Genomic DNA, 487,587 nt, shown 5'->3' on the forward strand with positions numbered 1-487,587 from the left:
ATTATCGATATAAATATTAACAGTTTATTTACATAAGAGGAAGTTTGAAAGTGGCACCGGTAACCGAGAAGCTATATGGAAACTGGTTGTCATGGTATGGGCATATTATGCGGAGGAATGAGAACCATGTTGTGAAGAAGGTCTTGAGCATGGATGTGGATAGATATAGAGGTAGGCGACGACTAAAAAAACGATGGATGGATTTTGTGAAAGACGATATGGCTAGAAAGAATGTTACTTGTGAAATGACGTCAGACAGAGAAGTATTGAAGAAGACATGCTGCACCGACCCCAAATAAAATTGGGATACGGGCAGGAGGATAATGATAAATATTTACAGTTTATATTAATTTTGAAGTTATTACCGATTTAAAAAAGAAGGAAATTATCAATTCATCTAGATTATTTTTGTGTGTGTGTTACATTTACCGGTTAATGAACAATTTTATTGGTTAATGGTTAGGTTCAAGGTATTAATTCCAGCCTTAGGTCCTCCTAAGGTGCAATATGTTTGGCAATCTAAGTGACTCGTCACTGGTTTCTCTAAGCAACGCAGTCTTATTTGCGTAGGGTTTACATAAGCAAATACATAAATGTAATTCTTAACATGTAATTGTTTATTTAGTAAATTGTTAGTAAATGAATCGAGTATATTTTTGTAAATATTTAGTCTATTACAATAGAAGCGTTTTGTTAGAGGTTTCAAACATTTAATAAATTGAACAAAAAAACTTAATAAAATACCAAATGTTCGATTCACCAAAATAGATGTTTTAGAAGAATATTAATGTGTGTTTATTTATCTGGACACATCGAAAACAATCGTACTGTATTTTATAAAAGTAATTTATGTCTATAAAAATCTTTAGGAGGCAATGTCGTTTCTTATACCAGACAGGTTTTTTGTTTAATTGAATCATATAAACGATATGGAATACCTAATCGTGTTAAGTTTTAACAGTATTTTTTTTGTTGTTTTTTTTTTCGAATATTTATGATAACAGCAATTTGATATAGTATGCCGTCTCTATACGATCGGTGTTGTTCGTAAATACGATATTACCCGATGCAAAATACTTACTCCGAAGTACTTTATGTACATATGAATTAGTTAAGAATATATGTGAATGTTTCTTTTACCAACATGCCTTGAATATAAATGATGTAATTGACTCCAAGCTAATTACATTCGAAGCGCAATTGAATAATAAACAACTCGTTATGTTATAATTAAATTCAGATTGCTTAGTGGATGACGAACTTTACAGTAAACTTTTTTTTTTTAAATTAAAATCTAGACATGGAAAAAAATGATGACTATCGCCTCTAATTGCAAATTCTCGAGTATGGTACCGGACCTTCAGACCAGAAATTCTTACATGCAATTTTTTTTTTAATATTTATTAAAGATGAAAATTTTTCAATCGTATATTATGCCTTTGATTGTATTTTTTTATAGTTTTAATTGAAGCACTCTAACTATACTGGCATTATTAAAAAATATATGAAGTTCCTTTAGACGTTTAGTCTCAGCTCTTTAAATTCGCTATTTGAAATTTTCGCACACACGTAAACAATGTTTAGTGTACGTGTATGTCTATATGTAGATTAGAATGTCACTTGTTAAAAAAATGGTGATGTTCCGGAGCAAGCATTTAACGGAACGCGTGTTGCAGTTCGAATTCAATTTGCGAGCTATGTTGCATGTTGACTCGTGTGAATTTCCATTATGGAAATTTTGAGAAACTAGACATAGGACCGACGTTTTTGGTGTTGATATTTACTTTGCTGAACAATAAAGCAACAGCCGTATATCATTAAGATACAGGAAATGATTTTCTTTCAAATAATATGACTTAAATTGCTTTACTATTAATATTAGTAATAATGATTTCATTCTCGGTTGTATCTACATCCTGAAAATATGGTAGCTTTACGTTTAACACAGTTCTTTAAAATTGCTGGTTTGTCATAGTTTGTAGTGGCCTACTTGAATAAAGTATATTTTGATTGATTAATGACTTAAATATTAAAATAAATATACTTTAAATATTGATATACATTATTACATTTTTTTACATTACATTTTTACTAAGACCTCTCCCTTCGAGGAGAAGGTTTGAAGCATATTCCACCACGCTGCTCCAATGCGGGTGGATACACATGTGGCAGAATTTCGTTGAAATTAGACACATGCAGGTTTCCTCACGATGTTTTCCTTCACCGCCGAGCACGAGATGAATTATAAACACAAATATTGATATAATGCTCTCGCAATATAAATTTATGTGTTATGTTTATTTTGTACTACACTTTATTTTGTACTGTTCGTTCAGTGTAGAAGTTCGACCATAATTATTATAAACATTTTTAAGAAAATCTCTAGAAAACCAGAGTAACAGATTGGAATGGTCTTCACTTTGAACATTTTTTTAAAAACATAAATAATACAATTTTATTAATCAAAAACAAATGAAGCGAATATAAAAAATGTTTACAATATACAGTAATAAATGACTCAACGAATTCATTACAGTAATTACAATACATAATACCATTATTATAAATAAATAGTGCAACTGAACACGATGCTTTAATTGGTAATCCTGTCAGCTTATTTGGGAAATGCAGTTAAATGAGTTTCAACTTTGTTTTATAATTTAATAGTTATGTGATTTACTTATCAGTCTTATGACACGCTTATAAGGCTATTGATACCAAGGTTAATCCCCTAGTCAGACCAATGACAAGTCATTCGGTATTTCGTTCAGTAGCAACTCAGTGTTCCGAGGGTACACACTTAAGTCTCAAGATGCACGTAAAGTTTTTGGCAATACGTTGAAACTCTTTTAAACTTTGCATACATTTTGTTAAAAGAAGGTGCAGAAAAGAACGTAATCCCCCCCCCCCCCCCCTTTCAGATGCGGATGAATACGATTATATACGAGTGATTATAAAATAGCATATCCTTAAATACTTTTTTTAAAGAAACTGACATTATATTCCTTCATAACATTATTAATGTTTAGGCGAGATACTTAAATTATAAATATAACATTCGTTTATAAATTATATAAGTTATTATTATACTTGCCTGACCGCATTTGACTCGTTCTTAGTCATTATTAGGCTGTAGATCGTCTGAAGTGAGGTGAAACTAAACGACCTGGACGTAGTCCAAAAGCTGACAAATATTTTGACATAATATCTGTTTATCGGCAAAGACGCGACAAAACCAACTGACCTCATAAAATTAATTTAACGAATAATATAGGCATCCTAACATTAATTATTATTATTTTAATATGATTATTCGTTAAAATAAATAATATGTTAATATGACTCTTATATCTTTAAAGTAACGCATAAAACATCGTACCAACCGAATTAAAATCGACACTTATGTAGATACTAGTTCTCATCTGCGGCTTTGGCAAAGGCCAGGTGTTAAGTATTTACCTAATATTTCTAGGTCCTTTCCTGAATTTGTCGACCTCCGTGGTCGAGTAGTGTGTACACCACTTACTTAGTGTGTTCATGCGTACGCCACTCCGAGGTCCCGGGTTCGATTCCCGGCCCAGTCGATGTAGAAAAAAGTTTATTAGTTTTCTATGTTGTCTCGGGTCTGGGTGTTTGTGGTACCGTCGTTACTTCTGATTCTCCATAACACAAGTGCTTTAGCTACTTACATTGGGATCAGAGTAATGTATGTGATGTTGTCCAATATTTCATTTCTTTCTTTGAATCACCGATAACGTTTATGAAAAATTTATTGAAGATCGATTCAATAGAAAGTGTAGCAAACAAATGAACAAACTCAATTTCGCAAAATTATATTTCAAAATCAATATCAGACTATCAAGTAGAACCGGCAAGAAACTCAGTAGTTTTACTCTATTCCACCATTTTAATTTCAGAATAATTTATATGCTCGTATATCGTGCCTAAAAATCAACAAATCCAAATCCATGCATATTATCTTCAATATAATCTTGTTTAATTGAATATGCCTATTTTTTGGTTGCATCCAAATGGCCCAGCACGCCCGAGAAGCACCACTCTCTCACAAAAAATCGGTTTAAAGTGGAAGCTAAACTGCCGCGTTTCGTCCGTCATGTGAGATTCCCGGAAACCCGACCATTCCTAAAACATGATGGTTGTGCCTAGTTTATTAATGTTTTTTTTTCCGATATACACTTTATATTTTTAGTTATATTAGTTACGATAAAGTCTCCTTGTTATTGAAACGACCTTTAAAACGTGTAACTTAATTACGAACACATATACCTAAAATATTACAATAATTAATGAAATTATGTGTTCTAAAAATATGAGGCTAATTAATTAACGTTAAACCTGATATGGTTTCGTAATTAAACCCAACCGTCATTGTGTATTTAGGACTCAAAGGTACTGATGATATGACTACTAGACAAATAAAGAATAAATTATATAACGATCTGATGGTAACTGTTTTAACAGTTTAAGGATGGCAGGAAATTACATCTAAATAGTTCTAAAGAAGACATCGTGGTCATCGAGAAACTGATTGAAGTCCAGTATTATGATTAATTTATATTGATTTATACTAAGATAAGTAGACAGATCACTTGGTGGTAGGACTTTGCGCAAGCCCGTCTGGGTAGGTACCACCCACTCATCATATATTCTACCGCCAAATAACAGTATTGTTGTGTTCCGGTTAGAAGGGTGAGTGAGCCAGTGTAATCACAGGCATAAGGGACATAACATCTTAGTTCCCAAGATTGGTGGCGCATAGATGATGTAAGGAATGGTTAATATTTCTTACAGCGCCTTTATCTATGGGCGGTGGTGACCACTTACCATCCGGTGGCCCATATGCTCGTCTGCCAATCAATCCCATAAAAAAAATGATTCTAAATGCGAAAGTAACTCTCTCTGTCTATTGCTCATTCACGTCTAAACCACTGAACCGAATTTGATGAAATTTGGTTAGGAGCTTGATTTCTATAAAAGGCTATTTTTATGTCTAACACTTAACAACGAACTCCTTAAATGCGAGTAAAGCCGCAAGCGACCACTAGTTTTCTATATTTTAAAGTTGCTCCGTGGAGTGAGATCCTCTGATGCCAATACAGAGAAACAAATAATAAAATAGAACAAAAAAATATGAGCAGAGAGAATCGAAACAATAACAAAATAACACCTAAAATAGTTTGAACACAAAAGTCTGTGGAAATATAATTATTATTATTAAAAAGATGGCAGAGCTTGGAGCCCGTTTGTATACCTGACCTCATACAACCCACTCATTAATATTTCCGTATTATATTCATATTTTACCTAATAGTTTTGCATAATGTACCTGGGCCGATGTTTTCTGGTTAGAAGGGTGATTTAGCTAATGCAATTATAGGCAAATAGGCCTGGCCTAGTGGGCGATGCATATTTATTACTATTCCATAATCTATGCATAATTTAACTCCTCTGTCTGCCTTTCTATCGGAAATAAAAGAAAAATATCACATTTTTTTTTTAGGGGAGAAGATGGCCGCCCCGCTTGTGAATCCCAAATGCCGCTATAGAAGAGTAAGCTATCCCATTCAGGTACGAGCGCCATCCGCGTCTTGGGTACAGTGATACAGGATACTATTGAACAGCGCGCTCTTTTTATATATTAGTCTAGTGTGCCCCACGCGTACACCTTAAGCGGGTAGAAGTGATCTTGACCACACCAGATCGTTTACGCATCCTAGACGCTAAAGATCCAGCTTGCAATTTTTCTGTCTCGTTCCGGACCATGAGAGTCAAATCATTGAAAGTTCAATCTCTCACAACTATTCCCCGAAGAATGGTTACAAAATACAAAGGGGTCATAAAAATAAAATAAATATTCCTACACATGAGAAAGACGAAGTAATATATTTTAATCCTGTCAAATAAATTTATAGATTTTGAACAACATAATCATCACCATTAGCGTTGTTTGGTGGAACAAATCGGTGATAACAGCACCATAAAGTCCATTAAACTTCGCCACGTGCCACGCATCGATTATTCACCCGCATACAATATCTCATTCGGATATACTTGATTACGTCATTATCATACAATGGGTCACAATATAGTACACAAATTTATTGCCATTGTGTTTTGTTCCTTATGTCATGAAAGATAAAGATTAAATTGGTATGTTTAAAAACTAAACAATATCCTCAGATGATTGCTATCGATATACTATGATCTTGAGAGCACAACCTTATCATAATGCAGCTTGTTATATAATTATCCAATCGTCTATGAATTCAGAAAATTGATTTATAAATTTAAAACAAATGAATACTTTCATGTAATAAAACGAATTATACTAGACTATATTATTTTTTGGGAAGATATCCTAAGAACAAGAAAAAAGATAAACTCTCTTCGTGCACAGTGTCTTGACGTGATATATGACAGTTTCTTTTTTCGTTAAATATAGCCGAATATTTTCCATATAATATATATTTTTTAATTATAAGCATTATGTCGTCCTGTATTTAGATCGAATGTTTGGATGGAATTGGTTTAAATTCAGTCACAAGATCACCCACACACACAAGTGAACTTAACACAAGCTAAAACCACAATACTCATCACACAAGCTGTCCGAATACGTTGAATTAATTGCGATTGTGTAAAATTTATGTTAAAATGATAAAAATACGTGCGTGTTCGTAATGGCATCCCTATCCAACGTGGTACAAATTCACGCTCTGAATTTTAATGAGAACTTTGCAAACAATCACTTACCAACCTGAAATGACATTATTCATTCATACAAATTATACACTCTGGTATACGATTGAAACTAGATTGTTTCATTGAATTATTTGACGTCTCTACCATTACAACCTTCGCGGCAGAACTAGATGTCATCTGTACCACCTGGGGGCATGGCATTCGTTTAAATACGTGCATCGGGAAAGTTCTACCACTGCTATCTATTTACACGCGTACAAATAGTGGAATAATCTTACTCCCAGTTACTTTTTATTACACTGTTATAATAATATAGAGTCTGTATATTTTTATTTTTTTTAGGAAGGATGGCGAAGGTTATTGTTGACTAATAAAAACAAGTTTAATTTCGTCGATATGCACTGCAGAAACCAATAAACATTTTTTAATAAGCGCATATATTTGTGTTACTCAACTTTTCGATCGTATCCAAGATGGTATATCGACAGTGCATGTACTAACTTACAGTCCTAACTGGCACAGCTATATTGAAAAATAATGTTTTGCTGTAGATTAATTATTATATTATTATGTGGACTCACCCCGTCGGGCCTGAACAAAGGCCTACGATCGGGTGAATAGTGTGAAAAGTAAAACAACAAATATTTATGATCGTAATGTAGCTTCATACGTCTAATACAATTTTGTTATTGTTGCAAGACCCTCTTGTAACAATAACGAATTAGAATTCTTAAAAAATATATGACAAACCACAATTGAAAAATCTATAATTTCTAATAAATGTTTTACTCCAAATAATATACCTCTAACTTTGGACTTAGTATTTTATATTCTGTTAATACTGTTGTATCTGTTAATCCAAGTGCACTTCACGACGAACCAGAAAAGAAAACAGTCAGCTTGAGTTCTTACAAACTTTGTTTTAGTCAAATCAAAAACCATAACGTTACGTCCACTTTCACAGAAAAAATTAAGCAATCAAATCAATACTTTTTTTATTTTTTAATTAATAAATTATATATAAGATATTGAGCTTTTAATTATATACAATAGATTTATTAAAACAGTCTTAAAATAAATACTTATGCTAACACTTATATATTTTACGTCCTACTATATAACTATACACATATATATACATAAATATTAGCTAAATTATATACATATGTGTAATAAATCGTACCTAATTTATACGCAATAAGTGTGTCACGACCCTTTTAAAAGACGCCGTATCAATTACGTTCGGAAATACATTTGTGTTGTGTACGAACACAGACTGAAACCAGGAACTCGTGACCGATACTTATAAATTCCAGCTTTGTCTAGAAAGTCTATCTAGAAAGAAGAAATTAAAGTTTATTTTCTACACTATTTTTGTTTTCCTCTATACTTAATATTATAAATGCGAAAGTAACTGTCTGTCTGTATGTCTGTCTGTTACTGTACCGTCAAACCAATGAACCGAATTTGATTAAATTTAGTATGAAGCAAGCTTGAACTCCCTCGTAGGACATAGGCTAATTTTATAACGAAAAACCTCTAAAACGCAAGCGCAGTCGCGGCCTTGTCGGCCAGTGTACTTATAAATCCATCAATCCCACAACAAAACCATACCTCAATTTGATTCTGCCCAAATAATTGAAATTCTTTGATTGATATATTTTTAAATTCAGCACAATTTTTTTCAGAATCCGTTGCAACATTTAATACATTCTAACTTTGAAATCTCTTTAATGTCGAGTATCACGAATTTAAACTGCCAAAATAATGCCTTACTCTGAAACAAAACCCACGCAGCTTAGTTCAAGTAGAAAATGAATAAACATTTGTACGCTTAACTACTTTTGATAACATTACGCGAAATACTCAAAGAGAAAAGAATTAAAATGAATAGCCATCATGTTCATTGTTCCTATTTTACAATTTGAAGACTTTTTGAAGCATGTTCTCTTTAATGACATATATATTTTTTATTATCATTGTTATTTATAAATTATTAAGGTTACAACGAGAACCTATTGATGATGATGTTGTCCTGACCTATTTCGGCCTCGGCGACCCACCTTAAGGGAGACCAGCCAACTACGCAGGCCATATAGTGCAGAAGTTTGTGCGCAAACATGTGAACTCAACTTTTAATCACTCTTACAATCTGATGGGACGGCAAATCCGAAGCGTCTGTGAAAAGTTCAGGCCCAGGACCAACCGAGGCTCGGATACACACACCCAAATAACCAACTCCGGGCTTACGGTGTTCCTGAGGATTTCTGATAGATAAACCCAATATCTTATCGGCCCAACTTGGTGCACAAAGAACCATTTATTATAAAACGTTGTCTTAGGAATTTTAAAAATACATACATCATACCAAAAAACTATTTTAAATCCTACCAAGATTCTAACGACGCAGAACTAAACGACTAACGTATTGGCAGACATCTTGCATAATTATGCTTTTGCGGTTTTATTAAATCGTAAGTTACTTAAATGGTATTACTGATATGTAAAGTGACAAGATTGGTGAATCATCTGATGTCCTTCGAGAGAACAATAAAAATATATGTTTTAAATATACTTGAGCTTTTCGGACCCGATGGAGTTGCTACCACAATACCTATAACCAATTACTTAATGGAAACCTATTTCAAAAAACAAGCGAGTTTGTTTATTTGTTTGTCGTAACTACTTAACTGAATATCATGAAATTTTTACAATAGTGTTGTCAGGGATACAGAAACGAATATAGGGTATCTAGGGTGTCCTGGCCCAAACAATAACTTCGTATATTTTTGTCATTCCATATGTAGCCCTATTTATTGATTTTTTGGAGTCCTATTCTATCCTCGCGAAATCAGAACGAATAGTCAGCATTAAATTATATTAAGAACATTTATTCTATCAATTTGAAATTTAAAAACTTAGAATTATTTATTGTCCTTAAACTGAAACTAATTTGTAAAACTATACTAAATTAATATAATTACTTTCTCTGCTAATAGGAAACGATCGAATCTAAGTCCAAGTCAGACTAATGGTGTGTCCATTCATATTAACACGGAAACTGTGAACTGTTTCCGGAGCAGCGTGGTGGAATATGCTACAAAACTTCTCCTCAAAGGGAGAGGAGGCCTTAGCCCAGGAATGGGAAATTTACGGGCGGTTAATGTAATGTACTAAAAACAAAGGCCTACTTGACTAAGAAAAAAAAATTAAAATACCTCAATATAAAGCATAAAAGAACTTCGTTCCAAAAAAACGACTACAATTGCAATTGCAATATCCGTAGCAATAAAATAGCAGCAATCGCAATTTCATTGTACTTCTCCAAAACTTGTCTTCATTCGTTCGTTTAGTTAAGTTCGTATTATCGTAAAGATTTCAATAGATATCGGTACTTGCTTCACGTTAAAGTGACCTGTTTAAATAACATAATTGCCAAAGCGCACTTAAATAATGTAATATTATTAGTATCGTTACACTACAATGATAATATTCCAGTCGAAACCCTCAGTTATTAAGACATTTACCTAAAAAACTTTGAAGTAATATCGGCGAGTTGATCAACGATAAAATTACTTCCGGTATGTTTTATGCCGCGAAATTACAACATAAAGTTTGCTTATAATTTCATACCTATTGTCTGAACAGAACATTTTTTACACTTAGGTAATTAGCTATTGCGGAGGGGATTGCTTAATAATACCCTCGCTGTTCATACATGAGAACCATCGCATGCCTCATATAAATTATTTCATGGTAATTATTAATAGTAGATCCAGTTAACCGATGAATATGTATTAAGCAGTGAAAAGTAAGATTTTTTCCTATGTAAACTAGATGTAGTTAAGCTATATATATATATATATATATATATATATATATATATATATATATATATATATATATATATATATATATATACATACAAATATAGCTTAACTACGTCGCAAATATTAAAAAGGCACTGGTTTGACTTTTTATTTACAAGGTAAGAGCGTGTTTGACCGGTAGATGGCGGGGGAGTTCGCACTAACGGAGCGTTGTTAGGACCGGTACAATGTCGACAGGAACATTTTTCGACTGACAAGCGTTGTGTGCACATGTATTCCTCCGACGAAACGTTTGCCTCTCATGTTCTAAATAACAAGGTAGCTATCTAATTGATGATATGTAAATAATTATAACGTCGATTATTGTGAACCAAATTTAATTGTAGACAATCATTCTGTCTATCCTCACAAGTCGAAAGTATTAAAATACTAATGATTTTTTTTTATTAACAACAAAATTTATTACATTAATAAATAGGCCACCTGATGGTAAGTGGTCACCACCGTCATTAGTAATACCATTACCAATGCGCCACCAACCTTGGAAACTAAAATATTATGTCCCTTGTGCCTGTAGTTACACTAGCTCACTCACCCTTCAATCCGAAATGGATAAGGTAACGGGCCTGCACAACGTCCTACCACCAAGTAAACATGAATTAAAAACCTATATTTTTGGCCTGTACTGCCTTGCCTCTTTTTAAAGCCTCTTGTCGTCGCTGCTTCGCTGTTTTTGGTGCCATAGATAGAAACTTGAGAGAAACGTATTTTTAATATCACAAGCTTCATTTGAAAGGAAAATCCACTGGTAAGTGAACAACACACCCCCGGCATTATAAACGTTTATAAACACTCTTATATAAACATTTTTTACGATACTTCAAAAGTACTGGCCTGATATTTTGAGTGAAATTTTGTCCGCATGAAATATTTTTTGAAATAAAACGAAACAAGGGTTTTCGTTAAAATACGCACAATACATTAAATGTGTCACCATTTAAGGCTTTAACGCGTTGAATATGCAAATAATGACTATACATATACATAGCACTGGTCCGGGGAAATTAAGATAAACAAATTTAATACTTTCGTTGAATGTTGGATATTAAATATTTTATAATTTCGACGATTTATAAACTAACCTTGGTAATTTTATTTTTCTGTTTGAGTGTTTGCCTTCAATTAAATTTTAACGGCTCGGTTCTACAAGATCACAGAAAACTGTATTTGTTGCTAAAAAAAAATAAGTAAAGGATTATTTGATGGCAAAAGTTTTAATTTTAATAAAGGTTTTATGTATTCGAATATTGGCAATGTTCAATGTTTTGTTTATAAGCATAAACGTCGTGTAAGGCTGTAACTCTTTACTATTAGAGCTCCTCTCTCCTCTTGGGGTGGAAGACTGAGGATTTGGAGCCTATTCTACCAAGATCTAGCAGAATTTTATCTGCACATGCTGTTCTTACGATTATACTTATACTATATAAAAATAATCCAAAAATGTAAAATCCAATTTGAACTTATGAACTACATGATTTGATCTTAAGTGCAATATAATATACACATTTTTGATCTGTATATTCATAAAAATAGAGGCCATAATTATTTAAAATGGATATGGATTAACACCATATGAGCTACATAGCGTAGATCGTAAAATATAAATAGCTTATCAAGCTATTATGGAGAATTATTTATGGATAGTCGTGCAATATGCCTTACACTGTAATAACTGATAAATTACACGAGCATCAGGACCGAGGTTTATTCACCTCAAAAGCAATTGCAAATGTTATACAAGTCGATATAAATCACGAGTGTACGCGCAGTTTAGTCAACGAATCTATAATATTTTTAAATTACTTTAGTGACATAAATATAGGACTTTGTGCAAGCCCGTCTGGGTACCACCCACGCATCAGATATTCTAACGCCAAACAGCAATACTTGGTATTGTTGTGTACAGGAGACATAACATCTTATCTCCCAAGGTTAGTGGCGCATTGGTGTATTGTAAGAAATGGTTATTTATTATTACCGGCGGTAGTGACCACTGACTACCAGGTGGCTCGTTTGCTTTTCCGCCTTACCTACTATCTGTGCCATTCCATTTATAAACAGATACAGGTCAAATTACAGACATCCTCCTGACTGATTTCAGATGCAGCGGCTATTAACGAGAATAGCGAGCTGCGCAAAAGACAATGTAGTGCGTGCGCTTTAACAAATTCATTTTTTTATAGTTGTAATGGAATAGGCTTTTATCTTCCATCTAACACACCCATCCAAAAAAAAACCTCTTCATTCTACTCTTAAAGGCTCCAGAGTTCAACTTATCAGGAAAAATAGATCCAGGCAGGTCGTTCCAAATCTTGGCGACTCTCACCAAAAACGAGCTGTCAAACCGTGTAGTTCTAGCATAATCGCTTACCTCAATCTCAAAATCTAATAGGGCTAAACGAGGGACGAGATTTCATCACCATCCGCATGACATGGTGTTTAAGGCACGGAAGTTTTAACAGGCGACTTGAAAATCTAGGTCACTGCTGAGAAATCTTGGAAAACTCAATAACTGTTTATTAAGCCCAGAATTTAACCCAAGAGCTGCAGCTATATATGCTAATGATATATTATATATTGTAACAAGCGAGTGTAGTAATTAAACCAGCGTAAGACAGACCACATTAGCCGTTAACATAATATTCTTACATTGCCAACGCTCTTAAAACGGAAACCATTTTCCGTTACTCACTTAAGACTTTTAACCTAGAGAACGTTTAAACAGCACACGCAGGCGTTAACAAACGTTATGTTACTGCAAAATATTTAACTTTATATCTAACTTTTTCTATTCCAAGCATCATCTTTTTAAAACATTGACGACCATGATAACTGTAACGCACAAAAAAGAGTTTATTTACGACATCACTTCAGAAACCTTTAAAATTATCAGTATTTCTCTACTTAAAACCTTCCTCTTTAATCAATCTATATCATTTTTTTCAATCTAAATCCATTGTGTAATTTTAAAGATCTAAGCATACATATGGACAGACAGCGGTAAGCGACTTTGTTTTATAATATGTAATGAAGTATTATTCTATTATTTATTTTGAAATGCGACTGTCTTATTTTTTCTTGATTTATATTGATTACAAGATATTCAATTTATGACAGTTTCACTCCTAAAATATGTTCGCCTTTGACCTTGAGGCTGAAATTTTATCATCTGATATGATGTCAAAATCTTTAAATGTGTCCGGCTGCTCAAACATCTTCTAATTTACTAAACTCCAGTTTGGTAGAGGGTTTCCAGTATGCAAAACGTACTATTATTTCATAAGTATATCACGCGTTAATCTATGTTGTTTTTGTACAGAAACTGCCGCTTCACTATCTATCAACGCCACTCACCATATACAAACGTTCGTACATATATACGATTACGTAAATCTAGCATTTACCGACTCTTCGATCATCTTCTTTATTATCATATTTGAACACGACTGTATAATCTCAATATTCGTGTGTTAGCGTTCTGTTCAACGTATATGTTTGCCAATTGATAAGAAGTTCGCTAAGTCAGATTTATACCTTCTTGTATTCTTGGCAAATAAACGCGATTGAATAAAGTCGTGCAGACCTGGATGGGCAAGTTAGACATCATTGGTACAAACGTACGGTATCAATATCATATGTGGTTCTGTAATACCAGTTTAAAGAAAATTCTTTAAAGTCTTACTACAAGAGCACTCTCTTGTTTTTTGTTTCCAAATATAAACTTTGTTAGGTTTTGTTATTTATATAGGAGGAAAAAATTAAGGAAGAAGCAAAGAGAAGCCTGTAAATGAAGGTTCGATTTTTACTCCTTTATTAATCCTAACCTACATACATGTGTATATTTTTAATAATATTGTTAGGCGGACGAGCCAATGGGACACCTGATGGTAGTGGCGCTATAAGAAATATTAACACAAGGGACATAATATTTTAGCTCCCAAAATTTGTGACGCATTGGTGTGATACAAGGAATACTTAATATTTCGTACAGTAACAATGTTTATGGGCAGTGGTGACCACTTAAAATCAGGTGGTCTACTAGCCTAACCTACCAATAGGTATTTATATATAATAGCATATAAAAATAAAAATATAAAACTGGGTTATACTAACTGGCGGTTAAACGTGTGAAATCGTACAAATAATGTTTCCTTGTGTAATTTACGAAAAACAATTCTAACTAATGAAACAAAGAAAGCCTTACATAGACAAATGTTCTGACGTAGGCACACGTTGATATAAACGATGGAGAGAACTTCCTGGCAACTGTGACCTTTACCGATCTATTCCGGAATCGTCTGTAAAGAGGTCAACTCTGCATTCTTTATTGACCTAATGATCTATTTCTGTTCACACTATCGTGTAAGAGACGTTGAATAGGTGAATTAAACGTTCATTAAATGTTGTTTGAAAATCTCTCGTTAAACTTTTTTATCTTGAAGTATAAATACTTTTTGGTTTAGATATAAAATTATAATATGTCTGACACAGCAAATTTTTTTTAATTCGAATCATAAAAAAAAATATTTCTTTTTAATGATTATATTTATAAAATATACATAAAGTAATTTTTAATGTTTTTTTTTTTTGAATAAAGTCAGTGTCCAGTCTTCCTTCTATTTTTAAAATAACCTTAAATTTAAATTTTTAGTTGATACTAGGAGCACTGATACCATAGATCTTCTTCTGAATAACTTGAATTAAAAAATAAAACGAAGCTCAATATATATTATTTTCATATTAAGAATTTGTATATTAAGGTTTTCTGAAAGTACGATTAGAATCTTTGTTTGGGTCAATGAGTTCATGCTGTTCAACGTGCAATTAGTGCACAAAAATATCAAAACACAAGATTAAATTATTAATCCGAAGATTTCACATCGAAGCTATTACATAGAAGACAGAATTCAAATTGCAACCCCATTTCGTTTCCGAGCTTAATGGTCAATGCATAATTAAGCCTCCATTCGCCGCACACCTTCGGTCTTGGATACCTTGAAGAATGAATTTACATCACAGGTAATGGGTATGTTATTATACCGATACCTGTAATCGAAACCGACTTTTGAGTTAATTTCATATTTACATAATGTAATAATTAAATAAAACTTGGTGGTAGCATTTTGTGCAACCTCGTCTGTGGTAAAATGACAGCAATATTTAGTATCGTTTGTCACAGATTTAAAAAAAAGTCAGATGGAGCGCGGAAATTTAAGTCAAGCAACAAAGGCGAATACGAATTCCAGGTATATAAAACGACAGTTCTTTTGACGTAACGATTTTGATTTTCAGTGTGTTCCGATTCGAAGGTTGAGTGAACTAGTGTAACTATATACACAGGGGAAATGGCGCATTGGTGATGTAAGGAATGCTTAATATTCCTCAAAACAACGTCTATGGTCGGTGACCGCTTATTTATATTTTATTTTATGGTATATATTGACGGACGAGCAAATGGGCCAACTGATGGTAAGTAGTCACTACCGCCCAAAAATGATGGCACCATTCCTTACATCACCAATCTTGGGAACTCAGATATTATATACTATGTGCCTGTAGTTACACTGGCTCGCTCACCCTTCAAACCGGAAAACAACAATATTGAGTACTGCTTAGCAATAGAATAACTAATGAGTGGGTGGTACCTACCCAGATGGACTTGCACAAAGCCCTATCACCAAGAAAATTAATAGAAGAAAACAATGCCTTAGTACCACATAAACGTTAATAATGGTAGTCTTTTTGTTGACTATCGAACAGACTCTTAACTCCTATGTATAGAATCCAATACAAGATAACAATACATATCCAATACATGTTCTCAAGCAATAAATCAATTAAGTGTGGAAATGTAAATCACTGCAGCTAATCCCCGCGGATATATTGTCACAGTTGAGTCGTGAATCAAATTAACGGTTCAACTTATCTCATTATCTTACAATAAACGTTTTACTACTAAACATTAATTCAAGCTCGGGTAGGGTTACTACCGAACGGTTTTTCCCATGACACATCCTAACTTATTTTCAAGGGTGTCTGGACAATTTTAAACAGGTATTTTAGATGTTTGCATATGTGGATTTAATTTTTTATTTAAAAAAAAATATCATTTTTATTTCTTTAACGACTTAGTGATTAATAGACGTTTAAAGTAAGTTTTGGTATGAAGAAAATCTTTTGATGACGTCCTCGAAAGATAAATCATTGTGCAGTAGTGTTACAAAAACAACCAGATACACAAGTTTCGGTGATGACAAGCAACTGAACAGGAAATATTATAATATTTCCTTACCCTCTGAAAGTCTTGATTTCACGTATATAGATCAAGCTTGTGAACTATATAATGTCTATCGTACGTAAAGTCCACGATACGATAACGGAGTATGACCTTAGTACGCAAGAAGCGACTAGCGAGAACTCGATGCTCGAGACGTAAACATACGACGTTACGTAACCACGCATGGAGATGATCAAACATCATAATCGGTTAGTAATACGAATAATTTTTCGCAAGAGTTTCTTGCTAGAACTTTCAATCATTTCGCACTATAGTGATACATTTATCTAAAGTTTCTTAATGCTGTATTGCAGTGCCCATTCGTGAAATGTTGAACGAGTTATGTTGATACGCCATTTAGATACGTGTATCCATTAAATTTTAATATTACATCTCACATTTTGACATTTCGCACTCGTATTCTGCGGTTGGTTTCGTTCGTTTCGTGGTTTCGTTCTATTATCAAAATGACCTAAGATTACCCGTTTAATAGAACACGTAAATCTAAGCCAAAGATTCAAATCAATTCCGGGGAAGCACCTCAGTTTTCATGTAATTAATTTGTATTTATAATTCATCTCATGAAGCGGCGAGGATAACATCTTGAGGACATTACACACATGTGTCGATTGATTCACGTAGTGAAGCAATTGTGCTTGAATAAGCTTGAAGCCGTGCGACAAAAGATCAGCCCTAGTGTACAAATTTATGCTAATACTTTTTTTCCAAAAAAATAAAAATATTTTAACTTTATATTATTTCAGTTCTTTATAAACTTTATACATCATGTTTTTCCTTAATATAATATAATCTTATTATTATTTTGATTGTGTATGGCAACCCTTACAGAGGCAAAGGCAATTTCGCCGTAAAGACAATTATGTTTCATTTGAATACTAAACTATTAGGACTGTATATGTAACATTACTATGATAGTATGTGTTATTGTCAAACTTACAAGTGTCGAGTTTAATTTATTAGTTAAATTTCGTTACTAAAAGGATTTAGAACGTTATTAAAAAGTATATCATAATTATAAGGATATATGAATCAAAAACTCCGATGCTCATAACTACTAACCTATACCTAATATGTCTCCATAATTATTCATATTATGCTTAGTGTAACATTGCTCGAAGAACAGCGTGGGTAGACCCCCCACAAGGTGGTCAGACGACCTGGTAAAGGTCACGGAAAGCCGCTGGTTGTGGGCTGGGGGGGGGTCTATGTTCAGTAGTGGACGTTAGTGAGAGATGAGAGAGAGATAAGATTGGTGATAAAAAAACATATCGTAATAAAATCAGATTGTGCTACCACCAAGCTGCATTAGATCAGCGTGGTGGAATAAGCTCCACACTTTCTCAAAACTATAGATCAAGCCCATCAAAGAAAAATACCTTTATAGTATTCACAACTAAACTTATTTAAACTAATGTCGGAAATTAAATATCAGTAAGACCAACTAAACATAACCAGAGACACATTGACAAATCTACAGAACTCACTAAGGCGTTAACCAAGCAATTTTAGTTTTGGCAAGAGACTAAGGAAACGAAATCAGCATACGTAATTTTTTATATTTTATTTTTAGTAGTCGCTATCCGTGTTTTTGACCAGTGTAATGTTGATTTCTGAATAACCAGTTAAAAGCATTCGATCACGGTGAACCATATAATATCAACGCATTATATATATTGTATAATTGTCAAACCAAGGATTACATTAGAAAAAAAGTATTGAAAAAACTAACTGTATTCGTAATTGGAATGAAATCTAAATACTTTCCTGTTTTTTTATGTTCTAATGACTTCCTAATTTTACACTATTAAATAAAAAAGGTATAACTCAATAAGTTCCCAAGTCCTGTTCTATCAAAATTTAAAGCCTGTCTGGGGTAGGTACCACCCTCTCACCACATATTCTGCCGCTAAACAACAGTAGTTAGTATTATTGTTTAAGTTTCCAAGGTGAGTAAGCCAGTGTACTAGGCACAAGTTACATAACATCTCATTCTCAAGGTCGGCGGCGTGTCTGTGATGTAAGGATTTGTGAATATTTCTTCCAGTACCAATATCTATGGACGATAATGTGAACATGTATCAGATGGCCCATCTGCGATACCTATTCTATAATGGACTAATATATTTAAATTATACATAATGTTAGCAATTTCATTTTAAAAAAGCCCTGAGCTGAAATAGTACCAACATTTATTATTATATATCAAATTGTTATTCAGAGAACATTTCTATTCTGTATGGACGTTTTTGTATGAGCTGGCGGTTTACTAGCACTTACTGTATTGTTATTAAGTGGAATTTGCTGTTGGTTTCTCTTTTCAGTTTATTCATAACACTTCTCAGGATTAAAGAAAAAACAAATTATGTTTAAAGATTAAATATTGTTTAGTTCAGGGCTCCATATTTCTGATTAGTAAAGGCTGACTGGTAGCGAACGCCTTCTTGCAATGTATCCAACAATTTGGACATTTTTTTTTATTCCTATAACTTTGTGTAAATAAGGCACAAATTATGCAGCCATTATCATGTGCGACAGTGATCCGAACACAATGGCGATTGAATGGTACGGTCGAGTATAGAAGCTTAATTCGATTAAAGAAAAAAATTAATACATCCTTCTTTGGGCACGGTATTTGATTCTATAGGATTCTACGGCTACTTTTAACTTGGCCTATTAAAAAACATGAAGTCTATCAAGAAACTCGATTAAAGGCACATTACTCAAGACAAGATTACATTAATGGTAAAAATCTTGGACATAGTATTAGTTGATTTCTAGACATGATATATATTCTGTCATTAAAATAGTGGGTAGCTTTACATTAAATTTAATTCAGAACTGTAACATGACCATACAAAAGTGCTAATATGAGCCTACTTGAATATAGAATATTTTTATTTTGGTTTTTCGAAGACATAATAGTAGTAGATTCCTTGAAAAGCCAGATACTCACACGACACAAACATAAATAATTAAAACGTAATAAATTGTTATTATATGTATGTTATATGAACATACACAAAACTATTTATAGCTTAATTTTATTACGCTCAATGTATTTACATAAAAATTTACAAAGCGGACTAAGCACAAACATCAACAGACATTCAACATTAATAGGATGAGGAACTTTAGAAGGGAGAACGTCGTAAATGGGAGGGAGGGGTTTGGGACAGGATACAATGAAGTTAATTAAAATATAGTTATGAAAATTCTTTCAAAATTTTAAGAATTCGCTATGTTATTATGTTGCCATTGTTAATATAACGATTAAACAAAATATTTAATGACAGGTGGAACTTTTTTTTTAAATTAAAATGTGTAATGGTAAATGTCCACTTTTATACATGTATCTAGTAATACCTGACATATTTGAGTATTTTATTACAATTTTATAACCATTAAAGATGAATTACTTATAAAAACAATTTAGTCCCAATGCGTAGGTATTTGGTATATTGTTTAGTATACTAGCAAAAGGTGTTTACATTATATCTTTCGTCTGATCTTTGGCTCCAATCGTAACTCAAGGGAAAACAGCTTTTTATTGTTTCATATTTATAGTGAGATGCGAGGACGAATATTTAAGATAAAATACCCGTCGAGCAAATACAAGAATCAAAAAAGGTTATTCGATTTTGCAAATTTAGACAAATATTTATATTATTTAAATTTTATTTTATTTGTCGTTTGAAGTCGTCTTTAAAAAGTTTTTCTGTGAAGTATTTTTGTGACAGATTTTAATTTTAAAGCTGCTCTTCAAGTTTCCATATACTCACATTATCTTATAATTAATAAGTTAACTACACTATATATATACTTGGTGGTAGGGCTTCGTGCAAGCCCGTCTGGTACCACCCACTCATCAGATATTCTACCGCCAAACAGCAGTACTCAGAAATGTTGTGTTCCGGTTTAAAGGGTGAGTAAACCAGTGCAACAACAGGTACAAGGGACATAACATATCAGTTCTCAAGGGTGGTGGCGCTTCGGCGCATCGGCAAGAAAACCAGTCACTACCGGTTCTTCTCGATAGAACCTACATACCGAACCGGCTTAAAGATTAACAATCAATTTAAGCCAGCGACATGACGGTTCAAAAGTTTTTATAAGACTTCACTTGAATGGGGTGTATTTCATTTGATATTAAAATATTATTCAGATAAATATTGCCCCAGACATTCAACTCGATATTATATACGTGAACAGAAAACTGTACCCGCTTTGATGCATATTAAGCGCACGATGCAGAGGTTTAAAACTGTTAAAGTTTATATAGAAAAGAATTGCAGAAAACAAAATGATATGGCTGACAATAACACTATATATGTTACAAAGACATTGTATAAAACAAAGTCGCTTTCCGCTGGTACGCTTAGATATTTTAAACAACGCAAATGATTTTAATGCGGTTCATAAATAACCAGAGTGATTCAAGAGGAAGGTTTATATGTATAATACGTGTATATTATATTAGAGAAAATCCGACAATTTCAACTTTCGTAACCGGAAAAAAAACAAAAAGTTTTCTATTAATGTTTGTTCTTCAATCTAAAAGTTGTATATAGAGCCTTATTGGACCCGTGAGAAGCCGGGCCGGGTAGCCTCATTTACATAACGTTCCGATTAATGTATCTTATATGTATATTGACGAATGAATGAAATACTGTCGAATTTCAACCAATGGGCGACTAGTTTCAATAAATGCGTGTTGATTACATAGGGTATGTACAGTAGCATAGAATGATAGAACAGACGAAATGATCGATTGATAGACATTAAAATTTCATTAATTACAATAAATACAAAACTAAAGAAACAAAATATAAATAAAAGTACAATAATAGAAGAATTGTTTCATGTGAAACAAAATTTCTGCAAACGGATTTTCGATTCGAACTAGATTTGACTTTACGTAACCATCTAAGGAACAATAGTCAATAACTCATGGGGTCACGGAGTTATGGTCCCCATCGATTTACCGTTATCCCAGCTAAGCTACGTTTACTGTTCCCTAACTCCTATTTATCTTAAATAACTTTCCTGGTTTTAATATCATCCATCAATCTGCGTCCTGCAAACTGTCATTGAAAACTTCGGAATATGAAATTAATTTCTCCAATAGTTACCAGCCCTTAGTATGTTTAACACTCTTAATTTATCAATACTGTCGCAACCGGTAACGAAAGGGAAGCCAGACAGACTGGCGCCGTAACGCGTTACGTAACGAAGCGGTTAGGAAGTGATAACTTCTCATGAAAAGTTATCACTTCAAAAGTTTATATAAGTTTAAATATTTACATAAATACTTCAGATCAATAAGTGTTAGAAGAGACTATATGAATTAAATAGGAATGTGTTACGCGACGACGTGCGATAATTAAGCGTAATTTAGCAATGTTTACAGAAATAGCTTACAACAAATTTTTATGTGTAAAACGGCGTACAGATCATCCTGGATTGTAAAATTTCAGAAAACATGCATTTTTAACAAAGAATTTGTCAAATATTAGTAATATTTTTTAGGATTTATTTAATAGATTTTAATAATAAGAGATTAAACTTTTGTACAGTATTTTTTGTTACGCAACTGACAAACTTTGGCTCACAATCTCTTTAAAAAAATAGTGATAGCTGCTTATACGGAAAAATCTTTTAAAATCAATGGAACATAGTTTTAGTGATAAGCCGTTATCCCTATCAAAATTTAAAAATAATGATTTTAACTCGAATAAAATTGTATTAAAAAGAGCAGATTTTTAAAATTGTTGTGATTTAATAACTTCCTGTTTAGATTTAATAATTGTATTCATTTCATTGGCTTATCCCTTTAACGTAGAACTTGACCACCCTATAAAACAAAGAAGTATTTACAAAAGCGAATCCTAAAATCCAAGCCTTTCAAAGGTGGTCTTCCATTGAAATTTAAATGTATGCAATCATTAATTCGTTGGGTTGTTTCAATCAACGTGATAGTAGATCAGAGAAAGAAATGTGCATTGCAAATACCCGTGCGATAGAAAGAGCAAAATAATAAAACCATTTAGTATACTTGACTTATACTCTATTAAACATTTCAAATACACGGTTTTTGCAGTCACTCGCTCCAATGGGTAAGAAAATAGAGGGCCTCGCTGTGATCAGCTGTGACTACAGCTTGTGGTGAACATTTTGTTTTTATTTTATCTGTATATTGTAAAGATTTGATACAAAGCGAATACATTTGACAAATATGAAATTAAATCAAATTATTTTTAACAAACTATTATTGTATTAAAATTCAAAAGACTATTGAAATTAAATAAGAAAAATGTTACCAGTGTAAAAAAGGATACTACGTCTAATATTGATAAATTATTATTAAGTAATTATTTTCTAGTCCTACAATAGCAAGTCGTCAAATATTGACCTTGGAAAAACTTAAATCGTTCCTCACACCGGCAATGCGCAGCAAACCGTGAAATATAAGACGTAATGTATTTAGCCACTATAATTACACCAATTCACTCCATTTTTCAAATCTAATATTTACAGAATTCATATTTGAGTGAATACACTCAAATACAAACACCGCTCACCGATCACCGATCACTCACTAAATCTGAACATAATTAAATTATCGTGAGCGTGGTACCAGAGCGTGGTGCCGAGATGGCCCAGTGGCTAGAACGCGTGCATCTTAACCGATGATTTCGGGTTCAAACCCAAGCAGGCACCACTGAAATTTCATGTGCTTAATTTGTGTTTATAATTCATCTCGTGCTCGGCGGTGAAGGAAAACATCGTGAGGAAACCTGCATGTGTCTAATTTCAACGAAATTTTGCCACATGTGTATTCCGCCAACCCGCATTGGAGCAGCGACGTGGAATATGCTCCAAACCTTTTCCTCAAAGGGAGAGGAGGCCTTTATCCCAGCAGTGTGACATTTACGGGCTGCTAATGAGAGTGGTACTTATAATAACTAGATAAATGTACACTGGCACTCAAAAGTATTAAATATCTCACAGCTAGGCTAAAATATTTCATCTTAAAAAGAAGGTTAGGAGATTATTCATCATCCTTCGCCGCCAAGCACAAGGTTAAATCATAAGTACGAATTAAGCCCAAAATTTTGTGATGCTTATCAAGGTTTAAGCCTGTAATCTTCGGTTAAAAACGTGTCCTAACTAATAGGCCATATCCTTATTTCGTAAATACATAAAATCCTAATGCAACCGACATACAAAGGTTGCGTTAAACATAAGGCGCTTGTTTAAATATTGAATGAAATAGTTCAGGCATCTAAAGCTAAGCAAAACGGCCCTCGAGGGGCTCCGTTGGGTCTTCACCATACATAATTAAAGTAAAGGAAATGTTTTACCATAATTCAAATTTAAAAGTTAGCTGAGAGTGCGGCTTGATAGCAGTTTTTGTATTATTCATAGCCTGACAAATTAAAAAAAAACTTTTGGCGAATCTCTTTTGACAGCTGACAGACTTCTAAATGCTTCCCTTAGACTTAGGAACGAAGTATTCATTTATTTAAATATCTTCATTATTATAATAAATTCTACATGTAACTTTATGCAAACCTACTAATAATTTTATTGTGTTCCTTATATTATTATTAGTTGAATTAAATTGTTTTAAAACCAAAAATGGAGACCAAAACACTTACTAACATATTTAAATAAACGTACAACGCACTCATACATACAAAGAGAATACGTGACCAAACCATATGAAAACTTTGACTTCAAACAACATATATGGAAAGATAATTAATTAACAACAGGAATATAAAAAGAGGTTTAGAAATAGATGAATAGACGACGAAATAAAGATGGTAGGTAATTATGATCTTACTAATAATAATTCAGCTTTTAAAAGTATAATTTTCGGTATGATGTTAAATTTGACATTTATTTTATTCGACTCAGAAAATTCTTCATAACGTGGCGTACAATATTTGTGTACTGTTCTGTTCATTCCGCTCAAGACTCTTAATCTACTTATGCACTGAGGTGGACTGCTTAAGAGATTTACTATAAACCTGGAAACTTAAGATGAAAACATAAATTTAGACAAATGCAAAAACGCTCATTAAATCGGTAACGCTCATTAAAACAAATAAATTCTACTTATTGCCAAATCTCAATGTTAAACTAAAAAAATAAATGTACGTACGTACGTAATTATAATTAAATTACATTCAGTAACATAGCGAATAGCGATCCGCAATAGGGGGGTAATAGGGAAAAGGCCAAATTATTATTATTATTAAAGATGCCGTAACTACTGAGTTTCTATTCGGTTCTTCTCAAGAGAATCTTCCTTTCGAAATAGAGGTAGCTTTACATTTAATTCAACACTGTAATATAATTCAAAAGTCAAATCAAATATATTTATTGTTACAAATTAAATACATCAAAGAGGCCCTGTACCCTAAACTAGGAGACCCTGTATCTTAGAAGCCAGTGACGTACAAATTAGATTTTACATTTATTAGACTTATTATCAAGTTTAAATTTTATGTTCATGCTTAGAGAGTACAAAGAAAAGAGAAAAAAGTACAATGTCGATGTAGTAAGGATTTTTCTTCATTATATGTACTATAATATAACATAAGTATATTTAGATAAAGTCTATTTTTATTTTTATTTTAACGTAATAAAAATAGTTGCCGAAATGAGACGAAAAATGTTTACGAACGTAACGCACTCTCCGATAGCAGTGCATGCTTCGCATATGAGTCATGTAAAAGGAAATAATAATAGCCACTATATACTATGCTGAGTTTAATTAAAATAGATCTAACGGTTTCGTCTGATTGCACAGACAGCAAATATTAATATATTGGCAATGGGAATTGTCTCCGCCCTCAATACATTTCGCCGTCATATGTAATAACCACCTACTGGTTTATGAAAGTCTTAATATGACATTGAGACGTCTCAATACTAATTAATTGTGCCATACTGATATTATATATTATGTTTACAAAGCTGGTGTCTGGTTGACAACAGTATTAAGACTTATCCGGTGTTCGGAGAAAATTTAAATTACTATAGAACAACCTTAGGATTTTCAGCCAATCACGATTGTTTTTCAATCAACTAATTTTACTTAGGTACTAATTGTTTAAAAATGATGAAAAAGAGTACTGAGTTTCCTGCCAGTTCTTTTCGATAGAATCAACGTTCCAAAATAAAATGGCGTTTCAAAAGTGCATGTAAAATCCTCCTTGAATAAATTTATAATATATAGTATATTTTGATTTTGTCTTGATTTAGTAAAAAGTATTATAATTTAAAAAGTTCGATTAAATTAAATCATGGTCTGAATTTCCTTTTTTGCGCAATGTCTTTTGCCTTCTTATATCTCATCTGAAATATGTAATGTCATGTATGTATCTCATATGTAATTAAGTGTATAAAAATTAAATATAACTCAATAACAAATCTATTCAATTACTGCACGTTAAATTATGAGCGTTTTAATAAAATAAACTTAACAAATTAACAAAACTGTCTGTCGTTTAGATGACCTCTGTACCAAAACGCCTTATTAAAAAGATCCGACGACGACGACGTCTCAAACCCACGTATTGCTACACGTACAATAGTAAAGGACAATTGTTCTGTCATCCCTGCAACAGAACGTTTAAAACCAAATGTGGCTTTTTAAGCCATCTTCGTTCACAACAAATTAGCCAAATTCGCCATTGACGGAGGAGGATATAACATGGTAATTACCATTAATTGTATCTGAAAAACATTCTTACCTAGCACTAAACAAGTTCACAATTTATAATGCCCAGATAAAAACCCATAAACAATACAACTTATTAAGTATCGGATCGGATTCCGTCTGACGATACCCGAAGCCGTTAATATGAAGCTATAATATTTTCAACATCGCTTTTATTTTCGTCTGTGCCGTTGATTTTAATTGCTATCGAAAACAAGAAATCCAACCATTTTCACCAGACATCTTCTAAAGGCAGAAAGAAGGCGTAATTCAACATACGATGAAGTTTAAACTTTATTAAGTAGTAATTATAGATATAATCACTTAATGCGTGCGTGTGTGTGTGAGCTTATTATGTTTATCGTGCATACTTTGCTTTAAGGATGATTATGTTATACTGTTATCTTTTTTACACAACAAATCGATTCCTACAAATATTATGAATGCGACAATAACTGTGTCTGTTACCTCTTCACGCTTAAACCGCGTGAACTGATTTAAATTACATAAGATATGGATAAAGTTTGAGCTACTTTTTTTTTAAATTAATCCTTTTTTTTATCAAAGGAGGTAAAAGGGGAAGTAGGTTTATGTGTTATAGTTTTTATAAATTCCACGCGGTTAACGCTGCGGATTCAGCTAGTTAGTTATATTTTTTTTCTTTTCACCAGAACATAGTCCACATATATTTAATTCGAGAAAGGCAAAGACCGCGATTCATAATCCTAATAGTTAAGTTTTGTCTTACATCTCAAGTACAAAAAAAAATTATATAAAATATATTATATATATATTTTTTATTTCAATATACCAATGCTTAGAGCATTATTGAGTTTTTATTGACATATTTTTATTAACAAATCAATTACTTCTAATTTTTCAGAATACACGAGTGTCACAAAAATGTAAACTACATAATTAGACATTTCAGCATGTTTAAAACCTCTTCGCCCAGTAACCTACTTATTTTCCTTACACATACACTTAATTTGTCTCTTAATGATTATCAACCTTAATTAAAAAATGCTTATTTACAAAACAATAATTAGCACGGTTCGAAAAAGTAGTCGTCGCTAAATAACTTCGTAAGGCAATTCGTGATAAAGCGATTGTCTACAAATTTGACCTAGAAATAGATGACAATCGCCTAACGATAGTAAGACTAACCTTGATCCAAAACATAAGTATTCTATATGAACTAAAGAGCGAGAACTAACTAAGATTGATGTATATATAGTTCATTAATTTTAATGATAATTAATAATTTTAAAAAAAGAATACTTTGTGCACCAGAATATATTCCATTTATTTTATTCAAATTACGCTTAACGAAGGCAAAGGACCACGATTAATAATCCTAATACAATGATTTTGTCTTACATGTCATATACAAAAAAAAAAAACAATTCATTATTTTTTCTGTTTCAATAAGTCTTACAAAGTCATCATACACGTGTATGCACTCGAACCTTATTAGATTTTCTGCCATTCAAGCGTTACGTAAGCATTTAGAGTGATCACAACATTGTATAGTACTATAACCCGACTTTGATAATTAGTTTAATAGTTTCCATTGTAATCTGCACAAATCGTTCTTGCAACAAAGAAATACATCTACAGTTAGTTTTATAATCTCATATGAATAGTCTTGGTACTTTGTATAAGATGACGGATGATCGGAAAAAATCTAAATACACAATATATGTTCCTAGTACTAGAGTAATATACTTTGACTTTATGAATTGTAAAAATCTTATGATTCTACTTAGTTTCTTGTCGGTTCTTCTGTTTTTTTAATGATGATGGTAAGTGGTCACCATACAAAGGCACTGTAAGAAATATTAACCATTCCTTACATCACCTATGCGCCTTGGGAACTAAGATGTTATGTCCATTGTGCCTGTGATTACACTGTTCTGTTCTGTTTCTGTAGCGGTTAAAAAAATAAAAAAAATAAACACCATCAGTACAAATTGGATCCCGAATACTTGAGAATAATCTTAATGATTTATGTTAAATTCTTGCCGCTTAGTAGATTCATTTTACTGGTTTGTTGTGAAATAACTCTGGACATAGTATAAAGTACAAAAGTCAATTGAAATAGATCAATTATTATATTTAGTGGTATTTTCGGTGGTATGTCTTGTTGGTAGGTCGTCTGGGTACCACTCACTCAATATATATATATATATTCATCATATACCTTCAAACAGAAATTCTTAGTAGTTTTTACTATTTTTGAAGGATGAGTGATATGGGCCGAGATGGCCCAGTGGTTAGAACGCATGCATCTTATCCGATGATTTCGGTTTCAAACCCAGGCAGGCACCACTGAAATTTCATGTGCTTAATTTGTGTTTATAATTCATCTCGTGCTCGGCGGTGAAGGAAAACATCGTGAGGAAACCTGCATGTGTCTAATTTCAACGAAATTTTGCCACATGTGTATTCCGCCAACCCGCATTGGAGCAGCGAGGTGGAATATGCTCCAAATCTTCTCCTCAAACGGAGAGGAGGCCTTAGCCCAGCAGTGGGAAATTTACAGGCTGCTAATGTAATGTAAAATGTAAAAAGTGAACCAGTGTAATTTTACACAATGTTATGTAAATTTCTTGCTGAACTACTAACACAGCCAGTATATGCCAATATATGGGCAGTGGTGTCATATACTTTCAGGTATCCCATTTGCCAGTCTATCTATCCACGTGAAATAAAAAAGAAATAGCTTCAACTTAGGGTCAATTATGACACAAGTTACCAACCAACCTCACTGCAGCGAAAAATTTATGACTGTATTAAATGTTACTTGAAAAGACAAAAACTTTAGTAAAAATAAAGTGGATGAAGTGTAAACATCGAGCGGAGCGTGCGCTGACTTAAAATAAAAAGTAATGAGTTTATGCTTTATGTTTTTACGACAGAATTTCCAAGAAGACATTTTATAGAACAGTTCTCAATTATCAGAGATCCCGTGATGACCACGAACGGAGCAGGTACCGCTGTTTTAGTGGGTATTCTGGTGCACTCGACGCTGGTATGTTCAATATACTACCACGTTTTAAAGGGCAATGCGTTTTTCAAGCGAAAAAAAAAAGATTTAGCGACCGTTAGTCATGTAACCAGTGAATGAACATCTTAGCTCAGCCATTTTATATCAACTATATATACAAACCAGCGTCATTTTATTTGTGATGGATTTTATTAGTGAAAACCGCATCAAAATCCGTTGAGTAGCTTAGAAGAGACCTAGATAGAGACAGAAAGCGACCTTATACTATTATTATAGTATTATTAACAAAACAAATTTACTTAATAAATTTATTACATGAATATAAAATAATAATTAGTTAATAACAAAATACTTTAATCAATTTCTGGTTTGCTAATATTATTACAAAAACAGTTTACAATGATACGCCTGACTGTATAACGCGCTGCTTCCCGCCAAAAAGTGAATGCATTTAAAAGACGTCTGACAGCTTGACGCATGACGTTCGGAAAGTCACACTAATTCTCCTTATAGTATATATATTTATATAAGATAAGAATAAGAAGATATATACTTGAGGCAAGTAATTAAATTAAATTTTAACATACATTTATTTGGAAATCATTACTAGCTTGCTTATGTTTTGTGGCTATAGTATTCAGAAGAGAAAGCTGTAATTGTCACATACGATTTACGTCTATGTTCAGAATACAAAATGCATAAACAAAACATAATAAACTAAGAATATAAGTCATTTATCAACCAATTACTTCCATTTATCTGGCTTCGCAATTGACTGCAATCTATAATAAAATCCTTTGACTTAATACAACGGCTATAAAGACCAAAGATTTTACCCAGTACTTGATATTGAATAGCATTGATCTTATCTGCCGGCATTTAAGTCTCACAAGACATGTTTGATAGGCGAAGTAATATTGTATTATTCATTTTTTTAGTCTTTCATATTGTGATATCTGCGCTACCTTTTTCTGTAAGTACAATATCGATGCTTTAAAGATTGTCTATGCGAGATTACCTTTTTCTTTTGTTTTTAGATTACAAGGCCGTTATAGTCCATTGCAACGGCAGGACAAGTAAAGATAAATAAACTACTTTGACTTTGAATTAACATGGCGTCATTGCTCGAGATCTAAAATAGCCCGAGGTTTCATTGCGTATTCGTACAAAAATGCAATTTGAATACCGGCAAAGTTGTAATCGGAATGAAAATAATATTTATTAACTATTTCTATTTATATTAGCGGAAATTATTACAATATTTGTATTTAAAAGAAAGATGTATGAAATAGGGAATTTAATTCATAATATAGAAGAGTTAAAAGCAATTTTATAAAATCTTTATTTTTACTCCTCTTACCATTGAAATATACTATAAGTTTGAAGGTTTGTTTTCTTTTTTTTTATCTAGCTAGCTTCATACCAAATTCCATCAAATTTAGTTTAGTATTTTGACTGTGAAAGAGGAACAGACAGCTTGAAAGATTAATATAATTACTTTTGCATTTATGTTATAAGTATAAATGTTCCTGGTAAATGTGTTATTTTATTTTTGACTCCAATGTCGTTTTTATGTTTCTCATTTTATTTTCAAATAATTCTAGAATATATTCGAAATTATTAGTGACTTTAGAAAGTAAGTCTTAAGCCGACCTATTGAAGTACACATGGTACATATGGATGCTCGAATTGAACTTCAATAGAAAGTAATTGAATGGATACCAAGGGAAACCAGATTTAAAGGTTGTTCACGGAAAATAAACTCGTATTCCCAGAGATAGTAGAACCAAATTGGATTAAAGACTACTTAAAACCGGAATCTTTGAAAGTGATGATGAGACATAAGCCGAGAGGACGAAAATTACTATTTAGAATGAACAATACAAATATATATATATATATATAAAGACGTTATTAAAAATTTATTTACTAAAACCACTTTTATTATTTAACAAATAACTTCATAATTACAAATTATTATCTATTTTCTTAATATCTATTTTCTTTTTCTTTTTTTGTTTATTAATGTCAAAGGAATTTCACCAAACGTGTGCAACGACATTTAACGTTTTAGTCGGTATGATTTTATTATTATTTTGAATAAATAAACCCGAAACCATATTATTAATATTATTTATTTAACATAGACATTGTATTTAATGGCATATATAAATAGAGTTTCCCTTTGAAGTACAAAAAGAAGAAAAAAAAACGTTTTATTTGAATACCTCACAAGAATATGGCTATGACAAACTAATTAATCATAAACTTCTACGATCAAAGTGTAATAGCTCGTGGCTAGGTATCTTTCAAGTCAAAATTAAATCAAAAGGCGTCCAGTTTGCGCGACTATGTATGTCCCACACTATTAATAATTACCACACATGTTGAATACAGAGATTAAATGAATTGCACAGGAAACGTCCTCGAATAGCTTATCCACATTTAGCTGATAGTTCATGAGCGAAATCTCTGATTATATTAAAAATTGATATATATTTATTATAAAAGTTCAATAATTCTGGTGATAGAGAAAAATTGTTTTATTTATTTCGGTCACGGAAAAAATTGGTACCAGTAGAGTACAAAGATTAAAGAAAGGCGTGTTTTATAACCAGAAGGAGGTGGCCGGTCCCGACTGTCATAAGCCAAAAGGATAAGTCGCATAACTGGCATCTTTGCAAGGATAGACCCTTGTCCAGCAGTAGATGATGTTTGGCCGAAGATGATGATGACCTTGATATGTAATCATTTCATTGTTATAATTGTAATTGTACGCGTACTGTTACTAGATCGGTTCTTTCGGAGTCAAATTTAGTAAAAATAGATTTTCTTATGAATTGAATATCTGGCTTCCTTCTTTTTGCCAAATTTCTTTGGAAACCGTCCAGACGCTTGAGCGTGATGGCGTAACAAACAACCAAACATAAAGTTGTACATTTCATGCATTTTATTTACAGAATAACTCTTCTTAAACACGTGTAACAAATGCACGTATAATTTCGCCGTAAAAGATGAATAACAAATACTAATCAAGCACACACAAATTTATGGGCACTAGTCCGAGTTTATACCCCGCAATATTCTTCATCCCGTTCTTTATGTAGGCTTTCTCACGATTAGACAACCATCTATAATACGCGCCAGCTAGACAGCGGTTATCATTCATACCCATCTTAAATCCCTATAATTAGCAACATATGACGACCTCCGTGGTCGAGTAGTATGTACACCGGTCTTCACCGGGCACGCCACTCCGAGGACCCGGGCTTCGATTCCCCGCCAAGTCGATGTAGAAAAAGTTCATTAGTTTTCTATGTTGTCTTGGATCTGGGTGTTTGTGGTACCGTCGTTACTTCTGATTTTCCATAACACAAGTGCTTAATCTTTATTGGGATCAGAGTAATGTATGTGATGTTGTCCAATATTTATTTATTAAACAACAAAATGAAAAGAAAAACAACAGTACAATAACAGTAGCTTAAAATCAAATCACGGAAATACAAAAAGTTATATTATGGCCATCAAACAATGTAAATAAGTAATTTAAGCGTAAAGCGCTAAAAGTTAATTTATTATATGTCTGCAGCATCATTGACTTACCGTTGCAAATTAAAACAATTCGTGTTATAACAAGTTTTTTATGGAAGCGTATTTTATGTTTCTTTTTATCGCACAAAAACTCAAGTATTTTAAATAAACATGTGGCGCTACTTTTTATGATCGACACGTGCTAAAGACTTATGTTTTTTATAATTTCGATCTTTAATTGTTTAAACGTTACTATTTAAGTCACATTTTACGAGCATGACGTCAACAGAAAAACGAGATTTAAGATTAAACTTTAAACTTCATTTCACTAAAACATCATTTTGGCGCTACAGCTCTGCTTCCTCTCCATAGACGACATATCAAATTATATCAAATCAAAATATACTTTATTCAAGGGTCTCGCACTTTTCAATCGTCGTTTTGATTAAATCAAACGTAAATTTACCACCGGGTTGTAAATGTAAATTATATCTACTGAGAACCGGCAAGAAAATCAGTAGATACTCTTTTTGACAATCAGTAACATAGACAGAGAAATACAATAATGAAACCCTTATTTATCCCGCAAGGAAATCAACGAAGACTAACTCCACACTTTTTGTAGTCTTTTTAATCTTTATAAGAGTACGCCTTATTAATCAAAGTTTTTTTAACATGTGATTGACATTGATTAATTGGCAAAGCTGAAAGTACCTGAGGAATTTAATTACAGAAGCGAACACCTGGTCAAAGAAAGGAAGTGTTGACTCGTGGAGACTGAAACCAGGTGTAATATTATTTAATTTTAAGAATTATTATGTTATATTATGAACGTAGGTATCGTATGCATCAGGTCTATACATTTTTTGTGCAGGTTGGTGGACGAGCATATGGGCCACCTGATGGTAAGTGGTCATCACCGTCCGGACAAAGACGTTGTAAGAAATATCAATCATTCCTTACATCGCCAATCGCCATTAACCTTGGGAACTTAGATGTTATTTGCCTTGTGCCTGTAGTTACACTGAGTGCTGTTGTTTGGCGGTAGAATATTTTATAAGTGGGTTGTATCTACCCAGACGGACTTGCACATAGCTCTACCTAAAGGTACAAATTTATACTATGTACGGAAACACTGATAATTTTAGAAGTTTCCAAAGTCATGTCGTAAATAAACACATTTTTTGCGCTTACATTGCAAATGCTGGCTCAACCCTAAAAAATAGATCAAAATAATTTATTACAGGATGTTATTCTTCAATACTATATTATAATTATTATTTCCATCTTGTGCTCGGCGGTGAAGGAAAACATCGAGAGGAAACCTGCATTTGTCTAATTTCAACGACATTCTGCCACATGTGTATTCCACCAACCCGCATTGGAGTAGCGTGGTGGAATATGCTCCAAACCTGCTCAAATAGAGAGGAGGCCTTACCCTAGCAGAGGGAAATTTACAGGCTGTTAATGTAAAATGTAATATTATAATTATTTTACGTTGTATTTACAGCTGTTTCTCGCCTCTCGGAGTAACATTAATAAGTACAGCATCCCTCGGTTCCAGTCAGTGGATAACATATGTGTGACAGTACGCGGTCACATCTGCATAAAGTATTTATTATTGTATTGAGACATCGTTCATTGCAAATGTGCTATAAATAATGTGAATCTAAGTTTATTATTACTGGTGAGTATTATCCCAGTATCTGTTTTTATATTTGCTTTTTCACTCTTTATACCGAATTCAGATGTAAAAAGATTTACCTTTCAGTTCTAGAATTAATTGCATGGTAGAAGTTTGAATTTTTTTGCAAACAAAATTATCTCTAATTGCTAATATCCAAATTTTCCTCTTAAGCCAATATTATAAATGGAAGCCGCTCAAGCGATCTGGATTGAATACGACTTTCCCAACAGTAGTCTAGTATTTTTATACTATTCATTATACCTAGTAGTATCACTGATATTATTTATTTGTACTATTTTATAAATAAACAACAAAGTACATACAAAACTCCGACAAAAAGAGAAGCTGGTTTTTCTAAATTGAAAGGTAACATACATAATAACACCGGTACTTATAAGAGTACACAAAATTTCGTTATAATTAACCGAATGAACAACCTCCTGAAGTTGACTACCATAAATAATTCGTCATAAGCGTTTACATTTGTAAATTCAATCGTACTTTGATGTGTTGAAGGTAACTATTAAGAGTTATTCAACCAATGCTCCGATTAAATGGACTTGTTACTGAATGCTCTCTGAATACCCTCAAAGGTAAAACAAGATTTCAATGTCTCGGATTGGTATCGCTTCACGCAAAATAAGAATATTATTATATAAGATTATTATTATAAGATTATTATTAAAGAATATTATTATATAAAAAACCTATATTTTTTTTTGGTTAAGACAATCAATTTTTTCCTGTTTTGTAGGAACATAGTGCAAGCTCCACAACCACTTTTCAAAAGAAGTACGTTTAAGGTCAACAGTCGGACCTTTACAGATAAAAAAAAAACAAATCATGATACATGAAATTAAAACGTAATTAACATGTATATGCGATTTATTATAAAACTCTTTCTTCGTTTAGTACGTTTTTGTTAATATGAAAGCTTCCTTAATAGCGCTAATTCGAATCTGTGCTGCGCTGTATGTTCAAATTGAAAAAAAAAACAAGTGCACCTCTGATATCAATAATTGTCACTTAGTATATCTAGATAAATATGCTAAGTGAACATCGATAATATTCACACAAAACTATTATAAAGGCGACTTTCTGTATTCATGCTATAAAAGATATAGAGTTTCATGTAAAAAATATTTTGATTTATATATTATTTTTGTATCACAAACCATTTCGATTTGATAAATTAAAAAAAATACAAGTTCAATTAACAGTATCAAAAAGCTAATTTTAAAGAAAAAATCCTCAATGATTTTATCGTTGTATTGTATATAATATAATATTCCAAACGCATTTTTCAAGATGGCATAAAAAAAAATCAAATTTATTTTTAACACATGCCACCCTCATACCCTTAAAGAGTCTCAAAAGTATGACCTCATCCTTCTGGAATTCGCGAAAATTATAATATTCAAAAATAATTTACGTCATTAGATACATCATTCTATAATTAGTTTTTAATACAAATTATAAGTGCTTACTTAACATCTCATGTAGAATTATTTTATAATATATTGTTGATTATTGGTTTGTAATGAAATGGATCCTAATTATATAAGCTTAGGGTTTTAATTCGCATTTTAACAATTTGTTGATAATGCTTTTTAATTGTAAGCTGCTCTTTTCGCAAATATATTGTAATTTAATTAAATTTAAATACATAAAGTGTTTCCTTAATATTTTTATCGAAGAATAAACGTAAAAGTACTCAACGCAAAATACGAAAACGGTAACAAATATTTAAGGAGCAAGTATCTTGTTTCAAGTTTAAAGTACCCTCGTTTGAAACCTAATAAGACCCGCCTTGATTAATGGTAACGTTCAGTTACGGTACATGTAAACTATGTACGTGCCTTCGAAACTCGAAATAAGACGTTTAAAAATCGAACAATAAAGAAAACGAAAAAACATTTTACTGGCTTATAAATTGGAAAAGTTTTTTTTTTTCATTTTTTGCATATATTCAGCCAGTGTTATTGCTGTAAAATGTTGGACTTATAAAATGTGGCAGAGTTTATCCTTCCGTGCCTCCGAATATACCTAAAGCCAGTTGTTGTATTTATAGGTACTATTGGGCAATAGGAACGAAGGAATTCGGAGTCGACTTGCACTTACTTGTTGACGATTATAATTCTTGCTCAGCTAGATAGTTATTGAGAATAGCTGTCAAAAGGTCAAGGAAAAATATGTCGTTAAAAAAAAATCATATTGATAGATTTATATAACTTAGTAGTTCAAGTAAAAGTATACCAGTCCGATAGAATAGAAAAAAAATTCTTACAAGTATAACACATAGTGAATTATTGCCTAAAGGATCGGGATCGTAATTGCGATTCGAATATTAAATAACGTATAAATGCTACTAGCACTCTTGCCACAAATTTTTTTAAACAATATTAAGGCCTTCATGTAAATAACGCTTTTGTATATAAATTAAAAAAAAAAGTTAACAAAACTACATTTAAATTATAAATATAATACTAATTGTCTTCTATTTTATTTGATGTTAATACATGCAAAAACAAATACGACCACTTAAAGTAGCAAATTAACTAAGCAGTTAATTAAAATATAGCCCGTACCGCACTGAGCATAATATGAGGAGTGTTCAGGATATGCCGGTGCTACACGCGAGCGCCGGGAATTCCTGCTTCACACTTGTGACTGAATTAATTTTAATTAAACCAACAATATTTCCACGGCTATTTTCCTAATGTTTCATCGTAAAGCATACGTAATGTTTATTATCCCTGACGGCCTGAGCCCCTATTCACATTCATAATAATTGTATTATTCGATACAATGAAAATTCTCACAGTACTACAATACACGAGCAGAAAGCAACGACTTGGAGATTTGGAAATACTACATAAATATTCTCATTATTAGGTTAATAATATCAAATAGTCTGCTTCTTATTTCTCGTTTGTAGTTGCAAAATTAGACGTTAAATGATAAGAAACGAATTTTTATATATGTGTGTAACTGAACTCCCTCTAAACTGTTGGAACGATATTGAAGAAATTTTTGGATTTATTTGAGTTCCTGGTCTGGTTTAGATAGAACTCTGTAGGTGTTGACGGGATCAAGTAAATAAAATTTTTATTTTACCCGAACGAAGACGGGACATATAGCCAGTTATGTTTTTTACTATTATGAAAGAGCACCTAACGTCAACACTGCGTATATATAATTTTAACATATAACAGAACAAATGTTTTAATCACAAACATTTTTTTTTATTTAAACTTATAAGCAAAGTCAAGCAACAAGGGTCACTTTATAGGTAGTCCAATGACATTGTAAGAAAAATTAATAATTCCTTACATCGCAAAGGTGAACCGAGGTACACTGGCTCACTCTCCCTTCAAACCAGAACACAACAATACTAAATAGCTGCATACTGGTAAAATATGTGATGAATTAGTGGACACAGAAGGACTTCCGCAATGCCTTACTGCTATGAGTACTCGTAATGTACATGGAATTATATGGCACAAGAGAAGAGTAATCCAGCAACGAATTGCATGTATATAGAACCAATTCATAATCAAACATCTATAAATAAATTTAACAGCTGAATATTTCAAATACATGTAACATTTCGGTGACGTATGGGTCGCGATATCCTTCCTGTTTTCCTTGGAGGAAATCTAACATATCAAAAGCGATTTGCTAAGAATGGGTAAAGAAATAAATGCTACGATTATACTAAACTAGTGGGTTGCACGCGAAACTTCGCGTTTATTCCGCAGATTTTTACAAATTTCGAAACCTGTGACGAGTTTTGTTTTGATTTAATTTCATTGTTAACTGACGACGTATGTTCGCACGTATTATATTTGTTTTTTTTTTTTTTATATATATATTCGGAAACTAGGTGTTACTTTACCTTTCCTCCTCTTGTCTATACTAATACTATAAATGCAAAAATTACTCTGTCCGTTGGTGAGATTCGATTTTAACACAACTTCAAGGGACCGCAGTTCTCAGAATATGGTATTCAACACTCCAGTTCCTAAGGAAAATGGTCTTGACGGAGAGATACACGGACGGACAGACAAACAACGAAGTTATCCTATAAGGGTTCCCTTTTTCCTTTAGAGGTAACCCTAAAAATAAAAATAGTCACGGAAATAAAGTTGATTTCCTGGAACATTTTGCTTCATCCGACGACGTGTATGATTAATGAAATTTCCTGTAACGCTAAAAGGTAACTACCGCTCTTTGTTTATTTTTGTAACATTCATCGCTTTAATATCGTATAACTTTGGATGACTAAATAAATTGAAATTGGGAGCTTTGGACTTAAATTCAAACAGACGTGGTCGTGAAGAAATCTTTATGAATAAGAAAGAAACCAGATCTATGTTATAATACTAGTTACCGCCCGCGGCATCACCAGCCTATTATATATATATATAGAGGAGAGTGTGTTAGGTTAGGTATTTTTCGGAATGAAAAGTGTCCTATATACTATTACTATTACTTTGTAAATCGCTTCGTATTCAAAATCAGCAGTCATTTAATAAGACATTTAATAAAGTCATCTCGTGCTAGTGTAAAAATCGATATCTTTATGAGTGGTCATAAGCACATAGACATTGTCAGATGAAATTTTAAACATTTCATACGTAACCAATGCGTGACCTACCTTGGGGCTGAGACATTACCGTCTTTACCTCTGAGCATATGGGGCACGTGCCCAAGGCCTCCATCCTGAGAGGGCCCCGAAGAACCAACAAGTTCCTTCACACGTTTGTGCTCACGTTGACTGCTATGTATATTTTCGAAAGTGATATATTTGTCAGAAATAACTAACATATTTATCAAAAAAGGCTATTGACGATAGTATAATTAAAAGTAGAAAGACGTGCTCTTCATGAAAGAAATAAATATACCTTAAAATAGCCATAAGATTGTACAACCAATTAGATTCCTACGAATTTACCGCACCGTTTATTTGAAACTATACTTAAGGCTGGTTTTAAGCAAAGTACAAATTTATATTGTTGTAAATATCTGCCAAAAGGGCCCATGAATGGCATGGGTGCCCAAGGGCCCCAGCAAAGCCCGAGACGACTCTGGGCTGAGATGTTATGACCCTTCTGCCTGTAGTTACACTTACTCAGTCACCCTTTAAGCTGGAACACAACAATACTGAGTATTGTGGTGGTAGAATATATGACGAGTATGTGGTACCCAGACGGGCTTGCACAAAGGCCTGCCACCAGGTTGCCATTTGTTATCAGCCCTTCATTTATCATCAGTCTAATCGTTATTTTGTGCTAATTTTAATTTTCTGACTTATTTATTAAAAATATCAAAAATCCCACTTATATTATTATCATATAATAATATATATACTTGAGTTTCAAATTTATTCCCGATATTGTTTTCTCATATTTTAAGACTTTAGACAAAATTACGCGTCGTTGATTAAACTCCAACGAATTCTTCCCAAAAGTGAGCCTTTGAAGTACTAATTTATTATTTATATTCATAATCTAGATTAATTGAGTCGTTTTATTTATTTAATTATATTAAAATAACCCATTCCACATTTAACATACTTCGATTAACTTCCTCATACAACAATTATCGTGTTACGCTTTTTATTTTTAATACCAATACCTCAACTCATTAAAGTTCATTATTTTTCAATAAAAAAAAATCTCACTATAATGAACTAAAGAAAATATATATTTCTTACATACACATAACTCTAATTACGAAAAAAGCATACGATACTATATTTTGCACGCAACATAGTCTAATAATAACATACCTACCTCACGATAACAATAAATTCTAGCCGTACAATTATTGTTATAGTTACATATACTGTGCAATTATCTGCAATTACAGTTAAGACGGCTTGCTTGAAGAATTATAAATGATTACAAAGTGTGAGTCATCTTTAATAATTATGAGGGAATGAGGTCCTAACACTCATTTTCTGTGCTATTTATGTATAAAATGACACGCACGAAGTCGCAAGTAAATGTTATATCACTGGGAAATTGTATGATTTATTATTATAACAGCACAGCGTCTGCTTAAAAAATATAAAATGATAGTTATCACCTGTGGCTTCGCTCGCGTTTTAGAGGCTGGTCGTCAGACGTCAAAGGTGTAAAAAGTTTATATGACCTTTCTTAGAGTTTAAGCTTGCTTCGAAACAATTTTTATCCAATTTGATTTAGTGGTTTGGCTGTGAAAGAGCTAAAGACGTACCGATAGACAGAGTTACTTTTGGTTTTATAATATCGACTTAGACAGAAGTAAAAGTTGCTAAAGTTTTAAAAAAAACAGGGATTCAAGGGCTTATTAGCGGTGTATTGGTATTCAAGGAACGATATTATGAATATTGTTAAAATAGTTTTTTATTATATTCTAAAATAGGTCTACAAATAGGTGCTGAAAATAGGACTGCTTTTATAGCGATACAGTATGCATTATAGCAATGGAATATTCTGATTTAATTTTAGGTATCGACAAAATTTAGTATGGGATTATTGCAGGCGCGTATAGATACCGCCTGTTCACTAGCTACTACACCGTAAATTCAATTCATCCAATATATTTTATTCAAACTTCATTATAAAGCATTTTTTGATTGTTAATATCTAGTTGAAATATTGACGATTCCACACCACCGTTTCAGAAAGCAGCTTCCAGCAAGAAGAAACGGGAAGAAACTCGCATAGTTGCTCTTTTAAAACAAACGGATTATACTTGGTGGTAGGGCTTTGTGCAAGCCCGTCTGGGTAGGTACAAACCACTCATCAGATATTCTACCGAAAAATAACAGTACTCTATATTGTTGTGTTCCGGTTAGAAGGGTGAGTGAGCTAGTGTAATCACAGGCACAAGGGACATAACATCTTAGTTCCCAAGGTTGGTGGCGCATAGGTGATGTAAGGAAAGCTTAATATTTCTTACGGCGCTTTTATCTATGGGCGGGGGTGACCACTTACCATGAGGTGGCCCATATGCTCGTCCGCCAACAAAAGCCATAAAAAAAAAATTACAATTCTGTTAGTATATTTAGTGTCTAGTGTATTCACAAGCACAAGTAAAAGAAGATCAACCGTGGTTGCGGACGCAGCTTTTTTAATTACAGAACACAACTCGAGTTCGGTTGATAAAAAGTTCGCAGACTAAATTCTTTGCCCTGTCCGTTTCTCTTAAGTGCCGTTCACACGCTCTAGTGAGTCGACACTTAACAAAAGACGGCCTGCAGAATAGTGACAACCCGGTACAAAATTGCTCGCGCAAAACAAATTGAGATTAAACAACTATAGTGTTAAATACAGAAAATTCGGCTAGATTTGAGAAGTTATACTTCTTTCGACGTGCTGTGAAAAAATGATGAGTTATTTCTTATAATGAGCGCGCACTGGGTGAAACTACATGATGAAGTTGCTCGCTAAGCCGCCGATTAGGAGTCGATTACACTATCTACTTTGCAATTTTAAATTATGAATGTTCTGTGAGTGAGTATTATAGTAGTGGTGAAAAAGAAGGAAATTACATAATAATAATTATTATTAAAAAGTAGATTGTAATTAATTATTTTCAATCAATTAAAATATATTTACAATTAGGCCAAAGATTGAGAACTTCTTACGCGCGTACATAACCCACACCTTTTTTTATTATTAGAGTCAATAAGAACTCCATTTACTGTTAAAAACACACCAGACATAGCAACGCCGTAGAAGCCAGTTATAACAGAATTCGCAGGACCATAGGAGTCTTGATTGACAGTCTACACGCTCAATTAAAACCAAATAAACCATGAAATAAGCAAGACAACGATAGTAGATTTCGCGCATACCTACGCAAACTGGTTTAAATAATGCGCGCAGACAAGTCGGAGCTTTTAAATGGCGCATTAGAGATGGATATCTCTAGTCTTTGGCAAAATTGTGTGACATTAAGTATATTTTATTAGTGTAAACCTATACTCCCACGAAAGCGCGCTCTTGCGCGTTAAATTATTGTCGTATCATATAGTATGAGTAAGTGAGGGGCGTGCTTACAAGACGTCTTAGTGTGCGTGAGACTACTTAGAGTAGAGACAGCAAAAAAATACAAATTAAATTGTATTTTGTTAAGTTTATTTTATTAAAACGCCGATAATAAGAAATAGTCTTCAAAAATATACCTTTGGTATGGTATGGTATCGTAGTTTTGAGACCCGAGGTGATCCAGTGATTAAATCACCTGACTCTTAACCAAAGATTTCGGGGTCGAGCCCGAACAAGCACCATGAAATTCAGTTATATGAGTTGACTTTACAAAATTTCAATTAATATTCAAGTTTTGTAATTATCATAATTTTGAGAGTTAATATGGTTCAAGTGTTATAATATGTGAATCGTAACCGAAAATTGTGGGTTCAAATTCCGACAGGCAACACTAAACTCTCATGTACTTGTGTTTATAATTGATCTAGTGCTTGGCGCTGAAAAATAAATATCATGAGAAAAACTACACGTGTCGACATCCAACACCCAGCATTCGAACAGTGTGGGGGAATAAGTTCCAAGCCTTCTCCTCAAAATGCAAGGAGGCCGTTTACAGGCTGTTACACTACTACTTTTGTTGTATTTATTGTTTACTGCATTAATTGATGGTCTAATTATTCAATAATATAATTAGTATCAATAATTAGTACTCAATTAGTACTTCATTAGAATTATATCCGCTATCAATAAACAAATATGTATACTGTATTGTAGACTTCAGTTGCGTCGTACATCATTACAAAAGCTTTTAATAAATACCCGAGTGAACTAATATTTATAATTTTTTTGGAGTCGGTTATTTTTTTATGTTAAAGCAAATGTCCAATACGTTCATACAAAGCCTGACTGGAATGGGAATACAAAAAAAAATGTATATTATAAATGTATTAGTGTTCCTTTGTCCTGTTTATTTTTCGCGCTAATGGTTTGATTCAGAGAATATGAAACATTGATAGTTAATGTAATTCATTGAAGTGTAGCGTATAGAATAATGATTATGTTATGTTTATACAAACGAAATGAAAATAAATACAATCAACTTTTTATTTCTAAGAACGTAATGATTACATTATCTTCATTACATTACATTTTACATTAACAGCCTGTAAATTTCCCACTGTTGGGCTAAAGCCTCCTCTCCCTTTGAGGAGAAGGTTTCGAGCAAATTCCACCACGCTGCTCCAATGCGGGTTGGTGGAATACACATGTGGCAGAATTTCGTTGAAATTAGACACATGCAGGTTTCCTCATGTTTTCCTTCACCGCCGAGCACGAGATGAATTATAAATACAAATTAAGCACATGAAAATTCAGTGGTGCCTGCCTGGGTTTGAACCCGAAATCATCGGTTAAGATACACGCGTTCTAACCACTGGGCCATCTCGGCTCATATCTTCATTACTTATAATTAATGTATCGGGGTGCGGTGCGAAACTGTTGGCCCAAGATGTAAAAAGCAAAGGTGAAACGACCCTCAGTCCAAAATAAAATGAGATCACTTGGGTAAACAAACAACACACATTAGGAAACTGAGCCGATATTCGTAGTTTGTCCCTAAAACAAGAAGAATAAAGATAATTAAACAACATATGACATCGAATTGAAGTAACAGCTTGAAAAATGTGTGTGTGTGTGAAATAGTGTTGTATTATTAATAAAGATAGAATAATCAAGAACTTCTTAGTCCACAACATAGCATATTTATTCGCAAATCGCACGATAATCGTAAATCTAAGGTTTGTTTATCTTTTTTCTTTCTTCCATTGGAATAGGCTATACGTAAGATTACTCGGCGGTAGGGCTTAGTACAAGCCCGTCTGGGTAGGTAAGTCCTTTAATTGTTTCATTAAACTATAAACTATTCTATCGATGTATACAAATTAATAGTATGGATATAAAAATTGTTTAAATACTTTATGTTATAAATATTACACCAATCATATATCGCTTTTAATTACCAGATATACAAATTATTATGATCCTATTTATTTTATCGTTATATTTTCTCTTAAAATCGATTATAAATCAAATTAATAATCATCAATATTTAGTGGCTTATTAATAAAAAAAAAAAATTAATTATTATACGATTATTTCCCTTAATGGACATTACAGGCCGTAGTTTTCCTTTCTCTATTTTTTTTCTATTTAAATTTTGAAAGTTACTAATAATAATTACTACAAATAATTCAAACCGGGATAGTTACCATGTTTTTTATTTTTATTTGGTGGTGCTCGTGACTTCAGTCTCGTGAACAATACATTCGTAGATAATGTCGAAATATCGAGCTCCACCAAATAAAAAACTAAAAAAAGACATTTTAAATATCCCGTTTTAAATACTTGTAGTAATAAACATATCAGGATGTTTCTAATAATATTAAAAATTAATAATTTTATAATATTCATAATATTATGTAAGGTATAGGTAAATATTATTTTAGAATATAACCAAAACACTAATTGGGAAGTATGGCAACAAATTTAATACTGATGTTTGTTTTAATCTCTCCCTCGCGTAAATTTTGCTCTGTAGGGCGAGTTCACAATTAACTTCAGACCCTTAATAAATTATTTTCGTTAAGAAAACCTAATATTATGCTTTAATATCAATTTGGAATTTAATCATAATTATTATTAAAAAATTAAATTCATTGAAATAAAACTAGTTTTTAACGGATTTAATCGCGTATATTAATTATTTTATTTTAACATTCCGACGTTTCGAGCACTTTGCAGTGTTCGTGGTCACGGGCAGACTAAGGTGACATTTGTCTGTTCGAATTAAAAAGAAATATTATTTACAACTACCGCCAACGATTTCTTAATTGGTATCTTGAGTAGCGTTCCGGTTTCACGCAGAAGGCACTAACTGTATCTTTAGGTCTTGCAGTCTGTTGGATTTGGGATTTTAAATTTTTAATAAGTGGATCCCAAATGTTAGAAAGTCTCCAACCATCTTCTCTATTGAAGTTCGGATGTTTTTGAATTTCAATAGCCTCGCGTATCATTCTAGGAATGAATCTGTGTTCTCTAGCGAGGATCTGTGGTTTATCAAATCGAATAAAATGGTTAGGTTTATCCAGAGCATGTTCACAGACTGCAGACTTTGAAGAACGCCTATTTTTGACATCTCCTATATGTTCCTTGACCCTAGTACCGATGCTTCTCTTTGTTTGACCTATGTAAGATAAACCACACTCACATTCGAGTTTATATACTCCCGCAGTTTGTAAAGGGGAAGTTAAAATAAAATAATTAATATACGCGATTATATCCGTTAAAAACTAGTTTTATTTCAATGTGTAATAATCGCGAAAATCTAAGACAACATTAAATTAAATTCACTTTAATTTATATATCAAATGATTTTAATTTACTAGTATAACATAAACTACACTTTAATAAGATGTTTAAAATATTCAATCTTTTACGTTACTTAGACTCATCGATTAATGTAGAATGCCCATGAGGAGTGGATGAACCCGTGTAACTACAGGCACAAGGGACTTAACATGTTAGTTGCCAAGTTTGTTGGCGTATCGTCGATGTAAGAAATAGTCGATATTACCCATAGTTTTGGTTCTTCAGTTGCTGGTATTCTTATTTCAAATTTACTAAAAAAATATATAAACAAATTATCATACATAACTTAAATTCGCTAAATCCTCAAACGTAAATTGTAAACATGATTTACAGACAGAGAAAAGAGTAATATTATTTAATTATCCGTAAAAATAATTTTCGCAGTGTTATCTGCGTTATGAAAACACCCTAACGTTATATTTCGACCTCTTTATGACAATGTAAATATTTACACTAGTAGGGAAACAAGGTCAGTAGGAGGCTGCTAATTAGAGGCGTCTTTAGGCAAGTTAATGAATGGACCTCTCGCTTGTTTCATTACCAGACCCTGCCTCGGGGCTTTGTCGATATTTCGACTAGAAATTGTTATATATTTTTTCTCATTTCGCCATTCGAAGTTATTAAAAAGTTCTAATGTGCTGTTTCAACTTTTTAATGGAAGTACCTACGAATATTTCCGTTATATATTTTTCTTTGGGTAATGGTTATCTTTTACGGACTTAAAAAAGGAGGGTTATCAATTAGACCCCAGTTTTTCAGCATACCTACATTTTTTTTGGAAAAGCATTTATTTTTCTTTAAGTTATAAACTAATTACCCAAATACGACAATTATACCTACATACATGTATATAATTTTTCTATGAGGCGTAATTTTTCATCTATAATATCCATAAGAAAAATTAAAGACTTTTGTCATTTGACGTTTGTTCTTAGTAAATTACTCAATAAAATTTGCTAAAATTACCAATCATGAGTACAAATATAGTTTATCTGTATAGTAACATAATCATACTTAATAGTTATTTCTTGGTTAATGTTACAACATTCTCCTTAAAGCACAACTAGGTAAAACAGGAAGATGGTTAAGCAAATTGGTTACCTCATGGTAAGTGGTCAATTTCAACTTCGTAACAAAGCACTGTTATTATTGTCTGAGGGCGAGAGAGCTAAGAAAATGACACTATTCTACGGAATACGTACCGTTATAATGCAATTTATGTTAATAATTCAACTCGAGTCGTCTTGGGAACCTTCAAAAAAAGAGCGTACTCCTTCCTAAAAAGCCGGCAACGCAACTGAAACTTCCTGGTGTTGCAGATGTCCATGGGCGGTGGTAATCACTTTCCATCAGGTGAGCCTCCTGCTCGTTTGCTCCCTATAACATAAAAAAAAAATCATATCGTGCTCGGCGGTTGAGGACCATAGAAAAGTAAATAAGAGACGATTTGTTAAAAAACAAAAATGATCTAAAGGTTATATTCAACGATCGTAATTTAAAATGAATTTCAATAAAAACCTGAAAAATATTTTTCAATTTAAAAAACACATTCAAGTGAATTTTCCAAAGGTTTGAAAACGTAAAAAGCAGCCTCATATCACATTTTTATAAAATAAAAATCTGCAAAATTTACTTTAATATCACATCGACAATTAATTTTAATTATAGTTGAAATCGTCAATAAAAATTTAACCAAAATGTTTTCGACAGAAATCAACAAATGGAGTTCAATTTATATGAGAGTATTCAAAATATTAGCGATGTAATAAGGGGTTAAACACACCTACGTCGCGAAGGCAATCAACGGAAAATCTACAAAATCATGGTCACACCCTTGCGAACAGACGTCTGTCAGCGTTTTTAGACTTCTCTTTCGATACACTTGGTCAGTCAAGTGTCATAACCGAATGTAACCTCTTATTACCAAACTAGCTGTGCCCGCGACTTCGTGCGCTTTTGAATTTAACAAAAAATGTAACATTGTAGCTTAGTTACTCCTTTTTACATCAGCTATCTGCCAGTGAAATACCCGCCAAAATCGGTCCAGCCGTTCCAGAGATTAGCCGGCACAAACAGACAGACAGCCAAAATTGAAACAAACGTTATTTTGGTATATGTACCGTGTATATAATGCATTTAGTAAAAAACGGTCATTTTTATTCTAATAAAAAATACTCGGATTTTATTATACGAGTATTTATAGATAAGTAAATATTTATAAGAAACCTGACTGTTAAATGTACATAATTTACGTAATGGCATGTTTTATAACATAAGTATTCTAAGAAGTCTAGTACTAATGCAGCATTTTTTAAATCTTTTATAAAAAAATATTTTTTTAGCTCTTAATATGAATGTGTGATATATGCAATTAATTACTAAAAGGCTACAATATTTATTAACATAAGAATTGATAACATTAAGTGCTTAAATATATGTACAAATATGAATTAAAAATAGTTTCTGTATAAATCTTGACCGCGTGGAATTGTGGAAAGAAAAATGCAATGCTGGGAAATGCTGCTAGCATTCTTGCCACCATTCCACGCGGTCAAGATTTATAAAGGCTACATAAGAATTATTAACATTAAGTCCTTAAATAAAAATACATGAAAAAGGTTATATTTTTCGCACTATTCACTTATATACAGTTATTAATTTACAGTAGAAATTTTATGAAATATTTAATTCTATAAAAAATAAAATTCGATAACTTAAAATATATTTTAAATTTAGAATCATAAAGTAAAAAAAAGCTTGTGATGCATCTTTGTCTGTCTGTACTAGACTGCTATTATGCTGAGAGTATATTTACATAAATTTTGCATAATAATTGAGCTCGGCGGCTCTCAGCAATATCAGGACTCACACTTTAAAAATCTACTACAATATGACCTCATTCTATAAGTTCCAGATTTAGTATGATTGATACAAATTTTGGTTTTAGTATATTATATGTCTGTATATATATATTAATTATATTTATTTACTTTAAGAAATCTTAATTATTTTGACATAACAATGTACTTTTTTATTGTAAATTAAAAAATGTATATTTAACATAACTTTATAAAATAAAATTATCATCGTGTTAATATTACGTACATATCTCTGTTACTACAGTATTAAGGAAGGAATAATTTAAATTTGACGCAAAATTCTAGAGAACTAGAGCATTATAAATAATTTATATATATTTTAATGAATTTGATTCAAATACGATAACAAATAGTAAATTACATGCTTAAGTCACTTGTGTAAATAAAACGAAACAGAGATAGTGAAACACATGTGTCAGAAAAAGACAGTAAAACGCTTTATATGTTTAATGTGAAGTCGTTAGATTATTAATTTAATTTTTTTATAATATAAATAAACCGAATGGATTTGAAAAGTCATTTTCAAAAGTGTTATTTTTTATGTAAAATATAGGTCGACGAACAAATAGACAAATAGTAAGAACAGTAACTTATTTCTTGATCTCCAATGCGCCACCAACCTATGGAGCTAAGTTATTATGTCCCTTGTGCCTGTAATTACACAGACTCACCATTCAAACCGAAACACAACAATACCGACTATATGATAAGTGGTTGATACCTACCCAGACGGATTTGAGCAAAGCCATATCACCAAGTTAAGAAAATCGTAACTATTAATTCAAAATCACGTAAATAATGCTCCCTACTAAATTCTCTTTAAAATATTTAAAGTTTTTAACAACTTTAGTGTGCTATAAAAAGTGTGTAGAGGATTTAAAGTCGGTGAAATTGTCGAGAACCGTAAAGCGTCTGCAAGCGCTCTCAACCCGTTCAGGATTTAGATGTCCAATAATGTGGTATTTATTAAAAATTCCATTTGGAAGTCACGGTAATGGATTTATAAAGGTTTTAAGATATTCAAATTCTAACAAGAAAAATCCATATTTTTGAATTCTTTGAAAATCGATTCTTGGATTTTATTTTCACCTTCCTCGAAAACCGTTTTAGTAATTTGTATCAAAAGTTACTTAGGTATTTGATCTGTCGCTTGAACAAAGATTGAACGAAGAATGAATGAAATGGTTTGACTCGATCGAATGAATTTGCCTAAGCCTGCCAACCTATTTTCAGTCTTGAAGGATTGCCATCCAATCGGAATATGAGTGGTGGAGTATGTCGTTTTCTTTGAGTTTAGCGACTGTGGCCGAAAATTAACGCGAACATGTACGTTACTGTTTTCGTTCATCTTGCATTTTTTATTTCGATTTTGTTGATCCTGAGTGTAATGGATGTCGATTTATATTGCAACTACGCGCGAAAGTTTTGGAGTTGAGATGACTTGCAGTTGAATTGAACCATATTAAAGTTTAAAGTTCTTATGAAGGCAGATTAGCATATACAGTTATTTATAATATATGTTATTAATTTGTAAACAACCCTTTACACCACTCCCAAGCACACACCAATCCCAGACACGAGATTATAAAATGTCACGTCTCTGGTGCCTGTTATTATACTATCTTACTCATCCTTTAAACTGGAAGACAGATAAATTATTACTCATACGTAGGAGAGAAACTGATAAGCGGTCTAAGTTTTGCATAAAGCATTTACAAAAAAAAACGCATAAAAAAACACATTGCATGTAAGAATACTAAGAGAATGAATTTATAGGTTCATGTTTTACTTACATATGTGTGTAAAAATACTTCTTACTATAAAATACATCCTTTGTTGTCTTGGTTCTCAAAGCAAATTCCCATTAAGTCGTGACATTACACTGTCGTTCCAGTAAGTGTGGTGTTGCCATTGTATTTATATTATTGTATACAAACGTTCCCTTACAGACAGCAACAATAAAACGATAATCGAAGACTCTTTAAATGCGTGGTATTATCCTATTTTTCGGCTTTTATAGAGTTTTTTGGGATTACTAGAGCAGCAGCCGAATATCTAACCAAATAAAGTACAGTCATGATTACGCAGTTTAAGTGTATCGAATTATAATGTGACAATCTGCTCCGCGCGGTTTCATCCGCGTTGATTGTCCGCCCTCGAGGGTCATATCGTGACCGTATAGTCTTTTACTTAGTAGTTAGTATAAGAGTTAAATAATTGTATTTTGAAATCAATATTTTGATAGGCGGCCATATTGTTCAAATACCAAGTAACCAGTGCCAAGTGAAAGTGTATGCAAAAAGTCATACCAATATTTGATTGAACTGATACTGTTACGTTGACTGGAACTGGTTAGTCGGTTACAAGAATTGACCCACACACACACATACACAAACAGGTGAATCTAAATAAAAGCTTGTAAATATGTTGCCCTCGCAGAACAATGATACCAAGTCACAAAGTATTGTAAACAAAGCACGCGGGTCGCATTAAAACTCTTAGTTAATATTTTAAAAGGCTTATTATTATAATAAGCACGAATGTACAACCCTAATGAGAGTGCTGGCAGGAAACCGCGCTATATCATTGCATAGATGTTTATGTAAACAGGTCGATGTGCATATTCTCATCTAGTATGAACATTGGACTACTTTTTAGTAATAGTTCAAAGTCATATTAGAAGTGGGAATAAAGCATGTGTAAATGAGTTTGTGAATTACTGTCACAGACAAGAAAAATATAACAAAATATATCGTACCTCCTTTTTATCCTACTACAAAAGGAGGAGTATTCATTTAGACTATATTTTCTGTTATAAGCTGATTTTGTGGTGTCAACTGATTTATCTTTTTTATTTTTTAGTTTTTTATTCTGACTTTTGTTTGTGCACTGATTTCTCTTTATGTTGATTTGTTAGCTATAAGGTAGTCTTATTTGATATTAGCGCGAATTGTCAAAGAAGGATTTTTTTTTGATAATATTATATTTTTACATGAATAAATGGAACTAATTTTATTCTATTACATAGTTCCTATGCTATGACGACCATGAAAAACATATTGAATTTTAACATTAACAAACTTTGATTAATTTCCACACGCAACAATACTCGTAACTATTATCTATGTACGTTTTTAAGCCATTATAAATTGTCAGTGAAAATTTGGCCTGCAATTTCATTTAGTAAATGGGCGCGATGTACGGACTTGTGTAAAACTCGCTAAAAGTTCAAACCTTTGAAAGCGCAGTCTAACGCGTTTAAATAAATAAAAAAAAAACACAGCACGGTACAGAACTAGTTTAAACAAGGAAGATTAACGATGTGGAAAAAATATACCTTATTACAGAGACTATAATGACTACAGTTCTAAATCATCATTGCATTGTTATCATCTATACACTTTCGAAACAAGTTGCCGTAGAAAATTTCTAAGCAATACAACGCTTCGAGAAAGAGTTGTGTGTAAATAGAGCAATTGTCTATTTCTTGTAATACTTTCTAAGACATTTGTATTACATATAATAAGGTATTTATTAATAAATATTAATTAATTTAATAAATTTTATAATGGGATATTCAATAGTTAACCCAACTCAGACACGGATAGGTTTAATCTAGAAATGCTTCGAAATGCTTTCATTGTCGACTACAAAATAAGGTTATATGTTCGACGTGTGTTATTTATCTTAATGTTAGTTCATAGATTTTTTGAATACATATAATATAATATTACATACAACATATAATTTATAAAACAGGTTTTATTATTTATTAATGTATTATATATATTTTTGAAATTCAAACTCCATATAAGCTTGGTTTTTTGGGAGTCTATATTTGAGTAATGACTTACAAACTAAACATCCTTTATCGAAATCAATGAAATAATTTAGATTTTAAGCGCTAACATCACAGTCTATATACATATATCGTAGGTACTGATGATATAAATGCGAAAATAACTCTATCTATGCCTGTTACGCTGTTACGGATAAATCATTAAACCGAATTTGATGATATTTGTTATGAAACTTAGACTTTACTCTACCTACCACTGGCAAGTTTAGGTATAAACCCTGCCAGTGGTAGGTTGGCTCCTTGATATAATGGCGAAGACTAGTAAATGTATATATTTTTGGGAGTGGTTATTATTATTTTTTTCTATATAAAAAATTTCTAAACGCGTGTTAATGCGTATCACATTCATGTTTTATTTTTATATTTATTCTGCGATAACTCAATACCGTTATTGATAAATAAATATTTTTACATGCATCGTTCACACGTTTATAAAAACAGTGGAAACTCGTTTCGTAATATATTCAATTGAATGTAAAGCAAAGTTATACAGAAGGCAATCAATAATAAATAATCTCATATTGTATACATTTAGCAATATCGCAAATAAATTACAACATGTTAGATATATATATTTTTTTATCTTGAAACTCACAATTCAACACTAACACGACTGTACATAAACGTAAAACTATAAGCATTTTAATAATATAAAATTTTAACAAAAATATAAATTCGACTTCAGATTTAAATTGAACCATTAATTTTTTTTTCCAAATCCCTTCATAAATGATAGAGTTCGAAGCTGACAAATATAAAAAAAAATACAAAGGAATTGGAAAACTCCTTTTTTCTTGGAGTCTTCAAATATTTGTTCTAATTTACAAAATAATTTCCGGACTAAAAAAAAATATTAATAAATTGATATAGCTATACTAGATCCAATGAGAAGAAAGAACAGGAAAAGGAAAGAAAAAAGAATTACAAAAATCGGTTCATAAACAAAAGAGTTATACCAAATCGTACACACACTTTTTTTAATCTTCAGGTGGCAAGTGGTCCACCTTGTGGTAAGTGGTCACCATTGCCTATAGACTTTGGCGGGGTAAAAATTCTTAGCCATCCCTTACATTGCCAACGCGCCACCAATCTTGGAATCTAAAAATAAATTGTATGGCGAATAAACTTATCGGACAGTTCATGTCATTGAACTTTGCTTATTCCTTGTACTTAGTTCAAACATATAAGTATGGAAATATGAATAAGTAGCTTGCGGCAGACTTATTCATTACTAAACACACAATTATTGAGCGGAGCTTGACTTCAGAATTTGTTTTTACCAAGAACACTCGTATAACAAATTGAACATAACGATTTAAATAAGTGTAATTAAGAATCTAACTGCTACCAAAAAAAAAAACTTTTATGGTTTCTACCTTAAACACATTACGTTAAAAAAAAAGAAGTGTAAATCCACTGATGTTAACTTTATTTAACCACTATAGATAAATTGCAATACTGTAATATCATATTATCACTGCTCTTGTAACAAGAATGTCGATAAACAACAGAAAACAAGATAAAAGAGCAGTACAAACGCTTCTACGTTGTATTAAACGGATTTAAATGTTATTCTCAATGGGATAATCTATTCTAAATTTAAATCTAAACTGGACTTGATTTTATGGGTCATTTTGAAAATAGAACAAATAAATTCGGACGATTGGTCGATATTTTCAATTGTTTATCGAAAATATAACTAATGCATGAGTGTATTATGTATCTAGATTAAAAAAAAAAGTTAGTATTCCATTTTCAAATTGACACATACTATCACGAACTTTTTTACAGATTAATTTGATTTTTTAGTACACTGGATCTCCTGTACGAAAATATTTGCTATTTTATAAAAAAATATTTACAAATGATATATACATACTAACTTTCCCCGTTTATCGCTTTACTATTAGTAATTTAGAAGAAACAAGCGAAGATACAGACAGAAACAAAAGTGACTTTTTTATACTATTTATAGAATAGCAACGAAGAATTTAGCATCGGGATCACGAACTTATAAATACAAGTTAATGTAGAGCTACACCCTTGTATATGTTCCGCTGTTTGTAATAATACTCTTTCCAGTTTGCCGTCGATCTTATCAGTCACAAACTTTTTTTTTTAAAACTAGTAATTAATCATGTTTAGGGCTGTATTCTTACAAATTCCATTTGACACAAAATACTTTTTATCCATTAAAATGACGGACGAAGGTCGTATCCTACTCGGACCTTGGCAGTGAAGTATATAGTAGGTATAAGCGTCCGGACACCCAAGAGATCGGCGGCGGAGAGGGGGGACACGACGTCATAAGAGAACGTCGTGCCGCTTGCCGTCACGGCATACGAGATTGTGATTCCCATCATAAACAACACTAACCGCTATAAACAAATGCTATATTTACGTTTATATAAAGAAAAGTATAAAATATGCAGTTGTATATAACTGCAAAGTATGTATAAACTATATTAATATATTAAGCTTCGTTACACGTGGATCATTTACTATTATTAGTGCGTTCTCGTTTGAGATACGAAGGTCTGCCATTCTGAATTTAGTATATAGGTATAACAGAGCTAAAAAGTAAAGGCGAATTGAACTGCAAGGGTAAATTTATATTACCGAATTTGAATAAAGTTGCATATCATGACGTCACAGCTACAAAATCTACATTCAACAAAGAGTTTGACTTCGTCCAGAGTGTCCTACAATTATATTGATGCAATTGAATGAGGTACGCTGACAGTGTGCATTCGAGAAAGACAACGGCCCCTATCCATAGACAAGTAGATGTAATTCTCATTGAAATACACAAACCCATATCAATGGAAACTAGCTAAACACGTGCTCTGCATTTAAAATGCGATTTTAAAAAATAATAATATTATGGAATTTAAGATAACAACACATTGAAAATGAGATAATGGCTTCGAGCCGCGAGTTAATTCAATAGACAATATTATATATCCTAAGAAAACGTATAAGACCGTTGATCCTGCGCGGGATCACCGGTCGCGTCGAATTGCGTCCCATGCTCGAGTGTGGGTGTAGCGTCTGTATTTGCACACACTCGCACATTATAACATCCGGCGCAGTTGGCTAGTCCGTTGGAAATGACTGCAGTCGCCGAAATCGGTTACCAAGGTATTCTGTCATAGTTATTGCAATCAAATTAATACTGTAAATAAAGATTTTCTTGAACCAACTATGTGATTACGCAAAAAAAAAATATACTAAAATATATTGGTGCTTATGTTTTGCGATTTGAACCTACAAAACGTAGTCTCAATTAACTATACACTATAGTTGCCAATATATTACGAAGAAAAGACGTGTTTCTCCGCCGTTTGTTTATCCGCCGGCACAAGCCAAACTGAACCTTACGACCTCACCATATATATTAATTACATAAGAGGTCTTATATATTCACGGCCCAACAACCACTTCCGTATTTCCGGTTAACACTTGTTACCACTATGTGGTAATTGAACTGAAACAAAACGTTTCAAAACTGCCATATTTATATTTCTAAAGCCGAGACTATATATATAACACAGTGAACGTTAGCGTGATTTAGAAAAATTTAAACTTGTAATACTTTAACGAGCCAATTCAAAGGTTCTAGAGGATATCCAAACTGTTGAAATGATATCAGAGATGTATTTGGAAACGTAATCAACAAATGCACATTATGCGGCCGCATCAATACTGACGCGTGGTCGACCATTTATTATTCAAACGTTTCATACGTATCAGCAAAGCAATTACATACATTACCGAAACGAATTAATATTGCTGTTTTACAGTATTTATTGTACCATATAGTTTTAATTATAATAAATAATTTATCAAAAATATTATAGACTCCAATGTTAGTTCTGCACGTTTTATTGATAATTGCCTCGTTGGTCTGGTGTGCAGCTTGTAAAGCCGCAGATTCCAAGGTAAGGGGGGATCGGGGAGGATCGCCCGAACTGACCCGGTCGCTTCTAGTGCTTAATGTTATAATAACTAACGAAATAGAGCATAAGGTCATCTTCACATATACGGTTAAAATAATACTTGATATAAATATTGTTTATTGAATTGATATTAATAGCTATAAAACTTCTAACTTCTCAAGACTCATACCTTCATGCACCATTAAAAAGTAAATTAGACGTACTATGTAAGGAATAAAAACCATACCTTCTATTAACAAGGGCTTCTAACCGTACGATATATTTTAAAGCGTGTGCATATAATTACACACACAATGATATATGTCGCTAACGGATAATTAAGTGTTACCCACCCATCACTTCCACAAAGCTCTACGATAAACGAGTATGTCCTCTTCACTGATTGACAGGGTTGCCAGATCATATAATCGGATACAAAGTGTGAAATGTGTATAAAATGTTTTGTAAAATTGAATACAAAAAATTCAAATATAATTTGAAAGATCCAACCGTTTAAAATAAGTTGGTCTTACTGACAGCCCTACTGATTGTATATCTCAACAAAAGAATTCTTACTAACGGTACGTTAACTAATACTAGTTCATTAGTTAGTTTTTTCAAGTATTTTGAGTAGGTGTCATCAGCATAGACAAGCTTGCCAAAAATCCGTTTCTCTGTAATAAATCTGTCAGTATTTATTCTCAAACAACAACATAATTAACAATGTCAAAAAATGATTAAATTTAAATGGAACCTTTTTATAAGCTATACTTCAATTTGAATGGAATTCAAAACAAATAATATTATGAAAATGGAATTTTAAACAAAAAATACCCTTTGCATAAATAAATATATATACGATCGACGACGATGAAGAAGGTTAAAATAGATTGCTTTATGAGAGACAATTCAATTCAGGACAAAAATAAGTCTTCAAACTACTTTTAATTAGAATTGCTACTACACCTATGATGCGTTAATAATTAAAAGAAAAAAATATCTCACATCAACATCCGAGAAAGGATTTTCGGACATATTTTCGTACCTTTTACTAGTTTTTAAGAGATTTTCGTATTCAGAGTAAGCTTTAAATTTTTTTAAAGTCATTTCAATATACAAACCACAGTTTAAAATAACAATAGATCAAATTTGGATATTAAAATTTTCGCTTTTATTTTACATATTTTTTTAAACTATAACTTACATTGTTACGCACTGATTCAGCTCTTGTATTCCTTGTTAAAATATTTTTAATAAAAATGAATTTTAAAAAGTTTAACGTTATATTTGTGGTATAAAGCATTCCCTCTAGAATTTTGCAACAATAAATTGTGTTCTTGTTTAAAAGAAGAATATTTAAAATAAAAAATACGGCCAAAAAATTAAAAACTTCGCTATTCAAAAGTCAAAAATAAAACAAAATAGTTCGGGAAAGCTGTATAGGCTTTGATCTTTTGCTATATCAAATGGAATGAACGAAAAAACAAAAATAACACATGCGACCATTGACGATTTGAAGCAGTATAAAATATTTTGAAAACATTTCCTACTGACGATAGAGGCATAGATATAAATAAAAAGTTCATAAAAATAAAAAAAAACTACTTTAAGTATTTTGCCGGTATTAAAAGTTGAAATAATATTATATCCAAGAAAAACTTATATAAATACATGTATAATATTTAAATATAAACATTGGTATACATACAATGTACGCACAATCTCTTATTACTAACGGTAAATAAGTGTTTTAATTTCTAAATTTAATGTACTCATACCCTTCTAGGGTTAAAATAAAAAAAAAAAATACTCAGTTTTCCACCTTAACATACCCTTGCGTGGTTTAATTTTCCATTAAATATAAATAGTGACATCAAACCTTTATGTAATAAAAAAGGATCGTTGATAGATTAAAGATAACACCTCGCATAAAACACAAAAAGTCAACCGATTTTATACCGCTCTTGCCATTTTCTAAGTCAGCTAAAAAAAAAAATCTTAAAAATGGAACGTTATATCTCATATAGGCAAAAATCCTACGATCGAGAATCGTGACATCGCATTCACACTGCTTATTGAAACGTGATTGAAACTCATTGATGATGAAAAGGTGTTTTGCTATGTCAAGTTTGAATATCGTGACCCTATTACCTACCGTGGAGGCGACACGTAATACGTACGTTCCAGTTTCGTTTTAACAATCGTTACGAAAATATAACTTGAAAAGTCTGCGTTAATAAAAATGACTAATTTATCTTAAAAATAAAACCACGCCTCACAATTTTGTAACTAAACGAACGTTGTTATGATTAAACAAAAACTTTATAAAACAAAATTCTTACGTTTACACGTGTGTCTTAAACAAACGCATGTGTAATGTAATGTACACACGACAATACTAGTGTGAGGGCGCATGCGCGACGCAATAAATTAAAGCCGTCTTATTTATATGCTTAGAGATGTGATGCATAAAAACGAAACTCTATCAAGAGGACATAAAATCTCGTATCGCTGAACGTCCGCATCATAATGTTTAGCTTGCAATTCTATTTACGTTACGATCTCAACAAACAACTGACTCACTGTATGTATCTACATGCATCGAATGACTTGTGCGTCGTATTGTCGAATATTAATAGTAATTTCGCGTTCTAAAAACAAACAAATAATCCCATCTCGGGATTGGATCTGCAGTTTGTATACGATACAATATTGCTCTCGGAAGTTTATTTTGCTAACGGTACTTGAAGGTGCAACTTTTGAATAGGTCATTTTAAAAGGTCATTTTTTTATTTTTTATTTAAAGAGCTTGTCACACAAATGACTATGACGCTCTATAAGTCTTCCTTTACCAGAAAAACTTGGGGTTTGAGACATGATGATCTTGATCATCTTAAAAAGGTAATTTTTCGTTGTTATACTTCTTGATTACCTTTAGTAATCAAGTAAAAGATTTAGACAAATGTCACGATACGCCCTCAGTTCTATCGAAAAATAAAGAATTTTATTTGTGCTCATTTCTATTTTTATGATTTATTTTATTTATTTATATAATATATTATAAAAATGTATTATAATTCTCATCTCCAAATATTTGCGAAGATATATTTTTTTAATGTGATATTGTATCTACTGTTGGTTGTCCGACTAAAAATAAAATAAAATACAATAAAACTTAAGTCGAAGAAGTAAGAGAGATATGATCATAATTATTTGTTATAAATATAGTTCATATTTAAGCAAAACAAAGTTTCAAAGGCAACAGTTGTTTATAAAGCGGGAGGGTTTTTATAGTTAAAAGCGCTTAGGAATTACGAGCCAACGACCTGTTTATTGAGGATGTTACAACCCGCTACGACCCTAAGAACCAGATCACTAAGTATAACCATTAAAAAATCTGTAAATTGGAAGCTGGTCATAATCATAACAGATATGTTCAAGATTTTAAGTGATTGACGCACAAAAAAATAATACATATATATTTTAAATTCGGGTCAAACCGCGTTGTACAGTTAGTGTTGTTATTGTTTTGCTAAAATTAAAAATCAACGTTCGGATCCAGAATCACAAACATGACCTACCTGTATTAATAATTAATTTTCTTGCGTTAAGAGGCCGTTATCCTTGACTTTGTGACGTAATTGCGTTCCAATCTTGAACGTGTGCGCAGACTTAAGTCCTTTTTTTTTGCAACCAAAATATTAAAGCATTGTAGTATTTAAAAAACGAATTATTTACCATCTATTTTTTTTTACACTGGCAATCTGATTAAAAAGTTTTTTTTTTTTTAAATGCAAGTGTCCCTTATATTAAAAGTAATAAGCCGAGATAACATAATACAGACTTTTTTGATTGTACTTTTGTGATTGTACTTTTGTGTATTTGTGACAAAGTATTTTTTTTATTATACTGTGCATGTCAAAATAATAGTTTTATTAACCATTCTTATCGGTAATGGCAGCATTAGATTTATCTAATATTACGTTAACACGACACATACTTACAAATCAAACAATTCTTATTATGAATTACTCATAAAATAAGGTTTTATATATTCATATTCTTTAAAATAATAGATTAATGGAATTAACAACGTTTGAAACTAATTGAAGGAAAGGATCTGTAAATTAAATCAATAACAAAAAATAAGTTTAAAAATTTTTATATAAAAACGTATACAATAAAAAGGGGGCATAATATTTTTTTCCTTGCGTGACAATTTCTACAACTTACCTACTGTAAGCCGCGTTAAAGAACTTTTTTCGAAAAATACTTTGACAGGTGTTAAAGTATTTTTATATTACAGGTGTTAATAAGTCTCGGAGATTATTATCCACACGCCAATTTTTCTAACAATAATCTGGTGAGAAAAATGATTGATGATAAAAACAAAAGACTATTTCCAGATATGAATAAGGTGAGAATCTTCTCATTACTGTATGCGCTCAAGATATTTATAGAAATAATATATACATATAAGTATTGTATATATAGAGTAATCATAGAAATATCGTAGAGGATAATGTATGTTATATATTTACGTAAATAAGCTTCTACATTAATAATACCTTCAAAACATATTAATCAGTTGAATTAAAGCCTCTTATGTAAACACAAATTACAAAAATAAATCTCTTAAAGATTCTGAGTTTGAACCATCCAGTTTTCTATAATCAGACAGCTATAATTTATATTATTATGTGCTGGTTTGAAGGCTGAGTAAGCCAGTGTAACTACGGGCAGAAGGAACATAGCATCTTATTTCCCAGTTGGTGCATTATATATAAGATGGTTAATACTGTGTCAAATAACTAAAATATAATAAAACATTATAGTACTAATAACATGAAAAAAAAGAAAAAATATCCCGCTGTGTTTCGCCGGTTCTTCTCAGGTACGAGGTGTTAAATTCCGAACCGGTGGTAGTTTTTTGACTATCAATAAGCAAGTGTAAACACTTCTATATTGAATAAAGATTTTTGACTTTGACTTTGACTTTTGTGTCAAAGTCTATGGGAGTTTGTAACACATTTTTATTTATTTTTTATGATGGATGGAGCAGATGGACGAGCAAATGGGCCCCCTGATGTTAAGTGCTCTCCACCACCCATAGACAATAGCGCTATAAGAAATATTAACCATTCCTTACATCGCCAATGCGCCACCAACCTTGGGAACTAAGATGTTATATCCCTTGTGCCTGTAGTTACACTGGCTCACTCACCCTTCAAACCGGAACACAACAATATTGAATACTGTTACCTGCCCAGACAAAGCCCTACCACCAAGTAAACCTACCATCGTATCGCCCATTTGTCCGCGTTCCTAACTATTTTTAATTAAAATTAAATTTTACCTTTAAAATAAATATAGTCTGTTAATTAAACTATTTTAAAATAAACTTTAAAGGCGACAGTATCTCGACCGAGTCTTTGTTTCAGTACACGTACATTGTTTTACGTAGAAATCCGAAAGTTATATTTATGTGCGGTTTTTAATTCTGCACAAAACTCTTTTGGAGTTTCTATTTTAAAGTTTAGTGTGACCTAGCTGTGACATAGGTTGTGCTAGAAATATATGTCCCAACATATCCTGCGTTTGTTTGTTTGTGAATCGAGAGCCGTATATTGTAAGCCTTGAGGCTTAGTTACAGTAGGTTTTTTTTGTAAATTCTGATTCAGTCGCCTGTTAGTTCATACTTTACAATGCACGTTTTTCACAAGCTTTGAAATGGTCTCATGGTGAAAAACGTCACGTTTACATTTTTATAAAACCATATTTGAGTGGTTAACTGACTGACCAATGCACGTTTTAGCCACAGATAGAAATTTAAATTTCGAATTGTATTTAGGATTTGCAAAATACGACGTCATTTCATCGAAGGTTTTTTGTAAAAACAATCTTGGTAATAATTGATTATTTGGATTATCTATATTTTAGTAAATAAATGAGATTGTTCGTATTACATAACTGAAAAATGTAACAACCAACCTAGGCAATAAACATAAAATTTATAAAAAAAAAAATCGCTTGTCGAAAAAGGTTTTAGTATGTAATAGCATTATATAACTGCGTTTCGCAGTTTCACTTATGTCTAGACTATTGATGTGACAAACGTGAATTTCAAGTGGTTGTTCTTGATATAACAAATCGTATGTGAACTTTGTTTGATAAAATTCAACCCAGTACATCTGCTTATGTTACGGGTACGGTCAGTTACGGTCGCTCGAAAATTTAAATTCTAAATTGTTTGACTTTCGAATGTCTACGCAAATGCGTAAATAAAAAATAAATTCATGAAATTTAAAACAGATTTTTTTTAAAATTTTAGTTTTTATAATTTAAATAATAGTAACTATAAATATGATTTGACATTATTCAAATTATGTACTTAATGCAAAGTATTGACGTACAATAGGCTATTTGACTGGTTTTTAAAATGCATTTTATATTATTTAGTAGAGGTCCTTAACCTCTTAACCTTTAACCCAGTAAAAGTTGATTTTTTTTAATTCTAGTACATATTTGCTAAATAATATCCAAAGTAAAAATTCCATATTTAAATAGCCCACGAAAACGCTACTTTGACAATATGGCGCTGCAATGGGGTCGGTGACGTCACTTGCCCGTATTTTAATCTGTGGTACATATAGTAAGCAAACGAGGTTAATAAGCAAGTGACGACATCATAAGCCCGACCAATCGGGAGCGTTTTGTGTCACGTGTCAAACGTTTAAAAAAATGCAATTTTATTTATGGATTTTTGAATAAATTAATAATTATTTTTAACTTTCGTTGATAAATGACCATTTTTAAACTCATAATTTATAGTGATTACAATAATTGACACTTTTTTATCGCATTGTCAAATAGCCTATTATAATAATATCTAATACATAATTTAATATCGTGATACATTATTATTATATTAATTTGAAAAGGAGACGAGCGAGTAATACCTTTAACACATAAATGTTCCGAATTTTGTTTTTTTACTTTAACATGTTTTATTTTACTTTTTACTTTTCCTTGACTACTAAAAATATACTAAAAGAAATTCAAGAACAAAAACAACAAACCCCCACTCTCACGCCTCTCATTGCAAATTCAATAAAACCTTTTAAAATCAAAATCAAGTTCGCATTTCGATGAAACAATTTAAATAACAACTTCACTCGACCAATATCTAAAAGCAATTTCGAAACAATTTACTTTATAAAAAACACATTAGGGAACTTTCTTTACTTAGCGTTGAAAAAGTTTGACCAAATACGAACCTCAACAAAAGATTAAAGGGGCCTGCGGTGACGAGCAAACGAAATAAATGGAAACTCTCCTCGATGCGTAAAAACAAAACAGTGTGATTTATTTGCACTGAATATATTCAATAATGAACAAAAAAATATTACGAAATACGCACTGCTAAGTGACATACTGTACTTAAGCACATAACAAGAAAGAATGCCAACACGATTACAAACAATTGTAAAAACTACATATTTCATCCATTAAATTTACAACGCGAATACATTTTAGTGCACTCGTTTGTGGCTTAAAGCTCATTTTCCCCCACAGATATTAACAAATATTCACTTGGTGGTAGGGCTTTGTGCAAGCCCGTCTGGGTAGGTATTACTCATCAGATATTCTGCGAAACTGCGGTAATCCGTATTGTTGTGTTCGGGTTTGAAGGGTGAGTGAGCCAGTGTAACTACAGGCACAAGGGACATAAAATCTTAGTTCCCAAGGTTGGTTGCGCATTGGCGATGTAAGGAATGGTTAATATTTCTTGGCAATGGTGACCACTTATCATCAGGTGGCCCATATGCCTTGACGCCTGTGAACAGGCAACTTTAGATTACCTTCCGATTTGAAATATGATGTCGTCAGTCTATTTTTTAACTTCAAGCCTTATAAATAAATGATAACATAATAGGTCATTATGTCGAGTGAGTGTATATATGAAGATCCAGTTTTTATATATTTTTCATATACAGAGTGCCACTTCTGGGCAAACGATGGTATCGGCGCTGTCATTAGTAATGTAATAAATATATATCATTCCAAACACCATATATCTACCGCCAGCCATGGGAGCTAAGATGTTAACTAAGATGTATGGGAACTATCCGCTTCCTTTGTGTAATTGCATTTTTTATCCATTTAGAGTTAGCGCTGCTATAACGAATTGATTGCTAATATTAGTATTTATTTGATGTCCTTTTTCAGTTCAAGTAACAGAGAATGCTTTTAAAATAATGCTTCAATGTATAACCATAGAATTAACTTTATAAATAAATAGATGTCGTAATTTTTTTTTTTTTTAATTATGGAATTACAAATTAAATTAATATTCCTGTATACCCTTCCATTAAATCTTTAAACTTGTTTTAGGAGTGAGGACGACAATAGCCCAAGGGACAGGATCGATCCTATGACTTTTCACATCGCTAGACGGCTCTTATAATTGAACCTTGAGAAATATGTATGTTTATTTAATACAGTTTCTATGTACTACAAATGCACCTACAAAACCTAAGTATAATTTACCTCTTTAAATCTAAAGAGGTAAGTTATACTTAGTTTTTACATTACTCTCATCTATATATATTTATTATTTGTACTATTTGTTCCTCCTGACCGATTTCGTTCTCGGAGATAAGCAACTGCACAGGAGATCTTATTGTGTACAATTTTGTTCTCCAACACGAGTACTTTTGTTTAAATTTCAACAGGACCAACAGACTTCAGGAAGTTACAAGAATCAAAACAAAAAAAAAAAAAACAAAATATACTTTATTCAAGTAGGCGCTTTCCGAACGTAGATTCTACCGAGAAGAACCAGCAAGAAACTCAGTATTTCGGGCCAAAAATTTAATAATTTGAATAATATTTGGCACAAAGATAGATTACAGTCTGGAATAGAACATAGGTTACTATTTTTCTCGAAAAATATACCTAACACCTATACCACACCACACGCGGTCCAAGGCGCGTTCGGAAACTTTTTATGGCATATGTCCATATTTTTTATTTGATAATATTTAATACCAAAACGTAGTGACTTTTATAAAAAGCAAAATCGTTTAACACATTATTTATAAAGCTAATCAAACAAAGTCCGGGTACACGAACACGTACTACATAAAAGTATTTTTTACTTACAACTCCGTAAAAAAATATATTTAAAGAATATGTTCTTCGAATTCCATTATATATAAAGGGAGCGGAATGAGGGACCGATGATTGTACTGGAATAAAGTGCTCTCTCTAGGTGTTTCTCGTGTTTGATTTCGATCCAAACTTTTGTTACTTTTTTTTTTTTTTTGGTTCTCGTAAATGTGCTGTAAATCATATTATTATCCTGTAACTTCATCAAATCTCACTTATAAGAAATAATAACCATTCCCTACATTACACCAATGCGCCACCAACCTTGAGAGTAGAGGTAAAAAACCAAGTTACTTCTGAGTACTACAATTAATTTTCACGTTTAATAGAAATTCGAAAGATTATAAAATATTGCAACAATGTATGAGAATAAATATTTATAAGCTACATTTTTCTAGTGGACGAGCATTAACCTATATGAAAAAGCATGAACGCGTCTTTAATTAACGCTACGAAGTTGCAAAAGTAAGTCATTACGCTATTATAACCTGAATTAACACATCTTTGTAATTGATTGCTTAAAAAAAACATTGATTACTTCTATACTTCTATACTAATATCATAAATTCGTAAGTAATTCGGTCTGTCTATCTATTTAATTTGATGAAATTTGTTATGGAGTATGCTTGAACTCCAAGGAAGGATAGGCTTTTATGCCAAAAACACACCTGACGACCAAAACCTAAAACACTATCGCCGCCGCGAGCAACTAGTTCTACATAAATTAAATCGACTTTGTTCTTTAATAAATTCATCTAGAATTAATAGTGAGGTTCATTAACGTTTGAAATTGTAGTTCGATTATTCAAAAAAAAAAACAATACTTTGTTTTGTATCTGGCTGGAAACAACACGACCCTGAATTATGACTATATAACCTTTTTATATTGCATTAAAAATACTTGCAATGTCACTCAAAGCATTCCAATTGTACAATAGCTATTCTATTAAATTATTATTAATAGTAATTACATTTTATGAATTGTAAAAAAAATATGAACTACGTGCATATAATACGATAAATTACAATTGATCTGTAATAAAGATAAATATTTAACTACAGCAAACTTTTTCATAGGCCACTAAGGCCGAATTAACACAGATAAGAAAAAGCAAATCTAGAGCAAAGATTGCGGGTTCATACGGACAGGCACCTGATTTTGCATGTGCTTAACTTGTGTTTATAAATAATCTCGCGTGTAGTGTATCGTGAGAAAACCTGCCACATGTGTATCCACCATCTTGCACTGGAGCACCGATGAAATATTGATCCTAGTTTCTTCAATCACGTATAAAGAGGATGGATAGATATCAGGTATCGTATGTCCTCTGTGTCTTTGATAACATGTATGCATTTCAATTTGGTCGGTTGAGAGGTTAAAACGTGTAAGCATAACAAAGCAACACTGCTTTTGAGGTGCCTATACTAAACTAGTACATACCCGTAAATGTGGCATGCACTCTGATTTGGAAAAGATGTATGAAATGCCCTTCATATAATATGACAAATACACGTCAGCTTTAATTTATCAAACCTGACGTATTGAAAAAAAAGTTATAATTATATTTAGCAATTGATCTATTTATATATATATTAATATTTAGAATAACTCTCTAATAGTATTAAGTCGCATCTGTTTGCGTACGCTAAAAGCAATTAATTTGTTATTCAATTGCATTTTCATTACCTTCTAATTTATTTGAATTACTATATAAAATAAAATTTGTTTCTTTTATATACTAAAAAAAACTATATTTGTATTATAATTGACCTCTTATATCAATTAAAAAAATATTAATAGTCTTTAAATCATAAATAGCGAGTGTTAAAGAAAAACGCAAAAAATATTATCAGCTGTGGATTTCAATAAAATATTTTCTGAGTAATCTTTCAGTTTTACCAGCGACCTTTTAGTTGCCGACTTTTGGCTATCGTCTCCCTTCAAAGTTTGCCACCCTGTCCCTAGGTGCCATTCTCTGCCTATTTTCATGTTAATAATGATTGAATGATTAGTCATATCAATAACGTAACATCTAATTTAAGTTGTAGCGAAAGGATTCCTTAAATAAATTGTCGTAGTTTAAAAATCGTCGTAGGCGTTTTTTCTTATCTTGTCTCCTCTCAGAGTCTTCTTCAAAACAGCGTAACATCTCCAACTTAGTCCAGTAATTTTTACTCAACGAACTTCCTTGTCAACTACTACTCCAATTATTGGGTAAATAATACTGTCGGCAGGAACAATTTATTTTACAGTATTTTAAAGAAAGGGTTTTACTTAACGCTGCAAAATATTCCCTCAGCAAACTTCGAAGTGTCCTTAGAAAAACTTCAGCGGTGCATTTGTAAAACTTATTCAGGAATCCAGGCGAAAATGTTGCTGTTTTTTCAATGGAAATCTTCTAAAGTGGACGCTTCTTTTTTACAAAGTATGTTTAAAGAAATCTTAAAATTTTCTTTACAAAATCGAAATCATGTTATCTATAAAATCAATATTGCATATTTTTAATAATGCATCCACTGACGTTACTTCACATCAAAAATAATAGTGTAATATAATTATAAATTATTTTTTTAATAAAAATAAAAATAAAATATTATAGCATCCTTAACGAGTGCAAATACGAATGATTTTTTCTTTAAAAATAAGATATTTGGCACATCATTTTATAAAAGTATCTTCAACAAATATTTTTAACCGTCGTGTCATTGTAACCTACAGTGATGGGACTGTTTCCTTATTGAATGTCTCGGTTAGTTTTTTAGAGCACGACAAGTTATTTAAAAGTTTATGCACTTTTCGACCGCCGCTGTTAACGACATAGGCAACTATAACTGCTTAACGATCATTTTTTCTTCAACATAAATTTCTACGATAAAGATTATTTTAAATTTCGAAACCAGCTGACGAACATTTAGAATAAGTGAAGATAAAAGGCAGAAAATGTTATTTATATTCATTCAACGTCCCGCCATTGTGGGAGGTAAACCCTAGTCTTGAGATTCATGACCCAACAAATAACTTGGAAGTTTGAAAACTTCGGAGCAACACGAACGACCCGCATACTATGAAAAATTACCTAGGGAGAAGTTTTTGGACCCATTATTAGAAGGACCTAATAAAGAATTTTAGATATTATATAAACTCATATTCACCTATTGCTTGAAATTCGACCAAAATCATTGCTAAAAATTAGTGGAATATATAATGTAAGCATGATTCGATCATTTTTCACTTCACTTTTCACTCGTAAATAGTTAGGCATCTATTAGTTTAGACACCGATTTCCATATTTCAAACATAGAATAAGGGCGAACTTCCACACAAACATCCCCAATTACACCCTTACATTATTATACATTTAAAATAATCCTTAGAGCTCACCTCAGTTCCTTAATTTATCCACGTGCAAAATTTCATTCCGATAAATCCACAGGATTAAGCTTTAAGTTCCGCGTTAGTCAATAATTTCAAAAATTGTTTAAGTAAGTTTTTTATATTCAACTAAACACACAAAAACACAGTCTGCTGCTGTGTTAATATGTTTCCTAACGTTCTGATTAAGTGTTTTCGTCTGTACCGCCTTGGGATATTTAAATAATAATATACCTCATTGTTGGTGAGATCGTTTGTGTATTCAATCAGCTGGCTAGAATCTTATGAGCAGTAGAATATGAAGATGTTACAAATGAAGGAGCCGATGTCTTTTTTATCTATATATATACATATATATAAATAAAATTGAACGTTTGTATGTTCGTCCTCTATGTTTCTAAACAACTCATACGATACAAATGAAATTCTTTTACTAGATTACTCTTATACTAATATTTATACGACATTATTATTTCATAACCATTTAAATTTTTTTACTAAAAAAAAATATATATTATAAAACAAAAATGGCCTACCTAGGGTGTTTAATTTTTTGATTATTTAATCGAATTAAAACTATCAGGACTTCTAACATTCCCATTGCACTGCAAACCTAACCTATTTTTCTAACCAAATATTGCATCCATTTATATCCATTGTATAATAAGTCTGTCTCCCACACCGTGCAAACGAAACACAGCAATATATACAGCATCAGGAGTATGGATGTTTGGCATTCGAATAATTCACAAATGTGTACCACACATACACATAAAAGACTATACGGAGACTATGTTGGCCAGAATATACCAAAACAAAGATCAGATTGAAGATCTCAATAGGATTTAGTACACATATTTGTATTTCATTTTCTACTTGGTGCGTCTCTTCATCCGCGTTAAATTTAGATCGTACATGTCAGCTTCATACGCGTGATGATAATTGGCTACAATTTTGCCAAAACGATTTGTATTTGTGCTAACTGTTCTAAACTTTAAACGTTTTCTTATATTTAAGGGAATATTCACAAATTAATTGTCCAAGACCTATTATTTATTGCTAATGTTTAGTACAATAATGTATGTAAAATGCAAGCATTAAGTATAATTGTTTATGCACCGTTGCACGACGAGGAACTACAATGTTCTTAATCACTCCCGACTCCAGTTCTTGCTTCTATAACGGTCCAGTCTGCAACGTGATGCCATTTTGACGGTGGCAGTCCTTATTTGCTCTTTTGCCTTTAAGAGAGGGACTATGGATGGATAAAGAGTTCAAATTCCATAACTTTATAGTTAGCGCTTCCAGGGAATCAGCGTTTCTGACCATACAAAATCACCGACTTTATACAAAGAGAAAAAAAAACGAAGGCATTAAAGAGCATTTGAAAAAAAAAAAACGTATAAAGGAAAAACGACGTAAGGAATGCGGTATATACACTGGCTGGCTAGCTGGTGCTGGCAGAGAACGGGTGAAAATCGCTTGGCGCGAGACTGTGATTACCATAAGCAATAAGCGTGCAAATCGGGGCGGAACACTAGTAAACATTGATGATTGTATGTGACCTTGGTTACGATCCAAAACCATAAAGTCGTTTAGGTTACCGGCCTCCGACGTCACGATGGAAGTTGGAATGATTTATCATTGATTTAGGACATAATAGCCCTTATTATAAATGTAATAAGGATGATTAATGTTTAAATAAACCAGCGCCCACTTGAGCTATTGCATTATACGCTACAATGAATCTCTTCAGACCGGTTTCATCGTAGCTTGTAATAAGACAAGTAGAAGTTTATTCTAATAGCTGAGATCAACATTTCATTGATTGTCAATTAGAAATGATTAATATTTATAATTTAATGCTATATAATTAATACGTCACACTTAAATAGAATAATATAAGGTGTTATGTACGCATATTAAAGTTTTATGCGAATTCTTGATGTATATTTATTAATAACTATATTAAACCATATTTAGTTAAATATTAATTTTTTGCTTTAGCGAGATTAGCTCTTTAACCGTCCTTGCGGAAAGCTAAAATCTTTGTATAGCTTCCCACGCCCCGAACTATGAACTTTCAATATGGATTTTTATTTCCCGAATTCAGAACAAGATTATATATGTAATAATAATTTACTTGCATATAAATACCAACAGAATTTCAATAGATATTTAATTTGACAAAGCTTTATATTATTTTATTAAATTAACTACATCCGCAGAATTGCCGCGCAACTGATTCAGCTGTGTAAGGTGCTTCAAATATTTTATTAGTATTCAGCCGAGATCGCCCCGAGGTTAGAATGCGCGCATTTTAACCGATGATTGCGGGTTCAAACTTAGGCAAGACTGAATGTTTATGTGCTTAATTTGTATAGAATTCATCCAGTGCTTGGCGGTGAAAATTCCAATGAAATTCTGCCTTGTCTCCAACCCGCAATGGATCTGTGTGATAGAATTAGCTACAAACCTATTCCTCAAAGGGAAGGCTTATCACAGCAATGAGTCATTTACGGGCTACTAATACTATTTTAACATTACGTGTTAATTTTACATAATAGTAATATTAAATTACATTAATTTTCGTTCAATTGAACAAATAGAAATCACATTTTTTTGCAATAAAATTTTTGATGTCGACTCCATTTTTGTATAAAAACTTTATTTTATAAGTGCCAATAACCTATCGAGAAACAAACATACGTAGTTAAATATTATGTTAATAAAACATATACATATATTTCTTCTAAATAGATAGTTAACATAAATCACCTTTGAAATTTAGAAGTCTATTTATGTATTTATATTTTTTTTTTACAAAATTTATGCATTGTTATTTTAGTGATTTTTTTTTAATTGTAAGCGTTCAATACAATTTTCAACATCACAAGAAGGCTTAACAATATTCTATGGTTCAACATATTTATTAGACAATGGAGATCTATATTCATATATAAAAAGATCAATCGATTATAATATTGTAGATATAATATTAATTTTATTAAAAATTTCTTACCGTTTGGTCTGAAGCAACCCTTACAACAAAATGTTAGCTAGATTTGCTAGTGATAGCCAACATAGATGTATGAAGCATTAGATCTAGACAACATGATTAAAATCCTTTTGCCAAGAAGACTACGTGTCTTGCATTACGGTGTGGTGTGTTTTAATTATCCGCGTGTTGTCTGAGTGTACACTTCAATGCTGAGTACACACTCAACCTCGCAACGCGGTTTACGAAGCTTCAAGATTTTTTTTTCTGATTCTAAGGCCTTTCTTTAGAAATGTTTTTATTAAATGTGAATATTATATTCAAACTTTAATTGACGCTTTTCTACATATAAATTTTTTCCCAAAAAAAAATTATGAGTGAATACGAAAATAAAGGCAATATTTTTTCATTGCTGTTGCTGGCCAATAATAATATACAATGCTATTTTCAAATCGAAAAATACATAAGCATTTTACAATTCTGCTGGGAGACATTGTATCGAGGGTTCATATATTTGCATCACTAACAAACAAACAGACAGACACACACATATCGATATAACGACTGGTAACGACTACATCGACAACTGTGACGGCCACAGCGACAACAAGCCACGAAAGTAAATAATTTGTAAGGAAACAAAGTCTGCTTGTAATATCGACCGTCAAGGCGAACTAATAAAAATATATTTATATACTTAACTCCATATCTTTGAGTAAATATTTTGTAGTAAAGGTGTTCGTTGTCAAATGTCCGTGTTAGTGATTATTTTCGTACTGCGAAGTGTTCACTTTGAGTGTTGTGCATACAAAAGAATGCTATGCGGCCTCGCACAACTGAAGTTTTATTTGCGATCGATAGGTTCATATTTTGTTTCAATAATTGGTATCGAAAAAAAACGTAAGGATGAAATTTCATATAAAATGACAATATGGGACGTTTAGAGAAATTCTCATTGATTTAATTAACTGATTCTCTATTAAACAGATTTTCTTTGTGTATTTATTAAGAGAAATATAATAAATTTTCAAATTAAAATCTTCATTCCAAATCTTTAAATCCACAATGAGGCTCCAGACTCCATTAATATTAAATTATAAAAATAACAATGAAATAGAAAATAAACTAGCAAAATAACAGCAAAATTAAGTCCAGGAGAAGAAAATTGAAAACGTATACAAAACAGCAGACGGTAGAATTGAAATATTTTATTTTTCTCTGGAAAATAATAAAAAAAAAATTTATTTTTATTTTATACGATAGGTTTCCTAAGAATGCTTAACGAAACTTTTTATTATAACCAGTGTGAACGAAGTAAATTTGTTAAATAGGATCACCGTATATGTGTTACTAGTTGACGCCCGCGGCTTCGCCTACGTTTTAATGGGTGGTTATCAAGTGTGGTGTAAATATTAGCATATGCTACGTATATCCTTCGTTGCGGTTCAAGCTTGCTCCATACAAAATTGCACCAAATTCTATTCAGCGATTTGGCCCTAAAAGAGCAACAAACAGACAGAGTTACTTTTGCGTATATATAAGTAAAGATTAATCAAAACTCTAAAATACTTTTTTAAGTTACAATCACAAACTAACGACATAACATTATCATTTAAAAAAATGAATATGATGTTTATCAGTGTACACTAAGCACTATAAAAGAGAAGTAAATGTATAAGGGAAGTGTACATGCATTATGATTTAGTACTTTCTTTGTGAACGTTATTCAACGTTGTTCCGTTCATATCTGATTATTATAACTATAACTAATTATAACTTAACCCGTGCGAAGTCATGAAATTACGGTTCTATCACTTTTTTTTATGACGTAAGCGGACGAGCAAATGGGCCACCTGATGGTAAGTGGTCACCACCGCCCATAGACAATGGCATTGTAAGAAATATTAACCATTCCTTACATCACCAATGCGCCACCAACCCTGGGAACTAAGATGTTCCGTCCCTTATACCTACAGTTACACTGGCTCACTCACCCCTCAAACCGGAACACAACAATACTGAGTACTGGTGTTTGGCGGTAGTATATCTGATGAGTGGGTAGTACCTACCCAGACGGGCTAGCATAAAGCTCTACCACCAAGTGAAACATCATCACACGACATTTTATTTTAACCCTTTTACCTGTCCTTTTTATCAAATATGATTCATGCTTTTTCTTTTTGCTTTATAGTATAGGTGGACGGACAAATGGGCTACATGATGGTCACCACAGGCCAAAGACATTCGTACCGTAGGAAATAATAAACATTACTTAGGATCCAACCCTGGGAACTAAGATGTTACGTCCCTTGTGCCTACAGTTACACTGGCTCACTCACCCTTCAAATCGGAACACAGCTATACAAAGTATCGCTGTTTGCCGGTAGGATTTCTGAGTAGTTTAAATATTGTGTCCGATATTTAGGCGGGTAGTATGTTCCATATTTAAATATATTATTTTAAACTAGTATAATAAAAAGTTTAAGTCTTTTCACCGTAGAAAAAGTGTTCGCATTAAATTTTACTTTTAAAATATTTCTGTAAATACAAAGCAAGTCGTCGTACTTATAACACTAATAGATATCCATGATTTGCGATGAAAGCAAGTTTCCAATGTTTATTTATAATATATATACACATATAAGCAAAATACCACTGACTGACTCATCACGATCCCTACAAAACTATGGGTCAAATTAACTTGATATTTAGCATAGATACGCTTTTCGAAAAGAAGACGCTAATGAAAAAGATTTTTGGAAAATTTTAATCTGTTTGAAGAGAAATGGGAGGGGTAACTTTGTATGAATTTGATCCAAACGAACTCTGGCGGAGTCGAGATGGCCCAGTGAGTCGAGATGGCCCAGTGGTTAGAACGCGTGCATCTTAACCGATGATTTCGGGTTCAAACCCAGGCAGGCACCATTGAATTTTCATGTGCTTAATTTGTGTTAATAATCGATCTAGTGCTCGGCGATGAAGGAAAACATCGAGAGGAAACCTGCATGTGTCTAATTTCAACGCAATTCTGCCACATGTGTATTCCACCAACCCGCATTAGAGCAACGTGGTGGAATATGCTCCAAACCTTCTCCTCAAAGGGAGAGGAGGCCTTTAGCCCAGCCGTGGGAAATTTACAGGCTGCTAATGTGTGAACTCTGGTGGATAGCTAGTATACTATAAGACAGTATTTATGTTGCAGGAAAATCTTTGTCAAAATAAACTGCAGAAAATTTAGTCAATCGTCTTAATTTCATAATACGAATTTGAGATTTTAATTCAAATAAACAAACTTATTGAAATGTTAATGTCTTCTAATGCCACTTCGGATACTGACAAAGATTAGATCATACAAAGCGCGCGAACTATAACACCGTAGTCTCGCTAATTGCTGTCATTAAATGCGACATCAAAATAAATTACAATTGAACTAAAACTGACTCGCGATATTGAATAAAATTAAAACGATTGACAACATTCCATGCAATTATAATGTCACCGGTGAAATTATAATATCGCGGCTTTTACAATAACCCTGCGACACATATAAATTATTAATGAAAGAGCAATATCGGTTAAACAGTCATCGGCGTACAATGATGTTTAACGGTTTGTGTCGTACTTTTGGAATTTCTATTGTTTTACAAGTCGTGCGCCTGGTAGGATTTCATCCGTCAGAAACATCTGAGTTATTGAGAAACTTGATTTGTCTTCGCTCCCTTTAACCCTTTGGTCACGGCGCAAAGTTAGTTCCGCCTAAAATAAATACTAGACTGATAGACGACAGATATTTCACTTTTCTGAGGACGAAATTTAAAAACACCTTTATCTAAAAGCAAAGACTAAACACCACTACCTAAAATGAGATAAAACTCTGTATAATACCCACTTGTAACTCAAATCAAATCAAAATAAGAGTATTTTGATTTGAGTTATTTTACACTAATAAACATATACATAAATGACATTCAAGAAAGATTCATAAGAGGCGGCTTTATCTCTAAAACAGCGAGGTGTGCCGTGTGCACAGGCCCTAATAATGATGCAATGCAAACTCTTCTATATTTGGAACGAATATGATGTACGTCGATATGTTTTAATAAATGATATATTATAGTTATAATTAGTCGTTCGTCTACAGTGCTAATAAATAGATGCAATACAAAACTGATTTTTATTTAATACCTTAAATTACCTTCCTTCCTTAAGGTAGAGGAAAGAAACAGAGCTATAAGAGATATCTCCTGTCACAGTGCAACTATTATTAAGTAGATTTGAAAGACATTAATTATATCTATATATAGATAATATGTCTTGATATTAATATTCATATTACTGATATTTTAGTCACGATCATACCTTATTGAGTATTTTGAGTAAGATCGTGACCACGGCTGATACAAATGTCAAAACGTCATAAAAGGTGCGATGACGATAAAATCCGAGTAGCTTATATATTAATGTGAACAATATATGTACGTACATTGCAATTATATATATTGTACAATGAATGATTTTTATTGGGCTATATTGCTGATGCATGCGTGTAACTAGTTTGCTGATAAAAATAATGAAAACAAAAGAAAAACACATACAATTTTGGGGATTTTGGGTAAACGGAATGGTTCCTCCCAAAAAACGAGAATTTTCCGAGAGTAAGTTGATAAATGACGGAGTTCTGATGTAATAAATATAAAATACATACGAAATTAATAACACTTTCGTCCTCCTTCTTTTTTGAAATCGATTAATTAATAAAAATAGCAAGGGTATCGCCCTAAATTAGCGCGCAACATTTAAAAGTAAAGGCATATCGCATATTGCGTCAGGAAACCCTTTTGATTCAAACTGTTTAGTAATATTTTATTGCAGTTCTCCCCTTTTACCAATTTATCACTCAAGACCAAACTTGTCAAGTCATCGACTCGCTGAAGCGTGAACCGGATGGTAAAGCATAAAAATAGTCAATCTATTTACGATTTTACACAAAAGAATCATCCATTACAAAGACGTAATATTAAATAAACACACGCACTCCTATAAATTAAATAATCACGCTCATATATTTTATAGTCCATATCCAGTTTTTATGGTCTGTTGATGGAATATCAGATATATCAATCAAAACAAATTATGCTATAATTGACTGTGGATATTTATTTTTTTACAACTGTTCGTAAACTCGGTGGACTAACTTATCGGAAACATTGTACAGAAAGCCACCGAATTCTCTTGAGTGTTATATTTATTTTTTTAAGCTGCCTTACCTATAGACCAATATTTGGTATTGAAAAATGACTGACTTCCATATAAACGAATTAGTTAACCCTCGTAGGGAATGGTGGGCTTCAAAAGCGACTGTCTGTTTACACGTAAACAAATGCCTAAAAACCTATTTCCATAATTCAAACAATACAGAAAGAGCAAATTTCTATTACAAAGTGTTGGCACCAGACTTCACCTTTAGAAAGGGATTAATTTTCAGATACACTATACCTATTATGTTTTACTTAAAATAGAACGTAATCCATCGATTTTCATGTTTCGAACATTTAAAAAGGGCGAACTTCTATACAAATTTTCAACACCTGGGATGATGAATTTTTAAAGAAGCTTTAATGTTCGTATTTTTTCTCACTCACATCACATAACATCACAAATAACTAATTTTCATACAAAATTTCATTCCCTATTATTCTATTTAAGGATATGAATTTTGAAAAAGTCTTTATTGCTCATCTATTTTCATCATATGAATAATTTCATCCCATTACAACAGCTAAGCATTCTATGTCATGTCAAATAAGATTTTATAGACTAAGTTTGTTTTTATTAAGCATCGGTATAAGTACAGCCTATTAAATTAATAACAATATGTAATTGTTTGTCTGACGCTTCAAATACATACCACCCGTAACTTCTATATATGGTTATTGCCTTATGAATGAAGTCCTCGCTCGTTTTAGTACTTTGACCGAAGAAAACAGCGAGAAAAAAATAAAACAAGCGATAAAAATGTTGTTATCAACTGTTTTATAACAATCTCAATAAACTTGTTTTTGGTGTAAGTTTATTTGCGCCAACCATCAACTTCCTATTTAACGCTCTCAATACAATATTCGTATGCATATTGCAGAGACTTTTATGACTTTATTATTGTATGTACCAGGATTTTGTATATCATAGTTTCATTTTTTATTTATACTTTTACATGTAAAATTCGCGAAACATTTGAACGCGAAAAAAAAATCATTTACTACAAAAACACGCAGTACACACACCTCACGTAATCCTTTTAAAAACACCGAATCGAACTTGAATTGCAGGGAACTCCAGATGTGGAGATTTATCAACTCCGTGCCGATTAATTAATTTATTAATTACACAAAGTTAAATTCTATATAAGAAGTTAAAGATCTAATAAAATATTACACATTTTAACAAATGCGTTAATCGACAGATACGTGCATTTATTGTTTACGTTAAAGCATTTCAAGGTCAGTACTTGACAGACTGATTTCCTTTATGCGATCAAGTCGTGGATGTTACTGTGTTTATGCACAATTTTAATAGTTTTTTCAATGAAAAGCTTATTTATACGCATATAAAAATAACATCAAGCTTAAAGTGCAATAATTGTTTTCTTAATAATAATTGTATATATTTAAAATTATATCTGTAGTATAGGTTATATTACGGGTATATTTTTTTTTTCTTAATTAGTATGGTTGAATATTTATGAGTTCTGTCTATTTAGACTTTATATTATAAACGAAAATAACCTTATAAATATGATGTGATCACAATTCAATTGAAATGAAAATATATCGTCACACGAAATTGATTGACGTGATAATTGATCTGAATGAATTATAAAATAATTAATAAGATAATAATAAAAATATCCATGTGATAAAATTTCACAAAGAAAATATGAATGAAAATATTTTTAAAATAACCATGAATGAACACGACGTTTAACACCTCTTTGCACAAGAGATATATATACGATCTAAAAAAATAATATATATATAAATCTCAATATAACTTACATTTTGCTGACTTGCAAAGATGGCAAACCGGTTCTAAAACTATCCACAAAACACTCACAATTCACACTTGGGAATAAAAGAAGCACTCAACATCGTAATTATTTCACTCGCGTACACAATCGAGAGACACAGAACACACGTCCTACAACAACGGCGGATGCCGGGGCACTGAAGCTGAACTCTACAGAGCTATCTTAACGGCTAAAGGGTGAAGAGTATTTTCAACCCTTAAGAGAGTTTTCTGTGCTCGTATATAACACCTCAAATATCACACTCGGTATACAGAGTACATTTTCGTTAATTAAATAGACTTCGTAAGTAATAACGTTACAAATAACGCTGCAATAATCGTTACTAAAAATACTTAATTGTTAATATTGATAAATAATTGATATTAATCATAAATATTAAGTTATAATGTTTATATTAAAATTGTGACTAAAGTGTTATTCTGTTTAACATATATCGACATCGTGTAAAGTTTTTAAAATACGTTGAATAAACCTATATAATAATAAGTAGGTTATTAGTACTAATACGTAGACATGACAAACAAGAACGAAATCAAATATTAATAAAATTTATTTAACATATATTACAGATAATATTGTGAAATTAGAGAGAATTACTATTTCGTTAAAACGCATTACTTTTTAATGTTATTATTTTCCCTTCAAGTGTTACATGGTTCTAAGGATCTAATCAGGGTCGTACCTTGGACATTAAATAATGTATCACAATGTCCATCGAACTGAGCTATCTATCATTTGAAATTATAAGTAGGTACGTATTAATAAATTACTACGTACACCTGAAGGATTTTGTCAAATCATTTCTATGAAGTCAAAGTAAAGATTATTTAATCTATAAAGTGATTTTTCATAGAATACCCCAGACATTATTTAATTTCCGGATATATTTTGTTACAAAACTGTTTAAAGATAAGCTATTAACTCTAAAGCTATGGTTATGATTATCGATATGGTTCAGTAGCACACGTGACTCATAACCGAAGGTTGCTTGATTAGACACGGGCAAGCACAACTGATTTTTAATGTGCTTAATTTGGGTTTATAATTCGTGATCGGCTGTGAAATTGAAAATCGTGAAAGCATACATTAGCAGCCCGTAAATGTCCCACTGCTGGGATGAAGGCCTCCTCTCCCTTTGAGGAGAAGGTTTGGAGCATATTCCACCACGCTGCTCCAATGCGGGTTGGCGGAATACACATGTGGCTGAATTTCGTTGAAATTAGACACATGCAGGTTTCCTCACGATGTTTTCCTTCACCGCCGAGCACGAGATGAATTATAAACACAAATAAAGCACATGAAATTTCAGTGGTGCCTGCCTGGGTTTGAACCCGAAATCATCGGTTAAGATGCACGCGTTCTAACCACTGGGCCAATTCGATGAAATTCTATCACATATGTATCCACTACCCTTTGATTATTCACATGTCTTTAAAGATTATCAAAGCTGACAATGCCTCGAAAAAAATTGTTGGTCACAAAATACACTCACACTAGTAAAGTAGTATGATGTTTGACGAGTGTCAATTATGGGTGTTACGCACCCCAAGATAATGAATTTGGCTCGTTTATTTTAGTTCTTTTCTAGTGTTACACTGTATATAATTATATAGTTACTTTATATATATATATATATAAACTATGCCACTATAATTGGAGCAACGAAATATGTTCTAAACCTTCTTCTTAAGAAAACAGGATGCTCTTGCCCATTGTGGAAGATTTAATAGTTATTAATTTTTTCCCTTAAAACAATATACCTATCAATTGAGAGTACCAATATTATTATTTTATAATTAATAATTGTATAAAACATTAGTTGTGGCTTTAGGAAACAATACTTTCTTAACTTCAATTTAAAGAAAAGGACTAATGGATCAAGAATAGACTAATAGACCCCTGTGCGAACTCCCATGCTTACCGAAGTCCCGTGAGATCTCCGTCCAATTATATCAACAAGATTCAGTTGTTCAATTTTCAAAAATATGTTTGCATCCCATTGTGAAGTGATTTGGCTGTAAATAGGTGAATAAAACTCAAGGATATGATGTTTGATTTTGCTTCGTGAGAATTTCGTTAAAAATCAGCCTCATTGCAACAGTAGAAAGTGACTAAGATCAAATGAGAGCGTTAAATAGGAAAAGAGATAAATCATAACAAAAAATGTAACATTCCAATTACAAACAGTCGCCCAACGTCAGAACAAGAGCATTGATTGTCTCTTGAAATAAATAAGGTAACATTTTTTTCTATGTGTGAGTATGCTGAATGCATACTGGGTTACTCGTTACCTTTATATGGCAGTTAATGTAAAAATGGTTATAGCGTTAATTTAGGTCGTACAATATAGGCAACACCATTAAATAATTGTTTTAGGTGGTAAGGTTTTGTGTAATCCTGTCTAGAGTATAACCCACTCGTAATATTTTCTGCCCCCAAGCACCAATACTTTGTTTCGTTATGTTACGGTTGTACGTAACCATTGTAGGTATATTATACAGCACCAATGCTTATGGGCAGTGACCACTTACCATAAGGTGACCTATTTCCTCGCCCATCTACATGTCATACATCAACTTGGCAATCTTAAAATATAAGTTTCTAAAAAGTTAATCGAGATGATCGAATTTCTCTTTGTTGTCGAATTGAAAAACATTCGTATCAAAAAACTTTGTGTATTTCGTTTACTAAAGCGTCTGTTTCAAATTGGATGAATCGTACCGCTTCGAAATTCGAATTTTAAAGATTCCATTACTCAGGAAATCGTTTTTCTACATAAAAAAATAGACGTTGATTTAATTATTTATGCCTAAAAATATTTTTTTTTTGAAATCAAGTAAGTATGATTTTTCTTAAATATAACATCAAAATCAATTAGCGTTTTATTAAAATATACATTTTAATATATAAGATTTTTGATAAGAAACAAGTTAGCCAATCCGAGGCAAGACGATCTATACCTTAAAAGGTTTGTTAAAACGATTAATCTGTTGTCGAGTAATTGATGCTTCCTCGGTGATTATTCAAAGTCACTTAGGTTACGGGACGTCAATATTTCACAGACACGGCATTTTATAACTTTTAATAACAATTTTCTTTTATGTACCTACACCGCTTATGAATATACAGCGTGTTACAATAAATGAAAATTTTACATATAGCCTATTCCAATCGAAGGAGGAATAAAGATAAACAAACCTTTGCTAAAAGGTCAACGATACTGCACATAACTAACAGTTCTTGATTAATACGTCATTATTTATATTAGAAAGCTATTTATTTAAACGACTTATACCAACTTTAATTTTACTTCTAAAGTTTCGATAATAGCTTCGTCGACGTTATGACATCATTTTTTAATATTATAGAATATTCAACCTCTCGGCCAATGACATCGCATCATTTCAATGTCAAATGTTATTTATTTGGCTTTTATCTTCTTGTGGTTGGAGACTATAAATTAATGAAGTAAATAAAGTAACAGCTTGTAAAAGTCTCACTGCTATTCTAAGGCCTCCCTTCCTTTTTGAGGGAGAATCTTACTTCATCGCGCTACTCAAATACGGAGGATGCACTTGTCAGATTTTCAACCACCACGTGCTTTCCTTGCAATGTTTTCCTTCACCGCCGAGATGAAATACAAAGCTTACGAAAATTCATCGTCGCTTAACCGGCTTTAGTTTCAATTCTTCTAACCAAATCATCACTTCATTGATATATAACTTGTAATCGGGTCATCGGGACTCGGCATAAATGAATAAATTGTATAAATTATACAGCAACATTAACATTAGCAGTATAATGTATAATGTATATATATATAGTTGATTTCAATGGCAGGGGCAGCAAAGATAAATAAAAATCATTAACATGATATCATTTATTTACGTCAATATAATCTATTTAAATAATATTTAATTGATCATGATAAAAATCAACAAGATAATAATACTTGAAGCCTTTTGCCTTCATACCTTTATTTGGCTCTATAAGTCCAATTTTAACGCGTCTTTTCCGGAAATCATACGCATTAGACGTCGTCCCGAACACCTGGAAGACAGCTTTGATGCACTCGATCTCTAAAAAAAGGCAACCGCTGAGACCCGTCCAATGATAGGCTTATAGCCATGACCTCCTTGTTCTCCACGATAATGGAATCCATTTTAAACTGTCAGCTACCGCGGTAGCTTGAGGAGAACTAACTGATTACGGCTAAGCCGGTTACGGTTTCCGTCAAGGTCGCGCAGCCGGTGACCATCTGAAATAGGAAACGTAAGGCCCCCACTTAACTTAACACTTAACAGCTACTGCGCCAGGGTCACGTCCCTTATCTTTTAAGCCCCGGACGTCGAGGCTGTGGGAGGGCTAAGAATACGGCCCATTGCCATTCCCTGTGGAGCATCGCCAGATGAATCGTTTTGAGGCTTATTTAGTTATAAGAAAACAAACACAAATAAACTTTGTGATAAAATTGAACGTGGTATTAATTATTACGTATTTTTCAAGAAATAATAAAACACAAAAACTGAAATAAAATTTTGCAAAAACTTAATGAAGCACTACTGTAAATATAAAAAACAAATGCCCCGGGTGAGGATCGAACTCACGACCTTAAGATTATGAGACTTACGCGCTGCCTACTGCGCTACCGAGGCGATGAACTTAAAATGTGAAAAACAGTTTGGATTCGTATCTCCACAGATACTTAATATGAAACTGATCTTGCAAAGCTTTATACATAATAGTCATATAATTAAAATATTAGTATTTTAAATTAAAATTACAGCTTACAAAGGTATGCGAAATTATCAAAAATTAGCAAACATTTACTAAAAATCAACTATATAATAATGAAACTTGCTGTAATCGTGGCTATTAATTAAAATGTATTTAGGTAATACATACAGCTGTCAATGGATCATTCAGGTCATGAACTACTAGTCACTAAAAATTCAAGCGTGTCGCCTTTAGCCTTTCTCGGATACGATTGGATCCGTAAACCGCAAATATAGCTCCAAAGTAAGTCCACTTTTAATACTCGATGTTTTTGCTAGAAAAGTAATTCGCAATTAATTCGCAATTTGAATATCGTCCTAGCTGAATCCGACCAGAGCGGCCAATTTCAAGTAAAGCCAGCCAACTACGCAGGACATATTATGTCCTAATAGTTGGTCCTCGTAGTTGGCGTAGTTTCTAATATTATCTTGCACAACTGTGTGCGCAAACACAGGTGGTACAGGTGCACTCTCTTTTCCCTCACTCTCATAACGTCACTACAATTTTTTCGATAAAAAACCCAATAAAATGTTATCGGTCCGATCTGGGATTTTTTACCAAGGATCGAGGCAGAAGACTTTATGAGGCAGGACTCAAGGGATGCATAGCGGTCTCAAAATCACTTCTGGAACCTATTAATAAAAAGAAGAGACTTAATTGGGCGAGAAAACACAAGAATTGGACAACAGCAGATTGGGAAAAGGTCCTTTGGTCGGATGAGTCAAAGTATGAAATTTTTGGAACCAAACGAAGAGTTTTCTTAAGGCGGCAGTCAAACGAAAGGGTGAATGACGCTTGTACTGAGGCTTCAGTTAAGCACGGTGGGGGGTCTGTGATGGTTTAAGGCGGCTTTGGTGGCTCCGCCATTGGAGATCTTGTGCGAATACAAGGAATCTAAAAAAAGAAGGATACAAAAATATATTACAGGATAGTGCAGTGACTTGTGGAACCCATTTAATTGGTCCAGAATTTATATTTCAACATGATAATGATCCGAAGCACACGTCAAGACTATGCAAAGACTTTTTAAAACGAAAAGAACAAAAACAGATGTTAAAACTCATGATATGGCCCCCACAGTCCCCTGACTTAAGCCCTATTTAACTATTGTGGGATCAGTTGGATAGACAGGTGCGCCAAAAGTTGTTCCACATCTCAAAAAGACTTGTAGAATAAACTGCAAAAAGAATGGCAGAAGATAACGAAGACAACATTGGACAAATTAGTAGCCAAGTTGCCTAAGCTTTGTGAGGCTCTCATTAAAAATAAAGAGGGACACATAGATGAGTCCAAAATTTAAAAATAATATTCTTGTTATGTCTAAAAATGATCAATAAACATGTTGAAATAATAATTACGTCGTTTCACTTAATCAGACTTTTACAAAATGTATTTTATTAGGTGGTCAAATACTTTTGAGCGGTGGTGTATATATGTAATTTTTATCAGCTTTAACATTCCAACTTACGGTTAGAAACTTTACGGTATTGTCCTTGGTTTAGTGACCCCGTCACTTAAGACAACCATTACAAATATACTTTACTTCTTTGTTCAATAAGTGAGTCAAGTCGTCGCCAGACAGACATGTGAATATTGTGCAGATTTAATTATCTGAACTAAAGAATAATTATAGCAGGTTCGAGGTCAGTATGAAATCAAAAACAGCGATTAAATCTTTACTTTCTAAACCAAAAAGATCCCGTAGTATTTGGCATCAGCTTTTATAATTTAGTAATAATTATCAATTTCCGTTGATAATATTGAATGGCATTTAATTTTCTTTAAGAATCCATCAACTGCTAGATTATTTTTCAAATCCATCTGATAGTTGCACGGAGTTCAATCATAAACATAAAAAAACTGTTCTTCAATATAATAGTATAGATTTTGTGACAACGTTCGAAATTTAAAATGCCTTGTGATTCTAAACATTTACAAAATATATCAAGTTAAAAATCACATCATCCTAAGTGAATGAAGTTGTACAGTCATACACGTAAAGATTTATTATACTAGCTGTCACCTGCGGTTCTTTAGCGTTTTCAGGCTTGGTCGTCAGGTGTTCAACTTGCTCATACTTAATTACATCAAAATCGTTTCAATGTGAAAGCGTTAAAGACAGGCGGACAGTTACTTTCTTATTATTAATAATAGTATAGTTTAATACGTTATTAGGGTGCATTTGTAATAATTTGCGCCCATATACTTGGCATTACCTATCAATTACGTCACCGGTTTAGCAAATAGGTATGTCTGTTTCGACGTATAAACGACTTTTAAAATATTAAAATAAATTGTGTTCTACGTACGCCATAATATCAATGTAAAAGTCTTTTAAACTAAACAGTACTAAAATGTGCCTTTGGAACAGGGTAAGACTGTTTCTCAAAATACAATTTTTCGTTTTTTTTTTTCATTCGTGATTTCTGAATGGAGCGTGACGTAATATTCTTTCAACAATCAATCCACTTGAAATTATTCGTTCCTAAGAATATCTCAGCAGGTTTCTCTGACTATTGAACAAAGCAAAGAGACAATCGACTCCGATTGTCAATACTAATTTAATAAAGGCATTTTCTTCGGGCCTACTGGGCTATATACACAAATTAGTTATAATTCGTTTCAGAAAAAGAAGATCAAATATATTTATTAGTCTTTATGCTTTTAAATAGATTGGTATCCCATTTTTGGACACAATAATTGCTTCATATTAAATAAAATTTAAGGACATAAGACATTATTACATTTTACATACTCAAACGATGTACCTATCAATATAGGCGAATTGCTATATTTGAATATACTATGTAAATGTAAACGATTTATTAAGGCTATACTAAAGCTACACTACGTTCCTTATTGTCAACACGGCTAATCATAAACTTTTTATGCAGCTGTTAATACTACCCACCATATACCATACTAATGCATGGGTTCAGTGTAATGCATCGCTCCTTTTGCGTCGAGAAAGCGCCTCAGACGCCGCAGGGTTTCTATTTTTATTGCCCTTTTAATGTTGTACTTCCAATCTCGCTCGATGCAGCAGTCTCCGCCTTCCAGATCAAATAGGCAGTCGTATCATAAAATTCGTCTGAGTGGTAAATATGGCTTTGAAGCTGCAATTGGCTAGATTATCAGCTTCTAGTGAACTTCGTTCGGTACGGTTGCATAGCATACAAGCCATGTCCCTAGGCCGAAGCTGCCCTAACCGTAGCATAGAAAGATTTGTCGATCGATTAACGTCGATCCTGGTCTAAAAATCAAAACTGTGGAGCCATTACGATTATAGCAACTATTGCTACTAAAATATTTATTGTGGGTAGTTAAATAAGTTAGATAAATCAGTTAGAACTGGAACTTGGAAGATTCTTTTTACATCTCGTTTCCAAAGCGCAGACATAAAGCACTTAGTCATAAATAGCTGATGATCTTGATTAGCTTCAACTACTATTAGATCTTTACTGGATCATTTTAATTCAACCACAAGGTGACCAGTATACGTACATTTCTGAAAAGTACTTTAATGTTTTAATTAATAATTACCTAACATTCAGCCTTTATGTACCTGAGTGAACTCGAGGACCACATAGCCATTTAATCAAACCACCGCCTATTCGCTAATGGCCAATTCTAGCTCGCCTAACATTTTGACTCGCTAAGTGATTGGATAATGTCATATAGCGTAGTTGTCTATCAACGTCTTTACAATATAAAATATTACTAAAACCTAGACATAATTTTTTAACAAATCATTTGACAACACAAATAGGAACTATTGTTACGGATGTGAAGCCAATTTACATATGTTTCGTTGGCATGTCCGTCTTTCAAAACATTTCTCAAAATACCGGAAACAGATGGACGAACAGAATAACCAGTCCGAATGTAAATGTTCCCGAGAGAAAATCATAAGCATGTAATTCTAAATAACCATACAAATTAATTCGCGTACTTAAAAGCTCGTGATCATCTATACTAATCTATTCTAATATTATAAATTCAAAAGTCTGTCTGTTTAGTATGAAGCAAGCATGAACTCTAAGAAAGGATATACCCTACTTATGCCTATACTTATGCCAGCACACGACCAACCCCTTAAACGCAAGCAAAGCCGCGCGCGATATCTAATTAGCCCAAAAGCCCAAAAAGCCATATCTACGTCATAATAGTGTCAAATCTAACGATTGTTGGAATAAAACAAAAACTTTCCTCACAATCAATGGTTTATTTATCCTAGATTGTTTCACAATCAATACTGATACAAAATTAATTCTTTGCTCGATCCTTCCATCGTGACAATCAAAGTAAGAATGTCAATTTATAGGCTTACCCCTAGCATTAAACGTTTACACGCCCCTCCTTCCACTGTAGCAACATCCGGTTTTATCTATTTTAAAATACAAATTAGTTTAGTCAAAACCGGATGTTGATAATTAACGTAAGATGTAACAATTATTTAAATCGAATTATTTCTACTGATAATTTAATACATAAAAACAATAAAATATGATCACATTAAAATAAATATGCTAACAGCTCGGCCATCAGACTTCTGGTACGTCCCCGTACCAAACAACTTGAATAAAATTATATATGTATATATATATATATTTCCTCAGTATTAATATACAATATACGAATATATGTTACACACAATTATGGTAAGTAGATCTCACTCTTTGTATCTTAACTATCGTCACTATTACTGTCGTCTTCTTTGCTATCTGTGGAACTCTCAAAGTGAGTGCTAAGATTTAACCAAGGGGATATTTTATCGACCGCTACAACAGTTTCATATCGGTGATTCTTTTTCTTCGTAATTGGAGTGTCTTCTACCAGATATCTATCATTCGGCAAAATTTTAGCAATCCTATAAGGCCCTTGGTATTTAGCTACGAGTTTTTTCGATTTTCCATTATTACTATTTACGTCTCTTTCAACTCTCACTAAGTCCCCTTCTCTATAATGGGGCGCTGATTTCCTTTTTTTATCAAAACGATTCTTATCCTTTATTTGTTGCATTTTTATACGTTCTCCGCTTTCCTTTCTCATGTTTTGTATAGCTTCAGATGACGCAACTATATTTGTATCTTCCAAAACATCATTTAGAATTGATTCGGATGTATTCATAACCTTATAACCAAAAAGAAGGTCACAAGGACTTTTTTGTGTTGTTTTATTTATTGTTGTATTAAGTCCTATCTGGATCTCAGGTACGAATTCATCCCATGTTCTATCATCCCTTCCGTGACATTTTGTAGATAGCGCGTCTAAGATTGTCCTGTTGTATCTCTCGACTTGGCCATTTGATCTTGGTGTTGCGACGGCGTTTAAAACATGCTTGATCCCAGTACCTTGAATAAATTTCTTAAAAACCAGACTTGTGAAGCAAGAGCCACGATCTGTTATAAGCCTTGTCGGTGTGCCAAAATAGCTTATATGATCTTTCATTGTTCGCACTGTAGTTATTCCCTTCGTATTTCTTACTGCAGTAATATTCACAAACTTAGTGAAGCTGTCTATGATCACTAGCAAGTAACAGTTTCCACGTTTGCTACGAACAAAGGGTCCAAGATGATCGGCATGTACAGTGTGGAATGGTCTATCTACTCGAGGTATAGGGTGAAGGAATCCTTCCCGAGGTCCACCGTGTGTTTTATGATGGGCACATTCTAGACAAGCATTCACATACTTTTTAATAAATCTGCGCATCTTAGGAAACCAATATGTTGATTTCATTCGGGCTAAAGTCTTATCTAAGCTGAAATGTCCAATGTCATCATGGTTCTTTCTTAAAATTTGCCAACGCACTGCTTTTGGTACAAACCACCTTAGTCCATCATTTGTGTTACGATAGACTCTACCATTCTTCAATTTAAAATTCTTTGTCACGTCAAGATTTTCGTTTTTGTTTGAATTTTCAAGGATGTTTTTGATTGATGAAATTTCTTCATCAACCATCTGAGCAGTACTGAGCCAATTATCTGTTTCAATATTAAATACATCTAAAACATGTGTTTCGGTGTCTGCTGCTTCAAATGGGTTGCGGCTTAGAGCATCGACGTGAGCCATCCTTTTCCCTTCCCTGTATTCAATCTCACAGTCAAACTCCTGCAATTGAATCCACCAACGTGCTATGCGTGGTACCAGATCTCGCTTCGTAAGGGTTGTCCTTAGAGCGTTGCAATCTGTATAGATTTTGAAGGGTTTTCCGATGAGGTATACGCGAAACCGGCTTAGTGACGCAATAACAGCAAGGGTCTCTAGCTCAAATGAGTGCAATTTTTGCTCATCTATTGTTGTTTTCCGGCTGAAATAAGAAACTGGGCGTAATAAGCCTTCTTTGTCCTTTTGTAACAGGACCCCTGCTACGCCAATCTTGCATGCATCAGTATGTAGTTCGGTCTCAGCGTGTGGGTCATAAATGGCAATAACTGGCCTGTTGACGAGCGCCCTTTTAAGAGTTTCAAATGATGTTACTTGTTCCGATGTCCATGCCCACTTACAATTCTTGCGTAGAAGGTCGGTTAAGGGTCGTGCTATAATCGCGAAATTCTTAACAAACCGTCTGAAGAAACTGGCAAGGCCCATAAATTGACGTACCTCGTGTTGGTTTTTCGGTGGTGCGAATTTTGCTACTGCTTCTGTCTTTCTACTACCGGGTCGAATACCATCACTTCCTACCTCAAAACCTAAAAAGTCAATTTTTTTGTAAAAGAAATTACATTTGCTGAGATTTAATGTAAGTCCACCTTCCCGCAATAGTTCTAATACTTTTCGTAGGCGTGACATTCCTTCGTCGAAGGTATGAGCTGGAATAAGGATGTCATCCATATAGATCATAGCAAACTTGACTTTTGCATCCGCTAAAACTTTATTGATGGTGCGCTGAAACACCGACGGTGCATTAACTAGTCCAAACGGCATCCGTAAATACTCGAATTGTCCATCAGGTGTTACAAAAGCTGTTTTTGGTCGAGATTCCTCAGATATCGGTATTTGGTAGTATCCAGATGCGAGATCCAATGATGTAAAGAATATATGACCTGCAAGGAGATCCAGCTGATCTTCAACACGTGGTATTGGATAATGATCTTTCACTGTTTTACGGTTCAAGGCTCTGTAATCGACGCACAGTCTTTTTTCTCCACTTTTCTTTTTAACTAGAACTATTGGGCTAGCATATGGTGATGATGATTCCTGAATAATATTTGAATCTAGCATTTCTTGTATCATGCCCTGAACTTGAGCTCGTTCCGTATGTGACAGCCGATAAGGACGATATACGACAGGATCACAATCTTTTAATTTAATTTGCATTTCGGCTACCGTGGTAAATCCTAAGTCTTTAAGTCCTTTCGAAAAACGATCACTAAATTCTTCTAATAAAGTTTTCAATTGGGCTGCTTGTCTTGTAGTTATAGTCTCTCCACAATTGACCATTGCATTGCTATGATCGTTCATAACAATCGATAAATTACATACATCGTTGATGCCTTTCATGGGTAGTGCGCGAGTCATCAGAGTATCTTTCTTGAATTCTATATTTTCAGACGATAAGTTATGAATCAATAAACTGCCGCTACCGTTATGAATCTCATATTCACCTGGTAAGAGATAGTACTCTCTGCCTATTTCAAATCTAAGTGTACCATTCACGTATACTCTCCCGTTGTACATGCTATCACATATTATCGGTACAGCTTTTGTATTACCAGTACCAATATTAAAATCTGTCTGTGTTATAAGAAATAACCTGTAATTCGTATTTTTTTCAAATATTAAGCATGTGGGAGTCTTTGTGATGTATATATCCGGTCGTTCCGTGAAGGAGTGGCCTAGTAATACATGATATTTTAAAACTTCGTCATCTACTACAAATATTTCAAGCGTTTCTAATATATTTTGCACTTCAATTTCAGCAATGGTTTTAGCTCTTGGTTTCACTAAATTACCACCCAAACCTCGCATCATAGGAAGGTTGTCAACATTAAGTTGCAATCCTAACGCTAAAGCAACAGAATAACGTATAATTGTACATTCACTCCCTAGGTCAACGTAACAAGTTAGAGGGATTTTGTTTACTAAAATAGTTATAACGTATTTGTCTCTTGTGATCTCTGCATCAATCTGGTCTTCTAATTTATTACATGAAACATGTTTTTCGTTATTAGGTATATATGTTGCCTTCTCCAAAGGTTTCGCTGCTGCCATAATTGGGCAAGTTGTAGTACGATGACCAATTTTGAAACAATTATTACACTTCTCGAGTGGTTTTGGACACTTAAAACTAGGATGGCCTTCCACACCACAGTTAAAACATCTTATCGGAGGTTTGTTGCTTGAAATTTTGTTTGTACTTCCCAGTCCAGTTTTATTAAAGATTTTGAAATGCTCCTTCGTTTGCCCCACCTTAACCGATTTCAGGTATTTCAGTACGAGTTCTGGAGTTTTGAATTGTGCGGCTTGTGCTCCCAATTTTATTACCCTATCCTCAATACCGGATAGAATACAATCTACAGCTTTTCTGCCTGATATATCGCATCTGTTCAGCAGGTTTAATTTTGCATAATAATATTGTTCCAAAGGTTCCCCGTATTTTACTCTTAACGCAAGCATTTCAGTTAATAAGTCTGCATAGTTCTCTCTAGCTGGAAAAGACTCGACGAGTTTAGCTTTCCATTCTGACCAAGTATATTTAACAGTCGGTAAGCTCTGATACCATAATTTTGCCAAACCAGTTAGTTTTGGTAGAGCGTAATGAATTACTTCTCGTTCGTCCCACTCATATATCTCCGCACATTCTTCCACTTTTGTGAGCCAGCTTATTATCGTTTGCGATTTAGAAAGTGGATCAAATTCAGGAATTACGTTGGACACTGAGGAAATGCTGTGAGCATTCGATTTCCCTTTTAGAGCTTCAATAAATTGTCCAATAATACGTGAGGCAGAACTGCTATCATCTTCAATACTGTTAGATTGCATTCGATTGTTTTTATTTCTGCCTTGTTTGGTTGACTGTTTGTAAGAATTATTGTTGGAATCGCTATCAGAACTCTCCAAGTTCCGATGAATTCGACGCGAATCATGCCGTGATCTCGATCGTTTTTTGTACCTTATGTTTTCCGCAAGACTCGTATCATTGATTTCGTCAAGTCTAGAAAAAGAGTGATTTCGCTCATATTCATCGTCACGCTCACTTATCATAAATCTCCCAGAGTGAATGCGAGTACTACGCCCGCGTTCATTACTACGTCTGGGGGATTGTCTACATTGGTAATCTCTCAGACATTGCTCATGCTCCACGTCTGATGGACTACGTCCATCAAAGTGGCTCGGGCGTTGCTCATGCTCCACGCCTGAGGGACTATGTCTAACAAAGTTATTCGGGCGTTGCTCATGCTCCACGCCTGAGGGACTATGTCCAATAAAGTTATTCGGGCGTTGCTCATGCTCCACGCCCGAAGGACTACGTCCAACCAAGTAGCCTGGGCGTTGCTCATGCTCACCGCTCAAGCGACGAGACCTGTGGTATCGATATTTTGTTAACGTATAATACCCTTCGCCGTCTTGTCTGCTTCTTTTATTTCGTGGTCGTGAACTTTCGTAATTCTTTTGTCTTTCGTCCATAAGGAATACGTAACTTTTACTTCGTGAACGTCTCCTTTCACATATGCTCATCGAACGTCTTGGCATGTCGACACCATTCTGTTGCGATAAATCGGTCTCCATCTGAAGCTTAAAGTAAGTAAATTTAAGTAACGTTAAACAATTTTACCATTTAAATTTGTTTCATTTTATGTTGGCTTATAAATAAAATATATTTATTTATATTTTATAGTTATTAATAAAGAACATTTTAAAAGAAATAAAGAAAAAAAAAAAAAATACTCATTAATTCACATATATAAAGAAGAAGAAGAAAAGAAAAAACAAAAACTATGCCTAAAATGAGAATTTTCCAAGAGCGGTACTTACGTAAACTTCTCCCTACGCGCCTTATGAGAGATTTCAAAAATAAATCTTGTTCAATCCCACTTCTGAAATGTTGGAATAAAACAAAAACTTTCCTCACAATCAATGGTTTATTTATCCTAGATTGTTTCACAATCAATACTGATACAAAATTAATTCTTTGCTCGATCCTTCCATCGTGACAATCAAAGTAAGAATGTCAATTTATAGGCTTACCCCTAGCATTAAACGTTTACACGCCCCTCCTTCCACTGTAGCAACATCCGGTTTTATCTATTTTAAAATACAAATTAGTTTAGTCAAAACCGGATGTTGATAATTAACGTAAGATGTAACAATTATTTAAATCGAATTATTTCTACTGATAATTTAATACATAAAAACAATAAAATATGATCACATTAAAATAAATATGCTAACACGATATACTAAGAAGCTAAGTATTTTAAAATAGTTATTTTGTGGAGGGAATCTCGAGATACCTTTTGAGGTTTTCTATTTGCAAAAACAGATATGAAAGTAGTCAATGAAATAATATGCGGACCACGGCACTAGTGATGAAAAGAAAGAGGATATAGTGTTCACAGACATATTGTCCGAGCCTTTGTTGTATCTTGTTATATTGAGTTTGATAGATTAGTTTAGTTTTGATTTGCAAGCCGGCACGTCAAAACTTTTTTATCCGGCCAACACCAAAATAAAAATATTTAGATTGCATCTTTAGTTGGTATACTTCTTGTTATATGCCAATTTTCTTTCTTGGATTGTTGACAGTTGATCTTAGTGGGTTTCTTGATTCTTCTTGGTTTTCAGTGTCACATACGAAATTCTTCACGTGACGTGTTGCAACCACTTAACGAAAATATTGAAAATGTCGACAATCATAATGACGCTAAATTATACAAAGTATTACAGAATTATACGATCATAGTTTTATGAAATAATATAACTTTAAAACATATTGCTTCCTAAAATTGTTTGACTAAGAATTGACTCAAAACTAACCAACTTTTTTTTCTTAGATTATTATTTTGGCATTAAGCTCACTTTTGTATCTATATACATAATTATGTAATATACATTACTATCATGCAATATATATGCGTAACGGATAATGCATACATTGAAACGTTAATTATATCTCATGATATGATTTTGACATATATGGTACGTGTCTTTTCGTCTGGGCCGTGGTAACGAATATTTTGTTAGTGCGCCGCGCTTTAAAGTTAGTTAGAGTAATGAACGGTTTTATCCTTCTCCAAACCCACAAATAATATCACACATCCCGTGGCTCGTGTTCTTCGAGTGTGTACAGATCAAGGGAGCGCTTCTAATAAGAAAAAAGGCCGGTAACGCACCTGTAACCCCCCTGGTGTTGCAGATGTCCATGGGCGGTGGTAATCACTTTCCATCAGGTGAGCCTCCTGCTCGTTTGCCCCCTATATCATAAAAAAAAGAAAGTATCTTCGAAAGTAAGAGTCCGGATTTAAATGTAAAAACTCCCCTTTCTAATCATAATCCACTTATCTCTGCCGGGTACATATATTTGTATTGTGGAATAATACAATAAATAAATAAATAAATAAATAAATAAAGGATGAACGCCTTTAATTAAAGTCATTTGCTAATTGGCGTAGAAAGTAATAATTCACTTGTTAAATAAGTCTTAGCGATAAGGCTGGAATTGTGCATTTTTCTTTAATGGATTCAAAGTCAATGGCGATGATTTTATCGTTAGGCAAATAGAAGGATTTCATTCTTCGCTTTCAGCTTTCGAAAATCGTTTAGTCTATAATAAATTTGGTTGATTTATTGAAGTTAAACAGATCAACAAATGGAATCTTAATGGAATAAAAGTAATTTAGAATTCGTTAAACAAATGGTGTTCTTCCACTTTTATTCTTAAGCTATTTTTTATAGAATATAAATTATTTATAATTTGGGCTAATATTATGAAGATGGAGAGTTTATATCAAATGGAAAAGTATCAAGTCGATTTCAAAATTCTGGTAAAGTAAGTTAATCTATTTGTTACGAAAGTTTATTAATAATCGTGCATTGTGCATGTGTTATTGCACACGATGGTAAGTTGGCACCGAAACAAATCTTAACCATTCCTTACATCGCCAATGCTCCACCGACCCCCTACTGGGCACTAACATAAAACGTCCCCTCTACCTTTATTTACTTAGCTTTTTAAACCTTCAAATTGAAACTCAACAACAATAAATGTTGCTGCATGTAGGTAGAATATACGTATAAGGAAAAGGACACCTAGAAATGCTTTCACAAAACCCTACCACAAAATAAAAAATTAAAATCGAAGAAAACGAAGTTTAAATATAATTTATCGTGAAACATTTTATACTTAGTATTTATGAAATCGATATCACCGGATGCTTGGGAATGATATTTTAAAAATAATTGCTTGATAGCAATATATGGCAATTGAGTTTAAAAAATACTTAGGTACTCTTATTTTATTAACTTTTTAATTTTGTTTACATATACAATTGATTCAATGTGTATTTACGAAATGAACAATAACCGATATATGTACATAGTATTATAAACATTCTCTAAACGATCTATTCGCCCATACTGTCGTCACGCGTCGTACAACATGCCCGCATACAACGTTAAAAATTATCATTTTGTCTATAACACCTCGGAACTCGGTCATCAGATTTTTCATAAGTACTTTACGTACTACATAATAAACATTAGGAATATATTATATTATTAACGAAATAAAATTACTGCAAATAAATTTATAACAAGAATATATTAATTAATATCAAAATACTTTTATCAAGTTCGCGAATATTATTACAAAACAGTATACCAATGATACGCCTGACGATATTTCGCTCTGCCTCCTGCCAAAAAGGGCCGGACCGTAAGACAAGAGAGCCCTGTGTACGAAAACTTGAAACCATACGAGCTGTTTAGTTTAATAAAGTTATGAATACTTTCGCATTATCGTCTATTTTTGACTTTGAATTGACTTAGCTGGGGCCCTCTTGAATCCACGGGGTCTTGAGCTGAAGCCCAAAAAGTCATATGGTAGATCCGGCCCTGCCGCCAAAAGTGAATAATTTAAAAACAATCTGACAGCATGACGTAATGACGTTCGGAAAGTTACACTATTTCTCTTTATAATATTTATTTTTTATATAATTCAACACAATAGATTACAATATATCTTATACTGCACAATAAGATACTCGAAAAGTCATAGACATATATGTATCCAATAAACAACTATTAAGAAGTTAGGAAGTTGAATACACTGTTATATACTTATAATTACTTGAGATACATATTTGTATTGATTCCGATATATTTCGACTTCCATTTACATATTCAATGAGGCAATACCGAGTTCCTAACTAATATAAACCACTCAAGACAATGCCGCAGAGCGTATGTATGCAATTGTGTTCGAAATTACCTTTAGGCATTAGGTAGTAAACAATGTGACACGTGACACAATACAGTACTTGTTAAACTTAAGTTATTAACAAGATTTACTAGTACAAGCAATCTATGCATATTTCAAACAATATTGGGTAATAAGCGGACAAAATAGTATCAATGTCCCGTTTTAAGGAATTACTAATACTATCATTTACTTGGCTAATTAAACTTAAGGTTGTGCTGAGATTGAGGGCGACAATACAGCTACACCACCTATAGCAATTTGCACCAAAGTAAATAATATTAAAACTTCTTCATTAAAAAATATATGTTATATAGTGATCCCTTAACCAATTTTAAAGTCTGTTATACATCTACTCATTCACGAAGGCGCGCCCCTCTACGTTAAATGATTATAGGCGCGCATTAGTGTGAGTGATATTCGTTCTTACAAGACGTAGTGTGCGTGACGAAATTAAATTTTTTTTTGTGACGACTAAGAGTAAAACAAAAAATACACATATTACATTTGTTAAGTTCATTTTATTCAAAATTAATTAATTTTACATGGAGGAGCGCGAATTTGTGTCTGAATGGATCTATAATTTCAAATATATATATCGACACTACTTTTATATATAAGACTAGCTGTAATGTTCACATGTATTGTCGATTTACCAATTAGACAAAATTAATATTATATTTATTTATCAGCTCGCTGTGTGTGCACAGCGTCACAGCACACCGTCTTCACCGCGCGCTCATTTTATATATCCTCTTTTCCCGCGCTTTCGCGATGTGTGTCACTCGAGATGACAGATGCATAAATACACAGATAATATATATTTATATAAAATATAAATCTAATACTAATTAATATGTTATTGTATATCTGTGTACACTATACTAGTTAAATAATATTATGTTATAACTATACAGCTAATGTATTTTGTTATATAACTCTTATTATTATTTATGATTTTTAATAAATCGTTAAGAAATGTCTAGTTAACACTTGGATGAATCCAATCGATCTCATCAATCAATATAACGAAACAATTAACTGACGTACAAAATAGTACAGGATCAAATGGTGGGATTCCTGAGAGGGATTAATTAACCGTATGATGGGGACTCGATATTGAAATTGAGGAACAGAACGATTTGACCGGTCGGCAAGAGTGCCATTACGTACCCTCTGCTAATATAATCGCCTACTTTCATTTTCTTGAGTTAAATTGTTATCCCACGACCAAAACTATACAGCTGTGTATTATTTCGGTCCCTGGGAAGATGGATCCTTCTTCATGTATGTGTGAACACATAGTAAACAAACCGCATTTTTTATATATATTTTGTGTTTGGAATTGTATTAAAAAAAAATGTTTAAAAATCAACCAGTTTAAAAAAAATAATTTATAAATATTTAACTCTAGTTCAACTTTAGGTTCGATTACTCTAAATTTATAATAGTTTTCAAAAATATAATATGCGGGGTAACTTTCGCGAATTTTATTTTTAGAAATTTCAACTTACTTTAACTACTAACTTAGTTTATAATTTGAAATACTTTGAACTTTAACAGTTCATACTAAATGATATTTTTTAATAATTATAATTAATGTTTACAAGCCCAATGAAAATATGTATATATGAAATCAATTTTCCCGCCATGACGAGTATCTGTCAATGTTGATGTTGCCAGATTAAAAAGATAATATAATAATTATTAATATACAAAGGGACATATACATGTCTGTTTTATCTAGATAATTATAATTCGTATAATATTTAATATTCTGTATTACATTCTAATGATTAAATTAAAATAAATGCAACTAATCATCTCTAGCTATAAACATAAGTAAATAATATACATATTATACCATTGTCCACTTTAACATGATGTTTTAAAAAAACGGTCATGACTCACGAAACAAACATTCCAAATTCGTTTTTTTATTTTTTATTTTGCATTTGATATGAGAACTGTTTAGTAATATTTGCCATATACTTGTTGTATATCAGATATTATCTAAAAACTCCGAGAAAATTGTAGAAGCAACTCGTGTCCCTCATACTTTATAAGCTTTACGTTTCTTATAAAATCTTACAATGTATTTGTATACAATCTAGATATTCGTATGGAAATCGACATGGATTTTTTTTTTGTTTAAATGATATGACTTACGTGGAATTTTTTCGAAATGTTTACGCTAGAACTTTGTTTTTATTCTAGCAACCCGTCCTGACTTATTTTGATAAATGAAGGTTTCAGCGAATTCTCTTTTTATAATAATGTCCCCAAGTGGTCTCATACACTTTTTTAAAAATATATTTATACTATGTATAAAATACTGGCTTTTGTTTAATCTATACAAATAAATAATGTTGTAGTGTCTGTCTGTGATTTTAAAATAACTGCCTCTTTTAAGCAATTATATGGTTATTTGCAAGCTTACAAACAAAACAGACATGATTTTTGTTTTTTTTTTCACGCCTAAGATCTCCTTCAAGGCAACCTTAAAGCCCAAGGATGAAAATAGCCTTATTTAATTTACCCCTCAGAGGGATGAATAGAGGTTGAAGGATTACATGCTAGTAGTTTTTTGTGAGTATGTTAGATATACTGTTATATATACATACCACCTGATGGTAAGTGGTCAACAGCGCTACAGACGTTTAAACTGTACGACATACTATATCACCCTTCCAACAGGAACACAACAATACAAAATATTACGGGTTTGGAGGTAGAATATATTATATGTAGTTGGTACTTTTGACGTCATATTGGATGTCATTATTGTAAGAAAATAATTATAAAATTAGAATAGCAGATTTTGATGGATAACTCAACTCCATGCTACATCACTTTTTTGGTTATTTGAAAAGGTTTGGCGAAAATAACATTTTTAACGAAATTTGTTCAAGTTCCGTAGTTATATAAAAAAATATCTTACGATAAGGTTCACTTATTGACCGACTGTATTTTACCAATTTCCCTATAACTTTAGTTAAGATTTTTACGAACTGTGGGCGTATGAGGTGAGAATTTCATGCGTCCGAAATCGATAATTTTCCCCATCTGAGTCAAGGACCGCTGAATGTATACGGTACACCAATAACTTCGGGATTGAGACGAGAGACGCTTGCCTCCCCTGATAACAATTCTACTGAATGTGCCTGTAGCCCCTAAAGTGCAGCCAGAGAACGGCCATTATATTGGTTTAAGTGGGTAAAAATCTCATACACCTAGGCTCCCTCTAAATTACCTTAGCCTCCGAATTTACATCTCTAATGAAAAAGAAAAAGTTTCATAGGGCTTAGAACAACAGAAAATATATAAAAAAAGATTCTGTAATATACACTATAAAATAAATCCAAAATAGTCATGGAACGTTTCCTTTTAAGAGCACATTAATTGATTTGTTACATTGTATTTTTTGTCGCTGTATTTATCCCACCGTGACCGTAAGTTCGTTGACTTTTGATGAGATCTTCTACATAATTGGAAAAAGATATAAAAAAATATTGTAATGACTTACAACATTTACGCATAGGTTAGGTAGTTGCAATTATTTGAAATTAAAAGAATGAAACGAACTACGACTAAAAAATTACGTTAGCATGTAACGAACTACATACCTACGTGATAAATCGCCATTACATTTTGAAGCTTTAAATTAATATGACATTAATAGCTCACATTAAACATAGAACTACAGAAAATCATTAATCGCTCAACATTCTTAAATTAAAAAAAAATGCAAGTAACTCTGATTTTTTAAGTGTTTATTGCATTCATATATGTATTATTACGCTCAGCGGTGAAAAAAACTCAAGAGATAAGACTCAAGACTCTAAGTGTCATATAAAATTTGGCCCCATGTGATTGAACCGACTCGCACTGAAGCAGCGTGATGAATTAAGCTCCAACCCTTCTCTTTAACAAGAAGCAGCTGTACAATATTTACAGACTTGCTCGTATTTTTCTTCAGCTATTATTTTTTAAATCAATAATCGATTTTAGATCAATTAATAATAATCACAAATCTTTAAATTAGTTATACTAATTCGTCAAAGTTAAAGTTATAAAAACCCTCTGATTGCCTTTTAAACTTGAAATTATACTTGATTCAATTTTAAGCAATCTTTACAAGACGAAATACGATTTAAGGCTTCAAGTATTCGAACTAATTACGATATCTTATTTTTTATATTTTCTAGCTGTTTTTTTCGACTACACCGCGGTTTAATTAAATAACTTCATGCCTATTTAATATAATTTGCAACATTTATGAATGTTAATGATGACTGTTCTACTATGGTGTTAGTGGTAATTTTCATAAGAGAACAAAAGTACACTTTAACACAGTAACAGCCTGTAAATTTCCCACTGCTGAGCATATTCCACCACGCTGCTCCAATGCGGGTGGATACACATGTGGCAGAATTTTGTTGAAATAAGACAAATGCAGGTTTCCTCTCTATGTTATCCTTCACTGCCGAGCATGAGATGAATATAACGCAAATTAAGCACATGATAATTCAGATGTGCTTAATTTGCGTTATATTCATCTCATGATTGATTTTTTAAACCCAGGCAGGTTTAAAAAATCAATCATCGGTTTAGATGCACGCGTTCTAACCACTTGGCCATCTCAGCTCATCACACTTTAACGCAAAATCGAAAATCGTAATCGCAGATACATTCACATATGCCTATATAATTGATTCATAACCCTTTAAAATTATTATTATTATTATATATTTTTTGTCAGTGGCCTTTTTTAAACTTATTAAAAACTATAGCTTTATATAATAAGTATATTTGTCCTTGATAAGACATTGATTATTTTGAAACAATTTTCCCTCTAAATCCGCTTTTACGATCAAGTACACATAGATCATAAAAAAAGTGTTAACTTTAAGTGAAAACTTACGTCTGCGTGTGATATTACTAGCACAAGTTAAATACTTACTAAACGAATTCTAAGATTTCACACAAAATACGTACCGAATTTCACATTTGAAGCATTTTTGGAAGTGTAAAAGTTTTAATGGTACAAATTTGGATAAGTTTCGGCTAAGTAGTGTACAAATGCAGATCCATTGTAAGTTGAACCCTGATTCAACAACTACTGATTGTATCGGGACCAAATTAGGAAGATACTTAATCTCATTAAATTCAATTGTTTTATTATTCGTTCATTAAGCAACGAGACAACAAGCCGCTTGTACCAGTATCAGCGTTGTAGTCAGAAATTGGAAAATTATCTGATTTCCAGTCACGTGCTGTCGGGGTCTTGAGTCGAGATAATGTGATGTAATTACCGGCTCCCGATAAATATTCCCCAGGACTATAGAACCAACGCCCCCCTACTTCGAAATCTCGTTATCACCCCCGCCTCCAACTCAAAGATATCCACCTAACAATCGAACACTTATGAATATATATTTCCACTAACAATAGACAAGAAAAAGTAGCGCGTTCTATTAATTTACGCTACAGATAAAAGGGCTCCCCTTTCCGTTATTATAGGTAACATTATACAGATTTTACACGTGAAAATCGTTCTTCATTCTACACATGAAGTATTTTGGCTATATTATACAAATTATTTGGTTTTGCAATTATATGTAAAATAAAATATCGATGTTCACACTACCCATTATAAACCATCAAATTATATTCGGGCAGGCAAAAGGCCTGGATAATAAGCCATTTCCACTAACCATAGACATTAGTGCGCTGTGTGCGTGTGCGCACCAATCTTGGGAGCTAAGATGTTATGTCTCTTATGTCTGCAGTTACACTGGCACAATCATCTATTTCATCCAAATTTAATCCAGTCACTTTAAGCTGATTATGTCTTATAATGAAACCACAGTAATAGTTAATAATAATATATTTGTTGATATATTTTCATTTGACGCTATCGTGACTATATCTGCTTAACCCAAAAAGTGAATCACACAGCCTAGATAAAGTTAGATGGATTCCGTACAATACACTTTTATAGTGCAAAAAAGTTAAATAAATACTAGTATTAATTACAATATAAATTAAAATATAAAAAAAGTATATGATACACTATTAAGCGCTCATTAATTTATCGTCATGATATATGTATGAATTAATAATAGTTTTTACGAGTAAGTGTCACGTATGAACACACTTACTGTTTTTTATTAAGACTGGGAGGAGAATTTCAAAGTGTTAATAAATATGTAATGTATGATGGTAAATTAAATTTATTTTTTGAGGGCACAAGATCACATACGAGTACATATACTATTCAACCAAGTTAATAAGTTTGGCTGTTACCTCTCGAATTTGTACGGATAAAATAAGTATTAAAATGTTTCTTACTCCAAAGATCAAAAAGTTTCATATTTTTCTTTTCAAATTTCCAAAATAGAGCTATGTTCCAAATTTGAATTTTCTAGACTTAATAGATTTGGCTATGCGTTTATAGTCACTCAAACGATTCTATTGTAGATGATGACTCATAATATTCTCAAAAGTAATCTTTAAAAACTAAACGACTAATGATCGCATTAAAGTAGAGCTTAAAACTTTTCTTTCCTGGATTTAATCTCCTGGATTTCGAAAATCAAGATAGAGTTTTTAGCTTTCCTCTGGGAAATCCTGCAGGATTAAACATATCGTCCAGTTGATTCATATGTACGCTAGCATTATACTAAATTTCAATGCAACTAATGAACGAAAAAAATAATTAAGATAATATTTACTATAGGCATTCCTATGTCTTATTTTATCATGTTTCGGTTTTTTTAGAATTCCATTCTAGTTTGATAAAATGCATTGATTTTGAACAAAGAGCCATTAAATGTGCTTGGACTATAGAATTTGTTAAACATTCCGCATTTAGTATATAATGCGGTATGTTCAGCAATTTTATCGAAATTTCAAAGGTGACAATGAGCGTTGTTTCTGAAAACCGTTTTTGTAATCTCATCACGCGCCAAGGGACGTGCACCAATGTCCAACATTATTACCAACATACCTGACAACCTAAAAGGAACTCCTAAAATCCTGCTTACACAGCAATACTCCAATTCAAGGCAGATAATGTAGCTTTACAAAATAAAATTGAACCAATTTTAGTAACAAAACATTTTTTGTCATTGTTATATAAAGTCAAATAGATAGTACTTTAGACTTATTTCATAATATTGACATATGTATTAACTCACATCATATTACATTCATTTTATACGTATATCATTACATAAAATTTATATAAAACCAATTCTTCACTACGACCGCCCGACCGATACAGGCTATGTATGCCATTTTGACTAGCCAAACGTTGATTAGCCAAACGCGCAAAAGATAGTGCACATACATGTACACTCTCTATTTCCTTACTGGTACGACCGAAGAGAATTCAGGCACCACAACCAACAGCGTTACATATTCAGAGGCAAGATTATATAAACATTACCAATAAATACACTTCTAAACTCAAGATTATTACAGTTTCTTAGCAGCAACGAAATAACCCGGGATTTGAATCAAGACTCTCAAAATGACAGCCCTTTGAGCTAGAGTGAGGATCTCTAAGTAACGATGCTGCATCCAAAATTACAGGCTTTTAAACATTTCTGAAATAAATAACAATTAATTTAAAATTAGCACGGAAGCTTCATCTGAAATTCAATAAAAATGTATAAAAAGGTTTAAGTGGTTGGCTTATACGGCCTCGTTCGTGTAGTGACATTAACGAAATATTCACAAAGAATTCATATTATCATGTTAACTCGGAGTGCAGGACGGCAATGTTTTAGCGGTTTCCTGCAGCACTCACTGAAACAAAAGTAACTCATTGTCACCGACACAATGAATCGCCCGATGTTTCAACGGGTAGTGTCTGTAAGCGGGTCACGCACCAAGCGACGTGAACCAATGTCCAACATTAATACCAACCTGTAAAGCGACATACATTTTTATCCCTCATAATGAAATGTGACAATATCGTTTGACTGTAGAACGAAAACTAAAATTTTCTTACTCGACTCTTTTATATATCATTCATATCGATTATAAAAGTATTATTATTATTTAAAAATCAAGTGCGTCTCCCGCGAAACTTCGAGTTTATTCAAAAGATTTTTTAGGAATTTCGAAACCTATGACAGGTTTTTTTTGTGATTTCATTTCATTGGAAACAACATTTGGTGCCAAAATGATGAAACCTCTTTTAAATGTTTTTTTTAATATCAAATACTTTAATTTTGTTTACGTTTTTCATTTTTTTCTGATACATCCAAAGCGCCGCCCTCTAACCGGCCAGTAACTTTTTCAAAAGAAGGTCTTGTTAATTCGTAACACTTTAGTAAAATGTAATCAAGAATCCTGCACATTTAAGGATGGAGCTCTTCAAAATGAGACCATAACCGATTTTTTACATGCAGCTATCGCCGCTATTAATATACAAGATGATATATGCATTTTTTTATTCTATTTTACTTTAGGGCAACAACCAATGATACATACATCAGTTAATTTCCATTGCTACTAATTTAACAATTATTAAAATTTAATAAAGAAAATCAAATAGGTTATGTATTAGGTTCTAGAGACTATTAAATAAAAGGTAAGCACAAAGAAAATTATGCACAGTCCAAATCGTGTCGACGTGCGCGTAATAATTGTGTCAGTAACAAGATGCCTAGCCACTTTACTTTAAAATAAATTTAAAATTTCTATCCATATTTGAATTGAGACCGTGATTTTTAGGCGAAACCTTTTAAAAGTATATGATCTTATTACATACTATATAGGTATATATAGGTATATATATAAATGAAACAGTAGGAGAATAAAATATTTTCATTTTTATAGAGGTTATTAAACGTCAAAATGTGTATAACGATTGCAAGTACAGCAATACAGACAAAAGAGTCCCTTCTAATTGTTAATAGATGTCGCTATTTTGTTCCAAGAATGCGATCGTGATAATATGTTAGAAAGTGTTCTGCTTCATTGATTACAATTATTATGATCTTTAAAGTATACACGTGATCATATCTGACGCTTTTTTGTATAATATAGGTATTAGACGGACAAATGTGCTACTTGGTGGTAAATGTACATTGTACAGTATACTTGTAAACTAAGATGTCCCGTCTGCCACCCCTCTAATCATAACACATTAATACTAAGTATTGCTTGGCGGTTAAATATCTGATAAATGGGTCATACTTACCCATACAGGCCTGAACAAAGCTCTACAAACAAGTACAAATTGGATATTATATACAATTTCGATACATTCCAAACTCGGTAGCTTACATTTAATTCAATCCTGTAACATAACCATGTAATTGGACAGCAGAAACAGATGATGATGAAGAAAACAGACGTTGCAGTCATGCTTATGTATCTTTAAAATCCATTCACATAAACCTGGCATTCACAAGCCACGACGTTATCTGTGAGCCCGGAGTGTTTTTCCAAATTATACCAACTCTAAGTGCACCAACACTAACTAATTTTAATGTCAAATCTTAATTTACATACGCAGCTTTCTGTCTCTGTCTGTTCTCTCTCAGTGATTAAAAATAATTTATGCTTCTATCTCAGTCTTTCTCCGCATAAATCTGATGTGGAACCTGGACTCTAATTGAAATAACATATTAGGCCATCTATCTAGAAGGTGTTCGTTGTCGATTTGGTAAATTTAACGAGCATTTACAATAACGTCGTACGATACAGGAAACATTAAAGTAATTGTATATTTTATTTTTATGTTTATAATTATATCATAACAGAAACTAAATATTAAAAGTATTTAGAAATTCTTTAGTAAAGGAGACATCCATTAAAACAATTATTTTTGTGCGGAATATTATCACACCTATATAATACACGTGGAACAATAAATAATTTGAAAAGGTTATATAATTTACTGCTTTATTTATTCATTCATATATAATAGCTAATTCTCAGATTATAAAACGAAATGCAGATTTTGCGCACGGAACATTATAGTGAATATAATAAAAGCGAAATAAAAGCAAATACAAAGTCAAAAAGATACACTTCCCGGTAGTGCGAAACGAGGCTTCTACTAATATATATGGAGGAATTTTAACCATTTCTTAAATAACAAATGCACCACCTTATGACATGAGATGTTACGTCTATTGTCTCTGTACTTGTACAATAATGCAAGGTATTGTTAAGTATATGTATAAATTAAAGGGACAATATTAGATAAAAATTTAACCCTTTTGAATATTTACAATAACTTTCTTAAGTAACATAATCAGATCATATAAAAAGAAAGACCATAAACTACGATCTAGCCATATTATGAACATCACAAAAATGCAGTTGTTTTTTTTAGTATTGCATTTATTTACATAAAAAATATTTACTAGAAAGACTATTAAGTCTTTTGTATATTATTATATATACAAATTTAAATTCAGAATAGTTATCTGTACAAACCATGACCGTGTGGAAAATTGTCAAAAACCCTAGCAGCATGTCCCCGTTGAATCGCAATTTCGATCCTCTTGGCAAAAATTAAGGAGTCTGTTATGTATGCGACCACACTATGGAGGTACATTAGGACATCGCGTTCGCTGAGACCACCGACGACGGCCCGGTACCAGCAGCCCTTGCGCAACATCACGCCGCCCAACAACGGACCACATCGATCTTTCTTTATAATTTCTATGTTTCTTAGAATTAAGAAAAGTATTAATATAAATAACAATATAATAATTGGTTCTGAGGGCATTCTGTGTTACAACCTCAACACATGAAGTAGTCTAATTAAATTAGTATTAATATTTGTAAAATAAGTTTGTGAATTAAAATAAATTCACTTTTAAAGTAATTTCGTTTTTTTTTAAGTCCTTCGGCTGCGAATGTTGTAATTAGTCTCCTGTCTGTATTTACAAACAGAGCAAATAACAAAAAACTGTTTTCAAAACAGCAAAAACAACATTTTTTAATAATATTTGCTAACCATTATAATTAATTGATGAAGATGAAGAAGTTTCAGAACACTGTAATAATAATACTAAACTATTTATACACACAGCTTTATTGTAATATATTGTGCCAGGTCTATAGTATTTTATATTCTATCACCCTAACTAGACAAGTGAAGTATGATTACACCTCTAGCCAGCAATTATCTTTAATATTAGACGAAGGATCATACATATTTTATGCAAGTCATTTCGTATTCTTTTCCAAATGTATTTTAGGCGGTGGAAAAAATAAAAATCACGATTGAATAATCTCCTAAGTTTGTAAAAAATGCAATCATCCATCACCCTTCATGCTCTTATACTTTCCATGCGTAATAATTAAAAAATGCATTGTTGTCATGTAATCAGCCGTTGGATTATTAAAAAATATATAAACTATATGTGTTATTAAAATGTATATTAAAATTTATGGATTCATTTAGGAATTAATACGATGATGGTTTATTGTTGAGAGTTTTTTTTTAATGACTTCGAAACCACTGGAGTTATAAATTATTACGATAGAATTGTTTCAGTTAATTTACATTAAGTAGGTATATTAAGTGCTGCAACTTGACAGTCCCACTACTGGGCTAAGGCCTCCTTCCCTCTTCGAGAACTATGATTGGAGCTTAATAAGCCATGCTACTCCAACGCGTATTGGTTGGATATACGAGTATGTACAATGTACATCTGTCAGACTTTTATTCGTTAAAAGCCGGTTGTGTGTTTTTCTCCATCGCCAAGCACGTGGTGCCAAGGTGTCTTACAGACAAAAAAACATATTATATAATTATATAAAGTGGTGTGTGCCTAAGTTTAAGTTTACTCACAATCGTCGATTATGATTCACCATTGGGTCATCTCGACTTTTTATATTTATAAACATATTTAATTAAGTTATGAATCACAGTTAATTATTATATACATATAAATAACTTTAGTTTTATAAACAGTGCGTAATGATAATAATGCCCGGACTGATTTCGGCAAAGATGCAAGACGGGAGACGTCTCAAAGGGACTTACAAACTTACTACGCATGCCGTATCACAAGTGTGTGTGCAATGGTCCAAGCACAGGTCTCTCAGATTGGACGGCAAATCTGATAAGACGGGAAAGAGTTCCAGGGCAGAACTAATAGCTTTAAATGCTCTCCGAGGCATAGCATTGTACTTCCTTCTAGTCTCAGAGTTGACATACAGAATTTTTCAATAGAAAAATCACTTTTTATTTGGCCCGAACTGGGTTTTGAACCCAGATTCTCAGGATCTGCGGCCTTATTTCTAGCCACCAGACCAACGAGATCGTGCGTAATACTACTAATTATTAAGGTTCAGTTATGTATGTATAAATAGATGCTATACGAGACATCACGTCAGCGACCAACCTCACTAGGGTTGCCAAAATTATTTAACAATAAAAACGACATCCATTGTCACACACTACACTACACAAAATCTTTGATGAATTCACAAAACCTTGAATCAATTCGTGTTAATTACCCCTATATTTCCACAGATAGAATTTAGTTAGGGTTGTTTTAAAACATGTTTTATTCAAAAATAATGTAAAATTTAAAAAAAATCTGCATTTGATTATTCTCGTTAAATGACAACAAAACTTTAATGTTACACTTTCTTGTACTTACAGCTGCAACATACGTAATTTCTCAAATAACTTGTAAAATTAAGAAATATCTTTGTTATTGACAATTAGATTATTAATAAAAAAAACATTTATTGAAATAGTTTTTAGTGAAACGACAACCCTAGTTTGTCTTTCTGATGCCAATAAATAGACCGTCCGTGACATCATTTAACATCAGTTAAATTTAACGCGTATGGACACCGTATGACTAATGTCTTTATCTCCATATTATAAACTAGCTATATTAATATTAATATAAAAAATTGGATAACATCACAAACATTACTCTGATCCCAAGTAGCTAAAGCACTTGTGTTATGGAAAATCAGAAGTAACGACGGTACCACAAAACCCAGACCCTATCGGACTGTGACAATTAAACTCGGTTAGAGTCTCATCTGAGTGATTTGTCAAATCAGACCAGCTTGACGACTGGCCTCCCACGAGGAGGATGACCCCAAAATGATAACTTGTTTATTTTGTTACCCCTGGTGGGACTCGACCCACAATCCCCGGCTTAGAAGCCCGTGGCATTATCCATTACGCCACAGGGGCTTGTACAGGATAACATAGAAATTTAATGAACTTTATCTCCATCGAATCGGCCGAGAATCGAACCCGGGACCTCGGAGTGGCGTACCCATGAAAACCGGTGTACACACTACTCGACCACGGAGGTCGTCGATACATATAAGTATTGTGCAGAAAATTTCTAAATGATTAAACGTCAAGTGTTATTATCAATGCCGATGACAAGGGGACTGGTTAATTTTTCCTCCAGATAAACGGAAATGTGATTAAACAGAGAACGCTACTAACATTCTTGTCACAAGTCATTAATATCATTATTTATCTTTATTAAGGAAAACAAACAGCATCATTTATTACAATATCTCTTTAAACTTAGTCATACCTGTTAAATTTTACTCAGATAGTTATGTATGTGAAAGGCAATTTGAAATGTTTCTTAAATACAAATGTAAGTGAAAAAAAAACTCTCAAATGACACACCAAATTTATTAATATGTAGTTGTTGTATGCATTTTATATTGTATATAATATATATGTATATAAGAGCCGAAATGGCCCAGTGGCTAGAACGCGTGCATCTTAACCGATGATTTCGGGTTCAAACCCAGGCAGGCACCACTGAAATTTCATGTGCTTAATTTGTGTTTATAATTCATCTCGTGCTCGGCGGTGATGGAAAACATCGTGAGGAAACCTACATGTGTCTAATTTCAACGAAATTCTGCCACATGTGTATTCCGCCAACCCGCATTGGAGCAGCGTGGTGGAATATGCTCCAAACCTTCTCCTCAAAGGGAGAGGAGGCCTTTATCCCATCAGTGGGACATTTACGAGCTGCTAATGCTAAAAAAAAATATATATGTATAAATGTTATGTTGGTCGTTTGTCAAGTCTCACACGAGACTCTATCTACGGGTCGGCTTAATAAAACGTTAAAAGGGTTTTCTGTCCAATGGCTGCACGTTTTGCCAAAGTTGACGGTGTTCACTCCCTTACCCCGGAAAGCACGTATAGTCTATTCCAATGGAAGTGGGAATAAAGATAAACAAACCTTAGGTGTATATATTTTCATGCGATTTGCTAATAACTAAGCTATATTGTGCACTACTAAGCGTTTATTATTAATATATCTTTATTTATAATACAATAATTAACTACTTATTTCAACTTTAATTTTGCTTCCAACATTTCGATAACAGTTTCATCGACGTTCAAAACGCCATTTTTTCGCAAATCCATAGTGAATATCATAGATTAATCGAGCTCTCGACCAATGATACTGCGTCAATTTGCTGTCATATGTTATTTATTTGGCTTTTCTCCTCTTATGGTTGGAATAGAGTATAAATAAAGCCATTGGTCTTGCACTAGTACTGCGGTCGTGTTGGATTGCTGTCCCTTCGAATTATTAGTATGATGGAATAAAGAGTGCGTTTATGATATCTCTTAATAATATATCTTGACCAGTTAACTCTTTCCTCTTGAAAACGATTGCCCTGATAGAGAACGTACAAAACCTTTTAAAATTAGGTAAATATAAAAAAATATTACAATATAAAAATAAATAAATATTTGGAACTTTTGTTGTTATATATTTCACAAAGCAAATTCACTCATAAGACGTGAAAACACAACCTAATCTTACGAAAAATAAGAGAACGCCACAAAACATAAAATAAGTTAAACAAAGGAGCTAAATTATAATCTGTTCTGATAAACATTATAATGAGCAAAAACGTTCAGCAAAAACGAATACGTCCTAGTGTCAGACTTACTGATATTAGCATGTTCAACCTCCACTCGTACAAGGATATTGAAAATTCAACTCAGTAGTCAAACAAATAAGCATTATTTCAGTTCAGCTGCGTGAATACGTTCAGAGGATTTAGCTGTCCGCATGCGAATTGGCCTAATTGCCAAGTCCGAACTGTCCTAGGCTCGTTGCAGTTTTGCGAAGTTAGCACTTTGCTTTATCTCGGCTTACAAAAAGCTAATTAATTATCTGAGTCCGTATAAGTGGGATTAAGCGGTTGTTTCTATATTGGTTAAAAATATCGAGAGAACGAAATACTTCTTTATACGGAAGTTCTTAAAACAAAAATTAAATTGCTTTGGATTTTTTTAAATGTCAACCAACCAATCCTCTCCATCGCTTTTTATTGTTTACGTATATATTTAGCTCATCCCAAAAACATATATGAACTGTCTCGACCTCTAGTTTTGTATGTTTCGTTATTATTTTATTCAATTCTTTACATACAATACATACATATATTAGCAGCCTGTAAATATCCCACTACTAGGCTAAGGCCTCCTCTCCCTTTGAGGAGAAGGTTTGGAGCATATTCCCCACGCTGCTCCAATGTGGGTTGGTAGAATACAGATGTTTCAGAATTTCGTAGAAATTAGACACATGCAGGTTTCCTCACGATGTTTTCCTTCACCCCCGAGCACGAGATGAAATTAAGCTTATAAACACAAATTAAGCACATGCAAATTCAGTGGTGGCTGCCTGAGTTTGAACCCGAAATCATCGGTTAAGATTCACGCGTTTTAACCACTGGGCCATCTCGGCTTATTCTTTACATAAATGGTTTTAATTATGTTTTTTTCTTTTTATTTCATCTGTTGCTTCTTTTTCTCTTATCTGTGCCTTAATGTAGCTTGTAAGAGATGGGTTGGCGATAAGGCCGCCTCTTATAAAAATAGATTTAAGTCGTGATAACTTGAACATAGATTACAGACTAGGAAGATGTATATTTTAAGCTTTATTCAAAAGCAAACAATATCTCTATTTTATTATATTTGTAAATGATTATAGGAAGAATGACGCAAAGGCGGAAAATCGGCTAAATTAAAGACAATCTGGTCCAATAATCTGCTAAGAATCACAGATTTGCGAAAACTTTTCTTATATATATACAGATAAGTTATAAAATAAATTCCCAAAATGCAGTCTCCATTTTTTATAGTCTTAGCTGTTTAGTTTATCATCAGTCAGAACGTTACCTTTTATATATTATAGAAATAAAATTACATTATATACGATTATATTGTTTGTAGTTTATATAGATAACAATCACAAAAGTATGTATATGTGAGAGGAAAATATGTATATTTTGAGCATGTATTGTTCATCATGTGTGTCCGTTTCTTTACTAGTTAACCGACTTCAAAACAAAGTTGTTTTTACTTGGTAGAAATGTACTTTTTGAATAACTGATTCAGTTTATTTTTTTAATATATTAGCTAACGATATTCTTAAAAAATAATGTAATCTATACTAATATTATAAATTTAATAGTAACTTTCTGTCAATCTGTTACGTCCAAAAGAGTGAACCTAATTTGTTAAAATTAGGTATGAAGCAAACTTGAAACCCCAGGAAGAACTTAAAAACGCGAGCGAAGCCGCGGACGACAACGAGTTACTTATAATTACAAGTGCATTTAACATAAAGGCTTGAAACTTAAAGTTTGAATGTATTAATATAACTTTTAGTAATTCCAATAAATAAAGTGACTGTGAATTTATATTTTGAAACTATTTAAAATATTCAGGGTTATTGCGACAAGGTGGTAAAATAATCAAACAACGAACGGTAAGCAAGCAAGTGTTCAGTAAATAAAAATTTAATTATAAGTAGACATATGCTGCAAGACCTGATATTACAATTTCAATATTCAGGTTATAATTGCGTAGTGAGTTCCTAATTAACTCAACATTCTCAATTTCATTCAATATCAAGGACCAAAGACAGTTAAATAATTTCGCAAGAAACTGTTCAGTGACATTACGAATAAAATATTTTATAAATTCTATTTATTTATATCAGCTACATACATGTATACATTTGAACATCAAAAAATTTACAATCTGTTTTGACAATAAGTAAAACTTTTACTTGTTATGAAAAGACTGTAATGAAAATCACCAAGCACGTCCTTCACGTTAATTTAATGTGTTTTATAAAATAAATTTAAAAAATATAATCTAGTCTGTATTTTTTTGCTGTCCCTACTTTTAGTCTTCTCACGCACACTAAGACATCTTGTAGCCACGAACGTCACTCGTACTAATGCACGCCGATAATAATTTAACGTGAAGGTGCGCGCCTTCGTGGGTGAATAGACATTTATATATAAGTACGTATTATGTATATTGGTACGATGAAAATACTTGACACACAAAAATAAATTGCAAATAACGTCGATAGCAATTACAAGTTTTCATTAATAATATTTAATCTGTGTTTAAAATAGCGTAACCAATTTCAGAAAAACAATGTTGTAAGGCTAATTAAGTATATATAACATTTTAATGATAAATATTTTTTAATTAATTTCTCTTGACGGTATTTTTTGTTTTGATTCAATAAATATAATTTTATTACAATACATTTTATGCCGTTCGTACTACGAACAAAGAAATAGGTGACACTTATCAATTTGAAAAAGTATATAAGTAAAAGTAAAAGTAAAGTTTGAAATTTCTTCGCATTCTTGGAAACTATCGGTGTCAATACCCAAAAGTAAAATAACGGCCTTCTGATGTCTCGCTGCTGAGCATCCAATTCGTCGCCTCCATCGAGCTGCAAACCCTTCGCCATTTTCTTCGAACCGTGATGGTTTCACAGAAGGAGCTCCACGCCGAAACGTTTCCTTATAGGAAGTTTCCGTTGTGAACCAAGATTTTCTTCTCCGCGTACAGGATGTCGTCGTCACTTGGCTCCGTCTCTTCCACTTCTCTTACAGTAATATAATAAGTTTTATCTATCTATTTATCTTATGTATAGTTTATATTTAATTTATATATATGAGAAAATCCATAAGAAGCATAAACGATGATTGTCAGTCAAATAAACATGATAGGAATCGATGGATGAAGATTAAATCATCGAAATAAAGAAAGAAAAACTTAATCGTCGAGTATAGTATAACCTCCTCTTTCACCTTAAGTTCATAAAAATACATACATAGTATTTACGAAATGGTAATCGTTTTTCATATAGATAGAGAAAAAACCAAAAGGTAAGCCTTGAAAAATATTACAAACCCTAATACACAGCCACGTAAACAAATGTAAGTTAACAATTATTCTAAACAACATACGGATTAAACAGTACCATAACATACAAATTAAATAACGTAACGTACTAATTACCGAGCTAATACTCGACAAAAAACATTAAATGCTCTTTAGGTAAAAGATACTAAGTCCTATTATAACATTTACGCATTGTGCATTCGAATAAAAATTACTTTTAAGCAAAACACATTATTTCATTAAGAGAATTCCAAAGTATTCCTCGCTGTTCGCCGCAATTTCCTTATTGCTTCGAGAAAATTGAATTCACCCATATTCCAAAATGGAAAGCTTTAAATTAAAAATTTATTTACCGTTGCACAGTTTACAAATAAATTATGTTTTGTATTAAAACGTACTTTGGTATATTCCATTAAAAGTTATACCTACTTAATATAATGCACTACTTAACTATAAACTGGATTCTAAAAATAACAACAACAAACAAAATACTTAGAACAACTATAGCAGAAAATATTTGTATGTTAAAACTCTTTTAATTTCATAATTAGATAATTTCTATATTTATTTTATAACTGAATTCTAAGTTTTAATTACTTATTACACCGTAATATTAATAATAACATACAAATATAAATATAACGCTTTCAATGAATTTAAATTCCTTTGCAATCCCTTCAATTATAATTCAACTAGTGCACTTTAAAACATGTACATTTAGAGCCTTACTTATTTTCAGTGCCCGTGTTCCATTTATGACGGCTTCAAGACACGGTAGCCCAGATTTCATAAGACATCTGTCGCAAAGCTGGGCACATGACCCATCTCCATTGCCGTCAATAGACCACACTCGACCCACTAAGCCACGACAACATTACCCGTTTTGAGCAGCTGCCGCTTCAAAAGCTTATGCTATAAAAATTTCATGAAACGCCTGCTGGCGGAGTCATTGCTACATCTTTTTAAAATCGCCGCAATGTTGCGACTAGTCCTGCCAGTTCCAGCAAGCGATAAATCTAAACAAAACTCAAGGGAACTTAGACTTTAGGTGTTGATAGTGAAACGCAAAATCAAGTAAAGACGATTTTCAATAGTCATATAGTTTTGTGGGATAGGTGTATCGCTAGAATGAGAGCACGGACATTCGACACTCTTTTGAAGGAAATCATGATGCAATCATTCCCAGCGCGATAATTGCGGATGGGTAGGGTCTCCAGCATCCGCGAAACGTGAAAAGTTTTTAACATTCAAGTATAATTATAACGGTATTTCATTTACTGAAGCACTCTCCGCGGATATTCAGTCGCATCTTTGTAAAGAAATTCACGGTTTTATTAAACTCAATGCGTAGACATCGTTATTCGTTACGAGAGACGGTGACAGAACAACGACTTATTCAAACAAGACATAGTTAGATTTGCTATCGTTAGTCCTTGTCAATAAATAGAAAAAATAAAAATACTTGACAAACAACAAAACCGAGTACGTTTTGTAGAAAGTATTTGATGTTACTTTGTGTTTACTTATTGCTTGTACATATTTGTTTTGAGTAAAATTTTTAACCCAAATTTTCAGTGATAAAAATACCTTTTTACCACTGTTAAATGCTAACAGAAAATGCAATTTAGAGAGACATTTATTTAAACATAGAAACAAAATATTTGGAGGGAATTCTTATTGCGACCTATTTTCATAACGTTGCCATTATATTAAACTACATAAGTACTCACGGTTATTCAAACATAATTACGCTGGCAAATATTTCTTGGTAAATATAAACATAAGCACAACTATCAAACTGTGTATTTTAGGCGCCATTATTTTATTATTTTAGTTAGTAAGTAAACACTCCGATACTTACATATCATTAGGCAAAATAAAACAAAAAATATACCTTACGCATTTTTTTTTTGGTATACCATAATTATTATAATAATAACTATCCTAAAAATTATGATTATATTGGTATAACACTATATTTTAGTTCTAAGTAACTAAAATATAGTGTTATTAAAATATATATAGTTTACTTTATTTATTATTACGTCATCAAAATATATGGCATATCATTTTTCCTAGTCGATACCCTGCAACTCTACGAAATTCTCAATATTTATTTACTCAATAATTTAACTTTATTAAAGAACTGAACTATATGTGTAATTCAGTAGGAGTAATTCCAAAATCATATCTAAAATGTCTACGCAACAGGACTGTAAATACAACCTTCGGATTTTACGCTCGTTATTCTGCAAATTAAGCTTCAAGCTTCGAATGAATTCAGTCGAAATATTTGATACAACGCAAATTAAATTATTAGTGCCATTGTATTGTTCTCTTTTATAGTTTTTGATATATTTACGTTTAGATCACCAAGAATTATTGAAATATATTATATAAACGTTTTACAAAATAAAATCGAGAATCTATACAATTTTGCTTTCGTAAAAGTCAATAAAATGGATTTCCCGTTTCTGTTGTAGTTGTAGGCATTTCTGATGTTGTAGTTGTCAGTGAGGGTTGAGGGGTTACAGTTGTTAACTTTTCTGTTGTATTAACTGGCGCTTTTGTTTTATTTGTTGGATTTTCTGATGTACTCGTTATAATTTCTGTAGTACTATGTGTTGTAATTTCTGTTGTTGTTAAATTTAGATTTGTAAAATCAATGTTTTTTGTGTATGTCGTTTCAACGTTTTTTGACGATGACGATGGTATTTTTGTAGTGATAGTAGCTATTGAAGTAAGCTTTTTTGAATTTGTTGAAACCTCTTCTTCAATAGTCGAGGAAAACGCTTCAGCTTTAGTTGTGTTTGTGTGTCCCCGTGATAAAGTTGTTACTTCTACCTTGGCTTCTTTTATAGTACTACTTGCATCCCCTTTAAAATTAGTTGACTGTACATTTACATCTTTGAATCCCATTTTGGTAGAATATAGAGCCAATTTTAGTGAACTTGGCATTGTTGATATTTTTATAGTTGTCATAAGCGTTCTCTCCCTAATTGGTGTTTTAGTTTTTTTTAAATGAAGTGGTTGTCGGGATACTTCATTTTTTTTTAATAATATAGGTTTATTATTAAAGTTGGTTCCTTCAGTCGTTGATCGTACCCGCATCTCCATAATACGTTTGATTAAGCTAATGGGCAGCCAGTGTCCTGGAAAGTCAGATTCGACGGGATTATCCACATAAGCCAATTCATCTTTGCTTGAATCAAACCACTTCCTCGGAACCGCACACTTATAAATAGTCATGATACACACTAAGATCGATATTAGACGCACTATAAAAAAGAAACATTGTTTTAAATTTTATACCATATATTTTTTCGAAATATTATTAACATTGTAAAGAAAACTTACTTGCAATTTGATATAACTGTTGTACTTTTCATTACGCTTAATAATATTTATGTACATGTTTTAGTAAAATATTGTAATTGAACACGAGACTTCTTAACTTTTTATGTCGCATTTAGAAGAAAAAACATGGAAATGTTGTAGAAAATCAAAAAATCTTATTAGTTAGGAGTTTTATTATTACTTATAATAAATAGATCATGCGTTAAATTGTTTTTACCGTCGCTTGGCTTTATGACTAGGTGATAAGAGAAACTTCATTACTCGTACTTGTACAAGTATGAACGTCATCAACCATACCTACATCATATATACAGACCTATGTATATATAGATATGTACATTCTTATATAGTTTTCCCAAAATTTTCAACAATTATTACTTCAAATTTCGACCACTGAACCAACATTAAAAAAAAATGGTTTTGTTAAGACGTAAAGCTCTTTTAAGTAAAACTTAATTCTTAAATAATAACTGAAAATATATGAAACGTAAATGAATCCCAACAGATTTATAAATATATCCTCCATAATATTGTGTTTAATACTATTCGTGTCAATAAGCTTGTACATTATCTCTTTATATTGTTTATATTTTATACAAATGTGAGTTAAAACGTTTGAATTTAAATAAAACAGAAACTTTATCCATTTATTCCATGTTTTATGATCAACGATTTCTCCGAACCGATGCAAAAACAAGACATAGGCGCCTTCCTTCCTAGAATTTGAGCATAATGAATTTAAAAACTCCTGAAACAAATATTGTATTCATATGTTGGACAATTTTTAATTCATTTGCTTATAAATTTTCTAAGCCCTGACTTTTTACACGACGTTTGTAAATTCGTAGGCAGTATGTATTTACAATATATTTATCTACCAACAAAATTATAAAGTCTCTGTTTATAAAACTCCAAAACATAAGTGGTTATAATGATTTTACAATACCCATACAAATTTGAACTGATTAATATAACTGAGGTGATGAGATTATATTTGAAATTTACATTATTCATCAATATTGAATGGGTACTAACAGTTTTATAGTACGGCGATTAAAATGTATGGACTATTTTCAGCTAAGAGCTATCTTGAATATTTTAGTTTCCTACTAAGTATGTATGAGAGTGCTAAATGTCAAAGGTGAAACCGGCTGTACTTCCACACTTTGCATTCTATAGGCTTATGTTATCAGGACCAATCTTTCTGACACTTTATTTATTTTTAATAACAAAAGTCGCAAGCGTTTACAAAAGGTAAATTGAATTCGTGAAGACGAGTATGTGATTGGTAAAAGATAAATACTAATATTATAAATGCGGAAGTAACTCTGTCTGTCTGTTGCTCTTGCATGACCAAGCCACTGAACCGAATTTGAATTTAAAATTGAATTTGATATGAAGCAAGATTAAACTCAAAGGAAAAACTGACTTTTTATGTCTAACACCTAACGACCAACCCTTAAGCGAGCAAAGTCTTGGTTGACAGATTATTATTATAGAAACATCTTAAAACTTTCCTCGAAGAACCGACGGCCGATTGGGCCCACGAGTTCTCGAGTGGCGACCACGGACCAGAAGACGCACCGTGGGTAGGCCCCCCAAAAGTTGGTCCGACGACCTGCTGAAAGTCGCGGGAAGCTGCTGGTTGTGGGCTGCACAAGACCGGTCGTTGTAGCGATCTTTAGGGGAGGCTTATGTCCAGCAGTGGATGTCCAGCTGAGATGATGATGACGATGATGATCATAAAATATATTTGACTCTGATACTCGTCTCTCACTTTTTCAAACAAAATTCAATATAATTCCTCCCCAAAAACGAAGACATAACATTATATAGACGTATTAATTTTTTGTAGATACAAATTTCTACAAAGAGTTTCTTTTAATTTCATCGGAAAGCAAGGAACTCTAAAGGTTCAATTTTCCTCGATAAAATAAGTCATTTCCAATAAAGTTTTAGTTTACCATACCTAATATATCGGTATTATATAACAGCCGTACAAAGCCAGGGCGGGTGAAGGTACCTATTACACCTCTCGTAAATAGCATAAGCAATGGAAAGAAGTTTTATATCAAGAAAATACCCAATTTTCTATTCTGATATAGAAAAGTAAGAAAAGGCGGCACATTTATCTAATTGCTCGTGGAATGTATGTTACGTTTTTCCAATATAACTCGCAGCGGTTAATTGTATAATCGATATGGAAATCTGCTTTTCTGTGAAGCTTAGTCTCTCTGTAGACTGTACGTAAATACAATCAAAAACGATTGGAGCGATAATAATCTTAACCGAAGAACACAGAAACACACACACACACACACACACACAACGTGCTTGGTACTTTTCATGTGCTTGATTTGTGCTCATTTTCTACGGTGAAGGGATACTTCATTCATGAAGAAGAAGTTCTTCAGAACCGAATCATATAGAGTAAGCTATCAATCTTCTTCATAAGAGAAAAGGCATTTGCGCAGCAGTGAAACATTTAAAAGTAAGTACTGTTAATATACTTGAGCTGGCTTTTTCTTAAATTACCATGAAAACCTACCTATATAGATAAACTTTAAAGATTTTATCTAAATACAGAATTAGATCCAAATCGTTAGAGCCTTTTCCAAGATACAAAAATTGCTCATTTAATATCATAAGATGGTATGAAACCTACGAGTATATGGCAGTAAGCGTATTTATAACTCGATAAAGTAGATGCCAACTAAATATAGTCGAAAGATCGTATGTTGATAGTAGTTGGTTTAACATATTTTTTTCATTATTTAACCAAAAACGCGATGCATATACCACATCCTAAAAGCATGGAATCTAAAAAGTAGTGGGCAAACTAACCCTAGGAGTAAAATTAAGAAGGCGCTAAATATGAGGTAGATTAAAATTTGGTTTTACTACACCGCCACGCAACCAGCGTTAGTTGAATCATCCTACTGACAAATACTTTTCTAATCTGACATCTAAGATTTTACTAAATAGTAAAAGTAGGTACTTTTACTGCAAAATAAATTAGTCAAACATTTATATTATATATAGAAGGTGGGTTACCAGGGTGGCGGCGAAAATGACGATACGTTATATAAGAAAACACTTGTAATGCTCATTACAACGGTTACAATACGAATGCCCGATATATTTAAACTGGCGGTATTTATACAAAAATATCTTGACCTAATTTAATACTAAATTCGCAAACTTAAAAGATAATATTAAACATTGTTTATCTTAATTATTCTAATGATTATTTACGGACAAATATTATTTAATAATACAGGATTATGTAACATTAAATATTAAAGATTAATATATTACACCGGAAATTGATAAGCAGCAGATAACCTAGCCAGATCAGTAAAATGAGATTCTAGTAGCTTAATCCTTACATTATACATAATAAAACAAAATTATTATAGCATTGATTAATCGACATAATTTGAGAAAATATAAATAACAATAAGCACTATTTATTATTTGCGCCGGAAGCTGAAGGCGCCATTAATAAATAGAATAATATATAATAAAATGTTCCAAGTATAAACAAATATGAATCAACTATTTATTTGATTATGAAATTACCAATTAAATTGTTGAACAAAAGTTTTAATCTATACTTATAAATAATCATCAAGATGTACCCGAACTAGCCGTATATGTAGGACCGGAAGTATTAATTGATAACATTTATAACAAATATTCATCTTGAATATTTCATCCGTTTGTTATATCAACCGTGTTAATGTACTTTAATGCTGAGGAATAATTTATTTGTGTAATTTATTTATTGAATTCATTAGTATTTTTGGTAAACATTGTGATTGATCTGTATGATTGTTTTTTACTGCCGGATGTCACCCCTAAACGGATACTATCTGGGCGAGACTCATTGCCAATTTGCTAAATAACCTAACCTAACCTAACCGTGCCTATAGATTTTTTTTACATAGACAATAATAGTAAATAGTATTATTATATTTGGCAAAAGTAGGCCAAATACTTAAGAGTTTAGTATAGAGAATTACAGAATTCTGGTAACATTATATATAGATATACTATTCACTCACAAAGGCACGCCAATCCACGTTAAATTAATTAAATATAAATATATAATCTTATTTGTATTTTCTTAATGTCTTTACTCTCAAGCGTCTCACGCACATTAAGACATCTTGTAAGTACGAGCGTCACTCACTCATACTAATGCCTGCGATAATAATTTAACGAGGTGCACACCTTCGTGAATGTATTTATTCTATACTTGGAAACCGGTATACAGCCAAACATTTGAAATACATGTACTTAAACAAACTACTCGATATGAGTCGTGAACACAACCTTGACCTGCGCATTAGTACATTTTTAGGGCTCTTTGGGGTAATGCAGAAGCTTGGGGCGCCGAGGCTGAACGCGATTGGTCCGCCAATCGATGCTTGTCGTCTTTTAGACTCTCACTTTTAATTCGGCTACTGTGATTTGGCAGAAAGTGTACATGCGCGTACCCCCAGTACATCATCCTATCAGCCCATCTGCGCTCAAGATGCTTGATTTTTTTCCATTTTTAAGAGAAAGTGGCATTTTTTTAAAAACACTATCTAAGTCTTTCATCCTATATTACTAATGCATTTGAAATAAAATACTTTATTTGTAATTATATATTTATTAACACTAATAATAGATTTTAGTCTAATTTAATATAATATCCATTTATCATTTCTGTCCCCATTTCTTGGACACATCGAAGTATTCACCGTCCGGTGAATTGTAGTTCTTAATTGGTGGCGTAGCGTATGTCCCGCTGACCGTAAATGGGATAAGTTGTAAATCAGGCTGCAAAAACACAGGAAAAGTAAAATTAAGTTTTGAAAAATATACATAATTTTTGTAAGAAAATCTCAATAAAAAAAATATAACATTTAGTTTCCCTGTCATAATTTTTCATGACAACAAGTTAAATGAATTCCTTAGTTAAATATTATATTTATGTGTGTCTCTTTCTTGTAAAACACTTGTTGAAAATAGAATTGCCACCATAAGTCTTTCAATTTGTATTAAGCAGATTGGAGCAGTTGTACTTGGTGATAGGGCTTTAAGCCTGTCTAGGTAGATACCACCCACTCATCATATATTCTACGGCCAAACAGCAATATCTGGTATTGTTGTGCTCCAGTGTAAAGGCTGAGTGAACCAGTGTAACTACAAGTACAAGGTAGATAACATTCACTTCCTAAGGTTTGTGGCACTTTGGTGATGTACTTCTTACAGCTCCAATGTCTATAGATTACTTACCATCAGTTGCCTATATTACAATAAAAAAAGTTAGCATAATGATAGCCATTCTAAATCAAAATGTCAGACAAATTGTTCATAGTATATAAATTAGCTGATATTTACCATGATAGCTTCATTGTACAACTCTTCCGACTCTTCATATAGCATGTCTAGGGCACGTCGCTGTGCTGCCATGATTCTGTCTATCTGATTTACATTCGATATGTATTCTTGCTTCTTGTACCGACTCCAATCTTTAAGTAGTAATGCACGTGCCTCTTGTTCCTCTTCTGGTATGTTTACAACGGGCCTTTTTCGTTTTCTGAAATGAAATAAAAAAAACTATATGATATATACTTGACAGAATGGGTTGGTTGATCAGAGTGGATGTCCTAACCATCCGACATTATGTGTGGGCGTCAAATCAGCTTCCGTATTGTTGACATCTCCGACATACTTATTATGAACTATATTTTATTATAAATTCAAATACTTAAATTTTGTTCACAAGGTGTTTTTCCACTATAAGTTACATACATTTATTATTTTTTAATATGTTATATCACTTTAAAAGTTAATTCAGTTAATTATTTGCAAACAAATTGGTTTATTGCAAGAACTAGTTATCTTGTGACTTTAAATACTGAGTCAACAATTATTCTATTAAATGAAGATATGTATTACAAATTTTCTTGAACACGATAAAGACTTTAATTTTGAGAAATGTATTTCAAGGAATGTTAAAATATTAGTTATTTTTAATTTAAAACACTTTATAAGCAGATTTTTAAATATACAATCAAATTCTAACTTCATTTCATCTAAAAGATGCAAGGGAGGCTCTATCTCCTCGATAGGCTTCAGTTGCCTCGCATTTTTCTCTAATCTGCGAATCTGTTTTTCCAATCTTTTACGTCGTCTTTCCTCACGAGCTTTAACAATTGCTGGATCCAACTTTTTCTTTTTTTTCAAAGGTTCTGCCCTGAAAATCGAAATTGGAAATTGATTTTTTTTAATGATATAGATAGGGAGACAATCAAATGTGCCACCTGCTGGGAAGTGATAACCACTATAGCCCCCACCCACCTTGGAAACTAAGATGTAATGTCCCTTGTGCCTGTAGTTACACTGGCTTACTCATCCTTCATGCGGGAACACATTAGTGAGTACTGTGCTTTGGCGGTAGAATATCTGATGAGTGGGTGGTACCTACACAGACAGGCTAGCACAAAGTCCTACCACCAAGTAAATATTCGAACATTTATATATGAAAATGAATGAATATCAAACTTTAACATTTATAACATGGACTTTAGATATCCTTATTCCCATACTTTCAATAGAATAGAAATTGCTCGTTATATGTATATATAAGGTTTAATAAGCAATGATTTTGAGTGAAGTATGAATCTTCACTCAAAATGTTGTAAGGTAAAAATATATTCTTACCATAACTGATCGGTTATCTTAAATTGCACAACTGCTGAAGCAGAAATATTCCTCGTATTAATAGGGACTTTTGCTGCTGATGAAATTGTTAATCTAAAAATTTAATAACAATTAGAATAAAATTTAACTTATTTAAGGTTATTTTTCAATAAATTATTTATACCGGGAAAATTGTCTGAAAATATTTAAGTTAAACATCTTATTACTGTCTTGGTGGTATAGGGTTTTCTAATCCCTTTTGGAAATAACTCCAAAAGGGTAATAAAACTTAAATTATAATTTAGTGTTCCGTCAAGACAATTTTGGCACTTGACAAATGACAGTTGATATTTTAGACGTCAATGTCTTATTGACAAATAAACTCTGAGTCTCTATGTTCCGACTTACGCTGTATTTGTAGATTCAAGCTATTTTGTTATATATAATAACATTCTCAGTTTAGGGATTTGCTTAAGATTCAAATAAAATCTTGATTGAAATTTTAACAATTCATATTAAGTGAAACAGCCTGTATATTTGTTTCGTTTTCTTAATTAATCATATGTGTTATCATGAGCACATTATTAATGAACCGCAATTTTTTTTTGCAACATAGTTGGCAAACTAGTATGAGTTTCACCTGATAGAAAGCGACTACTACCACCCATGCAAAACTTGCGACATCTGCATCACTTGGAGGCTTACAGGTGCATTGCCAAACTTTAAGAAATTATAAATAATATTTGAATTAATAGTATAGAAAACGTGAATCAGTAAGCTATTACTTTGTGTCTCAAACCTTTATGGTTCTATGTGATACGACGGTATTTCTAATCTTGATCATATTGACAAATCGTTTATTCCCTAGATCCAAGTCATAGAATTACTATAATAATGCGTAACGTTATCGTTTTGCTAATACGATATTTGAAGTAAAATTAAAAGAGTGTTCAATTACACATAATCAATATTAGTATTTTTTATGAAAACATTAAAATTACAATAGTTAAAAAATATTGTTGTTGCAATTTATACTGTTTTTCTAATGAATTCATGTATATAATATCCACTACGTTAGTTTCGTAAAAATCCACTAGGGAAAATTATTCTCCAATGACGTAGATTTTTCAAACGTCTTATAGTCGTTTCATAAAAGCAAATATAATATCTTTTTTAAATATTTATTTAATTTTATATTAATAATTTTAATATTTATTTAATATTTAACTGCTAATTACTAAAAAAAGTTGAACAATATATTTCTTTCAATAGTTCATACTTATTTGAATAATCAATACTTTGTCATATCTATTACCTACAAAATGAGGCGAGCTATTTATATAAATGGGGAATAGAAGTGGACCAATGGTTTATCCCTGTTGGTCTGCCACATTTATTGAAGCTCCTGGAAATATATTTTTATATTCTTAAAAATAAGACCAGAAGTTATTTTTTTTAAATACAAATTTATTTACTACCCTCTAGAAAACAATTTACAAAACGAATCTACTTTGAAAGCAATTAAATTTAACAAACCAAAATTAAATTAAACGAAAACTAATAATGAAACACCTCTGAAACTATTACAAAAATTACGGAACAATCTAACAAAAAAACCCAACGGACAGAATGACGTTGCCGAGATGTTGACTCGATAACAGCCGAACAGCAAAGAGAGCGCGCCTTTTTTTTTTTTTTTTTCGAAATGATTGTTGCTGTTGGCCCTACTGGCCTCTACAGCGTCACCGGGTGGAGAGCGCGCCGGGTTCTGGCGCTGCTTTTATACGTTCTCCCCACTCTTCTTCCGTCTTCTACAATATATTAAATTAAAATGATCATATTTAAATACATCTGTTCTTCGTAATTCCAAATAGAGCTTTTAATAAAATTTATCATGGAGGCGCGCGTCTTCATAATACAAATTCTTTACCGTTGGACGATTTAATAACATAACAATTACCTTTATATTATTCGGGACTATTTTATCCTTTCAAACTAACGTAACGTTTCAATAGGCTATTTGACTGGTTTTTAAAGTCCATTTTATATTATTTAGTAGAGGTTAAGGAACCCAGTAAAAGTTGTTTTTTTTTTTTTTTAAATTCTAGTACATATTTGCTAAAAAATATCAAATTAAAAATTCCAGATTAAAATAGCGTGCGAAAACGCTAGTTTAAAAATATGGCGCTGCAATGGGGTCGATGACGTTACTTGCCTATATTGTAATCTGTGGCACACTTAATCCACATACAGTAGGTAAACATGGTTAACAAGCAAGTGACGTCATCATAAACCCGACCAATCAGGAGCGTTTTGTGTCAGGTGACAAACGTTTTAAAAAATGCATTTTTATTTATGGATATGCTTATTATTTTTGAATAAATTCATTATTATTTTCAACTTTCGTAAATGAATAACCATTTTTAAACTCATTATATATACTGATTACAATAATTGACACTTTATTTTTCGCATTGCCAAATAGCCTATTTATTTACTTGGAATCTTACAATTATTTCAATATTTTTGTGTATATTTATATTTTGGTACCTTTATACACATAAGTAAGTTTACCATGATATCACTAAATGCGGTAAGTACTGTATGTACAGACATACATAGGTACGTAAGTTTTAGAGAACGTAACTGCCGTAATTAGGGTGATGTTATTCTACTTAAAATAGTTTTGTTTCTTAAAATTTGTTAAATGACAAGTTATTGTTTCGAGTAGACGCTGTGACATTGTACAGTACGTACCGAAATTGTGATTTTCTTTGACACAGGTGCTGACATGATCACGTGAACCAATAATGCAGAAGTCTCATGCTAGCAAACTATTATATGCGATCTTTTCCATTGTCTTTTTTAAAATATCAACGGTTGCGGTATTTGGGCGCAGGAGGGGTGGTAGAAGGCTAGGGTGGAAGGTATGAGTATTCTCTCTATCTCCTGGTACCATTCCCATCTTGCGAATTTGTTCCGTTCCTGAGATATTGACAAAAACTAATATTATAATTATAACCCTAAACTCGAGCTATTTATCAACAATTTCGAAACTCAGTGGCCTTTAACGCTACAGGATGTGCAGCACCCCGTTCGCACCTACGGTTTCTTAAAAAACCCTAAGAGGTGAGACTGACAAGACTATATTGAGTTAGAGTTTCGTATCACTTTTATACAATCAATTGTGTAAATCTAAGCTTTCTAGTAAAATCAACAAAATAAACCACAACAAAACAAAATGGGCACTCATTCGAATTACGCGAGTCAAAAAGAAACAACAAACACTTTTACGTGAAATTTGACTGATTCATTTAGCGTTTTGACAAATGACAAGTTATGTATATTGAATCCTTGTCGAACTTCAACAAAATAGTTACTTATCCCGATCTTACAGTGATATTACGATCTATTTGACATATATTTCCCCGTCTATAGGTTATGATATTTTTTCTTAATTTTCTCGAAAACCGGGCACGACGCGAGTGCTATTGCTGAATTAGAGACCAAAGCTCTAACATATACAACACTTTGTTTCCCCAAAATCGTGGTAAATAATTCTGAACCCAACTCATATCATCTGCCGATATCAAATTAGATAGTTATAAATAAGTAATATAATAGTACTGTCAATTGACATTGTCAGTCGCGGTATGAAAATTCGAATCTTCTGAATGTTCATTTATCACAATTTATACGTCTACCACAAGCTAATCATACAAAAATGATGATAACCAACACTCCAACAAAAAATCATGAAGTCAAACTAGTTATACTCAAATAGTTTGACTCCATAGTTAAAATAAGCAATTAGACATACTTACGTATAAAAAATAGAACCGGTGTCTATGACAGCCGATTACAATATTTTTTAGGTCTAGACACGATTCATATTATTTTTATGTGGTTCCGTATATTTAATTAATCAGATCTTTAATATGTTATAAGAAACATATTATAATTAGCTTAGTTTAGTATAGATCTGTTCAGTCATGAAGACGTGCCTTTAACCATCTTATATAATCTAATACGTATATTTTTTGGAGTCATCTGACACACACTAAGACATCATGTAAGCACGGGCGTCACTCATACTATTTAGCATAGAAGGGCGCGCCTTCTTGAGTAACTAGATATATATTACATAGGTAATACTAAAAATAAATTAATAGATATAAAATATGTTATATACGTGCGTGGATTTCTAATTTAGTTATAAAGGGGAAACCCATTTAACAACACAAAATAACATGTAATGATCGTATTTTTTTTTTTATTATGACTCATTTACCGCTACAAAATATAATCTGTATTCACAATAGGACGTTGTGTTCTTATAATCAAGTTATTATGTTTGTTGCTTAAAGGTTAAGTGTGAGTTAAGATGAATATCAAAGGTTTCGTACACATGATTTAAAAAAAAAATATTAAACACTAACTTTAACGAACAGTAATGCGATTTTTTTTTAATTTTTTTTTTTATAAATAAAATAACAATCAATGTGTTTTTTTTTTTCTTACATCGTACCTGTTTTATTCACAATTGCAATAAAGCGTGCGTACGCTTACGAATGTGCTTGACAAAGAACTATCAACGAACACTAGGTGGCGCTCGAGTATCATATAATTTTATGCAAAACAAATGAAAGAAGCATTACAGTGCATGCTACACATTATATATTATTTAATACAATGTATGACATATACCTACCCTATATTTATAGTATACTGTACTGAATACTTTAATGCTGTCTCCGACTTCTTATATTTTTGCCAGCGTTACCCTAAAAACCATCAGGATTTTCTTTCAATGAGCTAGTACTTCACACAACATAATATATCGGAAATATATACCATACAACTAATAAATAAAAGCTTTCATAATGTTTATTTACCATATAAAATAGGTACAGAGTATTTACATGAATTCGTAGAAAAACCTAGCTTACTATTATAGTAGTATGATTTAAATATAAACCAGCTCTCCGTCCCGACTTCGTCCGGGTGAAATAAGAATTTTATTAACTTGCCTACCTCCCTAAGCCTCTTTCAAATTCCAACAAAAAAAATAACATCGAATCCGGTCCAATCGTTTGGGAGGAGTTCAGTTACATACACACTTACAGACGAGTTACATATATGTATAAATATCACTTTCCTAATTAAATTTACGTACAAATATTGTCATATTTACTTACAATTACAATATAAAATGTACTTAATCCGATAACAGAAAAAAACGCTATTATAACATTTAAAACTATGCAATTTAATCAACCCCATGATCACCTTATATAAATAAAACAAAATGCACAATTGCACATATCTATTCATAAATTTGACCCATGTGTTAAACTGCCTACAATATGTATTCTATGGAAACGCCTAAGGAACTATAAAATGCAAATCTTCTCATTATAATAAACAAAACTTAACCAGTTGACTTTATCCTCGTGGTGTGTAATATTTGTCTTCATAACATTCTTTGCTAAGAAACGTCAGCGTTGAAATGTGCCAACAGAAAGGTTTGGTTATTGCTGAACTTAGGAGTATATTCACAATATATCGCTCGAATAAACATTTTCGTGTGTATTTATTTATTAATTATGGCGTACATTAATTCAAAAGTGAATATGAGTGATTCAAATGTGTTAAATCAAAGTGATGTGGATTTGTTTGATTTGTACGAACATTTTAAAGAAAAAGAAATACAACAAATTGCCACTTATAAAATTGTTGCATATATATTTGGCATAATCATCTTTCTAAGCAATTTGACCGTTGTTGTATCCAGTGGCCTGATTTTAAAGAAAGGTAAATCGTTTGTTTCTTAGTTTAGAATATGTACATCATTGAGCGGATCTGTACCTGCTTAAGCAATCGTAAACTTAAGTACAAACGCTATACGTGAAAGTAAATATCTGTGTACCTGTGTTATTTTCAATAATTTATATGCTAGCTAAAGTTATCGCTATGAATTATGATAGTATCAAATTATAAGAAAGTATAGGATTTTATCCGGTTTGAAAAGATTGTTGACTTTTTACAATTCCTTATAAATCAATAGTGTCTAAAAAACAAATCAAATCATTATACTTTATTAATAAAATGAACCGTTATTGATTAGTAGTTCAGAGAAGAACCTAATCGACCTGCTTTGGGGGTACAAGTTCCATTACAGTGTCCGAGAAAATCACATGGCTAGCTTCCTGATAAATATCAATAAAAACATAAATTAAACCGGTGTGACCAATATAAATGCAAATACAATCATTTTGTTATTGTCAATTTGACATTAATAATATTCTTTCAACATAAATAAATGTAATATATTACTAATAACGCGTAGGATACAAATTATCGACGCTAATATCATGTTCAAATAAAAGTTCCCTTCAATATGCATTAAGATGATTACTTCATGGTGTAGTTTTCTTACAAAAGTTCCGCTTGTTTACTCATCGTAGAAATACAAGGTGCTTCGAGTTTTACTTCGACTTCTTTCTATATCAAGCTATTCTAAAATAGTTTATCAAGTGAAACGAGCCAAAGGGGTCTTATTTTAATGACCTTAAAGAATATAGTTATATTATTTTCCGATAAAAACAGTTTGAAAAAGAATTATATTTGAGAAAATATATTCGATTATGTTTTTTTTTTTTCATTAAAAGCTTTATGTTTCAATTTTTTGTACATTAATCTTGATTCCGCGTCCTTGTAACTTTAGCCTTATCATATCAATGATGTTTATACGAAGTAAGATCAATTTTGCCAGCACCTCGTATGCCGCAATTCCTCTATTCTCTAAGGCCATCTTGATGTTGCAATCTCTTAAAGCGTCGTTTGGAGCAATGTTGACATTTGGAATGAAAAGTATGGTTGCAGGTTTCCATTGTATCTTCACATATTTTTATAAAGTATTTTCTTTTGCAGGGTTACAACCAAAGAGCACGTACATGTTGCTCGGCAATGTCTCCCTTGCAGATGCTATCACCGGTTTATCGATTATATTTGGAGTCAGCATGGAAAACTTAATTAATTCCAGTCCTATGTGTATATTTCAAATCGGTAAAATATTTATTAATATATAACAACTGATTGTTAAGGCGTCTACTAATTAACTTTAAAAATAACATCGTTACCAATTGGTACTAGTAAACTGACGTTAAAAAATAAACAAAATAGATATTGGCGATATCTTCTTGACCGGCTTTGGTCACGTTTCTACGCAAACACAAGAACACTTCCTATTACCGCACACACATAATCCAATGAAACGGTATCCCAACAAAACCACAATGGACATGGAAATGGACCACCTGATGGCAAGTGGTCACCAACGCACATAGACATTAGCGCTGTAAGAAATATTAACCAATTCTTACATAGCCAATGCGCCCCCAACCTTCACAAATAAAATGTAATGTCCCTGTGCCTGCGGTTCGATTGGCCGATCACCTATCAAACCGAAACAGAATAATACAAAGTATTGCTGTAATATGTAAAGGGTGGATGGTACCTACTCAAACGGACATGCACAAAGCCCTTCCACCATACTTGGTGAATAGACATACTTTATTTTTAAATAAACAGCAAATACAATTTGGACAACTTTTTGGCACCTTGATTTGTCTAATTCCGACTACTTAATTTAAGAAAATATATTAAAATTATTCTTTATTTTAGGTATGCTTGTTTGTCCGGCAATGGTGTCGTTATTTAGCGTCGGCCTTATAGCTGTCGACCGATATATTTACATCCTCCATGGGCTTTACTATCAAAGGTGGTTCAGTACCACGAAAGTAAGAATCGGCATCCTTGGCTTTTGGTTGATTGGTGAGTAAATATAAACTGTTTTAATGCGGCTACAAATACTATAAAAAGTTCAATCTTTATAAGGCTCATAACTATCAATACCTATTTATCTTTGTATGAAGCCTTCAAGAGTAAGATGACCGTTTAATTTGTTTAATTAAACAAATATATGTGTTATTCATAATAATTATTCGTTTAATAAAATCAAAATCAAATATCAGATATATATAAACTATAAATACGTATTTATATTAAGAAAACTTGCCTTTACTCTATACTATTAGTAATAATTTGTCAATATAGTCCCTCGAAGTCTTTCTATATAAGCAACACTCTCTAGGATAGATTTCATCAAGTCACTGCTTATATTTAATTATGTCATTTTATAATTATTTTAACATTATCATCAATTAACCTAACAAACATTTAAGGAATATCTTTTCACAGGCATCACGCTGGGATTTTTACCCGCCATCGGCTTTGTCAACACTGAGCTAAAACATTCTCGATGCTACTACGTCGCTTTATTTCCGGGTGCGATAATCCTCCTCAATTCTCTTCTTAGTATAGTTCCCATCATACTTGTAGCCGTCCTCTACAGCATAATCTTGGTGAAAGCTTTAAAAAACGTTAAAGAAATTAATGCAACAGTTAAAAGTGTTAACTCAAGCAAAAGTAAAATACCTGAAATGAGAATTAATAGAGGGAACTTTAATCTGAAAAAATCTGCTCAATCGGTTAAACTACCTCATACGACCAAAAAAGTCGAAATTACAAGAAGCGCATCATTTAACGGAAGTATAAATCATAATCTTAATCATAGTCCAAATAAACTCAACTATAAATCCAAAAGCAATGACGAACTTAATGATAATAAAATAACGCAAAACAATCGTGTAGCATTTGTAATGGACAGTGATAGTCTAAAAAATTACGAATCTGATTTTAGTATACAGTCTATTAATTCTAGTTACACAGAACAAAGCAATGCTACGGACAGAAAAGAATCACGCGTAATAGATATGAGAAATCTCGAAAACGGACAGAAGAGAAAAAAAAATAAAGTGAGAGAGCCAAATAAATGGCGTGCCATAGTTATTGTGATGTTAACTTCAGGAAGTTTCATTGTTACTTGGATGCCATTTTTCATAACAGTAATATTTTTTGTTTTCTGTCAAGAGAAACAAAGGAATCCGAAGTGTCTGCATCTAAGAATGTTGCTCGGTGGACCCCTCGCCACATTAGCATTTCTCAACAGTATTTTAAATCCTTTGATATACGCTTGGTGGCATAAAGGCTTTCAAAGGTCCATAAGAACATATTTTCGAATACATCTCCGACATTTTTTTCGGAAAGACGTTTTAAGATAGTTTACTTGCTTATGTCAAGGTTAGTTAGCTCTCTATTTTAAAATATAGTATTATATTAAATGGCTATATTAATTTAAATCATAATATAAAAGAAATTAGTATTTTTAATATAAATTTGAGATATTTTAAAGCAACGTAATGCAATTTACTTTCTTGGCGTTTATAAATTGACGATGGTCAAAAGCAAAATTGGTTCCTTTATTGCTTAAGATATCATATCAATGAAAATCCTTATAATATTGATAACGTTTAATAGCCTATATAAAATTTTATTAATCTAAATGATAACTATAACCATATTGATACTACATTTTCTAGGTCTGAGATAATTGTATATATTTAGTAATTTAATTCAATATCTATAAATCCATAATTATATTAGTAATAAATTATAAAAGTAAGTAATAGTATTATATAACAGTAAATATAATTATTGTATTAGTCATTATAGTAACCTAGTCGAATACGATTAAATTATTATATATTAAACTAGATTTATTATATTATTTGAATATTCCCAAGTTAAAAGTTTATGAGAGGTAAGACTAATAAATTGGCTATCGTTAGGTTATTTGAAATTCATTTTAATGTTCTATAATTTTTATGGGTGCTGAAAAAAACCATAATTATAATTAAACTACAAGAAACTGAAATATCAGAAAGACATACGAGACATTTATTTTAATAATTATCTATCTATCTATGTATAGAGCGATATAAACAAATATAATTTTATATTATTTAGTATTTTGTTTTACTTAATACAATAAACGTGACAAATGAAAAGGGTTATTCTCAAAATTTTACTTAAAAAAAAATTCGAACCCATATACATATGTACAGTGTGGCCAAAAACAGAAGTTTATCCGCCGTTAACACATTGATATATCTTAAATAATAAAATTATTATTAATGTTTGCCATTTATGTCATACTTATATAGATTTATAAATAAATAAACGTTATAAAATAAAATACTTAATAAATATGTTTTTTGCTTCTCACACTTCTATTTTTTTTTTAATATTTATTTCAAGAGAGAGATACAAAATGAGCTCTTAAAATTTTAGGTTCCACTACTGATTTTATTAAATGAATCGTAATTAATGTAATAAATATATTTTTTAAATACGAATCAACCTTTATCATTATTACCTTGTACATATTTGTATTCCGTAATATTTTGACCATGATCTTAACAAACAAACATTAAAAGACCTATTCAATTAAACAATAAATAACCAATAACTCAAATAATTGATAAGATCACGTTAATAATATTGAATATATTCAAAGTAGAATCTATAGGGTATCTGCACAATTAAGATTAAGATAACTTCGATAACATCGGAAATGGATTATCATTAACGGTGGCTAAAAGCGAATCGCATGAAATAATAGCTTAGTTTGAAAGATGGCGCCTTTGATCGCTTATCTGCTCTTGCTAGCAGGCGTAGTTCACGCCCGCCATGAAAATTATGAAGGGTAAGAATAGTTATATTATTTAGTTTATTTTTCTAAATTGTAAATGAGAACTGAAAAAATATAATTAATAATAATATTCGATACCAAAATATTTTCTAATAAAATTTCTTTCTATGTATTATTATCTAAAGCCACCTGCTGTACCGTATATGGGGACCATCACACCAAATTAGCTCGTTGGAAGCTAGTATAGACATTTTATCTGCAAAACCTGCTGCCATATCGTCATCGAGACAACTGGAAGCCTTAATCAGACTTTCTCCACAAGAAAAAGAACAATGGCTGCCTTACTTCGAGAAGAACGATATGGGCTACAAGTTGGTCTCCGACAACTTAGCAAAGTGAGTGACAGACTTATAAATTATCATTTGTAAGTAAACCTACAGGTTTTTTATTCTATACAAAATACAACTTTTTTAGCATTCTCCGTGCTGAAGAATCGCAAATCAACAGAGCTAGAGAAACTGTTAATACAAACAGTACTATTACTTGGGATGCCTATTACAACTCAGAACAGGTATGATTTTAGAGTATTCTAGGCAAAAGTTTGCGTTCATATCTCTCTTACTTTACTTTGTAAAACATCATCCAATTCTATTCGTACATATATACCTTAAATAATTATAAATTGACTACTAATAAACAACTTGAATCCAAATTTCAGATATTTAAATACATTGACGAAGTCGGCGAAAAGTACCCTAATCTTGTAACAGTCATTAATGCTGGTCTCAGTTATGAAGGTCGTCAAATTAAGTACGTAAGGATTTCTACGACCCGCTTCGAAGATACTCGCAAACCCGTGATAGTAATCGACGCAGCGGTTCATGCCAGAGAATGGGTTACCTCACCAGTGGCCCTGTACCTAATTGAACAACTTGTAACTGGCGCAGATAAGGAACTCTTAGAAAAAATCGACTGGATCATTATTCCCATGGCCAACCCTGACGGTTACGAATACTCCATTAACGAGGTAAAATGGATAGATGATAGCCTTCAAAGATTATAGTTCATAGCTCATTAAATACGTGACTTACTACTTGCTTATTTAAACAAACAACATCTATATAAACAATGTTGAAATAAACAGAAAAATCATCAATATTATTTAGTTATTGCGATATGAGATGCCAGTCTTTTTCGTCTATTTTAAAACCATGACAGGTTTTAATTATTTTCAGTCTTATTCAAGCTCGGTTGCTATATAGTATATATTCAAAATAACTAACGGATATTATAATAATTTACGCCTTCCTTTTTTTTTCATTGAAACAGCAGTCTGACATTTTTTAGATTTACATTAACTATGATTTTAGCCTCTTAACCAAAGTTCAAGCCGATTCTGAATTACATATCCTAAACAACGCTACTATTCGTAAACCTTATTTTACATAGCTAGGCATACTGAAGAACTATGGATCTAATTAAGTTTGGATTAAAAAAGTAACAAATAAAATAAAACAGTACATATTTCATTTTACTTATACTTTAAATAGAAATCGTGATTTACATTATCGAGGGATAACAATTATGTTTTTTCTTATAGGACCGTCTTTGGCGTAAAACTCGGTCTAAGTCGCATAAGGGCGCCGATGAATGCCCTGGTGTTGATGGCAATCGTAACTTTGACTTCCACTTTGGCTCGAGACCTGCTTCTGCTGATCCTTGCTCTATTATCTATGAAGGACCATCAGCTTTTTCTGAGCCTGAAATCCGTGTGATTAGAGATGCTGTGCTGTCAAATTTACCTCGTACGGCCCTATACATCTCCCTACACAGTTACGGAAACATGTTCCTATACGCATGGGGACACAATGGTTCGTAATACATAAACATATTTGATTTATAAAAATAATTCAATATAAACTTCTAGAAAACCTTACGATAAAGAGATAATCTCTTTTTTGTTGTGAAATACTTCTTTAATACGATTTTGAATATTCTTAATTATACCTCATCATAAGATTGAACAGTAATTTAAGTATAGCATAAGCTACAATTCATGAGTCTCGTAAAATATTTTTATTTAATATTTAATGCACAGGCACCCTCCCATCTAATGGACTGGCCCTTCACCTCGCTGGCATCAGAATGGCGACTGCTATTGACAAAGTCAAACTAGACAAAGCAACTCCTTACATAGTAGGCAACGCTGCCCAGGTGCTATATTTCACTAGTGGCACCTCTCGAGACTGGACCCGCTCCGTTGGTATTCCCCTCACCTACACCATGGAGCTGCCTGGCTATGAATACGAATTCATTGTACCACCAACCTACATAAAACAGATTATCACCGAATCTTGGGCAGGTATCGCAGAAGGTGGCCACTATGTTCTTTATATGTATAATTAAATTGTTACATTGCTACAATAAATATTTTTTTAAGAATTTAATTAATTAATATATGTATTTTATTATAGATAGATAAAGTTAAAACAATAAAGTTTATGTATAATATTGACATGTATTGGCATGTTTGCCCTTATGTATCTTTTTCTCCCATTCATCAAGTAAAAGAACTATAAGTAATATAAAGTAACTTGAGTAATCACATGTTCATCGGTTACTTTTTTTATCTCGTATAAAAATTTGTTTGGGGGCCCTTAGGATAGGGTAGAGATATCTCGTCACGGTAGCATGCGCAAGCGATCCCGTGGCGCCCGCCAAAAGACGGAGAGGATACCGCTGGTTTTTTAGTGGGTAAACCCGGGTTGCCCTATAGACAATCGAAGTAACACCAAGACTTTAAATTAATAAGCTGCACTTGGAACGTATGAAGGTTTTGACTCCGCCGTACAAATAATTTTGAAATATACGAATAAAGCATATTAAAGTGTAATAAATACGAAAATTTTCTATCTTAGAACACATTCTAGCTTAGAACTTATAAAATGATGATTTTATATTATATTTGATGTAAAATTATAAATATCGCGGTTCTAAATAGCACATATTATCAAAGAGTACGTTCATAGTTGTTGTCAGTTTTTATTTGACAACATTAATAATATTATTGTTATTACTCTACAGCCCCACAACACAGTACTACAGTATTTACAATTATGTAGTTATTATTGTACTTAAATATTCACATACAAGAGAACTTTACATTGTTACATAAACTTAGATTGACAATAGGTGATTGTCACAACAATGAACTTCCTGTAGTTCAACGAAAACAAATTCATAGTTAATTGGCACAACTTCATCTATTCCATACTCTGTGTAGTCTTAAAAATATCTTTAAAACCAGTTTTTTTTTTTAAATAATGGAAGTCTATCGATTGATAATAAAGTATTTAATTGTATCCACTACTTTATTTCAATGTTCAGTAACAGTCAAATTTGTGCGAACAATCGAAGCTATAGGATTACCCTATTATAAAATTTCTTTAAAACTGGGAACCTGCCAAGGTAGGTTATTATTAGTGTTAAAACATAATTACATAGTATAAAACAAAGTCGCTTACCGCTGTCTGTCCTTATGTATGCTTAGATCTTTAAAATAACACAACGGATTTTGATGCGGTTTTTTTAATAGATAGATTGATTGGAGAGGAAGGTTTATATGTATAATAGGTACATGCACAACATAATAGAGAAATACTTAACAACTCAATAATTTTAGAGGTTTCAAAAATGATGTCGTAAATAAATACATTTTTTGCGCTTACATTACAAACGCTGGCGAAACCCCACAAGATGGATCAAAATAATGTACTACAGTATTGTACACCTTATAAAGGTCTTCAAAAAAGTCTACCATGGTATATGTCTATCTCTTAGGTATAACCCACAATAACCATTTTTTATCCTTTACTTTTTACGAGAAAAAATGGCTTATTCTCGAAGCGATTTTAATCAATACAACATTATTCATTATCCAATTAAGCGCCTTAAAGACATTGTGCATTTAATACAGATCAATATGACCCTTACACTATGTAGTTTAAATGAATATTTTCGAGGGTATTAAATATTTAAAAGGCAGGAACATAGCGGTTTGTATTGTCTAATGACTGAAAAACTGGGAACATTGTATATAAAGATATTCTATAGTATATTTAGCAGCAGCATTGCACCCGTGCGAAGCCGGGGCGGGTCGATAGTGAAAAATAAGATAAAATGACAGCCAGTAAATATTCCAGTACTGGGCTAAGGCCTTTTCTACTTTATAAATCGATATTTTTGATACCTCCATAAAAAAATATTGTTATGTGATTGCTTATCATTAGACTATAAACTACTTACTCAATAATCTACATATATTAAGTAATTTATATTGTATCTATTTAACAACTATTTGTAAACAGCGAATTGATAGATTATAATAATATTGATTCTGAAACGTGTCAGTTCGGGATTGTGAATTGTTAATTGTTTGTTAATATTTATTCATACATATTGCCGATCGTTAGTCTGTCTCGACTTGACTGATTAGACTTTTATTTTATTTTGTTTACGTTTATGCAGGATTGGTTTAAAATAAAAATAAAAAAATATGAAAATCGTCACTTCGGATTACATTTAATAAAAACAGGAAATAATGCATTTGTTGTGTGTCAACTATTTAATCGTCCATCGACGCCGATTATAATAATTGTAATCTATAAATTAAATTATAGTAGCACATTGTAAATTTAAAGAAAAAAATAAATACTAATGGTTTAAAACAATGTTGTCTATGGGATTTAATTTATAGAATAAAGCAAATGAGTTTTTTGTTGTTTTTTTTTTAGATAGAATATAAATACTGAAACGGTGGTAGAGCCTTACATTTAAATCCTTTAATAATCCTTACCAGCCTATTTGGATAAGGAATATTTTTCAATTAAATTAAAATATTTAGAAAGCTTACAAAATATAAAGCAGTTCGCGGCGATAAAATGGGCAAAATGTAATAAAAAAAAAAAAAAACAAAACTTATAAAACGAATCCAACTCTTGACTCATCAGTGTCCAGACTATTCATTTCCTTCATCATCATTTAAAAAGAGTACATATTGTTCTAGAAAGTATCCTCTTCTCCGAAAACAAGGCGTGGCCAACCGCTCGCATGAACAGAATTATGGATATATATTATAAAAGTGAAATTAGTGAGTTGATAAAAATTCGTTCATAATTACCTAAGCTATTCATTTTATTTATTTTTTTTATTAATATATCTATCTTGAGGGATCGATGAATAGATGCATTAAAATAAATCTAACACTTAAAAACGTAATTGCTGGTTTATTACTTGGCCGACAACGCACCTGCAAGCCATAAAAAAATACTTGTGAATAAAATGACTGACTTTTTAACTTGACTGCCAGTACAATTCCAATTATATATAAGAAGTCGAAAAGTTTTGTCCAATTCAGCGAAAAATTTCGAAATTCAAATTACAGTTTAAAGAACAGCTTGGAATTTTAAAATTAGCATTTTTTGTGTGAAACAACACTGAAAAATCATGTAAAAATAAAACTTATTAATAGATAGAATTTTAAAAAGTTACATTACTTTTCAGGTGAATTCACAGTATCCAGCGTGGAAATAAAATTAGTAATTAATGATACGGACTGTATAGGATCTTCTAACTCCGGTGTTGGTTATTCAGAATTTTCAGCTACAATATTTTTAGCAACCAATATGGCTGTTTTATTTTACAGTTTAACAATATACACATGTAATCATAATTACAAAATAATTTCTAATGGGGAAGGCTTCGTACCTAATTTACTTTTTTATACTAAGTTAAGAGAGTCAGAACCATTAAATATTTTATAGTCAACGTTACTAAATAACTATAAATAAATAAAAACATATGACTATGGTCTTCGTATAAATATAAATAGCACATTTTAATAAATTTTGTAATAAATAATTTTTATTAAAGATATAAATATTCTGCTATTAGAAAAATCATTTAATACCTACGATAATTTCATACCATAGACCATAGTTATACAGGTTGAATATTTTTTTAAATTAAGTTTCTGTCACAAAAGTTGCGCACTGCGCTGGAAGAGAGAGATAAGGATAAGGCCGCCTGTGCGCTCTGTAAATCTGCTGTTATCCCTGTGATTAAACGTTTGTGTTATTTGCTGCCAACAAAATGTATACATAAATACATCATATTCAATTTAAATTGTTCTGATTTTTTTTATTGTTTATGTTAATATATTTGATTAACAAAAATACAGATAAAATAAATTTAACATACATATTAAGTGACATTTCTTGAACATCTGTTTTACCAATTTTGATAGGAGGCAAGAGTAAAACGAAACGTTATGTTTATTTACGTGCTCAAGTCAATCACACGCAAATCACAATAGTCATTACGCACAAAAGCTAAAAAATTCATAGTGTAATGATAACAAAGTTTTAAAGATGTTGTGGTATCTGCCATGGTCAGAAAGTATTAAAAAAAGAGCCTGCAGATACTTACTTCAACGCTACTTAGGAAATTTTCTTGAAGAAAAACTAACTTTGGCTCAGCTGAGTGTCGATCTATACAATGGAACTGGTACCGTTTCAGACGTTAGCCTTGACTGTGAGGTAATTATTTTATTTTTCTTAAAAATCAGACATAATATCATCAACTCAAATATTTTAGTTGAGTATTTTATACACGAGGTTTATGTTTTTAAAGATATATGTCCTTGCCAGCAAAAAGTGCGTATAAATTTTATGCAAAACAGCACGTGTTCTTTATTAAGTATAACAAAGAAGTCTACAATTTTAGTTATTTAATTTCCTCATTTAGAAATTGATATCATGGTACATCTTATATACTACAATTTATTTTGAGTTAATCATTTGTTAAATTTGTTCTTTCATTAAGTTGAAGCAAGCTTATAAATATTTTATTTTTATGTAAAAATATATCCAGTATTCATAGTTAATTTATGAGTAATGATTATATTCTAATATGTGCAGAAATAAATTAACTATGAGTAATTTTAATTCACTTAGTGATTTAGTTACATCAAATTCTATATTATCATTACAATGAGACTATTAGACTTATTTGAAAGTTTCATTATGTACAGATATATTTTTTTATCTACAATTGATATTAGCTTCAGTAAGTCTATTGTATTATAAGATTAAAAACATTTGCTGTTGTGTGTAGTATGTAGTATCATGTATTCTATACCAGTGGTACAATTCAATTCAATTCTTAGTTTAAATGCTTTTAGATACTAGTGGTTATCCATGGCTTTTCTCATTTTAGGTGTTGTTTGTATATTGTATAAATTATAGTGTAGATATGGATAATACTTAAAAACCTTATAATACTGATGCCAATTATTTTACTAGATATTGATTTATGTTTTATGAAACCATTATTATAATTTCAGGCTCTTAATGAACTCGGAGACTCACAGAATTGGCCTATAGAGATAGTAGATGGGCACATGAAAGAGATCACTGTGACTGTTCCTTGGTCAACAATCCTCAAAGATGATTCTATTGTTGAAATCAATGGCCTCTCCCTCACTGTGCAACCAAAAGTACGAGCTGAACCAGGTTTGTTGATATTAAATTAATATGTAAGGAACTGTCACAAAACTGTGTTCCTCTACATTTTATATTACAATATCTTCATTGACCACTATGTTCTCAACAACTAAAAACAATTGTTTTTCAACAATCAAAACAATTAACTTTTTAAAAAAAATAAAATCATAATTTATTATCAGTAAATTAGATGCTCAACATAATCATGTTTATTCAAACACATATATTTCAAATATAGTGTCATCAATGCTGGAGTCCATGTGGTCTTCAATGTCATCATCCATGCAGCTGGCAGCTGAATGTTTACAAGAAGATGCTGGTCCCCAAGAGTCTAATCCCGTTGAAGGAATTGAAATGTTTGCCCATGCTATTGATTCAAGTTAGTATTTAAAAGAGATTTCAAATACAGTTGATTACAGAACAACAAACAAGAGGAGTGCTAATTAACAAACCAAACAAGATTTACATATCTCATATGATATACTGATAACTCAGCTACATTATGCACTTTAAATAGTCCTTGCTTAATGTAACAACACTACTAATATTAAGTACTAAACAACACAATACTATTCCACTTAATATAATATAATACAAAAGATAGATCTGAATCAATGACGTCATGTCACTACAAGGTCAAAGCTGTTTATTTATCTCAACTCCTGCCCTTGAAATTGACAAAAGGTTTGATAAAAAAAAATATAACCTCTGTATGCAATCAGACTTGTTAATTGACACATAGCTTAGATCACCAAATATTTTTATAAAAAGGTTTTAATATATTTAAACATTTCTCATTTAATATCTATATTTTTCAGTTTTAAGCAGAGTGAAAGTCAAATTTGTTAATACAAAAATAAGAATTGAGCATGTTCCTAAAAATGGTGATAGGGGTATTGCTTTGGAAATACATATTAAAAAGTAAGTAGATTATAATATAATATTTAAAGCAAATTAAATTTCGAAACATTAACAATAATAACTAAAAAATGTTTATTTACAGCATTGATTACTTTGATGAAGCCGGAGCTGAACCACTGCCCGAAGAAACAGACCCAGAAAAAACAAAAACCTATATAGTTGCAACATACACAAATAAAAAAATTAAATTCAATGGTGTAACATTTTATATTGATGAGTTCCCTTCAAAATTGCGCACCATGGCACCGAGTCTTATAATGGAAAAATCAGCTTCTACACAAGCTGATAAGTCTGAAGGTACTTCTGCTGAGTCACCAGATTCAAACTATCAAAGCACTATGTCAGATGTTTTCTATGAAACTAGAAGCGTCATATCAACAATAGATTCTGACCCTATAAAAGAAATTATTGAGGAAAGACAGACTGATAATACCCGAGAAGCAACTCCAGAAGAAAAAGTATCGCAACCTGATCCAATATTGTTTGCTAAGTTAACAGGACAACAAGAGTTAAGCTTGAAGTTGAAGCATTCCGAAGAGGTCGATGGACCGAAAGTAGATGTTAGAATATTACTCGGCTCATTTCTCTTATTTATAACTCCGAGACAGTTGCATACATTAATAGAACTTGTAGATGCATTAAATCAACCACATCTAGAAGACACAAGGTAACTAAATCAACATCTATACCTGGCCAATATATTTAAGACTTTATTAAGAAAAAGTAAAGTACACAAATGGTGTATTGATTTTTTGTTAGCCTGCATTTTTTGCTAACTTGAATGGAACATGAAAATAGTAAGTAAAATTTAAAAAAAAATTCGTCAATTAGATTTGAATGCTAAGCCAAGGCCTTCTTCCTTCTGAGGGTTGAGATTTATGTATATAATTGCCCCAATGTGGATTGGTGGATTTGTCACATTCATCGACGCGTCACGGTTGTATGTACAAGCGAACCCGTGGTACCCTTCGAAAGAACGGCGAGGGTACCGTTTTATTTTAAGTGGGTATTCCGGCTCTTGTATATAGGGACATCAATTCAATTTATTAAACATAAGCAAGCTTCCTCTTAAATAGAAGTAAAACTAAGAATTCATAAATAATGTTTATATCAGTTTTTCTACCTAATAAAAGGGATAATAGAATGAGTCTATCCAATATCCTTATGAAGAACTTACAATCATGCCAGATAATAAGTAACACATAGAAAGTAATAAGTTTTAACAGAGAGTATTTTTATATCTTTTACAGCAACATACCGATACGTCCGAGTGTAAACATGCAATGTAAGCAAATGAAGCAAACAGATTTTCAAGTTATAGAAGCACAGCTACTTGGTAATCTGGAAAAACAACATTCTAAACCTCAAGGCATGTATGGCTGGTCCGGACCAAGCTTCGGTATGTATTTTAACTTTAAATATTACACAATACATAAGAACGATAACTATAAGTGATAAAGATAATTATTAAAAGCTAGTAGTAACTAACAAGACTGGCTACTTAGCACGTTCAATTAAAAGCCCTTTATGAGAAACAATTTGAATGAGACTATTTTTTTTATGATTATGACGAAATGGAAATTTATCTCCGGTTCGAAAATAAATACCTCACATCTAAAAAGATCCAGTGAGAGTAACTCAGCATATTAATAATAATATTATTTATTAGGAAATGGGTCTCGACCTACCCGTTTTCTCTTTGATCACTAAGTCATTGCTGGCTGCTAGTATAATTCATTAATTAAATAATTATTCACAGAGGACAGTGACAGCGAAAGTGACAAGTTTCTCCCGATGACGTCTCAAGGCAACGACATGGCGAAGAGCTTCACTTCCTCAGTCAGCTCCATGAGCACCAGCATGACGTCAAGTGTCAATATACCAACATTCCAGCCCCGTATCAAAAGGAATAAAAAAGGTCCTAACACTTAATTATTTATTCTTTATTGCACGCAATACACAAAATTAGATAGACTTCTACTCATGCTTACTTCTTCATAACAGGTCTTAAAAAATGTCTGTCTGACTATAGCTCTTTCATAGCCAAACCTCTAACCCAATTTATATGAAATTTGGCATAAGCAGGCTTGAACTCCAAGGAAGGACATAGGCTACTTTTTATGCCTTACAGCTGACGACCAAGTACCAACCCTCTAAAACACGAACGAAACCTCTGCGACAACCAGTTATTTACAGATAAATAAGATATAAGATAAGTCTCCAAAAGCTTGGAAACTCAAGGTTTTTCATATAAATCGTGAATGATTTAAATATCCGTGATAATATTTGCTATATAAAAATTACATGGTGGTAGTTACTGTGCTTAGCATATTAATAGTTATGTTTGATTTTCATTTCAATAAATACTTACAGTTCCGCACATTGATGGTGACCCCACAGCTGAAGTTTCACATATAAGTCTAAGAATCGCATCATTCTCTTGTGTTCTTCTTCATAAGGTAAATTAAAAAAGTAAAGATATTTTGAAGTTTTCCTTAATTACATAAATATAAAAATTATATTGAAAATATATATGCTTTATATCAATAATTTAAACTTTCCAGGATATTTTGATTCCAACGCCAATGGGAACACACAACATTTCTTCAGCGTCTATGGTAAAACTGCATCAGATATCAACAGAGTTCTTTAATTGCGTTGAAACCTTTGGCAGACTCAATGAGAGGAGAGACTTGAATACAATAAATGAAGCATTAGACAGGGCGACAGACCGAGATCACTTAAGGTAAGCTGAAACTTAAATCAATTTATGGGTATGGACCAGCATTAAGTAAATATTGCTAATCTAAGAAAAATGTATACAGTATCTTTTAAAACGAGCTACTTATTAGATATAAACATTAAACACTCTAAAAATAGACTGAACATTATCGATGGTAATTTTTATTTATTACTAGTATATGAACCCTTTTGTGATGGTGGCAGGTGCAAGCTTCATGCCCTTCTCTGTATCGGTGGAATTTACCGATGATCGGTTATGGTTAAGAAGTAAAAGCTTAAAAAACACTTTCGAATTTATATATTAGCAGTTAGGATTTTAGTATAAATACTAAAAATAACTCTTCATAGACATGCTTCTTAGTATCAATATTATAAATTTTATATTTTGACGTTTAAATAAAAATACTCAAACCATCAATGTTTAAGAGCACTAATACTAATAATTCTTGAGAATATTAAATATTATGAGATAACCACTATGTCAAGGCAACTATTACTAATGTCAGAAAAGAGGTCTATCCTGAGATAAGCTTATTTGATTGTATCCTACTAAGTCAAAAAAATATATCCAAATGTGTTTATCAAATTTTTATACGTATTCGGACAGTTTAAATTAGCACTTCTGTCAGACGTCCCGAATTTGTTTTTATTTTATAGCGGGGCCTAAACAACCCCATTTGCAGATAATGCTAAAGTTTCCAAAACACATTAAATTTATTAAAGGTCTAACATGCAATTTTGAATTGTCTTTATCCTAGGTTAATTAAATATAGGTTTATTCAACAGAAATTTTTATTTAAAAAAAAAGTTACCGTTATTTACTAATTAAAATTCATGAATGAATTATTACGACTATAAGACTAAGTAGTATGAAATAATTTTACAGATTATTAACATCAGAAATAAGTCTAGATGGCAGCGAGAAGGTGACGTCACACGGAAGTCAAACAATGTGTGAGGCAGCCATAAAGAGTATGCTTGTTAGAGAGTGTCTTTACTATCAAGAGGAAGAGCCAGAAGACGTTAAACCACAGAAATTTGATTTAATATGGTTTGATCACAAAGGTAAACTCATAATGACATCAACTGACTCTACTATTCGTTATATTAGCTAAAATATTGATTTCGAGACGGCTCAGAGTTAAGAACATTTGAAATAAACGGTTTTTTTTGCTATAAATTAGAGGACTCCTTAGCCTAAAAGTGGGACTTTATGAAGTCGTTTAAAAAATACTGTCAGTGTTTTTATGTTATTTTTGTTATCCATTCATTTATGATTATTTCCCAAAAAGGTGTTATATTCAACTTTTTTAATTTGTTTTTTTTTAGATGAGGACGAAAATACAATTTTATCATCAAAATCAGACATAAGAATAAACTTCAAACAGACCTCGAAATATATGCGAATATCCGGTGAAAAAAAATTAGTTCACCCTACAACCGACATCTTGTAAGTCTTAAAAATTTTATAAAGTTATTTATTGTATGTATTGTATTTGTACCCAAACTACAATAATTACTTTTTGTTGTCAGGATAAAATGCACTCCGTTTTATATTGACGTAGATCTGACTTTAATCGAGCGTATGTCAGCTACGTTCTTCGGTGGAACTACTGCGACAACTACGCCTTCAGCACCGTCGCAGCCGAATCAAACGAACATATCTCTTCAGTGTCCCAATCTTAATGTTATACTCAGGTAAAGATCTCATGTATTTAAAACCGAGGTATAGCCTATAGTATAGGCCCTATACCAATCCTCAAAGGAGGATTATAAAAAAAAAAAAAAAAATTATACTATGTTCTACTAGCTCTTCTATGCATATATCTTTGTTTATTATACAATCCTATGGCACTTAACTACTAATATCCACTTAATTGTACTTTCTAATTTCCGATATTAACTTTGTTGACATTCAATACGCCATTTTTTTAAGGAATCCATAATAACCCAATGATATCACGCCAATTCAATGACAAAATTGATTATTCTTAGTTAGAATAATTTCCTATCATATTGGAAAAGACTGCATCAAAGATGAACCAACTGACAGAAAATATTATTATCGTGACTCCCGAACTCTATGCCCTCTACCAATTTAAAATAAATGTCTTTAAACATATCTTGACCCAAAAATTCTTATAGGCAATAAATCTCTATTCTTTTAACCAATACAAGGTTTCCTATCGATGTATTCTCAATAGCAGCCCATAGCATAGAAATCGGTATTGCGTACTTCTTCGTATCTCGGTCCCACTTAACTCTTTTTGATCGATGATAATATGATGATCATTATCTTGTCGATCTATCAGATAATAAGAATGAGAAAACGCACATGTGTTTGCACGTACCCTTGCGTCCTATAATATATCCCGCTCATGGTCAGTCCCCCTCGAGGGGTTCTCGAGAACGGAATCACAAAGTTCCGAAGCTGACTGCATCGTTGGTGTAATGGCTTGATATAAGCCCACAGAAAAGTTGAAAGTGGGTACACTCCCGTGCCTGGGTGCGTACGTAAAGCCAGTTCTGCGCCTAAACTCTTTTCGGTCGTGTCGAATTTGCCGTCCCATCGGAGTATAGAGTGCACACGTTCTCTAGAGTATGACCTGCGTAGCGGGCAGGTCTCCTATGAGATCGTCCGAACGACGACATGATCTCCAAAGCTGACGGCGAAGTGTAACCGTTCCCGTCGCAGGTTCCCGGTGGCGGACCTGCGCGCGGGCGTGAGTCGCGACGTGCGGCGCGTGCGCGCGGACTTCCTGGTGCTGCGGTGCTGCACGGCCGCGCTGGGCTCGCAGCTGCCCACCGCGCTCACGCTGCGCGCCACTACGCTCGACCTGTACTACCACGTGAGATAATAATATATTTAATCCACAAAAGAAAAAAATAATGATCAATTACATGCTTGATCGAGGGTAATATAGTTCTCAGTGTATAATAACATGGCCATTAAACGAAATTTAGATCATATACTGGCTATCCTAGCTAGGCTAATCCACTTGTGTTAAATACACATATATAAATATATACTTATATACAAATTATTAGTTAACTTAATAGTAAGCAGACAAAGATCTTGCATTCCATTGTATTCTTGTCATTATAATTACCAAAAAAGGCCTCATGACATATCTTACAGCAGGTGATTTACAATTAAGAGTTCTTCATACTTTAATTAATTTCTTCAATCTATATTTAAGGAATGAAGTGTCACGTGATGTTAAAATAATATATAAATCGTTATTATTTACACTTTATTTATTTATTAAGGAAAATGAACATTTGCCCGCTACGCACATAGCGCAGTCTGCTATGGACGACACATCGTTGGAAGGGAATATTCTCAGAGGCAACGCATCCAACCCCTTACCTATGTAAGCAGATGATGTTTTATTTTACTTGAAATTTATCTGGAGGAAAAGACTTTCAAAAGAAGAATTATAATTTTATTCCACCAATCCGCACCAATGCGGGTGGGTGGATACACATGTGACCAATATTTGTCTAACCCATGCAGGTTTAATCACGATGTGTTTAATTGTTCTCATTACGCTGAGTATTTAACTCGTGAAATATCAAAGGCAATAAAGCGATTTCGACTCATTTAAATTATTGACAGTAAAATTGGGAAACTTGATGCAAAAAATCATAAACAAATACATAATTAAACCTTTATATTTGAAATGTTTGACAGGATATCGGTTACATTTAAACCACGGGAACCTAATAAAAGTCCTTTCGACTACTTACACGATGAGATGGGTTTTGAGCCGAAAGCAGCCAACCCCATGACTACTTCCATGTACATAATGAACAACCTCCGAAGCACACTGCCGAGTCCCTTCAGTGGGAAGAAGATGGCTCATCAAAGTATTAGCAAACATGAAAATAATCAACCAGGTACATAGTCTAAACTATTATACTAATAATGCAAAAAAATATATATTATATAACGTAGGTACAACGTAGGTAGACAAATTAAATTATACTTAAAGTGTTCCACAAGGATCACTTTTGGACTTTTTCTATTATTCGTATATATAAATGATCGTTTCTTTCTATGATAAGGATGTCTGTGATGTTCATGTTTAGTTCATTATTTTTTTAATTGACAATAAAAGAGACACTACAATTTCTTACTATTAGGTAAGAAATCAGAATCAAGGGTCCATTAATTATTGAACTATTTTAATTCAGGGTTTTTTACTTACAAATACTTAACCTTATTTTTTATATTCATTTGTGTTACATGTTAATTCGTGTGTCATAGGTCAGGAAGAAGAAATTATCGTGCCTGGTACTGATGAAGAGATGACAGAGTTCACGAACAGTTCTGTGGAGCACTCCGCCATACACCTCGATTTTAATTTACCCATTCTAAGTCTTCAGCTTGAGTGAGTTAATTTCAAAACAACATAATGCATGTTTTTATTTAATTATATGTAATGACAACAGGAATATCATCATCATAATCGTGATTTACATTTATATTTTTGTTAAAGATCTTCAAACTTTGACTTAACGTAAATTCATACTGGCGTTTACAAAAATCTTGTCTTTGATGCAGTGGAAACTATATCAAAGAAACATAAACTTATATATACAAATATGTATATTTCTAGATCAAAACAATTGTACGAGATAATTTACAACCGTATAAACTCCGACCTGCTGCTGTGGGAGCCGCAGGCCGTGGATCAGTTCGACATCAGCCCGCACATGTGCGCACCCATCTACCCTGCCTTTGGTCTCTGCAAAGGGATGGGATATGGTAAATATTGTTGACTTTGTATTTTAAAATAAGTAATAATATATTTAATACAAAAAAAATCTCTAATATTCTATATGTATCCCAAACATCTATACTGAGTATTGCTGTTTGGCGGTAGAATATCTAATTAGTCGGTGGTAACCTACCCAGAAGGGTTTGCACAAAGCCCTACCACCAAGTAAGAAGAAATGGCTTATTAGCCATAAGTTATCCCAGTTAATGAGGTCTAAGCGTATTTTTAACTATCTGTATACATTATAATTAAAAAGTATAATCTAAGTATTAATGTTGGTATTTCTTTAGATTCAGACTCGGAAAGTTCGTCGTCCGAAGAAGAAAATCTCTATTACTCAACTTATGATAACAAGTTACGGAAAGGCATTGGAAATACGAAACCTTTACCCGAAAATAAAGAGAGTGAAACGCATAACTTTTGTCTCACTCTTAAAGTCGGTAAAGGATTGATGACGATTTATGCTCCTGTTAGGGTAAGTTCGTTTTATTTTAACAATCTTAATATTTTAGTAGTTTTTTTTACTGTAATTCCATTTACAAAATCCCGGTTTGCTCATAACTATGTTTCACAGCTGGAAATCAAAGTTATATAAAATAGTACATGAATGTAAATATTTCTTTCACGACCAAATCGACAACTTTTTGTTAAATTTATTTTGTGTAATTTTTGGATAATTTTATTCCAAATAAAGTATTTTTCTCAGTCAAAATATTTTTTCTAACAGCAGCTCAACTTAAGTAAGAGATCAATTATTGTCTTCATTTCATAATATATTTTATCCCAGGATAGCAACAAGCGTGTAGTGCCCGGACAAATGGGTGAGCTCGTGTTGGAAGCTTACAAGTTGTCAATGTGTCAGGTGAGCGGGCTCAATGGACGATCGAAAACAGCACAGATGTGCTTAAGAGCTGGGAAAACTACGCTTTATCATGAACGTTAGTATCTAATTATTAATATTATTATTATTTAGAAACTAGACGTTAATTTGATATTGTAAACATTTCTGAAATTATCGCAAGAGACTTTCGCATGTATTAAAAATGTCTGACGTGTTTAACATATACAATCTTTCCATTATTTTTCTAATAACATTTGTTAAATACTGATTGATTAAAACCTGTTTTTTATACCTTAGCCTAATTTTTTTTTTTTTGTAACGCAATTTAAATAAATGTTCTTTTTTTTACTTTCAGCTCTCCTAACAATACCATCAGAGAAACCCAATCTCCGATTGTACGGAACCACTTTACCCTCTCACTTGAAAAGCACGATATACCCCTCAAGCAAAGGAGTAGCGATTAAAGAACAATTGCAAAATAAGGATATGTTCACATTGGCGCTTAAGACTGACCCTAATTCCGAAACACCAAATCTAAAGGTACTATAAGGTTTTCCTTAGTTGTTTAACATTTAAGTTAAAAATCGAGAATTTACAATAACAAAGATATAAAACTTTCGTTACATTTTAAATAGCTTTAATTATATTAAATAACTCTAAAACACTAAACAATTTAATATAATTAGTTTTAAGCACTTTTCTGTATTGAATAGTGGTGGTGTACACAGTATGAAATAAATTATTATTTATATAGTAGTAGTACTGTTTACCTTAGTGATAATTTATTAAAACAAAAAAAAAATGTTTTTATTTTGTGTAGTATAATAGTTTCTAACTCAGAATTTTCAAGCTAACACTTACGATATGACGTCACTCGTCACAGACAATATGCATAGCTCTGGGCATCGAGCAGGCCACGCTGCGCCACCGCGGCGACAAGGGCATCGCGTGGCTGAGCCAGCTCATGGACGTGCTGGACGTGCTGGACTACCCCGTGCCCGGGTACACGCCCTCCACCGTGCTGTCCGAGCTGCACGTGCACGTGTGGGACTGCGCCGTGGACTACCGGTATACTGAGCATTATGTAGTATTCAAGAGCAACAGACAGATGGACAGAGTTACTTTAGCATTTATATTATTAGTATAGATTTCTTGGTTTTCAATGTGTGATGATTCAAATAAAAATGACACCTTAACCTTAACTTAAAAAAATCTTTGTCACCAGACCCCTATACCTACCGATACGAACCGTGCTGACCTTGGGAAACTTCAGCGTCTCCAGCAACTTGATCCCGGAGACGAACACGTCGTATCTTCGCTTTTTAGCGCAGGAGTGTACTCTTTTCCTATCAACATTGACTGGGGCGAAGACAAACGCACCAGTGCCGCAGGATGAGGATAAGGCCCCTGATATAAATAAGGATTACATCTGCGTTATCGACGTCGGTCTTTTCGAGCTGTCACTGCGGATGGAGGATAAAAATAACGGTGTAAGTATATTGACTATCAACTGATACAGCGTGTAAATCTTCTACTGCTGGGCTAAGGTCTCCTCTCCCTTTGAGGAGAAGGTTAGGAGCATATTCCACCACACCGCTTCAATGGATGTTTGTGGATTCACATGTGGCACAATTTTATTGAAATTTGACACATGCAGATTTCCTCACGATGTTTCCTAACTTCCTTCACCGCCGAGCACGAGATTAATTTTAAACACAAATTAAGCACATTAAATGCCTGGGTTTAAAGCCGCAATCATCGGTTAAGATACGTGTTCTAGACCATTTCGGCTCTTATTGAGTATCGGATAAATTTAAATATCGAAAAACTTTTCTTTTTTCAATAGTTTGAAGACATGTTTTGTTTTATCTTTTTTAGTTCATATTATTCATTATATATCAATAATAAATAATTAATATTAATCATCATATAGTATTATAACACTTTAATTAGTCATTATCTTTTTTACATAGACATATAGTAAAATACTGACAATGTCACTAAATGGATTATTTTTGTCCTCAGTCAAACGACCAACCTCAGGTGGACTTGACAGCGTCTAACAACATGGTCAACATGTATACCTGTTGGGACTCCGCCTCGGCTCTGTGTAGACTGGTCACCTACATCGCTTCCGATGGGGACTCGCAGCCACCCTTTGATAGATCGCGGCACACTAGCATTTGTTCGGACCAGCCTTTAGAACCATTAGTGGGTCAGTATGATGAAATAATTATACATATGAGTAAGGAGGTCTGTCATTAGGATTTCCGTGATTTGATCCCTTCAGGAATATGGTGGCAGAAACAGGTCTGACGAATGAGCTTGCTTGAGTCGGTGGAACAGTGAGTCTCCGGTAGTAACTGCTTCATCCACATAGACAATCTTCATCAAACGAAATATTGCTTGAACTTACACTTCTTAACGACTTTATTAAATACATCGTAAATGATTTAGAAATATTACTGTAATTTCGACATACTTTCTTTATATGTGGTTGGGTGGGTATCATCTGCTAATCTCGAGATAAACTTTTAAAAATCTATGACTGGAACACATAATTTTACTAACGAGCCTATTGAATGAGCTACGTTTTAATTTCGTCCAATCAGCATATTTAATATACCCTTATCATATGCAAAGGTTTGGAAGACCGACCAATAGAAGATATCAGAGAATTGTCGCCGAGCGAAATTCAACAAGTCAACGATCTGATGGCTGAAGCAATGAAAGAGAGTCCAAATAATACTAGTAAGTATATATTGTATGCTAGCTAGATATCATCACACGCTCCGCTACGCCTTAACTAAAATAGAAATATATACATATAAACTATATAACCGTCATATATACCCAATTTAAATAGAAACCGTTCAGTATTTTAAATGCAACATACAAGCACAAAATTTCGCATTTAAAGTATACACTTATTAAAAAAAAGTATCTTATATATACAAAATAATTGTTCGGTTTTGTTCAATTTTCATTATATTACAAATATATATTGTTTAAATTAAAATTAAATGGACACTTTAATTCTCATTTAGCAGCAAATGTCTATTTGCTTGTAGTCCCTTCAAAGTTTTTTTTTTAAATATGGCAACATCCAGTTCATCAGCTTCTTAACTTTTGAACAAGCTGATGACCTGGATGTTACCTACTTTCTTTGTCAACTACTCTAATACACTACTCTAGTCTAGTACTAGAGTGATTTACAAATCAATTTAACTTCATGAATTTATCATGATAATCATGTCCTAACGCGATTTACATTACAACACGCCTTAGAGTGTTTATAAATTACAACCAATTACATTACTTTATGTTACAGTGGAAGAAGATGACTTCAACAGTTCAATGGAAAAAGAAGGAGTTGAGGTATTCTTCTTCCCGGATGAATCAAACATGAAACAGAAGCCGCCGTCTGATAACTTAGACACAGAAATTGAAACGAAGTCGCTAGATTACGAAGATTATCCGCCAATAGAGGAAGCTCAAGAAGCGAAACCAACAAACACGCAAGTGGCGAGAGATCTCGGCGATCCGACTTCCACTCCGAAAACAACGCCACGAAAATCTAAACGGAAAAAAGTAAGTTGCTTAGTTAAGAAATTTCCTCTCTTATCCAAATTTCGGATAAATTTATATGTAAACCTTAACAATGGTTTAATTTGTTTAAAATATATTTGTTGATAGGTCAATACACTTAAAAATAATTAATAAAGTATGTTCTACTTCTAACTACATAAGCTAGAAAGGGTTTTATAATAATGCCAGTTTCTGAAATGTTAATGAAAGTCAAATTTTCTAATCTGGACAAATTCTAAACGCTCATTGGTTGTCTATTGCGTCATCTGCTGCCTTCGACCAATGAAAATTCATTTCGAAAAGTGTAGACTCCCTTGAGCATCGTCGTCGATTTGCCAGCTTATCGGTATTTTATAGGATACACTTAGGAGAGAGCTCGAACGCTCTTTTCGAATTGATTGAGCCATTTCCATTCCTTTATCGGATTACCAGGCGCAGGTAAAAGTTTCATCCATACGTTGTTGACATACCCAAAAGTCGAACTAAACGGTTTGACAGCTCGTTTTTGGTGAGAGTCGCCAAGATTTGGAACGACCTGTCTGGGTCTATTTTCCCTGATAAGTTGAACTCTGGAGCCTTTAAGAGTTGAGTGAACAGGTTTCGTTTGGATGGGCGTGTACCACCGTGTTTTCATCTACACTTTCCATCAGGTGAGGTGGAAGACAAACGCCTATTCCATTACAACTATAAATAAATAAAAAACACTTCTATTAATCCAGAGACCAGAGATGATTTAGTTAATAAGATAGCGTTATGAAACTCTTATCCTGTGTTTGAAACATGCTGGCAACAAAGCTATAAATATGACTAAGCGTCCTGAGAAAACATGCATTTAGTGGATTGTCAAACACTAAAGCTGCAATGTTCGTATAAGCTCCAAAACTTATGCTTAAATAAAAAGAAAAAGGCATTTACATCTCATGATGTATTTATATTCTTCATAATATTTACTTAAGATAGTCATAATTACTCATATCTATATGATGTTCTGTCAAGGTCAAGTCCACGGGAGAGGGTAGCAACACAGACGATGAATACTGTATAGTGGAGGAGCAGCCTTATGGTCAAGACAACGAAATGGACGAGCCAGTCGTGAACTGGATCAACGGACCAGTTTACATGGTCGATAATCATTTCACCGTGCCCGCGGCTAGGTCTGATGTCCTTAAAGCTCCGAAGAGTTTCCCATTACCAGTTCTCCGGTGAGTTATTCACACATACGCGTGAGACGCACAAACACCCAGTCACCTTTTGGTTGCCCATAAACACGAGATTTTTTATAAACTCACTATAAAGATCCAACCCCGTTACATTAAATTACGTTTTATAATAAATGATTTAAAAATATTTTACAATTTTAAACGTGTTACGGATAAACCCTCTCCTCAAAGCTCAGACTCTCCTGAGGCTCAAAGTCTCTTTTTTTTTTAAATTGTGGTCACACAATTCATATAAATGATATCACGTCAAATTATTGTTTACGACAAAAATATTCATTTTAGGTATACATTGTGCGAATTGAGTTTAACGTGGAACATGTTTGGTGGAAGCGACTTCAGATCAGCGAATGATACAACACCCACGAAAAAAACTGTCACTATCGACGATTCGAGGAAACAAGGTTCTCCGACTATATCAAAGTAAGTTTACTAATATTATTTTTATTATAAAATGTTGATATACTAGTTTACGGCTTCGCCGAGTGTTGGGGGTTGAGGTTTTAGGTATAAAAAAGTAGCCTATGTATATTCTTGAGGCTCAAGCTTGTTTGATACGAAATTTCATCAAATACGGTTCAGTGGCTTAGTCGTGAAAGCGTAACAGCGTTACGTTCGGATTTATTGCTATATTAAAAATTATGTTATATTGTGAATATGTTTCATATCAATTAAATTAGACCTTTCAATTATTTTCACAATGAAAACAACCAACCACTAAAATGGTCTATTATTCCCATGACTGTGACTTTGTACCTGCGTTCAAAAACCGGGTCAGGAAAATAAAAAAGTGTTAGTCTGTGGCAGAGACGAGTCACAAATTGGGACGACTCACACTTCTGAGCTTGAACTCCCTCGTCGGTCGTGCGTATCGTCGTATTAAGGGAGTAGAGAAAGCGGCTCATCATCATTTGGTCATCAAAGAGGTCGTAAATATTTTCCCGCTAAGCATCGCAAGGAATCCCCAGACGCAGCAAGGAGTACGAGCCGTACGAGACGAGCCGCGCCGTGGCGGCGGCGTACCGGCAGAGCGGCGTGAGCTGGGCGGCGGGCGCCGAGCGCGTGCGCGCGCCGCCCGCGCCGCGCCGCGACGTGCGCTCGCGCGGCGGCCCGCAGCGCGACCACGCCACCTGCGTCAAGCTCTGCCTCACCAAGGTGCGCCCGCCTCCCGCTCCCGCCCCCCTGCTGCCCCGCTGCCCCGCTGCCCAAACTGTAACCTATTCCAATCGAAGGCGGCATGGAGATAAACAAACCTTACATTTACGTATTTCATGCGACACTACGACCAGTTCTTGACTCATATATCTTTATTGATAATACAACACTTTTCCACTTAACTACTTTAATTTTACTTTCAAAGTTTCGAAAACAGTTTCGACGATGTTCACAATTCCATTTTTTTTTAAATCCATTAACAATATCACATTATTCAAGCTCAACCAATGATAACGCGTTAATGGCATGTCAAATGTTGTCTTTTTGGCTTTTGTTCTCTTGTGATTGTAATATAGGCGTCTGACATAATATTGCAAGGACTAAACTAATGTTTGAAGTCTTTTAAATCTTTGATTTAAAATAAATATATGATTTATTCACTTATGCATGTAATTTAAGTTCTTAAATAAAAATGAGATAGCATAATTAAATATATCAAATGAATGACAAGAAAATAAAATTATATTCTTCGTAAATTTAATAAAATCTTATACTTTATGGTATGAACTAAAACTAGCACATTTGAAGTCTCAAAGTACCGAATTATTTAGTAACCTACTTATATATTTAAACTTTGTGCTTACAGCTAAAGTTTCAGCATGAAGTGTATCCACCGGGAGGCACGCAAGCATCTAGACAGACACTCGCTATCACGAAGATTGAAGTTCTAGATAGATTGGTTTGCAGTGACATCAACAAACTACTCAGCCAGTACAAACTCAAGGATGAGCCGGAGAGGAAGAATGCCCACATGGTAAGTAAACCTGCGACTTACGACATTTTAATAATTCATTTTTGTTGGACGTAAGAAGGGATAGCTTATATGTTTAACTTAATATAACTAAATTATCTAAAAAAACTAAAAGCTGCAGCCATAACAAAAGGACAGAGAACATTGGTTATGTAAGAAGTGGATCAAATTTCATAAAGCGTCAATGTCAAACGGGCGGCTTCTTGCCATCAAATGTACCCTTTGCCCGTCCGCCACCTACAATATAAAGTAAAAATTAAAATTTTGTCGAATATATTATTATTGCGTTACTCAATTTGATAATATTGAATCTGTTTTTCGGAACTTTTGATTTATTCGATTTTTTTTTCACGTTTATAAATTAGGAATACTTTAAATTTCTGTTTTAATTTAAAGCTACGTGTTAACTTTATAACTAATACTTAGTATTTCTATATTTTTTTTGGTATTTAAACTCTTAAAAATAACAAACAATATATATTTTTGTTTTTAGTTTGAGTTTTTTTTCGTGTTAAGTTCTAAGATTTCTGTAATAAGGTATATTAACATAACATTAATATAAACTATTTCTATTTCATCAGTTAATAGTAAAATCTGTCCACCTCCGAGCTGACGCTGCAGTGCCAGCTCAAGAATGCTGTCTCAAAGTCTCTCTCCTTCCTCTACGGTTCAACCTCGATCAGGATACCCTAGCATTTCTCGTTGGGTTCTTCTCTAAACTTGGAACTGACGAGATAAACGGTAAGTGATTATGTCTGATTAGTTTATGGATATAATGGGAATTTACATGTAATAATAGATTTAAAAAATCTAAAACTTATTTATAAAAAAACAGGAAAGTATTTCTTAGACATGGGTTCCATTGTTATTCCATCTCGCTGAACAACGGGTATCATTAGAGGCTACAGAATTTATCCCATTCGAAGCATTTCCAAGTAATGTTTTTCTTTAAACAAGTGCCTTTTAGACAAAAATATAGTTTTAAAATCAAGAAGCCAACTTCACTCGTCGTTATTATTAATAATAATCTTTGCAAGTAACCTATAGATATAAGATTTTGTCAAAGAAAAAGCTAATAAATATATTAAAGTCGTCCTAGTCCTAGAGGCCTTAGGACCGGCAACTCGTTCAGTCGAGTATCACATTTAATACAGCAAAGTTTTATAAAGCCAAAAATATGATCATCGGGTCTACATGTCCTTACAATATTTCCCGCAGAGGAGGACACGAAGAGCGTGGGCGGGCTGTCGACCGAGTCGAGCGGGTCGCGGCAGACCACGCCCACGCACCGGCCGCCCGTCATGAGCATCGGCAGCCATCTGCGCGACCCGCCGCCCACGCCCACCTCGCTCGGCGACGCCGACTGCCTCTCGCTCAACGACACGGGTAATGCACTTACATTCTACTACACTCTGATATTTTCGAAAAATCTGGCGGACAATAAGACTTCCTCGTGCTCTTAAGTATAAAATCCGATTTGACATTTTATTTTCAAAAGAATAGTAGCTATGCTCTACATTAATTAAGGAATTACTAATGTTCCAATTTCCCACTCCTTTTAAGTTTATCACTTGGAGTGTGTACTACAATACCCAAAATGTCAGGATCGATCCTGCGGCTTTCTACGTAGCTAGACGGCCCGTACACCATTGCATTATTGATACTTTAAATTTTGCTGGATATTCAACCTAAAAGCCAAAAGAAGAAGATACGCTTTTTGACCTGAATATGAATTATATACGTAATATTATTCAGTATTTTCTCACTCTGAATTGCACACGACTGCGTTACAATTATTGTCATATTAAATACATTCGAATTACCGGGCAGAACAGAACACAATATTGATATTTTTGGACACATGGAATCCCTACCCGAGAGCCGAGATGGCCCAGTGGTTAGAACGCGTGCATCTTAACCGATGATTTCGGGTTCAAACCCAGGCAAGCACCATTGAATTATCATGTGCTTAATTTGTATTTATAATTCATCTCGTGCTCGGCGGTGAAGGAAAACATCGTGAGGAAACCTGCATTTGTCTAATTTCAACGAAATTCTGCCGCATTGGAGCAGCGTGGTGGAATATGCTCCAAACCTTCTCCTCAAAGGGAGAGGAGGCCTTTAGCCCAGCAGTGGGAAATTTACAGGCTGCTAATGTAATCCCTACCCATATAACATATTTTTCTCTTTTCAGCAACATGACAAAATTTATGCCATTTTTCTCACACACAGGCGATAGTAATTGTCGTAGTACTATGTATATCTTCTTTACAAAATGTATTTTAATAATGTTTCAGTTATACGTGATGATGAACCATTAATGGAAACATACGAAGCGGAACGCCTGGTGTCAGAAAACCTGATACAGCTTGAAGAAGACTTCCAACGATTGGGTATTAGTCAAGAAAAACCCACAACTAAAGTACCAGACTCAGAGCCGGTAGATGACTCGCCTATATACTTCCGGTAAGCATATTTCCCGTATTTTTTTTTGTTTTTAAGATATGAATTGCATGTTACAAAGGGTTGGGTAGAAATGTAGATGACTTTAAGATGGATGGGCTCGGGTGAGGTCTATATTTTAACAGTTACAATTACTTTGAAAACAATTATTATTAGGAATTCGCCAATTAAAAAAATTGTGTCTAAATTGGACTAATTTTAGATATTTATAAATTGTAATACTTTTTAAAAAAAAAATCCTGTCAGTAAACTATATAACTCATTTACTAAAAACACGTAGAAACCTTGACCTTAAGAAACAAGGTAAACACTTGTTGGTAGAGCTCAGTGCAAGTCCGTCTGGGTAACTTCCACTCATCAGATATTCTACCGCCCAACCGCAACACTGTCTGTGTTCCGATGTATAATGGTTGATTGGGCCAGTGTAACTACAGGCACAAGGGACGTAACACCTTGGTTCCCAATGTTTGTGGCGCATTGGTGATATGAGGTATGATTAGTACTCGTTACAGTACCTATGTCTATGGGCAGTAGTGACCATAAACTATCAGGTGGCCTATTTGTCATATCATCTACATATCTCCATAACATAAAAAATGATGCAAAAAAAGTCCAACAAACAAATTATGTGGGTAACTTAAATTTAATGTGCTTATTGTTTTCGCAGTCGAGTAGTTTTCTCGCCCGAGGTGCCAATCCGATTGGATTATGTCGGTAAACGAGTGGATCTCTCAGCCGGACCCGTTGCCGGTCTGCTCATGGGACTTGGACATCTTAACTGTTCAGAATTAACATTGAAAAGGCTCGACTACAAGTAAGTGATGCTAAAATTCTTTCAATTTCATTTTCACCAATAAGTCTTAATGACTTAAGTGTCTTAATAAGACTTAATGTCCATAATGTCCAAGACTTAATGTCATGTAAAGTAAAGTATAATGACTAAATGTACTGAGAAGTGGATTTAATGCCTTTGTGCCAGTGAGCTCATATTTAGTTATCGTTATTTATTAATCTTATTCAAATCTTGAAATAACTTATCCATCATGAACACTGTCATGACGATCATTCTGTTGTCATGATTTTTGATATATTTAATTTTTATTTATTTGATTATCATGCAGAACATATGAAATTAATTATAGTTACTGGTGGAGAAAGGAACATATCCGTATCCTGATTATATTGCCGGTTCTTCAAAAATAGATTGATGTATTTGATTCTAAGCTAAAATCAGATAATAAAATTAATTAATTTGCCATTTTAACGCACGTTCAAAATGATAGCCAGTTTTGGTCCTGTCAAATTCGTTTCCTAATTCTGTATAATAACAGAACAATTTTTAAATACTATGTTCTTGTGGCGTTTCTGTTGCCTGCCCGTGTCCAAATCTATTTGGGGTCGGCGCACCTTTCGCCTCTATTATTCGTCATCTGATCGTTCACATCCATCTCTCCCACATCCCTCTTCACACACTCCCTCCATGTTTTTTTAGTTCGTCTTCTTTCCTTCCTTCCCTCGACGCTCATGCTATAAATATTTTGTAATACTTGTATTATAAATTACTCGTAGTGATTTAAGATATCTTAAACGGTGTCATTACAGATTGGGGTTACTCGGCCTTGAAAAACTAGTTCAGTGGGCGTTACATGAATGGCTGTCTGACATCAAACGGCACCAACTGCCCGGTCTGCTCAGCGGTATCGGACCGATGCACTCGCTTTTACAAATCAGTAAGTTGACTTAAGTCCTACTTAAGCTTATTTGTTTTCAAATGAAAATATGAGGATGATGATGTCGTTTGAAGAATTTCGTTCACGGCGACCAATCTAACGGGAGACCATCCAATCACGCAGGACTGGTTTTAGTGCACAAGTCTGTACGCAAACACAGAAGTACTCAATATTCCGTCACTCTCATAATCCAATGGGACGACAAATCTGACACAATTAGTAGTAGTAGTTCAGGCACATCGACGGCGTGATCGTGAAGCGGCACAGACTTTACGAAGCATGAGAGTAAACACCTACAACTTACAGACTTCGGGCTATCATAGAGTATATTTTGACAAAGAAATTCAATAACTTCATCGGCCCGACCTGAAGTTTGAACCGTTTGGGGCTCTCTCTAGATCTATGTAGCTTTATATCAACCCACTGAGCCCACGAGGCAGTCTATTTTATATATTATGTATAAAATTAGCCGGAAAGTTTCAAGAAATAGTTTTAGTGCAACTCGATCGCACGAGTTGTTTATTGAAGTATGAGCAATGTACAACGAGCTCGTCCGCAGTAACGGGTATCCGCGACCTGGTGTGGCTGCCGGTGGAGCAGTGGCGGCGCGACGGGCGGCTCGTGCACGGGCTGCGGCGCGGCGCCGCGTCTTTCACCGCGCGCACCGCCGTCGCCGCGCTCGACATCACGGCGCGTCTGCTGCACCTCATACAGGCACGGACCGCTTGCACTCGCCATCTATACCATACGATTTTTGATGTTATGTGTTAATGTATTAAATATAAAGTCAACTCTTTGCCACACGGATACAAGAATCAACAAGTAATTGATCTAAATAAAATCGTTTAAAGGACTTTATCATTGACAGCAATCTCTTACAGCACCAACCAAATGACCAATTTAAAAAGGCGATGAAATAAACTTTTTTAATACAAGTAATAATTATTTTTACATTTTTTTTAATTATGTTTATGATCGACAGGCGACGGCGGAAACGGCGTGTGACATGTTAACGCCGAGCCCTGCTCTCGCTCTGGGCGACGCTCACGAGCGGCGCTCGCGACGACGACGACGCGATCCCGCTCGACAACCCGCCGACATACGGGAGGGCGTGGCGAGCGCCTATAACACCGTTAAGGAGGTACTTCCTATAATTATATAATGTTTTAAGTGTCTACAAATTTTTCTCGTTAGCAAACAAAATAATATAATATGTGCACACAAGAGTCCTGTATAGGTATGTCATAAACAGAAGAAAACTTTGACATGTATTTTTATGACTAATCTCCCTCGTAGGGCTTCGCCGACACAGCCGCTACGATGGCGGTAGCGGCGCGCAGAGGGCACGGCGCGGGCGTGCTGCGACACCTGCCGGGCGCCGCCATGACGCCGCTGGCGCTGGCCGCCGCCGGCGCCGCCGACGTGCTGGGCGGAGTGCGCGCGCACCTCGCCCCGCACCTGCGACGCGACCACGCCGACAAGTGGCGGCGACCAGGCGCTGGTACAAGAGATTTTGAAATTTAATTTTCACCTACACGAAAAAATTAAAAAAAAACCAGACAAAACTAACACAAAGCAAAAAAAAACTCACCTTTTCAATAAACTTAAAACGCCCTTGATTTACATTACTTGTAAAAAATCCTTATTGAATTTATTTATATGTATATCAACAACGCCTTTATAAAATTTAACATAATGACTTTAAACACTACTAGATTATAAAGGTAATAAAAATCTTTGATTATTCGTTCTTACATATTGAGATTATATATTACATGTTTATAAAGAGCTACAATCTAGAAACTAAAAGTTTCTATCTAGTTGTTCTCGCTAGAATCTACCTACCACTAACATTAGTTAAAATAGCCTATTAAATGACACTAAAAAAAATTTATTTGTTTCAGACTCAACAGATTAACGACCGCAAAAATTTCCAGCTTAAATCACAAGTATAAACAAATATTTTTTAGTAAATTTAAAGAAATAAAAGACTATGTTTATAATAAAAAAAATTAAAAAACCACTTTTAAAAAATTTTCAATTGAAGATAATATTTTACATAATATACTTTTGTATAGAAAATAAATAAAACTACGTCAAAAAGTTAAATTGAAACCATATCATTCTCAAATAAGCGGTTTGCTTCATTTTGCTAACATACTTTGTTTAGTAAAACATAAAAAATGGTGCTTAATTTTATAGATCGGACTAGCATTTTGAGGCATTTAGTTGCTTATATTTCCTATGTATTGAATAGGTGTAAATATTTTTTTTATAATTTTAATTATTATTGGGATGATCGTTGGGTGCCATGACAACACATAAAAGTAATATTAAAAATATTATTTTTGTTTCCATTACATTTAATGTAACAAAATGTGAGATAAGTTGACAGTTAATTTGAATACTTATGTATGATATTAATTTTTATTTATATGAAACTAGCAAAGTAATTTTGTGAGTGATATTTTATAGGCTAGTGAAGTAAAATGTTCGGAGACTATTATTAAAATAAAAATTGTATTCCTTTATATGATAAAAAATAAATACAATAAATCATTACTATCTGATAATAGGAGTTTTAATTGCTAACATCAACAATAACACAAAAAAAAATGTTTCATAATTTTATTTAAATATTGTACATTTATGACTACATCTAGACTAATATTTTAATTTAACCTATGTCTCCTTCTCTTCCTTCGGTTCAGGATACTTATCAGTCAGAAAACTTTTTATTTCTCCATATTCAACTTTAAGATTCAAACGAATTTTTTCATGATTTCTGAACTTTTCATATTTTTTAAGAAATATTTCATAGTGTGGCATTGTTTCGTAGAATCGTGGGAACTTCTTTCGCCTGAAGATCACTCGGTCATTCATGATATACTGATTGAAATCTAAAGTCTCATCTTTAGGTATTTCTTCTTTGGTTCTAACTACTGAGGGGCTGGCGACAACAATAGGATAATGTTCATTTTCAGCCCTAAACTCAACTAAATGAAGTTTCTTTTCTTCGGCAAGCTGTTGGTGAGTTCTCTGAAAAATAGTATGATTTTAAAAAATAATTTTATATATATGATACTCTACCGCCCTCACTTGTTTTAGGGGGTGTTCATCATGTTCTTGGTATAAAAAGTAAGTCATAGTCCTTTCCTGAGGTTCAAGTTTGCTTAATACCAAATTTCACCACATTCAGTGGACAGACAGACAAAGGATGAGTTACTCTCACATTTATAAAATGAGCATAGATAATAGAGTATCATATATTAGAATATTTCTCCTAAAAGCTTGTTTTAAATTTATAACACCTTCAACATAATTCCCAAAAATACAAGGATACACAACATTCATTCATTTTTTAACTATTACCTGTTGTAAAAGTCCAACAAAAAAAGCCTTAACAATATGTTGTAAATTATTGGAGCCCTCTAGCTTAGCCCTGAGATCCTTAATACCAATAGCTTGGCAAATCTCTCTTATGGCTCTGTGACACTTTAAGCCATGTCCTTCATTCTTCTTTTGCACATATATTTTAGTTTTACCAAATGCTGTGAAGAAATCATGGAAAACTGGAAATAGAATATTACTATTAATATACTTTTTTGATGATATTATATTTATTACAATGATAGGTATTTATTTCTAAGGAAACGGTAAGAATTACCAAAATAAAACCCACCAAATGGAAGGTTCCATTGCTTATGACTGGCTAGTAGTACATGTCCAAGTTTTAAATACTAAGATGAATGATAATGTCTTATATTAAAGAACAATTTAGTATTCTTCAAAAAAAAAATTACCTGTGTGACCATTATAAATATCAAAATTCATCAATTTCTTTCCAGCCCTGTTTTTGGCTTTTCTTAATGCAGCAGGTGCTTCTTTTGCCTTTCCTATACCAAATCCAGCTAGACCTTGACCATTTCCAGTTACAACCTATATAAATTTATTTAACATATTTAAATAATTGAACATCAAAAAGTGAGCATGAGTATTCCATTGATTAAAAATATCCTACCATAGCTTGGTAGTTTCTTGTGCGGCCTAAACTTCCTTTCATAATCAGGAGAGGTCTGAGTTGCAGAACTTTTGTATCAAATCCAGTGAACTCTTCTACATAAACATAAGTAATATTTTAACAAATGTTATGTTTGTGTGTATTAAACCATTTGTAATAAATACATTTTAAAAGATCTATAGATTATTTAAAAAAAAAACAAAAATTACCATCTCCAACTGGGTCTGGAGCTCCGATGCTCCGACCTGGCATACGTGAACCAGACCAACCACGCTCAATAGGGCTTAATCTCAATCGTCTGAATCTTGTCATTGAATCTCGCAGCTTAATAAGCTTCTCCATTCTGAATACAAATAAGATTTGTTACCTTAACACCTAAACTATAATAGAAACTTTGACAGATACAAAATAGTTGAAGATAACCTTTCTGGATCATCTGGTAAACGTTGTTGTTTAAGCAATTCTCTGCCCCTTATGACGGGAGCAGACAAGCCTGGCCACAGCATGTTAATTTTACCAGTACCAATTATCTGTCCACGATTTAAATCTCGAATACGAATCCGTCCAGCTCCTTTACCACGACCTTTTTTAGCTCCAGCATTACTTACAGATGTCACTGATTTCCATAATTTCTCGGCCGGTACTAGAATATAATAAAAATTATGAGTAAAAAAAATGATAGAAAAATTTTATAACTATATAGTAAATTTTTTTAACGAATCTCACATTTATTGAAGAAGTTAAGGCAAGCAATCGTCGTAGTACTGATGTTTTTAAGGTTATATCCAGTAGTTTGATATTGTGGTATTTTGTTTACAAAAAAACTCAAAGGCTTATTAACTACATTTCTAATCGCAAGTATTTTGCTAGCCATTTTTATTCAAGAAGCAGAGAATTATCTCTGCGAATAATAAGCATTAACAAAATATTCACTATACAATTTCCATTGATGACATTTTATTGACAGACATAAAAATCAGAGATAAGAGTGTCACAGTGGATGACAGTTTTGTGAGATGAAAAATATAGATGTAGTCTATTGCCCGTTTTGTACAATTACAGACTGTATACAATAAAGTTCTCAGAATTTGATGGCCCAGGGCTTGAACCAAGAATAGGCAGGCACCAACGAGTACGAGGCAGTCAACAGATTCAATTATTTATGCAACAGATATTAAGCTATAAAGCTAGTGATGTGATCTAATTTTATACAAAAAATGTATGATAATTTATAGCACAACTTCATGAAGTGTAATATAATTAGTTCAATACCTAAACAAATAAATAACAGTTATTTAGGGAGTTATCAAATGTTTATTTGATAAAGATTGAGAATTGAGATACATTTTTAATCGGTTAATTTACTAAAATTCTTATATGAATTTTAAGTGAATTCGTAATAATTAGAATATTGAAGATTTTGGCATCTTGGATTGTTGACATTTGATTTACGTGGCTGACAACTTGACAGATTGCAAGTTATCAATAATATATTAAATCTTAGTAATTCGTATAACTTAATCTATTTACATAAACTTAATATTGATATTACTTCATGTAATACTTAAAAAGTTATAATGGGACTTTGCAAATGTCCAAAAAGAAGAGTAACCAATCAATTTTGCTTCGAACATCGTGTAAATGTTTGTGAATATTGTATGGTGACGAACCACCCGAAGGTATATTAAAAGATTTAGTATTTTATTCAATTTTTTTTAAGTATAAATTATAATATTAAACTATGATTTCAGTGTATTATACAATCGTATCTTCAGTGGTTACAAGATAGTGATTATAATCCAATTTGTGAAATATGCACAAAAAGTTTATCTGAAGGAGAGTGTATACGCTTAACTTGTTATCGTAAGTTCACTTTGCTTAAATTTTATACAAACTATTAATCAAACTCAGACATTAATCAAATTACCCGTTACAAAATGTAATTTTTCTAGATGTATTCCATTGGGAGTGTGCAGAGTCTCGATACCGCGCATTACCGCGTACAACGGCGCCGGCTGGATACCTGTGTCCTTCTTGTGCAACACCTGTCTTTCCTCCACCCAATCTTGTATCGCCTGTAGCAGATGTCCTTAGAGAAAGTTTAGCTGGTGTCAACTGGGCTAGAGCTGGTCTGGGACTCCCCCTGGTGGGTTAATAGAATTATGCAAACTTTTGTTTTTGAAATTTGATTAAAGTGTTTTAATAAAAATAATAGTTTATTTTTATTAAAACAGTTTAGATTAAACCAATTTAGATTTATTGTTATGATGAAAAATATCTTCAGATTTCCAAAGAAATTATAAATTATCAAATCAAGTTAACATGGATTATTTGTATTAATTTTTTTTATCAGGAATTGTTATACTGTGTCTGGTACACAAAAATAATTGTTATATTTTTAGTTATTATTCAATACATGTGATTTGAGATAGATAAATATCCCAGCTTTCAGAAGATCAAGATTTGAAGGGGGCAGCTGGTAGACGTAGCCAGTCACCAAATCAAAATCAGTTCTTTCAAACAGTTGAGAATCAAAGAGGGACCCCAGTTGGGGCAAGTGACGATGAGTCAACTAACAGATCAGCTGCCAGCACACCACATTCCATTGTTCAAATACCTGATGACCTTATCAATATGTATGACAATACATCCGTCAAAAGAAATGATAGCTTGCAAGGTATCTTTGTCATAGTATTATTAACTAAATTAGAAAAAAAAAGAATATTATTTAAAAGAAAATTTTCATGTAAAGGTTGACTATGTAATAAGTCTTTTATCCCATGTGATATAATTTTTTTTTTATTTGAACTCAGAATCTTGTATCAAATAATATTTCAGTATTTCAAAAATTTAGATTAATTATATAATTTTAATTATTCATAAATTTAAGGAGGTCAAGCTTCAAGAAAAGGTTTTAAAACCCTAAATCAGTCTAAACCATTGCTTAATTTCGATCATGATGAAAATAAATATAAGCAAAAGTCAACATTTGCTTGGATAAGCAGGTGGTGGAAGTAAGTAAAACAAATTTTCCATATTTAAATGTTTGAATATTTAATCATAACAATGTAACAAACATCTACATAACATATATAAGAATATATAATATTTTTCACTTCACAGGAACTCTCTACCACCCTCTCGGGTCAGAAGAGCAGGAGGCATTTATAAGAGATATTGGATCATGTTATTTGTCCTTATCGCCTTGGTTACAATTTTATTGCTTCTTAGCCATAGAGATGTTGACATTGACAGTCCTTTTGGCTCCATTCAAGATAGTGACAAGAGAATACTACAGAAAAACTAATCATTGTATTTAATTAAAATATTGCAAGTAATTAATTTATATTTATGAAATCAAGCAATCTTTAGTGATATAATTATAATTGTTGTCTTCTGTGAAATCACTAATAAAATTGATTAAAATATTTACTGATGGTCTTTTCAATGAATAAATAGAGAGCATAAGCCATTTGTTAGTTTTACAAAATCTTAGTACAGGTATTCACTTCTTTATCTAGAAACATAACTGAAAAGATATCATTATAGAAATCTGGATAATATTCACAAGCTCTGCGACAGTCTGGCATCCAGTTTACTTCCAATAATTTAGGCTGTATGAATTTATCTTTGTCATTTTCATTCCAACTGAGCATAATGTCTGCAGCATATAGAGCTCTAGATTGTGGACTTTTTGCAATGCCACATGGAGCATCTTTTGCAGTGGCTGCAGTAAATAATTCTGAAAACATTTTAAATATTGACTTTTCTACTTCAGCCCAGTTATAATTGGCGTATTGTTCCGACCAAGCTGCTTTGAAATCTTCACATAATAATTTAAACAGTGGGACACCTTCGCTGTAATTCATGACAGTGAAATGTTTTTCGTAATCATCGAAATTGTCAAGTGTAAATTCTTTATTAGAAAGTCTAAGGAAGAAATTATTATAAACATAAAGTACAGTAGGATTTACTGATTTTAGTAAAATCACATAGCGTACATCAAATTTTACTAGTCCAACATCTTGCCTTTCAAATAATACTGGGTTTTCTATATACTTCTGTGCAACCTTAGGGCCAGACATTGGTAGACGGCATAAAAAATCTAAATTGTCAGAAATATAAGTATCTAAGCCTCGAGCTAAGTTATATGGCTTACATATCCAGTGATTGTCTAATCCTTGCTTCTGCCTCTGCATATAATATGCAATTAATTTAGGTAATTCCGTTTTCATGTTAAAAGTTGTGGGGAGCCAAGCTGGTAATGTTTCAAGGTTATTCTCATCAAGATTAAGTTTTTTCTGACCTCGCCTCGCTACTATAGCTAATAGGTCCTTAATTGTTATCACATACTCAAAGGGGAATTGATTTACAAATTTATGAGGAGTGGCACTCAATTCCTTAAAGGTTTTAAAATGATTAGTATACCAAAGAATATCAGCATCATTTTCATTGTCAACTATTTCAAATCCAGGAGCAGTCAAATGTTGGTTAATGAATTCATACTCAGAAAAAACCTTTAGTGTAGCAGTGTTTTGTTTATTTTCATTTAACAATTCTAACTCTGGTAGTGATTCCACTATATGCCCTTCCAAAAAATAATTTGCATCTGGCTCTTCTTGGTTAAAATCATCATCAAAATGTTCATAATAGTTCCAAGGTATAAGCATAGCTTCTCTCTGAAGTGAGTCAGCATAATGCCCTTCTACAAAGTTTCTTGTGATAATATCACCTTCTTCAACATTTTCAATTGGAAAAAGCAATGTGTATGTCAGTTGTTCTGGTATATACATAAATGGAACTATACGAAAATTTGGATTATCTGAATGTGTAATCCCTGAACCCAATTCATCCATTACATACCACACTGGTACCCTATCTTCAACTGATAACTCTTCACTTTCGATAGCATAAGTATTCGCATATTTCCATATCTTTTGACAAACTTCGTTAATTTTGCCTTCAGTGGTTTGGGAAGTTGCTTGTATTAAGTTACACATTCTTTCTAACAGCACCGGTACATTTCTTAGGTTATTTCGAATGCTATTTATCTTAAATGTCCACGCGTGATCAATAAGATAAATATGACTAGAATTTGTTCGATCTATATCTCGGACTGCCATGACACTCCATAGAGGATCATAGGGTGCCCTTTCATCTTCATCATAATCAATTTTTACCAATTGAAATGCTGAACCGGAGTCAAATATTTGATCTTTAATTTTTTTACATAAGATCGCCCAGAAATGTTCTGGAACACCAGATAAAACAAGTTGCGGTTTATGAGCTGCTAAAAATGCACTATAACTGGCTATTCCATCCATTTTCTTTAAAGTTTTAATTAAAATAACTTCGTAAATTTAAAGTTCAGAACTGAACACGATAAATAACTTCATTAAATGTCAAAGTGTACTGTGTACAAGTGTCTAGTGTAATATGTATAGTAGTGTGTTACTGTGTTTGACTGTTTGTACTTTGTAGACTGCAGAGTTAAAATGATACATCGATACCGTGCAAATATCGATATTATCGAATATTTTCATTAGAAATAATATAATATCGATATTATCAACTTAGGACTTATTTGAAGAACTCTAAACCAGAATCAACAAGTTCCTAACAATTCTATTTTACAGAAAGTTTATGATACATTTAATAAATGACCAATCGACAACGCACTTCCTAAACCTGTAGGTCTGACTAGATTAAATTTTACATAGAAATTCGGACGTAGATGTTCAAAATTCCTGAGTTAAGAGGAAAAACTTAGGATGTATGTCTGCTCAAGTTAAAAATTATTGGAAACTGTGTTGAGCTTTTTATTTTTGAGTAAAATACAGTAGATGTAGCGTTTCTGTAAATTCATCTCTAAGAGGATTAAATTGAGAGCGTTGTGCGTGTTTTTTTTTTTTGAGTTTACCATATCTGCTGTTTAAAATATGGAAATCTTTGTTTAGGGTACATGCGTACGAACTTATTGTCCTTAACAACTTATGTTTACATTATTTACAATGTTTTTGGGCAACGCATTACCTTAGGGGGTTAAATTAGGAACAAAGATTGTGTGATCTAGTCTGGTCGCAACCGTGGGTTCAGACCTATCGTTGCCAGCCATGGTGAACTATGTTCTCGCAGTGGGCAAGCACCCACGGTCTCGCAGAAGGAAGAAACAGAAACGAGAAAGGGAGAACGACTCTCTTGCAGTTCCGATGCATAGCAAAAGAGCAGGGCGAGGCGGCGAGATAACGCCAACTATCTGCCCCCTAAGTAGGACCTTCGGTTAACGGATGCGAGGAATCTTCGACTCCGTGACGAGTTGTTCCTGGCTCGCAGTCGAAGAAGAGTGAGCGCAATTTGAAAGAGTTGGAATACGAACGACCGCCGGGGGTCGCGAATGAAAAATCGTTATTTGCAGAGAGAAGGAACACCGTTGTTGTTTTAGTTTTTTTATGTTATAAATATGGTGATCAATAAAAATAAATATTTATTATTATTAAAAATAATTCATAATAATTAACTTGTACAAAAATATTATTGACATGCAAAGCAAAGTTTAGTTCAGTTTAGTAACCAAAGGTTATTTCATATTTCAATAATAATAATTTACGTAATGTATTTCTTATCAAATATAAATTTCTGTACGAATATCAGTTTATGCATATTATCAATATAGGTTTCTAATTTGTATCTTTAACGAATATTTATTTTGTGTCGTCGTTAGGACCAGCGCTAGAATTTAATCCCGAAAACCTGTCCTATCTATCCTGCTACCCCTACACTACACTGCCTACAGCCATGTACATTCACAGTAAATATTTTCTCATCTGCTTAAAATTGGGGACGGAAAGGATTTAAATACTGAATAAAAATAAACAAAATTTAAGTTGAAGTCAATGTATTGTATCAGCATGGATATATGCTAACAGCCATTTAAGGGAACATTGATATTATAATATCTTACGTCTAATTAATTGATATAATAATAATAGATCACATATTTTTAATATAAACTATACAAAAAAAGCAACCAAATATCTCTCATAGTGTTCCAAAATAATTGTACGGTATTGGTAAGGTCTCCCATTTTCTAGGTATTGGCCATACAATTTTTATCCCGCAGTTCTCATTAGACAAACGATTTTTATCAGGACCGACAGTATAAGTAGATTGCCAGTCAAATATACATTGTGTCGGATCTCACCATGAAACCTTACGAATGTAAATGGGGCGTAATAATTGCTATATATTTAGTGACTGCCTTTATATACATAGCTTATATGATTGCTCTTAAAACCTTTAAGAAACGCTAGCATTTGTACACAATTTTATCGTATTCAAATAGCGAAAATATTACAAAATTTTATAAATACATAACAAGGTTGTAATTGGGCATACAAAATCAATAAGTGTGATTACTTGTAAAATTATTGTTAGTTATTATACTTGTTCATAGCTAACTTTATTTACATTGTTTAAGCATTTTTGAAAATATATGCACGGTTGCGAATACCCTAATCTAACATCCATAGAATATTAACTTAAATTAAATCCTTAACAATCACAACATATAAATTTACAGTCGTTGATAGTCGCTACTTAAAGTAGAACAACTAAAATATCATGGAAATAAATTTAAAACTATTCTCCATTTAATTAAAAGCTGAACAATATGTAAATTAATGTCAAAGCTAAGGATATATTTTTATTTCTCTTATAAGCCCAATAAATGTAAAATACTGACAAAAAAGATCATTTAATAATTTAAAAAATATAATATTTCCGATATTTACTGCTTTTATATATATTCATTTACCATCTGTTCAATTTATAATAAAATGGAATATGTATATCTTTATAATTAGATCAATTTGAATCTGAATCCATGTGATTCCTATAATTACGACGAGCCTTTTTAACGCGTTGTCGGAACTTGTGCGCTTGATATTCTGGATCGTCGGACACATCATCCGCTGGGGGTTGGTTGTTCCTGGTGCTGCTGCCCGCAACGGTGCCTACACCGCTGTCAGGGGTTCCAATATTGTTCGGAGCCTGCCACAAACTGCTTTCGGTGCTACAATTGCTTTCAAATTCACTTTCGTTGGTCTCGTTCATTAGCCTCGCCACAGTCCTGTTGTATCCAACCTTTGGTGATAATCTATCCATTATTGTGAAATTATTCTCCGTATAATCTTTCGGTGGTGGCGACTCGCTTGAATCGGAACGTTGAATACTGAGTCTACCGTTTCTTCTAACTCTCCTCAAATTCATTCGCGTTCGACTTTCATGGACAGGAGATGAATTATTGCTCTCAGATTCTGGCGGTCCAACCCTTAATGAGTCGCTGAGAGAATCTCGGGAGCCATTAATCGGTGTTGGTACGATGCTAATTAAATTCGTAGGAATGTTTTGATTGCCATTTTGATTACTGGGCGAGATTGGTCGACTGCCAACTGACTGGTCGTCATCTGAATCTACCTCGGCAATACGAAATAGTGCTGAATTGCTTTGGCCTCTATAACCTGTAAAAAATATTTAGTTAGAATTGATACATGGGAAGTAAAAACATAATCAAGTAATGGATTTCATCTGTGTTTTACCTGTACTTGTGCTAGGTAAAGCTAAATTATCTTCATAGTTGTCAAAGTTGGAAAAATTATTGTTATCACTACTATCTTGAGCCATATTACCTGAAATAAATAATTGTTAAGTTTGATACGATAAATTATTGTCAAGTTGATCTTTAAATCAAATTTTAAGTAATTTAATAAACTTACTATTATTTCTTAAATTCATAACTTTCCTATAACTAGTGACTTTACTTTTCCTCTTTGTACTCCTTGTGGTGTTCATTCTTCTTCTGAGTGGCCGGATGATCTAAAAATGAATATCATATAAATCAATTTATATCGACCATCATTTATATTAAAACTGTTTTAAGCTGCGGTTTTATGCGCACGAAATTTTTGAACACAAAACATTACCCCCACTTTATTCTCTCAAGGGATGAATCTTAAAAAGTAGCCTATGTTTTTCCCAAGGACTATCTCTACACCAAATTTCACCTAAATCGATTTAAAAATAAAGTCCATTTTATATTATCTATAACATTTAGTTCAGGTACCATCAAACTTGTCAGGATAAGGTGGCTTAAAATTGTCTAAAATGTTTACATATTATTAAAAAGTATGGTATGGTTTTTTTTGTTGCTTATTCTTGTTGTCTGTCCAGTCCATTATATTGACGACGTTTAATAATAATTACATGAACTATTTTGTCTGAAAGGCCACACTATATATTTTTTTGTGTCATAATATGATGTATTTAGTAAAAATTATATATTTCGTATTGTATCGTGCCACCGTGACAGCTTAAAATAAGTATAGCCTAAAAATATTTCTAGTCGATTCAATGGAGACCGGCGGTACTGACCCGGCCCGTGTTCCGGTAGAGGCAGTGCGCGGGCTCGTCGGAGTCGGTGCGCTCGCTGGAGGGCGCGGAGCGGCGCGCGGCGGGGGGCGCGCGGGGCGGCGCGCGGGGCGGGGCGCGGCGCGGGCCGCGGGCGCGTCTCGGCGCCGCGCGCTTGCCCTTCGCGCTCGACTTGCTCACGCACGTGCGCGACTGCTTGTTTCGCCTGTAAGTATTACTTATTTATTATAAAGACAACATGATTTATGGCTCGCTGCTCCAGTGCGGTTATTCCAAATTTTTTACTTTGCTTATAGCAATCTTATCCTAGGTCCTCAATCATCAGTTGAGGAACTTTGGTGTTTCGTGTAACCAAACAAAAATTAAATTTCCCAGGCTTCAAATTATTGAGAAAGACTTTATAGGAGTGTGATGCACTAACCCGGCACCGATTTTAACATGGTTAAAATTGCGTTTTATCCCTAAACTATTTGGAGCATCGGTATTAAGAATTTACATGAATGTCTATCAGCCCCGTCTTAAGCACAACAAGCACCTGGTGAATGTAGTATTCTCTTCCATCCCCCGAAAGAATCGTTATACAGGGAAATATATTTTCAAACCTCTGACCTATATCACGGAGACAAAATTAAGAAATCTTGGAAGCGCCTTTGTACTATAAATTTACCAATACTTTTACTAAAGGTTTGACAACATTTAATTACCTAAGGGAACCCCGTTTTTGAGATCGGATGTTCTTTGGATATCTCGACGCGACAAGTCGCGCGAGTCTATTTGGGCACCGTTGGCTTCGACTCCCGTTTGGAGTTACTGAAAAAATATTTTTTACTCGTAAATATTTCATTGAAAAATCTGATCTTTGCAAGTTACTACTATTTAATTACCGTTTCTACCTTTGAGTAAAGTATAAACCGATTTTCTTCCGACTTTACCATGGTTTGTATGAAATATTCTTAAAGTATAATAGTCTTAAAGTAAACACTGAAGACGAGGCTGTATAGTGCAATACCTTCGCCCTTTCCAACAGAACAAAGGCAGTCACTGCCTGCACTAACCTCTTTTGGGTGGTAAGGGCAAGAAGTCTGCTACGATGTGATCGCTATCACTCGTATCGGAAACGTTCCCGTTTACTGAACCAGAACTGGATTCGTCGAGGGAATCCGTCTCCTCAGCGAGACACTCCAGTTCCCGCTGAACTAATGAATCGAAGAACGCCATCATGCGTGGATCCTCGCTTGTCGATTGTTCAGCATAGTTGTGGGATAGATACTGTCAACAAAAATTAAACATTAAGACTCAAAATCAAAACATATTTTATTCAAGAAGGCTCTTGTAAGCAATTGAATCGTCATTTGACATTGTTAATTATTATATAAATTAGTCACGGCGTGCATTAATATGAGTGAGTGACGTTCGTGCCTACAAGACTACAGTGTGCCTGAGGCATGTATTATGTGTGTGTGTATGAGTAACGTCAGCAAAAAAATGACAAACCTGTCCACTGTGATGGACGAGCGAAACGTAATCTTCGTGGCTATATATCTCGCGCGGGTTGTCAGAGCCCTGGGCCTCCTCCAGCAGAGCGCCGCGCATCTGCGGGTACTCCAGTGCAGACCAGATCTGTTACATCATTGTCATTATATTACACATTGAAAACTTTACGTAGATCATATCCACCAATAATACGAATGCAAATGGCAATACTTAATAATAAGTAAATTTTTCAGTATTGCCACTTGCCAAAATATTTAAATAAATAATAAAATTATTTAATTTAAAACGGCATAAGCATTAACATTTCTAATACCGACAATATTATGCAAAAAAGCATATGTAAGTTTTATAAAACAACCAACATTAGTTCTTCCTATCCATAGTCGATTACTAAAAGGGTTATTGACAAAGTCCCTTATAAAACCATTATAATAGCATGTTAAAAAATTGAATAAAATGGTTTTATATCAATATATATTGCGTTTGCTCTGAAAATAACTTAGTTTGACTTAAGCAGAAATGAATATATATTTTATTTAAACTTTATCATACATTAAGTTAGGTAATGAAGTTTTAATGCTTTCGACCTTTATAATTTTCTCTACTCCCGATGACGCGATGAGACAATAATTCGAGTTATATCGAACTTGATTCACAATTGACCGATGTCCGTACAAAACAATGTGTGGCGGCTCAACCACCAAATCTGGAAAAAAATGTTTAACCCTATAGCACACACATTTAAGCCTAAAATATAAAATATATACTTAAATTTGTCTTAGTCCTTAGCTTACAACTGTTTGTTCATTTTATATTGTTTTATAAAAGAATTACTCATAATTACAATCACTGTATTTAATAATAAATCGCATTGACAAACTAATTTATTCTTTATTAATCGATTTCAAATTATTGTAAAATAAAATTTCTATTGTTAAAAAACTGATTCCACACGACACCTCGTAAATAAGTTCAGACTGGTGAAAAAATATCGTTTCTATTAAACACATATTTTGAGAAATGTCAATGCCCACTCACCAACACCGCCTCCCGTATCTGGTATTTTCCACATGTACAGGTTGAAATCATCAGATCCTGATAACACGAACTGATCACCCCTCCCCGCGAAACAGCAACTCTTCATCGTACACGAGTTGTAGTAATCCTGGTGGTAGAACTCGGCCACCGGCTCCGGGGAGTGCACGGCGTACAGCACGGGGGGCAGGCGCCGCCGGAGGGCGAGCACATGCGTGCCGGTTTGATTGATGCGGACACTCATGCTGTTCTGGCAGGAGCCACTGTTGCCCACATAGCGGATCACGGGACTATACAGGCAAAAAATATACCGTTTTTACATTACACAAAATAATTAGTAACAAGTTTATTCAATAATTTAGGACTTGTTAATCATTCTACTAGGACCAATTCAAGCCATATAACATTTGGGTTTTATCATTTGTCTTGACGGGTAGAAGTGGTATGTACGAGCAGACATACATAAATAATAACATCTGGACTGGCTTGGTCCGGGGTGTAATAGATCCCAGGGTGTTAAGTTTGATTAAATCTGCAGTTAAGCTAACCACTTTTTTGTCGCAATGGAAACCACACTAGGCTCCTGGTGTGGAGGTAGCTGATTATACTTAACCAAAATTTTACGACTGAATAGTCTTCGTATATCATAGTAACACCAATACTCACTGTTTAGGAGATCTTAAGTCCCATAGTGCAACGCCGTCTCTTGCATTGGCGGATACAAGCATTCCGACTTGTTGCGGGTGAAACATTACACCATGAAATGCTCTCCGACTGCGTGATATCACTAGTGATTCTGCAAATATTTATAAATTAATATATATTGATATTACATGTGAAATAAATTTATGCAAATATTTTTTTTTTTATATAAAATATTATTTATTAAAATATAGAAATTCAGAATTAAATTTAAAACGATTGACCAAACAGTAACTAGTTGAACAAAGTCTTATTACCCAAACTGACAGAATATTGACCACTGATTGATTGCCTATTGCATCATCGGCTGCTATGAGTTAATGTCTTTGGTCCTTTATGTATATATATATATATACAAATAATTTATGTTTTTGGTTGAATTAAAAATATTTACTACAGTTTTTCTTATTGTACTTTTTTGGAAAAATGCTGGCCACATGTAATTTTATGAATATCACCATTACAAACACCATAGGCTTCTATCAAAATCTACTAAAAACAGATGATAATTATTAACAGTAAAAACATACCATGTACAGACTGCCTGGTGTCAAATAGTAGCAACCTTCCATCATTTCCAGCAGTAGTGACTACACGTTCATTAAAAGGGTCAATGCTCAGACTGCACACAGCTCGCTGGTGTTGTAAAACCTCTACTGGATGTTTGCTTTCTACATCGTGGACTATTACCTGTCAAAAGAAATGTCCTAACTAATATTATAAATGCTAAAGTGACTTTATGTTATATTTTCATATCAACTAATAAACAAATCATCACAAAACTTTGTTAGAATTACAGAAATTTACATAGGGTACCTAACACCCAGGACTTGTAAAATACATGCTTAGTTGTAAATAAAATACGAAACACAAAATATATCCATGTAAAGTGTATTTGAAATATGAATGTATAGAACATCAAAAACAGTATTTTTAACTATATTTTGCCAAATACATATTTATATTCAATATACAAGTGATTTCTTTCTCCTTTTGTCAGATTATGAGAGTGAAGAAATAATTATTGCACTTGAATTTGTGCACACTCAGTGCAGTTACTTTTTTTCTATTGAGAATGATGCCTTGGCCAAATTTGGCAGGAGGAAGATAAAAAAGGAATATAATCAAGACATAAACATATTTTTTTTATATGCCTTTTAAATAATATTGATAATTTATTTTTTTCTAAAACATATGAATTCATCATACAATAAATAAATTTGATAACTTACAATATCATCATTGCCTCCTGAATATATCTTTTGGTTATCTGATGTGACACCCAGGCAGAATATATTTGATTGATGTAATGCTTTCATTGGTTCAGGCTTTCCATGTTCTAGAATGGCCTGTCCAAATTGCCAGACCATCACCCGCCTGTCATCTCCACCTGGAAAAAGACAAACAGCATCATATCTGCCTTAAAATTGTGCACCTTACTTTTTTAAATCAAACCAAATAATACTTTATACAACAGCTTCTTACAAGCACTTATGAATCATTATTTTACAATATTAATTTGTTTTACTGTATAAAGCCACAACCTGATATTATATTCCTAAAAACTAAGTCATTTGTCTTTTATGTTTCATTTCATCAACTTAAGTAAAAGAAAGAAAAAAAAATTATCCGAAATATACTAGATGTTGATTTCAAATATTTTACTCAAAGATGGAATCAAAATGAGCCAATTATTATCAGAATATTTTTATTTATAAAAAGTCATATAGTTTACCACTTTTAAAAGTGTAATAACTTAACTACATTTCAAGAAATTAAGTCAAATATTAATAAAATACACAGAAATGATCACTCATTGAAAAAAAAATTACTCTAGGGTTATTGTTTAAGTTACTTTTACCTACAGGTCCTACATTTTTAAAAGGATAAATTTGTTAATATTTATTAAAATTTTAATAGAATCCTTTTATCACTATATACTAAATTGAATTTACTTGCAGTTTTCATTATTTAAAATCGGATTCGGTGGGTTTATAATTAAATATATACTCTATTGTATTTATATATAATACGTATGTTATTAAATATAGACAAATGTTTTCCTTCACACACCCACCAGTTGTTATCGATATTGATAAAAGAAAAACAAATAGTTAAAACAATTATAATAGTATTCACATTAAAAGTATAGCCATACGCTTATCAAAACACTTAATATTTAATTATTTATGGAAGCACGAAACATGTAAAAAATCTAAATTACCTGATACGAATAACTCGCCATTGCTAGAAAATTCAATTGCATTTACACATCCAAAATGACACACTAAATCACGCCGATACAAGTTTTTAGCCGCATTCAGCCGTTTATTAAATAATTGAGATTTCAGATTATTTACAAGACCATATTCTCTTTTAGTAATATAAGGTAAAGGACTTGCTATATTCGCCATGTTTAATACAAAACCACCATTTTCCAAAGGATAGAACACACTTCACTCTACTTGACGATCAGCTGTATTTTATTTTTAAAAACATCTTACGTTCCAATATATGGTAAAACCAAAACAGATAAAAGTATATAAAACATAAAACCGTGAACGCGTTCAAATTACACTCAAGTATGAAGTAACACTTGGGAAATGTTAATTAAAATAATTTTATTAGGTCACTGAACTGTAGTAATTGTTTAATCCTAGAATATTACTTCTAAATATACAATCACGATAAATAAAATTTACATTTGCCTCACGTGTCTGTCTGATTATAAAGTTTTGACGTTTATCACTTCAAACTTTTCACTTACTATCAAGTGTCACAACTTTGAATGATAACTTAGACCAACACACGTGCGGCAAAATATCATCTAATATCGACATTTAAGTTTAATTCACCTTCTACCTCATGTATCATTACTAGTTTCTTTATAAGCATATATATAGAATAATGGTAGTGGCTGAAAAAATGAGTAAACCAACACTTAAAGTATCAGGTAATTAAACGGTATTGTAGTGTCTTTTCGGCGTGTTTATTATCAAAAAAGACAAAATAAATATGTATTAAATAATCTTCTTATAGTTTCAAATTCTGAATCGTCCAGTGAAGAAGCTGAAGATTCTGAATATGAGGCTGAGGTATCAGACGACGCAAATGAAGAAATTTCTGAAAACAATAACAGCGATGATGACCTTATATTAAAAAACGAGGGCTGGGCAGATTCTATTTCAAAGATTCTCGGTTCGAATAAACCCAAAAATAAGAAGACATTGGTTTTGTCAAGAGCAAAAAAGCTTGCAGATGTTGTGAAAAAAGAAAAAGAAGAGAAACCTGCTTTTGAAATTGTAGGAGAACAGCCTATAGAAGTAAAACCAGAAGTAAAAGAAAAAAAAGTTGATTTAGAACCACCAGTCAAGAAAAAGGTAAATAATTACCACATGTTTAAATTATACATTACTATTCAGACTAGAATATTATTAATACTTTTAATAAAAAAAATGATATTTTAACCTAAAAAATTTGATAATATATATTCTCATTTTCAGAAATGTGAAAAATCATCAGTCCGAATGAAACCAAACATACTTGAAAAAGATAGAGAAAGATTATTAGCAAAAATCGCAACTAAAGGTGTTGTACAATTGTTCAATGCAGTAAGAAATCAACAAAAATCTTTTGAAACCGAACTAAATAAAGATTTACCAGAGGGTAAAAAAGAAAAGATTCTCAAGAAATTCGATAAGAGAGCCTTTTTAGATACACTTATGGGTCAATCTAAGTCTATAGTTATTGAAGATCAAACAAAACCTTTGAAAGATGAGTTAAAAGCAGAAGACAAACCACAATGGAATGCACTAAGGTAAACTATTGAATTTTATCATCTCTCAAAATACTTTTATGCTTATTGTATTTTTTCTTAATATGTATTTAGCTTCAGACGTTAAGGAAACAAAACAATAAGCTAATAATAGGTAAACACCGCATGCAATAAGGATTTAAATAAAATTAACAACTAAATATAAGAATAGTAGAAATTAAGTAGTAATTTTGTCTTTACTACCATGAGTATGGATGTGGATGGATATAGAGTTAGGGGAGGACCCAAGAAACGATGGATGGATTGTGTGAAAGACTATATGGTTAGAAAGAATGTTACTTGTGAGATGACGTCTGACAGAGAAGAATGGAAGAAGAAGACATGCTGCGCCGACCCCAAGTAAAATTGGGATAAGGGCAGGAGGATGGACTACCATTTAAATTTAATATAAAAATTTGAATAATTCACATTATAATAAGACCTTAAACTAACCATATACTAAAACCAAACTGTGTTGTTGTATATCATAGTCATATATTGAAGTAATAGTCAAGGAACCATGAAATATTACATCTAAGTAAGAAACTGATGATTGGGTCTAAGAAAATTTTGACCTATAATTTCTCGAAGAAATCCTAAGAGTTTTTTTTTAATTTTCAGAGATGACTTCATGATGGGTGCTAAAATGAAAGATTGGGATAAGGAAGTTGAGGAATAAACTATTTAATAATAAATTATGAATTTTTCTTATAAAACAATTATCTGTATATATATTTATTTTATATATAATGTATATGCATCACTTCCTACAGTCTGTTGTGTGATTTGCTTCGGTTGTGTAGAGTAAATCTTAACAGGCAGGTTCCAGACCATTGTTTCTATTGGAACATTAAGGGGTGCATTCCAGTCCTTATCTTCTGATGTTGGAAACAGCTTCTCATTGCTTGTCACAAATTCAAAGTGAAGTCGCCAACTTAGAGATACTGAAAAAGGTTTAAATTATTCTAATTGAGATCTTCACTAGACTATTGATTAAGTCCATATGAGGGTCTTGAAGAACAGAAATTAAACAATGATTTCTAGAAATATTGATGTGTTCTAACATATGTATAATATGTAATTTTTACCTTCATCTCCTTCAAAGGCAGGTGTTATGTGTAATGGTATTGGCAGGATGAGCTGGGAATGTGTAAGACCTAGAGTAACCTCATGACATCTAGCCACAGTCATTGATCTACTCGAGTTCTCTTTGTTGACATTTTTTGTTGGAGTATTAGTTTTCATAATTTCTTCGGGTTGCAATGACACTGATACCTATGGGACAATATTCATTAAAAGTTTAAAAAAAAAACGTTTTATAAATTAATAAAAAGTAAGTACAATTTTCAAAATGTTTAAAATTTAGATTACACTTTTTATTGCTTGTAGTAAAAATTAAATATACCTGCATACAAGTGACAGTACCAACTGAGAAGTCAAAAGTACCCACAATGTCCTCTCCCAATTTGTAAGCAGATTTGAATAAACAGAATCTTCCGACTCTGCCCCTAGCATTTGTAATCATGTACGAATTAGGACTTCTTCTTGCAGTGAGATTCTAAAATGACATAAATAAAATTTGATGAGATCAATTAATTATTTTAGTACATAAAATATATGCAAAAGTTCATTATAAATAAAAACAAAGTTTATATTTGAATACCTTAGTTTTGAATACTCAAAAAAAAAAGGGTTACATAATTATCAATGTATACCTGTAAAACCTGTAGAGCCATAGTGAGAGGTGTTTCTACTTTTCTTTCCTCAGAAAATGGATTAGTCGGTTGGAGTTCTTCTGTTGTCTCATTGCCACAAAGAGCTGACAAGTCTTGCATGTTCATAATAGGACTAATAGGTAATACTCTAAAAGGTATTCTAACCATTTTAATATGAGAACCAACTTTTTGTGTTGCTATTGTTATCTTGTAAGAATATTTTACAGCTGTCCCCCTGTATGAAGGTGGGGCTTCTATTGGTAGTGATTCCCTATACCAAACTTTAAAAAGAAAATATTTTATTTATTTATATTTCGTATTCATTATAAAAAACACTAAAATTATTTTTTTATCTTACTTACATGTTTTAGTTTCACCCAAAGGTATAGTCAAGTCACAGAATAATATTTTTGGCTTTGTGTGAAAAATGACATCACCAATATCACAGGATGTAACTTCTAAAGCAGTTGTTTTTTCGATCACAGGGGTTTTATCTCCGGAATTTTTAGACGTTGAGAAGAAACAGTGTATTTGTGCTGACGCCCATGCCAAGTTTTCTAAGATGTCACTAAAAATGTAATTATTAAAATTATTATTATTGTATACATAATTTGACTATTGTTAAATAATTTATATTACCTGTGACTTTGGGAATTCCTATGCTCTGGTTGTGCTGTGTGGGAAAATGTTATAGCACATTCTATTGCTTCGCCAGCTAAATAAACTGTTCCAGTAGTAAGTTTCGCCGAGAGTTCAATCATTTTGATAGTAAACAATAGTTTGACATCTATAAAATTACACTAAAATACGAAAACTTAATATGAGAACTCTTGAGTTAAGTTATTTTTTTATGAACAATGAAAACAAATACATTTTGTATTCATTACGAGTATTGAAAAGTAAACGTAAACGAAACTAATTATGACAATGACGGGACCATTGACATATTTTGACATTTACGATTTGACCCGCTTTCTTTTTTTTAAATCGATCTCTTGAAAAAAGACAAAAGGCAACATTTTTACATATACTTACGGCTGACGAATCAAACCGCTTAAACTAATATGAAAATGTCTTCATTTATTTCTTCACGTTATAAATTTTTATATTATACATAGGACTTTTTGCATAAATTGAGGCCAGCCGTATCTTCGTTAAATACTTTAAATTGGTCTTAAAAAAGTTTTTAAATTGGTAAAGTCGCAGTTTAAATGTACTAAATTAAAAATAGAGTTGTTTACAAAATGTAAATGAAATATTGTATTATAAGGAGAATTAGTGTGACTTTCCGAACGTCATGCGTCAAGCTGTCAGATGTCTTTTAAAGGCATTCACTTTTTGGCGGGAAGCAGCGCGTTATACGGTCAGGCGTATCATTGTAAACTGTTTATGTAATAATATTAGCAAACCAGAAATTGATTAAAGTATTTTGTTATTAACTAATTATTATTTTAAATTCATGTAATAAATTTATTAAAAGTAAATTTGTTTTGTTAATATCAGAAGTGGGATTTCCAACTCACTTTTTCTTTTGTTGATTTCTGGTTAATTTTCTATTTATTCTTAATAACTTAATTTTTTTTCTTGTTAAACGTAATTTGCGTTTTGTTTTGTGATTAATTGAAATTGTGACTATGGGAAAGCGCAAGTGTAGCCGTTCTAGGGATTATAACGTTTCGAAGCGTCGTCATCGTTCCCGTAGTCGTTCTACCCACAGTTCGCGATCTAGAAGTACTTCTAAAAACTCAGAATTACGTGAGTCATTGAATACAATTATCACTCGTCTTAATGCATTAGAAGATAGATCCTCGGTACCTGTATCATCTAATTTTAATAGTGAAAATAATAATAATATGACTAGTGATACTGCTACGAAGATTGTTGAGGCTATCCATCATTTAAAAAATAGTTCTCGCAACTATTACGTGTCTAATTTTGATCCTAATGTTCATAATATTGATTCTTGGTTTGATGAGGTAGATCGCGCACAAAGTATTAATAAATGGAGTGATATAGAATGTTTGTCACGCGTAGGACACTGTCTAAAGGGAGACGCAAAGTCTTGGTTAGACGATTGGGTCACCACGGATCGTTCATGGAGTAATTTTAAAAATGATTTTAAATCCTTATGTGTTAAAAATGTTGATGTGGCTAATATTTTGTATGACGTCATGAGTACAAATTCTGACGATTATCCTACATATGCCGAATATGCTCGTCGTTCGTTACTGCGTTTGCGTATGGTAAAAGGTTTAAGTGAGGAACTAATTAGCGCAATTGTTATACGGGGAATTAATGAACCACATGTAAAAGCCTCAGCTACTAATGGAAAACTTATGCCCAGTGATTTAGTTAATTACTTGTCTACCTTCGTTAAGCCAGTATTAGTTAGAAATGAAAATTCCTTGTCATATAATTCTGGAACACGCAAACACATAATAAAATCACATACGACTAAGCGTGCACCACTTTTTACGACATATAAGTGTTTTTCTTGTGGTCAAACGGGCCACAAACAAGCCGTTTGTCCGACGAATAAAAAGTTAACAATAAACAATAACGATGTAAAACCGAATACAAAAATAACTTGTGCGTATTGTAAAAAACTCGGTCATCATATTAGTGTTTGTTTTGCTAAGCAACGATCCGATCAGAGAAAAAGTCACGTTAATTTTTGTTCTTTGCCTAAATTAAATAATTCTAGAGATGTAATGGTTGGAGTGGTTCAAGGGATACCTATTGATATCCTCATAGACAGCGGTGCTTTAGACGTGTCCCTTATTTCGTCATCCGTGGTTAGTCATTTAGCATGCGCTATGAAACCGATTTATCGTGAATTAAAAGGTGTCGGACAAGGTATCACTCGAGTGTTTTCTTATGTTACTCTCTTTATTGAATTTGAAGAAATCACTCTTGAAGTTGATTTATTAGTTGTGCCTAGTGAGAGTATGAACGCACCTATTATAATTGGTACTGATGTCCTCAACCGTGAAGGCGTAACGTACGTGCGTACAAAATATTTTCAGCATTTATCTTACAGTCCTGCCTCTACAAATGTTTCAATTGTAAAAGCGAATGAACATTCTATTAAAACCCCTTTGGTTGGTAAAGATTATGAGAATCTTAATAACATTTTAAAAGAATATTCGAAATTTATGATTGTTGGAACTGCTACTTCTACAGTAACTACAGGTAGTATGCACATTCGCTTGAACAGTGATACGCCTGTATATTATAGACCTTATAAATTGTCAATTAATGAAAAACTCAAAGTCCGCGAAATAATACAAGACCTTTTATCAAAAGGTATAATTCGTGAATCCGAATCTGCGTATGCCAGCCCAATTCTATTAATAAAGAAAAAAGACGGAACGGATCGAATGTGTGTTGACTTCCGCGCATTAAATAGGGTGACGATTAAGGATAGGTATCCTCTGCCGTTAATCGAGGATCATATAGATCGTTTAGGTAAAGGACGTTATTTTACAACACTAGATATGGCGTCTGGCTTTCACCAGATTCGTTTAGACGATGCATCAATTCCGTTAACAGGTTTTGTCACGCCCGAGGGCCATTATGAATATTTAAAAATGCCTTTCGGACTTGCTAATGCACCAGTAGTGTTTCAGCGTATTATTAATAACACGCTGCGTTCATTTATTAATGATAACAAGGTGATGGTATATATCTACGATATTTTATTAGTAAGTGATACCATTGAGGAAGGGTTAAAGCTTTTGCACGATGTCCTGCGTACTTTAACTAATGCCGGTTTTTCTTTAAATCTATTAAAGTGTTCGTTTTTAAACACCGAAATTGAATATTTAGGTCGTGTTATTTCGAATGGAGAAGTACGGCCATCAAAGTCAAAAATAACTGCTTTAGTCAAATCTCCGGTGCCTGAGAATGTTCGACAGGTTCGACAGTTTTTAGGATTAGCTGGATATTTTCGAAAATACATAAAAAACTACGCCCTTAAAACCTCGTGTGTTGCTCGCTTAACAAAGAAAAATGTTGAATTTAAATGGGGTATAGAACAGGAACAAGTTCGACAAAATCTTATTAAATGTTTAACAAGTGAACCAGTACTCACTATCTTTGACCCAAACCGAGTAACTGAAGTTCACACAGACGCTAGCAGTCTTGGATATGGTGCCGTTTTACTTCAGATTCGTGAAAATGGTAGCAAGTCCGTCGTCGCTTATTATAGTCAGGTCACGCAAGGGGCTGAGGTACGTTATCATTCCTATGAATTAGAGACCTTGGCGGTGGTCAAAGCTCTGCGTCACTTTCGCCATTATCTTATAGGTATTGAATTTAAGGTTATCACTGACTGCAACGCTTTGAAAGCTACACAAAATAAAAAGGACCTCCTACCCCGTGTTGCAAGATGGTGGGTTTACTTACAGGATTTTTCTTTTACGATTGTTTACCGAAAAGGTGTTTTAATGCCTCATGCTGACTATTTGAGTCGCAATCCCATCAGAGTAATAAATAGCATCGATAGGCCACGCAACTGGGCACGGATAGCGCAATCAGGAGATGAAGAGACGCAAAAACTTATGGAACAGTTAGGTGAAGGACAGTTAGATGCTAGTCGATACCAAAAAAGGAACGACATCCTCTACTACAAATATACGCCTGTGGGTGAAGAACCACGTTTATTGTGCTACATACCCAAAGGTTATCGATTAAGTTTGCTCAGGATTTTTCATGATGAAAACTGCCATGTAGGCGTAGAGAAAACGATCGGGCTAATTTTAAACCACTTTTGGTTTCCTGGTCTTTTCACATTCGTGAAGAAATACATAAGTCATTGTTTAACCTGTATATCCTATAAGAGAATCCCGCGAGCATCATTACAACCTATTTCATCATGGCCTAAGCCGGATACTGTTTTCCACACGCTTCATGTAGATATTTTAGGGCCTTTTCCAGAATCATATGGCTATAAACATGTAATGATAGTCATCGACGCCTTTTCTAAGTATTGTCTCATGTATGCTCTCTACAAACAAGATCTTGATGAATTAAAGCGTGTGTTTAAAAATGTTATATCGCTGTTTGGTACTCCACGTCTTGTCGTTACTGATAGGGGTCGAATGTTTGAGTCATCGGGATTCATAAAGTGGATGAATGGTTTCGGGTGTAACATACATCATATAACACCTGAGATGCACCATGCTAACGGTCAGGTGGAGCGATACGTGCGTACTGTACTTAATATGTTACGCATAGAGGCCAGTCATAAAAAGAAGTGGTCTGAGGAATTATGGCGTCTGCAGTTGGTGCTCAATATTACTAAGCAAAAGACGACACAAATGTCTCCATTGAACCTTTTAATTGGTTCTGAGGGGACAACTCCTGTGATACAAGCTTTAGTCCGTGATGTGGCTACTGATTATTCGGGATCAAATCGCCAGTCTTTACGGGAGCTAGCTAGGCAAAGGACGGCCGAACGTCTCAAAGAAAATGAAAAGAAACAAAATGAATATGTGAATAAGGGACGTGAATCGCCTCGCGCATTTCAAGTCAATGATTTTGTATTCGTCATTAAGTACTCTCAATCTAAAGGAAAATTAGATCCTGGAATGCGTGGCCCTTATAAGGTGACAAGAATTCTTGAGAATGGACGATATGAGTTACGGCTTGTGGCTGGAGACTATGGCAAGCTGACTTATGCTGCCGCTCAGTATATGGTGCCTTGGAATGGAGAATGGACCCCTGATGAGTGTGCCGCTTTCTTTGATAGTAAGTTATTCCTTCTACTTTGATACTAGACCTTGCTGTTTTATGTCTAGTCTTATGTGAATATCTACTAGACCTTACTGTGTTATGTCTAGTCTTATGTGAATACCTACTAGACCTTGCTGTGTTATGTCTAGTCTTATGTGAATACCTACTAGACCTTGCTGTGTTATGTCTAGTCTTATGTGAATATCTACTAGACCTTGCTGTGTTATGTCTAGTCTTATGTGAATACCTACTAGACCTTGCTGTGTTTTGTCTAGTCTTATGTGAAAACCTACTAGACCTTGCTGTGTTATGTCTAGTCTTATGTGAATACCTACTAGACCTTGCTGTTCTATGTCTAGTCTTATGTGAATACCTACTAGACCTCGCTGTTGTATGTCTAGTCCTATGTGAATACATACTGGACCTTTTAGTTGTTATGTCTAGTCTGGCTTAAATGTCTACTGTTGACATTAACATGTTCTAACAATAAATTTGGAATTTCGCAGGTGTAGACCAAACCGATGAGTTGACCCCTACGAGTATAAATTACCCTATGGAAATTATCAGCGCCTTTGACCGAGGTGATAAAGAAGCTGGACCTCAGACTGACGAGGACGCCAGGACATCAGGAGAGGCCGTATAAGGAGAATTAGTGTGACTTTCCGAACGTCATGCGTCAAGCTGTCAGATGTCTTTTAAAGGCATTCACTTTTTGGCGGGAAGCAGCGCGTTATACGGTCAGGCGTATCATTGTAAACTGTTTATGTAATAATATTAGCAAACCAGAAATTGATTAAAGTATTTTGTTATTAACTAATTATTATTTTAAATTCATGTAATAAATTTATTAAAAGTAAATTTGTTTTGTTAATAGTATATTTACTTACAAGTGAAACGAAAAAGCGACATTCGACAGCTGACTTTGACTTTAGATACCTGCGATAGAAATCTGACATTTAATTTGATTACGAAGCTTGTCAAACTCGCGATGAAATATTTTGGAAAAATTAGAAAGTAATAAATAACAATTGATCTGTTTAATTAAGTTGTGTATCTTATAATCATTATACTCTCTTCAGTATAAATGTCTAACTATCAAGAGATCGTAAACTTAAATGTTGGTGGTACAAGGTAAGCCGCATATAAATGTCTTTATTCTGTGTAGTGTTTATCTTTTGCAAAAACAACATTATATGTTGATCTATGCGGGTGCACATTTAAGTTTAAAAGTATATGTAGTAAACTAATGAAATAATGTTATTTTAGATTCGCGACATCATGGCATACTTTGACCTGGGTACCAGATACATTTTTTACAGCCCTCCTCAGTGGTCGAATACCCACGGTGCGGGATGAGACTGGGGCTATATTTATAGATAGAGATCCTAACCTATTTGGTTTAATTTTAAATTTTTTAAGGACTAGAGACATAGATCTTATTAACATAAACATAAGAGCACTGAGGCATGAATGTGATTATTTTGGCATAACTCCACTTAGCAGAAGACTTGCACTATGTGATGAGATGAACCATTCATCCTGTGGTGATGTACTGTTTTATGGATATCTTCCACCTCCCTGTAAGTTATTTATATTATTTAAAAATGACAAGAATAAAGATTAAGGTATTATTTTCTGAAAAATAATTTATCAATTGTTTATGTTTTTATTAAAATTTTAGTAAATACAGCTCTTCCAAATGGTAATAATGGTAGAAATGCTAACAGTGTGTCTAGGAAGAACTCAACTGCATCAAACACTGAAGTGGCAGCTAATAGAACTCATTCAAGAAATTCCTCTTTGGATTTACGTACTGTTGGAAGGATACCTTCACAAGACCAATTAAGGTATATTAAAAAATTCAAGATGTACTGATAACAAATTAATAATAAGTGGGCATAATAATCAGTTTAAAATGCCCCTTATAATGTTGTTGTAAAACTTTATCAATTTCTTATGTTAAGACAATTGCACTTTTATTATCATAAGTAATATTTCTTATAGTCGATGTGGTAGAGGTCACTCAAGAGCAGCTTCACTTGGCAACACTGATAGTCATAAGGGATTACGTCCACCAGAGAGTATGTTAACATTTTATATTTGTACTTTATAAAATATGTTTTATTACATTTAAAAAAACGAAACAAATAATTTTGATTAATTGTTTTTATGCTTTTTTCAGTAAACACCTGGCAAGAAAATATGAAAGTACAAATAATAAAAGCTCATCACAATTGGATAGCCGTTGCATATACACACTTTGTTACTGGATATAGGTAAAATTGCTTGTAACTTTTATCATTATTTGACATTTTAACAGAACTCTACACTACTTAAGACTGACATAATAATTGGAGGTAGGGCTTTTAGAAAATAATTTCATTTATTTTACTGCTAAGTTGTATATATTTATATATTTTTAAAGTAGTTAGCTTCATTGTGACACATAGTTTTCAATAATTATTTAAATTATTACAATACAAAGGAAAGCTTATCTATACAAGAGATTGATTTCAATGACTCTACAACAATGAGTGTGAATATATGATGTAGCTATATATAGTTATAATTGAAGCCATATAACTATACTCTTACTGATAAACTACACTATATAAATATTTTAACTGTGTCTGTTTCGTACATAGAATAAATATATATACTTAAACTTTATGTTATTATAACTTTTTATTGAATTATTTGATTTTGATGAAATAAAGACTAAACAGTACCTTGGAATACTGTTTACATTTAAAGCTATTACCCATTTTATAGATTATTCTGTACAAATAGACTTTGCTGACTTGCCAATAACTAACATTTTGAAATCACAGATAGACATTTCCAATTCATCTATTTGTGTGTATAGATGTACAGTGTAATGAATACTTAACTTTGTATTCAACCATTAACCATCCAATAATTTTCTTTATAATTCAACTTTTTTACAGATTGACTGATTCATGTGGCTGGTATATAATTTTCCAATCACCAGTTCAAGATTCAGTGATAGAACGAATAGCACTCAATGCCAAAACTGGTGGTGGTGCAACTTCTAGTGGCAACAATTCATCTGGCACTGATGTGATGCTTGGTATAGCTAGTGGGCCACTTGTAAGATTATGGGCCTTTTCTACACACACTGAGCCAGTTCGACGGACATTAATAGGTAAGTATGTTAATAATTAAGGATAATTTTGCCATCCCAATCTCTCAAGTAGGTGTTCAAATTTGCCGAGCCAAAATAAATATAATATGTATAGTTGTAAGTATATTTGTGTTTGTAGACTTTTAATTTTATATGTAAGAAAAGATAAATCAAAATTTATTTTATTTAAGTGAGCTCATAGAAGCACTTTTATTGTATTGTTTATAAGTTTAATTGCTAATTGTAGATTCTATTGAAAATAACTGGTGATAAACTCATTAGTTATTAAGTTGCATTATTCAACATTGTCAAACTGTTACTGTGTAAGTGTCTGTTTGATTAAGCATTGCACAAAACTACTGAACCAATCTATATCAGTACGCCCTCACGCTGTAAGACAGATCACTTCATTTCACTGTGCATATTTATTATCGTATATTATTGTTACAGGTACATTTAATCTGGGCGTCCGTGTGGAGCATTTGCTCTTCGTGGGTCCGCAACTAGTGGCGCTCAGTGGTGCTGGCAGTAGAAGTAAAGCTGGTGTGTGGCATACTAGTACTCAGCATTGGCAGACCCAGGATGTTGCACACCTTACAACATATGACACAGCAGGCTCTTTCTTATTACTGGGAACAGCTACCGGGGCTATTAATTATATTGGTAAAGTATCTTTTCTTTTTTATTATATAAATTGATGTAATGCGTGGGAACACAATATAAAGTAAATCGTATTAGGAAAGATTATTAACGAAATACATAACAAAATGTCATAGCTGTATTAAAAATATCAAACATTTTTGGACATTGGGGCTAACATAGCCCCACAAGTTTTAATATGAGTGTATGTGTGTGTGCGGTATTTTACAGAACATTGTGTTCTATTCTCTACAGATATGCAAAAGTTTCCTTTGAGGATGAAAGACAACGATCTCTTAGTGACACAGCTTTACAAGGATCCTAACCAAGAGCCAATCACAGCTATATCAGTATATCTTACACCTAAAACAAGTAAGTGAAAAATATAGAACATTTCAATAAACGGATTAGTATTGAGATCTATTATGTGATATGAGCGAGCCCAAATCAGCCGAAATAAGGTTACATATTTTTTTAAATTACACATGCCAATGTAAACATTAAAGCTTAAACATATAAACATTAAACTCATAATTATTTACTCACAAATTCACCCTTCACGATCAATTATTATGTCAATATTAATTATATAATCTAATTTGTACTTTTTGCCAGTGTTTTTGTTTTACGTCACTCTACTAACTTAGTAAGTTACGCTGATAATTTAACGTAGAAGGGCGCTCTCGATAGTTAATAGATCTACAGTGTAGTTCAGTGATCCATTTATATACAAAGCCGTTGAGAAATAGCCGTAACCTACTTAAACAATTTTTTATTTTGAAGGGCTTTATTATGAGATAAAAATGTTACTAAAAATACAACCATGATTTTTTTTTGGTATCATGTGGTAACAAGTCAAATGAAACAAAACTTGAGAAATATAATTATTTTTTTTATAAATTTCAGATTTATGTGGCAACTGGATAGAGATAGCATATGGAACAAGGTACGGATCAGTGCGTGTGATTGTACAGCATCCGGAAACAGTTGGTCATGGACCACAATTATTCCAAACTTTTACCGTTCATCAAAGTCCTATCACTAAGGTGAGTTTTGGAGGGTATTAAATAATAATATAGATAATAAATAACTTTGCAATTGCTAAGACTCAAGTACCAAACCCCCTGCAAGGTCAATAAAAAGTTATGAGGCCTGTTGTAAATTCCTCAACAGCAGACCATAATATTTAGACTTCCTTGACTGAAGAGCTCATTTAGTTGGTTCTTCTCCTGAAGTTCTCTAAGTGCCAATTCTACTAACTTATTACGTTACTGATACGTTCTCGATTCTATTGTGATTCAATTTCAACTATACCTTACAAAAATTAACCTCAGCTAAATTGTAACTGAGGACTAATCCTACTTATATACGAACCCGATTATATTCCGATCCAAGTTTGACCTAAGTGCAACAGTATTGTAGAGTAGGAACACGGCCGAACGGCAACGATTACGTTTTAATTCGATTGCTAAACTTGACAATTTGTTAGTGAAATTGGGGCCCTAATCGTGTCGAGTTTGCTGTTCATATCAGAGTAAAGAAAATTGCACGTGTTTTTGGGCATAAACTTGAGCATTATAAGATGTTCTGCGTTATCACCCTTCAGAATACTCGCCCTGGTCAAGAAGACATATCTTTAATTGTATGGGCTAATATCAATGAAATGCTACTCTATTTAATCATGCACACAATATGAAGAACTTCAATATTTCTTCAAAATATTTGTGTAAAGTTTTTCTAATTAAATATCTAACGAATATCGCCTAATATTTAAGGTATCTCTGTCAGAGAACTACTTGATATCGGTATGCAGCGAGTACAACCATGTCAGATCTTGGCGGGTCACTCGGTTCAGAGGAATGATCTCGACGCAGCCCGGAACGACGCCTAAAGCGGCGTTTAAGGTCTTAGCCTTGGAAGCGCCGACCGCTCAACCTCATAATGACTGTGGTGAGTCTAACTTCTTTATGTAATTTATATATTTCTTATTGCAACAGAAATTCATGTTTGGCCCAGCACTTATTATTACAACACATAAATTAACCAAAATTTTGGTTTCAAACGGGGCAATCGCTACTTGGTTTTCATGTAAGGAATATTTGTGTCTAGAATTTGTCATCGGATACAAAGTTATTTATTAAAGGACATTATCGTTAGGTTACCTGCACATTTGAATCATTTTAATAGGCATCTCTTGCGCTAAGCATATACCCAGCACATATTCATTTAACAAAATTTAATTTAACAATCGATTGTCAGTAATATTTTTGCTTCTAGGACCTTACGGTGAACAGGACGAGGAACAAATATTTATACAGAAAGTAGTACCTGATACAGACACTTTGTACGTCCGATTAGCTTCAAATGGTAAAAGGTATGAACGAAATATTAATATTCAGTTTATGTTTTAAGCAAAAATTTTTTGAACGGAATTTCACTTGAAAATATAACTTTTAAGAGATATAGTTCAAGTAGTGCAGTTGGGAACACTTTTTTTGGTAACGCTATTACTAAATTGTAATTCTCATCGTTTCGAAGATGGATTATCGTTTATTTTAGGTGTTAGGTAAATCAATATAGTGGAAAATATATCAATGTTGGTGTGAGTTCTTTGTGCAAATACGACAGTGTAAGTACCAGGCACAAGGGACATATTTAATTGTCAAGGTTGGCGACGGCAGGCTGTCGGGCAAATAGGCTACCTGATAGTAAGTGGTCCATAAACATCGATGCTGTAAAAAATATTAACAATTCCTCACATCACACCAAGGCGCTACCAACCTTGGGAGCAAAGATGTTATGTTCCTTTTGCCTGCACTAACACTGGCCGAGTCACCCTTCAAACTGACACATACTAATTATTATGCATAATTTGGCAGTAGAATATCTGATGAGTGGGAGGTACCTACCCAGAAATAGAGGCCCTAACACCAAGTAATTTTCAGGTGTAGTTTTAAGTTGCAACTCCAATAAAGTATATTCTATATTGTTCACAACTCCCTCAATGCTAGCACATTAAAGTATCTCGGTTCATGTCGCTAACCTGGGCCGCAGAGTGTGCACCATCCGCTCGGTGGACGCGTCGGCGGTGTCGTGCTTCGTGGTGGCCGAGTGCGAGGGCGCGCTGCGGCCGCGCCGCCTGCTGCTGTGCGGGCACCGCTCGGGCGCCGCGCAGATGTGGGACCTCACCGCGCCCATCGACAAGGCCGCCAAGCCCGCGCAGGCCGTCTCCGCCAACGGGGGGGGTGAGCGTTTGCTAAGCGATATTACAAAACCGACGACTTCTTAGTTGATTGCACCTGTTGACTGAACCTTGTGAATCAGATGATCGCTTCCAGGCTGTTTAAAATAACGAAAATATATTTTTTTGTTATAGTATGAAAACAATAATAGTAAAATATAATTTTAAAATCTCAGGTCCGAGGTATATATTTCCGAATCGGTGGTAGATTTTCGACTATCAATAAGCAAGTGTACCGCGTCTATAGAGAATGAATAGTTTTACTTTGACTTTAACTATTCTATAAAATAGCTTTTCCAGCGTATTTGTAAAAATAAGCATGTTTCGTAGTTCTATATTATTAATCAAGTCCATTTAATAGTGAGCTCCGATGTTTAACTGATCAAGTTGAGATTCAGTCCCAGGTAAGATCAGATTAGCGGGACTTCACCGTGTGACCGCTTGAATAAGAAAAATGGCCTTCAAACGATTCTAATGGTATACGTGATATCCGCAGCGGAGGGCGAGGAGTCCCCGGCGGCGGACGGCGGTCCCACTCCGGACGAGCTGGTGCGGCTGCTGTCGGCCTGCGACCTGGACGCGGCCCCGGCCGGCCCCGCACAGACGAACTCGCCCAACCGGCCCGTGCAGCCCTGATCCCTCTGCCGAGTCTTGCTGGACACCATGCTCGGTGTCTGCATATGATAACCGAGTGGCCTCACTCGACCCGTAGGCAGCTGACCTCGTGAATGAAGTCAATCTGAAGGGTTTGAAATTTGCACGATGATCTTTTTATTATTTCGAATATTCTTTAATTATACAAATTGTGAATAATATTTTGGTTCACGGAAATTGTATAAGACAGAGGGTCGGGTCTGGATCGCTCGATCGTGCTGGCATTGAAATGATGCTATATATTGTTTGTGAAAATTTATGTTTAGCTCAGTAAGTCCATATTCATTTTATGTTTAACATTGTCATGGACGGTCAACGACAAAAACATAAATAACCTAGTACTAAAGTATGTGGCCCACTATTTTGTATTTAATATAAACTGAATACACTTTTTACATGTATGTACCAATCGATGTTCAATGAAATGTACATTTCACGTCAAATATATTGTTTGTTTTGTTATCACGAGTTATATTATGAATATTAAGATTAGTTCCTGTGAATGTATACAATAGTTTGAAATTTTAGCTGTAAAAAATTTCAACGCTGACCGTACCAGGTAAGGGTCCGAATTCAATGATGTTCGGTAATAATATGTTTTGAATCTCATCAAACAATAAGATAACGTGATTTAATGATTTACCTGCGGTTACTGAAACGCTAATCAGCGCTAAATTTACGAAAACTACTATGTGAATAGTGATTGGTCGGTGACAGCGAAGGACGACATAGGCGACCAATGAGCGGTCTTTATTTGTTTAATTAGTTAACCTGACTTTGACCAACGTTTCAGAAAGTGATGTCGATATTATCTTCTCCCTTCGCAATCTTCACTTTAATATAGAAATTAAAATATCAATTTGTTGTAGTTTTGAAACGTTTTAACGTTGTAACTTAGAGCTTACTGATAACTATGAATTTTTGCATTTTTTAAAAAATAATTAAATGTTGCAACTTCAGGTACCTTTACATACGTTGCTGTTGATTATTATCAATTTTCATTATTATGAATTTGACAATGATTGTTTATACAGTTTATAATTATTTAAGTAAATTTAATTAACACTCAGAATTTTTATATAATTACATATCGGGATCAAAATAAAAAAATTAAAAACTGCGTTTATGACACATTCGTCAAGTTGATAGTAAACATTATTATTAAATATATAAGACTGATTTGGTTTGAGAACTCAAGAGTTGAATAAATACTCATTTTAAAAATTATCTTTTTATTTATATAAAGTTGATTGAATACATTTGAATTTAAAAAAAAATAAATATCTATGTGTATTTTCAAATTTCAAGTTATAATAAAATTAAAATCATATTATATAGTTACATATCTGTATTTATAGCATAAAATATATGTTGCAATCATTATTATTAATATACCTTGAATTAAATAGTTGTTGCGGGTGTAGCGTTGTAAGCTATCTGTGTCTTATTTTATAAATATAAAATAAAAATATATATATATTTACGACAAAAAAAAAACTTTTATTTTTTTGTTTATTTGATTTGATAGTGATGGAATTTCGGATATCTCGATATACCTCTCATCCGTAATTACATTGAAATAAACAAGTAACCAAACATATACATACATACATCAATATAATTTCAACTTTGCCACATTGACTTATATGTATCTTTGCCACAATCGGACAATTATTGTTTTCATTTTTATGCCAACGCTACTTCGCTCGAGAACCTTCATTTTCGACTTTCTTTTACAAGGTTTCACTCTAATAGCACGCTGATTATATTAACTAGCAAGCGAGTACCATATTACATATATGTTTATGTATATCAATGGGTAAAGTGTAAGGGAGTTTGGAAGATATGCGGTAAGGTATTCTAATAAATAATAAACTTTATATTTATACAAATATTTAATGTCATTCAAATACTTAATAGTTATTACAAAGCTGAAGCTACGAATTATTAAAAAAGGAGGTATTTTCTTTGAGTTATTCGTTACTAATTTATTACACAATAAGTTATTGTACTAAATTAATGTACAAAAATGAAACATACACACAAAATTGTTAAATTTATCCGATGAAAGTCGATACAATCTACTTACAGTACAGCTATTTGGTACTCAAAATTCAATTTTACCGGGAGTTTTGAAAATTGGTGGAGTTATTGATATCAACGTGTTCTTTTTTGTCCAGTCATTATATACTTTTGGAAATGCAAATGAACCGAGAAAGCTGATTTTTGGATACGTTGTAGGGAGGGCTTAGAAAGGCTTAACTTGAAGTTATCGACCTCGATTTAGATAGAATACGAATTATAAAATATTTTTTGTTGCTTCATTTGCGCTCTACAATTTAGGCTCTATACATTTTTAACCTATCGTTGATGGTTCTATATATCTCGGCCTGTTTTTTGCTGTATATAATGACTGGACTATTTGCATTGTCCAGGTAAAACTACCAAATAATTGGTCTATAAGAAAAAACACACAGTCCATTTAAATAGGCTCACATTTTCATTTACAAATATTTGTATATAAGTATAAACAAAATAATATATTGTTTTGTCCAGTATGCATTCCTGTACCGTTCATCCAAATGAGTTGTACTTGGTACAATGGTTTTTGGCACTTTAAGTTTTGACATAGTGCCGTCAACGGACAATAGGTATAGCACGCGAGTTTTATTGGATAATTGATGGCAAAAATATATGTATAGAGAGTGATGTATAGCATGCTGAGCCATGCCATAGCCAGTAATTTATATATAGTTACATAAATAATCTGCTGCAGTACCTATAGTCTATTCCAACCATAAGAGGACAAAAGTCAAATAAACAACATTTAGCATCGAATTTAGGCAATATCATTGGTCGAACGCTTGAATAATCTATGGCACTCATTATGGTATTTAGAAATAAATACGTTTTGAACTTCTACAAAACTTATCTGAACTTGAAAGTAAAATTAAAGTGAACATAAGTAGTTTAGTGGAATAGCGTGGCCTTAAAAATAAAGATAAATTACTAAGGTTCGTTTATTTTTATTCCTAGTCGATTGGAATAGACTGTACATGCATATTTGGAGTTTGAGCTTGTCTGAAATGTCCGGCCGCGTTCATGATGTCTGCCTATGGGTCATGATGTGATAATAAGCCATAGAATGCTGTTAGTATTTAAGAATCATAACATTTATATTATGTTGACATAACTAAATTGATAATAATCTATGATGTCAATCCAAAGTAACATCGTCCCATTTGATAACGGACCCGACAGAACGGAATCTCTCAGCGAACAAAATTAAACGCATACATGAGATAATTGAAATATAAAAACAATGAATTTCAAGGCCAAACACAAATTGACCTTGAAATTTTACCCTCATCACATTCCAAGAAGTTACACTTCGTACATGACACACGAGTAAGTAATACAAATCGCTGTACCCTCACACACACGCTTTAAACACTCATAAATAATTATCATAATGACTTTAAATTCGTAGCTTCAAAATACCTTTACCTTATTGTATAAACCTTACTTCATAGTTTTTTTTTGTTATATAAAAATGACATTAATTGACTAGTGAGGCAACGAACCTTCAATACATCATATTAATATTATAAAAATGTAATGTAAAAAAGCCACGTTCTTAATTTTAGGGTATTTGACAATATAAGTGACATTTTAAAATATAAATGGTTAAATGGGTAAAATTTTGGTTATGGTAAATTAAAAAAAAGCGAGTTATATTTATTTACAATTAAAAATAAAAATGTGTCTTTTTTTTAAATTGTCGATTTTTATTAACGGTATTAGGCGTAGCTCCCCAAAAAATTCTGTATTTTATGGCTATTGTCAACTTTAAATATTACTTCTGGAATAATTATAATAAATAGAGCTAAGAACATTATCCTCAATTAAACGGAGACCTTCCTTTCCCAGCAGTGCGCCATTTAAAAGTTGTTATTGTTGTTCTTGTATCGTCAATTACCCCATAACAAAACTATATTTTCAAATAATTATTTACATACAAAACCAATTACAAAATACACATGTCATATATGCGTTTAGATTAAATACAAGAGAATATATACTCAATAAATATTCAATGTTTTTAGAAAATTATTTAAGTACAAAAATTTGAGTACTTATTATTTTACTTTGATAGGAATATCATGACTTAGGTAATTAACTATACATATAATTGATAAACCTTAAGCGCAAGTTTGAAACGCAAACTTTTACGTTTGGGTCGTTTTGTACACCAATTCATAAACAATTCACAGAAGTTGTTGCACTTTTTTTTTCTTTGACGCAAACGCTAAAGTTTATGTTTAAAACACATTAGAATCTATACGTATGTTTATGGCACAAAAAGTAAATAAAAAACTTTAAAATATAATTTAAACGTTAACAAAATATTTTTAAAAAAAGAATGAAAAACCATATTTGTTTTTTTTTAGATTTCTAATTTACTTTGGCTAGAGCTCCTTGGTAAAATATGTACATACTTATATTTCAAGGATTAAAATTACATATTTAGTTTTTATGAAATAGTTTTTTTATTATAATGTTTTAATTTGTATATCGTGGATGACTACGATAGCATGCATTTCAGAATTCTAAAAGAAATCAGCGAGTATGACATCATATTGAGACCAAATCACTGAATCTACAAGCTTACACTATATATAATCAAAATTTTTAAGAAATCCTTTAATAATGTCTTTTTTTATATTTATATTGAATTAAGAAAAAAAACAATTCGGGTACATCGATCAACAAATGAACATAAGCTAAAGATTTAGGAAATTGCAAATACTTCCCCAATTCTTATTTCAGATCGTTTTATCCCCTTTTTCAAAGGGGGTTTTTTTAATAATTGATATCATAATAAAATAACGTATATAGTCTATTCCTACTACAAGATGACAAAAACCAAATAAACAACATTTGACAGCGAATTGACGCAATATCATTGGTCGAGAGATTGATTAATCTATGATATGCACTATGGATTTGCAAAAAATGACGTTTAGAACTTCGATTAAACTAAACTTTAGTTAGGCGTAATGGTGTTGATTTTATACAGAGATATGAGTCAAAAACTATTAGTAATGCATAATATAGCTTAGCTATATTAGTCCATCTCTTGAAATACGTAAATCTAGGATTTATTTATCTTTACTCCTACTTCGAGTGGAATAGGCTATAGTATGGTTATTAGTGCATCTAACATAAATATCTTAATCAAGTATTCCATATGTGCGTACGAGTTTAAATTAGGTAAATTAAACTGATGACTTATTTATTAAATTAATGCTTAATACATTTAAATTAATTAAAATAGTCACAAGAACTTACCAACAATACAACAGTGTATTTTAATATATTTAATAAAGCGTGGAAAATTATGCTTTAGAGCATTTATTTAGTTGAGCAATGCAGCGCAGGGTTTGGTTGTACAGTGGATATATTCAGAAAAGATCTTTTTATTTCGCATTTTTAATCACAATTTGCTGTGACCTTTGCATTCATGAACTTCATGAACTAATATTTAAAAAATATATATATTTTACAGTCAAATAAAGTTTCAATGTAAAAAAATATATCCACAATTACAACTGCAAAATATAGTACATAAAAATATGAATAAAGACCAACTTCATAAACACTCAAGTTGGAATTGATTAATATATTCACTTGACTTAGATATAGTTACCATAAATATGCACCAGTCATAATACAAATTTTATATGTATATAATTTTTAACTCAAAACTCTAATACATATCAAAATATAAATTATGGTTTTTAAAAATAATTAATACAGTAAATTTAATGAGTAAAACATCATCAACACAATTCAAGAATTTGGCAGAATAAAAAGTCGACGGAACACGGGAAATAATCTTAAATTTAAGTTAGCAGTTGCAGCTTATTATCATAAATGTAGGGATCAGTTAGAGGAATAAGCAAATAACACCACAGGAAGAGACCGAGGAAAAAGTTACATATAATAAGAAGTCGCTGCAATAACGGAAAATGAAATACCTCAATGAAATTCGGGAATCCGAGATGATTGCAGAATATGTGTGCAACGAGTGGTGCGAAGAAATGACCTGGAACATGATTTTTTTTCTATAAATAAAAAATAAATCTAATCATCTTATCTGGTAAAAAAAATTCAATGTTTCTTCAATTTTGTTTTTATACCTTCAAAAAGTAACAACATTATAATCGCGCCTAGAGTTTCAAGAAATAATTTACAAGATACAAGGTAAAATGCATTTTTTACATCCGCAGCTTCAACCGTGAGTTAGAGAGGGTAGGTATTAGATACCCATGTAAATTTCTGTACACTTAACAATGTGTATGAAAAATTTCGTGACAAATTAAAAATAGTTAAGACATGAAAACATCTAAACAAACAAATAAACTCGCTCTCGCATTTATATATTATATTAGCTAGAATTATAATATGTGGAATTTAGTTATCTAAATAATTTAACTTACCAGTTCTTAAAAACAGATAAGCTGAATATGCACCAAACACAGTTGTAAATGAGAATTGAAACACTGAAAATAAAGATGTATTAATACATAACTAATTTTTAATATCAAAGACAATGTATATTATAGTCACTCTCGAAAGTGCGCCCCTATACGTTAAATGATTTGAGTGAGTGGCGCTCGAGTCAACAAGATGTCTTGAGTGTAGTGAGAAGACTTAAAGTAAAGATAGAAAAAGAATTACGTTATATATATACTGGGTGGTGGGATTTTGTGTAAGCACATCTAGGTATAAACCACCATCGCATATCATTCTATCGTCAAGCAGCAATACTTACTTAGTATTGCTGCTCAGTCATAGTCAGAAAATAGTCAGATATTGATCAGCGCTTATAGCTTGTGCAGTCACCTTCACTAATCTTTATCTGTTTATTCTGCCTGCTGGCCTTCCTGCTGGCAAAATGCGGATTGTATCGTATTCTCAGCAAATCGCATATTTTTACCATGTTGATTCGATTATCAGTGAGAATAGCAGAAATGTTTCTTGATATTTTTCATTCTATTATTAAATTACTCATAAATTCACTTGGATTTTTCACTGTGTGTTAAGTAGAAACATCTTAAGTCATAAATAAGTGGCTTTTTAAAGTGCATTTATTAAAAAAATATATTATAACAGTAAGGATCTTTCCTTATACATGTTTTGATCATGCTAGAAAAGCTGTGTTTATGCATTCTGGTAAAATTCTAGCATTAGGTTATACCTGATCTTCTGTCTACTTTGTAACTCATTTCCTGGATTGAAAACTTCTACAAACCTGCTTAAACCTTTACTTTCAATAATAGAAAAAGGCTGAAAGTCTTTGGATATCATTGCGGTCATTTTCAAAGCAGTCTAAAATATAGGATGTGGAGTTATAATAAGTTTTTTGAGTTTTGCCAGTAGAAGTTCTTTGTGAGGCACCTGACCGATTACGCTCTCCAACTCAACCCACTTCCACTGTAGCCTAAGCTTTCATTGTAATATGAGCCAACATAAGGTTCCTCCTCCAACTTTGATTCCTTCAGTAGATAGCAAACACTTTACACTAACATTATCCATCTTCTCAATAGAATTTCTCGTAATTGTTTTAGTTTACTTTACTTTCTTTTCAAACAAATTTGAAGATGCTACGAAATTAACAAGCTATTCTTGTATCATAAAGTTATTTGCATTTCAAAATGGGAAATTATGTGATTACCTACTGTAGACAAAACAAGTGAAAAATCATTTCAAACATATCCATGTTTAGTTACACATCATAATTATCAGTGTTTTGTAATTGTGATCGGTTTCAAATAGAAACCAGTGAGCCTTGATTACTTGTAATTAAACATACTACACTAGAGCAAAGCTAATTAACTATTTACCTATTTTTATTATATTACTTATAATTATTACTTACGTGCAATAAATAGTGCTGACTTCAATGATCGTCCATTTACCAGCATCTCATGCAGGTGATGAAAATGGGCTAAAAACAATTAGTCCTAATATTATTTACCTTTTCATAATTCTACATATGAAGTAATTAATCAAAAAAATTAAATATATGATATTATTAAATTTAAATGACTTACCAATACCAAAAAGAAATGGTCCAGTAAAGACAGCAGTAAGTGGCTCTAGACATTGTAGTAGAAGAGGCATCATACATGATCTAAATACCCACTCCTCACTAAGTGGTGCCATAACATGGTTACGCAACCAAACCAAATCTTGCCAGCTTGACAACCAATACATAGGCTCTAAAATATATAAAATTTAACTACATTATACTATAAACTTAATACATTTTAAAGATTTTAATTTATTCTACAACTTACCTGCATACAATTTCCAGGTACCAGCTATGAAATGCATTGTTAATGGTCCCAAAAATAATATGGCAGTCAGTATCAAAGGAACAAATAATGCAGATATCATTCCTGACATTCTAAAGCCCATATATTCATATATATCTCCCTTTTGCAGCATTTCCTCTTTCAATAGTGTATGAGTAAAAACAGGAGCTAGCAACATCATACAACACACACTAAGAAATCTTCTTTTAATAGTAGTTGGATGATCTCTACAAAATAATTAACTTTTTTATAAAATAATCTGTATTTATTGATACCATTTAGATTTATTGTAAAAAATATAATGTTATAATACCTGCTTAAATTAGATCTCCAAATATATAAGCTACCAACGTATGAAAAGGTCAAAAAAACACATGCTAGTCCAGAAATCAAACATATGTTTTCTTCTATAAAGTGTATAGAAGTCATTGTGCTAAATATTATTTACGTTTTTTGCTATTTTTTAGTTAATATTTCAAAATTAACAAGTAAGAAATAATGACTACAAAGAAACTCGATTTATGACAGTTATCTGTCATTTAATCGACTGCCAATTTTAGGGCTGCCAACTTTTTAAGCATTTTACCCTTGAATCAGTTATACGTTTTTTTGTGAAAGATTACTGTGTTAAAAAAAATGTTATGAAATAGTAATTCCTGATAACTGTCATTTTTAAAAGAACATCACAAAAAATTTAATTTTCTACTTATTCCTATTGTGTATAGAAAGGTTTTTATAAGTACCCTCAAAATTTAGTTTGCGTTAAATACTATGTTAAACCCTAAAATGCACTATGTACAATACTTTCAAGCTGGTAACACTCATATCTAAACACTGTCAAATTGTATAAAAACATTGATGAAAATAGCGTTCAATATTATGTTAGAAGTTTTTAGTTTAAATAAATCTAGTCTTTCTTGACTTACTTTTTTTTTAGTTTAAGGTTTTCATTAAACAACATAAACTTTAGAAATATTTTACTTTATAGGATTTGTTTTCGATATAAAAAAAACGATTACAACTCATAAGCTTTAAAATCGTCTGTAAATTAAGTTTTGACTCAATAATAAAATACAACCAATGTAATACCAATTATTTTTATATTTAATTCAGTTTGTACACGGATTTATTCCACACGGGGGTATTTCAAAAGTTTTTGTTGAATTCGTATTGTTAATTGCACAGCCACACAGTTACTTGTCGCATTCAGTGTGTAAATTGAACGCATTGAGCAAAAAAGAATAGTTGTTTTTTTTGTTAGGTGGCGTTAGTATCGCCCCCGCCATGTTAATCTGAAATCCGCCATATTTTTCTTACAGAGAGTCGCCCTTTTCTTTAGGGTAGTGTTAATTTTTAGTGTAATTTGTTAAATAATGTTTTTATAAGTTAACAGTTATTATATTTATTATCAGTGATTAGTGAAATATCTGTGAAATATTTAATTTATTGTCTAATAGTGACTGATGTGGTATAATCTCGATTTCCTGTTTCGGTACCCCAATCTATTCTAAACAGAAAATGGCCGACGGTGTTGGTGCGGGTGTCTCCTTTGTTTAGACTGGATTTTAGTGAAAATAAGAAGCAAAAGAAATAATGCCTAGTGCCTCGTTTTCCTCTTCGCGTTCTTACGTCCGTAGATCGCGAAGAAAAGGTGGACATCGAATACCGTTGCCTTCCAGAACACAGTCGAGTAAGTTATCCGGGTCGTTTGATGTCGCTCCAAGTATTACAAATGGCTCATTATCGACATTTCCATAGATGTGCAACGTTATTAATGCTTGCTATTATATTTGTGACAATTTTACCCACGGATAACATTGTAAAACTCATAAGCATTTGTGATTTCACTACTTATTTCGCTAAAGATCTTTTAAGTTTATGAACGAATTATGTCGTTTATCATTATTGCAGTTGACGTTGATCGGTATACTTATTCTTTACAAATTTTAAATTTTTGCCCATCGATAATATTGTATAGCGCATTTCTGTGACATTTTGCGCAATATGAGTATTGATTTGGTAGATGAAGACTAATTTTATACAGCATGACGAAACAGCTGTTCGGAAACGATGGGTTTTATTCGAATGCCTTTAAATGCGATAAAAATGTCTTAAATAAGTACTAATGTATCTGGTGAATACAGTAATTATATATATCTGGTTGATTTATTGTTTTTAAATTAGTCAATCTATATGTAAACAAAAGGTGTTTCAATGCAGATGTTGAAAATAATATGTAGAAAAATGTTTTATTGAATTATTTTTGTGTAGGAGATTATTTAATATATATGTAAATATAAGTAAAATAAAAGAAGGTATTTAATTTTTTGTTAAATATAAAAAAAATAAGTACTTATGTCCTCCTACTAGTTTAAAGGTCAGTAGGTCAATAACCAACACAACATATGTTTTTTTCATTTAATTTGAATACTATATGTCAATTTATATACAAATCGGTTTCTAATTAACATTATTATGAAATTCAATTTCTATAGTAATTACGATTTTGAGTAGTACAATTAAAATGGAAATTTTCTTGTGACTCAAGTTACAATGAAACAATTAAGTAATTTTTTTTTTGTTGAAATGACTAATAAAGATTAGTGTAGTCAAGTCGAAGTAGATGAGGTATGCCTTTACTATGTATCCTTTTTCTTTTGTAATACAAAAATTAATTTGATATTCCTTTATGAACTATCAATCCCCCAAACTAGAAGCTTGATAATCAAAACAACTTATGATGACAATTACACAAAAAATCTTTAAAAAACCTTTTGCTTTTAGTAATGGGGCTATATTTTTCTCTTAGTAATGGGTGCCTTGATGTTAGTATGTGGTTTAAAATTTTATAAACCACAACCACAAGCATATGCAAGAAAAGTCAACTGAAATCATTGCTAGCACTTTCATCGGAAGATTTAAATGTTGTTTTATCAATTTTTCTGTTTAAAAACTATGAAAATGTTTAATAATTACATAAATTGACAAATTATACTGTAACTTTCATAATATTTATTCATATTTTAATTCATAATATATAAAAATGTTGCAAATAATCTGATCTGATTTCAGTGGTTAACTTGTTTTTATTTAGATTGTTGAACATAATTCTTTTAGAGCTGAAGTATACAAAATAGGTCAGGCCTTTGGCAGCCAATCAAAATTTTGTCTAAGATAAGATTTAGCTTTGTGTTTATTATCAAAAAGTAAATGTATCGCTAAAATGAAGTATATAAATAATGATTTTTGATTTGAACCAAGAAAGATAACAGAGAACTATATGGCAGATTTATTGGACAAAGGAATTTATAGGTATTAGAACTATAATAAAGATTTAACACATTATGATACTAATTTACAGTTACTCTTGTCTGTTGATTTATAAAAGTCGGCTGTTGGTGCCATAATGATGCAAAACAATCAACCTATTGCTTAGTTCTAGAATGTTAAGAATCTTATCAAAGTTATGCTGGGACAGAAAAAAAATTATTTACAATACAAATTTATAAGTAGTAAATCTCGTTGGTATATCTACGAATATTTATTTATTCATAGTTACACAAACTGAATACAATCAGAAAATACATTAAAATTATGGAATTATACAATTTTGAGCTAGATTACATTCCTAAGCATGTGTACACGGCATGCTTATATCAATTAAATATCAATGCAGGCTGGTACTATTTTATATAATAATCAGAAATTAATAAATTACAGCAAATATATAAATTAAAATAAATTGAAATCATGTAACATTAATACATATATAGTATCATATCTATTGGCCAAATTTATGATTAATAACCATGTCCCTTATATTGTTTTGTTTGTCCAATTTAGCAGTAATATATTTAAATAAATTCTAATAACATTTATTTATACCTGACTGAGGCAACACTTACAAAATATAGTAGTAATTAATTAAATATTAATAAAATTGTTCCAGATATTGAAACTACCAATGTTGTTTTAATATTGTTTAATGTACTACCAATGTTGTTTGAACTCACAATATTCCAGTGAATATTTAAAAAGAAATCACAAATATATAGTAACATTAAAGTTTATTTATTTAAAAAAGCAAAATACTAATATTAATATTACAGTAACAATCTAATATATATTTTATTTTTCTGTAGCTTAAAAATCAGCATAATCATTAAAAGGTTTAGTTGCAATTGGTTTAGTAAACAAGGATAGCTTAGCATATACTTTAGAATTAGAATCTCATTTTGAATTAAAGAAGTACTACTTTGTATTTTCATGTAAATGTTATTATAAACAATTAACAGATTTTAGATTATCAAAAGATTTAATGTTTAATTACTTGCCTTTATGTTAGTCAATATCAAAGTATTTATCTAACACATCCAAATTATAAGACTGATTAAATGGTATATAAAAACTATATAACTTTACTGTTTTTTAAATAAGTGATTTATGTATGTTTAGATTAATATATATATATATTTAAAAATCAAAATACCTGTGGAAATTAATTATTCTTGTATTTCAATGCATTATATATTCTGTTCTAATCAGACAAAAGATCTTTGAGTATAAATAAACGTAGCTAAAATCATACACTTATAGGTATTGAGCATAAAAGTTGCCTTGAAAAGTGGAGCTACCTTGACCTTTTTAGTTTATACTTCAGACTAGTTGCAATAAAATAAAACAAACTTACATATTTGTATGAAAAAACTAATGTAAATGACTATTAGTCTGATTTTAAAAGCTTTGCTTGCATGATTTTATTCAAATTAAATTATTATTCTTAATTATAAAGTAACACCTACAATTTCCAGGTGAGCCATGTGAATCAGTGCCGTGTCCTAACAACGTGACAGGGAGCGCGATGGCGGCTACAGCATGTGCCGGTCCAAGTGGCAGTGGTGGAGGTGGGTCACCACCCGTTCCGGCTGCAGCGGCCGCTACCACTGCCGGTCACCACAGTCCTTACGACTTGCGCCGCAAGTCACCACCAGCCTATCACGAGCCGGGCCCATCGGGCAGCTGCTCCTTGCCAGCTAGGAAGAGGCCTAGGACGTATGTGTACCTTAAATAATTTTATATAATTTAAATAAATTTAAATTAAAAAATAAATAAAAGATAATTTGAAAATTAGAAAAAAAAAGAATTCTCATTTAATAGACGTTATACAGATTTTTAAACTATTCTTACTAATTTGTATATAATTAAATGTAGGTAGATAGTTAGAGAAACCCTTATAATCATCCATCATCATTCTGAAATGAAATAATGACAAATTAATTGTTATGTGCATGTGAGACAACACATATTATTTAATCATTGATTAGTAAATGAATTCCCAAAACATCCTTATTGTACTAAAATATTCTTAATGCAATTTGAATATGTTGTTTATCAAGGTTTAAGTTTATATATATATTATTTGTAAACAACACAAGATATTCTTGTTTGGGCTTACTTTCACTTGTGGCATGACTATTTACTCTGCTATTAGGATAACTTACTGTTAAGGTTCTATTATTGGTAATTTCCATATTTATGATTAGAAAGCTAACTGACAGACTTTCTTTCAGTATTTACTGTGTAAAAAAAAATATAGCAATATCTTTTTTATCATTTACACTATCAAATCTTCATAGATGTATAGCTCCTTGTGTAGTTTTCTTATATTTTGATTGAGTTAATAGATTGTCACAATTTCTTGTTTACAATTTTAATTGCATTTTTATGTGACTCCTTTATTGTTACATAACTATGCAACTTATAAGGGCATTGCTTTCTTAATATTATCAATTGTGATTAGTTTTTAAGTACCATTAAATTTATGTGAATATCATTCTGAGATATAAAACCTAATGTAATGATTTTAGTTAGGTTTTATGAAAAAAAAACCTTGATGAGTAATAGATGAGTCAGAAAAATTGCTAGACTTATAGGCAATGAAAGACTATGCAGGGTGTTCCCTGTTATATAGTAAGTAATAAGGATGTATCCCCATATTAACTTGGTCTAACTCTCCAGTAGACTTACACCCTTGCAGATTTCCAAAGATTGATGAAAATGTAGTATTGTGGATATCAGATTGGGTTAATATTTACTTTAAAACCTGAACTATCTATGTACTTCCAAAAACGGCTTCGCTTAAATAGAAATGGACTGAACGAAAATTGCAACCAAATGGTCCCAATCAATCCCGTGCAATAGTTAAACACTTATCCAAAAACATAGTTATTTTGCTTTTAATCGAAACAGAAGTTAGAGCACTTATAGCTTACAGTTTTCATCTGTTATCTCACTACGAATAAACTACTAAAACAATCGTAGTAGAATTTAAAATACATTAGAGAAAATTATTGACACAAACAAAAAACTACTCAAAAATAATTACAGCCAAGTGTTTTCCCGATGCACTTAGAACATTGAGAATGAAATGTTGTACTTATTAAAAAATAAATTTATTAGTGTTTATGATTTACTGGCTATGAAAATTGATTGTTATATAACGCATATTTTTTACAGATCACTGTCCCAGGGCGTGGATGTGTGCAATGTCTCGCAGTACCTGCAGTACGAGCTGCCGGACGAGGTGCTCCTCTGCATCCTGTCTCATCTCACCGAGCGTGATCTCTGCCGCGTCGCACAAGTCTGCAAGCGATTCAACACAATCGCCAACGATACAGAGTTGTGGTTAGTTCTTAAACTTAAATGTTTAATTGTAACTAATGCTAATATTTATTATTAACACAGCTGTGCAGGTTCAAGAAACAATTAATTTTGTGATAAGATCTATGTCTCATTGGTAATAGGTAATAATCTGAAAGGCGTGCTTCAAAAGTGTCTAAAAAAATGTTTGTTAGTATTGAGGTCGCATGTATTTGTCTTATAGGAATAACGGTTGTGGCTTGCTCATAATTTAAAAACAATCTGCTACCGATGTACAGTAAAGATTCGTTATCAATGAAATACTGGTATGAGAATACACTTTTAATACGTTTTTATTACACTTAGTCCAAAATAAAATTAAAATTTTAAGAATTAATAATCCATTATAGTACTGCCCTACTGTTTATCTACGTCAATACGAATCTTGAATGATTTTGACTTCATATACATTACCATAATATATGTCGACTTGCTACACATACATATACATATATAAATAATATTGTAAAAAGCTCACATAAAATCAAATTAAAATATACTTAATTCAAATAGGCTTTTTTTACAAGCACTTGAATCGTCATTTAACAAACTATATTAAGTAAAGCTACCACCGGTTCGGAATGTAGATTCTATCGAGAAGAACCTGCAAGAAAAGAAAGTTACTCTTTTTCAACATATAAAATGCAGTCATGTTAGTTAAATACAATTATATATGTAAGTTATATATCCTGTCTGGAAGTCAAAAAGCATTAACTCCAATCTTATATTACTCTGAATATACATAACATTGTGTAAATATATTGTGATGCTACAGTGAGTATTCCTACATTGTTAAAACATCCCGAAGAGAGTCTCTAGCTGCAATATTATAAATGGAACGGATTGCTCTCTTTTGTAAAATAAAAACAGATTAAATATCTGCAGCATTACCCCAAAGTAATATGCCATAATATGACATAATACTGTGAAAATAAACAAAATATACTAGACGAACGGTATCAATATTAGTCAGTTGCTTAACTTTTCTAACCGCGTATCCTGCTGAGCTGAGTCTTCCTGTCAGGGACGATACATTTATCGTCTCTCTCGTAAGACTCTACTGAAGTTTGGAATCCAATGCTTTTCCTAACAACACCGTAGTATTGGCTCCATCAAGACGGTCTTTCTAATATGGGGTAGGGTAAAAACCACACATTTTGTTTTTTGAGTACTCAAAAGTAAATTATTTACTGTAAACCAATCGTGTACCTGCGATAATGGCACATAACATCCTATAAGTTAATCATATGACCATCCAATCTATTATTGAACTTAATTTGAAACTGTTATACTAAAGACCGACAGATCACTTAAATGTTAAAACAGATTTTAGTTTTTTTGGTTTGAATTGAGGAAAAATTTATGATTGAGATAATATTTGTTCACAAAGATATGTGAGACGAAAAGAGTTCACGAAATTATTCGCATCTTTAGACACATCTCTAAAAACTGTCATTTACTGTAAACAATAATAGTATTGAAAACTTTTATGTGTCACTTACATCTGTTTAAAATGTTTGAACAGGAAAAGTTTATATCAATCGGTTTTCGAATACGACACTCCGTTGATGCATCCCGCGCCGTGCCAGTTCGAGTTCGTGGCTGCCGACGAGTGCGAAGCCGATAACCCTTGGAAGGAGAGCTTCCGGCAGCTCTACTATGGCATACACGTGCGCCCTAACTTTCGCCCCAAGAAGGACTCGCGTATCAAATACTTTAACACTATTAGGGTTAGTTCAATTATGTGACTCGTTTGATAAATATAAACCTGAAATAATAATTTTTTTGTGGTGGTATTTATATATATAATCGTTCACCAGGCGGCTCTCGAATACGTAGAGGAGCGAGGCGGCAGCACGTCGACGTCGAGCAGCTCTTCGAGTGCGTGCGCGTGCACGTGCTCGTGTGGTGCCGCGGCGTGCTCGTGCCGGCGCGCGCCCGCTCCCACGCCCGCGCCCACCTCAGCGCCCGCGCTGCTCTTCGTGCACGCCGGCCTCTACCAGGAGGAGTGTCTCGCCATCGACACGGACGTGCAACTCATTGGTGAGGATATTCGTGACGACTCACAACATACATTTACTCCCCTGAATTGAAGAGAAGAATGCTATTGTGGTTGTCTGTACAACAGAATTTTAAATAATGATTTAAAGTATTTACTACAAGACTAGTTTTGGTGGTTAATTGAAAATAAAATGGGTCTTCTTATAGATAAATACCGTCTACAAATTATGGTATTTTTTTACAGTTTCAATTTACCATGTTCATTTCATGCATTAAATAAATAACTTATTTAAAACAAATATTCACATAAACTATTATTAAAAGGCAAAAATAAATATAAGACAATGATATAAAAGATAAATTATATTATATTTTATATATGTATATAATTATTCAGTTCAAAGTCAGGCAAGAAAGTGAATATGTAAATATTAGTTACTCATTTTTAAAAAAGAAACACATAAAACAATGTTTGCTATAATAAAATTTTGATACAACTTGCAAACTTAAATAAGCTTTACAAGCATTTTTGAATCAATTACTTTCTATGCACATTTAGTTTAACATCATACTTCTGTGTTGCAGAAGTGACCAGGGAACATATATGGGTAAAGCTTCATACTACACAACTTCACTTCTTTTACAGCACCAAGTGGTAATATAAGCCAATTAATGAATATTGGCCGACACAACCAGCTTGATTTTTTTTATTTTATGTCCTGATGGAAAAGCTAAGTGTCAAATATTTTGTCCGATGAACATCTGGAAGCTGTTACAGTCTAAACTGGATATTATTCCTCTACATCGTGGACACTCCAATTATTCATGTAAAAACATTGTATTTTCCAGGTTGTGCTGCAGGTAACGTTGCAGAGTCAGTTGTCCTGGAACGTGAAGCAGAGTCGACGCTGACGTTCGCGGAAGGCGCGAACCGCGCGTATGCTGGTCATATGACTCTCAAATTCTCCCCAGACGCCACCAGCACAATGCAACACCACAAGCACTATTGTTTAGAAGTGTCCGACAATTGCTCTCCCACCGTTGATCATTGTATTATACGTAGTGCTAGTGTGGGTAAGTTTACTAAATGTACATCTTTAATGTATTTTTTGGTTATTATTGACTAGTTAAGACGATTTGTCCTTCCATGACTACAATAAAAAATTACAAATTTGTCCGCATTTTTATAATGTTTTCAACATTTTATATTATATATTTGTAATATTTAAAAAAATAAAAGAAAGCATTTATAGTTTTAATGTAATATAATCTACTCCAATCAAATGAGCAAAGAATGTAAATAAAAATCTTTGAACTTGAATAAAGTTAACATGAGAGTTGATTAAACTATATTCAAATCAAAGAAGCAATAAGGATAAACAAATCTTCTATACAACTTCGCCGACATTGAAAACGCAATTTTTTTTCTTTCTTGACCAATGATATAATAAAACTTGTTTATTTTGTCTTTTCTGCTTCTTTCATTGAAATAGACTATTGGCAGGGCCGCTTTGAGTTTTACCATCTAAATTATTGACTAATCGTCCCCTTGCAATAGTGGGAGCCGCCGTGTGCGTGAGCGGCGCGGGCGCGAACCCTGTGATAAAGCACTGTGACATCAGTGACTGCGAGAACGTGGGCTTGTATGTGACGGACTACGCGCAGGGCGCGTACCAGGACAACGAGATCTCACGCAACGCGCTCGCCGGCATCTGGGTCAAGAACTTCGCTAACCCCATCATGCGTCGCAACCACATACACCACGGCAGAGATGTCGGTATATTCACGTTTGAAAATGGATTGGTGAGTTAAAATTATCTTTTATTTTACTAAATTTTACTTTTCTTCGCAATTTATTTCAAAATTGAAATCCTAAGTGACTTCAAGTACCTTCAAATAAAGTGATTTGTAACTATATACTATTTTTTGCAGGGCTATTTTGAAGCCAACGACATCCACAATAACAGAATCGCTGGTTTTGAAGTCAAAGCCGGCGCTAATCCCACCGTAGTACATTGCGAAATCCACCATGGACAGACTGGTGGCATATACGTCCACGAGTCCGGTCTCGGCCAGTTTATAGATAATAAGATACACTCGAACAATTTTGCGGGCGTATGGATCACGTCCAACAGCAATCCCACCATCCGCCGCAATGAGATTTATAATGGCCATCAGGGAGGCGTGTATATATTTGGAGAGGGGCGCGGATTGATTGAACACAATAATATTTACGGAAACGCATTAGCTGGCATACAGGTTAGTTTCGATAACATTTACCACAAAGTAGTTTCAATATTTTAAATTCCACGTCATATACAAATTACAAGAAATATTGAAAAACAATTTCCTCTTAGAAGTGGCAGTACAAGTTTTATTGCTTAGTATTTTTTTTAGTCATTATTTGTATTGTATTAATTCCCTCAAAATTTTAATTAAGGAATGAAAACTAATGAAATATTTCACCATGTTTAAAATTTTTACACTTATAATTTTTAAGTAACTTAAAATGTGAAAATAAAATCTTAAAAGGTTTTACAAAGATCTTAGTAAGCATCATTAACTATCATAATACAGACAAGACAATAAGTCAAGGTCAAGGGATTCAACAATTTTGGTTCGACATCCTACCATTTTTTTTACTAACATTGATCCACTACCACCTGCTACGTCAACTACTGTACAAAAATTTTTTTTTAAGAAATTCATAGTTCACATGTTAATGAATAAATATTTGAATATAAAAAAAATAAAGAACAGTCAACAATAACCGGAGGTAAGATCATTCTTAATTACAATTATTGTAATATAGTCTGACTAATTGACCTCATTATGTAAGAAACTACAAAAAAACTAAGATATTTCAATAAAACTACCATACTCATAAAATAAATAAACGTAACAATTATATTAATGATTATTTTTACGTTGTAATCCATAGATTCGCACAAACAGTGATCCTATAGTTAGGCACAATAAGATTCACCATGGGCAGCATGGAGGCATCTATGTTCACGAAAAGGGTCAGGGTTTAATCGAAGAAAATGAAGTTTATGCCAACACGCTCGCCGGCGTCTGGATAACGACCGGCTCTACGCCCGTGCTGCGGCGCAACCGCATACACTCGGGAAAACAGGTTCGTAATAACTACACAATTTAATTGAATGAATATATTTCATAATTACGTATAGGAATTAATTTTACTTAAAAGATGGGTTTTACTCAAGATATTTTAGTACTGGAAGTTTATTATATTTTATATATATTGCTAAAATTGTTATTTAAATTTTTCGAATTAAATAGTAGTGCATGTAAATTTATCTGTGATACCAAATTATTAATTAGTTATATATGTTATATTTAAAAACTTGCGTAAATATAACCTTGCTTAACCAACTATAAAGAATGCTCTACGAGTGTCATATATTTATAGGTCGGCGTGTACTTCTACGACAATGGTCACGGCAAATTAGAAGATAATGATATATTCAATCACTTGTACTCGGGAGTTCAAATAAGGACCGGCAGCAATCCCGTAATCCGTGGCAACAAGATATGGGGTGGTCAAAACGGCGGCGTTCTCGTGTACAACGGCGGATTAGGAATACTCGAGCAGAATGAAATCTTCGATAATGCCATGGCCGGTGTGTGGATAAAGACTGATTCAAACCCCACACTCAAGAGAAACAAGATTTTTGATGGCAGAGATGGGGGCATATGCATTTTTAATGGTGGCAAGGTTTATATTCTACTTGCGTATTATAATAGAAATCGATATTCTTCTAATTTTATATACGTCACAAAGTGATAGACTGGTTTTATCGAGATCAATGTAGACTTTACTTATAAAGTGTTAATAATTATTATAATAGTAAAAAAAATTCAGTAGGACTATTGAATAGTGAATTTTAAAATTATTTTATTTTCATGAATTTTTTTTAACTATTTCCAGGGTGTGTTGGAAGAAAACGACATATTCCGCAATGCTCAGGCCGGGGTGTTGATCTCAACACAGAGTCATCCCGTACTGCGGCGTAACCGCATCTTTGATGGTCTGGCCGCCGGCGTCGAGATCACCAACAATGCCACAGCCACATTAGAGCACAATCAAATATTTAATAATAGGTTTGGAGGTAAGAAACATTCGTTATACATTGTTAGTTTATATACGTATAAAGAAAAGTACATATAATCAACGTCAAACGTAAAGTACATCTTGGTTTGTTGTTTTCACACGTATTTTATAAAAAGATAAAGTAGCAATTGTAACAAATTTTAAACAATTTCAGGGCTATGTTTAGCGTCAGGAGTGTCTCCGTTAGTGCGGGGCAACAAAATCTTTAGTAATCAAGATGCAGTCGAAAAAGCGGTCGGCGGCGGACAGTGTCTCTACAAAATTTCCTCATATACTTCTTTCCCCATGCATGATTTTTATAGGTAGAATACAATTTATTATTATTACACCGTCATGATAAAATTTGTTTGTTGAATAAAATAATTTGCTAACACTATTGGTAATATTTTAGGTGCCAGACTTGTAACACAACAGATCGTAATGCCATTTGTGTCAATTGCATTAAAACATGCCATTCAGGACATGATGTGGAATTTATTCGCCATGACAGGTAAGCTTAACTTTTATAGCTTTTTCGTTTCGTTAAGTCTTATTCTTATTATGTCTTCGATTCAGTAAGTCGTATCTGTTTTCTTAAACTTTTACAGATAAATTTATTGGTTGATAAAATATTATAGCGCATACTAATGGCATAATAATAGAAATAAATAAACATTAGCTTTACATATTTCAAATATATAATACAAAGTACCTAAATTATTTGAATTTTCAGATTTTTCTGCGACTGCGGAGCAGGCACTCTGTCGAACCAATGCCAGCTGCAGGGTGAGCCGACGCAGGACACGGACACGCTGTACGACTCGGCCGCGCCCATGGAGTCGCACACGCTCATGGTGAACTGAGCGCGCCCGCCGCCCGCGCCCGCAGCCCCGCGCGGACCGCCCGCCGCGACCTGCCTCCACTAGCCGACTATTTTTATTGACTTCGCATCGTACATTCACCTGAGTCGCTGTTTACCTCTTCGTCGTATGTGACTTTGTAATCAATCGGTTCAATTATGTATTCTATCGATGTACTTTATAGACGAAACGATTTCGGATACGCTATTTGTATAAGTAGAGGCGTTTTTTATCATCGGTACTTAATAATGTATTTTGTCGTGTAGAATCGTGCATTCCCAAATTGTAATCATCCCACGTTTCGTGTCACATTTATATATTTAGAGTAATATTATTTGTTTTATAAGATATACTAATAGCCTTATATTGTAATGTCTACGGTTATATAATCATGAGGAAGATTGACATTTTATTTATCGCAAGAAAGTCGATATTTTGTTTAGTTACGTAACTGATTCGATCCAGCGACTGTGGCAGTCAGGTTAGCTAATTGTATTATAAATAGCCTTTTAAGTATTTTTTAACTATTTGACGATACGATTTCATTTTTATAGGAGCAACTTATTCTTTAGCTCTCCTGATGTTTAGGGTTGATTGTTCGTGTTTTAGTTAGTAAAGATATTCGTACCAGTTAATTTCCTGTTAGTCGGGAGGAAGTCGAGACGTCCGCGTCAGTGGGATTGCGTCGAGCCCGGCCGAGTGTCCCGGCGTCGTTTATTATCTCTCGATTAGGAGTCCGCCTCGCCTAACTTTTTTTGGCGCTCCTGTCGCGCTTTGTAAATATTTATGTCTCACAATAATCGAAAATGTAGTAATTAATGTATTTGTATCATTATATTTTTATTATTGATCACAACATGTATGTTTAATTATTATGAATTACGTACGTTATGCTCAGAAGATCATCGCGCTGTCGCTTGTAGTGCAGTCGCCTATGAGTCATAATGTAGTTCCAGAGATATCATAAGCCGTGTTTTCGGCTCGTTAGTGTATAATAAAATGCAAATTAAGAACGAATGTGCGTATTTAATTGGAAAAGATCTTAGGTACAATTGATATTTTATTATATTGTTAATTTAAATGTGGTATTGATATCGATCGACAAGCAATGCTAGGAAACTGGATGCCGCACGTGAGCGGCCGGAGTGCTGATAGTGATAAGTTAGCCAATAAGCTATAATGAAAATCTAAATTACTCTGTAATCACTATTGCAAGTTTCGAATCGTTAAATCGTCTCCATAGCACGGTATGTTCTGAATCTGCTTTTTTATAATCCTCAATCTGTGATCATCGCTAAATGTGTAAGAGAAATATTTTAGTTCACAACATACAGAAATAATAAGACTTATTGTAACATCAAAATTATTGTGGCGCCGACGCTTTATATAATTGAATTGAATGTGAAATTGTTATTTATTGAATTGTCAGTATGTTCTTAATTTATTGAATTTAAAACTGGATAATATTTTGTTTATACCTGAAAATACCACTGTAAAAGCCGTGATATACATCATATAATATTATACACCGGAATTTTATTTACTTCCTTTAGTTTTTTTTAAATCACCCTTCCTAACTTCAGGTTTAATTAATATAACACAACGATCCTGATATGGAGTACAATTTTTTCTACTTACTGTCTGAGTGATAAACAATTAAATAAGACTCATAATACTTCCATAATACATTTAATTGACTATACTAAAAAATAACAGTCCAGTGTGATATAAAGAAACCTTAGCTGGCCATAAGTTGGACTCGCTACCCATATGGTTGATAGCATACATTATTCTTATATACAAATAGATATCTTTCTTACCGTTTACATAATACATAAACCAAATCAAAATAGACTGGAGTAAAGTTTTCTTTTAATTACATTCTTGTATGGAATATGAATTAATAGAATTTATATACTATTTTTTATACTAATCTAGCTTTCTCTGAACTCGAAAAATTGTCGCAGTCGTAAACAGCGCAGATATGGTAAGAAAGTAAAGTAAATATATATGAAAATATCTACAAGATGTCGGCGGTCGTCGAACTGCTAAAGAAAACACGAAAGTTTGTTGGAGTTTTTAGATCAATCTAGTCTGGATTCATAATAATATTTGTTAATTCCATTTCTTAACATCAGTCTGTTTCACACACTTTTATATAATTTATTCAATATAAGTCTTCTCAAGCTCAACACATATTAATGGAAATAATAATTAAACCGTATTTAGAATAATTATATATACAATCAAAAGTGAATCCATATACAAAGGAGTCTCTAGTCTAGCGCATAACGTCACGAGGATGTCGAGCGTATCGATAAAGTCTTAACAAAATTGTGAATAAAGTTTTCACTTCAATAATATTTATAGGAATAAGAATATTTCCTTCTATATAATTAAGACACTCTGAAAGATACTTTTGTTATTGCAACGCCACTCGCTTCAATTTTGTAAATATAATTTCTTCCCATTTGATAAATAAAAAGTTTTATTCTTTGATATAATGATTACATGTAGCGTGGATTTATAAACGTTTAAGGTATAATACTTTTACTTGTAGCAAGTCGTTTTACTAGTATGCAGATTTTAAGTAACGTTGTATTTGAGAAGATATATTAATAGTATACATGGCATAGCATTGTATACAGTTCAGCCTCATTCGCATAGAACTGTTATCTAAATCAAACCTTACACAAAAAGTATTCATACAAAAATAAAGGCATATATGTCGAATTAAACACTCAAGTATATACAAAAATACATTTATTTTAATTACAAATTGCTAATAATTAAATCATTTAGACTTTATGCTATTATAAGTACTAAGCCATAATATATGTAACAGGCTTATTCAAAATACTATAAACCGATTAATTGTATGCACGTTGTTTCTGACGGGGTGATCTTCTTGGAGAAATATGCACTGCCTTCATCGGTATATTGTTTCTTTTTAGTTCACTAGCTGACGCAGGTGTTCGTAAGTTTCGAGGGGTACATAATGATTTTTTGAAAGCAGGGGCCTGTGGTGTTTTTAATACGTTATATTGTGGGGACACCACTTTTTTAACGGGCGTTATTTTTCTATTCTGTCGCATATTATTGATGTCATCTTTGTTATGAGAAACTGAAGTTCGATATGTTGTAGACGAACCAAAATCATTTGAATTCCTTTTAGCTTTGCAAGCTGGACTAGTTTCCACTTCATCTCTAGCACAAGATTGAAGTTTCGATTTAGAATTAGAAGTAATTTTTTGTGCTTTTATTTGTTGTTGGCTTACTCTAGGTTTTCTTGCAAAACCTGTATGAATTGACTTCTCATTTCGATCAGATGATTTATCAGAGCTAGATTCGAACATCTTGGCTTTTGCGAGAACGGCTCCTGCATTTTGTCGCCTTAATTTGTTTACGGAAGGTCTTCCACTTTGGCCGCTTGTTTCTAATTCACCCGTTTTATTCATGAAGAAAGCTGCAGCGTTTCGCCATTTTTGTTTTGAATTCGATGAAATATCTTTACTTATTTGATTAGGGTTTTTAATATCTTGATAGCATTCGAACTGTGACGAGTACCTTGATTTCGATTTGTGATTGTTTAAATTATTTGACGAATTTTCAGGTCCTGTACCATCCCAGCTATTGTTTATTGTTATATTAAGTGATCGACGCGACTTATCTTTACCGATAGTTTTATTTAAATTAAAATCAGGAGCGAGACTTATTCTTTTTCTTTGATGATACTTTAGACTAGAATCAGACAGATTATTAATTGAATTCTCTGATAATGAGCCATCCCATTCAGAAGCTAAGTTTTGACTTTTTATGGGTTCTTGATTTGGATTGATTGTGCTTACTCGCTCTCTCCGAATTAATCCTACGTATGGATAAAACCTATCAGTATTATGGTGAGGTTGTGATTGTGAAGAGGCATTCCAGGATTTATGTCTCACTATTTTAGTCAGATTTTCTTTGGAACGACGTCGTATCGTACCTATTTTTCTCGCACTTGGTGAACGAATTATTTTGGCTTGTTCCTTGGGCCTGATTTTTAACTCTTTGCTAAGTCGACGTGCTAAATGCTCCGAAGTTGGACAATTCAACATGGCCACATCTTCTAATGTTTGCTCATAAACATTTTGCACTTGCTGCAACGGCTGGACCCTTGGTATGACATCAGTAAACTCTCTCGACAATCTATTTTCTATTGCTGAAACTCTATTTTTTATTTCTTCATATTCCTGCTTTGATATCCTTACATAGTCTTTGTCAATTTCTTTCGTGTCAGGAGATAAGTCTATTGTATCATGAGCACTAAACAAATTTTCTGAGGATGTCAATAAGTCTACACTGCTAACACTTGTTTCACAGTTTTTATGAGATTTAAAATCTGAATTTATAGCAGGTGTACTTCTAGAATCCATAAAACTTAGGCGTAATCTCTTCCGTCCAGTAACACCCCTGTCAAAAAAATAATACTTTAATGAATTAAGAACAATATTTATTGTATGTGCATGGTATTGAATAATAATAAGGGCATACATTTTCATTGGTGTAAATGATAGTTCTTTCTGAGGAAGTTCCTTTCTTATTTCTTTCCTGTAAACAATAATTTGAATTAGAAACAATAAGATATTATTCTTATTACAATATAACTTAGTCTTGGTTAATAATTAATAATTAAAAATAACAATAGAATTTAGTAATTATTTAAAATTATGATTAGATAAAAAGAATTACGGAGCTTAAACATATGCTGAGCTATTGAAATGAAAAGGATAAAGTCACATTATTTCTTTTTAAAGTTTAATTATCAAAGAACAATTTCTTGCTCAATACTGCTAAGTATTAGATAATACCACTTAGAATTTTACAAAATACATGTACATGTAATGCAACTTACTTTATTTTTACAGAAAGTCCTTCATAATTATCAAATTTCCTTTTGGCTGCAGATTTACTCAATACTGGTGTTTTACCATTTTCCATGACTAGTGCTGGGGTGGTTACATTACCAGATACCATTTTTCGTAATCCACTTAACATTCCTAAGGAAACAGATTTTATAGCATATTTGTTTATGTTTGTGGGATTAAATAATATAACTAAGTATTAAAAATCGTCATCTATAGTAATATAATAAATATGAAAGTAACTCTGCCTGTTTGTAACTTTTTGAGAGTAAAACCACTGAACCAATAATACATAAAATAATTAAAGTTTCCAAATTTCATCAAATTTATAGCCACATTAAATACTGAATAATTATTGTTGTTTGGAATTGATTGTTTAATTCCCAATGTGTGTTATCATCATATACTTTAGTTTTATGATAAGCATTAACAAAGTTATACACATACTTCCTCCAATGTTTATTTTTAAACATCAAAGCAACATAATTGATAAAACATATTTCAATATAAAGTATATAAGCTTACTATTAAGGGATCCACTTCGCCTTTTTTTTCTTCTTGATTGACTGACGTCGGAATCATCATCAAGTTTTGTCATTAAATCGTCTGTTAAAAGTCCTATGTGCTTAGAGTTTTCTATAAATATCTAAAATATAAAAAATACATTAAATGATGAAACTTTCAAAGAAAAAAGGCCGAAAAATATATCCCACAATATTTACTAAGCAGTATGGTGGATTATGTTAATTTGTATATCAATACAAATACTATATATGTCTGTCTGTTGCTCTTACATAGATAAACAACTGTACAAAATTTTTATGAAATTTGGTATGATACAAGCTTGAATCCCAAGAATAACAACCAACGCCTAAACAACAAGTGTAGCGGAGGGACATAACTAGTTTATTTATAGTTGAACTTTTTCTTTTAAAACAGTTGTCTATGGTAAAATTTAATAACTTATAAAAAAGTAAAATAAATGTTGTCACTCATTTTAAATTGTTGTTACAGTTTCGAATTTGCTACACTTTTATCAAAAAACCACTCAGTAAGTCTTTGCTTTAAAGATACCATAACAATTTTTATTTTTGTTAGACTATTGGGAACATACTGTTTATAGTTTTGTTAAAAAAAATTGTTAACTTACTGACTGACTTATTGAATATATAATTCAAAATATATATTATACAGCATTTTATTTAGTGGCTTACAATTCATAGTATACCTGATAATTTGAGATTTGTTTCAAACTATACATAATTTAACATCTTTACCTTGACTAGGGCTACATGATGTTCTAATCGATGTGCAGAGGATGCAGCAGGTAAAGGCATGATACTTGGAGCTAGTACTATGGCTAGATTTGAAGAGTCCATTAAGTTATCTTTGTGCCTTGATGCTATATAATTTAATAACTGAAATTTCAACATTTAGTTTGAATTATTAGTATGAATAATTAGTTAATATTGTTTCAAAAGTGAGCCGAGATGACCCAGTGGTTAGAACGCGTGAATCTTAACCGATGATTTCGGGTTCAAACCCAGGCAGGCACCACTGAAATTTCATGTGCTTAATTTGTGTTTATAATTCATCTCGTGCTCGGCGGTGAAGGAAAACATCGTGAGGAAACCTGCATGTGTCTAATTTCAACGAAATTCTGCGTGGTGGAACATGCTCCAAACCTTCTCCTCAAAGGGAGAGGAGGCCTTCATCCCAGCAGTGGGACATTTACGGGCTGCTAATGAGTAATGAGTAATGTTTCAAAAGTATTTGTAAAAGATTGTATACCTCCATCACATAATGCAAAAGGTGAACATGTAGTACTGGTAAAAGTAATAGTGTGTTTAAAATAGATTTTAAACTATCTTCGCCGGCTGATAATCTACATCGCAAAAGCAGATCTTGCACTTCAGCACTAATCAAAGGTTCTGGCAAGCACCGGAGGTAGAGTTTCAATACACTCGCCACATCGATTGGATGATGGCCCTCTGATACACAACCACCAGCGTCAAGCAACCGCTAAAACCAAATGCTTAATTGAAAAAAATTATCTTCTACAAATTCATATTTATAGAATATATATTTTGTTTATTTACCTTAATATCTTTTTGGCGGGTTTGAGATCCTGCTTTTCTAAAGAGGCCTTCGATTTGAGCATTCTTTCGCAATACTGACGACATTTCACTAACAACGGTGGGAATACACAAAGTGCTTCCACAACAAATCACACTACATGATGGAACTTTAACCAAAGGTGCTCCAAATACTGTTTTATGATCCTAAAAATCAATAAGAAATGTTATTTTCGACACTTGTATACACAATTTAATCAGTACATTTAAGAAGAAAACTTACTTTGACATTTTTTGATATTATCTTTTTAAGACGATGTTTTAATCCCGCTTTTTTTAATTCTCCGACTATTATTGATTGTAATTTCCCGTGATTTATACCGTCTGATATCAACATTTCGTTTGTTTTGTTATAATAACATTTATTTTATTCAAGATTAATCAAATTCTGAATTCTGATTTCTGATTTCCGCTTTTTAAATCACTTTATTTCGTTACCAATGACGTTCCGTTTTCCTTGTTTCTAATGTGTCAATTATCAATTTACTTTATCTCTTTTTAACGTTTAAACGTTATAACAATTATTTTGTTGATCACGATATTATTATCCAACATCATAAATTAATGAAATGAGCTAGTATTAGTATTAAGTAAAAATGTTAAGAAATCATTTTCTAAAAGTAATATCTAACAATAACCAAAGAAATACAGGGGCGCGCGCTCGCGCACTCTATACATTCTAAATATTATGTATGAATTTAAATCTGTTATGAATATTTTTAAGCTGATATAGTTCAGTATAAATAAACTAATAAATTAGTGGTAAGCTTACAATAATTCGCATATAGCTGAAAATTTATACAAATCTTCGGTATTTATAATAATATATTGAAGGTCTGTTTTTTGTTATTATCAATTTTATTGATATTTGAATGGCTGTGTGGCCATTTAAGTCTAGTAAAGAAAACTTTACAATCAATTTTTGTAATGTTCTTGACTACTAATAAATGTGAAAACTTTTTTTTGTGTTCCTTACTTGAAAAAATTACTAAAGCAATATACATAAAACTAATACTTGTATAGTATGTGTGTGTAGTATACGTTATTCGGAGAAATTTTAAGTATACAATAGTTACATGGCAGAAAATGTTTTGTTTGTAAATCATAACACACAGTATATTACTAATGATAAGATTAATTAATAATTATTATACTTAAAGTCTGAAATGTAGTTTAATTTAACATTAAACTACGTTGACCTAAATATTATGAATATTTTCAATGCAGATATGTTGAAAATCTTTGTATAGCGTGGAGAAGTAAACGAAAATTCATAAATTTATTTTACGTGTATAATACTTATTATAAAGACGAAATTATTAAAATTAAGATTGAATAATGTGTAACCAGTAAGTGTGGCCTAGGTATAAATTTATAAAAATCTATGGTTTTATAATACAAAAGGCATTTAAAAAAATAAGTAGGTACGTAATACCTGTCTTTCTACTTATAATACATATATAATATTATTGATGATAAGCTTTTTTAAATTAAACTACAAATTAATACATTTTTTTAATATAACTGGCAAGCTTTATTTAAAGGTGGACGTGTCAGTCAGCCAAAAGTCAATCAATTTCAATAGAAATCGTATTGTTGAAATTGATGTATGAGAAATCTTTTATTGAATATTTAGGATAGTCAATAATTTTATCTCATATTAAGATGCCGACAGCGGCTGAGACTAAACACAGCAATGGTCGCAATAAAGGAATATTTAACAACACGACCGGCTTTAGTACTCTCATCACGGTTACAGTTTTGTCACTGGCTTGGTTGGCCGGTTTTGCATCCCGGCTTTTTGCTGTAATACGTTTCGAAAGCATCATTCATGAATTTGATCCTTGGTAAGCAACATAACTATACTTTTAAAAAGACTACGTTTTTTTTTCACGTGCATTCCTCTTAGAAATATAATGAATATGTGTTACAGGTTTAACTATAGATCGACGGCGTATATGGTACAGCATGGTTTCTATAACTTTTTAAATTGGTTTGATGAGAGAGCATGGTACCCTCTAGGCCGCATTGTAGGGGGTACAGTTTACCCTGGTCTTATGATCACATCAGGGACCATCCATTGGATACTGCATACACTTAATATACCAATACACATACGAGATATATGTGTTTTTCTTGCACCAATATTCAGGTATATTTTTTAATAGTTATTGGCTTAATGTTATACAGCCAATCATGAATTTAGTTATTCTTAATACAATATATATTTTTTTAGTGGTTTAACAGCAATAGCTACTTATCTGTTAACATCTGAGCTATGGTCCCGTGGTGCAGGTCTCTTTGCGGCATGTTTTATAGCAATAGTGCCAGGCTACAGCAGCAGGTCTGTTGCAGGGAGCTATGATAATGAGGGCATAGCTATATTTGCACTACAGTTTACTTATTATTTATGGTTGAAAAGTATAAAAAGTGGATCAATTTTCTGGTCAATTTGTACAGCTCTTTCATACTTTTATATGGTAAGTTTATATATATATATTTTAAATTTATGTGTATTCATTTGACTTGTAAATAAAACTTGTGATGCTGTCACTTAACTTACTAAAAATTTAGACTGTTCTATGACTTAGCCTGTTTTACAACATCATTTTAGTAATTAATATTTTTCAGGTCTCAGCATGGGGTGGTTACGTGTTCATTATCAATTTAATACCTTTACACGTCTTTGTATTACTTATTATGGGACGGTTCTCGCAAAGGCTATTTGTCAGCTACACTGTCTTTTACATTATTGGACTATTGTTGTCTATGCAGATTCCATTCGTAGGATTCCAACCAATCCGCACAAGTGAACACATGGCTGCTTCAGGTAAATACATTTTGATAAAAGACTAAAAATTCTTTTAAATGTTATTAGACAGATTTGTTGGTACGGCTTAGTGTAGATTCAATTGCTAATGAATAGGTGAATGAATTGTTACAGTAGTTAGAATGGACATTTCATTGTGATAAATGGTTGGAAACACATCAGCTTTGCTAGGAACTATTTATTATTCTTATAATGACATATATATTAACATTTGCCTGACATACTACAAATTACAAGTAGTGTATAGTATTCATTATGACTATGATCTTGAAAACATTTTAGTTTGGTATTTGAATTAAGAAATATTAACATTCTTTAATTTAACATTATCAATGATCAATTTAGCATCATTCATTGATACATTATTTTCTATATAATATCTAAAGTATTTCTTCATCACATTCATTGAAATGTTTAGTAAAGACATTACATTTATAAAATAGTTTAATTTTTTGGTTGTAAATGTAACTTAGGTTGTTGAATTAATTATGTTGATGAATATACCAGTATAACTAAAATTAAAATGATATTTTCGAAACTATAACATTTTTCCTTATTACAATATGTGTGTATCACAGAATTACAATTGATAGGTTTGATTTTTTATCAATAGTTTAATAATCATTAAACATTTAAATCTTTTAATCATTTCTCTGTAAATATATTGCTTTTTAGGTATTTTTTTAATTAAGTATAGATGACATTTTTAATAATAAATAAATAAAAAATATAAAATGAATAAATTTGTCTGTCCACAGTTGAAATGTAATTAATGTTTTGTTTGTACTTTATGTTAATTGTTTCTGATAATTATTAATAAACATATTGTGTATATCTGTCCATTTTGTCAAACTTAGGTAAATCTGCTATTTCCTAGCATTAGCCTATTCTGTATTTATAAGTATTAAAATGTAAAAAGAAATATAAAAAGTTCAAATATGAAAGTAATTAAAAAAAAAAAGATAGAAGTTCTTGATTAACGTAAGTTTATATTTCTAGGTGTGTTTGCACTTTTGATGGCCGTAGGTGCATTAAAGTATTTACACAGCCTGAATCCGAAAGGACAATGGAAACAATTGCTTATCTTGGGGGGTTTGGTAGCTGCCGGGACTGTGTTCTTGGCTGTGGTTCTCCTTACATATATGGGGGTAATTGCTCCCTGGAGTGGAAGGTAAGTTTGTTTTTTCAACTGGATTTATTTTAATAAAAATTATACTCCAACTCGATACACTGGACAGAAGTTTGTATCAGAAGTGTTTCACTCAAATGTAACATATAAAATTGTTATACTTTAATATTATTATTATTTTTTATATAAATATATATAAAGTTTGAAATTTTTATTCATTCAAATTTTGCATTTGTATTAATTTGTTAAGGCAGTTGCTTGAATTAGATAAACACGACATACCATAAATACACTTATTCCACACATATTGTTACCTTGACAAAACAATTCAGAATATAATTATACTTGTAAATTATACTTGAGGATACTGTAGTGTGAGTGATATGTTTTCAGTCTGTATGAGTAAAAATAGTATGTCTTGGTTTTCTTTGGTTAAATTTACATTTATTTTCCTTATTAGTAAATAACATCTTTTTAAAGTTAATAATTTAAATTATTAACTTTAAAAAGATGTTATTATATAAATTGATAGATATATTCAAGTTTTTTTTTTTAGATTTTACTCACTATGGGATACAGGTTACGCTAAGATCCATATCCCGATCATAGCTTCGGTGTCTGAACACCAGCCGACAACATGGTCATCATTTTTCTTCGATTTACACGTACTTGTGTGTACATTCCCTGTTGGACTTTGGTATTGCATCAAAAATATTAACGATGAGAGAGTTTTTGGTAAGAATATTTTTTTATTGTAATACTTTATTATTTTATCTGGCATTGCATGCAAACATCAGTTGAGAGAGATTATGTACAACATTAGGTCAAAAGCACAATTGGTATGACTGTTTTAGTCTTTGTTTGAGAAAAAACCTTTGCCCACTTGAGGGGTTTTTCAAGTATGATAGTTTGAATGTAATTTCTGTTGTAGTAAGACACAATGTATTTTTACAGTGGCCTTATATGCTCTAAGTGCTGTTTACTTTGCGGGTGTGATGGTCCGACTGATGTTGACTCTGACGCCTGTAGTGTGCGTTCTGGCAGGCATCGCCTTCTCTATATTGCTCGACTTGGTGCTTAAAGAGGATGAAATGCAGACGGCGCCCGTTGAAACAGAAGACTCGAAAAACTTGTATGATAAGGTAGGATCGAAGTAGGATGGCAGAAAGCATTTGTAGAAATAAATATTCTGGATACGGTCCATTTGTACCAAATTTGTTTAAGCCTTGTATCTTGTAGTTTTAGTGGTTATGATTATTATTAAATTTATATCATAAATTTATATAAATGAATTGTATAACATATTAGTATGCTTCTCACACAGGCGGGTAAACTGAAGAAGCGTACCCCCGAGCCAGTTCCAGCCGCAGACTCCGGTCTGGGTATGAACGTTCGCTCGGGCACACTCATCGCCTTCATGATCTTGCTCATGTTGTTCTCCGTGCACTGCACCTGGGCCACCTCTAACGCCTACTCCAGTCCTAGTATCGTGTTGGCCAGCTATGGTAACGACGGGTAGGTGCAACTGTTTGTTTATTTTTTATTTATTTATAATAGGAGGTATTGGGGTACGATAGGGTTTGTTTTTGTACACCTGACAACGTCAATGTAACATTTTCTGATGATTGAGTTTAGACGTTAAAGCGTAACAAATAAATTAAGTCACTTTCGTATCTATAATATTAGTTAGAATTAAAAAAGGGCGCGTTTGGGTAAATGGTCATCACATTTAGTTAAGAAGCGAAAATCATTATTATCGTCAGTGTGCGTGTAATTTCATTGGCCTACTAATCCTTTAATATAAAACGGAAAACAGCAATACACATTAGTAACGTAACAACAACCAAAACTAAAGATCTAATTAGTAAGTTTACCATTTTTGGGTATATTCGGTTCGATTGTATTTATCAAAACGATTTCCTGTTAATATTCACGTGTTCTATATATAAGGCACTAGGGTGTTCAATCTAGATCATTGGGAAAAAAACTTTATTGTGAGTAGTCGCTATGAAGTTTATTTACTTGGTGGTAGGGCAGTGGAAACGGCTGGGGCATTGGTTACGTAAGAAATGGTTAAAATTTCATACGGCTTTAATTTCTATGGGCAGTGGTGAGTACTTGGTGGTCAACCAATAGGCCACCTGATTCCTTGAGTTTGAAGGCGATTGTTTAATACGTAGAATCGTCCAAAAATATTCGTTTTCTACCAAAGGTTATCAGAAAAACTAAACTTAACACAAGAAGAGATGTGTGATGATGATGTGATGGCAACCCCATTTGAATGAAGTTTCTTTCGCTTTTATAAATCATTATCGATCAAATAAATTAACAACGTTGGAGTATAATTTAATGAAAATTACAAAATTGTTTTGGTTTGTAGGGTGAAGGACATGTTTTTTCCTAAAGAAATTTTTCGATATTTTGTGGTGATGAATTTTATTTTAATAATTTTAGGTCTCGCAAAATACTAGACGACTTCAGGGAAGCTTACGGCTGGCTGTCACAGAATACCGCTGAAGACGCTAGAATTATGTCCTGGTGGGATTATGGTTATCAGGTAATTTAGTTTACTTAATAACGATCTCTATTCATTTCTTTCTCAGTTCATCTTTATTAAGATATTTTTGTTTATTTTAGATCGCCGGGATGGGTAACAGAACGACGTTAGTCGACAATAATACATGGAACAATTCCCACATAGCTCTGGTCGGGAAGGCTATGGCTAGTAATGAGAGTGCTGCCTACGATATAATGACGATGCTGGACGTGGACTACGTGCTGGTGATCTTTGGTGGTGCTATCGGTTATTCTGGAGACGATATCAACAAGTTTATTTGGATGGTCCGCATCGCTGAGGGAGAACACCCTAAGGACATTCATGTAAGTCTTTGGGATTCTTCAGAAAAACCGAAATGAATGGCTATAATACAATAATTTTAATCGAAAATTGCGTTCAACCTCTACAACAATTCCATAGAAAATGTCATGTACATATTTTTATATTTATAAAAAATAATTCCGAGCTCCATGGATTATAGTGAGAAATGTCAGAGGTCATATTGGAGTAGCATAGTGGAATAAGCTCCGCAAAATTTCCTCAAGAGGATTTTACCAGTTACTTTTCGTTTTTTTTGATTCTTAATTCATGAGAAGTTTACACGTTACATTACTCAAAATTAAATACAAGACTTTGTTGTAACTTGTAAGTAATATAAGTTGTTTTTGGTGTCACAGGAAGCGGATTATTTCACAGAGAGAGGAGAATACAGAATAGATTCAGAAGCTTCTAAAACAATGTTAAATTGTCTCATGTACAAATTATCATATTATAGGTAAGTGGACTTAAAGATCAATTATTTACATTAAAAAGTCATATCATACAACAGTTACATAATATACCTTTTGGTATACCTTATGCTACGGCGAAATTAGTATTAGATTTGTATCTATGTTAGTTGTATACCAAACGACAGATCTATCTTTGTACTGCTTCTTAATAATGAAATTAATCGGTAACTAAACTACATTCGTGTGGATCATTTTTAATCAAGTGTTTCTTTAACAATAACAAGTTTTTTTTTTATATTGCTCCATACAAGTAATTTATAAAGTCGTCGAGATCAAAACTTGTATCCGAGGAAGTGAGATAATTGTTTAGATGGTTTGAAACGATCGATAGAACCATCGACACCGCACTTTTAAACAATTATATTATGTTTATGTAAAATTTTATCCTAAACTATAAATAATTATTTGACGTCAAAATATATCTCGCTAAAAGCATTGTTACGTCCATCCGTCGACGAACGATCGCTACGATTTGATTTGCACTCCGAGTCTAGAGACTTTAAATTCGATCGGGCCTTTCGGACACGTGTCGTGTCTGAGATCGGCCGCGACGAGTTCGTAACAACCGTGTTGGCGCAGATACGACAGCGGCGGCAGCCCGGCGGGCTACGACCGCACGCGCGGCGCGCTGCCCGGCCACCGCGGCTTCCAGCTCACCTACCTGGAGGAGGCCTACACCACCGAGCACTGGCTCGTGCGGATATACAGGTACCGCCGACGCCCCGGCTCGCTACCTCATTGACTTTAATAGTTTGGTGCGCGCAACTCGATACGTAGTACCGGCCGATCTTTTTGAATTCTCATTGAATGTTGATGAGATCTTTGGCAACGATTACATCCATTCTGGTAAAGTTAAAACTTCATAGATTGGATTTTCACTTTTCATATAGAGTGCAACTGCTTGTAAATGTTGGTTAGTTGCGTTACAAGGCTAATTTTGAATGGTGTTTCAAATTGATGTTCAAGATTATTTGATATTTGATGTTCAAGATAATTGATATTCAATTATATTGTTGATATTGATTTCTGTGAAAAGGTACTTTGTTGAGATTGTAAATAAAAAAATAACGTCCAATCCACTTAACTGGAGAGGAAGAGGTAAATCTCGAAGAACGGATTAAACTTGTGCAAGAATATATAGCACGAATATGTGCGCAAAGACATGTGTACTCTCTATTCCCTCACTCCGATGGAATAATCCGATGGAACGGCAATCCCACATGACAGGACCCCTCCATTAAGTACAGGATCAACGGTGATACGTAATTTCATAGCATGGAAATGTATCTGTTGACTTTCTCACTCCGTGCTGGTGTCTACTGGTAATTTCTTCACAGGTACTATCTTGTATTGATCTGGCGCGGTATTTTATATTCAAGGCCATACAGATCTATGTTCTTAGGACTGCGGCTAGCGAAGCAGTTTAATCGATTTTATTGCGGTCGTCTCCTACTACATATATTATTTTATTAACTATTTATTTTTTATTTCAGAGTTAAGAAACCTGATGAGTTCAATCGGCCGAGATTGCCATTGGCTAAGCGGACAATACCGACCAGCAACAATTTATCAAAGAAGGTTTGATTATACAGCTGCTATTATTAGTTATTACTAATCTGAAAAAATCTATTAAATTCAACCTTACAGTAAAGTACGGTTTCCTTTGAAGGTTTAAAGCAATTTAATTATTTATTTAAAAAAACAAAATCTCAAAGGAAACAAGTTTTCGATTAATCTTTTGCTGATCATAGTCAGTCATAACGTTTTTTGAAACATAGTATATTATAATATTTTTTTTTTATAAAAGATCATCTCATAATTGTCACTCGTGTAATATTCCTGATGTAATTGAGTTTAGTATTGTTATCTTAAGATTGTGATTTGTTTGCAGCCTGCTTACGATCTAGGACCGATGGTATAGTACCGAGTATACATTTATAATTTATTTTGCCTTAGAGTATAAATTAAAAACATCTATATGGTTTTGAATTTTACGTTAGTAAACAAGCAAATTAGATGACATTTGTTATATTTTACGTAAAGATTCCGTTCAATTAACGAACAATAGTCGGTAATGAAACATTATCAGAAAAATGACGATTGTATAAAGTAAATTAAATATTAGGTAAAAACAGTCCTTGATTTTGTCTAAAATTTTAAAATAATCATTTTCTAATATTTATTTAATGTTGAATTAAAAAATTAATGAAAAGCACTGTGTATAATATGTATATGTATATTTTAAATTAAACATAATTATTTAATTTAAAAATAACACAAATAATATAATATAATACCTTTTTACAGACATCAAAGAGAAGAAAAGGTCTACTGAAGAATAAACCAACTCTCGTCAAGGGCAAGAAGGTGACGAAGCTGGAGTGACGCAGCTAAGATACGGCCTCCGTCAGTGGTGACGATGCTGTGTTCATTACTTAACTATGTTCCCCAGATATTAAAACCAGTCTAATTATTTCCTACGTTTTATTATCTGTATCGTTCCGCTGAGAGCGTGTTCTTACTGTTCTTGTTGACACATTGTAGGGATTTAATGAAATTTTCGCTAAGTATGTTTCAAAATAATAATATTTTTCGTAGTGTACATTTGACATAATTGTTGAATTTCTAAAGTATATTTTTAAATCGCAAACGCCTGATTAATAACTGGTAACATTTTTTTTTTCTGAGTGACTTAATTTTTTATTTATTTGAATTCAGAAACAAAATAATTTGATTTAAATTCGAATATATTATTTAAATGTAAATTAATGAATAATTAGCAAGTTACCACTGATGCGAATATTAGATCTATGACTGACACCAATTCTTTATATATGTATATGTAGACTATTAGGCTAAAGGCGTTTCTTAAATTTTTAGATGAATACGTTTTAATTTATTTACGCGCCGATTACATGGATACTGGCACATATTTTTTTTTTCTTTACTTTTTGTTTTTTATTTTTCGAAAAAGAACATCTCTTAGGAGCAACGGGATATAATCTGAATACATCACTATTTTCTAAACAACAAAAAAAATTAATGAATGATAAACATTAAATATCAATTAATTTCCATATGCATTAAAATAAATATTATATTACAAAACAGTGTTAGCTTTTGAGCGATGTTTGCTATTTTTATGTTTCGAAACAAACTGCAGCTTGTATCGCTATTTATTTGGGTCATTATATTAAAATGGTGTATAATATTAATGCCACTTGCTCGATCATCACAATTTCTCAGTAAGTTGTAATACGTAAGGAATGGAAATTTAGCTAGCATCTCCCGTAACAAAAATGTACTTTTTATTCCAAAGACAAGAAATTTAAATTATCATTCCGAAAATTCAATTCCATTGTGATTGATGAGAAGGGTATTTCCTGTATCCTCAAAGCATACTGTTTTCAACAACGAATTCCGCAAGATCGTCATATAATATACATTTTTCTTTGTAATTGTAGCCATGGGTCCTTCACTATAACAGACATCAGACATTGACTCCGTTTAAGGATATTAAATCAATATTTGTTAATTTCAAACAGAAGGAATTGTATTTGAAATATGTATTCATTGTATCCATAACACGCTTTAAGGATTTAATTTTATGCTCTGCGAAGCGGGTGGATTGCTATCCATGTTAGTAGTAATATAAGCGACGCTTGATATTTATGTAGTATTACATATGTATATGGTCCGCCCTGACTTCGCACAAGGAAAAAGGGATTAAGTTCCCTATAGTATTGCGTGAAGTACTGGATCAAACGGATTGTATGTCATTTTGATTGTTAACAAATCGTTTTCAGACTATATATGAAAATAATTCGTTTATTGTAGCCAAATGTCCATGTTGCGGTGTCTTACCTGATGTTCAAAGAGGGTATCGTGTTTGTAATTGCTACGTCCATTTATATAATATTTAAATAGTTTTAAATATTATATTAGAATTATTTAACGCCGCGTCTATTGATCCCAATGATTAAGGTATATAATGTTGCCAGATAATATATCATTAACAATTATGTTGAGAAAATAATAAATTTTAATTATTATATTATTGTTGAGTTATATTTTCTAATACTATTATTGAATTTATCGCAAAAAGTAATGTTCTCAGAATAATAAAAAAAGCCATAACCAAGACTAGAAATTTTAAGTTAATATTTTGCATACATCTGGCAGCGCTAACGGTAGTTTAACCTCGCTTTGTTATCATCGATTATCTTAATATTATTTATCAGAAGAAATAAGATTAAAAAAAATATGTAATTTTAAGACAGGTTAATGTCAAATGCAATAATATTTTTGGGACTTATATTGTTAAATATAATGTAAAGATAACACCAAGATTTAGGTACGTGTTGGCCAACGACTTGGTTTTTAAATATCGAGTAATATATATCGACAATCATTACGAATTAAGCTTGCCTCACACGGTTTTGTGAACTATATTTATTTTTTAGTTATGGATTTAAAGTACAAAAAAAAAAAAAACTAAAATAAGCATTTTCATTACATCGTAATCTTTATGGGAATATTATCTTTGGACAGATGAATCAAGTAACGTTTAAATACAAGAGTGAAGTCTATGCACAAGTTTTTAATTTAATATAAGATTTATAATTAATTTGCGAAAATGAAAATATATCATGGAACCGTTTGAGGCACTCATAATTTAATATGTTACTCATTTAAAGTTGGCCAGTAATATAGATAGGTGTCGTCTAGTTCATAATAATGTCACATGTGTTAGGTAGTGAATTGTATTTTAAAGGCAATTATTTCTTGTGTCTTGGTCAAAGTATTGTCCTGTGTAAGTGAAGATGTTATGTGTTTTAATTTTATTGTTGCCCAGCACTTTTGTTTGTTTTTTTTTTTCGTATTTTCTAACAGAGGTTTATGTTGTGTATTAAGGTTTCATTGTAGTTTACAATGTTCTTAATAAACAGCTAAAATATAATTGGTGCTTTTTATTTTATTCTATATTTATTCATTCTATTTAATTATAATAGTGAGAACCACCCTTAATATTATATGTTTATCGTTAGCTGTAGGTACCTCTATTCATATTTTCCTGTCTCTTTGTTCTTGTGACTAATTTATATGTATGATGATTATGAGGGTTATAACCCAGACCATTAACATGTAAATTTCTCTGTCAAGCATTTTATCAGTAGCAGTTTGGAATTCAGCTGTGTTCACTCCTGCGCCTCGAAGAGTAAGCTTAAACTCTCCGGTCATCTTGGTTTGCCTTCCCTCCAGATTATGGGAGTGAGGGATTAGAGAGTGCATCCGTGCAAATAGAAGAGAGAAGTTAAAACTTCTATAAATTATCCGGCAATATATTACGAATTGCTTAATTTTGGTAACATGATGTTAATCTTGTTCTTTGAAATAAACATATATAATTGTTGGCTGTGTGAAAGCCCGTCTGGGTACCACTCTTTTACCATATATTCTACCGCCAAACAGTAACGCTTGTAACGTATTGTTGTGTTCCGGTTTGAAGGTCGAGTGAGCCAGTGTAAATACAGGCACAAGGGACGTAACATGCATACATCCCAAGGTTGGTTGCGCATTGGCGATGAAAGGAATTGTTAGTGGTACTATAAAAAATAAGTCTTTGTGGTGACCACTTACCCATTTGGCCGTCCTACTACCTAAGATAAAATACAAATAAATAAATACTTTATGTATGTGTTAAACATGCTACGTATAGATTATTGTCTAATGTATTGAAGTGGCTGAATTACTGACCACACCATAAGCTGACAACTACCTCCTGAAATTTAAAGCATCATATGTACAAGGAGTTAAGATGGCACAATCGTCGAAACACTTTAAGACATCTTAATTTAAGACTGCGGATTCAAACTCGGCAAGCATCAGTTAAATTACATGGACATTATTTGTGTTTATTGTTCTCGTGTTCGGCGGCGAATGAAAAGCACCGTGACATAACCTTAGGAGGTGTTCGGTGTAAATAGGCCACAATTGTGTCAACGCACGTGGCGTGGTTGAATAATCTCCGAAACCATTTTAAAACACAATATAACTTAGACCTATAAATACCTTAGACCAGAAGCAGCACATTTATAGGTTGTTAAATTATTTCGTACATACGCACAAGTCAAGTCGATTGATTTAAGTCGTGTACCTTAATTGTATGACTGTAGATTTTTTGGGGGTAACATATAGTTGTGGTCTAGGGGTTATAAAGAAAAAACGAGTTGACAAAACCTTCACCATATATTTATTAATAAAGACAATCTAAAAGATCACGTAATAGTCATTGTCTTATAAAATTAGTTACCCTAATAAATTTATCAATATATATATAGTTTTATTTGATTACTTATTGTTTCAAGGATATGCGAAGTTTTGAAGAGTCGCCCAGAGCGGGAGAGGACAGGACTCCAGAATAATCGTTGTTCTTTACGAATCATCACATTTAATATAACAATGAATCTAAAATTTATACGTAATACATTTACACCTTTTAATGATTATCTATGTGTTTAATCTAAATGCTTACAACCATTAATGACCTAACGTGACTACGCGAAGAATTGTGCTAATCTAAAAAGGTGTCTACGATTTTTTTTATAGTATTTAAAGACTTTTGTAATTTACAGAACGTTCAAAATCACAACACAGAGTGTAATATCAAATTATCGTGCATTTGGCACGCGTCAGTTTATTACCTACTGTTAAATTACAAGTAAAGTACGTATGATGTTCGGTGTCGTATTACCACGTTCACGAATACTATGATTTAGGCCAGGCAAACATGTTCTATATAATAATTACTTCGATGAATTGTTAGGCTTTTTTATATAAATAATGAATACCACAATAGAAACTTTCGATCGAACTTATTTGTTTATAGAATACATAGTATCGTAAGATCGTGGTAATGCAACACGCGGAGTAGGGTCTCTTGCCGCCTACTTGTCTTACACACTTTATTCGATACAAAATTAGAAGAATATAATATCCACTTAGGCTTATAAAACATTTATACTATATATAATAACATTGTGTTGTCACAAATACATAAGTATATACACATTTATATAGTTTACTTTGGGTTATAGAGAATGGAATCAGTAAATAGTTAGCGAACAAAACGCAAAGGGGACATCACGATGTCGTCAAAACATACATATATTTGGCTTATTATAATTTCATTCAATAAAGTAATTCTGTTTTTACGCAGTCGTCTGCTACAGTATACATTGTGTTACATTTTCGTAGATTTATCATTCGTTAAATTGACGTGTAGTTAGTTATTGTTTGTAACTATGCCGTTGTACTATGAACATCGTAATATAAACGACACAATTTTAATCTATATTAACAGATCTTCTTAAATGATAATAACGTTATTCGTAAACAATGTTAGCCCGTCCTGTCTTTATAATTATAAATAAATTAACATATAAAATAATTTACTAGCAACGATTGAACTAATACTGATCCGCTTCACAGCGACTCTGATCTTGCAGAGTGGATTTAGTGGACCACAAATAAATGCAATTTCCAGTGCTTCGGTAACCTGATTAGATTTAAATAAAGAAAATAACAAAAAACAACAACAAAAGAAAATTGTAAGGCACTTCTATATTTAAATCGAAATGAGATTGTCCAATACTCGATCTTATAATTTAATACTTAGCAATTCTGCGTCTTCTATTCAAGCGGTTATTGTATTTGAATAAATGTACCGGCCGTATTTTGTACGAATTCTAAGACATGCTTCAGTTCGTGTTTGAAACACAGCGTAACAAAATATCCTTAATCGCTGCTCGTCAATTGTGTATAACGTAGCTACTATTGGCGTTGAGATATAAGTATAATTAACTACGAGTAGGTATGCTAGGACTTTGGCATTATCCCGCGCCTTTTATCTTTTAGCGGCATTTTTCAGGATTTTAATATTTTAGGAGAATTCAATCATATATTTGGTATATAGGGTATAACACCTACTCTGACTAGTGAAGATTTGGCACGTGGAATGGGTGAACGATTATGATATACCTACATAAAAACAAGAGAAGAGTCCATTTAGAATCAACGCTTAAAGAATTTTTCATATTTCAGTCTTAATAGCTAAGAGTATTGTTTAAAAAATATTTCTGGAGGGATTTGTCTTTAAAAAACCGTTATTTTAATGTTGTAGTTGTAGATAATTTACCGGTATCATTATTTGAAAAAATATTATCGACATTTACGTAATATGATTTACTTAGTTATGAAAATAATTACGGTTGAGTTACGTAATAGCGAGCCACGGTAAAAATAAAACCATTTCGATAACAGCTGCATGAACGATCAGATATTTAGCTCAAAAGAACAGATAGAATACTTTGATCTTAGCCAAAAGGCCGAAAAGCGATACATTAACCACCAAGACAATTGATTAGAAAACGTTAGTTTGATTCAAAAGCAATACCTAATATTCCTAAAACAAATTTAAGAAGTTATTATTTTAAATTTACCGTGACAAAATAGGTTTGTTTTATATATAAACTTTTACCTAATATGAAATGTAATATCTATTTAGTTTTCTACTACAAAATAGATGGCACATATTTTCAGCAGATTCGAAGCATTAATTTACTAAAACGTTATGTCCGTACGGGTTTTAGTTAAAGCCTTGCCTTAATCTAAATCAATCATCTATTTTAAACCGTACTCAATTTTATCTATAATTCGTAATTACTAAATGGCGTAGGTACTTAATAATTTTACTTGACATTATTTGGCATATCGTGAAAATTAATTATAGAATTAACAGTTTACCGTAAAAAATTCGTCTAGATTGTTAAGATTAAGAACACAACCAAATAATCACACGAGTTAGTGATGTACAAATACATAGAGTTTAATTTTCGTTATAACCTTATAAATATCTATCTAGAAAGATACCAAGACAACGAGCTTAAAATCTTCGTGTCATGTTTGGCAGAATTCCATTCAGGTACAGATGGAAGGAAAACGGCTACGTAGGTATACCTCCAGTGCTCAGTACAGAGCTGTTAATTTCTGGCTTTTCATATTTTATAGCATTAGAACATTCACTTAAACAATTGTTACTTCGATTGTACTTTTCTGCGTAAAACCGATGGCGTCAAACGCTCTGTATATATTAATCATACAATATTTAACATTAAACTAAGCGGGTTAAATTAATACATTAAACGAATTTAAATGTATTTAAATTATTAACATGTCTTTTACAAGGAATACTGCCGAAATAAATATATACTAAGAAACGAGACGAAGTATCGGAAGACGAAATGTGAATTATTAAACTTCACAACCGCAGAATACGTCGATAGAAATCGACTTTGGCAGCTGTTAATAGTTCCGATAACCGGCAGATCTATTATACTTGTTATATAATTGAGCAACATAGCTTATTGCCCGATTTGTACATTCCATTATAAATAATACACAGATGATTTAAAACAATAAATAGTACATATCACAACACGTAAGGTACACGTACATACATCTTTAAAATACATATATTACACATCCATTGAAAATAATTTACACTCGAAAATTAACTAATTACACATCGAGTATTAAATAATTAAGATACGATAGAACGATCAACAACAAATATCTAGTTAATAAAATTACCAACATAAAATATAGTACTTTGAGCATTTCGATAATATTTGTGTAAAAAAATATCATTACATTCATTTTTATTATTTACCTCCCGCATCTGTGAATGTTCATTGATCATAATATCACGACGAAAACAAGATTTTTAAAAGATTGTTTATACTTTAACGAGTAAAGTTATTTTGGCCAGTTAAATAGTCCATAGTATATTCGTAAGAATTATAACATTTTAGATATAGAAGACATTTTAAAACAAAGATCGAACATTCACAAATGCGGAATATACTGTCAATATTTTTCTAAAACTGCTTCGATATGTTACTAATTTACGGTACGGATAACGAATTGAATTCCGTTGTCTTAAATTATATCTAAAACTCACGCGTCAAAGTATGCTCCATATATTTATCTAGTATGACTAGAAAATAAAATTAAAAATACTACAAAATAACAACAAGATAGTGAGCAAACAAGCAAATGTAATAATGAGCTGAGCTCGCAATAAAACAAACAATTCAATATAAACGAGGTAGTGTAGTTACTACACGAGTTACGTTAATGTATCACACGTAGTTGTAATAAAATATAGATTATCTCGATAAAGCTGCCCGCGGAGCTGAATCGCAGCGTCGAAGAACTATTGAATTATTTACAACATCACACTTGCAAAGTCACATTGAGAAGTCTGTCATATAAAAACTTTACGAAGGCCCTACCTATCTACAATTATCAATTGTTATACAAAATATTTTATGAGCTCTCATGTAGCTTAGCTTATGAAAATTTTGAAATAGTCATTAATGTAACTTTGTTTATAATTTACGAAGAACTAATCTTCTCTAAATTCTAGTTACTACTCTGTTTTTGTTTGTTCTAAATCACTTCAATTTACTCTATTTCGTAACTATTATAAAAAGAAACATTTAGAGCTAGCCATTCATTTATATACATTCGGGCGTAGTGCGAGTGAGCGCGGGCGGTGGGTCGCACGCTTTAAGCGATTTATGCTGCAGCACTTGGCACTCGTGATTTGTTACGTGTTAAAGTGATTTAATATATTTTGACTACGATGATTAGTCGCATTGGGCATAGCACGACGAACGGGTGGAATGGGTGAATGAGTATTCAGTGAGCGAGAGTTTGGTATTCGCTAGTCGCTTGCGATTTATCGTCAGTTTTCTCGACCTTTTCATAAGGCTTTTCGAGTTTTGGCCTTTTCGGCTCGGCGTCGAGTGGCCGGTGCGACTTCATGTGCGCGCTACGACTTTTAACTTTGTTAAATACTCTGAAACATAATAGGGTACATATTAAGAATCGGCAACAAAAAATTAACATAAAAAAGCAAAAATGTAAGTCGACCTGCAAACAATGCACGTAAGCTAAGCGAAGCATCTCATTAGTGACGTAAATATCAAGTTTAAACACGCAACATCAATACCTTTCCAATTACATCTAAAAGTCGTAAACAAATTTTACGCATAACACTAATCTATTTTATGTATTGGTATAATAATATTCAATACTTTTCATTTATATTTACAACATTTGACATAGTATGGTCCCTGGGACAGTTATTATAAGTTTTAGTATTTGCCAAAATCATCTTTAACAGACTAAAGTAAACTTATTATTGGTTGTGTATAATATTAACATTTTGTAGCAATAACACTTTTGAACGAATCATTTAACGAAAAGTCACAGGAAACTTTCTATGTCGATTTGAGCCAATAACAATATTATTGATAGATTTTATTTTTGATAAAATTACTTTCCATGCAATAAACACCAGTAACACAATCTCTGTCGCTAACCCAGGAAATATCTACACATTAAATTTTAAAACATCCATCAATATTAAAAGTAGACAGCGCTATACAGCACAAACTTTCCTTAAACCGGTGTAAAAGTTAATTTATTATTTTTAACTTCAGATATTTTTAAAACATGCGGAATTCAAGCACACTTAAATAATGATACTTTCCACGCAATCTTATCAACACATGAATACATGATGTAAATCATTAATGTTTAATTATTTTGCATTTGCGAGTGTTTGCGATTGAGGCCGACATGGAAGCGATACTGTATTTTCCAGATCTTGAAACTTACTTCCCGCAAATCTTACACGGAAACTCCTCGCTATCGTAAGTGGTCGGTGGAGAGGCGCACAACGCTGAGCCGGGAGCTGAAACCTGCCCTAATGAACCCTGGATGAGGACAAGTCGAGCGGGTTAACATCAGTACTTATCACTATTCAGTGAACCTGAAGACAAAGTGTAGGCCAGTGTTCATGGCAGTGCTTACTTGCGGAATTTGACCGTCGTTCCAACTTCGCAAGTACAGCGTTTTGTAGTCTTTAGTTACCTTCTTCCAGAAGTAGTAGAACTGGATACATTGTTTCGAATCCTTTGTTCTTATCTAAAATAAAAAAAAAAACCGTAATATTGATAATCGTATTTCATTTACAACAAAAAAATATTTAGGAATATATTTAATGATATTTTACCAGTTGTGAAATCCTAAAGAAGTCTTTGTCATATTGACTTAGGCCGGCTAAAAATGCTTCGACTTCATCTGGAGTCCAGCGCGATTCATGTTGCGAAGGGGCAGCAGGACGGGACATAAGACGTAAAGTAGCGGCTCGGATATCCCCCCCACATTCGCCTAATGTTTGCAAGGCGTACTCTCTTGTGTGTCCACCCACAGGCATCGCAGCACACATTGCCAGTTCCATGAACATACGAACTAAGGGCAGAAATATTTTACATTAAAAAGACAAATTAAAAAGAAAAAAAATTAAAAGTCGTTCGGTTAAATTTTACCTTCGTTATCATCAAGGCCATCATTTATGCCAGGGTCCCATAAAAGCTGTTCCGGTACTCGATGAAGATCTATACGGTCATTGCATAGCTCAGGTATATCAGCTTGATGGTCTACTCCTATGTTTATCTGTGGTAATCGATGATCTTCCATATGGGACAACAGATTAGCATCTGCTTGAATTTCTATAAATTATTTTTGCAATTATATACAATGTTATATTTTTTAAATATATTATGTTAAAACTATAGTTGTACCAACCATTTATCAGTTCCATAAATAGGCCGCAGCCGTCTCTATCGGGTGGTAGAATTGGTTGAGGAGTGTAGTGATCAATTGAACGCCGCATTCGTGAACGATAAGGGCCAGCTGGTGAAGCACGTCTTTTACGTCTTTGAGGTGATGCAGGAACGCTGCTCGGACTAAGGAAAACTGCAGGTAGAGGATCTCTTCCTTCTACGCACACCTGAGAATTAAAACAATTACAAATTGAGTACAAAGAAACTAGTTAATTTTGCTAAGGCAGTCTCTATCTTTAAATATACCTGAAGCGTCGTGTTATCATGCCACTGGTGAAGAGGTGCTGTAATAGGAGCTGCGATTCGATGTTGTCGTCGGATTGATCGTTGATTTGAAAAATCACGTGGACTGCTCGACAACAGTGGATCTTCTGAATTCAGCATAATTCGCCGTGCTGTGGCTGATGGTTCAAGAGCATATGCATCTAGTGACCTACATTCTTCAGGCAATACTTCTTCCAGTGCTTCTTCCACCTGAGGACATGACTATAGTTAGATAAATTAAGATTAAGATTAAAAATTTACCAGATATAAGTAATAAATACCTCCTCTTGGCTTGACATCGTTGCAGTAAAAAAGGCAGCAGTTAATGGCGACGATGCACGTGGTACTGTGTGGGCAGGTGAGTGAGCATCATGGGACGCAGGCGGTGTTGGGTAAGCTAGACCGGGCGATGATTCTGGCTGTGTCGAGTAACTTCCACTTGGTGATGTTGCTGTGTAGGCTAAGCCAGGAGAATCTCCCGTAGTGTATGATAGTCCTGGTGAATTTTCAGTATATCCAATTCCGGGTGATGGTACCGGTGAACCACCGTGACAGGCTCCAAAATCAGCCAAAGATTCTGGAAGTGGTGAGTTAAGTACAGCAGCAAGGCGGCGACTGGACGGGAATGTAACTGGCGACCGTTCTCGTATCGATGCGGCTACAGTTGCATAGTCTTCTAATGACGCAAGTTCTTCTAATTGATCTGATGTAGTTGTAAATTGGAAAGTATCTTCATTCAGGGCGGGTGAAAAATATCCATCGTCAGAATTAAAGGACACCCCAAATAATTCTGGACGAAAAGTGAATTCTTGTTGTGGTGAACCTTGACCTGGGTCTGAAGATGAGCGCTTTACGACCTTTAAAAATAAAAATGAATGTAGTGGCGCAATATGATGAATACATACATTTTATTTATGAAAACTTACCTTAGAACTTCCCTTTTTTAACAATTCAATTAAAGTTGAGTCTCTTTGGTTGGCAGAAATGTTGCTAGTTATGGTGCCTGCTAGAGGTGCGCGCGGTGATACGAATTGCATCGATGAACCAACTATTGAGGATGATGATGATGAGTTTTTTATACTCGATAAAGGTGGTGGTGCTGGCGCTACGAAACCCGAACGAGAAGTAGCAATATCTGATGAACCTGAAAATATAATTTATGAATTACTTGATCTTCTTAAATTAATATTAAATTATATTAGTAAATGTATATAATACCTATACTTTGCGAAGTTGTTACGGTGGCCCCTCGCCGACTTATGATCTTTTCTTCTATCAGCGCTCTTACAGAAACAGAAGCTGTTTGTAATGGCGGCCCTGTTGACTCCTTTTTATCTAATTTCTTACTATCGGAATCCTGTTTAAAAAATGTAAACATTGTACATACAAGAATCTAAATTTTAAATTAGTGATGAGTTATTGATAAAGATAATATAATTATACCTTTTTAAAATATCCTCCATGTAATCTCATGTGACCATTTAAAGCGGGGATATTTTTAAATTTTCGATGGCACAAGTTACATTCTACCGGCTTGATGTCTGTTGCACGAGGCGGGCCACCGGACACGCCAGTTATACTTGTTGATCCGCTGCCAATTACACCACTCCCACATTTTGGACTACTCTGCTGCGTCTGCAAAATTCATGGCGACTTTATATAACTTCAAAAGACTTTCAAACCTATTACGTACTTTGTAATTTCAAGGTATAAACTTTCGATCTTGAGTAGCTCGTTAATATTCCAAGTTAATTAATGGATTTTGATAGACTCTGCGTAATCTCCGTTGGTTTAAAAGGGAAATGGTAATTATAGATCAATCCATTGCAGAACAGCTGGCAAAGTGAGAATAATTTCTGCAACAATTTGTTTTGTAAATTTGTTCAAAATTTAATCTTTGAAAAGTTTCTATATAATTTCAAAAAAATTGCCACAAAGAGCGAGCAGCGCAGTGCGGTAATTTATTTACGTAGAATTTTAATTAGTTGCGGAAATCCGTAGCACCGCAGCAGTGTCACCGGTCTTCGTTTCCTTTGCAGAAAACAACATAACAAAATATTCAACAATAGTATGAAGACTCACAACGAAAAATACATTTACTTAACTTTTAAGCAAAACTTTTATATTAGTGAATTTCATCTATCTGTAAACTTTTTAATTCCTAACTGTACCTTATATCGTTGAATATTATGTTTATTAAAATTTTATGACTAACTTCATGTTTTAATTGAGTATATCTTTGTGTCTATCTTAGACATAAATTAACAAAAATAATATTGGCGTTTATATAAATGGCTATCGCATTCTGTGTCTGTCACCTATACTAACTATATTATATATACACACAAGCAGACATAAAAATATACATATACATAACAACTATAACATTGTCTCTAATGTTATATTTTAAAATATAAAATTAATGTTCCTCATATTAAAATTCGAGCAGGAAGGAGGAGTCAGTTTATTTTTTTTTCTTTTGCGTCTCTAAGTATACAAGAACTGTAGGAAGTGGAAAATGTAAATGCGAAAGCTTTAGATAAGTAGGTGGTAATATATTTTAGCTTAGCAATCCTAATAGATGCCATTAAGGGTGCTCGTTAGGTTAGCAACAGTTAACCCGTTACTTATAACATTAAAGTTGCACAAACTAATTTAAATAAGCTTTTAGTTGCTATGCACTATTTATTGTTTTCATATTTTTGCAATATTTTAAATATAATTAGTTCGTTAAATCTATTCTACTATGCAATATTGCAATAAATAATTATATATAATTTGAATATCAAATATATTTAATTAAAAAAAAAAAAACTAGTTACATTATTTACAAACTAAATGTAGAAAAATATATGTAATAAAATAAATGTAATTTTAAACTAATATTTGTTCAAAGAGACTTAGTAACTGCTCGGTAATTTATTGAAGGTTTTTTTTTACGTGGCAACCCTACCAGCGCCATTAGGGCAGCTCGTTAGGTTAATGCGCGGGAGGTGAGAGCAGATGTTTGTTAGGTACTCGCTAGTAGCGTTTTTGCGATATATCATTCTTGTACGGTCTTATAACTGCATTTTTAAAATACTTACATTTTTGAAGTTTATTCTACTCGTTCTAAAATTGAATGTATTTTACATTACATTTACTTAGAGCGAAATAGCGACATATTTAAATTAACAACAGCGACGTATAAAAAATTATTCAATTATTTAAATTAACGGCATTAATCAGAAAAACCTATTTTTTATTACATGGATATATCAAATATATTAATTTACTTAGCAAGAAAATGTGCTTATATTTTTTCCATATTTACGCGAAACATCAAAAATAATACCTAATTAATAATATATCAGAAGCACATGACAACGTATGAATAAAATAAAACTTTTTCGTAATTCCTTAATTAAGTACGTACAATTTACATCAACAAGCACAAGAAAAAATACACTTATAAAATATATTTTAAAATTATTCTCACTTTAGACTTAGGAAGAGTTGGGGCTTGAAACAGTTGTGTTATCCAATTGTCCATTGCACTTAACACGAAAAAAAAAGAAATAACACGACAAATTAAAATGGCGCCAAATTCGGCGACGTCTGACGTTACGCGGTGCTTATCTCACGGTTCCCGAAATTAAAATGATAGCATAATGTATGGGAAAGATATCGAAGAGATGACCCCTACAGATGTTTTTGAACTCGCGAATTGTAAGATAAAGTGACCTGAGGGACAACAAAAGACTTTTTTTATGAAACTAATTTGCATATGCGCTTAAAGGTGCGGAATATTAATTTCATTGAACGCATCTTTTTGTAACATTGGTGAGATGAATATTATAAATCTAAATTTTCAAGTACCTTAACCAACTGTTTAATATATTATCTTGTTATTTAAGAAATTACGATTGATCGAATTCTAATTAAATAGTTATTGTATTTATTTTAAATTAAGAATAAAATGTATGTAGTAACAACATACTTACATCTCGATAAAAGTTTTATAAGGAATTAATTATTATATTTAGAGTATATTTTATTGAACAAACCACATCATCATGTAACTCTCATTAATAATAATTACACTGTCTTTATTTTTGTGATTTGAGTGATTAATTATTTTTTCGGTGAAAATAGAATTCCAAATAAAGAACTGTCTTATTTCACTTAATCTAATAATTAAAAATGTAAGTGTGGCATATTAAATACACTTTGACACTTGAATTACGGATAGAAATAACAAATAGGGGTTAAACTACAGCTAACAATGCGGGGAGACGTCCACGTGGCATCCAGAGGTCAGAGGTCAACCGTGTAGAAGGCCAAATTCTTAGGGAGTCAAATAAACACGCCCCTCTAATAAATTAACATTTTTAGTACCTGAGATATGAAAATGTAAATAAGATGTAATAAAAAATATATGTAGTTCGAACATGTCTAGAATATTTTAAAAATAAACGTCAGATGTTTTCACCAAGTTGAGAAAGAGTTTCTATGACGCGTTTGTTTTTGTACATACTTCTTAATAATGAGGATATTAGTAATTTAGTTAAAGTTAAAAATGGAATCTATAACATATTTCAATAATAATGTATTTATTTTACAATATGGGGAGACTTACGTAAATATTATATTGTTATAATTGCAGAGGCTGATCACATTTTCCTTCGTAAAATCATATCGACGTATAAAAAAGCAGACAACGTATTTTCATTACGTTATTGGGCTTTATCTCTCGTATTTTATTAAATCGTTTCGAGTTTTTATTTATAAAATTATATTAAATTTAATATATTTACATTTTAAAAATAGAATGTACATTTATGTCAAAAAGCAGACATTGTTTTTCAAAACTATATTATCTATTTAACATGATATGTCAAATGCACATAGCTTAATAAAAATAAATGTAAAAAATGAAGGTACATCAGATTTATTTCTATTATTTTAAAATGAAAAAAAAAAATGTCAGTGTGGGCCACGTCTTCCAAGAAGACGACAAGCTCGCGAAGTCCAGCGAAGATCTGCTGATGTTTAGTAAAAATATAAAATAACGCCACAATTTATAAAAATAAAATGTAAAAAAAGGCACGGGCAACTGTGAGTGAGTGGATGTTGTATATTAAAAATAAAAATAAAAAAAAATATATTTTATGTGTTATGAATAGTTTTTTTTAGTAACTTAAAGAATTAATTACTTAAAATACTTCATATTTTATATTATCTTCTTAACCCGAAAAACGTATATGATTATTATATAACATTTGCTCATCATCCATCACACTTAGCACCACTTGGCTTTCCTCCGAGGAGTCACGTAAGTAACGCGTCTTCAATTATGCATCGGGACGTTTACAGCGGAACGGATCTACGCCACCTGCGTCGTTGCCACCCTACATTATTAATGAAGAAATTAACTATTATCATTAACAAAGGAATGTGACGCTTAATCGTAACGATATAAGATCTGTTTCGTGTTTTGTATATAGGACACCAGAAAAGCAAATAATTCATGGGTGGCCATCAGGTTTTGGTGAGTGTTTTCCACCACAGCAATACAAAGTATTGTTGATTGGCAGTAAAATAACGTTAGAGTTGATATTTTGAATATACATACATTCCTATATATAATTAAATAATGTTTCCGGGCTAAAACTGACGAAGACTTCGATTGTCTACTTCTTTTATAACCAATAAATCTTATGTATAAAATAAACAAATAGGTCATTTAAAATAATTTCACATTATAAATTCAATTCTGCATAAATAATAAAAAAGGGCTGGGTTCCTACCTAGAATGTTTTATAAAGATCTCTAGGAGGAAGAATACTCAAGCACAAAGTTTATTTATATTAAAATGTTATCTTTTTTACTGAAATACAAATTTCAGTGACGTGAGATTTTTCTATATTTCCAATATGCCTTCGTTACATTTTCTCGTCATAGTCTGAAAGTGTTGTGCCAATGAAATATTCAAGCGCACGCTGACAGCGAGAAAGAATCGAATTTTGACGTTAAATAAGTTTCCATGATACGACTTTACGATATTTTCCTTTTTTTTTTGCAATACATGGTCATATACTTGTGATATATTTGTTGATAAATGACAAGGTAAAAAGTAAACTTAAAATAAAAGGACCGTGCAATCAAAGACGATCCAAAAATCACCATTTTAAATCGAGGAAGAGCCACAAAGTTAAATTCATTTAATACAATGTTTCTTTGATTCTCGTTCTGTCCCCTCAGAGACGCCGCCGGCAAGGGCAAAAAGAGATAAAGTTCAACGCGGACACTACAAATGAAATCGTGGCGCCTCAGGATGTGCGCGATCAAGAGTTGGCTTTGTTACTTTAGTATAATTGAATTTAGTTCAGATATTTTACTCAGTTTTTTCTGAAATCATGTATGAAATTAAAAGTTATTTAATCTTCAACGAGTTCGATTAAAATCTTTGAATATCAAGTTGCTCTATATTACCTATATTGTTCTATATTAATTATTAGTTTTAATTGCAGTTTTCTGCCAAAGAATTTAAAACGTTTTTTATAAAGAAATAACATTCCAAGTTTTAAAATAAGTTTGCTGCGGTTCCAGAAAAACTCACAAATTGGACTACTTTCCACCTTTCCGTGCCAGGAAACTTTACGATTTTAATACTGTCCATGAAATTTATGGCTCGTGCAAGGCGGAGAACTTTACAACCGCAAATAAATTCTAATATTTTCGATGTTACATCCATAAGACGGCGGCAAATACAATTTCCTGGCGCGAAGCAGAAATAGTACTAGCAATCCGTCTCAAGCTGTTCATTTAAATGTGCAGGTGAAATTGTAAATTGGGACCAATTTTTAACTTCAATTACCTTTTTTGTATCTGGAGTATTTATAACGTCGTCAAATTTGTTACTTTCATATTGTGTTTAATGAATCGTTTTATAAAACGTCTATATTTGGTGATATACGTGACTTCCAAATTAGTTTTTAGTTCATGATAAGGAATTATAATTAAACTACAGGTTCAGTACCTGCGCGATATTCATAAAACTTTATAGCACACAAACCTTACATTTTAGTCCCTCGAAGGCTTAATTAAAAAAGTAGCCTATTTCCTTTTCCGGGACTCAAACTAAGCGTGAAGAGGTAATACACAGAGTTCCTATCGCATTTATTATATTAGTAAGGATTAAACCATAAGATCGCTGTGAACTCACAACTGCTACAGTCAAAGTCAAAAATCTTTATTCAATATAGAAGTGTTTACACTTGCTTATTGATAGTCAAAAATCTACCACCGCTTCGGAATTTAACACCTCAGACCTAAGAAGAACCGGCGAAAGCAACTCAGTGGGATATTTTTGTGTTTTTTTCCATTTTGCATGTACAATAATAATTATATTTTAACAGCCTGGAGGCGTTCATTTCATTCCCAAGGTGTGCAGTCAATTTAAAATATTAAAAAGTTTAATAAACCTTAATTTTACATTAAAATATTAGTCATTTAGTTGTGGTATCTGCTTAATATTAATTGTTTTACTTTAGTATCAATACTGTTCACCATAGAAATTATCTTAAAGAGATAAGTTTTTTTAACATTATAAATTACCACTACAAAACTTTCCCGGCAAAACTACTTTTGAGCGGGGCAACACGGTTAAAAATTCTTCTGAGCTGTAGGTTAGGTTAAGTTAATATTTGAGGAAAAACATTGATCATGGCATCTTCGAGAGGTTCTCATACTAAGGTAAGGTAAAGAAAGGATACTGCAGGACACGCTTTTAGCTAAGAAATCTTACCAAACGTAACTTATATACATGATTTTCAAAAGTAGTTTTAGCTCAATTTGTCGTACAAGTTGTACCCAAAAAATTATGAAGATTTTAAAATTTACAATTAATTATCAAAAAGTGTACTTGTTTCTACAGAGGTGATATATCTTTTAAAATACAATTATTGTAAAATCAATATATTGAATATAGTAATATCGCGTATTTGAACTAATCTGTAGACATGTTATTTCTCTTCACTCAATACTCTATTTCTTGATAGTGTATCAAATTGTGGTGATTATCGATTCGAGTCTTAATTATTGGATACCTGATGCGACCCCAAATGTATTATGGGGTCGGGCTTTGTATTCCAAGCTGATTATAATGAAATCTACGAAGTAATTTCATAGTTATGTTTGTGTTTTAAATTAAATCATAATTAATATATATTGTATATATATAATAATTTATACAATATCGGCCCAATTTATGACGTTGTTGAGCGGGTGTTTAGTTAAACAATTATTTCTGCTTTTTGGTCAACAATTTAAAAACGTAATTACAAATTATTTATTATCTGTTTTATAAGAAATTGGCGGAATATTTTTTACTTAACTAGCGTAGATACACGCTAAGAAATAAAATAAAGATTAATGTATCTTTTTACCTGAATTGATAGATCATATGCATTTAAATTATATATTATGACATACTTAATAATTAACTTCATTAAAGTTAATCTTCATTGTGTTCGAATACAATAGCTTCGATATCCAGTAAATAATATCAACAAAGCATAACATCATCTTATATTATGTACGTGAATATAATTATTATGTTATTACGTTCGCAAATTCAGCAATCCCAGTCGTAATGAAGTGGTTCAAAGTGGATTTATTGCGTTCAAAGCATTCCGATGTCAATATGTTGTGAACAAAACGTGCCGGTTTGTAATTATGAGGCCGTGTTGTACCGGCCTTTATTACTTCCTGCAGGTGACGTCAAATCAGGGTCGATCAAAGTGAGTGCTTTTAATAAAGCACCCGTCACTACAGTCTATAGGCCTCGCTATACGCATCTCGTCTACAACCACCCTTATACCGATCATCTATTAGTTATGCCTTCGATTAAACCGATATACATCGTTATTATTTGCGTCTCTATCTATTAACTCACGTGTTAGCTGTAATTAAATTGAACTGTTATTATATAATATTATTGAGAAATTTAAACATCAGAGCTGTTATTTAAATATTTCTTACGTTATTAATGTAGGGAGTGTTTTTTATAGCTTCATGTGTGTCATTTGCGGTCGGCGCATGCTTAATAACACTGCATAAACAGATTACGGAATGCTTTCGCTGGAGGATTGGTTGCCAGCGATCGTTTGAGTAGTTGATCAGATTGACAGCGTTAAACAAAAGTCTCATTGTCCGCTCTTGATATACCTACAGATTAATAAGGAATAGTTAATTATATTCTTCTTTATTAGAATCACAAAGCAAAATATTAAATATAACTTCTGTTTATTAATTTATTAAAAACAAATCTCGATCATATCTAAATTCATCAACCACGTTAGTTGTATATGATGATGTTCGTGTTATATTTAAATATAATTTCGACTAGTTTAGCAGATGTGAATTGATACACAATTTTCTCACGCGAAATAGATCAGCAAAAATCTCTCCCTATACGCATAAATCTCATTAAACAAGACCATTTTATATTTCTAGTTTAATGAAAGCGCGTAAACACCCCTCGATCAAGTCTATGGGGTTGGAACAGGTGACAGCTCCCGTGACGAGCGGTCCAGTTTTGCGAATTACGTCCCTCTACTAAAATACACAAGTTGATTGTCTTGTTGCGAGATATTTGTTTTGTTCATATTATTCTTGTCTTTATTTTATATTTTATGAATATATTTACAATCTCATTTTTTTTTAAATAATTTATAGATTATTTAGTTATAAAGCATAAAGAAAAAAAAAAACTCAGGACTGAAGTTGAAATCAAACAAATCTAATATACTAAAAACGCGTATTAAAATAACGTTAAAATTCTAAGAAATAAAATCAGTAATAAGATATAATATAATAATTATATTACATAAATAATGATAGTTTATTCGGACCCCATCATTTTGTCTCGCGGTATGAGGGTCAGTCGCAGCTGAATTGTTAAACAGATGAATGCCTGTTTTAATTCACTGGATACTGGACATTCGCACAGCAATCCGCGATGTATCGGAATTAGCATAAGAAATTGTTTCTCACGGAGCATAGTTTCGTTGTTTCGTATTATTTGTTACGAATTATTAAATTCCGCTAATGTTATTCATCTAGGCTTGGTGTTAGTGGGAATTTGATTTAATAATTTATTCCAAGTTTTATGAATGGGTTTAATACTCTTATTTATTTCACATATTTATGACATAATAGTGTCATTATTTTTGAATGCTATATAATATTTAGCTCCAGTTTCTTTCTCATGTGTTACTCTTAGTTTACATGAATAGTTAATGATAAATGATCTTTATGGTTCTTGCCCGAATTTTCAAAAATTATAATGATAAAAAATTATTATGAAATAAAATATATTCAATTGAAATTCAAAGCGCCATTTCTATGTGTTGCGCTAATTATTCTTAATGAATAATTAAATATTTTCGTTAATATTTTCATTTGTAAATACATTAATTTTATATCGAAATCATTAATTAAAATCTAATTCATTTACAAAATAATTTCAATGAAGAATTAATTGAAAAATTATAAACTGAAACAGCAATTAACTTCTAACAACGAAAGCATAATAATCTCTATTCAAAAAGCTCATTTGTGAAATTCAAAGCGGTATTGGTTCACTTCAATCTGATATTATAAGTTCGACTAATACGTGCTTCGGCGCACAATAACATTTTATTGTTTTCGTTTACAAAGCGAACTATTTTCAATCGCGGAATGGTCCCGTCGCTACCCGTATTGTCTATACACCTGGTATGTATAAGAAAATTAATGTTGGAATGCTTTACAAATTGAACTCCCTTTGATAGTACGAGTTATTAAATATTTTGCATTTTGTTCTATCCGTTTATTTATGACTAGATATAATATTATTAAAATTACGTTGTTTTTATATTAAATGGACTTATTTATAATAATTTTAACTTATTTTTTATGGCAATTAATCAAAATAAAAGAGCATGATAATTTAAAACTTAATACACCTGTTTAACAGTAATTTAAAATGTAATGTAATGTCTGTAACTCTATATAGAACTCAAATAGTTGGTGTTTGTTTTATCGGCTACATCAGCTACGAGCTACGAAACTCTACGGTCTACTAACGTAGCAGTTTATAGTGAGCTTAGTTTTTGTTATGTTATGATTTGTAGTTCTAAATGCTTACTGAGAAGATATGATATGTATACAATCAATACCTAAATGTGTAAAATCTTATTTAACTTCAGTACTTCTTTATTCCATAAAATCAAATCATAGATAATATTTAGAGCAGTATCAAAATTCAATTTCTACTCTAAAATAAATAAAATGATAAATTATAATACAATTTTATTCCGCATTTGAAAACGAAACATATTATCTTTCTATTTTAATGTAAAGATATGACGAAGGCAATAGTACGGTAGTTCTATTAATATTATTTAATAAACTTTTACGATTCATTAGATGTATATAAATTGAATGAATACAAACGGGGTCACACGCACATTTGGAATTTAGCAAATAATTTTTTTTTTTTTAATTTCGGTGCTAAGAATATTTAATTCTTTCTTTGTTAGCCAGCTGCTCAAAATCGTTATCTCCAATTGGTTTAAAGTACTACTACAGATTTGTAATTTGTTAGTACTATAACAGATTGATAACGTGTTCCTAAAAAATGCAGTTATTTTGTATGATGAGACTGACATATAAAGATGTTAATTAATAAATGTTTTATATATTTTTTTAACATACATTATAAGATTAATCCAAACGAGAATATATATAAAGTATATGTTGAGTGATTTAAAAATTCAACAGAGTTCAAGTTTCTCATGCGAGAATGTGAACACTACACGAATAGGGAGTAAAACACTTAGTAAACAGAAAGGGTGAGTTGAATCCCTGTTTAGTAGTAAATAAGAGGCGCTTAATTCACTACAAACACGGGATTAGCGTCTAAATACTAATGCCACTCATTGTATTCTCTAAATACGAAACCGTTCTTAGTATACTTAATATATTCCTAATTCTGATTGTATCTATAAATTTTCGAATTGTACTGGGATTAATTAAGAAGAACATTCGTCTTAATTTATATGTACATATATATATATATATATATATATATATATATATATATATATACGCACATATTAAGGGTTATTAAAATGTGTTTATATTTTATACAATAATTAAATATTGTGTATCATGTTTTACATTTCGGTGAAAACTGATCATTATAATTAATAATAAATATGATATTTTTCATTAGAAGCGATTAACATTTATTTAAAATAATTTATCGTTCAAAACATTAGGCTGCATACTTCGATACTCGGGAGCAAGAAAACTAAACAAGAAAAATTTGGTTTGCAGAAAATGTTTTATTGCTTCATTGAGCTATTCATAAAATTAACGGGATTATATGTTATTTTTTAATTATTGTACTTACTGTGGTGTTGGATTTTGGTCTGCTGTTGTTGGCTTTGGTAGTTTTGGGCCGCGCTGGCGGCGTCGGCGGAGCTGGTGGCGTGCGAGGCGGACTGCTGTCGCCATTTTGGGGTCCCTTTTCAGAGCAGTTGCTTGACTGAGGATTAATTATGTATTATTATTCTACATGTATATTTTTGTTGACTACTTAAAATGTATTTAATAACAAATCCGATAAGCGACGTTAAAAAAAGATTATTTACAAGACTATAATTGATTATGAAGACGTGTTTTGATACTTTTATGTTAGATTATTTTTTTTTTACTAGAAAAGTTCTCTCCTTTTTTAACATCATGTTTTTACCGCGACGTTTGAAAGATTGTTGTCGAATAAAAGCTCAATTATCGTTTTAAATTAAAAGACAGAATAGTTGACAAAGAAAATCATTAGGACGGTTCATTAAATGCGAAGTAACTTAGCCATCGCAACCGAGTTTCTGGGTTCTTCAAATCTAAAGGTACTTGGACTAACAATAGAAGCGTTTTCACTCAAAGCAATATAAAACTTTAATCGCTTTTCCTTATTAAAACTCCAGGAGAAAACATTCCCCGTTGATTTGCTTGAGCTATGTTTGTACTTTGTTCATTCCGGCGAAATTGTTTGGGAACACGACCACCATTATTCCTATTTTTTTTCCGCCCAAAACCTGTAATGGTAGCGTAAAATTAAAAGAGAGCAACGCGGATTTGGGCTAATTGGTTAATTAATAGGGACGTCCGTTGCCGAATTTTACACGCGGTCAGTTGGACGGCCGCCAACGCGTAATAAAATGTCAGATTGAGCGTATACGTTATACGAATTTATATAAGGAAATTACTTTTCTTTATGATTTCATAAATTTATTTTTGAAACAATTTTTTTCCATTACTTATTAGAAATATTTTAAACGTTTTAGTTTTTATAAAAGTGGTACATAAAAAAGTTTTCATTTTTTTTCATTTACAGCCTGTAAATTTCCCACTGCTGGGCTAAGACCTCCTCTCCCTTTGAGGAGAAGATATGGAGCATATTCCACCACGCTGCTCCAATGCGGTTTGGTGGAATACACATGTGGCAGAATTTCGTTGAAATTAGAGTTTCTTCATGATGTTTTACTTCACCGCCGAACATGAGATAAATTATAAACACAAATTAAGCACATGAAAATTCAGTGGTGCTTGCCTGGGAACCCAAAATTATCGGTTAAGATGCACGTGTTCTAACCACTGGGCCATCATTTACATGAAAAAGTACATTGTTATTTTAAATAAATAATTAATTTGTACAGTCAGATTTTATTTAGAAATAATATTATCCTACAACCTTAAAAATATTTTAATTGTAAAATTAAATAAATATTAATAAAATTGTAGAAATAAAAACCGTATGAAATAGTTGAAATAATGGCAATAACATTTCCCCATTAAATCGCAAATCCGATTATCTGTGCGAAAAATGAACATGCTCCTCCAGTGGCTAGAATAAGTGATGGTTACATACATTTTTTTCAGTGCAAATTTGTACATCCTTGTTTGTATAAAACTAATCAATACACAAACAAAATATTCAAATCGCAGTCTTATTAACAGAATAAGTATGATTAATACGTGGCCAGGGAAAGGATTAAAAACCTTATAAAATCATTTTATTTGCTTAGTTACTAAGTAATGACGAGTAATGTTCCCTTGGGAAGACGTCCCATAATCATTATTAAATAATTAAATAAGCGTTGACGTCGTTTCGATGCGTCCGTTCCATGTTAATGGGAAGTGTAGGTTTCCCAAAACGTATCGTGTGTTCCTCAATAAATAATGTGAGCTTAAATCTGAATATAAAGATTGTATTTTTTTAAATTACTTACATCCGAATTTGTAGAGTTGGTGCGGGACGGCGATGTTGGTGACGTGACACGAGACGAGCTTATGTCACGCTCGGCAGTCGCATGTGTGTCTGATGGGTTTGTCGTTTCTACAAAATATTGTTTAAGTTAAATACTAAAGGATTATAAATTATTATCCTGTAATAATCAATATTGTTATCTACAAGTGCTTATGGTACGCTACGTATTATTTAAGAAAATTGTTCTTTTTTTTAAATTAAATATTACTTTTATATATCTTCTTAGAAACTTATTTATTTAAATTACATTATAGATCATTAATTTAAATATAATTGTATTAAAGAATTGTTTAATGAAAGTAATATAATAAACTATATATATGTATATAAACTTAGAAAAATATACTTTGATTTTGGGTTAAATCATTTCGGGTAAATTCCATTTCCATCGGCTTCTGATGAGTTCTATCAGTGGTATACTTGTAAGTTACATCACGTCTCGGAGACGTGGTTTAGACATGACATTTATATAGTACCACGAGCGAGTGTAGCCTCAAGCAAGCGTCACTCTCGTTCTTTTCAGTCGCATATGAAATTGATAAAAAGCCTAGCATTCTTACTTGATTCAGCGGGAGGTTGGTGATGATTCTCGGTGTGTCTACGTAGAGACCGCGCATCGCAGTATGACTTCCCACATCCGTCTGCTTTACATTCATATGGCTTTTTATTGCGATGTGTCAGCATGTGCCCGTTTCTGTAAAAAAAAACGTTTCATTTATGCGATCTTGCTAAATGGTATATCGCTCGCAACGATTGATGTTTGATTTACATTTTAGAGTGGAATTACATTGATTCGGAAAGAGAATGCGTGTCGTATTTATATTATTGTATATGAAGAGTAGTTTATACAATATTAATATATTTAAATTATTTCATGATAATAGTAGTCTTTTAATAATGCAATTAATATAAATTAAATGAATTTTCATTACTTATTTGACTAAAAACATTGAAGGTAATCATAGACATATTTGACGATACGATTTCGAGATAATAATGCCTAAAGAAACCGAAACGTTTTTGAATTTGGAACCAGAAATTAGTCGTCTTTGATCACCGAATTTAACAAATATAACAGATATATTATTCTATTTATTTGAGATGTATAAGATTTCATCTGGTTTTGCGACAAAAACAGCAATATTTTTAATCAGGCACCTCACTAATTTAACCCGGTTACAATTCACAAATAGGTCACCAGATAACGCGGCCACTTTGGGTCGAGTCGATACGCGCATTTTGAACATTCATTAATATTCATACAGCGTTAGCAACTACGATTAAAGGGAGGACTTTCGGACGTACAATGACTTAACGGGAACCGAACACTCCTTTATGTTTTAGTACTAGTTGTTCGAATTAATTCCAGATTAACCTTCATAATATTCAAGCTATAATTAATTTGTTACTTGTTTCAGAAATTGTTATTCAAATTTCGAATCGACTTGATGTTATGTTCAAATAGTTTTATTATATATACGAAGAAAGTAACGTTATTGTGATTTAATTTCACGTTAGTTAAGGGAACAGTCTAGACATTTCAATTAACATAATTACGGTCGTATTTGCATACGTTAGATGCATAATACTTACAGGTGGTCTTGCCTCTTGAAAGCCTTGGCACAGGTTATACACACGTACTTCCGTTCATCGCTGTGGGTCAGCTTATGTTTCGCTAAAGCCGAAGCATTCCCAAACACCTTGTTGCAAACCTGATGACAACACATGCTTTGTTTTAATATTTGTAACTAAATATCACTCTTAACCGATAGTAGATTTTTGTGCAGGTTCCGTTGGGTGGGTACTACTCATTACCGAACAGGAATACTTTGCATAACCATCTGTGATTTCTTGGTTGGTGGCTTTGCTGTGTGCTGTGGTTTATACTTCAGTGCCAGTTTGTATTTCAAACGAAAGCTTGATTCCTTGAATTGTCAATGACTAAATAGTCTTGAAGTATACTTCATATTTTGAACCGTTTGTTAACGTAATGGAATTCTCAGGAATGGTTGACATCCATAAATAATAATGATTCAAAGACACTCAAGGAACATGATTGATAGAGAAGTTTTAAATGAAATATAAAAAAGGCACTTCATGCTAATTTATTATATAGAAAGTGTCATTTGTTTAATGTATTAAATAAGGTTTGTTAATAATAAAAAATTTGAACGACGAGTGGAACAAAGTAAATGAAAGAATAAATTGCTTAATCTCACTTTTTAAACTAAATTTTTGTTTTTGAATTATACGGAACAACAAAGACCGTCGAGATTTTTTTGTTTCTTAAGGTTTTTAAATGGATACATTAAAAATAACAAGACAGGTGTATGACAAAAGCTATTTACGGGCTGTAATGTTCATATCATTATTAAAGTTCAAACTTCATCATCCGTCGATAAAATTTTCTATATTTTTCAGCAATTTAGATAAAACATATAAATGTGCTAAAACGTATTCGTGTTCAAAGATATCTGATACAGTCACAAACACAATACAAACGCCGATACGACACCAAATACACAGCGAAGTATTCCCCGACCCGACGCCATTGTCTTCAATATTATTACCGTATATTTGAATATTTTACTCGAACCCAAGAGTTTTGGTAACGCTTTCTTGTCAATTCTGCTCTGCGAACTATTTGTTCGTATAGAAATGTATTTGTTGGCATCGATCCCTTTTTTTATTATGCCATCTGAGTACAATTATATCGCTGTATTGGTAGAAAGGTTTTCATTTTGTGTAGTGAGTCTTTTTTTTATATGACTTTGGCAGTTCTAATGTTTCATACGCTTAAGAAAATGTATATTGATATTAAAAAAACGTTAATTATTTTATTTTTACCATTATATATTTAAAATTCAAGATTGGAATATTTTCATATTTTCGTTTATGAAAAGATTTTTTCTCCATTAAATTAATATTCGTTTTTCAAGTTCATTTTTTATAATAAATAAAAGGTTATCATTAATAATAATGTATGGTTCTAATCTATGTTTGTTTTGCATTGGTGGATACCAAAACCCAATTATTATTACAACGAAAGGGTTCCGTAATCTTAACCCCCCACGGGGGCGTGAGCCGACTAAAGGAATTTTGTTAAGCGCACCTGTCAATCGAGCACGTAATCGCGTCAACCCACGAATGGTGACCAACCTACTGCCGCTTAGGTTGTTGGTCGTATAAATCTACCAAATCCCTTTTTAGTAAAGTTCGATCCTAAATATATGAAGCGAAGCCAAGCGAATGACGACGTTTTTTTTTTAAAAGATTAAATACATTTGTAAAAAGTAATTAACACACAATAGCTTAAAATTTATTCTAATGTAAACTATAATGAGATAATAATATCATAAAGTTATATTATTTTTGTTCTGTAACATTAATTACTCTATTTCGTTCTGAGAAGGTTTAGTCTCGAATGTGGGTCAACGAATTATCGCTTCTCAGAAACAAGACGTATTATTGTAATACAAAATGAGCAAAATAAATAAATCCCTTCTCTTTATCTTAAGCAATAGACGTTATGTTATTTAATATTTTACAGTTATCGCATAAATATATTTAACGAAGAATACTTTTTTAAATATTGCCAGAACTTTAAAATACTTTTTAAATTTATCAATCTAAAAAAAGTTTGTATATAACATCTATGCGTATAATTAATTAGCCACACGCCCCGGCTTCGCACGGGTGTAATTTATTAATAAAGAAAATGATTTGATATAAATATAAGCCATACCCTATAGCACTAAGGAAAAATGTGACTTTCTAAGTCTTCTTTCTCTTTCATACTTCTTTCTTTCTTTTCCATTTATTCCTTGTACATACAAACAAACAAATGCCTCTTTATAATATTATAATTGAAAATATCTTACTTATTTGGGAATACAGAAAATATCTCATGGCTCTTATTTATAAAAAAAACAAAATTATGTTTTTAATCCAACCGAGTGTATCTTTCATCTATACGGTACAAAATAAGTTCCTTCGCCACAATAGACATTTCCTATGGGACGTGCGTTAGCCCAAAAAATCGCTCGTTTCTCCACAATGAATACCCATCGAATATAATAGACGTATAAAAATATGTAATGGCTTCCCGTCGCAGAGCCCGTTAACTTATCTCACCGACGGATCGACGTTTACGTAAGGTTTATGTCGTAGATCGTTTTTATTGGGAAATAAAGTAAGTCAAATGGCAATTTCTATCTGTGGATGCTTGTTTTGATGAGATTTAGATTGATGGAGATCTGTCTTACACGATTTAATGCTTATAATATGATCGTGCTGACAAAGTAATTAAGGATATACATCGGAGTAGAATTTTAAGTTGAGATTGGTTCGAACGCGAATCTTAACCGATGATTGCGTGTTCAAAACCTGTCAAGCACCTTTGAATTATCATGCTTGAATAATCTTTATAATTCATTTGGTGCTCGGCGGTGAAGAAAAACATCGGGGGAAACCTGTATATGTCTAATTTTAATGAATATTTGGGTCGTTGGAGCAGTGAGATTAAATATGTTCAAAAACTTTTTATCTAACAGAGAGGAGGACTTAGTCCAATGGTAGGACGTATACAGCGAGTTTTTTTTACTATATCTATTGGAACAATGTGTGCAATATCATTATGAAACTTCAAAAATGTAAGTATTGTCAGTCCATTATATAGATAATAATTAATTAGTATTATTTTTTAGACTCAAAATAACTGATGAACCTAACGTTAAATTTCTAACTTTCGCTTTATCAAGACGCGTTAGCGACAATGTTTCTGTAATTACCTATTTATTGGTTTTCGAGACACGTTTTATTTTTTAAATAAAAATAAAAGGATTTTGCTAGAACGTATCAATTTTTAACATACTTTAAGATAAAGATCTAAAGACTCTCGTTTTGAGCGTATCAAGAAAAGTCCCCGCAATTTTTTACACTCACTAGCACCGCTGCTTACTTTTTTCCCGCCAACGTTTTCTTTATATGTTTTTTTTTTCGTTATAGTGCTGCCAACTTAAAAATCACAGTGACAACAATACTAATTGTATTTTTTAATAACATTATAAGTATATGAAAAGCTGATGGTACACGGATGATGAAGCTTGTAGATTCAAACAGTCATTGTTATAAAGTAACAAGGGTTTTTTCCGGGTTCACGTAATAACGACTATAATAAGATTGACTTGAGATTTTGATACCAATTTAGTTTATAATTTAAAGATAACTATAGTCCATATAAAATATTTATATGTTTTACATATATTAATGAGATACAGTCAATAGATACGGTTAATAACGGCGATGTAGTAGGTATAGAAAATCTATATTTGGATGTTTCATGAATGTTGATAAGATTTAATATATGCCAAGAATATTATGCCAAGTTAATCAAAGCACAGGAAATAACTCCTAGCAATTTCCTTTATTCGATTTTTCTCGAATAATACTAAAAAGTAGTCTATTCGTATATTTATATTATATTTTGCCTTATCCAAATAAACTAATTTTATCTGTTGACTATTGTAGCAATAAGTTTAGTATATCTTTGAATTATACACAACAAATTTAAATGTAACCTTAATTTACATAAACACAAACCTGACGCTTCGTGTACGACTCGGAGCAGACATTACTTGTAATTTTACTCTATTATTATATAATTTCGCAACGCGACGCGCAATCCAATGAAATTTGCTTCTAGCCGTTTTCCTGCCATTTCATTTCAAAAAGCCCGACCTAATTCACGGGCCGTGACCCACATTAAAAATGCATGTGAAATCGGGGCGTGCGTCTTCTCGCAACAATTTTTCACTTGACATTGTTTTGTGAGAACGCTCTTCGTTTGGAAAGGCGTCAACGAGGGAAATGTCCCGTCTTACTTTCGTAATTTTATAAGTGTGCTTTTAAAATTTCCAGTAATAAGAAGAATTATTAAAAAAATATAATAATTCGTAAAAATTTAAATCTTAATTTATAAAAATAAACGTCCGTAAGTTATATATATGTACATATATGTGTTGCTAAAACATTTATCCGATCGTGACGAAACTTTGGTAAGTTATTCTATGTATGCAAAAGAAAGTCTGTGGTTCGAAAAAAAATAAGAATTTTCCTTTGAGCGATTGTCCTTCAATACAAACTTTTTATTTAACCCTTATTCTACTCATGCCGGACGGAATATAAAAGTTATTAAAACAAATAAATAAATTCGTCAAGGCAGATGAAACATCTGCCATCGGTTCCAATTTTTTTCCTTTTATAATTATGCTAATATACATATATCCGGCCATTTTATAAAGACTTAACATAACATAACATTTACACACACTTACACACACTCTAATTTCTTGATTTTGTATCTATAAGTATATTAGTTTATACGCAAATGTGCTTGAGCGTCCTGGCGGATAAATTGTGAGGAAAGTATTTTCTAAACTAGTTTGCTCTTTGAAACTTACGCAATCATTTTATTTTAGTATCGACTGTTTATGTATCTGTCTTTGTATCATGTAAAATTGGTAATTAGAGTCATAGCCTCGGATTTTTTGAAACTAGAGATAAGTTTGCTTGAAATAATAGTCTCAAAAGATAATCTTTACTCAATTATGGAATGTTCTAATTCAATTTGATGTACTGCCACTAAACTTCGAGGGCATCGTCTAGAAGAACAAAGTAAATAAAAGTATTGCACACAAAGACAAAAAGAAAATTAAATACACATACTTATTTTAGTTAAGATAAGGTATTATAGAAACAGTTTGGGGGGATTTTCTTCTCTACGTTCAAAACGTGTCAAGTTATTGCTCGAATCGATACAAGTAAAGTAACAGGTGCAAAGGCCTAAGCTATATCCGTCATAATAAATAAAGTGTCAGGATTTCAGGATCATAAGATCCATTTTCTCGTGACACCATTTCCGTGGAAATGTGAGGATCATCGTGACATCTACGCTGAGCCAAGGGACTGAGCAATACTCACGCAGCAATTTACCAACTCGTTTTTATAAAAAAAAAATTAGACCAGAGTGTTAAGGAGATTAAGTTCATGGATTTAGATTTAAAGTAAACTATTCTTTTCTTTTCTGTTTATGACGAAACTGAATTGTATGATATAAACAAAAACATAGACAAAAATATGTTTATTTTTTTATTGATTTCTTAGATAATATAGATAAGGATAATACGCTTTAAATTATTCTTATATTTATATTGATTTTTTTTATAAATATACATTATTTTTATATATTGATTCATAATAAGTAGCCCTTAGACTTAGTGGGAATTTATATGTTACTTTACTATGATAAGGTTATAAGCGATTTTTAAGCAAAGATGCTCTTTAAAAATAAAAGTAAATTTAGTTTTTGCATTTCATATAAGCGTGTGCCTCTAAAAGTTTTAAGTGGCTGAGATTGGTTCAATAGCATGCAATATGGCGCTCCCTATTTACTCGGGCCCGGCACGTCTAAATCGGCCTCGTATAGCGACGTGCCTGACGTGTCGCCAATGCAAATGAGCCGTGACGATTAACTCCATTGTCGTGGAACTGTCAAGAGTTTCCGTTTTAAGGGTAGAATATGCTTTGAAAATCAAAAGAGGTTAGTAACACTTAATATTCTTCAATATTGCTTGATGTAGAATGTTTTGATTGATTAAATAATATGATTGATTCTTTAAATATTATGTCATATATTCGTATACGTAATTGTAAAATATATTAAACATTATACATCTAAAATGATTCAATTAGTTGCGCAAGATGATTATATTATGTATTAACCGAATATACGAAACGTCTAGTGCATTTATAAAAAGGGGAAAGGTCACTAATCCTGTTTTGTGTGTTTGTCGTATAACAAAATAATGTTCGAATACATAAATCGAATAACTCCTTAACGTAATCTCTCAATGTTTTCTGTTTTTCCGATCGCGGCGGCTTTACTTTTCGTGAATTGAATCGAAAATGGGATGAGTGCCTTTTGTTTATGGATTCTGTTTCTACGCGAAAAAATAAAATCATTACGCAGCCGCCGCATAAACTTCAAATCTTACCCTCAGCTTACCAATTCAAAAATAGTACACTTGCTTTCCTGTTAAACAATCGAAATTAATATCATCTATTTTTCATTGTATATTCGCAGATTCTCTGTTATAATAAATTAATAAGTAAAAAAAAATATATATAATCGCATTCGTGAAAGATAAATATTTCGCATTGGTCTAGGGCAGCAGTTTTCATACACATATTTTATACAACCCGGTTTTGTCTTAGATCCCGGACCGGATTAATAAAACGTTATTTGGTTTTTCCATCCAGACATACTCAGGGACAACCCAAAGCTAGGAAGTTAGTAGTATTCACTATATATGCACTCTCATTCTTTAGAAGCAAGCCGTTAGACTTGTGCCTCTGTTTCCGGTCGTGTTGGACTGCACTTGACTTAGCCGCCTACACTTCTATACTGTAATATTTTTCACAGTTGACTTTTCTTTCAGATTAGCAGCCATGACCAAAATTGTACACTATATAATATACGAACACCATAGTCGTTACGCTAAATTCAAATAGTCAGTGTTTGTTTATAAATGGTAAATGACGATTTAAAATGATTGTAAAAGCCCACTCGAATAAATTATGTAATGTTGATTCGATTTACGAGATAAATTTAAACTTAGTGAGCGATTCTGTTTTAATTTCTAAATTGATTGAACGCTACGTTCAATTTCATTTTCTAGTTCACGTTATGGATTAAAAATATTGATGGAAGTTTAAGCGTTGCGGATTTTTTCTATCGCGCCGCATGTTTTTTTTTAACTGTCTGAGCTTTTCATATATTATAATTGTTGTTATTATAGTTTGAAATATAGTTAAACAAATACATTAACATAAGATAAAAGTATCTATTACATCTACAATCAAATATTCGGCTTAATATTAACTTAAATATATTGTAAAGCCTGTCCATCAGAGCGTAAAAGTTGCAAGAGCTATCGATCCGAGTTGTCTTGATACTAACGTTTCCATACTTCCGCTCTAGCGGCAGTGGTGGTCGCTCTATATTACTAATTGGATGACGTACAACCTCGTCTGTCGGCAATATTGAATTAAGTCTCTTATATTTTGTAAGGTTTTTTTGGACTTAAAAGAAAATTTTCTCCCTTTGGCTTAAAGAAAAGTCTCTGTACATTAACTTTCAAAGACAATGTGTATGAATATAATCGTATTATGCATTTGTTCGTTTGTGTGATTACGTTTAATGTCAAATGGAAGAGACTAATTTCAATTAATGTTATTTTTATTTTATAAGAAGGCGAACGTAATTATTTGGATGTGGTAACATTTCTAATGTATTTTAAAATATCAGATTTTTGTTTTAATTTTTTGTTCATTATTCTCCAGATTTTCTTATTTACTTTAACACTTTGTCTTCTCTAGCACTGCAAGACCTATGACGAGGCTGTATGCCTGACACTTACCTTTCTTGGGTTCATATAAAAAAAAAGTAATTTGTCTTTTTTAATGTATACGAATTAAGGTGTTAAGGTTTAATCTACATTGATGTAATCAATGTACATTCGTTAACAGAGTGTGATCGCTACACTTAGTTTTATTTATACTTAAAATACTTCAAAACTCTAAACGAATAATTTAATAAAAGTCATACAATTTTAAAATAATTCTATACGTAGAAATGAAGCGGTGTATAACAATGCAATTATTTCAATGGCGCATTTTTTTTTCTCAGTCTGCTTGTCTGCGATTTCACCTCTGTTTTTGTTCTTGTGCTCTGAATGCCAACCATTTGTCAACCCTGTCACGGCTTTGTCTCTTTACTCCCTAGATTTTTGTCTCTTAACGTAAAAGGTAATTATTTCCATTTGCTTAATTTTGCTAAAATTAAAAAGTATAACTGCTATTGTTTAAAAATGTATCTACATGTTTTTTTAATATAACTGTATTGAACTATTACGACGAGCACATAGTATTATAGTACTATTTTTATAATATTTAAGTTATCAATTAATGAAAAGTAAATGTCTAAATTTTTTTAGATACATTTATCGTAAATAATAATAACCAAAAAAACATTAATACTTCTAAATATCAGACATATTTTTGCCCTTTTTATTATATAACTCCAACCTCGAAAGCGTTTTATTAAATTGTATATTTATATAATTCTACGAATATCTTCAAATATGTCGCTACACACACATCTAGGGCCTAAGTAATGTCATCTTCTATTTGCCCATTTGATACAAAGCAATATACGTCCGTCAAATTCACTTTAGCGAAGTGCCATCAAATGTATCATTATTTTTATAACAAATGTCCATTCTACTTGTTTAACTAACCGTGCCACATTTCCTTTCCCTGTCATAAAAACTGACCTTTTTCTTTTATGGTCACATGGACAATTGAGAGAATATAATGCGAATTTGTCGAGATAATCCAACACTTCGTAGATTGAACGAAGTTTACCTTTTTAAGAAAACACGAACGTCTCGGGGAAAAGCGGGGATTAGAGACCGAAAGGACTTAGAACACAGAAGAGAATAGAAATGACATTAACTACACTATGTATCGGAATAAATATTAAAGGCGAATTTGTTTGTAACAAATTCTATGGCACAAACGTATTTTTTATAAAATAACGATGTTCATTTTTTTATTTTAAATATGATTTTTACTAACTGAATTATTGTATTTCAGTACCGGTGTGAGTTCTGTGACATATGACGAATCATAACGTACGTAGCTTAAAAAAATTACAAATTTAATTAAAGCTGCGTGATTCAACTGTATTTTCTATTTAAATCTTTTAGCCTGTGGCCTGCCTGAGTTTAGGCTGGAGGATAAACTCCTTTCATGTAAAGCTTAACAACAAAACACTTCTCAAAGAGAAAGGTCCCTTTATACGTCTTTTACTATCGAAATTTATTCCATCTAACCTTCATCAATCACGCGTACGCCTAAACCGGTGACTGACGTGTTAACAGGTGATTTCATCTCTTTCACGCTGTAACGAATGTAGCGTGACATAGCATATTTCAGCCCATTTTTGTTTGTTGATTATAAAAAAAATATGTCAATAACTGCAACGCAAAGACGTTGACTGCTAAGTCTTCGAAGCTTAATCCCAGCACGACTTAAGTGTAGCATGTAACTGTTGTAGCGGATGCCTTAGGATCTTATTAGACTGTTTTCCTCATGATGATTTACTTTACCATTGACCCAGGGGGTAAATTGTACACAAATATCATTTAATAAACGTTCATTTGAACTCACTTAATATAGTAAAAAACATTCATCGTATTTACTAAGTACTATTTATATTATAAATTATATAAGATTCTTAATTATGAACCTGTCATGTTACAATGGACATATCACATTTAAGAACCAATCGTAAACGTCCAATTATAGGACATGCCCTTAATTTTAAAAGATAAAGTTTCAGTACACGACCGCAAGCGTTCATTTGGAATTACCTGGAGTGGTTTGGCTGGCTGCCGAGATCGTTTATTGGGTCGCTTTAATATACCGGGTAGCGTTGGACAGCGTTTTGTTATTGCTATGAAGCTTACTTAACCTATATCACAGATATGCTATGAAAATAAAGGTGTGCTTGATTTTGATGAGGGATCTAACGTTTTTCTATTTTTCTTAAATAAATAAATTAAAATCTCGGATTCTTATACATTCGAATATTTTATGTAGTAAATAAATACATACGTGTTAAACAGTCTTCGCTTTTTTTAGCGTTATAATATATTAGTTTATAAGTTATAATGCAGATAAATAAAGACACAGCTGCTATAATTCGTGTTATTCAGGTAAATTTTAAAATGATAATTTTTTTGGACGGTGTTTGTAAAATGTGTTTGGAAATATTTATTAAAATAATGCTATTTAGTCTAAGCTAAATTAGTCATTTTTGCTTTTTGGGTCAAATCACAGCATCAGTAATCTTTACTTTACCAGTAACATGGGTACACAGTATTTTCACATACTTTATTTTACAGCAGCACTGTCAATTTAACTGACTGACGGTTTAGTATAAATAGCCCTAAGTTTACTAAATCAGCTTAGTAACGTTCCTTATAATTACATAAGTGTTGCTCAGTCTTCGATAAAATGGATTTTGATCGCCTAGCTGTTCTTAAAGTTTCTAAGATGTAGGTAATTTAATGTTGGATGTGGTGGAGCTTATCGCAGGCTGGCAAGCGCCCAAGCCCAGCTCACTGCTGGCTTTGCGTCAGACCACGGCTCAAGTCCGGTTAAGTTAATGCCACAACATATGAATATACATTTTGTTTTGGTAAGCAAAATTTATGTCCGATTGTTTTGTAAAAATAATGTACAATTAAATCACAGTACGTGTCAATGATGCTGATTATTTTTTATATAACCTTGAAATTCATCTAATTACAACATAAAAAATATTGCCATGTCATTCAACGAAAAGGATAGTAGATAAACAGTGAAGATAATTCGAAGAAGAAACAAATCGATGCGAGAGCTTTCTCTTCTTTATTAATAAATGGACGTTACGAATAATATTCAAATTTGTAAAAATATGAGCCTGTAAATGATCGACTCAAGGCCCAGGGCTAGGCTTTATACACGTGTTACATGTAGCAAGCAGGTCCTGTCCTGCCAATATTTCTTCTTTACCTACGAGCACGATATGAATAATTATATATAAATTAAGTAAAGTCAGTGGTGCTTGCTCGGATTTGAATCCGCAAACTTTGAATAAGATGTACGTGATTTAATCACTGGGTAATCTCAGTACTGCGACTAATGAATGTTTATTACCATTATGAGAGAAAGTAAGTACCTATAAACTGATACGTGAACGGTGAAAAATGGTAAAATTTCTAATATATACCTGTAAATAAAAAGAAAAAAAAATATATAATAATTTGATTATTACATTTTTCAACCTTCGAAATCTCTGTCATTTTAACAGAAATGTTTTTGTACTAGCGACGAATACAAACCGAAGGTCGAACGGTGGTTTTGTTCATTTGTATTAAATTGTTTGATTAAAATAACTGAAGAGTGAAAGCAATAAATTTATGTAAACGCCATCGAAGCTAAAAGTCGTAATAATATTAAATAGCTTGTTAAACTGTTAAGTACACATCTGTTACAGTACATAACTACAGTTTATTCTTATTAACTTTGGCTTAGGATTCTCGTGGCGGTATTCGTGCGAAGCGGTCGCGTTAATTTGTCTTTAAGCAAGTTGTTTACTACATCGCCGATAGGGCGATAACGCCGTGCGCGCGCGGGTCGCGCGGGTAATGCCGACCCGGCGATACGTTGTTATGAATAAAACTTTTTATGCGTTTTGAAACATGATGGATAATAATATCGAAATAGAAGAGACCTATAACATTTCAACTTGTGAGGAGCAGTATATATGTGAGGTAGGAAATAAAGAAAGGGATACTATGAATTCAAAGAGGGCAAGAGAAGATTCTGAATTACTGGAAGAAGAATCAGAATGGGATATAGTACAAAACAGGAAGGAGAAGAGACTAAGGAAAGATAAATTTGAAGTTTACGTTTCTTGTGAAAATAAATTACCCAAACAATTTGGATTGGCCAAACTTTTTAAAGAAAATGGTATTCAACATGTAGTACGCATAAAATATTTACATCCATATAAGATACGAGTGGAATTTCAAAATGAAGAGAGTATGGAAAGTTTTATAAAATGCGAAGAGTTTGGGAGAATCGGTTGGAAATTTCATAGGCCATTAGAAGTAAGTTACACTTACGGGATCATCAAATCTGTCGACCTGGATTTGTCTGAGGATGAAATCTACACAAATATTAAATATGAAGGGCCGGATAATTTGGTATCTGTGCGTCGACTTAACCGCCGAGGAAAGGACCGTGAAGCTTTATGGGTGGCAAGCGAAGCTGTTCGCTTGTGTTTTAAAGGGTCCTTTTTACCTAAATGTATTACCGTAGATGGACTTAAAATTGATGTGGAGCCATACGTCTTTCCTGTGTCTCAATGTTCGCGATGCTGGAAATTAGGACATTATGCAAAAAGATGTACTTCACCAAAAGTGATATGCCCAAAATGTGGAGATTCGCATCCTAATTGCGATACAAATGTATTTAAATGCGCAAACTGCAAAGGAAGGCACATGGCTTTGTCAAAGTTATGTCCGATGTATATTAAAGAAAAAAAGATACGAGAAATTATGGCTGAATACAATTGTACTTATAGAAAAGCGCTTGAGGTATACGTTCCTCCGGACTCTGATCAAAAGCTAAAAAGAGCTGATCAAATAATTAATTATGATAATACGCAATCGAACATCGGAACAATTTTCGGCACTCAAAAACCAATAATAGAGACAGGTATTGTTGAAGGAAATATCCATACTGAGGAAGAAGACATTCAGTCAGGAAAAACAACGACACGTTATAAAAAAAAGAAAAGAAAGCGTCAGAAGTATGATCGTTCATCGGAATTTAACTGGAGTGTACCATCGGATAAAGAGTCTGTTGCCGATACCAATGAAGGTGAAACAAGTCACGATAGTACTAACATTAAGGACACTAATAAAAGTGGTAAGATAACATTAAAAGAATTAATAGATAGAATTAAAAACGTAATATTTTTAAATAAAATTTCTTTACACGAAAAAGTAAAGAGAGTATTGAAATTAGGTATAGAATTTTTAATTTTGAATATTGTGGAGTGTTTTTCGGATTGTTTGTGGCTTAGAAATATATTACAATTTATAGGTAATAATGGATAAAAATAAAATTAAAGTAAATATTATACAGTGGAACTGCCGAAGCTTGAAATCAAAATTAATTGCCTTGGAAAATCTATTATCACTAGAAAAAGTTCACATTGCTGTACTATTTGAAACGTGGTTAGAAGAGAACGAAGTTATTAAGATAAGTAATTACAATATATTTAGGGTTGATAGGAATGACGGTTATGGTGGATTAGCAGTTTTAACTCATAAATCGATCAAGTCGCATATGCTGAATACTATGAACAACAGTAACTTGACCCAAGGAATATATGTTATTCAAATAAAACTTGGCAATTGCTACGATATAGAAAACTTAATAGGTGTATATTGTACATCGGTAATCAGAACAAGCCAAAGTGATTGGGATTACATCTTTTCCTTTTACGACAGTAAAACTATTATACTTGGGGATTTTAACGGACATCATACAAATTGGTCATGCAAAACAGACACAAGAGGAACTCAAATATATAATTCAATAATCAATAGTAATTTTATTTCGATAAATAATGGCTCCGTGACTAGAATAGCTGTAGTAAATGATCAGGTACGACAAAGTTCTCCAGATATAACTACTGCGTCCTGTGATATAGCGCAAAAATTAGATTGGACTGTTCTTAATGAGTCTTTAGGTAGCGATCATTTAATCATAAAAGTTTCATTTAATTTTATTACTAATTCAAAATTTTCTTTACGTAGAAATTATAAACGGGCCGATTGGTTATCGTACACAAATTGCCTAAACTCTTTGTTTAACAGTTATAATTTTTCCAATGATCTCCAAAGGGACTATGATACTTTTGTAGATTTTTTAAATATAGCAGCAGAGCTCCATATACCATACATTAAATTAAATGAAAATCCGGATAGTAAGTTTTCGCCAAAAAAATATTGGAATCCAAATTTGTCAAAATCCGTTGCCGAACGCAGATTAGCGTTAAGCGCATTCCGTCGTAATCCTATCTCCCAAAATTTTGACCTTCTTAAAGAAAAAATAGCTCAGTCACAGCGACTGATGCGTCAAGCAAAAGATGTCGACTTTAAAGGTTTTTGTACTTCGATAGACCAAGCTAGTACGTCAGTCGAAATGTGGGATAAAATGAGGTGGTTTAAGGGATTTAAATCTCCTAAGCGTGGCATTGACAAAGAGAGGGCGACACTAGTTTTAAATAGTATAACGCCAGATTACGCACGTCCATTGCAACCCACATTTACTTCAGATAATCCCGAATTAGAAGTTGAATTTACTCTTTCAGAATTATTAAAATGTATACGATCAAAAGACACCTCTCCTGGCCTGGACAATATTTCATATTCAATGATTAAGCATATTCCTTTTAATGGCAAAATAATTCTGTTACGTTTATATAACTTGTTTTTTACGCATGAATTTGTTCCGAGGCAGTGGAGAGAAATCAATATCGTAGCTATTCCTAAACCAGGAAGAGATCCTCATTCCTTGTCGTCTTTAAGGCCAATTTCGATGATGTCCTGTGTATGCAAAATTTTTCATAATATGATAAAAATTAGATTAGAATGGTTTTTCGAACATAATAATTTATTTTCTCAAGATACAGTGGGCTTTAGAAAAGGAAAATCTGCTTTAGATAGCTTAGTTACGATAGTCTCAAGGATACAAATCGGTTTTTCGAATAAAATTCCAACGGTTGGCTGTTTCATTGACATCGATAACGCGTATAATAATGTAGAAATTACAGCCTTACTGACTATTTTAGATAAATTTTCTGTTGGGTCTAAAGTGTGTGCATATTTATGGTCATATTTAAGTGAAAGATATTTAAAAATAACTGGAGATAATTTTTATATTTGTCGTTCTACTAGTAAAGGCTTAGCTCAAGGAGATCCCTTGTCTCCGTTATTATTTAACATCATTACTATACATATTTGTAAAAATATAAACAATGTATATGTATCTCAATACGCAGATGATTTTGCGATTTACGTAACAAATCAAATTTCGGAGAGCGTTGGACATCTACAAACGGCATTAAACTATTTAAGTAAAACCTTCTTAGATATTGGATTAGAAATTTCTCCCAGGAAAAGTAAAGTTTGCATTTTTAAACGAAATTTTAGAAGAAATACAGTTAGATTGAACATTTTTGGCGTATTATTGGAGGTTGTGGAAAGCGTTAAATATTTAGGTGTCTGGCTAGATAAGTCATTGAGATGGGCTATACACATAAATAGTGTAATAGAAAAAACACAAAAGTTCATTAATTTATTTAAAATTTTAGCTGGCTCAAATTGGGGAATTCACCCCAAACACCTTAGACGTTTGTTTATAAGTATAATTAGAAGCAGGATAGATTACGCATGTTTTCTTTACGACAATGCTGCTAAAACTCATCTCATTAAACTCGATCGTGTTCAAAATATGGCAATGCGTTTGATTGGTGGATTTGTTAAGAGCACCGCCATTCATGTGATGGAAAGCGAACTGTGTCTGGTACCGTTGCATATACGTAGAATATATTTAGGAAGCAAATTTTTATTTAAAAGTATAGCACTTAATCAAAGTCCAGTGTACACTAATATTGTAGAACTTAATGCAAATTGTCAAAATTATTATTGGAGATCTAAAAAGTTACCGTTATTAATAAACATTTATAGAATCTTTAACTCTTATAACATATATTCTGCAAGCAAGCCTGAAATATATAATTTAGATACATGGGTCAATTACATAGATTTAGAATCGGTAATTATGCATGATATACCTGTAATAGTTAAGTCAAAGAAAAAGTGTAATACTGGTGATATGAAATTAATTTGTAGTAAATTTATTAATGATAAATATAATAATTACCATAAAATTTTTACGGATGCATCTAAAAAAGGTGAAGATGAAGGAATAGCGTTTTTCGATCCTCAAATTGGAAGTTCCATTAAATTAAAGTTAGGCCTAAATATTCCTATCATGTCTGCTGAACTTATCGCTATAGCTGAATGTCTTTCGTATATCAAGTCTCTCGGAGGTAAAAACTTCGTAATTTTAAGTGACTCGAAAAGCGCACTTCAACATATAAAAAGGTGCTCCTGGGGTTATAATGGAATTCCAATAGCCTTTGTTATTTTAAACCTTTTAAAGGATTTTCACAAGGTAAATATTAATGTAAAACTGCAATGGATCCCAGCTCATGTTGGAATTACTGGCAATGAAATTGTTGACAAACTAGCAAAAGAAGCTATTGTTGATGGTTGCGTTATAAATTATTTACCAAGTTGCTCCGAAAATTTATATTTAGCCAAACAATACTGTTTCAATCTTTGGTCAGAATATTTTAACGAAAGGTCGCGAACCAAAGGTATCTGGTACAGAACAGTCCAACCATGTCTACTGCAGAAACCTTGGTTTGAGAATTCCAATATGAGCAGGAGTGACGTAATAACTTCGATGAGGCTTCGATCCGGACACATCCCTCTGAATAGTTTTGCTTTTCTCATGAAGAAGGTTCCATCTCCTAACTGTAGCGAGTGCGGAATCATAGAAGATGTATATCACATATTGCTGGAATGTGTACGGAACGAAGCAGAGAGGAAGCAAATTGAAGCTGCTTTACCTTATTTTTTTGATTTTGCATCTTGTAATAGTATCTTAGCCTCACCAAATTCAGTTGAGGCTAGGATGCTATACAAGATGGTTCATAAAGGTTGTAAACGTAGAATGTAATATTTTGTAATAGCTACTATGGGGGTGGCATATTCTACTGTATAGAACAAACCCTCTAAATAAAATAAACAGATAAAAAAAAAAAAAAAAAAAAACTTTGGCTTAAATTATTAATCTGTCATAGCAAGAAAGTATGAATTTCGAAGATACATAAAAAACAGTTATTGTCGATTTTGTAAGAATCGTTATATGGCATCTTTAGGTTATCTCGGTTTAAATAACATATTTATAAAATAATTATTAATATAACTGTTAATAAGAGTTACTGTTTAAGTAATCAATATTAAGAATAATGTAGAAAATCTGTGGAAATAAATTAACAAGTTTCATAAATAATATAAATCATTGAATACTTTATAAAAATCATGTTATTTAAAGCCAAATCGAGATAACCTAAAGATGATATATACAAGCCTTCAGACGTCAAATAGCATTAAACATTCGGGTCGCGTTTGAAGCTTTTAGCTTCCAAGTCACGAACTATTAAATGAAATAAGAATCTGTCATAATTTGGTTCGATAAAATGAAGAGATATCAGTAAATTTGATTTTGTTCTGCATTGACATCGCTGTGAATTATTAATTTATTATTTATAAATAAAATGTTATTTATTAATATTTTATTAAACACGAATAAATATGCTCAGACTCGACGTAGATATAGTTCTTAGCTTACTGTTTTTTTTATATATATTATACTAATACATGTTGCAAAGATGAATATATATTGTTTCTTCTTTTTAAACACACAAATACATTTAATTCGATTGACAAAGTTTTCGTCCGATGGTTCTCAGTTTCTATAAGTTAGTATTTATATATTTATAGTTATATAGGATACTCTAAGACGTTTAAAAATATTTTAAACAAATGACATTGTTAGACAACCTTTACTATATAAAACTGAAACTAGTAACTTTGATTGTGATTAATAAACAAATATTTCTTATGACCTAAATAAATAACATCGAAATTGCTTTAAAGATAATAATTCATTCAAATGGTAATAATAATTCCGTCTAATATAAATTTATCTGTTGCTACTAAGCTTATTTCGTTATATATGTTTTGATACCAGCCCAGTAGCACAAACTATGTTATAAATTATGTCTTACATTATACAAAAAGAAAATCTTTAATCAATATAGAAGCTTGTTTATTGATTGACAAAAAACTACCAGCATCTCATAAAGAAACATCTCCTATCTGAAAAGAGCTAGCGAAACTCAATGAGTTTTATTTATTTAGTAATTAAATGTATGTAGTAGTCATTTATTTTTGGAACAGTCTGGAAGTCGTTTCATTCTCAAAGCGTGCTATCATCTATTCCAGTAGTTAGTTTCATATATATAATTTTTATAGTGTTTTATTTTAAGATGTTCGATCCGTTCGGTTCGTAATTGCTTGATTAATTATTAGGAAAGCGAGATGGGGTTAAAACGAGACGAGGGTCGGAGATCCACGGCGACATCAATAAGCCTTAATTGGCAAGGACCATCAAGGCTATTAGCCGGCCCAATTAGCAGTATCAGTTCAAATCTCATTCCGACATTAAAACAACTTGGTATCTGATTATATTATGGAGCCTTTGTAAGTTATTCTGTGGAGTCTCTTGAATGATGGAATTATGGCAGCGGGGATTGCCGCAATGTTTAAGGAAATACAAAAGCAATATTAAACGCCTGTTTTTCGTTTCATGTTTATCAAAATGAAAATATTTTAATTCCATAGTTGATCGAGTACCTAGCAAAAGTAAGTCGGTATTTAGTAGAATTAATTCTCTCTCATTTTGTGGTATTATAATATTTTTTATTTGGTTACGTATATAAATAAAATGAAATATTTCGTATTGAGTGCCATAATTTTTCTTATCTATCGGAGTCAAAAGGGGTGTTGTTCTTGGCACCACCTTAGTATCTTTGATCGCATTCGGCTGACCTATAAACATACTTTCTGAAATCGCTATTCCTTTGGATGAAGGAATCTATTGATATATTCCGTATTTCCCGCATAAGATCCTCTTTCGATATATTTCCAATAATTTATGATTGCTGAGGATAATACATGCAGCCCAGCCGTTAACTCATGAAGTCTTTTATAATATTTTTTTCTGTGCTCACAAAATATTCCCTCGTTTGCCTTTTCACTCTGCAATCAATTAAACTTACCTCTTAGTATTATACAGAGTGTATTTGGCAAAATTTTGACTTCGGTATATTAAGCTTTATATTTTATACTCGAAATAAAACACGTATCATATGAAGACTTTGATGTCTATTATATTTTGAGTATTTAAGTATAAAAAGCCGTGATGGCCCAGTGGTTATAAGACGTGAATTTTAACCGATTATTCTCAGTTCAAACCGGGACTGTATTTTATGTGTGTCACTGTATTTTACTTAATTTGTGCTTATAATTCATCTCGTGTTCGGCGGTGAAGGATAACATAGTGAGGAAACCAGCATGTGTTGGGTGAGAATCTGCCACTTTTAGTTTCTGGTAACAATAAACGATATTAAAAACTATAATTAATATTATTATAATTTTAATTAAATGTTGTGAATTTAATATCAATTCAATGTTGAAGAATTAATATGTCTTAACTAAACTAAAATTATTAAGTTTATTTGTTGTTTGAACGATATACCCATCGGTTAAGAAAAACTATTTGCGTTGATATTCCATTTATTAATGCCGCCACCACGCGGAAGGCTGTAATTTAAAAAAAGCAATTAATGACTATTAGGCATTGAACGAATTCCGAACTTAAAGTTCGCCTCCTTCATGGGCAAAAACTTTAAAGAAATTAAAAAGTTATCTAAAGGTAAATTTAAATAACGAACTTTAATTCTGAAGATAAGTCGTAATTACACTTCCGTAAAAAAGTTCTGAATAGGTTATTCCAACTTTAAAAAAAAAAACTGCTTAAATGTATAAGACTAATATAGATTAGATTCGACAACTATTTATATAAAAGTTTTTGTTGTTATACATAAGTTCTGAACAAATTAATTTATATGAATTAAAATGTTAATTGTTCCTCAAAATTTGAATTACGAAATTGAATCAATATTATTTTACGAGTTGAAGCTTCTAATGACTATTGAATAAGTATAAAAAATAATATATAGATATATTTTTTTAAAATAATTTTCGATTTAGACACTTACCAAATAAACGCAAACTGTTCATAAAATTCCATATTCAGAAATGTTATGTTAAATAAAGGAATGTATTTTTTGTAAATGTATATTAAAAAAAAATTATAAATTACTCTGATTTAGTTATTCTTTTTAGCCGGTCTTTACAGAAATGTAAAATTAATGTGTTTTTGATTATGAAATTCGATAAAAAAGTGTCACAATTTTTTAAATCGAATTTATTCCGTTTTCAATCTAAGTATAAATTGAACGTAGCTCTAATTTAAAAAAATATATTACATCCTTTTTTGTATATTAGGCATGTTTATGTGTTCTCCAGAGTCGCATATGTGTTTGTAACGTGTATGTGTACGACATCTGTGTGCTTCTCATAACGTTGGAAGACAAATAGAAGCAATCGCCATGGTCCATCGGTCATTAGGGGAAGGAAACTAACCGGAACGGCGATATTACCCCATGTCTTAATTCTTCACGACGATTCTTTGTCTTTGAGATAAATGAAATATCATTCTTATTACTATAAGCAATAAGACAGAATTCAAATAAAAGGCTTTGTACTGGATGTTACGTTTTTCCTCATTTATAAAATATGAAAGATAATGGAAATGAAAGACTATATGAGAGAACAAGATAAAATCTCAAATAATATATTCTATAAAAAAATTATTTAAAAAAAAAGTTTAGACATTTAGACACAATTTACTTGTCAAGTAATGATAACAGATAACTTCAAAAGAATACGTTGCTTGGAATGGTAACACTGACCAGCCCATTATTAATAAATACTTATTTATAGAATATTACAATAATGTAACTTTAAGATAATTTTTAACTAGGTTAGTAAAATTAATATTCTCGGTTTATCTCTACTATAATTGATGTTTATACAGATAGAACTTCCTCTTGAATCACTGTTTATTAATGAACCTCATTAAAATCGGATGCGTAGTTTAAAAGATCTAAGCGTACAGACGGGGGAAAGTTTGATATTATTTAAAGATAATTTCTATTGTTTAATAAAACGTGCACTTGATTCTATAATTAGAATGGACAATATATACTATAGTTTGTTTGTTTACATATAAAGTAAATAATTTACGGCTTATGCGATATCCATTGAAATCAAAAATTGATTACAATATTATTATTTTTTATGATTATTTTTTTTGGAAAAAGAAATAATATGTAATAAAAGTTTATATACAATGTTTAGCTCATGTCACTTGCGTAAAATATTCGAAATTTGGAATTATTTTATCGATTAATAAGGGGTTTACATATCATTAGAGTTCTTTTCCCGATTACCGATGTTTGAAGAGTAACGTAATTTGATTATACGATACTAATATTGAAGACATTAAAAAAACGATAGTTATGTCCACAATTAGCATTTATCTATATTGATAAAAATATTGTAGCTTTTCTATTTTACATAATTAAAAATATTACGTAAAAATTCAAAGTACGTAAGTATCATAACTTATAGTTTTTCACACTACGAGTATTTTAAATATTATTTGTAATATGTTCTTACTAAATATACTTGGTATAAAATTAGAACCGAAAATAAATTGACAAAATTAGGCTGTGTCTACACTTACTTGACATTGCTGCGGTCCTTGGCGGTTAGGGGAGGCGGGTTTGGGCCGCACCTTCTTAGCCAGCGGTCGCGCGTCCAGTCCTGTGACTGCCACTGAGACAGTAGTTATGCCACTTAAGCTGGACGACGAGGATGTTGTGCAATCTATAAAAGAAACAATATAAATTATAAAATATAATAGATATAATAGATTCCATTATCAAGAACGTATTTATAAAGGCTACACTGTTAAATATTACCGCACGAATTTTATTATATCAGCTTAAAGACTGCTAAATTCGAAGAAAATTACTCTTTGTTGGTGTGTACTGTAAGTTTTCTTGGAATGTTTGGTGCTACAATTTAAATCAACTAAAACACAGACACATAACTTTGTTTGTTATAGACATCTTCAAAGAAAAAGGCATATTCATCATTATTCATACAATTATCATGTTATTAAAAGAATTATATGATATATCGAATTAAATAGTCGATAAATTATAAGACAAAGATAAACTCAAAATTGTAACAAAAAAATCATTTATATTTTCAAAAGATACATAAAACTGAATGCAGAGTCATGAATAAGATTTGAACAGAAGTTTATCTTAATACAATTATAAGAAGACCCTAACCTATCGTAAATGATATCCGTTACATCAAAACGAAAGATAATCCAAGTTTATGTGTATATGCTATCTGTGCCAAAGTTCAACGACCCTGTTTGTTAGAACGCTACAAATTACCTATTTGCTGTGAAATATTTTGCGTTGATAGATGCAGGTGATTTACTTAAGTGCCCACTTTGTACCGTACGTACGTACCCTTGCGGGTAAGATAGCATTTTCTATATAAGAGACTTTTAAAAGTGAATAAAAGCGTCAAGGATATTTATAGTTTTTTTTTCTTGTAAACGAAATTAATATGCTTAATGTCTGTTAATCTATTTAAAAAAATAACATGTGTTAATTGGGAAAAGTTATTTGCTTGAAAAATTATATCAATAATATTTTGACTTTTTTATGATATCGGTAGGCGGACGAGCAAATAGGAACTATTCTGTTAAATAATTTTCCACGCAAAGTAAATGTAATATATTTTTTAGTATTGATGTAATGGAAATTAAATATTGTTTGAAATGAAACTAATTTTGTTTCTTGTTGATAATACTTGTTTGGTAAGTATGTACGTATTTTGACATCAAACACACACATACAAACATCCACTGCCTATTCCAATGACAGAAGAAAATATATAAATCTTAGATTTCTTTTTCTTAATCTTTTTAAAAACAGTTATTGATTAATATAATTATTATTTCGATTTATAATATAACATAATTCCATTGGACTACTTATATCTCACTTTAATTGACCATTCAAACCAAGGAGATGATTATTATCAATTCGGTTGATTTTTTAAATCTCTTAGTCCCATTTAAATAAGAAGCTCTTTAAATTTTTGCGAAAACTTTATTATTATTTTACTTCAAGAGTTCCATTATCAACTTTATCGACATTCAAAATGAATGTATTCCATAGATAACCAAAACAGACCAAATATGTCTTGTCAATTAAAAAAAATATTATTGTTGTTTATTTGTCCTTATCCTCTTGCGGTCGGAATAGGTTATAAGCCTTTGTTTCAATAGATCAATATAAAATTCTCATTCATAATTTCGCTTCCTATTTAATTTATTGTCGGTACAAACGAAATCGGACTACGATTTAATTAGTATTTTAAATTAAATGGAAAATAATTTATGCGCTATTTACCTATGATGTTCATTATTTGTTGTTTAAATATGCAATTTACCGAGTGAATGTTCGTAATAAATTTCGTGATAATAAAACAGAATATTAAAACAAATCTCTGGAAAATTCGATATTAACTTTATTTCAGAATGCAGGTGAAGCCAGCCCAGTTTAAAAATAATACTGGCCAGTATTTATGAGGTAAATATTATATTTATCAAAATAGTTTTCATGCAGTTCATCCGCGTTATTTAATATTAACAGAACTTTTTCACAAGCGCACATCATTATTACATATTAATGTTTTTATGTTTGATATTACATAATCTCATAAAAAATGGTTATTAATGATTCTAGTTGATAGAAGTGTTGCTATATATGGTATTTAAATTCCGAATCACGCCCTGACATTGTTGACAATCTATATAATACTTGAGTCTATGTAATAATAAAAAAAATCACGAATGTAAGAAGTTTGGTGAAAGGGATACTAATAATAGTTTAATTTAAACGTAGATATGTTTATTAAGTACCCAAAAAACAGTTCACTCACGAAGACGCGCCCCTCCACGATACATTAATATGGGCGTGAGCATGAGTGAGTGCTTACAAAACGTCTTAGTGTGCGTGAGACATCAGTAATGTACATGAATTTGTAATGAACCTACCTATATTTATTTAAAAATATATATTAATTTAACGCGTAGAGGCGCACTTTCTTGAGTGAGCAGATCTATATACTATAAATAATACAGAACGTTTTTGCATTATTCAAACTCTAAATAAATGAAAAACTATTTTATATAGAAAATATTAACATTCTCCAATAGCGAGGGGACTTTAACATTTTGACCTACTTTGTTTGAAGGGCAGACATCAGTAAGCCAAATAAAACCTACGTAAATAAGATACTTAGAAGTTGTAAGGAAAATCTCTTAGACTAAATTTAATATTGTTTAAAATGAAAGACCAAATTATTTTTTAATTGGATATCAGTAAATTTGTTTTGTTCTTATCATACATTTGTATATTTATGTTATACAAGTAAATATAGTCGCACGTTACTTATAAATAATTTATCGTTAAACTATTTATATTCAATTCGAAAATTACACTACTTTAATAACAATAAGAATTAATAAAAATATTTGTATGTTTTATCTAACTTATTTCTGACGTTCATCAAGATTTGTTACAAAACATTGTGTTAATATATAAATAAATAATATTAATTGAATCAAAATGATAAAATACAAGAACCTTTATTGTATAATGTTGACAATTTTTATTTGATTGTTGTGAAAACTTTAAAGCTTTGCGAAAACAATAAAAAGATTTAGAGAAGACATCAGAGATTTCACTATTCTTGTTACACAGACGTGGAATCGGAGAATTTCGACCTAAAAGCGTCCCGGGGTTAGAGAATACCTTTTGTATTTTTTTTTTCAAGGTTATTTGTGATCTTAAATTTAAAAAGGCTTATTAATTGTGGGCAGCTGATTTGTATATCAATGATTTTGTGTTCTCTACACTTTTACGAGTTTTTAATTCTGAAATATTTGCTTGGTAAAAAACACAAATTAATTCGTGCATTTCTTAGGATATGGAAGAATTTATGAAGAAGCTTTTTAGTAAATGCTGTATATTATAAGGGGTTCGAAATAGCAGTTATCCTATAATTATAATTATAATTCAAGTTTGCCATCTTTATGCATCGTGGAATGCTATAAATGCTTCAATCTTTTTTTATTATTTAGTCTTAGAACGTTTTCTGATTTATAGAAGCCATTGAACAGTTGCGATATATTTTTTCCAATGATTTCTTAGATGTTTTAAGGTTTATGTATTATATGTTTCTTAAAAAAATAAACAAAATATTAATTTAATATATTTATATTGTAGGTTTTATTTATTATCTTGTTATTATTCTTTTTGTCATATACAAATTCGTATACATTTTTCTCTAATTTTTAACGCTGATTATGATCGAACTTCGATTGCTGTTCGAACGCTAGTATTAATTAATAGTTATCATAATATTTGTTCTTAGAATGCCTCACCGTGTCATAACTTAGCCAAAGATATATCATATTGACAAATATGATATTTGTCCCATTAAGAGATTGAGAATGTTTTATTTGAAGATATATTGCGGAATAACTTTGCACATAAAACGATAGTTTGATCATTGATAAAGCTTTCAATAACATTAAAAGGCGAGGTTTCTTTCTACCGAAACCTACTAACCGTAACCACATCCATCACTGGGGATAGTGAAAAGCGGGCACTTTGTTACGCTTGCCCAGTTCCATCCACACGTGATGGGATGTCATTTTTCGTCCATTCCATTAGTGGTCATTGGTCGAGACGAATGCGAGGATGAGAAATAAATATAGCAATGTCGAATATAAATACAGCAAATATATCAAACAGTCTAGAATTTACTTTTTCTACATTTTTACCGGCGGCCCGCTGATCTTTTGTTTTGCCGGTAAACAGCTGTAATTTGTATTGACGCGTTGCCATTGGTGTTATAGTCAAGGATGCAACATATTTGATCCCGTTGCGGGTTGACTGTGTAAGGTGTGGTTTATATATCTTACAGTGACAGTGTCATACGGCAAAGGTAATATTTTACTAATACTTTAAATTAAAATATAAGTTTTAATTGAAAAATAAAATTTAAGGAGTAAAATTAAGTTACTACCTCACTATCCAAGGACATTAAATTATGATCAGAATAATTATTGTGTTTGCGCATAGTATTATGTGTGCAAAACTATATAATAATTTGCCATTGAAACAAGACGTGATCAGTATTCAGGAAAAAGTTAAAGTTGTTTATCAAGCATAATGTTTAATTAAATTTCTACAATTTTACTTTCCGTATCGGTTTAGAATTTGTTATAAAAATGTGTAGAACATGTCACAAAATATAATACAATAATCTAAATTTGTGACGACATAGTAAATTCAATATCTTACAGTCTAGTAGGTAATAATTGTACACGAAGCCTCATCAATCAGATCAACCCTCTGTCTGTGCACCGAGGCATATCGTTTTACCGGTAAATGCCCGACATTTGCATGTGCAATGTGCATCGGTCAGACATGATAATTATTTCTGATTAATCGCCATGTATGCATGAGATGTGTGTATAATGAATCCGGTGCATCCGTTTATATGTCAATACATTTATTAAAGATGTTGAAAGTTAGTTATGTTCCAATACTGTACATTGCTTGGTTTGAAGTTGGAGTTTATAAAATCTCTTCAATGGTCATGTTACAGTATTGAAATATACAGTACCTACTCTACACATTGTTACTTGCGTTTGTCTGTAAACACGTATAAATCTAGACGATTTGGATTTGTATATATCATACGAAATATATGTATGCTTTGTGAAATATACCATAGGAAGACTAAAAAGAAGGAACCCACATTCGTTGGTACAACATTTAGTACTAGTCTAATACAGCATGACAACACGTATAGTAAATAAAATAAAACATTTATCATAAATTTTAAAATATTTCAAATAATAAAAAGTTTTCGATAAAACGTACAGTAATTAATTATAAACCAAGAAGTAGGAGAATAACGGGTCGTTCATAATCATTGTTCTACTCCTTGGTAATTACCGTTTCCTCTCTTTAAAAGATAGTTTCTGCTGCACCACTGTTGGGCGATGGTCTGTTTGTATGGACCAACTGATGTTAGATGTCATGTGTTAAAATATAAAGAGTCTATTTTAGTTCTGTAAATCATATTCTATTTTCTAAAACAATGCTAATTAATTGCCAGAAATAATCCTTTGTTTGTATTTAAAGAGCTTACAATGAATATAGTTTAAAATTAATATCGACATTATTATTTTCACGGGGCATTTATCAAAATTCGAAGTCTATATCGAAAATGTAGTAATCAAATCGCATTATTGTTTAAACGAATAGGTCTCCCGTGGCGCACGGTTATATAATATCATGTAATTTCCATTTAGTTCATTGTATTTCACTTAATTCGTGCGTTTTATGCAATTTTGCAAAACCGATACTCGTTTCTATTGGTAGTTTCGAATGTGGAAAATAAAAATCTGATGGATTATTTATTTAAACTAGCTGTGTCCGCGACTTCGTGCTCATTTGAATTTAATAAAAAAGTTGTTGTTGTAGCCTAAGTTACTCCTTATTACATCAACTATCTGCCAGTGATATTTCCGTCAAAATCTGTCCAGTCATTTTAAAGATTAAGAAACAACGGAACAGACAAACAGGTTTTTAAAATAATATATATTTTGGTATATATACGGCGTATACATTCATATGGATTTAGAAAAAAACGGTTATTTTAATATTACAAACCGACACTCTAATTTTATTATATGTATATAGATTATAAGCATTACAAATCTAACATAAAATTCATATAAAATCTTTAATAGTTCGGTCAAACTATTAAAGACTAAAATTAGTAGCATCCAATGATTCTCTTAGAGCTGAAAATTGCTACAGATCTTAGGTCTACTATTGGTATAAATAAGGATATAATTAAATATAAAAATATCCCACTAATTCACGTCTGCTAAAATATATATCAAGTCACAGGTGAAAGCTATCAGTTTTTAACATTTATTTTATAAACGCTATATATGATGCAGATGAGATAAGTATCTACAATTTCTTTTAAGCTAATAAGGTCAATATTGTTAATTTAAAGGTATATTTTGATCAAAATTTGTTTTTATAAAAATAAGTTCGAGAGCTTTCCATCAATTTACATATTTGACGTATATATATATGTTTCAATATAACTGCAAGGAATATAAATATTGTGTGATGATCCATGATTTTACATTACAACACAAAGACAAAACACGTTTCTTATGAGCGTAATAAATGTTTGTTTTGCTTTTCGGGGGTCAGCTCGCATTTGTCATTTATTTTACGAGAGAGATGTTAAACTTGTATGAGTTAATGAGAACAATCCTCGGGGACCAGACTTAGATAAGTTGCAAGTGATGTGAACACTACAAGGGTTGCTTACATTCATTTGATATTATAGCATCCCAAATAGTACTTCGTTTTATAGTTCCTTGGTGATAAATAATGATCATTGCGTTTACGGTAAGGGAAGAGTGTTCGGTGTTCTTAAATCGAAATCCATGCATTTAATTAGTGAATGTTTTTAATATTGCATGAAATGTGTTAACGTTAAATAATTTGAGACACCACAGTGGTCAGAAAACGAGCATCGTAACCGAGGATTGTGAGTTCAATTCCAGACAAGCACAATGAATTTTCACGCGCTAATTTGTGCCTATAATTCATCTTGCGTGTTCTATATGTATTTCTTTAGTAATAGGGGAGGCCTCTGTCCACCAGTGGGACGTTGACCAGCAATTACTTTATGTATTGATGTAATACCTCGTCAATAGACAATTAATTTTTTTTCTCTATTTTGGTCCTTATTTAAAAAATGAATAATCGAATCCCTGTTACTTTGTAGTAACGTGTGCAAACAACTCTTGTTATTTTTGGGTTAAGAGAAATACTGTATTTGTCTCAGTACGACAATACTAAAGAAAACATTATATCGTATTTTCGTTTGATGAAACGAATCCCTCATAAATGTATGGATAAAGTAAGGCCATTGATAGGAATATAAACAAAATATGAATAAGTCTTCAATATCTAGTGGAAAATTACCATATAAACTCAATTTCACATGTCACAAGCTATGAACCCAAATCTGCCTGTGGTTTGTTCGACCTAAAAATTGCGCAAAATATACGTTTACATAACATGCAGGTCATAAAATAGTGTTACGATGGGAAATACTGATTATAAAACTATATTACAAAGATTTTTAAGCCACAATCTTTGACTTTTACTCGATTGAATTATTTAAATTTTTTTTTACTTAAATTGAAACAAAAAACTCATTATTAAGATGCATTGTAATTTTACTGGTATTATCTGTGGTCATCATTCGTCTTTTATTTTTAATATCTGTGACACGGTTCATGGACATATTGTAAGAAGTAGGTATGCATCATACCCCATATTTAATGCAGACAACACCGCGGGTCTTTAGTAGTAACAATCTATAAATAAATTTTAAAAAAGAGGGTTTATTTTTAGATAGTTATTTTCCAAATAAAATTCGAAATTGTTTTTTTTCTGAATATGTGGCTATAGCGGTTTGTTTCGTCAGTGTTCGTTGTTAGGGTAGTGTGTGAAAGGTTCAATGTGGGTTAGTGAAATTATTCATATTTAGGATCCTGTCATGCGGGTCGCGTCCCGCCCTCAGGCACTCCCAATCTTATATCTGTTTGTTACTCATGGATACGTAAATATGCAAGAGTTTAGAATTGTAATCATTAAATATTTTCTCATTTTGTTAAATATTTTTATAATTTCTCTAACAATCAAAATGGTTATTTGTATGATGTAAAGGGTTTATTATATCAAAAAGGGGACTAACTAGATCATCATCAGAAATGACACTTGCACAATTACATTTTAATAAACTAATTAAATATATATATATATATATATATTTATATATATTATTTTTTATTTACGTATCATAATATTTTTTATTTTAATATTTAATTATCAAAGAAATATAACATAGTTACTGATGGCTTATATTTGTGTTTGCTACATATCACAGAGGATATCTGGAATCTAGTTTGAGAAATTACAACCACATACGATACGAAATGTGCAAAACTTCTAACAGCTTGCACGATTCATATGAATTTCACAATGTGACATATATATGTGTTTGTTTGTTCCCTACGATAGGATGCCGTAAGTGTTGCCGTATCTTTGATCTATATTTGAGAAAATTCACATCATGAATTACATATCCTTGTCAAAATAACTATTTTGTACGTTAACACTATATCTTAAGTAAGAATTATTAACATTAAGTCCTTAATTATGTCTATATCCTTAAATATATGAATAGTTACTGTATAAATCATGACCACGTGGATTACTACATATATTAAGCAGTTTGAAATTCGAATGGCAAAATAATTATATATATATACGTTTGAAAAAGGAAGAGACGTATCTACTAGATTCATTATTGAATTTTAAGTTTCGTTTACGCAATTTTTATAAACAAAACAGAGGGTAATAAAAACTATTTTATCGTTTAAACACATATTTGAGATTAGTTTACGATATATCATTATTTTATTACGTGTCAACATATCTGTAGTATTAATTTAGTAGTTAGTTTTTTGATATATTAATTAACAAATAAAAATTAAAATATTGATGTTAATTGAAGAAAATCTTTTGCACACACGTGTAAGATAATGAAGATACGATGGAATACTTAAGTAATCGGGATACTTGACTTTGTTCTTGGTCGAAAATAATTGAATATTTGGATCAAGCTTTTTAACGCACAGTCTTAATTGATCCTCTAAATGAGCATCTTTAATTTCCGTTCTGAAATTAGTTATTTTTTTTGTCGTAAGTGAAAATGTCGATTCGGAGCTCTAACGCCCAAAGCGGGAAATAAACAGCGTGTATGATCACTTAGACGGTTATTCAAATTACAATACCAAATTAATTTAAAAAAAACTTTTCAAAAATTTACTTATATTTATTTAATCTATGTACCAAAATTATTATTTATTATATTAATTGAATGTGCTCAATAATATTTAAATAAGAAGACATTTCTAGCGGTTTTTATTATATTCTATTATTTTTTATTTTTAATGTTGGTCATACAGAAAATTTAAAAATTGGAAAATCTACCACATGCGATACTAATGTAAGAAGATCGTTACAAGCCAAAAAATATTAAAGGAGAAAACTAGGAGCTAATTTCAAAATGCTACAAAACTGTGATTAGGATTGGTACATGTGTCGAAAATCTTCAAGATGTTTTTCTTCATTCACGAGACGAAATTTGAACACAAAATAAAGAAAATTCATTGCTGCGTGCCCAGGCTAGAAGCAACAGTTTTTGGTTAAAATTTTGGTCTTTAATCCATCTGGGCATCATCATATTTAGCAAAAGAAAAATATATGATGGCGTTTTTTATATTTAATTATTCTATTGAAATTGAATCTAACGAGCTAACTATTTTAATCCCTTTTACTTAGCTCTTACGAAAATCCAGTAAATTTTGTTGCTAGGACTTTGAGTATCAAATGTTTTATATGATTTTTAGAAATTTGAAAATATAATTCGGCTTTATGTTTCACCGTTAAGAGCGTATTTTTTTAAGTATTTTGGTTACATTTATAAAAATATATATTTTTCTTTTAAAATGTCATTATTTAATTTGCATAAGATTTATCTCTCAGATGTCTTTAAATAAACCTATTTACCCAAAAAAGGAAAGGACATAAAATCTTAAAAGAGATTTATTTATGCTAATTATTTTATAATTCAATATATTTATTATTTTTACTATGCCACCATTCCACGTGGTTATGATTTGTACAGTAACTACTTTTAATTTTTATTTTTGTATAGTTAAGGGTATGTTAATGTTTCGTATTCGTAAATGTACATATTTTTCATTTTGAAGTATTTTGCCTTTGAAATATTCTTTAGCGTGGATTATACACAAATAAATTACGTTATAATAAAATCTTTTCTAATATCTTTAGCTTTTGAGGTGCTTGAATGTGTGAGTGAGAGAGTTTTACTCGCTTTAAATTAAGAGTATTGACGAGACAAGTGTAAAAATAATTTTCTTATAAAAAAATGTAATATTACGCATACTCTAGAAGCACACGCATTGAACATAATACTTTTGCTCCTTTCAGCTAAAACAAAGACGTTACTCTAATCAATATCAGCCTTTAAATTAAGATTACTTCAATCTATCCATTAGCATTAGCATTTAGCATTAGCAGCCTGTAAATTTTCCCACTGCTGGGCTAAAGGCCTCCTCTCCCTTTGAGGAGAAGGCTTGGAGCATATTCCACTACGCTGCTCGAATGCGGGTTGGCGGAACACACATGTAGCAGAATTTCGTTGAAATTAGACACATGCAGGTTTCCTCACGATGTTTTCCTTCACCGCCGAGTACGAGATGAATTATAAACACAAATTAAGCACATGAAAATTCAGTGGTGCCTGCCTGGGTTTGAACCCGAAATCATCGGTTAAGATGCACGCATTCTAACCACTGGGCTATCTCGGCTCAATCTATCCATATTTATTTGAATATTTACAGAATTCTATAAGGTTATTCTACACATGGCACCACGTTCGCTTCAGATCGTAGAGATGCAATACAATTGATGCGCTATCCTTACAATGATATCTTCTACGGCAGTGTACGTGATGAAAACTACTTGAATTGAAATTTTGTAACTTATAAATATATATTTAAGGAATGTTATTACTAAACTTTGAATAATCAACAATGTTAATCCAGTAAAATAACTTAAACATGGTAAGTACCATGGTATTTAAAAGAAAACATACGTAAACCCACACTCACAAACACCCATTGTTGCACCCGGGTTCAATTTATTAATAAAGAAAATGAGTATTATTAATATTAGTATAAAATAAGCTACTATATAAACTACTAATATCAAGATATATTGGTTTGATTACAGTTACTGAAATAGCTTTTATAGCTCTGAAAAACAACTGGCATAGTGTAGGCTTGAATACGTCACAGGGTGCGTGCACGCCTTCTGTTACTTTGAATATTGAACAATAAATATAAATGTAATGAGTACCTGTAGAATTTCAAAAACATTTCAAGTGTCATGAAATTTAGTCTAGCTATATAAATAATGACAAACTAACTTGTATCTCGTTTATTTGTGGAACAATTTAAGATTTATGCGATTTTATTTCGGGTCACTAAAATTTGACATCTGACAAAGTATCATATAAAATGTCACGTTTAATCTTCTAGGATCACTGGGTACTTTATAATCTACATTCCACGTCATGTAGCAGTCAACCTCGACGCGAGCGAAATTCTACTAAAACGCGATAAATTTAGTAACACACGTGACACGCCTGATAAATAACCTAACCCAAGCTAACAATTCTGTACAAGTGACATGAACATTGCAGAATTCTGATTTAGTTAATTAAATGACAACTAATGCTGAATATGTAATACGCATTTGTTGAATGTTGCTAGTTTAAAAAATATAATAGTTTATAATTAGATTTCCAATATAAACTTTTATAATTGTTTAATTAGCGTGAATGACTAAGGAAGAAAAAATATTTACAAGTTTCGTTAAACATTTTTAAATTAGGAAGCCCCTAATTAGAATGACTGGTAAGAGTTTGTTAAAAAAGTTTGACTACAACCTTTTTAGTAATTACCTTATTATATTAACGTGAAAACTTAGAATAAAAACATAGATAACAAATTAACAATAAAATATATTTATTCTTCAGTCATAAATAGCTGTTTTAAAGTTTAGCTTGAATATTAAGCCGTAAAGTACGAACTAGTAGCATTATCTGCAAAACGGGCAGTTGAAAAATGTGTTTTGGCCTAAAATACGGTGTCGGTGTGATGAATAATGAACTAAGTTGTAAACTTCTTCCCCTTCTTGCGGGTTGTGGTCACTAAACAAAGGAAGCTGCGATCTATCAACGTGTTTATGTACACAATAGTTAGTGCAGTCTAACTAAATAAACTGTAATTTTCGATCTATAACACGAACTTTCCTTGGACTACATATAGATCAACATTTCTCAGTAACTCTGGTCTGAATCTAGTACAGAATTTTGCAAGTAGTTTTTAATTATACAATTGTTATCATAAAAAAAAGTTCTTAGTTTTTACATTAAATAGATACATCGGATTCGTTCGATAATATTATAATCAATTATAAACTGGGTCATGTTTTCCGAGCGATGTAAGGTTAAAGTATAGTCGTAAAGGACGCTACAATTTATAGGACCGGTTAACGAGAAGGTCTAGCTTCCGCGTCATTATCATTAACCTAGAAACATATGTCACAGAGCAGAAACAATTTAACTTGTATTTCGGTACATTGACTTTTCGATACAAGTGTTGGTTACTTGTTTCGAAAAGTAATGTAAAATAAAAACTCGTACATAACATTGGAGACAAAATAATCTTTAGTTGCATTAATGACAGTATTAATGGCTGATGCCAACTGTTTATTTATTTAACTTTGTAATTCTAACTTGTATCATCAATTATTGCAAGGATAATATATTGCAATTATAATATATATTATTGCAATTGGAAGTAAGTAAGTGATAATGCTGTTTTACCGGTAATTTTCAGCGGAGATTAGCAAATGCTGGAGCGTTACTAGCGCTAAAGCAGAAGCACACTCTTTTCTCTTTCTGTCATAAATCGGATAACCGATTAACGTACATTTTCAAGGCACGATACTAACCTAACGTCGGTTAGAGCATTACTGGGGAAAAAAATGTAATATGTTTTTATTGCCCGATTGAATTTAGCCCTGAATCATGATATGTAGCTGTGTAATCTTTTTTATGATATATGTAGGCGGATGGACGGACCACCTGATGGTAAGTGGTCACCACACCCCTAGACAATGTAAGAAATATTAACCATTCCACCACTACCAACCTTAGGAACTAAGATTTTATGTCCTTTGTGCCTGTAGTTACACTGGCATACTCACTACTGTGCTACTATGTGTTAGAATATCTGATGAGTGGGTGGTACCTCCCCACGCAGGCTTGCACAAGGCCCTAACAACAAGTAAGATAGCCCATCGAATTAATAATAAGTAACTGCTTCTGTATTTATATTATTGTTTATCTAGTACTGGAGATCCTTTGGGAATTAATAAAATTGTACAATCTGTTTTGACTCTGTGAAAAATATCATTTATTGAAAACTATACAATTGCTATAATCAATCATATTAATCCCGCGTGTGATCCAAAACCATTTCTCACTCTTTACTCAGACAACTTTCTTCCAGTACTGTTTCATCTTTATCTTAAGAATTCTTTTAAAAGCCTTTGAAGTTCTAATCAAAATTATAATTTTAAAAGGAAAATGTCTTAGATTTTTTTCGATACTAATTTAATAAATATTTTATTACAAATAAGCTATATTTATTTATTAATATACATTCGTAATTAAAGAATATATACTACGCTGTACATATTTTATGTCTCTTTGAGATATTTCTTTAATCCATACTCATTTATATTTTATGTATCAGCAATGTTTCAAATATTATGGCTTTCTAGCAAAGACCTAATCATTTTATAAAATAATTAAAATCCAAATTATTCTCGCAAAATATTTACACGAGCGCAACTTGTATGAGTAAGGACGGAAGTCCTTAACGACCAGCGGTAAAGTGAGGTTGCTAAACAAAGGAAGGCTCAATCTATCAGTCCTGTCAAGGGTGCCTTGGTGTACGCATCATCATTACGTCAGAAACTATCAGATACTTTACGTAAACTCTAATATGAATTAAGCTGTTATTCTATTTTTACAAGTTTTAAAGCTTACAAGATCTATGATTTGTATTATTATAATTAATTAATAATAATATTTCATTAATAAATAATATGTCGAAATATACTTAAAACTATCGCGATTGTAGTTATCCATACTTTTAAACATTATATTATTTTAAATGTACGTCGACGTCACGAGCTGACTAGCAGCTTCACGCGCCCGCCTACCTCGACTGCTCGAGTTTTCATAGTATGGAATATTTTTGTTATAGCGCTAACTTTATACATAATTCCTTTGACATAATTATGAAAGAAACGCAATTTGAAGACAAATCTCCCAGAAATTTTGAAGAAGTGCCAAAGATCTTTCAGACACTAATTCATAAATTAAATTAAATTTCGTTAGAAACGTCTTAGGATTTATTAAATATTGTTGCTCTACGTCATATTCATTCTTTGAAGAATGAAAACCTATACATATATGGTAGGTAGTCCTAAATTTAGAGTATTCAGTTGTAAACATTGTATTCTAATATTGATTAAACCCGGCGTCACCTATGGGACATCCCATAGGTACCCCTTATTTGTATTTGGTTTGTACAAATAGTTTCCGTTCAGATAGTTTTCAAGTAGCATAATAATTTATAAGAATAATAAAATAAGAATTTAAAATGCAGGATAAGAGTAAGTAAGTACTGAGTTTCTTATCAGTTCTCCTAGGTAGTATCTCCTTTTCGAACCGGTGGTTTAAGCGAAGTTTACGTTTAATACAATTATGTAAAATTATAATTAGAAGTTCTTGTAAAAGCCCATCCGAATAAAGTATATTTTTATTTGATTTGATTTAAATTGATTTACATTAACGACATTTAAAAAATCATTCATGGAAGCACTTTTAAAAATAATTTCTACACTAAAACTCACCTTCGTCTTTGTCAATGTCAGTTGTCGATCCTTTACGATGTCTATAAAATGTCTGAAAGCTTTACAAAAGAAGAGATACCTATGACCTAGTTTAGGCCTACACTTTATCACGGAAGCACGCGAAAGCGATCCTGTGCCGTCCGTCGCATAGACGGGAGGGTACCGCTGGTTTTTACTGGTTACTGGTTGGTTACGGTTCGGAAAAACCGCCGGCGAAAGCTGGTTCCACAGAATGGTTGTGCGAGGCAGAACAAACCAACAGACAACTGGATTCGCGATCAAATTATTCTTTCGATGAACAAAATATATTAGTGCCATTTAGTACATAATTTAATAACGACTATAGATTTAATTTGTCAACATCGTGGTACCTGGTACTACATAAATTTCATAAAATTAATTACCTCGACCAAAGATCGTGCAGCCCAATTGTGTTAATGTAGTTTGTTCGTTCGTATTACAGAAATAAAGAAGTGAACATCTACGAAATAAAGGTAGACGAGAAAGCTCCTGAAGTCGACGACGAGCGCGGACCTGTGCAACTTTGTCGAAACATCGGGCAAATTATAAAGAAGTTATAACGTCATGGTACATTATACACGAGTTTTAATCATTTACAACTCAATTACATGTATGAAATATGATAGAACTGAGCAAATTTTCTAAAATTACACTTTCATTCGTTTTTAATATAAAGACATAAAAAGTACTAGTTAGTTCGAGTTACAATAAACGAAACCACTTAAATCAAACATTTTAACATAAATATACACATATATGTATTATTTGGCGTTTTGTAACGAGACACAAACAACCGGAACTTAAAAGTTGGAATAATAAAACACACGGACAATGCATAAGGAATGTTATTCTTTGATAAACGGATGCGATTTCAAAATGATGCTATTCTGAGAAAATTCAGGTATTATATTCGCTGTATGTTGTTGAAAATACAATTTAACAATGAATAATCTACGAAATAAACAACTAGACAAGTTAAATGGTCCTTAAAGATGTTAAATTGGCCACAAAACACGATTGAAGTAACCGTAAGATTAGTTGAATGAATTCTCATTTGAATGCAATGGAAATGTTTGGCGAAATAACCATTGAAACTCTTAATTGCCCCCCAGAAAACTTCTTTATGTTTCTGAGTGGCGCTTGTGGGAATTCGTCTTATATTCTCGAGAGTGAGTCCGCATTACGGAAATTAAAATAGCAAGGAATTACATTTTTAATTTTAATAATATCACAACTAATGTTTTCTGTAGATATTTTTAATTCGAAATTCAACGGAGTATTATGCTTAGTAGTTTTACAAGGATAGCAAAGCAGTTCTAGCAGTTGATGATATGGTGGTCAGACCGTCTGTTAACTTTCGTAAGCTGGGCGAAGAATATATATAGTTATATATACATATATAACAACTTTGGCGCTGTAAGAAATGTGAACCATTGCTTACATCACCAAAGCGCCACCAGCTACTATGGGAAGTAAAATGTTACGTCCTTTGTGCCTATAGTTACGATACTTAAAGTATTGCTGTTTGTCGGTAGAATATCTGATAAGTGGATGTTACTTGCTCAGACGGGCTTGAACTAAGTCCACCAATAAGATGCTCTATTTACTTTATTCTTACAACTATATTTTGGCATTAAGAAGACTTTTTGTATTTTTTTGACGATAAGTTTTAAGCGACAATAAAGTATTATATATAATAATAAATAAACATACAATGGCAATATATTACGAAATATGGTGATATTACATCAATCGAAATGAATTAATAATCCATGTATGTATTTTGTTTGACGAATGCATGTCTGATAATTATCATTTCCAGTACAAAATATCGTCATTTACTAATGCAATCCTCTTGTGAGCTACAACTTTGTCCGCCTTATTTGCTCCAAATGCTTCCAAGACCTGAATATCGGAAGTAATTAATATTGATTAGTTTCGCATTTTCTCTTTGACGTTTCAGCGTTTGTGGCAGTCTAATGGCAAATACATTATAATTATACTGTACATTAGTCAATGACTTTGTCAAAGTTATCGTATGCCTTGCTAAACTTTGCGAAATTGTCTAAATTATATCTTATTTTGGGCATGCATTTCGTTCACATTGTTTATGAATACGTAAATGCATTAATAAATACGAATACAAAACAATAACAAATTCATTTAATGAACAGCGCTAATGGTTTTGACGTAATGGAGATATTAATCCGATTACAGTAATATTCTATTTTTAAAGAGAGCTAGCCGTCGCTTTTAGAGAATTTGTAATTTAATGTTATGTTATATTATACAATATTTAATAGAATATTTTTTATGTTTAGTGCAAAAAAAATTGATATAGATGAGGTATGAGTATAGAAAAGAGTTTTATTTTGGGTCACTAATATATTATACTATTTATTTACGAGTATATGTCATGGGACACTATTACTCCTAGCGAAATATCATTCAATTTTTTTTTATGACGCTAGCAGCATACTGCCGGGAGGCTCATCTGATGGAAAGTGAATACAACCGTCCATAGACGTCTGCAGCACTAGAAGACGTGGAAGTTACCGACCTTTAAGAAATGAGTAGAAAGCTGGTTCCGCAGAGTGGTTATGTAAAGCAAAAATGCCTTAAAATCGCACTATTGACTTGTTGTATGTAATTTTGACTTTCTGATTCAAACACAGTAACTACTGATTTTTCCGCCAGTTATTTCGAATCGTACCTATAAGTTAATTTAAATGAAATTATTTTGATTTGAATTCTATAGAAATTCCTAATAAAAATATTATTTGTTTAGGCTTCATGAGTGTTCTGTTTTAGCTGTCGACATATAATATTTGAAATTTTACTGGCACGCTAAACACAATCTAAATACGACCAAGAAATGCCATTTAATTTACAAAAGTCTGACTTTTCTATTCTATTTCGATACCACGGGCACACGAAAATAACACGTGATTTTTGAAAATACGTTCTTTCCTACGGAAACATATACAAAGAAGAAGCTTGGAAGCTAAGCTCTAAGCCTTGTACTTGAAAGGCATATTGTAACATTAAATTAAAAAGACCCATCAGGCTAATGGATTGTCAAGTCGCCTTTTGTTGCACAGTTAATCACTGCCGTTCGTGCACGTCTTTGACAGATATTAATCATAAATATTCTAATGTAAAATACACAGATAATATATATTTATCTAAGTTAATTTTATTATTATTTATTAATACATTACTATTGTTAAACATGTGAATAAAAACAAAATATTGTATAAATTATTTATGGAATAACCCAATTGTTACCTTTAGATTTAAATACCGTAAGTGCCTGTAATTATCCCACGGCTGGGCAAGGACGCTTTGTCTAATAAGAGACGGTTTGACGTTTAATCCATAATAATAATAGATGTTACGTATGTAAATATACGGCGAAGTAAAACGAGATAAATTATAACACACAAATTAAGTACCTACCTGAAATGTGCGGTCGTAAGAACCCGACTTCGTCGGTCAAGACCCTATTTATATAAACGTATATATTCTCATATTTCTTAGTTAACATTTAAGAACAATAGACGGCAAGTTAGTTTTTAGCATTATTTTAACAATTATATAATTAAAATGAATAGCTCAGTGTCTGAATGTAAAATGTCCTTTTGAGTTTGTGAAAAGTACAAATGTCAGTTTGAAACAATGTCGCAAGATTGCTGGCGGAATATAAAAGCAAGTCTAAGTTGAATTTGTTTAGCATAAAACTCAATTACATGTGAAAAGTACAAATGATTCAAATTCAATTTTACAACATTTATACATAGAGCAGTTTGTAAGCGTTCTAAAGTTGTTTCGATTCTTACCCCGCGTCGGATTCATGCATGTTTCATTTCTGGGTTATAAATTTTGTGTGCGGGACGTGTGAGATATAAACGACAAACGCCATATTTGTAGGCCGTGGTCTATTTACGTATACATTTATTCTTACACAGAAAATGTTATGACTTAAAAAGTTTTCGTCAGCAGTACGTAACGGGTGGCATAATTTTTATCATATTTTGTAATTCAAAAAATTATTATTAATTGTTAATTTAAGGGGTATCATTTTATCCACCTCCCCTAACTTAGTATTGTGTTAGTCTAGCTAGAAAGGAGTTTAAATTAAGTTAAGAATAATTTAAAATAAATAAAGTATAAGCCTATTTATTTGATAAAAAAGCAGTCGCTATTTCAGGCAAAGTGTAGCTGTTAAGGAATAAAATAACTTCAAGCGTTAAACGAACAGAAATGCACAAAGCGTGCGTACACTTGAGGGAAAAGGGCCTACATTTTTAATGGCAACGTTTCATTTTTGGCAAGTTTATTGCGCCGGCTTTAGCTTTGCAAGCATAAACCTTATGCAATAGACAACATAATAGCGTTGTCAGTTTGTAGTTTGAACATAGACAATACGAACCTATTTTAGTCACTCTTTTTTGTTTTTCGAGTGTTGTATATAGTGTTGTTATTTTTTTTTTTGTATCTACCACAATAATGTGACGTTTATTTTTAGTCACAAATTTAAAAGTGATTTGTACTTTTTAATCTGTGGTAAAACAATTACGTCGTTTTAAAAGGAAATGTACATATATTAAAACATATGAATAATGCACGTTGCAGTTGCCGTAGTTTGTAAATATTTTGTTATGTAAATTACTTCGTATCACTTAATTTTACTGGTCCAACAATTAGAAATATAAAAGCAAATTTCGTTTAAAGCTGAAAATAAAAGAAGCGCTACGGAGCGTTAAGAGTAGTAATGTTTTTGCGTTAGGGTTGTCAAATCGTCATTTCTCAAAACGTCCCCGCGGGCTGGAATAAAGGACGCGTGACGATATCGCGCATTTCTGCTATGCGGTTAGCCAGGGTGTCTCTCTTGACAGGCTATTTAATGCCTCACTTCGATATATCCTCACACTGAAGGGGATAAATCCTACGATATTCCACCCAATTTGAGCGAATAACTAAGTACTAGGGGACAAAAAAAGTGCGTTGTCACATATTAATTCACTTGCGATGTGATTTCTCTTTAATAGATTTAAATATTGGGAAAGAAAGTTTAACTAATCACGTAATATTTATATGCATATGTTAATATTGACGTTGTAATTAGACTATTTCAACCTGTTTCAACGTTCTCTTCTATTTAAACGTCGAAATCGCTTATGCGATTTGCGCTTATATAATTTGAACCATTTAAACATAAATCTCTATTTGAAACGCTAAAATAAGCATCTCTCTTCGTAGTTATGCTATTACAGCGTCGAAACACATCAGTAAATGCAAATTACGTCAAAGGCATGGGAGATGTACGAATAGGAAACATTATTAAGTACGCTAGAACGACGTACGCTTGTAAAAGAGACCAATTCTATGAAGCTTACTTAGGCGAGTGTGCTCTCCGCTTTATTTGCTTAGGTTATTAATATCGCAAAGGAATTCTTGCAAAGCAGTTTGTACCCAAGAACGTCTGCATCGCTTTGTTTGAAAAAACATGTTACATTTGAAATTAAATTATTATTCTTGGACGTCGAATCATAATTCTGTAGTGAAACTCAGGGTGACTTGTTCCTTTGATTTCGAATTTTAGTCTATCCTTATTTAAAATTTCCTTTTGAAGGTTGATTTATATTACTGAGTTATTTTTCTTTACATGATTTTATGTTTATTTATTCGAGTATTATTTTTTCCAATAGTAAAATTAGGCGCATAAATTACTTACATCGTAACTAATTTAATCTTATATAATTTGGTAACACATTTTTCATATTGATTTTTTTTTTCTTTTTACGTAATAGGCAAGCGGACGTCAAAATGGGCCACTGATATTAAGTGGTCACCACCGCCCATAGTCATTGGCACTGTAAAAAATATTAACAATTCCTTGCATCGCCATTACGTTCAATCTTGGGAATTAAGATGGCTAGTACCTGAATTTTTACTGGCTCTCTCACCCTTCGAACCGGAACACAACAATACTAAGCATTACTGTTGGTGGCAAAATGCCCGATGTGTGGGTGGTATCGACTCAGACTCTACAAAGCCCTGCCGCCAAGTATTAATTTTGAGTATTCATACAATGTACCTATCTTAACCGATGATTGCGCGTTCAACCCAGGCAAGCGCCACTGAATTTTCATTTGCTTAGTTTGTGTTTATAATTCACCTCATGCTCGTGAAGGAAAATATCGTGAGGAAATACATGTGTATCTGCGTGGTGAAATAAGCTTCAAACCTCCTCCTCAAAAGAAGAGTAGGCCGTTAGTCTGTTACTGTATACAATGAGAGTAACTTTATAAATACTTTTTAATACTTATAATAACCAGAAGTTATAATATTTCACTAATTACAATAATTAAGTCATTTACCTAAATTCATTGAAATAACAAAAAAACAATGTGAGTTCTAATACTAAACTCGTATAATGTTCTTAGTTAGTTATTTTGACAAATGGAACGATGTGTCGGCTCTTCCTTGTTGCTTACGTTCCGCCCTCTGTAAGCCCTTTACAAGTTTTAGATTGATGAGTTTCGCGCAATGACGGCAATTTGTCGCTGACGGAGACACGGAAGATAGTTTGAAGTTTATGACTGAAGTTACGAAGGATACATTTATGGAATAGTATTTAATGTCCATTAATCTTATATGTTTATATATATTATAACTCGTATTAAAATTTCTATTGTTTTTAACAAACTTAAGTACTGCAAATATACATTCCTAATTAAAATGTATCTTTTTTATTTTTTGACCGCTTCTTCTGACCAAACCAGAGAGACAATAACTACAACGAAAATTAAATATTTCAATATTTACGAATTTAGGTACTATAAAATATAGTAATGAAATGTAAATTTTGTTATGTCTGATATTAGTTCAATTTTTTTTTTTATATTGTTTCGGTTGCCTTTTAAGGGATTATTTCAAATTCTGGAGTACGTTTAAAACATTGTAAAACAGTAAAACATTCTACACATAGAAAACAGAAAATCGTCTGTTAAGCCTAAATATAAAAAAAAAACTAAAATTCATCAAACTTACTAAAAAAATAAAATATTTTTTCTAGTATTTTTATCCCAAGATATTCATAGCGACATTCCAAAAAATAAATATTTAAATTATTGAAGTTGGACTTTGATAAACGACGATATTTGTTTAAATATTACGTTTTAATCTTGATAAGCACATTACGTTCATAGCGAAGTTAAATCGTTCATTACCTCCTGACATGCGAGCCTTCTCCTCTGGCACAATAGTACAAGTGGCGCCCCCATCCTCACATTTGTCACTTGCATACAGTTACAAACGTTTTCGAGAGGGGCGACGTGTTTGTTAGCATTCGGGGGTATTTAATTACTAAATGGCGAATACGAACAGGCACATAGCCTATACGTATTTTCCTGAGGCTTTGTATTCCAAAGACGTTGTTAGTTAATAGGTAATTCAATTACTTATATATAATATACTATTTAATATTATCTTTTATGGCAACATATACGTATATATTATGTTTTCATTCGTTTGGTTAATATTTTGATTTCTAATGTTCATTAGCAATATTTTTTATTTAGATCTTTTGTACAATACGAAGTAGTGCTCCTGTTTTCGTTAAGTTCGTCGTTTTTATTTTCATTACCAACAGAGCGAGCGAGCTAATGAGTATCGACGCTGAACGCTTTTTGATATCGGAATTGAGAAATGCATTTCATCCAATAATAATTTACTAATTCGATGATAATCATGAGATTTAAAAATGATATATATTTACAGGGGTTAATTAAAAACATTTTATATGGTAGGATATCCAGGATGCCACCCAGACGAGCCTGCCCTGCCTTACTATTACAAATAGTTTTAGTCAAGGGTTTTGTTAGTACAATTTTCATTGCTTGGATTAGTTGTATTGAATACACGTTATTCAAGACGTACCATTGTCATTATCAGGCATTGGCAGGCTGTCTGACGCGTCAGAAGCGAGAGCCAAATCAGGAGATGACGCCCCCAGCAAAGCTGTCAGCCCATCATGCTCACCGTCTGAAAAAGGGAGTGACTGTATCGGAGGGAAGCCCAGTCGGAGGGCTTTGACGTAGTTCTAACACTTTTTCAAATTCAAAGTCGCTGTGACAGTGCTAATAAATAGTTGACCTATTGCGGAGTGATTTTATATTCCAGTAAGAAAGTATGAAATGACATACCTTTCTTAAGAACGATTAAATTGTGTTTATTTATAAGATATATAATACATTTTATATGACAAAAAAAAAACGTAATATTATGATGTAAATATTTTGCATAAAATAATTAATTGTTCTATTTCGAAAATATTACCAAGCCCTTCATTCTTAATGTACTCTCAGCATTGGGATCTAAGGTGTTATCTGATGCTTCTAATTACGCACTTCACTTGAAAACGAAAAACAGGTGTGACTTGCAGAATACCTTTTTGTATTAGTAGTAAAATTCTAAAATCCCTATAAAATTTGCACTGCGAGTTCAAATTCACTATCCGATTTTCGTAATTTGGTCTACGATAAAAATAAACTATTTTATTATTATGATGTGAAATAAACATTTCATTATATATTCCATATACCTTGTTTTATTACTGCAAAATAATACTAAGAGTCCTTTGGCGTTTCGAAGTTAGGAAAAAAATTTAAAATTAGTCCTGTTCGCCGTCTACACGAAAATTAGCATTAGCGCGGAAAATTATCACTCGGGGAATACTTTGCTTCGTAATACATTGCATTTTAATGAGGTCGGAAAAATGAGAGATTTCATCGTGTTTCCGTGGTTTTCTACTTGCAGGAAACCATGTTACTTAGCGGGTGATTACCGCGCAAAGATGTGCTATTTTCTTTCTTCCTTATGAATATAATATAATAAGCACTTGTACTTTAAACACCTAACAGTAAAGTAAAATGAAGCTTTCGATTATGAACATTTCTATTACATAGAAATAACCTTAGCCGAAAGTATAAGGCACCCTTCTAAAACAAAGTCTTAAAACGTATTAAAAAACACAGCATGTATATTGTGGCAAATATCTCGTAGGACTTATATACAAATGACGAGGTCTTGGGTTCAAATCACCTCTCGTCTATATGGGGTTTTCTCTAAGAAATTTTAAGTAGCAGCTTAGATCGTTGAAGTTGAATTTACATTATTGTTTATCATTATGTTATTTACATTAAAAGACATCCAAGTTAATATTCATTTATACTTTACAAATATTGATAATATTTAAATGGGAATTTGCTTTAAACAACTCAAGATATATATTCGCATTCTGAATCGATGAGAACAAAATCAAATCCTTAATACGATAAACTTGGATAGAGCCGCCAAATGGTTCGTTGCCAAAAACTGTTTATTTGAAAATGCGTTTATCCCCCGAAGCTATTTTAGATTTGAAAAATTATTTAAATGTTATAAAAGACTGAACGAATTCTTACAGACATACCGAAGCCTTTTAGAACTTGTTCGAAATTCCCATAAATTATTTATAGCATTTGAACAATTTTCTTACCCTGCCAGCGGCCATTCCATAATTATGTAGGGCTCGAGGAACCTTGTCAGTCCGTTCTTTAGAGACGCTTGTGTAAAAACACTGACGGTTTTACAGAATGATCATTTGCTTTGTAAATGTTATGGATGTTATATTTATGTATTTTCCCATTTTTTTCTTCTTACAGTAACTATGTCAGTCAAAAGAAATTGTTATTTCTATTGACCAAAGTAGAAACATTTTGTTGACCAGATCTTTATGTCTTATCAAAAAATTAAATCTGTTCAAATATTATTACAATTTATTACACGGTCTAAGTCTAGTCTTTTATTTATTTGTGTTGCCATATCTAAATCCAATGATATTTTAAATGATTCACTAATCTCACTAGTGATCACACTTAACTATCTAATGTTATGTTTATACATTATCAAAGAAAACACGACCACTAGGTTTTATTTTTATAGAAGACTGTCTTTTAAGGGCAACACTCTCTGAATACCAAGTCTGTCCTTTTTTTCTTTTTCTTATCCTCACTCGCTATTAATTAACGATGTCTTTCCGCTTCCATAAAAGGACTATTGAAAGCGCTTTTGCTTATGAATAATATTTAATTTTTAAAGTCATATTTCACTTTTTATCAAAGAACACAAAGTTTTTTTATTTGAAAATAAGCTTTACTAACACGTTAAGAATATTTTTCAACAAAAATTTTCCATGAACAGATCGATAACATAAGAAAAAAAATGTATTGGATAGGTTAATGACACTTACATGTATTTCGTAGTTACGTGATCGTTCATGAGAATATTCATATTTTTTCCAATTACTTCATTAAATTTTAGGTTTACTATTTCAATGAAATTTAATAATATTCTATAATCACAAATTATTATCGATCGTTATTTCAGTGATCATTATAAAATTTTAAGGAGTTTTTATACATTCAATGAATATATTACGGTTTTAATTGATAAAAATATACATATAATACAAGGCATAGAGGCCGAGCAATATTTTTGTAAATATTGTAGAGGAAGTTAGCGTGGCTTATTATGCCGGAAAATAAAAGAGTACTCATGCATACATTTTCTACAGATATTTAAAAATGAACCCTCCAACCATTTTACGCAAATGAAGTTGCGGAAACAGTTAGCATAGAAATAAGAAAGTTACGCTAGTTACGAGGAATAATAGAAAATCACGATCCCGCATCAGCGAAACGTATTCTCTAAGGGGTGGTTCACATTAGATTGGACCGACTGGATTGTCGTTAGCTTGTTTGTTTAACACGTATTTATCGTACTGGCTGTTCTAAGTATGCTAGTATTCTAGTACTTTCCGACCTGACTATTCGGACGTAGACTGGTAACATTTTTGTCGTAGAAAACACCAAAATGTATAGTAAAGACTATTTGATGTATTACGCGAAAAAAGAGTTACGAGAACAAGACAATAAAAATCGCTTCGATTCCAGTCGAATGCATCTGCCTAAGACTGCGGATCTTTCAAGAAATGTGACTTGGTCGATATATTTATGAAACATATCCAATAATGTAACTTTGAAATATGTCGAAATAAAATAAATACATCCGAACGACATATCGGTCCGATAAAATGCGAACCAACTTTAACATTTTTTTATAAAAAGCCGCAGAGCAGAGCGCTCGGGGTAAATGTACCGCTATAAAGTTGTAAATGAAGTAATATCGCACTTGACTTATACTGAAACTTAGAAAGTACACGCAGAACAATAGTGGCCCGAATTCACCGCTATTTATTTAGTGTCATTCAATTAAGCTGAATAAACCGACAGAGGGAATTGACGGTGTTGGCCGGTGAGTCTACTTTGTAATTAATGTCGACCATTTTCCTCTTGTCCTCAGATAGTGCGGTCATCCATTTGAATATGTTACATATCATTTGATTAAATTCTCTATTATAAATGACATCGGTGACATAAATTCTATTGAACTATGGTTTATAGGTTATTTTTTTGATTATCTGTGGGTACACAGATGTGTGGATTACAGGTAAGTGTTTATCTAGTAGTAACTGGTAGAGATTTGTTCTGTGAGAAATATTAACTTCAATCAAAAACACATAATATATCGAACTGAATTATTTATTAATTTTATAGACTTGTTTTAAAAATGTAGCGTTATTATTGCGAGTTGCCAGTATTATTCACCGAGCTATGTCAACCCATTTAGAATTACTTCGTTAGAAGTCGATTTTAACGAAAATTGTACTAACGGGCAAATATTACACATGTTTAGTAAAAGTAAAAGTAAAGCTTGTAAATTTCAAGAGCCTTCTATTGAAGAGAAGGTTTGGATCTAATTCCACTACTGCTCCATTGCTGGTTGGTGGATAAGCCTGTGGTAGAAATTTGATGTTCAATGTTCAAACAATGAAATAATTGAGTGTAATATAATAGGCATAACATAATATATACATATTAGGAATCAAAGATCAACGTGGTAACATAAAAAAAATACAAGGCGATTTAATAATATTGATCTACTAAATATTTCGAAAATGCAGTAAGTTTTGTAGATATTTGTTAATTACCTAATTATTTCTCTTAAGCTTTACTAACTGGAAGGATTTAGTAAAATATATTAGTTGAAATAAACTGAACTATTTTGTAAACAAAGAAGTAAGGCGAACACCTTTTAATTTAGACGTGACAACTTTTTGTTTCGTATAGTTTGTCTTTATTTAATTCACAAAGATTCACGGTGGAAGCAGTTCGTTTGAGTTTCTTTTCTATTTTTGCCAATAAAAGTAGAATAATTTGCTTTTGGTTTTTAAATATTTTATGGTGTTTAAACATGCAACTTGGATACTGTAATAGCGTCATTTATATTTAAATACAGAAAAACATAGAAACGTTTATGGTAATAATGTTTCTGAAATTCAATTTTAATAAAATATCAATCGGCGCTGAAAGCAGTTTTAGATAGTAATTAGATTAACAAGAGAAAGAAGAGCGGAAATTGCTAAACTGCAGAATATTACTGATAATAATTTCTAGAGAAAATTACTTTTTTATTGTACCGACACGACTTTGAACCCTAGACAACCTTATGAATCCGTCCATAGACTGACGATGCAGCTAACGCTATAATGATCATATAAAATAACAAAGTCAAGTATCCGATTTTATATTTCAAGGATTCCTAAAATCAAGACATAATCGTAAATAAACCATCGTCATTAGAAAATTGCTCAAATGAATCGATCGACCCTTATTCCTTTCCCCTAAGTCCAAACTCACTGATAAAATATTATAAATGACAATTATGAAATCAGACAATGTAATGATCTAAATGATTAATTTTGAGACGCCTATTTTGAAAAACTAATTTTGTTTTTACATAAAATATATTTTTTTGCAAATGATATTTCTTCATTATTCAAATCAAAAACCTAAAACAAAAGATTATCGAAAATATAAAAAATAGAAATGTCTTTGTGTTGTTAAACATTGTATAATATCGCGTAAAATGTTTTATTTATTTGTATTCTAAATCCAGTTTTTTTTTCTTTTTCCATTATACTTTTTTCCAAATAAACTAATATGAGATCTTATTAAAATTGTACGAACTGTTGAGAGCATAGTCCCCATTATTTATACTATTTACTCTTTGTAAATTCGTATAGAAAATATAGAATCATATCCAATTACCGGTCGACGTGAGCTGGTGGTATCGAATCGATAGGATTTCCCTTTGGTAAGACGGAGATGTCACTTGTCAAGAGGGACTTGGCAGGATGCGAGATTGGCATGTGCAGGGGGTATATTACCGAGAAATGTCGATACCAGGACATCCAATATATCACGTCTTATTTCAGTCTGTTCTTGTTTTGATTATTGTAAATATATTGAGATGAATTACAAGTCTTGTGTAATACAATAAATAATAGTCAATGTATTTATGTATATTATTGTTTAAAGCTGAACAAATAGAAATAAAACTAAAATACTGTTACACATTTGAATCGTTATTTACAAACTGTGGTTTATTTATACATATATTAAAATGAATATTATTTTATTTTTATTTAAAATAGGGGGACTAACAAAGGGGCCACCTAATGATAATTTAAGAGGCCACAGATAGACATTGTCACCGATAGAAATATATATGTATACATTTCGTGCTTTATATTATTAATACGCCACTAACCTCAGAAAGAACGTGTACTGTATATCCCAAGTTTTTTTTGTTTATGTCGTATACTTAGACCATTCATCCGATTGAGTTTATATTTCGTCCCGTTAATAATGACTTTTGTTGTAAAGTTTCTAGGTAGTAACAACAACGTAAATAACTGTCACGTAAATCGTATTAAAATAAATTCAAAGATGCGTTGTAACGAATTCTGGGCATTAGCTAGTAATACATAAATATGTTTGTTATTTATCTTTTCCTAATGGTGTTATGACTTTTGGCAATCGAACTAGCTATTAAGTGGCAATTGAACTGATATTTATGACAGAATATCTTAAGAGAATTACTGAGAATCATATTTTTTGTGGACTAAGTATTAAAATGAATAGATAGAAAATAGAGTCATTAGCATGAATCAAAAAATATTTAATTTAATTTACCTCTTACATAATTGGTAAAAGGTAGTTAGCAAAAGGGATTACGAGGGTAATTCAAATACTTATCTTTAGTCCTTCAGATTTGAATCTTAAAGAGCCAACATCGCTTCCTAAAATTTAAATAAGTGATTATTTATAGTTACCAAGCCTTTCGAATAAATAATTTAAATATTTAATTTATGTTCAATGAAATATCTATCTATTTTGATTTGAAAAAATATCCGCTAGCTGTAGGACCCCATGCTGTTACATTACAAAGGCATTACAAAAGTACTTACAATATTACTTCGGCACTAAAAACAAAATCGAGAATTATTATTGTGAAAATATAATCAATAGCTAGGATACTTTTTAAAAAAATGCCTTTAGCGTTTATTTTTTGAATCTTCAGAGGAAACTTGCTAAGAACTCACGCTTCTCACGTCAATAGTCTAAATCAAAGCAGGTGCATCTGCGAGAAGAAACTACTAATTCGTCTCATTTGTTGGTGTGAATGACTTATTTATAATAATCAAGAGAACCATATTTTTAAAAGGAGGGAATTAATTAGGTTTGTTAAGAATTCATGTTACTAGAAACGGAACAAAGCACGTTTTCATATTCAAACTTACCATTACATCATTTTAATCAGTCAAATAGATGTCTTTTTTTGTCTGTTGTATCAAAAATATTTGTATATTATGTAAGAAAAAGTAAAGTAAAACAATGGTTTTTGACGAGGTAAATTTTCATCCGTTACATATAAGTTTTTCCTTTCGAGCTGAGCGTGAGATGAATTATAAACAAAAAGAAAATTAAAATTCAATAGTGCCTGTATTTGAACTGGTAATCCTCGGTCAAGATTAACGTGTTCTAATCACTACGACAGAAGAACAGAACTATTCGTATATTACATAAACAACAATAAATTGACGAGAGCTAGATGAAGACTGAACTACTTGTATAATATCATCTTTAACCGAAATTCGAAGTTGGCATCTGGTTGTAATATATTGTAACCGTAATAACAAAGTTATATGAAGGTCCATGTTTGTCGTAAAATTTAATAGAAGCGACCTCTCGCGAATTTATGCGGGTCCAATTATGACGCTCGTACGCTAATCTTATTGGCTATTTTGAATATCCATTGGTGTAAAAAGTAATATTATGGTCTTGATGATTTCATTGATTATAAAAGTGCATACTTTTGATTAATGTGTTAAATAATCTCTCGGTGGTAAGGCTTTCTGTGAGCCCGTTTCATTCATCACATATTCTGCGGCCAAGCAGCTGTTCCAGTTCGAATGCTAAGAGAACCAGTATAACTGAAGGTACAAGGGAGATATCCTCGTTGTTTCTAAGGTTAGCAGCGTATTGGCGTTGTTAAGTCTTGGCGTAGTTATTTTTTTGTCCACTCTTACAAATTAGGGTTGGCGTAAAATTAAGATTTTTCTTGGTCACCAAGTTTACTTGAGGGGTCGTGCTCAACCATTCCTTTACTTGGCTAAGCTAATGATGTAAGTGATGATTAATATTTCTCACAGAGCTAATGCCTATGGACTGTAATCATTTACCATCAATTGTCCCATTTGCCAGTCTGCCCGCTAACTTCAAATAAATAACAAAATAATTGGTGCATAATTTAACATTGTTGGTATTGTTGCAAATGTATAGTCTAGACCACGATTTCCGTACGCTTCGTGTATCGGACACAGTATTGAAATTCGGTCGAATCGATTTTACGCCAATTCCAACTCGACAACAAACAACTAGAGTATCATGTTATACATCTATTTGTATTCGAGGCTAGGACATTTATTTTAAAAACAATTTTTATTCTAGTATTAAATATTTAATACAAGACTTCATTAATAATTGCTGGTAAGGCTTTGTGCCAGACCGTTTGGGTAGGACCACCTACTCAACACTTATGAAACCGATAAACAGTACGGCTTAGTATTGGTGTGTTCCTGTTCGAAGGGTGAGTAAGCCAGTGTTAATATATACATAAGGTACATAAGGTTTTATTTGATAAAGTTGGTAGTACAGCACCAATGCGTATTGGCGGTGGTGACCACTTTGGCCACATTTGTGAACCCGCCTATCTATTAAAATACAAATATACATATAATCGATATATTAAACATGTGTTATTAATTCGATTGTCTTCAATGAGCCATATCAATGTGAATTTTTCGTTATCATTATTGGAATTCCAATGTGCTTCCATTATTTGGCACTAGTATGATCTAAAATAAGCTCAAATATGCTAACGATGTCCATTCCATAACGATGCTATTATAGGAGATTGTAAATGACATAACGAAATTTTTTTCATGACATTGACTAATTATAAAGTCGTTATTGGCACTGACAAAAAATAAAATCAAGAATTGATATCGATTTAATTATATGTAGAAATTATGATGTAACAACGAAGCAAGGTGGGGTTGAAGTTTAAAAGACAATAGACAAGATAAACAGAACAGTATCATGTTTAAAAGGTTTCAGAAGACCTTTTTATCAACCAGCTAGATAGATTCAATGAGAATTAATAGATAAAATATTTTGTCATGATTTAAAAATAATCAAGCACAGATACTAAAAATGAGTATATGCTTAAGATGAAAAAATATACAATTAACTTTTTTTAAAGGCGTTATAATATCTTGGCAATGGGAATAGCCGCTAAGTGCCAGTAACTATTGGTAACACGATTTGTTGAGATAAATATTCTTTCAGATTCAAAGTATAGACTTCGTTAATCATAAATGGAATAAAAAATGAAAAATGTTCTCGAATAATACGACGATTATTTATTTTTCATTTCATTTCACTTTCCTTCGTCGGTTTTTCGGTCAGGGTTTTCTTTTCCGAACCAATGGTAGTTTTTAATTTGACGATCAATTAGTAAGCAAAATGCTTATATTAGTAAACGTATTACATAAGAAAAGGTTTAAATTTACTTTAAAGTTTTTAGCTACAATAAATATGCACGAAAAGAATTTTCCTTAATAAAATACAATTTTCTATTGAATACTTTACGAGAACGTTTAAGCCGGAGACATCTTTCTTATAAAAGTAGTGCCATAACAGAATATTTCCTTAAGAATTCGCTCCGACGTCCATTATTGTCAGTGATTCAAGCTGCGCTGGAAAACAATTCGTGGAGTGACAATTCATCTCTACGAGAGCCTTTTCCGCTCACTGAATAAAATATGCAACTTACTCATATTTCACCGTTTTTATTTAGCTTTGTCGGAATAAGTTTCTCTTGTTTCATTTCATTTATCTATAATGCATTAGTACACTTTTACAAATATCGAAAAACGCAAAGAGCACTAAATATGATTTCTTTGTATTTATATTCTATATTGTTTTTTGCTTTACAATATCAGTAACAATACGTTCACGAGGATTTAGATCGATTTCAGATATATATGCATGCATTCGAAATTCGTAATAATTTTGAGAAACTGTATATCATTTATGTTTACTTCTTTTCTCTCCGAAAATGCAAAGGTATTCCACCATACAGCCGTCAGGGTATGAAATTAGTAGCAAAGTGAAAATGATTTTTTATTGTTGTATTGAGGTAAAATCGAATTTTGTCAGTTCTATTATTGTATTAGAGAGGGATTGTGAAGTTGTTTGCCATGTGTTAATTAAACACTCTCCAAGGGATCGGTTAATGGAATATTGGGTATTTGATTACCGAGAGCGGTGTTAGGAGAATAAACAATTAGTGATAGGAATTAAAAATTAAGAACTAAACGTCTTATTTGATAATATTTTAGTAGATACTTTAGGTTCGAGAATTTTATGAAAATTTTATACGAAGAATATTATCAGGTATTTTTTAATGATCATTTCATAAAAAAATACGTGACTTCGTAATGTAGGTCTTATTTCTAGAAGATTCTATAATAAAGAGAGGTCAGTGCTCCCGAGATAGCTGAAGAAACTTTCGTAATTTCGACACTACCGCCTCTCATTTTTAAATCAAATAACTCAAATAACAAGTTCACGATTGAAATGCACAGGGGTTGGATCTTTCAATTTGTGTCCAATAATAGGGAGGAATATTTCATCGTTTGCTTGAGAAATCTAATTCAATTAGAGGCCTTGGAAGCTCGTTTGCATGAGTTAGCATTTTTAAGCGAGCCGAGAGTTAGCGGGAATTTTTGACAAGTCGGTATGCTGCTGCCTCGGGCGTTTTTAGTCTAATGAAGCGCTGGAGTCAGGGGTTTTGAGCAAAAATAGCGCCATCAGCTATTTAAATTTATAATTACTAATTATATGGTAATACTTATTGCAATGTTCATTTTTATTCGAATACTAATTATTACGGAGTAATTATTTAGTTGTTTGTATAAATGTTAATATGACATCTTATCAAATAATATAACTGACACGAAATTAGTTTAATTCCTAATTATTATTTATGCTCAGTATATCTATTGCATTGTCTATTTGGTGTAGTAATTGTAATTAATTATGTGCATAGTAGATCTAATATTTCATTGAATGCTTACTAAGTGCTCAACCTGCCTCAGTTGTAATGAAGGAGAGAATATAAACATTTCCCTAATATATACTGTAATGTATTACTTGAACTTGGTTCTGGTGCGACAAGTGTGTCATCGGCTTTATATGATTTTTTTTTTTTTAAGACAGTTTATGTTCTTCAACAATCTTAATTATGTTTTTTTTTATAGTATTAAAAATGTATTGAGTAACTTTATCAAGAAGTGACATGCCTATTAAATAGTTTGTACACTACGTAAATTCATCTGTGTCTTTATGATGGTGAGGATATATTTTTTTATTTTAAATAGATGGGTAGTCTACGAAATTGGCCACTTGATGGTAAGTTGTAACCATCACCCAATGACATTGACACTGAGAAATATTAACGATCCCTTGTATGTATATGTATTCCGCTAACAACTTTAGTAACAAATACGTTAATCGTTTAATGTCCCTTGTGTATATATTGACGGCGGTCTACTCGTCCTTACAACCGGAATACAACAATACTAAGTATTATTCAATATAATATGATCAGTGGGGAGGTAGCCAGACAGGCTTAATGACCACAATTGTAAATAAATAATACAATGACATCTGTTGGTGGTAGGTGGATTTTCATGCTTAAAAAACAAAGCTGAGTTTCTTATCGGTTCCTTTCGTTACAATTTATATTCCGAATTGATGACAGTTTAATACTAAAATTAAAGTTGTAAATCTACAATTAAAAGGTGATATAATTATAATTTAATTTTTTATATGCTTTATTGTACTTTAAAAAACACAATTGCAGGAAAACAAATGAAACGAAATAACGTATGTATGTTAATAAAGAGTTTTTATCTTTAAGAGCAATCTCAAGCAACCTATGGACAAAGGAAATGGTCTTGTTATGGTACTTAAACTACGTTTTATCTTTGTGTGCTATGTAACTGAACTCCTCGTAAAAGGTTGCAATGATTTCGATTAATTTTATTGCGTATGTTTCAGATGGTCCTTTGAGCCCTTGGACCTTGGATCGGGTCTAACCTAAAGCAGGTTAGACTGGGTAGACTGCGATCGGGGAGTATATAACATTCTGAATTCGCCCGGCACATAGTCAAGACAGGCTGCTAGTCTTGATATAAATATATCGTTATTAAAAATTCAACACACTTTAAAGCCCCCTCACATTACTCACCCCACTTATCACCGCTCGGTGTAAGGAGGGTTTGGTTAATTTGACTGATGAGAAAAAGCTACTTTTTGTTCTTGATAAAATTCCACGTGTTCACTTTCATCCTTTGTACAGTTTATAATTTTAAATACTGATATGTACTTATTGATAGTCATGTTGTATTTAAACAAACATATTTACATGCTCTTTTTATTTATCATCATAATTGCTGGTTCAATGGAAGTTCTCTCCAGGTTATATTAAAAACATCAACAATGAACGTACCGGTTACAATATACCCCGCTCGCTATTGTTGTAGGGACGAATGTAAACTCCCACAGGGATAATTAAGGGTTTCGGCACATTCTGATAACTAACTCCAGTTTAAATAACATACACCTTTAATGTTATATTAATTTATTTTAAGATATAATTTGTTGTATTACTATATGTACAAGCGGATAGACATTTCTTTATAATATATATTTACAATTTATAATTAATTGTAAATATAATTTATTTTTGGGTTCTTATAGATATTTATTCCTATACATATGTCGGTCTTATTTTAATCTAAGCTAAGTATGAGTCAAAAGTTAAGATATACATGACGTATAAGAGGAATTTTTTTTTTATGTTATAGCCACCTATACCTATATACAGCAGGAGGCTCACCTGATGGAAAGTGACTACCACCGCCCATGGACATCTGCAACACCGGGGGGCTTGCATGTGCGTTGCCGGCCTTTTAGGGATTAAAAGTAGTTAGGTAATTCTTAGGTGTATCTTATGCAGTTATTAAAAATTCTATTGGACTTAATATATTAATTAAGATCATAGGTTATTATTAACTATTGCGTCTGATTATTTAACAAATTTTGCTTTGTATCCCCGTCTGGGTAGGGACCACCCACTCATCATATATTTCATCGCCAAATAGTTGTACTCAGCATCGTTGTGCTTCGGTTTAAAGGAGTGAGCTAATGTTACTACAGGCAAAAGGGACATAACATCGAAGTTCCCAAGGATTGGTGATGTAAGGAATGGTTAATGTGTCTTACGCCAATGTCTATAGGCACCAATATCAATTATTCGTATGCCAATCTATGTCAAATAAATAAAAAAATTATAAGTCTAATTATATTTATCATCCATCAATTGTTTCAAGGAGTAATAGTTGTTAATTTTAAAATGTTAATACTGTAAAGGTCATTTTTGGTTGGTAATTCCATAATATCATAACATACGTTCCAAACGAGTGTCGCTATAGGGTCTATAATATATACACACAAAGTACCAAAAGCTAGTTAGCAATAAAAATGATCGTCCGTCCCAAATGGCCGTAAATGGTAATGCTGTCCGGCAAACGCGAGCGATGCTCGAAGCCAGTTTCGAATGCAAAATTTCATATTTGAATTTCAAAACGCCCGACATACCGGCTTCCAGCAAGAATACTCCTCATTCTTGCGCCGTAGTGAAATAAAACAAGTTGCCTTTCGCTCCAACTGAATGCCAATTTTGTTGACAGCACTTTTCCCTTGTGGCAGCTTCCATGATGTTAATATATATTTTGAATAGTTAACATGTAATATTTATGGTAAAATATGAATATACTTAAGTATTCAATTAAAATAATCAGTTGCCCGTATGATACAAGGTTGCGGTCTTTGTTGTCTGGGTTGACGTCATATCCTTTGAATTTAATTGCAGTTGACCAATCATGTGTTAGTAAATATTTACAATCTGTATTACATACTGTACCCGATTGATATATGTTTAAGCTTTGGCCAAAAACTACCACACTAATTGTCAGTTTAGCAGTAGTAAGGTTGCCAATACATTGAATTGAAATGGCAATGGCGAGGCGCCAGTCTTTGTCATCAGACATTAACTTCTACATTTGTAACCACAATTTTTTCATTTATGCTCTAAAAATTTAGCTTCTTACATATCGTTTTATTTGTGTGTATATTTTCAATTGGACTAATAAAATGCAGTCTCTTGTATTTTTTACATAACAACCTATTTTATATATAACAAACTATTCTAGATCTTTTTATTTCTTCACGAGAAGGAATTTTTCCAACGTTTATGTGTGAGTGTACTTACCAATATTTGCAGCAGCGTGCAGCAGGTCTGCGAGTAGCTCTGGCTCATGACATGCGATAGCGAGTCGCTCGTCAATCTCGGCTGGCGTTGCTTCTCGCAGCTGCAGCGCCACGCCCTCGCCGCCAACCGCCGCGCTGTACATCAGCACGGCGCGCGGCGAGAACGTCGGCAGCGGCAAGCGCGTTGTCGCAACCTGATAACAAAGACATCGTTGTACTTACTTATAAAAAATAAACCGTGACATCTTTGTCGGTTTTCATTTGACACATTTTGTTAGTTAAATGTTTTTAAAAAATCCTTTACTGAAGCAAAGTTTTTCGATATTTCTAGTATGATAAAATTAAGTCAAACAATTCTGGTCGATTGGATGTTTAGCTAATAAGGTAGTTCAAACATTTCATTGAATCTTTTGAAGTAGATTGCCAAACAATCATTAGCTCTTTGACCAGTTATGATGAATTCGGTATCTAGGTCAATGTTCCCAATTCATTTATGAGCAAAACAAGAATTACAAAGTTTATTTAATTAATTTAATTAAAGTACATTTTAAAAATCAGTGATCGTTTACGAATTTTGTGTTTACAGCTAAATCATATGGGATGACTGAATATTAAAAAATTCTTGAATAACTAACTATACATAAAGAGACCCTCAAGGTTGTAATACGATATAAAAGGAAAATAATGTTTTTACAAATGCTGGTTTTAAATCATAATGGTTTCAAATGAGACTCATGGATTGAATTTAATAATTAAACATGTCTGCTTGCTCTTTGTTCTTGCAAAAGTTGCGTTCAGTTTAATATATAATTAAAACTTGCGCCTTTTTTTGTATGCTTTAATTTGGTATTAAATGCTAGAAATTCATCATTAATAGTTATTACTAAAGTTAGATAAATTATTATACTTATTTTACACATGGAAATATCAAGTCATCGGTCAATACGGCTTCAGCCCAGCTATGGGGTATTTATAGTTACATTATTTTTTGCTTAATCAGTTACATTAATCATTTAGGTAGACTGTGATTTAAGTAATAATTATAATAATAATTCGATATATATATATCGCTTTGAGCTTAGTAATGGGAGCTACGCCATTAGTGGATAATGCTAATGGGATTGTGATACGACACCATTAGTTGAACTATTAATTACAATGAATATACAATAATAAACACATGTAATCAATTTTAAGTTAAAATAATTACGAATGTATAAGTATAAGAGTTGTATAAGGTATAGATGCCTTCAAATTACCGGGTTCAAAACCGGGTTCTGCCAATATTTAATAATTTGGAAACCGAGGAAATTGAGTCGAGGAAACATGTAAACACTACTAACTACCAAACTTCAGGTGTCAGGATTTTTGTGATACAAAAAAGTTATTTACTTTTTATTAGCCCGACTCGAAGTTTTTTGTCCAAGACCTCGGGATATACAGCCTTATATTTAGCAACTAGGCCAACGAGGGAATCTATTTAAAAAAAGTTTGTTTTGTTTACAATTTAATATAATAACATATTTCAAATTTTTTTTTTATTATAAATCAATTTTATAGTGCAATGAATGTATTGTTTCGATTTATTAATTAATTTATTGTTATTTCGAGCATGTATGCTTGGACAAAATAATAAATAAATGTTTTAAATATTTCTGAACTCGTGAGTTACATTGCGTTAACAAGTATCAGGTATGCACGTGTCTATTGTTGATTACCCTCAATTATGTTCTGGCTCGCAAATTGCTGGTAGTTTGATCCCACCATTTATATGTGAGCCTATCTTTTGAATACGATATTCGACTAAGCTTGTAAAACTATTGTGAGTATACCTTTATTGCTAATTTTTTCACGTTTTTCTGAACTCACTCATACATATATTTTTTTTTATTCGTAAGACAACATAGATCATAACTGTCATGATTGATGACTTATATATTTTATGTTCTCTTATAACTACGAAAACAGTAATGCTGGCACAATGGTAAGAACGTATGAATCTTAACCCGAGACTTCGAGTTCGAATCCAGGCAATCCCCATTGAGCCATCACGTGCTAGTTTTTCTTTGTTATAGTAATATTGAGAAAAAAATTAAATCATATATCCCAATCTCATTGTACTGTTTTCGTCTTGTTCTATTACAAATATTCTACCTGTAGGTAGTCGGTACAACCAAAAACATGATATTAAGCATCGCGTGTGTGATTAAGCCTGGGTATTGTTCGCAAATGAATCCCTAACGTACATGTAGTAACTAAATAACAAAGAGTGTACACAAGCCTTCGAAATACAGGTATCTTATATACAAACTGTGATTTCAATCTCTATTACTTCAACCATAAAGACTATTATGCCATGTAGAGTTTTTACATCCCTATATTTTTATGTACGTTCGCACGTTCGACCTTCTTTAGTGTTGCCCTATTATTGACATGTGTATGGTGTAGCTAATTACAAGCCATTATACTCTATTTTATTCGTAAAGGTAATTTATTTGTATCTCATTCATTAGGTACGTGTAATCGATTTTGTGATTATGATGATTTTCGAACCTCTGGTGTTTTTGGTAGTCAATATGTGTAATGTTTCTGTACTGGAAGGAAAATAAAATTTAAAAAAACGTAGTGTATAGGTTAAATGATTCCGATTACTTGATACCTCAGCTATAATACACACAAAATCTGAATTAAACTAAGTTTCAAACCTTCTAGAAAAGCCTTTGTCTCAGCCGTGAAACATTTACACGCTCTTATGTCAATGTCACTCTTAATTTCGACTAACTTTTCATATGCGAACATCGAGAATTGTGGAATATATTTTTTAAAGAATTTAATATAAAATGAGGTAAATGAAACTCATTTAGAAAAACAGTCAAATTGGGATTAAGATTGAATAAACAAGCGCATATTCACCCAACCGATATTGATCTAGAATAATATATAATAAAATCAAAGGTATTTAAAACACACGATCATACAGTTATTAAAATAAAGGATTATATTATATGACGATATAACCAAAATGTCTAGGTCGTTTAACGGACAAAACCAAATCACTGAGGCGGGAAAAATAAAATCACCAAAATTCCCATGACACCGTAAAATATAGGCAGATATTTTTTATGGGCAGTAAAATGTGACTGTGAAATTGTTAGTATTATATTGGACGTCACAGAGATTCATCTCAGTGGATGGACATTGGACGGACGTATAAATATACATAGGTAGAGGACGGCAGCTCGCTTTTGATGTTGACGGACTTATTTCGTTGTAACGATATTTCGTGCAATGTAAAACTATCAAGGGAGTCGTTGATTTAATGATAAAGTATTATGCAATTATAGTCCAATACGTAGGGGGTTCAATATTGCAATAAAAATGATAACGAGTTCTATTCCGTTCACAGGTAATCTATACTAGCAAACTAATTATCGAACTTACAGTTAATACTTGTAAAATTATTCGTCCTACTACTGAGTATAGGAAGCTGAAATTTAGAACAAAGGTGTATATAAATTTAAAAAAATTAAGGATTTCTGGAGATTTTAACTTTTGTGAAGAAAATGGGATTTTTGTATGAATTTTACTTGGACAAAGTCGGAGCTGACCGCTAAACTATTATACGTAGATATTGTATTATATTTGGAACTCTAAAATGAGCAATTAAATATTTGAATCACATTGACTGGTATATGTTAGACGGAGTCCAATTTAAAATGTATTTTATAACAAAACCAGAATTCAAATACTTTTGTATCCATCAAAAACATAGGGACTGCACTTGGCGCACGTTTCGTTTATATCGAGATGATCTCAAGAAACACATTTTAAGATACACGAATAAAAATTTATTATTTTATATTATAAGACTGTTTTAGTTGGCGGAAGGTAACGAAGACAATTGCGTGTACCTACTGATTGTAAGTTGGTTTATACCTATAGACATTATCAGGTGCAGCCATATGAATCAATGCTAACTTCGAGATAGCACCAGTAGTTATGGGATTTAAGTAGCTTGTTCCTGTAAATCATACAATGGGCAATACATAGTAACCCACTGAGCAACACAGGTTACTAGACGGTCAAAAGCAATCAAAGGGAACAGTGTCAGTAAAGGCGTATGAATATCAATTTTTATTCACAATAAAATTAAGCTAAGATACTTTATTAGAAGAAGTTGGTTATGAAGGAGAGTATTGTGAGGAATCCTTTGTCAAATGGAAATCTGCCACTCTTATTGGAGCTACTCAGCTAGTTAGAACAAGCTCGCAGTAGAAACCTTCTCTTTAACGGGAGAGGAAGCCTTACCCCAACCGTGGCATATAACAATATAATATAATTAAATTTTGTAATTAAATTATATGATACATAATATTATTTGAATTGTAATAACGATAACGTAAACTCGGTTATGGGAGGTTGTATTGGTTTCACTCGAAAATTCGACAATAATTACATGTGGCGGTTCCGAAGTATCCTAACGATGTTTTTAAAATGAAATTAAGTTTATTATATGTTTAAATGATCGGTAAATAAATGTTGAGAAAACGTGAAATAATATTTTAGACCATGTTATGTAGGTAATAATACTTTAATTAAATTTTTTGTTTCTATTAATAATCTTTTATTTTTGTCATTTTTGAAATAATGCATTACATATGTTTTAAATATATAATAAAAATTGTACTTTAATTAGTAATGTTTAGGTATAACATAAGGCTGAATTATTTGGTAACTTTTTTGTAACTTTAAATGATTTGTGATTCAAAATTATAACGAAAAGTTTTAAGACTAAGCGAAAAGAATAAGACGGAGCAAAGTTATATATTAGCAAAGTAAGTTATTTTAAAGATAAATCCTCAACGCTGAGAGTCTTGTAAAGTTTTCCGGTGCATCGGTTTAAAACTGAAACCCTTTCACGGCACATTTATAACTTCTCTTTTAATCAACGATCCTTCAATGTACTAGTTTTTTTGTTTAAAATTTTTAAAAACAGAACATAACACTCCCTCCATAAAATAACCAAAACGCATGAAACCCGACGAATCAACAATACGGGGAATTACGTTTCCACTAAAAAGCTTGTGCATCGGAAAAAGCAAACTCGGCATCTATGATTAATTGAGGCTTACCGTATCGATTTTGTATTATCTGTGAGCATGAAAGTCATATATTATTTTGTGTGCTTCATTTATGAATTTACTCGTATATATTTGGTTGTTTTTATTTTTTTTATAAATTCCGGCTTAGAGATTTTTAACTAAATGAAGTCTTATGTAAGCAGAATAACGTGAGTTCGGAATCAAGTTTGGCGCAATTCGTGTTTTTTGGCACACGAGTAAGCGCCTTCATGCAGATATGATTAATAAAAAAATTGCAATATGAATTGTTTTTACTAAGCTGTAAATGAGGATTGTACTTTTTTATTTGATTGTTATTTGAATAAAAACTATGTAGTTTTTTCGATTCTAATATTAAGAAAATGTAAGAAGGAAAGTAGTACGTTCATCTTATTTCATATCTCAGGCCTCTTATTACTTTCAAACATCTCTTAATATCATTGAATTTACTCAATCGAATTACATTATATTAATTTGGCTCAGTTTCATTAAAATATATGTTTCATTAATTTAATGAAACGCTTAAAATGTTTGACGGTTATTAAATTTGCTTATTAAATAAATAAATACATACGTTAGGAATTTATTAATTACTAGAACTAACGTACCTCTGAACTAATATAGTTCAATTTTCTCTAGAATTTTAATACTTATGATTCTACACAAAGTTTTCATGTAGAAAAAAATACAAATATATTACTTATGTATGTTTAGTATAATCGTAATACTATACAATTAGTATTTGATTAGCGAACGTCCAAAAACCTTTAATAAAATATCAATTGAATGCCTTCCTTTTAAAATATCACTGTAATTTATTTAAAAATGTACATTCGAAACATTATTTATTTTGATAGTCGATGTGTACGTTCGTGTTTTAAAAGTAATCGATACGCTGTCAAGAGATTAATTTACAAACATATTTTTCACTAATGAATACGTTCGGTTCCAGTTGAATGAACAAATTCGGATAACAATTTTTAACTTCACATACTATAGGTGATTGGCACTTGTTTATTCATTTCAATTCCCTTTAACGATATATATAATATCCGATATTAATTATTGTATAATATTGTAGAGTATCTGATATTCATTATTGTTTATGAAAAGTCTGAAATTGCTTTTTAAATAATTTTAATTAAATCGAGCATGAAATTTGTAAATTTTCACCGAATATGTATCGTTTTTAAGTACAGTCGTCACACAAAGTGAAATTATTATATTAAGTAACTTTTATGAGAACTATGCAAAAACTTATATATACAAAAATAGGACACGAAAATCACTCTTATCATGTCAAAACTGAATCAACAATAAATCCTGCACCAGTGAATCTGCAACGCCCATACTTAAAAATCATAAGTCATTAGTTTGTTACAAATGAATTTATTTTTGATATAAATGATAATACACATCAAATTTATACCTATACATTTTTGCCTCATGGTTTATATTGGTTAACTTCGGTGAACTAAATTAATTTTCAGAAGAGATAAATGATAATGATTCTGGCGTATAATTTATGGTGGGCATTTTAATAAGTAACCATAACTAAGCTTCATCTGATGGTGATCAATCACATTTATTCACGAGGAATAAAAAAAACTTCATCGACCAAATAATAAATTGAATTATACAATATCTATCCATCAGCCACCATTTTGATTTTTCAAACAAATAGATATTTAATCTCCGATTTAAGCATCTATTCATATTTTTCTCGTTAAAAAATAAACTAAGAACCTACTAACTGTAATCATTATCAGCTTATTTCTGTAATCTGAATATTAATAAACGACGCTTTTAAGAGAATAAATAATTTCCAAGTGTGCACGCAGCCACCATTTTGATTTTTCAAACAAATCAGTGCAAAATAGATGTGTAATCGAAGATCCGATTTATAAATCTATTCACATTTTTCTCGTTAAAAAATAAACTAAGAACCTACTAACTGTAATCATTATCAGCTTATTTCTGTAGTCTGAATATTAATAAACGATGCTTTTAGGAGAATAAATAATTTCCAAGTGTGCAGGCAAGACGCAGAGAGGGTTGTAAGCGATGGCAACTCCGGCTGTACCGATTAATTGGAGCTTTCTGTATCGATTTTGTATTATCGTAAGCCAGAACTTACCAATATTAGACAGCAGTTATTTATTTATTCAAATTGCCTTGTATACGCGTCAGGATTATGATCTCTCTATGCATAGTTTATGCGTTAAATTTCGCTCAGCGATAATCCATTTTTCCATTATACATACCGTTTGCGTTGCCGAAATCTTTTTCCGAATACATACGGCTTTTATTATTATTTACTATCCAATATTTACCTCGTGTTCACATAGACGATACGCGATACGAGCCGAAATGTAAATAATAATTCGTCAGTTCCCGAGTAAGTCAAAAGTGTAGTTATTTTGTTTACAGAATCTGGGAGCGTGAAGTTTATACATGATTTAAAAAATATTTTCTCATCTTTGCCTTTGAAACACGTATTGAATTTTCGGACTGAATCAGTGCTCGCCTTGTTTTCTTTTGTTTGATTCTGTAATTAAGTCAATATTTGGAAATGCTGTTTTAGTCATACAGAAAGGATTTTCGATAAAGTGTTTCCTTTTCCCGTTTTTATTCCGTTGTTGTACGACTTAATAAACTAAAATTGTATAATATTACGCATTGAATCTAGATACAATTTGCAATAGTTAATTTTAAAAGCAAAATTTGCATACGAATAAATAATAACGGATACTCAAATTTCAAATTTATTAATGAGACGATATGTATGGATTTCGAAGTCTTAAGATGTTTTTATATATTTTTTCTCTTTGTTAGACTTTTTATTTACGTATCTTTAAATATAAGATATACATTATATGTTTCAAATACATAAATAATTAAAAACATCGTTGGCAGACAGCTGGAGAAACAAAAGCCGAAGAGATTTACGAAATATATATAATATTTTAATATACCTTTTTATTTACGATTCAGACCATTATTAGATCAAACTTACATATTTTAGTTTAAGTAAAAATAACGATAACTATTTCTTTATATAATTTTGCATAACAAATATAATCTTATCAATGTATGAATGTCTTACGAGCGAAGCATGTTATTTAATACATCACAGAAACTAAGGATTTTATATGTGTAATAAGGTATTATATTCAAAATCAATCACTGAAATATTCCTATCTATGTATGTTCCATCGAAAATACGACTTTACTATGAATATAACATTTAGTACCTCTATTTTGTTTATTGGCCACCGGCGTTCGTTTGCGTTTGCTGGTGTGTTCAAACCTATATAATGTTTACCAATCGCTTTGACTTTCACGTCAGATATTTTCATTTCATATATGGTATAGCATTCCAATAAATATTATTAATATTTACATAGAATGCACCAGCTCTGCATTAATAGATATACGCGCGCGTGTTTGTTGTGTGTGTGTGTAAGTTACTCGTAAGTAATTGTATTTGCTCTTAGATGTGTTATTTTATTCGAATATCATGATACGGTTGTGTGTAACTCGGCTAATGACTCGTTACGCGGTGAACAAAGCGCTGCCCAACCGTTTTGTAATAGGCCAATTATACAAAATTAATTTCATTGCTGTCTTCGCCAAAAAAGTGTAACGAGTTTTCAAAGCGACACGCCCGTTCTAAAGCGCTTTATGGCAGCGCCGCTTGGACACGGGTAATGGTCCAAATTTATTGGGTTAAATGGTCCGTGCGAACAGGAATTCGGGTAACATTGTTCGCATGTCTTATTTTTGTGGATTTGATACTTACATTACTTCATGACCTAGTTATAAACATTCGACTGATTAAATAAGCATGCATTTACTTTAAAATACGTTTGAACGAATTATGGAACTACAGTAAAACTAGTTTAGGGTTTCTTTATACCTAAACCCTTTGCCAGATAGTCAAAACCGGTCTCAAGGCCATTGTATCTTTTTCCTAAAATCTTTTTTTGTTCTACCAAACGCAAATTTATTCATAATTACAATGTTTCTTTACTATATTACTGAATATTTATTTAATGTATTCTAATAAGAGAAATATTTGGCTACAACAATATCGTAAACGACGTTTGTAAAGTCTTATTCCTAAAAATTACTAATCGTAAAGCCCTAGGTAGTCTACACTGCCTAATGGATATTCCGACCATGTTTATCTCATAGATGCTTTACACTATTGGATGTTACAAAGATATCTGTCTATTTACGCTTGTCCAGATTATATATAAAACTTAGAATAAAATCATTATATTATAAATTCGAAATAAACTTTGTCTGTTTGTCTAACCAAACGAAACCACTAAACCGAATTTGATAAAATTTGGTATGAAGCTTAAACCCAAAGGAAGAACAGCATTAGCAGCTTTTTTATACCCAGAACCTGAAAACCGACCCCCTTATATGCTACCTTTCGCTAGATAGCTAGGGTCGATGATTATATTATATATGATGATGATGATGATTATATATATATGATTATATTATATATGATTTTATATAACTAGTTTTCACTAGTTATATAAAATCATAGTTCAATGAAATTATAAATGAGAAAGAGTATAAAAAATAAAATAAGTATGTAGCATTACAGATAATATAATAATTAAAAAAATATATATTAGCTATTACCATAGAGCAGATTATTGTTAAGTAAAATATATTATTTTTCAATAAATCATACATCCATATGTAACATATAACATGCATTTTTTTGGTTTAGTAAAAGTGTAGCATATTTTCTCTTTAAAACAATATTTTGTTGCCCGTTTGAAAAGTTTCCATAATTAGTTAGTATTATTAACAGATAGGGTTAAAATTTTGATGCAGCCGGATTGTTGCCAGTATTAAAGCAATATTGCAGAGAGTTTAAAATAATTAATTAGGTGTTTACATTGTTAGGTTGTAATTGTACACATGTTATAGGAGTTTGGAAAATTTTCCTCGTTTTAATATTAAATACGATCGTAGTTTTGAAAACATTAAATTTAAACAAATATTACGTAAAATATAAATATTTAAAACGCACTCGGAAATAAAAACGTATTGTTTTAATGTTAAAATAAGCTTTTTAGTATGTTTAGATGGAAATGTTAGAATTATTTAAATATTACTCTATTTTAATCCGTTACGTTCGGTAATAAAATAACAACATAATAAAATTTCAGTATTAATAAAAATAAACTAGATCCTAAAGCTAAAATCGGTATTACTTTATCGACAATAGCAAACATTGGAAATGTCTAGTTAATAAATTTATGAAATAAAAATGAATTCAACGTCCATTACGTTACGAACAAAGAATTGTAAAGTAGAAAATTGATTTATAATTTGATCGTTACCTGTTTGAGATTATGTGACACAATGTCGTTTACTACAATTTTACTAATATCATATTAAAAGCTTCAAGTATCAAAAAAGCATATCACAGTATACGTATTATGAACACTGAAATGTATAGTAATTAAATATTTATGATAGATAAAAGTATGACGATAGAAATCGCTTCGACTTAAATAAATTTTATCAGTCTTGTCAAATTATTTTTTAGTTACCAGATTAGCTGCTGTTATTTAATTCAAAACTATATTTTGTAATCCATAAACACCTTAATAGCAGCGACAGGAATTTTTAGATTTATTCCAGTAGTTTAATGTAATGTTTTCTTTTACGAAGCTTGCCATATTATGTTATGAGTATGTAACAGCCCATTGCACGTGCCCGATTTGTTTTGCCGTTGATTCTGATGTTAATAGAAAGCGTTTTTGTTGTGCCAACTACAATAGCTTGGAACTGTTCCAAATCTGTGACTTGTCCTTTAATACAAAACATTTTATCGTATCTTAGGTTCTGTGCACACGAAGATTTTTTACGCGCGTAAATCGTTAAATTTTTCAAGAGTTTAATTACGTGTAAGATCGGCAAGGACATCATGTAGACAGCGGACAAAGGGATGAAGAATGGGCCCGCGCATACATCACTTCAATACAATACCTCTATCAGGGTTGGCAACCCTATATGTAATTGAATACAAAATAGAATTCAAATGTAACGCTACGAGAATTACAAACATAGTCTTATTCATTAGCACTCTCTCAAGCTTGGGTTTGAGTTTGCATATATCGACGTACTTAGCGATGGTAGCAATGCTAAGCTCATTTCTATTGATTATGTTTGTAGCGCGTTCTGGTTGCGTTCTAAGCTCATCGACGGTGCGTAAAAAACGTACTGCGTATAAGCCCCTTAGCTAGCAGAATTACTAGAATTGAGACGGGGGCGCTTAGCGTAATGGAAAATTGAACGCGTAACAAGAAATCGAAAATAAAAATATTAACTGATAATAATATTTGTAGCAAACTTTTAATGTTGTATACAGAAAATATTTTGTTTTAATATACAATAAAAGAATGAGGTACTTAAATATTATTTATATTGTATATTTTATATTTATAATTTTGAGTGCAAATAATATTCGTTAATTTATATAACAATTTGTGTCATCTTCTTTATAACGTAAGTCCTAGCTTGCCGCGTTAAGATGGTAAAATTGTTAACGCTTAATCGATAGGCTTCAAATCATTATAGGTGATAATGTATTCTATCTTGATTCTGTTCTCCTCACGAAACACATACGATACAATTTCGTGATCCCAAGAGTAATTTTATTGCGATGGCAAAACGGATGGACTTAAGGAGAACTCCTTAACACGGTTCGTCGTAAATCTGAGACAGGAATTGAATCGAACGGCCCTCTTGACGGCTGCCGTGATAATGGTCGATTTATGTCCCGCATTGTCTTCAATTCGGCTTCCGAAACCTGTGCTATCTGAATCTGCAACTTGATTGTTTGTGGGCTGCATCTCGTGGGTAAGTTGACTGTCGTTCGTTCAACTGCTTCGGTATTTTGTAAAGAAATAAATCCATTTAAGCACTGCGTCGTAGTAATTCTATCGTTGACAATTTCATATAAATCTGCATTTTAAAATACAAATAAAATAAAGCAATTCTTTTTATGGTTAATGATTAAAAGTCGAATTCGTAAAAATAATGTAGCATTTTTTTTGGCTGTGAAATTGACTTTAAAGAATATTTAAAAAAATAGGCACTAAAATTTCGACTTTTATCTCAATTGTGTGAAAGGCTCGTGTATATCACTGAAAAAGTTTTCCCATTTATAACAGGTGTAAGTGAGATTTAAAATGGCGCATTACACATTGAAACGAATTTAAAGCATTTTGTTCGGGTTTTTAATGCAGTTTTATCCCGCAGACTCCCAGATGTAAGCAAATCCGATTAAGGTCGTTTATATGGTTTTGTTTTAAGACTGTACTTCGTACGTTTTCCGTTCTCATTTGGATTTATGATTATATTGAAAAGATACACGGTAGTATGTCTGGGTTTTCTGTTATCCTTCGATAAGTAATTGTTGGCGAAATCGTCGAAGGGTTTATTTTATAGGTAGCCACATAATTCAATCAGTGTCGTGGTTGCTTCATTTTATCGAGCTGATCTCGAAAATTCTAAAGGAAGGAAACTATGGCAATATTCGCAAGAGATATTCTTCTCTTGAGAATATTTCTTGCAAATAAGATTTCCGTTCAATATCAAGTTAAGGCATTGAGTTACAGTTTTCAAATTAATAAAATAAATTGATGCTGTAATTTCATTTCTAATTTATTGAAATATATATTTAATCAGTGCTAAGGATTAATAAGAAATGAATTTAGTATTTATTTTATCGGGTACCAGTTGCTCGGGTTATACAAAGAGGTATTTTTATGTGCAATGCTTGTCAAGTGACTTCAGCCTTAATGAAACAGAACGGAAAATTATAATTAATTGTTGTAATTTAATAATATTATATAATATATTATTCTATGGTATCATTTTAATTGAATTATTGTTTGATTATTAGTAATAACAGTAATAAGATAGTGATACAGATTTTTAGTTCTTTAAAAAATACATTAAAAGCATCTTGTTCAATACAGATTATATAGATGATAAAAAACGCGGGGACCTAATACTTGTTGACTTCCAGGCAAGATATATGTGATTGTATTTAACAAATAAAACTTTCTATTTTTAATGTTGAAAAAGAGTAACTACTGAGTTTCTTGTCGGTTCATCTCGGTAGATTCTTCATTACAAACCGATGGTAGCTTCAATTAATATTGCTTGTAAAAGCCTACTTGAATAAAGTAAACTTTGATTTTGATTTTGTGGATACGATAGTACCTCAAGAATCTATTATCAAATTGACGAAAGCTTTTTCAAATATTAGGAATACGGAATTCTCAGGAAAGATAATAGACTGCACGACACTGTTACACTAAGATGCCTCTTTCGCTCTCGTCTTTCAAATTCTAGCCAACAACGCATCTGCTATTTCACAAAATAATAATATATAACTATAAAAAATCAAAGTACCATACGTTAATAAAGTTAAAATACGCTTCACTAATTATTTATATATTTATTCCATCTCGAGTTGACGACGTTTCCAAAACAAACAACTTTTTTAAAATATTTTTTAATTATTCAATTTCAATATTATTTTTTTCGTGTTTTTGGTATACCTTTTTTTTCAATTTAATTTTTTTAGTGTGCCTGCATTTTTCTGTTTCCAGCCAGCATCACAATTTAAATTTGTTTTTTACATTTTGCTCTATGTATTAATATTAGATAATTTCATCGACAAACATCGATATAAATGTCTGTCAATAAAGTATCTGTCCGCATTAAAATTCGTAGATGTCAGACGACATCTTCATTGTTACGGAATGTGTCCTTGAAGGGGTTTTATTTGTTTTCATGGGATTCTGAATTCCTTAGCTAGTCTGCATAGTAATCGGTCTGTTTATTATCGGGGCATCTCTACTATGGATCGCGATTTTTAACCATTAGCATAAAAATATGCAAATTTATAAATATGTATATATTTTAATCTATATAAATGCCAGACGAAAAACACTGAAAGAGTGAAGCAAGGAGGTCTATAATTGGCCTTCAAAATAATTGGCTTAATGGCGTTTAGCACAAAACCGTGAGGATTAGTCTAAGTGCCTTTTGACATGCGCACGGTCACGGCACGATGACCGTACCGTGTAAAGTAGTAATGTATGAGCTCGGTCAGACCACGCTTACCCTGCCTTATGTAAGCTGTCATAACAGCCACTAAGTGTGGTTTGATATGGACTAAAAATCTAGATGATAATCAATATGAAAATAGTTTATTCTTTAATAAAGAGTTTGTTATAACTCGTAAAACTAGAAGAGATATTAAAAGATAATTTCTTCTGTTTAACTAGTATAGAAGGTGGGTTACCAGGGTGGCGGCGAAAATGACGATACGTTATATTAGAAAACACTTGTAATGCTCATTACAACGGTTAAAATACGAATGCCCGATATATTTAAACTGGCGGTATTTATACAAAAATATCTTGACCTAATTTAATACTAAATTCGCAAACTTAAAAGATAATATTAAACATTGTTTATCTTAATTATTCTAATGATTATTTACGGACAAATATTATTTAATAATACAGGATTATGTAACATTAAATATTAAAGATTAATATATTACACCGGAAATTGATAAGCAGCAGATAACCTAGCCAGATTAGTAAAATGAGATTCTAGTAGCTTAATCCTTACATTATACATAATAAAACAAAATCATTATAGCATTGATTAATCGACATAATTTGAGAAAATATAAATAACAATAAGCACTATTTATTAATTGCGCCGGAAGCTGAAGGCGCTATTAATAAATAGAATAATATATAATAAAATGTTCCAAGTATAAACAAATATGAATCAACTATTTATTTGATTATGAAATTACTAATTAAATTGTTGAACAAAAGTTTTAATCTATACTTATAAATAATCATCAAGATGTACCCGAACTAGCCGTATATGTAGGACCGGAAGTATTAATTGATAACATTCGGCCATCCTGTGTATGCCGTGTCCCACGGAGATCAGCGCTGCTATTGGCGCCTGGTTTGTCGCTGCTGTACGGCACCTGAAGTTGACATGTCTAAGCCGTAATTAAATCTTGTATTATCTAATTTAAGTATACAACTTTTATTTATCCTAGATAACACAACTTTTATTCGTCCTCCTTCACACAGTCTTCGTTTGTCTTTAGCTCATACACAGCTTTTATTTATCCTCCATCACACAGCTTTTATTTATCCTCCATCACACAGCTTTTATTTGTCCTCCATCACACAGCTTCAATTTATCCTACATCACACAGCTTTTATTTGTCCTACATCACACAGCTTTTATTTGTTCTACATCACACAGCTTCAATTTATCCTACATCACACAGCTTTTATTTGTTCTACATCACACAGCTTTAATTTATCCTACATCACACAGCTCTAATTTAATGTAATTTATACAACCTCTATCCTAAAGTAGTTCGATTTCTTTTTTTTTTTATCGGATAATTGATAGAAAGAATGGATAAATATTTTGTATAACAATTTATTTTTCTCAATACAATATTTGTTCTGCACAAGTTTTGTTTTATATACAGCCTAACTCAACATATACAGAACTCACAAGATATGTTTCATTACTATTAGTATCGAGATAAACTTGCACCAAAGCAGCACTTTGTTGTGGTATTATACAACTGTGTCTCAAATACACTGGAAATTTTGTTATAAAGTCTGTATCACATAGTTTTATATCACTAAGAGTACTATTAAAAGTATCACTACTACCAATAAATTTAACAGAATTTTGTGATATAATTAAACTGATATTAGGTAGATTTATCATTGGTTGTCCGATTATTAAATCTATATCACCTATATCGTAATTGGTTAATTCTACGAATCCACTTAGAACAACATTGTCTATGTGAACATCCACGTGGGATGTTCCCAAAGAGGTCGAATGTGCACCTCCAAAACCTCTCAATGTAACAACGGACGGCCGAATTTTTAATTTTAGCTTATCAGCATATGCCATAGTGAGAATATTTAATTTGCTGCCCGTATCTATGTATGCGATGAGACTACAACTATTAATTGCCACTACCTTTTTATACAAATCTATGTATATGTTGTAAATAAAACATCACTTACTTTTTGATGTGAAGAGCTGGCCGCATGCCAGCAGCTGGCAGACGTGTGACCCGGGCGATGGCACACCTCGCAGCGTGGCACCTTGCAGTCCTTTGCTTCATGACCTTCTCTTCGGCAGGCGTAACATTTCTTCGGTTGAAAATCACTCCCTCTTGCAATTGTAGCAACGGCGCCCTCTCTTCGCCACGTGGTAGTTGGTCGCGGATGGCTGGCTTCAATTTGTCTGTAGTTTTCCAATGACGACAAATACCCGTAGTATAGTTGCTGTGGTGTACTGCATTGGAAAGCTTTCGCGTTGGCTCTTATTTCCATGGGTAGACCGCGAATTATGCACGAAATTGCAGACTCGCCAATGATATTGCATTTTTTTAATAAGGAAACCTTGTCGTGGAAATATTTTGTCATAGTTTCCGTATTCGTTTTCTTTCTAGCAAGCATAGATTCAAGTAGATCCACAAAGTCAGTAGAACGTGGGAACGCGGTCTCTAAAGCGTCCTTTCACTCCATCCATGTGAGATCATAGTCATCCAGATCGTCATACCAGTCTCTAGCCGACCCTCGAAGACGTATCTGCATGATGAACTGTCGATCTTTGTTGTCCCAGCCGTACACGTCGCCCAATTGGTCGATCTTATGCAACCATCCCTTGACGTTGCTAGATTTTTCATCCGGTCGGAACGTTGGAATAACCTCCGCATCGGTTTGGGTGACACGCCGCTTCTTATATCGCCTTTGTTTCTCCAAGATCTCTTCGTCATCGGATGAAGAAAAAAAACTTGATGATTCGTCACTGTCGAGTACAGCGTTCTCGCAGCGTCTCCTTTTCTTCGTACCAAGTCCGTCGATATATGGGCCAGACATTATCCCACTTCTGAAGTATAGAAGGTGGGTTACCAGGGTGGCGGCGAAAATGACGATACGTTATATTAGAAAACACTTGTAATGCTCATTACAACGGTTAAAATACGAATGCCCGATATATTTAAACTGGCGGTATTTATACAAAAATATCTTGACCTAATTTAATACTAAATTCGCAAACTTAAAAGATAATATTAAACATTGTTTATCTTAATTATTCTAATGATTATTTACGGACAAATATTATTTAATAATACAGGATTATGTAACATTAAATATTAAAGATTAATATATTACACCGGAAATTGATAAGCAGCAGATAACCTAGCCAGATTAGTAAAATGAGATTCTAGTAGCTTAATCCTTACATTATACATAATAAAACAAAATCATTATAGCATTGATTAATCGACATAATTTGAGAAAATATAAATAACAATAAGCACTATTTATTAATTGCGCCGGAAGCTGAAGGCGCTATTAATAAATAGAATAATATATAATAAAATGTTCCAAGTATAAACAAATATGAATCAACTATTTATTTGATTATGAAATTACTAATTAAATTGTTGAACAAAAGTTTTAATCTATACTTATAAATAATCATCAAGATGTACCCGAACTAGCCGTATATGTAGGACCGGAAGTATTAATTGATAACACTAGTTAAACTGTTTTGATGACTATGTAGGCGGACTGGCAAATGGTAACTGAACATAGATCTTGGTAGTGTAAAAAAAAATCCTCATACAATGTACCGCTAATCTTGGGAACTAAGATGATCCTTTGAGCCTGATGTCACACTGTTTTTTTGTACTCGTTCCATGACAATTTTAAGCTCTATCAAATAAAAATATCACTATAAGAAGTCACCTAAATATGTCTAAAATTTAAAAATATCTCTCGTATATTTTCGAGATAATAGTCGGCCACGCGTTTGATACCGCGTATATTTACTTTTACATGCCACTAGCACTTTTGTCGAGGCTTCGCCAGCGGAAAGTCGGAAAACAAATATTAGTGCATTTTCACCGCGAAACTTTGGGATAGTATTCTATATCAAACATACATGTGATCTTTATTCGTATATGTAACAAACAGATAGATGATCGGATACGGTTATAAAGAGAAAGAGATAATACTCTTCTTAAAAATTCAAATTTCGAAATCTCATTCTTAATTCAAATTAAATTTCTCTTTAGTTTTATACTTTTGTTGTGTGTCGATAACCAGTTAACCACGAAATTGCCTTTTTTGTGTACAGATTAATAAAGAGTAATTAAATATATAAAAAAAAAACAAAATAAAAATAATTACTATTTATTACAAGTAACTATACTAGTTGATGTTGATATAACTTGTTGATGATATAAGTAGAACTAGCTCATAAATACATATGAATATATTTTAGTCAAAACATTACAAGGTACAATTATCCAGAGTAGATATGTTTATGTATGTTATACATTTATTTTCTTCGCTTTATTTTTCACTACAGCGATTTTTCTCATTTCACTAAAGAAAAAGTCAAGGCGTTGTGTTAATGAAGGACGTTTAATGTATTTCAGGCCCTTTCAAATAGACCCCGTCTTAATTAGACTCCCAGAGTTCGTAAATAAAAATGTCATGGACTTTATTCACAAGAAACACGACAAATATATTTTCTATCTAATTAGTGTACGAATTAATTATCGTTTAATAACTTGTTTGTAACTTGGGGTAATTTTTACCGAATTGGATTCTTACAAACATCCTCTAGTGTAGTGTGTATTTATATTGTATTTGTAATTCTGACCGTCTCGAGCCCCAAAAGTTGGTCCAGTTGCTGAAATCTCTTCAGTCGTATTGGTTTAGCGTCCTATCGGAGAAAGTAAGAGTTTTTGCATGTACTATTGCAATTTGTCCTATTAGCTACAACATTTTTTACACTCCCTTTGAGGAGATGGTTTGGAGCATATTCCACCAAGCTGCTGCTGCGGGTTGGTGAAATACACATGTGGTAGAAATTCTTTGAAATTAGACACATGCAAGATGTTGATGTTGCCTCACGATGTTTTCCTTCACCGCCGAGCACGAGATCATTTGTAAACACATATTAAGTACATGAAAATTCAGTGGTGCTTGCCTGGGTTTGAACCGCAATCATCGGTTAAGATGCACGCGTTCTAACCACTGGACCATCTCGGCTGTCTGTTAGTTAGTCTCCTTTGAAAATAGCAGTCGAGGCAGAGGTCGGTTAAGAGAACGTCATAAACCATTAATTACAAAATGGAGTGCACCAACTTTCATGACATTTAATATTTTATGACCCTTATGCATGTTAATACGCTGGAATAATCAACCCCTTATACAGTAACGCACAGGGATAAGCAATTATGTTTCATAGTACAGACGGTTTGCACATATTAGCGTCTACTCGGTTGCGTAAACATTCTATAAATTTAAGAAGTATTATAAACTTTATTTACATAAGAATTATTAACGTTAAATGATATATAATTTAAAAAAATATAAATATAAATTTAATTTCTTTCTTTATATACTTAGAGCAGTGGAAACCTTCATTAAAAATATAACACCTTGCCTTATTGCATCTACAGGGTTCCTTTTTTGCCTAGAGGATCGAAATTTGAAAATTCACCGATACAATGCCGCTAGCAATCTAGCCACTATTCCACGCGGTCATGATTTCTACACATTAATATTATCGTTGGCTTTCTTTCAATACATTTGTGAATATGATGTCATCCATAACCGGCGCTAGCCGCTTGAACGCCCGCTAACAAAACTATATATCTTTACTTATTCTCGTAAAGTGAAGCGCACAAAGGGACGTCGGGAAACCGTGGGCGTAGACTAAAAGTTAAGTTTTCTACATGGAACTCAAAGCTATTGAAATTATTGTGAATAACAGAAATTATTATAACAACACCAGTGTTATAATTTTATTTCAGATTTAGTGTACGTTGGGGTTAAAACAAGTCCCGCATTTATGCTAGTGTTGAGTCTTTTCTCAGCTTATTTTAAGTCATCACCAACAGCACGTATCCGTCCTCTGTAGTATGTATTAATAGACTTCTTCGAGGGCACGACACTGGTACTTATTATCGGCTTCTATTTTCCAACTGCCATAGTAATTTTTTGTATTGATTTTAATTACGTTATGGTATTCCTTCAATAATTAAAAATTCTTCCTATTCAAAATTTCAGATACATAGTTTGCGTAAAGCATATAGTATTATACTACAAGTGCATATAATATTTCTAAGCTTAACAGTAAAAGTATTCAATGCATACATGCAACGCGTTCGTGTTAGTTTTTATTTTTTTTTGCGGAAAATTGCAGTGTAATATTCGTTCTCGTTCGACGCGTGTTTTTTACCCTCATTAGAATGCATGAGCTTGATTGATTTAGCTAGCGGCAGCGCTAACGTTATTTTAGGAAGAAAGAGTTTTTAAAGATTTTTATTTTTCATATCCAATACCAATTATTCCTACTTGATAGAAGTTTTTTTAATTTTGCCGAACGTCCGTCTGCTGAAGTAAAAATGTGTAAGTGGATATACTATGTGTTTTTAAGGGATGTAATATTGGATTGCATTGATTATGAAGATGATTGCGTCGTTATCACCGGGTTTTTAATTAAGTTGCCCTTTTCATAGCAAAATAACAAACTGAAGTTTGTCATTTCGAGCTGGTACTGAGAACTTCTTGACAGAATTACCCTATTATATTTTACTAACCCGAATCAGAGTTTGTACCCAGGACCTCAGGATCTAGTCTTATAAATTAGCCATTAGAACAACGAAGCAGAGTAGTAAAGTTATAAGTACAATTTCATTATAATTTATATATATATCCATCTGCTTTAACCCTTCTGTAACTTAAATCACATTTACACACACATACAACAGACGCGGCTGCATCTAGGCATCACTGTTGGTGAGGCTGCCTTTACAAGCAATTTTATTTCCCCGTTTTATTTTTTCGGTTTTTTTTTCTTAGTGTTGTTAATTTTGTAATGAAGTGTTTGTCAAAATCTATCTATTTAATATAGTAAAATGTTATATTGGTTGTAGTAAAGATCAAGATTGTTTTTAATTTGAAAATTCAATGTGCGATCCTCTGTATAGGAAACAGATTTCATAAGCAAAATATTTCTTATTGAAAATGTAATTTTGTGAAAGATTTACGATCAATTATGCAGAACGACATAAAATACTCTACAATATATATGTATATGTTTAAGTCACAAGTGAAATAAATGTGGATATCAGTGTCGACGGAATAAATTTTGGAAATCCAACAGGGAAAAGAATAGTGCGCCAAATTTACGAGCCTGGGGAGAGCAGTAAAGCCTCGTTATGGTGAGCTATGACCCGATCGAGGGAATATTACTACAAAATACTATTTCACACTCTATGTGTGATAAAACGCATAAAACTATGAATAAGTCATCAGATTTCTAAATTGTGAACTAGTTTATTGGGCTTAGGATGTCTACAAACAAATATTAATGACAATAATACCTAATGTACGGCTATAGGTTGTAATTTCATTTGGTTTTGTTGATTTATTTAGAATAATAAAAATAATTTGACAAAAATTACACTATATAAACTATATATATAAAAAAGGGAGTTTTATTTAAATCAATTTAATATTTTCACTTGTGTTTGAAGGGAACAAGCAAATAGGAATGTTCTTAACATTAACATTGCTCGGCAGTGCAGAAAAATATCGTGAGGAAATCTGCATATGTCTAATTTCAAGGAAATTTTGCTACACGTATATACGCATTGGATCAGTGTGGTGGAGGAAGCTCGAAACCTTATAGCCTTATAACCTTGAAGGGAGATACCTTAGCCCAGCGGTGGCACATTTACAGCCTGTAACTATACATTTTGAATTGAAAAGTTGACAGACGTTGACCGAGTCTTGGATAGGACGTCAAATTGGCCGTCAGATGTGTCTGACGGTCGGTTCGGATTGGCGTTCATGGGACTATAACAGTTAGAGCAAGGGAAGCACACCTAAGTGTACGCTCATACTGCATACACACATGTAACTATAAATTATAAGTTTTTTTTTTGTTATTTATTATGATTGGCTTCCGTTGAAATATAAAATAAAATATAGAATTAATTACTCTTGATATTGTCTAGAGTAATTTAAAAGTACACACCGAAATCAATCAACAACTTAATAAACGTAGAAAACTAAGCGCTCCTTAAATGTTGTTTCTCAATAAACTTGAAAGGTTTAATTACGATTTTAGTTAAATATAACAAGATTGCGTCCAATTTCTAATTATTAAATTTGTTTGCCATTAAATAACCGAAGACTCGAGCATCTTGTAGAGTTTAATATAATTCATTTATGATTTAGTGCAACCGTGCCTTTTTTTTTCTCGAGTATGGACCGGAAGACGCAGCGTGGGTAAGGCCCCCCACAAGGTGATCCGACGACCTGGTGAGGGTCGCGGAAAGCCGCTAGTTGCGGGCTGCACAAGACCGGTCGTTGTGGCGATCTTTAGAGGAGGCCTATGTCATGCAGTGGATAGAGATGAGATGAGAAGATGCCTTTTCTTATTATTTTGCCAGACGAGACAGAGTCGCACCTGTGGTCACGAGCTGGCAACAATCAATTTGATGAAGATGAATATACGTACTCGTACAAATAAGTAAAATTAAATTGTTTGTCGTGCTGAAAGAGCTGAGTTTTTAAGTGAATATGGCTACTTGTATTTTAGCAAAACTAAGACGACTATTTGTACTGTCCGACCGGGTCCGGCGTAATCTTAAAAATGAATAAAACTACTGGGAGAATTCCAAGACCCTATTAGTCTTTATTTATTGAAACAACCGTTTGAATCTATCAAAGATTATAACAACTAAAGGTTTACACGTATATTATTATCAACAATAATATTATAAATTCAAAGGTAAAGTCTGTCTATCTGTTACTCAAACCACTAAACCAAATTGGGTACGAAACAAGCTTCAACTCTAAGGAAGAACAAAGGCTACTTTTTCAAAGGTTAAACGCGAAACGCGAGCGAAGACGCGGGCGAAAACTAATTGTACATGTATTGAAAAATGAAAGTAATTTATAAAATGAATGATATATATGTCGAAAGTTTAAACTGTAGAATCTTGTCGGATACTGAACGGTTTCCTTAGTTTTATTTATTTGTTACTTTTGTTAACTCACGTTTGTTTCAGATCGTCTTACAATTTATCGCGCAGCGGTTACCATCGCATCCATCACGTTAAGTGCAGGATAGAATTAAAACGATTTACAAGACTATGGAATTAAGTGCCCGAGAACACAAAGGAGTGAAAAGAATATCTGAAATATTTATTGTTCACCTTTTATCAAGGGTTTTGTCACTGATGAAAAATTTGAATACATTTTCTTATTTTTTTTTAAAGATATTTTCATTTTGTTTATTTCGTATTTAATGTACACGAAACCCATATTTATCTTTATAAATCGAATACAAATACTATTGCATACGTTCATTGTAATCAAATATAATACTTGAAACATTAATATATATACTAATGAGCATATAGGAATATATCAATTAGTAAAATGCTCAAGTCTTTGACGGCACGCCAGAAGGCTATGCATGAGAACGGCCTATGTCGGTAAACTCTGTAATTATAATTAGTTAATAGTGTAATAATTAGTTAAATAAGTCAAAAACAAAGAAGTTATAATATTTTGTACCATCTGTATAAGCTTTGCGAATTTTCTCTTCTTGCTTCGCAAACTTCGCAAAGCATACATTCGATTTTCGTTATTTGTATCTTCTTATGTAGTATTGTTTCTTATTATTTAATTCCCTATGTAGTCTATAAATTAAGAAATCAGTTATTATAAAGGAGTTTTTGTAGCTCTTTAATCTAGGTACAAACAAAGCAGATCGCTGCAGGACGAAATACTACCTATATATACATCCAACTAGTATTAATGTAACAATCATCAGTGTGAGCAAAAAGGTTTATTAAAAATATAATATATTTTTGTATAGCCTCTAGTGGTGACAAGAGGGATAGATTTTTCATCCAGTCTCATCGAATTTCGATTCAATATCTAAATAAATACTTGCCACCATTTCACGCAGTACAATAGCTACTCTCGTATATAAAGTATTAATATAAATAATTCTTATGTAAATAAAATATTGAAGTGCTATTTTTATTTATTTGATATAGGTTATTTACAATTCAAACACTAAGCTTAGTTGTTTCGTTAACACTTTAAATAATGAACATTTAACATGCATTGTTACAGGTCCGCAAAAAGGATTACATATTGGCCGATATAACACCATATCATATACGGCTTTGTGTAAGTATATAGCGGAGTGCGTGTTTGTAAAATGTTGAAAGTCTTTTGTATTGAACGATATTTGATTAATTTTTAGCCACGTCCCATGCTGCTGGAAATTGTATACTGCTAAATTCGAATGCAGACACGTTGAGAATTTAATTATGATAATAATAATAGATTTACGAAAAAGGTTACAAAGTAAAACGAACATTGAATGGTTTACAGCTTACATTTAATAAAATTAAGTAATATATAATAATAATAAATATCACTAAGTTTATATTAAAGTAAATAAAAAATAATTTTGAATTATAGTAATTGTGTTTGAAGTGATATTTATAGAGTTTATAATATATATAAGAAAAAGAGTTCTTGTCCGATCTCATCATACTCTACATCATCGATAGATCACATCGATACTTTAAGAAAGTTTACAAATGGACAGATGTTTTAGGAAGGTTATTATTTCACGGTTATTATTTCTGTACACAATGAAAATACAGATGAGATGTAAGTTAGTGTCAAATATACATATTAGTCAATAAAATGTTTCAGACACTACGAACACACACGACCTACAATAAGAATGTACAATAAAAGCTTGATATGAACAATATCAGCCTTAATAAAATACATACAAGGAACGCTTAACAGCAAAGAAAGAAAGTAGGCAGATCGTTATTCAATTAGCTTAAATCTTTAACTGTCCTAAAAAAACGAAAACAAAATTTGTTAGCACGAAGCCGAGAAAGCGTATGTCTGAAGCTTCCTTTCTGAATGTTTCGAGTGTCCCTAATTCAACAAATTAACTTAAGTTAAAATCTCCTTCGTGGATCGTGCCAATTTTTTTACTGAAATAGTTTAAGTGGCGGCTTAAAGATGGCCGACGTGCTCTTGCGGGTGACCGCATTCATTATGCTAAATTGCTCCATTAAGCGCCATAAGCTGCACGTTTTAAGCCGAGATACTAAGATTGGGGTCAGGAAATTAGCGCATAAAAAAATTATATTTTATTTTTTAATATAGTTAAACATCAACGCCTCCATTTTAAGTGTATTAAAATTATGCAGGAATTGTCTTTTTTGAAAGAATTTTATTAATATATGGAAGATGTTTATCTGGACAGCTGACTTCAACACGGATAAAAAGGTTGCGAATCGTTTGATCGTTTTGAGACTGGATACCAATGGTGGTATAATAGTGGATATCCGAAATCAACTCAAATCAATATTAATAACAATAATTAACAAAACATCAATTTATTCACAAATAGTATTCAGTTTATCAAATTAAATATAAAATCCCTTCGTTTTTTGTAAATATTCATATTACAATACCAGACTACAAACAATATTACTATGATATAATAAAAATAAACTTTATTATATTTTGTTTCGGTATCGATTTACGAAAATTTCGTAAATGAAATCACAAGCATTCGTTACAAAGATGTAATATTTACATAACATCCGAGTATCTCAATATTGAATATTTATTTTAATAGTACAACATCAATATACGATCGACAACAGGAAAAATGTCAATAACAGGCTTCTGAAAGCAAGTATTATATATTATTACACTGAAGCGAGTTCCGTTCAATGTTTTCACATAGCAACTGTACAATGAAATAATAAAAAAAAAAACAGGAATCTGATAAAAATGTTTCATTATACTTCTAAAAGAACGACTAATAATATAAAACGTCTGTTTGTTTGACGAAATCTATTTTTATGAATTGTTGAAAGGATTTGTGTTTTTTTTTTTTTACTTAACAGGTAGGAGGCAATGGGTCATCTGATGGTAAGTCACCACCAACCATAGACTTTGGTACTGTGAGTAATATTAACCAATCCTTAAATTACACCTATTTGCCACCAACCTTGGGAACTAAGATGTTATGTCCATTGTGCCTGTAATTACACAAGCTCACTCGCCCTTCAAGCCGGAATACAATAATACTAAGTACTATTGTTTAGCGGCCTACAATCACAATTAAACTTTAAAATAGGTTAGGTGGGTCACTGATGTTTCTTTTGATTGACGTTTTGATTGTATATTCCGTTAGTTTCGACGAACAACCGCGATCACGAGATATCTTATCTTTCTTAGAGAGTAACTTATCTTTCGTGTCCACGGATCGTAATCACATCTGGAACACGATTAACGTAATAATGTGATCATTTTTTTTGATTATATAGGAAAGAAAAAATCTTTACGTTACTAAAACGATTAAAATATTTTATTTATCCACGCTCTATTTTAGTTTACGACAATTTGATTTTCATGACAATTGAGAGAATTTTTATCTAAACCGTCGCTCTTGGATTAATTCCAAGAAACTCGCTGAACATAAAGCATGGCTATATCTCTCACAGTGAAATGGTAAACTTCGGTATAACAAAGGATTTAGCCTGATACGGCAGTTTTGACATGAAAAACGTTGGAGTTAGACCACCGGGAACGCTTGAAGGTTAGCGATAGGAACTTATTTACCCCGTAACGGAATGTTTACGTAACTCAGCCAAAAAGTCGTCCAAACAAAGCAATATTGATTTTTCTTTACGAATTGATCGTTTTTAAAACGATAGTGGTAGTTCTGAAACGATGTTTTTGTGGTCTATCGTATGTGTGAATTGAATTCATTAATAAAATACGTCTAATCTAAATCTGTTTACTTCTAGGCTGTTGATGTATACACATATTATTTTTTAATGTAGTTGAAATCAAAAGCCTCATTGGTCTAGCGGTTGGAGATCTGAAGGTTTAAGCCCCGGTCGAACAAACCAACTGTTATTGGGTTTCTCTGTCAATAAATTCCCAGTCAAAGCTCTTAGTATAATTCCGGCGTGTTAACATGTGTGCCTTGCAAAATACGTAAAGGCTTGGGCTTAAACTCTCTCGTCGTGTCAAGTGGCCTTTCCATCGGGTTATGACAGATATGACGATGGTATAGAAAGTGCAGCTGTGTTAGTGTATTTCTAATATATATATATGAATGTTGGTTGAAAATGCTTGCTTTTATCGTAATCAGTCAGAGGGACTCTATTATAATCATCATTATTTACAATCGCAATTTTATTACTTTTTGCCCACGGCTTAGCCAAACGTGCAACTATTTTTTACTAGTGTGCGTATACTTGTGTGTGCGTGTGGCCCACTATTTTTTCAATGTTCTCAACTTTGACAGTCTATCTAGACGTGTAAATAATAAAAGATAGAAAACTTCTTTATTAAAAAATCTACGTAAAGTTATGTACCAACTTTCATAACGATGGCGGAGTCTATTAATCTCATACATAAAATGCTATTATACGAATATTAACTTTTATAAATATATATATTTTAATAATCAAAATTATAAAAACAAAAAAATCTCTTTTAAATCGTTTTGCTACAGTGTTGATTTAAATTTTACCACCGGTTTAGAAAGTAGATTCTACCGAGAACAACAAAAAACGTTTAGTAGTCACTCTTTTCCACTATATGAAGTAAATAACAATCATTTTTTATATATCTTCCTATAAATTAACCAATACTAAGTTTTTTATCTTTAATATAATCTTGTATTAAGTAATAAGTATGGCTTATTTATCAATGTTTTTATTGCTTTCATTATACATTATGAGAATATTGTATATTTTAATGCAATATTGTATATTTATATTTGGAACGTTTATTGCGCAAAGACGGGCAGTTAATATGGTAATGGACGAGTACTTCGGGCTCAGGCGAGGCGGTATTACATTGTCGAATGCCTGGGGTTATCTGCAAAATTGTTTTTGTTTACCCGAGCTCATTTTAATTAGGTTTAAGATCAAAGTTGGGCATTTTTTTAATGGAATGGCATTACGGCTAAGTGCTTGGGGAATTCACTATCATAATTTTCTTAAACAGTAGCGTTGGATAAATATAGAAATTATGTATAACATCATAGACAATTGTGGTCTATATTTTTTAGTATTTATTATAGTATGTAAATAATAAAGTGACATTATAAAAGTCACCCAATTGGCTCATTAAAAATAAATCAATTTTTAATGCATGTACCAGGCAAGCAGAAAAAATGAGACCAAGGTGAAGTAATAAGATGCTTCATCTAAAATAAAATCTCCTCATATCACTTAACTGCCAAACATAGGACCTAATGCTAAATAAACATAGGAAATACATGCTTCGAATTGGAAATCAGAGATGATACTTTATTGTCGATAAAATTGCACAAAGCCTATTATTGATGACCTATATAGAAATATAATAATTAAATCAGGAAGCGTAACATATCTTATAGGATATAAAAATTAAATTTTGATGACGTTTAGATTATAAGCCATATATGAGGCGGTAAAGGAATATCCGCCGGAGATTAGACTCTCTTTGCGAATATATACAAAGCATTATGGTCTTTACACAGTACATCATAACTACCTTATTCATGTATCCATACACTTAGAAGACTGATCCTTAACGGATATTGAAGAGTTCGTATGTGGATCGTGTTTACAGCACGTCATTGAAAGGATTTACGACGTTTCTTGATATTTAGCCTTCAGGTTTTATCAGAACAAATCTAGATATATTCAGATAGTCAATAATATCTGGTCATCACGAAACAGGAAATAATATCGTCGATCCTTTATATAATGTCTCCGAGACTTTCACCATTGACGTAATACAGATCTCAGTTAAATGGAATTGGGATTTGATTTATACATTTTGGTGATGAATGTATATTATTTATATAATTTATTATAAGGTAAATAGAAATGAAATAAAATAGGCTTTAAATTTTGAACTCTATTCGCGTAATTGTCTCGTAAGTTTCTTCATTGATATCATATAATAAAGACGAAGTTTGTTTGTTTGAACGCGCTAATCTCTGGAACTGCTATTCAGTATTCATTCCATTCTTTTGATAGTAGCTTTGTACAAGCCCGTCTGGGTAGGTACCACTCACTCATCAGATATTCTACCGCCAAACAACAGTACTCAGTATAGTTGTGCTCCGGTTTGAAGGGTGAGTGACTACAGTGTAACTACAGGCACAAGGGGCATAAATCTTACAGTACCCTTGTCTATGGGTGGTGATCACGTACCACCAGGTGGCCCATATACGCCAACCTATAATATAAAAATATGAGATAATTCCTAATTTTAAAGTAGGTTGTAGGTTATTTAACATTAAGCTACGGCACATGAGGGCTGAGCAGAAACGTTAAACGCGGAGGAAAATGCTTGGATTAGTTCGTGTTACATATTACGAAGAAATAGTTTAAGACTAAGAGAGCACCCTGGGTGAGATCAAGAGTGAGATCTCGATAAAGTGTCATAACACATTCATCGATATTTTTTATTAATATTAATTTGTTTGTATTATAAAGAAAATCCTTTACAAATTTTTCACTTGAATATTTTGTATCGATAAAGAGACAAAGGTTCTATAGCATTATTATCTCTTTTGTCAGAACGAATATGTACAATAGGTATAAATACAGCTCGCGTCAGATACCTACCTGCGTCGATACCGCGATAAGCCCGCCCTCGCAGCGATGTCACACCAAATCCCTTTCCAACACAAAGCCTTTTATTTTCGCGATCTGTTTTTTATTTACAACAATGTTTTTCTTCTTTGAAAGCCTTTCATAGCATTGTGATTTTTTGTAAGCGTGAATGTTTTAGGCAATTATATTGCATTTTAAATTTTTGTTTATGTTTCAGTAAAATATACAAAGCGAAATCACCGTCATACATATTCTTAATAATCTTACTTAATCTATAGTAATACTAATATTATATAGAAGTTAAATTTGTTTGTATGTAAGAGATGATCTCCAAAACTTATGATAAAATTCTTAAAATGTTTCCACTGTTAATAAATTGCACGTAGAGAATAACCTTAGAACGCGGAAAATAAATATGAATGAATAATCATTATAATGTTACGCGCGCTCGATTTGCTTTCTGTCTGAGGGTGAGTGAGCCAATGTAACTAAAGACACAAGGGACAACATGTCAGCTCCTGAGGTTGGTGGAGCATTCGTGACGTGGGGAATACTTAATACTTCTTACAGCGCTATTGTCTTTGGTCGGTGCTGGAACTTGCTAATAGGTGGTCTATTATAATAATTAAAAAAAAATGTTTATTAGTTATATATTGTTTTTCATTTACGTCATTTTATTAATCATGGTGGCGTTCGTTATATAATGGTAGCAAAACAGTTATATTGTCGTTGGATGTCTAATATTAATTTCACGCCCAAAAGACCTTTATAACAAGCTATCTTGACAATAATTTGTTTTCTGAAGGTATTATTTATACTTTAAATATTACCGTCCTAATTCCGTTACAATTATTTCAACATTTCACTCTCAAACGGGCTCTGTCGTCGACATCGTATTTATCTTGACGTCCAGGACCGAACAGCGATCCATCAATTCCCTCGGAAACATTTAGAAATACAAGTTAAGTGAGGTGAGATAAAAGTGGAATATTTTTATAAAAAATGAAAATCGAAAGGAGATCTTGCTTGTAATTTGTCACTCAAGTCAATGACAGGAGCGAGCAAACTTCTGAACGAGGGGACTGGAGCCTTATGAATAATTAAGCTGAAGGCATATTTTTGAATTTGACACTAGCGTTCATTTATGAACGTGGATCATTTTAATCGATGGATAAAAAGAAAACACGCAAATATATAAGATTATAATGGTGGTTAAACCTATACTCAAATGTTAAATGTTTTGCTATTATCTACTTGCAACAGTCTAGAAGAGGCAAATTTACTAAAGTAATATTTTATATCGAATATGACACAACCGCGCTAAGATGTATCCGACCGCACCTTCGTTTTTAACCAAATTAAAAAGTTTAAAAGGATTCTTATATACGGGAAATATTTTTAAAACTTTCTTAGACATTTGTTTTAGTTACGGAAATTCTGACAGATTAAATATCGTGTTTAAGTGTGTATATGAAAAGTAAATTTAACACACATGTTTCCGTAGAGTATTTTTTAGATATCAACAAATCCCATTTGTATTATGTAAGGTTACCGTTAATCGGCTTAGTAAATTTGACTAAATAGTACAAAAGTTATATTCCGCTGATAATATTGGCTTCCGTATTCTATGTTTAGATAATACGAGTTACATTCGGCGAGAGCCGAGATATATGTAGACAGAATACGTAAATCCGTGGACCAAATCCGCGTAGACACCGCTGTTTGTTTTTTATCCAAAACCGGCTGAACCTACGGTTTTGCCGTAGATTTATAAAACCTATAGTTAACAAACGACCACCATTTACCCGCCCAAGGGGTTTATTAAAAACAGTAGCCTATATCCCCGGGGACTCAAACTATCTTAATATCAAATTTCATCTAAACCAGTTCAGCGGTTTAAACGTGAATAGGTAACAGACTGAGTTACTTTCGTATTTATAATATTGGTATATATGTTGTAAGTATTGCATTTGTAGGGTGATGTCCTGACATGTGTATGTATATGAATCCAGCATCCAAATAATCTATTAGAGTAGTGGATTAGTCTATAATAAGAGAACCTTTTCACCAGCAGTGGGGCGTTAGGTACATTTGCTTATCTATTCTAATAATATAATTGCGAAAATAACTCTGTCCGTCTGTCTGTTGTCTTTCCACTAAACCGAATTTGATGAGATTTGGTATGAAGCAAGCTTGAACTCCAAGGAAAGACAAAGGCTATATATATAAGGTATATGGCTATATACCTGAGCGAAACGGGCGACAAATGCTTGACTATATGTTTGAAAAATGCACACGGTTTTTTTTTTAAATGTAAAATCTTTTTGAATATAATTTAATAAAATCCTTAAAAGGTTTCACCTAAAGCTAGCGTTTGCTTTAATCTTATCATTTTCCATTCACAAATCTGTTTGACTATCTAATACAATATTCCCTTTCAACTCTCATAACTTAAATGTAGGAAGGAGTAAAGTGGAAAATAGTTTTCATATTTCCTTTAACTTTTCACTACGCTAAGAGTAAAATGTAATCGTGTGTTCTTTTAACATTACTTAAAGGAAAAAGGCATTTTATTTACGCGCTTAAACAACATTAAAAACATATTGGGCATTTAATATGCCTTAAATGTAGTTTTTTTTTTTATTATTGATATATAAGTTATAAAAATCCTTTTAAATGGTCATATTCTTTTCTTAAGTTTGCATAATTTTTATTTGCACGAATTCAAGACGTCTATTAATACTTTAGTATACGTGTATTAAGAAAAAAAAAACACGCAAATAGAGGGTGTAGTACTTGTGGAAAAATTGAATGGTTATACAAAGTTTAATTATATGAAAATTCCAAATAACTCACATATCAGAGAGACGGTGAAATTTAATTGAAAGATTAAACGTTTCTCAAAGTCAGTTTAACTACACCGGCTTATACATATGTATCAATATAATTGGTTGTTGGTCGGTGAAATAGATGACGTATGAGGCGTAATGACGCAATAACTTAACATCGATTATCATTTTAGAACTCAGAGATTGTTATATTTATAGATATATTATATAGATCGAGATAAAATATTATCTATAACATAAAAATGAATCACTGAATGTGTTGCTAAGCGCAAATCTCGGGAACAGCTGAAACGATTACTATAATTCATTTTCAGAATATTTCTTGAACTACGAGGATGGTTTTTACGCAGAGAAAAATTAAAAAAATTGTCTGGAAAGTCTTAAAACAACACTTTTCTGTATGGGAATAATGCCATACAGAAAAGTGTTGTTTTAACGATTCGAAATAATACTTAAAAGTGAAATTGAACTTTATTAACATACCATAAAGTTCAATTGTTAGTGGTGAGGTTCCAGGAAGGCAAAATAATTTAGTGACGTTAGTATCGTAAGGATAGATCAATATGGACCTTTACAGCATGTAATTTAAATGAATATTTTCGAAGATATTACTGATTTAAAATGCAAGGACATAGGTAGCGGTTTGTATTGTTTAATGGCAAAAAAGCTTAAGCGTTGTGGACATTCCGTAGTAGATTTAGTACCAGAATTGCACCCGTTGCAAAGCTGGGGTGGGTCGCTAGTTTTACATCAAAATCCTTATAATAAAAAAAAAACAAAATATATTTTATTCAAGTACATTTTTACAAGCACTTTTGAATCATTATTACAAAATTATAATAAGTAAAGCTACCACCGGTACAGTAAGTAGATTACACCGAAAATAATCGGCAAAAAACTCAGTAATTATTCTTTTTCAACATTTAAAATACAAAGTTTTGTTAGCAAAATATAATTATATAAAATATATCCAGCCTGAAAGTCAACGAGTATCAGCCCCACGCACTTTCATTATCTATATAATCCTGAGTTGAATAATATGCTTAATTTATTAATGATATTTAGATATATACTTTAGTTTGAAGAATTTTAAATAAATAATTGGGAACTTGACCAGAATAGCCAATATAAATAAAATAAAGTCTACGGATCTTGAAAAACTTAAATCGTCTAAATTCTCCTTATAACTGTCTAAGTCGAATGTAGGTTACATCAAAGTAATTCACTTAAAAACTTATAATTGATGGATATCATGGAAAGTTATTAGAAATTAAAGTAGCCGAGAAATTTAATATATAAAGGCCTAATTAAATAACTAAATATATTATTTATGTATTAAGTAAAGATTTTCTTGTGGTTATTTTGTTACATTTAAATTTATTTTTAATAATTATATAAATAAATTTTAACTTTTTAATAATTATCTAAAATGTCACAAAAGTGTCAATTCGCTTGAATCCGTGCCGTTAACCCTTTTCTTACTTCCTAAATATCGGTGTTGCAAGCCCCATACATCGTCTTGGAATTTTCTTAAAATTTAAGTAATAAAATAAATTACATTTATTATAAGGTTTCAGCAAAATTACATTACATTACAATTAGATTTTATTAGTATTTGTATGAAAATGGCGGAGATTTATTATGACAGATTCTTTTGCCTTACAATTGGCTTTTATTAAATTAAATAATTATTTCTTAATTATCTCTTTGATTTAAATATGGATACAATTCCTATTTAATTTAAGGTATTTTTGGTGTTGATAGCGGCCACACTCCCTAAACCTTTCAAAGTTTCAAGAACTTTAGATTTCGTTCTTTTTTTTGCAGTTTTATATCATCGGCTTAGCACCGAATTCAAATTTCAAATTCGATATACTGATTGTATCGAATATATTAATTATGGAGATTTGAAATTTGATAAAACTTTTTACAACATTCTACCGACCTTTAAATATTTAGATCTATATTTGTAATAACAAAATGTATAACCCACCATTACAGTTTGTTACATAAATTAAATAGTTATAGAAACAAAAATGCTTTCTTCTTCTTCTTCAATTCTCACAGTTTTTTTTAATATATAACAAATTTAAAAGGCTGATTCCGAAATTCTTGGATCGTTAATTGTTTATTGAAATAGGTAGTCGGATTTGCAAGTGGGCCTTGGTAAGTGGGTATCATCCTACATCTCAAATGCGCCGCCATACTAAGATGTTAAATGTCCTTTGTGTCTGTATTAAGCGGGGTTAACTCATCCTCTCCAATCAAATTTTTACAAATAGTAATAAAGTATTAAATGTATAAATTAAAGATTTTAACAGGGTTAAGCACATAAATTTTCAAGTAGTCTTCACAGACAGACAGATATCGGTCAGATTATCATTATTACATCACTATGTATGAACTGATATAATCAAATTACGTTTTGGATGATATATATTTGGAAGATGGCTTATAGTATAAGATTTGTTTTTAGTATCGTCATTTTGAGTAACGGTCCTTTTTCTAATAATTGATTCATTTGCTTTTCAATAAGCAATCATAACAAACATTTAAAATTTCCATTACGTTGAAACACCTTTTCACAATATAAAATCTAAAGCACGATTTAATCTTGTTTATGGAGTTGATGCGTCTCAATGCGAGATGTATCTCATTTCCGAGTATAACTTTGCTTCAAACCTCTGTGCCGCAAGCGATTTCCAATCCCCACGACGTAGAGATAGCAAAAAAATGAACTTTACGATTATTTTGATACTTTTTATTTGAGTATATAAATCATTAATAAGCTACAAAATTATCCTGCTAGGCTAAAGTTTCCCCGGCTTTAAGTTTAATTCATCGCGCTGATTACAGGAAAGTGTAGATAATATTATTGGCCCCTAGTAACATCTTAAGTTATTAGTGATCAAAATAATAAATAAAAACATGTAAAATACTAATAAAATTTATTTAATTATTGTTTAATATAATATTTAGTTTAATTATAAAACCATTATATTGTTGTGCTGACTGTACATAAAATTTCCACATCAAAGGATGTGTGACAAGCAAAGCATATATTCATCAGTAGACTTACAACAGACGCACACATACAAACACATTTTTCGCCATTGAAATTTAAATTGTTCCCAACGATTCATCATTCATTCATTTATCTTATTTTTATTGTGTTTTTTTAGTTTTTTTTAAAGGAATAATATCATTTTCATATACAAATGCTTTGATGTGTTTTCTACGATTTAATAATGTTTTTACACAAAACATTATTTCTCGTAAAATCTAGTTTAAGCTGCTTTTATCCGGTAAAGGTACAATATTTACGTGTATACGACATTTAAGTCTGTAAAACCAAAAACACTGAAGAGAGACTAAACTTGCACTATACGCTAATATTTCAACAAGTAAAAATCCAAGTGAGTCAAAGATGCTATGTCTCCTGGGTCTGAAATTACACTGAGCCAGTGTAATACCACTCTTAGAATCGGAACACAGCAATACAAAATAGTGTTAAATACTAACAATATTTTTGTTTTAAAGGATTTACTTTCATCAAACAGAAAATGCACTAAATCTTTCTAAAAGTACCGTTAGCGCTTAACATATTCACAAAATACAAATATTTGTAGTGCCGTAATTAAAAGTGTTAATTAATAATCAACTGCGCGGGTAGCGTGGTTTCACATAATTAAGTATTTGTTCAGACAATAATGAGCTACAGTATTTTTTTTATCGTAATAAATTTTAAGTTTTTCTAAGTTCACGTAAAAAATTCAATTTATTGGCAGCAAAATTTAGTCTTCATTTAATTAAGCCTCGTTCTCAAAGTAAATAACATTTTTGTGCCTCGTACCTCACCTATCTCTCAGTCTGCGTGTTTTTATTCGGTACTTAATTTTAATTTTACGATAATTTAAACTACAAAGAAAATGGCGTGGGCCGTGTAATTGAATACAACTTTTATTTACTTTCCATTAATAGTAAGTTTATTGAAAAATATAATATGATATAAGAATATATTGATTTTAATTATATATATATATATATTTGTTTTAGATAGAGAAGGGCCTATTTTCCGATAAATTTTACAAACGTAAAATAAGCGTTAAATTAAATAATATAAATCCTTACTATTCATTTTTTTTATTTATAAAATTGTCGAATTATATTATATATATATCCTAATAGGTGGCAAATAGGACACCTGATGGTAAGTGCTCATCACTGCTCATCGAAATTGGTGGTAAGGAAGCCAATTCACCATCACCCTTCGTAACTTAGGTACGAACGTCTCTTTTGTCAGTAGTTTCACTACTCACTTATACATTAAACGATACACAACAATACTAATATAGCCGTTTGATTTAGAATATGTGTAAACCTTAACATCTAATAAACCAGGAAAGTTTAAGCCCAGCAGTGGGAATCAGAGAGCTATCGTTTATTCTCACTGCAACTGTACGAGCAATGGGTCTCGTAAATTCTCTCTAAACATTGATCGGTCCTATTAAAGTTCGGCGCAGGCAAAGTTTAGGTGCCCTAAGTGCTGCGGTGTGACACTAAGTGAGACTTCGAAAGTGGGGCAGTTGGCATCGGTGTAGGCGTTAAATTACTTTGAAAACTGATGAATGCTATTAATTGGGGTAATCATACGGTGAGACTGTCTCTGTCATATTCTAAACTTTTAAATTGTTATAGAATATAGTGTAAATTAATATATTATATACAGTTTTATTATGTAATACGGAATACATAAAGATAAATAGTCGGATATACATACATTACGTTTGACGTTTTCTGTCTATATAATTATATATGAATATTTGTGTAATATTGTTAGTAATATTTGTAGAATTTTAAATGACGTAAGCGGTATTTTTTGCCTCGTCATATAAGATTTCTTTAGCATTGAATATATTCTTAAAATAAAAAAAATATTAGGATTAAACACATCCCTTATATAAATGATATAGTAGATTCGTTCAATAGTTATTAATGAAATAACATAACGCATTATGCGCCTATAATGTTACATGAATAAATGACATTTATGAATATCATATTTTTAAGAAACAATATCGTTTAAATATTTGGTTATCCGTGCAATGCGAGATGTGTAACTGGAATATTTATTGGTTTTCGTAATAGATATGTTGATTGAGAGAATGATATATCAAAGTACTCTCCAAGCCACTGGCTAGGTCTCGAAACTTGAAACTTGTACAGAGGTTCCTTGTTATTAATATTAAGAAACAAGTCGTGTTGGTTAAGTGTAACCTATAATGGAAGGGTTTAGTTCTGTTTCTGAGTCCTTCTGTGTAGTTTGTTAGTAAGTTTGTACTTTTATTAGTTCCTTTTATTTTATGGTTCCGTTACATTATTATGAACACATGTATTCAATTTAATAATTATTTTAATATTTAAATTAAGCTAACGTGTTTGTAATACAGCTGTGAATTCAATGAATGGTTACATTACTTGGTTTAAAAATTCGAAACGATAAATGATCAAAATCTTGAGCTGTGGGTACAGTAGACATTTTTTTAATTGAATAATGAAAGTTGGCTTAACTTCAACCTTTATGGAATGCAAATATAACTGAACTTAAAAATAAATAATAATGAAAATATCTACGTGTACAAACATATATAGAATACATGACTAACTTTATTGAAACGCAACAAATATTTATAATTGCAATTACTCGTTTAATCGGATTTTCTCCCACTTTAATACAACCATTGTCCAGTGACAGAGTTATTAACTCAAAACGAGTAAATTTGCACACAAATTTCGTATTATTTGTTGTAAAATTTTATTTAACCTATTTTAGTAGACTAGCTTGAAATATTCATTTTACAGCTTTGGATATTTAATCATTAGCAATAGTTGTTGGTCTGCACTAGTTATGTATTTATAAATAACAGCTTATTAACTATTAATGGTTTTAGAATATGTTGATGTAGATTGTGTATAATTAGAGGTAACAATTATTTTATTTCCAACATAAAATGGCGGATAGAAAAATTAGGCCACCTAATGGTAAGTGGTCACCACAGCCTGTTGGCATTAGTAAGTAAAAATAAAAATCCTTACGACGAAGAATGCCACTAACATTGGTAATAGATATGTTATATCCCTTGCTCACTCACACATAAAACCGGAACACAACAGTATAAAGTATGGCTGTTGGGCGGTAGAATATATGATGAGAGAGTACTTGCCCAGGCGGGCAGACAAAGCCCTACCACCAAGTTTATAAAAGTACGCATTGAAGAACAATATTGCATCAGAATGTAAATAACATTGCATAAATGTCCAGCTATGGGGCAATTACTTTTGTTTAGATTGGAATTGAATTAAATAATTCGTATCAGATCTTGTTCCATGCTAACTCCTAAGAAATGGTGCACACTTGTGTTAGATTTTTTGAGATATATGTACTGCATCATAATTTACTTCACTGTTAATATAAAACAAAAATATAGTACTTGAATAGCTACGTTCAGCCAACCACAAAGCTATCGCGGCTCAGCCTGCAAAAGTACGCATATTTTTTTATCAATCCGTCATGTGTATTAATTCCAATTTCCTTTGAAAACGGTCCTATAAAAAGTGAATGCTACAATCTAGTTTGAATAAAGAATTTTGAGTGGGATTTAAACCGACATACAATAAAATCTTCAAGTTTTAAGCTTCTCTTGTAAAGAAAAACTTTTGCGGCTTTGCAATATTTTATATTTTTCTTCGCTGCTAAGTACGTTACAAATTTTTTTACGAGTTATTTAAGCTCGAGCAGCTCAGTGTTAAGTTTTTAATTCGATGGAAGGCTTTTTTTTCTCGATGATTTTAAAAGAAGGTCCAAGATAAAAAAATCGCTACAGTTTGAAAATAATTTTTAATATTTTCCAAATGAACGATCTTGTTAATTTAATTTAGTGGATTCACGATAATGAATACAATATTTGACAAACAAAAGTAATTAATAAATTAAAGTATTAGTGATATAAGAATTAGAGCATTTTATCTCGAACAATATCAGCAATATCTATATATCCCTGCTAACAAAAATAATCTGCAATTTAAACATAAGATTGCACGGGACACTTTATGTTGAGCCCTAATTTGGAAGTCAACCTGGAAATGATTTACTGAACCTTCCACAAAAACTAAAATGTTGTACTCAAGCCAACACATAGCTATTTATTAAAATAGTTCAATGGTATGACTGAATACAAACTCGGTTGGGTAGGTACAACCATTCATGAGATATTCTACCGCCAAACAGAAATACTAATTACTTTGTAGTTTTGTGTTCGGGTTTGAAGGTTGAGAGTGAGTTAGTGTAGCTGCGTAACATCTTAGTTTTCAAGGCTGGTGGCGCGTTATAAGTAAGGAATGGTAAACGTTCTTCGCGTCTCGGCAACGAGAGATATGTTAAAATCAGTTTACATTGCTTTAACTCAGTCATTACTCACCTACTTTATTACAAGCTGTGAAAGTGCACCAAAGACATTTTTAATTCAATTGGAAAGAGCCCAGAGATCCGCGATTAAAACTAAATATAAATCTAAATATCGGACAATATCACATACATTACTCTGATCCCAATGTAAGTAGCTAAAACACTTGTGTTGTAGAAAATCAGACGTAACGACGGTACCACAAACACCCAGACCCAAGATAAAATATAACACTAATGAACTTTTTTTACATCAACTCTGCCGGGAATCAAACCCGGGACCTCGGAGTGGCGTACCCATGAAAACCGGTGTACACACTACTCGACCACGGAGTACGTCAATGCTTAAGAAGATATCCAACCCTAAGGCTGTTTGAGGAAATCGATCTACTTAGGGTGCGTAAACTCGGTAATGCGGTAATGGTAACCGGTAGTTGGTACCCGCAAGACAGGCTTGCCTAGTGCGGGGCCACTGGATGTTTTGTGACTATGTTAATTTTTCATGTCAATAAATTTTAATTTATTTTTATTTAATGTTGTCTTAGATTTTCGCGATTATTACACATTGAAATAAAACTAGTTTTTAACGGATTTAATCGCGTATATTAATTATTTTAACATCCCGACGTTTCGAGCACTTTGCAGTGTTCGTGGTCACGGGCAGTCTGCCCGTTAAAAAATTCGTTAAAAACTAGTTTTATTTCAATGTGTAATAATCGCGAAAATCTAAGACAACATTATGTGAACCAGTACAGACTGGAAACATAAAATAAAATTATTTTTATTTTTTAATATTCTGACTGACGAACTGACTGGCGAATGGTCTACTTAATCGGTCGCGACTGCCCATATAATATGATCAACCATTCCTTATATCGCAAATACATCACTTTATTATACATATTTATACATTTAATTACATAACTTACTTACCTTTCAAAGCAGAATACAAAAATCTTAAATAGTACAGTTTCGCGGTATAATAAGTGACGCGTGGTTCTAATAATTTAGGCTTGCACAAATCCCTTTCAGCAGCATTCAGTCAAAATAATTGTTGTGTATTATTTTTCGTGTAATAAGTGGTTTGTTTAAATACATTAAATGCATCGAGTGTATACACTTATGTAATTTGTGAGGCTTACTCTATACGATAGAGCAATTTAGATACCTACGCAAAATGGCCGCCTTGAATGAGTAAAGAGCTTCCATCAACTGAGACGACGGGGAAAGAAATCGTTGAGAGAGGAAATTATGTAGCTACCTTATAAAAACTTAAGGTAACCGAGTTGTATTTCGGTAAAATGGAACGTATTGAAAACACAATAAAGATCATAATTGAATTACACTTCGCTGTGTTTTCTTTAAATACACGACCCCAAAATTAAGCTGGTATTTGTACTTGTTGGGGTGGATATAGACTTAATAATATATAAACGAGATTATTTATGAAAAAGTTATTTTGCTAATACTTTAAAACTTTACTTCCTTTTCCAAATATATATGGAATTTAAAAATAGTGTTCATAAATTAGTTTGTATATAAAACTCTTGACTAAAAAAAGTGAAAACGGAAAAATGACACAAATATATACTGATTGCTTAGGTGGGTCAGAGTTGGGCTTTTTATATTTCATCAAATTCTCCAATGAAAGGGGAATATGAATGGGTACGTCATAAATATTGAATACAAGATTGTTGTTTTATAAAGGGCAGTAGATTGATGGCTACCGTTCCACGGCCGAGCTGAGCGCCTGATAATTGACATTCAGTAAATATTGGCGGATAAAATAAACCGAAAATTGAGTTTTCAAAACCAGCCTAAATTAATTTGCAACTTCATAACAGCGTTGTGTCGACGTAAAATTTTTATTAAAAGCAAATCCCGAGGCTTGCGAAAGTCTGGAACACTTTCATTGGATAAACAATATCGTGTTTCGTGTTAGACGAAATTAGGTAACGTCCAATTTTAAGTATTATATTCAGCCGTAAATCACGCGCTACACGAATGGGTTATTAAATATTTCAAATTTAACTACAAAACTGTATAATATATATATATAAATATGTAACTAAAATAATATTTAACTTCGTATTAATAAACAGATTTTCAAAAGATCGATTTTATAACAGTCCGAATCGTCTTGAAAACTGAAAATAAGAAACATGTCTAAAAAACACACTTCGTACCTTTTAATATAAACCTATCGAAGCTATCGAACTAAATCTATAGATTAGCATTGAATATCTTTAAAATCACCTTCGAAAACTGTATTCATTGTAGCAAATTGCACTACAAAGCGAAACAATGGCTCGACTAGTATTTACCAAACAGGCCATCTGTGTAACAGTGTGTAATGGTGTGTCTAGGTGGGGCAAATGAATTTGGCAACGCCTCGGTAAACGTTGGCTTCAGCTCGGCTCACAATAGCAGCTATTGTCCACGGTTTCATAACTTAGCAATAATGCAGCCAACTCCTGGCCTATAATTCACCGCAGCGCAATCATGGGCCAGTTCCTATTGAGTTTCCAAGTGCACTTTCGATATTATGTAGCTCTTTGCTTTGTACAGTTTTCTGATAAGGATTTGTGAAAAGTGTTGTTGTATACCTTCTGTTGTTGAAAACTAACATCAGTCTTTCTTTGCGTTGAACGTTGGAAATACTTTCTCCTTGATTTTATTTACTTTAATTTTCATAGGAAAAGGTGCTTTATAAGAGTTTAAATAATAATAACAAAACGAGTCATTATAGACTGTACATCCCAAGTTGTTACGTAATTATTATTAAAAAATCTTATTCATTTTAATATGAGATAGATAGATTAAGGATCAGATATTATTAATACTGTTAGCTTATAAACGTTTAAAGCTATCGACACAATATATTATATCTATAATAGTTACAGTCGGTAGAGTTTCGATGCGACTTGGAGCAAGTTAGAGCATTCGTCTGCTGGATCTTATCAAAATGTTCTTGAACGATTGTTCCAGATATGTAAAGCTGGGTTCACATTCGATGTTTTTACCATATCATCGCTAGCTAACATGTACGTATCATGATTGTTAGTTTTGTCGCGAAATTACACGTGATCATTTGTGTCCTGTTAGGATATATGTATCGTGATTGATATGTACTGTATTGATGTATTTTTATATATCACGGTTGAATAATCCGATGTGGTACAACGCGTCTAATCTCTAGATTATTTTTTTTTTATTATCAAACGCTTCAAGCCGGTATTTGGACCTGTCAAGATGTCACGTAATTAAATTCCAAACTTGATTATTACCTTCAATTGATACACTTTACCGATAGGGATGTATGTACTAGTTAAGATACGCCAGTGGAGTTAAGCATAGAGCATTCGAGAATCGATATTGAATTTAGCTTTTATCTAAAATATTAAATGTATTGGCCCATACATATGCCTTTAAAAAAAAAACATCAACCTCTATGTGAATTTGTCTAGGCCTAGTGATCTGGGTACGGTAGATTCATTAAGCGTGGAACTGGCCTAACTTAGCTTGGCAGAAGCAGTTGGAAGTACTTTTCTCATACGATCACTCCATTGGAAGTTGTTTGGTTTATTACATGGAAATCGAGTTTGGATTGTGAATGTTTGAAAACTAAGTAATAGTCTGTTTTTATGTACGTTTTATTTACACTAGCTATATGTAACGTTTCTTCTATATGCGAATGAGTGAATGAATGAATTTAGTTTCTTATTATATATATAATCACATATATACATCAAAACTAATTTAGTTAAATTACCAACCCTTGTATATTTCAGATTATTAACTTACTAAAACAAACTTAATACAACATTAAATTGGGATGCAAACTAAAAATTGACGCTACTAAAGTTTCGAAGTGCTCCATCACTCCAACACTTTAGGAACAACACTATTTTAGTAATAAATAATTTAATATCTATGGGTAAGGCAAATATTGTAAGAGGTGGTTAATTATATTGGTTAATTTAAGATCTAATGGAAAAGTTTAGTTGATTAGAATGTTACACATTAAATAGGGGGATAGCTCAGTGGTTAGAACACGTGAATCTTAATCGATGATTTGTGGTTCAAACCCTGGTGTTGACCACTGAGACTTCATGAATTGTTGCTATATTTTTGTGTAATACGTAGCTGGACGGGTATATGGGCCACCGCCTTGGGACCAAGATGTTATATCCCTTGTGCATCCAGTTATCCTAGTTCATTTACGCTTCAGACCGGAACACAACAATGATAAGTATTGTTGTTTCTGTACTTACTTCGACGGGCTTGCACGAAGCCCTATCACCAAGTTTATTATATTTAATCTCATGAGAATCTTGATAGAATAAACTCCAATACTATTTTCAAGAGGAGATCTTTACTAAGCGGGGATATATACATGCTTCTTTTTTATATTATACTTAGTAATAAAGCGTTATACAAGATCACAAACCAGACTCGTCGTTAGATAATACGATGGACTATAAAATGTCGATAAAAATCGTGAAAGATTTATCAAGCTAGATAAACAGACTCGCATTTGTCTCAATTATCTCGACAGGCCATCTGTCAATCAGGCGTCCCAGTGGAGTGATTCGTTACCGATTTGTTTGCAAGAAAAAATGAAATTCTTGAAAGAAAACATATGTATGTAATGAATAAAGGTTATGTATTCGGTTAAACGGCCGTCGATTAATTGGAAATGAAATTGAACCAGGTTTTGCATTTTGCAGTTAACCGATTTTGCTCACAGCGACCTTTTTTAAAGTTGATTAGATCATCTGCAATGAAAATATTATAGTGCAGAAGTTGTGTGCAAACAGGTGCACTCACACAATCAAATGTGACGACGAATCCGACCGAAACGGAAAGAGTTCAGATTTTCGTACAATGGCCTTACGTGCTTTCTGAGACATGAGACTGTACACCCTTCTACCTTTCAGTCTTCTGTAGACTACTCCACCAAAAAAAAAAAACCAATATTATATGAACTAGCTACTAGACTGTTAAGGTGAGCAATAATTTTAATAAAATATTATAAATAATATTCCAAATATTGAGCACTAAATCACAAGTTACTATCGAATCTGTCAACACATATACAATTTACGTGTTTCGACGATTTTTTTCTCTTACTAAAACGTCATCATCTCTATGTATAAAGTATCAAATATTCGGGATTTATAGAGGACTAATAAATAATGTAAGACGGGCCGAGGGACCGCAAAAAGCTTTGAACTTCGGTGACCATAACTCAGGAAATTTAATCATGGAACTCGGGTTGGCACAACTTGCGCAACTTAGTTCACTAGTCTTCGACTAAGTTTTTAGGCGTTACCTCCTGTTGTGGGCGAAAAAGGCACAATTAAATTTAACAGTGTGTTACAGGACTTATCTTTTGTTTTGACATCTTATATTTTATGCGAAGTGAAGCCAGTGTTGCCATTTTAATTGTACTGATGCGACGTAAGTTATAAATGCGAAAATTGTAAATAATATGGTACAGGGTTAATAATTTAATTGGAGATTCTTACGACAATAAAATTTAAAATTTGGTTGTGTCAAAGACAGCTGAAACAAAAATTACTATACAAATCATCTTTAAAATGCAATCATATAAAATATCGATTCACTTTCAAAATTTTCTCTATTGGTGTGTTTCGGTTTTACGATAACCCAGCTATACTTCGCGAGGTACATATCAAATTCAAAGTATGATATTATGTCAGAATCCCTACTTAAATTTATGGCAATAGAATCGAGAGCGTACTTAAAACTTTTTATGGATATAACTTCTATAAAGCTATTATATGGATATGAAAAATCGTATTACGTATGAAATGTGACACTCAAATATGATTATGATTAATACGATTAAGAGTCAGTAAATAATAGATATATACGATATTTTATTGAGTAATTTAATAACGTTATGTATGTGAGACGAGATATTTCCGTTAGTAGAATATCAGAAGACGTCTTATTAATCTTGGTTTGGAGCTTGACACTATCCACGGATTGATGAATATAGGTGTATACGAATAACAGAATTTTATTTGACGCATGTAGCTTGCATAACGATGGGAATTATAAATGCTAATTTAGAACAAATGTATACAACATTCCTTTCCTAGATACTCACGATCTATGGATTAAATTCACTTGTTTTATTCTTTGCGTCAATTTGGATCAAATTTGTTTATATATCATATATACAAACCATATTAGATATCTCTGTTTAATAATAACTGTTCAAAATTAGGTAGAAGGTCGTAAGTAAATATATAAGTCCTCATTATTTCCAAGATACAAATATTAACATTTAAGCATTATTAAAATGTTTTCCGGTATTAATTACTTCCCATCAAGTATCTAAATTGTTTATGCTCGTTTATTTGTCTGAGAGGAGCGTTCTTCTTTACTAACTTTGTTGAAGAGTTGTCAGAAACATTACACTAGTTACAACTAAGCTACTCGCTAATTAAAACTAAACTCGGCAACTACTTTTAAAACCAGACGGTGTTGCAAGTCAGGTACTTTTTTTTCATTAACAAGTATATATTTTTATAAAACGTAAAATTGACTTGGGGATAAATTCCCTTTCGTATTTTATTCATTTTTAAACAGCTATGAAAGTTGATTTTTCAAATGCCCTTATGCATAAGCCTCGGTGCTCGTATACGTCAAATATGCCTTGGAGTATTGAAGTGCGTTAAGGAAGCCCGAGATATGAGGAGCTACTCGTCTTTACTTGAACAAACTACGGCTCTGAATATTTTCGAAACTTTTAGAACTGGTGGTCTGGATGTGCATTAATGCATCACAAAGACATTTATATATTTTTTTATTTATACAACTGTACATGGGGTTTACAGATTAATATTATAATTGCGAAAATAACTTTTTGTGACTATTTGTTACGCTTCAACCGTCTGGGGCCTGGCCTAGACGTATAAATTATTCAATTTATGGCAAAAGTTATTTTGACGCGTATGGTTACTGGACTCCTAGTTAAATAAAAAAATATATTATATAGAGAATTGTGTAGATATTTTTTCTTTTGCGACTTTATTTAGCTTCTCTAATTTTGTTATAAGTTTTATGTATATTGGTTTCGTATTTGGAAAGTGGTCATCACCAACCATAGACATTGGTGCCGTAAGAAATTTTAATCATTCCTTACATTTTAAATGCGCCACCAACGTTGGGAACTAAGCTATTCCTCTTGCCTGTAATTACACTGACTCACCTTTCAATCCTGAACTCAACAATACAAAGATGAGTGGGTGATACCTACCCAATCAGGCAAAAAGACCTACCACCAAGAAAAAGTTTTTATTTCGAAGTTATTATTATAGATTTTGTAAGTATTCAATGGTAGCATATTTGGGGCGGGCCGTTAGTTTAAACTTAATACGTAGAACAGTAGTATTAGCATGCAAATCTAAGTAAACAGTAGCGCATACTAACGCGGAAGTTAGTTGAGTGCCGTATGTTTCTTGGCAACTGGAACCATTACGAGTGAGCGTGCTTCCATATGTTAGAACTTTATCGGGACGTGAGAACAATGATTAAGTTTTCAAACTAACGATTGGCAGAAATATAAAAATGAAACGTTCGGAAATTCAACGTAATTGAATTAACTAATATCTTATAAAAAATACGTAAATCATTAAAACTCAATTATATTTAATAATATATTTTATATTGTAGTGTGAACATGATGATTGATCGTTGAACTTCGAATTTCGTAGTTCCATTTCATTACACTATAAATAATGTTCAATTATTCAAATAATTTTGTTTATCTTGTCTTATTTAAAGTTTTTATTGCTTACATAGATATACTTTTGTTTATTAGGTTTTTAGTTACAGCAGATATTTTATTTTAATTATTATCACTGTCAGTTACTTCTGACATATGGCAGCCACTCGAAACGTTGAGGTATCATCCTCAATATCGAGCTGAGAGTTAGCCAATTTGTTGCGTCACATTCCTTTGTAATGTTAAACCATAGTTATAATGTTCTTTTTACATCTTTCATATAATATCTCATTTGTTTTTATGAAGTTAAATATAATTATTTGCAAAAGAATTATTTACATTTAGGCGTTAATTATACATAAATAAAAATAAAAAAGATTTTTCGTCTAACAGTGGCGAGAATACTAGCAGCATTTGAATCGCAATTTTGATCGTTCGGGCAAAACGTGAACTATCCCTCTTAATACATTTATAATAGATTTATGTCCATGAATTATTGATAAGATGTATGATAAGTCATTACATTATCATTCATTTTTAAAAGTGTCTGTATTTAGTTTATAGAATGACTTTATATTTATAAATACGCTTCATTTGTTCGAACTGTACTGTAATGTCTAATTTTATCCAATCGTTTACTACTTACTTTTACTTTACTTTTTTCGTTTTTATTTACTATTTTTTTATTTTTTACCCACTAACTGAGGTATTAATCGATATTGATTAATCTATATTAGTTGAGCCGTCGGAGCCGGATGCCGTCTAGGTAGATACGACTAATTAGATATTCTATCAGCACCCTGTATATTGCTGTTCTGCTTGTAAAGCAATTAAGCCATTACAACCAAGGGAGACATCTCTCATCATCTAGATCTTATGTTTATCGGCGCATTGGAGATGAAAGGAAAAGCTTCTCCCTCCAAACCCGACACAACAATACTTAGTATTAAGTACTGTTTAGTGATTAAATATATGATGAGTGGGTAGCACTAACTACGACGGGCAAGCCCTATCACTAAGTAATATAATATGTATTTAATAATTATAATAATTATATTTCCTAGAATGTTTGTATGTAAATTTGGTGGTGTGATACATTGGTACGTTATAAACAAATAATACGACTAACATTCGACTATAATAATAATATATGTAATTTAAATTAAATAATAATGTCAACTAAACACTTATAACAATCAATATTTAAAATAGGAAAGAATAAATTCAAAAAATAAATGAAAGTCAAGTTATGTCATTTTTAGAAACATTTAGAACATTTTTTTCTTATAGCCGAGTCCTTATTCTGTTTTTAAAAAAGTGGATGAGGACAGCTTTTTATTCCTAAAATTATTGTATGTTTGCCTGACACATATTCAGTTAAATAATCATAGATAACATTTATTAATCTAGACTCTAGATGAGTATATATTAACAAACAGAGTAAACGCATTTGGATAGCAAATAGCCCTGCAGTCACTGTTTAAGCTAAGCGTTATCTTGAAGCGTAATGTTTATTGTCAAATACTATAATGTATTTGTCAATTAATTACATTGTTATTTCATTGTTGCTAACCACAATAACGGTGGATGCTTATCGCTTTAAATAAATCAACCTGCGGCGGTGTTTCCCTTTGAATAAATTTGCACGATTACATCATGTATTCTATTGATTTGTATTTGTGCAAGTCCAACAAGTCTCATCAAATCTGACGGATGAGTTTCCGCCAAACTACAATGCGTCATCATGGCTGTGCCTTGTAGGATGGTGAGTGAATTAAAGTAACGTAGGTAAGGTAGATAAGGTAAGTAAGTCTGTTAATATCCCACTGTTGGCCTTCTTTATTAGTCACCATGCTGATCCAAGCGGGTTGGTAGATACACGATGTTGTATATTCAGGTTTATTTTTTTAATACTGTTATAGGGACGGGCAAATGTGAAATGGTACCTAATGGAAAGTGGTCACCACTACCCTTATACCTTAGTGTTATCATGCTAAGATGTTATGGCCCTTGTGCCTATAGATACTGTTATATGTAGATTATAAGTGTTTTTATTTGTAGTCAACGTAAGGCATGATAACCTACTTCTTCAATAGATATATGTATTTTTCTTATTATATTTTCGTTGCTGTTGTATCGTCTCCGCATATTTAGATTTCGTGTATACTGAAGGTTGTCTGAAGGTAGAGAACTCCCTCTTGTATGAAAGTCTGCGTTTTGTTTCAACTATCTATTTTCATCAGTCAATAGAAATTAAATGTTTAATGTCAGATAATAATAATGTGTTTTTTATTTTATTTGCAACTGTTAATTTAATTTGTAGCCATTTATTTTTTAAATCTTTGTGTAATTAGAGTTAAAAAAAATAAATTTAAATATAATTTTTAGTTAATTATAAATATTTAACGACAGCTTGATTTTGTCTCTTTCATTATAACTATTTCGTGTTATTAGAATGGATAGTGAGCCTGTGAACCGTTTGAGTTAAAGTAGTCCAATGTTATATGTAACTATGTGCAGATCTTGATTAAGCTTATAAGCAAGTGCTCAACTTGTTATAGCACTGTAAAATGTAAGCCGAGTTAAATTATCCTCCTGAAATCTCAGACAATAACGGCAGTGAATTCTCGAACCGCCGACACCAAATGTCTAATGTCTCAGCATGAACTGCACGGCCTTGCCTCTGTAACCGTATATTAATAACACAGCGGGTTGGAGATTTGATAGACATAATGCTTTAAGAAATAATTATTGCCTCACATTAAATAGCTAACCTACTTATTTTTATTGGAGCAATGATGAAATACAAGTAAATAAGATTCTTACGATTTTATCGAATATATTATTATTATTATTATATTTATATTAATTATGAACGTATCTGAATAATTTAAAATAATTAAATACCCTATAAATTTTGTTATATATTATAGTTTTTGCCCACAAATGCACAATGCTTAGCACATGTTGCTCAGAAAATGAACTATATTCTAACCTTACAGCATTTCTATTAACAGCAACCTCTCCCAGTATATTTCTGATAGAAAACTACTACACATAATAAAAGCTTAAATAACCAAGCCCAGTATTATCGTTTGTTAGCTTTTTTTAAGAATTTAATTGAATTTTTGTGTGACGAAGGAGCAAAACAGTCAGCCAAATAAACCATTTCCATGTTAAAAAATATCTAGGTAGTATATACAATTATATGTAAGTTCTAGATATGTTACATCTCCTGACCGAGTTTCGGTCGCGCAGTCCATTGTAAACAATATTGCACTAAATATTATATGGGGTATAAATGTGTGCGCAAACCCAGGTGCACTCTATTTCCGCCATCTCGTAAGCCGATGGGACCGCAATAAGATACAACAAGAGTTAAGGCGTGCGCCAAATATAACTAATGCTGTTAAATAAATAATTAAGAATAGAGTGATATATTAGATAAATTTATTAAATATTTCAATTAAAAAAATACTCTTTATTGGCCACGAATAATTATTGATATAAATTACGCACCAGAAAGATATATAAGATTCGGCCTTATCGATAACACTGTGTCCAGGCAACGTTAAGGTGGAGGAAGGAAACAAAAGTAAGAAAGGTAGGTACGTACAAAGTATGAATAAACATAATATATAAATATATTATAACGAAATCACAATAACTATTATTTTTTGTTTATATAAAACAAATCAAGCTTTTAGTATATTAAAGATTCAGGCGTTCATATAAATTACTCGGCGTCGAGCCGCAACAGGAATTCACTTGACCTTGTGTGTCATAAAATTAAAGGCGACTAGGTAATTAATAGAAGCGCTTAAGCACTGCAGGGTTCTGCCTTAATAGGAGTCCTGAAGGTGAGGCTGTATTAGTATCGTAGCGCAGCGTAGCGATTCGTAGCGCAATGTAGCGAAACGTAGCTGGCAAATATGTTTTACTGTTAAACCTGATAACTTAATTCCTAATAACTTTTATAGCTATTATATTGTCTTGGGAAAATAAATGCGTAAAAATGTCTTGATTAGAAACGTTTTTTGTGGTTATGCTATTCGGATATTCGTTATATTTTGTTATGTAATTAACACTTATTAGGTAGTTTTTACAGAATAAAAATAGTTTGAAATTATAATATAAGATTATTTTATAGCATTCTAGACAAATCTTTAGTGTTTTATAGCTAGTTGTAATGCTATAAAATTGTGGATGTGTAGCTTTAATATTTTATTAGATCTCATGAGCCAAGAGAGTATTAGCTACGGTACAATAATAAATTGTACTTTACCACATTCTACCTAGCGTCACAAATACCGAGAATATTAATTATATTTTGGCCATGAGAGTACAATATTATGCAGGATTGAACGAGGTACGAAATAATATTTATATACTCATCACCATTGTATATTACAAAAAAAAACAAAAGCAGAATAATATGTCAACGACACATATTATTCGTGAGCAGGTCGCTCAGTACATACATTATTTATAAAATTTAATTTTAAAAATAAATTTTGTTAATATTTTTTACCATAACACTATTTGTCATGATATATATTTATAATTTTATTTTTTTTTGTACAGTGTCTTTTTTATATTTTCTTTTCGATATTTTTTCTTATATACTTTATAATTTAAATAGTTTATTTTTATTAATAACTTCTTTAATATACAATAGGTAGTCTTTTTTGTTTTTGTCATTTCTTTTTTTTTTTTTGTTATTACATGATGAGTTAGCCTGTTGGAGTCATCACATTGTAAAATTTCGAAGACTTGATGTATATATAGAATTAGATACTTTGTATATCAAGTTGGCCTTCAAAGTAAATAAATATATTTAGGAATCTGATTTACTGAGGCAAATTCAAATCCAGTCACCACGAGTTTTCACGTGTTTAATTTGTGTTTATAATTCATCTCATGCTCAGCGGTGGATGAAAACATCCCGAGGAAACATGCAAGTGATATTGTGCTAAATGTTTATCAAGCATCACGTATCGGAAGTTGTGGTTTTAAACCTTCTGAAGTGGATAGGATCCCTTCGTCTAGCAGAAGGATATTAACGATATCACTTTTTATATTAATGTTATGTCTATACAATATTTGATTTGTAATTTAGGATTACATGGTTTTGGAAATATTATAATTTACAAAAAAATACGAATTATAAGCAGCCATAGTTTAGTTACTAGTATGAACCGTGCGTCAATAGTCAGTTAATTCCCATACAAACATATTTTAAGCTCATACGATTAATTAAAAATGTATTGTAGTGGAGGTTCCAACTCCTGTGATACTGAGAGCCATAACGTTATATAAAGCAAACTGATCTGCGCGGTTTCACCTGCGTTTAATGAATCTTATAATCTTTAACATTTCTCAATAAATAATTATCTAACTCAACAACTTTTCAAATCTCACCTGAGATAAGCGTTCGAACAAACAAAGAAACACATCATCAGCCTTATAATATTACTATTGACTTTTTCTGAATTGTTAAGGAATAAATGGATTTTGTGAATTTTGCGAATATATAGACATTTCGACCCAACTCGTCGTTGCTTAAAGCTCGAATTTGAGTCATAAATTTCAGAAGGAGCCGCCTTATCTCTCAACGCTCGGTATTTATTGCAACAAATCGACTCGTTACGAAACTACTTTGAAGTAAATAAAATCTTTTAACAGTGAATTTGAGGCTAAAATTCTGAATTGTCGTAAATGTTATTGGCATGTTCATTTTCTAGCACATTTTGCCATAACTTAGCTTTGTTTCATTTGTAAATAGAAATGAATGAAATAGTCGTCATATTAAATCGTCTAATGAATACATTTCTTAGTTATCTGAAAATCTCAACAATTTCTGAGTCTCAGTGGAGGTATTCGCACTGAGGGTATTTCGCTAAATAACAAATGTCAATACTCTCGTACTAATTATATCGTGGATTCCTAGTCACTTGAAATTCTTTGAGGAATTTCTCTGTCGCACAACAGACTGATTGCAATCACTTCGACGATATTAATTTAAATATTTTCTTAAGCTCGCAACGAGTGGCGTTGGCAAATATAATTCCTAACATTTGTATATTTTAGAATTTTAAACAATATATAAGATTCATTCAATTCATTTAAAGAACAATTCATATGTATGAATATCTAATAAAATACACAAGCGTTACACTTGCACCTTAATAAATATTATTTTTGTTTTATATGTTCGCCGTATTATATCTCATTAATATATTTTAAAATACATTTCATGAATGTTTCTTTGTCCATTTATCCTGTTAAGTTGCAATTTTGTTTTTTTATACATCCGTGTGAAGGTATTTAGTACAATTAGAGTACAAAAGGTGACAAACGAGAAGTGTTGAGGAATTGCTTAAAAAAATTAAAAAGGTATCGCATGTCTGTTATTAACTATAAAATTATATACATTTTGAGACTATGATAGCTTATAAAATGGCTCACCTGATAGTAAGTGGTCATCCATTCCACCGTCTATGTGCCACCAATATTTGTACCCTTGTATGTTTTGTGTCTTGTGCACTTTTGGCTTACTCACTCTTCAAGCCGGAACACAACAATATAGTATTGTTGTTTCGCAGTAGAATATCTGATGAGTGGAATTGACCCACAGATGGGCTGATACAAAACTCTACTGCCATACTTACTATAGTAAATTTTAATATGAAAGTATTAACTTTCATATTAAAATTTAAAAAGCGAATGAATCGCGAATAGTTTAGTGAATTGAAAAATGATATCAATAAAACAAATGTTAAAACTATTTACACTTTCCGGGACTATACTACACTGAGTTTATTTACGGTACATCGCGAATGTAACATTTCATAAAACAAAAATTTCAACAATTTTCTGGCTAACTTTATTATTTATTACTGAATATTTTTGAATTGTAATTTTTTTATATTGTTTCCTACGGTTTGGATATGTTTTAAAAATCGGACACAACTTGTAAATATTAAATATATGTGTTAGTGATGAAATATACAGCGTTTTTTTATGTCTACATGGTTATAACGAATCCTTGATATTAGTACTTGTATGTACATTGTATATTCGTTTTTCGGTGATTCAATTTTGTTCTTTTAGTTATTAAATATAAAGGCCAAAATTGTATGCGTTTATAATGTAAAATCATATCAATTATTTTAAGTCCGTTGGAGTCCTTATAAGAACGAATTACTTGAGAAGATATTTGTATTCATGTTCCTCGTTAAAGTTATATTTTATCCACTGGACCATTACGTGTTGTATTAATTAATATCTCATAATGCTTTATTTATATGATATAAGGTCGTGATAGGTAAATTATTTCGTAAAATAAAACATGTCAATTCCCAGTTTCAACGCGGCTCTACAACGTACTCAGAGCTCTAAAGTTATTTCGCAGAGGAAATAGCAACACAATTTGCCGCGTAAAGTGGTTCAATGGGCAACTGGAAATCATTCGAGCTGTGTTAGCAAGGATGTATCTTTAATGGCATACATTTGTCTATAAATTATACGATATAGTTGCTAGTTCAGCTGTTATTCCCGTCATTTGGAAAGGGCAGATAATTGCAACGATGTTGTTCGCACGTGACTTTTGTATTTTAACACCCTTTTTGCAGATAAGAAAAAGTTATTCAGTATGATGTTTATGGACATTTATATAAATATAATGCTGGGACATAAAAACAAAGGCCAAAGTACATACATGTGGCAGAACTTCATTACATAGTAGGTTACTTTTAATCCCGAAATAATGTACCCCTCGTGTCGTGTCACAAGCAGTTGAGGCCGGATATTGTACTGGCATATAAAGCTGAAGACTTCGTTTGTTTGTTCATTTCAACAGTCCGATTTGAAATCATATTTTTAGATATTCCATTTATTGAGTAGATTATAACATCACTCTCCACGGACCCCGGAACAGTTTGACGCGGGTAAAATCACGCGCATAAGCTAGTTTATTTGTACGACGAGTACGAGTAGGGCCGACAATAGCCTATATTTAACTTTTAAGTCAGAATCGAACCTGCGACTTTTAACACCGATAGCTGGCCCTTAAACCATTGCGCTAATGATGTAATTGCTGTTTGTAATATTTTAGCGTTTTGTACCTTAAACTAAATTATGTATATTATTTTAAATAGTTGTTAACAATGATTATGTTATTATTTCAAATATTATGTCTAACGTTTTTGACGAAAAGCGAGTACCTATAAGTATTTTTAGAACATTTTCTTCGATTGCCTCGTTGGTCTAGTGGCTAGCTTATAAGGCTGCAGATGCCAAGGCTACCGGATTATGAGAGTGAGGGCATACGTAATCTTCTGCGCTGTTAGCTAGTCTCCGTTGAAAATGGCTTTACGACCGAAATCGGTTAGTAGAACGCAAACATTTGTTTTGTTATTGAAAGCTTAAAAATGTTTAGTAATAATTTTATTTTATTATAAAAATTAAATGATTACTCTTCAAGTGATTTAAGTTTAGTTTTTTTTGTGTTTTTTTTTAAATATTGCGATAGTAGCTCTCAATTTAGCACATTGCCAGGAGTAAATTTAAATATTATAACCGTGTCTTTAGTTCTCAGTTTTGTTATTTTTTTTACTTCACTTAAAAGTAAGTGGTCACCACCGCCCATACATATTATAATTGTAAAAAATATAAACCTTTACATAGCCTATGCGGTATCGACCTTGGAACTAAGATATTATGTCACTCGTGCCTGTAGTTACACTGGCTCACTCAGCCTTCAAACTGGAAAACCACATTTCTAGGATTGTGTTGTTGCCTGGTAGATATGTAAGTGAGACGAGGTCTAGACGAAATTGCACATTTTCATAAGAAGTGTTAATATCAAAATTTCAAAACATCAATTAAATCATATTTTATATTAAAAAAAAAGGTACAAGAATATGACTGTTTGAATTAATTTTAATACTTGATGCTAGGGAATTATGCAACACGTTGTGTTTTGTCTATATGTTAAAATGTATATAGACATATAACCTAATATTCGTCAACTTTCATTTAAACAACAATTGACTAACACATACCAACAGGTGAAATTATTAAATTAAATTTAAATGTATCAAATGTTATTTTCCACGATTTAATAGAATTATACGCCAGGAACCGTCCCGCCGTAAGCCTGAAGATTGAATATTTGCTCGTAAACAAACATACTTTTAAATGACAGTATATTATGTACAATAACTACAACTTTGGCTATAAGTCTCCAAGTTAAGCCTTTCAATTTTTTTTTAATATCATGACAAAGTACTTTGAGCACGAGGTTCTGAATGTAACATTATGGAAGATTCTTATCAAATTGAAAGGAGTATGTGCAGAATTAAAAGTAAAAACCTTTTTGTTAGATATAATACAGAATTAAGAACCATAAGATTTTGTGTCATTATTTTCTATTAAGCTAAGATCTTAGATAAAATTAAGAGTTATGAATAAAATTACAAATTAGTTTTGTTGTGTATCTATAAGGTTAACCTTTTCATTTAATGATCAAAGCCATTAAATTAAAAAAAAAAAAAAACGAAGTTCTATATTATTATTACATAATAAAGTCTCACACACAAAGACAAGCATGTTGTCAATTTGCAAAACAACATTTAACAAAAGCAAGCCGGGGCATTGTTTAATGTAATTGTCTAGTAAGACTTGAGTTGTTATTTAGTTTTTAACGATGTTCCTTGTATTTTAGAAGTATTCATCGTGAGATGCAAGTTACTGCTTTCGAAAGTTGCAGGATAAAGGAAATACTAGCACAATTTACTTTGGAGAATGGTTCAGAAGAAGCAATTATAACTCGGGCGTACCGATTAACATAGCAATGACGTTTTAATATCTATTTTCCTTAAAACATTACCATAAAACTGGTGATAGGACTTGTGCAAGTCACTCTGGGACAAAAGTACCTACCAGTAATTCTGCAACCAGACTGTGAGTGCAATATATGTGTTCCAGTTTAAGTAATGGTTAAACGAGAATAATGGATTACAGGCAGAAGGGTCGGATATTTATGTAAATGGGGCATAATACCAAAGATCACGTGGGAGGCGGTACTTATTATCAAGTGGAACTTTTACTCGTCTAACTTCTTGGAATAAATGTTTAAAGTTAGTAAGTAGGTTGTATGTTGTATATAGTTAGTATTGAATTATGTATTGCAAAATGGTTTTACTTTATTGTCAATTTATTTAATCGACCTATGTATTTCATAACAAATCTGCTATTCATTTACATTAACTCGCATCAAATAAAAACATTTTTACATTAAATAAGCAATTAAATAGCTTCTCCAACTTGCAGAAGCACTGATTTTTTTTTTTTAAATATTTTAATTGAATCGAGACACTTTGATTGGTCATTCAATTCCATTAAAATATAAGTTATTAAAATGGCCAATTTCTTAAAGATCTAAAGGAGTTTTGACCGGGAAAGTGCTCAGAGTATAACACACTATTATTAAACATATAGTATTTAACATCAAAGAACCATTTTTAGGTTTGCTATTTCGCATTAGAAGTTAATACATTCCTAAATACATTATCGACATCGCTCAATGGATAAAATATGTGGATATTATTGAAGGTCGTGTGGTAAAATTTGGAAAAGTGCCGCTAAATTTTCTTGTTCTTAATTTGTGTTTACGATTCTCATGTTTGGCGGTAAAGAAAGATCAACATTAAAGTATATTATAGCTCTAAATATTCTGTTTAAAAAAGGGTTTTGTCAAAAATTTACGGACGTTTACATACATTTATTTTAAAACAATCAAAAATTCTCTATAAAGTCTGAACTGTAAGAATGCCTCTTTAAAATACCATCTAAAATTTACTTTTAAAAATAGTAATGGCAGCACAATGTGCTATTAAGCTCTTCAACTAAGGCAATTTTAACTGAAGCACCACGTGTAGCTAACTATACCTACTTCTGAAACTTTATTAAACTAGTTTTGTTTCGTGACATCGACCGTTTAAAATTATTTCAACTAAGTAACTCAATATTTTTCAGTGTTGTCTTAGTTTTATATGTATTTATAAAACGTTTTGAAATAATAAATATATATTTTTTTTAACGTTATTAGTAGTGTGCGTTATAAGATTTAAAACGTTTATTCAATATAGAATCGATCCACATATTAATTGTCAAAAATCTGCCACGTGTTAGGAAAGTAATAACTAGAACTGAGAAGCGTTAGCGGAAGAAACTCAGCGATTTTTTTGTCATCGATAATTTGGTTTACAAAAAAATGAAAAATATAATATTATATTATAGTTCACATGAATAGAGTTTTATTGACTTGTTCAAAGTGAAATCGATTCAAGTACTAAGCATAAATGTGATACAAATTTCAATACGCGTGTTTGTCATAGTAACAATATCAGAGCACAGTTATTCCGACGTATGGCTGACAAAACACCGATTCGTGCTTGATTAGGCAGCATTCACGGCGAAGGGTGAACCCGATTCAATCATTCAATCAAGCCTATTCGACGTTTAATATGTATCCTTGTATATTCATATGTTTTGTGTATGTTCCATATATTGTGTTTCGTATTTAAGCCAAAATGTATTGTTGAAGACATTGTATTGTGTAGTTTCGTAATTTATATTGTTAAAATACTAAATTGATATATTTGTGTATTTTCATTTAACGAAACATTCCAAGAAATAACTGTTACATAAACTTCATTTTAATCTGATTTATAATAATCGGTATTTAGATTATATCACAAGCGTTTTGTTTATGCACTGAAACATATTTCACCAGATAATACACCAAACAAAAAGAAAGCTACTATTTATTAATTCTTAAATCAGCCATTTTTCTTTGTATGCGATTTGCGTATAATTACGTATAATGACGTAACTTCACTTATGTAAAGCTAGTTTCAGACAACGTTTATTTTCAAAGCTCGAATCGAGGCGAACTTTAATAACCTTTTGTTATTGTTTTGTTATCGGTTCGACCGCTTCGAGTGACCCAGATCAAATAAGGATTATACGAAAACTCATTTCACATGCCATTATCTGAAAATATACTTATTTTCTTTCTATTAAATATTGAAAACGTAGTCCCCAAGCTAATAAAGGAATGAAGTGACTCTTACGAGATCGATATCGAAATAGAACTCGTTATAATTATTATTGTTATTTCAGAGAGATACTTTGAAAGTTTTCTTTGTTTTCACCCGTAAGTATTGACCAATTAAAATTACATTTGTTTAATTTTAAGCAAATGGCTTATTATTGTTGTTCGAGGCAACGTTTTTTCCGCAATTAATTTATCAAAAGTACGTGAATAAATACTCGCCCGGCCAGTTCCTGCAAGAAGTCGGTTGTCTGAATGCTAACGCGTTTGAGACATGGAAAAATAAGATACGCCAGTTTCTTTTGAGGAAAGTTTTTGTTGAATATACATCTTAAGAAAATTATAACTGAAAAAGTTTACACGTTTAAGTGTTTTATCGTTTATAATAATAATTAATCCTCAAACTTAAATTGTGATGCTGTCTGGTAAAAATATACAAATATACAAATATACAGGTACACCATAAGAGTGTTTTTTTCATTTGCACACTCAGACGACTTCTTTTGAGTGTAGTTGTAAATTGTATCGTTGAATTGAAGACTGACATTAGGTTTAATTATTTTTCATGAAAAAGCATTGTTTGAATTGGAAATGACTAAGAAAACGAAAGCCTACAACAATTTTATCATTAAATGTTTTCTTTGTCAAACTAATTTATCAAACCTCGGGGTCTGCCTTATATACCTCTCATAGAGTAAGTAAAGTATTTACACATTGTATGAACAAGATATATGTTCCGGTAAGGAATTTTATCAATCGAAACGTTCATTAGCGAAGTGAAGCAGCTCAAACCACGTGACAAAACAAAGTAACTGACAAAATAGAGGCACTACATTGCAATGTACTAAGACTAAGTTACGATTACATTATAGGTTACATTAACATAACACATTCACAGCCTGTAAATTTGTCACTGCTGGGCTAAGGCCTCCTCTCCCTTTGAGGAGAAGGTTTGGAGCATATTCCACTACGCTGCTCCAATGCGGGTTGGATTCACATGTGGCAGAATTTCGTTGAAATAAGGCACAAGCAGGTTTCCACCGCCGAGCACGTTAATTAATTCTTACGATCAACCTTAGTTCACATCATAAAATCACTAAGCGTAAAGGTGCGTTTCCACTAGAGTAGTACTTAGAGGTTTTCTTTTTGTAAACCCGCCTGAGTACCACTAAATACATATTTTACCGCTAAGTATCAATTTTCTTGGTGGTAGGGGTTTGTGCAAGCTCGTCTGGGTAGGTACCACACAATCATCAGATATTCTACCGCCAAACAGCAGTAATCAGTATTGTTGTGTTCCGGTTTGACGGTTAAGTGAGCCGTTGTAACTACAGGCATAAGGGACATAACATCTTAGTTTCTAAAGTTGGTGGCCCATTTGTGCGCCGACCTAAATTACAAAAGAAAAAAAAGTGGAGTCGGTTCAGGCATGAGGAAAATAACATCTTAGTTCCAAAGGTCTCATTCTTGACGACCCACGTGGTCGAGTAGTGTGTACACCGGTTTTCATGGCTACGCCACTCCGAGGGTTCGATTCCCGTCCGAGAGGATGTAGAAAAAGTTCATTAGATTTCTATGTTGTCTTGGGTCTGGGTGATTGTGATACCGTCGTTACTTCTGATTTTCCATAACACAAGTGCTTTAGCTACTTACATTAGGATCAGAGCAATGTATGTGATTTTGTCAAATATTTATAAAAAAATATATAATATTTATATTTATAAAAAGGTTAGTTATGCATCGGCAATGGTTAATATCTCTTAAATTGAAAGTGTGTATGGGCCGTTATTAAACTTTTGGTCATATGTCAGTCTACCAATTGTAAATTAAAAAAGGTTGCTATCTCTGTTGTTATCTATATCTGTTCTTGCAACAGTTTGCAATTCTTTTGAAAGTCCCGTTTTTATTTCGCCGAACCGAAATAAAATAAATATAGTGAACTCACGCTCAGTTTATTGAATGTACATACAGAGTAACAAAAGAGTATACCTTCGTATTACTTTGATGTTTACCGCCTAAAACGAAATACTCTCTTCTGCTATTGAGAATAATCGAACATTATTGTTGACCACTCTAGGTAATAGGATTTATATTTATACGTAACGAGTGCGTTTTTAAAAAACAGTTGCTAATTTTCCTATCGTGGGAACTTAGCATTATATAACAAGATTGTATAAGTGCGATGACGTATGAGTAATTGAAATGATGAACGAGGTTATACTCGTGTATGTTATAAGAAACTGCGATTCGCATAAATTGCCATAGTCAAGAAATTTAATTGAAAATCAATAATATTTTGATTACGAAATATAATAAAATTCTACGATGAAATTTTGTATTTCGAATTCACTTTTCCAGATTAGTTTTAACGCTGAATATGATCGGATAAATCAAACAAGAATTTCATTTTTTAACAAACTTTTAATATACGATCAAAGCTATATAGTTTCATTTTTCAACATTTCATGTAGCGTTCGAGGCAGTCTGTTTGCGCAAACAGCAGTACGTCAAAGCGATTTCTTGTTTACAGCGAATCGTACACGATACTTTATAAGCTCAGAATTTATAGCAGACTAGTGATTAAATTTAGTTTAGATTTTGAAATCTTTTTACGTCATCAATTACCGCGAATATCGTTTTATACTGCAAACAAAGAGATATTTCTGTACTTGTTATTTTTTTAAATATAGAACTGCGTGAATTTCTATCAAAAGTTAGTTCAAATTTGTGAAAAATTTAACAAATATATGTACGTCAGCGATGCTATGAATATACTATGTACTAGTTATTATGTACTTTATAGTAGACGACCATTATTAAGTAGTAGTTCTATTACTACTACGATAATTAATACATAGGTACCTTCTGTTTAATCTTGACACCTTTCCATAAATAGTCGAATATATTTGTAAGAATTGATAATATGTTAGTTATTGAAATTTTGTTAAGAACGACGGAGACCAGCCCATATATATATATGAGAGCTAAGTTAGACTGTATTTTTATAATAATTATAATGTCTATCAATTTATTTTTTATTTGTGTTACTACGGATAAATTTTTTGAGGACTCAGAGAAAGTAAAACCGAATTTTTGTATAGTTTTTCAGTTTAAATTTTTCTCGTAATGTTTTCTTAGCTGTTATCGTTATTTTAATTATCAAAAATGCATTCAAATATAAAGTTATGTATGTATACTTAAGCATATTATAATTCATTATTATTTTTTTACTTTTTCTCCAGCATCATACTTAACAAAAACATGATTTAGACTATATCACAATGACGGATTTTTCGTAATACATTTATATTATTTCATTTACTTTTGCCATTTATTTCGTGTTTTTATTCACAGAAAAAAACTTTTCCTCGAATCCGTTTGATAAGCAAAAGAACCGAAAAACGGCGTGTTTTTGTTTGTATATTATGTTGCCTGTTGCTTGTATATTCTACACAAAACCTACAGAACACGTTGGGTACGTTTATTAGACCACAATAAAAGCACAGTATTGGCTGTTTGATAACAATATTGGTTAGTTTCAAGTTATTGCAACTCCCTACAAATATTTAACAGTTTGTTCCAGTAACGATTCGTCGAAAACAATGTGAGTTATCATTAATAATGATTAAATGTAATCGCCTTAATGATAATCATTAGCATTTCAGTATCACGAAAATTAATTACACCAATGAGTTAATAGCTGTCACTACGAACTGAATAAGAAGCCAAACTGTAAAAGCTTTTGATGACGAGCGCCAAGGATAGGATCCTTAGAAGTATGTTCGGCTGGACAACTTGTATTTGCATGTCATTGCCCCGCTCACATCGGGCCTGTACACGTTCCCCCAATGACCAATCATAATATATAATATATTATTTTCAAATCAATATATTATTATATTTAATTTAACATCTGAGAAATGAGAAACAACAATGATCTTTAACGCAAAAACCCTTAAATATAATGAAAAGTTATTATAATAACGGGCAATTAATTTCAATTTAATACTTTTTTTATTTTATTTCTGTAAGTCTATTTAAATGTACAGTCTCCACGGCTCATTGTAGCTCAGTGGAACCAAACTAACAATATTAATAAACTCAAAACAAACATCAAAGGTTTGAGCTGTGAGCTAATAGACCAGTCAATCAGTCAGAAAGATATTTATGAGAAATGCTTGCGAGTTCGTTCACATTTGATATAAAGGTGAAGATTTAATTATTTCAAAATTATTTTAATATTTTTTCTACGTTAGTATATAATAAATATGTTTAAACAGTTGTGTGACGTATGTGTCATATGTTTTTGACAGTTGTATTTTGTGATCACAACTTTAATTATAGTAGGTAAATAATCAAAATAAAATATGAAATAATAAAAAATCTTTCGATGAAAATTATTATCATGATAATATTTGTAAAAGGTTTTTTTTATTGTTAATATCTTGAAGCTGATGAGAGTTGGGTATAAATAAATTGTATAGAGAAAGTACAGTCAATTTCATTAGGTAACATCATTCAATTAACCTTACACCGCACCGAGACGAAACGTCGACTATGTGGAGACAAAGTTTGCTTTCTAAAGGAGCTAAGTAAACAGTGTTGCGAACTGGGAATTTGCATGTTTACCCACTAGCTTCTGTGCGACTTATATTTACGTCGTCTGTCCACTTAAAGCAAAGCGCTACTTGGCGAATAGCGCGTAATTCGGGTCAAAGATACAAGAGCCGAGATGGCCCAGTGGTTAGAACGCGTGCATCTTAACCGATGATTTCGGGTTCGAACCCAGGCAGGCACCACTGAAATTTCATGTGCTTAATTTGTGTTTATAATTTATCTCGTGCTTGGCGGTGAAGGAAAACATCGCGAGGAAACCTGCATGTGTCTAATTTCAACGAAATTCTGCCACATGTGTATTCCGCCAACCCGCATTGGAGCAGCGTGGTGGAATATGCTCCAAACCTTCTCCTCAAAGGGAGAGGAGGCCTTTATCCCAGCAGTGGGACATTTACGGGCTACTAATGCTAAAAAAAAAAAAAAAAAAATACAATTACGCTTATGACTTCTATTAATATGTACTTCCCTATTTACTTTGTTGTTACTTTAGTGACTATTTTATAAGGTTGATGTCAAGGTAGTTTGATGAAATTTATTGAGTTTTTGTATTAATAAATATTAATAAAGTGTAATTCGGAAGTTGATAGTGTTAAGATTTCGACCCTCAGAAAACACGTGAAGCTGTTGGTCCTGATAAGTCTACCATAACGGCAAACATTATGTCGGACTGCGGTTCTATCGGGTTATGAAATTGAGGAATCAAAGAGTGTACTTGTACTTGCACCTGACACTTGACACTTGTGCAGCATAATATTTTCTGTACTAGTATCCAGTAATTAGTCTCCGATAACATTACTCTCCATTCCCAGACGCAACAAATATACCAATAGATTATGTTCCGAATATTTAAACTATATATGCTTAGCATATCTTATACTTCTTCTACTTATAATCATTAATGTTATTAGAAAAATTATGTAAAAAGTAAAGTTCCAGTTTGTAAATGTCCCACAGCTGGCGCTTGGCGCTGCTCCAATACGGGTCCGTGGATACACATGCGACAGAAATTCATTTAACGTATTCATTTACACGTATTCATTTTTCCTCACAATGTTTGTCTTCTCCGTTGAACACGAGCACAACATATATAGCATACTCTACGCTTCATACTGCATTGTGGCAGTGGACGTAGAGTCTTACACTCCAGCTCTGTGTCTCCGTGTGGTTTGTGATGAAATAACGTAGACAAACATAAGCTACCCATGTCAATGTTAGTGGTCAAACAAGAGATTGTATTTTTTAACGTGTTTCTTTGTCATATATTTAAGTATGTTTTTTTGTTTTATTAATATTACAACATATCAGTAAAACAATTTAAAATTTTCTATGTCTATATCTCATTGTCTCTGATTCGATATTATATAATAATTGACAGTACGTTAACTCTGACTCTGTCGTAATTATCATTATACTTAATAGCGATAAATTTGTATGTTGGAATTCTATTTAAATTTTAATACTATAGGAATTTTTTATACGTACTTTAAAATATACAACAGCTTGACATATTAAGTTTTAGTAGGAATTTTTTAGTAGGAAAGTTTTAGTAGGAAAATTTCGGTTCAGTTTTACTGGTTGGTAGGACTTTGTGTCCTTCTAGGTAGGCACCCTCCCTCATCACATATTCTACCTCAAGCAGCAAAACTTAGTATTGTTGTGTTCCGGTTTTAAGATGCTTGAGTCAGTGTAACTACAGGCACAAGGGACATAACATCTTAATTCCCAAGGTCGGTGGCGTATTGGCAACGTAAACGATGTTTAATTTTACCCAGTTTTTAAATATGAAAAGCGACTGTATAATTTAATATAACTAATATAGACGGTATAATACTTAAAAAAAATATGTATACTTCATATTCGATATTAAAATTTTAGTCGCATTACGTACAAAGATTTTAAAAATCAACAAATGTGATACATACTCTGTGCTTGAAGATATATTTGTTCCAACTTATACTAACACTAAGTACGTACCGCGAGACGTTCGCAAAGAGCACTTGTAACCCAATACATATATACTTAGCTAGAATTCTTCGAAAACTTAAAGTGTACGTAGTATTTTATTGATGCCGCTACACCATTCCGCTACATTTAACAAATGAAGAGACGTCGTTCTAAAGTGGGCTCTTATGGAACGAACGGCTCGTAAAAATACTGGTAAGATACCTTAATAATACAAGGATGAATTCTATATGCAAGTAAGTTCTCATATGGCAATATCATACGAACATGCAATCCGATTCCGTCGGTTTGGTAATTGGAATATTATTGATCGTCGATTCGAACAGTTCGTTATTATTGTAATCAAGAACATAATAATTATAATTTTGTTTTAAAATGTGTTCCTATTTTATTTAGAAATATAAAAAAAATATGAATCAAAATAATATGATAAAATGTTTCTTTAAATCATAAATCTTTGTAATGATTTAGAGTATGTACGTATGAATTTATCATTGAACAATAGTATTTTAAACGTTCTGTATAATTATGTAAGAACCTAGGCGATACCTCAAGACCATTTAAAAAATTGGTTACGCAAACTGAATACGTCACAATACATCACTGCTATCAGTTCCACTCCAATAAGTCTCTTCAATGTCCCTTTCAATTACCACAGCCTCTAAAGATAGGTAGGTAAATGAATAGGCTCTGGTTTTCAGACCGTTCCCAGGGGTTGAAAAGGGCCTCTAAGCCCCGAGGTACGCAGCATTCAACGAGAACGATGGAATAACGATGTAGACGCCCATCGAAATTTCCTCGAAATAGGTCGGTGAGAATTTAAGAACACTCGTTTTAAGTTGAGTTCTTACGTAGTTTAGGGTTCAAGCTAACTTTTAAAAGATATCGTTTTACGTAATCGTAACCATACTAAGTTGAAATGTTTGCGAACTCTTATTAGATCAAGATCATTTATGTAGCAATAAAATACATACGTGTCTATGGAAGAGGTAGAATGTAATTTATATATTTTCTAAATTCTTTAAACTATATTCATACAAGTTATGTATGATTGGTATAGAGACATGTTTGTGAATATGCTTATTATAAATGTAGTTTATAGAAATGAATATAAAAGAACATATAAGGTCCTAAACAGTGGAAAAATCTTAGTAGATTTGTTACTTTAAAGTGTCTTTTCAATATGATATAAATACTAGTCCGCCCGCCCGCTTTTAAGCAAAGGAGGGTTATTGTATTGAGGGTATTGTGTTGTCCTATTAGGTATATCATTTTTTCCCGGTTGAAAAGTGCCTTATGTGCCATTAAAGACTATGATATATCGATGTACTAAATTTCAGTAATATCCAATTACAGCTGTTCTGGCGTGATTGAGTAATAAATATCTATTAATCAGATAATAATGTAACGACTACACTTATAATATGACATTAAAAATACTTGAAGACAACAGAGGTAAAACAGTAAAAGTATAAAATGCAACTTCATTCTTTGACGTAAGGATAGTTTTAAATCCTGTTACGAATGCACCGTAAAGAAGAAATTCTCAAACCGTTCTTACGGAAGGTTGGCGCTCGTATCGAACGCTACGCCATTGAAAATAATTTCTAGAAAGCGAATTTCTGCTCAAGACATAAGTAGGTCGCGATGTTTTATGGCTACATTTATCATGAGAGATGTTTATTTGTCCCTTTTGTATGAAATTTTGTTTTTTTTAGTAACATTATATACAACAATGTGTTTAATTTAATCGTATGTTAATAAATATTTATTCTATGATTCCGTATTCAAACCCAGGAAACCAACACTGAATTTTCATGTGCTTAATGCACATGTAGGTGTTCATGTGTGCATTTCGTGTTCGGCGATGAAGGAAAACATCGTGAATAAACACTTTTTTTTTAAAGTGTTAAAAATATAGTTTTTTTTTAATATCAACTTAGATTTTAATCTTCTAAATTATTGCAAAAACAAGCTTGGTTTTATTTTTAAATCTGCAAATTGATTTTGTCTATAAGCATATACTCAATTTTAATCATATTTTCATAGAACGGTTTCATTGTGTACCGGTTTCTTATTAAAGTAAATAAATACTAAAGATTGTAAATTTATTGAAAAAAATATTCAATCATTTGATGTGAAGTCTGAGAAGTCAAGTTGAATTTTTATTTTATGAAAAATGTCAGTTTTTATATAACAAGATTTAAGTCCTAAATCGAATTGTATTATACGTAAAAATGGTTTAAGCTCGTGACTACAGGCACCGCAAACTTGTTCGGCTCCCGTGCTCCTGACATCTGCTCTCTTTTATTTGGCTTGCTTCCTTTATTTTCTTTCAGAATTTCATCTTTTGTTTAGTGTCGAAGTTTCGCACGCCCCGATGCGAGCAGCCGTACCTACCGTACATACAGTACCTAGTTTCCGCCGTAACATTTCTAAATTAATTTTATTTATTTTATTTATTTATATGCTTTGTGTTATTTTTGCCGGCAGCTCGAGAAGTTTATTTGGTAAAATTATATTTCATACGTTTATGGTTTATTTTTCTGGTGTTTAATTTAAATAAGACCGTTTTTATGAAACTTATAAAACCGATGTTTTATTTCCTCTATTTATCTTAACCGAGGAAGAATCACATACCTGAAACAAAAGAATTATTGGGTTAGCATTAAGATTAATTTAAAGCAGTAAAAAGTTTTACTCTTAAATTTCTTAAAACATTAATTTCAACTTCCATTAGAACGAAGTTAAAAAAAGCGATTAATCTACACTACCTGCATTAAATTTTCGTTTTCTAGAGCGGTTTAAATTGTAGCTCCTTGCATTAATCCATCATTGTCAGCGTTCTTGGGTTCTGCTGGACTTGTTACTGCCTTTTTGCCTCCTACCTGCGCTGAACCACTTCCCATTCATTACTTGTCACGGCAACTACTGTCTGTTGTCTTTACAACAGCGATAAGGAAAATTTGCTTCTTTTTCTTCTTAATATCGTAAATTAGGTACAGCATTCAAAATTATATTGTAAATACTATAGTAATTTTATTAGTTCTTGAGGTATTGTTAAACGACTCTTAAAAAAAAATTGGTTGTAATCAAAGTTTACGCTTAAATTACTACTGTATGTACTACTATATATATTGAGCGTGTTTTGGCGCAAACATGTATATGTGTTTCTGATACTTGAGCTTTTTTTTTTAAATATTTATCTTACAAAGCAATGATTCAATTGCATTAATCCAAAAAAAAAAGTAAACTTACATGCTAATGATACTATTGCTATTTTATTTCATTTTACGATAAGTTAAATAAAATACGTACAGTACTTTTTGAATATACAATATTGCAGAGCGGTGACACTTTTAGCACACTCAAGAGAGTAACACTTCCCGATTTATTGAGTTAAAAAATTCAAGTTTTTACTGAAGCTGAGGGTCTCTGTTATAGTGAATTTCAGTTTTAAATGTTAAAGTAAAACGCAATAACGTTAATGATAATGTATTTAATGTATTTTCATAAATTATATAATACATTTTGCTTTATATAAAAAGTAATAATCCAATTACAACTTTATAAGAAATACAACCCTTATTTTCATTGGCATTAAGACAAAATATTGAAAATAATGTGTATTTGATTTGTGACCTAATGTATATAGCAGGACGGTTAGCACTTGGATTTTTACGAGGGCATAAAATTTCACTTTGCATTACGCAATTCAGTACAGCTTTACGAACATCGACGGCTTAATCTTTATTTTTATTGTAATAAAGATCATTATTGAATAAAAATAACATTGTACCAATTTGAATTGTTGACTCTGTTTCATTGCGTACGCTTCAGCCGTCATATTAGCGCGCGTTATCAGGAGGGAATCCTTTGTTTAGTGTTTTGTTTCATAATTTCTCTTAGAATTATTTTAAATGTAACGTGTGTTTATATATTATACAAACGTATAAGATAAATCTTATTCTGTAACCTATTTCTCTGAAATTTGTTTAAAGAAAGATAACCTGAGGTACACCGATGACATTTTCTTTATTTTTGCAACTTTTAACTTTTTATTAGTTCATTATTATTATTATTTTATAGGTAAGGTTAGCAAATGAGGCACTAACGTTGGGAAATAAAACGTCATTTTGCTTGTGGGTGTAGTTACACTGGCTCACTCACACAACAATACACTTTTTTATCTTTATCTATACTAATGTTATAAATACGAAAGTAACTCTGTCTGTCTGTCTTTCTATGTGTTATGCATTGTGTTTGCTTACCACTGAATTTGATGATTTTTGTTATGACGCAAGCTTGAAAGAAGTTTTTTTATACTTAACGTCCACCACCGCCCCTTAACACGCGGGTGAAAACTATTTGATTAATATTCTAGGCTCATTTAAAAAGGGTAGCTTCCTCAGCTTAATGCAGAGTTTGAGTTTATATTTCTACTTAATAATGTTAATAATGATAAGAATTAGTTTAGTAACATTGTTATATTATTTGTTGTATTTGTCATTAAATAAAGGGACTTTCTTCCTTTTTTTTCAAAGAATTATATTGGTCTGACATTGACAAAGGGAGATCACCTGAGTATATCGGCAATGCATCGTTTAATCTTGACAAATCCGTTCGACGGCGAAGGGGACAGACTAATCTGACGTGGCTAAGCAACGAATGGATAACTTTACGTTATTTAACTTTATATTCTGAATAGCGTAAAGCAAAAGTAGAATTACTAGTTCAGGCGATGGTGTAACATCTTTACAACTATAGTGATAACGTGTAAATATCCTACTGCTGGGCTAAGGCCTCCTCTCCTTTTGAGGAGAAGATTTGGAGCTTATCCGAGCACGCTGCTTGAATGCGGGTTAGTGGATACACATACGGTAGAATTACATTGAAAACACACGCAGGTTTCATCACGATGTTTTGCTTCACTGCCGAGCATGAGATGATTCATCAATGACACAAACATACGTGTACATTGAGCACATAAAAATTAAGTGGTGCTTGCTTGGATTTGAACCCGCAATCATAGGTTAAGATGCACGCCTTCTAGCCACTGCAACTATAATTTGTGTTATATTCTACAATAAAGAAATTGACGCTTGTCACGCGAATAGTCTAATTTTAAAGAGAGTAAAACTACGAAGCGTAATGACATCATATAACTTTTCCGAAAAGGACTGCATCTTCTGTTGTAAGTTTATGTATATATGCTTTATTTAGGCGTTACATAAAGAATCTCTCCTCATTTCCATTCAGTAAAGATTTTATTTATTGAACTGGTAACTTCTTATGGGCGGGTAAACCGTTTCGTTACGTAACGCGTTACGGCTTCCCTTTCCCTTACGCATACGGCACCGGCAGGCAGGCTCCTCCTTTCTCACTCTAACACACATCGCTAGCCTTATTTACGGACAGTTCAAGTTATTACTTTTGTCGGGGGTCCCGAGACGCGCACGTCTTATTTAGAAAACTGGAAAAGGTAAAAATCATTGCTTACACTGTGATTGTGTCTAGTGGATCTAATATAATGTTAGAATAGATAAACTAAAAAAAACCGTATTGAAATGTATACGAATACGTTTTTTATGAGGAGTAAGAATAAATTATGGAATATTGAAATATATTTACAAACAAATTTGTAAAGTTCGTCTTATGAATTCGGACAAAGAAAACATTAGATACTTAACGTAAATTTAAGATTCGTTTATAACTTTTGCTAAAAAACATAAAATATAAAAATGTCGAAGTCTAAACTTGGATTTAATTTTTAAGGTGCTTATTAACAAATACATTTATAAGTAAAAAGTGTGTTAAGCATTCAAGCACAAAAATATGTATCAACAGAATTATTGTCCTTTATTTAGTTAAATAGAAATGTTATATTTTGGTTCGGTGTGTTATTTTCTTATTAAACAGATTGCGCTTGCCTTCAAACCGATTATCTTTATCTTAGTTTCCTTACCGAATCTCCTGAATCTATTTTATTTACCGATGACCGAAACTTTTAGGAAACTACGGGTCAATGGTTTAATATTCCGACGTGCAGCTCTCCGAACTTTTTCTATAAAGCTGGTATATTATATTTTGACTTCAGATCTTTCTGCGATAACAAGCAAACTTCTTTTCGGTAAATAAATAATTTGGTGTTTGTGTGGTTTTGGACGAGCGCCAGACTGCTTCTCTTGTGATTGACATTTGATGAATTATTTTACTTATTTTACGAAAGACTGGAAATCGGTACGACTTATATTCAGCTACTTGAACCTGCGGCTTTAATCGCGCGAAATATAAAAAGTTTACCTGTATGAGATAAACCGTCACTCCGGTTTTACACCTTCAAGGTCAATTAAAAAAGTAGCTACTGTCCTTCCCCGGGGCTCAAACTATCTCCATATCAAGTTTCATCTAATTCGGTACAGCGGTTTTTTGAAACTGCGTAATATTTAAATATTAAATGTTTGTTTTGTAATATACCTATGTAGTAATGGCGCATCGATCGTGGTTCACCTGCTGACGTTCACTCATTTTCCGAGAACGTTATTTCAAATAGTTTGAAAACTACGGTATTCATCATTATGAAAATTAATGGCATATTATTTTAAAGCGTTTTCTGCGAATAATAATCACCATTTGCACTACAATTACTGTATTTCGTACCGATACTTACGAATATATTACGCGATATTCTAAAAACTAAAAATAAAACATTAATAAAAATGGAAAAAAAAATATCTAAAACATAAATTTAACTTTTCAAAAAAAATTAAATAGTTGTATGACAGATTCATAATTCATCTTTTTATTCGATACATTCATACCAATGAATTTGTTTAACTATTTCGGCGGTATAGGTTTGTACGTACCCACTTTTAATTATTTAAAGCACAGTCGACACGGTCCTGACAAGTTGCGTCAGATTAATTTTGATTCATTTTGCGTAGCTCCCACCTGTTCTCAATTAAATTACGAACTTCCCTTGATAAGTAGGTATCTTATTTCATACGATTTCGTGACTGAAGCGCGTTAATTAAATTCTTTATAAGGCTAATAATGATCCCGAGTGATCATGTTCAATTAATTGGAACGTCTGAAGGAAGACTTAGAAGGAAAAAAGTCTTCATTATTATATTCCTGTAATAAGTGTACGTATTACATTCTCGAAAACCATTCTCTGACTTGTTGTTTAATGTTGTCTAGCGTGTAGTTATTTTACCGAATCTTTTATCTCATGAATGAGGTATGATTTTTAAGATAATATGTTTCATTCGTTCGTTTATTAATTATTTTTTTGTGCGTAGGTAACATTCATTGTAGAAAAAAGTGTACATTAAGACATACTAAAATTAAGGCAGATTTTATTTTATTCTGAACAAATTAACAAACTAATTATTCCGATAGAAGTCAAACGATTCAATAATCGTACCCTATTACATTTTTGGGACTGCATGCTCATTGAATAATTTCATTAATATAATCGTACTGTAAGAATTATATTCTTCGATTTTCAATAATTAAAAAAAAAAGAAAAATAAAACGATTTTATTATGTTCGTATCAATGCTGGCAATGACTTGCTAGCACTACTCTGAAAACTTATTACAATAAACTAACTATAGCTGCGTAACATGAAGGCTTTAAAAGTCACAAATTTAGGTCAAGACCATTTCAGTAATACTAAATTAAACGAAACAAAAGCATTATATCATATAAATACGTCGGTGACAACATTCATTCGTTCCTTATTCTCTTAATAATATAATTAAGAAGGCGGAACACATTTTCGCTGCACCAAATATAATTTATGTACTTCTACTAAAACATAAAACGATGCAGTCTCAGATAAGTCTGCACATAAAATTTGGCATCCCAAAACATATGTGTTCAGCAATCGTCGAAATACACTTTATCTTAGACGGTATTTTCGTACCAGCTAAATTTACACCACAATGGCCCATATAATGTAATCTAGAATATTGTGTTCAAACGCAGCGGGGGCCATTTGCAATATTGCGAGCGAAGCCAAGCGTGACTGATCGCGCGTACGATGCTTTGTGAGATGACATACTCATACAGTATCAAGATCTACATCATGTGTTCGGCTGATGTTTTTGACTCGAGAAAATGTCGTCTACGTCAAAGTCAGGCTAAATGAAAGGATACTATGTATGTGTAGTACGTTCTGCAATTTCTCTTTGCGTATTAAATGTAATAGTATAATAGCATTAAGCGTTATTAACTCAAGAAATTCTAGTAGCATACATTTTGAGCACATTTGTGAGTACCCCTTGGTTGTAGGGCTTTGTGCAAGCCCGTTTGGGTAGGTACCACCCACTCATCATATATAAATATTTCTTACAGCGCCATTGTCTATAGGCGGTGGTGAACTCTTACCATCAGGTGGCCCATGTACTTGTCCATCTACCTATACAATTTGTACTGTATTGCTGCCTGAAAGACTTATATGAGGAACTAGAACGAACCTGGGTTTTCGATTACTCTGTGACCTATACTGTATATCGTTGGCCGCTTTTCATGATAGAGAATTATTGCCGAGATCAAAATTTGGTGAAAGGATTAGTATGAGTATTTCAACTATTATATGACCATATTGGGTACATCTACAAAGGTAAATGCTAATTCAAACAAACTACATGTACCCGACAGTTTTTGAAGTGCTGACTTATGTTTTCAGCTAATCAAATTTTCAGTAAGAGATTCTCAAAGTTTAGGACTTTGAGAACAGATTCAGAACAAAGAGGTTAAGAAATAAGTAAAGCTATACCTGATATACACATCTATAAGACAATCAATCATTTTAGTACGACTTTTATACCATACAAAACTAGCAAGAAGAGAAGCATACGTATAAATGCTTTCTTTATATACAATTACCTTAAACTTTTTATATACACGTGTATAGGGATGGGTAAACTGTATTATTAATGGTGTCCTAGTCATAGTTGAACATGCCGACAGGCGTGGGAAGTCAGCGACCCACGTCACATTATGACACATGTTCAACTGCATAAGACACCTTGATCCCTGAGGCTCCTTCCATTTTATGAATAATTTTATATGTAATGTTTTGACCAAAACCGCTTTCATTTACTTCTTGGACAAATAAGGAATACAAGAGGTATTAAAACAGGACAAACATACAAATCATTATTTAAAAAAAGGTACTGGTTTTTGTAGGTTATTTTTAGTTCTACATTTCGAATCAGTGACGTTACACGGTTCAAAGTACTTTTGAATAAAGATAATTTGTTTTCAACAGAAACTAATAAGTGTGGAGTATGGAGCTTAATTTTATCACGCTCGGTTTCAATGTGGGTTAGTATATATGCGTGCAGTTTGCTTCATGAGATGAATTATCAATACAAATTAAGAACAAGAATACTGTTTGCCTTTAACGAAGTGCTTTGAACTTGCAATCTTCGGTCGAGATTAACGCTTTATAGTCACTGAGCCACCTAGGCTCTAGATTGTGTATATTTATTATAATAAAGTAACATTATTAAATGCATGAAGCCATTTATTATACGGATAAGTCAAACGCTACAATTAATTTTAATTTTAGATGAGAGTGATTGAAGTATGGAAATCTCGAGTGGTTTCTGTGTTTGTTCGAGTTATATGTAATCTTTGTTTTATTTCATAAAAGTGGGCGTTGCTATGGCAACATATGTGGAATAATTTTGTATCAACAGTTTGATACAAATTTATTCCACAGATTCTTGGTAAAAACATATAAAAGACCTTTTATATGTTTTTACCGAAAATTCTAATTAAAAAACAGCTTAATAATGGTTTTTAACAATCATAATGATGTCATAATTATTATAAATTTTACATTTTTAACTTTTACTTTTTTAACTTTTTATAAACATTGGACAACATCACATACATTACTCTGATCCCAATGTTAAAGTAGCTAAAGCACTTGTGTTATGGAAAATCAGAAGTAACGACGATACCACAAACACCCAGACCCAAGGCAACATAGAAAACTAATGAACTTTTTCTCGAATCGAACCCGGGATTTCGGTGACTTACAATAACTATAACGTCAAATAATAATTATTATTATTTATTTTTAATTTTGATAACCATAGTAATCTAATTTAAATAATAGTCAATAATTTATGTATTCCATATAAGGGTTTATAGATTTACTTAGTCTAGACAAGTGATAACTCATGCAATAATTAATGTAAAGTGTAATAAGTAATTATTAACAATTGTAGCGACGCGCGATGTTTAACGGCACTATTAGAATATATTGTTATAGATAGATAGAGAGAACTTATTTTTGAAATGATAGACTATTTTTGTGCTGTTATTAGTGGTGGGGGTGGCTTGTGGGGCCCGAAATCTATCCTTGTTCCCCTGATCAAATCCTAAACAAATCTTTAAAAATGTGCTTATTACCTACATAATTTTACCAAGATCAAAACACTATAGTCATCTAGAATTTTTACGCGGTACTAATATTCTTTTAACGAACGCTGGGGGAATCTCCGTCTTTGTAGCGGATACTTCCCCATGAATCAATGAATGAATATAATAAATTAATTATATGATATAAAATATAATATAAGGGGGGCCTCATACCGCTTTGCCGCCCTGGGCCTCTGACGGGCTTAGTTCGCCCGAAAGACGTTAATTAACAAGCTTGTTAATGACAATTCACTTGGTGGTACGGCTTTGTGCAAGCCCGTCTGGGTAGATGATAGATGAGTGGGTACTCAACACCCAAATAACAGTACTCTGTATTGTTTTGATCTGGTTAGAAGGGTGAGTGAGCCAGTGTAATCACAGGCACAAGGGACATAACTTAGTTTCCAAGGTTGGTTGCTTGGCCATAGGTGATGTAAGGAATGGTTAATATTTTTTACAGCGCCTTTGTCTATGGGCAATGGTGACCACTTGTCACCTGACAAGTGGTCACCACTGCCCATATACTCGTCCGCCAACCAATGAAATAAAAAAAAACGTACTATAGATTATAGAAAAATAATATCAATTACTGACAGTTACAGATAGTTGGTAATAGATGGCGTTACTGATATTTTTTTTTTAATATGAAACTATCTCTTGCGTAATTTGTAATAGTGTAATTATGTAATTGAATTAATGCAAAAGTATGATCTGTAGTATTAGTACCTATATATTTTTCTTATTTCATTCTGAAACGATGGTTACCTAATATATACTGTATATATAATGTTATCTTTTTAATAACAATTAAAAACTACTCTTTTACAAAATTTTAATACATTTTATTGATTTAATAGATTGTTATAATTTATTATATATTTATGCATATAAAAGAAAGCGAGCACAATGTTAAGGGTATCCATGTTTTTGGAAATAATACAAAACATTTAGGTTTATTCGTTGTTACCCCAGTAAGTATATCAAATTATTAAGAAATCTGTTTGAGAAAACGTACGTTTTGGAGAAAATCCTCACTTTTTATCTACAAGGCACGTCGTCGGTCGCGATGTTTATTTATTATTACGTGACGCGGTTTGAACTCCTTTACAAAAGGGGGTTGCCATAGCAATTTCCATTCATCTGGCAACCCTGGCAGGATATGAGATTCGAAAACTTCAGAGTTGAGTAGATCACTAATCTTCTTGAAGTATAAATGTAGAAAACTTTAATTTATTATTATATGAATGCAAATATCATCTCCATTAGTTTATTTTATTCAAAAATAGTTATGATATAAAAAATATTTTGTAAAAAGTACTAAAAACATAAAAACTATTTATTGCGAATGAATTAACTACAATAGAAATATAAACATATCTATGTTTATAAATGCTACAGTAACTCTGTTTGTCCGTTGTCCTTTCAAGACCAAACCGCTGAAGCGAGGGTGATGAAATTTCATATAAAGAAAGCTTGAACTCCAAGGAAGAAAATAGGATAATTTTTTTGCCTAATTTCTGACGAACAACCCGCGTGTGACAATTAGTTAAACCATAAATAAATTAAGGCATTATTTTGTAATCGCAGGACGATTAGATGAACTTCTTCATAATACATGAATAAAACGGTTAAACCTGTAATACTTAAAAATAATAAATCCATCGGCCTTTGTTACATAGAAATTTCACATGAAAAGAGTTCGAGAAAATTTCTCTTCAAAAATTATAAAGAATATTATATTTCAAATTAAGTTTGAAGTGTCTTTAATGCAGTCATGTTAATGTCCGTTAGATATTTCGCAGTTCCGTGATAGAGACTTGGCACGGATACTCTTCGCGGTATTGCGACTCTGTAGCGGAAACTTTCCAGAGACTACTTTCTTATTATGTTAGTTCTAGTTTTTAGTCTTTTTAGAGGTTCATTTGTTCTATATTGAAGTCCGAAAACTCTTAACTTAATCTTAAAGCTGAAACTATAAAAGACTTTAGAAATAAAAGTTTATAAAATGTCATTTTAATAATTCGTGTGTGCGTGTGTGTTTGTGTAGAAAAATCTTCACCATTAAACGTCAAACTAGCTGTAGGTACAGAGGTCTGTTATTTTTTAATAAAAAAGAAAATACTTTTGATGTAAAATAAGCGGAGTTGTAAGCATTATTGAATTACTTGAACACAAAGCCTAATTGGCAGACAACCTTGAGCGCGAGACCCAAGAGGTGTAAGTTCAAATTATGTTTTTTCACAAGTCGGAAAATTTATATAATTTTTAATTACTGAACGTTTTACAAGCTAAAATGAAAACACATCCCTATTACGCCTTACTTATTTACAGTAAGGATATATTCAGAGAGAGCCGAGATGGCCCAGTGGTTAGAACGCGTGCATCTTAACTGATGATTTCGGGTTCTAACCCAGGCAAGCACCATTGAATTTTAGCTTAATTTGTGTTTATAATTTATCTCTTGCTCGGCGTAAATGAAAACATCGTGATGAAACCTGCATGTGTCTAATTTCAACGAAATTCCGTCATATGTGTATCCACCAACACGAATTGGAGCAGCGTGGTGGAATAAGCTCCTAATCTTCTCCTCGAAAGAAGATGAGAGGCCTTAGCCCAACAGTGGGAAATTAACAGACTGTTACTTTTATATATTTAGAAGCCGTACTCCGTTCAGAATACTATACGGTTAACGATATGAAAATCATAAGATCGACCCTGAGGCTCTTATTCCCTTGGGCTATTACTGTACCCACTTACTGAACAAGCTTCACGTAGTTGGGGCAAAAATAGGAATATTAGTTATGTCACCGTTTTAATGCCCCATTCGTGTAATGGCTAAGTTATTGGCTTTTTTTTTCAAGAAAACCCCTGACCTTGATTGTGTCTAATACTCTTGCGCCTCAGACAACAACATGCTGTTCCTGCAATAATACAATATAATACGTCTCCGGCTGTAACCAGTGTAGTGATTTTTACCATCGGTTAGTTAGTGTGTGAAATAGTGATTTTTTTTATAGTGTTATTGCAATTCATACAGTAATATACCAGAGAGTAAGTAGTCACAATTTTTAACACGACTTTGTTAAAACGCTTTATATTAACTAAACCCTTAAAATGTAACATAACTGATAGTTACTGTTACTGTCACTCATAGAAATTGCTAAGGTATAACATAAAAATACCAAGTATTGCTGTTTCACCCTAGTATATGATGTTGTACCTACCTAGACGGCTTTCACAAAAGCCCTAGTAACGTATTCCTAATGTACTATAATATCTTTACATCACTGGCCAGTCTACAATGGCACCGTACTTGAAATCGGATAACCTAGATATCAACAGATATTAAACAAAAGGAAATTTAAATTAAAATGCAAAGTTTATATAATGAGGGAGCACTTACGGCTTAGGTGTGAGTATCAGCCGCTTAGGTAACACGTGTCGCCGACATATGACACCAACTATTAATCATCACTACCTTTAAATTGTAAGCGAAACCGCCTTCGAAATTTTAACCTAAAATACTAAAATTCCCACAAGACCTTGGGTCGGTATTTTGATATCATTTTATTATAAATTATGTGAAAAACCTGTTTAAAAAAAACCTTTATGTTGCGATGAATTTACCCATTTTTTGGGAACGACAGTCGACGTCATTATAATAACATCATGTACACACATATAAATACGTTGTGACATGCTTGTAAAACTTTAAGTCACGATATGGTAATCACCGGTATAGAATGAGCTCCGTCGTACCGTGCGACGAGGCACGTTACGATATCATGATATGTCTTTTTACAGTGCAACGTTGGTTTCCGCGACTTCAAGTCGCAAAGTTACACGGCGTCGCAACGGACGCCACGGCGTCGTCATTTGTTAATGTATTTTATGAGAAGAACCAATTCAAAATATTCTTTATTCAAACAGTCTTCTATAATGAATTAAGAATTGTCGTTTAGCAGGATTCAATTGTAATGTAAAGCATCCACTGGTTTGAAATGTTGATTTCGCAAGGAACTCAGTTATTTTTATCTCTTACTAAACTTCATGTTACATTATCATTAATATTATTAATATACAATTCAATTTATATATTCACAAAGGAAATCAACGAATAAAACTGAAGGATAAAATCTATATGTTTATCGGAATAAGTCTTTTTTATTAATGTTTATTTTAATTTATTAATTTGCAAAAATACAATTATGATCGGTAATTATTAATTACTTTATGGATCCTTAAGACCGTCGTCATAAAAGTCCCTTTAACTATTTTTTATTAATTTATTTTACTACAACGATAATATTCCACGACTACACAATAAACAAAAAACTGAATAGTTTGTTTATTTTTGGAACGAAGTTCTTTTGCGCAGCTTACAGTAGAGCGAACTGGTAAAAATTTTCACATAAGGAAACAGCGATTCTTAAAAAGTCTATGCATTGGTTGTTTTACAATACGCTATATTCACTTAGACGGAGCAGAAACAGCTAGTATTGTTAAGAAGTACAGACGCTTATAAAAACGCTTTTTTATATGAAAGTAAAAATTGCCATTTAATAATAAAGTAATAGTAAAGAGTATTTCAATCTTTAAAATTTAATCTCGTCACTTCTACAGGGCAGAGTCTAGACAAAGGACACGATTGTTCTGCCGCTTTACATCGCTAAGAGGCCAGTAAGCAATTAAGTTTTTAAGACTCAATGAATTTTTAACAAGACTTTGTAAATACGCTTTAAAATAACTAAACCCTTAATATGTGTTTATTTATTCTCTATTTATGAATGTAATAGAATCCTCCAATTCAGTTTTTACTCACTACCGGCCTTCCAAATAATAATTTGTTTTTTGATTAATGACTAATTGAAATTTTATTTGAGAATATAGCGTTTAGTCGTAAATTGGTATTTAATGGAAAAAATATTGGTATAATATCTACACTTAAAATAGTTTCTACTTTGAATGAATGAAATGAAAAAAATATCGAGTTGTTTGTATTAATTTATTGACTCTTAAAATGTAACTTGAATACTTTATAAATGTTCTTTAATATTCCAATCGCACCTTTAGTTTTTCCTTTCATCGAAGTAGCCTATACTTATTTTTTTGTGTAGCTATATTGACTTAGGTTTTTTCCAAGACTCGATCTCCATTGTTATATATAATAACGACCAGTTCATTCCGGACCTATAATAAAATCAAGGGCTTTTAACTGCTTCGGTTCTGCTGGGAAACAGATGCTGCATCTCACGGAGCTATTGAATCGATGCTTTGTTCGTTATTTCATTCTTTCGAACTACCTTCAAATGAAGCTGTAGCGATAATAGTGAACTTTTCTTTTTGTTATTTTCTAAAGCGCTCGGATACTTGACATCGTTGAAAATGCATTTCATTTTGGAAATGTTACGTTATAAATTACATTTTACAATGATTGTTATTGTAAAAAAACCAAAGCTATTTTATCAACAGAGGGAATGACGTACGAATAGTTCGTAATGTTAATAAGATTCTTTTTCGTATTTCGACTGGACTTATCTTTTTGAATTTACTATTGCCCCATAATTATTTAAACTTTTATTTACATTCCAAACAACATTTAATTGAATGAATGAATGAACAAGAATGCTAGCTACATTCTACGCAATACCGATTCTTTCGCCAAACAAAACAACCAACTTTTCTGACAGGTCTGTTAAATTAATAATAATACGAATTTATTTAAGATTTTTTTTTTGTTTATAGGTCACAATAACTTAGAGATGATAAATCGGGATAAAAAAAAAACGTTGTACCTTATTTTGAAGTAGGTTGTGACTTCGTAATGAATTTCATTCAAAGGACCGTTTCCTGTTTCACTTAAGTTAATTGAAATACCCAGCAATTTCGTTTTTACGCTTATTTAAGCGCTGGCTCCGTTGTAACTCAAGCTTTACTTGCTGTGAAATGTTCTAAATTTAAATAATTTATTATTGAAACTTAATGTAAAATTAAACATTTACGGCTTTACCGATAAATGCTGTTAAGGAGTTGATTAGTTAAAAAAAATCTCTCGTAATGTTCTAAATTGTTACTAAGAATTTCGGAAAATCATGTCTTTAGGGGCTCGAAGCCACCCCTTAATCTTCAACTGTATCCAATTGAACCGAACACTTTGAAGTGCTATTTATTATTTTACTGCTAAATAAGACGTAATCAGAATGTTTTTTTTTTTTATTTGATGTAAAATTAGTAATGCCCCATTTTAAGGAATTACTAATATTCCTATTTAACCCTCCAAATAAGTCTTAAGCTAGGAGTGGGGAGGATATTATCTCAAGGGGTCAGGGTCGATCCTGCAACTTTTTACATCCAAACGGCCCGTTATGCCATTGCCCTATTGACACTTTTATATATTTAAATATATCCAAATGATATATTTATTTATTTACGCTTTATTTGTACCATACATAATTTAAGCATAGTCCCATTAACAATACATACAAAATAACTTACAAAGAAAAATAAGTATGAAAAGTAAGTTTATGAAGAGATTTCTTCCATCAAACCCGAGAAGAAAAAAAAAGTACACAGATAAAGAAAAGGTTGATAAGTAAAAATTCACTAAATGTCTTTGTCTTGTTGTCATAATTTTCTCAAGAATTTTCAATAATTGCTAATTTCTTTCGCATGAAAACACCATACATAACAAATCATAAAGTATAAAGGCATTAAATCCAGTATAATAAAGCCTAATAGTTCAATTCCTTAAGCTTTTATATTATGCATGAACCTTTACAATACTTGACTGAAAGCAGTCAAAACTTTACATTGCAAGGCTAAATTATACACGCTATCTGGTTACCATATAAAGTAGTAGAGATTGGCCGAGCTCCAGCCCGTTGAGGCTCGTCCCGCTCCGGGTCACGCCGTCACAGGGGACAATTCTGCAACTAGATGGCTTTAAATCCAATTACTTAGTCGTAAAGTTGCAGGGTAAGTCTATAGGCATTTTTAATACATAACGTACTTTATAGATGAAACCAGTAACTGTAAAAGGGTTTTGTTAAGCCTTCGATTTAATTATATGCTTTGTTCTTTGTATTTGCAATTAATTGACCTATTTTTTTTTAGTGCATTAATCTATTTTAGTATTATGTAATATGTTAAAAAAAACTATCGAATTTTTTTTTTTTGTTTAGTGTTAATACGTATGATCAAAACGTTTTTCAAATGTTTTGTAATGAGCGTTAAATTTGATACAATCTTTTAAACCTAATGTTCATTGGTCAGTAAAATGACGAATACAATTGAATAAACATCAGTTGAAATAACTTTTGCAAATAAGAACGTGACCTAATTGTCTACGTTATCTGGTATCATACGAATCGGGATACATTGGCGTCACTCCAACCCGCCCGTCCCGCCATGGGTCACGTGGCTCTGTCACACAGGACAATACTGTCTCTCTGTCAATTCGCTTTGAATCCAATTACTTAGTTGTAAAGCAAGATACTAAGACCACTACTTATGGTTGGATAGAATTTAATATAACAGGGATCCCGAAAATCATTAAAATAATGCTTTTTCCTACATTTCAGCAAGAGATATACAATGTTTTATCATAATTTGTTGCCTGTATTTTAACTCGCGTTACATTTGAATGTTATATAATTATAATGCTTATATTTTAAATATAAATGACGAAACAGAGCGTCTAGAGATTTTCCTGGCTGTTCTTCTCGTTAAAAATTACATTCCAACCCGGTTTTAGCTTTCAATTAGATAATGTATCTTATCTTATAAATGACGATTCAAAAATAACCATTTTTTTCAGAGCAGTAGGCTCACCTGGTGGAAAGTGATCAGCACTGCTTCTGCAACATCAGGTGGGTTGCACGTGTAATACATAACTGAATACATTTTATGAGTTTTTAATACAGTTTGTTATATCAGTTGACGTTAATGCTAACTGTTTTACTCCTTAGAGTCGTGGCTTGATTGTAGTCATAGTCTTCTCAATAATGCTGAGATGATTGTGATTAGCACGCTTATATTTTGGTCGAATTTGCCTAAAAACTAAGAAAATCGTTCATTTAAATTACAGGAGTATTTCTTAGTACCATTCTCTCGATGTTCAGTTTTTATTGTCATTATTATATACATATTTGTACAAGCTGTTCCTATATGTATATAATAAAAAAAGTTATTGTTGTAGCTTAAGTTACTCCTTATTATATCAGCTATCTGCCAGTGAAATTCGCATCAAAATCGGTTCAGCCGTGCTAGAGATTAGCCGAAACAACAGACAGACAGACAGTTATTTTAATATTACAAACAGACACTCCAATTTTATTATATGTATAGATGTGTGTGTATGTTAGTGTGTGAGTGGGGGTGGAATTAAGACGTTGTAATTAAAGATCAGAAGACGCATTCGTATGTCTTTATGTGCACTATTCGTTAAATACCTAGCCTATATTTTATATATAAATGTATTGTACAAAACTTTAGAATCGCTAGAAAAATATAAAAGTAGATAGCGTGTATCTCCTACTTCAACTTAGGTCACCGTTACTTATCTTTACATTGCGTTACGTGTATACACTGCCAAGGGAAAATACTGTCTCTGTCCTCAAAAACTTCGAAGTCAATACAGTTAAATATTATATTAAATAGTTACATAAAACATAAGTCATGAAGCCACATAGTGAGATATGTTATAAAATATTACACTCCCTAGTATTTTGAGATATTTTTTTCATTAATTTATAATATATACTACAATGAGAATAAAAAATCACACAGTGCAGTTAAGATAATAAAATTAAAAAGATTATTATTTACTAGCTGAACCTGCTTACTCGCCCGAAATTTTTAAAACTATACTACGAAAATTTTCTACCCCGATTTCACCAACAAACCATACCAAATTTCATCGCAACCAGTTCAGTGGTTGAATAGATAACAGACAAAGTTACTTTTGCTTTTGTAATATATCGTATAGATTGCCTCATGTGCCCCTACATGCATATGCATATCTCTTGCCTCAATGGCCCCAAAAATGTGATACGTACCTGCTTACCCATTACAAATATTTACATACACGCGTCCCATTTCAATACGATTTTACTGATTCAATCACTCGTCAAATTAGATAAATGTTGTGAAGGTTCAATATTATTAGTAAATGTTACATAAATAACGAGTTTGAATTTTAATATGAAGGTATAAGCCATTAACCAAACCAAACTCAATGTTTTCAAACAAAATCAGGAAAATCTATAACAGGAATGGAAACTATTAGCCGAACTCTTTAAGCGAGGCCACTCGTCCTTTTCACCCTTTTAGTGAATAAATGAAATATAATGGATGAGTTTACGCATCGGATCCGGTCTTGAATCCCGAATAAGTTTAACTTTAATTTATATTACCCGATTTCGAATGCTTTTCGATGTTAGATTAAATTGTTTGCAAACATTTGTTCATGGGAAAGTTCATCGAAAAATTAAGACTAATGTTTACCTGACGAGATCAAACAATTACAGTCAGATATAACTAAATCATACGATTACAAAGGTTGTTTGTGTCATTGTGTATTGCATTTACTAGACTTAAGTGCGGACTAGATTTCAGATGATAGTTAATATTATCTAAAGTTAACCTATATTATACCTTATCAGTAGAATTTCTGCGAAAAATTTAGCTTGACTTGCTTGTATTTATTTTTAGTCTCAATTTTTTCTGTAACCTACAGTGTATCGTTTCCTTAAGTATGGGACATTGTTTGAATAACGCTATTCTCTATATTTTACGCTCGGGATCGAAACAAGAGGGCTATTATCAGCATTGGTGCGAGGCCTTCGTTACAAGGATGTTGCGATAAACCATCGTTTTTTATCTTATTAAGAGCTGGGATTTTCTCGAGAATTTAAACACTGGCAGTGTACTTGGACAAAAAATGTTTACTTCATTTCGTTTCGTTGAGACTTGAAAAGATTTATATAAGTCTACAGCGTCGGTGAGACGATAATGAAATAGAATTTCTAAGATAATTTTACGAACAGAAAAGTATTAGTTTGTTAAATTAATACCATAATTTTTTTAGACGTAATTAGAAGATTGCTGTTTTATAGACGGAGCATTTTTATGAAATTAGTAATGTTCTTTGTTAAAGTTTTGACAAGATTATGTAACATAAATGATTGCTAAGAAAGCAGAAAAGTTATTTGTTTGATATTCTGTAAACATAATTTGGTAAAGTCCAAACATTCCAAACATTATAAATCACTTATTCAGGTAGAATAAGTGATTTATAATGATTGGAATTCATTACCCTCCTTTTTTACCTTTCCACCATGAATTCCATTGTCTGCAATCAAGACGCTGACTACTGATTTCATTTACTCATCAAGAAGATTGTACACTTCTTGTATCGTGTACCCTGGTTTCGACTGCCAGTTTTTGATCATACTGATGTAACTCTGTCAAAGCTTCAAAGGCATAATATAATCTTAGGCAAAATCTGGTTATAATATATCAATTTTGAGGAGATTATTTTGCTTGATTTTTTTTAATATAATCAACGTGATCTTTATTATTGACAGAGTTGTATATTGTGTGAGGCAATGAGCAGTCAAAATTCATGTTTTTAATTAAACTGAAATATTCATCCCCGCGTCTACTTATACGGGCATTTATCTAAGGACAGAATTCTCGTAACAAAGGCCTCTCAGTCAGATTAAATTTCCGGCGGGTCCACTCCAGTGCTAGAATGTTCTTTATTACTCCGTTACAAAAGGCTTCACTGCTCTCCAGAATTAGAATCTCATTCATTCCCCTCTCGGTTTACTTTTGTCCACTTGCAGGTACTTGTTCCTATGGTCTTCCTCTTTTTAATTGTTTCTTCGCTCTCCACTTGATGTTCTGTTAAATTTATTGTATCTCTTAACTTTACGAGTTTTGCAACAAATGGTTTGCGCTTTACTGCACTAGGCGTTACCTGTCGCTGTGTGTGCTACGGTTATGTAATCTATATTATCGTTTCCAAAATCTATGGAATAAATCCTAACAAAATGTTCTTATTTAACATCATAGTTTAATGGTTTGCAAATTTTATTATCTAGTAAGTGATTATCCATTCTTTTTCGAAATGGTTTTTGACCATTTCCCTTGATTAAAAACTTGGAACTAAGCCAGGTCTAGCTGATTATTTTATTTATGCTCTTGCTATCTTAGTTATGGATATTAAATTTTTATAGCTATTAAAATAAAATCATATATTTTCGGACGTAAAAAAGTACAATCATGAAACCGTTGATCAATTATTTGTTTTTAATCTCATTATCATATGAATAACAAAACTAAGTCAAATAGCCTCAATTTAGGTCCTTAACCTATAGTGCTTTATAACAATAGTAATTAAATAATATTATTATAACCGGATGAAACAAAGAATGGTATTAAATAAGGAATAAATATCCAATAAAACGGGGCATCTTTATTTTGTCGTTTTATGGCGTGCGAGGGTTATATCCTCCCTGAATGAAGGCGTTACGCGCTACAATGTCGTTCAGAGAGTTTGGGACCCACAAGCCCTGCACAAACTGCCACTTAACACTTTATTAGGTTGCAATAAAACAAACATTTGCTATTCCGTATAATGGAATTGTATCGCGTAATTTATTTTTATTAGTATCTATCATGCGTAGTCTAATTTTATCGATTGGAATAATATTATTTAATTTATATGTATTCGATGTTTTGTATTGTCTAATTTATGTATAATTTGATTAATAAATCGTGCTTAGAAATAATTTAATATTAAGTAATTTCTGAACGTATTATGAAAGTATTGTGATATTTGGTATGGCTGGTCTGTGTGGAGAAAGAATTTGTTTATTGCTGCAACATATTCCAAGGTATAAAGAAAGGTTTCTCTTTAATATTGAATAACGGCACATCATATCATTTTTAATTTAATATTCCGAATAACATGAAATCGTTTATTAAATTATGGAACGAAACGAAAATCTTTATAAAATATCTTTATAAAATCTTTGTAAATAGAACGTTCGAGCAGCTTTGAAAGACGTTTATTAAAATATAAACCCTTTTATTAAATACTAACACCCCGTTAATACCCCACTGCTGGGTAAATGCCTTCTCCTTATGAAATAGATCTAAAGCTTATTACAATGCCGGTTGATAGATTCACACGTGGCAGAGTTACAGCCGACATATTGCCGTTGAACACGAGAGTATGCATGAAGCACCAGATGCATATATATAAATAAATAAAAATACAGCCTGGTGGCAGACGGACTGACGGATGGACAGCGGAGTATTTTAGTATCAGATTCCCGTCTTATCCTTTGGGTGCGGAACCCTAAAAATCTATGTTTTAATCAATGACGTATTCGATACGATATCACCCACCCAGCCATTCGAACGTGATTAATGAACAAGTACCCAAACAATCATAATTTATCCGTTTAATTGATATAAATATTGATAAATTATTACCAAAATACAAATCAGAATTCATATCTAAACAAAAATAAAGCACCGAAAATTCGCTTATTGATATCTGAACGTTACAGTTCGTTAGTTATAAAAATCAGAACAGCTCTAATTTCTTAGAAATCGCAACGGCGTGATATTCCTGAAATCTATATTATCTGTTAAAACAAGTCGGTAACTTTGACTGACATTAATCGCCATTGCTCCCCGTATGAAAACAAAGCCAACCTTATAAAAACGTTGATTTATAGTCAAACGTATCTGGTATCGTATAAACAGTGCAGTCATTGAATAAGACTTTTTAATTTGGTTGAATTTTACGATCCCATCCTACATCACACGTACTATGTTTATCATAATAAAATTATTTCGTAAATGACACACATAATACACCTAATTAAAGTGTACAGTTGAATTTAATTCGTGTAATAAGTTTGCAACCCACATCTCCAAGCTAGAAGCTACACATACCCGTCCTCTCTTTATAAATGAGCTGATTTCCATGTGTCTTGCTGATATTGCTTTTTCATCCGAGCTGACATTAGGCAAGTCTAAATAAGCCTTACTATTTTGCTTACCGCAACTTCCAAGAAGCTATTAAAAATCAATAAATAATCTTGTGTTTTAGTATCGGGGGTTTTTATCAAAATATATTTATTCAATTATTTACAAGTACAGCTGAAAAACCATGTGTACCATCTGTTCTATCCAATGTGAATTCTAGCGTAAGGAGCTGGCTAGCTTGATTTTGTCTTTTAAATATATATCTGACTCATTATAGCACGAATTCTTCTCTTTCATGGATTTGCTTGAGACAAACCAACATATGCTTTCAAAGATAATAATGTTAACTTCTTCTATTCGGTAGTAGGGTTTTGTGCAAGCCCGCCTGGGTAGGTACGAAACACTTATCAGATATTCTACCGCTAAACATCATTACTCAGTATTATTGTGTTAAGGTTTAAAGGGTAAGTGAGTCAGTGTAACTACAGGCGGAAACGACATAACCTCTTATTTCCAAAGGTTAGAGTTATTTTCTTTAGCAATTTTATGGAAAAAATTATAAGCAGCTGTAACTAACACTAAGATGGTATGACCCCTACATGACATCTTAGTTCCCATGATTAGTAGCGCATTGGCGATGTAAGGAATGGTTAATGGGCGGTGGTGACCGCTAACCACCAGGTGACCTATTTGCTCGTATATCGTATATATTAATAAAAAGGCATAATATTGATTTTTTGCTGAATATTTCTTAACAGGCGGTGCATTTAAAACGGAAAAATCGTTGGCTTTGATTAGTAGCGAGCGCTCTTCGCTCAAAGATATTCAGGAGCTAATGAGGCATCCGTGGATCATTCATCATGGAGAGTTGTTATGACTTTGATGATAAATAAGGGAAATAAACTTTTTAAGCAGGGAACTAGAACGCCACGTTTTTAGATATTTTACACGTATATTTTTGTATAACATTCGATGTTAAATTATGTTTATATTTAATGTTCTCATAACGTTTAACAAACATACATCATTGTCACAAATTTGCCAGACGTGGTATCTTTATTTTGTAATATCTATTGCGATATCTATTGCCTTATAAATTTTAAAGAGAGCCGAGATGGCCCAGTGGTTAGAACGCGTGCATCTTAAACGATGATTTCGGGTTCAAACCCAGGCAGGCACCACTGAATTTCATGTGCTTAATTTGTATTTATAATTCATCTCGTGGTCGGCGGTGAAGGAAAACATCGTGAGGAAACCTGCATGTGGCTAATTTCAACGAAATTCTGCTACATGTGTATTCCACCAACCCGCATTGGAGCAGCGTGGTGGAATATGCTCTTAGCCTTCTCCTCAAAGGGAGAGGAGGCCTTAGCCCAGCAGTGGAAAATTTACAGGCTACTAATGTAATAAAAAAAAATCTAGATATAAGGTTACAGATATTAAAACGGCAAGGTCATCAAACATATATTACACATACACACATATTGACACATCTTTTTTATTACATTAAAAAATTGAATTCTCAACGAAAAGTTTTTGAAGAAAAAAAACATGCTTAATTAGAGAAATTCTAACGAAATCTCAAGTAAATATTCTGCATGATAACTCTAATAATTATGATAATAAATACGTCTGAACGAATTTTCATTCGCAGCGCCCCATCTTAAAGGTCACCTTATCAAATGCACCGGAGACTTTGTAGTGTACCAGTGTCGTCATATTTCCTGTAAGTTATAGGTATCTAAAGGTAGTCAATACAGTAATATGTACAATTTGCCTTTAAAAATAATAGGCATTCACAAACGAAGTAATGATCAAATCCATGCTAGTAATTAATACCTAATATTATTAAACATTCAAATGTAATACTCCCTCTGCCGATCACAGAATATCCAATAATCACTGCTACTGTATACAGTATTAACCAGTTCAGTTGAAACACATTTTGTATTTTAGTGCTTGAAATAACGAAGCAAAATTTGTGATTATATGCAAAGCCACAGGTCATGTTAATTTTGTTGAAGTGGCGGGAGCTATGATGAACTAGCTCACATTAATACCTCGATGATTTCTACCATTAGTCAAATTGAGCCATATTTATATGGATATAGATCACTTGGCATCTTGTTTGTGTTTCTTATTAAGTACGGCTCTGTTTCATATCGTCCTTATTGTTTGTATTACTTAGAAATATCCATATGATGGAAATCGTAATGAATTATTTCGTATAGCTAACGTGACTTCGTGTAAAAGAACATGTGGAATTTGTATTTGTATGATGATAGTCGCCAAGGAAAATATAAATGGGGAAGTACCGTTGAGTTTTTATGACTTAATTCTTGTTTATAATTCAACTCATGCTCGCCCTTAAAGGCAAAGATCGCGAAGAAACGCCTACTTATCTGCATATGTAGGTAACATTCTGCCACGCGTAGTAGAGCTGCTTGCTAAAATAACCCATTAATGACGGCTTTTCCTCAGCAATGAAACATACAAGATAAGGAAAAAAATAAGTGATTTTAGGCTGTTTCTTGTTGTATTGCTGATAGTAGTGGTGTTTAATTTATCTACCGATATCGATAAGTACGAAGATTTCGTGGTACATTGAGAAATCAATCTAAATCAGTAAATATAATTAAAAAAATTTTTTTTTTTCTTCATTTCAATGATGTTTTTGTGTTTATTTTAATCTATAGTTGAAATATCAAAGTTAGAGTTTAAAACGAAATATGCAAACAGTCTGGTAGGTTATATAATATAATTAGGGTTGTAATCATTTGGATATTTACTTGATAAATATTTTTAAAAAAAAGTATGAAATTTCATATCGGATACGAAATTTCATACTATTTCAAATGAAATATTCGACCTTTTGAACCAAAAAAATAAAACGTACCTGTGATTAATTACGTACAAAATGTTCTGAAAAAAACAATTTTATCCATAGTTTCACGCCTACGCGTTTTTCAAAGCGCCTCATAATCGTTTTTCAAATTCATTTCTGGTATGTCGTTAAAAACACTACAATTATTTGTTGAAAATAAAACGATAAATTTTGGGATAAAACATTTTTAAGTAAGACAATATAAATTAAAATCTATTTGTAAGAATAGAAATAGACAAATTTAAGAATCTGTCTTCAAAATATAAAGAGATATAAAGAGGTTATATTAGATGCGCATGGCGGCGATTTTTGACCGTATTGTAAGGTAAAAAAAAGCAATTAAATTATTAATAGCGTTTTTTGTTTTTCGAAGACAGTTTTACTTTTATTTATTTAAATATTCTTGGTTAGTAAATAATAACATAATTGCAACAAGATCGTTCGAAGTTTGCCTGGATTTATATAGATATATATTTTTTAATAAATTATGTGTGATATTTTACTATAGTGTACCGTACATAATGATATACTTGATTTATAGTTATTTTATATATTATTCGATTATATTATAATAAATTGATCATGGCGCGATATTACAAGAGGCTTAACAGATATACTGTCAATTAGGGACTCGTAGAATGGTTGTGAGTTCGTTTTAATCACTCTATTCATAATAACCTGCCTCATTAATACTAATGGCATATTATCGACTATGACCAAAACGTTTTCAACAGCTTTTAATAGTTTTGTTTTGCTTTGTTAACCAAATATAATTTAATAATAAATTGTAATTTTTTAATAAAGTAAATATGCGGCCTGGTATTAAATATATGCACGCACACATATTAAAATAAAAGTGTACAAGTTAAAAAAAATGTGTATCTAACCAAAGGCACGGACAACTTGTCTGTGCAGACATAAAATACCAATATATAGCGTACTTATTGCATTCGTAGAGATAGCATTATGTAAAATACGAGCTGAGCTAAGAGAATAATATGTTTATTGGTATTTAAAAAAAAACTTGCACGTAGTAACCGAGGACGGATCAATATTTTTTTTTTAAGAGTTTATGAGAGAAGGATGCGCAGTTAATTGTCTAAGTATATTTGCAATCCTAGCACCTCTCAACAAATAAAAATATTTTTTAAACAGCAAACTTAGGGTTTAAACCAGCCGTGGGAAATTAAATATCTTATTAAATAGCTTTAAATTAAATTTTAATTAATATTTAATAATACGGTACGTTGTAAATACTTAATAGCTCTCATTAGGGTTTTTTTTGTCGACTTAAAGCCGATTTAAATGTATTTAACGTTATAAATAATACTTTACAAAGCGTATGTGTATGCTCAAGGCTTACCGAATTAACAGCCGTCATCACAACATGGACGTCGTCGCGCCGCTACGGCTACCAGTTCATTCTGAAACAAATTAACACATTACTCATATAATTACCTACATAAATGAAACCGCAAATTTACGTAGCCGAACGTATAATATGTACAACTCCACCCACTACACATACAATAAAAATGCCCATTGATGGAGAGTCATTAGCGTCAATCGTAAATTGAATTAGTCCAAAAGCAATATCGTAAATGCTTCTCAAAGCGGCTCGGCCTTGTTGACATCTCGGATGTGCGCTGACTCAATGCAGTCTCCGGCTACGACGCTCGCCTTACAGAACACAGTGGAAATTAATCTGCATAACACTCGAATATAGCCTGTAACACGTCGCGGTAAGATTCACAACGTTACGTCGTAAGCTGATAATAAGATACGTTGAGACAAATAGAATAGCCGCGTTCACAGTCAGTAGGGCAAACGTCCAAGTCCATTAATAAAATTGAATCAGACGAACATTCCGAGGCACAATATGTGCACGTGTGGGAATAAATAAAGACGCCGGAATGCCAGCGTACAGCGAAGCAAACGCCAGTAGTTGAATCTACTGGCATTATCACCGTCACTGGTAAATCTTCATGCCAGTGACGAGATTTTTAAAACAATGGCAATATTAAACGGTTTTACTATTAGATAAAACCTCGTCAGATTTGATGGACTATACATATATTATACATACATAAATTCACGTTTTGGTTCATCCCACTGGAATTATTACATGCAGCCACACAAACACATGTACAAGCATAGTGTTATTTATGTTGCTGACAATAGTTCCACGAATATCGTAAATAGAACTTTAACATATAATTATAATTTAGGGATTGTATGATCGTAAAGAACATTATATATGTGTGATATTTGAAGTTAGTTACTTCGTCAGGTATAACTATGGCACAGCCCTATTATGGTATAATTTACAACTTTTCTCCGTTCATTTCCAACTGTTTAATGTGAACAGGCAGTGTTCCATATTTCACTTTACTCTAGAAATTTAGCGCTTAATAATATTTCATTTCAGAATAATTGCTTAAAAGTCTACTTTCGAAAAATAGTTTGATTCTCATAACTTTATACAGGTTCAATAATATTATAGAATTCACTAATATATAAAATATATAGTTCACTAAGATAATTATCTTATAAAATTTTGATTTGGATTGCAATAAAGATGTTATTTTATACATTTAAGATTGAAGGATGTTCTTAAGTATATCGTGATATAGATGTATTTTGACTGAACTAGTGCTGTGTTACAATAAAGTAAAATTATCGATAAATCTATTAAAATTTTCATTGTTGACTATAGTTAATTTTAATCGATATTCAATAAGCTAGCATAAAGGTTTATAACGTATTAATACTGAAGCTAGCGAGACACAGGTGATCAAACGGAAAAATCTGTGCCAAAAATAATGACCTACTGACGCCGTAATAATTAGTTTACACCAAAAATAATGAGCTAAAATTATCAGAGGCGAATTTTAATACTCTTTCGTGAAAGGCTGCGTAAGAATTAATTGTTATCCACCTGCCGTCAAATTAGTGTTATTAATCGTGTAATCTCGCCTTTGTGTTACGAATAATGATGAATTACTATTTTCATCAAAATGAGCGCAACATATTTAAAAAATCATTTGTTACGAGACTTAAGCTTTTCCTGAACTCGTGACAGAATAATATGATGTATGGGTTTAGAAAAAGACGTTTCTTTTTCTATATGATATAAAATGGATCGATATTAACATAGTTTGCCTTTTTGAAATTTCTCGTACTAATACTATAAAATTTGAATGGACAAATGTTTGTTACTCAATTACGCCAAAACGGCTGAACGCATTTGAATAAAATTTGGTAAAAGTGTAGATTATAGTTTGGAATAGCACATAGATTACTTTAATCTCAACACCTGCATCCTCCTCTCTAGTGGAACTACTTAAAATTTATATTTATTTGTATATCCTTACAACACTGACAATAATATCCTAGTAGGACAACGATTAAGTCTGAAATATAACGATAACTCTTGATAAACTCGTGATATGAGTATCTAACTCCAAATTAAAAGCAGATCCTAATTTATGAAGAGGCTTGTTTACACCTATAAGATATTTTAAAATAAATATATAAAAAACCTTTCAAAAAACAAGCTTTCATTTATTTATGTTGGGTTAAGTAGACGAAGAGTACCTGTTATCATCTTTTGGCACTGTGGTACAATATTTTTCCATTATCATCGAAGCTACATGTTATTTATTTCAAATTATTATAATATTAGCTCAATTGGAACATGAAATCGGTAAAAACTAGAATAAAATTGTCTAAAAATTAATTTTAGAACGAATTCAATTTAGTATACTCTTGTATAGACACCAGCACTGTGTGTGAAAAATTTCACTAATCAGTTCCAATATTGAACCCACACATACTAACAGGTGAAGTTAAATAAATGCGTCTGCGGATTTTGCGGAGCCAAAAGATTTTCGTTGATATATAACACCCACAGTTTGACGTAGAAAACGTTACGTTACTCGTATGATAACAAATAAAGATATTATTTCTGTATGGAATTGGAGTTCTCAATGTCATTGGATGCTCTGAGCTAAGACGAAGGAGTCGCCGTGTTTTCAGGGTTGATCCGAATGTTCGAGTTTGACAATGCCTTGTAAATCTTCAAGCCTTGAATGTCATTGAAATTCAAATGAAGGATTTACCTTTTGAGCTATTTGTATAATAAACGGACATAATACAGTAATGGTTAATAGAAGTAAGGAAGGCCTCCTCCTACACTCAGTCCTAGTCTATTTCAATCGAAGTATAAATAAAGATTTAAAAAAACCTTAGATTTACGTATTTTATTCAATTTGCAAATAACTCGAGTATATTGTACACCACTAAGAGTTTTTGATTAATATATATATTTATTTATAATAAAATACACTTAACTACTTATATTAACTTTCATTTTCCTTCCAAAGTTGTGATAAGAGTTTCGACGACTATAAAAACGCTAGTTTTTCGGAAATCTTATTTATTAATAGCGTAAGCCGATTTTTGTCCCAGTGATTATGGTAGCTGTACATAAAATATCGGTTATAGTCTCATTTTGAAGAACTCCGGTCGTAGATGTGCAGATAAATAAAGAGGATTGTTGATTGAATCTTACTAAATTGTTATAATTTAACAAATAATTAATTTTGGACGGCGGAAATAATTAAAAATGTTAACAAAATTTAAGTAAATTGCTATCAACAAACTCCAATTCTAACTGAACTAATGTATACTATTTGTCATTAAGAATTTCATTTAAATAAGGTTTCATAATTTTGGCGCTGAATGTAGATGAGTGACTTGCAGTTTACAATGAAACGAAATCAAAACAAAACCTGTCATAGGTTGCGAAATTCCTGAAAAATCTTTTGAATAAACGCAAAATTTCGCGGGAGATCTACTAGACCAATACAAATATCATAAAGTAAAACTTTGATTAGCAAGTCCACCAATGATATCACGTCATTTCGCTGTCAAATATTGTTTATTTGTTTTTTGTCCTCTTTGGTTTGGAAATGGGCTTAGTATTTATTTCACCACGATTCTTCAATTCAAGACGGTGAATAGATGTAAGAAAGATTTCAGATACATGAAAATTTTTATTCACTGTCGATCGAATATATTTTTTAAATTAGTATAACATTTTGTTATTTTTATATTATTGACCTGACCTAAATTTGTTTTTATATAAAGTAAATACCGATAGAAGCCATTAAATATAATTTACTTTTAAATCTGTTTGAACTGATAAAAAATATATTTTGTACAAATAAATAATAATTTTCACTTGACTCTACATGTAAGCTACATGTAGCCAACATTTTACAAAAAAAAAAGTCCGATAAATTGGAGCCAACCGGAGGGCACATCACAACTCATTTCATTTAGTTGTAACATACCAAGTACTATTTAAATTCGTTCAATGCTAAAAAATACACGGCCAAAATACGAATTACTCAGTTCAGAAGTCTAAACAAATAAAGCTCCCTTACATAACACGATAAACTCACACATTTACGAGTCCACATAACAAGCATTATACTTAATACACAATTTATATATCCCTTCATAAATTACAACACAAATATGCATAAAGATATTTAAATTTAAAATATGACCAACCTTAACAACTCAAATAAGAGTCGCCCGATGTCGTATGAAAAATAAAATAAAAATATTATAAAATAAAGACAAAGCGTTGAGTTTATGAAGCGCGCCCATCATTTTTATCACTTTGCTTGAAAAACTTTAATAAAATGGAGACACGGCGGCGCAGGTGAGATATTACATTTTTATGTGCAGCTTGTATTTAATATTTCATTTTATATAAAGACATATACAATAGTAGATATGAACAACGAATGAATTGTATACGACCAGCTTTCATTTATAAAATTGGATATTTGAGACTTGTACTCGAACATGTATATTGTACATGCAGTATGTGTGTAGAACTGTGTATATGTACTGTACATATGCGTTTTAAAAATATTTTACAATTATATTTAAGCCGGCTATGGTACATGTTTTTTGTTATTGAAATTCAAACATTACAGAGTTCTTCTTTGTTTTGTGTTGGTCATTTTTACAGTATTGCTGTGTCCCGCTTGGAAGGATGAGTGAGTCAATGTAACGATACTATGGGATATAATATCTTGGCTTCCAAGGACGTATGCAAACATAAACATAAATTGTTCGTGTAATAATAAATATGAACTAATAGGACAATCACATAACTATTTACAACTTAATTTTACTATGCTCAATGTATTTACATAAAAATGTACAAATCGGACTAAGCATTCAACATTAATAGGACGTTGAACTTTAGGAAGAACGTCGTAAAGTATTATATAAGAAGTATAAAAAGGATGGAGTAGTTTGGTACGGGCGAACAAAATATGGAATAGGGAAACTTCGTCTAGTTCTAGTAGAGTGATATCTAACCCAATTTTTATAGGTGGATGGAACATACACGTTCAAGTCGTAAATGACATTCATTTGAGAGGACACCTTGGAATGTCTGGTTATAGATATGCATAAAATCTACTTTTAAATTTTCATGAAACTTTCCAAACAGATTGTCCAGTGGTTAGGAAGCGTTCATTAACCCATGATCGCGGGTTTAAATCTAAGCCGTCACCATTAAATTTCATTTGCTTAATTTGTATTCATCCCGTGCTCTACGGTGAAAAACAAACACAAGTAAACCTGAATGTTCAAAAATTCAATAAAATTTCACCACATGTGTATACACCAAAGCGAATTGAAGCCTTCTACTTTAAGGGTCAGGGCATCTTCGCAGCGAGACATTTTCAGCATATTACTTTGCTTTATTCCAAACAGAGTTCGCGAATTTATACAGATTTCATTAGAGCACACAATTCCTAAATTGAATTTTTAAAATATTCAGTACAAACACTAAAAACTAAATCTTTAGTTATTTGATAAAATAAACTGATTATAATGATAAAGGTACAAATGAAGACTTGTTTGACTTTGTTTGTTTGAAATTAGTATCAGTGAAAGAATTTATAAATAAAAGAACAGATTCTTTTAATATAGAGATGTTTGTAATGAGAGGGAAAAATCATATTACAAGATAGTACGAAGTATGAATGAAAGGAAAAGATTTACTTTTTAGATTCAAACTTCAAGTCATCAAAAATGTTTTTCTTTTTTAAATATGACGATTTATATAAATCTTTTGAAAAATACATCACAAACGCCAATTTAAAATTGACCAACGTTTAAAACAACGCTGTGAATAAAATTATAGAACAAAGAGAAAAAAACGGGGAAAGACAACTACAAATATTCAGTAAAAAATTATATTTTCAGCTTTAAAAATCCATTCTCGCAGAGATTTTGTTTAAATGACAATAAAATAAACGATAGAAAAAGCCTGCGAACAAACCGCCGTGAGGCAAATAGCCAAACCATTAATAAAATTGAATTAGTGTCGTATTGGCCGACAATACTCGGTCACCGGACAGAGCGCTTGATAAATCTTTCAAACCGAATCAAATCAAAACATTGGCCTCCACAACAATAGAACAATGGCCAATTTACTAACGAGTCTTTTGACTGGTTTTTGGCGCGGAAAGATGGAGTTTGTGTACTTTCATGTTTTACAACGAATATTGAAAGCCGATTGTATTTTCAATCTTTTTTAGATACAATAATCATGATATACGGATCCCTTTTGTGATTGTAAACTTATTTGTGCATCTCCAAAGCCCTGAAAAACGTAGTCTTTGATGTCAACTATCAAATGTTTTTTGTTATTTTTTGGTCTTAGAGTTAACAACGATTCTTGATGTCATTTATAGGGATTAAAGGTAATAAAATCCTTTACTAAATACATCACAACAAAGAAGCAATCCACTTACTTTTTAATTTATAGGTATAAAGCTATAGATCATTTATATAGTATATCAATAATATGTACCCTTATAAATTACACATTATATTTTAGCAGTCGAATAAAAGCAATGGAGTTTCACTGCGAGATAGAATCAGCAATGTTGAAATCTGTAGGCGAACCAAAGTAACCGACCGAATAGTCCGAAGGAATGTTCAATTGAAGTGGCGCGGTACATCACTAGCAAAACTGACCGCCACAAGGGCCAAAAGGATCTCAGTTCTCAAAGGGAAGATGCAGTGTGGGCAGACTCCTTCAAGTTGGAACGAAGATCTTGTAAGGGTTGCGGGAAAGCGTTGGATGCGGAGAGAGAAACATCAGGCGTAGTGAAAATTCTTGCAGGATGACGTTGATATTGTAAATTCATGTAAGTGTCAACAACAAATATTTAAATTACCAAATCCATCAGATTAACGCAACAGGACCAACACAAACAAAGAGATATTCATTAAATTTCAAAACATCAAAACCGACAGAAGTGGTCCTGGTGTGAATACATATACTGATCTTGCTTACAAATATATGTATGTATATGATAGTTATGGCAATCGATTAACCAATATAGAATTTGTTATAATACGATCTCATTCCTCTAAAACCCTCCCAACTCAAAAATATACGTACAAAACATCCATGCTAATCGGTCAAACATTGTCGAAGTGAATTAATTTCAAATAGAAATACCATCAAACATTTTTTTGTAAATAATTAATCATTTTTATATTTACATTTCATGTATGAGATGAAATAAAACATTGTTGAGGAAGCTTACATTCATTATAATAAACTCTATGTAATATACCTCAATATGAGTTATTCAATTTTGATTTGATCCATAATTTTATAAAATATATTTAAGGCCAAAGTTAAAAACGTGCCAAACGGTATTTTCATGTGATTAACTTGTGTTTAAATTCTCGTGAAAGAAAATATCATGAGAAAACCTGCAGGAAAATCTACTCCAAGCCAGTTCTCAACAGGAAAAGCGTCCTGTCCCAAAATTATGACATTTATAGACTTTACTTTATAACATAAATAACTACTAAACTTCGTGATAAGGCTTTGTGCAAGTCTGGGTAGGTATCATCCAATCATCATATAATCTACCGCCAAACAGCAATTCCGTTTGTTGTGGTTTAAAGATAATTACCATGATAATTACAATAATAACAATACAATAATAATAAAACGATAATTACAATAATAACCATGTCTATGGGCCGCTTACCAGGTGGACCATTTACCAGATGGACTACTGAAATGAAATTTAAAAAAATTCAATATCAATCATGAATACATTTTCTTATGGTCTTTCTTTCTAAAAAGAAATAGACTAAGTAACTAAAACTTTTTCAGTGTAAATAATAAAAACGCGTTTATACTGGTGTAACATCTCGTAACAGGAAGGTCGAGACTCGGCGCCGCTTCGATGGGAGACTGTTCGAGGTCTGTTTATTCCACAATAAAACATTGTTTTACAACCAACATCGCCATTCCATGTTCCACAATGCGTAAACAATTTTCACTTCTTCCTCAATAAAGAAACAAGCATCGATATCATTATACTTGATTACTGATTGGCAAGAGAACGTTGACGCGCCGATAAATAATAATATACTCGTGACTTATGTCTTCCGCTTTCGATCATGGTTTGTTTATTTGATCTTACATAATTGACGTACTTCATAAATTAATTGGCTACTAACTACGATAATGGTGTTGTTGTGATGTTACAGATACAAAATTTAGTTACTGAATACAATGGTACTAATTATTTTGAAAACAGTCAGCAATTTGGCAACACTGACAAGCATGTTATAATTTTTAGCGTAACGGTTGAAAAAGAGATAGCAATATTTTTGCATCCATCCATCAGACTTTAAAAGTACTGGGCTACTGGATATATACTTTCCTTAGTTGGGGTCAGACGGACCTGTGTGTTTAGGATCGTCGATCCATCCGGTCTGGAGTTATCCTGTGCTCCTTTGTCAGATTCGTGTTCTGCTTTCGGAAACTATTCTGATAACTAATGACGACATTTGTTATCAGAATAGTTTATTATATACATTAGCCTAACTTTTTTTTAAAGTATAGTAGCAATGCCCAGAATCAATTAAGAAATTATTATTATTCCTATTTATCCCTCCTTTTAAGTTCATCGTTTGTGTAATATTATTAGGATTGGGGGAAGACAATAGCGCGGCCAGTAAACCAATGCCAACCCTTTTGACTCCTAAAAACTATTGACAGTCAAGCTTGCTATTTTTAGTCATGTGAAATACTCTACATTTAAAAAATGTGCATCGCTGACCACCATCTTTAAGATTTCATTAAAAGTTAAGTAGTAGCATTAAATAACTGCTTTGCGAAAAATCTCCTCTGAGTTATTGGAGAAGATTATAAGCTTATCTCAAAATGATTTTAATAATTTATATGTAAATAGTCATATATGATTTAACATTCATTAATTATAATTAATTTAAATTAAAAATGATATATTTTTAGCTATTATAATAAGTAATAAAACAGTATTGAATTACTGTGGAAATAAAAGGTTAACGGAATGTTCTGTGAATTAAAATTGAAAATTACGTTTAGAGGTTTCATTTTAATTCCCCGACCAGTCATGGATCATACATGTGCTAAAAAAAAAATATTCAATTCCTATTATTATTGATTTGTGTTATATATTCTGTAAGTTTATATGACTTCATTTTATATAATCCTTACAATCCTAAAATGGAAAGACGAGTGCAAAATTGCTATAGGTACACTTTTGTTTGCAGTTTTAATAATATGCAAGACATTTCATTATTTTTATAAAACCATTATTTTCAAAATGATTGATTTGTATACACTTTGCTACAACCCCGTAGCATAGATTGAAACTATATTCTACAACATTTGTAACATCGCGTGTTCAGCCCAAATAAAGTTCTCTACATTAGGCACATAAAATTGCCAGACAAGCGCATGTTTCGTACACGGAAAATTCAAGCTTGCGGATGTAAACGGTAATTTACGATTTACAAGGCTTGTTATAGTTTAGAATTGTGATATTTAATTTGTATTTCGAAGTACATAATTTGGTCGAAGTATATTTTTCGATTACAAAAGATTTGGAGGTTTTTTTGTAATGTGACACGTCATTTCTTTTATGGCGGTTTGTTTAATAATTTTTTTTTGCTTTAAATCTGATATTTTCGTGGCTTAAACGAAACGTAATATTATATTTTTAATGTAGTCTCTATACAACAACAAAATTCGATATTTATTTAGACGCTTAGTAACACGAAAATTAATTACCGAAAATACTTTATATTTACGCTACAAAAACAAACCTTCTATTTCTCTGCCGTCTTCTGATAATTAAGCATGTTGAGGGGTTTCCTAAGCACCAACCTTAAGCCCCTCTGGACGTGATTCTTGCAGGTAGGGGGGAGTTTTTGTGAAAGATTTCTCTAATGTCGTTCACAGTCGGCTTCTAAGAGTATTTCTTCGTAGTAAAGTAAAATTTCTTTTGAAGATAGTGTATTTTAAGATATTTATTTGAACAAAGGAAAGTCTATGAAATTATATATTTTTTAGTTGAAATCATAAACTAAGTCTATAAATAAAACATTTAAGTAGGACGTTGACTCTTGTTCGTTTCGAATGATTATGAAAAAAATATTACTTTTAATTAAAATTAATTACCTTTCGAACGAAAATTCTAACTATATATATTATATATCTATATAAGGTGTCAGTGTTGTAGCGTCCATTGAAAATCAAATTTTTCAATCGTAGCGATAATTGGTACTTACAATTTAAATTTAAAAAAAAAAAACATTCTTTTGGAGCACAAAAAAATATATTATATAATTTCCTATTAAATAGTATTATTTAATAGGAAATTATATAATATTTATTTTTTCAACGCTTGAAAATTGAGTTTGGTTTCTATTTTTTTTTTTAATATACAAATGGCAATGATTTTTTGACATACATATAAGGTAACGAACAAAATAGTCTAGAACATTTGGGTGAATATTAAAATTCATAGCACGAGCTCGTCATAATAAAAAGGATCGAAGGCTTAACGTGATCTTCTAAGTTCATTGGGGAAAATAGAAAATACGCACAATAATAGACCGAAATTCAAGCCGCAACTGTATGGTGAATACAAATGTTTGTTACGGAAGGAATACGAACTTCGTACCAAATGTTACGTAAAAAACCCTGCGGCAAACCGCTGTCAATTGTGGCGAATATTATCAAATAATAATAGCTCGATAAAACGTTCATTATACAAATAGGCCAGCAGAAGAGTTCATACAGCAGGTAACTATTTTAATTTTGCTTTGTATAATCCTTTGTTAAGTCCTTAATGTAAATAAAATTGCCAGACAAGCGCATGTTTGGTATACGGAAAAACGAGCATTTGTTTGGTGGTAGCGCTTTGTGTAAGCCCCTCTAGATAGGCACCACCCACTCATAAAATATTATACCGCCAAGCAGCGGTATTTAATATTGTTATGTTCCGGTTTCAGCCAGTATTACTACTGACATAAGGGACGTAATATCTTGAACTCCGAGGTGAGTTGCACATTAGTGATGTAAGTAATAGCAATTTTTTCCTACAGACGTTTATGAGCGGTAGTGACTACTTAGTCTCAAGTATTTTTGATAATATTTTCTAAATAAATATATAAACAAATTAGTCCTCAACATGCAATGACAATAATACAAAAACACGATTACTACATTTAAACATGAATATTTCGTAAACGAATAATTTATCAATTGTTTCAAATAATAGAATGTTCTTTATTAAGATATAATGGCTGTCGACAACAATTGGAATCGTAATTATTTTTACAAGTCTACGTCACAGAACTGACGCGTTCTGAATTCCACGCTGGTTTTACTTAGCAACGTGTTTCTGTCTATCTATTTAAAAATCCGCTTATTTCGACGTTGCTTCGTCATGAAGTCGAGAAAAAATTTCAATGGTCGACTTTAAAGCCAGTACACACTGAAATTTACTTCGTACATTTCCTGCAATGATTACTATTATTAGAGCGGTTTTTTTTTGGTTGTTTCTTAATAAGTATGAATTTTGAATTGAGTAAATGTTGGAATCATCGTGATCGACTTCCGATCAACGAGACTGCTGAAATGTGTAGAATTTGTGCAATAATTACATTCATGTCCGACATTAAAAAAGGCTTTCTGTAATTGAAAACTGAAATATAATTGAGTTCAAGTCATATGCAATTTTCTTTAGCATAATAATATAATAAGCTATGCTTCGAATTTTCTGATGTGAAAATTCTATTGCTCCGTCTTGGGTGTAAGACCGACACGTGTGTCGTGACGGCAAACGTCATGATCTCTTTTGCCTCTGTCTACTCTTTTGTTTGTGTGTGGAACATACTTAGTCGTTACATAATATAATTATGAGAAAAATATTTATGTTATTACAATTTATTAATTGATTTTCTTCAATTATAAAGTCATTCAATACTAAATATGTTTCATATCTGCCGGTCATACGTTGACGTCCATGTTTTTTTATATAAAAGGCGTCACTGTAGTGTGAGCTGGCTCTAAGACGGACGTTAATGACTTAGAACATTTTGGCATTCGTGTACCTACGTATACGTTATCGCGCTATTATTCTTCTTGTAACGTTGTTTTTGTAAGATGTCGTATGGTTGAGGCGAGCCAAGAATGTAATCCGTTTAATGGGTTCGTAAGCGATGTATCACCGTATATTACGTGTAATGTATTTATAGATATACGTTTTGTTGATGGGTTTTATATTTGGTCAATTTCAAATTCTTAAGTGACGACTAAATGAGCTATATGACCTAAGGTTAGTTACTAGATTTAATTTCAAGTATTTATATATAAACACACACACACACAACACACACACACACAAGTACATGGTTTTCTATTTTTATTTATTTAATTTATTTTGTTCCAAATTTGAATATAAATATAGACCTTGTCGGTAAGGCGTGCTTCAACAAATATAATCTAATATAAATATTTTTGTCTGTATTTAATTTCACATTAGTCATCTCACGCACACTAAGACAACTCGAAAACACGAGAGTCACTAATACCCATGCCTTCGTGAATGAGTAAATCTAAAGTACATAATTAATTGTATCTTATTAGGTGCAAACACAGCATTGGAAAATATAAAAGTAACTATCTCACTAACAGCTCATAACAGTTTTGACCGATTTTATATTAATTCAGCAGATAATCGTGGCTTAATATTAATAAGAATAATAATTTTGAGGATATTACAGAATATATAGATTTTGTTACGAGTACAATGCGCGTTGAGCAGTTAATACTTCGAAGGGGACACGCAAACCGTGCAAGCTTTTAAAATATTTTCTTAATAGTACAAATATAAAATTATACAATATCAAGATTGCATCTTTGAGAGATTCATGAATCAGACAGGAATCCAGATATATGTGGACACAATAACGCAATATAAAACACATCTATATAATGTGCTACTCCGAAGTAGGTCGTTCAGGAAATAGATTGCGCGTTTGTGATCTTCCGGTGATATTTTCTTGCTTTCCAAATCGTCATGATTTATTTTTCTAACGTTTAGTATTTGGTGTTTTCCTTGTTTATTATTAGGTAAGAATATTATACGACTATCATCGCAAACATTTATTTGACTTCAACTCTTGAGTACAAGAATGATCTACCCGTCAAATTTTACAAATTAATTTTAAAATTCAATCTAGTTTAATTATAATATCCTTAAGTTTAGTACGTTAATTGTGTAAATATTTGTGTAATTAAACTTTTTATTACTTATAACGAGCTATACAATTGCCTAAGAAATTTTAATTTTATTTTCGGTTCTATAGACAACAGTGATATTTAAATCTATTAAAAATACATGCATGCATGCAGCCGAGACGGCCCAGTGGTTAGAACGCGTTCATCTTAACCGATGATTTCGGGTTCAAACCCAGGCAGGCACCACTGTATTTTCATGTGCTTAATTTGTGTTTATAATTCATCTCGTGCTCGGCGGCTAAGGAAAACATCGTGAGGAAACCTGCATGTGTCTAATTTCAACGAAATTCTGCCACATGTGTATTCCACCAACCCGCATTGGTGCAGCGTGGTGGAATATGCTCCAAACCTTCTCCTCAAGGGAGAGAAGGCCTTTAGCCCAGCAGTGGGAAATTTACAGGCTGCAAATGCTAAAATGCTAAAAATACATGTCATTATTTTTACTCTATGCTAATTTTAATTTAGACTAAAAATGTAATAAACTTGCAACTCAAAACGGATAGAATCGAATATAGTAGGCGATACAAAATTGTTAAGTGTCGTTAATGGAAAATATCAAATTCGACTTAATTAGTCGCTGAAGCTGTTTAATTGCCTATCGAGCATAAAATTAACGATCTCTTAATTATTATATTGGAGTGTTTATTAAACAACACTTTCATGGATTCGTAATTTCACGAGTTGTAATTGAGCCCAGTGCATAAGTAAAATATTTGGAATAAAATCTTAGGGAAAACGGTAAACGTAAATGTTTCAAAGTCAAATTTGATAATTTTTGACACAGAAACGTTCCAATTTTGACACGTGTACACATTTTCACATCTGTACGTAATCTGTATAATCAGCGTGTGTAAGATACTTTATGTTTTTTAATTCTGTTATATCATAAGAAATTGCCGGGAACGGTGCCAGAAAATCAGTAATTGCATTTCACAAAGTAAATATTCACACCACTTTATTTCGATGTTTTTGCGGTTAAAACAATAATTACAATACGACCGATAAAATTATTATGAAACGCTCTCTGAGTTTAAATATTAATATGTACGAGTGCTTGCGGTTTCTTCTTGAGATTTAAGCTAATAAAATAGAATTAATAATTTTATACTTTAATCTGTTATGTACGTGTTGCATATACCATTAATATTAAAAAAAAACAGCTTACCACAGTTGTCCCGCCCAACATTCACCTAACATTAGTAAATTTTATTAGGGTTCCGTACCAAAAGGGTAAAATGGGACCCTATTACTAAGACTCCACTGTCCGTCCGTCGGTCTGTCCGTCTGTCACCCGACTGTATCTCAATATGGTAGTTAGTTTACATTTTCACAGATGTATTTGTGTTGCCGCTATAACAAAAATAATAAAAACAGAATAAAATACATACAACAAACGTGTTTTACTTCTCGTTTTTATTTTAATTATTTTTTTAATTTAACTAAACAGGAATACTATTCTTTATGTTTATGTTCAGAAATCTCTGCATAAAACGATATGTATATATGCGACATTTTATAATTGAAGACATCAGTGGATAAAGGTATCATGTAACATTTTGTAACAAAATAATTTCATGCCATAAAAGAAAGTGTTATGGCATAAATTTAAATTTCTATAACCTATTAAAAATAACCTTTATCCACTCATGTCTTCAATTATTAAAGCATTCATAATCAGAAAGTCAGTTATTAACACATTGACCATCCATTCTATTTTAAATGCAAGATATTTTGATACTTACAACCTTTTTTGACGAGCGAAATTATTTCACATTGACATATGCGTGTATGTTGACAGCTACGAAAGCATCATGAATCCTGAACAACATCACGCATTACATGTAATAGGCAGTGGACTTTTTAACTTTTTCACAAGTGGGATACGAAGTGACCTCAAGTGAGTTTTCTCGAGACGGGGCTTTGTGCAAGCCCGTCTGGGTAGGTACCACCCACTCATCAGATATTCTACCGCATAAAAGCAGTACTCAGTATTGTTGTGTTCCGGTTTGAAGTGTGAGTGTGCCAGTGTAACTACAGGCACAAGGGACGTCACATCTTGGTTCCCAAGGTTGGTGGCGCATTGGTGATGTAAGGAATTTTTAATATTTCTCACAACGCCATTGTCTATGGGCGGTGGTGACCATTTACCATCAGGTGGCCCATTTGCTTGTTCGCCTAACGATATCTTAAAAAAAAAAAAACTGCAGTGCGTGAGTTATCTGTGTTCTTTTACACGATATAATCGATTTCTATGTCAAATTTTAATTTCATCTGTTCCTTCGTTTGTATATTATTGGATAACAAACAACTAAAACACATTTTTAAATATTTAATAGAAGTAAACATAAATACGTAATATTCATTGCCATTTACCGTACTTAGCTTAAGCAAAAAATAGGGTTAACACCATTAGGAGTAGTTAGTAGTCTGTTTATTCACAATTATTGTAATGTAAACATGACGGAATTATCATACGTAAAAATATTACGCTATTTCAAAAGTAGTAGCGTGCTTCTTGAGGTATATTTATAATCTTGAAGCTCGAGACTCCCTTCGGGATATTTTTAATAAAGTGGGTGTACTTACAGTTGCTTTATAGTATGTTTACAACAATTGTATGTATATTCGCAATAATATATATCGTTTTGAATGAAACGGTGGCAGTCATTGTATAGACACGAGGAGGAAAGGTAAACTAATAACACCTAGTTTCCGAGTTCGTAAAGTTAATACGTCCTTCCTGGGGTACGGTATTCGTTTCTATAATAAGATTCTATTGTTTTTTTTTAATTTGGCCTCAAAATGTAAAGCTCATGTTAATAAACATTGATAAAAAAGGCATATTACTGAATACAAGATTATATCAAAGTAAAAAAAGCGCGGACTTGAAAAAAAATGTACTTTACTAACATATTCAGTAATAAAATTTGCGGAAAAGAGTAACTACTGAGTTTCTTGCCCGTTCATCTCGGTAGAATCTACTTTCTGAACCGGTGGTAATTTTTATATTTAATTCAACACACACAAAAATGAAATAGTAGTAATGTACTTCAATAAAGTTTTTTTTTGTAACCTATCTAAAGGTAGGTCATTGTAATTCCATAGTACTTATAATATATATAATGTAGCGTAAATTTAAAAGGACAAAATCTAACGCTTTAGCTTAAAACTCGAACAATTCAAGATTATAACAAAGTTTGGAGTAAAACACTACGGTAAGGAAAGGAAATTTCACGAGTCCCTTAGCGAGATACGGCTTAATTAAATAGGAAAACGAATTTAAGGGTGCAGCCTTAATGATAGCGGACAAAGGCAGGTGTGACTGCAGAGTGAAAATTTAAGGAAATAATAGTGATAGTAGTTTGTTATTAACGTTAAAAGATTGTCTTTAATAAATAATTATTATCGAAAAGAAAATCAATGTTAATACGAATCGCATTATTACTTCTATTTATAATTTAAAGGTGGTATGATATATTTATATATATATATATATTTTATATTAAATGATATGACGTCGTGTATTCGATTTATTAAAAAAAATGCAAATTAATCTTTCTACACGGGCCATCTAAATTATACAAACGAAATTAAAATCGCTATAAAAATTTACATAAACACACGTTTAATGTGTTAATTGCTTTGAATTATATATTTTATATAAACGATCAACGTCCTCTTATTAAGTTAATCTGTGCTTTTTTATCAACGGCTTAAAAAAAAACGTTTATTATTGTCAATAGCATATCACCGGCGCTTGTTCTCATCTCTCCGCTAGAATTGAAGATGCAACCTTAGTCCCCACCAAAGTTCCCCAAGATACAACCTTCCGAAAGGGAGCCATTTTCTTTTAAACTTCAACGATTCTTTGTTGCTGGTATGTGCGTGAGATGAGATAAAAAGTTCCAAAAGCCGTGTGAACGTATTCTTCTTGATAAACGAGCACGTTTAGGAGATAAGCTTTCTTTTAAGTCTGATTACGGTTTGATTTCTTATTTAGAAAGATACATGAGATTTGATAAGGTGTGGAAAGAAAGCAGTAACATCAATCATTGGGAAGAATTAAATTGTTTCCGTACAATATTTATTATATTATATTAATTTAGTATTAGTATTAAGTACCTACTATTTTTATTAGTTTGAAATGGTTTGTTTAGTCACCGTATTATCGTATCGTATAATCGTTTTAAAAGTAAATAATTTTACAGAATGTAAATATCCTCTCTTCTCCATTTTGAGGAGAAGCATGTCAATTTATTCCACCACGCTGCTCCAATGCGAGTTAGATACTCATTTGGAATATCCGTCGTGCATGAAATAAATTATACTTATAATCACATGAAAAATCAGTGGTGCTGGGCCGTATTTAAACAAGCAATGTTCATTTAAGATCCGCATGCTGTAAACTACTGGGCCAACTATGCTTCCATAATACCCAAAAACAACTATTATTATTAAACACATAGTACCTATACTTTTGGCAGATAAAAGAGATCCCAGAGGAGAATCGAAAACTTTATCTGCATATCGCGATGCGAACTAAATTGCGAGAATAACTGCTGGTTAAAAAACTATAGTAGCCAATTTAATTATTGCGGTTGATCTATTAGGTAAGTTGGTTTCAAAATTAATTTGTAGTTAACTATACTACAAGTACATGTACTCAAATAAAATATACTTTAAGACGTAAGTGCTTTTGAATTATTTTACGCGATTAAGATAAAATCTACCACTATTTTTGAATGTTGGTACATTCGACTGAGAAGTAACAACAAGAAACTGAGTAATTACTCTTTCGTAAGGATTACTATACGAATTGCCTCGTTTGTCTATCTGCTAGCTTAAAAGGCTATTTTAAGGTCTTGTATCCCTAGATCAGGCGATTAAAAAGTTACATGGTTCTCTGATAAGAATTTTTTATTAGCAGCCCAGTTTTTGGGTGCTACCAATTTTTACAAACCGATGTCTCGAAACGCAGAAAAGCCTTTGATCCTGATTAGTTCTTCGCCTGATTGATCCTGCGCCTGTACTTTTTCCGGTCGGCTTATCAGAGTGTAATATACCCTAGTAGCTAATCTCTATTGAAAATGAACCCCGTGACCGAAATCAGTTAGAACGAAATCACTATCATTAAGACCACCCCAGCGAACATTTATTTATTTTAACTAAGTTGATGTTGAGTAATATGTTTCTATATACAATTTAAAAATCAACAATAAAAATGGCACACTTTTTATTTTCCTTTTTTTATGAATTTCTTTGCTATTAGTTTTTTTTTAAATTACTTTTTATATAGTAGATGTAATAGTAAGAAAAAACAAAAAGAAAATCAAAATACACTTCTCACTTCTCACCCAAGTTCTTTCGTCTTAAACGTTATTATCTATATAAAAAAAAAAACTTTTGAATAACCATTACTATTGTTAATTAAAACATAATAATATGTTAAAACATTATAAGTTCCACTAATTTTACTATTTAATAAATAACGTAAGAAAATAAAATAAACAACTCAAATCCTATTTCGGGTACATTCATATGATTTGAAACGAAATATGTTTATAGGAGGCCTCGAAAGCAATTACAGAGCTCCAACAAAAGTTCTAAATTAAACGTAGTATTTGGCTATACATGCATCGTATAAAACACGGCGACCGCCCGAGGCCTGCCCTGTTACGCTTTTGGAATTGTTTGCGGTTAACAACTACAGAACATAGAGAATCTGTACTAAATAATTCTTGATATACACCCGTATATCATGTAAGCATGGCTACATTATTCTCGATATTATTAGTAAATATTTTAACAAAAAGTAGTAACTTGACGATTTGCCAACGATAAAACTAAAAAAACGAAACTTTGGAAGAAGGAAAAGGAGTTCGATTTTGATAAAAAAGCCTGTCACTCTTAAACGAAATCTATACAAAAAATAATATAATTTCTTTGCTACGTAAAAGAAAAAATCAACAAACATATTATATACATTAGAAATATTATTCCTAGATATAAATTAGTAAGTTACAAATCATTGAAGACATAGATAAAGGTTTTACCTTTGATGAGTTATTTACCAAAATTGTACAGACTTAATTTAAATTAATTTGAAACATGTTAATATAACATGACATTGGTTATTATTTTACTATGGAAATATTATTAAGGTAAAATCGATAAATTATTCTACGTGAAATAAAAAAAATATTTTAACCAAAAAAGTAAATTGCTCACCACGACGTAGCGAACGTCGAGTCGATGTAAGGCAACATTATGAGCAAGAAACTCAGCAGTTCAGCGCTCATAAAACGGAACAAGATTCCCGCTAAGTCTCGCTAAGTTTCGTTGCTGACTTTGCAGTCTTCCTTCCCTATTTCAAAAGACAACTGTACATGAAGGTGATTACTGCAAGAGTTAAAGATCATTACTGAAAATACGTAATTATTTTGAACACTTGAAAATTTGAACACTTATGTTAAATATATGTTTAAAATTCGACTAGTAATCGACATAGATATTATATTCGATAAAGAAAAACATTAATTTGCTTCCTCAAACTATCACTAATATCACTAATTAATATTATAAATTTATTAAAGATAATATAGAAATATTTCAACAATGATAGCGATTTCATGGAACATAACAAAACTGTTCATCAAAATAAAATCACAAGCTAGTTGCATAAAATACAACAATGCAAAATTATATTTGCGATAAGAATTGAGCGCTCGCTCGTATAACTCTAAGATAGACGATAAGTCTGTTTCCGGGTTGATTTTTGTGAGTTCCATCTCCGGATTTAGGGTTGACAAGTAAATTTGATGTAAAACCAAATTTTTGTAAAACAATAGACGTTGAAACAAAGTTCGAATTTAAATTGATTGGTATGAATATACAAATCGTCCATTGATATTTAAAAGGTAAGTTTTTGGTAGGTTATTTTTGGTAGGTAAGTATCTAACCTACTAAGTACACCAGCTATTATAGCAGTGATGCTTACTAAATTAGGTACCTCAAAACGCGAAACGTCTTGTCTGTAAAGCCCCTTAAGAAATAATAAAGCACTAGATGCAAAGCAATATTACGAACGGGAAATTCTGCAGTTAGTGGTCATAATATACTAGAGACGAGAGATTTTCAGTAAGTCTTCCTAACTTGCCAAGCTGACGGAGCGTTCTTCCAACGATTCAAGAGCATTAACTGAGCACAAAGGCGATTATTACAAGTCTGTAACTATTGGTCTTATTTTTGTTAATTGATGGGACTTAGGAAATTAGTTATTTATAAAGTATACTCTGGTTTATTTTTACGTATTTTAATCGACAAAATATTAAATATTAGACATTTCTGTCGTGAATTTGTAAGAACAAATCTGTTACTTTAATTTCGAAATTAACAAAATAAATGTTTTTTTATAAATTGCAACTATTTTGTATTTTTAAGGCTAATATCGCACCAAAATGACACAGTGCGATTTTATATCGGCAGTTTAGTTCTGCACCGCAACACATCAAATTTACATCAACCCACAAATCTTTTATCAAGACGAAAATTGTAAATCGCGAGTGCTTATATTAAAAAAGTCAGAAAATAAAATCAACTATTGTTATGTTTAATTTTTACTCAATTAATTAAAATTCTAATTTCGAATTATAAATTAGAGTATATATACTATAATTTTAGGGAGATTTTAATTATATTTTTTTATTTCTTTTTCATTAACCAATCACGATGCTGCCCGAATCTTCGCTATCGTTATAACTATGCTTTTATACATTTGCAAGTCCAATTACACTATCATTATTAATACATCTGTATCAAAATTCACTTGTTTAGCCAAAATGAGATGACAAACATACAGACAAATATACTTTCCGTTAATTAATAATACATATAATCTAGTAATTAACTTCTCACCGCATTAAAGGGGTTACATTTTGATAAAATAAAACGAAGCCAGATTAGTATTGACCGAGAAGATGTAAACTACACAGAGCCTTCATTAATTGGGACGCTCTGAAAGTAGTTTCACGTAAAGGTGAGTTCGGTTGGTGAAAAGTTTCGAACTCCGAACAACTGCGACCTGACCGGTATCACCTGAACCCAACTAGCCACCAACTAATCCATTCGAAAGTTCCGTTTCATTACGACTTCCACCAATGAGGAGTTGGAAAGAGCGACTTCGTTCTATTTATAAATCCCGTTCGAATAAATAAAATAATGCTACATTGTAAATTTTTGAAACGTCTAAGAAATTTAACAGCGAATAATTCAAGGCGACTTTGTAGAATAGACTAGTAAATGTCACGAAAGTGCTAATAATAAACGGGTCGTGTATGTTTGCTGTAAAGTGGAATACATATTATATTGTGACATCTGTTGCCCTAATATTCAGCAAGATACATTGTACACATCTTCTATGTAGAAAACTTTGTAAACCTTTTGAAGCATATTAGGCGCACTGAGGATTGTAAAATTCGGCAAAACTGTCACTATTGTCAGACACAAAGGAAGTCCTTTTGAGCGATTTCTATTTAGTTTCTTATTTCTTAGTATAAGTTGTGTATTTTGTGCGAAAAAAATAATAGTAGTGCATTATTCTCTGATGTTACGTTAACCGTGCGTCGAAAGTAATCAGTTACGTACCTACAAGCCGTGTACTACGTACGTACCTACAAGACGGAATATCCCGTCGGAAAACATAACGTTGGTTATTTTCTTATATATATTATTTACTTATATTTATAAGCCAAAATACAAATTTCCATAAACCACATTCCATTCCAGAACCTAACCTAGTAATATAAAATATTACTAATGTCTTCGTTCCATAAGGAAATCCTGTGCAAAATTTCAACCCGTTAAACCCACTGTTTTAGGCTGTGCGTTGTATGTCAGTCATTTTACATATGCTATTAAGTAGATTTTTTTAAATTCAATATATGTATTAATAAAGCACATTCAAATATATTTCGATGGGTTCTTGTAGGTATTTTGAAGTCAATTTAGTAAAATGGACCCGAATATAAGTATCCTCGTCTTAAACTGTAGTTTATAACAAGTAACTGCGACTACCTCGTTAGTCTTGTGGCTAGATATGAGGTCCCAGATCCCGAGGTCCTGAGTTCAAACCTCATGTAATTGCTTATATCAATTATTGGGTGTTTTATAGAAAAAAATCTCATTAACATCCCGGATTCTGGAAGATGGAAGTATATAAACTTCCGTGCTTCGGAAAACAGGTGAAACCTTGCCTTGCGCCTGAAATCTATCCATTACATTAGCAGCCTGTAAATTTCCCATTGCTGGGCAAAGGCCTCCTCTCCCTTTGAGGAGAATGTTTGGAGCATATTCCACTACGCTGCTCCAATGTGGGTTGGTGGAATACACATGTGGCAGAATTTCTTTGAAAGTAGACACATGCATATTTCCTCACGATGTTTTCTTTCACCGCCGAATTAGAAATTTAATTTAAATTAAATTAAGCACATGAAAATTCATTTGTGTCTGCCTGGGTTTGAACCCGAAATCATCGGTTAAGACACACGCGTTCTAACCATTGGGCAATCTCGACTTAATCTATCCGGTCTTGTCAAACTCAGTAATATATTGGATATTGATGAGATTAAAGGATTAGAGAGTGTACCTGTATTTACGCACAGACTACAGTAAGCTAGTCTCCTTTAAGAATGGACGGTGTACCATCTTATGATGGTACACCGTCCATTAGTTAATTAGAATTATTTTATTGTATATTTAATTTTAAATTATAACCTAAGATGTTCTAGTGATACGTGATACGTGAACATCGTATACAGATATTACATTATTATACATTTTTTTAATTATTTAAATAACAAGAAAGGCAATGAAATTCGTCACAATGAAATTTTAACATGTGAAATATATAAAAACTATTAGGTATTCATTAAAGCTTATTTCTAACATAAAATAATCGAACAATAACTTTCTTATCTCAGAATACACTCTTGGCAAAAAACCAACTAATGTCATTAGCGGCAATACACATACAACTAAATCGCTATTAAACAATGAAGTTAATTGCATTTCGCATTTAGCGATGAATCAAAAATTAAACTTTAACGAATGCAATTTAAATTTCAATTATTTTAACAAAAATGTGAATCTATTTGATTTACAAAATAAATAAAATCCGCACTGCTCATTAATTAGATACTTCTAATTAATTATTTATTCGTTCAAATTTATACACTCATAGTATTTGTCTATCATCTATAATGAAAATTTATATATGTATTGTAGATTATTTTGTAGACAAGCGTACATATTTTTTAAAGATTGTCTTTATGTGTGCCAACAGGCGGAAATTGAACGTATTTCAATGGAAATCAATATGCCAATATTGTATTTTCTGGGTCAAGATTTGTTATCGCAGGAAATGAAAGGATTCCCGGGCCATAGTCAAAGAATCCCCATGTCTTAAACCCAAAGAACGAAGATAAACACAACTCGTTACTTCACAAACTGCTATATATATACTTACGTAATATTTTTCGGAGGTATGTATTTTATATCAAAATTTACATTTATTAGCGCAAGGCCCATCTTAAAACAGCCAAATGAGTTTTAAATAAATAATTAATTTGACGTTTTGTCAGTTTCTGTATAGATAATAGTTGTGTAAGCTTTTATTTTATTATTTTACAAAAAAAAAAATGCTGGCGATTAAGAAAATATAGCTCTAAATATGTCAGTTTAGAGTTAACTAAAGAATGATCGTCTTAGATAGCTCTAACACTTTCAATAATGGACATTTTTAAGTTTTAGTTAATTTTAATTTAATTAATAAATAAATTAAATTTTAAAGAAACTTCCCTTCAAAAAATCTTCCTAGTAATAACCATAAATAGTTTTACCAGATATAGAGCACAGTTTAAGAAGTATTACTTCTAATATAACAATAATAACATTCTCTAAACATGAATATGAGTTATTTATAGCGCGGAACGGAGGAAAAATTTATAAACTGAACGTGTTATTACATCACATTCAAATGCCATTTTAATGTCAAGAAATTATATTCAATGAAGAAACTACTTATTTTGTTTCTTCCGACAAACATTGGGATGTCTGCCAAAACGTAGGTATATATTAAAACAATATATTTCATATGAAACTGTTCTCTAAACAAAACAGTTTTTAGTGCTGGTAGTAATATAATTTAAGAAAAAACTTCTAGGAATAATATTTTATTTAGAGCTATTTCATTAAATACATATGATATATATAACCAAGTATATTTTCAGTCGGTCACGGCGTTAAATGGCCAAAAGGTGGTCATCGTTTACCCTTACTTTATAAAATAATTACTTAATTCGGCCAATTACGCCAACCATGATTTTATAATACAACCCGTCTTGTGCTTGTAAATACACTGGCTCACTTAGCCTTCAAATTAGAACACAGCAACACAAATATTTTCTTAATAATGAGTAGCTAGCCAGAGGCCATAAGACTGGTCGGAGTAGTGCCAATTAGGGAAGGTCTATGTCCAGGTGGTCTAGGTCTAGGTGGATAGATGGGTTAGAATGGCTGTTTCTATTCATATACAATTATGTATCTAATTAATTTGATAAAAAAAGACCCGCTGAGTTTCTTATGCCAATTCTTCTCAGGTCAGGGTGTTCCTTTTTCCGATCCGGTGGTAGTGTTTAATTTCACCATCAATAAGTAAGTGTAATGCTTCTATGTTGAATAAAGGAATTTGAGTTGAGTTTGAGTTTGGGTGATACGCATAACAGTAGAAATACCACACGGATTATTAATTGAATATTAAACAAGAGAAATCCTTTAAACCTCGTATTGGAAAACATATTTAGAATAATTAAAATGTAATCGTATTTTTCTTGCTTCGTAAATACCAGACGGAACATTAATTACGTGTGAATAAATGACTCGCCACCATTAATCATACATGTATCCGAATTTAGATACTTCATGAACTTTCTAAGAACTTAGTCGTAATTAATGAAATTAATATAAAACATATAATAAAGATTGGAAGAATTTCTTCTCATATAATATCAGATCATATATTTCAAAAATTACCGAATCATTTTTCTTTTATTTTGGTAGCCTGATGCACAATTGGGTCACCTTATGGTAAGTGATCACTACTACTGATATACATGAGTGTAAAACCGAGACGTGTTTGCACAAAGTTCTACTACTAAGTAATACTTTCTCAACAACAAAGTTATACTGAAGTCGATACTTGTATTTTAAAGTAACGTAACCGTTTAATTAATTAAAAACGTTTGCCACATATTTGGGTCGAATAATAATCTGATGATATATTTTTGGTGCATATCATAAAAATAACTTGGTATTGTTGTGTTCCGGTTTGAAGTGTGAGTGAGCCAGTGTAACTACAGGCACAAGAGACATAACATCTTCGTTCACAAGGTTGATGGCGTATTGGCAAAGTAAGGGATGGTTAATATTTCTTACAGCTTCAATGTCTATTGGCGGGGGTGACCACTTACCATCAGGTGGCTCATTTGCCCGTCCGCCTACATATTACATTAAAAAAAAACCAGCGAGATAAATAAGGGTGTGTCGGGAAGAACAGATACAGATATAAAATTAGAAGTAGGTATTTGTATGGAATGATCATACAATGGGGTTAATAGCATAATCATGAGCTATATATCTGAGGATCACTGATTCTCTACATGCTTAATTCGTGTTTATATTTTATAGTACGTGTTTATTCTTATCATGTTCACGATGAAGATAAACATCGAGAGCTACCGAGCTACCGCTTGCACTTGCAATTTTGCAAGCAACTTAAAATGTAATCCGACATAACTTTCGACTCCAAGCAACATGGGAACACTTGAATAAGATCCTAACCTTCTTAAGACGAGAAGCCGTCGTGCCTTCAGTCAGTCAATCGAAGTACATACTTCTTTCTGCTTCCTTCTGTATTTGCTACACATGTCCCACTTTAAGATTAGAACGCTGAGATTTAACGCATAAAAACTCATTTTAAAACATAATGTATCCACGAAAGTTGAACTGTTTATTTCTATCGTGATAGTTATCTGGAATGCGCATCTGTCGCGCAGTAACTCACGCTGTATACAAACATCTGACAATGGGATATCAACGTGATATAAAGTTAACATTTTATTTCGATTAAAAACATTATTTTATGCTACGTCACTAATATAAGACATATGATATTCCAAATTTAAAAAATGTTTTTTTTATATTTATACTTACACAAAGACATAAAGATATTTCGCCTTTTAATGTTATAAATTTGTAAATATTTAACAATATTTATTTATAGTTACAACTCAATAAAAACCAACTACGGTATATATTATGACTATATGTATATATATCTTCATATATATGTATATCGAAATCTACAAAAATGTGACGATGGTTTTGGTCTGAGCTGAATTATTCGTCTTCTATTAATATTATAGATCTCTGACGTGACGCATATAGCTTTCAGAGTTGTTGAAGTCACAGCTATGAATTAACGACTCTCTATATCTAAAAGTTGTGACGTTTAGTCTCTTGGTTTGATGTTTATGTTAAATTTGATTAGGAAATCCATTCTTTGTAAGTGTCTTCCTCTTTACAAAGAATATTTAATTTTATTCATAATTTAACTTATATTAATATAAACAGCAGTTAACGCGCTTAAAACATCAATCGGCCTTATTAATCAACGTTAAAAAAACGTGCAAATTATTATACATCATTTTATCTCTTTCTGTTATCAGTAATTTCACATTCAACAGAAAAAGACAAAAATACCGTTAACACAACAATTGTTATACAGCGTTAATTGTTAACGACTTTAGTTATAAATATTGTTAAGGGTGTGATGAACTACTACTCTACTTCTTTCGAATGTCAAGGTTAAATCTATTAATGCTTGATGATGACATATGTTTGGTGGTAGGGCTTTGTGCAAGCCCGTCTGGGTAGGTACCGACCACTCAGATATTCAACCGCCAATTAGCAGTACACAGTGTTATTGTGTTCCGATTTGAAAAATGAGTAAGCGAATCTAATAACATGCACAAGGGACATAACATCCTAATTTCCAAAGTTGATAGTGCATTGGCGATGTAAGGAATAATTAATATTTCTTACAGCGCCATTATCTATGGATGGTGACCACTTACCATCAGGTGGCCCATTTGCCCGTCCGCCTATCTATATAATATATATATGAGCTTTATAAAATACACGCAACTCTTAACAAATTTTACTTAACTCTTTGATACTGATAGAACTGTTCCGGTTTACTTCAGTGTAATTCAGTAACGTTGATACGTCATGGCTTGTCGCCTACGTCAGGCGCGTCACGTTCAATTGAAAGACAAGGAAAATGTGTGACGAATACGCTTATTTATAAAATGCCTCGGTAACGTCCAATAATAATTCGTTTTGAAGGAAAAAACGACAAACACGTTGAATTAAAGGAATGGAAAATTCAAATGGCGCCAATGTCTATGGGTAATGGGGAACACTTAGCATCAGATAGGCCATTCACCCGTCCGACAACAAATGATAAAAAAGAACCTTAATACTCTTTCAAGCCGCTTCTCATCTACTAACTGTTCCGTGCGATTTTACTCACCTTTAATGATACTGCTTTATCTCCATGGATCGTAGCGTAATAATGTATAAGAACAACGTTTCTCAAGAAATGGCGTATCTGATGCATATTTTTTTTATTATTATTATCGCATAGGACTGGTAAGCATCGGAATCAGTGCGTTCAAATAAACATGAACCTCTCAATTTTTTTATAATATAATTATATATTTTAATCATGTCAATGAGTTATTTTTATTGGAACGAAGTTTTATGAGGCTCACAGTAGAGTGAACTGACAAAAATGGTCAAAGACAAAAGCGTTATGCTCCTTCCAAGTGAAATTAAGAGAGGAAAGGAATCCCATTCTCAGTCTCTTCGTCTCTTTCTATTTTATACTGGTGTATATAATATTATTTAAAGTTGTTTTTCGTTGTCGTTTTGATTCACACGGTATTTTAAAAACAATTTTATTTGTTGCCATTAATTTAATTATTCTCAAACGTTGTTATGTGTGTTTTTAATGCATAATGTATAGGGAAAGCTACTTCGTTCCAAGTCACGACTATAATTATTTTTTAATATATATATTTTTTAATATTTTTTAATTGATATATTTTATCGTTGAGCGTATGTTTTCAATAAATGCACAAATTATTTACTGTATCGTTGCTATCCTAGGGATGGAGATTAGGGTTAACCAATCCATTTTAATGGAGCGGATGTGGTTTGACTGCGCAGCACGCTGCCTTCAATCGAATGAATGATACGTGCTTAGCATCGCAGCCCGATGCTGGCATGATAACCGGACCCTTTGAATGGGACCATAATTTTGCAATGTAGATACGATACGGGTTGTTTTAGATACTATATTTTCTGAATTTTATTTTCTGCCATAACGTTTGTTCTCAAATTTTGTTTTTCGTGTCTAAATTATATGCAATAAATTCAATATTGAATAAATGAAACGTGCTAAGCGTCGCTCGATGTTGACTCAATAACCAGGTTGTTTCAAATGCGGCCATAATTTATAAATGGAGATTTTATTATTTAACCTGGAACTTATGTATAATTTGCTTTCATTTTATATTTATTTTTTTATGATGGCGGACGAGCAAATGGGCTATCTGATGGCAAATGGTCACCATCGCCCTTAGACAATGACGCTGTAACAAATATTGACCATTCCTTACATCGCCAATGCGCCTCCAACCTTTGGAAATAAGATGTTATGTCCCTTGTGCCTGTAGTTATACTTGCACGCTCACCCTTCAAACAGGAACACAACAATACTGAGTTCTGCTGTTTGTTGGTAGAATATCTGATGAGTACCTCATTCCTCATCATAACTCGGGTGGTACCTACTCAGACGGGCTAGCACAAACCTCTATTAAACAAGTATTATACTTAAGGTATTTCGAAGGTTAGCAAAACTGTACTATTATGTTATCAGATGGAAAAAGTTTGTGTATGTACCTCTCGTCTTCATCCAAGAGGAAAAAGCATTTTATTTACTTCCCAATCGTAGCGCCACCTATCGGGTCGAATCTAAACCATTCAGTGACCCACTCAACTACACACAAAAAAGGTCATTGAAATCGGTCTAACCGGTTGGAAGGAGTTCGGTTAACACATGTACAGCAGTTTTTTGTATGTAAAGATGATTAGGACGGTATCGTTGATTGTATAACACAATATTGTCCCGTCGGTCATGTTTTGAATACAGTAATTGAAACATAATATATCGATATTAACATTTAAATCGCAGACTAGTTACTATACTAGACATGGCGAGCGCCTTAATTACTCTCGTTGGCTAGTTAACAACTATTTCTAAATTTATTGCATTAAATCAGTTTAGAACTCTATGAATAAATGTAACGAATTTAAAGGGATTCATCTAGACGAGCTATTTTTGATAAATTTATAGAGTTACGTATGGCAGTCAAATATTTCGTTTGAACGAAGACTGAAACGTGCCTCAGTGAGTACCAATAAAATTAAATCAAAGAGTTTTGTATTACGTGGCGTATAATGTCGCAAAATTTTATTCGGTTCTGCTGATTTAATAAGTGAAAAAAAGACAAATCCAACTGAATTTCTTTCGCAAGTTCTTCTCCAAGCCAAAGAAGAAGTTTTTTTTCTAAGATGTCTTTAGAGTATTATCGGTGTTTTTTGCAGTTAAAAATAACAGCGTGACACGTGTCTAGTTATTAAATTTCAACATGTCTTCGATCGTAATTATACAAAAATAGTAAAAAATTACCAGTATTTTGTATAATTTATGAAATGTACCACGTTATATTATATTTAAAATTTAAAAAAATATAAGATAACATATGCGGAGACAGCTCCGCAGCATACGCGATTAGGAAAGTTAGACAACTATGTTGGTACTGCTGGATTAGTATACTTTAGTTACTTTCCTACTATTATGTCTTACGACATTTTGCTTTCGGGGTAACGCTACAGATATTGAAACTGTTCCCATCGTGCAAAAAAGAGCTGTCCGCTCTATTAATAATCTTGGAGCTCCAAAATCCTTTCGGGACGTCATTGTTTAAAACAATATTTTGTATATTCTTAACAATATATATATTTCTGAAAGAAATGGTGACAATCATTGTATCGACACGAGGAGGAAAGGTAATATAATAACACCTAGTTTCCGACATCGCAAAGCTAATACATCCTTCCTGGGTACAGTATTCGTTTCTATAATAAGATTCCATAGTTATTTTTAACTTCGCCTATGAAAAATTTAAAGTTAATGTCAAAACAACTTTGATAAACAAGGCATATTACTGAATACAAGAAATATATTAAAGTTAAAAAAGCTTGGACTTAGTATTTATTAATTTCTAGGCAGGCTACGCGTATATTAAATTTAATTGTATTTTACTCATTAATTAAAATGTTGGAAAAGAGTAACTGAGTTTTTTGCCGGTTTTTCTCGTTAGAATCTATTTTCCAAACCAGTGACGTGACGACTCAAAAGTACTATTATTAGCCTACTTGAACAAAGATTTTACTTAAGATCTTGGTTAATTCTCAAGTAATACTCGAAATTTTTTTCTAAAAAATATTTTTTTATTATAGCAACACTAGTGCTAGCACTAGCAGCAATAGTGAACTATTAAAATTTTTAGAAAAATAATTAACGCTAGTAACAAATAAGTAAATGCTATTCGGATAATTATCAACTTTATGTTTTGATTTCCATTTACAAATTGAGCTTTGTATTCGCCTTAATTGGATTTCACGTGATGTGTAAAATGAGACAAATCACATTAGTTCGGAACCGCCAGCGCGTGATTTGTTTGTGCACATGTCAAGAAATAGTTCACTGTGAACTAAAATTTGTGATATGAACGGCATATTAATATCGTGAATAATGCGTGGGATGCTTTATATAATATAGATTTGCTGTGACTTTATTGATTAATTACACACATAGTCATGACAGAGCAGAAATAACCCAGTCGCTTAACCACGTGATACCTATGCCAAGGTTACAGGATCAAGGATTAGTTACGTGCTCGGTGGTGAAAGGATATAAGGTGATGAATCCTGGGATGTGTCTGTTATGTGGGTATTTACCGAACCGTATTGGAGCAACGCGGAGGAATAAGCTCTAAGCCATTTCAAGAAAAGAGGTAGCATGTACAGGCTGTTACTTTATACTTACGTAATATATGTATGTTTGTATATAAAACCCACGCACGTGCCATTCGCGATTATGAAGACGGCTTTCGAAAGTTATAATTTATTTAAACTAAGTACATCTTATGCATTAGAAGTTGATGGTGATGATCATATCTGCTAAGATGGGAACAGCTTCTGTGTTTTGACATATCTCCACTTTGACGTTAAGTATTTACCTTCACTGAGTGTGTTCCCTGAGAAATATTATATTAACGCCTTGTTTTTCTCAAAAACATTATATATTTTAAAAAACATTATATTATTAAATTATTGTATACAAAATAAATAAAGTACGCTTTGTATTTTATTTTAAAATTTAATGTTACAAATAACATCAATTCATTTCTTCATTTAAGAATGCAAAGTGATAGTACAAAGACTTGAACTTTTTGGTAGGGCTTTGTGTAAGTCCATCTGAGTACGTACCAGTCATCATAATCTACCATCAAATCGCAGTACTTAGTATTTTTGCGTTCCTGTTTGAACGGAAAGTGAGCCAGTGTAACTAGAGGCGCACGAGAAATTTTATCTTAATTCCCAAAAGTTTGGTGGACGTTGGTTACCACTTGATATCAAGTGGCCCATTTGCAAGGCTATGACCTATTTTAAATAAAAACCGAATCACAAATAAACATTGGTGCACAGTAGAACTGTAGCAGAATTAAATATGCTTAAAACTAACATCTTACTGTAACTGAACCTATTTGTATGTAAAATATAAACATGAATAAGTAAAACGTTCGCCCAGTATTACAAAGTCACTGTGAGTTACTGGAACGTACGCTAGTATTAATTAAAAGAAAACAGGAACACAAAATAAGCATAAGAACTAAAAGTAGAAATATTTTCCTTTGGAATTGCTTGAATTGAAAATATGTTCAAGCAAAGTTTTACTTAAAATTTAGAACTACTTATTTATTTAAATAAAAAAACTATTAAGAGTATTATTTAATATAACAAGCTAATCTAAATCTATTTTTAAGACTTACGAAATTATGAATACTACGTAGAGTTAAAGTTAATTATATTCAAAATCTTTCTTAACAATACCTTTGCTTTCATTAATTCATTTAAATAAATAAAACAATACCAATTCTGAAAGTTCAAATTTATCAAGGCTATCTCATTAATTATTATTGAAGCAACTTTAATCAAAAGGAAATAATTTTTATTTATATAATTATAAACTTTTAACTGAACGAACTTTTTAAAATTTTTATGACATATTTTTTATCATTTGTCATTTCTTCAAAGGGACATTTGATGAAAATTCTTGTCTTAATTTGTGTCCAGTAACAAATTACACTCTTTTTCTGAAAATAACTTAAAACAAAGTGCCCCGGGGAAGATTGATGTCCATTAGAAGGTAATTTCCTAAACAATTTCAGAGAGACAGCAACGGTAATCAAATCGTCCGTGATATTACTTCAATCCAGAACAGTTCTTTTAAAAGTGTCCACAATAAATAAAAGCATTTTTATTATGTTTCGAAAAATATTTTTCGTAGATTTTTGCTTTTATTGATGCAAATTCAATTTCCAAAAAAATATATCGAATTGTTCGAATTTTAAAATTTAAACAAATTTTTATTCATCTTAATTTTTAATAGCTATTCATCCTTAATTTTACACTGTAATGTCTAAGAGATAAAATTCATTAAAACCTAATACACTTTTTATGGGATCATAACATGAACGACTTTTGAGCCATAAATTCAAATGAGTTTCAAACTTAAATATAATATTATGGTATCCTGAGTTTGATACTTAAATATATGACGGCTATAAAGAAAAATAAACAAATTATATTTATATGTCTTAGTTTCAGGTCAGACAAAATATCTTCACCAACTTCTTCATTTCACTCCGTTCTACCATCATCATCATCCTCAATCTTCCTGATGATTTTTATCCAGAAATCTTGTATATGGATTCTCTTTGAAATTGCACCAAAAATGCAACCTGTCTCCTAGCCCTTTTCATGAACTCGAATATTATACATTAGAAACTACAGTTAGATACTATTTAACCTAAATAAACGTTTGTGTAGTTGTATGTCAGATGACATTCCGTCCCTCTAACATCGATACTGATTAGTGATATCTCACAGCTCTAGGTCGAAATTAATTTAAATACATTTCTGTCTTTCCGCTCAGCCGAGCGTGACTCGATTCGCAATCCCGACACCCCCTGTTTCGTTCACTGACTTAAAATTACAATCTCTAGCCGGGAACTTCCCAATTTCTGAACGACTCTTTTTATTTGTTTCGCAACCGTTCGTTCGCGAAGCTTAATGCGTTCAAATATTTTTTAACTCTAAACGTCGTGCTTACCGGTGAGGAAAAAATCTGATCTCTTTTTAATGAGCAAAAAAATCCCTTTTTACCTCCGAAAGGCTTAACGTTTAATTAAATGTCCGAGAATCTTCAACATAATAGGTAACTTAAATCTACTGATTGCCGATTTTTTTTATAAATTATAATTGTGTCCCAATTAACTAAGAGATTTTGTTTGTAATTTTCGACGCTATTAAATCTATGTTAGTTACAAAAACCGTAATTTGTAACACAATAAGATTAAATAGACAATAATTATCGATAGTGACAATTCTATAAAAACAAAAGAGTGTCGTCTTGTGCCTTTAATGCCGTCTCTATGAACGCGGGTCGCTTCGCGATCGTAAAATTTTATCGATACTGTTATGCATCTAACATTGTGGCACCTATTAAGACCACAATAAAACAAAGTAGACGACTCTGTCTAAACATAATTTTCAAGGAAACGTCGAGTGAAACAGTCCGTCATTCGCATAGATAGAACAAATGGAATCATGTCACAGATTGTTCGAAATATCCGGCGCGAAGTCACACGGACCACATTCGTTCGGCTTCTACAAATAAACATGAGTACGCACTGAAAATAAAATATTCTGCGATCGCATTCGAAACGCAGCTACTAAAATAAATAGTTTGTCATCTTCTTATAACGAAACTAACTTTTTTTTTCTTATAAAATTATAATTCTTTTAATATATATTTTAATATTTGACAATATCAGTAACCACGTAAGAACCGTTTGTTAATAATAAATTTAGTCAGGTTTTAAGCCGTCGAAAAATTACATGCGGCGCTTATATGTTATTTTAATATCGGAAGCCAATTTCAGTTAAATTATAAACCCGCTAACCTAAAACTATCGAAATTTTAATGTGTTTTATTGTAAATTGAGTGTTCCGTATATATATTATACATTGTTCAATTATTAGGTTGTATTTTCAATGTATTAGTAAGTAATTAGTGCGAACTCAGTTGATTTACGCTTTGTATGTTAATAAGGTAATGTTTGTAATTAAGTACAGGATAATTGTCTCTATCCCATTAATATAACAAAAGATAATTATAAACGCCTTATCCATATAAATTGTAATGTAACCTGTAACCCATATCTTTTTTTTTGGGGAGAAGGTTTGGGGCTTAGTCCACCATAGTCCACATATATACAATTTTCATCTTTTTATCGGGAAAACGTTCTTATGCGTTTCCTCCATATGATGTGAACGGCTGTTGCCCAGCACAGCGAAATACCCTTTATAACACCGGCAGTACCCATTCTGTCTGTTTAGGAAGGCATCACAAGATCGCTTGTGTAAGCTACTGTGTAACAACGGTTGGCTCTTTGTTGGCCCTCAAGCTAATATCATGATGTTTTATTTCAACGCTGATTATAAGATTAATTATTAACGTAACTCTCTCAAATCAGACGTACTTACCCGGGTTTTAAACTGCAATATTCGATTAGGATTCACGTGTTTAGCTACTAAGTGTATCTCTTTGTACATCATAAATATAAATACAATTATAACAGTCATTTGTATGACCTTCTTTGTGACTGATGTCACTAAATCGTAAACCCCATTTCATTCGGATCATGAACTCCTAGTAATGGCTATGGTAGTTTATGTTTAGCTAAATTATATTATTTATGATATACTTAAGCTCTCGCGATTTATATAAACATGTCATATATGTTTACATAACTGACCTTTTTTTAGTCGTAACTACGACCGATGTAACTTCAATGGAACAAATCAAGCTCGTAGTTATGATATTTTTCATAAATTCATAAATTAAATCATTTAAAAAAAACATGAATAAATAAAGCATATTATTCAACACAAGATTATATCATTGATAAAAAGCGTGGAACTAATACTTGTTGACTTTTTTTTGGAAAAAAGTCTTTATTTATTTGAATAAAAAAGTTGGCTTGGCTCATTAAACTCTTTTGAATCACCGTGCTACAATACTGAATTATGTATATGTAAAGCTGACATAAGTATAAAGTACTTAATCATTATAATAAATGCAATAATTCAATGCTAGTCAATACTATATTTAATGAATATATACTATATTTATTTACTATATTTATTTATTTTTACTTTAACATTGGTCACACTATTGCTTGCTGCACAGAATCATTAGTGTTTCTTTTACCAGAAATTTGTACTTGAATAATTAAGCAGTTCTTATTCGGTGTTAAAAAGGTGTTTCGTTTGTTACACGTATTTTAACGACAAAAACATCACAAATATTCTACTTAAAAAAATCCTACATTAATGTAATTGAAAGCTAAAATATTTCTAAATCCGTCTGTTTTTACGAATCCGTGACATTTGCTAAATCAGAGTGACGCTAATCCTTCATCCCACGTCATATTTAACATGAAAATAAAACGTTTTATTTTATTAACCATAACATTTGTGAGGTACAACAAGCTTTCAAATATTTTAAATATAAACTAAGAGATACTTTATTTTATTCCATTTTACATTTTTTTAAGTCGAACTGGTTTTTATGGCATATATTAATTAATAAAGTCTTTTTTTTCATTATTAAAAATATATTTACTTGGTGGTAGGTCTTTGTGCAACACCGTTGTTATGTATTGGTTTAAAAGGTAAGTGAGCAAGTGTAACTACAGACCGAAGGAACACAAAATCTTAGCTCCCAAGGTCGATGGCGCATTGACGATGTAAGAAATGATTAATATTAATTGTTACAGCAAGAATATCTACTGGCGGTGGTGACCACTTACCATCATGTGACCCATTTCCCGTTAACCTACCCATACAATAATATATATATCAAAGTAAATGACATTCTTACCAAATTTAATTACTAGTAATATTATTCGATTTAGACTAGTTCGTGAAATTAAAACGTACAACGATAAAACTTTCGAGATTTCACATAGCTGCTCAAATATAAAATAGCTAAATAGCTGCTCTGAGGCTTCATCTGCATTAAATATGACTGTTCCACCGCCGCTGATCGTTCATAACCGTTCTCAATAAATTGTATATCTAACGCAAAGATATGTATTAAAATCTGACTGGTACATACTGAGTTTAGCGCGTTCAAACAAACAAACTTTAGATTTATATATATTATTGAGTAACTACTTAGTTTCTTACCGGTTCTTTACAATAAATTTTCCACAGCGGTTGTAGCAAAAGTGTTATAAGCCTACGTGAATAAAGCATATTTAGATTTGATTTCATTTGATTATAATGCAATAAATAGTTTAAACTAACGTAAAATGTTTACTGTCGTATTGAACACTTATCTTGTTAATTAATAAAATTCAAATTATACAGTAAAACAATATCGTAAATAATAACTTAATTGACGTGTAACCGTGTAAAACTCGACTTCCCTCCACATCACATGCAATATACAATGCCAATATTGCCTCTACAAATAATAATAATTCATTGTGACCATAAAAACGGAAAATAAACCGATAGTAAACGTGTACACGTTTTATTTATCAGGGAAACGGCAATATAGTAAATCGGGATGATCTGTCTTTGTGAATGTAATTGTTTATTTTTCATCATATTGATAAGGGGAAAGGGGAACGAATGAGATATCCGAGCACGCAGGCGGCCTTGTTTAATGATATTGAAGCGTTAGATATTGATAACATTACCGTATTATGTCTAATACTAATACAAAAGAATGTGATACCTAGTAAAATAGTTAGGCGGTCGATAAGTTGTCACCACTTCGCATCTTGGTATTGTAAGAAATATTGATCATTCCTCAAAAAAGTTTGTTGTTAGATGAGATGTTGCCTCTTGTGCCCGTTGTTCAACTGGCACAGTCACCAGTTTATACCAGAACAACAATGCTAGATGTTGTCGCTAAGTTTGGTGTGTTCATAAGTTCACCGATGTTAATATATATATATTAACATGCCATGCCATATATATATATATAACAACATGGAGGCCTTTATCCCAGCAGTGGGACATTTACGGGCTGCTAATGCAAAAAAAAAAAAATATATATATATATATATAATGAAACAAAATAGTTATGCTTCAAGCATAATTTTCATATAAAATCAATTAGTAACTCAGTTCTGTTTAAGACACGAGACCGGAGAATAGTATAAAGGCCATCTTGGTGACATTGCATTTAATTAAATTTGCATTTTAACCGCGTTCAAACAATAGCCGACTCGACCCTACACATTACTTTATAATCTTGTAAATATTCCGAAATAACTTAAGATACAAAAGTGTTATCTTTATAGAACGATAAACGTCAGCCAGTAAATGCGTGGGGCGTGCTGGACAAAGGATATAATTCCGTTAAAAGATAAAATTTAAATATACCACTTTTACGTCACTGTAGTAATCACTTTACAATGTTTTCTTCACTTTTGAGCACAAGATGAATTATAAACAGAACATATCTAATTTGTTATGGCTTAAAATATAGTAGATATAGGTGTATTTGGTAGAAAAGAATATAATACAATTCATTATATTGTTGCTTCATCCAATTAAACCAGACGATATTCCGCAACCAAATAATTGTTGGCAATAGAAGTAATATCAAACGGAGGGAAAAATAATAAAGAAAACGATTATCCCATATATATGCAACCAATCTCTCGTTTATTCGGTGGTGTGGGATGAATCGTGACGTGCATAAAAGTTGCTCGACCTTTGCTAGTCATTTCTATTCAAACCTTACGAGTATCGTGGAGGCTAAGTGCTAATCGTGGTAACAGGGCACATAGTACCTCAATTCTATTGCAAGGGTTGTAATTAGTTTCGGATGTTATACAAAACCCTAGTTCAGCCTTCCTTTATAGAACAAATTAATTAAAGCGTCAATAAAATATAATATAACGGAATATCTCTGTAAAACCGTATTAAAGTCTAATGTATTTTTTATGGAAAAACATTTTCTGAATCGCGCTAACGTTTGGTTCGCCGCAATTTATTTATTTAGGGTATCGATATTTCAACTAAGTTAACATTTTTGAAATGTTTTGTTTTTTTTTTTTCTAATGTCCAAGTTTTAATGTGCCTGCATTTTATTGCTAGCATCACAATCTGAATTTTTACATTGCAAATTGATGGCGATAAGTTTGCATTGAACTCTAAGACAAGGAATTCTTCATTGACTCGGAGTTTCGAGAGAGTAGAGTCGGAGTACTTTTGTTGTATTAATCTTCGTGGGGTTATGGATTCCTCAGCTGGTCTGCAATTTGACCAGTTTGGCTATAATCTGGTCATTTCTATTATGGATCGATATTTTGAGATTGTAATATAAAATCTCCGTAGATCTTAATTAGGTATTACAATATATTATAACAATTTTGGATGAGGTTACAAAAAATAAGGTTTTATTGTTCGTATTTTTGCACAGACCTGTGTTGTATCTCAAATTACATATTTCTGATTGGGTACCGTGAGGCAATTTATAGGTGAAATTCAGCATTTAAATTTTACAGAATAATAAAACCGCACTGTTCTTTAACATATAGCTCACAGTTCCGTAAAGTCATTAGCTTAAAAAATGTGTCATTAGTGCACCTTGAAGTGTTAGAGCAATAACGCATTGGCATCACAACGGGGTCTCGAAGTCATTTATTTGGCTGTGGGCGGCGCTATTGTTCCGTAGTATCGTATTGGCGGCAAGCCAGGTCGAATACGAAGCTATGAGACACAGGTTACTAAGATATGTATCGGTTAATCAACCCGATACAGAAGATTGCGAAATAACACCACTTTGTGAACGTAATTAGGTAGCAAATTAATTTGGACGACATCCAATCGAAATATTTGCAATCTATTTCGAGTTGTAAAAGCTTGGGGAGTATTAAGGTTTATGTTATGTTATATTATAAAATCACAATTTAATATTACGATACGATAAAATGCTGCTGTAATGTTATTAGCCTATTTTTATTTTATCTATTATATATATAGTATAACTATAGACAATATTTTTTACAAATAAACGGCCAATTGGTGGTAAATTGGCTTAGAAGGTTTCTTTAGTACTTTTCGCCTACTTCAACGAGAAAATTGTATGTAAAAATAGTAATAAAATTTAAAATAGGTAATCAGACAGTGAGTGGTCACCCATCCATATATATTGACATAATCGCCAATGCGCCACCAACCTTAGGAAATAAGATGTTATGGTCACTCACCCTTCAAGGCGGAACAGAACAATACTAATTGTAAATGCTTGGCGTTATAATATTTAAAGAGTAAATGTTACCTACTTACTAGGTAGGTATCATACTTATTTAATAAATTAATATGTATATAATGTCATACACGTTTTATATAACTTTAAAACCCACACGTACATATATGTACGTATTCACGAACACGTAGTGAATCAGCTTTGAGGAAGAATTAAAGACTTATGAGCTTTACTTTACTTTCATATTTGTACCGATTTAAAAAGAAAATAGTGTCGTTTTTTTTTAATTCTTTTTTATGTAACATTTTATAAAATACTTTATTTTACACTTATGGTAATCTTGTAACATAAAAGATACAAATAATCGCTCTTTATGTATGAAAGTATCGTCGACTATTGGTCTACTGTTTTATATAGCATGATATATTGGTAAGCTTAAAAGGTATCAGATCCCGCCTCGGGTAGCACGTAAAGCCATCGGACAACGAAAATGACGAAAAAGCAAGTGCCGAAAATCGGACAGGACGACAGTATAGTAACAGCCTGTCTGAGCCAGAGATAAAATAAATACATAAACGAACCGCGTGAAAACTCAGTGCTGCTTGCCTGAAAGCCGAAGGTCGTGGCCCTAAATATGCAGTTTCGGTTGAGATTTGTGTTCTACTACTGCACTGTCTCGGTTCTTTTACAGATCTCCCGCAAATAATCTTCAATAACACTAAATACCATTTATTCGTTATCACAAGTACTATCTCTCTCAATCGACAGTAAAATATCACACAGAAAAAACTATTTAGTCTTTGATAGTATTTGGTAAAAAGACCAACGCAAGAGCGGAGTTTTTTGATTTCGGCGAACTAGTTCTACAAACAAAACGTACACATCTAACTGCACAAACAAGTTCGAAGTGATACAATGAACATGTTGTCGGTTTGTTTTAGAGATGCAAGTGGTTTTATAGATGTCAGTTTGTAATAAAAGAAACATTCGCGATCAATAATTGAACTTTTTGTCAAGATAGTAATGATTTTTTTAAATTTCAATTAATTGGAATGTAATACATATATATCGAACCCTTACATATTATAAAAAAAAAAATTAAACTCTCTTCATAACACGGTCGTCGGACATTGCAGAATATGATTGTAATACTTCAATATATATGGATTACATACATGATAAGCTTATAAACATTTTAACATTTTTTAGAATTTAATAAAATTTATACATTATAATATTTTACTACGAATCATGATCGTGAGAATAGTGGAAAGAATGCAAACAGTTTTTTAGTTTTCTGGGCAATATACTAAAGTTAGATGTACATCACGTGGTTCAAATCTTTAGAACAAAATCATTTTTCAAAACGAATAATGTTTATTTTATCATTATTTATTTCATCTATTACAAATGCAATTTATCTATTAGAAATATATGTCATGGATTTTTTATAGACATTTTGAAGATCTTAAAATTCTTATACACTTTCTATCATCATTTTTTTTTTACATATTCAGCATTCACTTGGAAACATCCTAGGTCGACAACTTTTCTCCGACTTCATTGACATAATAAACAAACTCTTTCTCGACCCTAAAACTATGGTCCTTCGTGTGGTTAATCTTCCATATAATTTGGATCTGCTGTTCGTGAATTCGGAATCAAACAAACATTCTCTTGAGAATATAAATATCATACTATTATATTAATTGGAATTATTAAATTTTCGTTATTGATAATTGAATTTCCTCTAATATTTCCACAATGAACTTAACTCAGATAATTTAGTAACATTGATAAGAGGTACTTCCCAAAATTCAATAGAAGCAAAATCTCATTTCCGGTTAGCCGTCGGTTAGTCAATTTCACCCGCAGGTGTCGAATAAGATTTTTTCTCAAAGAAACGAACCAAGAAATTTTCCAGTTTTATTTCCGCATAAAACTTTCCCGGCATTTATTAAAACAGCGTGAGACTTCGAATTTCCACGTGTACGAGAAAAGTATTGCGATAAATATATTTAGTATTGAATTCTGTGTCATAATATCGCTTGATAACTTTACACCTTAATAAAACTACAGCAGTATAACTAGAGCCGTGTCTATGATATTTATTGAAGTACTAAATAAAAAATATTGGTTCATAGAAGAGTAAAATTTTTTTTTTCTGTAACCAGTCTCAGGTATTTCGAAATTTATTGTATTTATATCGTATCACGTAAAGATTAACCAGTGTTTTGAACTGTAAACCGTGAGTTCGAACAGGGCACTGATTTCTATGTACACGCATGCATACACACAAACATACGTTTTTGTTTTCATAGTTATTATTTAGATTTCTTATGATCCCAAAAAAATATAGTTTTAGGACTTATTTTTGTATACAACTAAAATTGACACATCAACAGTTTAATCTATATTGATATAATAAATTCAAAAATAACTCTGTCTATCCGTTCGTCTGTCTGTTGCTCTTTTACGACCAAAGCGCTGCTCCGAATTTTATGAAATTTACTGTTAAGCTATTTTCAACTCCAAGGAACGACGAACATAGCCTACTTGTTATGCCGAATATCTAACGACCAACCCCTTACAGGCGAGCCAAGCCACAACTAGTTAAAGCATAAATATATTAAGGAATTATTTTCTACTCCACATTCGATAACTAGTAACTTATGACATTTTAACACTGAGTTAGACATGACCGCTTTCACTCACGTTAGCCGTTCTCAAGGAAGACTAGCCAACTCAGTATATTATAGCGCACCAGTATGTGCGCAAATACAAGTGCACTCTACTCTCTCTCTATCTTACTCATGATCCGATGGGATGTTTTTGACTTCAAACGCCACAGCGACGGCTTTACATTGTCAGGGATGAGAGTAAGCACCATTATTGTTTTAGTACTTAGATTTCTTTCTAGATTTTGTTAATTATTGCTTCAGTCTGATTTTATTAAAATTAAAACAACATATATTGTGTATAGTTTGTTGATCTTATAATGTTTATATAAATAATAACATAAAAAATATTTTTGTCTATTTTACTAGCCTCACTAAATAACTGTAAACTTTTCAAAGAAATAAAAATATACAAAAGACATAATCAAATATTCTTGTATGAAACCTTGAAGATAAGAGATTTATTGTTTGAAATACACAACGGGAGCTGTTTAAATAAATGATATATCAGTTTTTAAATTAACCCCAAGGTGAACTGTAGTCTTAGTCTCATTGCAGCGATGCTGTAAGGCCTTTCGATTTACAATGTGCTACAATGGTATCCGAAATTCTATATGTACCCGTAAATCTATACCTCGTTGGTCCAGACGGTTTATATAGCTACAGATCTAACGATCCAAAGTTCGCATCCTGATTAAACCAAAATACATCAATGGTTTTATTCTATGAATACATATTCTCTATCTCATAATCTGCTCTCTACATTTTGCTGCTAGTTAGTCGTAAATTGACTGCCTTGGCCAATTGGCGGGCTGTAATTTTACTATACTACAGGAGTTTTCAGCAGGTTAAATATTTTCAATTAATTATATTATGTAACTAATAGTAAAATAGTAACGTTTTGTTTTTTGGACGATCTAGTCGATTTATTGTGAAACATTTTAAGATATTTTTTTTTGAGACAACGACTACTAATGGAATATCTAATCTGAGTCTTATGTTTAGTTCTAGGTACTAAGTACGATCACTAGTTAGATGCTATTATTCTGGCAAGCATCGATGACCTGTATTGCTATGCTCCAATAGGGTAAGTGTGTTACAACAATTACTGATACAAACCTTAGACCCTGTAATTGGCAACGTTAATATAACGATAATTATTATAACGATGACTTACAATTATAATACAAATTGACAGAGATTATTGTTGTTGCAATGCATTATTGCAATTTAATCTTTCTGTCTTGTTATGTTTCAATTATTTTTTAGAAACTAAGAGATTTGAAACTGAAAACGAGCAAATTGTCTATGCATTGCCATATATATAGACTGAGAAATATTAATCAGTTCTTTAACAGTCAAATGACCAATGAGACAATGCACCAATGACAGAATCTGAGAAAGTGTGCTTCTTGTGACTGTAATTACACTGGTTCACTAACCACTAAAACAGGAACGCAATACAAGTTATTGTTGTGTGGAGATAGAATACATAATAGTCATAGTTTCATTAATAATGAATGACAGTAAATTTTCTTATATATACTTATACATATATATATTTTCCGGTTAGGCATATGACTTCAGTTCACCTTATGCTAAGTGGTAGTGGAGTCCAAACGCGAAGATAAATTACATTGCAGTCGGTGATTTTTGACATCAACAAATAAATTAAGTATTATTATATTTTAAGATGAACGATTGTTGTGTAAAGAATTTATAGATAATTGGAGGGTGTGGTTGAACTAAAAATTGACGACAAATATATATGTCACGTATGGAACACGAGTGTCGCAGACGTGATCTATTCTACAGATAGTCGATGCCTTTGGGACACGGCCAATCACATTCTTGAAGTTCGTTTCTAGTCACGTCTATTGAAAAAAACAACTAGATTCTCGTTTAATAAAAATACACTCTTATAAAAATTTAATGACGACCTTTGAAATCTACAATTAATTTCAGTATATATCATTGCCAAATTTTTTCTCGTCGCAACTAAACGAGGTGGCCAGTCTAACCTGTGGGCCACTAATGAGTAGCGAATAAACACTTGAATCTTCGACCGATGAACAAAATTTCGAGCCCACGCAAACATGATAAAAATTCCATGTGTTTAAAATACATATCGTGCTCTAGTGAAAGCGAAACATCATGAGCAAAGCGGCGTGTTTGATAAAAAAACTGTCACGTGTACAATCTCGAGCACATTGGAGCGTAATGAAATAAACTCCAAACCTCTCCTCAAAAGAAACGGAGATCTTAGCCCAGCAGTGGAATATCTACAGGCTACATCTTAACTTAATTATTGAAAAAGTTACACCATCAACTTACCACTAAGCACTTAAAATTAATATCTGATGTGGGTAACATTCAAAGGTCTAAACAACGTTTATTGTTTTTTAACTATGTCTTAGTTGGACCCAAATGCTACACTTGATAGTAGGGCTTTGTGCAAGTCCGTTTGGGTTTTTTTTAGCATTAGCAGCCCGTAAATGTCCCACTGCTGGGATAAAGGCCTCCTCTCCTTTGAGGAGAAGGTTTGGAGCATATTCCACCACGCTGCTATAATGCGGGTTGGCGGAATACACATGTGGCAGAATTTCGTTGAAATTAGACACATGCAGGTTTCCTCACGATGTTTTCCTTCACCGCCGAGCACGAGATGAATTATAAATACAAATTAAGCACATGAAAATTCAGTGGTGCCTGCCTGGGTTTGAACCCGAAATCATCGGTTAAGATGCACGCGTTCTAACCACTAGGCCATCTCGACTCATCCGTCCGGTCCGTTTGGGTAAGTTCCATCTACTCATCAGTTCTAAAGCCAAAAGCAATACCTTTTTGGTAATCACTTTCCCACACACCCATTTGATCATCCTACCTATATCATAAGAAACAATTTTCTAACCCGTAATAGTGATTTTATTTCAGCAGACCTGGTATCATTTAAATATCTTCAGTATTTTTTTTAAATGGTTGATATATCTGCCACATTTATAATGCTATGTCGGCTGCTATAAAAGTCTTACACCCAATGAAACCTAGTAAATTTAATTTAGTAAGTTTCGAAAAAAATATAAATAAGGTTTGATTTTGATAATAATTAGGAAAAAAAAACTTTGATTAATCTGAAATAACTTTGTTAATTAATGTGTCTGTTCGAATATGCTGTAAACAAACAAATCCGAGTTAAAATAGATAAGTCTGTCTCCCGTCGGGTAACGATCATAACTTCCTAAGCCGCCGTAATTGCCTGACCGTCTCTTTCAAGTTTTCCGATGTACGCACCCTCGTCCCCATAAATCGTTTCATTCATTATAATCCCGATACATAATTTTATAAATTTCGAGCACCATACTACGAGACTAACCACGTATAAACTATTATGTCACTTAGAATACCTTCGGATATCTGGATATGCGCTCAGTTGATTTTTACATTACATTAACAGACTGTAAATTTCCCTCTGCTGGGCTAAGGCCTCCTCTCCCTTTGAGGAGAAGGTTTGGAGCATATTCCACCACGCTACTCCAATGCGGGTTGGTGGAATACACATGTGGCAGAATTTCGTTGAAATTAGACACATGCAGGTTTCCTTCACCGCCGAGCACGAGATGAATTATATACACAAATTAAGCACATGAAAATTCAGTGGTGCCTGCCTGGGTTTGAACCCGAAGTCATCGGTTAAGATGCGCGCGTTCTAACCACTGGGCCATCTCGGCTGAGTTTGAATTTTAATGTATTATTATGTAATAATAATACTATGAAGAGGTGTTTTAGATAAAAGTTTTGTGAAAGGACTATACTCCTTTATGTTGCGTAGCTTTATATATAAATCAAAGAAAATTAGAGAGAGATAGGAAATACAACGATGTCAAGTTGTTATTATTAATGAGAAAATGAGTTCAATTTATTTGTCACAGTTAATTAATATTAATCTTAAAATATAACGCGCTAATTTTAAACGTTTTCTATTCAAATATTGTACATACAATATATTTAATAAAGAAAAAAGAATAAAGGGAGGTTACGTGTTATATAAACTAGGCATTCTATTTTCAATAACATACGAAAATTGTTCAAGACAAATAGTTCGTTTCAATATAATTTTAATTTAAAAAAATGTTATCGCTAAATTGTGATGAAAAATTTAAAAATAATAAACGCTACGGAGGCGCTCTCGTTGAGATTGGCCTTTCTATTTTATTAATTTTATATTAAGCAAGTTATTATAAAAATAAATTAAATTTTAAATTATAAAATGAAAACGTAACTCAATGTTACTGAAATATAAAATATCAACATTTAAAAAAAAGACTGTGATCATCGATGTTAAATAAGGATGAAAAGCATAATGTTTGTAATTATTGATTTTCGTTTGAGATATATAAAGTTGTGAGGAAGGTCTTGACCATGGATATGTAGGGATATAGAGGTAAAGGACGACCAAAGAAACGTGGATTGTATGAAAGACGATATGGTTAGAAAGAATGTTACTTGTGAGATGATGTCCGACAGAGAAGTATGGAAGAAAAAGACATGCTGCGCCGACCCCAAGTAAAATTGGGATAAGGGCAGGAGGATGATGATATATATCTTAAAATCTTCATTCCAGTTTTGTGATTACAAATAATCTACAAATATTTAAAATTACGACTCTTAAGTGGATGTTGGAACCAATTTCAATAAAGTATATTATGATTTTTAATCTTTGATTATTTTCTTTTATTATATACGTAAGCAACGGAGCACATTCGCCACTTTATGGTGAGTGGTCACCATCGCCCATATCGCCAACAATAAAAATTGATTTCGATGAGATGATTGATCATGAAAGCAACAAACAATAAGCCATTGTTTTTAAATCAACATACTACTAGTAGTATTAATAGAGTTCAGTTAAAATTAATAAGGCAAAGTATCTGATTTTTTTTATAAATGGTAAAAAGAGGTTCATTTACGTTTAATTACTTTTTAGTTATAATTTATTTTTCAATGTTTTTTCTGGTCTCTTCAACTTTCGTTTCAAAACACGTTTTATATAAAAAAAAAAATATATTATACTATTACTTCCTAAAACACCCTATTTTGAATTAAAATAAAATATTAAAAAAATAATAAAACTCAAAACTACACTTCAATACCTACTGGCAAGCGTAACTATTATTTTCGAGTTCGTATGACCATAAACAAAGTCTGTTTTTCGGTGACCAGAACATTGCTAACTTCTGTTATCTCCGAAGTTTTCCAATAAAACTTTTTGTTGACATCGTATGTCACACACAATCACATAGCTCAGAAAATATAGGTTATTTCTCATACGAATTATGAAGATTGTTTTTGTCAAATCTTTAAAAGATATATGGAGGATTACCTTTATCCCATCGAGTCATATAATACAAATTTCAGTAGCCAATAATAAATTATATTTTTAGGTTATCTTCACAAATAGCTGTGCCCTATACTAAAACTTTGATCTATTTAATCTCTTTCACTAGTGCCGTCGTAAAACAGTTTAAAATAACTTTAAAATTGGAAGCTAAATGAGGCACGATTTTGTAGATAGAGATTATTTCAAGAAATCATTTTATACAAATACAAAGCATTTTTTATTTATATTTCTCTAATTAATTCTAGTATTTAGATTTAAAAAAGACTATTCATAATTCTATCTTATCTTTATTAATTCTCGAAAAACTTAAATGCGATCTTTATCAGAAATAACATCAAATAATTAAAAAAATAAAATAAATCGCTATACATAGGCGCATATTTTTTTCATATTTTAAAACAATATAACGTAGCGTTGTTTATTAAATATTATTAAACACGAATCGATTACCGTACATGGCTAAATATTGTTTAGGAGACGATAAGTCAGACCGTAAATTTATACCTTTTATAATATAATATATATCTGTGTCCAGTGTTCATACATAACTTGACTATGTTATTTAATAATTAAAACAAAAGACTACTGATTTACTTGTGGGTAGATTCAATACATTCCGAAACGTTAGTAGTGCTGTTAAAATGACGGTTCAAAAATACTTGATAGAGTCGAGTTGAATAAACTTTATTTTTATTTTTTTAATCTGTTTAATCGAGTTCAATTTACAAAACAAAACATCTTCATTTCCTTATAACTTTATAAATGAGCGTAGCAGCTCAAAGAAACACGACATTACCATAATAAAATAAACCGGCTTGTCTGCCAAATATCAAACTTATTTCAATAATAACATTTGAAGGAATATGCAACTGGGTTTACGGTCCATCAGCCTTCCGTTCGAGTCTTTCGCATAAGTGAATTGGCTGATTCTTGAAATATACATATTCCAGTATGAAATCTCTCCGATGGAACTCGACTGCGGATTTTATTGCTCGAGTTTTCTCCGAGGCTTGCCAGTTCTACCCTCGTGATAAATTATGTTGTTTTCGCCGATCTAGCTGTTTGCTCCCGCTTGCGGTTGATCTATAGAACTGAAGTAGATACGAGCTATTACTGAAGCTACAAACATCGGTGGCGCCTCTTGTGTTTATGTCTCTCACCAATGGAATCAAGGTCGGGATATAAATTGTAATCCCTTCTTTATTTTGATGCTATTACTGAATTATTGCCTTTAAATACGTTACTTCAGCCGTTTAGATGTCGGTAAGCATTTCTGAAGACTTGATAAAAGCAGTTTTAATTTATAAATCTAAATGCAAATTTGAACAGACGCTAAGTTTTCCTTATGATAATATCATGGAGCAGTTTTACAAGATATTAAACTGAAACTTCCGACATGTATGAACATAAATATAAATTATACGTAATTACTTTTATTCTCAATATTAAATGTATTTGCTTTTATTTTTAATCGATAGATAAATAAGTTGTTATGTAATTAATACAAGAAGGTTTAAATACTTTTCTATTTTAATAATTGAATTATTTGGGAGAAAGTTGACTTAGACAAATGGGCTTTGATGTCTCGAACTTTAATATCGTTTTGACAAAAGCGCCGGATCTATAATTAAACGGTTGTGTTTAATTAAATACAGCTTGACATTTTAAAGGAGGACATGCGTATAATTATAATCGACCACAAATATCATTAGGGCAACACTCGAGATTGCAGGTCGCGCGTGGAAGCGAGACAGTTAGGATTAACTACTGTTGAGTGACAGAGATGGATATAGGGATTGCCCTCATTTAAAAACTACTAACGCATTGTTTGTCGCGTCGACAAACTAACTGACGGACGCCAACGTAATGTTGATTTGTCAGTTATCAGCAAATCTATGCATTAGAGCGTATTTAATAAAAATGTATATAAAAATAATATGAATAAACACATATTTATTCAAATTGGATGTCTTATGTATTTTTTTTATTTCATTACTAATCATTTAATTAACAAAATATACTTTCAATAGAACCGGCAAGTACAATACAATACAAATCCTCTTTATTTAACACAAATGCTACTTAAACATAAAATACCTACAAGCAAAGAAAGATGTTTAAGAGACGGCCCTATCTCTAAGACAGTGATTTATTCTAGGCAAACTTAAGGTAGAAAAATAAAATTAAGTAATTACTGTAATTATCAATAATCTCGAATATAAGATATAGCCACGTGAAATTTGTAGAAAAACTTTTTACCGTTAAAAAAAGGCTAACTAAGTACGTATTATCGATTCTAAGATAGGCTACTTTAATTAGTCAACCCGTTGAAAATGTTAGATTTTAGACCACACATTTAAATAATGTAATAGACGTTTTTTGGATTGTATAAACGTGGCGCGTAGCATTCCTTGTGCGATGCAATGGGTAGTACTAATTGTCGAACATTACAATAAATATAAAATGTAATAACATAACTGTATCTTATACAATATATGTATATTTAAATAAAGAAATAAAATAAGCTTCTTTCTATTTTTAATACAGTCTGTATTAAAGTGAATAGATTTGCTTAAATAATGTCATCGAGTCCAACACCCCCATTTAATTTCCCGACATCTCCGAAGCCCCTGAATTCTTCCGAAATTTTCCTCATTACACAAAGTAGGGCAGAGCTCGAACTTCTCACTCGACGGATTAATCCTTTCAAAGTCGGTATAAAACAGACTAAAGGAAAGAAGACGCACGCGTATCCGTCATAACCTGTGAGACAAGTTGGATTCGCCGAAGAATATATTAAAACTTTATCAAAGCTGAAACTTCTATTTCCTTTCAGCGCTCGGATGTGTTGGAAGTCATCCTCAGGGGTGAAACTCCGAGATGGGGCAATGCCAAAGATCTATCTATAAAGTTAGAGGAATTAATCAAGAGTCGTACAGAATGAAATATGCATTCGAAACTAGCAACAAAATTTTAAAACTATTTTCTTTAAAAATGTTTTGACAAAACGGCACAAAAATTATTTGAAATAAAAATATTTTATTCAAATACTAGTTATAGGCAGATCGAAAAGTGACCATTGTAGTTTACCAGTCATCTCAAACAATGGGGAAAAATAAAGAAAAAATAAATAAAAATTGAATGGAATGTATAATCAAAGCAGAAATACAAGCAACAGCGCGGCCACGCCGAGCGAAATGTTTGATTGATGAGAGTCAAACTTTATAGCGTTTTGTAATCGACTCCGCTCTGATGTCTGAAACGTGTGTGTTTGTGATAGCCGCTTGAATGATTAATTGTTTGAAACGTAAATCTTAAACCCTAAGAGTTTTACCGCAAAATTCCACTTATTTTTGTTACTTGAAATTCAACTTCATTGTAAAATTATGAATAATGAACCACATCGAATATAACGAGATATTTTCATCGTAATTACCAGATAGTATAGAAGTATGCTTTTAATATTACTCGCTGATAAAGCAGCGTATTTATTAAACAGAACATGCACATCTGAAAGCTAATGGAATAGATTTGATTCGTACTGAAAATTTAATAAACGCTGTAGAATTTGCTTGAACTGTTCAAAATTACCAAGTCATAATTATTCAAAACCGACAAACGAGCAAACAAACGACACATGTAGGTTAATAGGTCTGGGAACAAGCCTTCGTCACCTCCCTAATCATACACTCGGTTGATTCTCAAAAGGCAAAAGGAGCCCAGAAAACTCAACTGCCTCAAACCGATGGTTTAATTAAAGCAAATAATTATTTGTCGAGCCCTTGCATTAATTCGGAATCGCTGGATTTTAATTTGCTCTGCCTGTCACAAATATCTGTTCATATCGTTTTCAATTTAATTAACATTTACGTAACATCGTGACTCATGAATAACAAATAATTGTCCGATTGAAAACAAAAGCCATCGACGCAGACGTTAAAAACGTGGAGATAAAGAAGATCAAAGTAACGTTGTTTATTTAATTTCATTCGTTTCCTTTAGAAAGTACAGTCGTGGTCTTATCGGGCTGGAATGAATATGAAGAACGCACAAATGAAAAACAAGACATTGCGTGAAATAAATGTAATAGGACAGCGGATTTCGCTTCACAGTAAAAATCCTTTTAGTGGAGACAGAGGGATCTCGCGCATGAATTCTCGATGCCACCAAAACAATACCTAGCAAAAAGAAAACGAATGGACCTTTTAAAACTCTAGTGACGTCACCTGAACGAATTAAGTTTTTTGTCCTTGTCATACTCGATGCCAGGCGCAACCCTCTTCCTCGAACAGTAGGGAGGCAATTGACCTATTTTCGGAGGGCGTGCAATAATTTCACGAAGGATTACCTAGCTTCCACTACTGATCTATGCCTTTGCACATCTTACAATAATCGACTCATTTCAATTTACGGTTCTTTAATTGATTTTCCCAAATCATATAAATATTTAAGGATTATTATTCATTCACACAATACAGTTTTATGAATGTTAAGCGCACCATATAATTGTAAATTATTGTGTATATTGTGTGTATTCCAAATGTTTCTACTTGTCCCATGTTTTAGTAATGAAATTAAACATTTTAGCAACCAATACATTTTTACAAAACCCCTGAAGTACAAAGAATATAAGTATAAGGACGAGAAAGCATTATTTTTAAAACCATTTAAATATTTTTGCAACGAATAGCTATAAGGTTAAAAATAAAACCGTAAACAATAATGGCTTACCTCCAACCGTGCATCACGCTCACGACAGCAATAGGCCGACCAATAGAGTAAACAAATTGATGCTTTTGGCCACAGATATATATATATATATACATTTTCTGGACATAGTATTGTATATCGTTCATAAGCTCACTTAAAAAATAAATAAAACTTATTTTGAAAAGGGAACATTTTTTTAAATAGAATTAAAGATAGTGACGCCGTTGGCAATAGTAGCCAGCTCTCTTATTAAAGGGTTTGAAGATTAATTTAAAACTGCATTGAATTCTGAAAACTTCTGCAACATACAAATTTTGGCGTAGATTTTTTTTTAAATTAAATACTTACAATGTAAAGGAAGATGAATCTGTTAACGTTACGAATTCCCAACAAGTGCGGATTTGATGGTATAAATATATAATGCTTGCTTTCGACACTTATAAAATGATTTATTTGTAATTTATATTTTAGAGCGTAAAAACATAATCATAATGTTTTGCTTAAGAATTACTCTTTTATAATCAAGTAAATCATAATTTACAGAGTACAGAAACAATATTAAGTGCAGTAATTAAATAATATTAGTTACTACATATAGTAATTATAAAGAATATTTTCTGAATATAAATAAGTATCCACTAACAGTATTGGAGCAGCATGGCGGAATAAACGCCAATCTTTTTCTCTAAATTAGAATATGCCGTAGCCTAACAGTGAAATATTTACAAACTATGTACTTTACAGTAAAATAGTTAATAAATAAACTACATATTCCAGTCAGCGGTTTATTCCTATGAATGTTTTGGAAGTTACATAAAAATTGTTAAATCTTAAGAAGAAATCTTTGGACATCAAAGGAGAAAGTTATATTGCTTACGAAGGTTCCACAAATATGAACTTCGTATATAAAAGGTAACCATGTCGCACGGCAAAGTCAACTGGGCCGAAGAGACACGCACGAACGATCCTGTATCCAATTTGAACCGGCAACCAACTGAATACCCTACCTGGTTTATTCGTTAATTTCGACATTTATTTACTATCGTACAAATAAACATACTAGCGGAAATAATATTTTACCATAAATCTGAAATTATCGTCGTTTTCTATGTAATAATTATTATTAAATAAATCAAATATTAAATATGTTACGTATATGTTATAGCATGATTGAAACGACTATTCGTTTATTACGAATGGTACATTGTGTTTTTTATATAAATAGGCAATTTTAATTAAATTTTAGAAACATTAAACTAACTTAACGAATATTATAAGCTTAAGAAATGTTATAGTTTCATTGTAAATTCATTCTCTTCATAAATTTTCTCATTTAAAAAAACTCTGTAATTGTATAAAACTACACAATACGAATAAACTTAAAGCTCACAATTGAACATGATTGATAAAAATCTACTACTAAGTGAAATTGATTATAAAAATTATAAAATCTAAAGTATTATACTGTTTTTTAAATATTTACAAATTCTATAATAATTTTCTTATAGAATGGCACTGCGGATTTTGTTACTAATTTTTTTTTTTCAAAAATTTTTCAAAAATACAGTTATTCAAAATCGTAGAGGTAGTTTTCCAAATATCGGTAACAATATTTTCTGTTTGCATTTGTTGCACACATACATTCATCGTCCATTATAATTTCCGTGCCTTTGAAAGTGTAATAGACAAAAGTTTTACTCAATGAAATGAAATAATTCCCAGGCGGTAGTCATACGAACAACCTCGACGTCGAAAGCAGGAACTCATTAACGTTTAACTTTCCTAAACCAAAACGCGACACGTGCCTTCAGAATCACAGTATTGACGGCAACGCTACATCCGTTACATTATTGACAAAGTCCGCAAAAAATGGCGCTCTATGAACGCCAGCTGCCTTTGCACCAACTAATAAATCTTTCCAAGCAATAATGGCGGATCTCTTTTTACTAAATCCAGTGTGCGTACGTGTTGTGGTTCGGCTAATGCGTTGTATTATCCTCGTTTATAAATCATTCAGGTCGATACCACGCTTTCAGCTTACCGATTTTATGGTTAAACTTATTAGAGACGAACAACCGATTTTAACAATGAAAAAATATATGCCAATACAGCTTGCTCCATATTTCATTACAGGGAACGTGTAACGCCGCCGTACGTGGTTATTTGTGATTTCAATTTCCTCTTTCTTGCTTTACGGTATTGATAAGGCTTTTTGCAATTCTGAATATATTTTCTTTCATTTTGACCCAACCTGGAAACTCAGCCCACCTAAAGATTTGTGGATTTATAAGATAGTTACGTATTTTACGCAGCGGCTTTTGAAACTAGGACAAAACGTAGAAGTAACATTATCAAAATCAAAGATTTAAAGTCGACAGATGGCAGTGTCAACACAGAAAATATTATATAGAAGCGATTTGCAACGGATTGCGTAATGGACATTTATCATTTAGGTAGATGAAACAAACGTCTCGCAGCAACAACATAAATCATTCGGCTCGTCCTCCCTAGCTCTGATTCATCGGAGACGCTAAGCGAAACACGCATTAATAAAAACATTGAAACATTAATATTTTGCAATCTAATAGTTCGTGACGATCATTTAACATTAACTTAATGTCTTGACTAGTTTTCTGTGAGTGATATGTTCGGGTTCATAGCAGATATAATTTTGACATAACTTTTAATAAAATAATGAATCATGAAATAATCTCGTTTCTTTGTTATATTTTAAATTTACGGAAATCTTAATAATAGTAATTTATTCATCGAATTACATTTTCAAATTACTATTTGATTAACTCAATTTTTAAAAATATTTACAGAAATTTGTAGCTCAAGTATTATTATGATTATTATTTGTATCACGGTAAGACGTAACCAGAATACTTAATTTCGCTCCTTTCCTTAAAGAAGTGCCAGAGCTTATATTGTACACAAGAGATATTACAATTTTAATCGTGTTACCAGCTCATTGTATAGTTAAAAGTTATAACTGTTTATGATATCTTATATATGTATTATGACATATTACGACAAAAAAATTGAATCATTTAAATGTATTTTATATAATTACTCATATGTTATTAAAGTAAGTACTTTTTCTAGGTCATATTTTGTTAATTAATTATTTCCCACTGTAAGATTTTATACAAGATCACCGGTCTATCTTTTGTCGGGTTTAGGGAACAACAAGAGTCGTAACCATAGTAAATAATAATTTTAAAGATGAAATATTTCACAGTCAATACGTATCTACCATTTAGTTACCAACAAATCTATAGCAGACCAGTCGATTTGGTGATTCGTCCTTTTCATAATGGGAGCCGTAGTCTTTCCGAGATGTACGTTCTGCATTCCTCGAAAAAATTTCAACCACGTCAACCAAATAAAAAAAAATATCTGCATAAGAGATATTCAAGTGCACACACTTGTGCACTGTGCACCACAACAACTCTTACACAGTATTTATTCTTTCACTTGTGTTTTGAAATTTTTTGGCCATATCTTTAAATAATCCGCTATAAGATTAATTGTATAATCACACATTATCTTATTACTAATACTAAATAATTTCAACCTCGATATTAGTATAAAAGTTAAATTAAATACAATAATAGAAATGATATCCTCAGAACTTAATAAACTCAAACAAAGTATTGAACTTGTCTTACAATTAATTGATTTGCGAGATAAAATCGATGAAGTCCTTCAAAGTTACTTAATAATAAAGTTTTCATTTACAAATATTAGCAACATCTTGCTTGCGATATTACTTAATATTACTGAACATTCCGTGGTTATATTTATCATTGTGACTATGAAGGGATATGAGCAAATATAATTGGACTGACGATAAGAGATCTTTAATACTTTAAGGTACTAAAAATTATATTTTTTACTGAATCTAGTATTGAGGTTGCGCTTTTCATGTGCCTAATTTGTGTTTATAATTAATCTCGTGCTTGTTGATGAAGGGAACCTACATGTGTCATACGAACATATGAAACGTGTTTATTTACCAACCCGCACTGGACAAGTGAAGCTTCTTCCTTCTCTTCTCCAAAAGTAGGAGAAGCCTTACCAAATCAGAGGGGCATTAGCAAGCTGTTACTTACTTGTCATTTTGAAGTTACTGAATGTTACTGAATTTGTATGTCAGGTTTTATAAATCTATTCATTAGAAGTTATAGGTTTAATTATGTGTTATTTGGAAGAATAAGGATATGGAGGTGTATTTATTCACGATTATATCATACCTTGAAATTTTTTTTCTTACACAAAATTTGATTTCGATATATGACATTTTTCTCTGTTTTTATGAGCCACGGTGACATTTGAATCGTATGTGCACATAAAGTATTTTCAATTAGCTCGTGTAACAAGCTATTTTCCTTATAAATGACACAAATACTATCAACCATTATTCTGTTATTTAGCAATAATTTGTTTACTAATATGCCAAAATTATCTTCTAATAATAAAGGTAAAATTTCTTGCACGTGAAATTCAAGAGTGTTTGTAAAATATTTTTTTTATTTTTGGGAAGGCACTCGAGCAAATAGGTCGCTTGGCGGTAAGTGATCACCGTCGCCAAGGGAATTAATATGATATGCCCCTAATGCCTTTGAGTTAGTAAGTCTGACTCCCCCTTCTATCCCGTATATAGCAAGACAAAAGTATAAATGTTTGGCGGTAGAATAAATGATAAGTAGGCCCCAAGGTGCCGAAACATCAAATGAAAGTTAGCGTATTCATTCAAAGAATATAATTTAATAAAAATAAAATGTATACATATGTCAAAGATGACGTTTCTTGTATAGATATATATTTGCTTGTCGGTTTCGTCTATGAGTAGTCTAGACGTTCTCATTTCCATATGTTTAGAGCCCATAGTTTGTCACGAAACTGTCTTGACCAGTACCAACTGTGCCAATTCTCCGCGGCTCGCGTTGTATTAATTATGTGTCTGGAAACATCATTAGTTCACACTAGAGACTATTGTAACAGCTGTATACCGCTAGATATGTATCTTCATTAACAGACAAATTGAATTAAAGATAGAAAATAGCACTATTACACATCGGTCGTAATTAAATGTCATTTGTTTTTGGTTTCAAAAAGACCCCAATTTCTTGCACAACAAACAAACATTTGCACAAAAGAAAATATTGTTGACCCTATGTCGAAACAAGCCTTCATTCGCTCGGCAAGGAAAAATTTCCTCGTAATGCGAGCACGGACTGAAAGACGAATCAGAGGCGCGAACCACTCGCAATAGCCGTTTTATGGAGGAAACAAGTGCTTGCTCATTTTAATATTTCCAACTTCCCTCGACCATGGCGTCATTAAGCGACCTAGAAAGAAAGCGTTCCCAGTTAAAGTGGGCCGACGGGGATCCCCCTCAAAATATCTCGAGTCCATTGTTATATTTTCAGAACCACCCCAACGCTTTTCACTGCATACCATGTTTTCAGAACCGTTATATTTACGTTATATTTAAAGCGATTTATGCGACGTTGATCAGTCGAAATTTTGTTTTGACAAAAAAGAAAATATCTCGTACATTAATGTACTTTAAGATATTCCCTAGCGAAAAGAACATGCGGATTTGGAAAAAATCATTCCCTTCGTCTACGCAGCGGGATTTGAACCATAAATCAGAGACGTGTCAAACTACGTCGAAGTAGATATAAATTACAGCCATAGTGGCAGTCTCATTTAAAATTCGTGAAAAACTTCGGGATTCCTGTTCAGAAATTATTGAGTCCAGTCCACTGGAAACCACCTGCTTAGTATGCAAAGTATTATGAACTTTGTAGAAAAATTAAATTACGAACGGGTATAGCCGCGTTATGTACGAAAACTTCATAATGGTTCAATATACTTGTATTTGTTTTTTATTTTGCATTATTAAAAGTAATTTTTTGAGTTTATTTTTTGAGACATTTTTAAATGTGATTTTTAGTGTTGACACTATTAATAAAACTTTTTCATTACGATTTAAAAAACACGCTTATGGAAATATAATTTTTTAACTTCCCTTACATTAAATAAATGTTTCGTAATTACATTTGGTTCCTTCAACATTTAAATAATAAAAAACAACAAATTAATTTTCAAATATTTCTAAATTGTTTTAGCTGTTATGTTATTAACTTTTATTTAAAATATATTATATTATTTAAAATGTATAATTGGACATCACGAAAATCGTTGAACCCGACAATGAAATAAAACTCACAAGTCATAACAAATTTCCACCGCTGGCTATAAAATAGTTTTACGACACCAAAATCTAGTTACGTTTAGAAACATTTCACGCTTTGATAAAAGGAGAAAATGAAAGCGTTTTATACTACACCGCACTGCGCCAAGTTAGCAAGTTTCACGTATCTTAAAGGACTTCTAAGAATTGTATCTGTGTCTAGCACTTGTATTTACTCCTATATGTAACATAACCTATAAAAAACTATAAACTAATATCGAAAGCAAATTTTAATATTCTGGTCTAGAGGCCTACAAAGTTTCGCTCTAATATAAAGGAATCCGATTATTGAGACGGTTATTGACGTATCTATTAATATATATAAAAATAACCTCTAAATGTTCCACAGCTCAAAAAGAGCATATATCACCATGCTGCATCAGTTTGCCTTGGTAACGCACGCATGCAGATGTCCTGACGATTTTCTTCACCAACGAGCACGAGAAAATTTATAAACATCAATTGAAATTTAAATTAAGCACTCAAATCAAATCAAAATATAATTTATTCTAGTAGGCTTTTACAAGCACTTTTGAATCGTCATTTAACAAAGTATTAAAGTAAAGCTACCACCGATTCGGAATGTAGGTGCTACCGAGAAGAACCGGCAAGAAACTCAGTAGTTACTCTTTTTAAACATATAAAAATACAGTCATGTTAGTTAAATATAATTATATATGTCTATAACATCTCCTGTCTAGAAGTCAAGAGCTCTTGAAAGCATTAACATGTCGCATTATCATAGCGATTTAACACTTTCAAGGACATTATACTAGGCACAATAGCTTAGTAATTGATAAGACATCTGCTGGCCTTTATCGTCCCAAATGTTCACATTATTGAAATAAAAAACCGTATTACTCATCGAAGAAAAAATCAACATAAAATTACTTGAACACTTAATAAAACAAATTGAAATCAAATCAAATACCAAACAAAAAATCTCCTTTTTTTATAGTCGGTTAAAATTGCCCCGTATTTCGGATACACATTTTTACTTACTATAGGTAATTTACTTAAAATGCTCTATACGATGGTCCACATATTCATTGAAGTTTCAAAGACTTGAGTCATCGAGGTTGCTTGCATAGCCCAATAAAATTTAACGGGGCATCTGTCCACTTATTACAAGCGTACTACGAAAGTAATAAATCTTTGACGATATTTTGAAGCTGAAATAGACGGAATACGTTGCATTATTCATAAAACTTGTACATTATCTTAGACAGAAACGAAAACTTTATTCAATTGAAATATGTAATAACATAATACAGTATATAAATAAAAGTACAAAAATTATATATATTACAAGCTAAAGAAAGACACAAAGACAGATCTATGTTTATTTAAGGTATAAAACATGATATAATCAATAATCTACTATTAAGAACAGAAATTTTGAACATCTTTGTTCTTTAATGACGTATGCGTAACGTGAATATGCGTTAATATTCGTTTCGAAATATTATAAAGTCATATGTTTTTAAGACAAGAATTTTAAAAGATTTCCGTCCGAAAACCAAACTAAAGTAAAATAAAGAACTACGATAAAAATAGAATCTTAATATTTCCGTTGATTATTATAGTCCAGAGTCGAATTTGTTATTTAAAAAAAGATTTATTCATATATTCCAATTCGGTTCTACAATACTCGGTCTCAACTTAACTGATAATATGGCAGAAATAAACTTATTACTAGTAGTCACTTGGTGGTACGCCTTTGTGCAAGTTCGTCTGTGTAGGTACCACTCATCAGATATTCTACCGCCAAACAGCGATGCTTGGTATTGCTGTGTTCCGGTTTGAAGAGTAAGTGAACTGTTGTAAATATAGGCACAAGCGACATCACATCTTGGCTCCCAAGGTTGGTGGCGCATTGGCAATGTAAGGAATTGTTAACTTTTCTGGCAGCACCAATGTCTATGGGACGTGGTGACCACTTAGGTGGACCTTTTGCCCGTTCGCCAACGAAAAGATTATGAAAATCGCTTGAAATTATTGTGTGCTAAAACTGCAGCATCAAGAGCCTTAATTTGAAAAAAAATCCTCGAATGAATGTATAGATTGTTTACAATAGAAACGGCACGTACGATCATTTTATAAAATTACACAGAAACGTGTGACGAATCCAGCGTGTCTATTTTCGTCGTGAATAAATTTTTTCACAACCTTGACTTGCATTTAAAATTAACAAATGACAGATTTTTTTGTACCTACTTCTTTTACAGTAATGAAGCAACATACAGTATTCACATTGGAATATTTTTCACCTATAGCAAGGCCGAGAGCCGAGGTGGCGCTGTGGTGAACATGTGAATATTATCCGAAGATTGCGGGTTCAAGCTCGAATAAGCACTACGTAAAAACACATCTTAATTAATATTTTCAATGAGGCATACTTGCAGTGAACATAACAATAGAGATGACCACAAACAATGATACAAAAAAATAAATTACATAACGTTATAAGTTAAAGTAGAATTAGTTTAAGTTTAAAGAAATCAATTATACTGTATTTATAGTATACTAGTTGTCGCCCGCGACTTCGTTTTAAATGTAATGGATAAAAAAGTATAGCCTATGTCTTTCCTTGAGGTTCAAACTTACTTTATAGCAAATTTCATCAAATTCGGCTTAGTGGTTTGGCTGTGAAAGACCGACAGACAGAGTTACTTTCGCATTTATAATATTAGTATAGTATCCGCCTGCGACTTGACTCCCGTATGATGGGTGAAGAGGGGCATGTGGTAGGTATCCTGTGTCTCTTTTTGTAATCCGGTCAACGTGAATGCTTTTATAATATCAATTAGATTTTGACAAGTAGCTTTAACAAAATTATATCACACTATAAATTTACTGCCCATCATGTTTAGTTACATGATTGCATAATAGAGACCTTGTAATTAATACTATTTGCGTTAATTTTTAATCTATTTTGATACGGAATGCGAATGTTCTTTAAATAATATTTGAAACTGCGAAAAAGTGACAGGCATACGCGGCATTGTATGATAAAGTATTGTTTAAATTAACAATTACATTTCATATTTACTAAAGCTTTATAACAAACGCTTTCTATTGTATCTTTTATAACCCTTGATCGGGTACGCAATTTTATTTTTATGTTTTTAAGATATGAATTTATACGAAATTAATTTTATATCTACAATTTATGATCTATATATTTTAAGGTTCCAATCGATATTTCTTACCACACTATTTCTAAGCTACAAAATTACTGAAACAAGTAATTGTTGCAATATAGATAGCCTAATTTATAAAAGAAATGTATAATTGATAATAAATAAAATAATTATATCAAAATAATAAGAAAATTCTATTAATTCACGACGGTTTCAATGTATAGTACCTCGATTGATTATATTGGCACACCACTACATCTGGATAACATTTTCGATCTTAAATTCTTCACGATTTTATATAAGATTCATTTTCTATTCTGTCTGTAAGTAATCGTACATCTCGTGCTTATAGAATACACATGAAATGACTAACTTTGCTTCTGATTTATATAACCACAGAACCTTACCGTGTCCGTGGTTAACAAGTTTGAATTTTGACAATTGAACGAACGCCATTAAACCGAAACTACAGATAAGAAATAAATATTATATTCTATATGTGTGTACGTCATCGCCGTACCGTGTGTTCTAATTTTGATTTGTCAATCGATAAAATCAAATAACAAAATTAACTCATGTATTCGATTTCCTAATGTCACATTTTAAATATTCATTGACGATTACTAAATAAAAAAAATTGTGAAATCACTATTCTAAATCACATTTGTTGTGTATTTATCGTAACAATATTTAGGTTTATTATATTATTAATTATCGAAATGATAAATTAGTATATTCATGGTTGAGAACTGTTACCACTCGAGGTACCTCTGGGTGAATTTATTAGGTGAATGGAAATTAGGGTATAGTAATTTACCTATACTATATAATTAAGTTCTACGATTAATATTCAAAAGTTTGACATAATTCCCTTAGTTTTGTCAATCAACATACATACATACGTTAAAAACTAAGGACATAAGAAATTTGACACCAGAAGTTCGTTTACAAGAAAAATTCCGGTTTTCATTCTTCGGTTTATACAGCGATCGACCATCGATCATCGATCGATGGATGCAATCAATGTATTATATGAATATAAAATCACAAAATAATTTTCAGAAAATATGTCGATATTGTTTTCGAATTTATATCGTAAAAGTATAAATATTTATGGAGTCTCATTACAGTAATTCATTATATAATGTTCAAATTTCCGCAATAGTACATCAAAGACAGTTGTAATCCATTTATTGTGGCGAATGTACAAAGAAATGTTCCACTCCCGAGACAATAGAAGGTCAGTATGCATCATGTCAATAGTATTCGCCTTGGCAGTAACGCTAGTCAGAAAGATTTGGCTCATCGACAACTGTGCGCGCGGCGTCGTGACTAAAATATTCATTCCGATGACAAATTTAAAATATATTGTTTTCAGGACTCCGTGATGCTGTTTATCGAGTGCACAAATAAAAAAATATAAAATAAAAATACACTTAATGTAAAAGTGATGTCTATTAATGTCCTACTGATTAAGTCTGCCATTTTTTTTTTTTTTTTCAAGGAGCGGTTTGTCTCCTTACACCTACTACGCTTTTCCAGTGCGACTCAGTAGGTGGGCGATTTACAAACGACACGTGCAGATACTTTCCTTCACTGCTGAATATTGGATAAATTAAATAAATACAAATTAAATAGTAGAGCTTCATAACTGTGTATAGGAGACACCTAATCTATTATTGTATAACCAAGTATTATTTTGTAATAATGAAAGTGGACTGATCCAGTGTTACATGTAGTAGCCCGTTGAGTTTCTTTTACCGGTTCTTCTTAAATCAGGCATTTACTTTTATGAACTGATAGTAATTCTTACTTTGATTATAAATAAGTAAGTGTAATATATCTATATTGAATAAAGATATTCGAATTTACACCATTTACTCTAAGCGCGTAGGACGTACCTAATACTCTAATTCCTATTGTCATGGCCTCGTTGACTATATAACGAATGGTTAATATTTCTCACGGTGTCAATGTTTATAAGCGGTGGTGACCACTTACCATCATGTAAAAATAATCAAAGAATGAAGACATCAAGAAGTGAAGGTCCTATATATAAAGTAGATGTGTTTTAATCTCGTTTTTAGTGATGACGAAATTTGATACCACCGTTCGTCGTTGATATCATTGCGTTTTAAATCTATAGAATAAATATTACTTCTAAACTATGCAATCGCTTTATAAATATGTAGTCGCGCTGTGTATAACTATCGATATAAATTAGATTCCAAATAAGATTAAAGTAATAAGATTTGTTTTTTAAATAAATTTAAATCGAAAGTCATTTTCAAACACAAACAATTGACAAACTATATACCTTATATATAAAAAAAAGTACTAAAACTGTGTTTATACATTCATTTAATGTATTCAAATCAGTCTCGTTTGTAGAATTCTAATTTTAGACAAATTTCTACGTTTTGAGAATCGCTGAGTTTTTAGAAAGACTGCGTATACATTTTCTTTGATTTTTCTTTTATCTCTTGCATTTATTTACAATAAATTATGCTATCGAATTTAAATATATTCTATTCGTTATTAGAAATAACTGTTTCAGTTTTTTATTAAATATTGTTAACTATATCTTATATAAAATACTAGAAATAAAGAACTACGTTTCAAGTTATTAATTTATTTAATTTAGTTGTACTTTGCAAATGGTCACTCTGAGTTAGTCTATGGTCTTTGATAGTGTGAAATAGGTATTGGATAGAAGGTTAACTTATTCTCATACCTTTTTATATATAGTATTTAAGAATTTCCCAAAGTATTTAAATACAATGAAAGTTACAATTTAAGCCCCAGTTATCTTCACTAATTATATATGAAAATATATATATATATATATATATCTTACATAAATTGTTTATTACGAACGCTTTGCCTTTCCATTACACTCGACTTCAATTTCTAATTTATATATAAACTCTAAAATTATAAAGAATTACACAGAAAAGTATTTTCATAATACTTTTTCTTTTACTCGGCTTAGAATTATTTTTTTAAAATTGCACCATCGAATTTACCATCGAGTTTCGAAATCGAGCTGTCAGTAAAGACCCTCACACCTGATCCAGTTGTCTTCGTTATACGAACTGTTTATTATCTAAATAACGTGCTAGGAACATTTTTGTATTCAGGTCTTGGGTGGCATGGTTTTAGCTTTTATATAAACTCTAATATGGTAATGTACACTTACACACATTATACACAATAAATATTTTCATAATTTTTCGATTATATAAAAAAAAAACGTGTAATTTGAAATTTTTAAATAGCAGTACATTATAATTTTAGAATGTTTTTGCTTGCGCTACTAATGCGCGCCGCCTCTATGAATGTGTCATTTCCATCTTTATCGCTAACCTACTTACACATATTTAATTAAAATACACTAACGAATATTGTGAGTTAACGTGGTTTTTTTTGGAATAGAGTTTTTTACATTTGCTATTATTCAAAATTAAAAAATATAAACCATAAATGAATTATACAAAAATATTAACTTATAAACTGTACTATACTTTAAAAAAATATATTATAGTTTATTTATATAATATATGCTCATACATATTCCTGTTACTAAATACCTTGTGTATTGTATTAATCATTAACTGGAAAGATTTTGTAATAATATTAAATTTATTTAAATAAAACATCCGTATAAAAATTTTTTGGGATTTTTTATATTCTGTGGGACAAGGCTTATTATTAATAATCCTATTCCTGATTATACATATTTCCCCTATCAATTATATATTAGTATATATAACTAAGTACTTTTGTAACAAAGACTTTTTCACGTGTATACTATACATTAAAATGAATTGACGGTAGACAATTAACTAGAAAATCCATTTATTTCGTGACGAAATAATTTACGAGCGCGTTGAGTGCTTCTCTAAACAGTTTATGAGGTGGTACTAATGTTACGACTTTTTTATGAAACTGTTAAGACATTGAAAAACGTTCAGGTAATAAGACTGAACCAAAGTACTGTTTAACCTAAATCATTAAAAATAAGTATCCTTATTAATGATCTCATTAATTCTTAAGCTATACATGTACTATACTTATATATAAACATTTCATAGGCCTTTGTATAGTATTTATTTTTATTTTTATTTTGGAACGTTTCAAATTTAAATGTACTTTAAACATTCGAGATATTTATAATTATGTATTTTTATCATAGAGTTTTCCTCTATTGGTTGTTTATAAATTAAAAAAAAAGAAACTCAACTAATTACATCTAAGTCTGACTTAACAATATTGTAATTTAAAAAAAATAAATATTATCTTAAATGAGTTATTAATATTTGTGAAATGTTAATGTTTATTAGATTAATTATTAAAATAATGTTTTAATTCCATATAAATTAGTTAATATTAATTTTAAAAAAAAATGAAAAATGTAAACTTCGATAGTTAGACATCCAAGTCACGGGATGTCCTAGTCACGTTATTCAGGATAAAATATATTATTTATATTTAAATTATAATAATTTCTCTTTTCGAACATTTTTTTTTTTCATTTTGTATTTGTTTTAAGATTAAATAATATAGCAGATAGAATTAAGCTTATTTTAAAAATGTAACATGGGCATACGTGACATGTGCATAACAATGTACACATCCCGTGGAAAGTATGAATAAGAAATGCCTTACCTCGATCTCGTTTGTGCCGCACTTCTCGTCACCTGAGCGTATCACTAATGTCCCAGAAAATCCACCATTTCTCTAATGACAAGCAGTTCCAAAGGGCAATTTACCCTCTGAATGGTAATGCTCCAAGTTTTAGCATCAGTCTGTTTATTGTATTCACAACCCAAGGGAAATTACAGATCAAAAGTTCTTAGCGTTACATACACAACCTTTTATCTTTTCAACGTTAAAAGACAGTAAAACGTGAACTACAAGAGCTCTCTCTACGGACATTTATTCTTAATCGTATTTGTATAAATATATTAATATAACTTTTAATTAATTCACAACTTACAGAGTATTACAACCAATTATTTAACGATAAGTCCATTGGCCATGAAAGGAACGCACTCCACTAATTATCACAACCACGATAGCTCTACATCAGTCTAAGATCAACTGCTTAACAGAAAAAATATCTTTCGCTACATAGCTCTCACTCGATAATTTTAAACTACATTTAACTAACCGTTATTCACAACACTGTAAGAGGTAAACATTGAATACTTCCAGATATTTACATTCTGTTAACTTTTCGGAATTAACACATCAATTCACTTCGTCACGCGGAACACACATCTCGGTAAATGGTCATATTTTACAAAGAGTTTATTTGATTATTGTTTTTGGCACTGTCGAGTTTATGTTCCCCACGTGAAGTTTGACGCGGTCAACGGGACGCGAGAGTTTCATCCACTGAACATGCCGCTATACTTTGTCTATTTATAAATAGTTATATCTATCGTGTAATGTGACGGCCCGTTTACTAAACGCGATAAGCCGCCGTAGTTCGGAGGACGGCGATGAATGTCAGGTAATGTCGGAACTGTCAGTGAAACTGTGTTTTCAGTTTTCGGGTACGACGTGTGTGCCGTACTGTTTGTGCTGTGTTACTAGAGGCACGCGTTCTACACTGCAACTCCTGAAAGGCGAAACCTGTTGAAATAGGACGGTTTAATGCGTGCGAAAAAGATAGCAATACGTTTCGCGGCACCGCGCCAAGTTTCAGGCGCTTATTTTGCTACGAGCACGTGTGTGCGTGAAAAGCTGCGTGCCTACGAGCAGTGAATCGGTGTTAGTGAGTTGTGGAAAACTCTCTTAGGGTGTTTTCATAAGCGTGCAAATTTTCTCGCTTTTTATGAAAGCTTTCATAAAAATATCTTCATATTAATTGTATGACATTGTCTCTGAATTATCTTTTAAATAAAATTTTATTTGTATACAATATATTTAAGAAGCTACAATACAATAAACATTTTGTCTTTTACTCATGCAAAAATGTTGTATTACTAAAAAATATATTTATTCTAAATAAATAAAATAGTTTACTCTGCCATAACTTTCGTGAATAAATAATAATTGTTATTTTTGTTATTACTAAAGTAAAGACTTGTTGTGGTAACAATTATAGTATTTCAATAAAATAAAGAGATGACATTCCTCAAAAGTGCCTAACAATAACTAGGTTTAAGAATCGAAGGTGTTGTAGTAAGAATTAATCAATTGAAAGTGGTTCGAGACCAATATAAACAAAGGATCACACAGACGCGTGGAGTGATGAAACGGCACGCACGTCGTAAGCTGTAGGCCTTTACACGAGAGCTGAAACGAGACGACACTACGCAAGTGCGCACGCAGAAGTTCAATACCCCCACGCCACCACACTCACACCCGTAGATCAGGCGACCGCCTCTGACAGCGATGTAACGACGTACCCTTCATTATAATGGGAATCAATCGGCAAATTCGGACTAACGGCACACGCATTGCAATACCCGATCGATATATTTTTCACCTTAATTTAGAAAGTCTTTGAATTCAATAAATCATGCTTTGTGTGTTTTTCTTTATAAATTAATTCATTCATTCAAAAAAAAAATAA

General features: G+C 32.1%; 19 protein-coding genes, 1 non-coding gene and 1 pseudogene across 24 annotated transcripts in view; 9 read left to right on the forward strand and 12 right to left on the reverse strand.

Moving 5' to 3' along the window:
* LOC125070732 overlaps positions 1 to 79,711 on the reverse strand; it is a 526,502-nt gene extending 446,791 nt beyond the window's left edge. For both annotated transcript variants that reach the window (XM_047680677.1, XM_047680676.1), the window contains exon 1: positions 79,548 to 79,711. In XM_047680677.1, the coding sequence (XP_047536633.1) occupies positions 79,548 to 79,549 (2 nt within the window). In that variant the 5' untranslated portion in view covers positions 79,550 to 79,711. The remainder of the gene's footprint in view (positions 1 to 79,547) is intronic.
* Positions 79,712 to 84,161: 4,450 nt separating this feature from the next.
* On the reverse strand, positions 84,162 to 84,234 carry Trnam-cau. The gene has a single exon. It is a non-coding gene; the product is annotated as a tRNA-Met (tRNA).
* A 39,776-nt stretch (positions 84,235 to 124,010) lies between these two features.
* Positions 124,011 to 126,390, reverse strand: LOC125070912 (39S ribosomal protein L40, mitochondrial). Its single transcript, XM_047680927.1, has 5 exons — positions 126,239 to 126,390; positions 126,076 to 126,168; positions 125,438 to 125,608; positions 124,750 to 124,948; positions 124,011 to 124,185 (listed from the first exon to the last, which is right to left on the reverse strand). Exons 1-5 carry the CDS (start codon positions 126,271 to 126,273, stop codon positions 124,066 to 124,068), a joined length of 618 nt encoding a protein of 205 aa, XP_047536883.1. The 5' UTR covers positions 126,274 to 126,390; the 3' UTR covers positions 124,011 to 124,065.
* A 5,197-nt stretch (positions 126,391 to 131,587) lies between these two features.
* On the forward strand, positions 131,588 to 135,380 carry LOC125070968 (glucose-dependent insulinotropic receptor-like). The gene is made up of 4 exons (XM_047681001.1): positions 131,588 to 131,868; positions 132,988 to 133,122; positions 133,741 to 133,890; positions 134,317 to 135,380. The coding sequence occupies exons 1-4, from the start codon at positions 131,661 to 131,663 to the stop codon at positions 135,237 to 135,239; spliced, it is 1,416 nt and encodes a 471-aa protein (XP_047536957.1). The 5' UTR covers positions 131,588 to 131,660; the 3' UTR covers positions 135,240 to 135,380.
* A 1,247-nt stretch (positions 135,381 to 136,627) lies between these two features.
* On the forward strand, positions 136,628 to 139,111 carry LOC125070920 (carboxypeptidase B-like). Its single transcript, XM_047680938.1, has 6 exons — positions 136,628 to 136,723; positions 136,855 to 137,064; positions 137,144 to 137,240; positions 137,388 to 137,696; positions 138,270 to 138,540; positions 138,768 to 139,111. Exons 1-6 carry the CDS (start codon positions 136,653 to 136,655, stop codon positions 139,073 to 139,075), a joined length of 1,266 nt encoding a protein of 421 aa, XP_047536894.1. The 5' UTR covers positions 136,628 to 136,652; the 3' UTR covers positions 139,076 to 139,111.
* An 881-nt stretch (positions 139,112 to 139,992) lies between these two features.
* LOC125071110 lies at positions 139,993 to 142,659 on the forward strand. The gene is made up of 4 exons (XM_047681200.1): positions 139,993 to 140,137; positions 141,735 to 141,818; positions 142,232 to 142,390; positions 142,601 to 142,659. The coding sequence occupies exons 1-4, from the start codon at positions 139,993 to 139,995 to the stop codon at positions 142,657 to 142,659; spliced, it is 447 nt and encodes a 148-aa protein (XP_047537156.1).
* Positions 142,660 to 143,017: 358 nt separating this feature from the next.
* LOC125071200 (autophagy-related protein 2 homolog A) lies at positions 143,018 to 166,486 on the forward strand. The gene is made up of 38 exons (XM_047681317.1): positions 143,018 to 143,265; positions 144,072 to 144,240; positions 144,470 to 144,610; positions 145,050 to 145,152; positions 145,235 to 145,819; positions 146,403 to 146,551; positions 146,912 to 147,070; positions 147,526 to 147,611; positions 147,717 to 147,898; positions 148,781 to 148,959; positions 149,224 to 149,344; positions 149,428 to 149,592; positions 150,590 to 150,743; positions 151,165 to 151,268; positions 151,589 to 151,794; positions 152,165 to 152,288; positions 152,517 to 152,665; positions 152,969 to 153,153; positions 153,466 to 153,616; positions 153,875 to 154,059; positions 154,403 to 154,587; positions 154,745 to 155,009; positions 155,545 to 155,734; positions 156,163 to 156,270; positions 156,851 to 157,110; positions 158,104 to 158,309; positions 158,610 to 158,747; positions 159,293 to 159,479; positions 160,126 to 160,293; positions 160,872 to 161,031; positions 161,509 to 161,676; positions 162,588 to 162,756; positions 163,421 to 163,567; positions 164,356 to 164,483; positions 165,043 to 165,197; positions 165,466 to 165,624; positions 165,780 to 165,984; positions 166,388 to 166,486. The coding sequence occupies exons 1-38, from the start codon at positions 143,098 to 143,100 to the stop codon at positions 166,399 to 166,401; spliced, it is 6,477 nt and encodes a 2,158-aa protein (XP_047537273.1). The 5' UTR covers positions 143,018 to 143,097; the 3' UTR covers positions 166,402 to 166,486.
* Positions 166,487 to 167,095: 609 nt separating this feature from the next.
* On the reverse strand, positions 167,096 to 169,492 carry LOC125071201 (28S ribosomal protein S5, mitochondrial). The gene is made up of 7 exons (XM_047681318.1): positions 169,231 to 169,492; positions 168,928 to 169,147; positions 168,714 to 168,847; positions 168,505 to 168,599; positions 168,287 to 168,422; positions 167,856 to 168,055; positions 167,096 to 167,522 (listed from the first exon to the last, which is right to left on the reverse strand). Exons 1-7 carry the CDS (start codon positions 169,376 to 169,378, stop codon positions 167,166 to 167,168), a joined length of 1,290 nt encoding a protein of 429 aa, XP_047537274.1. The 5' UTR covers positions 169,379 to 169,492; the 3' UTR covers positions 167,096 to 167,165.
* A 469-nt stretch (positions 169,493 to 169,961) lies between these two features.
* LOC125070974 (zinc finger protein-like 1 homolog) lies at positions 169,962 to 171,933 on the forward strand. Its single transcript, XM_047681007.1, has 6 exons — positions 169,962 to 170,183; positions 170,256 to 170,367; positions 170,457 to 170,650; positions 170,950 to 171,181; positions 171,395 to 171,518; positions 171,628 to 171,933. Exons 1-6 carry the CDS (start codon positions 170,082 to 170,084, stop codon positions 171,809 to 171,811), a joined length of 948 nt encoding a protein of 315 aa, XP_047536963.1. The 5' UTR covers positions 169,962 to 170,081; the 3' UTR covers positions 171,812 to 171,933.
* LOC125070973 (tubulin--tyrosine ligase-like protein 12) lies at positions 171,841 to 173,924 on the reverse strand. Its single transcript, XM_047681006.1, has one exon. The coding sequence runs from the start codon at positions 173,826 to 173,828 to the stop codon at positions 171,987 to 171,989; it is 1,842 nt and encodes a 613-aa protein (XP_047536962.1). The 5' UTR covers positions 173,829 to 173,924; the 3' UTR covers positions 171,841 to 171,986.
* A 2,327-nt stretch (positions 173,925 to 176,251) lies between these two features.
* On the reverse strand, positions 176,252 to 183,630 carry LOC125070998 (DDB1- and CUL4-associated factor 5). Its single transcript, XM_047681042.1, has 13 exons — positions 183,386 to 183,630; positions 182,394 to 182,551; positions 181,692 to 181,851; positions 181,126 to 181,255; positions 180,463 to 180,749; positions 180,012 to 180,130; positions 179,425 to 179,550; positions 178,986 to 179,199; positions 178,635 to 178,740; positions 177,934 to 178,135; positions 177,279 to 177,378; positions 177,102 to 177,191; positions 176,252 to 177,023 (listed from the first exon to the last, which is right to left on the reverse strand). The coding sequence occupies exons 1-13, from the start codon at positions 183,573 to 183,575 to the stop codon at positions 176,368 to 176,370; spliced, it is 2,538 nt and encodes an 845-aa protein (XP_047536998.1). The 5' UTR covers positions 183,576 to 183,630; the 3' UTR covers positions 176,252 to 176,367.
* A 307-nt stretch (positions 183,631 to 183,937) lies between these two features.
* Positions 183,938 to 185,694, forward strand: LOC125070782 (RRP15-like protein). The gene is made up of 4 exons (XM_047680747.1): positions 183,938 to 184,114; positions 184,201 to 184,541; positions 184,665 to 184,978; positions 185,597 to 185,694. The coding sequence occupies exons 1-4, from the start codon at positions 184,069 to 184,071 to the stop codon at positions 185,652 to 185,654; spliced, it is 759 nt and encodes a 252-aa protein (XP_047536703.1). The 5' UTR covers positions 183,938 to 184,068; the 3' UTR covers positions 185,655 to 185,694.
* LOC125070781 (RAB6A-GEF complex partner protein 2) lies at positions 185,646 to 187,623 on the reverse strand. The gene is made up of 6 exons (XM_047680746.1): positions 187,330 to 187,623; positions 187,053 to 187,258; positions 186,691 to 186,971; positions 186,381 to 186,533; positions 186,064 to 186,250; positions 185,646 to 185,919 (listed from the first exon to the last, which is right to left on the reverse strand). Exons 1-6 carry the CDS (start codon positions 187,449 to 187,451, stop codon positions 185,711 to 185,713), a joined length of 1,158 nt encoding a protein of 385 aa, XP_047536702.1. The 5' UTR covers positions 187,452 to 187,623; the 3' UTR covers positions 185,646 to 185,710.
* Positions 187,624 to 193,400: 5,777 nt separating this feature from the next.
* On the forward strand, positions 193,401 to 201,513 carry LOC125071006 (BTB/POZ domain-containing protein KCTD3). Its single transcript, XM_047681053.1, has 13 exons — positions 193,401 to 193,557; positions 193,693 to 194,006; positions 194,108 to 194,273; positions 194,431 to 194,507; positions 194,609 to 194,702; positions 195,375 to 195,592; positions 196,022 to 196,234; positions 196,466 to 196,582; positions 197,117 to 197,256; positions 197,986 to 198,160; positions 198,488 to 198,584; positions 199,265 to 199,455; positions 199,948 to 201,513. Exons 1-13 carry the CDS (start codon positions 193,511 to 193,513, stop codon positions 200,085 to 200,087), a joined length of 1,989 nt encoding a protein of 662 aa, XP_047537009.1. The 5' UTR covers positions 193,401 to 193,510; the 3' UTR covers positions 200,088 to 201,513.
* Positions 201,514 to 202,018: 505 nt separating this feature from the next.
* Positions 202,019 to 208,983, reverse strand: LOC125070956 (CAAX prenyl protease 2). Its single transcript, XM_047680985.1, has 6 exons — positions 208,803 to 208,983; positions 208,472 to 208,716; positions 208,226 to 208,393; positions 208,051 to 208,119; positions 206,609 to 206,671; positions 202,019 to 206,214 (listed from the first exon to the last, which is right to left on the reverse strand). The coding sequence occupies exons 1-6, from the start codon at positions 208,916 to 208,918 to the stop codon at positions 206,012 to 206,014; spliced, it is 864 nt and encodes a 287-aa protein (XP_047536941.1). The 5' UTR covers positions 208,919 to 208,983; the 3' UTR covers positions 202,019 to 206,011.
* A 780-nt stretch (positions 208,984 to 209,763) lies between these two features.
* LOC125070741 (F-box only protein 11) lies at positions 209,764 to 223,706 on the forward strand. Its single transcript, XM_047680687.1, has 14 exons — positions 209,764 to 210,179; positions 213,301 to 213,541; positions 215,006 to 215,173; positions 216,714 to 216,918; positions 217,009 to 217,231; positions 218,039 to 218,263; positions 218,748 to 218,992; positions 219,122 to 219,448; positions 220,131 to 220,325; positions 220,623 to 220,928; positions 221,142 to 221,322; positions 221,479 to 221,626; positions 221,716 to 221,814; positions 222,037 to 223,706. Exons 1-14 carry the CDS (start codon positions 210,083 to 210,085, stop codon positions 222,164 to 222,166), a joined length of 2,790 nt encoding a protein of 929 aa, XP_047536643.1. The 5' UTR covers positions 209,764 to 210,082; the 3' UTR covers positions 222,167 to 223,706.
* A 1,229-nt stretch (positions 223,707 to 224,935) lies between these two features.
* On the reverse strand, positions 224,936 to 229,669 carry LOC125070852. The gene is made up of 8 exons (XM_047680843.1): positions 229,426 to 229,669; positions 229,167 to 229,349; positions 228,859 to 229,089; positions 228,345 to 228,485; positions 227,593 to 227,713; positions 227,058 to 227,202; positions 226,697 to 226,753; positions 224,936 to 226,615 (listed from the first exon to the last, which is right to left on the reverse strand). The coding sequence occupies exons 1-8, from the start codon at positions 229,537 to 229,539 to the stop codon at positions 225,034 to 225,036; spliced, it is 2,574 nt and encodes an 857-aa protein (XP_047536799.1). The 5' UTR covers positions 229,540 to 229,669; the 3' UTR covers positions 224,936 to 225,033.
* Positions 229,670 to 230,769: 1,100 nt separating this feature from the next.
* On the forward strand, positions 230,770 to 241,469 carry LOC125070769 (dolichyl-diphosphooligosaccharide--protein glycosyltransferase subunit STT3B). Its single transcript, XM_047680726.1, has 14 exons — positions 230,770 to 231,049; positions 231,136 to 231,354; positions 231,439 to 231,682; positions 231,834 to 232,032; positions 233,032 to 233,203; positions 233,718 to 233,896; positions 234,116 to 234,303; positions 234,486 to 234,676; positions 235,616 to 235,718; positions 235,799 to 236,041; positions 236,396 to 236,493; positions 237,089 to 237,217; positions 238,003 to 238,087; positions 238,817 to 241,469. Exons 1-14 carry the CDS (start codon positions 230,868 to 230,870, stop codon positions 238,892 to 238,894), a joined length of 2,310 nt encoding a protein of 769 aa, XP_047536682.1. The 5' UTR covers positions 230,770 to 230,867; the 3' UTR covers positions 238,895 to 241,469.
* A 1,270-nt stretch (positions 241,470 to 242,739) lies between these two features.
* On the reverse strand, positions 242,740 to 486,592 carry LOC125071082 (zinc finger protein 541). Of its 4 annotated transcripts, none has more exons than XM_047681173.1 (20): positions 485,670 to 486,592; positions 418,634 to 418,694; positions 324,195 to 324,387; positions 310,326 to 310,328; positions 287,147 to 287,289; positions 265,484 to 265,602; positions 264,451 to 264,584; positions 263,853 to 263,959; positions 261,974 to 262,108; positions 250,975 to 251,166; positions 250,750 to 250,888; positions 250,458 to 250,675; positions 249,813 to 250,388; positions 249,514 to 249,741; positions 249,230 to 249,434; positions 248,971 to 249,153; positions 248,655 to 248,893; positions 248,453 to 248,566; positions 248,258 to 248,355; positions 242,740 to 247,433 (listed from the first exon to the last, which is right to left on the reverse strand). In XM_047681173.1, the coding sequence occupies exons 2-20, from the start codon at positions 418,649 to 418,651 to the stop codon at positions 247,274 to 247,276; spliced, it is 3,204 nt and encodes a 1,067-aa protein (XP_047537129.1). In that variant the 5' UTR covers positions 418,652 to 418,694; positions 485,670 to 486,592; the 3' UTR covers positions 242,740 to 247,273. The 4 variants fall into 4 exon arrangements, with proteins under 4 accessions (XP_047537129.1, XP_047537127.1, XP_047537128.1 ...); XM_047681171.1 differs by having other exon boundaries at positions 310,224 to 310,328; XM_047681172.1 differs by lacking the exon at positions 485,670 to 486,592 and adding an exon at positions 418,799 to 418,870 and having other exon boundaries at positions 310,224 to 310,328.
* On the reverse strand, positions 244,735 to 244,908 carry LOC125071212 (annotated as a pseudogene).
* Positions 339,217 to 341,437, reverse strand: LOC125071083. Its single transcript, XM_047681175.1, has 4 exons — positions 341,002 to 341,437; positions 340,711 to 340,739; positions 340,461 to 340,672; positions 339,217 to 339,382 (listed from the first exon to the last, which is right to left on the reverse strand). Exons 1-4 carry the CDS (start codon positions 341,319 to 341,321, stop codon positions 339,248 to 339,250), a joined length of 696 nt encoding a protein of 231 aa, XP_047537131.1. The 5' UTR covers positions 341,322 to 341,437; the 3' UTR covers positions 339,217 to 339,247.
* Positions 486,593 to 487,587: the final 995 nt, after the last annotated feature.

This window comes from Vanessa atalanta, chromosome 18, assembly GCF_905147765.1.
Source record: "Vanessa atalanta chromosome 18, ilVanAtal1.2, whole genome shotgun sequence".
Taxonomy (NCBI): domain Eukaryota; kingdom Metazoa; phylum Arthropoda; class Insecta; order Lepidoptera; family Nymphalidae; genus Vanessa; species Vanessa atalanta.

Excerpts from the sequence above, each read along its gene's own strand:
- LOC125070912 (XM_047680927.1), bottom strand. The coding sequence starts at position 126,273 with ATGTTTAACTTAAATATTTTCAGACAATTTTCCCG. Across the intron at positions 126,169-126,238 it reads ATTTTCAGACAATTTTCCCG|ATTAACAATTTCATCAGCAG; the intron begins GTATAAATAATT and ends TTAAATTTTTAG. Across the intron at positions 124,186-124,749 it reads TGTACAATGAAGCTATCATG|CCTGATTTACAACTTATCCC; the intron begins GTAAATATCAGC and ends GTGTTTTTGCAG.
- LOC125070968 (XM_047681001.1), top strand. The coding sequence starts at position 131,661 with ATGGCGTACATTAATTCAAAAGTGAATATGAGTGATTCAAATGTGTTA. Across the intron at positions 133,123-133,740 it reads TATGTGTATATTTCAAATCG|GTATGCTTGTTTGTCCGGCA; the intron begins GTAAAATATTTA and ends TCTTTATTTTAG. Across the intron at positions 133,891-134,316 it reads CCTTGGCTTTTGGTTGATTG|GCATCACGCTGGGATTTTTA; the intron begins GTGAGTAAATAT and ends ATCTTTTCACAG.
- LOC125070920 (XM_047680938.1), top strand. The coding sequence starts at position 136,653 with ATGGCGCCTTTGATCGCTTATCTGCTCTTGCTAGCAGGCGTAGTTCAC. Across the intron at positions 137,697-138,269 it reads ACGAATACTCCATTAACGAG|GACCGTCTTTGGCGTAAAAC; the intron begins GTAAAATGGATA and ends TTTTTCTTATAG. Across the intron at positions 138,541-138,767 it reads ATACGCATGGGGACACAATG|GCACCCTCCCATCTAATGGA; the intron begins GTTCGTAATACA and ends TTTAATGCACAG.
- LOC125071110 (XM_047681200.1), top strand. The coding sequence starts at position 139,993 with ATGGAAGTCTATCGATTGATAATAAAGTATTTAATTGTATCCACTACT. Across the intron at positions 141,819-142,231 it reads ATATTATAAAAGTGAAATTA|GTGAATTCACAGTATCCAGC; the intron begins GTGAGTTGATAA and ends ATTACTTTTCAG. Across the intron at positions 142,391-142,600 it reads CAGTTTAACAATATACACAT|ATATAAATATTCTGCTATTA; the intron begins GTAATCATAATT and ends TTTTTATTAAAG.
- LOC125071200 (XM_047681317.1), top strand. The coding sequence starts at position 143,098 with ATGTTGTGGTATCTGCCATGGTCAGAAAGTATTAAAAAAAGAGCCTGC. Across the intron at positions 155,010-155,544 it reads TGGAGGATAAAAATAACGGT|TCAAACGACCAACCTCAGGT; the intron begins GTAAGTATATTG and ends TTTTGTCCTCAG. Across the intron at positions 160,294-160,871 it reads AGAGGAAGAATGCCCACATG|TTAATAGTAAAATCTGTCCA; the intron begins GTAAGTAAACCT and ends CTATTTCATCAG.
- LOC125071201 (XM_047681318.1), bottom strand. The coding sequence starts at position 169,378 with ATGGCTAGCAAAATACTTGCGATTAGAAATGTAGTTAATAAGCCTTTG. Across the intron at positions 169,148-169,230 it reads CCTTAACTTCTTCAATAAAT|TACCGGCCGAGAAATTATGG; the intron begins GTGAGATTCGTT and ends ATTATATTCTAG. Across the intron at positions 167,523-167,855 it reads TTGTTGGACTTTTACAACAG|AGAACTCACCAACAGCTTGC; the intron begins GTAATAGTTAAA and ends ACTATTTTTCAG.
- LOC125070974 (XM_047681007.1), top strand. The coding sequence starts at position 170,082 with ATGGGACTTTGCAAATGTCCAAAAAGAAGAGTAACCAATCAATTTTGC. Across the intron at positions 170,368-170,456 it reads TATACGCTTAACTTGTTATC|ATGTATTCCATTGGGAGTGT; the intron begins GTAAGTTCACTT and ends TAATTTTTCTAG. Across the intron at positions 171,519-171,627 it reads TGGATAAGCAGGTGGTGGAA|GAACTCTCTACCACCCTCTC; the intron begins GTAAGTAAAACA and ends TTCACTTCACAG.
- LOC125070973 (XM_047681006.1), bottom strand. The coding sequence starts at position 173,828 with ATGGATGGAATAGCCAGTTATAGTGCATTTTTAGCAGCTCATAAACCG.
- LOC125070998 (XM_047681042.1), bottom strand. The coding sequence starts at position 183,575 with ATGGCGAATATAGCAAGTCCTTTACCTTATATTACTAAAAGAGAATAT. Across the intron at positions 182,552-183,385 it reads TGGCGAGTTATTCGTATCAG|GTGGAGATGACAGGCGGGTG; the intron begins GTAATTTAGATT and ends GTCTTTTTCCAG. Across the intron at positions 178,741-178,985 it reads GCCCTTACCACCCAAAAGAG|TAACTCCAAACGGGAGTCGA; the intron begins GTTAGTGCAGGC and ends ATATTTTTTCAG.
- LOC125070782 (XM_047680747.1), top strand. The coding sequence starts at position 184,069 with ATGGTAGTGGCTGAAAAAATGAGTAAACCAACACTTAAAGTATCAG. Across the intron at positions 184,115-184,200 it reads ACCAACACTTAAAGTATCAG|TTTCAAATTCTGAATCGTCC; the intron begins GTAATTAAACGG and ends ATCTTCTTATAG. Across the intron at positions 184,979-185,596 it reads CCACAATGGAATGCACTAAG|AGATGACTTCATGATGGGTG; the intron begins GTAAACTATTGA and ends TTTAATTTTCAG.
- LOC125070781 (XM_047680746.1), bottom strand. The coding sequence starts at position 187,451 with ATGATTGAACTCTCGGCGAAACTTACTACTGGAACAGTTTATTTAGCT. Across the intron at positions 186,534-186,690 it reads TGGCTCTACAGGTTTTACAG|AATCTCACTGCAAGAAGAAG; the intron begins GTATACATTGAT and ends ATGTCATTTTAG. Across the intron at positions 186,251-186,380 it reads GTACTGTCACTTGTATGCAG|GTATCAGTGTCATTGCAACC; the intron begins GTATATTTAATT and ends ATTGTCCCATAG.
- LOC125071006 (XM_047681053.1), top strand. The coding sequence starts at position 193,511 with ATGTCTAACTATCAAGAGATCGTAAACTTAAATGTTGGTGGTACAAG. Across the intron at positions 194,703-195,374 it reads CACTTTGTTACTGGATATAG|ATTGACTGATTCATGTGGCT; the intron begins GTAAAATTGCTT and ends ACTTTTTTACAG. Across the intron at positions 196,235-196,465 it reads CGGGGCTATTAATTATATTG|ATATGCAAAAGTTTCCTTTG; the intron begins GTAAAGTATCTT and ends TATTCTCTACAG.
- LOC125070956 (XM_047680985.1), bottom strand. The coding sequence starts at position 208,918 with ATGACTTCTATACACTTTATAGAAGAAAACATATGTTTGATTTCTGGA. Across the intron at positions 206,672-208,050 it reads GTCAGCACTATTTATTGCAC|TGTTTCAATTCTCATTTACA; the intron begins GTAAGTAATAAT and ends CTTTATTTTCAG. Across the intron at positions 206,215-206,608 it reads TTATCTGTTTTTAAGAACTG|GTCATTTCTTCGCACCACTC; the intron begins GTAAGTTAAATT and ends ATCATGTTCCAG.
- LOC125070741 (XM_047680687.1), top strand. The coding sequence starts at position 210,083 with ATGCCTAGTGCCTCGTTTTCCTCTTCGCGTTCTTACGTCCGTAGATCG. Across the intron at positions 218,264-218,747 it reads TATACGTAGTGCTAGTGTGG|TGGGAGCCGCCGTGTGCGTG; the intron begins GTAAGTTTACTA and ends CCCTTGCAATAG. Across the intron at positions 221,627-221,715 it reads CCCATGCATGATTTTTATAG|GTGCCAGACTTGTAACACAA; the intron begins GTAGAATACAAT and ends GTAATATTTTAG.
- LOC125070852 (XM_047680843.1), bottom strand. The coding sequence starts at position 229,539 with ATGTTGATATCAGACGGTATAAATCACGGGAAATTACAATCAATAATA. Across the intron at positions 228,486-228,858 it reads TTTTGCATTATGTGATGGAG|TTATTAAATTATATAGCATC; the intron begins GTATACAATCTT and ends TTGAAATTTCAG. Across the intron at positions 226,616-226,696 it reads TCATTTACACCAATGAAAAT|GGGTGTTACTGGACGGAAGA; the intron begins GTATGCCCTTAT and ends TTTTTTTGACAG.
- LOC125070769 (XM_047680726.1), top strand. The coding sequence starts at position 230,868 with ATGCCGACAGCGGCTGAGACTAAACACAGCAATGGTCGCAATAAAGGA. Across the intron at positions 231,355-231,438 it reads TTTCTTGCACCAATATTCAG|TGGTTTAACAGCAATAGCTA; the intron begins GTATATTTTTTA and ends ATATTTTTTTAG. Across the intron at positions 237,218-238,002 it reads TGGCTCGTGCGGATATACAG|AGTTAAGAAACCTGATGAGT; the intron begins GTACCGCCGACG and ends TTTTTATTTCAG.
- LOC125071083 (XM_047681175.1), bottom strand. The coding sequence starts at position 341,321 with ATGTCTGGCCCATATATCGACGGACTTGGTACGAAGAAAAGGAGACGC. Across the intron at positions 340,740-341,001 it reads CGAGGGTCGGCTAGAGACTG|TGCAGTACACCACAGCAACT; the intron begins GTATGACGATCT and ends AAAGCTTTCCAA. Across the intron at positions 340,673-340,710 it reads CCACAGCAACTATACTACGG|CCAGCCATCCGCGACCAACT; the intron begins GTATTTGTCGTC and ends GACAAATTGAAG.
- LOC125071082 (XM_047681171.1), bottom strand. Across the intron at positions 287,290-310,223 it reads AATGCCTGATAATGACAATG|ATTGCACAACATCCTCGTCG; the intron begins GTACGTCTTGAA and ends TTTCTTTTATAG. Across the intron at positions 263,960-264,450 it reads CCAACCTCCCGCTGAATCAA|AAACGACAAACCCATCAGAC; the intron begins GTAAGAATGCTA and ends AATATTTTGTAG.